The sequence below is a fragment of the Hippocampus bargibanti genome, linkage group LG19 (assembly GCF_051943395.1).
Source record: "Hippocampus bargibanti isolate YZ-2025 linkage group LG19, ASM5194339v1, whole genome shotgun sequence".
NCBI lineage: Eukaryota > Metazoa > Chordata > Actinopteri > Syngnathiformes > Syngnathidae > Hippocampus > Hippocampus bargibanti.
In genome coordinates this window covers 10,339,815-10,832,799 of record NC_142752.1, presented here as the reverse complement: position 1 = coordinate 10,832,799, position 492,985 = coordinate 10,339,815, and the positions used below count along the sequence as shown (strand labels likewise).

The window sequence follows — 492,985 nt, the reverse complement described above, 5'->3', positions numbered from 1 at the left end:
GCCTCACTCTCTCTCTGTCTGTAACCCCATCTCCCACTGCTGCGTTCTTGACCAATCACGTGGCTTTAACCGAAGACTGGGGGTGGGGAATAGAAGACAAAAACAGTGGCCACCATTTTGTTGTTAGGAGAACGGGCTCGTTCGCGAACGACACATCACTCATTGTGGCAGCTCCGTGTGTATCCCGAAAAATAGTTTGTATGCCAAGGTAAAATTCATAAATGTAACATTCATGAACCGAAAAGTTCGTAAGACAAGAGGTTCGTAAACCGAGGTTTCACTGTAATAACATCATAATGTGATAACATTTGTCCACTGTAACTGTCTACACTGATCTCCAGTGACCTGCTCAAATGGCTCCAAAACAGTACATGCATCCTGCAGTACCTCCCCAGCGCCTCTGCTAAGTTCTCAGAAATGTGTCATTCATTGAACTCAAAACAATCCAGCAGACAGGTCCCCACTTTGAAATGTTCAATAAAGTGGCATGTAACTGACATGTAGGATGTCATGGTTCGGGATGTCCAGCAGTCAGTTGGACTGCAGCACGTTCTTTGCCATATATGATTCTGGTATGATTCTTTGAGAAAGTGTTTTCAGAATCAGAATCTGAAAGCTTTTCCTGCTTGGAATTGCATACATTGGGTTGAGAGCATGAGTATATTTTCTGAACCCTTTGTCATCCACAATTGAAAATGTCTGAAAATCACTTGCAATCATTTTACCCAGTTCCTAATCAAATGTGTTCTGTTTAGCTGGGTTACTAGCTTTTTGCATAAAGTGTCTCAAGGACCTCTGGGTTGTACATCTTGGAAGTTGTGATATTGCAGCAGCAACAGATGCAGGCATACACACTAGAAACTTCATTAATAGCTGGTTCCCTTGCTTGTCTTCTCTCTTCAAATTGTACAGGTGGGTGGACTGTTATTATGTGCCGGTGCAGGTTATTTGTGGAGCCTGATGGATGGGATATTTTAACCTTGCAGTCTACACTCTGTCTTTGAACTATAAATAAAGTTGAAACCAGTCCAAATTTCACTGTTTTCCATCCATTTTCTCATCTTTTCACTTTTGTTTTTTTCTTTTTAGTGCTTTAGACCCTCTGGCGTCTCCCTTTCCTGTTTCATGTGCTAATCACAGTATGCTTCTGTTTCTCTAACACCTCCCACTTCTCCTCACTCCTGTGTGTGTCTGTAATTCTCCCCTCCCTCCTCTACCACGGATCTTGACCAATCACGTGCGGCTTTCACCGAAGACTGGAGGCTGGGAATAAAGGAAAAAAGAAGTCGGCTCCCATTTCCGGCTCTCTTCGTTCGCTTCAAAAATCCGGCTCTGTAAACCAGCTCGTTCACGAAAGACACATCACTAGTTCGGACACTCCTGATTGAGAATGCCCGAACAAACTGCCATTTGTGTTTTTAAAACAGGAAATTCACGCATGCACGGGGAATAGTGAAACGTGTTTGTTGAAAACTGTAATACACATACATTTTTCATGAAATGAATAACTATATATGAACGTGATGCAATTAACATGCCAGCCTAAAATTGGCATACTATTATGACGTCTGCGAATTGACGATAAAAATACGTTAGTTGCAAGTACCGTTTGAATAATATATGGTATGTTGTTTATTTCGGTTAAAAATGATTAATTGCCAAATATTATGGCGTGAATTGTTTGGATGCAGACATCTCGTACCTTGTACTGACATTCGACTGCGCATGCATGAAAATGTTAGCGATCTTAACAGTAAACGCAAAAGCGATGCCAAAAATGTACTCACAATTTGTGTTGAAACAGCAGGAGAATGACGTTTAACACGAATGGGCCCATCGTTTATTTCATAATGATTGGAAACGCCTCAAAAGCTTGCGTATTTGTCGAAAAACTTGGGTGCGAGGAAGCAGCCGAGTGGAAGCAATTTTCAGTGACCTAATCAGACGCAGGGCGGAAGTAAAATTTAACATTCAACCGGTGCGGGAAGCGCCAACGCATTGAATAATTCTAAAGTGGAGCTTGGCTCATCCATCAAATCGGAGTGTTTTTGTTGACGTTTCACATCACGCGAGCGCGTCGGCGCGTAATTGTCGCTGCCCGTTGCTGACATTTGCGGAGGTGCGCGCTGTCTCGATCAGGGGAAAGTGTAGAAGAACGCATTGTCACGCCAACCCTTTTATAATGGCTTCTCTCTGTGTGCCTTAAAAGCCGCTTGACATTTCCCATCAGGATCCCGGCAACTCTGCGTACGTGTTTGGAAAGTTCTCAAATGTTATCGATGAAAAGGTTTCTTCAGCCGTCATCTGTACTTCTTATCCAAGAAACTTCGTCAGCAAACTAAAGTCTTACTGGTAGTTTAGCCCATATATATATATATATATATATATATATATATATATATATATATATATATATATATATATATATATATATATATATATATATATATATCTTGTCATCTTGGTTGCAACAGATCCCGGGAACAACATCGGATATCTCGGTCCAGAAAAGCGCAGTGCTGGGAACAGCACGGATACTGCGCAGAACCCTCAAGCTTCCTGGCCTCTGATAGAGGACCCGAGCTGAAATGGGGACAGACACCACCCATGGTGGGTGAGACGAGGATTTTTTTTTTTTTTTTATATATATATATATATATACATACAGTAAAGTCTCGTTATATCGATATTGGATATATCGATAGTCCCGGTTATATCGATACTATTTCTATGCAAGCACGGAGGAAAATTACATGCAAACAGGGTCGGATATATCGATAGTCCCGGTTATATCGATATTTTTTCGGACTCCCTTGAATATCGATATAACGAGACTTTACTGTATATATATATATATATATATATATATATATATATATATATATATATATATATATATATATATATATCCCTACTGTCCAGACATGGCGGTGCCGGACTCTGCTATGATAGGTCCCTGCTCTCAGGTTGGGGGGAGCAGAGGACTACTCCCTGCAGCTGCCCCACTGATAGTTCCTGTCGTTCTGACTAACGACTGGCCTGATTGCCCCACTTCGACCGGCATCACCTCATCAGTATTACTAATCCTATGTTGCCTAAGCAGCTACTGTATGAACGATCCAAATTGAACCTCACCCCACCAAACCGGTTTAATGAAGGATTTTGCTGTTTTATGAAAATAGCTTCTTTTACTCGCCTTTCAAACCATCTATTTTCTTTCGCTAAGATTTTAACCTCATTGTCGTCAAACGAGTGGTTGCTAGCTTTTAGGTGCATATGTACTGCCGATTGAGGCCCACTAGTATTATCCCTGCGATGTTGATAGTCTTTTTTTGATAATTTGTTTAGTCTCCCCAATGTACTGCTCTTTACAATGTTCATTCTTACAATGTATTGAATAAACTACATTGCTTTGTTTTTCATTTGGCAGCCTATCTTTTGGATGCACTAATTTTTGCCTTAAAGTGTATCGGTTTGAAATAAGTAGGAATTTTGTGTTGCCAAAGGACTCTTTGTAGTTTTTCAGTAACTCTTGCAATGTAAGGTACTGCTACTCCTCTCCTTTTTGTATCTTCACAATTTTTGGTTTTATTCCCTATTCTTTGTTTTCTGACATTTGTTAAATGACCACTGAGGGTACTAACAGTTTGTGAGTGCTCTCCTGATATGTTTTGACTTAAACTGTGGACCACTCCTGTACGACTGAGAGCTTACACAGACGTTCTCAAATATTACTTTGGGCTTTTACACACCATTCTGTCGGAAAAAGACGGTCCAAGTGCTGTACAAAGAAAATGAAGCTGCACATTTTTACGAAGCAAGCCTTTGAAAATTCTATTGGGAACCCATCATGAGTCAGACAGCTCCTCTGTCCACTGAGTCGTTTTGCTGCCCTCAAAATACACCATTATATTTTTGGACGAAAATAAACACATTCGGACTTTTCTTGCATTGTGTTGTGCACACAAAAAAGAGTTATAAAGAGAATGACACATTTTAAAATAACCTATACCTTTTGGAGTGCTAACTGAATTCGTATGTGAAATGGCATCTATGTTGCTACAGTGATAGCTGAGTTTACGAACTTAATTGGTTCCCAGAAGGTGTGTGTAAGGTGATAAGTTCATCTGCCAAACATTTATTTCCCATAAGAAACTATTAAAAATTAGAATAATCTGTTTCCAGGTCCCCATAAAACATAATTTTCTACTAAATAAGCATTAAAACTACACAAAGTATACATTTTAATGTATAATAAATGTGTTATTGCATTGTAATTAAAGAAATAAATAAAATACAGTATAATAAAGTCGTTTTATTCACCTTTGTGATGGTCGATGTAGTTGCCTCTTCATGATATCCCAGTGAAGTTGCTGTGCTTTCTCTGTGATAATATCCTCAAACAATGTCCCCTGCTAGATGCTTTTCGTTAATCTAAATCAACAGAAGTTTGTCAATCTCTTCTTTTGCCTGAGACCATTGATTAGACAACACAGAAACACCCTTTGGCGCTGTTCGACCATGCGGTTCGGTGTTCTTCCGCTGAAAACTAGCCAACGTTATATTCTCGCGAACTTAATGTTCGTAAGGCAAAAAGTTCGGAAGATAAAGCGTTTATAAGCTGAGCTATCACTATTTATACCCACATGAAAATATAATAATACCCCCAGGCTCCTATTAATTTTCTATATGCAAACGAAATAAGAGCGCTGCACTGATGAGCGGAGAGGAGCTGACACGTCTCAATAACATCTGTTGATGACAGAATAAGCATGAAAGAAAGCGGTTGAAATGCACTTTATTTATAAATAATAATAATAATAATAATAATAATAATAATAATAATAATAATACATTTTATTTCAAGTGCCTTTCAAAGCTCTCAAGGACACTTTACAGTCACATACTAGCATAGATATAATAATAAATAAAATACAATTATAAATATAATACAATAAATAAAATAAAATAATAAATAGGAACAAGAGCTAGAGCTACACAGAAAATGCAATTTTAAATAGGTGGGTTTTGAGTAGTGGGTATTTCTACATTCCACACAAGGCAACTAAATATGCTTCACCCTGACACAACACCTACAAATATTTACAAACACAACAGTTAGCGATATCAGAAAATGGTTTTGAGGACCTTAATAAAAGGTTAAAAAAGTTTTTTAACCTGGACATCGACATTCGGGGCTGATTTCACTTCTGTTGGCAGCTTATTTCATTTGCGTGCAACATCACAGCAGTTTCACTGTATTCGCTTTGAACTTTGGCATCCACCAATTGACCCAAGTCTGCAGATGTCAGAGCCTCACGGGGTTGGTATTGCATCAGCATTTTATTGAATATGGTCAGGCACCAATGCCCCTCACTGATTTATGACCCATATTGAAGAATGTTAAAATCTATTCTACAGCTATTTGTGAGCCAATGGAAACTATTTTAGACTGGAGAAAAAAAATACAAGTTCAAGTCAACTCCATCGTTAAATGTGCGCTTTGTGCAACGTACAGCACAGATGAAATTTCTTTCCCCCCAAACCACAGAGAGGAGCTGCTGTTGGTGCCCACGCCGCCGTCAACAGAAAAAAAAATAACATAAAATGACAAAATAATATAACACAAAATGACTCTCTGATATCTTATTTGTGGTATTGCCATTATTTTGCGTATGCACAATTAATGAATATGTGTATTAGCTACCTGTTTTGTGGCAAGTTAGCATGCTATGCTAACTCAAGCGAGTGTATTTTGTCCGTCAACATTTATGTGACCCAGTTGATGTGATTAATTTAGCTGATCAATATTACTCATAAAATAATTTCTAATCTAATGATGTAACAAAAAATAATATACAGTAAAGTCTCGTTATATCGATATCGGATATATCGATAGTCCCGGTTATATCGATACTATTTCTATGCACGCGCGGAGAAAATTACATGCAAACAGGGTCGGATATATCGATAGTCCCGGTTATATCGATATTTTTTCGGACTCCCTTGAATATCGATATAACGAGACTTTACTGTAACACAAAAATCAGTCTCTGACCTCTTAGTTGTGGTCTTGCCACCATTTTGTGCGTGTACAATTAAACCTCTGAAGATGGAGGATACTGATTCGCTCTAGTGACCCTTGAAGGGGAAAACCGAAGACAATTAATGAATGTGTTGTATACTATAAACGAGACTTTTGATGGATATCTGTGAGAAATGACTTTCTTCTTGCCACTTTTCCATAAAGGCCAGATTTGTGCAGTGTACGACTGATTGTTGTCCTATGGACAGACTCTCCCACCTCAGCTGTCGATCTCTGCAGTTCATCCAGAGTGATCATGGGCCTCTTGGCTGCATCTGTGATCAGTTTCCTCCTTGTTTGAGAAGAAAGTTTGGAGGGACGGCCGGGTCTTGGTAGATTTGGTGTGGTTTGATGCTCCTTTCATTTCAATATGATGGATTGCGCAGTGCTCCTTGAGATGTTTAAAGGACAACCGACGTCATTTTTTCGTTTTTTTAACTGACATCAGAAAAACGTTTTATAGCATCTAAAATATCCAAAACACGCAGTATGATATTTTTAGTCAAATGCAAAACACCAATAAAAATGAGTTAAAGTGTCCAAAATCTGCAAAAAAATTGAGCTGCGAATTGGGCATTTTCAGAAAGTCCCGCCCCCAGTTCGTGACGTCACGCCAAGACGTCTTGCATTGCTTGTGAATCAAAACAATGGCTTCAGATTCAGAGAATATGCTTTCTTGTTACACATCATGTTATGAATATGATTCAAATAGTTCTGAAGAGGAAAGCATGCATGTTTGCAATTGATTAAAGAATTATATGTGCCATTTTGAGGCAACATTGGGGGGAAATCTCTCACCCAAAAAAAGAGGCACAAAATGGCGACCTCCAGTGGCCACCTCCGCTTCCACAGGCTGATAAATTCCTTATATGGAGCTTGGATGCCCTTTTCTGGCGGCTTTTGGGTGCAACACGGTTCTCAGTCCAAACATGTACAGCAAAATACATTGACGTGATGGAAGGACTGCTACAATGTGTCTTTTTTCGGTCAGGGGGTGGTCCTTTCGTGACGTCACGTACGGACTCGTCACCAACTCAAAAACAAGACTTCCTGAATATTCAGAGCGAGTCTTAAAACGTAAAATATAGCTATATGCGGTGGAATCTTATTAAAATACGCCCAGTAGAAGTCATTTGAAGCCATTTTACAAATTATGGACACAACTTGTCCGGAGACGTCGGTTGTCCTTTAAGGATGTGCATATGAAATCGTTCTATCAGCTCCACAATCGTTCTATCAGCTCCACAACAGTATCTCGGATCTGCCTGGTGTGTTCCTTGGGTTTCATGAAGCTCTCTGCACTTCAAACAGAACCCTGAGACTATCACAGAGCAGGTGCATTTAAACGGAGACTTGGTTACACACAGGTGGATTCTATTTATCATCATCATCATCATCATCAATCAGTCAGCTAGGACGACATTGGATCATTCGGAGATCCTCACTGAACTTCTGGGGTGCGTTTGCTGCACTGAAAGTAAAGGGCCCGAATAATATTGCACGCCCCACTTTTCAGTTTATTTGTTTACATTACAAAGTTTACATTATCCAATAAATGTTGTTCCACTTCACGATTGTGTCCCACTTGTTGATTCTTGACAAAAAAAATAAATTTCATATATTCATGTTTGAAGCCTGAAATGTGGCGAAAGGTTGCAAGATTCAACGGGGCCGAATACTTTCGCAAGACACTGTATGTGACCCGGTTGATGTGATTAATGCAGCTGATCAATATAACTCAGAAAATCATTTGTAATCTAATGATGTAACACAAAATAATATAACACAAAATAAGTCTTTGATCTCTTAGTTGTGGGCTTGCCACCATTTTGCGTGTGTACAATGAATGAATTTGTGTATTAGATACCTGTTTTGTGCCAAGTTAGCATGCTATGCTAGCTCAGCGAGTGTATTTTGAACGTCAACATTTATGTGACTCGGTTAATGTGATTAATGCAGCTGAACAATATTACTCATGAAATCATTTCTAATCTAATGATGTAACAAAAAATAATAGAACACAAAATGTCTCAGACCTCCGAGTTGGGGTCCTGCCACCATTTTGTGTGTGTACAATGAATGAATCTGTGTATTAGCTACCTGTTTTGTGAAAAGTTAGCATGCTATGCAAGCTCAGCGAGTGTATTTTGTCCATCAACATTTATTTGACCCAGTTAATGTAATTAATACAGCTGATCAATATTACTAATAAAACCATTTGTAATCAAATGATATAACACAAAGCAATTCAATACAAAATCCGTTTCTGATTTCCGAGTTGTGGTCTTGCCACCATACGTATGTACAATTAAGGAATTTGTGTATTAGCTACCTGTTTTGTGAAAAGTTAGCATGCTACACTAGCTCAGCGAGTGTGGTTCGTGTGACTTTGTTAATGTGATTAAAGCAGCTGATCAATATAACTCATAAAATAATTAGTAATCTAATGACGTTGGTTTCAAAACAAACAAAGTTACATTTAATTTAAGACAACAGATGACATTTACAAAGGAAACTGGGCCACAACTGTTGTCAGAGTGTCCCAATCCATTTATTCAGATGAAGACAAGCTAGAGTGGATAGAAAAGAAGCAAGGAGAAGGTCACAACGCACTCATTGTTGACTCAATGGATCAGATTTTTTTTGGCATGCGTACACACGTACAATCCCCACCGCACCCCCCACCGCCACGAAGGCCTTTTAGCCGGCCATAGCGCCGGTGCAGGCCATCGATCGGCTGCTTAATACAGCAGACACACATTTAAACATTGATTTGTGGCTTCTGTGACTTTTGGCCAGTGAGGATGATTAACCGAGGTCTCGTGGCAGCACCCTCAAGGTTTTTTTTTGTTTTGATATATATGTGTGTGTGTGTGTGTGTGTGTGTGTGTGTGTGTGTGTGTGTGTGTGTGTGTGTGTGTGTGTGTGTGTGTGTGTGTGTGTGTGTAGTGTTTGATATTTAATGGAATGTACACAGTGTAACTGAGGTAAAATATTTCAAACTGAAAAAAAAAACAGCTTGAAAGTAATCAAGTGAATCAACATATTGCCGCTGACTTCGGGTCGGTTATATAAAGAGGACGATGGTGTGTTTGACTTTGCTCACCCTTCTTCACAAAACAGCAACACATCACTTTTCTTGGTCGCAATATATAATGTTGCGTAGTGGCGAAGGGCTAGTAATAGATACAGGAGGTATTCCCCAGGCTCTCTACTAGAACCACATGTTTTTTTTTACAGTTGACTTCACAATAATATATTGACAATGGCTGTGACAGTATACATCTGGAGGTGTTCCACAAGGTCCGCTGTTCAGTTTACACATTCTTTTAGTACACTCATGTATAGTAAAATCTGGTTTAATAATAATAATAAATAATAATAATAATAATAATAATAATAATAATAATAATAATAATAATAATAATAATTTCATTTACAAGCGCCTTTCAAAACTCTCATGGTCACTTTAGTCACAGGATCAGTTTTTTTTTCTGTGGGTGAGCAGCGGCAGCCACATGCGGCAGTGTTCACTCAACCGGGAATACTCATTCATTTGCAGACAATGTGCAAAAATGTGTCCACTCCAGTGCCAAGGTTTTTGTCATTTTCACTCAAATTGCAGGACCCACAGAATATTGAGTTTTAGATGAGCTTTTGTCTCACTCAGGATGGAGACATTTACATTTCACAGCAGCAAAAACAAAATACAGGAGCTGCTGTAAAAGCGCCATCTTGAAATCAAAAAAAAAAAAAAAAAAAAAAACAAAAATGTGACACATCACAAAGAACACACATTTAATCTTAAGTACTTTCTGCACACTCTTTGTTGATGAAGCAGTTCTAGTTGAAAGAGGAAACGATCAAAGCCTTCTTTTCACCAGTAGATCAGAGATGTCATGGTAGAATGTGCATATCTGCTACAAGCTAAGTTTTTAGGACTACATAAATATTCAATTCAGCGTAAGAAACCTTACAATCCCTTATTTCATCACAAAAAAGTTAATTCCTAAATTATATGGGTCTGGAGTTATCTGACCTTGAAATGGGGGCAGCTGTACAAAATACAATACATACATATTGATGTATATAGTGCTTTAACAACAGCTGAAGCTGGAAATAATAATAATATCATAATTATAATACATTTCATTTGAAAGCACCTTTCAAAACTCTCAAGGTCACTTCACAGTCACAGGATCAGTTTTCCCTGTGGGTGAGCAGCGGCAGCCACATGCGACAGAATTCACTCAACCCGTAATAACTAAAATAGCTAGCTAGCCAATAGATAACCAACAGCCATCCATCTAGCCAGCTAATATATAGAGCTAAGAGCTAGCTAGCTAGTTAGCTCACAGATAGCAAATATATAGCCAGCTAAGATAGCCAGATAGATAGAGATAAATAATAGTTAGCTAGCTAGCTAGTTAGATAGCTAATAGATAGCAAATTGATAGCTAGCTAGGTAGCCAGCTAGATCGCCAGTTCGGTGGCCAGCCAGATAAAGCGCTAACATGGACAAAAGGTAAATTCTGCTCCCTCGTGGAAGGGAAAAACATTGCCCCCCGCAAGAAAAAACAAAACCCAAACAAATTCGGGAACGGTGTTCCACATCACACTTTTCAATTCCCGAATAAATCCGGGAATGGTAGTGAATGAGTCAATAAGGCATTCTTTCTCTTTAAGATAGAAATTTTACCCAATTGCAGGTCTGGAATGTATGAAAAACAAAGCCTATAACACGCCGGCTACGTCCCAGCCTTCGTTAGTATGTGTCACCTCACTGTCGCAACTGACAGTTTTCCAGTTTAAAAACCGCCCTCTGTGGAGTTACCTATTATTGTGTTGTCAGTGTCGACGATCCACCGGAGGAGGCAAAGGGTGTGGACATGGGCTGACACTTTGTCAGGTCAGAGACGATAAAATGACCGTTTAGCAGCCGCTCGCACACGTATTGCTCGCCTCGGCTTTAATTATCCCGTTTTCTTTTAGAGCCAGAAAGGTGGAATTCTCGAGACGAACAAGGCTTCCTGCCGAGCCTGAACCCATCATTTGACGAGTCATCCGAATAAGACAATAAACGCCTCCTGACAAAAGGCTGTAATCATCTCAATTGTTTTCTGTCTTTTTCTTGCTCTTTCTCTCCCTTTCTCTGTCTCGCACACACGCACTTAAAGAGTTAATTGCTGATCTCACTTGAACCCTGTTGCTAAGCAAACCAAGCAGCACCCACCAAAGCCTGCAAGGGGGAAGTCTTTACTGTTACGCATAAAAATGCACAATCTTTAAAATAACCACAAAACAATACAAACTCAGTCATATATTCTTTATCCTCTGCAAAAATAATGCAATTATCACATTTCATTGAGTCACTTAACTCATTCATTGCCAGACGATGTGTAAAAATTGCATCCACTCCTGTGCCAGGGTTTTAGTCATTTTCACTGGAATTCCAGGACCCACGGAATATTGAGTTTTCGGACTACATAAACATTCAATGCAGCGTAAGAAACGTTAGACTTTCTTCTTTCATCAGAAAAAAAGTTAATTTCTAAATTATATGGGTCTGGAGTTATATGAGCTTGAAATGAGGGCAGCCTTACAAAATACAATGCAATACATACATATTTGTTTATATTGCGTTTTAACAACAGCTGAAGCTGGGACAAAGCTGCTGTGGAAAAGAAAAAAATAAAATGCCAGAGGCCATGACCAGCTCTTTATTGGCACCCAAGCATGAAAAAACAAAACCTGAACACATTCGAGAATGCCGCTCTTCGTCATATTTTCAACTCCCAAATAAATTCGTGAATGGCAGTGAATGAGCCAATTGCAGGATTCTTCACAATATATTGAGTGAACGCGAGCGCGTGTGGCTGCCAAGGCTCACCCTCAGAAAGAAATATCCTGTGATTGTAAAGTGTCCTTGAGAATTTTGAAAGGCGCTTATAAATGCACTGCCCCCTGTTGGGCATGGTGCACATACCAGGAGAACATGATGCCAAGGGCATGAAATCATGGCCTCAATTGTTTACGTCATTTTTAATGAACTTTTTAGTGTTATAATTCTTTACAGTGAAATGTTTTTTTCATTTAAAAACACTTGACCCTTTTAATTTCAAGTGGGGTAAGATGATTTGAGATACAAGTATGCAAAACAAATTTAAGTCATATCCCAAGTCATCACTGTTTACAAAATCAACTTCTTTTCCTTTCGGCTTTTCCCTTCAAGGGGTCGCCACAGCAAATCAGTGTCCTCCATCTTTAGAAGTTTGATCCGCATGATTGTTTTGGCCAAGCTTTTACGTCGGATGCCCTTCCTGACACAACCCTCTGTATTTCTCCGGGCTTGGGACCGGCACAAGAAGACTTATGTCCCTTTGTGGCTACAGAACAACCAACTCGCTCAGTTAAAAGGCTCCCAAACATACGGACTCGTCACCAACTCAAAAACAAGACCTCCGGAAGTCTCAGTGCGAGTCTCAAAACGCAAAACACATATATATATATGCGGTGGAATCCCTGCAAAACACGGCCAGCAGAAGTCACCCGAAGACATTCCACAAATTATGGACACAACTTGTCCGGAGACGTCAGCCGTCCTTCAAAGGTCTGTGTTCACCTACCTGTGATTAAGTACTTGTTTTTTTTCTCCTCCGATTGTCAGTTTTTGTACTCTATCTAAAACACTAACAAGCTGGTGTCAAAGCCTTGTCAATATGAACTATGTTGAAGTAAGAGGAGGATCTTCAATGATGGGCTAAACCCTCGCCTCCATCCTGTGTAATCTACAGGCAATTGGAAACATCACAGGCCCTTTTTTGTCTCCTCCCATATACTTTCTGTCTCAATTCCTCCAGTAGCCCATTTGAGTAGCAGTTTTTTTATTAACACTGTTTTGTATTGCTTCTTTTAGCAATGAATGGTTATATTTTGGGGTGGCAGGTGTGGTACCACGTCTGCCCAAACCGAGGCAGAGGCTGCTACAACACACGACTCAAGCAGGATGGAGGCTGCACCATTTGGTACAATGAGAAAGAGGTGACTGGTGCCTTCGTAAATCAACCAAGGTTGAAAATGTTGGGACTGAGCAGGTACTACTAGCATGCCAGTATGACATATATGTCCAATTTGAAAGGCCATTCCGGTCTCAAATTGGCCCCTTGGCGCATATTTGTGGGAGCTTGGGGATTTATCGGCATAGTGGTTACCACGGCAACCTACCATTCTTTTCTTGAGGTGCCTGCCTACCTACCAAGTAAGGGTTACTAAACGTGAGAAAAGTAGTAGCCAAGACGGACGAAACGTTGTTTGCAATGCACGGGACACTTTTCTACACATCTGACCAATACGTCACTCGGCATTTCATATTAGTATTTGAGGAACAATATTCGATACATATATTTGCTTTTATGTTACCGATCAGCTCTTAGGTACCAAAAAATGGAACCAAATGTTCTGACATAAAATGGTTTAACATCCAGCAGTAAATTCGACAATAAAGATACTCGAACAAATGGATACATGAAAGTGCTACAATCGTTTCTTTTAAGCAAAGTCTGAATACAAATACAGTGATACCTTGGTTTACGAACTTAATTGGTTCCCAGACAGAGTGTGTAAGGCGAAAAGTGTTTATCCCAAAAATTAATTTCCCATAGAAAACCATTGAAATGAGAATAATCCATTCCCAGGTCCCCATAAAACAATGTTCTATTAATTTTCTACGCCTTAAAACTACACAAAATATACCTTATTTTATGTATAATAAATGTGCTATGGTATTATAATTAAATGAATAAAGTCATTTTATTTACCTTTGTGATGGTCGTTGATGGCTTAATGGAATGGAGTGGCCGGTTTCCTCAGCATGAAACACTTGATGAGGAACGTAGCCTTCTTCTTTCAGCATCTTGAGGAATGATCCCTTGTAGATGCTTTCTCTGAGCTAATTTTATCTAGTTCCTCATCAAATGTGTTCTGTTTAGCTGGGTTGATAGCTTTTTGCATCAAGTGTACAGATGGCTTGTGCGGGTTGTTTGTGGATCCTGACTGATGGGATATTTTAACCTTGAAGTCTACACTGCATTTGAACTATCAAAGTTGAAACGCTCACTGTCGTCTGCCTGTCTTTTTAATTTTTAAACCACCTCCCCTCACTGCTGCGTCCTTGACCAATCACGTGGCTTTAACCGAAGACTGGGACGGGGAATAGACGACAAAACAGTCGGCCGCCATTTTAGTGTGCGAAGAACGGGCTAGTTCGTGAACGACACATCACTGATTGAGGCAGCTCTGTGTGTATCCTGAAAAACGTTTGGATGCCAAGGTAAAATTTTCATAAATTTAACGTTCGTAAACTGAAAAGTTCGTAAGCCAAGGGGTTTGTAAAACAGAGGTATCACTGTATTTGTTTTCAAATCTTGAAATGGCCTCATGTCACCATACCAATATTGATGTCACAGTGGTGAGGTCCTGAATACAGACTTTAGCTCAGTTCTTCCTTGGATGTTCTCTGCAGTTTTGTTAGGTTCAGTTCATCGGTTGTTAGGTTAAGTTCTAAATTGTCCAAATGTGTGAATGTGATTGTTTGTTTGTCTGTAGCACGGGTGAAGCTATCAAATCGGCTGAGATAGGGTACAGCCTTACCTGCTACCCTAATGAGGACAAGCGATTACAGAGTGAGAGTGAATGGATGGAATGCCAAATTGGATGCGATCGATTGGACTGACTTTGGCATCCATCAGGTTTTCAGTGATTGATCATGTAGAGCAGTATTGGACGCCAGCTTCCAAACGGCTTCACTCTGAGCTGTCAAGTGCACAATCAGACAATAGGTGTCTCGTGATCCCCTTTCGTTTGGCCTTCGCTGCTTGCCGAGCTAATTAAGCGGTTCAGACAGTAAATGTGATCAAGAACAACAAAGCGAAATTTACAATGTCTTCAAATGTCTTTTGAAGTGTCAAATGACAGCAACGAACCAAGCTGGGGGATTTCTGTGACAACAGCGGACGGGCGACGAGGAGACATCAAACACTGCAAGCAGCGCCGTCATTATTTTTCACACCGGCCACGCAAGACGCTCAATGCGTCGGCTTTGGCAAATCTGTGCGATTTGTGCGCTGGTCACGCCTCCTCTCCAAACTCCAGTCATGTCTCCCCCCCTTGAAACACAACGGGATAAGTGGAATAAGCGGAATTAATTTCAGAGTCGTGTAGTCATCAAAGATAAGCTTTGGCTCCCATGTTGCCTGTTGTCGGCTGTTTGCAGTACTGCGACTCCTTGGCGCCCTTGATGGCGAGTGGAAGAAACCATTGAGAGGAAACGACCCAGCAGACAAAAAAACTTTACTGTCAGGCTGACATGTTGGCATTCCTACCAACCAACCAGGAGTCATCCATCCATTCATAAACCAACAATCAAGATTGATAGATCAATGAACTTAAACCAATGAAATATTGAGTCAAAAAGTAGGTCAAGCCACTCAATCCACGAATCAGATTTGTTTGATCAACATGTTGACAAACCAGTCAGACAGCCAAACAATCAATGATCCAACCAGCCAACACACCCAGAGAAACACATCAATCAACCAATCAAGATTGACAAATAAAGCCATTAATAAATCAGTCAACTGGTCAACCACCAAAACTGATCGGTCAAACAAGCACCAGGTCCAGTTTCTCTGATTAAGAAATTTAAAATCGCTAAGTAATCATGATTTTAACCAGACAAACCATCCATCCAACTATTTTTCAGACCGTTTAATTCTTGTTAGGGTCATGGGGGTGCTGGAGCCTATGCCAGCCATCTTCGGGCACACCCTGATTTGGTTGCCAGCCAATCGCAGGGCACACAGAGACAAACAACCAGTCGCTGTAACACTCACACCTAGCGACAATTTAGAGTGTTCAATCAGCCCGCCATGCATGTTTTTGGAATATGGAAGGAAACCGGAAGACCCGGAGAAAACCCACAATGGCCCAATGGGTCTTGACCTCACGACCTATGCACAGTGAAGTCTGCATGCAAAACCACTTGACTGACTACTGGGCCGACTAGACAAACCAGCCACCAAGCAAACCAACCATCCACTACCAATCGGCATGTCCGACCAATTTCCGACTAATTTATCAGTCAGACAAGCATCCCAACGGGAACTGACCAGTCACCTCCCTTACCAACCAATCAAGGTCGGTCCATCAGTTCCTTAAAGGACAACCGACCCCACCGGACAAATTGTGTCCAAAATTTGTAAAATCATTTCAGATGAATTCTATTGAGCGTATTTAACAAAGATTCCACCGCATATAGCTATTTTTTACGATTTAAGACTCGCGCTGAATATTCAGGAAGTCTTGTTTTCGAGTTGGTGACGATTCCTGACGTGACGTCACGTCAGGAATGCCCCTGACCGGGAAACAACACGCGCAATGCATTTCGGGTACTTTGTTTGGTCTGAAAACTTCGTGTTGATCCGTGTTGATGGCGAAATTAGAAGGAAAAACACATAACGCGATGGTGAATCGTGTGTCGCACCAACACTACCAATTGCGGTAACAGCATAAAAGTGGATACAAATTCTCAGCAGACAAATCAGCCCATTTCCAACGGAGCTTGTGCGCCATCTTGTGCATTTTCTGGGGGCTACATTCCACTCCAGATGGCTCAAATTGATACGGAAGGACTTCTTTAATCGGTTGCAAACATTTATGCTCTCCTCTTCAGAACTATTTGAATCAGGATGAGTAACAAGAAAGCATCATCTCCGAATTTGAACTCTCTGCAGCCATTGTTTTGTATTCTGGAGCAAGGCAGTGTGTGACCAATAGTGACATCACGAACAAGGGGGCGGGACTTTCTGAATCTGCCCAGTTCCGAACTCGTTTTGTGGCAGTTTTCGGACACTTGAAGTCGTTTTTATTGGTGTTTTGCATTTGACTAAAAATAACAGCCTGCGTGTTTTGGGTATTCTAGATGCTATAAAACGCTTTTCTGATGTCAGTTAGGAAAAAAATGGTGTCGGTTGTCCTTTAAGGCAATGAACAACATGGCAATCAAATCCTTCTGTCCAATTCAACAATCAACCAATCAATCAATCAATTTGGTCTTGATCAACTTTCACTCATAACTGCTGCTTGTGCGCTTCGAAAGTGCCAGTCCCCCCCCCCCCCCCCTTTGAAGCATCCCGACGTCAAAGAGCAAACGCATCTCACAATCGTGTTATGTTTGATCACCATGGCAACCAAGCTTTTTACATGATGACGGCCACTTGGAAGACAAGTGCAGCCCCCCCATATGCACCGCTAGCTCCCGAGCAGACTACAAAACCATCAACGACAAGCAGCAAAGCCCCCCTTCCCTCTATTAAAGAAGAATCGACGAGAGTGCGCTGAGTACATCGGCGTAATTAGTCACCAGAGTGCCGCATTAATCTGCTTGATCTAATTAGCTAGCAAACATAATCAGCACCTTGTTACCACAGCCGCGTTGGTCCAAGTGTCACCCCCGCACTCAGAGTGGGCCGTTTGTGTTTTTATTGAAGGCTAACAGGCTTTGATTGGTTTGGAGAGTCGCCCAGGAACCGCCATGAGGCTTCCACCAATCGGGTGCTGCGACTGACAACCTGCATTCAGCGTTTGAAACGCCCAACGCTCCATCATTGATCTACGCTGATCGCCTTTTTACAAACGACATACGTTTCCTGGCTGGTCCACTGATTATGACATCAAACTTAACTCATTCACTGCCAGACGTGCAAAAATGTGTCCACTCTAGTGGCCAGGGTTTTTGTCACTGTCACTTAAATTCCAGGACCCACTGAATATTGAGATTTAGCACTACATAAACATTCAATGTAGCACAAAAAAAAAACAGACTATCTTCTTTCATCAGAAAGAATTAATTCTATGGGATAATTATATGGGACTGGAGTTATCTGAGCTTGAAATGGTGGCGGCTGTCCAATATACAATACATACATATTGATTTATATGGCGCTTTAACAACAGCTGAACCTGGAAAAAAAGGAAATGCTGCCCTCTTGTGAAAAAGAAAAACCATTGCCAGAGGCCATGGCTAGCGCTTTATCGCACACAACCATTAAAAAACTAAACTCGAACAAATTTGGGAATGGCGCTCTACGTCTATTTTTAATTCCCGAATAAACTCGTGAAGGGCAGTGAATGAGGTAAATATGCGCACATGGGTGTCTTGGTTACCATGGCATCGATCTCAGGTCATGTTGCTGACCACCAGGTGACAAGTGTGGTGTGTTTAACTGTTTTTGGCCTTGAGGAAAAATTTGAGATTGAAAACCACTACATAGCATTCCTAAAGCTTAAAATTAATGCAATGCAAAACACCATCGAAGGGTTAAAAAAATAGCTTAGCGTATGTGATAGTGTCTTGTTATGATATACAAATATTCAAACGTAACACGTGCAGAAAATATAACAATGCTCACGCGAATAGATTCTTTATCCTCTGCGAAAAAGAACTACTTGAACTGCAGTTGATTGGGTCACTTCCAATAACAATAATAACAATAACAATAATAATAATAATAATAATAATGAGGATGATAATGATGATGATAATATTAATAATAAAAATAATAATAATACATTTCATTAATAAGCGCTTTTCAAAACTCTCAAGGACACTAGTTCTTCTTTGTTTGCGTCGGTGTGACGCGCTAACAGAAACTTTAAATTATCTTCGATTATTCAAAGATGATATGGCGTTCTGGCGGAAAATATACGAGGAATTCTTTTTTCATCGTTAGAGTGGAACGGATTAATGGCAGCTTCATTCATTTCAATGGGAAAACATGATTTATGTGTTTTGAGTTCAAACATGGTTGAGGAACAAATTAAACTTGTATCTCAACACACTGCTTTTCTGGAGTCTGGACGTGACCGGTCCACTGGAACCACCAGCAATCACCATAGCAACAACTGAGCACACACGTTTGTCACGCTGTTGTTTGAAGGTTACATCCACGTTCGGCTGAAGCTTTGACTACTGAGCGCTTTTCACAGCCCAACGCACACTTGTCAACATATAGCACGCACGCACGCATATGCACGCCTTTCCTAATTAGCTTTAAAGCCCTGACATCTGCTTCCAACACTTCTCAGCATGCCGCTGCCGATAGTGTTAGTTAAGATTCCAAGCCGCTGCCCTCGGCGGATCCCGTCTTTCCAACGCACACGTATGCACATGCCTTCATTTGTGTTATCGGAAGGCCATCGTGAAAGAGGTTACCCTGGCCAACCGTTTGGAGTATATAGTCAATTAAAAAAATAAATACTAGCATAAGGTCATGATGTGCATCGACTAGTAAGTCTTCAAGACAAGTCAGCATGCTACTAAAACGACTGGGGTGATGAATGGATGACATTTTTGGATGCAATAAGTTACTAGCCAGGCAGAGCCGTGCGTTATTTGACATTTGTAAGCTACTGTGAGAGATGTTCGGTCGGACACTGTGAACAAAGGCTTGAATACAGGAGGATTGTCTTACTGCCGGCAGGGGACACAGCCATTCATGACCGACGCCCAATTTCTGCAGCCCTCTGCCAAGCTATTTATTGAGAGTATATGCAAATTTAAAGGACAACCGACATCATTATCTTTGTTTCCTAACTGACATCAGAAAAACGTTTTATAGCATCTAAAATACCCAAAACACGCCGGCTGATATTTTTCGTCAAATGTAAAACATCAATAAAAATGACTTAAAGTGTCCAAAAACGACTTCAAAATGAAACCAGAAGTGGCCAGTTTCAGAAGGTCCCGCCCCCTTGTTCAAGACATCTTTCCTTGCTCGAGAATCAAAACAATGAAAGATGCTTTCTTGTTACTCATCCAGTTATGAATATTATTCAAAAAGTTCTGAAGAGGAAAGCATAAATGTTTGCAATCGACTAAAGGAGTCCTCCCATATCAATTCGAGCCGTCAATGGCATCTGGACTGAAATGTAGTGTCCCAGAAAATGCAAAAGATGGCACCCAAGCTCTGTTGGAAATGCACACAACGATTCACCATTGCGTTATTTATGTGTTTTCCTTCTAATTTCGCCATCAACACGGATCAACACGAAGTTTTCAGACCAAACAAAGTACCGCAAAATGCATTGCGTGTCGCTTTCTCGGTCACGTAAAATATAGCTATATGCCGTGTAATCTTTGTAAAATACGCTCAGTAGAAGTCATTTGAAGTGATTTTTACAAATTATGGACACAACTTGTCCGGAGACGTCGGTAGTCCTTTAAGTGACACTTTACTAAAACAAAGTTTTAATAATTAGTAATAACCAGTAAACTATAAAATAACAGAATGTAGACATTTTAATCGGTTGTCCTTCCATGAACTGATAGATTTGTAACCTGGCTAATGACCTCTTCCTGTGAAAGAGTTGACTAAGTCGTAAATTAGTCCAAGGCCAGATCTCCTACGTGAAGATGACAGTTTAACAGGCTTTGTCTATTCACCTCAGACTGAACCCAGATTTTCTGTGCTTCCTTTGTGGGCCTTCTAAGATATGAAACTTTTAAATATGATAACTTCTTTTCCGCTACTCAGTCATGTGTCATATCGGGCTGATAATGAACTCTGATTTTTGGATGCTACCGCTATTAGCCACCAATGCTAAAGGCAAAACAAAAAACAAACATGACAGTCAATCCTCCTTGGCAGTCGATGGCGCACCCCTCCACCTTTGGGGATTCAGCACGAATAATAATAATAATAATAATAATAATAATAATAATAATAATAATAATACAATCTCCTCAATCATCAGCGATTGGTCTTACTTGTGAAGGTACGCAAAATCTCTTTTATTTTTGTGTTGTTGGAAAAAGTGTTAAAAGTTCTTACTGATGGTCGACACCCTTGTGTTATGCTCGTGAGAGACCCCCACTGCTCTCTCGTCTCCCCAACCACGTTTGTCTTGTTTCTGCATCACCATAGCAACTGATTGCCCCATTCACTCCCAATGGAACACCAACACTTGTTGCATCCGTGGCCGTTCAACTCTCAATTTGTCTGTTATTGATCTGTGTTGTGAACAAAGCACATGGGTTAAGGAAGCGTTTGGACAATGGATGGGGTTGCGGAGGAGGGATACACACAAACTAAAGAAATAGGATCACGGCTTGAGATGGATTTGAGACTCTGGGTGTATCATTTTAGGGGCTCAGAAACTAAACTGAGTCAAAAAAAAAAATAACTCATTCACCGCCAGACGTGGAAAAATGTGTCCACTCCTGCCAGGGTTTTTGTCATTCTCACTCAAATTCCAGGACCCACAGGATATTGAGTTTTGGGATTTACATAAACATTCAATGCAGTGTAAGAAACCTTAGTCTTTTCTTTCATCAGAAAAAGGGTTAATTCCTAAATGGTATGGGTCTGAAGTTATATGAGATTAAAATGAGGGCGGCTGTCTAAAATACAATGCAATACATACATATTGGTTTATATAGCGCTTTAACAAATTCCGGGACCCACAGAATATTTAGTTTTGGGACTACATAAACATTCAAAACGGTGTTACAAACCTTAGACGATCTTATTTCATCAGAAAGAGTTCATTCCTAAAGTATATGAATCTCTGGGGTTATATGAACTTGAAATGAGGGCGGTTGTCCAAAATACAATGCAATACATACATATTGATTTACTGTATGTAGCACTTTCACAACAGCTGAAGCTGGAACAAAGCACTAACATGGAAAAAAAGGAATTGTTGCCACCTTGAGGAAGGGAAAAACATTGCCAGAGGCCATGGCTAACGCTTTATTGGCACCCAAACAAGAAAAAAACAAAACTTGAACAAATTGAGGAATGGCGATCCATGTTATATTTTCAATTCCCGAATAAATTTGTGAATGGCAGTGAATGATTTAAAAACAAAGTGATTCGATCTATCTATCTATCTATCTATCTATCTATCTATCTATCTATCTATCTATCTATCTATCTATCTATCTATCTATCTATCTATCTATCTATCTATCTATCTATCTATCTATCTATCTATCTATCTATCTATCTATCTATCTATCTATCTACCTACGTTTATTTGTTTATCTACCTTTATTACTTTGTCGTACAGATAGCTACCAGCAAGATTATAGTTAGCTGACGAAGCCTCTTGGATGAGAAGCGAAACGTTCGACACCTTCAAAGAAGTCCAGATGACGGCTGAAGAAACATCAATTTCAATGATGATAAATATGTGGCATTGAGAATTTATTTTCAAATCAAGAAAACGACCCAAAGGGACAGGCATAAATGAACATACATTTTGTGCTCACGAGCTCACATGATTTTTTCTTTATCATGCATCATCTACAAAATGGGCCTTTTTTGCTGCATGAATGAGCTGCATCATGAACACGGAAGGTGAACATGGAATAATATTGACACCAATTAAAAGAAGTGCTCTGAAAGGCGAATGTGAACGTATTTAAGAGGGTAGTAAGTGGTTGGGTGGGGGGGGGGAGGAAAAACAAGCCTGCATATCATTTGGGATTTTTATATTCCGGAGCCATTTACAATCAAGGACAAGCTTGGATTTTGATTTTATTTTTTACTACTGTGAAGAAAGTCGAAATCAAGCCAAGAGCCAAGTCTTTTAAGAGTGCAGCGTGAAGGAAGTCAAATGCTTCCTTTTTTAATTCATTTTTTTGCACCCTCGTGACAAAACAAAAAAAATAAAGTTGACTCATCGGCAACCCTTAATGTTTTATCATCACGACCGTGGAATAGAGCAAAATTATATCAACATGAGCAATTTAACAAGTCTGAATTCAGCTTTTAAAAACAGAATTGTACATAACTATATGTAAAAAAAATACTTTTTGGGAGGAAGGGAAGTCAGTCTACTCATTTTTATAATAATCACATGCATATATTCTTTAACTTCAGCAAACATTCTCAAACATTCTTTTTGAGTAACGGCATTTGTGAAAGACTTCCCCATTTGTTTTGCGTGACTGTATTGCATACATTCTTTATCTTCAGCAAAAAAACGAAAGCATTTTTTGTTTTTGAGTAACAGAATTTGTGAAAGACTTGCCCATTGTTTTTTGCATATACAGGTAACATCCGACTTACGACCGAGTTCCGTTCCGACCAAACGGTCGTAAGTCGAAATGGTCGTAAGTCGAAATCCATTCAAAATGTTGAATCGAGACTCTGAGGCTGACTCGCAAACCCCCTGTCGTGCCATCACACGGTCGATTGCTGTGCGAGAGTGAGATGCTGGCTGGCCAAAATTGTCGTACACGTTGCCAGCCTGCTAGCCCATTGCGTTACCAGGCGTATAATTAAAACTTTTAAAATAGGGTTTGGATCTTGTGGTCGTGAGTACAGGTGGTCATAAGTCGAGCCGGTCGTAAGTCGGATGTTACCTGTATTCTTTATCTTCAGCAAAAAAACGCAAACATTATTGTTTTTGAGTAACAGAATTTGTGAAAGATTTCCCCATTTTTTTTTGCATGACTGTATGATAATGTCTTCTGTTGGAACAAAAAGTAGGTCATCATCAAAGAATGTGAAAGAATATTTTTGTTTTCTGCATAGTATTTATTTTGCTAACAGTATTTTGTAGCATCATTCAGGTACCCCATCAAACAAACAGACATTTATTTCATATTGTGAGATATTTTTACATGATTTAAACCCAGATTTTAACTCTCGCATGGCTTCTCCCCCCCACCCCCAATGGTCTTAAATGCTGCCAAGAAGAGGCAGCTAATAGGATGATTTGCTTTTGTTTCTGTTAGCGCAAATACGACACAGCTTGAAGCTAAAATTCTGTTTGTGAATTAATGTGACATTGTTACAATAGTGATGAGTGTGTTTAACCAACGGCACACAAACTGTTAATTCATGATTGCATTTTTTTTAATGGTTGCTAACTTAAGGCATTTTTCCCCATTAATATTTTGTAGCTTCAATGTGCCTAAAAATGTTTATGGTAGTGTAACGTCCTACCTCACAGCCACTTCTTGAGGACGGCGAGGGCCGAGTTGAAGGTGATGTGCGCCGGATGCGCACCACGGTGGGCCAGCAGCAGGGAACCAGCCTCGGCACCACGGCCCGCGGTCAGAAGCTGGCTAGCGGCTACATCCGCGTCCCGTCGGCGCATTAGCATGTGCGCATGGAGCAACGGATAAGCGGCCGATGACGAACAGTCCGCCAAAAGCCCACTGTCCAGTAGAAGAGAGAGCAGTTCGGCATCGCAAACTGTCGCTGCCGCCTCCTGGGGAAAGGAGAAAACATATTAAGTTCGCAAGTAGAATATAAAAACATTGTACACTGTAAGTCTTAAACGACAACCAACGTCTCCGGACAAGTTTTGTCCAGAATTTGGAAAATGGCTTCAAATGACTTCTACTGAGCGATTTTTATTTTCTATTTTACAAAGTTTCCACCGCACATAGCTATATTTTACGTTTTAAGACTCGCGCTGAATATTCAGGAAGTCTTGTTTTTGAGTTGGTGACGAGTCCGTACGTGACGTCACTAAAGGACCGCCCCTGACCGTAAAAAAGACGCATTCTAGCGGTCCTTCCATCACGTCAATGTATTTTGCTGTACTTGTACAGCAAAATACACTACAATGTGTTTTGTTTGGTCTGGGGACCTCGTGTTGCACCCAAAAGCTGCCAGAAGGCCAGAAGAGGGCGTCCAAGCGCCATATAAGGAATTTATCAGCCTGTGGAAACGGAGGTGGCCATAGGAGGTCGCCATTTTTGTGCCTCTTTTTTTGGTGAGAGATTTCCCCCCATTAGCTATCTATTAGCTCGCTAGCTAGCTTTCTATTTTTTTGAGGTTACTCCCAGGTTGAGTGAACGCTGGCGGGTGTGACTGCCGCTGCCCACCCACAGAAAAACGTATCCTGTCACTCTAAAGTAACCTTGAGAGTTTTTAAAGGCGCTTATAAATGATATGTATTATTATTATTATTATTATTATTATTATTATTATTATTATTATTATTATTATTATTATTTTTATATGTTGACATTTATATACCACTCCTGATTGGATTGAATTAGCCTTTATTAGTCTTCTGTGGAGAAATGTACATTTCACAGCAGCAAAGTGATGAAAATAAGAGGAAAGAAAAAGAAGAAGTAGAAAAGGAAAATACAGGACCTGCTGTATTTTGGCACCATCTTGAAGTCAAAACAACAACAAACAAACCTCAATAAAAAAATAATGTGACAACACAAAAGACACAGTCATTGAATCTTAACTTTATGCACCCTCTTCGTTGTATAAAGCAGTTCTCGATGAAAGAGAAGTGAATCAAAGCATCAGTTTCACCAGTGGATCAGGGACGTCACCACGGCATCTACAAGCTAAATATTGAAAGCAAACACAAAGCTGTAGCATCCATTGACGAAAAGAGATTGTCTCACATCTCCTGTCCCATGTACAGTAAATCCGCTTCAATTCCTAGCTGCAACAGTACCACATCCGCATCGGCGCATTTGCGCTGCTTTCTTGTTATTGCGAGCTCCTCAAATCATGCATCCATCCAGCCTGATTGAGGTGACGAGCAAAGATTCACCGCCAAAACTTGCACATCTGCTAAAATGAGATGTAATATTGCCATCGAGAGGAATTTGTGAGTTATGAAAGTTGTTTACAAACTTGAATTTCACATTCGGACAAGAGGACACCGTTAGTCCACTTCTAGGCATTGAAAAGCTTGTATAACTCCAGACCCGTATAACTTGGGAATTAACTTTTTTTCTGATACAAGAAGAGAGTCTTAAGGTTTCTTACACTGCATTGAATGTTTATGTAGTCCTAAAACTCAATATTCTGTGAGTCTTGGAATTCAAGTGAAAAATGACAAAAACCCTGGCACTGGGTGGACACATTTTTGCACGTCTGGCAGTGAATGAGTTAAACATCAGCGTGTTTGCTTTCAACATTTAGCTTGTAGTAGATGAGCACATTCCACCATGATGTCCCTGATCCACTGCTGAAAAGGACACTTTGATCTTCTCCTCTTTCATCTAGAACTGCTTCATGTCACCAAGAGGGAACAGCAAGTGCTGAAGAATGAATGACTCTCTGTGTCTTTGTGTTGTCATATTATGTATTTAGTTTTTTTGTTATTTTGAATTCAAGATGACACCGCGAGAGTGGCTGCCTTTCCAGCAGCTCCTGTATTTTCTTTTTCTACTTCTTTCTTTCCTTTCCTCCTACTTTCATCACTTTGCTGCTGTGAAATGTAAATTTCTCCACTGCGAGATGAATAAAGGTCAAAGTCAAGTCAAAGTCAGCTTTCTTGTCAAATATGCTAATATGCATGACATACAGCACAGATGAAATGACTGTCCTCTCGGACCCACCATGCAAGGCACTTATAATGACTTTAACAAACATAATAAACACGAAAATGCCAATTTGTCGGGAGAGAGAGGTACATCGAATCCAATCCAAAAACATTCGCCAAATATGTGTGGCAGCAAATCGTTGGATTATCACATCAGAAATATATTTGTCAGCAATTATATATATATATATTTTTAAAGTTTTGTTTATTTCAATGATTGTTATTGTATCTGTGCTCAGGCTTGTCCATTGTCCCTTCACCTGTACTGATGTAAATAAAACAAGTGAGCCATGTTGATGTTAGAGTTCGAATTCCAGTGTAGTCCGCGTGTTGCCCCTAGCTAGGTTTGACAAGAAAAGATGCTTTGGGAAATGGCTTGTGCAGCGACGAGTAGCAAACACACAAACACGTGTCCTCGCAGGCACAAACAATCGCCCTGTCATGTTTTCATCGCATCTTCTGCTGAACTACGTCACTTCAGACTTGAGCTTCCGGCAATGCTGCCTCTCACCTGTTGGTTGCGAGTGTTACTCGCTAAGTGTACACTGACGTCCCTGATGGGGTATTTCTGGAATTGAGCCTGCTCAATTATGCATGTGGAGCCCATGTCTGCCAGTGCAACCCCAACTACTTGCTAGCACTCGCACAAGTCATTTTTGTACCTCTTCAGGAACAACTCGGCCTTAAAAAAACACACATAATGGATGTGCAGAAATGGTGGCTAAAGGGAGTGGGGGCTTCCTTTACTCAACTGCAGATTTCTTTGTAAATAATGTTACTGATAGATCAAGTTCATGGCGACTGAAGGAGGAGTTAAAAAAAATATAAAAAGGGCTGTTCCTCATTCGTCATTGGCAAGAATCCGCGAGGCAGTGACTTTGCTGTTTGTCCAGGATAACGGCTGGCTGCTACTTGGCTAACCATTAGCGAGATAGACTACGTGTTCAGGGCGGCTGTGCAGCCTCTTCTCCAAAGCAGGGATGTGTTTCAAAATTCCCTGCCATTGGTTAATACTGATGGTGTTCCACAAGGCTCAATACTTAGCCCGTATTCGTATCCATGACAGTCAATGCTTGCATTTTAGTTGACGAAATTATACATGCACCGCGTTCATTGAGTTAAACAATCAAGAAAGTTATTTTTGCTGCCTTTGTGATGACACAATTTGTTATACCGTGATACTTCAGCTTACGAACGCTTTAGTTTCCGAACTTTTCACCTTACGAACACTAAATTCACGAGAATATAGTCATGGCTGGCGGACTAGTTTTCGGCGGATGAACCAAACCATACAGTGGCCACAGTGGCGAGTTTTCGGCAGAGGAACACCAAACCACACGGTCGAACAGCGCCACAGTGGCTGGCGGACTAGTTTTCTTTAAGTGCAGACGTGGTTTGCTATCGACTGGAGTACTTTTGCTATTTTTGGACCGAAAAAGACCCCACCACAGGCTAGTAAGACACAAAAGAAATAAAGATCGAGCAGAAGAAGGAGGTCATCGAAAAACACGAACAAGGTGTACATTTGTGTGACCCAGCGTCCCAGTACCAGTATGCTAAGTTGACCATTGCTACGTGTGGCTTAGGGTGTTTCTGTGTTGTCTGAGCAACGTTCTCAGGTAATAGAAGGGGTTGAAAAACTTCTGTTGATTTGGATTAACGAAAAGCAGCAAGCAGGGGACAGTGAGTGAGGGTATTATCGCCGAGAAAGCACGGCAACTTCACTCGGCTATCATCAAGAGGCAACTACATCAACGACCATCACAAAGGTAAGTAAAACGACTTTATTATAAAGTACAGTTTATTTCTTTAATTACAATTCAATAGCACGTTTATTATATATAAAATAAGGTATATTTTGTCAAGGCTTATTTAGTAGAAAATTATGTTTTATGGTGACCTGGGAACGGATTATTCTCATTTTTAATGATTTCTTATGAGAGATAAATGTTTGGCAGACAAACTTCGCCTTACACACACTTTCTGGGAAAGTTAAGTTGAGGTATCACTCTATGATGGACTTTTCTCATGAATTTCAAATCAATTCAAGATAATTTAATGGTGCAACTGGTCGCTACGGCATTTTCGGGTCAACAAGCAGGTGCTTGAGCAGCAGGCTGCTACTCCGTCACTCAGTTTCACACATTCGCACACGCAGAGGCACACACACCTCCCAGGCTATTACAGTTTGACGTGTGTTCGTGAGATAGAAGAGATGGAAGATTTGAAGCCTGCAGACAGTGGGATTGACAGGCCAAGTGGAAGTAGATGTGACGCAGCAGTGTGGAAATGGAGACTGAGGGTTGCGGGGGGTGCTATCAGAAACAAGCCCGACATTTCTGCTGTCCTTTGTACAACATGACGGCCTGTCACTTTTTTTTAATAATTCCAAGGTGGAGTGATAGGAAGCAGTGTTCAGCGGGGACTCTGGAACATTGCACGGCATGTGACGGGCGACGCCATCTGCGTTGTGGTTAGCTGCGCGAAAGCCTTTGAAATCAGGCAACAAGTCAACAAGGAGGCGGTCCGACTTGTGCAGCCATTGGCTAGAAAGCAAACAAAAACTTTTGGGACGCGTGTGAGGTGGAAAAACATCACCAATCCATTTCCAGTGGTGATTTATGGAGTGGTTGAGTAGAATGTGAAATTTAAAAACATTAAGGAGCATCCATATTAGCATATTTGACAATAAAGCTGACTTTTACATAACTTTGACTTTGAGTATAGAGCACATGCGAACAATAGGCCAGCCATGCAGTAAATGCGCAGCCCAAGTTGGAGGCACAAGTCATTACGACATTCATGAGCATCTACATTTAGCTTTTCGTAGATGTGCACATTCCACCATGACGTCCCTGATCCACTGGTGAAATGGACACTTTGATCCTCTCCTCTTTCATCTAGAACTGCTTTATGGAACAAAGAGGGCACAGAAGGTGCTCAAGAACGAGTGACTCTGTGTGTCTTTGCGTTGTCATATTATTTGTGATTATTATTTTTTGTTCTTTTGACTTTAAAAATGGTGCTGTGAGAGTGGCTGCATTTCCAGCAGCTCCTGTATTTTGTTTTTTTCAACTTCTTCCTTTCCTTTCCTTTTCATAACTTTGCTACTGTGAAATGTAAACTAATAAAGGTAAATCCAATCCAAATGAATGAATGAATAGTTTCAATGCAGTGATCAACAATTATAATCATATTCACCACACAACCAGGATTTTTGAGTACTGGACTATTTTCAGTGGCTCACTAGATTTGCAGGAATACAGTGTAATGATATGAGCAAATCGTATTTGCATGTTCTACTAGTGATGCCTGGCTTTAGATCAAAGGAGCATGCGCGCTGCTGCGAGTCAGTCTGATGAGAGCCTACGAGAGCGACACATGTCAAGTGCCTTCTCCCTCCAACCAACACAGCTGTCCTAATAAAGAACCTCAACTCTATCCAGAAGTTGTATCATTTACCGAACCCGCTTACACAAAGTAACACATGGTGTCAGAATTGGTCTGGAAGACAAGAGGACGATAAAAGGACTTGGAACGAAAGATTCCACGGAGGAAAGACATTGAGCACAACCCACGGCAGAAAACGGCAGAAATGGAAGCTTTACGTCCACCCACAGCTCTGCAGCTAACAGGTAACGTGGCTGAAAATTGGAAGAGATTTAAGCAACGTTTTGAACTGTATTTGTCTGCAATTGGAGCTGATGAAAGCCATTCAAAGATGAAAGCATCCATGTTTTTGCACGTTGTGGGAGAGGAAGCTCTAGAGGTCTACAATAACTTCACATTTGATGCTGAGGATGACAAGATGAAGCTGTCAAAAATAATGGAAAAGTTTGAAGCTTACTGCATTCCGAAACGCAATGTGACGTTTGAAAGGCACAGATTCTTCACATGTGTACAGACAGTTGGAGAAACTATTGACCAATATGCAAATGAGCTGAGAAACAGATCAAAGACATGTGAGTTCGGTGGATTAACAGAATCACTGATCAAAGACAGAATAGTGTGTGGCATTACAGATAATAAACTGAGAGAAAGGCTACTCAGAGAATCAGATCTGGACCTGGAAAAAGCCTTAGCACTGTGTAGAGCCGCTGAGGCTGTTAAATCACAGGCTAAAGAGTTGCTAAATGATTCTAGCTGCAACGTGGATGCAGTGGAAAGAAATGCACACAGATTCAACAAAAACAAGACTGCTGAGATCAAAGCAAGAGTGAGACAACCCAACAAAAATAGGATACTCAAACAAAAATCTTGTACTCGTTGTGGTACGCAACATCCCCCAAAGCAATGTCCAGCATATGGGAAAATATGTAAAAACTGCGACAAAGCAAATCACTATGCTCGTTGCTGCAGGAACCAAGACATGAAAGGCAAGGTAGATGCAGTAGATGATCATTATGAAGTGGAGGAACTTTATGTGAATGCTGTAAAAGATGAAAGAGAAGAAAGAGATTGGATCACTACACTGAAAGTGAACAACATTCATCTAAAATTCAAATTGGATACTGGAGCCAATGTGAATGTCATTTCAGAGACTGATTTCATGAAGATCAGGCCGAGACCAAAAATACATAAAGCAAATATGAAAGTAACAGCTTATGCGGGTTCAGTCATACCAATGAAAGGAAAATGCATTGTGAATGTGACACATAAAGGCCAATTACATAAGCTATCTTTCATCATAGTTCCAAGGGATGTGCAGGGTCTACTAGGATTGTCGGCATGTGAGAGACTACACCTAGTGAAGAGAGTTTTTGTTGTGGATAGACAAAAAGAGACAGCATATGATCAACTGATGGAGCAGTACAAAGACTTGTTTCAAGGGTTAGGCTGCCTACCAGGAGAACACACAATCAGAGTGGACAAAAGTGTGCCACCAGTCATACATCCATGCAGGAAAGTCCCGTTTGCTCTTCAAAAGCAACTAAAATCAGAATTGGACAACATGGAGAACAAACATGTAATAAAGAAAATTGATGAGCCGACTGACTGGGTCAGTTCCCTTGTTGTCGTGGACAAAAAGAATGGAAAACTCAGAATATGCCTGGATCCCAGAGATCTAAACAGAGCCATCAAGAGAGAACACTTCAAGCTACCTACTCGTGAAGAGATTATGGCACAGTTTTCAAAGGCAAGGTATTTCAGCAAGCTAGATGCTTCTTCAGGATTTTGGCAAATGAAGCTGGATGAGCCAAGTTCCAAACTATGTACTTTCAACACTCCGTTTGGAAGATACAGATTCCTAAGACTACCTTTTGGAATTGCTTCAGCTCCTGAAGTTTATCACAAAACAATCAACATGATATATGAGCACTTGGAAGGAGTTGATACCTCGATGGATGACATCATCATTTGGGGTGCCACCAGAGTTCAACATGACGAGAGACTGAAAGCTGTGCTAGAAGCAACAAGAAAAGCAAACCTGAAGCTGAATAAAGAGAAATGTCAGCTAGGTACAACAGAATTGACATTTCTGGGAGATATCCTAAGCAGTGAAGGTATCAGACCAGACCCACGAAAAGTGTCTGCTATAGAAAACATGCCAAGGCCGCAATGCAAAAAAGATGTGCAACGGTTTAATGGGATGATCACTTTCATGGGAAAATTTATACCCAACCTGTCAGAAAAGATGGCCCCACTGAGACAACTAACTGAGAAGAAGATAGAATGGCAATGGAATCATGAGCATGAGAAGGCATGGAATGAACTGAGGAAGCTGCTCACAGAGGAACCAGTACTGAAATTCTATGATCCAGAAAAACCAATCAAAATATCATCGGATGCATCACAGAGTGGGCTTGGTGCAGTACTTCTACAAAAACATGAAGGCTGGCAACCCGTAGCATATGCATCGCGTTCGATGACGGATCCGGAAACACGTTATGCACAAATTGAAAAAGAACTGCTCAGCATTACGTATGCCTGTGAGAGATTTCATCAATTTGTGTCAGGACAAGAAATCAGCGTGGAGACTGATCACAAGCCCTTAATAGCATTGTTTCAAAAGCCACTAAATGACTGTCCACTCCGTATACAGCGAATGATGATCAGGCTACAACGTTACTCACTGAAGGTCGCATACACCCCTGGAAAACTGATGTATACAGCTGACACTCTATCCAGAGCTGTTGACCCGAAGGAGCACTCGAAGGCTAAACTGGATGAAGAAGTCGAGGCTTACGTACACATGATCACCAGTGCATTGCCAGTTGCAGATGCAAAGATGGAGATTATACGGATGGAAACAAACAAGGATGAGACACTGAAACAATTGAAACAAATCATCAAAAATGGATGGCCCGAAGTGAAACAAAATTGTTTACCAGACGCAGCAGAATATTGGAACTACAGGATGGAGTTATCTGTAGTGGATGACATCATATACAAAGGCAGTAAGATTGTCATTCCAAAGACTTTGAGAAGTGAAATGCTCAAAAAGATCCATGAAGGACATCTTGGAATTGAAAAGTGCAAGAAAAGAGCACGACAACTGATGTTCTGGCCTAGAATGAATCAAGACATCACAGATCAAGTGTCGAGATGTACAATTTGTCTCAAATATCAAGCAAATCAACCGGCAGAGCCACTACACCCACACCAAGCACCAGAAAGACCATACCAGAAGGTGGGTGCTGACCTGTTTTCGTGTCAAGGTAAAGATTATCTTTTGGTCACAGACTACTACTCCCTGTATCCAGAAGTTTGCAGACTGCAAGCTACAACAGCAGAAGCAGTGATAACATGCATAAAGGCCATATTTGCTAGAAACGGGATTGCAAACCAAGTGTTTTCTGATAACGGTCCACAATTCGCCAATGAGAAGTTCAGAAAATTTGCAAAGGAGTGGGACTTTAAACACATAACCTCAAGTCCACATTTTCCACAATCCAATGGCTTGGTGGAAAGTTCTGTCAAGACTGTGAAAAGACTGATGTACAAGGCAACAGACAGTGGAACGGATTTCTACCAGAGCTTGCTGGTGTATCGCACAACGCCGCTCGAGTGTGGTATGTCCCCGGCCCAGCTACTCATGGGACGCGTGCTGAGATCCAACTTACCCATCCCGGAAAACTTGCTGAAGACAAAGGAAGGGGAGAAAGTGAGGAAGATCAAAGAACAACAGAAACAAAAACAAAAGTTCTACCATGACAGAGGAACACGGAACCTACCTGAACTACACACCGGTGACCAAGTACGGTACAAAGACAAAACAGACACATGGTCACAGAAAGGAACTGTTCTGCGTCAGGTCCAACCAAGGTCATACAACATTCAGACAGAGGAAGGTGCTGTTTTAAGAAGAAACCGCCGAGATCTTCTCAAAGAACCAACCATAGCAAGTCAACGAACAGAGACTGTAACAGAGACTGTTGTAACACCTCTAAATCCAGGACATGCTATCCGTAAATCCTCAAGGAAAGTGAAACCACCTGAGAGACTGATTGAAACCATTTAACATGTTTTTCTAAGTGATCATGGTGGAAAAAAAAAATGATGTGAATGTTTCATTTATAGTTGCAAAATTTAGAAATACGTTATTCAAGTTTAAGGTTGCTAATTACTGACATAATTAAATTCATTACATTTGTTAAAAGTAAAGAATTCCATTAAGAAAGGGAGATGTAATGATATGAGCAAATCGTATTTGCATGTTCTACTAGTGATGCCTGGCTTTAGATCAAAGGAGCATGCGCGCTGCTGCGAGTCAGTCTGATGAGAGCCTACGAGAGCGACACATGTCAAGTGCCTTCTCCCTCCAACCAACACAGCTGTCCTAATAAAGAACCTCAACTCTATCCAGAAGTTGTATCATTTACCGAACCCGCTTACACAAAGTAACACATACAGTACGTGTTTTTTCACAGCAAACAGGAAATCCAATATTATGGTCATGTCCGTCCGTCTACATGTGTTGCTACACATGTTGACCGTGCATACTATAGAAGTTATCTCTTAGCCCAGGAGTGTCAAAGTCATTTTTTGCCATGACCCACATTGTAGTTACAGTTTCCTCTCAGGGGCCGTTATGAATTTGGGCAAACCATTAAAACGTCTAATCCCTTCCACTTTTACATTTAGACCGCACAACAAATTAATGAATAACTAGTTTTCAAATCAGAAGTAAAGAATGATAACTGTTATTGTGGTTTGCATGCGAAAATGTGAAATTTGGGTTAGGAGTTTAGCAAGTATCATGGTGCTTGACATGCTTTGGCGGGCCCAATAAAATGATGTGGCGGGCCGGATTTGGCCCTCGGGGCCTTGACTTTGACACCTGTGTCTTAGCCTGTCAATGGTGTTTCCATTTTGTGCAAGTGGTTTTTTTTTACAGCATGCTGTATGTTATCAAGTGAATTGTCTTGACTGCAAACATTGAACATGCTTTGAGCCTTGGCTATGTCTGTCGCTTCTTTCATCTCATCTCATCAGGTGAGCTCACAGTTAGCATGCAGTGTGAGTAAATGAGTAAACATGCATTAAACGTCCGCCACAAGATGTCAACAACATCCACACCCACCCTCCTCTCTCGTTATGTCATCCTGGCTGTGTTCATACATGCGGACACGAAAGCTCAGGTTGCGTTTGCCGCCTGGTTGTTCAGTGACGCCCGCATTTGCTGGTCAATATTTCACACGCTTGTTTGCCGTTCCACTGCCTCTTGTTTCCTGCCTGTATCCATCTTGTCGTGGCGGAATACTTTGATTGGAAATATTGCCACAACAACAGTGGCTGATCCATAATGCATGTGGCCAGCATGAGGCTAACGCACGGCATTTTCACATCCTGCTGGTCAATAAAGTAATAGTAGGAGCTCCTTCATCTCCTGTTTTGTTCTTTACTTCCTCAGCCAGCCACAGTGTCTCGGCAACGGAATTCATTGAATCAGCACGTCAATAGATTTTTCACACAATGGCGTCTTAATCACACGCTAATCTGTAAGAATTCAACTTGGTCTAAGTGCGATCTCACGGGGTGTCGCGTTTGCAAAGAAACTAAAACAAATGCTTATTGGGGCGAAAGGAGGCAGACGGTGGCCGTGGCGCTCGGCGGCGAGATAACGGCTGTCAGTCACGGCGAGCGGTGTTGTCAAACAAATTTGTTTATGCTGCAGTGGGAGAGAATTAAACCTCGAGGTTGTTTATGCAAATATGAAAAGGCAGGTCAATTAAGAGTGACATTTAGCAAAGTCTCGGCTAATTCACTTTGCTCGTTATAGCGGAAGGAAGAAAACAAAAACCCATTAAGGTGACGCCTAATTGAAAAAGTTGAGGGTGCCGGCGGTGATGAAAAGAGGGGGAACGTTGGTTGTATGACGAGCAGAGTGTACAATTGTTCAAATAGGAACAAGGCATACAACAGCAATTAACCAATACAGTGATACCTCAGCTTACGAACAATTTACTTTACGAACTTTTCACCTTACAAACATTAAATTCACAAGAATATAGTCTTGGCTGACAAACTAGTTTTCAGCGGATGAACACCAAACCACACAGTCGAACAGCGCCACTGTGGCTGGCGGACTAGTTTACCACACCCCCTTTGAGTGCAGACGTGGTTTGCTATCGAGTGGAGTCCTTTTGCCTTTATGGGACTGAAAAAGACCCCACAACAGGCTAGTGTTCAGCCGAAGAGGACACAAAAAAATTACGGTCGAGCAGAAGAAGGAGATCATCGAGAAACACAAACGTTTGTGTGACTTAGTGTCCCACTAACAGCTGGAGTGCAAACAGATAGAAGGAGGTTAGACTCGGCTTGGGAGTGGGAGTAAACAGCTTAGGAATGAAGTATCTGGGAACTGTTGCTGCCCATGAAACATTGGTCATCAGCAACAGCTTTGACTTCTTTGTTTGTGGGAAACCAGACATGAAGATGTTTGATTATCTGGATCAAGTCTCAGACCCATGGGCAGGACAGGACATGAATTGTATTTTTTTTTCATCAGTTGTTTGGAGAAATGTCTGTAGGAACGCATTTTAGCATGAAACCAATCCATGTTGGGGACTGCAATAAAATTTGGGATGGATGATGATAGAGAATAGGCAGAATACGTAGAAGTTACCATTGTTCTAAAAGTTTCATTTGCTATTTGCTTGGTTGGCCAACAGGTGCGACCACAAGGCCAAGTACAAAATGGAGTACAGAGAATCTGGGCTCACTTTGATATGAACAGAACCAGCCTGTTAAGCTGTCATCTTCTTCTTCTTTGGGCATTTACCTTCAGGGGTCGACACAGCGAATCAGTGTCCTCCATCTAACCTGGTTTTGTGCATCCTCTTCACCAGCTACCTTCATGTCCTCTTTGACAACATCCATAAACCTCCTCTTTGGTCTACCTCTCGGTCTCCTGCCTGGCAGTTCAAGGTTCAGCAGTCTTCTCCCGATATAGTCACTCTCTCTCCTCTGGAGATGTCAAACCCATCTCAGTCTGGCCTCTCTGACTTTCTCTCCAAAGCCTCTAATATGAGTTGTGCCTCTGATATATTCATTCCTGATACTATCCTGGTCACTCCCAAAGAAAACCTCAAAATCTTCATCTCTGCTACCTCCAGCTCTGCTTCCTGTCTTTTCTTCAGTGGCACTGTCTCCAGTCCAAACATCATGGCTGGTCTCACCACCGTTTTTATACACCTTTCCCTTCATCCTAGCTGAAACCCTTCTATCACACATCACACCTGACATTTTTCTCCAGCGGTTCTCCAGCGGTTCTCCAGCGGTTCTTCTTCACCTCTTTTCCACACTCTACATTGCTCTGGACAGTTGACCCCAAGTACTTAAAATCCTCCACCTTCTTTATCTCTTGTCCCTGTAGCATCACTCTTGCACTTGGATCCTTCTCATTCACACACATACATTCCGTCTTGCTGTGACTGATCTTCATTCCTATGCTTTCCAGGGTATATCTCCACATCTCTAGGTTCTCCACCACCTGTTCCCCGTTCTCGCTAAAGATCACAATGTCATCTGCAAACATCATGGTGCAAGGAGATTCTTGTCTAACATCGTCCATAGCAAATAAGAAGGGGCTCAGAGCTGACCCCTGGTGGAGTCCCACCTCCACCTTGAATTCCTCCGTCACACCGACAGCACACCTCACAGCTGTCTTACAGTCATGATACATGTCTTGCACCGCTCTGACATACTTTTCTGTCACTCCAGACTTCCTCATGCAATACCACAGCTCTTCTCTGGGCACCCTGTCATACGCTTTCTCCAGATCTACAAACACAGTGCAATTCCTTCTGACCTTCTCTGTACTTCTCTATCAGCATTCTCAAAGCAAACACTGCATCTGTCGTACTCTTTTTTTTGGCATGTAGCCACACTGCTGCTCACAAATGTTCACTTCTGGTCTTAGTCTAGCTTCAACTACTCTTTCTCATTGTTTCATAGCCTGTTAAACTGTCATCCTCAGGTAAGAAATCTAGCCTTGGGCGGAAGGGAGTATTTGTGGATACCTTGCACAGGGCGGAAGGGATTACTTGGTACGCTCCTGTACGAGAGGAGCTCCTTAGCCAGGTTACAAATCTATCAGTTCAGGGAAAGGCCACCCATTAAACTGTTTACATTCTGTTGGTTTACGGATGTTGGTGCTTGTACCAGGGGACGACTTGGAGGGGTGTCCATGGGGTGTCCAGGGAGAGCGTTTTACTAATGTATCACTTGAATTTGCATGTACACTCAATAAAAGCTGAGCAGAGCCTACAGAGGGCGGGCGTCGTTTGAAGAAGCGCACACAAAATGGATTTATGAGAACTACGCCGCTTGCCGGTAGTAAAAGATAATCTTTCTGTGTTTGAGCATTTGTTCACAGTGTCCGAGCGAACATCTCTGACATCGTACCAACTTGGAGTCAACTTCTACCATTGTGAAAAATGTTGTCTCGTACAACCTCTAGCATGTACGATGCCGTAGACATGAATTCCGAGCCAGCCATCTCGGTGCACCACATGCTGCTTCATTTACTCAAAATAAAAATGCAAACATTATGTGTTATCTGATCATATGCCGCAGCCTGTTAAGGAAATGGAAAGCTTTCATGTGAAAAATGGTTTCCCTCTCCCTCGCCTTCATTCACGACTGCTCGCACATGCACGCGCGCGTCAGAGATGCACTGAACCAGGAGCGCAGTTCGGTTTCATTAAAGTCAAAGGAGGTCTCCGTACCTTGTCATGATGAGCTCCCTGCACAAAAGGAGGGTCTGAGTGGGCCCGCTAGGTGACAACTACTTATCAGATTAGGAAACAGCCGAGTGGCCCGTAGAGACTCCACTGATTAGCTGCTTATCTAACACACTAAACGAGTGCAGTGAGTGTCAAGTGCATGAATGACGCGCAGAGTAGACGAGGACATTCCTCCTCTGTGTCTTCTGGTCTGTCGTGTATGTGAGGTAAGGTAATTCGGAAAAGTGGATGAGTGTAAAATTTTATCCTGTGTTTTAAACTCTTTTAAAGTTTCTTTGAGAACGATGAAAATCGTTTTTAAATTAAAGGTATAATTATTATTAGTCCACTGATGAAAATGAAACCTCAAATACCTTTTTATTGGTTGGAACTTTTGCTCCGTGGTTGTGAACATACTCCTAAAATTGTGTCCACGCATTGAATAGACTCCTTTCTTCAAATACAGCAATTAAAATAAATACCAATAATAAGATAAAGTGATATACTCCTAAATTGGACCACCCTGAAACTGTTGTTTTGTTGTTGTTTGAAATTTTCGTGTGTGATGTTTACGGGACATCGCCTGGATAGATTATTGTATACACATTAATTCGTCCACTTAAAGAAAATAACAATAAACACCTTCCTGAAATAATCTTTGTGTTGGTTGTCGCATTCAGGGAAATTTTTCTTTTTTAAATACAGTAAAGTCTCGTTATATCGAACTTCAGTTTGCTGACAAAGTTTCTTGGATAAGAAGCGAAACGTCCGACACCTTCAAAAAAGTACAGATGACGGCTGAAGAAACCTTTTCATCGATGTTGGGTACATGAAACTCAGAGCTGCGACTAGCAACCCATATTGTATATTTATCGTTCATATCTTGACATTTCTTTCGTAATAAGAGGCAATATTTTCCTGTTGAAGTGTTTCGTAAAAATGTACGAAAAAAAAATTTGTAAGTAGAGATACCTCTGTACTCCCAAAAATAGGACCCACCCTTTGAATAGTCCCATAATTTGTCCAGTTCAAAAAATAAATGACCTCTCGAAAACATTTAATTTAGTTGCAGTCTAGTTTGTTTACTATTATAATTTATAGAACAAAATTGCAAAAAAAAAAATTATGTCCGTGCCTTCTCTAATTCGTTCACTTTAAACAGCGTTCTAACGACACAAGCGTGTCATACAATAAACTTTGGATGTGATCCAAACAGCGGCGTCAACTCATGTGTGCTTTGCGTGTGACTTACTGCGGTCATGCCATTGACTTGATCCAGAGTTAGCTGAAGCAGCTCGGCGTCGCCGCTTTCAGCCATCAGCTTGAGCGCGGGCTGCTGGAAGTTGGTCAGCAGCATTTTGGCCACACTTCGGATACACTGTAGGTCACAAAGATGGAGAGTAAATGGAGGCTTTGAAATGGAGCAAAGTCAATAACCCAATAGGTTATAGTTGAGTAAAACCTATTAAAGCCAAGGTACAGAACATAACTCACACCCGGGTATTGTGTCACCAAACAAAATGAATAAAGATAAAAATACCATAGTTCCAATTCCATCGTAATAAAGAACAGGTGCCTCATGGTCAACTAACCTTTTGTACTTTCATAACCTACATATTCACCTGAACTAGCTAGCAATTACCTACATACTAGCTTTTGTAGTTAAGATGCTAGCCAACTGTCTGTGGAGCTTTGTATGTAGCTCATTGACGAGCATGCTCCCGACCATCTAATTAGCTAGTTAAACACTACAAAACACTTATCTCACTTGCTAATTACCAACCTTCCTATCTAATAAGCTAAGCTACCTACCAACCAATTAGCTAGCTCCCAAGCTAGCTACATATTCACCTGAACTAGCTACCAATTATCTATATATTGGCTTCTATCTTGACTACTTTTGTAGTTAACATGCTAGCCAACTGGCTGTGGGGCTTTATATGTAGCACATTGACTAGCAGGCTACCTACCATCTAATTAGCTAGTTAAACACTTCCAAAACTACTTACGTCAAACACTTAACCCACTGTCTAATTACTTACCTGGCGATTTAATAGGCTAAACTACCTACCAACCAATTAGCTAGCTACGAAGCTAGCTACATATTCAGCTGCCATAGCTAGCAATTATCTATATATTGGCTTCTATCGTGACTACTTTTGTAGTTAACATGCTCGCCAACTGGCTGTGGAGCTTAATGTGTAGCTCATTGACTAGCAGGCTACCGACCATCTAATTAGCGAGTTAAATACTTCCAAAATTACTTACGTGAAACACTTAACCCACGGGTTAATTACCTATCTGCCGAGCTAATAAGCTATGCTACCTACCAAACTATTGGCAAACTATCAGAGTCAAAATTGTACCATCCATGTTCATCAAGCATTGCCAACATTTAGTAACACACTGCAGTGATTATAATGTCTTTTATTCAAATATTTGAATGTTTTTGTCCTGTGATTAGAGACATACAGACAATGAATTATATTGTGTCAAGAAAATATTGCGATGTGATTGTAGTAGTAGAATTGGGAGGTAGATTAAGTTGGGCAAATACCTACTTGCGTATGAAATGAATGAGCTAATTACCTTCCCACTTGACCCATCTGCCTCTCTAATAAGTTAGCAAGCTACCTACCCACCCCACTTTCCATCTAGCTAATAATATATGCAAGTACCTATAGCAATTCTCCCAAAAAAAAAGGCACAGATTTAATTATTTTCCCTCATTAAAATAATGTCGGGTGGCACGGTGGGCGACTAACATCTTTGTTTGTTGAGTTTGCATGGTGTTCCTGTGCCCGTGTAGGTTTTCTACGGGCACTCTGGTTTCCTCCCAGGTTACCAAAATATGCATGCCAGGCAAATGAAACACTCTTAATGTCCCCAGGTGTGATCTGAGCATAGTTGTATATCTGTGTGCCTTGTGATTGGATGGCAAGGTCAAGGTATAGACTCCAGTACGCCCGCCAGCCTCGTGAGGATAAAATGATTAGAAAATGGGTGGATGGGGGTTATGGTGAAATAATGTAATAACAGCTGTGGGTCATACAGAAATGCGGCAAATGCAAGGAAAACTGAACGGAAAAGACTGTGAAATCAAAATGCTTTGTGAATAGCCACTGAGGTACGTACCTAATGGCTTTAGGAAGGTCTCTGGTGCACGTAGGCAACATAGTATGCCGCCACCACAAGTAATATATGGCTATTACAATGCAATCTGACTCCTCTGCTCTGCTGGTTTCATTCTGCCGCATTCAAATTAAAGCGGAACCCAATAAAACGACTCTCCCCCACCATTCACACCCACCCACATTTCCAACACTAATACCAGACAGCCGCTCAGCAGACGGTCCCTTTTTCGAGCTGAATAACATTAGCGCTAAACTAATATCACGGTAAGCTGGCGATAGATGTACAGAGCGGCATTCAGCTCAGAGAAGCATGACTATCATTATCGGGGCATCGCATATAGCGATAGGTCAGCTCGCTACTCCAGAAGGCCATGAAAGAAGAGGCATGAAGAACAAAGAAGAGGTATGAAGACCATGCTAATTGAAAGCCCCAGGTTACACACATGGCCAAATAACCAGTCGTGCATCATAGTGGTTCATCGCTCAGTGATTTTTAAAATTTCCTATCCAACAATGCATGATGTTATGTCATCGCTAATCATCGCTTTTTGACTTGAGAGGCCCAAAGAATATCTTGCAGTGTCAACGGGATTCACAAGATTGACTAAATATGACATGAACATTTTGTGCGTATTTTTTGACACTGAAATACAGTTTTTTATTGTATTTTTGTTTTTGTTTGGGGGGGCGTATTAAACTCATTCGCGTTTTGCTTTTTCTCGCGGGGGTGCCGATAAAGCGCTGATGAGCCTTTGCCTTTTGTCCATGTTAGCGCTTTGTTACAGCTTCAACTATTGTTCAAGCACTATATGTTCAGAAAGGTGTTTGGAAATTAAGTGTATTATTATTATTATTATTATGAGAATGTACTTCCTGAGGCTGCTAAAGAAGCATGGCCTGCCACAGGAGGTGCTGCAACATTTCTACACGGCTGTCATCGAATCCATCCTGTGTTCTTCCATCACCGTTTGGTTCGGGGCCGCCACAAAAATGGACAAAATCCGACTTCAACGGACAGTTAGGACGGCGGAAAAAATCATTGGCACCGCCCTACCCACTCTCGAGGACTTGCACACTGCAAGAATCCGAACAAGGGCGCGGAAAATCCTACTGGATCCTCCGCACCCTGCCCACCACCTTTTCCAGCTACTCCCCTCAGGCAGGCGCTACCGATCCATGCGCACCAAATCCAGCAGACATTTAAACAGCTTCTTCCCCCAAGCCATTAACTCTTTGAACTCTTCAACAGTAGCCAAAATGGAACTGTATAGTGCCACTTAGCAGTTTTTTTTTGACGACGATACTAGTGCAGCGTGTTCTACCGGAAACAAATTCCTTGTGTGTCCTACATACTTGGCAATAACGATGATTCTGATTCTTATTATTATTATTATTATTATATAAATCAGTATGTATGTATTGTTTAGTATTTTGTACAGTTGCCCCCCTTTCAAGCTCAGATAACTACCCATACCCAATTAACTTAGGAATTTACTCTTTTTTTCTGATGAAAGACTAGAGTTTAAGGTTTCTAACGCTCTATTGAAAGTTTATATAGTCCTAAAACTCTATGTTCTGTGGCTACTGCAATTTGAGCGAAGATGAAAAAAGCTCTGGCACTGGAGTGGACACATTTTTGCACGTCTGGCAGTGAATGAGCTAATAAATTAAGCAAAAAAACTAAATATCAGGAGCTGCAGCAGTAGAAAAATCAATGTACATAAATGGTTATGATATGAATTCTGCCGAGTGACAAATGGCAAATCAAAACAACTCATATTTCATGTTATTTCACCTCTGCCGGTAGCTTATGCTTGGTGTTGTACAGGGCTCGGATCATGGTCAACACCTGCCGACCCAGGTCCACTTCGGGCCCCTGGCAGCGGGTCAGCATGGCTGAAGTCAGCAAAACCCAAGGGTTGCACTCGGACGTGGCCCTGGGGACAGAAAGTGAAGGCAAGCGTCACCATCTGCTGTCCGAGAACAGCATTTGATTAATCGTTACAAATACACAAAATAATGAGGTATAATCACATGCTTTGGGGTTAGCGTGGATTAGTTGGCAGAAGATGGTTTTACAAAGTGGATTAAGTGAGGCAGGCCTCCATCTTGTTGGCTAGCAATTGTTACTGTTAGCTATCGCTTGCGATTGACTAAATGTCAGGTACCGAACAACCCCAAAACAATTAAACAGATAATGATTGTCATCGTAGTTTTCATACCTTTTTCATACAGAAACTAATTAACTTCTCTGACTCATTCACTGCAGGACGTGCAAAAATGTGTCCACTGCATTGCCAGGGTTTTTGTCATTGTCACTTGAATTCCAGGACCTACAGAATTTTACAAAAGTTTTAGGACTACGCAAACATTCAATACATCCTTAGAAACTTTAGACTCTCTTCTTTCAGCAGAAAAAAAAGAGTTAATTCCTCAATTATATGGGTATGGAGTTATATGAGCTTGAAATGAGGGTGGCTGTCTAAAATACAATGCAATACATACATATTGGTTTATACAGTGCTTGAACAACAGCTGAAGCTGGAACGAAGCGCAAACATGGACAAACGGGGAATGCTGCCCCCTAGTGGAAGGGAAAAAACATAACCAGAGGTCTGACCAACATTTTATCGGCACCCAAGCATGAAAAAACAAAACCCGAACAAATTTGGGAATGGCGCTCCATGCCATATGTTCAATTCCCGAATACATTTGGGAATGGCAGTGAATGAGTTAAATGTTGACCTCATGTCTGACCACTAGGGTTTGACTTTTTCCAGTGGACGTGCCTCCATTTGAAATCATAATGTCTTTCTGTGCAAGTATATCAACAGTTTCCAAAAACAGCAGTTGAGACCCTTCAACTCCAATGCTAGCTGTTGTTAAAGCACTATATAAACCAATATGTATGTATTGCACTATATTTTAGACAGCCACCCTCATTTCAAGAACATATAACTCCAGACCCATATAATTTAGGAATTAACTTTTTTTTCTGATGAAAGAAGAGATTCTAAAGTTTCTAACACTGCATTGAATGTTTATGTAGTCCTAAAACCCAATCAAATCATCTGTATTCGTAGAGCACTCTTAACCATCAATATGGGGCATGAGCAATATTTATTATGCTCCCTATATTTGAAAACAGATATTCCGTCCCTTCCTCTGTTAAAAGGTTTCATTTATTTCTTTATTTTTTGGTACGGATGACGACACAACAAAAAGGCGTTAAAGAGCGACAAAGCCTTTCTTCCGATTCACAGAAGCTGCTTTTAGATCCAGCATTATCATGAGCACAACAGGGAGCCGACAGCTGGCTAATGGAAACGTTAGCATTACAGCACACACCGTACAGTAATGCTGGTCGGTGGAAGAAGAAAATCACGCCTTGCTTCATTATATGCGTATGAGACCGGTGAAAATGCTTCCACTAATCAACACGGCCGAGGTCACATGGATGATTAGCATGGCTCACGCCTGATTTCAACCGTCTCCACAGGCAAATGATGTTGGCGGTGTTGATAAATCCTTGGTGATGTTGTAAATTCAAAGCTTGTGTCACATTACGGTGACAAAGTGAGTCCTAATTAAACAGGAGGAATTATTATTAGTATTAGAATACAGGTAACATCTGACTTACGCCCGGCGTGACTTACAACCCTTTTTCTTTTTTTAACTCTATGCCTGGCACCGCAACGCGATAGCAGCAGGCAACGCGTACTACAATTTTGGCCAGCCAGTATCTCACACTCACACAGCAATCTACTGCGTGCACACTCAGTACAGTGGTTATACAGTACAGATACTGTCTCGGAAACATCTCCTGTAGTACTGTACACTGCTTTTTTTTCTTCGGTGTCCGCCTGAATCCGAGCGTGTGTGTCAGGCGACCTCTTCTGGTGATTTTTAAACAGCGCACATGCGTGGGAAGCCATGCATATTTGGGTCAGCAGAATGAGTCTGCGCCGACAGTAAACGGTAAGTAGAAAATTCATAAATAAACTGTACAGTAAACAGTATGGTATACATTACAGGTACAGGTAAACAGTAATAAAAATTGATATTATGAAATGATAAAAATATAACTAAGTTATAAAATGTATAAATGAACTGTAAACAGTTTGTCGATGAAAAGGTTTCTTCAGCCGTCATCTGTACTTTTTTGAAGGTGTCAGACGTTTCGCTTCTTATCCAAGAAACTACGTCAGCAAACTAAAGTCTACAGTTTGGTATACAATAGTATTCAAAAGAAAACAGCTTGACATCGTACACTATCCTGTCGTATAAACCTCGCGTCGGCCATTTTGAATGGATTTCGACTTACGACCGTTTGACTTGCGACCGTTTTGTCGGAACGTAACCCAGTCGTAAGTCGGATGTTACCTGTAATTGTTTTATTGCTGTTTGTTTGTAAGCAAGGTTGATCCAAAAACTCGACACCAGAAGAGCACCCGTCATAAATTAGATCACTCTGATGTCCTGAGCACTCTGCAGCCAAGCTACATTTCGAGACGGCGAGTATTTGGGTCACACCTCAACGCTAGTTGACAAACATCCAAACAAAAATCTAAACAGTTTTTTTTTATTGTGTGTGTGTGCTGCCATCCCGCCGTAGGGATAAACCCCCACGGACGAGTCATCAGCAGAGTTGAAGAGGGACGTCATTACGGATCCATCGCTGATGCAACCAAACACTGCTGAGACAGGCCAGCTGCTGCATGGAGACATCCACAGATAAATTTCGCACCAGCTGGGGTATATAAATTCCACTTTGCCCCTCAGCCATAGAAAATAACTGCAAAAGTGGGCAAACTTTTGGAAGTTTGGGCGATACATTTGCGTTTTAAAATGAAAAAAAAAATAGATTATAAAAACACAACAGACAAAATAAACAAACACACACACACACACACAGATAAATAGATAAATAAATAAATAAATATAAACAAATATATCAACAAACAAACAAATCAACAAAAAGCACATCAACAAACAAACAAATCCCCAAACAAACACATAAACAAACACATAAACAAATCAATCAATCAATCAATCGGGCACGGACGCACACGCACGCGCACACACACACACACACACACACACACACACACACAGATACACAGATAAATAAATAAATATAACAAACACATATATCAACAAACAAATCAATCAACAAACAAATCAACACAAAATAAATTAACAAACAAACAAATCACCAAACAAACACATAAACAAATCAATCAATCAAACGGGCACGGACGCATGCGCGCGCGCGCACACACACACACACGCACACACGCACGCACGCACGCACGCACGCACGCACGCACACACACACAGAGATAAATAAATAAATATAACAAACACATACATCAACAAACAAATCAACAAACAAACAAATCAACAAAAAATAAATCACCAAACAAACACATAAACAAACACATAAACAACTCAATCAATCAATCGGGCACGCACGCACACACGCACGCAAGCACGCGCACGCACGCACTCACGCACGCACGCAGACACACGCACACACACGCATGCACACGCACACACACACAAAAAATAAATAAATAAAACAAATATATCAACAAACAAACAAATCAACAAACACATAAACAAACACATAAACAAATCAATCAATCAATCAATCAATACACCAATATATCAATACATCAATCAATCAATCAATCAATCAATACACCAACAAATAAATAAATAAGTAAATAAATAAATAAATAAATAAATAAATAAATAAATGGCTTTTGACTGTGTAAGCTCTCAGTCATACAGGAGTACTGGTTGTGCGGGTCTGGCTTGCAGCACAACTTTAGTTCGATGACGAAGCTTTTCGGATGAGGAGCGAAACTTTCGACATCTTCAAAGAAGTACAGATGACGACTAAAGAAATCTTTTTAGCGATTATTTACGCTTTGAGTAAATCAATTCTCTGCTGCGGATGTTTCAATTTGTTTACAGTCTATTTGTCAAGTGTAGTTTTTAGACATCATATTTCACCCCCCAAAATATACAACTAATGCGAAATGAGTCCAACAACTACTCTGTGAATTTTAGTCAGCTAGTATTCTGGATTAAAGAACACAACTGGCTGCCTAGCCTTGGACTACACCCAGCTGCAGCAAGCAAGAAGTTATGAGCTACACTCACATATCTGGCATGAAAGGCGGCCAAGCTTGCAGGAGCAAGATGAGTGTTTGGAAGTCCTCCCACTGATGCGCCGCCTCCAAAAGCTGCAGGAAGAGGCTGTAGCGCTTCTCTTCATTCTCCACGTCTTCTATCTGCACCTGGCGGAGCGGCAGGGAGGAGATCAGGTCACGTGAACCGCTTCGAAAGAAGATGTGTCGACACCACAGATGTGGACCTCCACCGAGGCACAACAAATGAGATTGTAATCATGAATTGTGTTGTTAAAAAGGAATTTGCGGGAAAGTGACATGTCTGGAGTCAAAATGTGACCAGAAATGCAACAGGCAAAAGTGTTCTTTTCATAGCAGCGTTCCAGGCACTGCCAGCGGGCTTTCTGCATTTTGAATGATCTTTCAAAATTCCTTGGCTCTTGTCTTGGATAACAATGTGGCATAGAGTGAGGCCAAGTAGTACTGGGAAATGCACAATTTTCTTTTTGTCTCAAGAAAACCACAAACAAGGCAAGCTTGAATTGCAGAGATGCAGCATTAATTGGCGGAAAACGCAAAACGATGACAACTGTGTTTATTTCCCCAAATTTATAGACCTTACAATAATTTGGTCAGTAGATATGGTTGAAGGTACTGTTTGGAGATTGAGTTTGTAGAACTGCTGGTCCTTGTAAAAACAACTCAGTCATTTGGGAGTACTCACTTTGTTGTGCTAATTAAAATTGTTGCCCTAACAGTTATATATTTACCTTATATTTTAAGGTTGTAAGAAAAGGGTGTCAGTCATTTTTGTCGCGGGCTCTCAGTGGGCTGTTATGACTCCAAGCAAATAAATTTAAAAAGTCAATAATAACACTTATTATTTCAATTATTGTTTACATTTTTGTAATGAACATAAACTGATTTGGCAGGCCAGATCTGGTCCCCAGGTCTTGAGTTTGACACCTGTATTGTGTATAATAAGTAAAATTACTATTTCACAACCAACAAATACACATTGTGTGTTTTTTTTACTGAGATGTAGGCAATTGGGTGGGTCTGTCAATGGAGGTTAATACAAAACAATGGAATAGAATACATTACAAGACAATACATATTGATTTATATCGCGCTTTAACAACAGTTGAAGCTGTAACAAAGCGCTTAACATGGACAACTATCATATACATGATAAAAAGCACTTAAGTTAAAATGTTAGTGGTCTATGGAGGTTAAGCAGCTTGAGTCAGTAGCAAGCTAGCTAGTTAGCTAACTCCTCATATTGTTAGTGGTCAACTTAGGTTAAGCAGTTTTGAGTCGGCAGCAAGCTAGGTAGTTAGCTAAATTCTAATATTAGCAGTTGATTGAGGTTAAGGAGGTTGAGGAGGTCGCAAGCTAACTAGTTAGCTAGCTAAGTTCTAATGTTATAATAATAATAATACATTTCATTTCTAAGCGCCTTTCAAAACTCTCAAGGTCACTTTACAGTCACAGGATCCGTTTTTCTGTGGGTGAGCAGCAGCAGCCACACGCACCAGCGTTCACTCAACCCGGAAGTAACTCAAATAGATAGAAAGCTAGTTAGCTAGCTAATAGGCAGCTAATAGATAGATAGCTTGTCAGCTAGATAGCAAATTGATAGCAAATATCTAGCTAGCTAGCTATATAGCTGGAGAACTAGATAAAAAAAATCTAGAACATTTCTCCTTCAGTATAGTATTTTACAAAACTTTATTGAGCTATTTGAGGTAATCAATGATGTATTGATGAGATTTGAGATAAACCTTTTTTTGTCTCACGTTGGAGAAATTGCCAATTTTATCAGAAAGTATATTTGACATGGCTATTTCAAACAATGAATGGCATATTAATATTTTATGTTAGTTGTACTTTATTTGTTGCAGACATTGAAGACTTTCAATTATAAGCAAGCGGTGAGACAGGTGGTGCAGTTGTCATTTCAGTTGCCACTTATTGTCAGTGGGTAGAGGAAAATGGACATTATCGTCCATTCATCAAGGAGTTTATTAGCAAAAAGCGCTCGCCTTTCTTTAAGTGTACCATCGTTTATCTTTACTTAACGCTGAAGGGGGGGGGGAAGTGGCGCGCTTCATTCATTGCTAATGGTGTTCCTCCGGACCACACGCTGCTCTAATGGATAATTAACGCCTCCTCAGTCTGTCCTCACTCTTTAATACCACTCAGTTAGTGTCACACCGCTTTGTCTCCTTTTGGGGAAAAAGTAAAAAGGGAAAATGGATGCCACATGACTAGCGGCGTGTGTCATTTATCCGCTGAATCTAAATGAAGACGCACATTTGTAGGAGGCTGTTTTTTTATGGGTTTGTTTGTTTTATTTTTAATGTTTTTGCATTGTATGGAGGCAAGTTGGAATTTAGATGAAAGGAGAGAAATAATGCCGACGAGTATTGCAGGAAGCTGCTTTCTTACTCCATTTGCCCATCTGTCATTTTGCATTTTCCTCACGTTAAAATGCCCAACTGATAGAGAATAAGAAATGATCATATTTAAAAGTTTCATGCTGTTATATGCTTAGTCAACATGTGTGACTCGAATATACAATTGAAGCACAGACAACCTGGGGTCAATCTGAGGTCAACAGACACAGCTTGTTAAACTGTCATCTTCATCTAGGAGATCTGGCCTTGGACAGAATTTAAGACTTGGGAAACTCCTTATCACAGGAGTGATTTAGGACTTGAAACTCCTTCACATTAAGAGCTCATTAGCCAGGTTACAAATTTACCAGTTCATGGAAAAGACTGTTTTATTGCTTACAGCTGTTCATGCTTAGAACTCAAGAGGTGTGATATTCTAATCAAGAAAACTGTTTTACTAATGTATCACTTTAATTTGCATATACTCTCAATAAATAGCATGGCAGAGGGCTGCAGAATTCAGGCGTCTGTCATGAATGGCTACGTCTCCTGCCGGCAGTAAAGACAATCTTTCTGGGTTCGCGTCTTTGTCCACAGTGTCCGATCGAACATCTCTGACACCAACTATTGTCAAACAATCTGTTTTGGTTGAGCATTTTGTATTGAGCTGTTTTGCATTGATCTCTTTTTTAATATGGCAATAATTATATTATTATCATGTCTGGACATATAAATTATACTATGCCGCGTCATGAAAATTTATGTACAGTATACTATTTGTTGTTGTTTTTCTAATGATTCATTCAAGTATAATATTAGTTTATGAGAGAACAAAATATGAGCTTGCAATGAGGCATAACACTGCCCTTTTTGTAATATTGCATTCTTCTTGTAAAAAAATTGACATAATAAAGACCTTATTGTCAGATCAGACATTGCAACCTTAACCTCATCATGACTTTACTCTGATGATTACTATGTTCTCAGAATATAGTGGTAGGGTTAGAGCTTGGTCCCTTAACCCCTTAACCCCATAACTGCAGAAATCTGTAAATAATTGATGCTTCCCTATCAGAAAAAATACACACATAAATAATACAGGGTTTGGGGGGAAAAAAGTACAATAAAAAAAAACCAAAAGGAAGAAAGTAGTAAGCAAACAATTTGGTAATTTCTTTTATAAAAAATACAAACATCACCAAAGAAGGAGGTAAAAAGTATTTTGTGTGTCATAATAAACAAATAAATGAATAAATAAATAAATAAATAAATAAATACTTGCACTATGTACAGTTTTTTTATGAAACGGTTTTGCACATTTACATTTGCACATTATACAGCTGACATTTTTATTTTGTTATGCTTAGAATATCTTGTTTTCTATCCTTTCAGCCCCCCCCCCCCCCCATCCACTTACAAATTGCTGCCGTGGACTGCAAATTTCCCCATTGTGGGACGAATAAAGGTTTTCTGATTCTGATAAATAAATAAATAAATAAATAAATAAATAAATAAATAAATAGGACAGTTGACCGCAATGGGTCTCCCAAAAAATGTGCAACCGGGTGTATTTGCAAATGCAGACAGAAAAATGTGCAGGGGTTAGTTTATTACTCTCTCTTGAGACTACAAACATAACGTTAAGAATAAAACTAAATGATTCAATTTATTGAAACATAAAAACAAATCTCTCGTCATTTTTTTCTCTCCCCGAACGTATTCTTCAAATTAGCACGACTTTAGCACGCGCACAGTGTATGCTTCCGCAAGTAGAAGCTCCTCGTCTAGTTGCAATGCCATATAGTAGCTCTGCTTTTGGTTGTCACGGTAACAAAAGCCAGACTTATCATTGGATCTGTTGTAAAAGGAAGCAGAATTATTCCGGTGTCATTTGACGCATTCTAACAAAAGTCAGCCAAGGAAAAGATTCTTAAAACAGCAAGAAACTATTTTCAATGGTGCCAAAAAATGCACACTACGTCTTCTTTAAATGCCTACTAATGGTCTTAAAGTGCTGAGGAGAGAAAACTAGGAAAAGATTCAGTGTCTTGCTCCCCTATTTTATTATTTTTCTTCTTAGTCCGAGCACTAATTTGGTGCGTACCCCGAGGATTTGCAGCATTGTACAATGTTAAACGAGCAAAGTGGGATAAAGTGTGCATGCTAATGAGGCGGCTAGCACAATTAAAAGACGGGAGCTTTATTGTTTGAGGTGGAGTCGGGACAAATAAAGAAAATGCTTGAAGAATTAATGATGGCTATCTACGCCACAATTTACATAAGTCACTGCTTAATTACACGAGGAGAGACAAATGAGGTCATTGTGTGTCATTACTTGAAATAATTCTCCATCATTACCTCAACGTTAATCAAGTGAAAGTCGTGAACGTTGAAACATTTCCATGTTATGAAAAGTCTGATGATTACCTTTTGCGAAATGTGTGTTGGATTGGATTGGATATGCCGTTATTAGTCTCACAGTGGAGAAATTTACATTTCACAGCAGCAGTGTTTGTTTCACTAATTACAATGATGGCCATACTTGGTCTCTAGAGGACATCGCCTGGTTACTTTTGTCCTAAGTTTGCAATTTCAGAAATAAACATCATATTACATTACATTTTTTCTCATATTTACACCTTTTTTCTTTTAACTCATTCGCCGCCATTCCCGAATGTACTCTGGAATTGAAACGTGTGACGTGGAGTGCCATTCCCGAATGTGTTCGGGTTTTGGTTTTTCTTGCGAGTGGTGCAGATAAAGCGCAGGTCAGACCTCTGGCAATGTTTTTCCTTTCCACGAGGGGGCGGAATTTGCCTTTTGTCCATGTTAGCGCTTTGCTTCAGCTTCAGCCGTTGTTAAAGCGCTATATTAATCAATATGTATGTATTCTATTTTATTTTGTACATCCGCCCCCATTTCAAGCTCAGATAATAATAATAATAATAATAATAATACATTTTAAGCGCCTTTCAAAGCTCTCAAGGACACTTTACAGTCACAGACAAGCATAGGTACTATCATAAAATACAATCACAAATAGAATGCAATAAATAAAATACAAGTATAAATAGACAGAAGAGACACACAGAAAACTCCAGACCTATATAATTTAGGAATTAACTCTTTTTTATGAAAATAGAGAGTACCGTATTTTCACGACTATAAGGCGCATATAAACGTCTCAGATTTTTATCAAAATGTGTGGTGCGCCCTGTAGTGCGGACGTGTTAGAGACCACCATGAGGAGGACGTGTAGAGAAAACGAGGGGGGTGTGCGGGCGTGGTTTGTGTATAAACGAACAGGTATGTGCTTTATGTACATTGCTGTTTTAACAACCTTGAAAATGGCAAAGAGACATGGTTATGAAGCTCAGTTCATTTAAACTGAAGGCTATCAACTACGCCGAGGAACAGGGGAATGGAGCCGCCGTGACATAATACGCGGACATAAGGCAAGGTGGCCGAAGGTTTCTTATGGTGCATTGAATTTATGTAGTCCTAAAACTCAATATTCTGTGGGTCCTGCAATTTGAGTGAAAATGACAAAAACCCTGGCACTGGAGAGGACTCATATTTCAACATCGTCTGAGTTAAAATCTTATTTAGTGAAGATGAGGTAGACTGAAGCACAGATGACAATGAATGTCTGAAGATTATGATAATTTATGTCTGATGATGAAAGAGGAACAGAGCCAAGATGTACAGATTTAAACATTCACGTTTATATTCAATGGAAATGAGGAAAATCCATGATTGATACACCAGTTTCACACTCCATGGAGAAATATTGTTCATAACCTGACTAATGCGAATGATTGGAGAAAAAAAAGTCTTCAAAAATGCCGGACGAAGTCTGATAGAACGTTTATATACACATCCGTAAACATCCTATGTTATTTAATTTCTAGTTTAGTCTATATATGGATGTATGTAGTTTATTAGATAACTTTGCTTATCTGTAAGGTGTATCGTAACATCTTTATTTCCAGTCTGATATCCTGTTATACCCTCCTCGTCGCTGATAGGCCCGGTCGATACGATGTCATCACTGCTGGATGATAAAACCAGGTGAAAGGGGCGGCTCTCTCTCTGGCCCTCCTCAACTGACCTCACAATGTCCCTGCTGTCTACAAGATTAAAATAATTTCTTTTGTTCAACACCTTGGTTCCTGCTGAATTTACTACAACACCGCGAAGAGCCATGAACCAGAGGGAACGATTATTTTTAAACCCAACAAAGTCCCATGCCACACGCTTAAGTCAAACTTAAAAATAAATATAAAGCATGCATGCTGTTTTTTCTCTGCGTGATGTGCACATTTTGGCTAATAATGAGAGCCTCTAAAGTGATTGCTTTAGAGAAAAAATGCATTTTTGCAGCATAGGCCTTGCTAACGAGCTATCTGCATAGCCCAAATATGGTGGCTAACTGCTGATGTAATGCAATCAAGTTCTGAATTAGTTACTCCGTCTTCTCAACTGAGACCCAAATACAAGGTGACACAAAAAGTTGCCTACCCATGAAAATTTCAATTGTGGCTTTGATCAAATTTGGAGTTAATTTATGGCTTTCCCAAGATGTGTTCGAAATGTCCACCATTTCATTGCAAGCAAACCTGTACTCGTCTGACAAAATTGTCAATCACTTTTAGACACTCCTCTTTTGGGAGGGTGACCCAAAAAGATGCGTACTACTGAGTCCCTCACTCCAGCAATTTTTGTCCCCCGAAAGAGGAGTGTGTAAAACTAATTGACAACTTTGTCAGGCGAGTACAGGTTTGCTTGCAACGAAATGGTGGACATTTGGAACACATCTTGGGAAAGCCATAAATTGACCAAAGATGAACAGAAATAGCTGAAACTCTGGCGAATGGTCTTCAATAAACGGAATAATGTGTGGTTGTAATTTGAAATAAATAGCTTTTTAATAAAAGCTAGAATTGAAATTTTCATGGGTAGGCATATTTTTGGCTCACCATGTACTTGACTGTTGCTCTCCATGTTCAATAATGTGTAATGTATTTACAGTATAAATAAAGAGTCTTCGATTTGAGTTTTCGGGGTCGTTTAGGTGATTCCAACATTGTGTGGATACACCACAGTCTCGCTTGAAAATTAAGCTAAGGCCATCTACCTTTTTTATTTGTCCTTGACCCGCGAGACAGAGAAGGCCCCATTTGGGCTTGTCGGTGTGTGTCGGCCAGAGAGCGGCGGCGATGGCTTGGGCTTTTCTGCCAGCTCATCAATATTCATTCACCCACCGTGGCTAATGTCCCGAGCGGCGGGCGGGAATGAAGTTGCAGAGGTCGCACACTTTGCACGAGAGAAAAGAGAACGGGCGGGAGAGAGAGGAAGAGCAAAGACGGTAAGAGAGTAAATGACACACAAATAAGGGAAAGGGACAAAAAAGCCTCGGTGCCAGAGGGATGTTGCGTTGTAGCGGTTTATCGCTGCGTCAAAGAGTGTAGCAGGACACGCGTACAAATTCACATTGTGCGCATGCAAACTATCCTCTTTGCTGTTTTCTACTTTGTACATGAGCAGCACCTTTATTAGCCTTGCAGTGGAGACCTTTAAAAGTATCCTATGGTGGAAAAAAATACAATGTAGGAAGTATACAAAAAGGCATCGAAACGTACGACAAATGCATTTCAAGCACGTCGTAATGGGAAAATGTGTGAAAGGCTGTCGAAAGCGATAGTGTAGTTTGAGCCATGATGGATGCCATATAAAGAAAAAAAGAGGACTCGTGATGCCTGTTTTGTTGCACATCCAGAAATAGATTAGTTTACCTTTACTACCATATTTTCCGCACCTAAAAGCCTTCATTTTCTTCAAAAGATGACATAGTGCCTAAAATCCAGTGCGCCTTACATGTAAAGTAATATTGAACCACAACAGGTCATGCAACTACAGTGATACCTTGTCTCACAAACTTAAAGGACAACCAATGTCTCCGGACAAATTGTATCCATAATTTGTAAAATGGCTTTAAATGACTTATACTGAGCGTATTTTACAAAGATTCCACCGCATATAGCTATATTTTACGGTTTAAGACTCGCACTGGATATTCCGAAAGTCTTGTTTTTGAGTTGGTGACGAGTCCGTACGTTACGTCACTGAAGGAACGCCCCTGACCGAAAAGAGGACATATTGTAGCAGTCCTTCCATCACGTCAATGCATTTGGCTGTACTTGAATGGTCTGAAAACTTCGTGTAGCACCAAAAAAGAGGCAGAAGAGGGCGACAAAGCTCCATGTAAGGAATTAATCAGCCTGTGGAAACGGGCTGATTAATTCCTTACACGGTCGCCATTTTCTGCCTCTTTTTTGGTGATACATTTCCCCCCCCATTGCCTCAAAATGGCAGAGAATAAATTCTTTAATCGATTGCAAACATGTATGCTTTCCTCTTCAGAACTATTTGAATCATATTCATAATTGGACGAGTAACAAGAAAGCATATTCTCCGAATCTGAAGCAAGACGTCTTGGCGTGACGTCACGAACGGGGCGGGACCTTCTGAAACTGGCCACTTCCGGGTTCATTTATTTTTGCAGATTTTGGACACTTTAAGTTATTTTTATTGGTGTTTTGCATTTGACTAAAAATATCATACTGCGTGTTTTGGGTATTTTAGATGCTATAAAACGTTTTTCTGATGTCAGTTAAGAAACAAAAAAGTGACGTCGGTTGTCCTTTAATTGGTTCCCAGACAGAGTGTGTCAGGCGAAAAGTGTGTATACCAAAAAATAATTTCCCATAGGAAACCATTAAAATGAGAATAATCTGTTCCCAGATCCCCATAAAACCTAATTTTCTAACCCTTAAAACTGCACAAAATATAACTTATTATATGTATAATAAATGTGCTATGGTATTATAATTTAAGAAATAAATTGTACTGTATAATAGTCGTTTTATTTACCTTTGTGATGGTCGTTGATGGCTTGATTAAATGGAGTGGCCGGTTTGCTCAGCATTAAACACTTGATGAGGAACGTAACCTTCTTTCAGCATCTTGAGGCATGATCCCTTGTAGGTGCTTTCTCTACTCTCTTTTTATCTAGTTCCTCATCAATTGTGTTCTGTTTAGCTGGGTTGATAGCTTTTTGCATCAAGTGTACAGATGACTTGTGCGGGTTGTTTGTGGAGCCTGATTGATGGGATATTTTAACCTTGAAGTCTACACTCTGCCTTTGAACTATCGCAGTTGAAACTCTCACTGTCGTCGGCCTGTCTCTTTAATGTTAAAACCACCTCCCCTCACTGCTGCGTTCTTGACCAATCACATGGCTTTAACCGAAGACTGGGGGCGTGGAATAGAGGACAAAAAAAGTTGGCAGCCATTTTCTTTTTGGAGAACGGCTTCACTGTCTCTATCTGTAAACCCCACCCCCCTTCACTGCTGCGTTCTTGACCAATCACATGGCTTTAACCGAAAACTGGGGGCAGGGAATAGAGGACCAAAACAAGCCGGCTGCCATTTTGTTGTTAGAACGGGTTTGTTCACGAACGACACAACACTCATTGAGACAGCTCCGTGTGGATCCCGAAAAAAGTTCGTACGCCAAGGCAAATTTTTCATAAATTTAACGTTTGTAAACCGAAAAGTTCGTAAGCCAAGAGGTTCGTAAACCGAGATATCACTGTATATGGATAAAAGTTTTAAAATACGTACACCATTCACTGAAGGTGCCTTATAATCTGATGCGCCTTCTAGTGCAGAAAATATGGTAAGTCATTTTGCCTCCACAATCCCTTTCTCAGTCTTGTTTTATAGTATCTGTCTTATAATTTGAGGTGGCGCAAAAACAAAATATATTAGCATAAAAGTAAGTCTTCTGACTGACACGCTTGTTTCTTATCCCAACAAACGCAGTCTTCTCCACTTTTAGATCAGGAAGTGGTGTTTTGGTCAAAATTAATGGTAAATGCTAGAAATCGAATTTATCTTTCTCGTAAAAGACGCATGTTGATTGTTATTTTTGGTTGGTTGAGTGTTTATATTGTCACAGCGCTGCAAGTCGTCCAGGCGAAGCTGAGGGACACTTGAAATGGGTGTCCGGGGGGAGGGGGGGGGGGTTACAGTGCGGACCTCAAGGTGGAAACCATATGAAAAGAAGAAAACAGATTGAAACGACATACCTCCCCGGTCCCTGACGCACACACCTGCTTGACATGAAAGCTCAGCCCCAAAATATCAATATTAAACACACGCACACGGTATATTTTAAAATGAAGCCCATTCGGAGCCAGACTGCGCTTGTCCTTCATCATGCATACGGCCTTCCCGGTGGGGTTGGGGGAGGAGGTTGCGCCATGAATATTCCATCAGTGAGGAAAAAAAGGTCAAAGAGAAAAGGAACGCTTCGAGCGGGCGACACGTAAACACGTTGCAATTACTTCTAAGCGGAGAGGAGCACAACATTGGCAAAAATGCGGTGAAAATCTGTGTGACAAAGGTCGCCCGGCAACGACTTGCCACAGAAATTTCATTTGTGATTCAAAAGGAGCGAGCATTAGGCCAAACTCATCAAGTGTTCCATGTCCAACTTATGGCACATTGTTCTTCCAACTTGAATGATTACAAATCCCCCCCTGGCTTTTTGTCTTTTTCGCCTTATTTCTACTGCTCAGTTTGCTTTCGTTTTATTGCGCTGCTCCCATTTATTTTATTTTTTTACTTTGCAGAGTGAATCATTCACAGTGGCAAGAGGCCGTCTCTCGAGGCTATAAGCTCGAAAACTACCTTAAAGTGTTGACCGCAAAAGATCTACTGAGGATCGCAGACAAGGTCTGCTAAAAATAAGGAAAAAGACAGTTTAGGGACGACCTATCACAACATCAATCCGTGACGCTCCCTTACTAGCATCCCAGTGATCATGTATCCAGGCAGCTACTTCATTGTTAAAGGACAACCGACACCATTTTTTTGTTTCCGAACTGACATCAGAAAACTGTTTTATAGCATCTAAAATACCCAAAACATGCAGGCTGATATTTTTAGTCAAATGCAACACACCAATAAAAACGACTAAAAGTGTCCTAAAACTGCTTCAAAATGACAGCGGAAATGGCGAGTTTCAAAAGGTGACACTCCGGACGCAAAACAATGGGTTCAGAGAGTTCAGATTCGGAGAAGATGCTTTCTTGTTAATAATAAGAATAATACATTTCATTTATGTTACTCATCCAGTTATGAATATGATTCAAATAGTTTTGAAGAGGAAAGCATAAATGTTTGCAATAGATGAAAGAAGTCCTTCCGTATCAATTCGAGCCGTCTGGACTGCAATGTAGCTCCCATAAAATGCACAAGATGGCGCACAAGCTCCGTTGGGAATGGGCTGATTTGTCTGCTGAGAATTTGTGTCCACTTTTATGGTGTTATCGCAATTGGTAGTGTTGGCGCGACACACAACGATTCACCATTGCATTATGTAAGTTTCGCCCTTAACACGGATAAACACTGTTTTCAGACCAAACAAAGTACCCACAATGCATCGTGTCGCTTTCTCAGTCAGCGGCGTTCCTGACGTGACTCACGTCAGGCATCGTCATCAACACGAAAACAAGACTTCCTGAATATTCAGCGCGACTCTTAAAGGACAACCGACATCTCCGGACAAGTTGTGTAAAATTTGTAAAATGGCTTCAAATCACTTCTACTGAGCGTATTTTACAAAGATTCCACCGCATATAGCTATATTTTACGTTTTAAGACTCGCGCTGAATATTCAGGAAGTCTTGTTTTTGAGTTGTAACAAGTCCGTACGTGACGTCACGAAAGGAACGCCCCTGACGGAAAAAAATGACACATTGTAGTAGTCCCTCCATCACATCAATGCATTTTGCTGTACTTGTTTGGTCTGGGGACCTCGTGTTGCACCCAAAAGCCGCCAGAAGAGGGCGTCCAAGCTCCATATAAGGAATTAATCAGCCTGTGGAAACGGGCTGATTAATTCCATACACGGAGCTTTGTCGCCATTTTCTGCATCTTTTTTGGTGATACATTTCCCCCCCATTGCCTCAAAATGGCACAGAATAAATTCTTTAATCGATTGCAAACATGTATGCTTTTCTCTTCAGAACTATTTAAATCATATTCATAACTGGATGAGTAACAAGAAAGCATATTCTCTGAATCTGAAGCCATTGTTTTGATTCTCCAGCAATGCAAGACGTCTTGGTGTGACACCACGAAGAAGGGGGCGGGACCTTCTGAAACTGGCCACTTCCGGGTTCATTTTTTTTGCAGATTTTGGACACTTTAAGTCATTTTTATTGGTGTTTTGCATTTGACTAAACATATCATACTGCGTGTTTTGGGTATTTTACATGCTATAAAACATTTTTCTGATGTCAGTTAAGAAACAAAAAAGTGATGTCGGTTGTCCTTTAAAACGTAAAATATGCGGTGTAATCTTGTGTGCTCAGTAGAAGTCATTTGAAGTGATTTTACAAATTATGGACACAACTTGTCCTGAGGTGTCAGTTGTCCTTTAAACATAAGCAACGAAAATAGATGAATGAGAATAGCAAATGGAAATGAAATTCTCCTTGGCGGAAATAATTCTACAATCCTTCCTTTCATGTCATTTCTTTTTTTTTTGGTCTGCTAAATGTCACAAACAAATAAAGTAAATCATTGCCCTTGGCGTGCAAAAGGCCACATGTGACGCACAATATAGATTAACGCGCGTGCACGTTATGCACCCGGAGAAAAGACGCGCTCCCGTCTTGACAGGGGTGACATTTTAACTGTCGCTGGTTTTGACTAATCACTGTAGATGAAGTCACAAAATCTATGCGGGGCTTCACCTTGCCGCGAGTTAAATGCTAAGTGTTGGCCTCTCTGTCTGCGTCTTGTTTTCCCGAGGAGGCATCAAAATGTGGCACCTTCTTTTCAAACTGTTTTTGTGTAATCGTTCAAATTAATTGCAGTTTGCTAACTAACATGTTTTTTCCAAATAAGCATTTTTCACACTGACAAATCTACTGCTTGTACTCTGTACTGCTTGGTTAACGAGCAGTTTTCAAAATAAAACAACTCACTACTGGCTAGTTAACGACAGTATTATTATTATTATGATTATGATGATGATTGTTGTTATTATTATTATTATTATACAAAGCGACTATTATTATTATTATTATTATTATTATTATTCAGAATCAGAAAACCTTTATTCGTCCCACAATGGGGAAATTTGCAGGCAAAAGCAGCAATTTGAAAGGGCGTGGGGTGGGGCTGAAAGGATAGAAACAAGATATTCTAAGCATAAAAGCTATTAGAGATAAGAAGAAGATATTCTAAGCACAAAATAAAAATGTCAACTGTATACTGTGCAAATGTAAATGTGCAAAACCGTTTCATAAAAAAGTGTACATAGTGCAAGTATCAAGAAAGGCATATTGATATATTGCATCAACCCACATTTACAAGTGGCAATTTTTTTGTTTGATTATTATTATTATTCAATGAAAAGGTTTCTTCAGCCATCATCTGTACTTTTTTCGGACGTTTCACTTCTCATCCAAGATGCTTCTTCAGCGAACTAAAGTCTTACTGGTAGTTTAGGCCCTAAATATATATCCCTACTGTCCAGACATGGCGGTGCCGGACTCTGCGATGATAGGTTCCTGCTCTCAGGTTGGGGGGAGCAGAGGACGACTCCCTGCGGCTCCACTGATTGTTCCTATTGTCCTGACTAATGACTGGCTTGATTGCCCCACATGTTGCGGTATCACCTCATCAGCATTACTAATCCTATGTTGCCTAAGCAGGCTATTGTACGAACGATCCAAATTGAACCTCACACCACCATATCAGTTTAGTGAAGGATTTAGCTGTTTTATGAAAATCGCTTCTTTTACTCCCCTTTCAAACCATCTATGTTATTTTGCTAAGATTTTAACCTAATTGTCGTGAAATGAGTGGTTGCTAGCTTTTCGGTGCATATGTACTGCCAAAAATTCTGAAGATACAAAAAGGAAAGCCATAGCAGGACCTTACATAGCAGGAGTTTCTGAAAAACTCCAAAGAGTCCTTTGGTAACACAACATTCCTACTTATTTCAAACCGATAAACACGTTAAGGCAAAAATTAGTGCATCCAAAAGATAGGCTGCCAAATGAAAAACAAAGTAATGTAGTTTAATCAATACATTGTAAGAATGAAAATTGTAAAGAGCAGTACATTGGGGAGACTCAACAAATTCTCAAAAAAAGACTTTATCAACATCGCATGGATAATACTAGTGGGCCTCAATCGGCAGTATATATGCACCTAAAAGCTAGCAACCACTCATTTGACGACAATGAGGTTAAAATCTTAGCGAAAGAACATAGATTTTATTCAGGTTTTGGTTTTTCTTATCGGGGTGCCGATAAAGTGCTGGTCAGACACCTGACAATGTTTTTTTCCTTCCATGAGGGGAGAGTGTTCCCCTTTTTTCCACAGTAGTGCTTTGTCCCAGCTTCAGCTGTTGCTAAAGCGCAATATAAACCAATATGTATGTATTGCAATGTATTTTGGACAGTCACCCTCATTTCAAGCTCATATAACTCCAGACCCATATAATTTCTTAACTTTTTTTCCTGATGATAGGAGAGAGTCTAAGATTTCATACGCTAAATTGAATGTTTATGTACTTCTAAAAGTCAATTTTGTGTGGGTCTTGGAATTTGAGTGACAATGACAAAAACCATGGCACTGGAGCGTGCCTGGCAGTGAATGAGTTAGTTTGCCATGTTTCACATTGATGAAAAGGTTTCTTCATCCGTCATCTGTACTTCTTTGAAGGTGTCGGACGTTTCACTTCTTATCCAAGATGCTTCTTCAGCGAACTAACGTCTTACTGGTAGTATAGGCCCTATATATATATATATATATATAATATATATATATATATATATATATATTGATATAACGAGACTTTACTGTATATATATATATATATATATATATATATATATATATATATATATATATATATATATATATATATATATATACACAGTAAAGTCTCGTTATATCAATATCGGTTATATCGATAGTACTGCTTATTACGACACTATTTCTATGAACGGCAGGAGAAAATTTACATGCCGCAGGATCGGATATATCGATAGTCCGGTTATATCGATATTTTTTCCGACTCCCGAGAATATCGATATAACGAGACTTTACTGTAGATAGGTTTATAAATGTAGGTTATATATATGTTTCACATCCATTGACAAATGGATGTAATGGGTGGTTAACTAACAAAGCAGTTTTAAAACTAAACTACTGACTAACTAACTAACTAGCGAGCAAACTACTTCACTAGACATGAGGCTCGCATGGTTATACTAAGCAGCTAGTGATGCCTCCCTGATCCCAATAACAAAAAGCTAGCCAGCTAACCAAATCCCAAATTGACAGTTGACTCTGATAGTACAATAATTTGTTTGATAACTGAACAAGTAATGTTATTAACTGATAATCAGTTAGTATATAGGATATCCTATCCTATATACGATTTAAGGCATTTTGATTCTGACATCAAGCTAACACGTTCAGTAGCTAATCGTCAACCGACTAGCAAGCTAATGAATCAACAAACATACTGACAAATTTGACAAATTTTGCTTATTATTGCAAACCCAACTAATGACTTCTTTATTTTTTTAGTAATTACTTGGCCAGTGGAATTTAAGCAATTTAATCACTTTAACCATTTGCTGAGAAACCATCATGACGACACTTAAGTTATTTTTTGGGTGGAGAGGTATTTTGAACATCTCTGAAGGACAATTTTGGATGACCATCTGCTTCTAAACTCGGGAGCAGAAGTGATGCAAGGGGGGGGGGGGACACCCAAAGTGTAGAAATGTTATACATTAAAACTTTCAAATATGTCGACAAAAAGACTGCATGCACATTGAAAGACTTTTAAAAAGAAGCGAAGGCAGAGTGTAAGAAGTCAGTCCTTTAACAAAAAAAAAGATTAAACCCTGATCCCTTTGGTTGTTTACTTCCATGATAGTACACGTGTGCGCGTGCATGTGTGTGTGCTGCCATAGCGCCTGCCCCCCCCCCCCCCCAACACACCTGTCAACTGCTGCCAAGGGTACATGTACTGTATACCCAAATCCATCAGACCCTTAAAGGACAACCGACATCACTTTTTTGTTTCCTAACTGACACCAGAAAAACGTTTTATAGCATCTAAAACACCCAAAACACGCAGTACGATATTTTTAGTCAAATGCAAAAGACTAATAAAAATGACTGAAAGTGTCAAAAATCTGCAAAAAAATGAACCCGGAAGTGGGCAGTTTCAGAAGGTCCCGCCCCCTTGTTCGTGGTGTCACCTCAAGACGTCTTGCCTTGCTGGAGAATCAAAACAATGGCGTCAGATTCGGGGAATATGCTTTCTTGTTACTCATCCAGTTATGAATATGATTCAAATAGTTCTGAAGAGGAAAGCATACATGTTTTCAATTGATTAAAAAAATTATTCCGTGCCATTTTGAAGCAATAGGGGGGGGGGGGAGATGTTGCACCAAAAAGAGGCAGAAAATGGCGACCGTGTAAGGAATTAATCGGCCCGTTTCCACAGGCTGATTAATTCCTGACACGGAGCTTTGTCGCCCTCTTTTGCCTCTTTTTGGTGCAACACGAAATTTTCAGACCAAACAAGTACAGCCAAATGCATTGACGTGATGGAAGGACTGCCACATTATGGACAAAACTTGTCCGGAGACGTCGGTTGTCCTTTAAGGTTTATATGAGTATGTTTAAAGCTTGTATAAGTAACCTGTTTTGGTTTGTAAGGAAAAATAAACATTAAAAAATATATGAGCTATAAAGATATATCCATGTGCAACTGCCAAGAATACTACATATATTCCAAAAAAAATGTTCGTGTTTACCTTTGTTCGTAACTCGAATGTTCATAAGTATAGGAGAGTCTGTAAAACAATGATCTTGAGTGTGTGTCATGATCTTACCTCGGTGTGTTTGAGAACAGCCTGCGTCCTGTAGAGCAGCAGGAGACGCACATCAGCATCGCACATGCTGAAGTTACTCTCAAGGATTTGCAGCACAGCGATGCGAGGACGCACCGGGAGCGACGGGTCGCCGCAGAACGGTCGCAGCCAGGCCAGCAGGTCATCAGAGCTCACCATGCTCTCACTGAAAGAGTGAGATTGCGTGCTTGTCAAGTCTCATGAGAGACAGCCTTCCACACAGCCTTTCTCGACAAAAATAGACCTCACCTAGCAAACCAGACACTCCACAACTGAATGTAATGTGTCCTTGCTAATTTGGGAGAAAAAGATTACTTTTTGCCTAGTCTCACTGTTATATTTATTATCAACTATAGCAAGCAGTTGAAGCTACTCGCAAGTTTGTCTTCCAACCAGTTTGCATTCTGAATAAAAATGGTACCTACCTAATTTGCTAGCTAACCAACTAATCACATAGCTAACTCATTAGCTGGTTGACAAACTAGCTCGCTAGTTAACAATATCAAGCAAGAACTGCTATCTTATGCTAACAAATGAATAAACTAATTAAATAATAAACTAGTTTTCTATCAAGCATCTAGCAAACACCTATTTTCTATGAAAGCTGATATTTATTTGCTTACCAAAATGCTATATTGAACTGACTGACTAAATATTTAGTTACTGATCAACTAGCAATCTTAAAGGACAACCGACGCCTCCGGACAAGTTGTGTCCATAATTTGTAAAATTACTTCAAATGACTTCTACTGAGTATTTTACAAAGGTTCCACGGCATATAGCTATATTTTACGTTTTAAGACTCGCACTGAATATTCAAGAAGTCTTGTTTTCGAGTTGAGGACGATGCCTGACGTGACGTCACGTCTGGAATGCCCCTGACGGACAAAGCGACACATGCATTTTGGGTACTTTGTTTAGTCTGAAAACTTGATGGCAAAATTAGAAGGAAAACACACAAATAACGCGATGGTGAATCGTTGTGTGTTGCACCAAGACTACTATTTGATACAAGTTGACACTAATTCCCAGCAGACAAATCAGCCCATTTCCATCGGAGCATGGGCGCCATCTTGTGCATTTTCTGAGAGCTACATTGGAGTACAGATGGCTTGAATTGATGCGGAAGGATTTCTTTAATCGATTGCAAACATGTATGCTTTCCTCTTCAGAACTATTTGAATCATATTCATAACTGGATGAGTAACAAGAAAGCATCTTCTCCGAGTCTGAAGCCATTGTTTTGATTCTCGAACAAGGGGGCGGGACCTTCTGAAACAGAAAACTTTCTGAGGTCATTTTGAAGTAGTTTTGGGACACCAAGTCATTTTTATTGATGTTTTGGATTTGACTAAAAATATCAGCCTGTGTGTTTTGGGTATTGTAGATGCTATAAAACGTTTTTCTGATGTCAGTTAGAAAACAAAAAAAAAATTGTGTCGGTTGTCCTTTAAGATTCAAAAAATGAATTACAAAGTGACATTACTGTGAACTCAATTTTTGCTTTTTTTACATATTTAACCAACCAACCACTTTCCAACTAATTTAAATTAAAAAAAAAAAAAAAGAGTAAACTCATTCACTGCCATAAGATGTGCAAAAATGTGTCCACTCCAATGCCAGGGTTTTTGTCCTTTTCACTCAAATTGCAGAACCCACAGAATATTGAGTTTTAGGACTACATCAACATTCAATGCAGCGTAAGAAACCTGAGACTCTCTTCTTTCATTAGAAAAAAAAAGTTAATTTCTAAATTATATGGGTCTGGAGTTATCTGAGCTTGAAATATGGGCGGCTGTACAAAATACAATACATATGTAAATGCTGTTGATACATTTGTCTATAACTGCTATCCCATAGTTGACTAGCAAATGGCTGTGCTTTATTTTTCTTGACATTACGTTTGGGTTGTTGTCACTTTCGGTACAGGTTTTACTTTCTGCGCTTCGTTATTTAAGTTTCATTTTTACTGAGAAGACGGCAAGAATGGACATGCTTTATCGCTGTACTGTTTAGCAAGGAAAAGATAAAAAGGACAAAGATCAAAACTTCCATTTCGGACGGAAAGCGGGCAAAGTGGTTTGTACGATTTTATTGCATACGCTTTATTTCATTGATGTAAAGTCCAAATGTTTATGTGTAAAAAAACAGCTATATTTTTATACTTGTTTGTAGTTCCACGGTGGTGTCGGTGGTGTGAAATCACATTAAAGAATTAACCATCAGTACAAAGAACCCGGAGTCCTCTGTTTCGAATGGAAGCACAACATACATGTATTGATTTATATAGCGCTTCACCAACAGCTAAAGCTGTAACAAAACGCTAACATGGACAAAAAGCAAATGTGGCCCTGTCGTAGAAGGGAAAAACATTGCCCAATTCGGAAATGGCGCTTTACGTCATGCTTTTTGTCAGAATGACTAATTTGCTAGCTTATTAACTACCTAGCTAGCCCTAACCTACTAACCTAAACGAATACCAACCAACATATTTTCAGGAAGAATCTTTTCAACAGTGACAATTGAAGCATAATAATAAACAGCGTTAACATATCTGACAGTGCTATATTGATTAGTTGGAAAGTGTCAATCAAAAGATGTTTCCCCTGAGTGTGTGTACAACGTACCCCTCTTGGACACTGCTGTGCACAGCCATCGCAATGGCCTTGAGCACGTCGAGTGCTGCTGTGTGATTTGTCAGGACGTCGGAGTGGCCGCTGAAAACAAACACACATATACCATGAACCAAAAAAGAGTGTAAAATTATGGGAAGTGTTTTATATAAGAGTACATTAAGATAAGAGGATGTTGTCAGTAAAGCAAACTCAGTAAAGGAAATCAAAGTCTTTTCTTTCAGTTGCCCAATTGAAATGAAACCGTGTGCAAGGAAATCCGTGTCTTAAAAAAAAATTAACATTTTGGCATTTAGAGCTTCTCACTCCGACAATGAGGACATTATTATTGGATGGAATTTTGAAACATTTTGTTCTTTTGACTTCAAGATGGCGCCGTGAGAGTGGCTGCCTTTCCAGCAGCTCCTGTATTTAGTTTTTCGACTTCTTTCTTTCATTTTCTCTTTATTTCATAACTTTGATGCTGTGAAATGTAAATTTCTACACTGCAAGAAGAATAAATAATATTTTTTTTCCCAAGATGGCGGCGTGTGAACATGCAGCGGCTACCCTCTCTCTCCCGGCAAATTGGAATTTTCGTGTTTATTATGTTTGTTAAAGTGCCTTGCGCGCACTTGCGCGCTGGGTCCGAGAGGACAGTAATTTCGAATGTGCTGTACGTCATGCATTAGCATACATTAGCACGCATTAGCATGCATTAGCATGACGTACAGCACAGCTGAAATTACTGTCCTCTGTGCTGTACATCATGCTTTAGCATTAGCATATTTAGCATTACCATATTTGACAATAAAGCTGACTTTGACTTTAATAAAGGTACATCCAATCCAATTGGTTAGCTATTAGCTAGTTGCTAATTTCTTCATGTGTGTATGAATACGTTTGTCTGTTACTGATAGATTTGGGTTTTCGCGAACTGAACGGAATCGTGATAACTTTACTGCATTTTGTCAAAGAACGTGTTTTTGAAGAGAGCTGGTTGACGAGTCAACTAAAAAAACATGACTGATAATCGCTGCACCTTGATATTGTCACAAAAAAAAAAAGACCCAAACAAAATCACAGTGTACCTGAGCACAGCGACCACTCTCGTCACGGCATCCTGCAGCACACTTTTGACCGAAAGGTCTTGTTGTCCCAAGGCAACGTGCAGGAGCTGGCGAATACTCTGGGGAGGCTGACCATCGGTTGCCATGGTGACTGCCAGTTCGTGGACCTTGGACCTTTCGGAGCGGGACAGATCGTAAAGTCGGCTGTAACCCCGTAGCTGTTCCTGGGATGGACCAAAAAGCAAACCAAATGGAAAGGGGTGTAACAGTGTTGCTAGTGCACCAAATGGACCTTGACATAGTTTAAGATAAAAGCAAGGAGTTAGAATACAATATGGTCTATTGGAACAAGACTTTCCCACAATGCACTTGACTCCACTGAACTGGAAGAAGGCCATCAAGGAGCCATTGCAATAAAAGCCCTACAGGCGATAAACAACCATTTGTGGTAGTTAAAACCTCGGAGTGGAACGGCGGCCTGTCACAGCGGCGATATTCATCGCGTTGTTTTGTATTGTTTGGACGGATTGCTGTGAAGTGAAAAGAAGTGTTTTGGCCCCAAGCTAAAATGGCCAGGAGTTTTGAAGTTGAACTCGGTACGTGTCGCTCGCTTCTTATCGTAAGTCACTCGGAAAGTCTTTCGGGAAAGGGTCCAATTGGGCCCAGATGGCTGATGTGAAGCTGATGACTTTATTATTGTCAGCCGGCTGAGAAGCCTGCACGCTCCCTGACAGCCTTTACGACGTGGGTCAGACGAGGTGAAAAACATAAAAGCAGAAACAAGAAAATCGGGATCAGTAACAAAAAGGACAATTTGATTGCTCAGCCATTTGATTGAAGTGAGGATATAATGGCTTCAAAGCAGCCTTACATTGGGTATGCGTGCGGGTATGTGGGTGTCATATCATATTTTGCATTGTGAATGAACCGCATGCGTAAAATAGCGATTCAAAATAAACAAACAAAAGTGAAAATCGGGGTTTAAATGTGATTAACACACAGAGCGGGGGAGTCAGAAATGACCGTCTTTTACCCATATCTCATCGTTGCGTAGCAACACTGCCAAATCATAACCTCCCTTCTTGAGTGCGTCCATACGCGAGCATGCGCACGCAGTAACAGGAAGGTGACAGCAGGAGAAGTTATTTAATGAGAAAGAGTGTGACAAGACACACTCCGCTCCAGCATGGAAGGATTGAAAAATCCACGACGGGAAGAGGAATAAAAAAAAAAAAAAAGACGTATGCCGCTAAGAACGTCACAGAGGCAAGAGATTTGGATGTTGACAGCAGCATTGTTTTTCTTTTTAATATTAGAATTACTTTAGGATTATTATTTTTATTATTCCCTGATTTTTGTTCTATTATTTATTATTATTTTATTTCATGTTACCTTAATTATCCATCTTTTTTTATTTTTGTTTTGTAATTTTTAGCATTTTTGTATTCATATTTTAATTTATTTGAAAAGTAGTTTTTCCAATGCCATATAATCACAACAATATTTCAATAATATAAAAATATATACAGACCAAAACATCTTAAAATAGTAAAGTTTCCATATTTCCATTTTTTGATTGATTGAATGTTTCATTTACATACAGGCATATAGCATATTCTAAATATTCCCCAAAAGAACTGCAGTGATGCCTTGACATGCCTATTGAAATGAATGCAAATGTCATTAATCCATTCCAGGCTCTCATAATACCCCTCAAAGGTTTTACAATGACTAAAATAGCATTTTATAATGTTATATTTGATAAAAAAAACATTGCAATAAATAGATAAAAACATTTAAACTATCTCAAGGCACCACTGCACAATGTAATGAAGGCTACATTTATTTTTCATTTTCTTTTCACCTAAATAAATGAAACATTCAATCAATCAATCAATCAATCAATCAATCAATCAATCAATAAATGGAAATATGGAAACTTTACTATTTTAAGATGTTTTGGTCAATAGTAAGTTGCAATTAAATGTATATATTTTTATATTATTGAAATATTGTTGTGATTATATGGCATTGGAAAAACTACTTTTCAAATAAATTAAAATATGAATACAAAAATGCTAAAAATTGCAAAACAAAAATAAAAAAAGATGGATCATTAAGGTAACGTGAAATAAAATAATAATAAATAAATAATTAATAGATAGAACAAAAATCAGGGAATAATAAAAATAATAATCCTAAAGTAATTCTAACATTAAAAATAAAAACAAATGAAATAACACTGAATTAAAAATACATGTTAAAAAATTAGAATAAAAATTGTTAAATAAACACGATATAAAATCAAGGAATGAAAAAAGAATAATGGCAGACTAATTATAACATTAAAAAGAAAAACAAAAGAAACAACTCAGAATTAAAAATGTTTTAAAAAATTACAATGAAAAACAAACAAAAAAAACACTAAATCCTACTGGACCCTTCCTTCCTTTAATAACTTTGCTGCTGTGAAATGTAAACTTCTCCACTGTGAGACTATTAAAGGCAAATCCAATCCAATCCAATCCAATCCTGCCCACCACCTTTTCCAGCTACTCCCCTCAGGCAGGCGCACCAAATCCAGCAGACATCCAACAGAACTGTATAGTGTCTCCATTTTTCATGATACTAGTGCAGTGTGTTATATCGGAGACACATTCCTTGTGTGTTCTACATACTTGGCAATAAAGATGATTCTGATTGTGGAAGTGCACTTGTAAAAAATACATATACTAATAATAAAATAAATACACTTAAATGTACAAAATACTTTGTATAAATATAATTTTTGTCATATCATTTTTACGAAGTGCAATGTTGATGAAGTATATATCGTAATAATAATAATAATAATAATAATAATAATAATAATACATTTCATTTATAAGCACCTTTCAAAACTCTCAAGGTCACTTTACAGTCACAGGATAAGGCGTTCACTCAACCCGGAAGTAACTCAAATAGATAGAAAGCTAGCTAATACATAGGTAATAGCTAGCCAGCTAGATAGCGAGGCAGATAAATAGCCGATAGCTAGCTAGATAGCTAATATATAGCCAGCGAGATAGCCAACTAATAGGTAGCAAATGGCTAGCTAGCTAGGTAGCTAGCGAGATAGCCATATAGCGAGCTAGCTAGACAGCTCGATAGCCAGATAAATCAAAATAAGTGAAGAGAGTAAAAAAGAAATAACAATAAAGTCATTGGCGTGCTATAAAAGCTTATATGTTAGGCATCAAAATAAAAGTATTGCCATTCTTGATGCTTTCATTATTTAGAAAGTGGTTTGAATTTCAGTCAGGCATTAAAACAATAACATCCAAATCGGCCGAGCTCTTATTTTGAAATCCGGACTTGTCCTCTTAATTACTCTGACAGAATTACATTTTTTTTAAACGTGACTATCTTCATTTCCTTTCAGCTTAAACGTGACTATCAAATACAGTGAGACCTCAACTTACAAACACCTTAACTTACAAACTTTTGGTCTTACAAACGTCAAATTTATGAAAATTAAACCTTATAATAAGCACTATTTTCATAATACACACCCACCACGGCTGGCGGAGTGATCTTTGGTGGAAGCACACAACCGAACAGCACCAGAGGTTAAGTTACCAAACAGTCATATGGAAGGTGACTCTACTTCCATAAGCCATCAACGACCATCAAAAAGGTAAATAAAACTTTATTTTACAGCACAGTTTATTTCTTTAATTACAGTCCTCATGTAATGTGCCTCTCTTTCCAAACAGCAATTCCCTTTGACCTTCGACCTCCAACGCCATTCCATCAAGCCATCAATGACCATCACAAATGTAAATAAAGTGACTTTATGATACAATGCAGTGTATTTCTTTCATTACAATACAATAGCACATTTATTATACAAAGAATAAGGTATGTTGTGTGTAGTTTTAAGGCTTATTTAGTAGAAACGTATATTTTATGGAAACGCGGGAACGGATTATTCCCATTTTAATGGTTTCCTATGGGAATTTCTTTTTTGAGATACACACTTTTCGCCTTACACACTCTGTCTGGGAACCAATTAAGTTCGTAAGTTGAGGTCTCACTGTATACTAAATGTGGCTTTTTTTTAGCATTTTAAGTAAATATGATACGAATTGCGGCATGCGGGATGATGGAGCAGGCTTCCCTTTTGCGCCACCTCTTTACTGCTCCAGTTTGCTTTCGATAAAATCCTGCATTTTGTTGATGACCAAGTGAACGTGATGCGGCAGACAACCTCCTCCTACCTGAGGGCTATCTCGCAGCGACGTGATGAAATCATGACTCAGCGTCTCCAAGTGAGCCTGGGACTGGTGCAGGTGAGCCAGAGCGTCATCTAACGTCATGGCGCTCTCTTCCGCGCCTTCCGCCTCGCCGGTCGTCTCACCGTTGGCTTTCGTTCGCACTCCTCGCTTTTTACTCTTTTCGGCCAGAAGCCGCAGTGTGTTGGTGGCTCGCCGTAACACCTCAGAACGCGCCTGGATGCTGAGCTGGAAATAAAAAGGATGGAATGATATCAATGAATGAGATCATGGTCTTTGGATAGTCCCTGGCGTAGCTGCTTTAGAGCGTCTCGTTAGGCACGATGGAAAAAGGCGAGAGTGAAGCTTGAGTTTAACACGTCGTTACCGGTGGGGAGAAGAAAAATGCTTGAGGAATGGAGTAACTTGATTGCCAGTTGAGTCTCAGCACATTGAGTGCACACGACTACAGGACCTGACAATGGCTAGGCTGCCTTGGATTCCATCCTTTTTTTTAATCATTTAAATTCTGTAGAGTTGCATCTGTGTTGTCAAATTATGTCAAATTAACAAGATGTTTTACATACAGACATTTAAAGGACAACCGACATCTCAGGACAAGTTGTGTCGATAATTTGTAAAATGGCTTCAAAGGACTTCTACTGAGCGTATTTTAATAAGATTCCACCGCATATAGCTATATTTTACGTTTTAAGACTCGCTATGAATATCGAGGAAGTCTTGTTTTTGAGTTGGTGACGAGTCCGTACGTGACGTCACGAAAGGACCGCCCCCTGACTGAAAAAAAGACACATTGTAGCAGTCCTTCCATGACAACAATGTATTTTGCTGTATATGTTTGGTGTGAGAACCGTGTTGGACCCAAAAGCTGCCAGAAGAGGGCATCCAAGCTCCATATAAGGAATTTATCAGCCTGTGGAAGCGGAGATTGCCGCCATTTTGTGCCTCTTTTTTTTGGGTGAGAGATTTTCCCCCAATGTTGCCTCAAAATGGCACATATAATTCTTTAATCAATTGTAAACATGTATGCTTTCCTCTTCAGAAGTATTTGAATCATATTCATAACTGGATGTGTAACAAGAAAGCATATTCTCCGAATCTGAAGCCATTGTTTTGAGTCACAAGCAATGCAAGATGTCTTGGCGTGACGTCACGAACTGGGGGCGGGACTTTCTGAAAATGCCCAATTCGCAGCTCAATTTATTGCAGATTTTTGACCCTTTAAGTCATTTTTATTGGTGTTTTGCATTTGACTAAAAATATCATACTGCGTGTTTTGGGTATTTTAGATGCTATAAAACGTTTTTCTGATGTCAGTTAAAAAACAAAAAAAGTGGCGTCGGTTGTCCTTTAAGGCACAAAGAGCTAGAAACCAACAAGTGAGCAAGAATAACCCCAGCAAGCTTTGGTGGTGAGCAGGCGCGAGCGTGCGTGGATGCATGCGCGCATAGATGATAGCTACCAGCAGGGTGTGATTGATTGGATCCAGTATGAGCAAGTTAACAATTCAATGAAAAGAGGAGGCCTTTGGCTGCTGGGAGACTTCATTCTATTGCAAGGAAACACACACACACACACACATACAAACGCAGTGTGATGGTGTGAATGAATTGCACCTTCTTTTTTTCCAGCCAAAATGACCTTGCAATGAAGGTGGAATTTCATGGCTTTTATCACGCAGATGGAATGGCAACACATTAAAAAAAAACAAGAGCTTCAAGAGATAAATGAATCATAACCTTTTTGGGCGAGTGTGGACTGAGGGCCAATGGCTTTGCAGTTATCCAATATTGTAATATTGTCTAAACAGCATTGCAACGTGGCAGATGCTCTTTCTATAAACAGGTAATATCCGAGTTACGACCGGGTTCCGTTCCAACAAAACAGTCGTAAGTCAAACGGCCGTACATCGAAAAGCATTAAATATGGCTGACGGGAGGATCACATCATAACAAATGACGACACTAAGGCTTATTTAGTTGAAAAGTATATTTTATGGAAACCCGGGAACGGATTATTCCCATTTTAATGGTTTTTTTTTTTTGAGATACACACTTTTCACCTTACACACTCTATCTGGGAACCAATTAAGTTCCTAAGTTGAGGCGTCTGTGTAAGCTCTCAGTCGTACAGGAGTGGTCCATCGATGAGAAGGTTTCTTCAGCCGTCATCTGTACAAAAGTGAAGGTTTCGGACGTTTCGCCTCCTATCCAAGAGGCTTCGTCAGCGAACTAAAGTCTGACTGGTCGTATCGGCCCCATTTATATATCCCTAATGTCCAGACCTGGTGGCGCCGGACACAGCTATGATAGGTCCCTACTCTCAGGTTGGGGGGGGGGGCGTGGGACCCCCCCCCTGTGGCCCCACTGATTGTTCCTACATTCCTGACTAACGATTGGCCTATTACACCCACTCCCCCCGGTATCACCTCATCAGCATAACGACCCTCATCAGCATTGCGAAAGTTGCCTAACCTGTTTTGCCTGAGCAGGCTATTGTATGAACGATCCAAATTGAACCTCACACCACCAGACCGGTTTAATGAAGGATTTTGTTGTTTTATAAGAATCGCCTCTTTCACCCCCCTTTCAAACCATCTATGTTCTTTCGCTAAGATTTTAACCTCATTGTCGTCAAATGAGTGGTTGCTAGCTTTTAGGTGCAAATGTACTGCCGATTGAGGCCCACTAGTATTATCCCTGCGATGTTGATAAAGTCTTTTTTTGAGAATTTGTTGAGTCTCCCCAATGTACTGCTCTTTACAATTTTCATTCTTACAATGTATGGAATACACTACATTACTTTGTTTTTCATTTGGTAGCCTATCTTTTGGATGCACTAATTTTTGCCTTAACGTGTTTATCGGTTTGAAATAAGTAGGAATGTTATGTTGCCAAAGGACTCTTTGTAATTTTTCAGAAACTCCTGCAATGTACGGTACTGCTACTCCTCTCCTTTTAGAATCTTGAGAATTATTGGTTTCGTTAGCTATTCTTTCTTTCTGACATTTGTTGAATGACCACTGAGGGTACCCACAGTTAGTGAGTGCTCTCCTGATATGTTTTGCCTCATTTTCTCTACCTTCAGTGCTAGTTGGTATTAGTTTAGCCCTATGCTGGAGGGTTCTGATAACTCCTAGTTTATGTTGTAAAGGGTGGTTAGAGTCAAAAAGTAAGTATTGGTCAGTGTGCGTAGCCTTCCTAAAGACTTCTGTTTTTAGCGCTCTGTCCTCTTTTATAATTACTTTACAATCCAAGAAGGCTAGTTGGTTCTCTTGAATGTCCTCACGAGTAAATTTAATGTTGAAGTCTACAGAGTTGAGATGATCTGTGAAGGATTGAATTTCTTGTTTCTTAATTATGACAAAAGTATCGTCCACATATCTAAACCAGTGTCTAGGTTTTGTCCCTGGGAAGGATGTGAGGGCCTGTTTCTCCATCTCTTCCATGTAAAGATTAGCCACTATGGGTGAAACTGGTGAGCCCATAGCACAACCATGGATTTGTTTATAAAATTTTTCCCGAAATTGAAAATACGTAGTATTAAGGCAGATTTCTAATAATTGGCAGATGTGATCCGGTTTCAGTTTGGTTCTTTCATGCAGAGAAACATCCGCCAGCAGCCTCGTCCTCACCACTGAGACTGCTGCTGGGGTTGGGACAGATGTGAAGAGAGAAGTCACATCGTATGATGCCAAAGTTTCCTCAGGTTCCAATATGCGGTCTTTGATCCTCTCTACAAACCCTGTGGTGTTCTCTACGTGGTATTCTGTGTTACCAACCAACGGAGCTAAAATAGTTTTTAAATATTTGGCTACATTGTATGTAGAGGAGTCAATGCTACAAACAATGGGTCGGAGGGGGAACCCTTCTTTATGTATTTTTGGCAGGCCATAGATACATGGCGTGGCCTCTCCCGGGTATAATCTAAAATACATCTGTTTATCTATGTCATGAGCCAGTTGACAGCGGGGCGGGGCCTCCGTTCCCGCCGCTCGCCAGCTGCTGTCAATTCCCTCCTCATTAGCTGTGGACATTTAAACCCGACGCTGGCATCCACCCAGCGTCGGAAGATACTTCGCCTTACGCCAAGCTAGTACGTGGACTTTGTTACCAGTACGTTATTTGCTTCGCCCGAGGAATTATTTTAGCCACGAACGCGTTTGTTGTTTGCACCGCGTCGTAGGTTGTTTTGCACCCTCGTGTGCCATTTTATTTTCTTGGTTAGTGTGGTTGGGTGGATTGCCGCCACTCACCCACTAACATTGTCAATTGTCATTTTGAGTTTGTTTCACGAGTTGTTACCGGGTCCGCGTATTTTCGGACCCGCGCTTTATGTTAATAAATCCTTTGCCGGTACCCACGCCTCTGTCCTGCTCTACGATCCACCGCCTATACCACACGTTCCTGCTCGCCAGCTGCCACTGTCGCCGCCGGAACGTGACAGAATCTTCCGACCAACATGGATCCTGCGGACAGTAACCGAATCTTCTCCGTCCTCGCTCAGCAGGCGGAGCAGCTCGGCCAAGTGGTGCCCGCCATCGCGGAGATCCGCCGCGACATCACCCGGTTAGCCCAACGGGTAGATAGACTTGAGGCCAGCGGCGCCTTCGTCGCGGGGGCCGTCCCTCCCCAGACTTTGAGCCGCGAACCCAACATCCCACATCCCACCCGTTACGGAGGGGAGCCCGGGCGCTGCGCGCAATTCCTGCTGCAGTGCTCCATAGTTTTCGACCAGCAACCCTCCGTATACACCACGGACGCGGCCAAAGTGGCTTACGTCACCAGCCTGCTTGCCGGACCCGCAGCCGCTTGGGCGTTGGCCGTCTGGGAATCTCGGCCGGAGCTCCGAGCCTCCTTCCCGGACTTCGTCGCCGAGTTACGGCAGGTTTTCCATCTCCCGGTGAGTGGGCAGGCAGCGGAGTCCCAGCTGTGGACCTGCCAGCAGGGTAGCCGATCGGCGGCGGAGTATTCCGTCGCCTTCCGCGTCCTGGCTGCCGCCAGCGGGTACGACGACCGTGCGCTGCGAGGGATGTTTCGGCGCGGGCTCAGCGCGGCGTTGAAAGACGAGCTGGCTACCCGCGACGAGTGCTCCAGCCTTCGCGAGCTGATCTCCCTCACGCTGCAGCTGGACAACCGGATGCGAGACAGGGCCCGGGAGCGGGCTGCCCAGGCAAAACTCGAGCCGCCAGCAGGGACCCGAGGGGGTGGCCGGACCTTTCCGCGTGGGGGGCACGCGGCCGTGGAGCCGATGGAGATGGGGGTCGAGAGGGCCGTTGAGCGGGCGCCGGAGCGACGCAACACCGGCCCGGCATGCCAGCTCTGCGGCAAGTTGGGTCATCTAGCCCCGGACTGTCCCAGTTGGGGGCTTCCCGGAAAGACCCCCAGTGACTGCAAGTTACCCCGTCCACACAAGCAACGGGTTCCCTTAAGGTCCGCGGGGGGGTTCACGTCGCGGAGACTGGAGCTGGATGCCGTTATACACGGTCCCACCAGGACAATGTCCGTTCGGGCCTTAGTGGACTCGGGGGCCGACGGCTGTTTTATAGACCCGCGCGTCGTGTCGGCGTTGGGGTGTCGGGTTGTTCAGCTGGGGGCGAGTCGGAGCATACTCGATCTCGACGGTCGGTTACTCGCCGAGGTTACGCAAGAAACCGTGCCGCTTCGACTCGTACTCTCGGGCAATCACGTGGAAAACCGGCGGTTTTTTGTGATGCGTTCACGCTCGGTTCCCATCGTGCTCGGGTTACCTTGGCTGGGGACCCACAATCCGGCCATTTCGTGGGACGGACCTACCATTCAGGGGTGGAGCCCCCTCTGCTACGCTCACTGCCTCCGGTCGGCCGCGGGTGGGCCGGCACCATCTCACAGCTACCCTAGGGAGGAGATTAGCCTAGAGGGGGTGCCGCCCTGTTACCACGACTTACGACAGGCGTTCAGCAAGGACCGCGCCCTGTCGTTACCACCGCACCGTCCCTATGATTGCGCCATTGACATTCAGCCCAACGCTCCGTTTCCCAGTTCTCGTCTGTACAACGTTTCCCAACCCGAACAACAGGCTCTCCGGGACTACATTGACTCTTCGCTCGCGGCCGGGCTCATTCGGCCATCACGGTCACCTCTGGGAGCGGGGTTCTTTTTTATCACTAAAAAGGATAAATCGTTGCGTCCGTGCGTGGACTATCGGGGACTCAACGAAATAACTATAAAGAACAAATACCCGCTCCCACTGATTGACTCCGCCTTCGCGTCCCTCCAGGCCGCGACCATCTTCACTAGACTGGACCTCCGGAGCGCTTATCATCTTGTTCGGGTCAAAGAGGGGGATGAATGGAAGACCGCATTTAAGACACCTCTGGGACACTTCGAGTACTTGGTGATGCCGTTTGGTCTCACCAATGCACCCGCTGTGTTCCAGAACCTCATTAATGATGTCTTGAGGGATTTTCTGAATATTTTCTGTTTTGTGTATTTGGACGACATTTTAATTTTTTCAGAGTCCCTTGAGGCACATCGCCAGCACGTCCGGCTAGTTCTGCAGCGGCTGCTGCAGAATCGACTATACGTCAAGGCCGAGAAATGTGAATTCCACACCTCCTCCTTATCCTTCCTGGGCTTCATCGTGGAGCGGGGGCAGATCCGGGCTGACCCAGCCAAGACCGAAGCGGTAGTAGAATGGCCCACACCTACCTCTCGCAAGCAGTTACAACGCTTCCTGGGGTTCGCCAACTTCTACCGCCGCTTCATCCGGGACTACAGCCGGAAAGCCCTCCCTCTCACCCAACTCACCTCCACTAAGACCCCGTTCAGGTGGACGAGAGAAGCGGACGCCGCGTTCCGGCTGCTGAGAGAGGCTTTCTCTCACCCCCCAGTTCTCCGCCATCCAGACCCCAACGGCGCGTTCATTGTGGAGGTAGACGCCTCGGACTCAGGTGTTGGGGCAGTACTCTCCCAACGCTCCTCAGTCGACCAGCAGCTCCACCCCTGCGCCTTCTTCTCCCGCCGCCTCAGCTCCGCCGAAGCCAACTACGACGTGGGCAACAGGGAGCTGCTCGCCGTCGTATTGGCTCTTCAGGAGTGGAGGCACTGGCTCGAAGGGGCGAAGGAGCCGTTCACCGTGCTTACGGACCATAAGAACTTGGCGGTCATCCGGGCCGCCAAGAGGCTGAACGCACGCCAGGCACGGTGGGCGCTGTTCTTAACACGCTTCTCCTTCACCCTAACCTACTGTCCAGGAACAAAGAACACCAAGCCCGACGCCCTCTCGCGGATCCACGAGCCAGCAGACAAGGAAGACCTTGCGGAACCCATCCTGCCCGGCCGCCAGATCATGGGGGCGCTCCAGTGGGAGGTCGAACGGAGGGTCATGGAATCATTAAAAGGTACCCCGACTCCCGAGAAGTGTCCCACAGGCAGACTGTTCGTTCCCCAGTCGCTGCGCTCGGAGGTGCTCCAGTGGGGGCACGCATCCAAGGTGGCGTGTCACCCAGGGGTGAGCCGCACCGAGCACCTCGTCTCCCAGCGATTCTGGTGGCCGCGGCTCCGCGACGACGTGGCGGACTTTGTTAAGGCCTGCCCGGAGTGCGCCTGTGGCAAGGTCTCCCATCAGCCTCCGGCAGGACTGCTCCGCCCCCTACCTGTCCCCCCGCGCCCTTGGTCCCACATATCAGTGGATTTCATCACCGGCCTCCCCCCATCCCGTGGTAAGACGGTCATTCTCACGATAGTGGACCGGTTTTCTAAGTCGGCACACTTCGTGCCGTTGACCAAGTTGCCGTCCGCCATTGAGACGGCGACACTATTGGTCAAACACGTCGTCCGTCTCCACGGGATCCCCACTGACATCGTGTCGGACCGAGGGCCCCAGTTCGTATCCCGGGTCTGGAGGCGTTTCTGCAGGTCCATGGGGGCGTCGGCCAGCCTGTCCTCCGGTTACCATCCACAGTCCAACGGCCAGACCGAGCGGAAGAACCAGGACCTGGAGGCGGCCCTGCGCTGCGTATGCCTTCATCGTCCCTCGGCCTGGTCCATCCATCTCCCGTGGGTGGAATATGCCCACAACACCCTGGTCTCCTCAGCCACAGGTCGGTCACCGTTTATGTCGGCTTATGGCTACCAGCCGCCGCTCTTTCCCACACAGGAAGGGGAGGTGGAGGTCCCGTCGATACAACACCATCTTCGGCGGGCCCATCGGGTATGGAGGGAGACCAGGGCAGCCCTATCACGCACGGCAGTCCGGAACCAGAGGGTCGCGGATCGCCGTCGCCGTTCCGCGCCAGCCTACCAGGTGGGCCAGAAGGTCTGGTTGTCCACAAGGGACCTACGGCTGGCCGGGACAACCCCCAAATTGGGTCCGCGTTTCGCGGGCCCCTTCACTGTGGAGGCCATCATTAACCCGGTCGCGGTCCGACTTCGGCTGCCCGCCTCCATGAAGATCCACCCGGTTTTCCATGTATCTCTCATCAAACCGGTGGAGTCCAGCCCCTTGGCCCCCCCTCTTGCCCAACCCCCCCCCCCGCGGATGGTGGACGGAGGACCGGCATACGCAGTGCGGGAGATCCTGGATTCACGCCGCAGGGGAAAGGGCATCCAGTACCTGGTCGACTGGGAGGGGTACGGACCGGAGGACCGCCAATGGGTTCCGCGAACCTGGATTCTGGACCCGTCGCTCCTGAGGGACTTCCACGAGGCTCACCCGTCGAAACCAGGTGGGCCGCCAGGAGGCGTCCGTTGAGGGGGGGGTACTGTCATGAGCCAGTTGACAGCGGGGCGGGGCCTCCGTTCCCGCCGCTCGCCAGCTGCTGTCAATTCCCTCCTCATTAGCTGTGGACATTTAAACCCGACGCTGGCATCCACCCAGCGTCGGAAGATACTTCGCCTTACGCCAAGCTAGTACGTGGACTTTGTTACCAGTACGTTATTTGCTTCGCCCGAGGAATTATTTTAGCCACGAACGCGTTTGTTGTTTGCACCGCGTCGTAGGTTGTTTTGCACCCTCGTGTGCCATTTTATTTTCTTGGTTAGTGTGGTTGGGTGGATTGCCGCCACTCACCCACTAACATTGTCAATTGTCATTTTGAGTTTGTTTCACGAGTTGTTACCGGGTCCGCGTATTTTCGGACCCGCGCTTTATGTTAATAAATCCTTTGCCGGTACCCACGCCTCTGTCCTGCTCTACGATCCACCGCCTATACCACACGTTCCTGCTCGCCAGCTGCCACTGTCGCCGCCGGAACGTGACAATCTATATGTTTTCCTTTCTCTAGCTTTTGGAGACAGTCAATCATTTCTTTCTTGTATCTATTGGAAGGGTCCCTTTTTAGTTGCTCATACGTGTTAGAATCACTGATTAACCTATTTATTTTGTCTTCATAATCCAATGTGTTGAGCAGCACTGTGCATCTGCCCTTGTCTGCTGGCAAAATAGTAATATTTTTGTCTTTTTGTAGAGTAGTTAACGCCTTTCTCTCTTCTAATGTTATGTTGGACGGAGGAAGTTTGGCACTACTGAGAAGAGCTGATATTTTAATGCGTAGATCATCTGCCTCTGCATACGAAAGTTTGTTATTTTTAATAGCCGATTCAGTAGCTGTGATATAATCTATTGTAGGTATAGTTTTAGGAGTCACTGAGAAATTTAAACCTTTGGTAAGTACCGCCTTTTCTGTCTCTGAGAGATCTCTGTCTGACAAATTTTTGATCCAATTCTCCCTTGCAAACTGTTCATACCTAATTTTCCGCGTGTTTACCAGTAGCTGAGATTGTTTCAGTAAAAGTAATTTTTGAAATTTACCCTTTTGTCTCTCTTTGGTTTTGCTGTGGTGCCTCATATAACCGGATTTAGTAAATTCACACACTTCCTGATAGATTTTGTGGGTAAGATTAGTTTGTAATCGCTGATAATAAGTTTCTATTTCTGACTGTTTGTTTTTTATCTCTATGTTAAGTCTCCTAATTCGCAAATTTAGAATTTTCCTAGTATAATTTTGTTGCATTTTATCGGCTAAGTATCCGGGTTCCAGGGGTGCTTGCTTCAAGCATTTAGGAATTAACCGGCTCTGTCTACATCTAAGATTGAATCTGAGGTGGTTCTTTAAATCAGCTAATTTAAAGGTGGCCTTTTCTAAGTTACGTACCAGCAGAAGGATGCATTTTGTTGATGACCAAGTGAACGTGATGCGGCAGACATCAAAAAAAGACTTTATCAACATCGCAGGGATAATACTAGTGGGCCTCAATCGGCAGTACATTTGCACCTAAAAGCTAGCAACCACTCATTTGACGACAATGAGGTTAAAATCTTAGCGAAAGAACATAGATGGTTTGAAAGGGGGGTGAAAGAGGCGATTCTTATAAAACAACAAAATCCTTCATTAAACCGGTCTGGTGGTGTGAGGTTCAATTTGGATCGTTCATACAATAGCCTGCTCAGGCAAAACAGGTTAGGCAACTTTCGCAATGCTGATGAGGGTCGTTATGCTGATGAGGTGATACCGGGGGGAGTGGGTGTAATAGGCCAATCGTTAGTCAGGAATGTAGGAACAATCAGTGGGGCCACAGGGGGGGGGTCCCACGCCCCCCCCCCAACCTGAGAGTAGGGACCTATCATAGCTGTGTCCGGCGCCACCAGGTCTGGACATTAGGGATATATAAATGGGGCCGATACGACCAGTCAGACTTTAGTTCGCTGACGAAGCCTCTTGGATAGGAGGCGAAACGTCCGAAACCTTCACTTTTGTACAGATGACGGCTGAAGAAACCTTCCTAAGTTGAGGTCTCACTGTATTTAAATTTGGTTTTCTCAAATTGCAGTTTGTAGTTTTTCTATTGCAGCAATTTGGTTTGGATACACAAGTTTTAGTAGTCTGATACATAGCGGGGGAGTCATTTTTTCAAAGCTTGTTGTGTCCAGTCGCTTTGGGCCGGACGGCTCAGTACGCAGCGGGCCTAAAAGTGTCGAGTGGATGAGTAAGCGATGTAAACGGTAACTACAAGCTGAAGGTGAAACATTAAAAAAAAGCTCTCCCTCTGTGATGAATCATTTGAAAAGGCCAAGAGAAAGTGAGCTTTTCTCACCACTTTCTGACAAAAACATTACACCAAGTACATAAGGTCCAGTGAGCGGTCAGTCGTGCCCTCGCCCCGTGGCCTTGTGGGTAATGGAGACATCCATCATATGTGGGGAGTACGTGTCATTGGTGGGGAGGGCAAAAGGGAGTCAGTGAGAGGAGTCAAGGCTTCCCCCCCATTGGAGTTGATGAGAAAGGTATGACAGCAGGTTTCAGGGAGATAAAGTGCTTGTTAAAGTGCGCACGGGGAGCGCAGTGGAGCCTGCTGGGCGCTACGCTTTAATTGGTGCTGAAAGGGGGGAGAGGCAGAAATTAGATCACTCGCGGGAGGGATGGAGTGGGCGGGGGGAGGGGTGGGGGCGGTAAAAAAAGTAGATTAGAAAAAAATGGTGGAGTAGAGAGGAAAAACAAAAGGCTGATTTAATTGCATTACTCGAGCGCAATAGAGAAATAATGAAAATGACATACAGTAAAGTCTCATTATATCGATATTCAAGGGAGTCCAAAAAAATATCGATATAACAGGGACTATCGATATATCCGACCCTGTTTGCATGTAATTTTCTCCGTGCGTGCATAGAAATAGTATCGATATAACCGGGACTATCGATATATCCGATATCGATATAACGAGACTTTACTGTATTTGAATTTAATTACATGTGAGATGGCCTCAGTGGAGAAGGTGATGTCATCCAGGAAGTGGACGGCGTGGACCGGAAGCAACCTATCCAGGTACTTGGCGCAGGTGTCATAGGCGTGCAGGTAGTCCTTCTCATTGAGAGGCGGACTCTTGAGCAACTGGGCGTCGCCCTTCCAGAACAAATTACGTAGCCAGGTGGCGTGGATCGCACTGGGGGACAACGTCGTAGCCTGGCCAAGGCCGCCGGGCCTTGGCAGCAGATGGGCCAGTTTAGAGATGGACAACACGTTCTGACTAGTCAGGACTGGTTCGAGAGCGGCCAGCGGGTCCCGGGATTCATCCGTCAGCTGGCGGTAGTTTAAGCCTGCCACCAAATGAAAGAAAAATTATTTTGCCGTGTTTATGTTATTGGTTTCCACATTTGAAAGGGAAAAAAAGTTGTACAGATGCTCCTCAACTTCGGTCATAAGGTGAATTTGTTCGTAAGTTGCTTCAGTGTTATATTTTGTTTGGGATACAGTGATACCTTGGTTTACAAACCCCTCGGCTTACGAACTTTTCGGTTTACGAACTTTTCGGTTTACAAATTCTACATTTCTGAAAATTTTACCTTGGCATACGAACTATTTTTCGGGATACACACGGAGAGCCACAATGAGTGATGTATAGTTCACGAACGGGCCCGTTCTCCTAACAATAAAATGGCAGCCAACTTGTTTTTATCCTCTATTCCCCGCCACCAGGTTAAACATTAAGAGACAGGCAGACGACAGAGAGAGAGTGAGAAAGTGGATAGAAAACAGTGAAATTTGGACAGGTTTCAACTTTGATAGTTCAAAGGCAGTGTAGACTGCAAGGTTAAAATTCCCATCAATCAGGCTCCACAAATAACCTGCACAAGCCATCTGTACACTTGATGCAAAAAATTATCAACCCAGCTAAAAAGAACACAATTGATGAGCAACTAGGTAATATTATCGCAGAGGAAGCACGGCAACCAAGGGATCATTCCTCAAGATGGTGAAAGAAGAAGGCTACGGCCCTCATCAAGTGTTTAATGCTGATGAAACCGGCCACTCCATTCCATCAAGACATCAACGACCACCACAAAGGTAAATAAAACGACTTTATTATACTGTACAGTTTATTTCTTTAATTATATTACCATAGCACATTTATGATACATAAAATAAGGTATATTTTGTGTAGTTTTAAGGCTTAGAACATTAGAAAGTAGAAAATTGTTTTATGGGGACCTGAGAACGGATTATTCTCATTTCAATGGTTTCCTATAGGAAATTAATTTTCGGGATACACACTTTTCACCTTACACACTCTGTCTGGGAACCAATTAAGTTCGTAAGCCAAGATATCACTGTGTATGTTTAAGTCAAACACTGAACAGGGGTAGTATAAAACACAGACGCTCTTACTCGTAAGATAAATTCACACCCACAGTAGTATGACGACATATATCCCTTGGGTCTTCAGTAAGCTATTATTGAAGCTGTTGACACGCAATTACTGAATTAAGTGCTAGCAGCCATTAGTTTTTGTTATGCATCGCGTCCTCCTGGAGCGTCAACTCTACCCATAAAAATGTTCGGATGTACCGTTTCGTAGGTTGAATGTTTGTAAATTGGGGAGCGTCTGGTCAAAATGCATGTGGGGACTCCTGAATATTACCATAAATAAGGTAAATAAACTGTCTTTCACATAAGTATTTCAGAGCCTTTAAAAACTGTTTTCCAAAATCTTGTTTTTGCACTGTTCGCTCTTTTAGTAATTTTAGTAGGTTATTTTTATATTTTTAAATATATTTGTACCAGTTCTTAAATGTTATACACTTTACGATGATTGCTTGCAATGTCACATGTACGATGTATTTTTTTAAGCTTTTTTTCACTTGCAGCCTTGGGCAATGCTTCCCGGGGTTATTTTATTTTATTTATTTTAGCTGTGCCGATGACCATTTTGTGTTTGGGAGTCTTTTACTGAGCAAGTTGCTTGTTCTGTAGCCACAAAGGGACATAAGTCTTCTTGTGCCGGTCCCAAGCCCGGATAAATACAGAGGGTTGTGTCAGGAAGGGCATCCGGCGTAAAAGCTTGGCCAAAACAAACATGCAGATCAAACCGCTAAAGACGGAGGACACTGATTTGCTGTGGCGACCCCTTCAAGGGAAAAGCCGAAAGGAAAAGAAGAAGAAGAATCAGAATCAGAATCAGAATCAGAATCATCTTTATTGCCAAGTATGTAGAATACACAAGGAATTTGTTTCCGGTAGAACACGCTGCACTAGTATCGTCGTCAAAAAAAACTGCTAAGTGGCAGTATACAGTTCCATTTTGGCTACTGTTGAAGAAGAGGGGTACTTAAACTACAGTAATAGAATATTTATATTTTCCAGCTTAAGTATACCAACACAAAATATGCACACGACTGCTGTTGTTGCTTTACGTCATGCGTGTTGTAAAGCAGACAGACAAACGCATTAGTACAGCAGCCTGTCTGAGCTTGAAATATTCATGTTTGGCAGATGTGCAAATGCACACACGCGCGCACGCACACATCAAACTGTGACACACACACACACACACACACACACACACACACACACACACACACACACACACACACACACACACACACACACACACACACACACACACACACACACACGCGCGCGCGCACACAGACACACATACACACATACACGCACGCGCACAATTCCAGACAGAAGCAGACAGACACTTGAGCTGCAAAGAACAGAGGAGACTGCTCTCATACAAATGTTCACTCCCCCACACACTCATACATTCAAACAGCCGTCTGTATCATGATGTGAGCAAAATTGCTGAGACAAATGGGCTACAACGTAAATCTTTTGTTTCATTCCGGCAGGATATATTTTACATTCACATATATTTACATGTATCTGCCCGTCCGTGGGGTGTCGTCTGCTCACGATTAAAACACATTAGATTGGCCGCGAATGAATTTTTAATGATGCTCGCAGGTGGGGATGTTTGATGGTTGTGGGTGACAAATTCTGCATAGTAACAAGCGGCCAATCGTGTGGGACATTACCAGAAAAAGAATTTTGTTCAGTTTCTTGACAATAACATTTTTTGGGGGCGTTGAGCAATGTATAAGATGAATTAAAACACTGCAATTAGAATGTTAATAGGAAAAAACATGTAATGAAAAAAAAACGTGTGGCAATTGGAAAAAAAAGATTGATAATGCACCCACCCATGATCCATACTGCTTATGCTCATGAGGGTCGTGTTAAAATTTTCAACAAAAATGCAAAAGTGGAAACAAATGAGCAGTTAATGTGTAAACAAACAATAATTTAATTTTCTAGGTATTTTTTTTAGAATATGAGAACTGTAAAGCACCTGTGTCAAAGTCAAGGCCAAAAAATCCTAGCCAAAATTTCATGTTTTTGGATTTAAACCACAACAAAAAAATATCCTGTGACTGTAAAGTGCCCTTGAAAGTTTTGAAAGGTGCTTATAAATGAAATGTATTATTATTATTATTATTATTATTATTATTATTATTATTATTATTATTGAATTCAGATTTGAAAACTAGTTATTAATTAATTTGTTGTGCGCTCTATATGTAATATGTGGAGGGGATTAAACATTCTAATGGCTTCCCCAAATTCATAACGGCCCTTGAGAGGAAACCATAACTACAATGTGGACCCAGGCAAAATATGACTTTGACACCCCTGCTGTAAAGTGTCCTTGAGAGTTTTAAGAGGCGCTTAAAAATCAAATGTGTTATTATTATTAAAGCATCCAAACAAACATATTTAAAACAAACAAAAATAAACAAACGCACAAGAGCCTCATGGAATGTAAAAGACAAAACAAGACCAGCTCCTCCGTGACACAATTATGAGGCAAAAAAAATCGTTTTCTTGCCTCATAACCTAGCAATGGCGTGTATGTGAGCTCGGCAGCATGTGTGGAAAGCTGCAGCGTCATGACACATCAGACGGCGCAAGTGAGGCGTGAAAACCCCGTTGACCTTTCCGCAAAGTCCTCAGAGACCGGTCGCCGCATTGCCAATTGGAAACTATGCGCAGTCAAGCGGTAACAAAGTGAAACCTGCTCACAAACCACCTTGGAGAGGATACTGACCAGTGGTGAGTGGTCAAGGCAAGTGAAGCACCATTGAGCACCAGCATTGACCTACATAGCCAACATAAATTTGAATCCATCCTGTGTTCTTCCATCACCGTTTGGTTCGGAGCCGCCACAAAAATGGACAAAATCCGACTTCAACGGACAGTTAGGACGGCGGAAAAAAAATCATTGGCACCGCCCTACCCACTCTCGAGGACTTGCACACTGCAAGAATCCAAACTAGGGCTCGGATAATCCTTCTGGACCCTCCGCACCCTGCCCACCACCTTTTCCAGCTACTCCCCTCAGGCAGGCGCTCCCGATCCATGCGCACCAAATCCAGCAGACATTTAAACAGCTTCTTCCCCCAAGCAATTAACTCTTTGAACTCTTTTACCTCTTTCAACAGTAGCCCAAATGGAACTGTATGGTGCCACTTAGCAACTTTTTGATGATGATACTAGTGCAGCGTGTTCTACCGGAAACAAATTCCTTGTGTGTTCTTCATACTTGGCAATAAAGATGATTCTGATTCTGAATATTTGTTCCATTAAATTATATTCATCCAATGTCAAGGGTCTTTTCTAGTAATTTCTCATTCGTTCTATTTGGCATTCGACTAAGCATGATTCCGACTTGATCTTGGTGTCACTTGAAGGAATATTTCTGAGTATAATTTGTTTAGTTAAGCCTCTGCCATGGTATTTTGTCATGAAAATAATGCGTCTTAAATAATGTCATGATTTGCATCTTCAACAATGTATGATGTGCGTCTTCAATAATGTCATGATGTGTGTCTTGTCGCCATATTTACTCTAGCCTGTTTAACCTTCTGATACGCAGAGTGAACCAAGTTCACTCTTGGAGCAATCTGTTAACCTTGATACACTGCTTACTGGCGACTTGGTGGAGAGACTCAAAAAAGCAAAGAATGCCGCCTCTGTGTCGCGCCATAGTGTAGATCGCGCCCTTCTGATGAAATAAATATGTTATGTGTCCATGGTGTGGACACACTCATGATCAAACAGCCATTGTCTGTAAATCACGTGCAAATAAACCCTTTGAAGGTACTGTTCATCAACTCCAGCCTTTATTTAGATGACCAAAATCCTTATTATCTGATACTAACGAACACGCGGAGGAAAGAAGGCCACTCTCCTCCAACAAATGGTGACCCTGACGTGATATCGGACTGAGGTTTTTGACAACGGACAGAACATCGGGCGCCCAACAGATTTGACAAGGTAAGAGGACAATTATCCTCCAAATTGATCTTCTGTCTGTTGGCTAAAATCAAGGTAAGATTTACATCTTGAATTGATATTCTAAAAAGATAAATTGTGGCTGGATGAACAGTGGAATGCTCAATTGTGAAAGGTTGTTTTGTTCTGTCAAGGAATAATAGAAAATATAATTCCTAACAAAGAGTAACAAGGATACGGTGTTTTTACAAAAAGAGTCAAACACCTTTGGAGAAAAGACTCGAGTATGCTGCTCTACGATCGGGGCCAGGTACTTTTGGGATAAGGATCGAGTGCTTTTGCTAAATTTGGTGCATTCTACTAACTTTGTGACTGTTTTATTTCTTGTATATTATACCTGTCCATGTTAAGAGCTTTGAAGCAGCTTCAGCGGTTGCTAAAGCACTATATAAATCAATATGTATTGTATTGTATTGTATGGTATGGTATTGTATTGTATTGTATTGTATTGTATTTAGTGGTGTTTCTCTCGGCTGCACTATTTTTGTACATGTGTGATGCAGTGTCTGAAACTCATGACAAAAAGTTAGCGACACCCGGGCAGACAACTCTGAAAAGTTGCCTGCCCCATTTTTCACAACTTGAAACACAATAAGACGACTAATTGCAAAAAAAAAAAAAAAAAAACGTTGCGAAGTACAAAGGATTTTTTAAATTAAGGAAGTGCCTACCAAAAATGCGCCCTTTCTTAATTTATGGTAAACATCCCTTGCTGAAGATTTTGCTCCAGTTGTCGTTTGACATCATGGTGCACACTGCAATGTTTGCGTTGCGTTGTTTGCTCAAAGCGATGTGGCCTCCTCTTTCTAAGCGGCTTCAAAACTCTCAAGTACACTTTTCAGTCATAGTATAGTCCGAAGCTCGAAATACGAATTTGCATACTCGGCACGGCAGCCAATGCAATGCAAATTGCCAAACGAACGTTTGGCAATTGCATATTCGGCACGGCAGCCAATCAGAAGCCTGTTTCGTGCTACGGACTATACCGTAACTAAAAAGTGTACTTGAGAGTTTTGAAAGGCGCTTAGAAAGAGGAGTCCACGTGGCTTGTAGCAGTTTGCCTGTAGCTTTTGCTTTATTGAATAAAACAAACCGTTAATTTGAAAATAATCTTTTTTTTTTTTCTTGAAGAAGTTGTCGGCCACCCGGGCCGAGACGTTTTGAAAGTTGTACGCCCGACGTAAAACTTGTACGCTGGGCAGACGTTATTTCAAACACTGGTGTGATAACTTCTCATAATTGAATTGACAACTCACCGCTGGCCACAGCACGGAGCTTCTTGAGTAACTTAATGTGGCTGTCAGGCGTGATGGGGACGCCGGCCATGTGCGGCTGACAACCGGCGGCGTCCAGCAATGTGTAGTAGTATAGCAGCCGGCTCAGGTCGCTGCCCTCCACGCTGGGCAGCACGTACTTGCTCATGTGGCCGTAAAAGGTTTGTGGGTCGCTCTTCAGCGTGGTCATCAGGCCCAGGGACTCGCTGCGGGATTCGATGTCATTGGTGGACAAACTGTGAACAAATATGAGACAACATATGTTGAATAACTTCATACATCAGCCTAAGTAATCATTTCATATTTTTGATATGGAAAAGAAATGAACTTTCTTTGCTTTTTCCAAGAATGGCTTCTTGTGATGTTTTTGTAGTTCCACCTGTGAAAGTCATGCCTATCAAATTTCCGACTGCAAAATAAAACTAACATTTGGGGGCGGAATTTTCTCTTTGAATGTCCCCTGAAAAGCACTATTGTCTATTTCAAAACAAAAGGGTAGACTAAGTGACAGCCTCGAGAGATTTTTTTTGTAAAACCAGGGACGCATCTGGGAAATTAAAAGAGGGGGTCCAGTTGGCCCTCTTGTCTCTGAAAAGGGGGCCAAATTCAAAAATCAATGGGCCCTGATTTAACTATATTAACTAGACAAAACTGACTGAAATAAAACAAAATACATGAATTGGAGCATATTTCTAAATTGCAAATGAAAAACCACTATTTGACAAAAATATATTTTTATAATACAGTAAAGTCTCGTTCGATGAGAAGGTTTCTTCAGCCGTCATCTGTACAAAAGTGAAGGTTTCGGACGTTTCGCCTCCTATCCAAGAGGCTTCGTCAGCGAACTAAAGTCTGACTGGTCGTATCGGCCCCATTTATATATCCCTAATGTCCAGACATGGTGGCGCCGGACACAGCTATGATAGGTCCCTACTCTCAGGTTGGGAGGGGCGGGGGACCCCTCCCTGTGGCCCCACTGATTGTTCCTACATTCCTGACTAACGATTGGCCAGTCTACACTCTGCCTTTGAACTATCAAAGTTGAAACTCTCTCACTGTCGTCTGCCTGTCTCTTTAATGTTTAAACCTCCCCTCACTGCTGCGTTCTAGACCAATCACGTGGCTTTAACCGAAAACTGGGGGCAGGGAATAGAGGACAAAAAAAGTCGGCAGCCATTTTCTTTTTGGAGAACAGCTTCACTCTCTATCTGTAAACCCCACCTCCCCTCACTGCTGCGTTCTTCACCAATCACGTGGCTTTAACCAAAGACTGGGGGCGGGGAATAGAGGACCAAAACAAGCCAGCTGCCATTTTGTTGTTAGAAGAACGGGCTTGTTCACGAACGACACCTCACTCATTGAGGCAGCTCCGTGTGTATAACAAAAAAGTTCGTATGCCAAGGTAAAATTTTCATACATTTAACATTCGTAAATCAAAACGTTTGTAAACCGAGGTATCGCTGTAAAGCAAAAGTCTCTTCTGCAATGCACCAGTGGCCTCCACCTGCTCCATTTACAATATTAACAGCAGTCACGCATGCATTCAATCAATAACACGCCCAAAGACACAAATACACAAATGACTACACGCATAATTGTCTAAAACCAAACACGTCCTACGATTGGTTGTAATCTATCATGAAACAGAATGCTATTAAGCATTTTCTTATAACCTGACATGACAGGGCAAGTATTTGTCACCGAAGTACATGCACGTAATCTAACACATACACGCAAGCACACAGCATCTGAAACACAAAAGGCTGTAAGTACAAATACATTAAATGCACAAAAGCATACATTGACTTGTCTTTATTTAAGAAATGATGTCATTCGAAATGAATGAGTCCCAGTGTGTGCATATACGCTCACCCCATGACACTATAAACTGAGCATAAGTAGCCCCACCAAGGCAATTCAATGCATTTCCCTAATGGCAATTAGCGGTGTTATGCAAGATTAAAAAAAAAACCTGCACATTGAGCTCACGATGTAATTTCACCTTGTCGGTGTACGTTGGAACTGAATTTGGTGCGTATCCCAATGAATATTACTCTAGCTGGGCAAATGTGCCATTCATCTTATAGAAATATGTCCAATGTACCTAATTAGGTGGCTACCATGGGTGCACGTGTGTGTAAGAGGGTGACACGGAAGTAGATTTTCAGTGGCATCACATCCCCCGAAAAAAAATATAAATCCCTGACCTCGAACATTGAAATAAAATTACATAAAAACATGTCCCATCAAGTCCCAGTGAAAACTCTTCTTCCACCTTAGTCACATTCAGAATGATTCCCAGACTTTGTGTGTCTTTTTTTGTTGTGTCACATTATTTGTTATTTTGTTTTTTTGTTGTTGTTTTGACTTCAAGATGGCGCCGTGAGAGTGCAGAAAGCAGGTCCTGTATTTTGTTGTTCCTTTCCTCTTACTTTCATTACTTTGCTGCTGTAAAATATACATTTCTCCATTGCGAGACAAATAAAGGCTAATCTAATCCAATTTTGAAGGTCAGCAATGTAAAACAAAATAGTTTGTCACCCTCCCCTTGAAGGACAACCGACGCCTCCGGACAAGTTGTGTCCATAATTTGTAAAATCACTTCAAAATGACTTCTACTGAGCGTTTTTCACAAACATTCCACGGCATATAGCTATATTTTACGTTTTAAGACTCGTGCTGAATATTCAGGAAGTCTTGTTTTCGAGTTGATGACGATGCCTGACATTTGATACTAGTTGACACAAATTCCCAGCAGACAAATCAGCCCATTTCCAACGGAGCTTGTGTGCCATCTTGTGCATTTTCTGGGCACTACATTGGAGTTCTTTAATTGATTGCAAACAGTGATACTTTCCTCTTCAGAACGATTCGAATCATATTCATAACTGTATGAGTAACAAGAAAGCAGCTTCTCCGAATCTGAAGCCATTGTTCTGATTCTCGAGCAAGGCAAGACGCCCTGGTGTGATGTCACGAACAAGGGGGCGGGACCTTCTGAAACTGGAACTTTCTGAGGTCATTTTGATGTAGTTTTGGGAAACTTTAAGTCATTTTATTGGTTATTGGTTTATTGCATTTGACTAAAAATATCAGCCGGCATGTTTTGGGTATTTCAGATGATATAAAACGTTTTTCTGTGGTCAATTAGGAAACAAAATAATGGTGTCGGTTCTCCTTTCAGGTTGTTTTGTTTTCCGACAATTGAATATTCCTGTCCCAATCCCTTAATTAAAGGACAACCGACGTCTCTGGACAAGTTGTGTCCATAAATTGTAAAATGGCTTCAAATGACATCTACTGAGCGTATTTTAAAAAGATTCCACCGCATATAGCTATATTTTACGTTTTAAGACTCGCGCTGAATATTCAGGAATATCGAGGAAGTCTTGTTTTTGAGTTGGTGACGAGTCCGTACGTGAAAGGAACCCCCCTGACTGAAAAAAAGACACACTGTAGCAGTCCTTCCATCACGTCAATGTATTTTGCTGTATTGTTTGGTCTGCAAACCTTGTGTTGCACCCAAAAGCCGCCAGAAGAGGGTGCCCAAGCTCCATATAAGGAATTTATCAGCCTGTGGAAACGGAGGTGGCCACAGGAGATCGCCATTTTGTGCCTCTTTTCTGTTGATCGTTTCTCCCCAATGTTGCCTCAAAACGGCACGGAATAAATTCTTTAATCGATTGCAAACATGTATGCTTTCCTCTTCAGAACTATTTGAATCATATTCATAACTGGAGGTGTAACAAGAAAGCGTATTCTCCGAATCTGAAGCCATTGTTTTGATTCTCAAGCAATGCGAGACGTCTTGGCGAGACGTCACAAACTGGGGGCGGGACTTTCTGAAAATGCCCAATTGGCAGCTCAATTTTTTGCAGATTTTGGACACTTTAAGTCATTTTTATTGGTGTTTTGCATTTGAATAAAAATATCATACTGCGTGTTTTGGGTATTTTATAAAACGTTTTTCTGATGTCAGTTAAGAAACAAAAAAGTGACGTCGGTTGTCCTTTAAAGCTAAAGTTGATTCCCATCCCGCGGGATTCTCCGCCAAAAAGTCCCCCTCAAAAGTGTGTACAGTCCATTGCAGGCAAGTTGGGTAAAATTGTCTGAATGAGATGAAATTGAGCAATTTGCACAACATGAAAACAAAAATGCACTGCATCACTATTTGTGAGAAAGGTTGTGTGTGTCTGTGCCTACCCGCTGTCTGTAAAAAGGAACTCCAGATGAGTCATGTGGACCTCCCACAGAGGAACACGGTAGCGCTTAGCCAGTGACAATGAGATGCCATACACTGCATCGTCCAGGGTCCTAAAAACACACAAATACAGAGGAGGGGAAAATAATGACCAATCATTAGTGCAACACAAACAAACACAAGTAAATATTGACATATTATGAGGACTTTTGATAGCCAAAGTTTCCAAAGGAAGAATGGGATATAAAACTGCTCCAATTTGTGGGTATCTTGCCATGCAATTTGGCAAGATTGCCATTGCCTTGAATTGTAAATAAATGCTTCCTTGGAGCGTGAGATAGGCCTTGAAACTGTTTTCACAAAATTGGGTAAAAATTAAGATTACTCATTATTTTTCTTTTGTAATTTTTTTTCTCGATAAAATGTATCAAACTCATTCACTGCCAGACGATGTGCAAAAATGTGTCCATTCCAGTGCCAGGGTTTTTGTCACTTTCTCTCAAATTGCAGGAACCAGAGAATATTGCGGTTTACATAAACATTTAATGTAGCGTAAGAAACCTTAGACTCTCTTCTTATATAAGAAAAAGAGTTAATTCCTAAGTTATATGACCCTAGAGTTATCTGAGATTGAAATGGGGGTGGCTATACAAAATACAATGCATACATATTCATTTATTTAGCGCTTCAACAACAGCAGAAGCTGTAACAAAGCGGTAACCTGAACAAAAGGCAAATGCTGCCCCCTCGTGGAAGTGAAACATTGCCAGAGGTCTGACTAGCGCTTTGTCGCCACCCTCTTCGCAATAAAAACTAAAACCCGAACAAATTCGGAAATGGCGCTCAACGTCACACTTTTCAATTCCCAAATAAATTTGGGAATGGCAGCGAATGAGTTAATACTAGTTAATAACAGATCAACCAGATTTACATTATTCCACAAGGGAAATACTGCTTTGGATTTCATTCTTTTAGGATTGGGTCATACTTTCTAAAATGAAAAAAAATACATATTTTTGCGACAGACTCACTCAGCCAGGCCGAGGATTGTCTCCTTCTTGTAATTAGGGTCGGAGCTGAAGCGCTGCACATCAACACCACGGCCCAGGCCCTGCAGCACCTGCGCCTGCGTGTAGTCGCTCAGCCGCTCATTGTACACGTGAAGCTGCACGATCCATTTCTGCAGATCTTCGGGCCAGCCCGAGTATGCCGACACGTGCTGTGTGACCAGTCGGATAAGCTCCTTCGGGTCAGCCTGCTGACAAGAGGAAGATGAGGACATGGTGGGACATTTTATTCTCAAGAAAATCTTCAGGCGTGAATCATGATAGGAAAAAAATGACAAAAGTGACTTTTGTGTGCAAGGTACTGCTGCAGGATGGGGGTTTGAAGTCAAATTAGCAATATTGCAAGGAAATTTAATACTGTACCAAATAGGTTAGCCTGGTAATTTTGACAATCACATTGAGTGGACCTAATATTGAGTCCTGAGGAACACCACAATATATTTTTTTTCTGTAATGATGGTCAAATTTGTAGGCTGAGTAGAAAACCTTGTTTCTGCAGTCACGACAAATCATTGTGAGTTCGAAAGCACCACTGACCAACCCAAACGCAGTACAGCACATATATATAGATAGAATACATGAGAAATATGATATGAAAATATGTCTGTGTAAGCTCTCAGTCGTACAGGAGTGGTTCATCGATGAAAAAGTTTCTTCAGCCGTCATCTGTACAAATTTGAAGGTGTCGGACGTTTCGCTCCTCATCCGAAAACTTTCGTCAGAGAATCAAAGTTGTTCTGGTAACTGTCCCTATACACATCCCTAATGGACAGAGCCAGACCTCTGCTCTGATAGGTCGCTGCTCTAAGGTTGGGGGTAGCAGTGGACTACTCCCTGAAACTAATCTGATTACTTTTGTTGTTCTGTCTAATTATGTTTGATGACTGGCTCTGATTGCCCCATTTGCCCTGCTATCAACTCATCAGCATGACTAAGCCTACGTGGTAACGATCTAAGAAGTCTGTTGTAAGCACGATTCAAATTAAACCTCAAACCATCATGGCGATTTAGTGAAGGATTTTGCTGTTTTACAAAAATTGCTTATTTTACTCCCTGTTCAAACCATCTATTTTCTTTAGCTAAGATGTTAACTTCACTGTCGTCAAAATTATATGAAAATGCTCTAACTTACCCCAGAACACTTGCTAAATCAATTCTCGATAAGTGACAACATTGCTTGATATACAAATACAGGAAGTATTTGAAACTAGGTTAGTCCTGGTTATTGCGCTTCCATGGGAATGTATTTCTGTTGTAAAGTAAAGATACTTTTTTCTTTATTTGTATTTTTTTAAACAAAGCACCTTAATGTTTTTTTTTTTCTTTTTTTGGTGGCCACGCAGCATAAAAGAATTACTCTGTCATGCTGTCATTTAAACACAAAAGAAAATTAGGTGCATAGTGGCAGTGGGGAATGTGTGCGTCACCGATTTGTGGACCAAGTGCCCCTTTGGCTTATTGTTACGGTGCAGACATTGCCTCCGACAAGTTGCCCGCTTTTCCGCTGCCTTTCACTGAAAAACTAATGAGGCTATTTTCCTTCTTCTTCTGCCTCCAAAAATGGCCTTCGGGAAAGCCGGGACAGCGACCCAATGAATGCATGTAAGCCTTGCTTCTTTAATTTCACTGCCAGGAACACAAAGTATGGCAGCTGAAGGCAATTCAATCGGGGTGTCTTGCTCTACTGCGCCTTTGGAAAAATACGGCCCATATGTAGCGAGCTGCCTTAAACGGGGCTGTGTGTGATTCAGGCCCGCGGCGGGAAATTGGACTGCTGAAACATCATGTCAGCTCCTCAGTTCTAATTCACACTAGTCAATGTTAAAATGGAAGTTCATGGGGCGGTTGGATGAGATGGGGCAATGCTTCATGGTATTTCTAAAAGATAATTATATCATGAGCGGTTTCTGTGTGCGTGTGTGTGTGCGTGTGTGTGTGTGTGTGTGTGTGTGTGTGTGTGTGTGTGTGTGTGTGTGTGTGTGTGTGTGTGTGTGTGTGTGTGTGTGTGTGTGTGTCGTGACGTTAAAGGACAACCGACACCATTTTTTTGTTTCCTAACTGACATCAGAAAAACGTTTCATAGCATCTAAAATACCCAAAACACACAGGCGGATATTTTTAGTCAAATGCAAAACACCAATAAAAATTATTTAAAGTGTCCCAAAATTGCCACAAAATGAGCTTGAAACTGGGCAGATTCAGAAAGACCCGCCCCCTTGTCCGTGATGTCACTATTGGTCACACACTGCCTTGCTCCAGAATCTAAACAATGGCTTCAGAGAGTTCAGATTTGGAAAAGATGCTTTCTTGTTACTCATCCAGTTATGAATATGATTGAAATACAGTAAAGTCTCGTTATATCGATATTCTCGGGAGTTAGAAAAAATGTCGATATAACCGTACTGTCGATATATCCGCCAAAAGAGGGCAACCATGCGCCATATAAGAAAGGAGCTGGCCATATGAGCTCGCCATTTTGTGCCTCTTTTTTTTTGGGGGGGGGGGGGGGGTGAGAGATGTTCCCCCAATGTTGCCTCGAAATGGCACATATAATTATTTAATCGATTGCAAACATGTATGCTTTCCTCTATTTTCCGGAGCAATTACACATCAATAAATCTGCATCAGCAATTAGAACGTGTCACTATACGTGATACTGCAAACACTTAAAAATAAAAGGAAATTTAAAATCATTTGTCCACAAAGTTTTATTAAGTCCACCAAGAATATGCAATCTTTAACAAGATTTTACGCTAAATTACAAAATGTCAATTTAATATAAGAAAAACAACAAGACGTTCACAAAACGAACTCATCTCATCTCATCTCATTTTCCGTACCGCTTATTCCTCATTAGGGTCGCGGGGGTTGCTGGAGCCTATCTCAGCTGTCTTTGGGCACGAGGCGGGGGACACCCTGAATTGGTTGCCAGCCAATCGCAGGGCACACACAAAGACATACAACAGTCACTCTCACACTCACACCTATGGACAATTTGGAGTGGTCAATCTGCCTGCCATGCATGTTTTTGGAGTGTGGGAGGAAACCGGAGGACCCGGAGAAAACCCACGCGGGTCCGGGGATAACATGCAAACTCCACACAGGGAGGCCGGACCGGGACGCGAACCGGCGACCTCTGCACTGTGAAGCCGGTGTGCTAACCACTGGACTACCGGGCCGCCCTACAAAACGAACTATTTGTTGAAAATGAAAGTAAACAAATCTTTTTCATTTGTTCTTGAGAATGGGCCTACCTATGTGCGACAGCGAGTTGTCCTCTCCTTCAGCCATTGTGGGTTAAAAAAGCGAGTAGATATACTTGTTTTTTCTGTTAAAGTTTCCGGGTCTGATCTGTTGTAGCGTGGTTGATCTGCATTGCATAGCACTGCCTCCGCTGAGGGCTGAGGTAAAGTGAGTATACAATCACAAGACGCGTATATGTCATGTTCAACGCGAGGCCCTCTAGCTGGCCTTACTGTGCCAACTCGTGATCTTATTGGCTATCGCAATTATATATCAACTACATGTGCCCGTTCATGTACAGCGCACAGACGCCCTCACTGTTGATTCTGAAGGTGTCGGTCAGATTTCATACAGCCTGGTGACACAAGCTAGCTGAATTCTGATTGGATTAAAAACTCTGACCTAAAACTACAACACTGAAAGGAGCATAACCAAATGGATATAATATAACATCAAGAAAACAGTATGTAGAATAATTATATATATTTAGAAAAAAGACTTTTTTAATAAAATTGACTTTTATTATAATTATGATAATGATGTCCGATTATGGTAGGCCAGCAGAGAAGGCCTTGCTGGCTCTGACGGCCCACCACTGATATATATATATAGGGCCTGTACTACCAGTAAGACTTGAGTTCGCTGAAGAAGCATCTTGGATAAGAAGCGAAACGTTCGACACCTTCAAAGAAGTACAGATGACGGCTGAAGAAACCTTTTCATCGATGGACCACTCCTGTACGACTGACAGCTTACACAGACGTCTCTATCCATATACAATTCCGGACATGATGCCCGGTACGTGGCAGTCTTTGGCTGTTCCGACGAACCCAACAGCTGCTCTCCCATTAAAGCAAATAGCGAGACGCCTGCCGAACACAAACACCCCACTGCCGGCTTGTAATCCGACAAACGATATCCTCGGGCATCCATCGAATTTAAATCCAGTGGCAAGCACATGCGCCTCTTTTGTAAAGAGAAAGACGGCACGGTTCTACTCCTTGGGGAACAAGTGAGCAAGTAATGACTTTAATGAGTCATAGTTATGTCATAGATAGCAGTTAGTACACTCATTAGCGTTAATAGGGTAAACAGTAGCTAAGCATAAATAGGGAGCAAGCAACAACATTGAGAATCCCTTCACCCTGACCCCCAAACCAAAGGAGCCCATTTAAAAAATACTGGAACTGCCGAGTGATCAAATGAAGGCGACAGATTGAAATTGCACAACGGCCGACTAGAAATCCCTGCACAGGGTCACTGAGGACCGTTTGGCCGGTCCTCACAAATTTTTCATTCCAAGGGTTTCTAGAGGGTCTATATATGCACCTGGTAAAAGTTTCAGAGAGGTCCTCACAAATTCACCCCAAATTATTTTTTGGGTATTTTCATTTCACTTGGACACACACTTTTTACTCACTGGGTGTGTTAATGTGTGTGTGTGTGTGTGTGCGTGGTTAATGAGTTCATACCACAAAAAGTAAAACAATATTTTAACCACATTCACCACAGGGGTTTGAATGTACCCCTTCAGAAACCTCACTCCTGCTGTTATTTCAGTTTCAAGGCCACTTTTTATTTCTTTGTTTTTAAAGAAGTTGAAGTGGGAAATGGGGTGACATCTAGTGTTCAAATGGAACACTAGTTCTTCTCTAAACTTATCAGCAACGGCGGTCCTAACTCCTTATTTGGAGTTATTCAGACCTCACAAACCCATTGAAACAGGAATGTATGTGTGTGCGCGTGTGTGCGCGTGTGTGTGTGTGTGTGTGTGTGTGTGTGTGTGTGTGTGTGTGTGTGTGCGCGTGGGTGTCATAAATACACTTTTTTTTCATGTTCACATGGAAATTGGGTTCCTACGGGTCAAATCTTTTGCACACCTTGTCCCCACCATGTCGCAAAAACGTGTAGATGTGTGTGTGTGTGTGTGTGTGTGCATGTGAAAAAACAACAAATCGGACATTCATCCTCATCCTTTCGACGTTTGGTTAGATTTATATTTACATGTAACACTGCTAAATGAATAGAGGGAAGTGAGGCGAACATAAACAACCTCAAGGGTTCAAGTCAGCTGACGCAGGTGATTTATTTACGTGTCGCCATTCCCACAGACACATTCCATTAGTCCTCCTGATCAATAGTCAACAGGGAGAAAGATAAAATGCCCTAGAGCAGAAAGTTCTCTTTTCGCGACTCAATTGATCGGGTCAGGTTAGGCGTTGCTAAAAGCCACGGTCACGTTATGCCACAGCTGATGGAATCGTCTCATCAGCCGCTCTTGTGTGTGTGTGCATGACGATCAAATGGCGAGTGCTAGACAATTCACCGACTCAATCTACTAAGAATCAACACGAGTGAGAAGTTCGTCCTTGACAAAGCTAATTAGGCTTACTTGTTCAGTAAAATTCATTTGATGCATGACTACCTGATATTTTATTTATATTTATAATAATACATTTCATTTATCTAAATGTTTTATACAGTGAGACCTCAACTTACAAACACCTCAACTTACAAACTTTTTGTCTTACAAACGTCAAATTTATGAAAATTAAACATTATAATAAGCACTATTTTCATAATACACACCCACCACGGCTGGCGGAGTGATCTTCGGCGGAAGCACACAACCGAACAGCACCAGAGGTTAAGTTACCAACAGTCCTTATGGAAGGTGACTCTCCTTCTATAAGCCATCAACGACCATCAAAAAGGTAAATAAAACTTTATTTTACAGCACAGTTTATTTCATTAATTACAGTCATCATGTAATGCGCCTCTCTTTCCAAACAGCAATTCCCTTTGCCCTTCGACCTCCAACGCCATTCCATCAAGCCATAAATGACCATCACAAATGTAAATAACGTGACTTTATGATACAATGCCGTGTATTTCTTTCATTACAATACAATAGCACATTTATTATACATAGAATAAGGTATGTTGTGTGTAGTTTTAAGGCTTATTTAGTTGAAAAGTATATTTTATGGAAACCCGGGAACGGATTATTCCCATTTTAATGGTTTCCTATGGGAATTTTTTTTTTAGATACACACTTTTCACCTTAGACACTCTGTCTGGAAACCAATTAAGTTCGTAAGTTGAGGTCTCACTGTATATGTTTTACATTTAATAGTGTATTATTTCAACTGCGTCACACAGAACGATTTTGAATTTTTCAGTTGTCTTAAAGGTGGCGCCGAAATTTTTTAATATTAATACATTTCATTTATAAGCGCCTTTTCAAAACTCTCAAGGGCACTTTACAGTCACATGATATTTTGTTCTGCGGGTAAGCAGCGGCGGCCACAAGCACCAGCGTTCACTCAACCTGGAAAATGTATGTTATTTCTGACAACTTGTTTAAAGCACTAATTTACTGTTTTTCCCTTCTAAATATCTTTCCATATTTTCTTGTTTCAAGATATTTTCAGGAACATTAAGTGCTAATTTTCAGCATATTATTGTCATTTTGAGCATATCTAAAAACAATTAGTCTTTTCAAGATAAATTTGCTTTTTGTACCTCTATTCTTACTCGTCTTAAAGGACAACCAACGCCTCCGGGTAAGTTGTATCCATAATTTGTAAAATCGCTTTAAATGACTTCTACTAAGATTCCACCGCATGTAGCTATATATTACGTTTTAAGACTCGCGCTGAATATTCCGGAAGTTTTGTTTTTGAGTTGGTGACGAGTCCTCATTTTTATTGGTGTTTTGTATTTGACTAAAATATACTGCGTGTTTTGGGTATTGTAGATGTCGGTTGTCCTTTAAGACCTGTATAGGTTTTCGGAAGCGAGATAAATTTACTTGTTTTAAGAAATCTTGTCATGCCAATTTTACTTGTTCTGCTGGCAGATTATTTTACTTATTTTAAGCAATTTTAATCCTATTTTAGTAATTTTTTTTCTTTTTTTTGAGGAGTGACTTTTTGCAGTGTAAACATCCAACCTCTAATGCACAGGTGTCAAAGTCAAGGCCAGCGGGCCAAATCCGGCCCGCCACATCATTTTTTTCGGCCCGCGAAAGCAAATCAAACTTGTTAAATTCCATGATGATTGCTAAAATTTGAGCCAAAATTTCTTATTTTTGGATGTCAACCACAATAAAAGTCATTATTCTTGACTTCAGATTTGAAAACAAGTTATTCATTAATTTGCTATGTGCTCTATATGTAATATTAGAAGGGATTTAAACATTCTAATGGGTTCCCCAAATTCATAACGGCCCTCGAGAGGAAACCATAACTACAATGTGGCCCTCGGTAAAAAAATGACTTTGACACCCCTGCTCTAATATGTCTGTATATATATATATATATATATATATATATATATATATATATATATATATATATATATATATATATATATATATATATATATATATATATATATATCACATAATATAAAAAACATTGCCAATATTAGTCATCATAATAAAACAAAAATACGGATAGTTAAATTAACCCAGGGTTACTCAAATTCCTGCATGATTATTATGATCATTTTATTTTAATTTCATTCAAATGTACTTTCATTTTTCGCTAATTTGGATGATTAAAATGGCCTGATTGTGTGGCGGCAGTCTTGCGGGAGAAAAACAATCTACATTGAGAAGTGCTCCAAATATTTTGTCCATCTCTTACATCAACTCATAAAATCACCTCAGCTCAATTATTTCTGCACTCTCACTAGCCCCGCCCCCCTCCTTTCATTCCCTCATTCTCTCTCTTTCCGCCTCAGGTTCATGTCTAGTGTTGTGTAAAAACATGCTGTTGATTTTTAAAGGCTGAAAAACAAAAAACAAAAAAAAAAAACCCTCGAAATCAAACACCTTGAGTCGGCCCCCTTTGAGAATTCCGCCACTATTTGCAACTAAATGACTTCTGCGCCTCGAGTGTTGGGGGTTTTGATTGGGGCAGGCTATGAAATTATGCGATAAGAGACAAAACAATTCAACGAGAGAGGTAGCGTACACTTGACACAGATTGGGATACACACACAAACAAAATTCAGGAAGAGAAAAATGGATCTCATATATGCTATGGAGCTACCGAGGTAAATAGCTACAAAGGTTCCCACTAAAGGAGAAAGGCCAGAGCCATTTTTTTCTTTCCTTCCTTTGTTATTTCCTTCACTCGAAAAAATATTGGGTGACATCATCAACAAGTTACTAGACCTGGTAGAGCGTGTGCTTCTTGTCCTTGAAGCAAGGCTGCAGGCGGCTGTAGATGTGTAGCGAATAATAGTAAGCGGCCAGCTGGAGGGACAAGGCCGAGTGGCACTGTTGCTCAAAACATAAGTTGGCATCCAGGACCTGCGCAGAAAACAGCAGATGACAATGTTAGACATTTTAAAGATGTTTTCATAGGATTAAAGGACAACCGGCACCCTTGCGCAAGTTGTGTCCATAATTTGTAAAATCACTTCAAATTGACTACTGAGCATATTTTACAAATATTCCACGGCATATAGCTATATTTTACGTTTTAAGACTTCTTACATCACACATACAAAAAAATTGTGTTGGTTGGCCTTTAAAGGACAACCGACATGACTTTTTTTTTGTTTCCTAACTGACATCAGAAAAACGTTTTATAGCATCTAAAATACCCAAAACAGGCAGTATGATATTTTTAGTCAAATGCAAAACACCAATAAAAATGACTTAAAGTGTCCCAAAACTATTTCCAAATGACCCCGGAAATTGCGAGTTTCAGAAGGCCCCGCCCCTTTCTTCGTGGTGTCACGCCAAGACGTCTTGCCTTGCTCGAGAATAAAAACAATACCTTCAGATTCGGAGAATATGCTTTCTTGTTACTCATCCAGTTATGAATATGATTCAAATAGTTCTGAAGGGGTAAGCATACATGTTTGCAATCGAATAAAGAATTTAGTCCGTGTCATTTTGAGGTATCTGGGTGGGGGGGGGGGTGTAGCATCCAAAAGAGGCAGAAGATGGCAACAAAGCTCCGTGGAAACGGGCTGATTATTTCCTTGTCAGCGAATATCAAATAGATGCTCGGTGCAATACACAACGATTCACCATTGCGTTATTTATGTTATGTTTCCCTTCTAATTTCACCATCAACACAAGTTTTCAGACCAAACAAGGTACCGCAAAATGCAATGACGTGATTAAAGGACTGCTACAATGTGTCGCTTTCTCGGTCAGGGGCGTTCCTTCAGTGACGTGACGTGAGGATTCGTCACCAACTCAAAAACAAGACTTATATTCAGCGCGAGTCTTAAAACGTAAAATATAGCTATATGCGGTGAGGGAATCTTTGTTAAATACGCTCAGTAGAAGTCATTTGAAGCCATTTTACAAATTATGGACACAACTTGTCCAGGGTGTCGGTTGTCCTTTAAGTAGCTGTTGTTTTGACTTTCCTTTGAAGAAGGCGCCAAGTGAAAAGCTTGGAGTTTTAACGGGCTGTCTTTAATTGTTTCTTGTGAGAGAAATGAGCAACTCGATGCACGCTTACTTTGTTGCTTTTGGGAGATTTGTGAAAGCCAGACGTTTGTTTTGTGTTTGTTTCCTTGTTGTTAAATTGTCTCCCAAACGTTGACAGGAAAAGAATGAAAATATAAGCTAAGGATTACTTGAAAATGTGTGTTTTAGTAAATTGAGATGTGTAAAAACACTGAAAAAAAAAAACAAATATAGTCTCGCCAGATTGCAGATTGTCAACTAGTGGGGATGGATTTGGATGATAGCCGCCTCAAAAGGATTTTTTAGCGTCGGAAAGCCTATCGCAGATCTTGTTTTTGCTGTGGTTTGAGGTGTCACAAGGCAAAATATATCAAATATAATACAGTAAAGTCTCGTTATATCGATACTATTTCTATGCACGCACGGAGAAAATTACATGCAAACAGGGTCGGATATATCGATAGTCCCGGTTATATCGATATTTTTTCGGACTTCCTTGAATATCGATATAACGAGACTTTACTGTATGTCATGTTCCGCTGAGCATTCACAAACACACACACACACACACACACGCACACACACACGCACACACACACACACACACACACACGCACACGCACACACGCACACACACACACACACACAAAATGTTTTCCCTGCTTTTTAATCATAAATGGGCGCTTTTTTGTGTGTAAAAGCAACCCATGTTTTACTGCTGATTTAGCAATCATGAATGGAAAAGACTCAAAATTCCTTTTCTTGATTTTCATGTCTTCTCTTTCTTTTTACGCATTGTTGTCAGGCAGCGACAAACTGTGGCTCTGGAAAGGTCTATCAAAATGCTGGAAATTGGGTAAATCCATCCATTTTTTGAGCCGATTTTTTAGATTAGATTAGATTATATTGAGGTTTTGTTTGTCTGACAAAAGAGCAATTACAAAAAAAAATACAGGAGCTGTTGTAAAGGCAGCCATTCTCGCAGTGCCACCTTGAAGTCAAATTTAAAAAAACAAATATTGTGGCACAACACAAAAAACACAAGACAGAGGTGACATGGGTCACAAGGGGTATCCCAGCTGTCTTCGTGCAGTGGGTGGGGGACACCCTGAACCGGTTACCAGCCAATCGGAGGGCAAGTGAAGACAAAAAAAAACATCCACGCTCACACTGTACACCTCAGGGACAATTTATAGTGTTCAATCAGCCTCCCATGCATTTTTTTGAATGTAGGAGGAAATTGGACTACCCGGAGAAAACCCAAAGGGAGAGAACATGGAAACTCCGCACAGGAAGGCCAGAGCTGGAATCAAACTCGGTACCTTTGCACTATGGCATTGAGATGCTAACCGCTTGCCACTGGGCCGCTGACGAATAAGTCTGTTTTGAAATTTTTTGGATGTCAACGAGATTAACTCATTCATTGCCATTCCCAAATTTATTCGGGAATTGAAAAGTGTGACATGGAGCGCCATTTCCGGATTTGTTTGGGTTTGTTTTTTTTTGCAGGGGTGCCGATAACGCGCTGGTCAGACCTCTGGCAATGTTTTTCCCCTCCATGAGAGGGCAGCATTTGCCTTGAGTCCATGTTAGATATACAGTGAGACCTCAATTTACGAACTTAATTGGTTCCCAGACAGAGTGTGTAAGGCGAAAAGTGTGTATCTCAAAAAAATAATTCCCATAGGAAACCATTAAAATGGGAATAATCCGTTCCCGGGTTTCCATAAAATATACTTTTCAACTAAATAAGCCTTAAAACTACACACAACATACCTTATTCTATGTATAATAAATGTGCTATTGTATTGTAATGAAAGAAATACACTGCATTGTATCATAAAGTCACTTGGCGTTGGAGGTCGAAGGTCAAAGGGAATTGTTGTTTGGAAAGAGAGACGCATTACATGACGACTGTAATTAAAGAAATAAACTGTGCTGTAAAATAAAGTTTTATTTACCTTTTTGATGGTCGTTGATGGCTTATGGAAGGCGAGTCACCTTCCATAAGGACTGTTGGTAACTTAACCTCTGGTGCTGTTCGGTCGTGTGCTTCCGCCGAAGATCACTCCGCCAGCCGTGGTGTGTGTGTATTATGAAAATAGTGCTTATTATAAGGTTTAATTTTCATGAATTTGACGTTTGTAAGACAAAAAGTTTGTAAGTTGAGGTCTCACTGTATATCAATGTGTAAGTATTATATTGTATTGTATTTGTACAGCTGCCCTCATTTGAAGTTCAGATAACTCCCGACCCATATAATTTAGGAATTAACTATTTTTTTCTGTTGAAAGAAAATAGTAAGATTTATTATGCTGCATTGAATGTTGTCATAGTCCTAAAACTCAATATTCTGTGGGAAGATGACAAAAATGACAAAACCCCTGGCACTGGAGTGGACACATTTTTGCACATCATCTGGCATGAAGTAAAATGAATGAGAAAACATGGATTTCACCTGAAAGTTTCATACAGTTGGGTTTAATCTGTAAGGACAACCGACACCTCCCGACAAGTTCTTCTTTTCCTTTCGGCTTTTCCCTTCAAGGGGTCGCCACAGCAAATCAGTGTCCTCCATCTTTAGAGGTTTGATCCGCATGTTTGCGTCCATAATTTGTAAAATCACATCAAATGACCTCGACTGAGCGCTTTTTAGAAAAGATTCCACCGCATATAGCTATATTTTACTTTTTAAAAGTCACGCTGAATATTCATGAAGTCTTATTTTCGAGTTGATGTCGATGCCGGAAGTGACATGACATTCGGTATGCCCCTGACAGAGAAAGCGACACACAATGCATTTTGGGTACTTGTTTTTATCTGAAAACACCGTGTTGATTGTGAAATTAGAAGGAAAACTACATAAATAACGTGATGGTGAATCGTTGTGTGGCAGCCAATTGCGGTAACACGCATAAAGAAGGTACAAGTTTACACAAATTCCCAGCGGACAAAGCAGCCATTTCCAACAGACCAGAGCAGTCGAGCACCAGCGGAGGCGAACGAGAAAGCTAAGCAGAGCTAGCGATTTGACACTTGGATAGCAGAAGTTTGATGCATATTTACTCATTTAGTCACACTGCATACTAACTGTGAGCTCACCTGGTGAAAGAGAGCAATCGCCATATTAGTGGAGCAAACCGATGGGACAAACATCCACTTTCCACCATGTCATTTGTTACTCTGTAGCGCTGTCGAGTTCTCTCTCATCTCACCATCTCTGCTGTTCGTGTGCGGCTCAGAGTGTTCCGCTGTCTGTAATCCTTCTCCTTTTGTGTGTGTGCGTAAAACCCACCCATCTGTCTTCTACCACTGATTTTAACCAATCACGCGCGGCTTTACGGTTCTTATAAACCGCTCCGTATACTGGATGAAACGCCGCTTGTGCCTTTTCTGGGGTGCTACACCAGAGTCCAGATCTCCAACGGTTTCATCGCTTGCAGACGGATCAAATTGATACGGAAGGACGTCTTTAATCGATTGCAAACATGTATGCTTTCCTCTTCAGAACTATTTGAATCATATTCATAACTGGATGAGTAACAAGAAATTACCTTCACAGAATCTGAACTCTCTGAAGCCATTGTTTTGATTCTGGAGCAAGGCAGTTTGTGGGTGGGCCAATCCTAACGTGACGTCACGAACAAGAGGGCGGGACTTTCTGAATCTCCCCAGTTCCGAGCTCATTTGTTGCAGTTTTGGGAAACTTGAAGTCATTTTTATTGGTGTTTTGCATTTGACTAAAAATATCAGTCTGCGTGTTTTGGGTATTTTATATGCTATTAAACGTTTTTCTGATGTCAGTTAGGAAACAAAAAAATGGTGTCGGTTGTCCTTTAAGTGATAAAAAAAAACGGTCCATCATGCTATCATGATGCTATCAAGAGCGTCATGACAAGCAGAATCTAACAGATAAACAATGCAAGGGAATTTCTCACAGCAGTGCTCTTTTTCTGCGACCACCAGGGAGTTAAAAAAAACAATTCAGGTTTCATCAATACGGACAGAAGCTGTCAGAAATTGCATCCGGCGCTTCCACTGGAATTGAGCTGTCGGTGCCGTACTTGGCGACGACGTACCTGGGGCAGCGCCAGCAAGTAGGACAGCGCCAGCGTGGTGTCCCTGGGAAAAGCGTCATTGGCCAGCTGCAGCAAGACTGCAAATAAGAGAGTTGGATTAATAATCAACCAGTCTTTTCCTGTGTTGTCTGAATACAAATGACTGAGTGAATTAGGGAAACAAGTCGAGCAACGTCATTAAAAAAAATTCCCCCTTGACTTTCTGTCTATCTTTTTCTGGCTTTTGTATGCTTCTGGCATGGAATTGAACTGACTCAAAGATTAAAAAGGACACGACCACTCCTAATAAGAGCACTCCACTTAACTTTCATCTAAAGTGCACTTTTAAAGTTTGGCCCGAATGCCAAATTAGCCTATGCCCATCGATGGAAAGCGAATGATTAAAACATTGTGAGTACACCGCGTGGGTTTTTTGTGGCGTGTTGCAGAAGAGTCACATTTGTGTGTGATATATCAACTCACTATGTTAATGTGCATTGAGATCAATATTCAAGCAAAATAGCAGCAATTACATTGAGTTAACACATTTGCTGCCATTCACGAATTTATTCGGGAATTGAAAATATGACGTCGAGAGCCATTCCTGAATTTTTTCGGGTTTTGTTTTTTCATGCTTGGGTGCCGATAATGCGCTGGCCATGGCCTCTAGCAATGGCTTCTGGCAATGTTTTTTTTTTTCTTTTCGACAAGGGGGCAGAATTTCCCTTATTTCCATGTTAGCACTTTGTTCCAGCTTCATAATAATCTTAATAATAATAATAATAATAATCCACTTCATTTCTAAGCACATTTCCAAACTCTCAAGGTCACTTTACAGTCACAGGATACATTTTTTTTGTGGGTGAGCAGCAGCAGCCACACGCGCCAGCGTTCACTCAACCCGGAAATAACTCAAATAGATAGAAAGCTAGCTAGCTTGCCAATAGATAGCTAATAGGTAGCCAGCTAGATAGCTTGATAGTTCATCGATAGCTAGCTAGATAGCCTGCCAGCCAGCTAGCAAATATATAGCAAATAGCTAGCTAGCTAGCTAGATAAATAAATCAAGAAATAGACTAAATGCAATTTTTTCCCCTTTAGTCATTCATTTAACAACATCAATTTTAAATGGCAGACGATAGCATCATTGGTAACGAGATTTTAGTGTTTTCAGCTGTTGTTCTAGCACCATATAAACCAATATGTATGCATTGAATTATAGTTTGGACAGCCGCCTTCAATTCAAGCTCAAATAACTCCAGCCTCATATAATTTAGGAATGAACTCTTTCTTTCTGATGAAAGCAGAGAGTCTAAGGTTTTCTATGGTGAATTGAATGTTGATGTAGTCCTAAAACCCAATATTCTGTGGGTCCTGGAATTCAAGTGAAAATGACAAAAACCCTAGCACTGGAGTGAACACATTTTTGAACGTCTGGCAGTGAATGAGTTAAATGATAATCCAGATGTTTTTTTGGGTGGGCAGATAATGGAAATACAATGTTCGCATTGTGTGCTATAATGAATGAATGAATGCATAAGGAAGCAATTCCATGTTGGAATGACGCAATGAGGAAAAAAAAAAGAGCGTGAGAAGGTGTCCTTAAAGCAATTTCATCACCGTGTGGAATTAGTTTGAAAAACCTTTGTGCATTGCATTGGGGGCTTGGGGGTAATCATTTGCGGCATATGCAAAATGATTGGGCCACTCTGGATGAGTTTTAGAATGTGTATAACGTTTGGATGTATAATTGCAATGTCGATAGTTGTGTGGGCGGCAAGTGAAATTAATCTTTCGGGAGGTGACAAAATAAAATAAAGTGACGAGGGAATAAGATGTGGAAAACTATCTGTTTTAATTAGAAAGAGAGGTTGAATTCCCTGTTCAAGGTGGAGGAGGTAGATGTAGGACTTTTGACAGAATTGTTATTTGCTTATTTTCAATGCTGTTGTTTCATATTCATGTAAAAAACAGGAGATCTGTGGGATAAAAATGGACATACAGTGATACCTCGGCTTATGAACGCTTTATTTTACGAACTTTTCGCCTTACGACCATTAAATTCGCGAGACTAGAATCTTGGCATACGAACTAGTTTTCGGGAACACAAGGAGCGCCACAATGGCTGGCGCACTAGTTTTCGGCGGAGGAACACCAAACCACACAGTCGAACAGCGCCACTTTGGCTGGCGGACTAGTTTTCTACACCCACTTTCTCTCAGTGCACTCGTGGTTTGTTATCGAGTGGATATTTTTGCTTTTTAGGGACCGAAAAAGACGACACCACAGGCTAGTAAGACACAAAAGAAAATTACGATCGAACAGAAGAAGGAGATCATCGAAAAACACGAACGTGTGTGACCTAGCGTCCCAGTACCAGTATGCTAAGACCATTCTTCTTTATACATTTAAAGTTATCCATGACCTTGATCGCGCCATACCTATCCGACCTTCTTCAAATTTCTATTCCCTCTCGTTGCCTCAGATCCTCTTCCTTCCATTATAGTACCTATGCTTGTCTGTAACTGTAAAGTGTCCTTGAGAGCTTTGAAAGACGCTTAAAATGTAATGTATTATTATTATTATTGATACGTGTGGCTAAGCGTGTTTTTCTGTGTTGTCTAAGCAACAGGCTATAGAAGAGGTTGAAAAACTTCAGTTGATTTGGATGAACGAAAAGCAGCTCGCAGGGGACAGCGTGAGTGAAGGATTTATCGCCGAGAAAACACGGCAACTTCACTCGGAGATCATCAAGAGGCAACTACATCAACGACCATCACAAAGGTAAATAAAATGACTTTATTATTTAGTAGTTTCTTTCTTTAGTTACAATACAATAGCACATTTATCATACATAAAATGAGGTATATTTTGTGTCGTAGTAAAGGACAACCGACATCATATTTTTGTTTCCGACTGACATCAGAAAAACGTTTAATAGCATCTAAAATACCCAAAACACGCAGTATGATATTTGTAGTCAAATGCAAAACACCAATAAAAATGACTTAAAGTGTCTAAAAATTACTTCAATTTCAAACCGGAAGCGGCCAGTTTCAGAAGGTCCCGCTCCCTTGTTCGTGGTGTCACGCTAAGACGTCTTGCCTTGCTCGAGAATCAAAACAATGGCTTCAGATTTGGAGAATATGCTTTCTTGTTACTCATCCACTTATGAATATGATTCAAATAGTGAAGAGGGAAGCATAAATGTTTGCAATCGATTAAAGAAGTCCTTCCGTGTCATTTTGAGGTATCTGGAGGGGGGAAATATAGCACCCAAAAGAGGCAGAAGATGGCGACAAAGCTCCGTGGAAACAGGCTGATTATTTCCTTAGATTTTTTTTGTCAGCGAATATCAAATAGATGCTCGGTGCAACACACAATGATTCACCATTGCGTTATTTATGTGTTTTCCTTCTAATTTCGCCATCAACACGAAGTTTTCAGACCAAACAAAGTACCGCAAAGTGCATCTGACGTGATGAAAGGACTGCTACAATGTGTCCTCGGTCAGGGGCGTTCCTTCCGTGACGTGAGGACTCGTCACCAACTCAAAAACAAGACTTCCGGAATATTCAGTGTGAGTCTTAAAACGTGAAATATAGCTATCTGTGGTGGAGGAATCTTTGTTAAATACGCTCAGTAGAAGTAATTTGAAACCATTTTACAAATTATGGACACAACTTGTCCGGAGACGTCGGTTGTCCTTTAAGGCTTAGTAGAAAATAATGTTTTATGGGGAGATGGAAAGGGATTATCCTCATTTTTAATGGTTTCTTATGGGAAATAAATGTTTGGCAGACAACTTTTCGCCTTGCACATTTTCTGGGAACCAATTAAGTTCGTAAGCTGTACAAGGTTTCAGCCTCAAGAGCAGCAATATGGGTCAAAATCAGGACACAAATGGAACAGAAGCCAGAAGAGAGTAAAATGGGAAGACAGGGAGGGGTGGAACAAGGGCAGCACAGAGGTTAGCATCAACCCAACGGGCGGAGCGACACTTTTGACACTTGTGACAAAAGACTTTATTATTCCTTCCTCCTCGTCATCGGCTTCGGTGCGCCGAGCCCGCGGCTTCCAATGAGCTACACCTCCCAATGAGCTGATTACACGCCTCTCTCAAGCGAGCGATACCATCGGGACAGGAATTACCGGAGGGATAAACACACACCCATGCAATAGATAACGCTCACTTGAAAGCCTAGGCTATTTTAGCTCAAGAAAAAAAAATGAACACAGGCGACTGTGGTCAAAAGTCATCGAGGTACGCGTACACTTGAAGCTACATCAAGCAAATTGGTGAGCGAATCACCGGGACACTGAATAGAGAGAGGTTAACTTAACTCATTCGCTGCCATTTCTGAATTTATTCAGGAATTCAACATATGACATGTAGCGCCATTCACAAATTTGTTCGGGTTTTGGTTTTTCTTGCAGGGGGTGCCGATAAAGCGCTGGTTAATGTTTTCTACTTCCTTGAAGGGGCAGCATTTGCATTTCGTATAATCACACTAGCAACTCATATTACTCCATACCCATACGACTTGTTCTAGTTCCTTGTCACGGAAATCAACTCATTCACTGCCAGTCGCTAATTTCCTCTGGAATTGAAAATATGACGTAGAGCGCCATTCCTCAATTTATTCTGTTTTTTTTTTTATGTTTGGTTGCCGATAAAGCGTTGGCCATGGCCTCTGGCAATGTTACTTCTTTTTTTACAAGGGGGCAGCAATTCCTTTTTTTTCATATTAGTGCTTTGTTCCAGCTACAGCTGTTGTTAAAACGCTATATAAACCAATATGTATGTATTGCCTTGTATTTTGGACAGCCACCCCCATTTCATGCTTAGATAACTCCAGACCCTTATAACTTAGCAATTAACTATTTTTTTCTGATGAAAGAAGAGAGTGTTAGGTTTCTTCTTCCTTCTGCACTGAAGTATTTGGATTTGGATTTTCCATTTCCATTTGCCATTCCTGAATTTATTAAGGAGCAATTCCCAAATGTGTTCAGATTTTGGTTTTTCTTGCGGGGGTGGGAGGATTGCTAATAAAGCGCTGATCAGACGTCTGGCACAAGTGGGCAGCATATGCCTTTTGTACAGCCACCCCCATTTCACGCTCAGATAACTAAAGACCAATATGACTTAGGCATTAACTCTTTTTTTCTGATGAAAGATGAGAGTCATTGAATCTTTATGTAGTCCTAAAACTCAATATTCTGTGGGTCGTGGAATTTCAGTGAAAATGAAAAAAACCCTGGCATTTAAGTGGGCACCTTTTTGTACATCTGGCAATGAATGAATTAATTTCATACATACAGGAGAAAAACATGCAATCATGTTTTCAACAAGGAAAGTCAGTGTGTTTGGGAGCAGGCGGGGGGGGGGGGGGGGGGCACAGAGGCATGCTAGACAGCGACATATTTTTTTCGAACTTGATCAATTTGACAAGTTAGGAAGCGTCAAGAGTAATATTTGAATAACCGATCCAAACATTGCCATTCAAGTGTCAAATTGAAATGAGCAATAGACGTTTTGATTGAAGGACAAGCCTTGCTACATTGGAGGGGAAAAAAATGAACCGGTGATATGCAACATTGGGAAATGTAAATGTTAAGACAACACCGTGGCTGCACAATCAGATCGCACACAGGCGTACGGATTTTTTTTCACTCGTTCAACAAGGTCATGGCCAAATTGTACACATGGTGAGCGAACGGCTGATGTATTAGTATTTTATCAGTGAAGGCGGCTGTAAAAAAAAAAGCCTCGTCAACACAGTGTGTGTATATATGTGTTCACGTGTGGGGGGGGGGGTTGCTCTCCAAATATAACATCATTAATTGCCTCCATCTTATCAGAGCCTGTTGGAGAATATGTATGAGTGTGTTTCTTTTCTTAAAGGCCAATACTTTGACCGTGTGTTTTGGGTGAAAGCCATTCGTGCGGCCAACCGGGATCACTTAACTACAGTGATACCTCAGGTTACGGACGCTTTTGCTTACGAACTTTTCACCTTACGAACATTAAATTCACGAGAATATAATCTTGGCATACAAACTACTTTTCGAGAAACACACGCAGCGCCACGTTGGCTGGCGGACTCGTTTTCGGCAGAAGAACACCAAACCACATGGTTGAACAGCGCCACCGTGACTGGCGGACTAGTTTTTCACACCCACTTTCTTTCCGTACACTCAGTGCAGAAGTGGTTTGTTATCGAGTACTTTTGCTTTTTTGGGATTTTACCACAGCCTAGTGTTAAGCCGAAGAGGACACGCAAGAAAATTACGGTCGAGCAGGAGGAGATCTTCGCAAAACAGGAACGAGGTGTGCGTTTGTGTGATTTAGCGTCCCTGTACCAGTATGCTAAATCGACCATTGCTATGTGTGGCTAAGAGTGTTTCTGTGTCTCGGGCAATAGATGAGGTTAAAAAACTTCTGTTGATTTGGATTAACGAAAAGCAGCTAGCAGGGGACGGTGTGTGAGGGTATTATAAAAAGCACGGCGACTTCACTCGGATATCATCAACAGGCAACTACATCAACAACGATCACACAGGTAAATAAAATGACTTTATTATATAGTAGTTTTTTAATTACAATACAATAGCACATTTATTATACATAAAATAAGGTATATTCTATGTAGTTTTAAGGCTTATTTAGTAGAAAATTATATTTTATGGGGACCTGGAAACGGATTATTCTCATTTGTAATGGTTTCTTATGGGAAGTAAATGTTTGGCAGACGAACTTTTCGCCTTACACGCACTTTCTGGGAACCAATTAAGTTCTTAAGCTGAGGTATCATTGTACTTTGATGCCATGTCACCCTTCCACCGTGAATTCGAGCAGATAGTTGATGGAAACATCGATTTATGTATTGTTTTGGGATGTTGTGGGAATTTGTTAATATTAACCTTCTGTCGCAGGAAACAAAGTCGTCCCTTCTGTTTTGGCCTCGGCCAGTTTGCCGGTCCTCAGCAACACCTCAGCAAAGTTCTCTTGGGGTACGTCTTTGTAGGACAAATACATGTCTAGGCTCTAGGAAAAACGGCCAAGATGAAAGACTGGTCAACAATAGCAAAAAGGTTCAGTAAAAAAATATTCAGACAGTTTGTGCAAAATCATTGGGATAAATCTCAAATGCATTCCAAAAAAAATGTTTTAAAATAGAAGCCAATTTTGAAAATGAAGTCAACATCATTGAGCTGCTGCTCAAGTGTCACTATTGATCCACAAGTACGCACTGAAAACATGGACGTTTCGCTGGATATCAAGGGCATGGATTAAATACTAAAAAAAAACGGCTTCCCGCAGATGATGATTTAAGTGACATGAGTGGAGATTTTCTGGCTTTGTCGCTTTCACCTCAAGTCAACTATTAAGGTTTTCTGTTTCCTGGTTGAAAAATAAAAATAGGAAAAAAAGGCTTTTTCCCAGTATCAAGTGTAATTGGATTGGATTGGATTGGATATGCCTTTATTAGTCTCACAGTGGAGAAATTTACATTTCACAGCAGCAAAGTGATGAAAGGAATGAAAGTAGAAAAACAAAATACATGAGCTGCTGGAAAGGCAGCCACTCTCGCGGCGCCGTCTTGAAGTCAAAATAACAAAAAAAAACTAAATAACAAATAATATGACAGCATAGAGACAATATGACAAAACAAAGACACTAATTCCACTATTTAAAATGATTCTGCTTCTGTAACTTCTACTGTGCGCTATACGTGCGGCGCCTTTGCTTTTTTATTTGTTTTTTTCCACATGTCAAGTCATTTTGGCTAATACGCCATTGCGCCTCTTCCTCCTCTAACGCCGACAACTCCCAAATTGCTTTTGGCATTAAAATGACTTAGCGAAATCAATATTAATTTATTCCCTGCCTCATTTTTTTTCTTTATTTTATTTTATTTTTCACTGTTTGAAGTCATCTGGAGGAAGAAGGAAAATCTAATTAAACGCCTCAAGTCAAGAACCCACTCAGGCATATTTGCTGTAATTTAAGAATGTTGCTCTAGGCGAGGAGGGGTAATAATAAGCGCAACCAGAATGCAAAAAAAAGAACAAAGACTTGGTCGTAGACAACCGCAATGTATGTCAGCAGGCCTTATATAATTGTTTCCGATTGTTTGTTTATGTATGGTGGTTGTTTAACACATACACACAAAATAAATAAATAAATACAATTGAACATAGCCTCTTATCAAATATGTTCATCCTCGACCATTTTTTTGTTTACTTATTTTTGTTTGTATGAAATACAACTAAATGTTTACAAGGGTAGTCAAATTGATTTTTTCAGTTGAAATTAAAATGTGAATGTCTTCATTCTTGAATTGAGAGAATCAAGCGCTTACATTAGTTTTAGAGTTAATGCTAAGGGTAGTTAACTTTAGGTAATTGGTGTTTAATCACATTTCTACCTTATGATTATTTATTTAGATTTTTTTTTACATATGTAGAGCCTGAATCTGAGTGTCCAAAATGGAATCAAAACATGAATGTCTTTATTTCGGGTATTTACAGCAAATATTGAACTAAAAACGCCTTCCAGCGTAATCTTATCAGTCAACTACCTTCAAACTGTGACAAAGTGACTGTAAAGTGACCTTGAGAGTTTTGAAAGGCGCCTACAAATGAAATGTATTATTATTAAAGTTGTACTTTTTTGTTTTTTTTTTAACTCTTCAATATTCAACTCTTGCTTACATTAAAGTTCAAAATCCTATTCAGTAGGCCTGGAAGTAAACCCGAGGCACACCTGCACAAGATGTGCTATCTAGCTATCAATCTATTTGCTATCAACTTGCTATCTATTAGCTAGCTACCTAGCTGTCGATCTATTTGCTATCCAATTGCTATCTAGATAGCTATCTATTTTCTATCCATTTGCAAACTATTAGCTACCTAGCTGGCTATCTATTTGCTATTGTTAGGTTGTAAATAAATGTACTTATTTCCTTCACTATCCATTTGCTATCTATTAGCTATCTGGCTAGCTAGCTATGTAGCTGGCTATCTATTAGCTATATGGCTATCTAGATAGTTAGCTAACTGTCTAGCTGGCTATCTATTAGCTATCTTACTTTATGTCACTTCCGGGTTGAGTGAACGCAGGCGCTTGTGGCTGCCGCTGCTCACCCGCAGAAAAAATATCCTGCGACCGTAAAGTGTGCTTGGGAGTTTTGAAAGGCGCTTATAAATGAAATGTATTATTATTATTGTAAATACTGCAAATGGGCTAAATTAAAAGACTAAAGCTAATGTTGGATAGCAAGTGACAACCAGCCTTTGAAATGATGATTTATGTAAAAAAAATCAAACGAAACTGACACAAAAAGGGACTGTCTCAGGTTGGTGACTTTTCCACAAAGCGTTCCATTGAAATTACAAACGAGACGCGGGTCGCACCAAGTGCTTCCACTCACCGGGTCGACATAGGGAAGGTCAATGAGCTCTTGATAGAAAGAGGAACATCCTTGACGTTCCAGTTTGGAATTTCCACTCGAGCGTTCCTCGCTGGCCTCATCTTGACACTGAAAAAAACAAAATTGAAAAATCAACTTTATTCAACGCTATTACGTATTTCAGGAGCAGAGATGCAAGTCAAGAAATATTTAAGAGTGACAGAACGTGTCCAGATGTACCGTAATCGTCATCAGTGATTATATTTGATGGATTCGTGAATATTGTCACTGTCAAGAAGAAACCTAGTCTGTCCGAATAAGGTGTAATTTAATTGCTTTTCACAAATCGATACCATAAAGGTTGTTGTTATTTTTGGACATTATTAAGCATTATAAAGCTGCTAGACAATGTGCAAAAATGTGTCCACTCCAGTGCCAGGGTTTTTCTCATTTTCACTGAAATTGCAGGACCCACAGAATATTGAGTTTTAGAACTAAATAAACATTCAGTTCAGCGTAAGAAACCTGAGACTCTCTTCTTTTATCAGAAAAAAAAATGTTAATTTCTAAGTTATGTAGGTCTGGAGTTATCTGAGCTTGAAAGGAGGGCGGCTGTACAAAATACAATACAATAAAAACCATACACTTTGATTTATATTGCGCTTTAACAACAGCCGAAGCTGTAAAAAAAGTTTTCAGAATACATAAACCAGTGTCTGAAACTCATGGCAAAAAGTTAGTGGACACCCGAGCAGACAACACTGAAAAGTTGCTTGCCCGACCAAAAAGTTGCCTGCCCCATTTTTCACAACTTGAAACACAATAAGACGACTAATCGCAAAAAAAAAAAAACATGGTTGACTGAAAAGTGTACTTGAAAGTTTTGATAGCTGCTAAGAAAGAGGAGGCCACGTGGCTTGTAGCGGTTTGCTTGTAGCTTTTGCTTTATTGAATAAAACAAACATTTGATTTGAAGAAAATCTTTTTTTTTCCTTGAAGGAGTTGTCGGCCACCTGGGCCGAGACGTTTTGAATGTTGTATGCCCGGCGTAAAAGTTGCACACCCCAGGCCTCCGGGCAGGCGTTATTTCAAACACTGACATAAACATTCAATGAAGCGTATGAAACCTTAGACTCTTTTCCTTCAAAAAAATGAGTCAATTCCTAAGTTATATGGGTCTGGAGTCATCTGAGCTTGAAATGGGGGTGACTGTACAAAAGGCAAATACTTCAGTGTAGAACGAATTGGCAAATGGTGAGGATAGTTTTTGCTGTTTTGAATGTTGCTGTGCCGATTACCATTTTGTGTTTGGGAGCCTTTTAATGAGCGAGCTGCTTGTTCTGTAGCCACAAAGGGCCATATGTCTTCTTGTGCCGGTCCCAAGCCCAGATAAATACAGAGGGTTATGTCAGGAAGGGCATCCGACGTAAAAACTTGGCCAAAACAAACATGCGGATCAAACATCGAAAGATGGAGGACACTGATTTGCTGTGGCGACCCTTTGAAGGGAAAAGCCGAAAGGAAAAGAAGAAGATGAAAGTCAAATTATTTTTTACCTATTACCTAGCACAGCTACTGAAAGGTTTTATGTCTAGTCGAGGGGTTTGCTTGAGCACGTACTTCCATGAGAACAACGTGTGACAATGTTGAGTCCTGCCTTATTGGTTGACGGCATGAAAAAATAAATAACAATACATTTAACAGCACATACATGCAGCGGGCGTAGATAGTTGAGCGACTGCTTCCACCAGCGGTGATCGCTTACTGCGTTCAGCACGGCCTTGGTGGTCAGACTTGTCGTGGCCAGCACCTCCATGGTCTTGGCTGTCGTCCTGTGGAGCAGCTCCCCAGCCGTCACCGCATGGGGACCCGCCGCCTGAAAGCAGACAAATATAGAGATGGGTTGGACAGATAGAAACATAGCGAGGTGGGTAGGTGGTCACCTAGGTAGAGAGAGGCAGAGAGAGGCAGAGAGAGGCAGAGAGAGAGAGAGAGAGAGAGAGAGAGAGAGAGAGAGAGAGAGAGAGAGAGAGAGAGAGAGAGAGAGAGAGAGAGAGAGAGAGAGAGAGAGAGAGAGAGAGAGAGAGAGAGAGAGACAGAGACAGACAGAGAGAGAGAGACAGAGACAAAGAGATAAATACATTGCTGTCAGAATCAGAATCATCTTTATTGGCCAAGTCTGGAGAACCTACAAGGAATTTGTCTCCGGTAGGAAACGCCGCACTACTATCATCATAAAAAAGACATGACAAATAAATATGGAGGACACTGATGAAGGCTAATCTCATCTAATCTAATTTTATCTAATCTAACCAAATTCCTTAATGTAAGTGGTCCCTCTCAGGAAAAACTGTGAGACAATGTGCAAAGTATCAAGCAGACAGTGGTTCAAGCGAGTACAGAGATGAAGCTACAATGATTATCATAGGATGCTGTTCCACAGAGTTGTGCAAAAATTGCAAAGAAGCACTATACAGTTGTATTTTTCGTTCAGCAAAAAGGTCGGTGCTGTTGGACAGTCTATGGCTGGATGGGTGGGTGCATGGCTTGAGGAATCCGCGCTGAGAAGAAAGGAGCGTCGATGCATATGTGGAACTGTCGCGGCTTGGAATTGAGGCGGATTTACGTGGGACAGTCTCGTTTCGTCAATAGATGCTACAGATTCGTGTTTGCTTTCAACATTTAGCTTGTAGTAGACGTTCAAATTCCACCATGACGTCCCTGATCCATTGGTGAAAAGGACACTTTCATCATCTTTCATATAGAACTGCCTCATGCAACAAGGCTAGTACAGACAGTGATTAAGAATGAATGACTCTCTGTCTTTGAGTTGCTATATTATTTGTTATTTAGTTTATTTTTTGTTATTTTGACTTCAAGATGGTGCGGCAAGAGTGGCTTTCCAGCAGCTCATGTATTTTGTTTTTCTACTTCTTTCAGTCCTTTCATAACTTTTCTGCTGTGGAATGTAAATTTCTCCACTGCGGGACGAATAAAGGTAAATCCAATCCAATCCAATACGTGGGTTACTGTTTAGGGAGTTAATGGCGACGGGGGAAGAAAATGTCTGCTGGATTTGGTGCACATGGATCGGTATGCCTGCCAGAGGGAGTAGCTGGAAAAGGTGGTGGGCAGGGTGCAGAGGGTCCAGTAAGCTCATCCATCCATCCATCCATCCATCCATCCATCCATCCATCCATCCATTCATCCCACTCAAGCGAGATTGCAGTTGTCGACTATAAAAATCCAAGGCAGTAAATGTGGATATAGTGCGTGGTATACCCACACCAGGAAGGATTTTAAAAGTCATATAGTGGGGGGGGGGGGGGAGTGGCCTGGCCGCTGAATCTCTCATCAATACTTAAGACACTCACTCACTCACTCAAGATGTTTGTTTTGAAGATAAACACACTAGGAGGCCTCTGGAGATGCCTGGAAGGCGCAAGCGTCTCGAAAGGTGAGGAGCAGGGGACAACAAAATGACAGCAGATCGCTTCAAATGAGCAGCCACCCATCCTAAAAAGGCGACGACATGATAGGTCATTCGACATTCTATGCCAACTCAAGTTATCATAATGTTGGCCCAGTTGACAGCCCGGGAAAGAGGGAAAGAAACAAAACAATAAATTCTCTAAAAGAACCGCAGAACCATAACACTGGATTTACACCTCAGTAAAGATTCAGGAAGACCACAGGAATTCACACAAAGTAAGATGTTCAGAGCGGAAGACCATCCAAGCTAATTGATCAGATATTGGGGGGCAAATGTATAAACTAAATCGATACAAACAAACACACCTTGGACGAGTTACTCTCCTCGGCTTCTCTTGCACACTCTGCAATCTCAGGCTCCATTTGGTAGTTGACTGCCTGGTACAACACCTGCAGCACACACAGAACAGCCAAAAATGGAGGATATCCTTTTTGTTTTATACTGAGAAGGCTAGTGTTTGAGCCTATTTTCAGTTTTTCACGTTTGTTCTGGCACTTTAACAGCTTGTTAATTAATGATAAATAAACAAAGAAACGATCAAGCAAATAAATAAATAAACACAGTGATAGCTCCGCTGACCAACATTACAGCTCACAAACTTTTCGCCTCAAGACCATTAAATTCGTGAGCATATAGTCTCTGCTGACGAAACCAAACCACACGGTCGAACAGCGCCACGGTGGCTGGCGGACTAGTTTTCAGCGGATGAAACCAAACCACGGCATACCAGTTCGTCACCCCCTTTCTTTGAGTGCGGACGTGGTTTGTGTTTGATCGACATTTTGGACCATATCGAGTGTACTTTTGCTATTATGGTACTGAAAAAGACCCCACCATAAGCTAGTGTTAAGCCTAAGAAGAGGAAAATTACGATCGAGCAGAAGAAGATCATTGAAAAACACGAACGAGATGTGCGTTTGTGTGACTTAGCGTCCCAGTACCAGTAGGCTAAGTCTACTATTGCTACCTCACAACTCAGAAAGCAACAGGTGTCAATTAATAGGCTTTTAGTCAGCAAAAAAAAGTCTCCTAAGAAGCAAAGAAGAGAAGACACACCGGAGGTGACTCTCCTTCCAAACAGTAACTCCCTCCCTCCTCCTCCCACTCCATTCCATCAAGCCATTAACTTCCATCACATAGGTAAATAAAAGACTTTATTATATAGTACAGTTTATTTCTTTAATTACAATACAATAGCACATTTATTATACATAAAATACGGTATATTTTGTGTAAGGCTTATTTAGTAGAAAATTATGTTTTATGGGGACATGGGAACTGATTCTTCTCATTTTAATGGTTTCTTATGGAAAATAAGCCAGGCAAGGAAAAAATGAATATGAGCATGGGTTTTAAACAAAACAAAAAAAATAATAATTGTAAATATCTTTAAATGAGTCCACTGTAACAAGATCGGATTGTTATTGGATTTTGGACCAGCTTCTTCGAAGTTACAGGCGATTGTGCCCCGTTGGTAATAGGTTTAAACATAGCCAAATGAGGGCTTTAATCTCAGTTTTAACGGGAGAAAATGTTTTGGGCCAACCAACATATGAAAATTTCATGACACCTGAAAAACTGTTACAGTGTTCTGAACACTTAGCTTACCACAAATTGTTGTGGGTTCTACCTGAGTCTGCAGATCGCTGGAGGCGGCCAGGAGCATGTGGATGTTGTCTGGCGGACAGTGTGTGAGCGCAAAGGCCAGCAGCTGCTGTCTGGCAACCAGGTCGGTGAAGCCTTCGCACTGACCCAGCAGACTGCAAACATCCCAAGCCGGGCCGTAACCTGAAACATATGTCTAACTTTCTTTAACTGTCTGCTTGATCCCTCGATTTGTGATTTTCTTTGAAGCAATTTTACTCAGTACATTTTTTTCTTCCCCCAAGCGAGACCAGAGAAAACATAATCACATTAAATCCTTGCGGGCTAATTGTGTAAAACACACAGAGAACAACTACACGCGTCAACATGTTGTGTTCTAGTAATCGCGCTTTTGAGCACCGCACACACAAAAGCAGTCGACCTTGAATCGGACCGTCTGGGTGCGAGCAGGGTAATTGTTTAAAATTCATGTCAAAGGAAAGGTCAAAATCAGACTCAATCCATCATTAAGTTTCTAAAGACGATATACAGCAGCTTGTCACATGTGAAAAGCTCATCATCGATTTGGGATTTTAACAAACTTCATTTCGTTTTCTGTCTTCTTGCATGTGCTGGAAAAATGTATAACCAAGCAACCAATGAAAAGACGTATTGATAAAGTGGTACATGAAAGCATTAACTGCTAAAAGACATCCGCGCAACATAACACAAGTATAAAAAGATCAGACCGCTCATCTTGAACTGTCTATTTTTTCACAACAACTTCAAATTTCAAGCTTCAAGGTTCTTTTCAGTTGAGGTTTATCTTACAGTCATTCAAAATCTTCAACTGACCGCTATTCAAATATAAAAGAAGCATCAATGCAAAAGTCCAAAAAAAAAGTCGTTTGAAGGTTCCTTGGGCATTAACAGCATCAAATCACTAACAGGATCAACAAAGTACTAAAGGTAATTGACGCCTCTGCAAAGTTCGGAAATTGTTTATTTGCGAGTTGCTGTTCCCATATCAACAAATCTTAATTCATTCACTGCCAGACGATGTGGAAAAATGTGTCCATTCCAGTGCCAGGGTTATTGTCATTTTCACTCAAATTGCAGGACCTACAGAATATTGAGTTTTAGGACTATATGAACATTCAATGCAGCATAAGAAAGCCTGGACTCTCTTCTTTCATAAGACAAAAAGAGTTAACTCCCAAGTTATATCGGTCTGGAGTTATCTGAGCTTGAAATGGGGGCGGCTGTACAAAATACAAACCAATACATACATATTGGTTTATATAGTGCTTTAACACTGAAGCTTAAACAAAGTGCTTTTACACTATCTTCTTTCATCAGAAAAAAATGAGTTAATTCCTAAGTTATATAGGTCTGAGTTATCTGAGCTTGAAGAACAGCCGTCCGTACAAAAGGCAAATACTACCCCATTGTGGGAGGGAAAACATTGCCAGAGGTCTGACCAGCACTTTATTTGCACCCAAGCATGTCTTCGCTCTCTCCCGGCAAATTGGCGTTTTCGTGTTTATGTTTGTTAAAGTCATTATAAGTGCCTTGGACGAAGGGTCAGAGAGGACAGTAATTTCATCTGTGCTGTATGTCATGGATATTAGCATATTTGACAATAAAGCTAACTTTGACTTTTTTGACTTTGAAACAAGAAAAACCAAAACCCGAACAAATTCGGGAATGGCGCTCCACGTCATGCTTTCCAAAACCCGAATACATTCGTGAATGGCAGTGAATGAGTTAACATTATGCGCAGTGCTAATTTAGTTAGCACTGCGTGAACAACATACCTTCAACCATGAGACCCTGACAGTGGATATAAGAAGCCTTGAAGTCCAGACACTGGAGGGCTTGTTCAGCGAGCAGGGTCAACACTTGGCCTTTGCGGGTGGCCTCGTCATCCCCTTGACATGCACACACACAGGTAAATGCGGCTCGTAAAAAATTATTTTGCTTCATGTCGATGAACACGGCAAACTCATAATCCTGCTCATCACGTCTAACATCTGTCTCAATAAATCTCATTCCTCTTGTGGAAGGTCGGAGCGACAAGTTCGCATATTAATTGCTGTCCGCCCCAATAAATGAGGTTACTGCAGTGGCTCTTCATCTCTGCCGGGCACAAATTAAATATGGAGAAAGAGAGCATCAAGGAGGGCTGCCGCACTACACAATGTCGGTGACATTGCTTTTGGTCTTGACCACTATTTGTTCTATCAATGAATAAACATGGAAAAAAGACAAAATTAAAATAAAATGATTAAAGGACAACCAACACCACTTTTTTGTTTCCGAACTGACATCAGAAAAACGGTTTAGAGCATCTAAAATACCCAAAACACGCAGGCTGATATTTTGAGTCAAATGCAAAACACCAATAATAAATGACTAAAAGTGTCAAAAAACTACATCAAATTGAACCCGGAAGTGGCCAGTTTCAGAAGGTCCCGCCCCCTTGTTCGTGAATTCACGCCAAGACGTCTTGCCTTGCTCGAGAATCAAAACAATGGCTTCAGATTCGGATAAGATGCTTTCTTGTTACTCATCCAGTTATGAGTATGATTCAAATAGTTCTGAAGAGGAAAGCATAAATGTTTGCAATCGATTAAAGAAGTCCTTCAGGATCAATTCGAGCCATCAGGACTCCAATGTAGCGTCCCAGAAAATGCAGAAGATGCCGCCCAAGCTCCGTTGGAAATGGGCTGATTTGTCTGCTAGGAATTTGTGTCAGCGAATATCAAATACAGTAAAGTTTCGTTATATCGATATCAGTTATATCGATAGTACTGCTTATTACGATACTATTTCTATGAACACAAGGAGAAAATTTACATGCCGCAGGATCGGATATATCGGTAGTCCGGTTATATAGATATTTTTTCCGACTCCCGAGAATATCGCTATAAAGAGACTTTACGGTAGATGTCTTGGTGCAACACACAACGATTCACCATCGCGTTATTTAGGTGTTTTCCTTCTAATTTCGCCATCAACACGAAGTTTTCAGACCAAACAAAGTACCGCAAAATGCATTGTGTCTCCTTTCTCGGTCAGGGGCGTTCCTTCCGTGACGTGACGTCAGGAATCATTACCAACTCAAAAACAAGACTTCCTGAATATTCAGCGCAAGTCTTAAAACGTAAAATATAGCTATATGCCGTGGAATCTTTGTAAAATACGCTCAGTAGAAGTCATTTGAAGCGATTTTACAAATTATGGACACAAGCTGTCCGGAGGAGTTGGTTGTCCTTTAAGAAAGGATAGTAAGTTGTGTTTTTGTATACGGTGCTTAGTACAATATGGCTGAAATAATTCAACCAGCATTACCATTAGTGCAGTAGTGTGAGTCAAACAATAGCTATGTCTTTGTTACAATGTCACTTTTTTTATCTTGAACTGATTCACTGCCATTCCCAAATGTATTTGGGAATTGAAAAGAATGATGTGGAGCGCCATTCGCGAATTTGCTTCGGGTTTTGGTTTTTCTTGCAGGGGTGTGGATCAAGCTTCGGTCAGACTTTTTCCCGACCACAAGGGGGCAGCGCTTGCCTTTGGTACCCCACCCGCAATTCAGATAACTCTAGAACCAAATAAGATCGACATAAACTTTGTTTTTTTGAGAGAGTCTAATATTTCTTATGCTGCATTGAAGGTTAATGTAGTCCTAAAAGTCAATCTTTTGTGGGTCCTGCAATTTGAGTTAAAATGGCAAAAACCCTGGCACTGGAGTGGACACATATTTGCACATCATCTGGCAATGAATGAGTTAACTCGCTTTCCAACTGGAAAGAAAACTAATGTTGACAACTTCACATTTACGTAACATATTGACACTGCTAATTATTGACTTTAATGCTAGTGAATTTGTACATTTGTCATGTAAACTACTATACACAATGTAAAAATCAGTGGATTTGGCATAGATCCTAGTGGAACATCACCAGTAGCTATGCATGGGGTTCTACTCTTTATGATGGATGTTGATTTTCTTATGATGGACTTTGGTTTTCTACTGTAGTGACAGGACCATGACGTCAGGACATGTAGTCCAAAATGATGTAGGATAATGTGAGATGATTTTTTTTTTAGGGCGACGGCATTTCAAATATTGGATTGGATTCACCTGCATTAGTCTCGCAGTGGAGAAATTTACATTTCACAGCAGGCAAGTGATGAAAGTAAGAGGAAAGGAAAGGAAGAAGTAGAAAAACAAAATCTTCAGCTGCTGTAAACGCAGCCACTCTTGCTGCGCCATCTTGAAGTCAAAACAACAAAAAATCGAAATAACAAATAACTTTACACAACACAAAAGACACAGTGATCCAATCTTAATCACTTTCTGCAAAAAAAAACAATTCTAGATGAAATACATTTCATTTATGAGCGCATTTCAAAACTCTCAAGGTCACTTTACAGTCACAGGATTTTTTTTTCTGTGGGTGAGAGTGGCAGCCACACGCGCCAGCGTTCACTCAACCTGGAATAACTCAAATAGATAGAAAGCTAGCTCATAGCTAGCTAGCTAGCTAATATGTTTCCTGACTCAAATAGCTAGCTAGATAATAGATAGCTCATAAACAACTAGCCAAAATCTAGAATATTTACTATTTTGACAATTTTTGACTTGTTGTTTTTATTGCAAACTGTAATTTTCATTAATAAACCGTAACAGGGAATGGGATAATGAAAACCGTCAACGAGTTCAGGCCTGATCCACCAAACTGGCTTACGGTTGACTGCGTAAAGTATGTGAGGATCAAAGCGGCCTTTTCACCAGTGGATCAGAGACATCATGGCGGAATGTGCACTTCTGCTACAAGCTAAATGTTGAAAGCAAATACGAAGCTGTAGCATCCATTGACAAAAATGAACTGTCTCGCATCTCCTGTCCCACGTAAATCTGCTTCAATACCAATCCGGGACAGTTCCACATACGTATCGGCACTCTGCCCATCATGGAAACATCACTACAAAGAATCCACGCATGTCAGCGCAATGTCATTCAGGGCCAACTTCGGGGAAAAACTAAATAAATAAAGCATCAGCTCAACGCCTATTCAAAATCCTGAATGCGAGACAAATCCCTTTTTACCCCTTCTCATAATTCCTGTGGTGGCCATGCCGATAAGGAATCTCCATAAAAAAAAAAAAATTCCAGCTGTGTATCCTTCAAAAGCAGCCCACGTCACTTTTTATTTGAAAATGTGTTTATTCCACCTCTCATCTATCGCTCTGTGTGGTGAGAGGGCACCCGATGATGGGATCCAAAGAGAACAAAATGCCCCAATGCTGGTTGTCAGAATATCAGGGTGTTTTTTTTTTTTTTTTATTTTTTTTTTTTTGGGGGGGGGGGGGGGGGGCGTGAGGGGATAAATATAATTATTTTGTCTCCACTAAATCAAGCCTTGAGCTGTCAATCAACAGCAAGCCACAAAACAGACACTGAAAATAAAAATAGTGTCACTGTGGTGTCACTGATAATAATAATAATAATAATAATAATAATAATAATAATAATAATAATAATAATACATTAAATCTATCAGCGCCTTTCAAAACTCTCAAGGTCACTTTACAGTCACAGGATCAGTATTTCTGTGGGTGAGCAACCACACGCGCCAGCGTTCACTCAACCGGGAATAAGTCAAATAGATCAAGATAGCTAACTAATAGATAACTAATAGCTAGCTTGCTAGCTAGGTAGCCAGCAACGGTGAACCCGTTCAACTAGGAATAACTCAAATAGATCAAGTTATATAGTTAGCTAACTGATGACTAATAGCAGTTAGACAGCTAATAGATAGCAAATAGCTAGCTAGCTAGGTAGCCAGCAACGGTGACGCCGTTCAACTGGGAATAACTCAAGTAGATCAAGTTAGCTAGCTATCTAATAGATGACTAATAGATAGCTAGCTAGTTAGCTAGATAGCAACTAGATAGCCAGCTAGATAGCAAGCTAGGTAGCCAGCAACGGTGACCCCGTTTAACCGGGAATAACGCAAATAGCTCAAGTCAGCTAGATAGCTCATAGATGACTAATAGATAGCTAGCAAATTAGCTATATAGCAACTAGATAGCCAGCTAGATAGCAAGCTAGGTAGCCAGCAACAGTGACCCTGTTCAACCGGAATAACTCAAATAGATCAAGTCAGCTAGCTAGCTAATAGATGACTAATAGCTAGCTAGCTAGCTAGTTAGACAGCTAATAGATAGCTATCTAGGTAGCCAGCACCGGTGACCCCGTTCAAACAGGAATAACTCAAATAGATCAAGTTAGATAGCTAGCTAATAGATGACTAATAAATAGCTAGCTAGTTAGCTATACAGCTAATAGATAGCAACTAGATAGCCACGTAGGCAGCCAGCAACAGTGACCCGTTCAAACGGGAATAACTCAAATAGTTATTTAGTCAAGTTAGCCAGATAGCTCATAGATGACTAATGATTAGTCAAGTATGACTCTGAACAACCAATGAGAGGCCTGAAATTTGCTTCTGTCATCAAGCGCCAGCCACTGGGTGTTGTGAGGGCAAATTTGAAACCTGACGGTTCTAACAAAACAGCTGCATTGCTGAGTGAAGGTATGCACGAATGATCCTGCGCAAAAACAAAAAAACTGGACACTTGTAGTGTAAATATGGGTTGAGGCAATACATCTGCATATATCAATATGCCTTTCTTGATACTTGCACTATGTACAGTTTTTTTTATGAAACGGTTTTGCACATTTACAGTATAAAGTTGAAATTTTATTTTACTATTCTTAGAATACAGTGAGACATTGGCTTATGAACTTAATTGGTTCCCAGACAGAGTGTGTAAGGCGAAGTGTGTATCCCAAAAATTACTTTTCCACAGGAAACCATTAAAATTAGAATAATCCGTACCCAGGTCCCCATCACATCTACTTTGTAATTTTCTAAGCCTTAAAACTACACAAAATATACCTTATTTTATGTATAATAAATGTGCTATGGTATTATAATTAAAGAAAAAAACTGTACTATATAATAAAGTCATTTTATTTACCTTTGTGATGGTCGTTGATTGCTTGATGGAATGGATAGCTTTTTTGCATAAAGTGTTTCACGGAGCTCTGGGTTGTACATCTTGGAAGTTGTGATATTGCAACAACAACAGATGCAAGCAGACACACTAGAAACATCATTAATAGCTGGTTCTCTTGCTTGTCTTTTCATTTCAAATTGAACTGATGGCTAGTGCGGGTTATTTGTGGAGCGTGATTGATGGGAATTTTAACCTTGCAGTCTACACCCTGCCTTTGAACTTTCAAAGTTGAAACCAGTCCAAATGTCACTGTTTTCTATTCATTTTGTCTCTCTCTCTCTCTCTCTCTCTCTCTCTCTCTCTCTCTCTCTCTCTCTCTCTCTCTCTCTCTCTCTCTCTCTCTCTCTCTCTCTCTCTCTCTCTCTCTCTCTCTCTCTCTCTCTCTCTCTCTCTCTCTCTCTCTCTCTCGTCTGCCTGTCTCTTTCATGTTTAAACCACCGCCCCTCACTGCTGCGTTCTTGACCAATCACGTGGCTTGAACCGAAAACTGGGGGTGGGGAAAACAAGCCGGTGCCATTTTCTTGAAGGAGAACGGGCTCGTTTGCGAACGACACATCACTCATTGTGGCAGCTCCGTGTGTATCCAGAAAAATAGTTTGTTTCGTACGCCAAGGTAAAATTTTCATGAATTTAAGGTTCGTAAACCAAAAAGTTCGTAAGCCAAGGGGTTCGTAAACCGAGGTATCACTGTATCTTGTTTTAATATTCCCCCCCCCGTCCCTCCTCCACCCCATCCCCTTTCAAATTGCTACTGTGGACTGCAAATTTCCCCATTGTGGGACAAATAAAGATTTTCTGATTCTGATTCTGATGTCAAGTGTCGGCGAAGTCAAGTACGAAGAGGCGGGACGGCGGGTCGACGGAGTGTGAAGCCAAACTACCTGCCACTCGCAGAAGAGACGCCACACTGAGTAGAGTGGTGGACTGCTTGTAGGCGGTGGCGCAGTGGGTGACGCACTCGTTTACCAGAGACAGACGGTCGGAGCGCAGACGCACTACACGGCGGGACACAAAGGCAAAACCTCAGACAAAAAGAGCCATACTCATTTCAAAAACACAACCGCGTGGAAGATTTCCAAAGTCCAATCGGCGCTAACAAAAATCATGACCGCTGAAAATGGACAATAGAGAAAGATGTTCCTTTTTTTTATTAATATTTTCAAAAATAACCAACGTCACTTTTTTGTTTTTTAACTGACACCAGAAAAACGTTTTATAGCGTCTAAAATACCTAAAACACACAGTATAGTTTTAGTCAAATGCAAAACACCAATAACAATGACATAAAGTGTCCAAAATCTGCAAAAAAATTGAGCTGCGAATTGGGCATTTTCAGAAAGTCCCGCCCCAGTTCGTGACGTCACGCCAAGCCGTCTTGCATTGCTTGTGAATCAAATCAATAGCTTCAGATTCGGAGAATATGCTTTCTTGTTACACATCCAGTTATGAATATGATTCAAATAGTTCTGAAGAGGAAAGCATACATGTTTGCAATCGATGAAAGATTTTTTTCCACGAGTGTCAACATTTACCTTTTGTCCACGTATTAGCGCTTTGTTACAGCTTCAGCTGTTGTTAAAGCGCTATATAAATCAATATGTATGTATTGTATTTTGTACAGCTGTCCCCATTTCAAACTCAGATAACTCCAGACCCATGTAACTTAGGAATTAACTTTTTTTCTGAAGAGAGTCTAAGGTTTCTTACGCTGAATTGAATGTTGATGTCATCCGAAAACAATATTCTGTGGGTCCTGAAATTTTAGTAAAAATGACAAAAACCCTGGCACTCGGGTGGACACATTTTTATCTGGCACTGAATGAGGTAACTGTTTATTTAACTTCACCATTGCGATAAGGAACACTATGAATTGAAAGGTTATGTAGGTTCAACTTAAATAGTTTTAACACAGTTTTTCTTCAACATTTATAACTTAGAGGCAAGGAAGAACTTTTTTTGAAGCAGTTCTTCCACTAGGAAGTCGCCGGCAGCAACTGTAGAATCTTTTTGGGCCCAGCACAAAAATGAATTGTGTAATTGTGTGCAATGTGGCACATATCACCTGAAGCAGAAAGCGCTCATTTATTATCAAATCCTTCCATTTGGTACCCCCCGTGTGCTGAAGATGAGGACAAAATAAAATAAAAATGTGTGTTCCTCTTTTTCAACGAAGGACAGGCGGCACAACAGTACGGCCCTGAGTGATGGAAAAGTCACACAATAACCTGACACTAAAAAATCTTTTCTTTGGCTTTTCTTTCTCGCCGTTTGTTGCCTTTGTCCCGCTATTTGGCAATGTAGCTTGACTTGAGTAGCAATAAAAAAATAGGGTTGCTGACAAGGGGACATAATTGAGGGGTGGCAACAAAGGGTGGAGGAAACAAAAGGGTTGTGAGGTGAGTGACGGGGACAGGTGTGTAATAATACAAATATTCCCAATCTGCGGCAGTTTTCCTTTTAAAAATATTTTCATTGTCCCTTGGCTGAGTGAAGCCGCTTTCAAATCCCCCCTCAAAGCTGCTGGCTTTTACCTTGTAGCGGCAGGATGTTGACACCAAAGTCATCCAGCATGCTGAGGGCGTCGATGAGGTCGATCTCCTCTTGAACGACCGGCGGGCAGTCGCTGATCAGCTGCAGACAAGCCCTTAAGGACACAACACGGCCAGATTTAAAACAATAACCCAGAGTGGGATATGATCCACAACCGAAAATCCGTGAAAAGCCATCAACGGGCTGGCTCACAGAAGTTTGACATCAATGTGAGGGTAATTCTAAGGCATCTCCTACTCAACCCACATGGATCAGCAACTTATACAAACATGCATTAACTCATTCACTGCCAGACGTGCAAAAATGTGTCCACTCCAGTGCCAGGGTTTTTGTCATTGTCACTTGAATTCCAGGACCCACATAAAATTGAGTTTTAGGACGGCATAAACATTCAATGCAGCGTAAGAAACCTTCGACTCTCTTCTTTTATCAGAAAGAAAGAGTTAATTCCTAAATTATGTGGGTCAGGCGTAATATGAGGTGGAAGTGGGGACGGCTGTACAAAAGGCAAATGCTCCCGCCACGTGGAAGGGAAAAAATATTGCCAGAGGTCTGACCAGCGTTTTATCGGCACCCATCGAAAGAAAAAAACAAAAAAGAGTTAATTCCTAAATTATACTGGTCTGGAGTTATATGAGCTTAAAATGAGGGCAGCTGTCCAAAATACAATGCCATACATACATATTGAATTATATAGCACTTTAACAACAGCTGAATCTGGAACAAGGAATCAGGAATTGCTGGCCCCATATGGAAAAGAAGAAACATTGCCAGAGGTCACGGCCAGCGCTTTATCGGCACCGAAGCATGAAAAAAAACAAAACCCGAACAAATTCGGGAATGGGAATCTACGTCATATTTTCAATTCCCAAGTAAATTCGTGAATGGCAGTGAATGAGTACATTTCGGTGACAAGGAACTATGACAAAGTGTGGTGAGTAGCTTCATTTAAAACAGAGGTTGTGTTTTGCCACCATTTTACAGCATCCAAGTGCAATTTTCGAGCGTTCCGGTGAGCGAGGCAGATTATCACGATTGTCGGCATAACTGGTGAAAATGAAAAGCGGGTGAGGCAGGGGAGGGGAACTGTATGCTTATTGGGGTTGCAGCGTCAATAACAAAAGGCGGCGATTACACCGAGTGCGTTTTGTAGCGGGGCCAAATGAGCCGCTTCATTATGGCCAAATCAAACATTATTCAGATGAATGTGATGTGCCTCCGAGATTCGCACGCTTTTTCCGGAATAAACAACATTCCCACTTCACTCCACTTAGTACACAAATTAGGCGCTCTTGTTGCCGGGCTGTTCCATCACGTAATTATGCCGACGGTGAGAAGAGAGAGAAGAGGAGGAGGGGTCGTGAGTGTGAAAACAAATGATTGAAAAAAAAGATTTGAAAATTGGGCTTTTGACCATTTTGGCCTGTGCAATCAATGATACTTTATTTGTGCAAAAGCATTTTAGTACAGTGATGCCTCATTTTACGAACGCTTTATCTAACGACCTTTTCGCCTTACGAACGTTAAATTCGCGAGAAAGGAATTTTGGCATACGAACAATTTTTTTCGGGAAACACACAGAGCGCCACAATGAGTGATGTGTCGTTCGCAAACGAGCCGGTTCTCCTAACAAGAAGCTGAAAATGGCAGCCAGATTTTTTTCCCTCTATTCCCCGACCCCAGTCTTCGGTTAAGGCCGCACGTGATTGGTCAAGATCCGTGGGAGAGGAGGAGAGGAGGAGAGGACACATGAAACAGAAACGCACACACACGAAAAGGGAGACAATAGAGCTTAAAATAAAAAAAACAAAAGTGAAAAAAACAAACAAAAGTGAAATGGTGAGAAAATGGATAGAAAACAGTGAAATTTGGATTTGTTTCAACTTTATTGATAGCTCAAAGGCAGAGTATAGACTGCAAGGTTAAAATATCCCATCAATCAGGCTCCACAAATAACCCGCACAAGCCATCTGTACAATTTGAAGAGAACATACAAGCAAGGGAACCAGCTATTAATGAAGTTTCTAGTGTGTCTGCCTGCATCTGTTGCAATATCACAACTTCTAAGATGTACAACCCAGAGCTCCTTGAGATACTTTGTGCAAAAAGCCATCCATTCCATCAAGCCATCAACGACCATCACAAAGGTAAATAAAAGAACTTTATTATACAGTACAGTTTATTTATTTAATTACAATACCATAGCACATTTATAATACATACAATATTGTGTGGAGTTTTAAGGCTTATTTTGTTGAAAATTATGCTTTATGGGGACCTGGGAACGGATTGTTCTCATTGTAATGGTTTCGTATGGGAAAGTAATGTTTGGAATACACACTTTTCGCCTTAATTGGTTCTGGGAATCAATTAAGTTCGTAAGCCAAGGTACCACTGTATTTGCGTCAGATAATTAATGTCGACTCAGAAAATTTGGGAAATATTTTGGAAAGAAATAAAAAAACAAATCAAAACCTTTTGAGGTTTTTCTTTTAGAAAAATGGCCGATTATTGCCCAATATGAGGAAGCGGTGGACTTGTGCGCAGACCTCTCACCTGGCTAATCCCATGCAGGGATCGGTGAGCGTGGTGGAGGAGTTGAAGTACTCCCTGGCGGCGGCAAGCACCAACTCCACGCTGTTGTCGTACGCCACCTTGACCACGGATCCTTTCCCGCGCGACGACACACCAACGGGATCTTCCTGGCGGATCTGGGAACAGCCAATGGATGATGAGACGCGCTTCACCAAAACAGACTACACTGGGAAGCGCCAACGTACCTTGGAACAGTGCATCAGCTGCCCCGCCAGACGTACGTTCTCCAGCCGGCTGGAGCACAGCAGGGATTCCACGAAGATCTGCAGTCAAAGTTGGAATTACATTTTAGAAAGAGCTTTCTTTGTTCTTTGGCTTTTAACGCAGCGTGAGATCGAACTCATCCTTTTAGTCTTATTTGTTTGTACCCTTTTAATTTGTTCCCATTTTGTTGTTTGCAAAGGATGTTAATTAAGTTGTCTTTATTTGTTGAATGCTCAATTTGCATTTAACTGCAACACTTAGCTTGGGTTGGGATTGCTGCTAAAGTGCTTCATAAAAAAAAGAAAAAGTTAAGCTGAAAAAAACAAATAAGGAATAATAAAATGTTAAAGTCAAATGGAAAGTAAATATGAAATTTGGATAAACATTTAGAATTGTCCATGAAAAATAAGAGAAGAAAAAAGGCAAAGAAAGAAGTCCATCATATCTCGTCGTACGGAACGGACACGATTATTTTTCAGCATTTTTGGCCACAACATTCATCAAGGAGGAGACTGTGCTGAGTGGTTGTACGTTTTCGGCAGCACGAATATGCCAGCACTGTTTTTGATTTACGAAGGATTGCCATTTGATTGTCATTGCTGCACAAATTTGGGGTGATTGTGTTTTTTTGCACATGTAACCGGCGCAAAAAAATCCGTAGGTGGAACAGTCGCGGCGTGGAATTGAAGCGGATTTACGTGGGAAAGGAGATGTGAGACAGTCTCTTTTCGTCAATGCATCCTACAGCTTCGTGTTTGCTTTCAACATTTAGCTTGTAGTAAACGTTCACATTCCACCATGACGAAGTGGTGAAAAGGAGGTTTTCATCCTCTCCTCTTTCATCGAGAAGTGCTTCATACAACAAAGAGGGTGCAGAAAGTGCTTAAGATTGAATGACTGTCTGTGTCTTTTGTGTTGTGTCATGTTTTTTGTTTAGTTTTTTTGTTGTTTTGATTTCAAGATGGCGCCGCGAGAGTAGTTGCTTTTACAGCAGGACCTGTATTTTGTTTTTCTACTTCTTCCTTTCCTTTCCTCCAACTTTCATCACTTTGCTGCTGTGAAATGTAAATTTCTCCACTGCGAGATCAATAAAGGCCAATCCAATCCAACATTTACACATTACAAACATCAATAAAATGATGTGAGCATAAAAACAAACCGACTAAACATTTTGTTTTTCAAATCTATGCTTTTCTGTGACTGTAAAGTGTCCTTGAGAGCTTTGAAAGGCGATAGAAATAAAATGCATTATTATTATTAAAGTTATTTTTATTATTATTATTATAAGTTAAAAACATACAGTAAAGTCTCGTTATATCGATATCGGATATATCGATAGTCCCGGTTATATCGATACTATTTCTATGCACGCACGGAGAAAATTACATGCAAACAGGGTCGGATATATCGATAGTCCCGGTTATATCGATTTTTTTTTCGGACTCCCTTGAATATCGATATAACGAGACTTTACTGTATTTTCCTTTCGGCTTTTCCCACAGCAAATCAGTGGCCTCCTTCTTTAGAGGATTGATCCGCATGTTTGTTTTGGCCAAGCTTTTACTTCGGATGCCCTTCCTGACACAACCCTCTGTATTTATCCGGGCTTGGGACCGGCACAAGAAGACATATGTCCCTTTGTGGCTACAGAAAAAGCAACTCGCTCAGGAAAAGGCTGCCAAATGACAAAATGGTAATCGGCACAGCAACATTCAAAAAAGCAAAAACTATAGTCACCATTTGATGACAATGCTCTGATCTTACCGTGCAACATACCATATAAAAATTTTATATACAGTAAAGTCTCGTTATATCGATATCGGTTATATCGATAGTACTGCTTATTACGATACTATTTCTATGAAAGCAAGGAGAAAATTTACATGCCGCAGGATCGGCTATATCGATAGTCCGGTTATATCGATATTTTTTCCGACTCCCGAGAATATCGATATAACGACTTTACTGTAGTAGAAACACATTTTCAAATAAATACGACGTTAAAAAAATCTGATGTTCCAAAATCTGCCTTCTCTGCGAGTTAAAAGGCAAAGCGGGATGACAAAAAAATGATTTGAATGAATAATACCGCAAAAAAACAAACCCAACGATCATAAAAAAAATTGGATCTTATTTCCATTGCACCTGGTGGCATGTGTGCGCTTTCAGACACGTGTAGACATTCTGACGCATGTCCAGCAGATCCTGCAGCAAACCCCTCCACAGCGACTCGCCCACTGCAGGCTTTCTGCACACAAAACATGAGCTCCAAACTAATTACCTCCAACGGGACCTTAATCCATATAATCAGTCCCGAGATCCAAAAGCACGTAGCACAAGAACAGTACAAAAAAAATTGGAGCGTTGTTATTTTGTGGCATCTCATATGGTAGCGGATAACCACGGAAGCAGCCGGAGAGTGTTGCATGGCGGTGTCGTACTTGCGTCCGGTGTGTCGGCACAGCTTGACCATGAGCTGGTAGGCTTCCTCTGGGGTATTCTGACTGTTTCTGATATACGAAACAGGCTTCTGCAGACCGTGTTTTTCCAGAACCTCGGCCACACTGCCAACACAAGCATGGAGTGGAAAGTCACACGTTTGCGCTTCAGGTAAAACAAGTCGACAGGTTGACTGGTGAAATCCAGGCAGCTCATTATCCTGACACCAGCAAATCCAGACTGAAAAATTCGGCGTGAGGCGAAAAGGTTTTGCTGTGCATTTATTAGCGGCTAAAAACAGCTTTCTTTTGTAGGATGGAGACTGGAAACTTACAATCCCAGTCAGCAGTTTTTTTTGGTCTTCGCGTGTGAATAGACAGTACACATGGACAGAAACGTCTATGCAATGTAGGATTTTCTTGGCATAAACCCTGGAAAAGGGTCAAGAAGACCCTTAAAATGGCTTCTTTCAAACAATAGGCAATAGGTGTTTTCAGCTGCAAGTTCTAGAGAATTTTTATTGTGGATGTTCCCTAAATTCTCTCAGAATGACTCTTGGCAAAGGCCAAAATGATTACTATAAACCAAAATGGCAACTTGTCTTTTTGGAGATGGCTGCTTCAGATTTTTTTGTGGCGGGAGTGCAAAATGTCTTTGAGGGGGTGCCGGGTTTTCAAAAGCAGCCACATTTAAGAGGTAAATGTGTTGAAACTGGCTAAAAAAAGCGAGGTTAATTTAGCAATACATGCTCACCCACAGAAAAATTTATCCTGTGACTGTAAAATGGCTGGCTATCTAGCTAGCTAGCCATCTAATTACCTCGCTATCTAATCGCTATCTAATAGCAATCAGATAGCGATCAGATAGCTATCAGATATCAGCCAGCTATCTGATAGCTAACAGATAGCTATCTAATATCCAATAGCTAAACGTTAGCTATCCAATAGCTAAACGTTAGCTATCTCGCTAGCTAGCCATCAAATTAGCTAGCTATCTAATCACTATCTAATAGCTATCAGATAGCTATATACTATGCTTGGAATATCTTGTGTTTTTATCCTTTCATCCCCCCACCCCACCCCATCCACTTTCAAATTGTTGCTGTGGACTGAAAATTTCCCCATTGTGGGACGATTAAAGGTTTTCTGATTCTGATGTCCCTGATCCACTGGTGGAAAGGATGCTTTGATCCTCCCCTCGTTCATCTGGAACTGCTTCATGCAACAAAGAGGGTAAAGAAAGTGCATAAGATTGGGGACTGTCTTTTTGTGTTGTCACATGATTTGTTATTTTGGTTTTTGTTGTTGTTTTGACTTCAAGATGGCGCCGCGAGAGTGGCTGCCTTGACAGCATCTTCTGTATTTTGTTTTTCTACTTCTTCCTTCCCTCTTCCTTTCATAACTTTGCTGCTGTGAAATGTAAATTTCACCACTGGGAGACTAATTAAGGCCAATCCAATACAATCCAAATATTTTGTTATCAGCTCATTTTTTTTTCTAAATCAATGCAGCCTTTCCGATTTGACATAACGCGAGTATTGGCTAATTTACATAGGAGCCGTTCTCCGCCACTTTTGAAAGGAAACGGCAGCATTGAACCGTGAAGCCGACTTGCTCCTCCTTTCCTCATCTGCATTCCCTTCAGTCTGCCACCCTTTGCCCTCCCCACAAGTCCTCCTCCTCATCCCTCTCCATCATGGCTGCATGTTGAGGGATTCACCCTGAGGGGAATCGAGGAGGAGCAGATGAAGAAGAAGAGCAGCGTGACATGTTGGTGATTTTAAACCGCCGCTGCGAAAAAACGCCCCGGGCTGTTTAAACGCCACGGGACCGTTGCTGCTGCTTTGAAATATTTGTGCACGTGTGTCTGTGTGCGCGCGTGATGACTGCGGTTGCTGTTCTCCATCAGAGGGCCATTATGAGGAGGAGAAGAGGGGAGGTGACAGTCACTCTAAAGCAAATAGCTCAATTGCGGCATGATTGCCATTTGTTTTACTTGTGTGGAAAAAAAAGAGAACCTCGCTTTTCCTGATCTTATCTTAAACGCATGAAATCCAAAAGAATATTTACCTTTGAAAATGATGTAAATTCCAATTACAGTGTAGAGAGAATAACCCTAATCGTACATAAATTTAACTGACGAATGACAAAAATGACAAATTTAACCACCATCAATTATCAACTCAAGGCGCAAACGACCCTTCCCGGTCTACTTGATGACATGAGGATTTTTTGGTGCAACTTCCTGTCAAAAATGAAGATTCAAAACAGAAGAACTTTAAAGGACAACCAATGCCTCCGAACAAGTTGTGTCCATAATTTGTAAAATAATAATAATAATACTTCTACTGAGCGAATTTTACAAAGATCCCACCACATGTAGCTATATTTTACGTTTTAAGACTTGCGCCGAATATTCAGGAAGTCTTGTTTTTGAGTTGGTGACGAGACCTACCGTGACATCACGGTAGGTATCGTCACTGACCGAGAAAGCGACACACAATGCATTTTGGGTACTTTGTTTGGTCTGAAAACTTCGTGTTGATCCATGTCGATGGCGAAATTAGAAGGAAAAAATATAAATAACGCAATGGTGAATCGTTGTGTGTTGCACCAAGACTACTATTTGATACTAGTTCACACAAATACCCAGCAGACAAATCAGCCCATGTCCAACGGAGCTTGGGCGCCATCTTGTGCATTTTCTGGGACGCTACATTGCAGTCCAGATGCCTCAAAATGACACGGAAGGACTTCTTTAATCGATTGCAAACATGTATGCTTTCCTCTTCAGAACTATTTGAATCATATTCATAACTGCATGAGTAACAAGAAAGCATCTTCTCCGAATCTGAAGCCATTGTTTTGATTCTAGAGCAAGGCAAGACGTTTTGGCGTAACGTCATGAACAAGCGGGCGGGACCTTGAGAAACTGAAACTTTCTGAGGTCATTTTGAAGTAGTTTTTGGAGTTTAGTTTTAGTAGTAGTTAGTTTAGTAGTTTAGTTTTAGTAGTAGTTTTTGGTCATTTTTATTGGTGTTTTTCATTTGACTAAAAATATCAGCCTGCGTGTTTTGCGTATTTTAGATGCTATAAAACGTTTTTCTGATGTCAGTTCGGAAACAAAAAAAATGGTGTTGGTTGACATATTAAACATTGAAACACTTTTCTGTTGGTCATATGTTGGATTGTTTAGCAATCAAACTATTTTGTGCTGTTTTATTGCATGCAACTGCTCAAGAAGCCACCAAGTGTTCAAAGGTTAAAAGGTTTATTTAATTTCATTTTGTATTTTTTTTTAATCACGATATGTTTCACAGATGATTCCTTAGTGTGACTGCTTTTTAATTGTCCATCAAAACTGTTAAAGCAAAACACATCTTGCCATCCGATGAACTTGACTTCAGAAAAGCTTTGTACTAGTTGCATTTTTTTTTCTTCAGAAAATAAGTGGATGGACAAAAAAACTAACTAAATTTAGATAGTGGGACAAAAGGTTGCACTGTAACGGATAAGAAATGAGGTTGGCGTTACCTGAGGTGCTTCTCCAGTTTGTCCACACGATCGTGCAGAGATGGTGTGATGTCAGTCTCTGGCCTAGAGAAGTAGAAAGACTGAATTATTTTACAAGGATACTTGGAAATGAATTTTTGGGTGTTCAAAATTAGGCCTGGGGACAATTTTTATCCCACTTCATGAAGGTTATTTTGAACAAATTAAATTCCTTATATGGAGCTTGGACTCCCTCTTCTGGCGGCTTTTGGGTGCAACACGATTCTCAGACCAAACATGTACAGCAAAACACATTGACGTGATGGAAGGACGCTACAATGCGTCTTTTTACAGTCAGGGGGCGGTCCTTTCATGATGTCACGTACGGACTCGTCACCAACTCAAAAACAAGACTTCCTGAATATTCAGAGCGAGTCTTAAAACGTAAAATATAGCTATATGCGGCGGAATCTTATTAAAATACGCTCAGTAGAAGTCATTTGAAGGCATTTTACAAATTATGGACACAACTTGTCCGGAGACGTCAGTTGTCCTTTAACCACAGCTGAAGCTGGAATAAAGCGCTAACATGGAAAAGAGCGAAATGTTGCTCCCTTGTGGAAAAGAAAAAACATTGCCAGTAGCCATGGCCAGCGCTTTATCTCTACCCATGCATGAAAAAAAAAAAAAAACAGAACAAATTCGGGAATGGCGCCCTTTGTCATATTTTCAATTTCCGAATGAATTTGTGAATGGCAGTGAATGAGTTAAATTTGTCACTGTTTATTTTTTGGTTTGGTGGAGGAAATGGGAAAACATATAGTTTTTTATTACAAAAATGTTTGAAATGTGCATGAATTAAATTGAATGCTTTTAATGTCTTTCATTTTTCTGCAATTCTGAAAATAATCAACCATTTCTTGTTTTTAACCAATCTGTGCCACAATAAAATTGCTGACTTGATTTTGTAGTACAGTGATACCTTGGCTTACAAACTTAATTGGTTCCCAGACAGAGTGTATAAGGCGAAAAGTGTGTATCCCAAAAATTAATTTCCCATAGGAAACCATTAAAATGAGAATAATCAGTTCCCAGGTGCCCATAAAACATAATTTTCTACTTTCTAAGCCTTAAAACTAGACAAAATATACCTTATTTTACGTATAATAAATGTGCTATGGTATTATAATTAAAGAAATAAACTGTACTGTATAATTTGTGATGGTCGTTGATGGCTTGATGGAATGGAGTGGCCGGTCTCATCAGCATTAAACACTTGATGAGGAGCGTAACCTTCTTCTTTCACCATCTTGAGGAATGATCCATTGTAGGTGCTTTCTCTGTGATAAGTTTACCTTGTTCCTCATCAATTGTGTTCTGTTTAGCTGGGTGGATAGCTCTTTGCATCAGGTGTACAGATGGATTGTGCGGGTTATTTGTGGAGCCTGATTGATGGGATATTTTAACCTTGTAGTCTACACTCTGCCTTTGTTGAACGAGTCCAAATTTCTTTGTTTTCTATCCATTTGCTCATTCTCTGTCTGTCGTTTAACGGCCTCACTCTCTCTGTCTGTAACCCCTACCCCCTCACTGCTGCGTTGTTGACAAATCATATGGCTTTAACCGAAGACTGGGGCCGGGGAATAGAGCACAAAAACAGTCGGCTGCCATTTTGTTGTGAGGAGAATGGGCTCATTCGCGAACGACACATCACTCATTGTGGCGCTCCGTGTGTACCCCGAAAAATAGTTTGTATGCCAAGGTAAAATTTTCATAAATTTAACGTTCGTAAACCGAAAAGTTCATAAGCCAAGGGGTTCGTAAACTGAGATATCACTGCACAATGAAATTAGATCATTTCGATTTAGCAGTAAATGTTATTAATTTTGTTGTTTTTCAAAAGCAAGTTTCTTGCCTGCCTCATAAGCATGCTGCCCTGATTTTTCGGTATTTTTGTCCAGGCTGAGCAGAAAAGATTCAGCCTTTTATTCAAAAAGGTAGAAATGTCTTTCAAATGAATATCATGGCATGTTTTGGGGCCGATATGAGGTCAACCTAAAAATAAGAGACCCCAGATGCATCGCAGGAAATGGCGCTGTAATAGTCAATATATTGGGAAGAATACATTTGAGTTGCTCTCATCAGCAGCAGAAAACGTTTTAGCACTTGTGTAGACAAGTAACATTAGAAATGGCAAACAAGGATCAAGGTTCACAAAGGGGGCATGATGCAATTTCATTAAAAAGCCCTGTCATGTATTGGGCTCATGGTTTTAAGATTTTTATTTATTTATTTGGGAGGGGATGCTGGTTGTTTCTTTTTAAATGCCTGCAGTCTTTCAAGTGAAAAAGCGAACAGAACAGAGTAGAGCTGGAGTCTTTGGAGTCTCAATGGGAGATAAGGCGGCCCAGGTTTTGTTTTTGGCCTTACCCGAAACCCCTCTGGGGAAGACACTCTAGGATGTCATAGCACAGGCTGAGCTGGTCGTCTCTCTCGCTGCAGTAAATGCACTCCAGCGCCACCGCCATAAGCTGGTCCGGGTCCCCGATCACTTTCTGCGTAGACTGGATGAAAGACAGGAAACAATTTAAATGGTGAAAGTAACGACAACCGATTTCATTTTAAAATAATTAAAAATTAACCAAGGACCCTTTTTGACGCTGCGTTTAATTCATTTTTCCACAAATTGACAAAGTAATATACAGTGATACCTTGGCTTACGAACTTAATTAGTTCCCAGGGAAGTGTGTGTAAGGCGAAAGGTGTGTATTCCAAACCTTAATTTCACATAGGAAACCATTGGAATGAGAATTATCTGTTCCCAGGTCCCCATAAAATTGTCTCCTAAATAAGCCTTAAAACTACACAAAATATACCCTGTTTTATGTATAATAAATGTGCTATGGTATTGTAATTAAAGAAATAAACTGTAGTGTATAATCAAGTTGTTTTATTTACCTTTGTGATGGTCGTTGATGACTTGATGGAATGGATAGCTTTTTGCATAAAGTTTCTCAAGGAGCTCCGGGTTGTACATCTTAGAAGTTGTGATATTGCAACAGCACCAGATGCAGGCAGACCTTTAACCTTGCAGTCTACACTCTGCCTTTGAACTATCAATAAAGTTGAAACAAGTCCAAATGTTACTGTTTTCTATCCATTTTCTCACCATTTCACTTTTGGCTTTTTTTTTGTTTTTTCACTTTTGTTTTTTTGTTTCAAGCTCTGTTGTCTCCCTTTCGTGCGTGTGTTTCTGTTTCTGTAACCCCTCCACCTGCTCACTGCTGCGTGTGTCCTGATGCGTGTGTCCCCTCCCTCCTCTACCGTGGATCTTGACCAACCACGTGCGGCTTTAACCGAAGACTGGGGGTGTGGAATAGAGGGAAAAAAAGCCGTCTGCCATTTCCAGCTTCGTTCACTTCAGAGATCCAGCTCCAAGAACCGGCTCGTTCGCGAATGACACGTCACTCATTGTGGCGCGCCGTGTGTTTCCCAAAAAATAGTTTGTATGCCAAGATTATATTCTCTTGAATGTAACGTTCGTAAGGCGAAAAGTTCGTTAGCTAAAGCGTTCGTAAGCCGAGGTATCACTGCAATTGTTTTTTTTTTAAATAAAAGCTCAGATTTGGTGAATGTTGGTCATGAAAAGCAGCATAAAATAACCATGTTTCAAGATATTTTGCCAAATAAGAAGGCTCAAATATTTCGAGAAACTAGGAAATGATATCTATGGAAAAAAAATAAATAAATAATGGCACTCACGTCAGGTTTGGAGTGCTGGAAGATGATGAGCGGGAAGGCCAAGTCGTTGCAGGCCAGTCCCACCAGAAAGTCCCGTAGCAGGCTTTGGGCAGCGCCCTCCTTTTGTCGCTCGCAGCGGTGTAGAAAGGGCACCATCCATTGGAAAGCGTCTTTCATGTAACGTTCCTTGCAAGACTGCTGGCAAAAAGACATCGATTAGCTTGTCAAAAAAGAAAAAAGTTCAATTTAACTCACTCGTTGCCATTCCCAAATTTATTTGGGAATTGAAAAGTGTGACATGGCGCGCCATTCGCAAATTCGTTCAGGTTTTGTTTTTTCTTGCGGGGAGGTGTTGATACAGCGCTGGTCAGACCTCTGGCCCCACAAGGGGGCAGAATTTGTCCATGTTAGTGCTTTGTTACAGCTTCAGATGTTGTTGAAGCGCTATATAAATCAATATGTATGTATTGTATTTTGTACAGCTGTCCCCATTTCAAGCTCAGATAACTCCAGACCCATATAACTTGGGAATTAACACTTTTTTTCTGATGCCAGAAGAGAGACTAAGGTTTCTTACGCTGCATTGAATGGTTATGTAGTCCTAAAATTCAATATTCTGTGGGTCCTGCAATTTGAGTGAAAATGACAAAAACCCTGGCACTGGAGTGGACCCCTTTTTGCACATCGTCTGGCAGCGAATGAGGTAAATGGCTCGCAAGCATGGTGATCTGGTTAGCACTTCCGCCTCAAAGTGCTGAGGTTCAAGGTTCGATTTCGGCGCTGGCCTTCCTGTGTGGGGTTTGCATGTTCTCCCAATGTCTGGATAAGTTTTCTTTGAGTACCTCCCACATTTCCAAAATATGCATGGTAGGTGAATGGAACACTCTAAATCACAGGTGTCAAAGTCAAGGCCCGCGGGCCAAATCCGGCCCGCCACATCATTTTTTTTCGGCCCGCGAAAGCAAATCAAACTTGTTAAATTCCATGATGATTGCTAAAATCTGAGCCAAAATTTCATATTTTTGGATGTCAACCACAATAAAAGTCATTATTCTTGACTTTAGATTTGAAAATGAGTTATTCATTAATTTGCTGTGTGCTCTATATGTAATATTTGAAGGGATTTAAACATTCTAATGGGTTTCCCAAATTCATAAAGGCCCTCCAGAGGAAACCATAACTACAATGTGGCCCGCGGCAAAAAATTACTTTGACACCCCTGCTCTAAATGGTCCCAAGGATTGATTGTGAGACCTTGAAAGAAGCAGTTTTTTTGGTTCAGAATTAGAAGGTAGGATATCTCAAATACAGTGATACCGCGGTTTACAAACCCCTTGGCTTATGAACTTTTCGGTTTACGAACGTTACATTTATGAAAATTTTACCTTAGCATATGAACTTTACCAAACTTTTTTCGTAACGGAGCTGCCTCAATGAGTGATGTGTGGTTCGCGAATAAGCCCATTCTTCTAACAACAAAATGGCAGCCGACTGTTTTTGTCCTCTATTCCCCGCTCCTAGTTTTCGGTTAAAGCCACGTGATTTGTCACGAACGCAGCAGGGAGGTGCGGTTTAAACATTAAAGAGACAGGCAGACGACAGTGAGAGATTTTCAACTTTGATAGTTCAAAGCCAGAGTGTAGACTGCAAGGTTAAAATATTCCATCAATCAGGCTCCACAAACAACCCGCACAAGCCATCTGTACACTTGATGCAAAAAGCTATCAACCCAGCTAAACAGAACACAATTGATGAGGAACTCGATACAATTATCACAGAGAAAGCACCTACGAGGGATCATTTCTCAAGATGATGAAAGAAGAAGGTTACGTTCCTCATCAAGTGTTTAATGCTGAGGAAACCGGCCACTCCATTCCATCAAGACATCAACGACCATCACAAAGGTAAATACAAATACTTTATTATATAGTAGTTTATTTCTTTAATTCTAATACCATAGCACATATATTATACATAAAATAAGGTATATTGTGTGTAGTTTTAAGGCTTAGAAAATTAGAACGTAGAAAATTATGTTTTATGGGCACCTGGGAACAGATTATTCTCATTTTAATGGTTTCCTATGGGAAATTAATTTTTGGGATACACACTTTTCGCCTTACACACTCTGTCTGGGAACCAATTACGTTTGTAAGCCAAGGTATCACTGTACAGTAATTGACTCGGCTGATCTGTGATAAACAAAGACATAAGAAGCATGCAAAGGAGGTTGTTTAGTTGAAGAACATAGGAGAGCGAATTAGCGGGTCTCAGCCGGGCAATCAAACGGTTGTTGTCGTGGCAGTAAACGACATTTGCTGGCTGTCTGGCGGCCCGCTTGGCTAATCTTACTGGCAGGCCCAAGTAACAGGCGGCACATTAGCGGCCATTCGCCTCATATAACGCACTCCAAGGACACTGTGGTCGCTACACTAGCTGCAATCGCCACTGTCAGCTTTTATTAGTGTGCTCCAAGTGAGAAAGGAAAACAAACACCGCGGAACAAACGGCACTAAATATCCGAACTTATAATGACTAGCAGGAAAAAAAAACGTTTAGGAAAGCTGCTGCCTTCAAATTAAATTCACAAATATGTCAGTAAAAAATATACATTTTAAAAAGTGAAAATTGCATTACCAGTAATAACTGAAATATGTTGTCACGTTTACCGAATTATACAAATTATTGTTTTTTTTAAACAATAAAGCAAATCTTTCATATCATTTGCCACGATAGAATAATGTTTGGACAAACTAAATCAAACTAGTTAAACATTTTAAGAAATTAAAATGATAAAAAATGTGACACTCACAATTTTTTACCATTATTTGAATTATATCGTGAACACAATGCCTTTTTTATTTTGCCACAAATGATGACAAATTACCCCATTTAAAAATAAAATTAATCTATTTATTTTAATTGCTCATTTAATATTATCCCCCAAATTTATATAAACTTCTTTTCCTTTTGGCTTTTCCCTTCAAGGGGTCGCCGCAGCAAATCAGTGTCCTCCGTCTTTAGACACTTTCACAAAATAAAATAAATATATTTCTTTTAATTTCTCATTTTAGATTATCCACCAAATTTATAGAAACACTTTTACAAAATAAAATAAATATTTATTTTAATTGCTCATTTTAGAATATCCACCAAATGAAAAATAAACACTTTTACAAAATAAAATACATCTATTTCTTTTAATTGCTCATTTTAGATTGGATTGGATGTACCTTTATTCATCTCGCAGTGGAGAAATTTAAATTTCACAGCAGCAAAGTTATGAAAGGAAGAGGAAAGGAAAGAAAGAAGTAGAAAAACAAAATACAGGAGCTGCTGGAAAGGCAGCCACTCTCGCAGCGCCATCCCCCATATTTATATAAACACTTTTTCTCTACACAACAATAGCCGATTGGATGCATACTGTCACAAAATAAGTTTTTCAAATAACTGTCTTACATTTTTCATGAGCAGGCGAAGCTTGTCGATGTCGGCGAGCTGCTGCAGGTCTCGAAGGGTTAGGTTGATTTCGCCCAGCGTTTCATAGACAAGCGTCTCTAGGGTCACGAGGTCGCTACAAAGCAGGTCCAATCCGGGCACGGCTCGCTCTGTCCCCAGACGCACTAACGACAGAGCACAGTCCACCTGATATGCAAAAAAATTTAAACGTAAATATTTTTCAGTATTGTTAGTGTATAAATTCTTGTCTAGAGTTTTTGTTTTGTGTTACATTTGCTTTTTTATTCTTAATAAAAATTAATCTGTCCATTTTCACTTTTACAAAAATACATTTGAAAATGAATACCAAACACAAAGAAAGGTTTAGAATACATGCAATGGGTGATTTGATCAGAAAATTGTACTTAATTTTATTTAGCTTTAGACAAGGTCTGCACTCAAATGGTCCTGACTTCCTTTTGCTGTCAAGCGCATGAGCACATGGGTGGGAAAAAAATGGATGAGGCTTAGGTGTCAAGGGACTGAGGTAAAATCCCTGGTGTCTCCCGGAATAAAGTGATGCGTCTACTAAGAAAGGCAGATGAGATCTAATTAAAAAGAAATGAGGGAGAGAAGAAGCAGAGAGCTGCTGCTGTGATTCCTGGAGATTAACAAAGACGGCGTCTTAGGCAGACGTGCGCGTGCGAGAAGTGGCATCATTATGAGAGAATGATGAAAGGTGTGATTTTGCTAAAGTTGTCTCGAAAAATGAGCAATGAACGTTTAATTCCTCAAAAACGACAGCAGCGCGCTTGTGAGTGCTGTCAACAAGACAGGAAAATCTGCTGTAACAAGATGGATCAACAAGTGACTGGGAAGGAGGTAAAAAGTGTAGAGTTGGGGTCTTATGTGGGCCTTCAAATTTCTATTCCCTCTTGTTCCCTCAGATCCTCTTCCTCCCTCCACCTCTGTGTGCCACCTCTGCCCGTCTCATCACGATGGGGGACAGCGCTTTCAGCTGCTGTGCCCCCAAACTCCGTAAATCACCTCCTCCCAACATTCGTAACATTGATTCTCTTCCCACCTTCAAATCCCATCTCAAAAACCACATAAAGTAAAGTATTGTTATATCGATATTCTCGGGAGTCGGAAAAAATATCGATATAACCGGACTATCGATATATCCGATCCTGCGGCATGTAAATTTTCTCCATGCGTTCATAGAAATAGTATCGTAATAAGCAGTACTATCGATATAACCGATATTGACTGTATTTACTTTACTGTATTTAAAATTGCATTTTCTGTGTAGCTGTATCGCTTGTTTGTATTTTTAATTGTATTTTATTTATTGTACTCTATTTATAATTGTATTCTATTTATTATTGCATCGATGCTTGTCTGTGACTGTAAAGTCTCATTGAGAGCTTTGAAAGGCGCTTGAAATAAAATGTATTATTATTATTATTATTATTATTATTATTATTATTATTATTATTATGTGACAACATCAGAAGCTCATGGAAGTCAGGTCACTCGTATCTCAAGGCAGCAAAAGGTGGATGGGAGTTGGGTGTACCTGTCGGGAGCACGATTCTATATCCCGCGCTCGGCTGCAGTACCAGTCAGCCAAGAGCCGCACAGAAGGCGTCTGCGAGCGGAAGCGCAGCAGATCCGGAGTGTCTTCATATAGGAAGGCGTCATCATCAAATGGGTTCTCTTCCAACACGGCCCTGACCGAGGTTATACGGATATATGCTTAATTAGAATAGAGTCACTGTGAAATAAAAAGCATGTTGCGACAAATTGTGCAGGGACATTTGGAGCCTGCAGCTAAAAGTACCATATTTTCCGGTGTATAAGGCACACCCGTGTATAAGGCGCACCCCCAATGAATGAAAAACATTTTCCAAATACAGTAAAGTCTCGTTATATCGATATTCAAGAGAGTCCGAAAAATATCGATATAACCGGGACTATCGATATATCCGACCCTGTTTGCATGTAATTTTCTCCGTGCGTGCATAGAAATAGTATCGATATAACCGGGACTATCGATATATCCGATATCGATATAACGAGACTTTACTGTATAATATGTACATTTATAAAAGTCTTGCAAATACAAGGCGCACCACATTACAAGGCGCTACAGTAGAGCCTGTGGTTAAATTTTATATAGCACAAAATGGACCGTGCACTACTTCTACAGGTGAAAATGGAGGAGTTGCAACACCTGTTGTGACTCAATATTATTAAATATATAAGACGCGCCTGTGTATAAGGGTGTTGAAGAAAATCAAGGCTTTTAGGTGCAACTTATACACTGAAAAATACGATTTTTTTGTACATTTTGGTTTGCATTATATCTAAAATCGAAAGAACTTTTCTTTATGAAAATAAAACTGGGTGTACTGGTTTGGGAGAAGTCAATGACTGTAAAGTGTCCTTGAGAGTTTTGAACGGCACTTATAAATGAAATGTATTATAATAATTATAATAATAATAATAATAATAATAATTATTATTATTATTATTAATGGTTTCTACTATCTTTGTGATTGCTTTACTTCCTGCTGTCCATGTTAAGTGCTTTGTTACAGCTTCAGTTGTTGTTAAATCAATATAAAAATCAATATGTAATGTGGTAATGTTGTTTTGCATTACAAAATAAAATTAAAAAACTGAACAGAAGGAAAACAGAAAACAGAAAAACAGAAGGAAAGAAATGTGATTTGTATTTTTAAACTAAAATCTCGAATATGTGGAGAGACAAAACATTTTAGTTTTTATTCACATTATATGCACAAAAACAAATATCACGACAGATTATTGACCCACCAACACCCATTGACCGAAGGTTTTAAGATCATTTTTAAAATCTTATATTCATTGTTTTATGTATTTATGAAGTATAATAATAATAATAATAATAATAATAATAATAATAATAATAATAATAATAATAATAATAATACATTTCATGTCTGAGCACCAAAACTCTCAAGGACACTTTACAGTCACAGGATACGTTTTTCTGCGGGTGAGCAGCGGCAGCCAGATGCGCCAGCGTTCACTCCCGGAAGTAACACACGCACATGTGATAATCATCGGCCTGAGTTGGAATCGTTGGATTCTGGGAGGAAGCTTCTATTAAAAAAATACTGCTATTTTATTGTTTTTTTTTTGTTTTTGTTTTGGAGGATATTGGAACAGATTAAAGGCCTTTCCACGAGGGATCACTGTTTATCCAAAGCAGAAATAACTTGTGTTTATGAGAATAAAACTATGTTTTTGGAGAAAATAGTCAATACATAAATAATAAAATAAATAAAAATAAAATAAAATGAATACAATCATGAAAAAAAGAAGAAAATGATGTGATTTTTATTTTTAAACAAAAATCTCTAATATGTGGGGTTACAAAACAATTTTTTGGTGTATTATTCACATTATATGTGGAAAAACAAATATCACTGCAGATTATTGAGCCTGCAATAGTCATTGAGCGAAACTCTTAGTTCATTTTTTGATCTTATATCCTATACGTTTTATATATTTATGAAGTACGGTGAGACCTCAATTTACGAACTTAATTAGTTCCCAGACAGTGTGTGTAAGGCGAAAACTGTGTATCTCCCCAAAAAAAATTCTCATAGGAAACCGTTAAAATTGGAATAATCCGTTCCCGGGTTTCCATAAAATATACTTTTCAACTAAATAAGCCTTAAAACTACACACAACATACCTTATTCTATGTATAATAAATGTGCTGTTGTATTGTAATGAAAGAAATACACTGCATTCTATCATAAAGTCACTTTATTTACATTTGTGATGGTCATTTATGGCTAGATGGAATGGCGTTGGAGGTTGAAGGTCAAAGGGAATTGCTGTTTGGAAAGAGAGGCTCATTACATGAGGACTGTAATAAAAGACATAAACTGTGCTGTAAAATGAAGTTTTATTTACCTTTTTGATTGTCATTGATGGCTTATGGAAGGAGAGTCACCGTCCATAAGGACTGTTGGGAAGTTAACCTCTGGTGCTGTTCGGTCGTGTGTATGATGAAAATAGTGCTTATTATAAGGTTTAATTTTCATAAATTTGACGATTGTAAGATGAAATGTTTGTAAGATAAGGTGTTTGTAAGTTGAGGTATCACTGTACTAATAATAATAATGCATTTCATTTATAAGCGCCTTTCAAAACTCTCAAGGACACTTTACAGTCAGAGGATATTTTTTCAGCAGGAAGTATCATATTCTTTTTTTTCAAACTAACTAATTTGGTTTTGGAGCATGCTGGAATAGATTAAAGGCCTTTCCTTTCATTTACTGTGGGCAAAGATGATTTGAGAAAACCATGCTTTAAGTCCAACAGCAGTGTTATTTATTAGTAGTTTCAATGTAGCAAGTTCGGTTGACTGCAAGTTGGTTATGCCTCCCTTTCACATTTAGAGGACACGGCTGATTACTTTTCGCCACCTGGACCCACACTAACGGAAGATGGGACGGCATTTTTACAAGAGGAGCATTGTGGGATCTTACCTGCACCGGTCCGCCTCGCACCAGTCAGTCTGTCGGTGCCGTTGCTCGTCCCAGGCCGTCATTGCCTGCTCGCCTCGCTCATCCACACTTCCCAGGAAAATACAAGAGCAAACATCCTTTATTTTTATTGCGCTTTCACAACAGCTGCAGCTGTAACAAAGTGCTTTGCAAAACTATTAACATAAAATAAAATAAAATAAAAAAAGGATGGGCAAGAAAACGATTAATTTTTTCGGTATTTTCCATACTTGGCAATGGTTTTAATGTTTCAAATTTGTCAGGAAACATTTTTCTGTGTGTTTTGTTGCAAGACATTTAATTTCCCCTTAAACGGGATTCTCAATATAATACGACCAAGACAAACCCTTGAAAAGCCTTTCCGTGCAGTGATTAACGCTGCAAGAATCCCAAAGAAGCCCAAAACAATCATCCAAGCGATTCATATTAAAAACGGAACGTTTATCTTTCGACAAGTTCATTCATTAACACGTGGAATTTGAAAAAAAAAAAAAAAGACAAAGAGCCTTGGGAGGTTTGTCTTTCAAAAGGAAAAATCTCATTTGAAAGAAAGATGGGAGAGTAAATATTAGATGTGGAGACTGAATAATTCCAACTTTGAGTGTGTCAAAAGGAGGGAAAGAAAAGAGTGCAAACAGACAAATTCAAAAGCCACGTAGTGAATCTTTGGAACTTCCCTTTCTTTTTCTGCTACTGTAACCTGATCAATAATAACGACAGGGCTGCTTGCCGCCGCTTCTTCATCTCCTCCCCTTCCCGTACGCTTATTCGCACTCGTGCTGCAGTGCGGTCGGCGCTCTTAAAGTGGTGGATGACGGCGAAGCGACCTGTGGTGAGCCCGCCTGGGCGTGATGGATGCTCACTGCAGAGCTGCAAATGGCCCACCTCCATACAAAATGTCACACATGCACTCGTAAATAGGGAAGATGACGCTCATGTGTGCGCGTGTGTTTCGTGTTTTTTTTTTTTTTAAGCCAAAATGGCAGCTATCCTCCACTACGTGCCATCACGGTCAAGTGGCATTTGAATCATTTTCATGTCCAAAAGCAAATCGGAATTGAACGCTGGACAACTTCAGTGCTGTGTTGAGTAGGGCACAGTTTCAGTGTTCTCAAGTCTCGTAAAGTGCATTTATCTTCTTCTTTATCTTTTTTGTGGTACCAGATACTCACTAGACCTCAGGCAGCAAGGTGGTGTATTCATGCGGAGAAGTGGTCTCCGGGAAGTTGGAAAGGATGGCGAGTCGATGCTCGAGGAGCTCTTCCCCGTGATAGGTGAAGAGGATGTCCAATGCCTGCACATTACTCTCCTGTGGTGCAAAACAATTTTTGTGACAGGGTGTGGCTCTTGAGCATAAAAGGAGAGTTATTGTGGTTGGTATTCTTTTTACCCTGGCGTAGTTCCGTGCTGATAAAACAATATTCTGACTACGGAATTTCTTGAAGAACTCTGCATCATATTTCTGCTCGGCAGCGTGGGGACCTCCAAGTATCTCCTGTATTGAGTACAATAAGATGACAATACTGACCTCATTCACTGCTATTCCAGAATTTAATCGGAAATTGAAAAGTGTGACGTGGAGCGCCATTCCTGAATTTCTTTAGATTTTGGTTTTTCTTGTGGATGGTGCCAATAAAGTGCTGGTCATACCTCTGGCAATGTTTTTTTAGTTCCACTGGGGGCATCATTTGCCTTTTGACCATGTTAGCACTTTGTTACAGCTTCAGCGGTTGTTTCAGCGCTATAAAAAGCAATCTGTATTGTATTGTGATTTTGTACAGCCGCCCCCATTTCAAGCACAGATAACTCCAGACCCATATAACTTGAGAATTAACTTTTCTTTTCTGATGAAAAAATGGTCTAAGGTTTCTAACGCTGTATTGAATGTTTATGTAGTCCTAAAACGCAACATTCTGTGGGTCCTGCAATTTGTGTGAAAATGACAAAGACCCTGGCACTGGAGTGGACACATTTGTGCACATCGTCTGGCAGTGAATGAGTTAAATGGCACAAAACATATGCAAACAAAAAAATAACTAGTAACAATAAAAAAATAATACATATTGGCTGGCTATCTAGCTGGCTGGCTATCTAGCTAAGTATCTGTTGGCTAACGATTGGCTAGCTAGCTAGCTTTCTATCTATTTGAGTTACTTCCAGGTTGAGTGAACGCTGCCGCATGTGGCTGCCGCTGCTCACCCACAGAAAAAAATTATCGTGTGACTGTAAAGTGACCTTGGGAGTTTTGAAAGGCGCTTAAAAATGAAATGTATTATTATTATTACTGTATATTAATAAATATATATTAAATACATATACAATAAATAATAAAAGAATAACAATAAATAAATAAATACATAAATAAATAAATAAATAAATAAAAACATGTCAGGTATGATAGTTCTTGCACGGGTTTAGGCACCTTACACTTTAGCAGGTGTTACAATCTTTGTTTTTTTTTAATTTCTTCGTTTTTTTCCCCAAAAAGTTGTCAGCCACCCGGGCAGAGACGTTTTGTAAGTTGTACGCCCAACGGAAAAGTTGCACGTCCCGGGCGTCCGGGCAGACGTTATTTCAGACACTGCTGATAGGCTGATGTGTATTTTTTTCCAAAACAACTCAGCTTTATTTGTATAGTGTCAATTCATGACAATGTCGCATTACCTTGTTATGCGATCAACCAATAAATAGTACCTTGGAGATCGCCTGGTCGATTGCAAATATTGAGCAATCCTGGTATAAACAGACTGCGTCACCATTGCAGAGAAACCATTTTATGGGGGGGGGGGGGGGGGGGGGGGCAAACCAAGTGCTGATTACTAAAGAATGGAAAAGGCTAGAAATGATTTTTGTTTGAGTGAAATAAGAGATATAGACTTGTGGTGTTCATATTTTTATAGAATTACAGACCAACTAAAACATGTCTTTCAACAAAGCTCCACTTTGAAAACAGCTGCCAGTCTGCTTTGACAAAGGTGTTTTTATAATGCAGTCCATTTGACCAGGAACATATTATTGATATTCCAATTATTTCAAAATTGTGTGCGTATCTGGCAAGCCGCCTTCGAATAGGCCGTGCTCAGACGACGGGCGTGCATACTTGGGATGATAAAACCTTAGTAATATCGTATTCATAGACGGCCGGGGAGAACGGATGCGAAGGCGCAGCTGTGGTTACCATGACAATGTCCGTCTGGCTGGGCTCTATCTACGCGGGCTAAAATCTCATCTTTTTCCTGCTGGCTGCTTGAGAAAAAGTGTGCTGCGTCGCACCGCGTGGCAATTTATGGAGCATGGAAAAAGGTGGCGCCGTTCACATTACTCAGCCTGAATCTCAACTCGCCCGCTTGATATACTTTTGGTGGCCTTCACCGGTGCAATAAAATCACATTTCTTGGCGGGAAACCATCCATTCTTGTGTCAGATTGTTCAAATGCATCTCACGCAATGTATGGCCTACAACCTTTCCAAAGTGGGGGAAATGAGATTAGCGCGTTTCCAAGAGAATATCAATGGAGGGTAGATAAGAAAAGCCTCTTTTTTTGCTTTGGGGGGACTTAATGTGCAGTTAAGAAGCCATGGATTTCGTGAGAGCTCCCAGTGAGGAAAAGACAGAACACAACAGAAAATACCGTGGCGCACAGAGATACGACTGACTGACGTTTTTGGTACACAAAGTCGTCCAACTATTAAAAATATATATATTTTACTTGCAATCCGGGCAAATTTAACAATTACACATTGTGTGTGCACAGCTTTTGTTTGCTAGCTTAAACGACAACCAACACCACTTTTTTTGTTTCCTAACTGACATCAGAAAAACGTTTTATAGCATCTAAAATACCCAAAACACGCAAGCTGATATTTTTAGTCAAATGCAAAACATCAATAAAAATGACTTAAAGTGTCCCGAAACTACTTGCATCACGTCAATGTATTTTGCTGTACATGTTTGTTCTGAGAACCGTGTTGCACCCAAAAGCCGCCAGAAGAGGGAGTCCAAGCTCCATATAAGGAATTCATCAGCCTGAGGTGGCCACTGGAGGTCGCCATTTTGTGCCTCTTTTCTGATGATCCATTGTTGCCCCAATGTTGCCTCAAAATGGCACGGACTAAATTATTTAATCGATTGCAAACGTATGCTTTTCTCTTCAGAACTATTTAAATCATATTCATAATTGAATGTCTAACAAGAAAGCATATTCTCCGAATCTGAAGCCATTGTTTTGATTCTCCAGCAATGCAAGACATCTTGGCGTGACGTCACGGACTGGGGGCGGGACTTTCTGAAAATGCCCAATTCGCAGCTCAATTTTTTGTAGATTTTTATTGGTGTTTTGCATTTGAATAAAAATATCATACTGCGTGTTTTGGGTATTTTAGATGCTATAAAACATTTTTCTGATGTCAGTTAGGAAACAAAAAAGTGACGTCGGTTGTCCTTTAAGTGCCAGGGTTTTTTTTAAAAATCATTTTCACTCAAATTGCAGGACCCACAAAATATTGAGTTTTAGGACTACATTCAATAGACTCTTGTTTCATCAGAAAAGTAGAGTTAATTTCTAAATTATATGGGTCTGGAGTTATGAGCTTGAAATGGGGGGGGCTGTATAAAAGGCAAATGCTGCCCCCTCGCGGGACGGAAAAACATTGCCAGGGGTCTGACCAGCGCTTTACCGGCACCCCCTCGCAAGAAAAACCAAAACCCATACAAATTCGGAAATGGCGCTCTACGTCATGCTTTTCAATTCCCGAATAAATTCTTAAATGGCAATGAATGAGTTAATGAAAGCTTCATAAATGTTTTGACTGGCTTTGGATAGACCTGAAATAACGTAACTCCATCAGCATTACGTGAACAACAATGATGGCGATAAATCTGGCCGCGCGTGGATCAGATCCATTCTATGTTACCTCGTATGTTGCCAGCCTGTCCAAGTACGACAGCAGTTTTAGTCGGCTCCGACACAACTCCTTCTGCTCCAGCGTCAGTCTGGAACAGAAAAATTGGATTCAGTTTCATTTTTACAGTTGTACATAGTAGTAACTGTTAGCATAAAAATGAGATGGTGAGAAATCAGATCAGGGAAAGCCTACTAGAACATCTAAATTTAATATGTGGTGAATGAGTGGCATTTAGAATAGTTGTCGGTGTGTGCTAGTTTGAATGTTGGTCAGTTCATTCTGAACACAGCCACATACCCAGTTGGAAAATGAAGATGAAGATGGTCATTTTACATCACACAGAGAAAAGGTTACAAAGCCACTTAATACCCTGTTTCATCCTTTCAAGTTATTTTAATGCTCAGAAAATGGATGCCAATACAGATTTTCGCTTTCACTTGCAGGCAAGAAAACCACTATTGACTGCTTTCTCAAGGAAAAAAATAAACCACTTAAGATGAATTCAAATGTCATAGAAGATTGTCCAAAATATCACCGAGCGCCAAGTAGGCATTATTTCCGCGTAATCACAGCAAATCGACTGACCAGAACAACCAGAACGTTTTTTTTTTTTTTTTTTTGGGAGATGCATTGGAAGGTGGTGGTCAGCCAAGTGACTGATTGTACTGTACGCACGGGCAAAATCCATTTTCTACGTAATTGAATCTCGGCCGTAAATAAAGTGGACAGCCGCAAATAACAAGGCGCCGTAGTTTATTAGATGCATGCTATTTCTAATCAGGAAGGGAATGAAAGGCAGTAAAGTAGAGCAATGCGCGTGGTTAGGTAAGAGATTTTAATTGCACAAGTCTTGGAAAATTGAATCATTGTCCAGACATACAGAAATAAAAGTACACTCAGAGATCCTCCACCCCACACAGCCCAAACCAGAGAATGGGCGAAAACGAGAAATCAGGTGCAGTATTCAAGTCAAGGCTGCATCCTCTTTGGTCAAGTGTACACATCATATTTTTTTTCAAAATACGGTAATCGCTCCTTGTTTGCCATTAATGGGGCCCAGGACCACCCACCATAAATGAAAATCCACGAAGTAGAGTTATACAGTGATACCTTGGCTTACAAACTTAATTGGTTCTCAGACAGAGTGTGTAAGGATAAAAGTGTGTATCCCAAAATTAATTTCCCATAGAAAACCATTAAAATTAGAATAATCCGTTCCCAGGTCCCCATAAAAAATAAATTTCTACTTTCTAATTGTATAATAAATGTGTTATGGTATTATAATTAAACAAACAAACTGTACAATAAAGTCATTTTATTTACCTTTGTGATGGTTGTTGATGGCTTGATGGAAGGATGGACAAAAACAATCGGCTGCCATTTTGTCGTTAGGAGCACGGCCTCATTCGCGAACGACACATCAGTCATTTCTGGCAGCTCCGTGTGTATTCCGAAAAATAGTTCGTATGCCAAGGTTAAATTTTCATACATTTAATGTTCCTAAACCGAAAAGTTCGTAAGCCGAGGGTTCGTAAACCGAGGTATCACTGTATATTAATAAACCACGTGATAAGACAGAGGGGTGTGCTGGGCGGGGCTGAGAAGATGCACAGCCAATCCCCATGGCTGTAAATTATGGGATATTGTGCTGTCATTGGGTGACGTCAGCGCTGGGAACCAATCAGGCTACAGCCATGTACAAAACCGCTGAGTCATTCCCCATTTTTTTTATTCTGAATGATTTTTTTCAATGCAGCGTGAGAAACCTCAGACTCTCTCTTTCATCAGAAAAAAAAGAGTTAATCCCTAAATTATATGGGTCTGGAGTTATAAGCGCTTGAAATGAGGGCGGCTGTAAAAATACAATGCGATACATACACATTGGTTTATATAGTGCCTTAACAACAGCTGGAGCTGGAATAAAGCGTGTGGCTGCCGCTGTTCACCCGCAGAAAAAAAATATCCTGTGACTGTAAAGTGACCTTGAGAGTTTTGAAATGCGCTTATAAATGAAATGTATTATTATTATTATTATTATTATTATTATTATTTAGCTAGCAAGCTATTGGCTGTGTATTAGCTAGCTGGCTAGCTTTCTATCTATTTGAGTTACTTCCGTGTTGAGTGAACGCTGGCACGTGTTGCTGCCACTGCTCACCCACAGAAAAACTGATCCAGTGACTGTAAAGTGGCCTTGAGGGTTTTGAAAGGCGCTTAGAAATGAAATGTATGATGATGATTATCTAGTCACCTAGCTAGATAGCTCGGAATTAGTAAATAAGGTTTTAAGTTCAGTAAATGTCATCTCTAGATAGCTATTTATCTATTAGCTAGCTATTAGCTAGCTAGCTTTCTATCGATTTGAGTTACTTCCGGGTTGAGTGAACGCTAGCGCGTGTGGCTCACCCGCTGGCGCGTGTTGCTCACCCACAGAAAAACGTATCCTGCGACTGTAAAGTGATCTTGAGAGTTTTGAAAGGCGCTTATAAATGAAATGTGTTATTATGATTATCATAAAGCGCTAACGTGGAAAAATGGAAAATGCTGCCCCCTTGTGCAAAGGAAAAAAATTGCCAGAGGCGACAGCCAGCGATTCGGCTCCTAAACAAGAAAAGCCAAAACCCGAATAAATTCGGGAATGGCGCTCTGTCATATTTTCAATTCCCGAATACATTTGTGAATGGCAGTGAATGCGTTAATAATAATTTCATTTCATACATTACTTTCACATAACTGACAATTAGTTTGTAATTTATTGAAGTAATCCAAAACTATCATAGCTACAGTTGTGTGCAACAACCAGCGGGAGAGAAAAACAACAGTGATTGAGTGTAGCGTGACGACATGGGATACCATTGCAGTCTTAATCCCTCATTGCAAGTCGCACAAGCATTTCTTATCGGTTTCTTAGACACACACTAGTGGAGATTAACACCGGCTCATCGTGCTCTAAACCGCATCAAAGCGCACTGGCTTAACACTCGTACTGGAGCTAATTACAATGTTGCTCTTTGGAGCCCAGAAGTGGTAAGAGGTGTATTTTAACAGCATCATACTGCAACTTTATGACACTGCCTTCGAACCGGTGCGCGTAAACAAAAACAAGACTGATGAGGTGGCGACAAAAATATTAAAACAATATTTTTCGTTGAAAAATGTTTGCACCAGTTTGCAGCGCCTGAAATACAAGGAGTCAAATAAATATATATATAAAAATAAATAAAACCAGTCCCGGGGTTTATAGTTATTTATTTACTTACTTTTGGGTATGAGTGAATTTTTTTCTGAAAGTTTCACAAACTTCCACAGCAAGTAAAACGGCAACAACAGTAGGAGCAAAAAGTGTGGCTATCGGGTCATTCATTTTGCTCTGAGGGCTGCAAAAGCAACAGTAACTCTTGGCAGGCGAGATTTTATTTCTTAATATCAAAATGCAGCAGTACCTCATCCGCTGTTTAAAGGCATAAAACTATTATTTCTTTATTGCAGATTTCCACCGACTGCGGCTAGGTGTGCAAAGCATCACCCCGCAGTAAACACGGGCTCGCCGTAATATTTTCAAAGCACATCGAGGAGTAGCCTGAGGGACAGGGGAAGCACTCGGACAAGACAACAGTTAAATATAGTCTTTATCTACGCACGCACAGTGGCAGGCAGAGCAGATGTGATCGATACCAAGCCGTTTCTGTAACGGCGGCATAGTTAAAAAGAAATTACGAGAATTATTATCCATCTCTGGCCTCTGCCGGAGGCCTCAAGGCAACATTGATCCATCCATTACCATCCCAACACACTGACACACACATACACACCCGACGTGCAGAAGAATTTATAAAGAAGGCAATTCGTTGAAGCCTGAAGTGATTTCTTTCAATCCAATCATATTTTGTTTTCAGGGACCAAATTTAAGGAATAAAATGTGCCCACCTTATGCTGGCACTCACTTCGGTGACAGTGAAGCGCCAAATGAGCGGCAGTGACAATGGAGACCTTCCAGCTGCGGAAAAGGCTACATCTGCACATAAATGTATTTTTAATGAGCGCCATTTATTTGCACAAATGCGTGTTTTCACCCCGCATTTACCTTTTGGACGTTTTAATTGTGTTTAATGTGCGTAGGAAGGGCTTGATGGTGTGCAAGTGGATCAGCACGTTTGAGAGGTGATTAGTGGCCACTGAAGGCTTTTTCATTAGTCTTTCCTCAGGCGCTTAACAACAAAGGCATAAATTACAGCAAGATGATTAGCCGCTAATTTTGGCTCGCGCCGCCGCCAAATTCTCTCATCCACGGTAATGTCCCCGCGCGATGTCATGATTGTTCAAGATGGCGTCTCACTTTCCTGTTACCTCCCACGCATTGCAACTAACTCCACGTTCGAAGGGAAAGAAGGGAAAAGCCAAAGACAATAAGACAAAAGTTGATACACTTTTTCTTTTTCAAGATACCAGCGGTGCTTAGCTGCTTTTCGTAAACAACAATTTGATTAGTGCATTTAAAAGAAACACACACACACATGCGCGCGCACGCACACGCACACACACACACACACACACACACACACACACACACACACACACACACACACACACACACACACACACACACACACACACACACACACACACACAAACACACAAAAGCTGCCTTAAGAATGTATGCAGCCAGTTTAATGCTCGCACAATGCAAAACTCCGCGAATAACAAAGATGTGAATATAAAGGGTGGAGCAACACACATAGACAGAAAAAGATATAATGAAAGAAGATAGTCTAAGGTTTCTTACGCTGAATTTAATGTTTATGTAGTCCTACAACTCAATATTTGGTGGCTCATACAACTTGAATGACAATGACAAACACCCTGGCACTGGAGTGGACACATGTTTGCACATGTCTGGCAGTGAATGAGTTAATAGATATCACAATATGTTATGTCTGAAAACCTTCACGCATGAAAGTGAGTAGATTTAAGATCCTGGGAACCGTTTTCGGAAATATGGCAAGTTTCCCAATCTCTCTAGCTGTCAGCATTTCAGCATGCCGCCCGCTCACTAACCTGCCGAAGTCGACCTTGTCTAGCAGCTCTCGCTTCCTCCTGCTCTCTTTCTCCGTCTGCATCTCCGCCTCCTCCCCTTCTGACAGGTCCTCATAAGGAAGGTCGTCCAGGTCCACATCGCCCGGCATGATGAACCTGACAGCCGACAGCGCCGGTGAGTTTCACCACCACCGGACCTTTATTGAATTTAAAAGAAAACGAGTCACGCACCTGCCCCCGTCCTCTCTGTTGCCGATGGCGATGAGCGCCTCCAGATCGGTGCCCTTCAGCCCGTACTGCAGCAGCTCCTTGGCCGCGTCCACGTTCTCCGGGACGCGCTCCACGCACTCGTGCAGGACCCAGGAGCGCTTGCGAATTTACTCTGGGGACAACAGGTGTTAACACATGATGTGTAAAATGGCAAAAAGGGGCTTTTCTTGTGTCATACGTACAAGATAATCTTGTATGGAGGCGATGCTGACTGTGCTCTTCCTCCATTGTCTTTGGTAGACTAGATCTGAGTCCAGATTATAAGCATGGGCGAGAGATAAGGCCTCGCCATATTCTTCATTGTCAATCTGTTGGAAAAGATAACATGACATATCATAAGACTTTTTAAAGCACAGTATTAAGTGGGTCGGTGTTTTTGCCCATGCTGTATCATTTCTTAAATGTATTTATTATTTATTTATTATGCATGACTTAAATTATGGTTGTTTGCAGGATACAATGGTGCCCGAAATAGCAGTGAGATGATGGGTGGGAATGACGCAATTTCAAAGAATTAAGAACAATTCAACCATTTTGTCATACTGCATCAACTGAATACGGAACTGGTTGACATCATCTCCGCCTATTAAAGGCATTTGCATGTAAACAAACACAAGATGGAGGACACTGATTCGCTGTGGCGACACCTGAAGGGAAAAGCGCGTGTAAACGAACACGATGACACACAATATTATAAGAATAAGAATCAGAATTAGAATCATCTTTATTGCCAAGTATGTAGAACACACAAGGAAAACCCTAATTTGTCTCACTATGGATAAATTCCCATTTACAGCAGCAAAGTTATGAAAAGAAGAACATGTATTTATAATAATAATAATAATAATAATAATAATAATAATAATAATTGTTATTATTATTATTATTATTATACATTTTATTTCAAGCGCTTTTCAAAGCTCTCAAGGACACTTTACAGTCACAGACAAGCATAGATACAATAATAAATACAATACAATGATGAATAAAATACAATACAATTATAAATAGAAACAAGAGATAGAGCTACACAGAAAATGCAATTTTAAATAGGTGGGTTTTGAGATGGGATTTCAAAGAAGGGAAGAGAATCGATGTTATGAATGTTGGGAGGAAGTGAGTTCCAGAGTTTGGTGGCAGAGCAGCTGAAAGCTCTGTCCCCCGGAGGTGAGAAGATTGGATTGGATTTGCCTTTATTAGTCTCGCCGTGGAGAAATTTACATTTCACAGCAGCAAAGTTATGAAAGAAATGAAAGTAGAAAAGCAAAATACAGGAGCTGCTGGAAAGGCAGCCACTCTCGCGGCGCCGTCTTGAAGTCAAAAGAACAAAAATAACTAAATAACAAATAACATGACAACACAAAGACACAGAGAGACATTCATTCTTAAGCACTTTCTGTACCCTCTTTGTTACATACAGCAGTTCTCGATGAAAGAGGAGAGGATCAAAGCGCCTCTTCACCAGTGGATCAGGGACATCATGGTGGAATGTGCACGTCGACTACAAGCTAAATGTTGAAAGCAAACACGCAGTTGTAGCATCCATTGACAAAAAGAGATTGTCTCACATCTCCTGTCCCACATAAATCAGCTAGAGAGGAGGAAGAGCATCTGACCGAACGAGAGGGAATAGAAATTTGAAGAAGGTCAGATAAGTATGGGGGGCAAGGTTATGGATAGCTTTAAATGTATAAAGAAGAATTTATTTAGGAGCTGCTGTGATGGCAGCCACTCTCACAACACCATCTTGAAGTCCGAATAGCATAAAAAACAAAAGAATACAATACTACACATAAGACACAGACAGCCATTCAATTTTAACCACTTTTCCGCACACTGTTGTCTGAAGTGGTCATAGATGAAAGTGGAGAGGTTCATAATCTCCTTTCAACAGTGGATCACGGGACATCATACTAAAAATGTACAGAGTGTCCTTAGCCTGTAACAGATTTCGTGTCCTACACCATAGACGTAGCTCAAACTTGTGAGGTGGAGCAGAGCTATCCAATTCAGTTTTTAAGGACAACCGACGTCTCCGGACAAGTTGTGTCCATAATTTGTAAAATGGTTTCAAATGACTTCTACTAGCCGTATTTTACAAAGATTCCACCGCATATAGCTATATCTTACGTTTTAAGACTTGTGCTGAATATTCAGGAAGTCTTGTTTTTGAGTTGGTGACGAATCCGTACGTGACGTCACTGAATGAACGCCCCTGACCGAAAAAAAGGACACATTGTAGCAGTCCTTCCATCATGTCAATGCTTGTTTGGTCTGAAAACCTCGTGTTACACCAGAAAGAGCCAGAAGAGGGGTTCAAAGCTCCATGTAAGGAATTTATCAGCCTGTGGAAACGGGCTGATTAATTCCTCACAGGAGTCGGTGGCCATTTTCCCAATTTTTGGGTGAGACATTTCCCCACAATGTTGCCTCAAAATGGCCCGGAATAAATTCTTTCATCGATTGCAAATGTGTGCTTTCCTCTTCAGAACTATTTGAATCATATTCATAACTGGATGTGGTACAAGAAAGCATATTATCCGAATCTGAAGCCATTGTTTTGATTCTGCAGCAATGCAAGACGTCTTGGCGTGACGTCACAAACTAGGGGCGGGACTTTCTGAAAATGCCCAATTCGCAGCTCAATTTTTTGCAGATTTTGGACACATTAAGTCATTTTTATTGGTGTTTTGCATTTGAATAAAAATATCATACTGCGTGTTTTGGGTATTTTAGATGCTATAAAACGTTTTTCTGATGTCAGTTAGGAAACAAAAAAGTGACGTCAGTTGTCCTTTAAGTACTCGATTTGGATGTATGAAAAAATTTAAATACAATACAGTGATACTTCCGCTGACGAACGCATCAGCTTATGAACTTTTCGCCTCACGAACATTAAATTTGCGAGAATATAGTCTCGGCTGACGAACTATTTTTGGCGGGCGAACACCAAACCATGCGGTCGAACAGCACTACGGTGGCTGGCGGACTAGTTTTCGCCACCCCCTTTCTTTGAGTGCGGACGTGGTTTGTTATCGAGTGTACCTTTGCTATTATGGGACTGAAATAGACCCCACCCCCCACAGCCTAGTGTTAGGCTGAAGAAGACATTAAAGAAAATTCCCATTGACCAGATGAAGATCATTGAAAAACACGAATGAGGTGTGCGTTTGTGTGAATTAGCGTCCGAGTACCAGTACGCTAAGTCGACCATTGCTACCTTCCTTAAGAACAAGGAAGCTATTAAGGGTGCATGTGTGGCTAAGGGTGTTTCTGTGTTGTCTAAGCAACTGTCGCAGATAATAGAAGAGGTTGAAAAACTTCTGTTGATTTGGATTAACGAAAACTAACTCGCAGGGGACAGTGTGAGGGAGGGTAACTCCCTCCCTGCTTCCCTCTCCATTCCATCAAGCCATCAACTACCACCACAAAGTAGTAGTAGTAGTTTTAAGGCTTATTTAGTAGAAAATTATGTTTTATGGGGACCTGGGAACGGATTATTCTCATTTTAATGGTTTCTTATGGGAAATAAATGTTCGGAAGACTAACTTTTCACCTCACACACACACTATTGCATTGTATTTGTGATTATATTTTATTTATTATAGTACCTATGCTTTACAGTCTGTGTCTGTGACTGTGAAGTGACTGAGAGCTTTGAAAGGCGCTTAAAATGTAAAGTATTATTCTTTTTCTTAATGCCACTAGTTCTGTGTTGTAATGACACAAGATATTTGATTTGACAATTATGCACAAGTTAACTGTACCGTATTGACAACAAAAGACCTAATATACCCGAAATTAGAGGATACTTGGAAATTTTATGACGCATACTTAGGAAATACATCTAAATGTAGATGGGGAATACATATTCCATAGTTTAGGTGGGGGGGTGAGGGGAGATAGTGTCTCGTACACAAGCAGTAGAGTTCTTCCTAATATATTGTTTCTTTAATTGTGCTGGTGAGCATAATGTCTACCTTGAGCCCACTCTTGATGCTGAACAGAAGTTGTACTGAATATGTCAGGACATAGTAGGTGGTGCTTTAATTGCCTTCCTAATGTGTGTGTGTTGTCAGGTATAAAACTGAAATGATGAGCATCAGCCTTTAAGTGACGGTTTAAATAGCCGATCTTTACTGGCAAAACAGACGCTTTTGTGTCAAATATATGCCTTAAAAATGATTTGATTCGACAATAGCGAGCCCACGCGCATTGCCTGCACGCGCAGACACACACACACGCACACACACACGCACCGAAACGGTGTATCCATCTCCGCCTGTGTGTGGGAGTATAAAGCAGCACATTAGCCAGACTGCACATCCTTGAGGGCAGTGAGAAGCCTGCACCGTTAAAACTGTCGTAGGAGGACATCAAAAAACGTTTCTCTCCCTTCCACTCGCACGCAGTCTCAGCGGATTGGCCTAATGAAAATGTTTTCAGCCTTGCCAGCGAGCAAAAGAGAGGGAGACAGAGGGAGAGCAAGCGCGGGACTTAACGAGAGAAAGATAGAGAGACACAGAGAGAGAGAGAGAGAGAGAGAGAGAGAGAGAGAGAGAGAGAGAGAGAGAGAGAGAGAGAGAGAGAGAGAGAAGAGAGAGAGAGAGAGAGAGAGAGAGAGAGAGAGAGAGGGAGAGAGAGAGGCAGAGAGACAGAGAGAAATAGAGGGAAAGACAGATGGAGAAAGAGAGGGAGGAAGAGAAAGAGAAATAGAGAAAGAAAGCGAGAAAGACAGGGAGAAATAAAGAGAAATAGAGGAAGAGAGAGCGAGAGAGAATGAGAGACAGAGAGAAAGAGAGAACAAAACAGAGCGAGAATGTGAGAGATAGAGGAAGTGAGAGATGGAGAAAGAGAGTGAGAGAGACGGAGAGAAACAGAGAGAGGGAGGAAGAGTGAAAGACAGAGCGAGAATGTGAGAGATAGAGGAAGTGAGAGATGGAGAAAGAGAGTGAGAGAGACGGAGAGAAACAGAGAGAGGGAGGAAGAGCGAAAGACAGAGAGAGAAAGAAAGAGAGAGAGCAAAAGAAAGACAGAGAGAAATAGATGAGAGAAAGAGAGAAAGAGATAGAGCAAGAGAAAGACAGAGAAACTGACAAAGAGAGAGAGAAAGAGAGAGAGAGAGAGAGAACAAGAGAAAGACGAAGAAAGGAATAGAGGATGAGAGAGAGAGAGAGAGAGAGAGAGAGAGAGAGAGAGAGAGAGAGAGAGAGAGAGAGAGAGAGAGAGACAGACAGAGAGAGAGAACTACAGGAAGAGCAAGAGAGAGAGAATGAGAGAGACAGAGAGGAAGAGAAACCAAGAGAAAGAAAGAGAAAGAGAGAGCAAGAGATAGACAAAGAAATAGAGGGGGAAAGACACAGAGAGAAAGAGAGAGCAAGAGATAGACAAAGAAATAGAGCGAGAGAGAGGGATGGGTGAGGGGAGTGAGGATCTGGGACCGGTCTGGACAACGAGTGTTCCAAAGCGATAGTAATAATGATGTATTCCTTTTAACTCTGGGTTGTTGGAATTTGATGGGCAAGGCTAATGTCCACCAATGAGGATGACAGTGATGAAGAAGGCGATGGATGCAGCCTCATAAAAATGAGTGATGAGCCGGCCGCGATCAAAAATGGAGGGCTTTTGTGAAAGTGCAGATTAGTGCCTTTGCTGCAATTTGTCGCAAGCGGCAGCTGATAGCCACCTATAGCTTTTGTGAGACAGGCGAGAGAGCGCGCATCCGCGAGACGGTATCAGCGACAACAAAGACGACACTTGTTTTGTCAGTTCGCTCAGCTGGAATTTTTACGGAGAAGCTAAAATGGATTCGGCTTTGTTGTGGTCATTGTAGTCTCGCATGAATTGTGTCGCAATCTTGAAAGAAAATAAAGAAAACTGATTTCAAAATCAATTACTGACATTTTTTATGTTTTGGTGAGATAAGACCCGGGAAAATTTTAAGCGATACATGTTTTTCATTGTACAGTAACAACATGCTACAGTGATAGCTTGGCTTACGAACTTAATTGGTTCCCAGACAGAGTGTGTAAGGCGAAAAGTGTGTATCCCAATAATTAATTTCCCATAGGAAAGCATTAAAATGAGAATAATCCGTTTCAGGTCCCCATAATTTTCTACTTTCTAATTTTCTAAGCCCTAAAACTACACAAAATATACCTTATTTTATGTATAATGAATGTGCTATAGTATTATAATTAAATAAACTGTATTTTATGATAAAGTCATTTTATTTACCTTTGTGATGGTCGTTGATGGCTTGATGGAATGGAGTGGCCAGTTTCATCAGCATTACAACACTTGATGAGGAACGTAGCCTTCTTCTTTTACCATCTTGAGGAATGATCTTTTGTAGGTGCTTTCTCTGTAATAATTGTATCTAGTTCCTAATGAATTGTGTTCAGTTTAGCTGGGATGACAGCTTTTTGCATCAAATGGGTTGTTTGTCGAGCCTGATTGATGGGATATTTTAACATTGCAGTCCACACTTTGCCTTTGAACTATCAAAGTTGAAAATCTCTCACTGTTGTCTGCCTGTCTCTTTAATGTTTAACCCTCCCCCTACTGCTGCGTTCTCGACCAATCACGTGGCTTTAACTGAAGACTGGGGCGGGGAATAGAGGACACAAAAAGTTGGCAGCCATTTTCTTTTTGGAGAACTGCTTCACTCTCTCCCTATCTGTAAACCCCACCACCGTCACTGCTGTGTTCCTGACCAACCACGTGGCTTTAACCGAAGACTGGGGGCAGGGAATAGAGGACAAAAACAGTTGGCCGCCATTTTGTTGTTAGAAGAACGAGCTCATTTGCGAACGACACATCACTCAGGCAGCTCCGTGTACGAAAAAAGTTCGTATGCCAAGATAAAATTGTCATAAATTTAACGTTCATAAACCGAAAAGTTCGTAAGACAAGGGGTTCGTAAACCGAGGAATCACTGCGCTAGTCAGACCTCTGGCAATGTGTTTTCCCTTCCACGAGGGGGCAGCATTTGCCTTTTGTACAGCCGCCCTCATTTCAAGCTCAGATGACTCCAGACCCAGGTGATTTAGGAATGAACTCTTTTTTTCTGATGAAAGAAGAGAGACTAATGTTTCTTACTCTGAATTTAATGTTGATCAATGTAGTCCTAAAACTCAATATTCTGTGTGTCCTGGAATTCGAGTGACAATGACAAAAACCCTGGCACTGGATTGGACACATTTTTGCACATTGTCTGGCAGTAAATGAGTTAAGCATTCTCACTGGACCTCATTTATTCGGGAATTGAAAAGTGTGATGTAGAGCGCTGCTCCCGAATTTGTTCGGGTTCTGGGTTTTCCTTGCCGAGGGTGCCGATAAACCGCTGGTCAGACCTCTGGCTATGTTTTTCCCTTTCACGAGGGGGCAGTATTTGCATTTTGCACAGATGCCCTCACATGCACCTCATATTACTCCAGACCCATGTGACTTAGGAATTAACTTTTTTTCTGATGAAAGAAAATAGTTAATTTTTTTGTATGCTGCATGAATGTTTCTCTAGCCCTCAAACGCAATATTCTGTGTGTCTTGGAATTTGAGTGAAAATGACAAAAACCCTGCCACTGGAGTAGACATATTTTTGCACATTGGCAGTGAATGAGTTAAACATAAAGTATATTGTGTATATGTGTTGAATTTACAGGATGGCTGCAGGTCAAGGCACACAGTCTGGAATTTACGATATCTGGCATAATTTGAGCCAGGAAAAACCTTGAAGTATTTTGTAAATTTTTTTGAAAACATTTTTATCAACCTCATCATACATACCTTTCTCTGGTAAAGCTCCTCTGGCGTAGTGGATCTGAGACTAACCAGCCGGTAGTTCTTAACAATGGTGCGGGGGCGCTTGCGAGGCGGCGCGAAACGTTCCATCTCCGTCACGTAGTAGAGGCCCTGTTTGATGTAGCCAAAGTAGCGAGCCTTGGCAGAGGACTCATCGTCTGAATCGGACTCCCCGCCATCGTCGCCTTCCTCGTCGTCACCGCCCACGTTGCTCTCAAGACGGGCACGCTTCTGGGCGAGCTTAACTTCGCACTGGTGACAACAAAACAGAACACAAATATGCCACTGTAACCCAGTGATAGGACGTAACCAAGTAGAAATACGTACTTGTTACTGTATTTAATCAAGATGCGCCATGTTTTTGTTGTTTAAACAAATTAAAAGTGGGGAGTCTAATTTGGACTGGAGGGGTTGCCAATAGTTCCACCTCATTAAAATGGGCATTGTATAAAAATAATAATTCACTTTTACTTTCATACTTTCATACAGACAACCGACGTCTCCGAACAAGTTGTGTCCATAATTTGTAAAATGGCTTCAAATGACTTCTACTGAGTGTATTTTACAAAGATTCCATCGCATATAGCTATATTTTACGTTTTAAGACTCGCGCTGAACATTCAGGAAGTCTTGTTTTTGAGTTGGTGACGAGTCCTCACGTTACGTCATGAAAGGACCCCCCCTGACCGACAAAAAGACACATTGTAGCAGTCCATCACGTCAATTTATTTTGCTGTACTGTTTATCTGACAACCTTGATGTTACATCCAAAAGCCGCCAGCAGAGGGACTCCAAGCTCCATGAAAGGAATCTATCAGCCTGTGGAAACGGGCTGATTCATTCCTCACGGGAGCTGGTCGCCATTTTTGGGTGTGACATTCCCCCCTGCCCGTTTGCCTCAAAATGACACGGAATAAATTCTTTAATCGATTGCAAACATGTATGCTTTCCTCTTCAGAACTATTGCCAGTCCAGAACAAGACGTCTTGGCGTGACGTCACGAACTGGGGGCGGGACTTTCTGAAAATGCCCAATTCGCAGCTCAATTTTTTGCAGATTTTGGACACTATAAGTCATTTTTATTGGTGTTTTGCATTTGAATAAAAATATCATACTGCGTGTTTTGGGTATTTTAGATGCTATAAAACGTTTTTCTGATGTCAGCTAAAAAACAAAAAAGTGACGTCGGTTGTCCTTTAGGTAGATTTCAGTTTTTGCAGTTTGGTTTTTAGTTAAGACCAGAAATTGAGTTCCAGTCAATGTTCCCTCTTATTTTTCATGTGTCTGAATAGACACACAAGCTCCCTGAGCACACTGAGGACCACTGAGGACACCTGTCACTCATTGAGTTACATTGCAAAATGTGCCCTGCATAGATGTTCTTGTGCGCTGAGTATGTGTAAGCAGTGCGCGATTGCGCACGCGCGCAGCTTAAAGGGAACATTATTAGTTCCAGTAAGTACTTTTTTTCTTTGTTTGTTTTTATTCCAAATGACTCTACCATAAGTACAGAGTATATACATCAGTACTTTTGGCAGCATTGAAGATAAGCAATATGGTGTATTTTCATACGAGAATGAGAAAACTGTGCATGCTGTGCTTGTACTGGGACGAAATATTGCCTTTATACCAATGTAATCTTGCTCCTTCAGACTGTATTTGCATGCACGAGCACTATATCAACAGCCCCCCCCCCACACACACACACACACACAGGCTACCACCTTCCTCTCAAGTTGCCGGGTTAAGAAATCTCGGTATACGGTATATCTGAAAAGGTGATATGTAACACGCAGGGAAAAAAGTGGAATACCACCAGAAGGCGTTATGATAACAGGGTCCTTCTAGAATTCCAAAATATAAAACATAAATAAAATAACAAATACAAAAATAAAAAGGAGAAGAATAAGCAGTGAGGTACAGTGTATTCATCATCACACATGATTTCCACACTGCCTCTTTGGCCACAGTCTTGAGGGTTGTGTCTTTCAATATCCCAGTAACGGTCAATTTTCCAAGATGCTATTATTCCTTAAAATGACATGACATTATTCTGATATTCACAAAACATATACAGTGATACCTCCGCATATGAACTTTTCGCCTCACGAACATTAAATTCGCGAGCATATAGTCTCGGCTGACGAACTCGTTTTCGACGAACGAACCAAACCACACAGTCGAACAGCGCCACGGTGGCTGGCGGACTAGTTTTCGGCATCCCCTTTCCATGAGTGCAGACATGGTTTGTTATTGAGCGAAGTACTTTTGCTATTATGGAACGGAAAAAGACCCCACCACAGGCTAGTGTTAAGCCGAAGAAGACACAAAAGAAAATTACAGTCGAGCAGAAGAAAGAGATCATCGAAAAACATGAGGTGTGTGTTTGTGTGACTTAGCGTCCCAGTCCAGTACACCAAGGGTGTTTCTGTGTTGTCTAAGCAACGGTATCAGGCAATAGAAGAGGTTGAAAAACTTATGTTGATTTGGATCAATGCAAAGCAGCAAGCAGGGGACAGTGTGTCGACAACTTCACTCTGATATCACCAAGACGCAACTACATCAACGAACATCACGAAGGTAAATAAAACAACTTTATTATAAAGTACAGTTTATTTCTTTAATTACAATACAACAGCACATTTATTATACATAAAATAATGTATATTTTGTGCAGTTTTAAGGCTTATTTTGTATCAAATTATGTGATATGGGGAACTGGGACAGATTATTCTCATTTTAATGGTTTCTTATGGGAAATAAATGTTCGGCAGACGAACTTTTCGCCTTACACACACTTTCTGGGAACCAATTAACTCCGTGAGCAGAGGTATCACTGTATTTAAAACAGGTTGTCAGTGTTGTAGAGTTGTGATGCTGGTGCTGTAAGTCTTACGACGACAGCGAAGCAAAATGACGACGTACCTCCAGGCTCAAGAATCCGCCGTGGCGTGCGGCCGTGACTCTGGGTGAAGGCTCGAACCACTCGCAGGACTTGCCCAAAAGGTTGCGGAGGTTCCTGATGGACGACACGGTTACAGCGCCGGAGCAACGGGCCAGGATCAGGACGCTGTCGCTCCACCAGTTCACATCCATCAGCGGATGGTACTGCTCCTTGTCTGAACAAACACCACAAAGTCTTTATAACGGACTAATATTACAACCCAAGTATACTTTTTTTTCATCATTTGTGATGAATAATATTATCTTAACATAGCTGCATACTGGAATAAGCTTAACTGAGCAATGATCCACTTTCGAGTTACTTATCAAACTATTTTTACATGTAAATTGGGGTCCTCCGGCATAAAATGGCTGCCATTCCAAAAAGTAAAAGGCATATTTGTTTGATAGAAGCCTCCAGAATGAAATCTGTAAGGCAAAACATCAATCATATGGTTTAATTTTAAAGCCATTGTGGTCATGGAAAAGGGCAACATTTCTTGACTGCCATTTCATAGTCCAATTTTCCTTGTGATTAAAGGACAACAGACGTCTCCGAACAAGTTGTGTCCATAATTTGTAAAATAGCTTCAAATGACTACTACTGAGCGTATTTTACAAAGATTCCACCGCATACAGCTATATTTTACGTTTTAAGACTCGCGCTGAATATTCCCGAAGTCTTGTTTTCGAGTTGATGACGAGTCCATACGTGAAGTCACTGAAGGAACACCCCTGACCGAAAAAAGGACACATTGTAGCAGTCCTTCCATCACGTCAACGCATTTTGCTGTGCTTGTTTGTTCTGAAAACGTCATGTTGCACCAAAAAGAGCCAGAAGAGGGCGTCCAAGCTCCATGTAAGAAATTTATCAGCCTGTGGAAACGGGCTGATTAATTCCTCACAGGAGCTCTGTGGCCATTTTCTGCCTCTTTTTGGGTGAGACATTTCCCCCAATGTTGCCTCAAAATGGCACGGAATAAATTCTTTAATCGATTGCGAACATGTATGCTTTCCTCTTCAGAACTATTTGAATCATATTCATTACTGGATGTGTAACAAGAAAGCATATTCTCCGGATCTGAAGTTATTGTTTTGATTCACCAGCAATACAAGACGTATTGGCGTGAAATGCCCAATTCGCAGCTCATTTTTTTGCAGATTTTGGACACTTTAAGTCATTTTTATTGGTGTTTTGCATTTGAATAAAAATATCGTACTGCGTGTTTTGGGTATTTCAGATGCTATAAAACGTTTTTCTGATGTCAGTTAAGAAACAAAAGAGTGACGTCGGTTGTCCTTTAAGGCTTAATTGCATATTTTATTGTTCAACTAACAATCTGGAGGAAAAGCTGGCAAAGATTTGTTGAGCATTTTATTTGTGACTAATGATCAGCTTTCTACTTTTTATCTTGAAGCGTGTTCTACCTTTTTGTATTATTGCCATCGTAAAGTTCTTTCACATTGGTTGACTTTGGGAAAACATACACTTGATTCTTTATTAGCGACACTTGCACAATCCAGTGAGATCAAACAGGAGGTGGTCGTGCAGTTTAATTACCCCCAAAATTGCATCGAGTCATTATGTTAAGGGAGGGTGTTGAAGTGACTTTTATTTTATTGTTGTTGTTGTAGTTGTTCCACTGGAACGTACGGCCGTCCTGTTCTGATGTGGGTCAAACTGACAATGTTTTTAAACAAACCGGGTGCGAAAGGTGTTCAGAGTTTATTTTAAAAAAATAACCTGCTGTTTTATCTACTTTAGTGTTTAAAGCTCTAAGAATAGGATGCTCTTAATTATGTTTGAAAGTAAGATAGACACACAACGATTCACCATTGTGTTATGTATGTGTTTTCCTTCTAATTTCGCCATCAACACGGATCAACATGAAGTTTTCAAACCAAACAAAGTACCGAAAATGCATTGTGTGACGCTTTCTTCGTCAGGGGTGTAACAGACGTGACGTCATGTCAGGCATCGTCATCAACTCGAAAACTAGACTTCGTGAATATTCAGCGCAAGTCTTAAAACGTAAAACATAGCTATATGCGGTGGAAACGCTCAGGAGAAGTCCTTTGAAGTGAAGTTTACAAATTATGGACACAACTTGTCCGGAGGCGTCGGTTGTCCTTTAAAGGACAACCGACATCACTTTTTTTGTTTCCAAACTGACATCAAAAAAACGTTTTATAGCATCTAAAATACCCAAAACACGCAGTATGATATTTTTAGTCAAATGCATAACACCAATAAAAATGACTTAAAGTGTCCAAAATCTGCAAAAAAAATGAACCCGGAAGTGGCCAGTTTCAGAAGGTCCCGCCCCCTTCTTCGTGGCGTCACCCCAAGATGTCTTGCCTTGCTGGAGAATCAAAACAATGGCTTCAGATTCGGAGAACATGCTTTCTTGGTACTCATCCAGTTATGAATATGTTCTGAAGAGGAAAGCATATGTGTTTGCAATCGCTTAAAGAATTTATTCCCTGCCTTTTTGAAGCAACATTGGGGGGAAATGTATCACCAAAAAAGAGGCAGAAAATGGCGACCAAGCTCCGTGTGAGGAATTAATCAGCTCGTTTCCACAGGCTGATACATTCCTTACATGGAGCTTTGTCGCCTTCTTCTGGCTGTTTTTGGTGCAACACGACGTTTTCAGACCAAACAAGTACCGCAAAATGCATTGAGGTGATGCAAGGTATGTCCTTTCTCACTCAAGGGCTTTCCTTCAGTGACGTAGGCTCGTCACCAACTCAAAAACAAGACTTCCGGAATATTCAGCGCGAGTCTTAAAACGTAAAATATAGCTATATGCGGTGGAACCTTTGTGATACTGAGATGTCATGTGCAGTGTAAGATGCATTTACATATTCACACGTTCATAATGTTTTTTTTTTGTTTTGTTCATTTGTTTAATTTTTTTGGGTGAAGCGATATGTCACAGCCTTCAATAGGAATGGCCCCGAACTGTCAAAGGACAATATGAAATAAAGACGAGCGGTCTAAATAAGTGTATGATTCAGTTGATAAAACAGGTCAAAGATCATTAAATCATATTCGGCATGCCATGCTGTGTCAGCGTTTAAAAAAATGCTGCGTTGTCCAATGGGCCAAGTTACCTTTAATTTTCTTTCTCCTCTCCAGTGATGTCTTCCACTCCGGATTGATCTCCTCAAATCCAGGCTGCCGGCAAGGGAGGGAAGAGAAAAACGATAAAGATTAATCTCTTCACCCTCTTGACACAGAGGTAGAAAAACACAAATTTGCAAAAACAGATCTCTTCTTCCAGACACTAAACACAAGTGGCATGAACACCAGCTCACTCTGTGCAAAAGTTTGTGAATCAAACCTGACACCTTACAAGCCTTAAAATGAAAACACCTCGAAGACCTGATGTGTTTGAAAAAAAAAAACATGTAAAGATATTCTTAGAATGAAAAACATATCCATCCATTTTGTGATGCGCTTTATCCTTGCGAGGTTTGCGGGCGAACTGGAGCCTAACACTGCTGTTTTTAGGCAGTATCACTGCCTAAAATCGCTGCCACGCCGATGGCTCAGGGTGGCAAATGTGCAGTTGGCCAGTGCAATAAGAGAGTGGCACAGGGATGCATCTGGGAAATTAAAAAAGGGGGCCAGTTGGCCCTCTTGTGTCTGAAAAAGGGGCCAAATTCTAAAATGGATGGGGCCCCAATTTATCTACATTGCCGCAGTATACAAAACTGTTTGAAATAAACCAAACTACATTCATTGGAGCATGATATTTCAAAATTGCAAATGAAAAACCATTATTTCAGTAAAATCTATTTTTCTAATACAGTAAAGTCTCGTTATATCGATATCGGTTATATCGATATTACTGCTTATTACGATACTATTTCTAGGATCAGATATATCGATAGTCCGGTTATATCGATATTTTTTCCAACTCCCGAGAATATCGATATAACGACACTTTACTGTATATCAACTATTTTAATTAAAGTCAAAGATTTAATTCATACATAAAATAAACATTTTCAATTTTCTTTAGTTACTAAACAATCCTGTGCTATTTTGATATCCTACGTTATTACAGAAAAGACAAAGAGAACAGACTTAGCACAATATTTCTTGCTCGTGTCTACTTAAACAAATTTCTTTGCTTTGAAGATTTCCAATGTGCAACTCAAAAATCATTCTGATGCGCCACTAAATTTGAATCATTAACGGCAGTTTGGAGCAACGAATTGTCACTATCTTCCGCAGACTTATTCGATTGTTTCTTAAAAATGAGAATGTGTTGACTGCCTGTTTTAGAGTTTTACTCCTGTTATCACGCTCCATTTTGCAACCATCCGCCATGTTCAATCGATGTAAATACTGTAATGCACCATGGGTAAATGAATATTCGACTACTCTTTCGTCAGTTTTCTGGCCGATGACAGAAAAGCCCGATATCCTTGGCCAAGACTTTGAAACGCACCGAAACAAATGCAAGGTGATTATGGCTCAATGCTGGTAAGGCAAGACAGCAGATGATGAAAGTTAAAACATCTTCTGAAGGAAATCGAACAGTTTTCAATTGCTGCTACACTAAATTTGTTTTCTAAGATATTTTAACAGAAATATGTTATACGTGGCGCAGCTCATGTAGCAATATGCGCTAATCATAATAGACTTGGTGCTGGCGTAGTGGAGTTACAAAGTTGCACCAGTGGCTGTCAAATTGCATAAATGGCACGTGTGTGGCCCAGATGCATCATTAAGTCATGTGACACCCTGTCTGAAGCACAAAACTTATTTTATTGCCAAGGCAAGTTTTTGGGCAGACGACAAACTTTGAAATGTCAGTGTAATTTTGGCACAGTCAAATGAAGAAGCCCTTGGAATTATGTCAAGTTGATTGGTGGATATTAAGTGAATCCTCCTGAGAATAAATAATCCAGTTTTAGTATTCCATGCGAAATTTAAGATATTTTTGTACCAGACTTCCTATTGAAAAAAAAAATGGATTTGTCAAAAAAAAAAAGCCTTTTGTCTGATAAAAATAAATAAATCCAGAAGCTATTACCCATTTAAAATTGCTGGGGCATTTTACTCACATTAAGACTGACATTTTGAGAATGTCATTTTTCTTAGAAATTTCTCATGTTGCTACTTGGAATTGCCCGTAGATGTGAACGCAACTGAGCAGCGGCAGTCAGACGCGCCAGCGTTCACTCAACCCAGAAGTAACTCAAATAGATAGAAAGCTGGCTAGCTAATAGATACCCAATAGATAGCCAGTTAGACAGCCAGCCAGCTATATAGTTAGCTAGCCAGGCAGATAGCTAATAGATAGCAAATAGATAGCAAATAGATAGCCAGCTAGGTAGCGAGACAGTCAGTTAATCATGTCTCGATTTACTACTTTACATGTCTCATAAATTTACTTTGTGTACTCTAGGTGCTCTGTGATTGGTTGGCAACCAGTCCAAATCCAGCTGTGATGGTTTCCAGCTCAACATAAGCCTCATGAATGCTTTGAAAACATAAGCTACCTGTTGGTCCTGCTCCCACACCGCTCTCTGCTTAAGCGAGGGAACATCCCAGAGGGACAGACGACCCGAGAAATGAATGACAGCCAGCAGCGTCCCGTCGGGGCTCAGACTCATACGGAACACGCCGTCCTGGAACGCACACACACTGGTCTCAGGATAAAGAGCTCAGAAAGGTCCCCGAGCAAAAAGTGAGAAATTAATTTCGCTACCTTTTCATCCCCTTCTCTGCTGAACAGCCTCAAATTGGGTATACGCAAGTAACCTCGCTTATGGCTCTGAGAAAAGAAAACACATAAGCACGTGACACATTCACACTTTGCCTGGTCAACACAAATATTTTTTATTAGCGACTACTGAAGTAGTGTTTCCAGGTATCATAGCCTTGAGTTTTTTTCCATTGTGTTGTGTAGCGTAGGGCTGCACAATCTATTAAAAAATAATGGATCGTGATAATGGCACATACATATTGCAAAGACGTGCGATATATTCATATGGAAATGTAAGTTTTTAATCTTTTAAACAGATCCAACCTTAAACTTAAAGGACAACCGACGTCACTTTTTTTTCTTAACTGACATCAGAAAAACGTTTTATAGCATCTAAAATACCCAAAACACACAGTATGATACTTTTATTTGAATGCAAAACACCAATAAAATTTGACTTAAAGTGTCCAAAGCCTGCAAAAAAATTGAGCTGTGAATTGGGCATTTTCAGAAAGTCCCGCCCCCAGTTTGTGACATCACGCCAAGACGTCTTGCATTGCTTGAGAATCAAAACAATGGCTTCAGATTCAGAGAATATGCTTTCTTGTTACACATCAAGTTATGAATATGATTCAAATAGTTCTGAAGAGGAAAGCATACATGTTTGCAATCGATTAAAGAATTTATTCCATGCCATTTTGAGGCAACATTGGGGAGAAACGATCACCAGAAAAGAGGCACAAAATGGCGACGTCCTGTGGCCACCTCCGTTTCCACATGCTGATAAATTCCTTATATGGAGCTTGGACACCCTCTTCTGGCGGCTTTTGGGTGCAACATAAGTTTTTCAGACCAAACAATACAGCAAAATACATTGACGTGATTGACTACAATGTGTCTTTTTTTTTCGGTCAGGGGGCGTTCCTTTTGTGACGTCACGTACGGACTCGTCACCAACTCAAAAACAAGACTTCCGGAATATTCAGCGCGAGTAAACGTAAAATATAGCTATATGCGGTGGAATCTTTTTAAAATACGCTCAGTAGAAGTCCTTTAAAGGACAACCGACGTCTCCGGACAAGTTGTGTCCATAATTTGTAAAATGGCTTCAAATGACTTCTACTCAGCGTATTTTACAAAGATACCGCCGCATATAGCTATATTTTACGTTTTAAGACTCACGCTAAATATTCAGGAAGGCTTGTTTTCGAGTTGATGACGATGCCTGACGTGACGTCACGTCTGGAACGCCCCTGACTGAGAAAGTGACACACAATGCATTTTGGGTACTTTGTTTGGTCTGAAAACTTTGTGTTGATCCGTGTTGATGGCGAAATTAGAAGGAAAACACATAACGCAATGGTGAATCATTGTGTGTTGCACCAAGATTACTATTTGATACTCGCTGACACAAATTCCCAGCAGACAAATCAGCCCATTTCCAATGGAGCTCGGGCACCATCTTGTGCATTTTCTGGGACACTACATTTTCAGTCCAGATGCCATTGAATTGATATGGGAGGACTCCTTTAATTGATTGCAAACATTTATGCTTTCCTCTTCAGAACTACAGTAAAGTCTCGTTATATCGATATCGGATATATCGATAGTCCCGGTTATATCGATACTATTTCTATGCACGCACGGAGAAAATTACATGCAAACGGGGTCGGATATATCGATAGTCCCGGTTATATCGATATTTTTTCGGACTCCCTTGAATATCGATATAACGAGACTTTAGTGTATTTCAATCATCTTCATAACTGGATGAGTAACAAGAAAGCATCTTGTCCGAATCTGAACTCCGTGAGTTCATTGTTTTGTTTCTTGAGCAAGGCAAGACGACCTGGCGTGACTTCACGAACTGGGGGCGGGACTTTCTGAAAGTCCCCAGTTTCAAGCTGATTTGTGGCAGTTTTTGGACACTTTAAGTCATTTTTATTGGTGTTTTGCATTTGATTAAAAATATCAGCCTGCGTGTTTTGGGTATTTTAGATGCTATAAAACGTTTTTGTGATGTCAGTTAGGAAACAAAAAAATGGTGTCGGTTGTCCTTTAAATGTGCACCGTCATCCCATGGGAGAACAGCATCTCGGGAAATAATTAACACTGCAAGACTAAATAAGAGTATGTTGAGTCTGCTTAACTGCATTAAAAAAATCATATTTCATTTCATAATACTACATCCATCATTTTTTTATGTCCAGGTCATGCTCTCCTCACCGTGTTGACATCGTCCTCGAAGTTGGTGACCTGCTTGTAATGAGGCGAGCCGGACAGCGCCCTCCACGCCGTCAGGCCGCAAGAGGCGGCCATGGACGAGCCATCGTACCCTGAATCACAGCCAGCCACCAGCAGTAGCCTGTTAGCATACAAAAAAAATGAAAGGACAGTGTAACGTGAGGTCTTTGTGCACAGTCGCGTTTGGTTCTATTCATCCATCCATGCATTATTTTATGAACTGCTTTATCCTCACAATGGTCGCAGGGTGTGGTGAAGCCTATCCCAGCTCCCTTTGGGCAGCAGACAGAGGACACGCTGCACTAGTTGTCAGCCAATCACAAGGCACATCCAGAAACAAACAATCCCGAGTCACAGTCGCACTCCGGAACAATTTAGAGCAGGGGTGTCCAAAGTCGGTCCTCGAGGGCCGCTGTATTGCCTGTTTTCCAGCTCTCCCAGGAGCAACACACCTGATTCAAATGATCAGCTCATCAGCCAGCTCTGAAGCAGCATCAAAATGGTCCTGATGATTTGAATCAGGTGCGTTGCTCCTGGGAGAGCTGGAAAACAGGCAGGACGGCGGCCCTCGAGGACCGACTTTGGACACCCCTGATTTAGAGAGTTCCATGACACTCACGGCAATGTTTTTTTTAATGTGGGAGGAAACAACCAGTGTACCGGAAGAAAACCCACATAGGCACGGGGAGAACATGCCAACTCCATACAGGAAAGCCGCAGCTGGAATCAAACCTCTTTGCACTGTGAGGTTGACGTTCGAACCACTTGACCGTCCAATTTATACCTCCTTTATTTTACAACATTTGTGAAATAAAACATGGTAACATTAACCTAGGAGATCAGATCTGCTAACCACTTGTGCACCGTGCTGCCTTAGTAGGTTAGTTTAACCCTCATATTATGTTAAGGGGTCATTTTTACCCATTTTTATTTTTGTGTTGACTCATGTACTGGATATGCTTTCCTTTTCTTTTCTTCAAAACAGTTCTAAAATATCTCAATGGGATAAAAAATGTTGTCTCTCTTTTCAAGTACATCTCAGAAACATTTGTTGCTCATGTCACCTATTACTTAACTGTTCTGTGTGGATTTTTACATACGGGTAAAAATGGCCCACAACATAATGAACATGATTTTTTTCGTAAACATAATATGAGGGTTAAGAGTCCAAGTTGATCATATGTAGAAAGGTGTGAGATGAGTTGGAACAGTCCTACTAAGCTCAACACTGCACCCTGGTGCGCACAAGATCAACAGCGGGCAGCGCTTCTAACACAAATGGATGTTCCAACCACCATGCTGCACAGAAGCCAGACAACCTCAAGTGGCCCACCATCTACGTGTGTATTAAATGCACGTCTAGATTCCGAGGCGGACTTCAAACAATGTCCGCGCATCGGAAATTGATTCCAGTAGTCCAGCCATGATGGACATACTTAGGCAATATCTGTGTTAAGTAAACAACGTTTCAGGGGCTTAATTTGAAGTAGCCTCTAAATTGTCCAAAATGAGCCTAAAATGGCTGTTTCGACTCAAAAAGGGTTTTTCTGGTCTCATGGTAGTGAATGCTTCTTCCCTATTGTAGGTCCGGAACTCCTGCCCTCGCTACGAACGCAGGTTCACTGTATATTATCTGTCCTCTTTTCGTCTCGCTCTTATCTATATGCAACTGCTTGCTTGCGCTAACCCACTTTTCACACCGCAGATCATTAAAGTTTCATCCGGTCTGTCGGCTGGCAAACACTTGACAGTAGCTGTCAGGAGCCATTAAGCCGCCGATGCAAGATTCACCAGCCAAAGTCAATCTGTTTGCCGTCTGCGGCATGGTGGCGGTGGGGGCAGGCTATGTTTTGGGTCACGCATTACAGGCCAGACATGATGAGATGGCAGATCGGGATGAGGTTTTCTCAGACTGACTGCCTGCTGGTGCTTTAAATGGGGACACGGCGTTGTCCCATGAAAAGCTATCATGAAATATTTACAAAAATGAGAGGGGTGCACTTATTTTGGGGCAAAAGTGCATTTAATAAACTGTAAGGAGGAATAACGTGATGGAGTCTTTGGCTTACCGGTGGCCGGGATGGTAGATAGCTGAGGTGATGCCATGTGAGTAGTAGGTGGAGAAACTGAAGGAGTGGTTCTTTTGGAAATTCTGATTGGTGCCCACACTGTAAAAATATACATAAATAAAAAGCCACACACATTGATTCATTTAAAGCTAAGTGAGATAACGTCAACACATAATCTGTGTGAAGAGGCGGACATAAAAAGCGAAGGACAAAGTAGAGCCTGAGGACAATACGACTTCTTGTGAATATCGATGTTCAATTCAAATGGTCTCAGCAGTCGCACAAGGAGGATAGCAAATATAATAGGTACATAAATAAGAAGCAATCATTACAAATAAGCCAACGCGCACATTCCTGCCACGACTGAATTCTCAATTTACGCACACATGAGCGCGCACACGCCAACGCGCAGTGAAAGCCCCCAATAATTGAAACATTTTCCTGCCATTCAGCATGGCGGAAATGGCCGTGCAAAGCCACCCTGACTTGCATGCAACATCTCCACTAATGCTTGATCAAAACGAGGCTGAATTCAAAAAGGGAAGGCTTTCACATTTGCTCTTCGGAAAAGCACGCACTAAAAGATTAGCTTCAATCCCGAGCTGAATGCATGCCCCGTTAAAACGATGGCAGACGATGAAATGCACATTCAGGTGTACACGTCATGTTCACGTCGGCCGTCTTGACAGCACATTTGAGCACATGCGTGTGGCCATTTCTCTCGATAATGTGACATGAGTGATGGAATTGTGTCACTTAAAGCATGGGTTCCAAACCCCGGGCCGCGGACCGGTACCGGTCCGTGGGTCATTTGGTACCGGGCCGCTCAGAAAGAATAAATAATTTACATAATTTCCGTTTTATTTATTATGTGAGTCTGAATTATGTTTTATTTTGAAAAATTAAAAGTCACAGCTTGCGGTGCATTTCCGTGACGAGGAATGGGTCGCAAAGCTCGCCTACTTGTGCGACATATCCAACCTGCTCAATGAACTTAATCTGTCACTTCAGGGGAAAATGACAACTGTCTTCAAGTTGGCTGATAAAGTAGCTGCATTTAAAGCCAAACTGGATTTGTGGGGACGGCGCGTGAATAGTAGTGTATTTGACATGTTTCAAACATTGGTGGTGTTTTTGGAAAAGACTGAGCCGAGCCTTCATTGACGAACTGCCAAGGAATGGATCCGCAACCCATTTGTCAACAAACCAGGTGAATCCAGCATGCCTGTGCAAGAGGGAGAACAACTGCTGGAGTTAGCAAATGATGGTGGACTTCAAAGCATGATTGAGACAACAACTCTGCCGGTGTTTTGGATTAAAGTGATGGCAGGATACCCCGAGATCGCCACAACAGCACTGAAAATCCTGTTGCAGTTTCCGACATCTTATTTGTGTGAAGCGAGGTTTTCAGCAGTGACAGCAACCAAAACAAAACTACGGAGTAGACTCGGAGTAGACTGGACATAAGCAAGACACTTTGTCATCGTCTCCCATTATTCCTAGATGGGACCGTCTCGTTGCAAAGAAACAAGTTCAGGGGTCCCACTGATTCAGTTGTAGTGAGTTGTATTTTTCATGCGCTTTGTACTTGTTTTTGTGGTATATCTTATTTTGAAGGCCCGTTTAAACATTACCATGGTGACCATCGAGCGTTAAGCGGCAGAGACAATGTTACACATGTTGTTGTTGGTTCGATGTTACCAGAACACTGCTAATAAAGTTGTATAAATACACAATGGATTCACGTTTATTATTATATTTAAAAGAAAAAAAACAGTTTCCATGCCTGTCGTATCATTTTATTTTGTTGTAGTCATCCGCCGGTCCGTGAAAATATTGTCTGACATTAAACCGGTCCGCGGCGCAAAAAGGTTGGGGACCCCTGGCTTAAATGACAACCGACACCATTTTTTTGTTTGATAAGTGACATTAGAAAAGTATAGCATCTAAAATATCCAAAACACACATGCTGAAATTTTTAGTCAAATGCAAAACACCAATAAAAGTTACTTAAAGTGTCCCTAAACTGCCACAAATGAGCTCGAAACTGGGGCGAATCAGAAAGTCTTGCCCCTTGTACATGACGTCACATCAAGATACTCCTTCAAAAACTGCCTTGCTCCCGAATCAAAACAATAAATGTTTGCAATCAATTAAAGAAGTCCTTCCGTATCAATTCGAGCTGTCTGCAAGCGATGAAAACACAAGATGGCGCACAAGCTGCGTTTCGTCCAGTATATAGTCGCTTATGAGAGCCGTAAAGCCGCCCGTGATTGGTTAAAATCCGTTGTAGAAGACAGAGGGGGGGGTTTTACGCACACTCACAAAGGAGACAGCCACACCAACATCAGATGTTGAGACGAGAGAGAAAGCTCCGACAGCACTCTAGAGTAAAAAAATGACACGATGGAAAGTGGATGTTTGTCCGATCGGTGTGCTCCACTAATATGGTGATTGCTCTCTTTCACCAGGTGAGCTCACAGTTAGCATGCGATGTGATTTAATGAGTAAACATGCATCAAACTTCCGCTATCGAAGCACAGAATCGCTAACTCTGGTTAGCTTCCTCCTGGTGCTCGACTGCTCTGCTCCATTGGAAATGAGCTGATTTGTCCACTGGGAATTTGTGTAAACTTACACCTGTATGCGTGTTACCGCAATTGGCTGTGACACACAACGATTCACCATCGCGTTATTTATGTAGTTTCCTTCTAATTTTGTGATCAACACCGTGTTTTCAGACAAAAAAGTACCCAAAATGCATTGTGCGTCGCTTTCTCTGTCAGGGGCGTTCCGAATGTGTCTTATAATGTAAAATATAGCTGTATGCGATGGGATCTTTGTAAAATGCGCTTAGTAGAAGTCATTTGAAGTGATTTTACAAATTATGGACGCAACTTGTACGGAGTTGTCGGTTGTCCTTTAAGTGCGCTTAAGGGGAAATCAAACCAACAATATTGTGATGTCATTTTCAGTAGACAGCAAATGGTAAAAATGGCCACCTCGTGAGATGACTAAAAACAGGTATATTTTGCGGCATTATTCATAATCTACAAATGTAATATTCATCAGAATGTGGTGTTTTCTTTTTGTGGGAATCTGCCAAGACAGCATTGTCTCTTTTGGGTCACATGATGACGGTGACATTTTTCAAGGTCATCAAACAAACAGTTGAATGGGTCGTGCTTTCAGTACATTCTACAAACATAGGAAAATTTTATTTTTTGGTTCATTATAGTTTCCTTTCATTTCTATATTTTAATGAGAATGGCCAAACTTAGGACAATCTTATTCTAGATGTTTTTGGCAGGTTTCCCAGTACTCTTTGTCTCCATTGTGGCACGGCTCTCTATTGAGGAAAACCAGCTGAAATGTCAGTGACAACACTAAAAGTCTGTTGGTGGGTGCTTTTTTGACAGATGTCTAAAGAGGATGTCAAGGAGGTGCGCTGTCAGCTGAAGGCAAGCGAGCCAACAACAAACACGATACGAAGCCTTTGAGGAAGGTAACAATTCTCTGCTTTCAACTAGCATGTGGAAGAGGGAAAAAAAGAAATCACAGGAATAGGCGTATAGGAATGTACCACCCTGTGAATCCGACTCCTTTGAGATTCTGACTTTTTCCCCAATTGAGGTGTTTGAAAAAAAAATGATGGCCCACTGACAGCATAAAACCTTGCCCTTCTCTCTACGAGGTGAGAAAATAGGTTTCTCTATAGTGTGGATTTTCACCTATCACTCAAAAGTGCACACTCACCTGACCAAGTAGCTCTTGAGCGCACCCCCGTACGTGATAACCAGCAGCTCGGCTGACCACTGAGCGCCGCCCGTGTACTCCAGGAAGATGAGGCCCGCTACGGCACTGCTGAAATCCCCGGGGAAACTCAGCTCCTGGGGTAAGGTGGAAACATGAGAGGATGACTGTCAACGGGATTATTCAGCCGATAAGATGCGACCAATGAAAAAATGGGTTTTGATTGACATTGTTCTGTGCGTGAAAGCAGCCACAAAATATGAAGATCGCAAAGGAGTGTGATTCTTTGCTTGTGAGAGGGTGGATGGGAAGCCGAAATGAAGGAAAAAAAGGATGAGAATGCTAATATGGTGCACTAAAGCATGGAGTGGAAATGAATGGACTGGTGGTACAAGTCATCCAACGATGGGGGAGGAGAGGGGGCGGATGAAGGATAAGAAGGACGGAGGGGAGGATCAAGAGAGGCTTGAAGGAGTACCAAGTGAAGTGTGTGACACATTAAAAATGGAGGGCTGTGAAATGGGACTGAAGAATAGACGATTTGAACAAAAAGGAAGCGTGCAAGTTAGATGAGAAGACGATGGGCGAAGACGTCATGTCACGCGATTAAGACTTTTTGTCACTGTAAGAAAACCCACCACCTTCTGCCTGATCCATTTAGAATCAGTTTTATGATACCTGCAACAAGAGTTTCTAGAGGGCAATTTCCCGCCATCATGGCAGAAAAATTATAAAAGATGAGGTAATATGACAGAGAATAAGAAGTTATCATATTTAAAAGTTTCATGCTGTTATATGCTTAGTCAGCATGTGTGACTCGAATACACAATTGAAGCACAGACAACCTGAGGTCAATCAGCTCAACAGACACAGTAAGTTAAACTGTCATCTTGATCTAGGAGATCTGGCCTCGGACAGAATTTAGGACTTGGGAAACTCCTTATCACAGGAGTAATTCAGGACTTCTTCTTTTCCTTTCGGCTTTTCCCTTCAAGGGGTCACCACAGCAAATCAGTATCCTCCATCTTTAGAGATTTGATCCACATGTTTGTTTTGGCCAAGCTTTTACGTCTGATGACCTTCCTGACACAACCCTCTGTATTTATCCGGGCTTGGGACGGCACAAGAAGACTTATGTCCCTTTGTGGCTACAGAACAAGGAACTCGCTCAGTGAAAAGGCTCCCAAACACAAAATGGTCATCGGCACAGCAACATTCAATTGAGGACTTCAAACTCCTTCACAGGAAGAGCTCATTAGCCAGGTTACAAATATATCAGTTCCTGGAAAACACAATGTTTTATTGCTTACAGTTGTTCGTGCTAAGAACTCAAGAGGTGTGGTATTCTAATCAAGAAAACTATTTTACTAATGTATCACTTTAACATATACTCTCAATAAGTAGCTTGGCACAGGGCTGCATACTTCAGACGTCTGTCATGAATGGCTGCGTCTGCTGCCGGCAGTAAAAGACAATCTTTCTGGGATCGAGTCTTCGTCCACAGTCTGTCAGATCGAACATCTCTGACGTAATATGTGAATACATGTCAAAATGGAAAAAAATGGGGGGATCATGGTTTGGCCATCATCATCCCTTGACCTCCAACCTATCGAGAACCAAAGGAGCAGGTACACTGCCGAATAGGTTGATGTGGAAAGGGGCCCAAGTTGTCGGTGAAATTCAGGTTTGTAAAGCACTGTAATGACTAACACTTGTCAGTAGATGGAGATGTTGCATCACTTTTCATTTGATTTGACCCTTGACTTTTCACAAAAGCTTTTTGTTTTCCATGTTTTGGTCAGAAACTGATTCATGCGATTACCGGCTGGATGACAAACAGCTCGCTGCCCACAAGGTCGAAGAGGCGCACCGTGCCCGTGCTGTCGGCGAAGGCCAGCAGGGCACAGTCGTGGCTCCAGGCCACCCGCCGCCATTGGGGGTTGGGGTCCTTTGGCACTGCAGAAGAAAGGGTGGTCATATTTTACGGTAGGATGACAACTGCGCAGTCATTCGCAAGGTATATGAGCAAAAGCGTGTTATCATGTTTTCACAATGGCTTAAACAAGCGTGGTTATACAATGTCGTTTTTCATCATAACTATAACTAAAATGTGCACTTTCATTCGCATATTTTCACTGAGACACGTTTTTTTCCAATATTGTGAGTTTTGTCGGATGAGCAACTGAGAAAATGCCGCATGTAGGCCCCGTTGGGCAATGCGGTCAACAAATAACAGATGACAGAGGACGGCACTTTGAAAACAGGAGTCGTAGGAGACGAATGGACACTGTAGCTGACAAACAATTTATCTTGACACCTGCCGGGGGTGTGGGTGAGTCTCGATCTCTCAAATTACTCCAGAGGACACTGCAAAGGTGGCAATGGCATGCCTGCAAGACTGAGGCGGAGCTTTCTGAATGCATAATTTGCAAAGGCTCATGGGACATTTTATAATAATAATAATAATAATAATAATAATAATAATAATAATAATAATATATTTTATTTATAAGCGCCTTTGAAAACTCTCAAGGTCACTTTACTGTCACAGGATCGGGTTTTTCTGCGGGTGAGCAGCGCCAGCCACATGCGCCAGCGTTCACTCAACCCAGAAGTAATTCAAATACATAGAAAGCTAGCAAGCTAGCTAGCTAACAGGTAATAATAATAATACATTTCATTTATAAGCGCCTTTCAAAACTCTCAAGGACACTTTACAGTCACAGAATATTTTTTCTGTGGGTGAGCAGCGGCAGCCACACGCGCCAGCGTTCACTCAATCTGGAAGTAACATAAAGTAAGATAGCTAATAGATAGCCAGCATGACAGTTAGCAAATGAGCTAGATAGCCATATAGCTAAGAGATCGCCAGCTACATAGCTAGCTAGTCAGATAGCTAATAGATAGCAAATGGATAGTGAAGGAAATAAGTACATTTATTTACAACCTAACAATAGCAAATAGATAGCCAGCTCGGTAGCTAGCTAATAGATAGCAAATGGATAGCATATAGATAGATAGCTAGTTAGCTAGCTAGATAGCAACCAAATAGCAAATGGATAGCAAATAGATAGCCGGCTAGATAGTAGCTAGATAGCACATCTTTTGCATGTATCCCTCAAGTTTACTTCCGGGCCTACTGAACAGAATTCTGAACTTTAATAAAACCAAGAGTTGAACATTGGACAGTTAAAACAATTTTGTCGCAGTTAGAAGGTAGTTGACTGATAAGATTACGCTGGAAGGAGTTTTTAGTTCAATGCTGCCCCCTCTTGACATTTTAGAGGTACACTTGGAAATCATTTGAACAGGGAAAAATGTCATTTTATGGCAAAATAATGTGATATAATGGAAAGACGATTTCTGCATTGTCAGTAACTTATTGCAGATCCTCGTGGTGTGTGCGAATTGACTACCAGGTGGCAGTACAATAAAGTTATCCACAAAAATCATGTCAGTCATAATAAAAAATAATAAAATAATGATTATCTTGAAGGGATCAATTTTTAGTGTATTCATGGACAGTATTTTAGTTATTTGATTGTTCAGGGGTACCTAATGTTGGCACCAATGTCCCCTCTTGTAGCTCCATTTTCAATCTTTTCTTCCTATTCCCCCCCTCATCTCGGTACCCCCACCGAACGCTATTATGTATTGTATGCGCTATCCGCTACTGAGACGGGCTCCATTTCCACACAAATGGCTTTTTTAGCCCCAAAACGCGTGGGTGGAAGTTGGGAAGGAAATCATCCCGCAAAGCCGCCAAGCGCGCCTTCCATGTAAAGAAGCTTCATTTATCACAGCTCAACAGCCATGAATTATGTAAGCGAGCAGGCGAGACGATGGCGGGGATGGGGAGGGGGAGTGACGGACTTTAGGTAAGGCGGGAGCGCGCGTGGACAATAATGCCAATGGCAATGCACTGACGAGAGGCAAATGCAAAAAAAAAAAATACTCCCCACAAAAACAAAACGCAACAAACACAATCAAAATGAGACAAGAAGAGCCGTATTCAAGAAAATGTTTTGACTTGCTTGTTTACACGGAGTTACATCTCTGGAGTGCTTCTGAACATTGGATTGGATTTGCCTTTATTAGTCTCACAGTGGAGAAATTTACATTTCACAGTAGCAAATTGTTAAGAATATGATGTAATACCGCGGATGGGTAAAATAATAGCCACCACAAAGAGTTTCTCCATCAATGGCTGGTCAGCTGGGCTGAGTGAACTGCACATTGAGTGGACAAGCACAAAGCGCTTCAGAGTGGCTTCATGTTTGACTATTTTGAAACTTTTTTTCTGAAGCACTGTTTTTCTCTGTCATGTATGAACCAATACAGTAAAGTCTCGTTATATCGATATCGGATATATCGATAGTCCCGGTTATATCGATACTATTTCTATGCACGCATGGAGAAAATTACATGCAAACAGGGTCGGATATATCGATAGTCCCTGTTATATCGATATTTTTTCGGACTCCCTTGAATATCGATATACCGAGACTTTACTGTATGTGTATATTGAAAAAAACAACAAATCTGGACTCTTGTACTGTAAAAATGTGTTGATGCAATACAGCTACATATATCAATATACCTTTCTTTGATACTTGCACTATTTACAGATTTTTATGAAACATTTTTGCACATTTACAGTATACATCTGAGTCTTATGACATTTTACTATGCTTAGAATATCGTTTTTTTATCCTTTCACACACACTCCCACACCCCCACCCCTCTCAAATTGCTGCAAATTTCCCCATTGTGGGACGATTACAGGTTTTCTGATTCTTCCAATGTTACACTTCTGTATACAAATACAGAAGGGTAACTCAAATGTGGCCAGATTTGTCAACAAAACTCTTTTCTGTGGTGAGTGTTAAATAAAGAGGATGTTCATTTTATTTTGACAGAGACTTTGGCCAGTCAAAATAATAGGCAAAAAGCAAAACATTTTGTTAACGTATTCACTGCCAGATGTGCAAAAATGTGTCCACTCCACTGCCTGGGTTTTTGTTATTGTCACTTGAATTCAAGGATCCACAGGATATTGAGTTTTAGGACTCCATAAACATTTAATACAGCAATAGAAACCTTAGACTCTCTCATCTGAAAACGAGTTCATTCCTAAATTATATTGATCTGCAGTTATATGATCTTAAAATTAGGGCAGTTTAAAATACAATGCAATAAATACTGGTTCATATAGCGCTTTAACTGCAGCTGAAGCTGGAACAAAGTGCTAACATGGAAAATGGGGGAGTGCTGCCCCGTTGTGGAAAAAAAAAACATTGCCAGAGGCCATGTCCAGCGCTTTATTGGCACCCAAGCATGAAAAACACAAAACTCAAACAAATTCGCACTGTACGTCATATTTTCCCGAATAAATTACTGAATGACAGTGAATGAGTGAATAAGGATTAAATTAGTTTTACCTTGGCACTTCCCAATAACTGAGCCAAAGTCATCTCTCACAGATCTGAAAAGAAAAGAAGCAAGGGTGAAGAAACACAAACACACACAGAATAACGTGTGTTTTTTAACACATTTAGTATACGCTGGATGCAAAAAAAAAAGGCTGATTCGCTGCAGCGGCTCCAAGCTGAAGCTTTACAATTAAGGCTGCAGTTTTAACAACAGCTTTTTATTAATTACAGCTCAGACGTTCAGCCACAGGGTTCACTTTTGCAGCACAACTCAACTTTATTCATAGAGCACTTTAAAGGAACTACCGACATCACTTTTTTGTTTCCTTACTGACATCAGAAAAACGTTTTATAGCATCTAAAATACCCAAAAACAAGCAGTATGATATTTTTATTCAAATGGGAAAACACCAATAAAAATGCTAATCTGCAAAAAAATGAGCTGCGTATTGGGCATTTTCAGAAAGTCCCGCCCCCAGTTCGTGATGTCACGCCAAGACGTCTTGCATTGCTGGAGAATCAAAACAATGGCTTCAGATTCGGAGGATATGCTTTCTTGTTACAAATCCAGTTATGAATATGGTTCAAATAGTTCTGAAGAGGAAAGCATACATGTTTGCAATCGATTAAAGAAGTACTTCCGTGTCATTTTGAGGCATCTGGACTGTAATGTAGCGTCCCAGAAAAGAGGCAGAAAATGGCGACCAAGCTCTGTGTGAGGAATTAATCAGCCCGTTTCCACAGGCTGATAAATTCCTTATATGGAGCTTGGTCGCCCTCTTCGGGCTCTTTTTGGTGCAACCTGACGTTTTCAGACCAAAAAAGCACAGCAAAATGCATTGACGTGATGGAAGGACTGCTACAATGTGTCCTTTTTTCGGTCAGGGGCGTTCCTTCAGTGACATCACGTATGGCCTCGTCACCAACTCAAAAACAAGACTTCCGGAATATTCAGCGCGACTCTTAAAACGTAAAATATAGCTGTATGCGGTGGAATCTTTGTAAAATACGCCTAGTAGAAGTCATTTGAAGCCATTTTACAAATTATGGACACAACTTGTCTGGAGACGTCGGTTGTCCTTTAAAACAACCATTGTTGAATACAAAGTGCTGTACAATGAAAAAACACTCATAGTGCAATAAAAACAAATTAATGCCTGTATATTTGAACACTTCAAATGTTTTAACCATGAATGAATCACTCAATAAACCAATAAGTCTCATAAAACTTTGTTGCTTATTCAGACAACTGGGGTGTGCACAAGTACATTGACCGAATAGTTATAATGCCAACGATTTTCATCTCAAGATGGACTCCGTCTTGTATACAAAGACGGCGGTTTGGGAGAGGGACCAGAAATTACCTGATCTCCACACATTGGTCCTGAACCACCGCAAGGAGCTTGCCGTTACTGCAGAGTCAAGAAAAAAAATATTAGGGGGATGAAATAACAATATAATGCAGGGGTGTTTCTTGTATGAAACACTCAAACTGATTTCAAGGGTATAGAATGTAATCGGCCGCGTCGAGTGCCTCAAACTAATGGATAATAATAACAATAAACAATCAAAAACCACAAATTGTGAGGTTACTAGATTATCATGAGATTCCATATGTGCATGTACCTGGACAGCACCAGCTGCCAGCCAATCTGTTTGTTCACTAGTCGCAGGAGGCCGAGGGGCAACGACGAGCTTGAGGGACTGAAAGTGGCAGCATCCAAAACATCACAACATTGAAAAGCAATCACATTCCTTCATGAGACAGACAGCACTTGCAGAATGGAAACCTCTAAAATTTCTTTATAGTTCAGAATCAGAAGGCCTTTAACAGTCCCACAATGGGGAAATTTGAAATCACAGAGAAAAAAATGACAACAAAGAGGATGAGGGGTGGGCTTAAATCGCCTTGTTTTGTTTTTGATGTGACCTAAGCACTGATTTGATTAAAATTGTGGCATTTTTTTAATATCCATTGCAAAATATTTTAAACCCTACCTGTACCACAAATAGTGCATGATGATGCGAAATGGCCCTAGAAAAGGAAAGCATCGCTTAGTGCACATACACCTTTTACCACGTTAAGGCAAAACACAAAGCAAAGAAAAAAAAAGCAAATACATTCTAAATTTATGTCACTTTCAATCAAACGTGAAGGACAATGTGCCTTACCTGTCACTGCTTTTGCTACCAGGGAGGTATTATGTTCCTTGTTGCCTCGTAACTGCAAAAATAAGATAATTATTCTCACAAGTGTGTTTAATGACCGTTAAGTGGTTAAAAAAGAAAATAAGTCATTTGATAGACATGGAGTTGAAGTATGTTTACGCGACGTGGCCCCACATTGTCTTCCAGACCACGTCACGATTTGGCGTCGCAGCTCCTTTCTATGAGTAACGGCGGCAAAAAAAATGCGATATTTAATGTTGGAAAAGGTAGCCGACTAACCTGAGTGTCAGTCTCGGGAGGCCATTCGGTAAGAACAAGTAAATCGTATAAAATATTCTCATCTTCGCCTTCGAAGACGCTTTCATCTGCCATGTTGGCTGACTGCAAAGCACAGCTGTCATAGCCTACTACGGCATCTCCAGAGGGACAATAAATATAAACGGTATCATTTCGTTTATTACGTCAAAATATTATTAAACAAAAAATGGTTCGAGGGGAGAAAATTACAGCGCTTGAGTTTGTTTCTAAATTTAAACTTCATATAAGTTCATTCCCTTGTGAATCAATTTCATTTCTCATCTCCAGTCATTTTCCTACGGGTTTTCGCAAGTGTTCCGTCATCATTCTTTTAAAGATATATGGAGCACTTTTGACAACAATAATTAATTTTGCATCATCGATGACTGCTTATCTCTCTTAGTTTTATGAAAACATTCAATCAAAAAATCCCTGTCGTTCGATTTTGGCTTATATTCCTTTTTTATATAATTGAGTTGTATTGATTAGATCAAATACTATCATGACAGATTTGATTTAAGATTTTTTTATCCTATTTAATCTTAATGACGCAAAAAAAAATTATGAAAAATATGTGGACTTCATGGAACCAAATGACAGCGCTGTTTCCTATCGAGCTGCAAAAGAAAAAAAAGTGCATGCGTGTTGACTCGTGGACACTTGACATCCGGCAGATTTTCGAAGCAATAATGGCTGCCTTTTCTGGTGAGTTTTAACTTCAAACATGACCACGCATTAAACGCAACGTGTTATATTGGCATGCTTTTCATTGTGAATTAACGTTGTATTGTTTAGAAATGGGCGTTATGCCCGAAATTGCGCAGGCTGTGGAGGAAATGGACTGGCTGTAAGTCATTCTTTTGACAACCTTTGCACATTCATTACTGCGTATGTCAAGTGAAATCATAAATCTAATTTTGTTGCCATGATTTCATGTCAGGCTTCCTACTGACATCCAAGCCGAGTCCATTCCATTGATTCTCGGCGGAGGAGATGTACTCATGGTGAGCGCTGTCAACATTTAGCAGTGATGGGCTGTGTAGTCTGGAAATCGCATTTGTACTATGCAAATTCTTGGGAATGGCATGTATCTATTTGTAAATATTCTTGTAACATACACAATGCTCACCAATCGTGGTGATTGTCTAATGTATTCATGTTTGCAGACAGTAAAACAAAATTGTAGAACACGTTTCAGATTACTTTGATTATGACCATTGCAATGCATTGAGTCTGAAATCTGTTTTGATATAAAAATCTAACAAACGTGGTTATTTGCAACAAAGATAGAATTTCAATGTATCTTTTTTCCCCTCCCTGACTTGAAGGCAGCAGAAACTGGTAGCGGTAAAACCGGAGTGAGTATGGACCTTCACATTTAATTTGTCAAAGGTTCTACTCGCTTAACTGTATGATATGTGATTGGCAGGCCTTCAGCATTCCCGTCATTCAGATTGTGCATGAAACGCTGACCGACCAGCAGCAGGGCAAAAAAGGCAGGGCCAACATCAAAACGGGTGGAGCTGGTGAGCATTTTTATAACTTAAGTCACATTATTAGTCATTATTAATTATTATTATTAGCTGACTTTGATTATTAAGAAAAAGTTCACGAGGACGCGTTGTGGAAAATTGACTCTAATGACTGAAAGTTCAAATCTTGGGATAAGTGTGAAATGAATACAAGTGATTGGAATTGTGTGTTTGGTTGTCAGTCTTTAACAATTGGCAGATGAACCCATACGACCGGAGCACTGCATTCGGTAAGAAGAGCATTAAATAATAATAATAAATAAATAAATAAAATATGTAGACGTTCAATATTACGCTTCATTTTGAAATTCGCCTCACCTTAGCGATCGGGCCGGACGGACTGTGCTGCCAAAGCCGAGAGTTTAAGGAATGGCACGGCTGCCGTTCCACCAAGGGCGTTACCAAAGGTAAGCCAGAGCCATGCAACTGCTGGAAGTTGAACACAATCCAGCCTGGGGACGCTTTACAACAGGGGTGTCAAAGTCATTTTTTGCCGAGGGCCACATTGTAGTTATGGTTTCCTCTCGAGGGCCGTTATGAATTTGGGGAACCCATTAGAATGTTTAAATCCCTTCAAATATTACATATAGAGCACACAGCAAATTAATGAATAACTCGTTTTCAAATCTGAAGTCAAGAATAATGACTTTTATTGTGGTTGACATCCAAAAATATGACATTTTGGCTCAGATTTTAGCTATCATCATGGAATTTAACAAGTTTGATTTGCTTTCGCGGGCCGAAAAAAATGATGTGGCGGGCCGGATTTGGCCCGCGGCCCTTGACTTTGACACCTGTGCTTTACAAATAAGGGTGAATGGAGAATGCGTTGAAACGTGTGCTGTGTTGCAAGCAGGGAAGTATTACTATGAGGTATCATGCCACGACCAAGGGCTGTGTCGCATCGGTTGGTCCACCAGTCAGGCAGCTCTTGATTTAGGTAAACATCTTCTTTTTTTAACACAACAAATTTAAAATTACAATTAGCATTCATTTTGCTTGACTACTTTTTTCCCTCCATCTATAGGAACTGACAAGTACGGGTTTGGTTTTGGCGGAACCGGGAAGAAATCAAACAATAAGCAATTTGACAGCTACGGCGAGGTCAAACACACAATTTACATTCAGTGGGTTAGTGTTGTGGTTATTAAATTTTATTTTATTTATTTATTTTTGATTCTTTGCAGGAGTTTACCATGCATGACACAATTGGATGCTTCCTTGACATGGACAATGGGCATATTTCCTTCTCCAAAAATGGTATTATTATTATTATTATTATTATTATTATTGTTATTATTATTGTTTACTGTCTCATCACAATAAGATTTAGTATATTACTTCGTTGTGGAACCTATTAATATTGCTTTGCTTGCACTGCATTGTGAGAGTTGTCTTTCATATTCCCCGCTACAATAACTGCAGATTTCAGCTACATTGTACAGTATGTAAATCATTTTACACACTTTAATTAAGTGATTTTTGGAGGTATGAGAATTTCCTCAAGTGCCTGCAATATTTTTTTCTTTTAATCATGAAAAATAAAACGTATTCACCAATGTAAAAAAAAAAATGTTAAAGGACTCAACCAGTTTGATGATATGTGTTTGTTTCCAAATCAACCAGGTAATGATCTGGGCCTGGCTTTCGAGATCCCTCCAAATCTCAGGAATCAACCCTTCTTTGCATCCTGTGTACTCAAGGTATTGATTAACACATTTAATATTGATCATGGGCAAAAACAGGGTTAACTAACAACTTTTGAATTGCTATTTTTGTTGTGTGCCAGAATGCAGAGCTAAAATTCAACTTTGGCGGGGAGGACTTCAAACATACGCCTAAAAGTGGCTTTGTCGCCTTGGATCAAGCACCAGATGCCCACACGGTCAAGTCTTTGCAAACAGGTTAGTATTTTTCCAAAATAAAAAGACTTTCTGCTGTACTGAGAATGATTGTCAGTGTGAATTTGTTTTGTTTTTGGCAGGGAGTGCCAAAGTAAGTCAGGCGAAAGGGTCCAGCAACTCCCCCAAGGCGCTGATCATCGAGCCATCCAAGGAACTTGCGGAGCAGACCCTCAACAACGTAACGCAGTTCAAGAAATACGTGGTCAATCCCAAACTCAGGTGCCAAACATTTTTCTCTTTTCTACCTCACTGATTTTCCTTGAAGCGCAATGGAAACAGCTCACCAGTAGATGCCACCATCGCTCTGATACAAATTTGACTATGTTGGATAGGGAGCTACTGGTGATCGGCGGGGTAGCTGCCAAGGAGCAAATGTCCGCTCTGGAGCAAGGCGTACGTAACCATCACTGACCTAAATTGAGTTGCATGGACTTCCTATTCTTGTTTTTTTGCATTGGTTTCCCCTTCCCTTTTTAGGTGGACATTGTGGTGGGGACCCCTGGTAGATTGGATGACCTCATATCCACTGGAAAGCTCAGCCTCTCCCAAGTCCGCTTTCTGGTCCTTGACGAATGTGTACGGATGATCCAGAATCCCTTTTAGACTATTTTTGGTTTGTCGTTGGTCACAATGATGCACCATTCTTTTTCTTGTCATCTCCAGGATGGCCTCTTGACAGCGGGCTACACAGACTTCATCAACAGAATCCATAATCAGATTCCTCAAGTGACATCTGATGGCAAACGACTACAGGTACTCGGAGGGGGGTCTGAAAAAAACAGGTCTGGACCAGGTATTACACAATTTGATTGGCTCGGTGCAGGTGATCGTGTGCTCAGCCACGCTCCACTCGTTCGATGTGAAGAAGCTGTCAGAACGCATCATGCACTTCCCCACCTGGGTGGACCTAAAGGGGGAGGACTCGGTACCCGAGACTGTGCACCACGTAGTCGTGCCGGTAAACCCCAAAGCTGATCGCCTTTGGGAGCGTCTGGGCAAGAACCACATCCGGGTCAGTTGTGGGTATTTACAGACAGCTGTTATTGTTTGTTTTTTTACCCCACTTCTAAATGGTTGTGTCTTCATTTGCATTTTCTGTTGCACGGTAGCTCATTTAAGCATCAAAGTGTGTAACATAATCTTTTTTGTGTGTGTGTAAGACTGATGAGGTCCATGCCAAAGATAACACCAGACCAGGAGGCAACTCAGCCGGTGAGTTTGTTAACATTTCTACATAGAATATCATAATTTCCGGACTAAAGAGCGCACCTGATTATAAGCCTCACCCAGTAAATACATTTTTGAAGGACAACTGACGTCTCCGGACAAGTTGTATCCATAATTTGTAAAATCACTTCAAATCACTTCTACTGAGCGTATTTTACAAAGATTCCACCGCATATAGCTATATTTTACATTTTAAAACTCGCGCTGAATATTCAGGAAGTCTTGTTTATGAGTTGGTGACGATACCTAGCGTGACGTCATGGTAGGTAGTGTCACTGACCGAGAAAGCGAAACACAATGCATTTTGGGTACTTTGTTTGGTCTGAAAACTTTGTGTTGATCCGTGTTGATGGCGAAATTAGAAGGAAAACACAAAAATAACGCGATGGTGAATCGTTGTGTGTTGCACCAAGACTACTATTTGATACTAGTTGACACAAATTCCCACCCGAAAAATCAGCCCATTTCCAACGGAGCTTGGGCGCCATCTTGTGCATTTTCGGGGACGCTACGTTGGAGTCCAGATGGCTCAACATGACACTGAAGGACTTCTTTAATCGATTGCAAACATTTATTATTTCCTCTTCAGAACTATTTGAATCATATTCATAACTGGATGAGTAACAAGAAAGCATCTTCTCAGAATCTGAAGCCATTGTTTTGATTCTCGAGCAAGGCAAGACGTCTTGGCATGATGTCACGAACAAGGGGGCGGGACTTTTTGAAATTGAAACTTTCTGAGGTCATTTTGAAGTAGTTTTGGGTCACTTTAAGTCATTTTTATTGGTGTTTTTCATCTGACTAAAAATATCAGCCTGCGTGTTTTGGGTATTTTAGATGCTATAAAACGTTTTTCTGGTGTCAGTTAGGAAACAAAATGTCCTTGAAGGACAACCGACATCAATGGCGGCCATTTGAAAACAATGCATACATTGTCTGCATCGTTTCATAACCCACAGGGTTGAAAGGTTATGACAAAAGTCACGTCTTACACTGTAGTCCGGAAATTACGGGAATACATGTTCTACAAGTGTCACTGTAGCATTTTGTGTCTGCCAGAAATGTGGTCAGAGGCCATTAAAGTGCTGAAAGGCGAGTACACAGTGAGGGCTATCAAAGAGCACAAAATGGACCAGGCCATCATCTTCTGCCGCACCAAGATAGACTGTGACAACATGGAGGAATATTTTATCCAGCAGGGAGGAGGTAAGACATTACAATTGGAGAGCTTTTTTTTCTCTTAAAGGACAACCGACGTCTCCGGTGTTCAAGTGACTTCTACTGAGCTTATTTTACTTAGATTCCACCGCAGATAGCTATATTTTACGTTTTAAGACTCGCGCTGAATATTCAGGAAGTGTTGTTTTTGAGTTGGTGACGAGTCCGTACGTGACGTCACTAAAGGAACGCCCTCTGACCAAAAAAAAAAAAGATACATTGTAGCAGTCCTTCCATCACGTCAATGTATTTTGCTGTATTGTTTGGTCTGAAAACCTTGTGTTGCACCCAAAAGCCGCCAGAAGAGGGTGTCCAAGGAATTTATCAGCCTGTGGAAACGGAGGTGGCCACAGGAGGTTGCCATTTTGTGCCTCATTTCTGGTGATCGTTTCTCCCCAATGTTGACTCAAAATGGCATGGAATAAATTCTTTAATGGATTGCAAACATGTATGCTTTCCTCTTCAGAACTATTTGAATCATATTCATAACTGGATGTGTAACAAGAAAGCATATTCTCCAAATCTGAAGCCATTGTTTTGATTCTCCAGCAATGCAAGACATCTTGGCGTGACGTCACGAACTGGGGGCAGGACTTTCTGAAAATGCCCAATTCGCAGCTCAATTTTTCTGCAGATTTTGGACACTTGAAGTCATTTTTATTGGTGTTTTGCATTTGACTAAAAATATCATACTGCGTGTTTTGGGTATTTTAGATGCTATAAAACGTTTTTCTGATGTCTGTTAAGAAACAAAAAAAGTGACGTTGGTTGTCCTTTGAATCGCCACTTTCCATCAGGTCCAGACAGTAAAAACCACCAGTTTTCCTGTGTGTGTCTTCATGGCGATCGCAAGCCCCACGAGAGGAAGAGCAACTTGGACCGCTTCAAGGTCAAGGAAGAACTTGAAATATGAACACCTAAAGGTTATTACTGTTGTCCAAGATTTCAAGTCATCTTGTGTTCTTAGAGAAAAGAAGTGAGGCTTTTGATCTGCACCGATGTCGCCGCCAGAGGGATTGACATCCGGGGCGTTCCATATGGTACTGCCGATTCAGACCCCAGCCCGTTCAGCCAACAATTTGTGCTCAAATATGAAGAATGAGATACTTGTCTTTCTCCAAGTTCTGATGTCCACCAAAGTACTGATATATACCATTTGGTTGGCATCTGAAACTGTATTCCATTTTTGCAGTGATTAACGTCACCCTGCCAGATGAGAAGCAGAACTACGTTCACCGTATCGGCCGAGTTGGTCGAGCAGAGAAGTGAGGAGTTTAACGGGTACATTTGTAAATTACTGAATGGATCTTCAAAGTTGTATTTCTTTTTTAAACATACAGAATGGGGTTGGCCATCTCATTGGTTGCCATGGAGAAAGAAAAGGTAAAGCATTCTCAAGTTTTTTTTTTCTTTTACACTTTTAAACCAATATTTTATTTCAGGCTCTCTTCAGCAGTATAGCATGTGTACAATAATATTTCGATTGAGTTCTTTTTTATTTTACTTTTTTTCTTTTTAGTTTTGTGAAATTGTCTTGACTTCTACAGCAGCCTGTTTGACAGAATTGAGCAAGGTTGTAAGCTAGTGCGAAAGGCATACATATTTGAATCAGGTGCTATCTATCTATTAGTTATCTATTAGCTAGCTAGCTAACTTTCTATCTATTTAAGTTATTCCGGCTTGAGTGAACGCTGGCATATGTGGCTGCCGCTGCTCACCCACAGAAACTCTGATCCAGTGACTGTAAAGTGACCTTGAGAGTTTTGAAAGACACTGAGAAATGAAATGTATTACAGTATTATTATTTTTAGTTCAAATTGTTCCTGACTTAAAGGACAACCGACGTCACTTTTTTGTTTCCTAACTGACATCAGGAAAACGTTTTATAGCATATAAAATACCTAAAACACGCAGTATAATATTTTTCGTCAAATGCAAAACACAAATAAAAATGACTTAAAGTGTCTAAAAAGTACTTCAATTTGAAACCGGAAGTGGCCAGTTTCAGAAGGTCCCGCCCCCATGTTCGTGGTGTCACGACAAGACGTCTTGTCTTGCTCTAGAATCAAAACAATGGCTTCAGATTCAGAGAATATGCTTTCTTGTTACTCATCTAGTTTTGAATATGATTCAAATAGTTCTGAAGAAGAAAGCATGCATGTTTGCAATCGATTAAAGAATTTATTCTGTGTCATTTTGAGGCATCGGGTGGGAAATGTCGCACCCAAAAAAGGCAGAACATGGCGACAAAGCCGTGTAAGCAATTAATCAGCCCGTTTCCAAAGGCTGATTAATTCATTACATGGAGCTTTGTCGCCCTCTTCTGCCTCTTTTTGGTCCTACACGACATTTTCAGACCAAAGTACAGCAAAATGCATTGACGTGATGGAAGGACTGCCACAATGTGTTCTTTTTTCGGTCAGGGACGTTCCTTCAGTGACGTAACGTACGGACTCGTTACCAACTCAAAAACAAGACTTCCGGAATATTCAGCGCGAGTCTTAAAACGTAAAATACATCGATATGTGGTGGAATATTTGTAAAATACACTCAGTAGAAGTCATTTGAAGACATTTTACAAATTATGGACACAACTTGTCCGGAGACGTCGGTTGTCCTTTAAAGGTCTGTGTTCACCTACCTGTGATTAAGTACTTGTTTTTTTTCTCCTCCGATTGTCAGTTTTTGTACTCTATCTAATATGAATGTCCATATGTCAATATGAACTATGTTGAAGTAAGAGGAGGATCTTCAATGATGGGCTAAACCCTCGCCTCCATCCTGTGTAATCTACAGGCAATTGGAAACATCACAGGCCCTTTTTTGTCTCCTCCCATATACTTTCTGTCTCAATTCCTCCAGTAGCCCATTTGAGTAGCAGTTTTTTTTTATCAGCACTGTTTTGTATTGCTTCTTTTAGCAATGAATTGTTATATTTTGGGGTGGCAGGTGTGGTACCACGTCTGCCCAAACCGAGGCAGAGGCTGCTACAACACACGACTCAAGCAGGATGGAGGCTGCACCATTTGGTACAATGAAAAAGAGGTGACTGGTGCCTTCGTATTCAGAATTCTTTTGCTTTTTGTAATTGTTCTGCTGCTTTGACAATCCTAATTGTCTGGTTTCTCACCTCTTGGTTTCTCACAGCTCCTGTCAGAAATTGAGGAGCACCTCAAGTGCACCATCACCCAGTGTGAGCCCGACATCAAGGTACCCTTGGACGACTTTGACGGGAAGGTCACTTATGGTCAACGCAGGACACTGGGAGGTATGAGTTTCCCAGTTCAGTTTCCAAACGGTGACCATCAGAATAGAATTTTGCATTAAATTTAGTGTTGTTTCTGATGTTCACCCCCTGCTGTACCTGTGCCGCTTTGTGCTTCTAGGTGGTAACTACAAGGGTCATGTGGACGTGCTGGCCCCGACGGTGCAAGAGCTGGCCAACCTGGAAAGAGAGGCGCAGACATCGTTTCTCCACCTTGGATACTTGCCCAACCAGCTCTTCAAAGCTTTCTGAACACAGCTCGGCTGAAGCTACAGAATGCATGCTCACCACCAATCTATGTGCAGGCCTGATTTGTGTAGTTATCAAAAACAACACCAACATTGAAGAAACATTTTGTTTTGCAGATACAATTTGGCTGCATATGTTCAAATTGCTTGCAGACTTATTTTGATGCCTGTGTTTTCTTTTCCGAAATAAACTGTGGTGAGCACTAAGTCAAGAGTCATTACTTGTACTGTAGATTTAAAACAATCATATGCTCTATTAGTTAGTTATTTTTGTTTAACTGTTAGGCAAAGAGACTCACTTGTCGAAACTAGATTTAAGAGTATATCCAATCGTAGTTCCAATAATGTTTGAGAGAAAGAGAATTATGTGGTATTGGAGCCTTTGTGTGCGATTGATACATTACTCAACAACTGGTTGAATTGTTTTTATACATGTACACATTCCATATGGTAACTTTTGCAAATAGTCACTATTATTCTTTATACATTTAAAGCTAGCCATAACCTTGCCCCCCCATACCTATCTGACATTCAATTTTCTATTTTGAGGTGCTTAAAAATGAAATGTATTATTCCCTCTCGTTCCCTCAGATCATCTTCCTCCCTCCACCTCTGTGTGCCCCCCACCCGTCTCAGCACGATGGGGGACAGGGCTTTCAGTTGCTCTGCCCCAAACTCTGGAACTCACTTCCAACATTTGTAACATCGATTCTCCCATCTCAAAACCCACCTATTTAGAATCACATTTTCTGTGTAGCTCTTTCTATTGTTTCTATTTATAACTATTTTATTTATTGTATTCTATTTGTGATTGTAATTTATTTATTATAGTACCTATGCTTGTCTGTGACTAAAGTGTCCTTGAGAGCTTTGAAAGGCGCTTAAAATGAAATGTATTATTATCATTATGTTGCATGGTGAGATAATATCTGACATGCATTTCACTTTTTTCTGCTCTTTGGTTAATCACACACACAAAAATACACACAAAATACGTAACCACAAACTTACATGCATCACTCGTTATAATTTCACCCGGTTGTAAAGCGACTGCTACTGTATCGTGACGCAGGATGATTTACGTTGAAAATATAAGGGGGAAGTTAAGCGCGAAACGACTTCCTGTTTGAATGCCGGGCTCCGCCCCCTTCCAGTCGTACGTCGGCCCCGCCTTCGACACTTCCTCGCCTTGCTCTTTCCTCCGCCGCTATCCGAATTGCCTTCCTGTGGATGTCTTGACTACCGGCCGCTGTTCCTCCGCAACAGGTAAATTACCCGTTAGCATTCGTTCGTTATGCAACAAAAATGATACTGCATTTATTGCTCAGTTGAAATATTACTATGCGCAAAAGACAGTTCAGCGTGTTCAACGTACGGATAGTCACCCACTTGAGCTGTCATTATTTTATGCATCTGAAGCCTGATACTTTTCATTTTCCTTTTTTTAACAAATACTGCCTTTGTTTGTTGGAGACAAACAGCAGCCAGGCTTCGAGCTCATTCTAAGTAAGTCGGTAAATATTGGTGGGCCTCTCGTTCCATCTGCTTGTGCTAGAAATGCCACAAAATTAGGTACACTTGATCATGACATTCTGCACACCCCTCTCCCCCAAAAATTATTTCACCGAAGAAAAAAAATCTTCATTATTATGGGTGTAGATGAAACTGGTTTTGCATTACTGTAAGTTAAATTGTTAATTCCACCAGTTAGTGGTTTATTTGACTGCTTCATAATTTTCAGGTTCTTGGTTCGATTCTGGGCGCCTTCTGGGTGAATTTATTGAAATGTCATATCACACAGAGAATGGGACTATCAATCTAATGGCGTTTTAAATATCAAATGGCAAAACAGTGTCAGGCTACTGTCAATTTGTTTCGAAGGGATTTGGTGTTTGAAAAAAAAACTAAAGAGGGGAACTAATCCATAAAAACATGAGTACATGTGGGAAAGGGGAAAAATGATGTAGAAGGCTGCACCTGGCCTCTGGGCCATGTGTTTGACACCTCTGCTCAAAATGAGTGATTTGGCACTGTGGCCTGAGAGCAGCTCATCAAGGGCGCCACAGAAAATGATGCAATTTCAATAAAATATATGTAGTATTTGCCAAGGTGTCTTTGTTTGTCTATCTATCCCAGTGACATTCAGTGGCCGGTCAAACAATGAAATGCTTCTCCTTTGGATGGCAGGATTCAAATTACTCAATCACAATTTGGCTTGCGTATCCACCTGCTGCTATTTGTAGAGCAGAATAAGTTGTGTGTCCTATGAATGTATCAGATTTTTTTAGCTAACATTCGAAAGTAGACTGAGACCAAATCATCATATCAGTATTTTTTTTTTTTTTTTTCGGATAGCATGCCGTGTGATTTTTCAAACGCAAAACGAGTCCCTTGCCTCAGTGAATGTGCTCCAGATCAGGAGTGTGAAATCATTTTGGCCAGAAGACCACATTCTAGTTCTGGTTTCTTCTCTAGAGCCGTTTCGGCTCTTAGATGGCTTTGTCACTTGAGAGTCAACAGCGGATTGCTCTATTTTTATTTTTTGGAAGGCAAATCTAGTGTCGTATTGGCATTAATGACTGCTGTTGTGAAGTGTGATATAAAGCAGTATAAGCCATTCGGATGAGTTACTGTACATGTGTGTTGTTCATTGATGACCCAAAAGTAGCTTTAAATGACGTCACTTTTTTGTTTTTTAACTGACATCAGAAAAACGTTTTATAGCATCTAAAATACCCAAAACACGCAGTATGATATTTTTAGTCAAATGCAAAACACCAATAAAAATGACTTAAAGTGTCCAAAATCTGCAAAAAAATGGAGCTGATAAATTTGTTATATGGCGCTTGGACGCCCTCTCCTGGCCTTCTGGCGGCTTTTGGGTGCAACACGAGGTCCCCAGACCAAACAAGAAAAGCAAAGTACATTGACGTGATGGAAGGACCGCTACAATGCGTCTTTTTTTACAGTCAGGGGCGGTCCTTTAGTGACGTCACGTACGGACTCGTCACCAACTCAAAAACAAGACTTCCTGAATATACAGCACGAGTCTTAAAACATAAAATATAGCTATCTGCGGTGGAATCTTAGTAAAATACGCTCAGTAGAAGTCATTTGAAGCCATTTTACAAATTATGGACACAACTTGTCCAGAGACGTCAGTTGTCCTTTAACTTTAATTTAGGCTGTGCCAGCACAACAGGGAGAAAGTTAAGAACACTGTGAATACAAACACACGTGCACACTGGCGTCTTTCTTCCTAGTGGCTTGGCTAAGCTTCCTGTGCTCGAACAGGATGGTCCTTCTGTGCAAAGTGTGCACACACACAGGCAGAGTGTGATACACACAGAGTGATACATTGATAGGTACATCCAAGCGCAGGTGCCAATCAACATGCAGGGTGAGTTTGAGCGTTGTGGAAGTGAGCAAGTGCGCCTTTACACGACTCACCCAATCAAAGCGAAAATTTGAATTTAAATATTTCCTGTATAGTTTGTTCGGGTTGTTTTGAAACCATAAGGGCCGAGGAAGAAAAAGAAGGAAGAAGGAGGCGAAGAGGTTGCTCTTATGGAGTTGACATCACTGACGAACAACACCTTGGGGCACTCAAGTTCTTGTCAACCAGGGTGGATCCCATTGCGTTGTTTGCACACGAAAAACTTGTAAGTGCTGCACAGTTGCTAGACTACTGTATTTTCCACACTATCAGGTACTTTGCTGTATAAGGCGAACCTTCGACCTATGGCATATTTTATAACTGTTTTCATATATTGGGCGCACCACATTATAGGGTGCGTAGCTACAATATTGGCTTTGTTGTCATTATGTGACCACTAAACAACACTAAAGAATACAATACAATACAGCTTTATTTATATACAGACACACCCCAACTTATGAACGAGATATGTTCCGAACGGTTGTTCGTAAGGTGAATTAGTTCGTAAATTGCTTCAGTGCTATATTTTGTATGGAATGTATGTTGAAGGCTTATATAAGTATGTTTTACGTTTATACAAGTATGTTTAAAGGACAACCGACGTCTCCGGACAAGTAGTGTCCATAATTTGTAAAATCGCTTCAAATGACTTCTACTTAGCGTATTTTACAAAGATTCTACCGCATATAGCTATATTTTACGTTTTAAGACTCGCGCTGAATATTCCAGAAGTCTTGTTTTTGAGTTGGTGACGAGTCCTCACCCTACGTCACTGAAGGAACGCCCCTGTGCTGTCAGGGCGGGCAGGACGGGGTGGGAGGGGCTGTCCATCATAGCTTTTAGTTTAGCTAGCGTCCTTCTGTTGCCCACCTCCTCCAGAGAGTCCAGTGAGCAGCCCAGGACAGAACTGGCACTCTTGACAAACGAATTTAGGCATATTATTAGCAATATGAGTGTTACTGTCTGCATGAAAAGAAAAAACATCTCTTCTGTTGATCCAAAGCTAAGCCGCAAGGCCGAGGTGGATGTGGACACTCGGCATACAACTCATAAACGTCACAGAGGGAATCAAGACAGACAGCTCAAACCGCCACCTGCCCTCGGACACGAGACAAAGATGTACGCTGCCTCCAATCATAACCTCATTTTTCCTTCATGTTTTTTTTATTTATTTATACATCCTTCTGCTTGCTCTGTCCTCAACCACGTGAAACACACTTTTTGCATGCACACACTTGGTCTACTCACCCAATCATGTTGCCTGCTCTCGCTCTCTGCAGATGTCTGCAAGCTAGCCAGTCATGCAGAGGGCACCTCCACCTACAGCCATGGACGGTAAGAAAACACTTACTTGGTGACCGACCAATTGTCGTTCAGCACAAAAGTGTTCCCGCGATCCGTTTTAAACAAACAGGCTTAACCAATGGTAACAAACAATTTTCACTCAGAATTGTCGAACAAATCCAGACTTAGTTGATATCATCATGCAGCATGATATCACAGAGTGAAGGAACAGCTGGTTGAGAGTTGGAGATTTGTTCTGAAACGATTTTTGCAGCATTTGCAATTAACTCATTCACTGCCAGATGTGCAAAAATGTGTCCACTCCAGTGCCAGGATTTTTGTCATTGTCACTTGAATTCCAGGACCCACAGAATTTTAGAGTTTTAGGGCTACACAAACATTCAATGCAGCAGAAGAAACCTTAGACGCTCTTCTTTAATTAGAAAATAAAGTGTAAATTCCTAAATTATATGGGTCTAGAGTTATATGAGCTTGAAATGTGGGCAGCTGTACAAAATACAATACAATACGATACACTATATAGTGCTTTAGAAACCTTAGACTTTCTTCTTTCATCAGAACGAAATAGTTAATTCCTAAATTATATGGGTCTGGATTTATATAAGCATAAAATGGGAGCAGCTGTACCAAATACAATACAATATATAGCGCTTTAGAACAGCTGAAGCTGGAACAAAATGCTAACATGAAAAAATGGGAAATGCTGCCCATTGTGGAAAGGAAAAACATTGCCAGAGGCCATGGCCAGCGCTTTATCGGCACCCAAGCTTGGAAAAAAAAACTAATTCGGGAATGGAGCTCTACATCACAATTTCAATTCCTGAGTAAATTCATGAATGGCAGTGAATGAGTTAATAAGGAGCACCACTCAACATATTTTTACTTTTTTTTAAATCAGTGATGCAAAGAAACATTTCCTATTTTGTTATTATTATTTTTGCTTATTCCAAATCTGTTCTTGTATTGATTAGGTTTTCCGAATTCTAATAATAATCTAATGCTGCTCTGATATCAAACCATGAGAAAAACAGGTTTGCATCCTGCATGGCAATCTACAAGCAGGCAATAATAATTTGTGTGTCGCTGGGTGTGCCGGTGAGTATGTAAATACTCAAGGTAACCACGTGGCTCCCCGACCCCGCTTGAGGCTGATCACTGGAGGTTTGACTCAACACGTCACCAAGACAACAAAGGGAAGTGTGTAAATGAATTCCCGCATAGGCACCTTTGCTGGGTTCTATTCTTACGATATCAGCAGGCGCTCAAACCCATGTGGTTTGAGCGCTTGTTTTTTTCCGCCGTTGAAACACCGCAGCACAGTGCAGCTCGCGGCCGCGTTATCAGACAACAGCAAGGACAGAGTTGATACGATGATTATCTTTGATTGACATCTAAGTACTGCGGACTAGGCCGTTGGTCAAGGTCCGGCCACCGCGAGGCAATAGTGCGGGTGCCACTCTTCTGGTTGAGAGAGCTGGTGTGTTTGTCCAATTCAGTGGAAGATGAAAAATGGTATCAAAGTTGTTGCATACACGCCATAGAACTGGTTTTTGGGAATTCAAGAAACTTGACGCAAAAATCATTTTATCCAAAATCCAAAGCAATCTTTTCTGTTGTTTAGAAATGAAGTAACATTGGATGTTTAAATGACAACCGACGCCTCCGGACAAGTTGTTACCATAATTTGTAAAATCACTTCAAATGACTTCTAATGAGCGTATTTTAAAAAGATTCCACTGCATATAGCTATATTTTACCTTTTAAGACTTGCACTGAACATTCAGGAAGTCTTGTTTTTGAGTTGGTGATGAGTCCTCACCCTACGTCACTGAAGGAACGCCCCTGAGCGAGAAAGGACATACCTTGCATCACCTCAATGCATTTTGCGGTACTTAGTTTGGTCTGAAAACTTCGTGTTGATCCATGTTGATGGATGATGAGTTTGACACCCTTGTTATAGAGATTAAATTATGTGCGGCCGAATTAAAATAAATAGAAATGACTAATGAAGTGGATAAATCACATCTCAGGTTCACTATATTAAGAAATATCCTTACATTTAATAGGTAAACTACTGAAGTATTGAGTTATCAATTCAAAATTTGTCTGCCTATTTAGGCTGCAAATGCAAATGAAATTCATTTTCCCGAACATTTGCCCTTTTTGTTTGAGACCAAGTGAAACATTTAGCTCTCTTGACTTCTGGCGATTACAGATTTCCAACTCCTGGTTTGCTTCTACAGACACGCCTTTTTTTAAAACAGAACCTCAAAAGTGGACTCGTGACTGAGCGTCACTTATCTTTTCCTCCAGCTTCCCAGTGGGCATCCGTTAGCCTGTGAACGCTGTCGAGTCCGTTAAGGAGCTTTGCCGCCTGCCATTTGTAGTCCCTGCAGGCCTGTGTCAAATCCGACACGCCGAGTGCAGTAGTCCCAACCACCGGCGCCAGATTAATTACCTCAGCTTTTGCTGACAATGCCAGAAAGTGGGTCAGACTGTGGGAAGAAATGTACCTGTGCAGGTGTTGCCTATGCTCATGTGGGGCTGAGTGAGCAGCCTAAATGAGGAAAGCATTTGAATGGGGTCAAACGCACCTTTCTTCATAACGGCAATCCTGCTGGATGGCGTTGGTTCTGGTCCACTGCATTCTGAACACATTCCTGATGCAGTTTCATCCGGAGGCAAGATCCGGTGGACTTTGATGTGTGCATGCCAAGACGGGATGTTTGGGTTATGTTGCGGGAAATTCCATCTTTGGCGGGCTGGCATTTCCTGAAATCAGTGAAACACATGAGTCAAAATGCTAAATGGCATTATCGTTATCATTCCCAAGGTGTTGCAGTGCAATAAATTCAGATCACTCCAACTGAGTAATTGACACACTGGTTTAATCATTTTCTTATGCCATAATGTAAACTGCAATGGTCTTCTTCTTTTCCTTTCGACTTTTCCCTTCAAGGGGTCGCCACAGCAAATCAGTGTCCTCCATCTTTAGAGGTTTGATCCGCGTGATTTTTTTGGCCAAGCTTTTACGTCGGCACAACCCTCTGTATTTATCCGAGCTTGGGACCGGCACGAGAAGACTTATGTCCCTTTGTGGCTACAGAACAACCAACTCGCTCAGTTAAAAGGCTCCCAAAAACAAAATGGTCATCGGCACAGCAACATTCAAAAAAGCAAAAACTATACTACTTTCACTTATTAGTTGAATTATTTCGGTCACCGAGAGTGTAATTGATTCTACTTGTACAGTGATACCTCGGCTTACGAATGATTTAGCTAACAAACTTTTTGCCTTACAAACATTAAATTCACGAGAATATAATCTTGGCATACAAACTAGTTTTCGGGAAACACACGGAGCACCACAATGGCTGGCAAACTAGCTTTCAGCGGAAGAACACCAAACCAAACGGCCGAACAGCGCCACCGTGGCTGCCGGACTACTTTCCCACAGACCCTTTCTTTGAGTGCATACGTGGCATTCGTGGTTTGCTATCAAGTACTTTTGCTTTTTGGGGACTGAACCATAGGCTGGTATTCAGCCGAAGATGACACAAAACAAAATTACGGTTGAGCAGAAGACGGAGATCATTGAGAAACACGAACGAGGTGTGCGTTTGTGTGACTTAGAGTCCCAGTACTAGTATGCTAAGTTGACCATTGCTACGTGTGGCTAAGGGTGTTTCTATGTTGTCAAAGCAACGGTCTCAGGCAATGCAATACAATACGCTAGCACGGGACAGTGTGTGAGGGTATTATCGCCGAGAAAGCACCCGCAACTTCACTCGGACATCATCAAGAGGCAACCACTTTAACGACCATCACAAAGGCAAATAAAACGACTTTATCATACAGTACAGTTTATTTCTTTAATTACAATACAATAGCACATTTATTATACATAAATAAGGTATATTTTGTGTAGTTTTAAGGCTCATTTATTTATTTATTAGAAAATTATGTTTTATGGTGACCTGGAAACAGATTATTCTCATTTTTAATGGTTTCCTATGGGAAATTAATGTTTGGAAGACACACTTTTTGCCTTACACACTTTCTGGGAACCAATTAAGTTAGTAAACTGAGGTATCACTGTATATCATAATGCCTTTTCTGTTGAAATCAAACTAAATACAAACGGTCCGTTCCAAAATAACAAAAAAATATGGAGACAAATCAATAGTAGCATCTATGAAAATAGGAAATTGACCATATTTGGAAATACAAGTTTTCCACCTGACAGGGGCTGATATATGACTAAAATTCTTCTGTAATTGATGACAAATAATTTAGCATTCTTCTAACAGTTAATCATATTTCAACCAATATATATTAAATATGCAGTTAAGTTATAGTGGGAACATTATTAAAATATCCCAGCAGGGTGAACTGTTTTTATGGGATGATTACAATGTGTATAATTGGAATATGAAAGAAGCAAGATATTCGCATTATGTGAATGATGCATGAGTTTGCGGATGTCCAAGAAAATGATTGATGAATCCATTGTGACAACTCCATTCATCAACTGCAACTATAAAGTCGCGACTCTCAATTTTAACGGATTGGCCACTTTGGAATCGTGTTGTGATTGGTTCACTTCCCCTTGTGACAAATTGATTAATATCGCCATCTTTTCCACTTGTACGGCTTGGCTGCATCTTCAACAGTCACCCTTGAAAACTGCCTTGCGGTGTGCAGGAGGAGTGAAAGTAACTGACTGTGGATTTTTATGCATTAGAAATCCTTGCCGATAAGTTCACCAGTGGCGGATTTCGTTTCATTTGGGAGGCAGAAATTTGTTCCCCAAACTTTGGAAGTGTTGTGCGTACCCTCGTAGCCAGTGCCCAAGATGATAATGAAAATAGTGCATTTTATATGAAGACATAAAAAATGAAAACTGTCTATTTAATGTACACGTGACATGTGGTCTGCAGGTGGGTCAATGTGGTCCATCTCGCCAGAGGAGCGGAGGAAGCACGACAAGCAGTTCAATACCTTGGCCCCCGTCCTCGGCTACGTCTCAGGTAGTACAAACGTATCTTGAGAAATCCTCTCGGCTGCTGGTCTCAGAATGTTCTGTGAGTTTTGTTTTTCTGTCTCTAGGTGAACAAGCCCGAGGATTCTTCCTGCAGTCAGGCCTGCCGCCTTCCGTCCTGGCCGAGATCTGGTGAGTTGCGGCCTCTCGGCTTCCTTGTTGATTACAATTGGAAATGCTTTGGCCGCACAATGGCTGGCATTTTTTTGGCTGCGTTTTTATTCGGTTACTTCTTTGCCTCAACTTCCTGTACTGCTCTTACTTCCTGACCCACCTAACAACCATGTGTGTTAGTTACACAGGGAATTGGGATCACTTAACAGCTTGCCCAGAGATTATGGACAAATAAAGCATGTCATGCACATCTTGAAGACGATTTTATTTGTTGTGGCACTTGTGAATTGTAACTTCTCCTTCAGGAACCTCGCCGACATGGACGGTGACGGCAAGATGGACAGACAGGAGTTCTCCATCGCCATGAAGCTCATTAAGCTAAAGCTGCAAGGCCGGAGTTTACCCGCTGCATTGCCGATGGGCTTGAAGCAGCTTCCTGTTGCTCATGCCCTTCCCCCTACGTCGGCACGTTTCGGTACAAAACAAAACGTTTAAAAAAAAAAAAAAACAAGGGGTGTGACTTGTGTTTCGATGAAATGGAACATTGGTGACACATTTCTGGAATTTTTGCAGTAAATTTGCACAGAAATTTAAAATGGAGGATGTTCAATGTTTTACAAACTTTGATGTGCTTTATGGAAATTTATGAGAATGACTTGGAATTTAGGGACAATAATTGAGGATTGAAGCTAATATAATGAAAACTACTGTATTTTCCAGTGTATAAAGCGCACTCAAAAGCCTTCATTTTCTTCAAAAGATGACACTACGCCTTATATGGAGGTGCGCCTTATATGTGAAGTCATATTGAGCCACAAAAGGTCTCGCAACTACTGTCAGCAGCCACTGCCTCCATTTTCCCTTGTATAAGTAGTGCGTAACCCCAGCCTTTACGTAGCGCCTTATACTGTGGTGTGCCTTATATTTAGAAAACGTTTATATATTTATATATTATACGTATTTAGAACTGCAGATGCAACTTATAGTCTGGTGCGCCTTGAAAATAAACCATTTATTGGGGGTGCGCCTTATACTCCGGTGTGCTTTATACTCTGCTGCACCTTATACACCGGAAAATATGGTATGTAGTGCAGACATACCAAGGGAATACAGGTACTGTTGTTTGTTTACTTCCTCCTCGCTCACCGGGCTTGGCCTTAACATTGGAAGCCCCATATTGATTCACAAATACTACAGAGTAGAACACAAGAATGGCAATTCCAAGTGGACAAAAGTGATATCTGCACTCTACATGCACATTTTGTATTGGCATTATACTTGAAGTAAATACAGTATATGGTTGCTAATTTGCTGCTTTTCGTGCATAAATAATAAACATGGGACTGCTATATTTCTTAAATTCCCATGGGAACCCAAGTCACACCCTTTTTGGACTTCTGTGAATGTGCCCCATTTTTCAGTCCCAACTGACCCTGCATCCTAACCCAATTTCCACATCCCATTTGCAGGGATGGGTTCTTTGCCGAACCTCTCGGTTGGCATGCCGCCGTCCATGTCCATTCTAACCCCCATTCCCGTTAACACCTCCATGCGACCAGTGCCGCCCATGATGACGCTACCTCTGACTGCCCCAATGGGAAATGCTGGCTTCCCCCAATGCCAACTACACTTCCTCACCCCCAGGCCTTTCATGGCTGCAGGTCGGTTGTGCACGGGAAGCCATTCAACTTGGTTGACTTAAGAGCAGCTTACTTTCACAGTACATTTGCACCAAGTGACGGTTTAATCTTCAATGAACATCTTTTTGGGTATGTGGAAGGCAGCTGGAGCTTGCCCGGAGAAAACTCACACAAGCATTTATCTTATTTTCGTCCATCTCTCACCCCTCTCATCTGTCCTTTTGGCTTGACTCGGATGCCTTGTGTACGATTCCAGGCTGCGACACGAGTGTTCTGTTGAGTGCAAAAAGCACTGCCACTATAATGGCGCTCAGCCAGATAAGATTAGTAGGCGTTCAAGGTTTACAGGTTGCTTACAGGAAGAAAATACAGGTGTGTTGTCAAACTCCCCATCTCGAAATCAGACCTAGTACAGTCATACCTTGGTGTACGAACCCCTTGGCTTACGAACGTTAAATTTATAAACATTTTACCTTGGCATACGAACGTTACCTTGGCTTACGAACTTTTTTCATACACGGAGCTGCCTCGATGAGTGATGTGTCGTTCGCGAACGAGCCCGTTCTTCTAACACCAAAATGGCAGCCGACTGTTTTTGTCCTCTATTCCACACCCCCAGTCTTCGGTTAAAGCCACGTGATTGGTTAAGAACTCAGCAGTGGGGGGATGGTTTAAACATTAAAGAGACAGGCAGATGACAGTGAGAGTTTCAAGTTTGATAGTTCAAAGGCAGAGTGTAGACTGTAAGGTTAAAATATCCTTTCAATCAGGCTCCACAAACAACCCACGTAAGCCATCTGTACACTTGATGCAAAAAGCTATCAACCCAGCTAAACAGAACACAATTGATGAGGAACTAGATAAAATTATCACAGAGGTAGCACCTACAAGTGATCAGTCCTCAAGATGGTGAAAGAAGGTTACATTCCTCATCAAGTGTTTAATGCGGATCAAACCGGCCACTGCATCCCATCAAGCCATCAACGACCATTACGAAGGTAAATAAAATGACTCTATTATACAGTACAGTTTATTTCTTTAATTATAATACCATAGCACATTTATTATGCATAAAATAGGGCAGAGTTTAAGGCTTAGAAAATTAGAAAGTAGGAAATTATGTTTTATGGGGACCTGGAAAGGGATTATTCTCATTTTAATGGTTTCCTATTGGAAATTAATTTTTGGGATACACAGTGTTCGCCTTACACACTATGTCTGGGAACCACTTAAGTTCGTGAGCCAAGGTATCACTGTGTGTGGGGAAAAAAATTGAAATTGCACTGAGAAAAATGCCCAGCAGTAAAAGTGCGATTTGTTTTTCACCCACAGTGTGAGCTAAGTGTCAGGATGTTGAATGGGGATGTGATATTTCAGTGTGATTTAACTATACTTAAAGGACAACCGATGTCTCCGGACAAGTTGTGTCCATAATTTGTAAAATGGCTTCAAATGACTTCTACTGGGCGTATTTTAATAAGATTCCATCGCATATAGCTATATTTTACGTTTTAAGACTCGCTCTGAATATTCAGGAAGTCTTTTGTTTTTGAGTTGGTGACGAGTCCGTACGTGACGTCACGAAAGGACGAAGGAAAAAAGACACATTGTAGCAGTCCTTCAATCACGTCAATGTATTTTGCTGTACATGTTTGGTCTGAGAACCGTGTTGCACCCAAAAGCCGCCAGAAGAGGGCATCCAAGCTCCATATAAGGAATTTATCACCTCTTTTGTGCCATTTTGTGTCTCTTTTTTTTTTGACTGAGAGATTTTCCCCAATGTTGCCTCAAAATGGCACATATCATTCTTTAATCGATTGCAGACATGTATGCTTTCCTCTTCAGAACTATTTGAATCATATTCATAACTGGCGGTGTAACAAGAAAGCATATTCTCCGAATCTGAAGCCATTGTTTTAATTCTCAAGCAATGCAAGACATCTTGGCGTGACATCACAAACTGGGGGCGGGACTTTCTGAAAATGCCCAATTCGCAGCTCAATTTTTTGCAGATTTTGGACACTTTAAGTCATTTTTCTTGGTGTTTTGCATTTGAATAAAAATATCATACTGCGTGTTTTTGGTATTTTAGATGCTATAAAACGTTTTTCTGATGTCAGTTAAAAAACAAAAAAGTGATGTCGGTTGCCCTTTAAATTGAGGGATTTTCTGAAATGCTTTTTTTGGTGCTGGAAGGGTGGGGTCATATTTTTGGGAGATGTTGAAGGGTGTTGTGTTGCCTCATAATTTGTGAAAAGATGGATACTAAGCATTGTATATTCATATTTACAACATTTTACTGAGAGAAAAAGATATATCTGGATTTATGGAATATTTAGACTTTTTACGTAATAATTTCAATGAAATTCATCGAATATCTTGACAAAAAAAGCAATGGTTGAAAAAAGTTTACATAATGAATTAATACACATTCTGAAAGGTGACTAATTTAGGTGTTGACTTTGCTAGTTTGTTGGGATTTAGAAGATGTGGTAATTTAATCAGAAATGTGTACCAGTTTCATTTCCGTGTTGTTTTCATGCAGGACTCCCGCTCTCCGGTTTCTCCTCTCCGCTGACGTTCTCCCCGCCTGGCAGCTGCGGCGTGTCTCAAGCCAACTCTCTTGTGGACCTTGGATCCAGCAGGTGATCCAGCAAACAAATCCACCATTAGCGTCTTACTATACAAAACATAGAGGAAAAAAAGAGTTGTTTGTTGACAATTGATTGAACACCATAATAGCTGGGCAGGGCAGGAAGTACTTTTTCCTCAAATCTGATGAGACGGCAGCAAGTTCAGAGTGGCAAACGGAGCAGAGCGGGAATTTGTCCAGTTTCTTTTCATACAACATATTCACAAAAATTCCCATGTGGAGCACATTTAACATTCCAGACTGATATTGTTTACACTGAAGGAGAATCATTAGAAGGTAGTCTTGCCTTTTCTTGTGTGTGTGGCTTTAAAAAAATATCCTAGTGATACATAATATGGTGTCAACTAGGATGTCAGCACTAAGCTTTTTATGACAATAGTATCTTATATCCTCGATCCTCCTTGGTAGCTTTGTTAGCATGCACGTTTCTTTAGGGAACAGGTTGGGTCTTGTATCTGATTTCAGAGTTTTGTATGGCGTACTCACCTCATGCGATGTTCAAGAATGTCAGGAATGTCTGAACAACTCAATTCATTCGCCTTTGTATCAGTCCTGTTTCGAAATACATGTCGTTTGAATAATAACATGGGTTTTGCCTGGGTGTTTTTTTTTCACAATTTGAAAGAATTCCCCGTTTGAACATGTACAGAGTACGTAGGCATATGTCAATCACATCAGTATACAGGAGGGCCACGCAGTGCTGAAAAAAATCTCCATTCATACTCAATCTGTGCATATACTGATGAAGAGCAAGGTTTATCTGGTTTATCCCAGGAATGATCTGTGATCATTCCTGGGGTCATCCATATGTGCAACAATTCAGAACTAATGGACTTCAAAGCTTCTACCTCACAGTACTGATGAGCAAAGGCCAGTAGATGACAATCATTTTGGATTTCAGGTCAGCAAAGAATACATGCTAAAGATTAAAAGGAGACTGAGCTTTTCCCATTGTTTATGAAGTGGAGACAATATGTAGATACTTAGTCCTCCCTCCCTCTTTTATTTCTGTGTTTTTGAGTTCCAGCTCTTCGTCCACCACTTCGTTGGCTAGCAACTCCCCCAAGACAATGGCAGGCTCGAGCGACTGGGCCGTGCCTCAAGCGTCGAGACTCAAGTATCGACAGCAGTTCAACACGCTGGACAAGCTCATGAGCGGCTACTTATCAGGTATGGCTAAACCAACAAAATGGATGTCTGACCGCTCAAGCAGGCAGTTAGAAAAAAAGACAAAAAAAAAAGGTTGAGGTAGTTTTGTTGTTTTTTTTTTCCAGGAGCCCAAGTGAGAAACGCACTGATTGCATCCAACCTTACACAAACTCAACTGGCTACAATCTGGTGAGTTAATCATTTATTCGAATATTTTGAAATGACTTTGTCCTGCTGTATATTTTTTGTATGTGATTTTGCTTTCATTTTTTTCAGGGAAGGTTTTTTTGCAAAAATGACATGAACACACATTCTAACTTGTCTTTTCAGGAACCTAGCAGATGTGGACAAGGATGGCCAACTGAGGGCCGACGAGTTTATCTTGGCGATGCATCTGGTAGACATGGCCAAGACGGGCCGCCCACTACCGCTTACATTGCCCCAAGACCTCATACCGCCCACTCTAAGGTAACACGCCACCAGAAAAAGTGCTACAATCACTACAATCATCCAGGAGCGGCAACTGTTATATTTTCATGAATTCTAATTCTGAATTCTTCACTCTGACGTGGCACATACTTTCAAATGGCAAAATGAAAATCATTCTCAGGTGGCTCAACTAATAAACAAAGCATTCCAAAATAATAGTAATCATAATGTTGATAATAATAATAATAATAATAATAATAATAATAATAATAATAATAATAATAATAATAATAAAATACATTATAATTTATAAGCGCCTTTCAAAACTCTCAAAGTCACTTTACAGTCACAGGATGTTTTTTTTTTTTTGTGGGTGAGCAGCGGAAGCCACACGCGCCAGCATTCAGTCAACCCAGAAGTAACTCAAATAGATAGAATGCTAGCTAGCCAATAGATAGCTAATACATAGCTAGCTAGATAGCAAATAGATGTCATGAGTTCAACTGCTTTGGAGGGAGACCTAACACAATCCGTAATTTACTTTACGGATTTTACATTGTGGGGGATTTTACATCTACTGAGCATACTCGTTTGAATATTTCTTTTTTTAATTCATGAGATATCAATTAGTAAATGTGTACCGGGTAGTTCTTTTGATAACTGATGCAGTTTTATTTTTATATAATAATAAATAATAATACATTTAATTTATAAGCACCTTTCAAAACTCTGAAGGACACTTTACAGTCACAGGATATTTTGTTGATCTATTTTCCTGCTATCTAACTGAGTTGTGTATGATGGAAAAACCTTGGGATGGTGTCTCTGCAAGGGATTCAGCAAGTGATTCAGGTCCCCCAGCAGCTCCTGTATTTTGTTTTTCTACTTCTTTCTTTCCTTTCCTTTTCCTTTCATAACTTTGCTGCTGTGAAATGTAAATTTCTCCACTGCGAGACGAATAAAGGTACATCCAATCCAATCCAAACTTGAGGCAATGATGAAACAGAGAATATAAAATCCAAAACTTCAGCTCAGCAGGATTCACCCGCATTTTGCCATCCGGGAAGTACACAAGCGCTTTTCATGTACTCACAATTTGAATCCATCTATTGCAGAGGAAGCCTCAAATGCGGTGAGCTCGTCAACGGCACTGGACCTTACAATAGCCCCTCTTTAATCGACTCACTGGAGATAGAACCTATCCTAAAGGACAAGAGCAGTGGTATGTTATTCATATACTGTCACATAAGCGGTTCACATCCTGACTAGTCCCGCACAACCTTTAGTTTCTTTCGAGGACAAGCTGAAGGAGAATTTTGCAAGGGGCAGCGCCGAGCTGGAAAAGCGAAGGCAGGCCCTGGACGAGCAGCAAAGGAAGGAGCGAGAGCGCAGGGTCCGTGAGGAGAGGGAGGACAGGGAGCGGCGCGAGAAGGAAGCCCGTGAAACCGAACAGCGACGCCGGCTGGAGGAGGAGCGGCGCCTAGAGAGGCAGCGCCAAGTGGAGCGGCAGCGCGAGGAAGAGAGGCTGAGGGAGATGGAGAAAAGGGAGGTGAGGGTCAGACCGACACAATTTAGCACACTTTGCAGCATATAACTGTAAAATAAATCCACGAGCACCAAACTTGTTGCAGTAGTGGCAAAGCTTTTTCTATCAGGGCACAAATGTATCGTATTTTCCCGTGTCTAAGGTGCACCCAAAAGCTTTAATTTTCTTTCAAAGATGACCTTGTGCCTTATACGCAGGTGCACCTTATACTGTATGTATAGTAATATTAAGCCACAACAGGTCTCGCAACTCCTGTCTGCAGCCACCGACTCCATTTCCCACCGTAGAAGTCTGTTTAACCTCAGCCTGCGCTGAAGCGCCTAATAATGTGGTGTGCCTGATATTTGGAAAACTTATCTATTTATATGTGTATATTTGGAAGTCTTTTTTCATGTATTAAAGTGTGCCTAATAGTCCAGTGCGCCTTATACAGCATATGGAAAATTTTTGAAAATACACCATTCATTGGGGCTGCGCTTGATAGTCCGGATCAGGCGTAACTTTATATACCGGAAAATACAGTATTTATTTAAAAAATAAATACAAATCAAATTGTGTAATTGCAAACTCAAATTAATATGACTAATAATAATGAATAATAATGTTTTTTGCCACATGCAATACTTTTTTCTTTTCAACTCCACCCCCACCCACCAACCAAATTTCCCCATTGTGGACTATTAAAGGCTTTTGGTTCTGATAAATAGTAACCTTGACTTTAAAATTTTAATTGCACAGTTGTATGGCGTACATGTATTGAATTAAGTTAAATTTAGCATGTTTTCTATCCTTTCACCCCCACCCCTACCCCATCCCTTTTCAATTGCTGCTGTGGACTGCAAATTTCCCCATTGTGGTACGAATAAAGGTATTCTGATTCTGATTAAAAACGGTCTGACCTTGTTGTTTTGGTGGCCGCAGGCAGCCAAGCAGGAGCTGGAGCGCCAGCGTCAGGAGCAGTGGGAGCGTAGCCGCAAGGAGGAGCTGAGCAGGATACGTGAAGGGGAGCATCAGGAACTCTCTCAGCTCCGAGCCAAGAAGAAGAGTTTGGAATTGGAGCTGAAGGCGGTGGTGAGGCGATTCTCCGTCTGCCACCAACCGCGAGCGAGACAGCTAATATGTTGGCTTCATGCCGCGCAGGGAAACAAGCACAAGCAGATCTCAGACCGCCTCCGCGATGCCCAAAGCATGAGACGCATCCGCAAGGCCGAAATAGAGCTCATCAACCAGAAGCAAGACGCACGCAGTGTGGAAATTAATGCCCTGCAGCTTCAGTTTGAGGTCCAAAGAAACATTGTGACACTCGTACTAATAATATGGTGTTGAAAAATCATCAAAAGCATTTATTGTATGGCATCATTTTTTAATTGTAACTATGGTCCAAATTATTATTTCAATTGAAAACAGTACAGTATTTAACTCATTCACTGCCATTCATCAATTTATTCGGGAATTGAGAATATGACGTCGAACGTCATTCCCAAATTTGTTTGGGGTTTTTTTTTTTTTTTTTTTTTCTTGTTTGGGTGACGATAAAGCGCTGGCCATGGCCACTGGGAATGTTTTTTATCCCTTCCGAAACGGGGCAGCATTTCCCTGTTTTCCATGTTACCGCTTTGTTCTCGCTTAAGATCTTGTTAAAGCGCTATACAGATATAAAGAAATATAATAATAATAATAAAGCAATATGTATGTATGTATTGCATTGAATTTTGGACAGCCACCCTCATTTCAAGCTCATATAACTCCAGACCCATATCATTTAGGAATTAACTCTTTTTCTGATGAAAGAGATTCTAATGTTTGTTGCAGTGCATTGAATGTTTCTGTCATCCTAAAACGCAACATTCTGTGGGTCCTGGAATTCCAGTGACAATGACAAAAACCCTGACACTGGAGTAGACACATTTTTACACGTCTGGCAGTGAATGGGTTAATGTGCAAGTACATTTCATAAAGTATGTAGATAACCTCGACTCACTTTTTGCGTGTGCTTGTTCTAGGATTGGCAGGTGAAGTTCTCCTTGCTGGTTCCTGAACAACAGAAGCTGACTGAGAAGTTGCGTCACATGAACCTCAACAAAATCTTGCGTATGTCCACCTCCAAACCTTGTGTATCACATGTGGATATACGGATGAAGGAAGTCAATTGTTGGACTGGGGTGGGGGATCTTGCAGCGGTGACATTGGCCTCACTGGCCGCCAACGTGAGCAACAAAGGCGTCAACTGTCGCAAGCTGAAGGACCAACTGGACGCCCTGCAGAAGGAAACCGCAGAGAAGCTCGCACAGATGGAACAGCACAACAATGAACTCAAGGTCAGTGCTAGACATATTTGTCAAGTAGAAGGACGCTGATATTACAAGCTGCACCCCTGACTTTGGATGGTGTTGGAATAGATATGAATATCATTTATGATCAAAGGTGACACATTTGCCTTATTAGTTGCTGAAGTCAATATAGACAGATAATATTAGCTTCGTTTCATTCTTTTGAAGAGGCATGGAATGACATGTACATGACATAACAATTAAATTGAGGATAATTTTTGCAAATTGTGCTGAATAAGCAACATTGAAAAATCAAAACATGTGGACGAGAAGTCTCACTTTACTTACTTATTTTACTGAATTTGCTAAGTAAAAATACATCTTGTTACGTTACACACATAAAACTTCTGCCATATTTTCCGTTGTATAAGGCGCACCCAAAAGCCTTCATTTTGTTAAAAAGATGACCCTGCGCGAGTAATATTGAGCCACAACAGGTCTCGCAACTACTGTCAGCAGCCACCGACTCCATTACCCCCCGTAGAAGTGCTGCATAACTCCAGCCTCTACTATAGTGCCTCATAATGCAGTGTGCTTGATATTTGGAAAACGTTTATATATTTAGAGTTAATATTCGGAAAACCTTTTTTATTCTTTGAAGCCTTATAGTCCGGTGCACCTTATACACTGCAAAATATGGACACCTCTTTAAAAAAGTAACCATGAAATATATATTTTCTGTTGTGTGTGATTTCTTGCACTGCTCTGCTTGGAAATGCATTTTAACTCCTTTCTCTCCCTTTTCCTTCTTAACCCTGCTTCCCGGATGGCTTCATTTTTCACTCTTCTTGTTTTTGAACTCACATTATTCCCAACCTGTCCTACAACCCCCTTTTGCATGTGCTCAGTTTGAGGACATGGATGACTGTCTCTTACGTGCACTTCTGTCTCTGCTGGCCTGTCTCAGCCAACTCTTCCTTCTCTTCAAGGTTCTCATTTTGTTTGCGTTTGAGATGTGTTTTTTTTTCTTTTGCTCCATCCTTCATGATATTGTGGATGGTAAGTATCAGTATATAAAGTAAAATCGGCAGCGTGACTGATGCCCATCCACGCTGCTTCACCAAGACATTATGTATTATTATTATTATTATTATTATTATTATTATTGTTATTATTATTGCTATTATTATTATTATTATTGCTATTATTATTATTACTATTATCTATTATTATTATTACTATTACTATTATTATTGTTACTAGTGTTATGATTATTATGACTATTATTATTACTATTACTACTATTCCTATTACTATTACTATTACTACTATTATGATTATGATTATTATTGATTGATTATGATGCTGATATTATTATTAGTAGTAGTAGTTGTAATAGTAGTAGTAGTAGTAGTAGTAGTAGTAGTAGTAGTAGTATAAGATTGTATCTGATCATATAAAGAGAGCAGCCAAGTCTGATGACAGCTAATGCAATGTTCGCCCCCTGCCAGGAGCTGAGGGAGAATCAGGCCAAGCAGCAGTCCGCCCTGGACGACTTGCAGCGTGTCAAGGAGGAAAAACTGCGGCAGTTGAAAAGACGTAAAGAGGAGGAAGAGGAGCGGAAAAGGAGGAACGAGGAAGAGGAAAGACAGAGGAGGGAAGAGGAGCAGAGGGAGAGACGGCGGAAAGAGGAAGAGGAGCGGGAAAGAAGGCGGAAAGAAAGAGGAAGAGGAGTGGGAAAGAAGGCGGAAAGAGGAAGAGGAGCGGGAAAGAAGGCGGAAAGAGGAAGAGGAGCGGGAAAGATGGCGAAAAGAGGAAGAGGAACGGGAGAAACGGCGAAAAGAGGAAGAAGAGCGGGAGAGGCGACGGAAAGAGGAGGAGGAGCAGGAGCGATGGCGGAAAGAGGAAGAGGAAGCCAGGTAGAGGATTTTGGAAGTCAGCTACCACACACATACAAATTGAAAATCGCCTCTCATGCATGTATTAGATCTGCAGGGTGGAATCAATAACACCTGCTTATGTTTATTCATACTTAGTTTACAGATTCTATTTATTTTTGATAGAAGTGATTACTCATTTTACCGAGATAAACGTTAACCTACCACCTATTTCGATTAATGATAGCACTTTTTAAACGCGTGTGAGTGTTTAGGTAGGAGCTGCTGCCGTCGAGGGTTTGTAAGTGTGGTATTTTACAGATTTTGGCCACGGGAATACAAACAACTAAGATTTAAAGGACAACCGACGCCTCCGGACAAGTTGTGTCCATAATTTGTAAAATTGCTTCAAATGACTTCTACTGAGCGCATTTTACAAAGATTCCACCGCATATTTTACGTTTTAAGACTCGCGCTGAATATTATTAATTATAAAGTCTTGTTTTTGAGTTGGTGACGAGTCCTCACGTCACGGAAGGAACGCCCCTGACCGAGAATGCGACATACAATGCATTTTGGGTACCTTATTTGGTCTGAAAACTTCATGTTGATGGCGAAATTAGAAGGAAAACACATAAATAACGCGATGGTGAATCGTTGTGTGCTGCACCAAGACTTCGACAGTATATTTGATATTCGCTGACAAAACTTCCCAGGAGACAATTTCCACGGAGCTTTGTCGCCATCTTCTGCCTTTTTTGGGGTACTGTGAGTACTACAGAGTTTGTCACTACATTTCTCTCCAGATGCATCAAAATGACCGGCATAAATTCTTTAATCGATTGCAAACATGTATGCTTTCCTCTTGAGAACTATTTGAAACACATTCATAAATGGTTTAGTAACTAGAAAGCATCTTTTCCGAATCTAAAGCCATTGTTTTGATTCTCTTATGCGTGCTTATGTGGTCGAGCACAAAGGTTGGCTCCCTTGAAAAATAAGATCTTTGGTCCAAAAAGGGTGGACACCCTTGATTTTAGCCAACGCAGCTTGCAGTATAAAGTGATTTGTGGTCTTCTAGTTGTTTCCCTCTGTTGTTCATTGCTTTGTTTATGGTCCTTTGCATAGGTTGTAACTGAGAAAATAAATTCCCTGTGTTCCATATCTGGCCAATAAATAAGATTTAGATTTTTTTTTTTTTTTACACAGGTGGGCAAAGCTGGAGCAGGAGAGGATGGCGAGGGAGGAGGCGCGTCAGTGGCAGGAACAGGAGCGAAAAAAGAGGGAGGAGGAGAAAAGGAAGAAAGCACAAGAGGAGGCGCAGGCGTCCTCCAGTGTGATGCTTTACAAAGCGCTGTACTCCTTCGTAGCACGCAACAAGGACGAGCTGAGCATCGACGCAGACTGCCTCATTGAGGTTAGTTTATTTGCTCTCGCTTCGCAGACGAATTGTGCTGAAACGAGTGCCTGCAGGTGGACGAGCAAACGGTGGGCGAGCCGGGTTGGTTGTGTGGGAGTTACCGTGGAAACAAGGGCTGGTTCCCTCACAGTTACGCTGAGAAATGCACCAAGACCGGCCCGTCGTCGCTCGGACCGACTTCCTGTTTGCAGCTGCTTCCTGTCTCTGGGTAATCACAGTTGGACAAGACCAAAAAGCTTAAAGGACAAACGACGTCTCTGCACAAGTTGTGTCCATAATTTGTAAAATGGCTTCAAATGACTTCTACTGAGCGTATTTTAATAAGATTCCACCGCATATAACTATATTTTACGTTTTAAGACTCGCGCTGAATATTCAGGAAGTCTTGTTTTTGAGTTGGTGACGAGTCCGTACGTGACGTCATGAAAGGACCGCCCCCTGACCGTAAAAAAAGACGCATTGTAGCGTCCTTCCATCACATCAATGTATTTTGCTGTATGTTTGGTATGAGAACCGTGTTGCACCCAAAAGCCGCCAGAAGAGGAAGCTTCATATAAGGAAGTTGTCAGCCTGTGGAAGCGGAGGTGGCCACTGGAGGTCGCCATTTTGTGCCTCTTTACTGATGATCCATTGTTGCCCCAATGTTGCCTCAAAATGGCATGGAATAAATTCTTTAATCGATTGCAAACATGTATGCTTTCCTCTTCAGAACTATTTGAATCATATTCATAACTGGATGTGTAACAAGAAAGCATATTCTCCGAATCTGAAGCCATTGTTTGGATTCTCCAGCAATGCAAGACGTCTTGGCGTGATGTCATGAACTGGGGGCGGGACTTTCTGAAAATGCCCAATTCGCAGCTCAATTTTTTGCAGATTTTGGACACTAAGTCATTTTTATTGGTGTTTTGCATTTGACTAAAAATATCATACTGCGTGTTTTGGGTATTTTAGATGCTGTCAAACGTTTTTCTGATGTCATTTAAAAAACAAAAAAGTGACGTCGGTTGTCCTTTAAGCCACATCACCAAACATAAAATGTGTCAGCGACAGTAATTTTCAAATGTTTTCTCATCTTTATATTTTAGAATCGCAGATAGCGAACTAACAGGTGACAATGGCTCTCTTCCCCGCCAATCAGAAGTATCACAGGTAAATTGTTCAACTTTTATTTGGTTTGGGCCATTGCTATAAACTTTTGAGGAATTGTTAAAAAAGCCCTGAAAATATTTACATATTGTGTGTGTATACTTGTTGCATTCAAACAGTGCATTGAGTACAATTGGTTATATTTCTTATCATTTTTAGAATCATTTTTATTGGTCAAGTATGTAGAACACTCGTTTCATTTTTAACTCATTCGCTACAAGACGTGCAAAACTGTGTCTACTCCAGTGCCAAGGTTTTTGTCATTGTCACTTGAATTCCAGGACCCACAGAATATTGAGTTTTAGGACTACATAAACATTCAATGCAGCGTTAAAAACCTTAGACTCTTTTCTTTCATCAGAAAAAAAGGTTAATTTCTTAATTATATGGGTCTGGAGTTATATAAACTTAAAATGAGGGCAGCTGTGCAAAATACAATGCAATACACGCATATTGATTTATATAGCGCTTTAACAACAGCTGAAGCTGGAACAAAGCGCTAACACGGAAAAAAGGGAAATGCTGCCTCCTCGTGGAAAAGAAAATACATTGCCAGAGGCCATGGCAAGCGCTTTATTGGCACCCAATCATGAAAAAACAAAACCCAGACAAATTTGGCAATGGCGCTCGACGTCATATTTTAAATTCCCAAATAAATTCTTGAATGGCAGTGAGTTAATTATGGTTCATTTTTAATTCCGGTATTTGAAGTAAATGGGTGTCAAGAAATTAAAGGGATGAATGGGAAGAATACTAAAGTCCTTCAACCACTCAGTGTCAAACTCCTGTCCTGACTCAGGTCATGTCCCGCCGGTCGCCCACCGCCAGCACCTCTACCTCCTTCCAAATAAACACCAACCTCTCATCAAGCGAGGGTGAAATGAACGCAGAGTATGGAGACACACACACACCAGTTTCTTGATCACAACCAACAGTGGAGTTAATGATATGTCACTCTTGTTTAAGCACGGACCCACAAGATGGAAGCGACAGTGTTCAGCTTGAAGGTAAGCCAAACCCTCAGATCCTTTCCGCACCGTCTGACTTAACGCCTCCTTGCATTGTTGCCCAAAACAAAGAATATGTGGCGCTGTACACGTATGAGAGCCCTGAAGCGGGTGACCTCACCTTTGAGGAAGGCGACGTGGTGGTGGTGACAGAGCGGGAAGGGGAGTGGTGGCGAGGGTGCATCGGCGATCAATTCGGCATTTTCCCGTCCAACTACGTGAGGCCTGTGGAGCCAGAGGTAACTTCAGTTCATGTGGAAGTGTGTATTGCAATAGAGATGTTATTATGATGTTTTGTCACTTCATTTCTTTTAGGTGTCAAGACCAGGAGGGCTAACAAAGAAACCTGGTGAGAATACAAATCTCTAAATACTTACAGATGATGATCACAGATCTGAATTCTATCGTGCTCTTGTGATTGGTCAGCAGAGATCGCCCAGGCTGTCGCTTCCTCTGCTGCTGTTGCCCCGACGATACATCAGCTGCAGCTATCTCCTGGACAACTTATTGTGGTCCTGGCCAAGAATTCTACTGGCTGGTGGCTGGGAGAACTGCAGGTTAGAGTGAACGCAACCAAGAATTTGATTTACTATGTCGGCAATTATAATTTGATAAATGTAACATTTCCTTAAAAAACTCGCCTCCGCTGTATTAGAAACCGGGGCCCAATTAACTCATTGACTGCCAGAAATGTGCAAAATTGTGTCTACTCCAGTGCCAGGGTTTTTGTCATTTTCACTCAAATTCCAAGAGCCACAGAATATTGAATATTGAGTTTTAGGACTACAAAAATATTCAATACAGCGTAAGAAACCTTCTTTCATCAGAAAAAAGAGTTAGTTCCTAAATTATATAGGTTTGGAGTTATTTGAGCTTGAAATGGGGGCGCTCTACAAAAAGCAAATGCTGCCACCTTGTCGTGTAGGGGAAAAATCCAAAACCCTAACACATTCGGGAATGGCGCTCCACATCATATTTTCAATTCGCGAATACATTTGGGAATGGCAGTGATTGAGTTAATGGTGCCCACTTTATAAGTACAATATACATTTTTATAAACACTTACAGACTTTTATAAATAACTAATGCTAATTTTTGGGCAAGAAAAAAACTTACGTAAATAATTTAACAAATAAATTGCTTCTTTTTATCACCATTCATCACTTGCAGATGAATGATATATTAATTAATTAATTTCTCTATTTGTTTGTTTTTTATTTACTTATTTTTGCCAATGCAAGTACAGTAAATTATATTTGCATTATTTCTTTGCGCAGGCTCGTGGCAAGAAACGACAGAAAGGCTGGATTCACTCCTCCCACGTCAGGCTGCTTGGACCTTCTAACAGCAAATCATCCCCGTCACCTCTGCCAGGTAACAATCCATTTCTTAATCATCCTTTTGTCACTGTAGTAGAAGATCTAAACTAAAGCGAGCTTTCGCGCAAGTGAGCACATGGCCACTGAAAAAGGCTTTCCATGTGTCTGCAGTCTGCCAAGTCATCGCCATGTACGACTACACGGCGGCCAATCCTGACGATCTGAGTTTCTCTAAAGGCCAGCTCATCAACGTCTTAGATAAAACCAACCCGGATTGGTGGAAAGGGGAGGCCGACGGTGTTACGGGTCTGCTGCCCACCAATTATGTCAAGATGACCACAGAGTCCGATCCCAGTCAGCAATGTGAGTACACCAAAGATCCCTTTCAAAATATCGGCAATTGCCCTGAAAGTCATCACGACAGATAACACCGTGCTGGTAGAAATATTGTGTTAACATATCTGATCATCCAAATTATGAATAAGGAATTCATTTTAAACTACATCGCTGTCCCATCTTGTTCAATAAAACCAAAATGAAATTGATATTCATTCTTGTAATCAACTAACATGTTTGAGCCTATTATCTTGGTGTGTGAATGACTGCACTAATCTGTAGCTTTCCTCCTCATCTGACCCCAAAATACCCAAATGGCCAACATGTCATTGGTTTCATTGCGACTAGCTTTTGTTGAGGCTTTTTTACGAGCCAAGATGGAGGAAAAAAAATCTGATTTACACAATTCTTAACTCATTCACTGCCAGATGATGTAAAAAAAAATGTGTCCACTCCAGTGCCAGGCATTTTGTCATTTTAACTCAAGTTGCAGGACCCACAGAGTATTGAGTTTAAGGACTACACAAACATTCAATTCAGTCTAAGAAACTTTACTCTTTCATCAGAAAGTAAAAGTTAATTCCTAAATTATATGGGTCTTGAGTTATCTGAGCTTGAAATGGGGGTGGCTGTACAAAATACAATACAATACAATACAATACAATACATACATACATATTGATTTATATAGTGCTTTAACAACAGCTGAAGCTGTAAAAAGCACTAACATGGACAAACTGCAAATGATGCCCCCTTGTGGAAGGGGAAAACATTGCCAGAGGTATGACCAGCGCTTTATCGGCGAGAAAAAAACAAAACCTGAAGAAATTCGGGAATGGCGCTCCACCTAATGCTTTTCAATTCCAAAATAAATTCAGGAATGGCAGTGAATGAGTGGAAAGGACCACCCAATTATTAACCTTTTGGGAAAGCATAAGCTCACAGGATGGCTATTTTACTGTGTGTCTATTTTGTAGTTACGGCATACCTCCAATATATACATACAAGGAAATATATAGCTCTACTTTTCTGCTGTTTTCTCATATTTAATTCAATCTGAACATTTTTGTTTGTCAAATGGAATCGAAGCATTTACTAGAAGGTTCGTTTATTTAACATCTGCGCCTCGTGGTCATGTTAACAAGCTCGAACGTGTGTTTAATTAACATCGGTGAACAAATGTGCAGCGCTCCACCCGAGATAATTAGCAGCCATGTAACACTGACATCGACATGATTAATCTAGGCCCACGTGCATGCCAGAGCGCCACATTAATATTCCAACTATATTAATGTCTTTGCTCTCTGTCTCATCTCATTCACCTTCCCCGCCTCCTGCGCCATCTCTCCTTTTTTTCCCCTCTATAGGACAATGTGGGCTTTCCTCTTCTTTCACCTTTTCCTCTTCCTTCTCCTCTTCTTCCTCACCGTACCCAAACCCGGAATCTCAGCCACCTGCAGAAACAGAACCAGCATCTCCTTTTTTAAAGAGGATTTTAGTCTCCTTTACATGCCGCACATTTTCTTTAACTAACGTTTACACTGAGACCCTGTTAAAAATGTTGTATTTCTTAGTTTTTATATGGAACCCAACTCAAGGTGGGCTTGTGACATGGCACACTGGAATCAGATTCCATTTTAACTAAAGTAGATGCAGCACAAAACAAAAAAATATATACCCTACCCCCTTGTCAAATAAATACCTCCCTCTTTCCTCTCTGTTATGGCTGTGATTGTGAAAGGGGAAATGCGATACCAACATTGGGGACTAAAAACAAAAATGCTTATTGGCCAAAATATGGAAAATTAGGACATCAATATACCCCACAGGAAACGAAATATGATTCAAGGCAAAGTAGCAGGACACCGCTAAACTAAAATGAGGATCATTTAAGGATGAAAGCAAATAAGCACTGCAAATTAAGCCATATTGTCTCACATAATGGCGGACATGGAAAGCAACAGTTGCATGGTTCTTTGTTAATTTCAAAATAATTGACACATTCTTAAAGCATTGCATGATCTGGAATCTTTGCATTGTAAAAACTTCATAATCCGTGTGTGACACATTGATTGATTGTACAAGCAGGCATCACTCCAGCCGTTATAGTTCTGAGGCTACCTCCATCGGCATAAATTTGTCATTTTTTTTTCATTCTGTATCCATGTCGCATTCTCCAAAAAAATGATTTTTTTTTTCTCAATGATGCAAAACATTACAGTATTTGGTTTTGCTCTTTAACTCATTCATGTCATTTTCACTCAAATTGCAGGACCCACAGAATATTGAGTTTTAGGACTACATAAACAGTCAATGAAGCGTAAGAAACCTTAGACTCTCTTCTTTCATCAGAAAAAAACTTAATTCCTAAATTAAATACATCTGGAGTTATATGACCTTGAAATGAGGGTGGCTGTACAAAATACAATGCAATATATACTGCTTTAAAAACCTTAGACTTTCATCTTTCATCAGAACAAAAGTTAATTCCGAAATTATATGGGTCTGGAGTTATATGACCATAAAATAGGGACAGCTGGTTTATATTGCGCTTTAACAAGAGCTGAAGCTGCAACAAAGCGCTAACATGGAAAAAAAAGGGAAATGCTGCCCCTTGTGGAAGAGATAAACATTGCCAAAAGGTCTGGCTAGCGCTTTATTGGCACCCAAGCAATAAAAAAACAATGCCGAGCAAATTCGGGACTGGCGCTCTACATCATATTTTCAATTCCCAAATAAATTTGTTAATGGCAGTGAATGAGTTAAAAAAATAGAAATTCCACTGTAATGTGAAATAAGACCACAGTATTGGAAACACCGCAGTATACTGTTGCATGACTACCTCCTTGTCAATCAAAAGTGAGAATGATTGTTTTCCTCAAGGCTCCTTCTTGAGCATGAGCACCTAATGTGGTTTTGATTTTCGAGGTCACGCCCACAAGTAAGTAGAATAACGTCAATTCTATTTAACCTAACAGCCGGACTAAAGTGGACCAACATAACAAATAAATGGTTTTTAATTTTACACATAGTTGTGACATTACCAGCAGAACCGGCTTGTCTTCCACTGTGCTCTTTCCTCCATTCCGTTCTATGCAATCATGAAAGGTGCTCACTTTCACATGCCTGCCACTCTATGTGCCTCACTCATGTAAATGACATGATTCACAAAGCTGATAATAAAGGATGGTTTGAATACGGGTAGTGTTATCATGTCCGTATGTGTGTGTGCGCGTGTGATTGCTCAAAGGGTGCGCAAACCTGATGACCCTGGACACAATGAGCCCCCAGGAAAGGAAGAGGCAAGGTTACATCCACGAGCTCATCCACACTGAGGAGACGTATGTGGATGACCTAGAGCTGGTGCTGGAGGTCTGCACGCATACACAAACACGCTAATTAGTATGCATGACATCATGCTGCAAAACAAATCCAATTTACTCCTAAAACATTTTTGAAATAATGTGTTTGCAAAAGCTAAACATTTTGTTTTAACCATAGTTGAAATGTTTTAACTATTTTCAATTGAACTAAATAATTTTTAAAATTGATGTCTAATTTTTAAAACAGAAAAAAATAAGAATATTTAATTATTTTTTGATGGGCCTCCAAATGGAAAACTTTTAATTTTATATAAATACTACACGTACTTTCTCAAGATTGTTAGAAATTATTGTATACAATTAAACCTATAAAAATGTTGACAGAAAAATTAATTCACGTTTTCAAATTTAATTTAAATATTAAACTGCTTTTAACTCATTCACTGCCAGATGATGTGCAAAAATGGGTCCACTCCATTGCCAGGGTTTTTGTCATTTTCACTCTAATAATAATAATAATAATGATAATAATAATAATAATAATAAATGTTATTTCTAAGTGCCTTTCTAAACTCTCAAGGACACTTTACATTCACTGGATTTTTGTTTTCTTGTGTGGGTGAGCAGCGGCAGCCATTCACCATTTACCTGGAAGTAACGCAGCAGCAAAGTTATGAAAGTAAGAGGAAAGAAAGACGTAGAAAAACAAAATACAGGAGCTGCTGGAAAGGCAGCCACTCTCGCGGCGCCATCTTGAGCAGGACCCACAGAATACTGTATTGAGTTTTATGACTACATAAACATTCAATGCAGCATAAGTAAACTTAGACTCTCTTCATTCATCAGAAATTCCAAAATTATATGGGTCTGGAGTTATCTGTGCTTGAAATGAGGGCGGCTGTACAAAATACAATACGTACAAATTGATTAATATCGTGCTTTTACAACAGCTGTAGCTGTAACAAAGCACTAACATGGACAAAAGGCAAATGCTTTTGGAAAATGGAAAAACATTGCCCGAGGTCTGACCAGCACTTTATCTGCACCCCTCGTAAGAAAAATTCGGGAATGGCAGCAAATGAGTTAAGAATGTTATGAATTAGATTTGTTTTGGTTTTTATTCCAATGTGACAATAAATTTGTATTTGTCAGGTGTTCTACAAGCCAATGTCAGAATCGGGTCGACTAACAGAAGAAGAAATGGGCATCATCTTTGTCAACTGGAGAGAGCTCATCATGTGCAACACAAAACTGCTCAAGTGCGTACGTCAATGCCTGAGATGTCTTCTATATATCTTCCTAGTCGCTTCAATGTGTTCCGTGGTTTCAGGGCGCTGCGTGTGCGCAAGAAGATGGGCGGTGACAACATGCCAGTGCAGCTGATCGGTGAGCTCCTGGCATCGGAGCTGACGCACATGCAGCCTTACGTCCGCTTCTGCTCATGCCAGCTCAACGCCGCCGCCCTGTTGCAGAGCAAAACGCACAACCTGCCTGAATTCAAGAACTTTCTCAAAGTACTCTACTACACACATATAATGTTTGACAAACAACGCTGCAGTATCACTTGGTAGCAATTTGTTTTTTGTCATTTGTTTTTGCTCATGAATTGAAGAAAAAAAGGTGAACTATTAGCATATAGATGCTCACAAGTAAAACTATTTTTCAAGAAAAGCGTTACATTTTATCAAAAGCCGCTTCATAATCCGATGCGCCTTATATGTAGGTCAATATTTAGATTTCTTGGACAGGGTATTTTAATTGTTCTGTTAAGCAATTTGTTACACCTGTTTCGCTTGTGAAAGCGCGACATGTAAATGAAGTTGTATTGTATTGTATTCCCTTGAGCATGTCTCCTTCTTGTGAATGCTTAAGCTAACCTTGCCCTCTATTAGAGATTTTATTCTATGCGATTTATAATATTGTGCACATGATACAGTCACTCCCCTACGGATGAACATTCCAGTTACGAACAACGGTATATACGAACATTTTTGTACTAACATATTCTCTCCAGTTGGACAAGTACATTTTATTTTTTTTTATTGTTTATTTTTCAGTACAAACAAATACAGGTTACTTATACAAGCCTAAAACATACTTATATAAACCAAATACATACTCATATAAGACTTAAACATATATTCCATACAAAATATAGCACTGAAACAACTTACGAATGAATTCACCTGTTTGTAAATTGGGGAGCGTCTGTATATGAAAAGTTTTAAAAGGGCCGTCTTCTACTTTCAAGCGGCTTATAGTGCGGAAAATACAGTGTCCTGCAAACTGGAAAAATAGAACCCTTTGCTTTTTTTGGGATGGAGATGTAAGATCATCTCTTAGCATTCACACGAAACATCTCTCTCCTCCCCCTGGTGCAGAAGATCGCCACGAACTACCGCTGTAAAGGAATGCCTCTATCCAGCTTCCTCCTCAAACCAATGCAGAGAATCACACGCTACCCTCTACTCATCAAGAACGTAAATTTAAGATTCACATTTCAGCCCTTTGTCCTATTGCTCTACTTGAAAGTATCGTATGTCGTCACTTTTAGATCCTTGAGCATACGCCCGACCACCATGCGGATCAATCGCCCCTGAGGGAGGCTTTGGAGCGAGCCGAGGAGCTGTGCTCTCAAGTCAACGAGGGTGTCAGGGAGAAGGAGAACTCGGATCGCCTCGAGTGGATCCAGAGCCACGTGCTGTGTGATGGCGCCATAGAAGTGAGAGGATTCACATTATTTCTGTCTGCGATTCTTTTTGAAAACCTTGAGATGTCATCTTTAACTAACGGTTTTTGTCAGTGACTTGAATTCCTGGACCCACAGAATATTGAGTTTTAGGACTGCATAAACATTCAATGCAGCGTTAGAAACCATAGACTCTCTTCTTTCAGCAGAAAAAAAGTTAATTCCTGAATTATATGGGTCTGGAGTTATATGAGCTTGAAATGAAGGCGGCTGTCCAAAATACAATGCAATAGATACATATTGGTTTACTGGAGTTCATGGTCGTAAGTACAGGTGGTCGTAAGTCGAGCCAGTCGTAAGTCGGATGTTACCTGTAGTGGAATGGTTCTCATTAAATCATGTGTATGCTCGCTTTCTAGCTGGCTATCTAGCTGGCTACCTCAATAGCTGTCTATTTGCTATCTATTTTCTGTCTATTAGCTATCTATCTAGCTAGCTGGCTATCTGGCTGTCTATCTATTAGCTAGCTAGCTATCTATTAGCTGTCTACCAAGCTAGCTATCTATTAGCTGTCTACCAAGCTAGCTATCTGGCTGGATATCTATTAGCTAGCTGGCTAGCTTTCTATCTATTTGAGTTATTCCAGCTGGCGCGTGTGGCTACCGCTGCTCACCCGCAGAAAAAAACTGATCCTGTGACTGTAAAGTGACCTTGAGAGTTTTGAAAGGCCCGTAGAAATCAAATGTATTATTATTTAACAGCGGAAGCTGGAACAAAGAGCTAAAATGGAAAAACGGGAAATGCTGCCCCTTCCCTTGTGGAAGGGAAAAAACATGGCCAGTTGCCATGGCCAGCGCTTTATCGGCACCCAAGCATGAAAAAACAAAACCTGAACAAATTCGGGAATAGCGATCTATGTCATATTTTCAATTCCTGAATAAATTCGTGAATGGCAGTGTATGAGTTAAAATGTGAATGTACCCTAATTAATTAATAGCATCTCTTGGGATGGTCAACAGTTCTGTCTGATGTCATTGGCAGCACTTGGTTTTTAACTCGCTCACCAATTGCCTGGGACCACGCAAGCTTCTCCACAGTGGCCGTCTGCATAAGACCAAGAGCAGCCGGGAATTGTGGGCCTTCCTCTTCAATGACTTCCTGCTCCTGACCCAGGGTGCCAAATCCTTGTCCTCCTCTGGGCCCGACAAGCTTTTTAGCCCCAAGAGCAGCATCCAACTCAAGATGTACAAGACTGTAAGTAAGCAAAGTCTAGTCTGCGTGATGGCATTTGCGTCACTTGTTTTGTCTTTATATTGTCAACAGCCGCTGTTCCTCAATGAGGTTTTGGTCAAAATGCCGCCGGACCCGTCAAGCGATGAGCCGCTATTCCTCGTCTCGCACATCGATCGTGTCTACTCGCTCAAGACTGATACTTTGAATGAAAGGTGAGCAACCACACGCTCGAAACATGAAAACAAAAGGTGCATGTTTGAGAGTTATTGATGCCAGAGTTAAGTATGGTGACAAAGGCTCTGCACGCTTTGCTAGTTCTAACAAGTCGTAAGTATAAAATAATGATGAAATAATGATATTAATAATAATAATAAGAAGAAGAACAGGAATACATTTTATTTATAAGCGCCTTTTAAACTCTCAAGGTCACTTTACAGTCACAGGATAAAGTTTTTCTGTGGGTGAGCAGCGGCAGCCACATGCGGCAGCCACATGCGCCAGCGTTCACTCAACCCGAAGTAACTGAAATAGATAGAAAGCTAGCTAGCTAGCTAATGGATAGCTAATAAGTAATAGATAGCCAGATAGCCAGCTAGACAGCTTACAGCCAGCTAATAGCTAGCCAGCTAGCTAATGGGTAGCTAATAAATAGCTAACAGATAGCCAGATAGCCAACAGCTAGCTAGCTAACAGCAAGAATAAATCGTGTTGCCTGTGGACTTTTTTTTATTTTACAATTTTGAAAATGTCTTGGTAAACGTACGACGAAGATTTGCTGAGGGAAATTAGCATTTCCTGTTTGGAGATCAAAAGGAGGATTAGCCTTCATTAGAAAAAATTACATTTCAAGGTAGCAAAGTGATGAAAGGAAGGGGAAAGGAAAGACAAAAGTAGAAAAACAAAATACAGGAGCTACTGGAAAGGCAGCCACTAGTAGTACTGGAAATCAGAATATGCCGAGGTGTCGTATGGGTCTGTATCGGCATCTCACGTGTTGTTTTGCTAGGGCGGCATGGGTGCAGAAAATCAAAGTGGCGTCTGAGCTTTTCATTGAGACAGAGAAGAAAAAACGAGAGAAGGCATATCAAGGTCGGTGCTCACATTTTTTTTACTTACTTGCCTTCATTTTGTTATTTTTATTTTGTGCCTCTTGACGCCCTTTCATATATTCATTTTGTCGCTTTGTGACTCTGGACTTTGTAGCTCGTTCTCTGAAAGCAAGCGGCATCGGAAGGCTACTAGTGACCATCTCTGAAGCCCAAGAGCTCAAAGCTTGCAAGCCTAATGGTAACAAAAAGTCATTAAAGTGAGTTGATGTTGTCACTCACATCTAATCACTCGCTCCCCTGAAGGCAAGAGCAACCCTTACTGTGAGCTGACCATGGGGGCCCAATGCTACACATCACGCTCCGTAAGCAACACACTGAACCCTAAGTGGAACTTCAACTGCCAGTTCTTCATCAAAGACCTCTACCAGGATGTCCTCTGCATTACTATTTTTGAGAAGGACCAGTTTTCACCAGATGGTCAGTGGACACCAGAATTTAGTCTTTGTGTACAGTTTTATTGGATTTCATATTTTCCTTGTCACCAGTGGTTGTTTACTTAAATGTGTGCACTCCAGTGCCAGGGTTTTTGTCATTATCACTCGAGTTCCAGGACCCACAGAAGATTGACTTTTAGGACTACATAAACATTCAATGCAGCATTACAAACCTCAGACTATCTTCTTTCTTTCATCAGAAAAAAAGATAATTCCTAAATTATATGGGTCTGGAGTTATCTGAGCGAGAAATGGGGGCAGCTGTCCAAACTACAATAGAATACATACCTATTGATTTATATACCATGACATCCTTGATCCACCACTAAAAAGGATGCTTTGATCCTCTCCTCTTTCATCTAGAACTGCTTCATGTCACAAAGAGGGTACAGCAAGTGCTGAAGAATGAATGACTGTGTTGTTGTGTTGTCATATTATTTGTTATTTAGTTGTTTTTTTTTTTTCACTTCAGGATGGCGCGGCGACAGTCATTGCCTTTCCAGCAGCTCTTGTATTTTGTTTTTCTACTTCTTTCTTTCCTTTCCTCTTCCTTTCATAACTTTGCCGCTGTGTTACTTCAGGGTAGAGTAAACGCTGGCGCAAATGGCTGCCGCTGCTCACCCGCACAAAAACGTTATTGTCCCATGACTGTAAAGTGTCCTTGAGAGTTTTGAAAGGCGCTTAGAAATTAAATGTAAACATGCGGATCAAACCTCTAAAGATGGAGGACACTGATATGCTGTGGCGACCCCTTGTAGGGAAAAGCCGAAAGGAAAAAATTATTATTATTATTAATATCATTATTATTATTATCTCATCTCATTTTCCGTACCGCTTATTCCTAATTAGGGTCGCAGGGGTTGCTGGAGCCTATCTCAGCTGTCTTTATTATTATTATTATTATTATTATTATTATTATTATTATTATTATTATTATTATTATTATTATTATTATTATTATACCTTGTGGACACTTTATTAGGGATACCATACACTCAGTACATTGTAACCACCACAAAAAAATGGCAACTGACTATGTCGGGCACTGATGCTTGATTTTAGAGTTATTCAGACCACAGTAATTTTAGTACAAACTGCAATTAACGCTTAGCCCCCTCTGCTGGACAAGTCGTAATAATACCACAGTGTAACCTTTTGGACATTCCATCTTTTCACTAGACTTCCTGGGACGTACTGAAGTTCCGGTGGCGACCATTAAGAAAGAAATGGAAAGTAAAGGTGCCGCTGGTCGTCGCCTGCTGCTCCACGAAGTCCCCACCGGAGAAGTCTGGGTGAAGTTGGATCTGCAGCTTTATGAGCCGACACCCAAATGACTAATAATATTTCAAAGTCACTTTGTCATATAATATAATACATCACAAGCCATTGATTCACATGTGCCTTCACATATGAGTGACCTTGCCATGATCATATAAATTAGCTTCTGTCATCCAAAACTGATTATCCTCACAATGTTCGATTAAAACCTGACAGATAAAACCTTGTCAATGTCCAACGGTAATAATTGATGTGCCTGTTGAAGGAATGCTTTTATTGGTACAGAAAAAGTCAACATGTTAAATGAATAAATTGGACATGCTGTACAATTGTGCGCATTGTACATAAAGTATCAACAGTCCTTTTTTTTTGGGGGGGGGCTTCGTTATCGCCGCCTGTGTGTGTATGTGTGTGTGTAACAGTAGTAGTGGCAGTGTTTGTGGCAATAAAATAGACTTCATTAATATGAAATTAAGAAAGCGCTACTCATCTGGAAAACCAGCAGCTGCTGTGATGGCACGTCCCATCCAGAGTGAAGGACTCGCGTATATGGAACGGTATGACCAAGCTGTGCAACACATTACATAAAGTTATTCACAAGATGTTCATCTAATTATATTTTTTAAAGATTTTAGAATGTTTCTGTCTTGTACTACATCGTGATGGGGTTTTCCCCAGAGAAGCCATGAAGATGGAAATTTATATTGATGTATGTATCATTTTGTATGCAGGTCAGCAACCTCTCTTAAAGGGCAACCAACTTCACTTTTTTGTTTTTTAACTGACATCAGAAAAACGTTTTATAGCATCTAAAATCAAATGCAAAACACCAATAAAAATGACTTAATGTGTCCAAAATCTGCAAAAAATTGAGCTGCGAATTGGGCATTTTCAGAAAGGCCCGCCCCCAGTTCGTGACGTCACGCCAAGACGTCTTGCATTGCTGGAGAATAAAAACAATGGCTTCAGATTCGGATAATATGCTTTCTTGTTACACATCCAGTTATGAATATGATTCAGATAGTTCTGAAGAGGAAAGCATAAATGTTTGCAATCGATTAAAGAATTTATTCCCCGTCATTTTGAGGCAAACGGGCGGGGGGAATGTCTCACCCAAAAAGAGGCAAGAAAATGGCCACAGAGCTGTGAGGAATGAATCAGCCCGTATCCACAGGCTGATACATTCCTTCCATGGAGCTTGACTCCCTCTGCTGGTGGCTTTTGGATGTAACACAAGGTTTTCAAAAAAACAGTACAGCAAAATATATTGACGTGATGGAAAGACGCTACAATGCGTCTTTTTTACGGTCAGGAGGTGGTCCTTTTCTGACGACACGTGAGGACTCGTCACCAACTCAAAAACAAGACTTCCTGAATGTTCAGAGCGAGTCTTAAAATGTTACATGTGACAACCGACGTCTCCGGACAAGTAGTGTCCATAATTTGTAAAATGGCTTCAAATGACTTCTACTGGGCGTATTTTCAGAAGATTCCACCGCATATAGCTATATTCTACATTTAAGACTCGCTCTGAACATTCAGGAAGTCTTGTTTTCGAGTTGATGACGATCCCCTACGTGACGTCACATTTGGAACGCCCCGGACCGAGAAAGCGACACACAATGCATTTTGCGGTCCTTTGTTTGGTCTGAAAACATCATGTTGATGGCAAAATTAGAAGGAAAACTACATTAGAAGGAAAACTACATAAATAACGCAATGGTGAATCATTGTGTGTTGCAGCCAATTGCGGTCACACACATGAAGAATGTGTACGTTTCCGCAAATTCCCAGCAGACAAATCAGCCCATTTCCAACAGAGCTTGTGCACCCATCTTGTGCATTTTATGGGTGCGACATTGGAGTCCAGACGGCTCGAATTGATACGGAAGGACTTCTTTAATCGATTGCAAACATTGCAAACATGCTTTCCTCTTCAGAACTATTTGAATCATATTCATAAATATGAAATAATAAATTTCTCCACTGCGAGACTAATAAAGGCAAATCCAATCCAATCCAATCCAATAACTGGATGAGTAACAATAAAGCATCTTCTCCGAATCTGAACTCTCTGAAGCCATTGTTTTGATTCTGGAGCAAGGCAGTGTGTGACCAATAGTGACAGTGGGCGGGACTTTCTGAATCTGCTCAGTTTTCGAGCTCATTATGTGGCAGTTTTGGGACACTAAGTCATTTTTATTGGTGTTTTGCGTTTGACTAAAAATATCAGCCTGCGTCTTTTGGCTATTTTAGATGCTATAAAACATTTTTCTGATGAAAAATGGTGTCGGTTGTCCTTGAAGACTGAAAGCTACATCTTGAGTCCTGATTAATTCAAAGAGCTACCAGTTTGATACATACTTATAAAAGAGATATGAGATATGCTCAAATGACTCATTAACTCATTCACTGCCAGACAATGTGCAAAAACGTATCCACTCCAGTGCCAAGGTTTTTCTCATTTTCACTCAAATGGCAGGACCCACAGAATATTGAGTTTTAGGACTACATAAACATTCAATAGATCATTAGGAAAAAACGTTAATTCCGAAATTATATGGGGCTGGAGTTATCTGAGCTTGAAATGGGGGCTGTCCAAAATATAATAGAATACATAGATTCCTAAATAATAAATAACAATAACAATTCCGCCTTCGTCCAACGACGAAGGCGGAAGTAGTCGCCGAAACATGTCAGGTATTTGAACACCGACAATACACTGTCTGTAAGTAAGGAATCTGCTTAACATTAGTTATCAAGTAGACAGGATGAATTTAGTACAAGAATACATAGATATTGATTTATATCGGGTTGTGTCAGGAAGGGCATCCGACGTAAAAGCTTGGCCAAAACAAACATGCAGATCAAACCTCTAAAGATGGAGGACACTGATTTGCTGTGGCGACCCCTTGAAGGGAAAATCCGAAAGGAATAGAAGATTGATTTATATAGCGCTTTAACCACACCTGAAGCTGTAACAAAGCGCTGACATGGACAAAAGGCAAATGCGGCCCCCTCGTGGAAGGGAAAAAACATTGCCGGAGGTCTGACTAGCGCTTTATCGGCACCCCACAAAAAAGATAAAACCTGAACAAATTCGGGAATGGCGCACCACGTCACACTTTTCAATTCCCAAATAAATTCGGGAATGGCAGCAAATGAGTTAATGATGTTTTCTTTTATGAATAATATTTTTCTTTGTGAAGAGTAAGACACCGATCGTGTGTATTAGTTGTACCTCGATCTTGTGTCGTCCATGTGGCTGTTGTCGACTGACCGCGCAACAAATAAGTCCATCGCAGGCATCGCAAAGTCACCATCCTTGTCTTGGCTTGGACTGATCCTCTTGGACTGACATCCTAAATGGACATTCATATAAAATATTATCAACTGGGTATGTCTATCAGCCATGTGACGTGTGATGGCTGAGTGTCAAGCTAGCTACCTGCTACACAGCGAGTCTTTCTCATCTTGAATTTCGTGTAGAATAATTCCTTCTCTTTCAGCTCGGCGATCCTCAGCTGTGTGGAAATATGGTCAGCAAGGTGGATATTTTAAACAAGGGAAGGAAACCTCCGCCAGGCTTCATCGCTTGGGTAAACGTCAATAAATCAAAGAGCTTCATGGAATATACTGTAGATATGTATTCATTTTCCAGACCACTTTATCCTCACTAGGGCCACAGGGGGTGCTGGAGCCTATCCCAGCTGGCTTTGGGCAGTCGGCGAGGGATACCCTGAACTGGTTGCCAGCCAATCACAAGGCATACAAAGATGAACAACCATCAACGCTCACACATAGAGATAATTTAGAGTGTTCAATCAGTCTGCCATGCATATTTTTGGAATATGGAAAGAAGACGGTGTACCCGGATAAAACCCACGCAGGCTTAGGGAGAACATGCAAACACCATAGTTTATATTATGCAATATTGGGAATCAACAACAGCTGAACATTCACATTTTAAAATACATGCCCAAAATTGTGCATTGCATCATTTTTTTGACGGTAAGCATCTCCGTCAGAATACATTTTTGGGGGAAAAAATCCACATTGATCCATCAAACACAAACAAAAGCATGTGACAAAATAAATGCAAAACTCACCTCACACACATGTGGTTTTTTGCCATGGTGGAGATAGGGATTGTATGCGTCCAGGTCACACGTATCCAGAAACACATAGCCCTGAAAGCAACAAGAAAAGTGAGCCAGAATGCTGATTTCAGAATTGTGTCAGCTAAACATCAACAGACCTTTGCGTTTACGTGATTGAGAAATTGTTGGTACATGTTCTGTTGCATCTTGATCTCAGCTGGGTTGCAGACGGCCATGTGGTGATCCAGCTTCTTTTGGACCGTCCCCCAGAAGTCCTCATGTAACCACTTGCGCATCACCTCCTTCCTAATCATCTTGTCTTCATCTTGCCTCATCAGGAATGTCTCCAAGTCCTCCACAATGACAAGAATTTAGATATGTCTTACATGCTAGGTCCTCAGTACCTTGACTTATGAGTTCCATTCATGGCAATACCAAGTTTGTGTCTCAGTTTACTTGGGTGTCAAATCAATTTTAGACATTGAGACTAACTTAATTGCCAATAATCGGTTCCAGCCCCATGCATCCATTCATTTTTTTGCATCCGCTTATCCTCACAAGTGTGGCGAGCCGAGATCGGAGAGTTATACCTGAACTGGTTTCCACTCCCTACCCATTTTTGTTTAAAAAAAAAAAGGAAAATAGCACAGAATATAAAAATTTTGTACAATTAAACTGTTATCATGTACTAACTATTATTATTCAATCGGAACATAATTAAAGACAATCTTAAGCCTGCCTATTCTCATTCTCTTCATGAATTCACATATGTACGTGTACAGTATTTGCTTTTTTTAAAAAAAACAATACTACTTTAATGGCTTAAAAACTCAATTAAGTATTTTGTTTTGGTGTTTTCTGTTTAAATGTCCAGGTGACATTTAAACAGCTTCTTCCCCTAAGCCATTAACTCTTGAAACAGTAACCCAAATAGAACTGTATAGTGCCTCAATTTTTCTTATGATACTAGTGCAGCGTGTTCTACCAGAGACAAATTCCTTGTGTGTTCTACATACTTGGCAATAAAGATGATTCTGATTCTAAAACTTAGATGGCATCAGGTATACTGCTATCTTCAGATACGACGAACCTACTTTTAATTTGTTTAATAATAATAATAATAATAATAATAAATATAATCATATATTATATATATAATTATAATTATAAGTATAATTATAAATATAATTGTCATTATCATTATAATTATAATAATTATTGTAATAATATAATAATTAAAAACAATTATAAATAGAAACAAGACAAAATATATTTTTTTCGAGAGGGCACCATTGGTTCAACCAATCTGTTGCAGAAGGCACAGGGGGCACATAAGGTTAGCAACACAAATGCAAGAGCAGTTGTGATCTTACTTTCAGTTGACATAATCACGTGATTATTGCCCAAAACAGAATACTACTGTCTATAGACAAGTAGGTGCACAATGTATTCTTTAAAAAAAAAATGTCTTTAGTTCCATTTGAAATCTTACATCATCTATATCCAATAAGGGTTGAGTCAATTTTTTTGCCTCTTGAGTTTCAGCTTTCATTTTTACCTGAAAGAGAAACGTAAGGTTCAAGCATCTTATCTCAGGCTTAAGCATCTTATCTCAGGTTGACTAGTGCACTACCTGAAGTAGCCTGGTAGGGGTGTAGGAGAGGGTGCCTCGTCGCATTCTGTATCCTTGCGCCACATCTGTGGCATCATCCCGTTTATTCTGTTTAATGCACGACTTCATCTTTGTCACTGGCGCACTAAGCCTCAACTCAAGCCGCGGGCATGTGGAATCCGGAACCTAAGTGCAACGTGAACATATTTACAATATTCAGTTCCTCAATCAAACCACTGGGCATAGGAGAAAAACAACAAGAAAACATATCGGGGAAGGTGGGGGTGCTTGAGAAGGGATCATATGATGAAGATAGCTGAGTGGACTACACTGAATACACAATGTGGTGCAAAAAGTGTAGTGTTAACTAGGTTCAAGTTGCGACCCTAAATAAAATATTCAAAAAACAGAATTTGGATGATAATCATGCTAAAGCAACCATCAATCTGTTAGACGTGACCTACCTCGCTTGCCAGAAGTCTGATATTGAATGGTATGTGGTAGGTGAGGACACCATCATTACTCTTCTTTGGCCTCATCTCTGAAGAAATAAAACAGAGTGAATGAAAAGTAGTTTATCACTAAAACACGTTTATTGTGAAAATATATCCAGATTGAAGTGTTTTTGGGGGTAGTGTTTCAAATTAGGGTGGAATAATTTCAAGAGGGGTTAGTGTTTGCCGTTTCAAATATTTTTTTGTAAGTTTTAGTCTCTTGAGAACGTGTTGATGTTTCAAATGATTTTCTAGTAAAATGAGTTCAAGTCAATGGCTCAGTTTGTGTAATGTGAGCTCATTCATAACTGCATTCCATACAGAACAGTTTACACTATACCTGCCGTTCCCTCTTGTTCTTTAAAAATATTTTACAATATCTATACGGTACCTAATTTTTGGTCACATCGTATACTAAAATAAAATGTATTATATTTTCATGAGTAGAAGCAAAGTGTAATTTTGGCAATTAGCTAACAATGATAGCTCCAAAAATCGTTGTTGCTTCAAATGTCTCCATTATTTCACTATAACTTCATAGTGGTCGTACAGTGTGGATAAAAATACCTTACTGTATTAAATGTTATAAAAATTGTTATATTGGTTCGGATGATTACCCGTAAAAAAATTTTAAAAAAATCGTCAGTTGTTACTAGCTATTTCTAGCTTGCTAAACCCGCCGTGACGACATAGCTACAGACAGTTCGTAAACCGCATCTCCCATGATGCATTGCGAAAGAGTGTTTCACCTCTCACAAAACTTCGAGGCGTTAACAGGTCCAAAACTACAGTTCAATTAAAAAAAACAACAGTTGAGACTTTTCCCTGTCGACCTTTCCCTGCCGAAATACTTTTTCTTTCGGTCAGTTGTTTCTTCTGACGTCCTTCTTTGCGCATGGAGGCGTTTTGAGTGATGAGCACGCAGCTCGTAGAGCAACTTCCTGACGTCACACCTTTGCGACGGTGGCCGCTCAAATCTTTGAATCAAACTCAAAGCTCAAAACTACTTGCTCCGGTTCCATTTAGGGGTCACTCTAAAAACTGACCATTTTGCCAACATATTTGAAAAAAATGCCTTTTTTTGTAATGGTCCTAATGTTTTCAATAAAAAAATAATTCCGTTATGCACATATGATTTGATTCGTCCATCAAGTTTAGTTTTTTTAAAATATTTTATTTGTCTTATATCCTGTGATTTGACAGCAGCTGATACACATGCGAGTACCCGCTTATGGTCAATATTCTCAGCTGTAACCATGAAATAAGTATAATTGATGCACGATGTAATATACTTTTAATGTGTGGATGCCGCTGCTCACCCACAGAAAAACTTATCCTGTGACTGTAAAGTGACCTTGAGAGTTTTGAAAGGCCCTTGTAAATGAGATTTATTATTATTATTATTATTATTATTATTATATGTGCACAAAACACATTTGTGACTGCAATGGGTAGTAATGCATTGCATATAAATTTACTTGAGTATTTTTTCGTTAATAAAGTGGACTTGTCAGTATAACTTTATTGCAACATACTTTACTGTTAATTGATACATCTTTCTCAGAAAAAAATGACATTTAAATTTTATAGAATGAGCTACATGAACATTGCTACTTGGTTTATCCTGACACTAAACATGGTTGACAGTGTTTGGTGTTCTTTAAAACTGCAAACTCCGTTTAGTTCAGCTTCTCGACATCCAGTTATCTACTTTTATAATGAACGATAGATGCATAAAGGATGGAGAAAAAAACCTCAATTGCGGAGAATTTGTACTTAAGTTAAATTTAACAAATATTTGAAAAACGTGTTAAGATTGTAGACTAGGAACATAAAATTGTCACGTCAATCAGGCATCAATGTCTTACAATTTGCGAATAAGTACGGTGACGCGTCGTTATGACATCACTGACAGCCACCTCGTTCCTCCTCAAGTTTAAAAGCTGAAAAGAAAGATGAAACAAAGTGAACTCGTGTGACCACAAGACGCATTGGATTGAGCGAAAGGCTTGACAAACTCGTATTCTTGCACCTCGCGCATCCTGTAGGTGTCTCCGTCCATCCAAATCGTCCACACGCTGCACACGCCCCACCATCAGCCGCGATCAGCCATCCAATCATGTGAGGCAATCAAAGGCGTCAGGACCACATCTTATCATCACAAGTCAATGCTATTTTGCGTTTGAGTTACTTATTTTTGGTTGTTTTTTTTTACGACCGGGGAAGAAAAGAGGGTCACATGGATTGGTTCACGTCTTCAGCAGCGTGTATAGTCCTTCTGTGGATTTTCTGCTTTATAGACGGTAGGACATTTATTTTTGAATCTATTTGATCTGATTTATCCCTGTCTGACAAGTTGTGAAGAGGACAGAAGTAGCTTGAGTGTGCAAAAATAAATACATAAGAAAATAGATAAATAAATACATTCATAATAATATGACCATCTCCCACTAAGATTAATAAAGACACATTGGGTTAATATTCATTTTTGTTAACTTTATCTATTATTGTTTGCAATGTGCATTACTACATACGAAATTAAATGTTGCTCTTGTGAATTCATAATGTGCATACATACATTATTCAATCATAAATGAAGCAAGCCATATATTTTTAGTAACTTGGTATTCAAAATAATACAATTTAAATATAGTACTCAGGATTTTTCTCTTCGGGTGCTAATGGAGGCTGGGCTGTGAGGGTGTGATTGGTACAAGACTGAGAAAAAATATGCAAAAGGCAAAACTGGGGCTATCTATTACTCAATTAAAATTGCACACACTCTGAAATAAGTATAGCAGTAAAACGTGAACACACAAAATAACTTCCTTCTAATTAATTCCTTTAGTGTTTGTACTGAGATGTAACAAGTGAATGGCATGTGTTTCCTATCCTATGCCATCAAAAATGTTGTTAGATTTGTTAACGTGAACAAAAAATAACTAATAATAAAAAAATGGCTAATGATACCACCACAAAAAAAAATATGCCTAGCCTGGATCAGCTTTTTCGAGATTAGATGGACATTTGTGCAACATGGAGCTCACACCATTAACAAATTCTTCTGGCTCCCTGCTTCACATGCTGTCTAATAAATGTTCACAATATTCAACCAAAATTTCATGTCCGATTTGCCATAGCCTCTATCTCCATTTTTTTTAATCAAGTCATCTGCCTGGGTTGGAAAACTAATCTTCTGATATTGACAATAAAGTACAAAATACTGATTTTTTTTTTAATCACAAGACAAGTCAAGTTGCAGAAAGTAAAAAATGCTTCCCAGTACTTGTCGGAATCTTAATTGTCAATTTAGAATGTCTAAATTCCACAGCCTTATTTTTCAAGACAATGTGAGACCCCAAATTGTTGATTGTATTTCTGCTTTTGAGTTGTTTGTACTCAAACGATGTGCTTTGCGTGCTCAGGTGACTTCTCATGAGACTTTAATGCTCTGTGACATTAGTCACCGCATCAGATTAGACTCCAATCTGACCCTGCCACTTCCTAATCTCTCATTTGTCGGCCAGGCAACGCCGTGTTGGAGCTGCGTCTGCTCTTCCACGCCCTCACCAAGGCAGCGTGCCACCTGTACCTGGCCCTTTTGCCCCTGCGCCGCGCCACCACCCACTTCAGCGACTGCGCCCGCCACCTCCTGGCTGGCACTCAGCACCAGGCCCCAACCCCACACGGCGTGCCGCTGATGGGCCGCACTTGCACACTGCACCTCCTGGAGGGCGCGTGCGTGCTGTGCGAGACAATGCCCAACCTGATGGCGGCGGCGTTGAGCGTGGGCGCAGCGTTATGCCACGGGCTGCAGGGCGGCGCCTACGTGCTGGCGGCCACGTTGCGCGCCATTCAACTCAACCTCTTCTCGCAGATGAACGGCGAGCGCGAGCGCTGGGACAAGGAGCGCCACCGTGCCAAGGAAAGTGAGAAAAGGCTCAACTCCAAAGTGCTAGAGTACATCTCCGTCTTTTGCCAGGACCCCGTCAGCGCCCTGCGGATCAAGGTGGACGTGCCGCCCGTGTACAGATAATCCTTAGCACGGACGTAGTGCCTGCTTGCCCGACACTCAATTAGATACACCTGCTGGGGGAGAAAAGCACCACCTTAGTGAAAATAATCACACCCTATTACCCAACTGTACACCCCTAAGAAAATTACGTAAACCATTCCAGAAAAAGCCCTGCTGCGAATAATTAATGGCCCATGAAAAGGTTTATAATTGCCAATAGATGCCACAAGAGGGCAGCAAATCACAACTTTAGTCAAAATGAAAATACCAACTAATTGCTACTTAGTTCCTTAGCACCAACATTTTCTTGTTGGATAGTCCACTCTTGTGGTTGAGAAAGAGCCCTGCTGCGAATAATCAATGCCCCATGAAAAGGTTTATAATTGCCAATAGATGCCACAAGATGGCAGCAAATCACAACTACAGTCAAAATGAAAATACCAACTAACTGCTACTTAGTTCCTTAGCACCAACATTTTCTTGTTGGGTAGTCCACTCTTTTGTGGTTGCTTCAAAGCCCCTTTGTCAAAATGGGCAAATGGGACTGTGACACTGTGCTCATGGAGTGCCTCGTTGTCACATTTTGGAATAACTCCTGTGAGATATTGTATATCCCAACTACCAGATGCTTTTCGTGGATATACTGTATTTTCCGGTGTATAAGGAGGAGTATAAGTTGCACCCCCAATGAGTGGTGTATTTTCAATCATTTTCCATATATAAGGCGCACCAGACTGTAAAGTGCGCTTTCAATAAATGAAAAGGGGTTTCCAACTATAATACATAAATATATGAGTCTTCCAAATATAAGGCACACCACATAAGGCGCTACAGTAGAGACTGGGGTTACGCATTACTTCTACAGGGGGGAATGGCTGGTGACAGTAGTTCCGAAACCTGTTGTGGCTCAATATTACTTCACATATAAGGTACGCCAGCGTATAAGGCGCAGGGTCATACTTTGAATAAAATCAAGGCTTTGGGGTGTTCCTTATACACCAGAAAATACAGTATTTACATATTGACGTTGAGAAACTGGAGTTCACTATACATCTTAGGCGATGTTGAATTTTGCTCACTTTTATTGCTATTAATTACTCAAATAAGGTGGCAGAAGTACTAAATGTTGGTTGTAGTATTTGGTAAAGCTAAATAATCTCAATATTTTAGTCCCGCAAGTGTATCTAAAATAGTGTCGGGTGGCTCAGTCAACTGGCACTCAACGAGGCCTTTTAACTGCACTGTGGGCCGGTTGATCGGCAGTGATGAACTGTGAACTTTGCCCTGTGGTTTCTCGCTCAAGTAAAAGAAGAAAAATGGTTTGTCCATGGTGCATTTTGTTATGACTGTTTTACATTTATTGATATGTAAAGAAGTTTCCAAAAATAAAAGTCGCAAAACACAACAGGGTTGTTTTTTTATATTTGACCTATTAGGCCTATTTATATGCATTTATATGCCTATTTATAGGCCTATTTATACGCATGCCGTAAAAATGTATTCATTCATGAAATAATTAATTGATACATAGAATAAAAATATCTTCATTCTTTGGATATCGCAACTTCATTCTGGTGACATTTCTTTCCAGCAGCTCCTGTATTTAGTTTTTCTACTTCTTTCAGTCCTTTCCTCTTCCTTTCCTAACTTTGCTCCTGTGAAATGTAAATTTCTCCACTGCGAGACGAATAAAGGTATCTCCAATCCAATTCAATTTCAAATTATTTGCCATTTTACAAAATTACATTTTTTTCTTTATCAGCCTAACACATGAAACGCTGTATCCAAAAGACATACAGTAAAGTCTCGTTATATCGATATTCAAGGGAGTCCGAAAAAATATCGATATAACCGGGACTATCGATATATCCGACCCTGTTTGCATGTAATTTTCTCTGTGCGTGCATAGAAATAGTATCGATATAACCGGGACTATCGATATATCCGATATCAATATAACGAGACTTTACTGTAATTTAAAAAACATACTGTAACTGGTTTGAATTCAATCACGAATACCGGTGTCTTGAAAACTCTTCTTAAAGACACTGAGAAGAAAGTGGCACATGAAGAACAAAAAAGGAGAAAAAGCTAGTGTTGAAATGGAGCTGAGAGTGCAAATGTGCCCTGGGTGCCGAGGCTGGACACGTTCCAGTGGGAGACTAACATCTTACGTCAGGTCAGGTTCAGTCTGGAGCTTCTCGGTGATGGATTTGCCCAGCTTGGGACAAGAAAAACACTTGAGTGTGATTACTAGCCAAGCACCAATCAACACAACTAGAGTAAACCAACCTGACGATTCTTAAAATAGCTAACGTCATTTTCACTAGATCTTTCCATTTTCATTGCTCAGACCAGAACCTTTTTTGCTCCCTGCTCAACGACACATACCATCATACCACACTGTATCCGTTCCCAAAGTCTGCACTGCTTTTGGTCGAGCTTCTGCCCCAAATACCTTGGCTTACGAACTTAATTGGTTCCCAGACAGAGTGTGTAAGGTGAAAAGTGTGTGTCCCAAATATTAATTTCCCATTGGAAACCATTAAAATGACAATAATTCGTTCCCAGGACCACATAAAACATAATTCTCTACTTGCTAATTTTACAAGCCTGAAAACTACACAAAATATACCTTATTTCATACAGTATATCATAAATATGCTATGGTATTATAATTAAAGAAATAAACTGTATTGTATACTAAAGTCGTGTTATTTACCTTTATGATGGTCGTTGATGGCGTGATGGAATGGTGTGGCTAGTTTCCTCAGCATTAAACACTTGATGAGGAACGTAGCCTTCTTCTTTAACCATCTTGAGGAATGATCCCTTGTAGATGCTTTTCTGTGATAATTGTATCTAGTTCCTCATTAATTGTGTTCTGTTTAGCTGGGTTGATAGCTTTTTGCATCAAGTGTAGCAATTTTCTCACTCTCTGTCGTCTGCCTGTCTCTGAAATATTTAAACCACCCCCACTCACTGCTGCGTTCCTGACCAATCACGTGGCTTTAACCAAAAACTGGGGGCGGGGAATAAAGGACAAAAACAGTCAGCTGCCATTTTCTTGTTAGAAGTACGGGCTCGTTCGCGAACGACACATCACTCATTGAGGCAGCTCCGTGTACGAAAAAAGTTCGTGTTTTTTTTGCCCTGATGTGGTTTTTTTTTCCCCGATGTGTTTTTTTTTTGCCCCTGTAATGGGCAGCATTTTCACATCCCCGCTTTGTTCAGCGGAAAGGTCTGTGCTGTTGAACAGTCTGCCACGAGGAGCCCGCGATGGGAAGAAAGGAGCGTCAGCGCGGAGCGCCGATGCATATGTGGAATTGTCGCAGCTTGGAATTGAAGCGGATTTTGTGGGAGATGTGAGACAACCTCTTTTCATCAATGGATGCTACAGCTTCGTGTTTACTTTGAAAACTTTGCTTGTAGCAGATGTGCACCATGACATCTCTGATCCACTGGTGAAAAGGAGGCCTTCATCCTCTCCTCTTTCATCTAGAAGTGCTTCATGTAATAACGTGTTTGTCTTATACTCAAACATCATAGAGTACATGGGGAAAGCTGTTAAGATTGCACAACTGTCCATGTTTTTGTGTTCCTGTTGTGTTTATTATTTTGCTTTGTGTTGACTATTATGTGCTTTGGGTTGACTACTATGTGCTTTGTTACAGCTGCAGCTGTTACGAAAGCACCCCGCGTCATGGCACCCACTGTGCGGCTGCCTCTCCAGCAGCTCCTAAACCTTTTTAAATTCCTTTCCGTTCTACTATTTTGTTTCTTTTATTTCTATTATGCATAGAATACTTCACCCATCACCACTTTCAATTTTGCTGCTGTAGATTAAAGGCTTTCTGATTCTGAACATTACCTTTGTATTCACTCCATAAAACAGAGTGGGACAAATTTTGAACTGCGATATTAACCAAGGTTGAGGATTATTGTTTCAGCATTCTTACAGAGTGTGCCTTCTATTCGTCTCACGGTGTCTTTATCCACCCTGTACGCCTTCTCGGATCTGTGACAAACGAGACAAAACAGCAGTCTGTAGACAAAATGAGCTTAGAAGCCAAACAGGTTTTCCCCCTCCTCGGTTAATCTCATTACTCACACCCTCAACTTTGTCAGAGCCGCCAGCCTCCTCAAGGCCGCTAAAACGTTCTTCTGGACGTCGGACGACAGGTGTGGAGATGGCCTTCCAATGGAGAACCAAGATAATGTTGATAACGACGGATGAAAGCGATTGCGCTTCTTACCTGAGAGGATGAGTTTGGTTGCCAGACTCCTCACAGCGGGTAGGAAGTCTTGCTCCGTGATGACGTCAGCGTCGTGATCAATGAGGAACCTCAACATGACCTAGACGACAAACGAATTTGGTAATTAAAAATATGACGTAGAGCGCCATTCCCGGATTTGTTGGAGTTTTGTTTTTTCATGCATGGGTGCCAATAAAGCGCTGGCCATGGCCTCTGGCAATGTTTTTCTTTTCCACAAGGCGACAGCGTTTCCCTTTTTCCCATATTAGCACTTTCTTCCAGCTTCAGTTGTTAAATTGCGATATAAACCAATATGGATGTACAGTATTGCATTGTATTTGGGACAGTCACCTTCATTTCAAGCTCATATAACTCCAGACTCATATAATTTAGGAATTAACTCTTTTTTTCTGATGAAAGAAGAGAGTCTAACACTGTTTTAAATGTTTATGTACAGTAGTCCTAAAACTCAATATACTGTGGGTCCAGAAATTCAAGTGACAATGACAAAAACCCTGGCACTGGAGTGGACTCATGTTTGCACATGCCTGGCACTGAATGAGTTAATGTTACCATGGTTACCCACTCCACATTTACGTTAAATGCACGCTCACCTGTCCGGCCGCTCCGAGAAAGACTTAAGGCCGTAGCCAGCAAGGCCGGCCGGACAAAAAGATGAATTGACTGATTGCGGTAGGACGCCATCATCAACATGGACGCCGCCATCTTGGCCACACTGTCCTCTTTGCTGATTGGCTGCTGGCTCGCCACCTCTACGACCAGGAAGACACGTTGTGCCTCGAGGCGAACCGAGGGGTAATGGAGAGCCACGGCTGATGTGTGATATATAGCAACAAATAATCCAGAGGTGCCAAAAGTAAAATATGACATTTCTATTCTTGTATTCCACACCCAAAAAAAAAAAACAGAAAATAGATTTGCAGTTGACAACAAATCTATTTTCTAATTTTCAAAGCCTCAAAACTACACAAAAATATATCTTATTTTATGTCTTATTTTATGTATAATAAATGTGCTATAGTATTATGATTAAATAAATAAACTGTACGGTACAATAAAGTCATTTTATTTACCTTTGTGATGGTCATTAATGGCTTGATGGAATGGAGTGGCTGGTTTCATCAGCATTAAACACTTGATGAGGAACGTAACCTTTCACCATCTTGAGGAATGCTCCCTTGTAGGTGCTTTCTCTGTGATAATTGTATCTAGTTCTTCATCAATGGTAATTTGTTTAGCTGGGTTGATAGCTTTTTGCATCAAGTGTACAGATGACTTGTGCGGATTATTTGTGGAGCCTGATTGATGGGATATTTTAACCTTCCAGTCTACACTCTGCTTTTGAACTATCAAAGTTGAAATGGGTCCAAATTTCACTGTTTTCTATTTCTATCAATTTTCTCACTATTTCACTTTTGTTTGTTTTCTGTCATCTCCCTTTCGTGTGTGTTTTTCACACTCTCACTCTGTCTGCCTGTCTCTTCAATGTTTAACCCCCCCGTGATTGGTTCTTGACCAATCACGTGGCTTTAACCGAAGACGCCATTTTGTTTTTTGGAGAACGGCCTCACTCTCTCTCTGTCTGTAACCCCATCCCTCACTGCTGTGTTCTTGACCAATCACGTGGCTTTGACCGAAGACTGGGGCGGGGAATAGAGGACAAAAACGGTGGCCACCATTTTCTTGTTCGGAGAACGGGCTCGTTCACGAACGACACATCACTCATTGTGGCAACTCCATGTGCATCCCGAAAAATAGTTCGTATGACAAGGTAAAATTTTCATAAATGTAACGTTCATAAACCGAAAAGTTCAAGGGGTTCAAAGGCCAAGGGGTTCGTAAACCGAGCTTTCACTGTACACCTCAGTCTTCTGACATGTTTTTTCATTTTGACATGTTTTTTCTTTTCATCCTCCCCACCCACTTTTCAAATTGCTGCTGTGGACTGCAAATGTCACCATCATGGGACGATTAAAAGCTTTCTGATTCTGATTTTGATTCTGATTCAATTTAGTATACTAAAAGGTCAACCAAAAATGAATATCCAAGTACAGATTCATGTATTTATAAGCCGCAAGGTACTTAGTTACTTCCCACTGAACTGATGGGAGATGACATGAGATGCTTGAGAAGGTCCCTCTTGGGATCAGTGCGGTAATCCCAGGCAACATCCCCGTAAATGAGTGTGAATGGTTGTGCCAACTCACATTCACCTAATCTGTCTGATCTCGCTGAAAGCTGCAAAGTGTGTTCGACTCAACCATGCTTTTTTAAAACATGGACATTGCCCAGCATAGGGTGCTACTGGTTAGCACGTCTGCCTCACAGTTTTATGGTTAACTCTTTGAATCCAACCTGTGTGTGTGTGTGTGTGTGTGTGTGTTTCTATGAATAGTTTGAACAATAAATTTACAATCTGTCATTTGGACTCACCAGGCCAGTTGAGCCGTGCCCCAAAGTTCAATGCCAACCTCTTCAACCAGAGCGTCCTCTTGACGAGGCATGACCAGGGAAGGCCCGTTTGCATCAGGACCGAGAGCGGGCACTGCAGCAGAAGGCAAGCCAAGGGACACTTTAAGTCATTTTTATTGGTGTTTTGCATTTGACTAAAAATAACAGCCTGCATGTTTTGGATATTTTAGATGCTATAAAACGTGTTTCTGATGTCAGTTAGGAAACAAAATGGTGTAGGTTGTCCTTTAAGACTGAAAGATACATCTTGAGTCCTGATTAATTCAAAGAGCTACCAGTTTGATACATACAGTAAAGTCTCGTTATATCGATATTCAAGGGAGTCCGAAAAAATATCGATATAACCGGGACTATCGATATATCCGACCCTGTTTGCATGTAATTTTCCCCGTGCGTGCATAGAAATAGTATCGATATAACCGGGACTATCGATATATCCGATATCGATATAACGAGACTTTACTGTACTTATAAAAGAAGAGATATGCTCAAATGACTCATCAACTCATGCACTGCCAGACAATGTGCAAAAACTTATCCACTCCAGTGCCAGGGTTTTTCTTATTTTCACTCAAATGGCAGGACCCACAGAATATTGAGTTTTAGGACTACATAAACATTCAATAGATCATTAGGAAAAAACGTTAATTCCGAAATTATATGAGTCTGGAGTTATCTGAGCTTCAAATGGGGACGGCTGTACAAAATACAATACAATACAATACAATACAATACATAGGTATTGATTCATATCAGACTTTAACAACAGCTGAAGCTGTAACAAAGCGCTAACATGGACAAAAGTCAAATGCTGCCCACTCGTGGAAGGCAAAAACATTGCTAGAGGTCTGACTTTCTCGGCAACCCCCACAAGAAAAACCAAAACCCGAACAAACTCGGGAATGGCACTCCACGTCATGCTTTTCAATTCCCGAATACATTTGGGAATGGCAGTCAATGAGTTTAAAAAAGTTGTTGACCACTGTTATTGCATAAAGCAAAAAAAAGACCATGCAGTGGCTTATTATTTGGAAAAACTTGGAAAATTAGGTCTATCGTAAGACAAGTACAGTAAAGTCTCGTTATATCGATATTCAAGGGAGTCCGAAAAAATATCGATATAACCGGGACTATCGATATATCAGACCCTGTTTGCATGTAATTTTCTCCGTGCGTGCATAGAAATAGTATCGATATTACCGGGACTATCGATATATCCGATATCGATATAACGAGACTTTACTGTAGTTACTTACCCAGTCCTGAAGCAATGACAGGTAGCGGGATGTCGTAGGTAAACATAATGTAGGAGATGACTAAAAAGTCGGTGTAACTCCTGTGGTTGGGCAGCAGGATAACAGGTGCATCCAATACCATCTCCTGAAGCTACAAATTGCTAAATGTTTCAAAGAAAGTGTGTCATGAAAATGAATTTGTAAATTCTCGTTAAATATGGCGACCGTGTGGAGCACATCCATGTTGACGTAGATGTGGGAGTAGATACGCTTGAGGACTTTGCTGAGCATGAAGCCCATCAAACGCACAAATCCAAGCTGCAGCTTTTGGGACATCTCCTCCAAAATGGCAGCCGCCTGTGCTCTCACTACTTCATGTGTGGAGCCCGTCCGTCTCTGTGGCAATCTAAGGAACATGTCGGATTGGAAATTGCTTTCTTTCATTAACAAAACCGTAACAGTAAGAGGTTAGAACATTTCTGTGTTGATTTGGGGTGCATGCTCACCTCAACGATTACACTTCGTACATTGCGGGAGGCCAGCACGGCTGCGTTGAGTCAATCAGTGGTGTTTTGTTATGTGGTCTGAAAGTCCTCAGGGCATGGCTTATGTCACTGCTGTGCCTCCTTGCCTCCAATATGTCCACCATCTCCTCTTCATCATCATTATTATCCTCCTGGAGTCCTAGTGGCACATACTTCCAATCCTGACAACCACCACATCACAGTTACTTTTGATTTCTTGCATATGCATTTGCTTGGGACCATAAAGTATGGACAAAGAGTGAAGTCTTAGAATGCTGAAATAAATTGGATTGGATGTGCCTTTATTTGTCTCGCAGTGGAGAAATTTACATTTCACAGGAGTAAAGTTATGAAAGGGAGAGGAAAGGAAATTCTAAAAATTACAAGCAGGTACATCTGACACGTTGACATGGTATCCCAATATACGTATATTCTAGATTACTGGACATACAAAGTACTCATTTCTTTGGAGTTTATTGTGTGATTGTATATAGTGCAGGTGCTTAAGTCCCTTTGCAGTTTCCGACGTTAGGACGGAACAAACATACCAAGTGCAATTAAAGGTGCTATCAGAACTAATTCTGTTTGAGTAAGCAACTGTAGCAACTGAAAACTTGCCGTCCTTACCGTGTTTTTCATCTTATGGTGGACGTCCAGTGACACTCTCCGAACCTAACCCAGTCCTAAATATTCACTTTTACTTGTTATGGCCTTAAACCCGTTTGAAAATACACGCCAACACTCGATGTGGGCAAAGGTAAAACTAATACAGTGACACATGCCGGCAGAAACTTCCGCGTTATGCTGTCACTTTCGGTTTTAGTTCCTCTTAAAACACACAAGCTCAACAATATCGAAATCTTCGGATGTTTTAATTGACTCATTAATGAATTATTATGATTGGTATATTTAAATATTGTTTGTATGTATGTATCTATATACAATGATGCCCAAAATATTTTCCCATGAACCCACGCGTAACTCGAAACGCATATGGTCCCAAACATTGGAAATAAATCTAAATGTTTCATTGAAAAATACCACATCAAAATATTACTCATAAAATTATGTGGAATAGTGACACGGTTAAATAAAGCAAACCGTTATTCTCAGTTGGCTCACAACGTGGTGTTCCCTCTGCTGTACACGGCGTAGCCACTTGGAGGCAGTATCGATATTATATGGTAGAACAATTCTATAACATACTGTACTGTACATGTGCACTGAGGCAAAAGTGACGTCACAAGTTATCTCAAGTAATAAATAACAATAAAAGTTAATAGAATAAAAACCTGTGAACGTTGTTATATTATTTTTATTTGTTGTTTCTGTTCAATTTTCTTCAATAATCTGAAAAAATGACACGAAAGCCTGTATATGGAACTTCCAATTGTCTGTTAGCTTTATTTTAAGAAATACACTCCATACATTCCTGCTCCAAGTAACCAACGTCATTTATTTGACTTTGTTTAACTTTTGAACAATGAGTGTAGGGCAATTTGACAAATTTCAAGCTCTTTCATAGAAAGAAAAAAATATGTTGCCGCATATTAAAATAACTGTATGTATATACATATGTGCGATTATAGGTCATACGATAATCTGATGAACAGTTGTTTTTTCACTGAGCATACGTGAAGTCCATCATAAGAAATACTGTCAAATTCCCTTTGTAAATTCTTGCAACATGACATTTGATAGCAATTGTAGGCAAATTAATGTTCACGGCATTTAAAGCACAGGTGAAGAATAGATGCATTAAAATGAAATTAACAAATACATTTGATACCAAAGAAATGACACAGATGTTCTTGTTTTTAAGAACTTCAGTTTTTCCCAACGTGTGACTAAAACCAAGCTATTGGGCTTCCTGACATTAATCAGCCCCCATAAATAAAGGTATTATAAAACAGTTACAGAAAATTGAGGAGTGTGCACCCTATTGTGATGAACACGAGTTGTGTTTCTGGACTGCCTGCCCAGCCATCAAGTGTGAAATGATCTCAACTTTTCTTGGGAATTTCTCCCACTTGTGACATTACAAATGGCAAATTTACATATCCTGTGTCTATCTTTGGTTTTACTGCCAATTTTAGACAGCGGAGTGCCCGGCGAACACCTACGCTGGCATGGAGAGAACAGACAAACTCCTCACATGAAGGCCGAAGCCAGAATGGAACTTGCTAACATCTGCACTGTGAGGCAGATATGCTAACCACCTGCTTTTTTTTTATACATATTTTTTGTTTTTTTACACGTTATGTTTTGTTAATACTAACAACACTTTTGGCACACTAGTATGCAATTTACATGTTACAAGGAAACCACTGTGCTGCGCAAAAAAACATTGCTGGGGCCAAATTGTCGTCATGCCTCACACACCAGCAAACTCCTGTACCTGGCTACTCGCCTCAACATGTGCAGCACTAGTCTTACCACATGTAGTTGTGCAGAACGGCGAGGCAGGAGTTAAAAATAATGTAATTAGTAAGACATGTTCAATGGATCTTTGTCTGTGCAGTATATGCCCTGTGATTGACTGGTAACCAGGGTCTAGCACAGTGGTCCCCAACCTTTTTTGCGCCACGGACCGGTTTAATGTCGGACAATATTTTCACGGACCGGCGGATAAATACAACAAAATAAAATGATACGACAGGCATTTCTTTCTTTTAAATATAATAATAAATGTGAATCCATTGTGTATTTTTAGTCATAGACTGATCTAATCTGGTAATTTTTCATTTTTCAAAATAAAACATAGTTCGGACTCAGATAATAAATAAAACGGAAATTATGTAAATTTTTATTCTTTCTGCGCGGCCCGGTAGCAAATGACCCACGGACCGGTACCGGTCCGCGGCCCGGGGGTTGGGGACTTCTGGTCGAGCATACTTTCTCTGCCTAAATTAGCTAGAATAGACTCCAGCTTTTTGACAAATCCTCATAGTAGGCACTAACGAAAAGGGGTGGACTGTTCTATAATGTACAAAAAACTATTAATATACAGTAAAGTCTCGTTATATCGATATTGGTTATATCGATAGTACCGCTTATTACGATACTATTTTCATTTCCCTTGCACATTTCTAGTCTTTTTATGTATAATTAGTACCGTTTAGTACGATACCCGGTTATTACGATAATCCGGTTATTACGGTGCTCCTTTTCATCCCCCGCCGGCCATTTTTGTTGTTTATATCGATATATCAGTCGCGCCATTGGTCAACTTGGTCACGTGTCTTGTTACGTGAGCCGCCATCGGTCGCGCCATTGGTCGACTTGGTCACATGAGCCGCCATCGGTCGCGCTATTGGTCGACTTGGCCGTGTGACTTTGTCACGTGACACGCCATCGGTCGCGCCATTGGTCAACTTGGTCACATGTCTTGGTTACGTGTCACGCCATCAGTCGCGCCATTGGTCGACTTGGTCAGGTGACTTGGTTACGTGCCCAGCACCCATGTAGCAGAGCCATTTTCATTTTCAGACGCTAGCTCGTGTGTGTAGCAGACGAGATTGAAGTGTTTGTGTTAAAAGGTAAAAATGGGAAGCAGAAGAAGATTGATGACTTTTTTAAATTGTATACATAATACAGTAAGATGTAAGCGTTGCAGTTTCCCTGTTGTGTTATGTACATGCCCACTGTACTGTATATGAATGCAATCGTTTTTTGCAACAATGTTTCTTGTTTTGTCTGCTGAAGCGCGATGATTTTGAAAATTATTAACATTCCATAATGTGTATTAAAGGACAGCCGATGTCACTTTTTATTCAAATGCAAATAAAAATGACTTCACGCCAAGACGTCTTGCATTGCTTGTGAATCCAAACAATGGCTTCAGATTCGGATAATATGCTTTCTTGTTACACATCCAGTTATGAATATGTTTCAAATACACTGTAGTTCTGAAGATTAAAGCATACATGTTTACAATCATTAAAGAATTATATGTGCCATTTTGAGGCAACATTGGGGGAACATCTCTCACCCCAAAAAAAGGGAGCTAATGGCCAGCTCCGTTTCTTATATGGCGCTTGGCTGCCCTCTTTTGGCGGCTTTTGTGTAATGCAGTTCGGCGCAGGATCGGATATATCGATAGTCCCGGTTATATCGATATTTTTTCGGACTCCCTTGGATATCGATATAACGAGACTTTACTGGCTGTCCATATGAGTAAGAAAATAAAGGTATTATATTTGGCACTAAGTTTAGCTTCTCTACTAAAAATAAAGGCTCACTTCAAATCAATAAGCTGCCTTGAATAAATTATTCAATCACAAATTGCATTTCAATGCATTTGGCTTGCTAACAAAAGGTGGCCTGGTCCAAGAATATACCATTTGGTGCATTCTGTGTCACAGTCAGTTAGTTGCTTAGGATGGGAGTGCAGGGTGGTGTGGGTCCCTGCCGGTCCACCAGGGGAATCTGCTCCCTCCAGTAGGTGAAGTTGATGTAAGTGTCAGAACAGGGGGGGTCCGAGGATAAGGCTCGCATCTTAAAGGGGAAAACGTGGTCCACCACCTCCCCGAGGCGAACATACCTGCAAGGTGGAAAATAAAATACTTATTGGAAACATATTATTAGGATTTATTTGCCTCATGGAAAGCTGACTCACGATGAGATGTTGGTCTTGGCATGCTCCTGGACCAGCTCCCCTTTGGGGTTCACTGTGAAAATCCTATTCAGTGGCACCCCGACTTCTTTGTAGGAAAAGACATCCTGTCATCCAAATGGAGACCAAAGGTTCATAAGACGGAATCCATTTTAAGGCATATGTGTATTGTTCAGAGTTTAGAGGTGAGATTTTGCTGATTGTATTCATTTTGGTAGGTCTGATAGAGAATAAACACAAGTTATCATATTTAAAAGTGTCATGCTGTTGTATGCTTAGTTGGCCGAACACAAGGCCTATCTGTGGTGAACAGACACAGCCTGCCATCCTCGGGTAAAAAATCTAACATTGGGTGGAATTTAGGACTTGGTAAACACCTTCACAGGAAGAGCTCATTAGCCACGTTACAAATCTATCAGTTCATGGAAAGGCCACACATTTAAACTTCTATGTTATGTTGGTTTATGGATGTTGGTGCTTGTACCAAAGGACGACTTTGAGGGGTGTCCATGGAACATCCAGGGGTGTGGTATTCAAATCAAGAAGGCTGTGTTTTACTAAAGTATCACTTAAATGTGCATATACTCTCAATAAATAGCTTGGCAGAGGGCTGCAGAGGTTGGGTGTCAGTCAAAGAAGCGCACGCAAAGTGGCTTCATGAAAACTACGTCCCCTGCCGGCAGTAAAAGGCAATCTTGTGTATTTGAGCTTTTGTTCAGTGTCCAAGCAAACATCTCTGCCAAGGTCCAGAGCTTGAATAACCTCCTATTGCTTTTAAGATACAAACATGAAGAACTCTGCTTTAAAAGTGAGTGATATGGACACCTCACGGAGTGACTCCATCTTATCTACGATATTTCCATAAAAATTTAGTCAAAACTGAATGAGCGCTCCAGTGTATTTATTTACCGTGGGCCTGTTGCCAAAGGCTGCATAGAAAGGTTGTGTATTGGGGTAGAAGAGGTTCTTGATATCACTCAGACATTCCACCTTGAACTTCTCTGGCTTTTTCTCGATCACTTCCCTGTCAACGTACATGTGGAAAGCTGTTTGAGTATTTATTTGTGCGAAGAGAGTGCAGTTTTGCAATACTAGTAACACTGACATGTCCTACGAGTGAATACATGCATGTCGGACCTGTGCAGAGCGGAAAAGAGGCTGCTGGGGCTGAGCAGGACGGGCCCCATAGGGAGCATGGTGCCCCTCTCGTTGACCCAGTGCAGGTATCCCCTTGTCATGTCCGCCATGCCGATAGCTCGGGCTGAACAGTACAAGAGTTTGTAGCCATTCCTGATTTGGAACCAGACAAGAGAGAAGGTTAGAATGGCATTTTTTTAGCGAAATGTCAGAGCATAAATGTCAGAATGCTTACTGGCTGACTTTATGGTAGAGCTGTGCAATTCCCTGATGAGTCCAGTCTTTTCCCAAGGTGGGCAGGATGTGACCTAACGTGTCCGACCTGCAATTAACATGGATTTACCTTCAAAAACCTTCCTCAGGACGCACGCAGACATACATAAACACACACACCTTGTGATGGTTCCATCAATATCAGAAATAATGATCTTGTCGTCCCAGTTCCAGAGGTAGATGGTTCCTTGGCAGCGACATGTTCCCTGGTACTGAGTGGTTACACTGAACACCACGTCATTGGCGCCGTCCAGCAGCTGCAACGACACCTGCATTGGCAGGACACACAATAATAATAATAATAATAATAATAATAATAATAATAATAATAACAAATGTCATTTTTAAGCACATTTCAAAACTCTCAGGGACACTTCACAGTCACAGGATATTTTTTCTGCGGGTGAGCAGTGGCAGCCACACACACCATTATTCACTCAACCCGGAAGTAAGCAAAGTTAAAATAATAATAATAATAATAAATATGTGACGTTGATGGACAAAATCAAATTTAACACATTTCTATCTTGTATTTTGTAAAAATAAGAAGTTACTCAGCAGTTACTCAAGTAGTGTTCTTTCACTGGATATTTCCGTACTTTTTCTCAAGTAATTATTTGGGAGAAGGACTACCGTATTTTTTGGATTATACATCGCTCCGGATTATAGGTCGCACCAGCCAAAAAATGCATAATTAAGAAGAAAAAAACATATAGGTCGCATTGGAGGATAAGTCGCATTTTTGGGGAAAATTTATTTGTGATAGAGATTTGTGATAGAGAGGCGTTTGCGTTGCATGAAGCGGTAACACCAAGAAGGTCCTCCTGCAAAGCCGTTTATATTCATCTCCTTGGCAACGACCTGGGCGTGGAGACCTCTCCCAGGAGCACGTTGTTCAAGCACCAATGCGTGAACTCGTTCCTCCAACTGCGGCCACCTAGCTTTTCGCCCGCGATTAGTTTTTTTTTTGTTTTCTTCATTTCAGTAAGCGTAACCGCTGCTTTTCGCCAGTCCCTTACAAGTTTTTCGCTCACTCCAAACATTCTTTCTGCTGCTCGATTGCCGTTTTCGGCTGCATATTTCACTATCTGCAGCTGGTAAACTGCAGAATATGACTTTCTTTTCGGTGCCATTTTTATTCAGCCCTTCTCAGTTGTGTTTATAAATAACAGGTGTTACAGAAAAATCTGACCCTCCAGAAACCGCGACCGCAGGGACGACAGATTCTGACGGGTCACAGATTTCCCTGTAACACCTGTTATAGAAATGTGTAGGCTACTGTCTCTGCGCTCACAGATTTTGACGGCTCACAGATGTTTCAACACTACAATATCAGCACAGGCCGAGAGCGCGCTCTTGCGGTTTAATGTGAAAATAACATGTGAAATGGTATACAGTAATAAAAAAAGCATATATAAGTCGCTCCGATTTATAAATCGCACCCCCGACCAAACTATGAAAAAAACTGTGATTTATTGGATTGTATTGTATTGGATTGGATTGGATTTGCCTTGTCTCACAGTGGAGAAATTTACATTTCACAGCAGCAAAGTGATGAAAGGAATGAAAGTAGAAAAACAAATACATGAGCTGCTGGAAAGGCAGCCACTCTCGGGGCGCCGTCTTGAAGTCAAAAGAACAAAAAAAACTAAATAACAAATAATATGACAGCATAGAGACAATATGACAAAACAAAGACACGGAGAGACATTCATTCTTCAGGACTTGCTGTACAAAAAGAAAAGAGGAGAGGATCAAAGCGTCTTTCCACCAGTGGATCAAGGACATCATGGTTTATAATCCGAAAAATACGGTACTTACACTTGAATATTATTCTAAAGTACTTGAGTACAATTTATGGCTACTCTACCGATCTCTGTCACCAAAATGGCCTCATTCCTCATCTGCGACCTTGCCACCTCTCAAAATGGCCACCGGAACTCTTCCCTTTAACCTCCGTGTGCGTGCGTACAAACGTGGATTTTTAAAGGACACAACTAAGGTTTGCAGTTATCCAACATTTTACGATATGAACTAGCCCCAACTATAGTGAAAACACGAACATGTGCTTCCAGGAACAACTTCAAATTAAAAGCAGATAATCTACAACATTGAGAAAGGGAAAAAAAGACTGTTTGATTTTTTTTTAAGTGTCCGAAAGATGGATGCTAATCTTTTGAGGAACACGGCATGGTTTTATGAGTAAACACCTCACCAGCTGCTCCGAGGTAAGTCTGAGCGTCTTCTTGTACGACACGCCTCCCATGACCATTCCGGCCTCTGATTGAATGCTTGCCGAGATCTTTTTGGCCACCTTGTGATCTTCGTCGCTGGACGATGACTCTTCTTTTTGCCGGTTAGATAAAGGCCCAATTTCGGCAGAGCCGCAGGCCCCGTGTTCCGACATGGAATCCTAGAAAAAAGGGAGATACAGTGAACCCTCATTTATCGGGGGAAATACGTTCCAAAACTAGCCCGCGATAGGTGAAATCCGCAAAGTACTAGTCAGCTTTTTTTTTTTTTTTACAATGCAAAACTGTACATACAGCAGAATGAAACAAAAAATTAAACCTCTTTTTTAACAGTTTAAAGAACGGTGTTGTAAAACAATATGCTGCTGCTGCGCCTATTCGTCCTGACTCCGCTGCTCTGTAGTGTCTTTTTCTACTGAAGGAATCTTTCTTCGAGAGAATAACATTGTTATTGGTAATTGGATTGGATTGGATATGCCTTTATTAGTCTCACAGTGGAGAAATTTACATTTCACAGCAGCAAAGTGATGAAAGGAATGAAAGTAGAAAAACGAAATACATGAGCTGCTGGAAAGGCAGCCACTCTCGCGGCGCCGTCTTGAAGTCAAAAGAACAAAAAAAAACTAAATAACAAATAATATGAGAGCATAGAGACAATATGACAAAACAAAGACACAGAGAGACATTCATTCTTCAGGACTTGCTGTTTGTTGTTGGAACTCTCTTTTTTTTTGGCTTTCTTTTCTTTGAGAATAGAGAACAGCTCAAAGCCAGTGTGTTTGATTTTATTCTGCTTTGTTTGCAGTGTTGTTTCCTTTACTTTGTTTGTTTGCACATTTGCATGCCATTAAAAAAAAAAAAGGTTTTTCCCCTGAAAAAAAAAAATTAGTGATGCACTGAAGCCGCGATGAGTGAAGTAACGAGGGATCACTGTACTCGGATGTTTATGTGACCAAATGCTACAAGATATGATCATCTGAAGAAAAATTACCACTGCTCCTGAGAGTAGTTCTGCAAATCTTTAATTAATGTGGATGCACAAATGTTTTTATTCTTTATTGTGTTGATTTAATAGGTTTTTTTTTGCAAGTTGGTCTTCATTAAGAAAGGTCGGACTAGCAAAAATAGCAAATAATATTGCCACTGTATATGAATATACCTAGCTCTCTATATATGTAAGAGAGAGAAAGAGAGACAGACAGACAAAAAAGAGAGACAGAAAGACAGAGAGAGAGAGACACATAAACAGAGTGAGAGAGAGAGAGAGAGAGAGAGAGAGAGAGAGAGAGAGAGAGAGAGAGAGAGAGAGAGAGAGAGACAGACAGACAGACAGACAGACAGACAGACAGACAGACAGACAGACAGACAGACAGACATAGAAAACAACTGTACAGAGTGCTACCTTCCAGAAAAAAGGACATTGTAATTTTTGGGATGGATTAACTGCATTTCAATTCATTTCAATGGGGAAAGATGATTTGATATACAAATGTTTTGCATTACTAGACTGAAACAAATTAAACTGTATTACTGTACTACTATTTGAACATACCGATTTGCTGTTCCGGCCTCTCCACGAGAACCACCACCTCCCTCCTTTCTTGGGCATCTTCTCCTTCATGATGCCTTCCACTGCAGCCTGGAGTGGATCGCAAGAAACCCAAAACAATGGGGTAAAAATAAAAAAGAACATATTAGACAACAGAAAACGACCAAAAAAAATCATAATAGTGGTAACAAATGATGATGCTGAAAATTGTCACGGTTTGCAAGGTGGTGATGGCGGTTGTGGGTCCCAAAAAAGCAGGCAGGAGGGAGCAGCAGGTTGTGTTTGACAAATTGTATTAAAATAAAGTCAGCAGGAACAAAATCTAAAACATCAAAATTATCTGAACAGAAAAATTCAAAGTATCAAAGAAAACTAAGAGTAAAAGTCTGCCAAGATGAAACAAACATGACAGGGTGCAGCAAACACATACACACTACAATGACCCGACACGAACGGTCGTGCCGGGAGCCCTTTTAACTGCCACTGATTGTAACGACCTGTGCAGGTGTAGGCGGGGCTAACAGCGCCACCCGTTGGTCGCCAACCAGATTGTGACAAAAATGAAGTTATAAAGGTGTAGCCCAGCAGATTAGCAACACGGCACGGACGAAATTGGAAGGCGGAGTAAATAATAGACAGGCATGCGTACTAATGGATGAATGTGGTTGTAAATGAATAGGGAGGAGCGACAGAAGGAGGAATTGACGTAAGGTAACCTTCAACGTGGACATTATGTGACAATAACGTACGAGCAAGAAGCTAATTGAACGCATGCGAACGGATGCCAGTGTGTCATTTGTGGCCTGTGTGTCTGTGAGACATGTCTTACCTTTGGCAGCGGCTTGTGAAAGGCCTGCATAGACAGCATGATGGGAGCCGCCGTGCTCCAGTTATAGTATCTGAGCAAGCAAAGCGCAGGTATATTTCTATCACTTCAGAAAAGTAAAAAAAACTTAGCCTAGCTTTTACAGTTGAAGACTCTCCCTGGCCACAATATTTGGTACACCTGCAGAGCTGATTGACATTTGACACAAACGTGGTTTTCTAAAGTGATGACCCTACACTTGGGGTCATGTGTCGACAAAGTGCCAGTCAATACCCGTTCTTGATAGCCAGAATTACAACAAGGAATGAATGACTCTCTGTGTCTTTCTGTTGTCATATTATTTGTTATTTAGTTTGTTTTTTGACTTCAAGATGGCCCTGCGAGAGTATTTTGTTTTTCTACTTCTTTCTTTTCTTTCCTCTTCCTGTCATAACTTTGCTGCTGTGAAATGTAAATTTCTCCTCTGTGAGACGAATAAAGGTACGTAATTTAAAAAAGATTCTTTTCTTACAGACAGTATTGTTTAGGTGTTCAATTACCATATACTTCCGCCTTCGTCAGAATGAAGAACCGAATCTGTTTTAAATTAGATATCAAGTGGAGAAGGATGAATTTAATACAACTAGAATAACGATACAGTACATCCAATCCAACCCAATCCAATCCAAGGCTTCCCACTAGATGATTCGAGACGCAACTAGTACAACAAGGAATTTGCTCATGATAATAATAATAATAATAATATCAATACATTTCATTCATAAGCGCCTTTCAAAACTCTCAAGGTCACTTTACAGTCACAGGATAAGTTTTTCTGTGGGTGAGCAGCGGCAGCCATATGTGCCAGCGTTCTTTCAACCCAGAATAACTCAAATAGATAGAAATCTAGCTAGCTAGCTAATACATAGCTAATAGAGGGCCAATAGATAGCTAGCCAGATAGCTATCTAGATAGCCAGCCAGCTAATAGAAGCTAGCTATATAGCGATTTCATGGCTTTGCACTTTACTATCTTTCTGACTTCATAGTACTGTGTGTTCCATTCCGGATCCTAATTATGCGATATGTGTTTTGGAGATTCAAATTAGATTCCAAGGCATTCTATATGTACAAAAAAAATACATCAAGATTTTGTCCTATTTTACTGCCACTTCTCCCCTGCCCCTTTCCTCTCAAGTAACTGCTTGAAAGTTGAATCTTGAGAGGGGACAGTGATTTAATTTCTGATTGAAATGGATGGATACGTACAACAATGTGTCCACTGAGTACATATTAACTCATTCACTGTCAGACGTGCAAAAATGTGTCCATTCCAGTGCCAGTGTTTTTGTCAATGTAACTCGAATTCCAGGACCCACGGAATATTGAGTTTTAGGACTACATAAACATTCAATAAATCAGAGAAAAATTGAGTTAATTCCTAAATTATATGGGTCTGGAGTTATATGAGCTTGAAATGAGGGTGGCAGTACAAAATACAATGCAATACATATATATTGGTTTTTAAAGCGCTTTAACAGCTGAAGCTGGAACAAAGTGCTAAGGAAAAAAGGGAAATGCTGCCCCTTGTGGAAGGGATAAAACATTCCCAAAAGGTCTGGCCAGCGCTTTGTTGGCACTCAAGAAAGAAAAAACAAAACACGAACAAATTCGGAAATGGCGCTCTGGGTCATATTTTCAATTCCTGCATAAATTCGTGAATGGCCGTGAATGAGTTAAAAGCAATAAAGCAAACACAATATTTTTCCATTTTTTTCATTTTTTGCGTCTTACTTGGAGCCGATTTTCACCACCAGGTTGGGGTCGTCGATGACCAATGGGTTTTGAACGAACTGCTGGTATGAAATGATCTTGGCGTGAAACTCTTCTGTATAAACACAGAAATGGATTGTGAGCCTTTTTGTGGCGACCTAGGCCATCCTGCGTGAGTGTTCAGACCTTTGCCGATCTCCTTATTGTCGGTGAGGCCCCCGCAAAGTGAGATGGCGATGGAAGGCAAGTCGCCCAACGGGTCGCTGAAGCCGTCCACGCCACTGTCACCCCCGGAACTCAGTGATTGCGGGGAAAGGCTAGAGCTGCGGGGCCTCGGATCCGACACGCTCCGAACTGCTGCGCCGCTGTGCTGTGACAATAAATAAATAAATAAATAAAGTAACCCGCTGCAAATAGACCAAGGCTTTCATCGAACATGAGATTTGAGCCATCGTCTGGAGACGATTTATGTTTTAACATCACATTTATTAAACAATGGCTTCAGATTCAGAGAATATACTTTCTTGTTACACATCCAGTTATGAATATGATTCAAATAGTTCTGAAGAGGAAAGCATACATGTTTGCAATCGATTAAATAATTTATTCCGTGCCATTATGAGGCAACATTGAGGCAACATTGTCTCACCGAAAAAGAGGCACAAAATGGCGACCTCCTGTGGCCACCTCCGCTTCCACAGGCTGATAAATTCCTTATAGGGAGCTTGGACGCCCTCTTCTGGCAGCATTTGGGTGCAACACGAGGTCCCCAGACCAAACAAGTACAGCAAAATACATTGACGTGATGGAAGGACCGCTACAATGCGTCTTTTTTTTTTCGGTCGGGGGCGTTCCTTTCGTGACGTCACGTACGGACTCATCACCAACTCAAAAACAAGACTTCCTGAATATTCAGCACGAGTCTTAAAACGTAAAATATAGCTATATGCGGTGGAATCTTCTTAAAATACGCTCAGTAGAAGTCATTTGAAGCCATTTTATAAATTATGGACACAACTTGTCCGGAGATGTCGGTTGTCCTTTAAGATTGAATGACTGTCTGTCTTTTGTGTTGTGTCACATTACAGTATTTGTATTTTTGTTCTTTGTTGTTGTTTTGGATTGGATTGGATTTGATTTGCCTTTATTAGTCTCGCATTGGAGAAATTACATTTCACAGCAGCAAAGTTATGAAAGAAATGAAAGTAGAAAAGCAAAACACAGGAGCTTCTGGAAAGGCAGCCACTCTCGCGGCGCTGTCTTGAAGTCAAAAGAACAAAAAAAAACTAAATAACAAATAACATGACAACACAAAGACACAGAGAGACATTCATTCTTAAGCACTTTCCGTACCCTCTTTGTCACATAAAGCAGTTCCAGATGAAAAAGGAGAGGATCAAAGCGTCTCTTCACCAGTGGATCAGGGACATCATGGTGGAATGTGCACGTCGACTACAAGCTAAATGTTGAAAGCAAACACGCAGCTGTAGCATCCATTGACGAAAAGAGATTGTCTCACATCTCCTGTCCCACATAAATCAGCTTCAATTCCATCCCGCGACAGTTCCATATACGCATCGGCGCCCTGCGCTGACGCTCCTTCCTTCTTATCGCGGGCTCCTCAAGCCATTTATCCATCCAGCCGCAGACTGTCCAACAGCACCGACCTTCCACTGAACAAAGCGGGGCTGTGAAGATGCTGCCCATTACAGGCGCCAAAAACCACAATGGCCCCTTTGGTGTCCAGCGACAGTCGAATGGCTCCGACATTCCTCCCATTCAAAAACAGTACTGGCATATTATTACTGCCGAAAAGGCGCAACCGCTCAGCACAGTCTCCCCCTTCATGAATGTCGTGGCCAAAAATGCTGAAAAACAATCCGTATCCGTTCCACACGACGCACAACAACACAAAGTGACAAAAGAAAACACAAAAACATCAAAAAAAGCAAGGCTCATCAAAGCACTTGCTGACGGCTGCCGACTCGGGCGCCATCTTGGACTCCTTTTGACTTCAAGATTGCGCCGCAAGAGTGGCCGCCTTTACAAAAAAAATCTTTTTTGGCTTCTTCCTTTCCTTTCCTCTAACTTTCATCACTTTGCCGCTATGAAATGTTAATTTCTCCACTGCAACACTAATAAATGCTAATCCAATCCGATCCAAATTAAATCACATAAAAAAAACACACAACAAACAATTATGTTGGATTTTTTGGAGGTTAGAATGGATTACTAAAGAGCATAAGATTGCTCCTTAAATGACAATTTCAGTCCTGGGAAAGTCGTGCAATACCTTTTTGGGAAATACAAGGCGGCCACTTCAGGTTCCAATTCTGTGAGATCATCCAAGTAAACTCCATCAGCACCCAGATGGCAGCTTCTTTTATCTACAAAAACACACGTTTTCATTTCAGGTATTCACATTGATTTTTTTAAGGCCTGTGCGCAAATAGCTGGGACTTTGATGTGTATCCAGTATATCCAGTATATCCACCCAACTTGTGCTTTCTGAGAATGTGTCATTGAGTGAGACAGAGAAGAGAGAGAGAGAGAGAGAGAGAGAGAGAGAGAGAGAGAGAGAGAGAGAGAGAGAGAGAGAGAGAGAGAGAGAGAGAGAGAGAGAGAGAGAGAGAGAGAGAGAGAGTGAGGAATCAAACCCTGCTGCTCTGAACTTTGAGACAGACGGGCGAAGGAGTAGCCCATCAAGCCAACCGAAATAAAACTCTTACTTTGTATTACCTTTTTTCTTGGACGGGGTGTCTAGCTTTCCCAAGGGCGGACCCGTCACATCCTCCAAGTCTGACGTCACACGGGAAAGAGTACCATCCCTCAATATCACCGAATCCGTCTCCATCGCCTTGGCAACTGCCTGCTCCTGACTCTCACCAGAAGGTGGCCGTTCGGACACCTGGTGAGGAATGGCTCGGAAATGCGTGCTCTGCGATACCGGGATGGACACCGGACCAATTTGCGGTGGCTCGGTTGTTGAAAGGAAGGAGGGCTGGAGAGGAAGTTGGAAGTTACATTACATACCGAAAACATGAAACATTCACTAATGTTAATAATTCTGCTTACAGTGGCAGCCTGTGGCAATTCCCCCCACGGCCAGTGCATGACTGAATCTTGATCGTCTGCGGTGGATGGCTTCATCAAGAGCTCAGAATCACTTTTCGGAGAAGCGGGACATGAGTTTCCAGGGCTGAGAAATGACGGGTGTAAGGCGTTACAAAGAAATAACGCAGATATTTTGAAATTAGGTGTGATCAAATGACGCACCTCTGGAGGGGACTCCAGTCGCCATCGGAGCAAGTGTAAATGCTAGATTGTTTGAAACAAGTGCTGGTGGACCCGATTCCCCCTTCCCTGGATGAGGACCTGAAACAAAAAGTGCAACATGTAACAGTCAGTAAAACAACCAAAACGGGAAAAAAATATCAGTAGGTCATCTAGGTTATGATTTTGCGACCGTTCAAGGGTTTTTGTAAGTCAAAATTCTGAACAACTTTGACTGGTTATTTCCAAGGTTGGTGTGTGGGCTCTGTGCATTTTTGGGGGCGATGTATGAATATAAAATAATTATTATTTTATTGAAGGTATAATTCAACGATTCTGTTTTTAAGCCAAATTTTGTTGCGTGTTATTATTTTTTGTCAATTATTTTCTATTCAAACCAAATTAATTCTATAAATTAAAAAACACATTTGTTTTCGATTTCCTGCTATTCGGTTAATTCGTTTTGCAGGCTGGAATTCACTAAACTGCTCAGGGGGACTTTGTGCACAAGTTCATGTTGGAACGTGTAACCCTCCGACATGCATTCAAAATATGAAACATAGATGGAGCAGCATTTTAGGTTGTGCAAATAGGAAATATAGGTTGAGACCTGTAAACTTGACAACATTACTAGCTCCTAAAATTGCATTTCATTGGATCGTCCTAAAATAAAAATAAAATAACATTGAGGTCAGAAGTGTCGAGTTAAACATTCTCCAGTCTCCAGTCCAAATTCAGACCGAGCATCAATTTTGTACATATCATATTAAAATTTTGACCTAGATGATAATGATGGATGTAAATGCAAATTTGTTTCTACATGCTTGAACCTCAAAGAGGAACTCAACCCCCAAATGTTATTTTCAACATTGTTGAATGTGCCCCAGCTGGTCAAGCTAGCCTGACACAAGTTGAATTGCGGAACGGCACATTGGCCAAGAAACAACTTGGTTTGAATTTTTTATAATAATAATAATCATCATCATCATCATCAAAAAAAAAATATATATATATATATATATATATATATATATATATATATATATATATATATATATATATATATATATATACACACACACACACACACATATATATATATAGTGTGTGTGTGTGTGTGTGTGTGTGTGTGTGTGTGTGTGTGTGTGTGTGTGTGTGTGTGTGTGTGTGTGTGTGTGTGTGTGTGTGTGTGTGTGTTTATATTTTCAATGTACTTCTTGTGGAAACGGACGCCTGCTGATGTTTTCCATATGGCTTTCCTCAGAGATTTATTGCTAGTTGACTGAGTCATGTGCAGTCATAGCTACATGTGGGACATAACCCTCACTTTTACCAAGCATAAGAAGTTCAATAAATAAATAAATACAATGTATATGTCTAATAAAGAAATAAAATGTATACATCTAATAAATAGATAACTAAATAAAATAATGAATAAAATAATAAGTACCTAAATAGATGTAATACATCTAATTAATAAATAGATAACTAAATAAAAATAAAGACACATAAAATAAATAAATAAATAAATAATAATAATAATAATAATAATAATACATCTAATAAATAAATAGATAAAAACAAACCCAGTCCCCCAACGCCTTGTTTATCATCTCAGGGGACTTCAATCACATTTCCCTGAAATTCTCCCTCCCAACATTCACACAGTATGTAACTTGTGCCACCAGAGACAATAACATATTGGACCTATTTTATTCAAACGCCAAGGATGCATACAAACCCTCCCCCCTCCCCCCTCTCGGAAGAGCAGACCACAATATGGTTTATCTCCAGCCTGTGTACAAACCCCTTGTCCAGAGGCAACCAGCTGTGACCCGCACGATCAAAAGATGGTCCACAGAAGCTGAAGAAGCTCTGCGGGACTGTTTTGATTCAACCAGGTGGGAGCTCTTTACTGAGATTCATGGGGAAGACATTGACTCACTCACCAACACCATCACAGACTACATTAACTTTTGTGAACAAAACACCGTACCCACCAGGACTGTGCGGTGTTTTGCCAACAACAAACCATGGATTAATCCCGACATAAAAGTCCTCCTGAAGGAGAAGAAAAGGGCTTTTGTGTCGGGCAACAGAGAGGAACTGAAGGCCGTGCAGATCCAACTGAGGAGGAAGATCAGAGAGGGGAAGAAGGCCTACAGGATGAAAATGGAGGAGCAGCTGCAAGCCAGCAATGTCGCTGGTGTCTGGAAGGGCCTGAAAAACATCTCAGGCCACAAAAGCCCAGTGACATTGAACGAAAAAGACAAGGACTGGGCAGATGAAATCAACCGCTTTTTCAATCGGTTTGACAAGACGCCAGCCGCCCCCGGCCCACCGTCAACTTCACCTGTAGCTGCACCTGCACCAACTCTCACTGTGGCCTTACCCTCCCTGCCCCCTCTCACGACCAGCTTTCCGCAACCAACAACTGCCCTCCCAACCGTTGCCACACCCTCAGCCGCCACTCTGCCTCCTGGTTCCTGCCTGTCTGTCACAACTGCGCAGGTGAGGAACCAACTGAGGAGGATGAAGGTGAGGAAGGCAGCAGGTCCGGATGACATCAGTTCCCGACTCCTCAAGACCTGCTCCGACCAGCTGTGTGACATTGTCCAGCACTTGTTCAACCTGAGCCTGAAGCTGGGCAGAGTTCCACAGCTGTGGAAAACGTCATGCCTGGTCCCAGTGCCCAAGATTGCCAACCCCAAAGAGCTCAACAGCTACAGACCGGTGGCGCTGACGTCTCACCTGATGAAGACGCTGGAGAGACTCGTCCTCGCCCACCTGCGACCGCAGACTACCTCACAAACAGGCCACAGTACGTGAGGGTAAAGAACTGTGAGTCGGACAGGCTTCTCTGCAGCACCGGAGCGCCGCAGGGAACAGTCCTGGCTCCATTCCTCTTCACCCTCTACACCTCGGACTTCAACTACAACACCCCAACCTGCCACCTTCAGAAGTTCTCTGACGACTCAGCTATTGTCGGCCTCATTACAGAGGGAGACGATAGGGAGTACAGGGGACTGACAAAGGACTTTGTGGACTGGTGCCAGCAGAATCACCTCCAAATCAACACCGGGAAAACCAAGGAGCTGGTGGTGGACTTCTGCAGGAAACAATCGTCACCTGCACCATTGAACATCCAGGGTTCGGACATTGAGAGGGTGACCTCCTACAAGTACCTGGGTGTTACTCTCAACAATAAACTGGACTGGACAACAAACACGGATGCCCTAATCAAAAAGGGACAGAGTCGCCTCTTCCTCCTCAGGAAACTGAGGTCTTTTGGAGTTCAGGGGTCACTCCTAAAGACTTTCTATGACTCTGTGGTGGCATCAGCCATCCACTATGGCATTGTCTGCTGGTCAGGCAGCATCACCACCCGGGACAGAAAAAGACTGGAGCGCTTTGTCAAGCGGGCCAGTTCTGTCGTGGGCTGCTCGCTGGACTCTCTTGAGGAGGTGGGCAACAGACGGACGCTAGCTAAACTAAAAGCTATGACGGACAGCCCCTCCCACCCCCTCCTGCCCATCCTGACAGCTCTGGGTAGCTCCTTTAGCCAGAGACTATTACACCCGCGCTGCAAGAAGGAGAGGTACCGCCGCTCGTTCCTACCGACTGCTGTCAGGCTTCACAATTCCCAATGATCACATGTGGAAAAACAAAAAACAAAAAACAAAAAAAAAAAACTGGACACTTGTAAATATGGGTTGTTGCAATATATCTAAATGCATTTCTTGATTCTGCACTATGTACAGTCTTGTTTATAGAACGGTTTTTGCACATCTACATTTGCACAGTATACAGTTGACATTTTTATTTTGTTATGCTTAGAATATCTTGTTTTCTATCCTTTCACTCCCACCCCAACCCCATCCCTCTTCAATTGCTGCTGTGGACTGCAAATTTCCCCATTGCGGGACGAATAAAGGTATTCTGATTCTGATTCTGATTCTGATAACTAAATAAAATAATAAATAAAATGCCAAATACAGAAATACATACATAAAATTAGTGCATCTAATAAATAGATAACTAAATACAAAATACATAAATAAATAAATAACATCGTAAATAAAATCATAAATAAATTAATGAATGAATAAATAAATACAATTAATACGTCTAATAAATAGATAACTCAATAAAATAATAAATAAAATGCTAAATAAATACATACATACATAAAATTAGTACATCTAATAAATAGATAACTAAATAAAAAATAAAACATAAATAAATAAATAAATAAATAAATAAATAAATATAAAAAAGTATCAAACCCTTACTCTACGCATGGCATTCCCTCCATTGTTTACTAGGTGACTTTCACACTCTTGTAAACACTGTACGGTGGTGGATGATGTCTTGCTTTCCCCATTGAAAGGCGTCTAAATGCCATTCGTCCATTCTGGATCTGACTGATTGTGTTACGAAAAGGGTCGGAAGCATAGCTCACTTTCTTCTTTCTCACCTGTTCTCCATTTCTTCATCGGAGCTGATGTCAATAGTGAACATGTCCTCGTCCTCGGAATAGTCGCCACTCTCGTCCCTCTTCAGGCTATCTGTCCAAGCTTTCCTCCTCCTCTTTTTTCGTTTTTTCATTATTATCATCGCCGACGTGTCGGTCTCACCGCTGCTTGCCGTGGAGACCAAGGTCTGCACTGGAGGCCCCGAGGTCTTCCCTTTCAGCGAGGAGGTCATCAGAACGAGCCCATCCGACATGATAGGAGAGGTGGCCAGGTAGGAAGGAACCACTTCCTAGTGAGATGAAATCATTGCATGCAAGCAATCAGAGACAAAAGCCATAACATGAAATTGTCAATCATTTCTTGTTCATTCACAGGTATACCAGCAAACATTGAAGCCATGTGCCCAAGATAGCTTCAGGAGCTTTGCTGAAACGATGTTGGAATATCCACCACGGGCGGTAGTGATGGGGTTGAGGGTGAGACCATCTCTTGTTTGCGAACAATTGGATAAAAGATTAGACTATTCAGAAACAACTTGGAATTAGCAACATTTCTGCTCAAAAGGCAAGCTTATAAATTACTTTAGATGTTGAATTGATTCTAGATTTCCCAAAATCTAATTGAAAAACATTCATATTTTCATATTACTCTATAATGAGAACGTCATGTTACCATGCTAACATGGCTAACATTGACTTCTTATGCTAGCTTAGTACTGATAGCGCCGCTGTTTTCGAGAAGCAATAAATCACAGTCCAGTAAATTAAAAAATGGTACACGTGACATTTAATATTGAAAACACATCCCTTCTTATCCCTTGAGATGTGAATTCAGAATGAATACAACAGATTATCTTGACCATTTATGAGTCTGTTGTGAACTGCTACGTTAGCTTTCTTGCGCTGACATATGCTTGCCATTTGTCATAAAAACTTAGAACGGTGGAAATACTAATAATTCCATGACAACATCTCTTAGCATGACCCCCCCCCCCCCCCCAAAAAAAAAAAAAAATTGTAGCTTCGTGTTTTATCTACTTTTTGTATGCCTATTGGACATTGGCGTGGTTAACAGAGGTGTTCCCTGTATTCCGAATGCTTCCGAGTACAATCTGAACTATAAAAACCAGCTGAAAAAAAAGCAGTTGGCTCCGTGAAAGTAGAGCTCTTTCCAGGAGCTTTTACTGTAGCTCCATATTGTGTATCTATACCTTTTGGCACAAGACAGCAAATGAGGTCAACGATAGATGATACTATGGTGTGTGTAACAGTAGTCGCGTTTTTAGGAAAGTCAACAACATGGAGAGAGTACAAGGGGACAGTGGGGCTAATGTCCTAGTTTTCTGCTCTGCTTTTCTCAAGACGGAAACCTAATACTAGTCCGCCTGAAATAAATCACCGTCTTCCCTTGTTGATGACATTCCACCGTCTCGGTAGTTTATGGCTTATTTATGTATTTTGGCAGCACATTCAGTCAGAGTCTCAAAAAAAGTCTGCTTTCCAAGAAACTGGTAAACTGACTGTTCTTTTATGTGTTCCACGAACTTCAGTTGTGATTGGCTTACAACAGGGGTGTCAAAGTCATTTTTTGCCGCGGGCCACATTGTAGTTATGGTTTCCTCTCGAGGACCGTTATGAATTTGGGGAACCCATTAGAATGTTTAAATCCCTTCAAATATTACATATAGAGCACACAGCAAATTAATGAATAACTCGTTTTCAAATCTGAAGTCAAGAATAATGACTTTTATTGTGGATGACATCCAAAAATATGAAATTTTGGCTCAGATTTTAGCAATCATCATGGAATTTAACAAGTTTGATTTGCTTTCGCGGGCCGAAAAAAAATGATGTGGCGGGCCGGATTTGGCCCGCGGGCCTTGACTTTGACACCTGTGGCTTACAACATTCTCTGAAGACTTTACACTAGAACAAATGTAAATTTAACATGCAGTAGAAAAGAATGTTGTTCAGAACCTAGCCAAAAACAAATCCGTTACGTGCAAAAATGTTTCCACTCCAGTGCCGGGGTTTTAGTCATTGTCACTTGAATTCCAGGACCCACAGAATATTGAGTTTTAGGACTACATAAACACCCAATACAGCATTAGAAACATTCGACTCTCTTTTGTCATCAGAAAAAAAGAGTTAATTCCTAAACTATATGGGTCTGTAGTTATATGAGCTTGAAATGGGGGTGGCTGTCCAAAATACAATGCAATACATACATCTTGGTGCGCTTTAACAACCACTGAAGCTGGAACAAAGCACTAACATGAAGAAAAGGGAAATGCTACCCTCCTGTGGAAGGGAAAAAACATTGGCAGAGGTCTGAGCAGCGCTTTATTGGCACCCAAGCATGGGGAAAAAAATCTGGAATGGCATTCTACGTCATATTTTCAATTCCTGAATAAATTCTTGAATGGCAGTGAATGAGTTAAATATGCTTTAAATATTGTTTTTTTTTCTAGATTTACATAGATTATAATGGGATGTGCTGTTTCGGTTTTTGAACCAATGACTCTCTTCATTCCCATTCTCCACTGTGAGACTAATAAAGGCATATCCAATCCAATCCAATCCATTCATCAGAAAAATATATTTAATTCCTAAATTATGTGGGTCTGGGGTTATATGAGCTTGAAATAGGGGCGGCTGCCCAAAATACAATGCAATACATACATATTGGTTTATATAGTGCTTCAACAACAGCTGAAGCTGGAACAAAGCAGTAACATGCACAAAAAGCAGATGCTGCTCCCTTATGGAAAGAAAAAAACATTGCCAGAGGCCATGACCAACGCTTTATCGGCACCTGAGCATAAAATAACGAAACCCAAACAAATTCAGGAATGGCGGCCCGCGTCATATTTTTAATTTACGAATAAATTCGTGAATGGCAGTGAACGAGTTAACTTGTCAATCAAACACCTTGACACAACGCCCTGAAAAATGCTTTGCTGAACATTCTTCCTGTGTATATATACACATATCGTAAGTACATGTTTAAGCCGCCCAAACATATCCGCTGAAAGCCTCTGGCCGCAACTACGAGGCACTCTGTAAGTCTCCACGTCAGAGCGAAACCCTTGTCAACACCCCGGCTCTCACGTTGCACTTATTGTTCAGTTTGGCTTTCTCGTTCATCCACTTTTCTCTCCATGACAAACACACACTCATAGACCACATGCCAGCGGAGAATCAAAAGAGGCATTTTTAGGTAGAGGCAAAGCTCGATAGCTACCTGCCAACAAAGATAAACATATAGTGGGGGAGGAGAGACTGATGGCACACTTTCAGCGAAGTCTCCCCTTGCCCACTGGAAAAAAATGGTGGAAAACAGTTTGATGCAACATTTGTGCAATTGAGTGCAGTTGTCACACTTTGCACGTTTTCAGCAAATATCTTCAAATGTGTATAAATGTATTTGTATTGTGTCGGTGTTTAAATCCGGGGCATATAAAATATTCACAGCCTTACTGGTAGAATTAAATGTTTTCTGGGAAATGGAGGAACATGGTCCAACTCTGAAATGGAAAAGCGGAAATTCTTGGCGGCCGTCCCAAATCCGCATGCTGCCTGACCTGATTTTCCTAAACCGACTGTGTGTATAATATTTGGGATTGTGCGTGACAGTGTATGTGATGCAGGAGTGTGTGTGTGTGTTTAAAATTAGTTTGCAGAATCAGAAAGCCTTCAATAGTCCCACAATGGGGAAATTTGCAGCTTTGACCTTTGACATTTTAACCTTTTTTTTGGCTAGAATTTTAGGATTGCTTATGGGATTATTTGAGGGACGCAGAGTAGGTAAACAACATTTAGTAGGGTAGGTTGCAGTTTGGCACCCCTGCAAACTCTATCCAAATAAAGACCATATAAACCTAAGATTGACCGTGTTCAATTTAATACCATGAGCCAGTTAAATTAGTCTCATCTTACCTCGACTCCTCATCTCAAAAGTAAACAAGCAAACAAATAAATAAATAAGCACATAAATAAGCACATAAATGATTAAATGCATGTAAATGCACACACAAATAAAAATAAATAAATAAATAAATAAATAAATAAATAAATAAATAAATAAACACACAAATGGATAAAAAATAACGAAATAAATAAATATATAAGTAAATAAATAGATAAATAAACACACAAAGATCAAAATAACTGCATACATAAATACTAAATAAATACATAAATAAATGAATAAATAAATGGGGGCGGCTCAGTAGTCGACTGGAGAGGTTGTGAGTTCAAGACCCGGTCTGGCCTCCCTGTATGGAGTTTTCATTTTCTCCCCAGGCCCGTGTGGGTTTTCTCCGGGTCCTCCGGTTTCCTCCCACATTCCAAAAACATGCATGTCAGGCTTATTCTTCTTCTTTTCCTTTAGGCTTTTCCATTCAAGGGGTCGCCACAGCAAATCAGTGTCCTCCATCTTTAGAGGCTTATTGAACAATCTAAATTGTCCCCAGGTGTGAGCGCGAGAGCGAATGGTTGTTTATCTCTGCGTGCCCTGCGATTGGTTGGCAACCAATTCCGTGTGTCCCCCGCCTAGTACCCGAAGACAGCTGGGATAGGCTCCAGCACCCCCCACGACCCTAATGAGGATTAGGCGGTCTGGAAAATGGATGGATGGATAAACAAACAAATAAATAAATAAATAAATAAATAAATGCACTGTTTGTGGATTGATTGGCAGTTGAGTCAGCTTCACTCGCATTGAGGGTTACATAGTACAGTGAACAGCAGCCACTCTAATTTCCTGTACCTGGTTATTTTCCATTTCCTGGACAAAGAAGGCCTCCCCGTTGTCTCCGAGCTTCATATGTAGATCCACTGGCTCTCCATTAATCTCTATGTCCACCTGTAAAACATATATGTACACATCTGTATTTTAAAACTTCTCAGTGTGTGTCACTTTTTTATTTCTACTTTTTGCGTGCCTCTTTGTTTGCTGACCACTTTTTCTCGCGAGCGCAGGACTCCCATCTTGCCGAAGCGGACGTGGAAGGGCGAGCAGTGCAAGGAGCCATCGGGTTGCCGCACCACGATAACGTCGATGCAGCCAGACAGCGTGGCCGGGTTAAGGCCTCTGTACAATTCCTTGACCTGAACCAAGACCTGACCCGCCAACTGTCCCACGTAGTTCATGGTCTGACGGGTCTGGTGGGATCAGATTGAACACAAGTAAAAATGGAAAAGGGGTGTCTTCAAAAGTGGTCTCAAAGACTTAAAGGGATGGATTTTCTGTCACAATTTTCAATCATGCTTGTCATCATTCGGCTATAGTAGCTGTCCCTACGACTGTCACGTATTGCGAGGTGGTGATGGCGGGTGCGGATCTCCAAAAGCAGGCAGGAGGGACCAGGAGGTTGTTTGACAAACTGTATTAAAATAAAGGTCAGCAAGAACAAAATGTAAAACATCAAAATCATCTGAACGGAAAAAATACAAAGTATCAAAAGAAAACCAAGTGTAAAAGTCCGCCAAGGTTAAACAAACACATGCACAGCATGCAACAAACGTGCAGCAAACAATGAACCGACACCGGATGGTCGTGCCGTGAGTCCTTTTAAGTGTCAGTGATTAAAACGACCAACACCTGCGAGGCTGCAGGCAAGGCTGACGTCGCTACCCATTGGTCGCCAATCTGATCGGGACGACCAGCACCTGTGCAGGTGGGGGGGCCGACAGCGCCCCCCGTTGGTCGCCAACCAGATCATGACAACGACTGTTTACGGTTTCAAAAAGCAAGGCCTAGCCAGGTGAGTAACATGGGCGCCATAGAAGTGAATGTACACCAAATTCCAGTATGTCACATTGATGCGTTAGCATCTAAGATGTGCATATGTTAACTTGATGATGTTAAAAATAAAAACACACAAGCGCGACTACACGTGAGAAGATAAGAAACGCAACAGAGGAATGCTAAGATTTGAACACAGAACTGTGAGGCAGATTTGCTAATGCATATCTGATGAGGATGGCTTTCATTTTGTGGTTTGAAATCTGAGGATGGTGTTGCGCAAGAGCAGGACTCGAAGTGAAGTGACGATTAAGTCACTTCACTTGCCCTTGGCTAGCTGAGTTGACAACATTTGACTTTGATTACAACACAATGTTTAAGTGTGAACTGAATATTGTTCATGTTAAGAATGCAACTATTTTTAAAGGCTTTATTCATCTTTCGAGGTGTTCATATTTGGCATTTCAAAGTAGCCATTTCTTCCGCTCATGTTGTTATCTGAGTTCAGTCTGAAAATAATGATAAAGTCTTCAATCAAAAGAATATAAGATAGATGCATTCCTGTGTGCTTGGGAGCTGTGCAGCCTAACAAACTCCATCTTCTGCTGGTATCTCCGCTCCTTCATGGCTTATCTAGTCGTGGCTTGGGAACAAGCTGACATCTCCCGTTCAACAATATCCTTCATTGTCTCACTCAGTGAAACCTTCCAAGTCCACCTCCCGAATAAATACTGTCAAAGTCAAAGTCAGCTTTATTGTCAAATATGCTAATATGCATGACATACAGCACAGATGAAATTACTGTCCTCTCGGACCCAGCATGTGCTAATAGCTGCCAGCTGTGTAGTAATATCAGAGTAAATATAGGCTAACTTTATGAACAATTTTTCTACCTATAAAAGAAGTGAAGCCAATCACGTTCATAATACTGAAATGTTATCATCTCATGAAAACAAAACAAGCTGATGTCATTTGGGAACTTAAAACAAAAGCAAACCATTTCCTTCACCTTTATAGAATTGAGTGTGCTCAAAGATATTGTACTCATACAGTCGTTGCCCTTTCTACAAACACAAGTAAAGTGTCCTTGAGAATTTTGAAATGTGTTTATAAATTAAATATATTATTATTATTATTAGTAGTAGTAGTAGTAGTAGTAGTAGTATACAAGAAAATTCAGTGCACTAGTAGAATGGCTGTGTGTTACTAACTGGATGTTTTCCACTATTACTGCCACTTTTTATCTACTCATATGCATTAATAGGCATGAGTCATGCACAATTATTCTTTCATTCAAGTTTATTATTGGATGTCCCTGCATATCCAGCACACTCGGTCGATGTAACAGCACACACTTAGTCGTTTCTAGTAAGAATGAAAGAGTCCCACAAGTAGAAAAATAGAAAAATGTTACTACGAGTCTAAGGAATACTGTGCCTGAGTTTTACAGCTAATGTACCACTTGGACCATAGTGACGAGGAAAAATGTACTATTTGGCACCTCGCACTTTGTAAATTATGATAGTAGCGCGGAGATTAGGGGTGGGATTTGTGTAAACATCCATATATGTAATAGTTGTAAATGTACACCGACTTGATTGAAAAATGTATGTACAGTACTGTATGTACAACTGAAATTTTTTTTAGGTGGACATTGCAGTTTAAAGCAATACCATACCAGAATTATATTTTTGGAGCAAAACAAATATGATAAAAGTACAGTAAATTAACTGCAGGAAGCGTAAACGACATTAAGGTGGAAATAGAAACATAGAATATCTTACCTTTTAATTGCGTTGACAAAACGAAAAAGATTCCTAGATCACTTTCCTTCGAACACAGTTCAGGATCTATTTTAACGCTACATGCGGTTGTCATCTCACCCATATCACCGTGATGAAAGGTGAGCTATATTGATGATTATATGAAGTCGAAATGCAGCAGTGTGTCTTTCGGACAGCTGACGCATCATTTGGCAACTTGGTTGCTTGCCCGCCACCGTATTTGCGTGAACAATCCAGTCGAGGCCCCGCCCATTGACCAATCAGCGTGGACATGCTGCGTTGCTAAAGTCATCGTTGAAAGGGAAACAGCGGTGAGATATAATTTCGTCAAGTTTATTTTTCAAAGCGATAACTAGCTAGATACTAAAACAGATCAATTATAGGTAGGAATACAAATCCAAGAGAGATTTACTTGGTAAAATTATTAGCAAAATTAATAAAATGTATATTGAAAAATAAAAGACAGCCGCTTACATGACCTCAAGTGATTTAAGGTTAAATGGTTAAAAAAAAAGATTGTGATCTGCCACATACCTAATTATATGAAATTAATTAATTATTTGTACAAAGGAGACATTTGTTCGAAATGTAAAAATATACCCCGCCACCTGAGCCTCCATTGACTATGGGCGCAAACAAGCGACGTCACAGTGCCGGTCTGATGCGATGAGGTGATCCTCTTAGCCAATCACAACACAGCGAGACGCCACATTTCTTATTTGTGGTTTTCGCGTCAAATTTAGTTTCCACGCCATCCTTTCAGCCCTCTTCCTACTCCCTCACTCTCCCCAGCTCCTCCTTCTGTGAGCATAAGCATGCCATTCAAATATTTGCATTCCTTATTTTTCCATCGGCAGGAAGTAAAGAACCGCTGAGGTGTCTCTCCTGAAGTGAAAATTTCTGTTGACCTTTATTATAGCCCCTCAGTTTCTTGAAAATGGAGGCACAGTAGTACTGTACAATGCTTTTACAGTATTTCAGTGAACGAAGCATCTGTACTTTTGTCACAAGCAATAAATGTGTAAGGTTGTGTTTGTGTGAATGGAGAAGGCTCATAACATCACCTCTTCTTGCCAAATGTGCATAATTTCTTAATTGTGCATTGCATCATGACAGGTCTACATTTACGAGCTGTTAAGCATACACTGATGATATTTCCGTAGTTAAAATCACTTTTTTTGCAATCCAGGAAGAAGAATTCTGCAATGTAACGAGCAAGTAGGGCGTTTAATCATGTGGCATTGTGGGGTCATGGCTGGTAAATTTTTCCCTTTTTTTCTGTCGTCTTTTTAATAGGCACTGAGTTTTTGCAACTTGTATCAATGTCGCTACATACTGATGGTGCCCTTTGAGGACACACAAGACTGATAGCTTTTCTTAGACAAGTTTCAAGGAACAAGATGCCTTGCCAAGAATGAAAAAAAATCCACTTGATGTATGACCCACCCAGTAAAGTACAGCAGCATACAGGGTGAACAAAAACAACCCAAAGTCTTTGAATTGGCAACTTGGGTCGTACTCCTCATTTAACACCCACCTGTTGCCTGAATTGCTGATCAGTGTGAATTCTGAACCCAAAAAATGACTAGTGACCTTTCTGCTGACTCATAAACTGGCACTGCGTTTCTACAAAGCAGTATGCAAATGAGATGTCACATGTCCAAATTGGCCCTGGAGCGGCAGTTCTCGCCCTTTCGGTGACTCAACAGTATCACTGCAGTGTATAATAATCACTTTTATAACCGAGCGTGATTGGGAGGACCGTGATTGGGCCACGGTGTTGTAGCCTCAGCGTCATATGATGTGACACAAGCATTAATATTATTCAAAACACATTCACGATAATAATAATAATAATAATAATAATAATAATAATAATAATAATAATAATATATTTCATTTATAAGCACCTTTCAAAACTCTCAAGGTCACTTTTCAAAACTCTCAAGGTCACTTTACAGTCACAGTTTTTCTGTGTGTAAGCAGCGGCAGCCACACGCGCCAGTGTTCACTCAACCCGGAAGTAACTCAAATACTGTAGATAGAAAGCTAGCTAGCTAGTTAATAGACAGCTAGATAGCTACATAGCTAATAATAATAATAATAATAATAATAATAATAATAATAATAATAATAATAATAATAATAATAATAATAATAATATATTTCATTTAAAAGCGCCTTTAAAAACTCTCAAGGTCACTTTACAGTCACAGGATATGTTTTTTTGTGGGTGAGCAGCGGCAGCCACACGCGCCAGTGTCCCTCAACCCGGAAGTAACTCAGATAGAAAGCTAGCTACCTAATAGATAGCTAGCTAGGCCTTCACTCAACCCGGACGTTAGTCAGATAGAAAGCTAGCGAGCTAATAGATAGCTAAGTAACTCGGATGGAAAACCAGCTAGCTTTTAGACATTTATCTATTTTATTTGGAAACCATGTTTTTCATTTATTGAATGTGCGCCTCATATATGGAAAGAGTTTATAAACACACCCTTCACTGGGGGTGCGTCCACATTCAGGTGGGCCCCATACACCGGGGAAAAATACACAAACAACCACATCTGAGCACCTAAGAAGATTTAAATGCACTCAGGAAGTCCAGAGCCGAGAATTGGAGTCAGAATCTCAGAACAGGTCGGTCATGGTGCGAACCAATACTTTGCATTGCAAGCCCTATAACACTTTTTTGTTTGATTTCTCATTGATTTAAAAGGTTTTTTTTTCATACCAATATACAAAATATGCACGTGAGGTGTGGGCTTGCACTGTAGCATCTGTGACTTTCAAATGTCTTTGAGAAGGCAAAAGATGACAAACTACTATTTCTGTCTGTTTTGCTTAAGATTTCATGAAAAAAGTGAGATAAGAACCACATACAAATCACCTGACATACTTATTTTGTGTTGTTTCAGTTTTCTTAACTTAACTCATTCACTGCCAGATGTGCAAAAATGTGTCCACTCCAGTGCCAGGGTTTTTGTCATTGTCACTCAAATTCCATGATCTACAGAATATTGAGTTTTGGCACTACATAAACATTCAATACAGCGTAAGAAACCTTAGACTCTCTTCTTTCATCATAAAAAAATACTTAATTCCTAAATTGTATGGGTCTTGAGTTATATGAGCTTGAAATGAGGGAAGCTGTCGAAAATACAATGCAATACATACATATTAGTTTATATAGCGCTTTAATAACAGCTGAAGCTGGAACATAGTGCTAACATGGAAAAAAGGGACATTCTTCCCCCATGTGGAAAGGAAAATACATTGCCAGAGGCCAGGGCCAGCGCTTTATCGGCACCCAAACAATAAAAATCAAAACCCGGTGTTCTACGTCATATTTTAAATTCTCGAATAAATTCTTGAATGGCAGTGAATCAGTTAATTAGGAAAAGGGAGCACATGCAAATTTCACAGGAAGCCGTGATGTTACAAAATAAGTCATCCACATATCTAAATGTCCACACTTTTAACATGCTTTTATTACCCAACTCCATGTTTTGTCAGTGGGATAGTGTTCAACGACCTCTTCTAGCTGTTCACCCTCCTCAGCCGATGTCATGATTCCACCATCGTACTGTATGCTTCCACAAATGTGTTCAAGTCCCGTCCGTTGATCCTTACTCAGTGGTGGCCTCAATAAATCTGAGCGCCAAAACTGCAAGTGCATCTGACTAAATTTACCTGAGGCCCTCAAGTTAGAGAAACTTGAGACCGGCCCCTTGCTTTTAGTGAGTCAGACCCGCTGACTTCTTCGGCATTTTGGAAGAGGATACTTGCTAGAGCGGCTTCTCAGAATGTTTGATTTGGAGATGTACACAAACACAGTCTTGCAGACCTTCCTGAACTTGTATTTCCGTTCTCCCGGGGACACCTGTTGTTGTCTCAGAAGCCATGTTGGTGACCGCAATGTCATTCATTTTCCAAGAGATCAGATTACTGCTGGTTGAAGTTCAGGACTGTCTGGATGCCCACTGTGATTACTGTTACACTCTAGTCACGATTTAATCTTTAACCTTTTGGGATGTACCGTACAGTACTTGACTGGCCAGCTGGCAACTTTTTCATTCCACCGATTAACACTGACTCCAAGTGGTTTAAAGACGTCATTGCATGTGACAGTGCAAATTCCTCCAACTTTAAATTAATAATAATAATAATAATAATAATAATACATTTATAAGCGCCTTTCAAAACTCTCAAGGACACTTTACAGTCACAGCATTTTTTTTCTGCGGGTGAGCAGCGGCAGCCACACGCGCCAGCGTTCACTCAACCTGAAAGTAACATTATCCAGAATCAATGAATATGACCTATAACGTACAATTTACAGGATATTTAGAAACAGATTAGAAATAGATAATAGATAGGATTGGATTAGCCTTTATTTGTCTCGTAGTGGAGACATTTACATTTCACAGCAGCAAAGTGAGGAAAGAAAGAAGTAGCTCATTATTCCATCGTAACATTATACCCTCAAAACACAATACTGTACTGTAGATGTTAAAAGGGACTATAAATATTTAAATCCAGCTCAATACATGTTTCCTGTCATTCAAATGTTAATGCCATTCTGAACTCATTTTTCTCACTTCATTCACCATTTCCAACACAGTTTATCCAGAAGTGTCACGTTTCGGTTTGCGACCAACGGGTGTAGGGCCCCGCCTGCCAAGGTGTTGGTCGTTTTAATCAATGGCCGTTAAAAAGACTCCCGGTACGAGCATTCGGTGTCGGGTCATTGTTTGTTTCACCCTGTCATGTTTGTTTCATCTTTTCCTGTTTTACACAAGGTTTTGTTTGCTACTTTGGACCTTTCTGTTCTGATGGCTTTGCTGTTTGAGATTTTGTTACTGCTGTCTTTATTTAATAAATTTTGTCAAATACACACTGCTCCTCCCTCCTGCCTGATTTTTTTGGGGGTCCACCACCATCACCTTGTTGCAAATTGTGACAAAATGTCCCCCTTTGACTATTACAGGCTTTGTGATTCTGATATACCAAACTTTGGTCATTTTGTCTTGTACGCTGTATGTACTGATTTCTAACGATTTGAACTCAACTGTTCTTTGAATCTGTGTGCGTAATTACACAGGATGTGCGGGGAAAAAAAATCCCTTCTCCTCCCAAACCTCACACTTCATAACTGACAACTCCACATCCTCCCCATAGGCACATTTCTATTCGTACTGCCGAAAAGGCGCAACCGCTCATCAGAGTCTCCTCCTTGATTGATGTCGTGGGCAAAAATGCTGAAAACAATCCGTGTCTGTTCCACAACAACTCAAAGTGGCATTTTTTTTATTTAATAAAAACAACAAAAAACAACAACAAAAGTAGAGCTTGTGAGAGCACTTCCTGGCTGCTGCCTACTCGGGCGCCATCTTGGACTCATACAAAATATAACATCTATTTTGCAAGTCAACAACCTCCCACAATCAAACTGTTAGCATACACCAAGCAAACCTAAAGCGAGAATAATTTTAATAAGGTTTTTTTTTTTCTTATTTGGGATTGAGCGGGCAGTTTTAATTGAGTATTATAGCAATAACGCTGTCTCGCAGCACAGTAAACGGTGCCAAGAACAAACGGTGCATGCGATGGCCACGCTTGACAAACTGTTACCCTAATGCAAGTGCCAAGGTTTCTGGCTTTCATGTGCTGCCTGTAAAATAAAATATCCAAGCAGAGCCAAGACGCAGTAGTCGTGACGCTGATATGCCAGACGGAAGGAGAAAGCTTTTGTATTATGACACACTGTGTTTATTTATATTTTTCCTCTGAAAAAGTGCATGCAAAGTGACTTTAGCATATTGTGTTTGAAATTATGCTTCTCAGTTCTCTTTCAAAAATTTTTAATTTAATATTTTTTTTTTTGTGAAGAGGATGCACAAAACCGGGATAGATGGAGGACATTGATTCGCTGTGGCGACCCCTGAGGGGAAAAGCCGAAAGGAAAGAGTTCTCTTTCAAATAATACAATACCATACATCCTGACGCGTTAAGTTTCAGAAATGATAAATCGGGAGATTTTTGTAGTCGTGACTATGTGGTGCGTGTTAAAATAATGTGAGCGTTACAAAAATGTAAATTAGAAGTAAATAAAACACAAAACTGCTTTCATTGTTTATTTATACATTTAATTCATAAAAATGTATTTTTTTTTACATTTTCTTTTGTTACACCTTCCAAATGAACTGTCTGCATTGTGTCAATAGTTGCTTTATTAAGTGAGTATTGTGGTCAAAATTGGGAGTCTCCCGACCAAATTGTGTTACTTAACATGTATGCATCCTGATTTATATAATGTATAAGATTGAATAAAATCGCCAAAAAGGTATGCTTTTTGACTAGGAATTATTCTTGCAAGTCACGCCATTCAGTATTCAAAGTAACCAAACTGGAGACAATGCCGTCATCGCATACACTTTATTTACAGAGCAAAATAGCCTTAATTAGTGACATTCAGTGTATCAGCTAACTAGCTATCTAGTTAGCAGCTATATAGCTATCTAAGTGGCTGGCTATCTGGTTAGCTATCTGTTGTCTATCTATTATCTATCTGCTAGCTAGCCAGCTAGCAGATATCTACATCTATCTGTGTATTTAATAGTGGCATTCAGTGTATTAGCTGTCTAGCTATCTAGCTGGATAACTATTAGCTATAGAGCTATCTGAGTGGCTAGATATCTAGCTAGCTATCTGTTGGCTATCTATTAGCTAGCTGTCCACTAGCTGGCTAGCTAGCTTTCTATCTGTATTTAGTAATGACATTCAGTGTATTAGCGATCTAGCTATTTGGCTTGCTGGCTCTTGGCTATAGAGCTATCTAGGTGGCTGTACTATGTCGCTAGCTATCTGTTTGATATCTATTAGCTATCTGCTGGCTGGCTAGCTATCTTTCTATCTAGGTATTAACCTCTGGGATGAGTGAACGCTGCTCACCCACAGAAAAACTTATCTTGTGACTGTAAAGTGACCTTATTATTATTATTATTGTTGTTATTATTATTATTATTATTATTATTATTATTATTATTATTATTATTATTATTATTATTATTATTATTATTATTATTAATCTGAGCATCGATGTCAGCCCCGGTTTTCATAAAAACCCACAATGAGGATCAAGGTCAAGGATGAGCAAAAATGGCCAACGCAGATCCTCAGTAAATATTTTCTACACATGGTATGGTAGGGGTAAAAGGACAGCATAGTGGTTCAATTGGCCAACCCCTACAAAGACATGGGGGCAGGGTAGTGAACTCATCAGCCTCTTGAGTGCGATAATTACAGTTCCCTGCATCACTCGCCTGTATTTTTATGGATGCATTTGTTCATCTTTTGCAGCTGCAGACACGACTAATCAATGCATACTCTTGAGGGGAGGCCAGGCAGGTCGTGACCTTGTGGGACTTCCAACTGTCTCCAGAGCCCGTGGAGGCCTGAGGGAGCGATTAGCGTGGGTGTGGCTAAGAGGTTTGTTTGTGATTAGAGTGAATCATATTCACTATCCGAAGGGGCGATTTAAAGGCCCCAAAAAAGCAATTGCTTCCGACCGTGCTGGTTTTGCTGCAGCAAAAGGACCCCATTGTGTTGTGTACTTTTACAAGTCAATAGGATCATGAGTGACCTTGTTGTGCCGATGCTGCTGCGGGACTTAAATGTAGTAGATCAGTTTGCAGTGTGGGAGGTTAATATGCAGAAATGATATGAGTACAAAATGGGTCGAAGCTTGTCTTCATTGATGGAGGACAGGGTGTCAGTCACAGCTGCTCTGTCCTGGTAGCCTGCTGGGATGTAAGAAGGCTTTCATTATTTATTTATTTTCTACATTTACTGAGCTGGGTGTGCAAAGTAATCCACAATGTAAGCTTCTTATCTATAGTACAATTTTGTCAATAAGGTAAAACCTGAGCAGATTAATTGCGATAGGTTTTACCACCCAAACCGTGTTTATCATCCCCAAGCAACACAGCATCGCCTTATTTTTGCTGATCGCTCTCAAAGGTAGCCAGAGTTTATTCCACCTGACTTTAGGGAAAAAGGCAGACAATGCCTGAGTTTGGTCACCAGTTATTCATCATGCAGATTTAGAGGCAGACGCACTAATATTCACATCTGAGAATTGAACGCTTGCTGCCTTGCTGTATGTCAGGCGAACCAATCAGTGACTGATTTTGTTTTATTTTCATTCATATGTGAAACCAATACAAAACTTTTTCAAATCAAATAATATAATTTACCACATCTGTAATGGAGAAATCTTAATTGTACTGTTACATAATGGGATAGAATGCAAACAAATAATAAAATACAGATTAGAAGGACGCGTATAAACATGTGGAGGAAAAAATGCTAAACAGTCTCATTGTTGCTTTTCAATTTCTCGAATGTTTTAGGAGTCCACGTGTCTTCTATTTTGGATCTATTTTGCCTCGTGACATTAAACTAAAACAAAAAACTACATTTACCATAAAAGCTACTTGCCAAACGGGGGTGTTATGACGTTGCGGGTACGCCACACGTTAACTGGGAAATGTAGTTTATAATAAAGAAACAATTCATAAATATGGTCTTTTGACTCTATGGTTAACTGAGACCAATATGAAACATTTGAGTGCAACAATCACCGTGACTTTTATTGTAGAATTCAACAATTTAGGAAATCTGTCAGTATTATAAACAAAAAAAAAACGCAATTTCCCAGAAGCCACTTCGAGTCCGCGCATGCGTATTAGGGGACGATAGCGTGGTGTGTGGAGTACAGAGTCACGTGGAGATGGTCCACCTCGATTCTGTCCAAACAGAACGTGACTGAGTGAGTGAGTAGCTACTACTAGCAGTCTGTAGGAGCGCCGCTTGGGCTGCTAAACCTATTCATGTTGTTTTTTTAACCACGCGTCCCTTTAAACTTGACCATTTTATCGAAGAATGAGTGATAACGATGATATCGAAGTCGATAGTGACGTGAGTATGACGACTTTTCTGCACTGATTAATGCTTTTATTTCGCTTTTGTGGCGTTTTTTATCGAGCTGAAGTAGCTGCCCTGTTAGCCTTAGCTACCAAGCTGGATCGCCGTGCTTCTCTGATAAGTACATATATTTGGCATTAAAATATTTATATACTATACTGACTTTCTATGCTCAGATACATTGTAATTCCTCTGTTCTTTATTATACACATGAGCGCCGGCGAAACTGTTTCGCTTCTAAATCATTCTGGCTAAAATTTTACTTTTTGTTCTGTTTTCTTGCAGGAAGACTCGCCGAGATATCACAATGTGGTGCGTAATCCCTGGGGCCGTGTGAGGGAATAATTTGCCTATGTAGTATTATCACCATACTGCACACTATTGTATTTCCCTAAATAACGGCACATTAAATGCTTATTATTTAGGCGTTGATGGATTATGGGTGGACTTCAGAATCAAATGTGAAAGCAGTGGCTCATATTATCGACTGAGATATGACTTATATGTCGCTTTTGGGGGTAATTGTTCGTATGGGTCTACGGTATGCATTGCAGGCAGGGTATCCCCTATTTTGCGTGATCACGGTAACACGGCGGCTATATTTAGACCAAAAGCTTCAGCGAGCTGCACAGCCTCTTGTCGTCGTTTCTTTGATATTTTTTCTCCAATAAATACGCCAAGTGCAAATCCTGGTGCTTTTCCTTAGCACGATTGGGGGACTCCGCTTTTGCACATCTAGGTCAGCTCAAAGGAGGGATCTTGTTTGACGTTCTGCTGCATCCATGGCGGAGTGTGACGCTTGAATAGTTGCATGCATGTGTGTGCGTCTAAGGAGAGGAAAGCCTTCATATCGGGAAAGGCTGCAGAGGGATGTTTTTCCCGTGTAGCAACCTGTGATTACAGGCGAGCCAGTCGACAACCCACCGAAGGGCTTGCAGGCTCAAATGAATGACGTTATTGCTAACTGCACAACACAAGGGTGGGGGGTATAGGACATGAGACAAACACACACCCTCACTGCACAACACACCACTCTTGTAATGCATTAAGCTTTCTTATTTTGCTTATTTTAATACACCCAACCAAATTAATATAATTTTTTGACAAGTTTTGCCGATGCCAATAACCAAGAGATTGCAATGAGTAATTTTGGGGGATTTTTTTTACATCAATACCTTCGTCCGAATTTGGAGTAGCTCCAAATTGTACAAATTTGTGAAAAGCATCAACTCTCCAAATGCACCCATTTAGTCACTGATTTATGCATCCATTGTGTGTAACAAAGTAGTCCACACGTCTCCCCTGCGTCATTCTCAAGTTCCACCCACGCTTGTGTGGGTTTTCTCTGGTGATTCTGGCTATCATCCACATGCCGGGTTGCTGTTAATTGAAGACTCCAATCAGCAGCGTCGGTCATTTTCAGCATTGGCCACTAAGGCTGCAAAATATTTTACAAAAATATAATTGTTGCGATAATGGACAGCGAAACACCTGGTTACCAATGCCCCTCTTAACCCTGGCCATGAAATAGTCAACTAGGAAAACTGTGAACATACCATGACATCATGATATTACTTCATCCGCAATCCATCGACATTGTCCGCGCATTGACTCATTCACTGCCATTCACAAATTTATTCGGGAATTGAAAATATGGCGGAGCGGCCATTCCCAAATTTGTTCGGGGTTAGTTTTTTTCTTGTTTGGGTGCCGATAGCTAGCTTCCTTTCTATCTGAGTTACTTCCAGGTTGAATGAACCCACAGAAATCACCCACAGAAAAACTTATCACGTGACTGTGAAGTGAACTTGAGAGTTTTCAAAGGCGTTTATAAATGAAATGTATTATTATTAAAGCGCTACATAAGCCAATGTGTATGTATTGCATTGTATTTTGGGCAGCCACTCTCATTTCAATTTCATATAACTCCAGACCCATGTACTTTAAGAATTAACTCTTTTGTTCTAATGAAAGAAGAGAGGTTTCTTACGCTGCACTGAATGTTTATGTAGTCCTAAAACTCAATATTCTGTGTCTCCTGGAATGCAATGACAAAAACCCTGGCACTGATGTGGACACATTTTTGCACGTCTGGCAGTAAATGAGTTAATGTGTGATGCCATCACTCCTCCTCTCGCCCACCTGGTGGGCTTGCGTCACATGCCATAGTTGGGTAAGAATACAATGGAGGCAGTAGCTCGCCTAGTGTACGGAACAAGTGGATGAGAAGGGGGGTGCGCGCCTGTTTTTATGACAGACTGATAATGGTGGTGCTGTAATCGGACACCTGTTTGTCATGGTGACGAATGCAGCAATGCACAACACAGTAGCGGTGACTTGAATAGTTTCGCTACATGAGTGTGTTCCATAGTTTACCATCATAATTATTTGGACATTTACAGCATCCATCTTGTATTTAATTGAAGCGCTTTCATTACATGTCAACATCAGTTTATTTTCCTCATTTGTGACTGTGGTTATTTTCCATGTTTGGGATTAAAAAAACATCTGAAAGAAATACACCCAAAAGCCACGCCACTCAAAATTATGCTTGTGTCCTAAAGTGGCACTAGATAGCGGATGGGTTTATGTGCTGCCGTGCTGAAGACCGTGTGACTTTGTCGTTGCAGGCAGACAAACGGGCACACCACAATGCGCTGGAGCGCAAGCGTAGGGATCACATCAAAGACAGCTTTCACAGCCTCCGGGATTCTGTGCCTGCCTTGCAGGGTGAAAAGGTTGGTAACAGTACGGGTGCTCACCAAAACAGCGTAAGCGACATCTATTTTTTCCTTCATTATGTTTGTTTGGTGTCGTAGAAATTACGGGAGGGCGTGCGTGAGTGGAGAGAGCAGATGGTGGAAGCTACGCGTTGGACCGCGTCAGGAAGTTATTACGAGGAAATGTCGCTACTCTTTTCCTGTTTTGACATCTGCGACATGGAGAACGTTACTAGAGAACCTCTCCCTTAGAAGCTGGGTTGGGGTGGAGAGCGTGGGGCGTAGTGGGAGTTGCGTTTGCTGCGGAATATTGTGCTGGGGATCAGGTGGGGGGAAAAAACATGCGTCCTTGTCAGGATATCATTTTGAGATGAACTAAAAAAAATGTCATCTTAAAAACGAGTTATTGTTACATAACAGATCTGTTCTTGTGTGCGGAGTCAAATCACAATTTTGCAAATGTCACATGACCAAATCCAGAAAAACAGATCTTCTGTGATGGTGGTGACCCGCGCCCTAAGGCGCATTGCCACACGCAGCACGTGTTACAGACGCTTCCCAACTTACGAGCATTTGTGTTACGAAAAACGATACATACAAACATGTTTGCGGGTATGTCGAAAATGTAGGACAGAGATTTTGTATGAAGGAAATCCCTCTTCCCAGTTGACGGTCCAGTAGGACGTGATGCATAACAAAAAGTAATGGCTGCTAGCATGTCATTCGGTAATGATGTGTCAGCAGCTTCAGTTATGGCTTTCTGAAGACGTCGCAGTACAGAAAGTGTGAATTTATTTTACAACTATTACAGCGTCTGTGTTTTATACTTCCCCATTCAGTGTTTGACTTAAAGGACAACCGACACCTCCGGACAAGTTGCGTCCGTAATTTGTAAAATCACTTCAAATGACTTCTACTGAGCGCATTTTACAAAGATTCCACCACATATAGCTATATTTTACGTTTTAAGACTTGCGCTGAATATTCAGGAAGTCTTGTTTTCGAGTTGATGACGATCCCCTAAGTGACGTCACGGAGGGAACGCCCGTGACCGAGAAAGCAACACACAATGCATTTTGGGTACTTTTTTTCGTCTGGAAACACCGTGTTGATTGTGAAATTAGAAGGAAAACTACATAAATAATGCGATGGTGAATCGTTGTGTGTTGCAGCCAATTGCCGTAACACGCATAAAGAAGGTGTAAGTTTCGACAAATTCCCAGCGGACAAATCAGCCCATTTACAACGGAGGTTGTGCGCCATCTTGTGAATTTTCTGGGCGCTACATTGGATCCAGATGGCTTGAATTGATACAGAAGGACTTCATTAATCGATTGCAAACATTTATGCCTTCCTCTTCAGAACTATTTGAATGATATTCATAACTGGATGAGTAACAAGAAAGCATCTCCTCCTAATCTGAACTCTTTGAAGCCATTGTTTTGATTCTGGAGCAAGACAGTGTGTGACCAATAGTGACGTCACAAAAAAGAGGGCGGGACTTTCTGAATCTGCCCAGTTCCGAGCTCATTTTGTGGCAGTTTTGGGACACTTCAAGTCATTTTTATTGGTGTTTTGCATTTGACTAAAAATATCAGCCTGCGTGTTTTGGATATTTTAGATGCTATAAAACGTTTTTCTGATGTCACTTAAGAAACAAAAAAATGGTGTCGTTGTCCTTTAAACATACATTCCTTACAAAATATAGCACTGAAGTAACTCACGAACAAATTTGCTCTACGAACGACTGATAGGAACGTAACTTGTTCGTAAGTTGGGGAGCGTCTCCTGTGAAGCAAAATTGCAACCCACCGTGGTGAATAAAAACAGGTGGAATTTTATGCCCAAATGCAGATTCCCCCACAATTGCAAAGTTAACATCCCATTGCAAGATTTTGACTTGACTTCTTGCTTTAAACAAATCCGATCATGTATTTTTTGTGTGTTTTGTATGCTTTGAGAAATGTTTTTTTTTTTTTTCTCTGCACACACGTCACTTCTCTTTTGCATGTGTCACTAACAGCAGTCTACCAAACAGGCGTCTCGAGCTCAAATCCTAGACAAAGCCACAGAGTACATCCAGTACATGAGACGAAAAAATCACACGCACCAGCAAGACATTGACGACTTGAAGAGGCAGAACGCCTTGCTGGAGCAGCAAGGTAAATTGGCCATCGGTTCTTCGTCCTAACTCTGAGAAGTCACAGCAGTGAGGCGCTATGCCTATGCTCAGGGGCAGTGATGCAATTTGATGGTTTCCCTCCAGTAACTGTTGTTGAACCACTTTTATATTTGATTGGATTAGCCTTTATTAGTCGCGTAGTGGAGGAATTTATATTTTACAGGAGCAAAGTTATGAAAAGAAGAGGAAAGGAGAGGAAGAAGTAGAAAACAAAATACAGGAGCTGCTGTAAAGGCAGCCACTCTCGCGGCGCCATCTTGAAGTCAAAACAACAAAATAACAAATAACACAGACATTCAATTTTAAGCACTTTCTGCACCATCTTTGTTGTATGAAGCAGTTCTGGATGAAAGATGAGAGGATCAAAGTGTCCTTTTCACCCCTGGATCAGGGACGTCATGGTCCGCTTCAATTCCAAACTGCGACAGTTCCACATACCCATCGGCGCTCTGTGTTGATTTATTTTACTGGAGACGACAAAGTCCTCAACGACACATTGGATTGGATTGGATTAGTTTTAATTCATCTCGCAGTGGAGAAATTTACATGTCACAGCAGCAAAGTAATGAGAGTAAAATGAATGGAAGGAAAGAAGTAGAAAAACAATACAGGACCTGCTGTAAAAGCAGCCATCTCAAGTAAAAAATACAACAAAATAACAAATACTGTGACAACACAAAAAATACAGACAATCCAATCTCACGCACTTTCTGCACCCTCTTTGTCATATGACGCAGTTCTAGATGAAAGAGAAGAGGATCAAAGCGTCTTTTTCACTACTGGATCAGGGCCATCATAGTGAAAAGTGCACGTCTGCTACAAGCTAAATGTTGAAAGAAAACAGCGCTGTAGCATCCATTGATGAATATAGTCTCACATCTCCTGTAAATCCGCTTCAATTCCAAGCCGCGACAGTTCCGCATACGCATCGACTCTCCTTTCTTCTCATCGTGGGCTCCACAAGCCATGCATGCATCCATCCAGCAGACTGTCCAACAACACCGACCTTTCTGCTGAACAAAGCGGGGCTTTTGTGAAAATGCTGCCCTATACAGGCACAAAAAAAGCACAATCGACCCAGAACTGTCCAGCAATGACAGTCAAATGGCACCGACATTCCTCCTTATCAAAAACAGTGCTGGCATATTTGTGTTGAGGGAAAGGCGCAACTGCTCAGCAGGGTTCTCTTCCTTGATGAATGGCCAAAAAAGGCTGAAAAAAAAATCCGTCGTTATACACGACGCACAACAACACAAAGTGACAAAAGAAACCACAAGAACAACAAAAAAAGCAAGGCTGCCGACACAGGCGCCATCTTAGACTTCTTCCTCAACAAATCACCTGAATATGACAAAATGAGGACGAAAAGCATGATTTGAAAATGATGTACGTTTCCTCCATGTTATGCAGTGCGTGCTCTGGAGAAGGTAAAGGGCTCTACGCAGCTCCAGGCCAACTACTCCTCGTCTGACAGCAACCTCTACACTAACCCAAAAGGCAGCACCGTGTCAGCGTTTGACGGCGGCTCCGATTCCAGCTCCGAATCTGAACCCGAGGAGCCTCCCAACCGCAAGAAGCTGCGTGTGGAGGCCAGCTAGAAAAGCAGGTGAAAGGCCTTGAAAGTCAATGGCCTCACGGGAAAGGCGAGAGGAAGCCTTTTAAAAACGCGCTTGAGGCTTTTTGACCTTTTCCACCCGACCCCTCCCTCCTCTTCTGGGTGGGTTCACACTGGAGACTCATGACGCCCCCTCAAAACTCCTCACAGACGCCACCACAATCAAGAACAAGGGGGGGGGGGGGGTTAGCTCTTCAACGTCCCTGACCCCCAATTATTTTATTCTTGCAACAATCCACCCCCCCCCCCCCCCCCCCCCCCCCCCAAAAAAAAAAAAAGAGGCAGCTTGGCTACTTTACAACTTTTTTATGTTCTCCTCTCCTGCATTTATGTACAAGTACACACCAGCTTAAAGGACAACCAACACCATTTTTTTGTTTCCTAACTGACATCAGAAAAACGTTTTATAGCATCTAAAATACCCAAAACACGCAGGCTGATATTTTTAGTCAAATGCAAAACGCCAGTAAAAATGAGTTAAAGTGTCCCAAAACTACTTCAAAATGACCTCAAAAAGTTTTGTTTCAGAAGGTCCCGCCCCCTTGTTCGTGACGTCACGCCAGGACATCTTGCCTTGCTCTAGAATCAAAACAATGGCTTCCGATTCGGAGAAGGTGCTTTATTCTTACCCATCCAGTTATGAATATGATTCAAATAGTTCTGAAGAGAGGAAAGCATAAATGTTTGCAATCGATTAAAGAAGTCCTTTTTGTCAATTCGAGCCGTCAGGACTCCAATGTAGCGTCCCAGAAAATACACAAGATGGCGCCCAAGCTACTAGTATCAAATAGTAGTCTTGGTGCAACACACGATTCATCATCGCATCATTTATGTTTTCCTTCTAATTTCGCCATCAACACAAAGTTTTCAGACCAAACAAAGTACTCAAAATGCATTGTGTGTCGCTTTCTCGGTCAGGGGCGTTCTCAGGAACCGTCACCAACTCGAAAACAAGACTTCCTGAATATTCAGCGTGAGTCTTAAAACGTAAAATATAGCTATATGCGGTGGAATCTTTGTAAAATACGCTCAGTAGAAGTCATTTGAAGTGATTTTACAAATTATGGACATAACTTGTCCGGAGGCGTCGGTTGTCCTTTAAGCATTGCTGCAGTCCATATACAGTGGACCCCGCTATTGGTTATACATTTTATCAATAAAGGACCAAATAATTGACGCTCCTGAGGTGATCATAATTCTTATATCCATAGTCTATTTTAAATATTAGCACAATGTGTTTCAACAACAATGGCGACGCCCCCAGGGAAGCCTGCTTGACTCTGCTTTGTAGACTGCTTATGAACTAGTTTTTAAAAAAATATCTATTTTTGGCTGATAGTAACCATTGACTATCAAAATAGATGCTTCAGTCCAACAAATATATGAGATAAAAACGCATTAAGTCATGAAATAGGTGACCCCCTACCACCCTCTAAGCAATGGCAATGTACCCCACAAGATGTCTGTGTAAGCTACAGGAGTGATCCATCGATGAAAAGGTTTCTTCAGCCGTCATCTGTACTTCTTTGAAGGTGTTGGATGTTTCGCTCCTCATCCGAAAAGCTTCATCAGCCAACTAAATTAGTGCTGGTATACCAATAAATACTTAAAGTCAAAATTAGTGCATACCAAAAGATAGGCTGCCGAATGAAAAACAGTCATGTAGTTTATTTGATACATTGTGAAAATGAAGATTGTAAAGAGCAATTCATTGGGGAAACTAAACAAATGCTCAAAAAAAAAATCTAGCTAGCTATCTATTTGTTATCTATTAGCTAGACAGCTAACCTATCTATTTGAGTTATTACGGGTTGGGTGAACGCTGGCGCATGTGGCTGCTGCTGCTCACCCACAGAAAAACTTATCCTCTGACTGTAAAGTGACCTTGAGAGTTTTGAAAGGTCCTTATAAATGAAATGTATTATTATTATTATTAAGCCTATCAAAATCACAGGGGGAATACTAGTGGGCCTCAATCTGCAGTACATATACACCTAAAAGCTATCAACCACTCATTTGACGACAATGAGGTTAAAATCTTAGCTAAAGAAAATCGATGGGTTCAAAAGGGAGTAAAATAAGCTATTTTTGTGAAACAGCAAAATCCTTCATTAAATCGCCATGGTGGTTTGAGGTTTAATTTGGATTGTGCTTACAACAGACTTCTTAGCTCATTACCACATAGGTTTAGTCATGCTGATGAGGTGATACCGGGGACAATGGGGCAATCAGGGCCAGTCATGGAACATAATCTCACAGGCAAAAGTGATCAGTTCAGGGAGTAGAAGCACCGCCACCACTGTCCATTAGGGATACATATAGGGCCAGAGTTACCAGCACTAATTTTGTTCACTGACGAAGCTTTTCGGGTGAGGAGCGAAACATCCGACACCTTCAAAGAAGTACAGATGACGGTTGAAGAAACCTTTTCATCGATACCCCATAAGATATATTTGGGAATTGTGAATATGCAGAGGGTCCACTGTCTTTTTGTTCAGTTTAAACCTCAACATACGACAAAATAATTGTTTGAAGTTTATCTTTTTTTAAACTACCACCAACACATATTGTACATTTACTTTTTTCCACTTAGGAATGTGAAGACCTCCCAAGGAGAAATGTTTATTGACACCCACCTCAGGCCCCATCGGATTTCGGTTGTTTTATGTTGCAACACATTTGTTGATGAGATTTAAGGACAAAACAAACACACACAAAAAAAGATGTTCCTGTTGTTGAAATTGATGTTTTGAAATCATTTGAATATTCCTAAACTTGTGTTGTATTTTGTCCTTTAGCTTGAAGTAGTGAATGACTTTAGGTGGCTGAATACATTAGGCAGCTCGTTTGATAGACAAACACAAAAAAAAAAAGTCTAGTGATATAATTGGATGTTTTCAAATGTATGTTCCGTGTTTTTTAGTCATCTCACGGGTCACGGAAGATAGCACTTGAACCCAAATGTTTCCGAAATACATCCTGTTGTTTGCAGTCCGAGGAAGCCTCGCTTTCCCCCATTGATATGTCATGCTTTACAAAATTCCAAAATCTATGTTGCTGAAACTCCCCCACCCCCCAAGAAAATTTCAAACAAAAGGCATTTTTTTGGAGTGTCTGGGAAGAATGTGTTTGTGCGTTATTCCCATTTTCTTTCCATTCAGGAGAATATGATTAGTGTTACCGGGTCTGTGTCTGATTCCATTCCATGGAAATTACAAGTATGTTGTACATACTGCCAACAATTGTCTTGCAAGTTGAGGCCTACCTTTAATAGAAGACTATAAAATAAACTATTTTATCCTTTAATGCTCTTTGGATTATTTAGTTGTGGGGAGATCAATCTCAGTCGGCGTAATACAAAGATTTATTAACCTTGATACTGAAACATTTCATAATGGTGACAAAAATGTCAAAATCTTTTATTTTTTTACTGCTTTCAGTCTTGGCTTTTTTTCCCCCTCACCACCGAGGGACGAAACTAGGACTGGCGGTCAGCTGAGGATTTTTCCACCGGGACGGGCAGCCGGTGAAAGTACTGCAAGGCCTGAGCCACCTTCTCTGGGCAGATGTTGTAAACGGGATGAGTTGGAGCCTAGAAAGGGGAACAAAAATGCAACAGCATTGCTTTCGTAAATTGCGGGAAGGCATCAACAGGTACAGTGATACCTTGGCTTACGAACTTAATTGGTTCCCAGAAAGAGTGTGTAAGGCGAAAAGTGTGTATCCCAAAAAATATTTCCCATAGGAAACCATTAAAATGCGAATAATCCTTTCCCAGGTCCCCATAAAACAATTTTCTACTTTCTAAATTTCTAAGCCTTAAACTACACAAAATATACCTTATTTTATGTATAAGAAATGTGCTATGGTATTATAATTAAAGAAATAAACTACCGTATAGTAATGTTAAGCAGATTCCTTACTTACAGACAGTGTAAGTAAGGAATCTGCTTAACATTAGTTATCAAGTAGACAGGATGAATTTAGTACAACGATACCGTATAGTAAAGTGGTTTTATTTCCCTTTGTGATGGTCGTTGATGGCTTGATGGAATGGAGTGACCGCTTTCATCAGCATTAAGCACTTGATGAGGAACCTAACCTTCTTTCACCATCTTGAATGATCCCTTGTAGGTGCTTTCTCATTGATAATTGTATCTAGTTCCTCGTCAATTGTGTTCTGTTTAGCTGAGTTGATAGCTTTTTGAAAAGTTTGTAAGCCAAGGGGTTCGTAAACCGAGGTATCACTGTACTCTGTTGTTACACCACCACAACAAAGACATTTGCCCCAAAGTTGAATCAACACACTGGCGTGTCTCGTGGATGTTGTCAATATCGCCAGTGATGAAACAGGAAATGAAACAAAATGTCTCAACTGGTGCCATTCACCATTTTAAGTGAAACCGCATGAAATGCCAATGATCAGTTTTAAGTCGCGTACCTGCCAACTTCTTTGCCGTAATGAGTACGGTTTTCATTATCCCATTCCGGGTCACAGTTTATTAATGACAATCACGTTTTTTTAAATTTCGAACAGACAATCAGCAAAGTGGCAGCTGTTATCTTCCTTTAGATGAATTGCGCATTCCTGGAATCAAGAGTCAACAGTGAGCATCGTTTTTATCATTGTCACATAATGGCATCTGCCAGAGAAAAAGCAACAAAAAAAAGTGAAATCAAAAAGAAAACTACAGTCGTTTCATGAGGAATACTCCCAAGCATTTCCAGGAGTTAATCTTTGGTCAAGTAAAGGTGAAAATGACGTTAACTGCAGTGTGTGTCGGCAATATTGTTCTATCAGGGTCAGACGTTATTTTATACACATTGGATGAGCAAATGTGGTTTAACTCATTCACTGCCAGACTGCCAAAAATGTGTCCATTGCAGTGCCAGGGCTTTTGTTATTCTGTGTATTTTATTAGTGACCTTCAGTGTATTAGCTAACTAGCTAGCTATTAGCTATATAGCTATTTAGGTGGCTAGCTATGTAGCTAGCAATCTATTGGCTATCTCCTAGCTGGCTAGCTATCTTTCTATCTATTTATTTCCGGGGTGAGTGAAGGCTGACGCGTGTGGCTGCCGCTGCTCACCCACAGAAAAACTGATCCTGTGACTGTAAACCTTGAGACCTTGACCTTGAGAGTTTTGAAAGGCGCTTATAAATGAAATGTATTATTATTGGTATCATTATTATTATTATCATTTGCTAGCTATTTGCTATCTATTAGCTCTGGCTGGCTGGCTAGCTAACTATCTAGCTAGCTATTCACTATCTGGCTGGCTGGCTATCTAGCTTGGTATCTGTTGGCTATCGATTGGCTAGCTAGCTAGCTTTCTATCGATTTAAGTTAATTCCGGTTTAGTGAATGCTGGCGCGTGTGGCTGCCGCTGCTCACACACAGAAAAACTTATGCTGTGACTGTAAAGTGACCTTGAGAGTTTTGAAAGGTGTTTAGAAATTAAATGGCTTGTATTGGTTTCTAGCTGAAGCTGCAACAAAGCACTAACATGGAAGGAAAAAAAAAACATTGCCAGAGGTCTGACCAGCGCTTTATAGGGACCCAAGCATGGAAAAAATTTCCGGAATGGCATTCTACGTAATATTTTCAAATTCCGAATAAATTTATAAATGGCAGTGAATGAGTTAATAAGGACCAAGGTTCAGTATATACTGCATAAAATGTGGTAAAAAACATTCCTTCATTGTAAACATTATATTTGAGCTTATCAGTACTGTATCACGAGATAGCTTCATTTTGTGGATCTCAGCTGATATAAAAAACAATTTATAGTGGTCAAAGATGTGATTTGTTATGAAACATATCAATTGTGAGTCATGTATTTTAACAATCCTTGCTACCTTGTGTAAATTATTACACTGGGCTGTATGTTTGCTTTCAGAGGTGGCAGACTAGTCACGATATTTGATATGATTGACAAGTTGAAATTGGCTATTATATCTTTGACATTGATCAACATTTGGATGGTGGTTTTTAGCTTCATTTTAAGTAGCTGTAGCCCTATATCCCGGCATATTACTCGTCTTTTTTTAGTTTGAGAAGTTGGCAGGTATGCAGTCGCAATCCATTCCCCGCCCTCTCCGACCCTCCGCCGCAGCCTCACCAATCTATTCTGCTCCTTGCCAAGGACATTTTCATGATGGCTGTCCGTGTTCCCGAAATGCTGCGCGATGGAAAGACCACTCAGGCAGTAGCATGTGTGGTAAAAATCTCTGGATCTGAACGATGACAAAAAGGACAGACGGGTAAACCTTTAAAGGACAACCGACGTCTCCGGACAAGTTGTGTCCATACATTTGTAAAATGGCTTCAAATGACTTCTACTGAGCGTATTTTACAAAGATTCCACCGCATATAGCTATATTTTACGTTTTAAGACTCGTGCTGAATATTCCGGAAGTCTTGTTTTTGAGTTGGTGACGAATCCATACGTGACGTCACTGGAACGCCCCTGACCGAAAAAAAAGGACACATTGTAGCAGTCCTTCCATCACGTCAATGCTTGTTTGGTCTGAAAACCTCATGTTGCGCCAGAAGAGGGCGTCCAAGCTCCATATAAGGAATTTTTCAGCCTGTGGAAACTTTGACCTTTTCCAATACACTGTCATGTCTACAAGAGGTTGCCATTTTCTGCCTCTTTTCTGCCATTTTCTGCCTCTTTTCTGGGACGCTACATTGCGGTCCAGATGCCTCAAAATGACACGGAATAAATTCTTTAATCAATTGCAAACATGTATGTTTTCCTCTTCAGAACTATTTCAATCATATTCATAACTGGATGTGTAACAAGAAAGCATATTCTCTGAATCTGAAGCCATTGTTTTGATTCTCCAGCAATGCAAGACGTCTTGGCGTGACGTCATGAACTGGGGGCGGTACTTTCTGAAAACGCCCAATTCGCAGCTCAATTTTTTTGCAGATTTTGGACACTTTAAGTCATCTTTATTGGCGTTTTGCATATGAATAAAAATATACTGCGTGTTTTGGGTATTTTAGATGCTATAAACCGTTTTTCTGATGTCAGTTAGGAAACAAAAACGTGACGTCGGTTGTCCTTTAATTCGGGATTATCTTGTGCTGATGTGATGTGTTTGTTTATGTCATACTTACTTTCCAGGCTTATCTAGTAGCCCCCCGGTTGGGTTCTGGCAGCAGAATAGGATATACTCCTGCAAGGCTTCCTGCTCGAACATCCATCTGTGTTGACTCAGCTCCGTCTCGCCTGCGCAAAACCAGTGAGTCAAACTCGGTCCCGCATCGAGCGGATGAGCATTGATGCTCACCTTCTTTGAAGAATGCCCGATGGAGGAGTGGCAAAAGTCCAGCTTGCCAGTAGGAGTAGCAGCCGTCAACCAGTTTGTTACAGCGACCCTGGAATCCCCCTTCGAAACGCATCTGTCTGTTGACAACCCACCTCTGCAGACCATACCAACGCATGATCAAGCAAAAGTATTGTCAGGATTTTTGCTTGCGATTCTGAATTGTCATCTAGCTAACTAATGGGGAACGTTTCCCCCACATGTTTCTCACCAGTAATGCCTTGAGATCCAGCATGTGTTCTTTTCCCAGGATGACCAAAGCAGCGGTTCCACAGAAGGTATATCCGCCATGGGCCTCCAGACCGGGCACCCCGCTGAGGCCGCCCTCCCAGTTCTGACAACTGGGGGGCAAAATCATCAATGAGAGCGGGTCAGAAGGTAATACAGTGATACCTTGGCTTACAAACGTAATTGGTTCCCAGACAGAGTGTGTATCCCAAAAATTAATTTCCCATCAAAAACCATTAAAAGGAGAATAATCCGTTCCCAGGTACCCATAAAACATAATATTCTACTTTCTAATTTTCCAAGCCTCAAAACTACACAAAATATACCTTAATTAAGGATGATAAATGTGCTATGGTATTATAATTGAAGAAATAAACTGTACTATATAATGAAGTGGTTTTATTTACCTTTGTGATGGTCGTTGATGGCTTGATGGAATGGAGCGACAGGTTTCATCAGCATTAAACACTTAATGAGGAAAGTAGCCTTTCACCATCTTGAGGAATTATCCCTTGTAGGTGTTTTTTCTGCGATCATTTTACCTAGTTCCTCATCAATTGTGTTGTGTTTAGCTGGGTTGATAGCTTTTTGCATCAAGTGTACAGATGGCTTGTGGGATCTTTTAACCTTGCAGTCTACACTCTGCTTTTGAACTATCAAAGTTGAAACGAGTCCAAATTTCACAGTTTTCTATCCATTTTATCACTCTCTCACTGTCGTCTGCCTGTCTCTTTAATGTTTAAACCCCCCCCAATCCCCACACTGCTGCGTTCTAGACCAATCACGTGGCTTTAACCGAAGACTGGGGGCGGGGAATAGAGGACAAAAACAGTTGGCTGCCATTTTCTTGTTCGGAGAACGGGCCCGTTCGCCAACGACACATCACTCATTGTGGCAGCTCTGTGTGTATCCCGAAAAATAGTTTGTATGCCAAGGTAAAATGTTCATAAATTTAACGTTCGTAAACCGAAAAGTTCGTAAGCCAAGGGGTTCGTAAACCGAGGTATCACTGTACAACTAAAGACTAGACTGGGCTCCCTTACCTTAAGACCCAGTTCGTGGTGTCCTCAAAGAGTTTGGGCGTGACGATGTTGGTTAGTGATGCTACGGAGGCTGCACAGTACACGCTCCTGTTAACGCATAATCACATTGTATACAGTTAAGTAACTCATATTTGAAACATTTGTTAGCGCTGGTACAGACGCTCCCCAACTTACGAACAATATGTTTCGAACGGTCGTTCCTAAGGTGACTTTGTAAGTTGATTCAGTGCTCTATTTTGTATGTTTATGGCTTATATAAGTAGGTTTACGGTGTATATTGGTATATTTAAGGCTTGTATAAGTAACCTGTATTGGTTTGTATTGAAAAATAAACATTAAATAAAATATATGCTCTATAAAGATATGTACTAATATGTGTAATTTCTCCACTGCGAGACTAATAAAGGCAAATCCAATCCAATCCAATCCAATACACGTACAACTGGAGATAATAATAATAATAATAATAATAAATTATATTTTAAGCGCCTTTCAAAGCTCTCAAGGACACTTTACAGTCACAGACAAGCATAGGTACTATAATATATAAAATACAATTACACAATAGAATACAATAAATAAAATACACTTATAAATAGAAACGAGAGAGCTACACAGAAAATGCAATTTTAAATAGGTGGGTTTTGAGGTGGGAAGACAATCGATGTTACGAATGCAGAGCAGCTGAGAGCGCTGTCCCCCATCGTGCTGAGACGGGCAGGGGGGCACACAGAGATGGAGGGAGGAAGAGGATCTGAGGGAACGAGAGGGAATAGAAATTTGAAGAAGGTCAAATAGGTATGGGGGGGCAAGGTTATGGATAGCTTTAAATATATAAGAAGAATTTTAACGTTGATTCTATATTTGACCGGGGCCAGTGGAGCTCTTTGAGGATGCAGGTCATGTGGTGAAAGGATGAGGTTCTGGTGATGAATAACTACATATGTTACCTAAAAAATGTTCGTATGTAGGGGTAGCACCTGTAATGTTGACTTTTGACAGGCCAAACCAATGAAGTAAGAGTTTAGCCCCCTCTTGTGGCCGTGTGGTCAATTTCATTTCTTCAGAATCAGAAAGCCTTTGACCCTCATATACAGTATATTGAAAAAAAATCATGTTGATTATGTTGTGGGTCATTTTTATCGATTTTTACCCATAACATTTTTATTTTTTATTAAGAATTTACAGTGAGACCTCAACTTACAAACACCTTAACTTACAAAGTTTTCGTCTTACAAACGTCAAATTTATGAAAATTAAACCTTATAATAAGCACTGTTTTCATAATACACACCCACCACGGCTGGTGGAGTGATCTTCGGCGGAAGCACACGACCGAACGGCACCAACAGTCCTTATGGAAGGTGACTCTCCTTCCATAAGCCATCAACGCCCATCAAAAAGGTAAATAAAACTTTATTTTACAGCAGTTTATTTCTTTAATTACAGTCCTCATGCAATTCCCTTTGACCTTCGACCTCCAACGCCATTCCATCAAGCCATAAATGACCATCACAAATGTAAATAAAGTGACTTTATGATACAATGCGGTGTATTTCTTTCATTGAAATACAATAGCACATTTATTATACATAGAATAAGGTATATTGTGTGTAGTTTTAAGGCTTATTTAGTTGAAAAGTATATTTTATGGAAACCCGGGAACGGATTATTCCCATTTTAATAGTTTCCTATGGGAATTTTTTTTGTGATACACACTTTTTTGCTTACACACTCTGTCTCGGAACCAATTAAGTTCATAAGTTGAGGTCTCACTGTATTCGGGATTTGAAAAGCATGACGTAGAGCGGCATTCCTGAATGATTGTGATCCTCCCAGTTTTAAGTCTCACCTGACGTCCACTTCCCCTCCCACGTGCATCACAAAAGAGCCATCTGGCTGCTTCACTGACCATAGGAAATCTAACAACTTCTCCCTGGAAGACAGGAAAAACATCACGTCGGATGATGGTAAAATGTTTTCACGTGTTCATAAAAATCGGCTACCTATTAATGACATTGTAAGCTTCCTCCGTGCCGATGATGCAGAGGGCGTTGACGGCGGCGTAGGTGGGTGCCAAGTGAGCATGTTGCGAGGGTCCGCCGCCAAAACCCCCAGTTGGACTTTGACATCGAGCCAGGAACTGGCACACACTGTAGTGGGAAATAAGAATTGAATTTTTAACACTCCCAGAATTTCAAACTTGAGGGTCATTCTGATAATGATTGCACGTTTCTATGTTCCTGTTGTGTTTATTATTTTGCTTTGCGTTGACTATTATGCGAAGCGCTTTGTTGCAGCTGTTGTGAAAGCGCTATATAAAAAGGAAGACCAACACCGGACTGTATAGCTCACAACCAGTGAAGGGTAAATCTCCTGGACAGCTTCTCAGCTTTTTGGCCAAGAAGGATCTCATTGAAACTATTTGTGAGGCGACAAAGTTGCTCCAGCTCGTTCTCACTGTTCCAGCTACTACAGCATCAGTGGAGCGCTCATTCTCAGCACTGAAAAGACTGAAAACATCGTCGGAACAGGATTGATCAAGGATGACTTTCTTCACTGGCAGTCATCTCCATTGAGACAGAGAGACTTTTAAAACTGAAGAAAGATAAGGAAGGCTTCTACAAAGAAGTTAGCGATGCCTTTCTTCAGGAGGAGCGGCGCATTAACTTCATTTATAAGTAAAGGTAACATGATAATAACATTTTTTATCATTTTTTTTCTATGGTACAGTTTATATACAGTATATAAAGAATGCTGATATGACATTTTAAACAAAACACGTTAACTTGCCAATCAAATGGTGAATAAGCTACTCTGTGGAGTTCATATGTTTGTGTTTATAAATTTGACTGTGATGACGTCAGTGCCTCACCAGCCATGAACCTCACCGCACGTCACTGGATGTATTGTATAGTATTGTCTGTCTATATACACATTTACATTAGTGAGTTTGTGTTACTTCTGGGTTGAGTGAATGCGGGTGAGAATGGCTGCCGCTGGTCACCCGCAGAAAACAAAAATTCTTATAGGCGCTTAGAAAAAAATGTATTATTATTATTATTATTATTATTATATAATGCTATGATGTACGACAACACTGCAAATCAGCAAATCCGTTGATTACTTTAATGCAGGGGTGTCAAAGTCATTTTTTGCCGCGGGCCACATTGTAGTTATGGTTTCCTCTCGAGGGCCGTTATGAATTTGGGGAACCCATTAGAATGTTTAAATCCCTTCAAATATTACATATAGAGCACACAGCAAATTAATGAATAACTCGTTTTCAAATCTGAAGTCAAGAATAATGACTTTTATTGTGGTTGACATCCAAAAATATGAAATTTTGGCTCAGATTTTAGCAATCGTCATGGAATTTAACAAGTTTGATTTGCTTTCGCGGGCCGAAAAAAATGATGTGGCGGGCCGGATTTTGCCCGCGGGCCTTGACTTTGACACCTGTGCTTTAATGGATGGATACAATTTATTAAGCCCCAATGCAGAAAATGTCACCTTATTTATGCCCAAAATTGTAAACTTCACTTTGTTGTGAACATGTGACAGCCCGCTACCATGGCCAGAAATCACAAAACACCATAGTCGCTGCCAGCCAACTAATTTGGAAGGAAAACTGAGCTTTACCATCCTCTCTCATACAAGTCCAACCACTGTCTAAAACACTATTAGCCTGAAGCATTATTATGCCAAACCAAAAGTAAGCAGAGCTTCATTGAGATTTGGATAAACAGAGAGCCTTCTGATAATCGACACACCGTTGATTGTTGGATGAAGTTATTGAGGCGATCAGAATCAGATTCTTCTTTATTGGCCAAGTATGGAGAACACAACACAATGGGAATTTGTCTCCAGTAGAACATACTGCACGAGTATCATCATCATCATCAAAAAATTGCAGAGGAATTATACAGTTATATTTGGGTTACTGTTTATAGAGAGTTCACGACTTGGGGAAGGAAGCTGTTTAAATGTCTGCTGGATTTGGTGCGCATGGATCGGTAGCGCCTGCCTGAGAGGAGTAGATGGAAAAGGTGGTGGGCAGGGTGTGGAGGGTCCAGTAGATTTTCCGCGCCCTTGTCTCGATTCTTGCAGTGATTTTTTTTTCTGCCTTCCTAACTGTCCATTGGGGCTCTTTGACAAATCATGTCACCGGAATGTTATAAAAATTATTTATTGATGGATTAGTCATTAAGTAAAATTAGCAGTGAAAATGTCCATCGCTTACACTGTTGCAAAAAATAATAATAATAATTAGAAAGGCTACAGCAGTAATTATTAGAAGTAGGGAACAAGAGACCCCCCCCCCTCGGTGCAGTAGTGTGGCTATATTAAGGGTGCTACTGGTGGAGTGTTTGTTGACCAGTAGCATGAACATGAGAGTGCGTGCGTGACTCACTCTGAGGCAACAGCGGCAGGAACAGGCTCATCGAGTAACTCCAGACTGTGAAGAATCCAGAAGCAAAGCCAAGGTCTACTTGCATCCAGACACTACACACATATATACCAGATAAATATAAGCTATACACAAATTACTCGATAGTTGAGGAATTTCAGTAGAATGTTCCCTAAATAGTGCAAGCAGGAGCGAGTGAGTATTGCTTAGCACTGCAAGAGTTTGTCTTGTACCTCGTAAGAGTCTGACAAATGCCGCAAGCCCTTCTTGAGATACTGGTAGTGTTGTTCCCGCAACAAGGTTGGCCTGTGGAGCAAACATAAGACAATCCTTATTTGATTCGCAGCATCTGCACATTGTTAAATGAATGACAGTGTCAATCAAAACTGAGGATGATTACAAAGACAATTTGTAATCAATCCCCACTAATTAAAAGGAGTCTTGTACAGTTAATGTTACTAATTGGGCTTTAGATCTGGAAAAAAATCTCTCTGTGCATGTGTCCAATCCTCCCCTTATCGGTTGTCGTGGCAACACAGGAAGATAAGCTTCCAGTCTCCTGATTTTTTTAGCTGTGTCTCAAATGTTACCATTTAATAAAGGCATATTAGAAATTGAAAATGTCGTCTCACCTACCGGAATTACTGTGATGCAATTGAATGTTGTGTTGTTGAGTTCTTGCTAGTATTCAGAATAAGAAAGCCTTTAATAGTCCCATAATGGGGAAATTTGCAGAATTATATATGGTGACTTTTCATGACGAAATTTAAACAAGTTACGAGACAAAACGAATGCGTTTTATGTTGTTTTTTTTTAACATATGTTTACGTGAAACGGACAAATATCTCAAATTGCAATGCCTCAAGTTGACCAGTAGATGGCGACAATACCCCAAACCATGCTGAGGCTCACTTTACGAATAAGTGACACTGTTTTCATTTTCAAAAATTAGTATGACTGGAGAGTTGGTTTGGGAAAGATGTTTTTTTCGTGTTTCAAATTAAACATTTTCGAGTGGATGTGTGGTGAAACACACAAGATACGTACTGTGGTATGCTGTGGCTTTGCTTGTAAGCGTTGATGACTTCTTCAATGCTGCGTTCGACCCTTTTCTGGAGCAAGAATAAAGATAAAACTCACACTTACCACGTATTGCAATCGATCGTTAAATAACACTTAATAATTTGATTTGTTTAAATGGAGCGTATATATTCTCAGAAAATGACGATCGTCATGGGGCAGATTTAGCAAGCTCCATTATCCTGCAGGGCTAATATGAGCCACCCTTTACCTGCTCCCGTGATGTAACGGTTCCCAAACCGTCGTCTGCGAACATTTCACCGGAATGACATTCGCGAAAACACCGCAAAGGAGCCTGGACCCCTTCCATCCTTATAAACAAAAACTCAAGACTGGATCGTTACCCTTTATTTTGATTAGTTTGCCTTCACTTTCACTATTTTACCTCACTTCCGGTTGAGGATGAAGCAAACGGAAGTATTTTTTTTTTTTTTGCCTGTATGGCGTCGCCAATGTGACAAAAATACAGCATTGTTTGCTCGGATTGTATCCTAAACACGCGCTAACAAATTCATGCTTCCATTTAATTTAATTATTGCTTGTTTGTGGTGGACTCCTCCACTCATGCACGGCCCTCAGCGGATGATTTAGGTTTTAAAATTGTTATTTTTTTGTGGTTTTTAAATTGTGATGCGGCGCAGTGTCAGAGAAACAAAATAATCAAACGTGTTTTTAACTCGGTCGCTAATGCAACCAGAAAACACATGCTTGGCCTTTAGTTAATTTCTTTTTATTCAACCGAGACCTGTTCTCCATCAGCATATCCCCCAAAAATATCAAAATGCAATAACCGGAAGTAAGCTTTCTTTTTTTTAATGGTTGACAATGATTCACCGCACCCACTGGAGGCAGGAGGCTGCTTCAGCGTGCTGTTGCTGGGAGGAATCTTGAGCATCCTTGTTTTGTCTTGAAGCCCACAACAAACAACACATTTTGACGTTGCCACTTAAAGCAGACATGGCTCGCGAGTGGGGAGGAAGCCATTCGTCGTTGAGTTAGACGACTGGCATCTTTTATTCATCTCAACCTTTTCTTTGAATTCAACATCATGGCTAAGCAGTACGATGTGCTCTTCCGACTACTGCTTCTTGGAGATTCTGGGGTTGGAAAAACATGTTTACTATGCAGATTCACTGACAATGAATTTCACCCGTCTCACATCTCAACTATTGGTAAGTACTATGCACTGCATCTTCAATATGTTGCCATATATGTCTCAATCTCATGGAGAAATGTCCCAACCAGATCAAACTGGCATTTTATTATTATTATTATTATTATTATTATTATTATTATTATTATTGTTTTTTTATACATAACACAGACCTATGATTACATTGCAAATGCATGCTTTCTCCCATTATAGTGGCTGTTGTGTTCACCAATATTGAAATGCTTGACTGGTCCATGGAGGGCCACGGCCATGATTTGAACCTGCAAAATAACCACTATATTTAATACTGATTTGATAATTACTTTGCTTGGCGAGGGGGGGGGGGGGGGGGTCTACCCATTGCACAACTTTCCTTGCATCCAAAGTGATGTTTATCTTGAGAGCCAAACTTGTTGAGTCTCAATGTCAGTGCCATCTCTAGGAACCTACGGTAGAATACTACTACTACTACTACTACTACTACTACTACTACTACTACTACCACTACTATGACTACTACTACTACTACAACTTTCTACTACTACTACTCATAATAATAATAATAAACAAAATCTCACAATTCTCTTTTCTCCCCAATGCCGAAATAAACTAACTCACCAATTGTCTCCTGCAGGGATTGACTTCAAAATGAAAACACTGCTCATTGATGGGATCAAAGTGCGAATCCAGATATGGTAAGCATTCACGTGTCAATGTGATTGCATTGTGTTTCTTAGAAATGGATTGGATTGGATTAGCGTTTAAAAGTTTCGCAGTGGAAAAATTTACATTTCACAGCAGCAAAGTGATGAAAGTAAGAGGAAAGGAAAGGAAGAAGTAGAAAACCAAAAAACCAAAACACAGGAGCTGCTGTGAAGGCAGCCACTCTTGCGGCGCTATCTTGAAGTCAAAACAAAAACCAAATAACAAATAATGTGACACAACACAAAAGACACAGACAGTCATTCAATCTAAAGCACTTTCTGCACCCTCTTTGTTGTATGAAGCAGTTAGAGAGTATCCTTTTCACCAGTGGATCAGTGATGTCATGGTGAAATATTTCACGTCTGCTACAAGTTAAATGTTGAAAGCAAACACGAAGCTGTAGCATCCATTGATGAAAAGAGATTGTCTCACATCTTTTATCCCACGTAAATCCGCTTACATTCCAAGCCGCGACAGGTCCACATACGCATTGGCGCTCCTTTCTTCTCAGCGCGGGTTCCGCAAGCCATGCATCCATCCAGCCGCAGACTGGATAATGTCTGCATTTGTGTTCGCAGGGACACTGCAGGCCAGGAACGCTACCAGACCATTACAAAGCAGTACTACCGGCGAGCGCAGGTAGTAATTGCGCATTTGTCCGAAAAAAATGTCTTCAGTCTTGATAATATCCTGATTTTTATTCATAGTTGTTAAATCATTGCGTTTTTCAATGTTCTGATGGTATTCTGAAAGCGCCTGTTCCAAGGCGGTTGGTTGTTAGTCTCTCTGAATGTCGCTGAGCTTACTCGGTGCGTTGATTTTCATCCCGCTAACAAGAACTGTCACAACAGAATTGCGCCCGCAGGCTCCGTAGAACGCCCAATCAACTCGAATTGAATTTCCTATTTACTGGAAAACTGATAATGAAATTGGAAGATTATGTTCCTTTTCATGCCTCCTCCGGCCAATTGATACGCAATTTATAATGCCGCGCACTCCCTGGTGTCGGTAATTAAAATGTCTACCATCTGTCCTCAGGGAATTTTCTTGGTCTACGACATCACGAGCGAGCGTTCTTTTCAGCACATTATGAAGTGGGCAAGTGATGTGGACGAGGTGAGTGAGAGCTGGCACATTCAATTTGATGGTATCGTTTTTCCAAGAATAATATTGTACAGTGATACCTCCGTTTACGAACCCATTGGCTTACGAACTTTTCGGTTTACGAACGTTAAATTTATAAACATTTTACCTTGGCATACAAACTTTTTTCGTACACGGAGCTTCCTCAATGAGTGATGTGTTGTTCGCGAACGAGCCCGTTCTTCTAATAACAAAATGGCAGCTGACTGTTTTTGTCCTCTATTCCCTGCCCCCAGTCTTCGGTTAAAGCCACGTGATTGGTCAAGAACGCAGCAGTGAGGAGGGATGGGGTTTACAGATAGAGAGAGTGAAGCCGTTCTCCAAAAACAAAATGGCTGCCGACTTTTTTAGTCCTCTATTCCCTGCCCCCAGTCTTCGGTTAAAGCCACCTGATTAGTCAAGAACGCAGCAGTGAGGGGAGGTGGTTTAAACATTAAAGAGACAGGCAGACGACAGTGAGAGAGTTTCAACTTTGATAGTTCAAAGGCAGAGTATAGACTGCAAGGTTAAAATATCCCATCAATCAGGCTCCACAAACATCCCGCACAAGCCAGCTGTACACCTGATGCAAAAAGTGAAACAGAATACAATTGATGAGGAACTAGATAAAATTATCGCAGAGAAAGCACGTACAATGGATCATTTCTCAAGATGGTGAAAGAAGAAGGCTATGTTCCTCATTAAGTGTTTAATGCTGAGGAAACCGACCACTCCATTCCATCAAGCCATCAACGACCATCACAAAGGGAAATAAAATGACTTTATTATATAGTACTGTTTATTTCTTGAATTATAATACCGTAGCACATTTATTGTACTTAAATAAGGTATATTTTGCGTAGTTGGATTGGATTGGATTGGATAGGATTGGATATGCCTTTATTAGTCTCACAGTGGAGAAATTTACATTTCACAGCAGCAAAGTGATGAAAGGAATGAAAGTAGAAAAACAAAATACATGAGCTGCTGGAAAGGCAGCCACTCTCGCGGCGCCGAAAAGAAAATTAGAAAGTAGAAAATTATGTTTTATGGAGAGCTGGGAACTGATTATTCTCATTTTAATGGTTTCCTATGAGAAATTATTTTTTCGGATACACACTTTTCACCTTACACACTGTGTCTGGGAACCAATTAAGTTCGTAAGCCAAGGTGTGACTGTAGTTCATTTCTGGCTTGATAGTAGCAATCCGTTGCCTCTCTCTCTAAGTTGTGGTCTTCATTTGTCACCTTTACTAGTACGCGCCAGAAAAGGTACAAAAAATCCTGGTCGGGAACAAGTCGGACGAGGTGGAAAAGAGACAGGTTGCCACAGAGCAAGGTGTCAAGGTGCGTGGGTCTTGCCTTGCTGTTTGACTTGCATTCAACCTTCATATTATGTTTAAAAATAATCATGTTGATTATGTTGTGGATTATTTTTATTATCCTCACAAAACAGTCAAATAATAGGTAAGATCAGCAAAAACTGTTTCTGAGATGGACTTGAAAAGAGAGACAACATATTTTCTATAACATTCGAATATTTTAGAACTGTTTTGAAGAAAGGAAAAGGAAAGGTTATCCAGTGCTTTAGTCAACACAAAAATGAAAACGGGTCAAATTGACCCCTTAAGATAAGATGAGGGTTAAAAGAAATTCAGTACCAGTTTTTTTGTATTCAGAATTTTCTTCTGAAAGCTGAAACTCTTTGCAAGCGACGTGTGTTTCCCATCAAATATGCATCCGTTAATTGGATTGGATTGGATTAGCCTTTATTAGTCTCGCAGCAGCAAAATTATGGAAGGTAGAGGAAAGGAAGAAGTAGAAAAACAAAATACAGGAGCTGCTGGAAAGGCAGCCACTCTCGCGGCTCCATTTTGATGTCAAAAGGACAAAATAATAATAATATTACAAACTAAATACAAACAAAATAATACTAATAATAATAATTAATAATCTATCTATCTATCTATCTATCTATCTATCTATCTATCTATCTATCTATCTATCTATCTATCTATCTATCTATATTATAATAATTGTAATAATACTAATGATGATAATAATATTATTATATATTATTATATATAATATTATATGACACCACACACACACCACAACAAATACACAGTCATTCAATCTTCTTTGTTGTTTGAAGCAGTGCTTGATGAAAAGAAAAGAGGATGAAAGCCTCATTTTCACTAGTGGATCAGGGACGTCATGGTGGGATGTGCATGTATGCTACAAGCTATATGTTGAAAGCAAACACAAAGCTGTAGCATCCATTGATGAAAAGAGACTGTCTCACATCTTCTGTCCCACGTAAATCCGCTTCAATTCCAAGCTGCGACAATTCCACATCGGCGCTCTGCGGTGACGCTCCTTTCTTCTCATCGCGGGCTCATTCCCCATTACAGGCACAAAAAAGCACAATCTCCACAGAGCAGTTCAGCGATGACAGTCAAATGGCACCGACACCTCCCAAATCAAAAACAGTGCTGGCATATTCGTGCTGCGGAAAAGGCGCAACCACTCAGCACAGTATCCTCCTTAATGAATGTCGTAGCCAAAAATGCTGAAAAACAATACATATCCATTCCACATGATGCACAACAACACAAAGTGACAAAAGAAAACATAAAAACAACAAAAAAGCAAAGCTCCTGAGAAGTAGTCCAAACCTAACATTTTTTTGGTATACTGTACTTCCTCCAGCTGGCCCAAGCTTACGGAATGGATTTTTTTGAGACTAGTGCCTTCACCAACTGTAACATAACAGAGGTGAGAACGTTTCCAACCAACCAGAACTGCATCGCACTATGACAAATGGTCACCATTGATATTTGCTAGCTAGCTTTCTATCTATTTGAGTTACTTCCGGGTTGAGTGATTATTAACTAACTCTTAGCTAGCTTTCTATCTATTAGAGTTACTTCCAGGTTGAGTGATTATTAGCTAACTCTCAGCTAGCTAGCTAGCTTTCTATCTATTCATTTACTTCCGGGTTGAGTGATTATTAGCTAACTCTTAGCTAGCTAGCTGGCTTTTTATTTATTTGAGTTATTCTGGGTTGAGTCATTATTAGCTATCTCTTAGCTTGCTTTCTATCTATTTGAGTTACTTCCGGGTTGAATGACTATTAGCTAACTCTGAGCTAGCTTTCTATCTATATGAGTTACTTCCAGGTTGAGTGATTATTAGCTAACTCTCAGCTAGCGAGCTAGCTTTCTATCTATTCATTTACTTCGGGGTTGAGTGATTATTAGCTAACTCTTAGCTAGCTAGCTAGCTAGCTTTTTATTTATTTGAGTTATTCTGGGTTGAGTGAACGCTGGCACATGTGGCCGCCGCTGCTCACCCACAGAAAAACTGATCCTGTGACTGTAAAGTGACCTTGAGAGTTTTGAAAGGCACTTAAAAATGAAATTTATTATTATTATTATTATTAGTAGTAGTAGTACTAGTAGTAGTAGTAGTAGTAGTAGTAGTAGTAGTAGTAGTAGCAGTAGTAGTGGTAGTATTCGCCGTGACCCTAATGAGGAATAAGCGGTATGGAAAATGGATGGATGGATTATTATTATTTGTCATGGTCCATTTTGTGCAAGAATAACTCCCTCCTCATTTTTGCGTTCCATCAAGACTTTTACGCGGCTGTCCGAGCAAGTGCTAGCGGCTAACAAAAAGGACCTGGACCATCTCCGAATGTCTCCGAACGATGAGCTGGACCTGGCTGCTCTGGAGGAAGAGGAGGGATTGCGTGATGGCGGGTCCGCCGACCAGGGAAAAGGCTGCTGGTGTTAAAAAGACAGAACTGAAGCACGAGAGGGACGCTGCTGGGATATTATAACATGAAAAGCCAGCTGGTTGAGCATTTCGTGGACACGCAACATCAGGTGTGTGTCCTCACTCGTAAAATCAGCTCGGGTGCACAAGTTTGGATGTCGAGTCAGATTTTTGTCTTTCCACTACTAGCGCCACTTTCGGCCTAAAAGTATGCAATCGTTGCTCAAAGGACGTTTCAGTGTGTTATTTGATATCCTGCATATCAAGTACAATTCCATGTTCATGGACACTCAGTGGTTACTGGTACATCTCTGGCCTATTTCTGGGTTCGCTACATGTTGTGAGTGAGGCAAAACTTTGCACTATTTTTGCACTTTGCAATGGACTTAAAGGACAACCGACGCTTCCGGACAAGTTGTGTCCATAATTTGTAAAATCACTTCAAATGACTTCTACTCAGCGTATTTTACAAAGATTCCACCGCATATAGCTATATTTTACGTTTTAAGACTCGCGCTGAATATTCAGAAAGTCTTGTTTTCGAGTTGATTACGATGCCTGACGTGACGTCACTAAAGGAACGCCCCTGACCGAGAAAGCGACACACAATGCATTTTGGGTACTTTTTTTCGTCTGAAAACATCGTGTTGATCCGTGTTGATGGCGAAATTAAAAGGACAAAACATAAATAACGCGATGGTTAATCATTGTGTGTTGCACCAAGACTACTATTTGATACTAGTTGACACAAATTCCTAGCAGACAAATCAGCCCATTTCCAACGGAGCTTGTGTGCCATCTTGTGCATTTTCTGGGATGCTACATTTCAGTCCAGATGCCTCAAAATGACACAGAAGGACTTCTTTAATCGATTGCAAACATTTATGCTTTCCTCTTCAGAACTATTTGAATCATATTCCTAACTGGATGAGTAACAAGAAAGCATCTTCTCCGAATCTGAAGCCACTGTTTTGATTCTAGAGCAAGGCAAGACGTCCTGGCGTGACATCATAAACAAGGGGGCGGGACCTTCTGAAACTTGGCATCTCTGAGGTCATTTTGAAGTAGTTTTGGGACACTTTAAGTCATTTTTTATTGGTGTTTTGCATTTGACTAAAATATCAGCCTCCGTGTTTTGGGTATTTTAGATGCTATAAAACGTTTTTCTGATGTCAGTTAGGAAACAAAAAAATGGTGTCGGTTGTCCTTTAATCCTAGAGTTCACGTTCAAACTGTGCCTGTTTTTACAGTGGCTTGAAACAACATTAAATGTACTTTTTTGAATGAAACTCTGCCTCCTTTTAAATGAACATTTAGGCTACGTACACTACTGTATTTTGATAGTGGTTATAATATTGGAACTTTAGAGAGATCTGCAGATTTTTTTAGGTGGTACCACTGTTTTAAATCTTTAAATGACAAATATTGCACAGATTTGCCTCACGAGTAACGTGTAGTTGTGCTTCGAGGATGACAGAATTGTCCTATTGGTGAGAATGCACATGTGTGTGCACCCTTTTCGTATTCTTACCCGTGAACTTCAAATGACAGTATGTTTGTGTGTGTGTTTGGGTGATGTTGAAATGTATTTAAAAAAATCTTCCTTATTTCAACCTGCTTGACTAGTATTTGTGGAACTCGATGACAATGTCCAAGCAGAATGCAGCATTTTATTCTTGAAGAGATCTTGTCACGTTTATCAGTAAATACCCGCAGCTTGCTCGAAACTGGATTCAACAGTGTGTTTTATTATACTCAGAGCTCGTTTTTTTTGTAAATTAAAGCATCACAGTTCATCCATGAAACCTCAAACTTTTCCCTCACTCTGATGCCCAGATACATTTATTATTGACTCCCTTTGAAGCATTTAAAACGTTACTGTCCCCCAATCACACCCAGCCCAATGCCAGATGACTCCCATTATGCTACTTAAAAATATTTTGGCCTTAATTTGGTGCCCATTGACCAAAATTAAAGCGTCTTTAGTGCAACTGACAAACCTTCTAAAAGTCCCCCATTGCAGGGCTTTAAAAAAAAAGTTTTGAGACTTCATTTTGTGCCCATAAACTCTCATTTAAAGCTCTCTGTTGGTGTCTTTTACTCATTCTCATGCCCTTGGTACATCTCGCCACTGACCCCAATCTTTGGCTTTTTCTGCATACGTATCCAATTTAAGATGAGAAAATGCATGTGCATGCATATTTGAGTATTGTATTATAAAATATGCATAGTCAGCAGCCAAGGGATATAAGACAAAAATTAAGTTGCAACAGGATTATTGCACAGTAACATAAATGAATAAATAAACATCAGTCATCGCTGGACAGCTCTATGGCAGTTGTGCTTTTCTGCGCCTGTAATGGGCAGCATTTTCACTGTCGCGGTTTGGAATTGAAGCGGATTAATGTGGAGACAGGAGACAATTTCTGTTCGTCAACGGGTGCTACAGCTTCGTGTTTGCTTTCAACATTTAGCTTGTAGCAGATGTGCATATTTCACCATGACTTCCCTGATCCACTGGTGAAAATGACGCTGCATCATACAACAAAGAGGGTGCAGAAAGTGCTTAAGATGGAATGACTGTGTCTTTGTGTTGTCATATTTTGTTTTTCTTGTCCTTTTTTTGTTCTTTTTTCTTCAAGATGACACCGCCAGAGTGGCTGCCTTTCCAGCAGCAAATGAACATTCGTTACTTTTCAATTGTCAATCAAAAACAAAAAGGGAAAAAAGACACCAGTAGGAAAATCCTGAATATTAAATATTGATAATCGTCTTCTTTTCCTTTCGGCTTTTCCCTTCAAGAGGTCGCCACAGTGAATCAGTAACCTCCATCTTCAGAGGTATGATACGCATGTTTGTTTTGGCCCAATATTGATAATAAGATTTTTTTTTTTTACATAAAACCTAACTAAATAAAGTAATAAAAATACCTTTGAGTCAGTGATATACACTTCTGGGTTGAGTGAACGCTGGCGCGAATTGGCTGATGCTGCTCAGAAAAAAAATGTAGTTCTTATCTTGTGCCTGTAAAGTGTCCTTGAGAGTTTTGAACGGTGCTTATAAATACAATTTATTTTATTATTATTATTATTATTATTATTATTATTATTAGTAGTAGTAGTAGTAGTAGTAGTAGAAGTAGTAGTAGTCTTAGTATTAGTATTAGTATTAGTATTAGTATTAGTATTAGTATTAGTATTAGTATTAGTATTAGTATTAGTACAGTGAGACCTCAACTTACAAACACCTTATCTTACAAACTTTTCATCTTAAGAACGTCAAATTTATGAAAATTAAACCTTATAATAAGCACTATTTTCATAATACACACCCACCACGGCTAGCGGAGTGATCTTCGGCGGAGGCACACGACCGAACAGCGCTCCAGCCGGCGCTACTTTGCACACCCCCTCTCATTGAATGCACACGTCGATCGCCTACTTGGAGCTTTTTGCTGATAATTTTACTATGATGGGACCGAAAAAAAAAACACCACAGGCTCGTGTTCAGCCCAAGAAGACACAAAATAAAATCACAGTCGCTGAGAAGGAGATAATTGAAAATAACGAATGAGGTGTGCGTTTGTGTGATTTAGTGGCCGAGCACTGCTCCCATTCTCCGGAACAGAGAAGCCATCAAAGGTGCGGCTGTTGCAAAAGGTGTTTCCGTGCTCTCAAAGCGACGATCTCGGGCAATCGAAGAAGTTGAAAAACAAACTTTATTTTACAGCACAGTTTATTTCTTTAATTACAGTCCTCATGTAATGTGCCTCTCTTTGTGACTTTATGAGACAATGCAGTGCATTTCTTTCATTACAATACAATAGCACATTTATTATACATAGAATAAGGTATGTTGTGTGTAGTTTTTAGGCTTATTTAGTTAAAAACTATATTTTATGGAAACCCGGGAACGGATTATTCCCATTTTAATGGTTTCCTATGGGAATTTTTTTTTAGATACACACTTTTCGCCTTACACACTCTGTCTGGGAACCAATTACGTTCGTAAGTTGAGGTCTCACTGTATTAGTATTTGTATTATTATTATTATTATTATTATTATTATTATTATTATTATTATTATTATTATTGTTAGCATTATTATTAACATTAATATTATTATTTTCTTCTTCTTATGTTATTATTATTATTATTGTTCTCATTATTCTTATTGTTATTATCATTATTATTGTTCTCGTTATTATTATTATTAGTAGTAGTAGTAGTAGTAGTAATATTAATATCATTATTATTATTATTATTATTAGCATTATTATTAATTTTTTCTTCTTATATTAATATTATTATTATTATTGTTCTCGTTACTCTTATTGTTATTATCATTATCATTATTGTTCTCATTATTATTATTAGTAGTAGTAGGAGAATTATTATTATTATTATTATTAGCATTATTATTATTTTTTTCTTCATCTTATATTATTATTATTATTATTGTTGTTGTTCTCATTATTCTTATTGTTATTATCATTATCATTATTGTTCTCATTATTATTATTATTATTATTATTATTATTATTATTATTATTATTATTATTATTATTATTATGTGCCGATTACCATTTTGTGTTTGGGAGCCTTTTACTGAGCGAGTTGCTTGTTCTGTAGCCACAAAGGGACATATGTCGTCTTGTGCCGGTCCCAAGCCCGGATAAATACAGAGGGTTGTGTCAGGAAGGGCATCCGACATTAAAGCTTGGCCAAAACAAACATGCGGATCAAACCTCTAAAGATGGAGGACACTGATTTGCTGTGGCGACCCCTTGAAGGGAAAAGCCGAAAGGAAAAGATTATTATTATTATTATTATTATTAGTAGTAGTAGTAGTAGTAGTAGTAGTAGTAGTAGTAGTAGTAGTAGTAGTAGTAGTAGTAGTAGTAGTAGTATAACAATTTTGCGTGTAGTTTGCAAATGTAACCGCTAGAAGGCGTATGCACCATAATAATGTCCCGCAGCAGAAATGCTTGAACTCGTCTCTTATTTTTTCAGCGGTGAGCTGCTTTTGCATTGTTTCATTGAGGGGCGGTGTCTTTTTTCACTCTTCTATTTCTCCTTCTACTATATGAGACCATTTCATCTCATCCACTGAACTGCTGGTGTTGAACTTGTAAGAGGTTGATAAGGGACGGTGTTCTCCAAGGCGGGGAGAGAAAAAAAACTGCGAAACTTTGTTCATCGCCTCATTCGAGTTGTTCGTGTTGTCAACTCGTTAAAGCGCCCAGGGTGACATTAGCATCGGCATGAATATGCAATGTGGCACTGATATGACAGCTCGCTCTCTCGCACCAAGTCTGATTGACTCCCGACGCTCACTCACGCGCACATATTGTGAACGTGCACGCTGACACGTATCACCCACGCGTGTCCACGCAGCTAAGTACGAGTTATTCGAATGCATTGAGTGCACTCATATCCCCTTTTGATGAATTCACCCGTCAGGGAATACCCGTAATCCATTTACATTGATTTGACAGGTCTTGGATATAAGATGACAACAGGTATACGATGCTCCAAGCCGAGGATTTTAAGACTTCCAAGAGTTCAGTCCGGGTCATGGCTGCAAGCTAACTTGGCTTTCCGATGCTGATTTGATTTTTTAAAGTATTTTTGGAGTACTGATTTGGTGTGGCGACCCCGAAAGGAAAAGAAGATTTTTGTAGTACATCGTGTTTCTCCATTTTAATTTTTGCAAATAAATAGTTGTTTTCCCCTTAGCTATCATTGGTATCATCTCGGTTGTAACATCGCGGTTTCAGTGGGAAATAAAGTTCATTAAAAAAATGCTAAAAAAGTTCATCTGCTGAACATTTATTTTCCATAAGAAACCATTACAAATGAGAATAATGCTTTCCCAGATCCCCATAAAACACAAATTTCTACAAAATAAGCCTTAAAAACTACACAAAATATGCCTTATTTTATGTATGATAAATGTGATATTGTATCGTAATTAAAGAAATAAACTGTACTATATAATAAAGTCGCTTTATTTACCTTTGTGATGGTCGTTGATGTAGTTGCCTCTTGATGATATCCGAGTGAAGTTGCCGTACTTTCTCGGCGATAATACCCTCACTCACACTGTCCCCTGTAAGTGGCTTTCCATTAATCCAAATAACAAGTTTTTCAACCTCTTCTATTGCATGAGACTGTTGCTTAGACAACACAGAAACACCTTTAGCTACATGTAGCAGTGGTCGACTTAGCATACTGGTACTGGGACGCTAAGTCGCACAAACGCACACCTCATTTGTGTTTTTCGATGATCTTCTGCTCAACCGTAATTTTCTTTAATGTCTTCTTCAGCTTAACACTAGCCTGCGGTGGGGTCTTTTTCGGACCCATAATAGCAAAAGTACTCCACTCGATAACAAACCACTCAAAGAAAGAAAGGGGGTGACGTAAACTAGTCCGCCAGCCACTGTGGCGCTGTGTGGTTTGGTTAGTCTGTGGAAAACTAGTTTGTCAGCCAAGACTATATGCTCGCAAATTGAATGTTCGTAAGGCGAAACGTTCATGAGCTAAAGCGTTCGTACACTGAGGTATCACTGTATAGCTGTGTGTTATCACGTGGGTTATTACTATATAATTATATTTCGTGCATTTTCGTCTATTCGACCAAAATGTTTTTGTATGCCTCGGTCTACAACAAAACTGAGCGCACCTGAATGCACCACTCATCTCCGCTCTGCTTTCCTGTACATCACTTCCTTGTGTCACGTCTCATTGTGACTGACACGTTTGTATTGTTTAATTATTATTATTATTATGATTATTTGACTAAGAAGGAGCGGTGTTTGGCTGACATCTCTGCAAATGGTGTAAAATTGTTTAAATGTGCTTTTAAAACGTTGTTTTTTTAGATTTGGAACATAGAAAGAAAATACATTGATTATAATGGGAAGTGCTGTTTCGATATTTGAACAAATCGGTTTTCAAACGAGTTTCTTGAACGGATTCTGATCAAAATCCTAGTCCCCATTAACTGCGAAAAAGAAGGGATTACTGTATTACATCATCACTATCCACGCTCGACAACGCTCTTGATGTTTTCCTGATGCAAAAATAAAACATGATCAAACAAGCAAAAAAAGCAATCTAATTTTCATGCAGAAATGTAATTAGTGTCCACAGCCTCAATTTCCCAAGAGATGACGACAATGGCCCAGCACAAGCGAGTAATCTTCAAATATCTGACTTACAGTTTTAATTAACTGTTGGCACATCCTGCCAAGCCATCCGGATGCACTTTGCAACATCACACTTGGAGTCTGTGGGTGGAAGTCAAACCCAAACAACACCTGAATCCTTTTTTTGTCCGTCTTTCCATGTCACCTGTACTTCCGACTTGCCTTACAGCAACAACATGAAGAACGCTGCAAGGAAAAAAACCAAACCGTGCAATCTCAACTTGGAGGTGAGGGACCCAAATTGTGTGCTTCACTTTCACTTGAAATGTCAAGCTTGACGCAAGAACATCTTTCTCAAGCGCTTTGAGGACAAATATGGTCAGGGAAAACAAAATAGTAGAACCGGCATCAATGTATCGGATGTTATAGTATCTGTGTTCACTCACAGGTGTCAAAGTCAAGGCCTGGGGGCCAAATCTGGCCGACCACATCATTTTATTCGGTCCGCGAAAGCAAATCAAGCATGTCAAGTGCAATGATGCTTTCTAAAGTCCGAAACAAAATTTCAAATTGTCTTATGTAAACCAGTCATTATTGTAACAGTCATTATTTTTTACTTCAGATTTTGACCATAACCCGTTCCAGAAACGTGTGAAAAACGATTGGTTCAAAAACCGAAACAGCACATCCCATTATAATCTATGTAAAAAAATCCAAGTCTAGAAAAAATAAACAATATTTAAAGCACATTTAACTCATTCACTGCCATTCACAAATGTATTCAGGAATTGAAAATATGACGTAGAATGCCATTCCATATTTTTTTTCCCATACTTGCGCGCCTATAAAGCGCTGCTCAGACCTCTGGCAATATTCTCCCTTCCACAGGGGGGTAGCATTTCCCTTTTCTTCCATGTTAGTGCTTTGTTCCAGCTTCAGTGGTTGTTAAAGAGCTAAATAAACCAAGATGTAGTGTATGTATTGCATTGTATTTTGAACAGCCGCCCCCATTTCAAGCTCATATAACTACAGACCCATATAGTTTAGGAATTAACTTTTTTCTGATGAAAGAAGAGAATCCAAGGTTTCTTATGCTGCATTGAATGTTTATGTAGTGCTAAAACTCAATATTCTGTGGGTCTTGGAATTCGAGTGACAATGACAAAAAGCCTGGCACTGGAGTGGACAAATCTGGCAGTGAATGGGTTAAATTATTTGACGGCATTTGCACAGATCTTCGTCAGACATCTGCTTCTTAGTAAAAAAACTTTATTCAACAATACTAATGCGTCGGTCACAATAAAACGCGACACGCGGAAGTGACTTATGGGAAAGCAGAGGGGAGTTGACTGGTGCATTCAAGTCCGCTCCGTTTGGTCGATAATTTCGCTTTTTAACCGAGGCATTAAAAAAACAAAATTTTTGGTTGTATACCGAGGCATTTAAAAAAAAAAACATTTTTTTGGGGGAAACCGAATTCGTCGAGAACTGTGACGTTTGAAAACTGAGGTTTGACTGTAGTTATTCATTAATTTATTGTGCGCTCTGTATGTAATACGTGGAGAACATTAAACATTCTAATGGCTTCCCCAAATTCATAACGTCCCTTGAGAGGCAACCATAACTACAATGGACCCGTGGCAAAAAAATGTTTGACACCCCTCCTCTAAATCCTTTTTTTTTTAAATCACTTTGTGTACCCAGCTTTAGAATCGTCATCACTTTTCTTCCTCCACATTTTGTCACACGTCACTCGTGCCAGATGACACTCTCTGCCGACGGGTGTGCTTTATAAACGACAAGAGCCCAACAGAAAAAAAAATAACCCCCAATCTGCTTTAGGTGTTGAACCAGCGCATCAGCAACTTGTCTTTGAGATCAAGCTATATAATCTCGCCGCCTTCTCCTCAATCGCATTAGAGTGGCTGAGCCTGAGAGTGTTCTTTCACTTGAATGCAAAATGTACGCGGGCGAGGAGGGGGCGGACCACTACGTGACAATGACTGACTCTCCCTATGTTTGAGCTATCATTGCCGGTGCGGGCAAGGCAGGGGAGGTCAACCTGCTCAGTGCACATCATGTGACTAAGCGATCATAAAAAGAAAAAAAAACGATGATGCTTCTCGACATCTGTCGCATGCTCATGTACACCCCCCCCCCCCCTTCCCAAAATCATGTTAGAGTGTGTCCTATCCCGGCCAACCACAAGCTCAACTCCCCAACTTCCTCACCTCATGTAGAATTTGGAAATCCATAACAAAAACACCTGGGGTGTATTTTCAGGACAATACGTGCTATTTCTGGTGATAAAAAGGTTCAATGTATGGACGCTCCCCAACTTACGAACGAGATACGTTCCGAACGCTCGTTTGTAAGGAGAATTATTTCGTTAGGTGTATTGGTTCGTAAGTTGATTCAATGCTATATTTTTTATCGAATGGATGTTTAGGACTTATATAAGTATGTTTAAGGTTTATATATACCTTTTTATAGTTTATATAAATGTGTTTGGGGATTTTGTGAGTAAGCCATATTGGTCGGTCTGCCAAGTATCCCATATGGTCTAGCGCAGTGATTTTCAACCACTGTGCCGCGGTACACTCGTGTGCAGGTGTGCCGTGAGAAACTATTCAATGGCCCTTTTTCAAATGTCAAATTTTACAATCATTTATTAATCATTTTCTGCCAATATTATGTCATTGTCCTGTGTCCGTGCTGAAAAGACTGGGAGGGTAATTTAATATTCGTCCGTGTGGCAACACGTCACTGATTGCCTCTTTCGTGCGAGATGGTTCGTAGTGTGCCGCAAAGAATTCCAATGTAGAAAAGAAGTGCACTGGATCACTCCCAGGTTCGACTCCTGGTATGGGAAAACATTTTTGTAAAATTTTCCGCAGTAAGACGAATAAAGGTAAATCCAATCCAAAGTAAACGTTTAATAAATATATGCTTGATAAAGATATGCACATTGTCTCACATCTCCTGTCTCACGTAAATTAGCTATCTAGCTGGCTAGCCATCTATTAGCTATCCAGTTGCCTGGCTAGCTATCTACTGGCTATATAGCTATCTATCTGGCTAGCTATATATCTAGCTCTCTATTAGCTATCGATTAGCTAGCTAGCTATTTGAGGTATTCTGTGTTGAGTGAACTCAGGCGCATTTGGCTGCCGCTGCTCACCTCCAGAAAAAAATCCTGTGACTGTAAAGTGACCTTGAGAGTTTTGAAAGGCGCTTATAAATAAAATATATTATTATTTTGTGCAACTGGAAAGAATATGCTAGTACAAAAATGTTAAAAAATGTACCGTTGTTCGTAACTTCAATGTTCGTAAGTAGGGGAGTGTCTCTACTCACTTGTGATGGCTGCAATAGGCGGAGGAGGAGTGTTTGTGTGTGTTTGGGGAGGGCGGGGTGGTTCTATGTGCAAACTTGAACCGCTAGGTCCTTTTTTCCTCTCTGCAGGTGTGATGTCATCCTCCCGCAACGCCGCTGTGCTTTCACACCGGAGTGAGTCACGTCGCTTCAGCTCCTTGCTGCGCGCTGGAGAAATACTTTGAATTCCATATGTGCCTCAAAACCTCTTTCACGAGCGTGTCAGGGAAAAGGGAACCTCTGTACATCTCGGTAAGATTCTGACAGGCCGTTGAGCACCGCCAGAAATGCACTCCAGTCCAAGTAAGTAAAAAGAGTCTTCAAGGGATTCATAAGTAATGCATAGCCCAGGCTTATAATGGACTTGGCCCAATGGCACTCAAACTCACACGGGACTCTATCCTCAACTCGCTTCTCATGGCCAATGAAGAGATATTAAAATAAGACATTTTATTATGACTAAATGCATTCAGATTTTTTTTAATCCACTGCAACTATTCCGTTTCATGGTGGTCGACATGATGAAGCGAGTTTTTGTTTGTTCCCCAAACTGTTGTTGCCAAATGCCTTTCGGTTTGTGAGCTGAAACCAAGTGTTTTGCTCTCTATGAATATGCGACTTTTTTGTGATGAGGACTTTGTCATGCAGCTCAATCATTCTTTTTCTTCATTAACTCATTCACTGCCATGGTTTTTGTCATTGTCACCCAAATTCCAGGACCCTCAGAATATTACATTTTCCCTTTTTTTACAACTACATAAACATTCAATGCAGCGTTAGAAACCTTACATTCTCTTCTTTCATCGGAAAAAAAGAGTTAATTCCTAAATTATATGGGTCTGGAGTTATATGAGTTTGAAATGAGGGTGGCTGTTCAAATAGCACTATATATATATTATATAGCACTTTAACAACAGCTGAAGCTTGGACAAAGCACTAACACAGAAAAAAAGGAAATGCTGCCGCCTTGTGGAAGAAAAAAAAACATTGCCAGAGGCCGTTACCAGAGGCCATGGCCAGCGCTTTATCGGCACCCAAGCATGAAAAAAACCAAACCCGAACAAATTCAGGAATGCCGCTCTATGTGATATTTTCAATTCCAGAATAAATTTGAATGGCAGTGAATGAGTTAAAAAAAAAACTGCGGCTGGATGGATACATGGCTTGAGGAGCCCGTGATTAGAAAAAAGGAGCATCGATGCTTATGTGGTACTGCCGCGGCTTGGAATTGAAGCAGATTTATGTGGGACAGGAGATGTCAGACAATTTCTTTTCGTCAATGGATGCTACACCTTCGTGTTTATTTTTAACATTTAGCTTGTAGCAGACGTGCACATTTCACCATGACATCCCTCATTCACTGGTGAGAAGGATGCTTTGATCTTTTGTGTTGTGTCAAATTATTTGTTCTGTATGTATGTATGTATGTATGTATGTATGTATGTATGTATGTATGTATGTATGTATGTATGTATGTATGTATGTATTTATTTATTCTTTTGACTCTTCGATGGCCCCGTGAGAGTGGCTGTGTTTACAACAGGTCCTATATTTTGTTGTTCTACTTCTTCCTTGCCTTTCCTCTAACTTTCATTACTTTGCTGCTGTGAAGTGCAAATTTCTCCAATTTCAATGCTAATAAAGACTAATAAAATCCAATCCACTAACTTTGACTATTTTCCCCCAACGTCTGTCGACAGTGCGACAGTCCCCACGATGACAATACCACAAGATTGTAATTGCACACGCGGCTAATGAGCCACCCTTGTCTGCCCACTCCACAAAAACAAGTGCACCAAATTCCATCGCCTTTCCAGAAGGCACAAACCGTGTCTGCATTACTCTCGGGGCAAAGCGGCGAAAAGAGGCAACGCATGTGAAAACAACTCGTTGCCTTTCTTCATGTCAATCTGCATTAGTGTTGGAGTGCCGCTTGAGTGGAGCGAAGTGAAAGAGCTCTATTCTTTCCGTCCGTGCCCCCACTTCGAAGGGTAACACAGACAGGAATTTCACCGCTTTGCCTCTCCCGGGTAACTGTGGTCATGTAATCTAGAGGTGGTCGTCCCAGAGTCTGTGGCAGCTTTAATAAACATGTCTCCCGAACCAAAGAGCAACACCATTCCATTTGAAAAACCTCACGTTGAACAGCCGCAGTGTCAAAGTGAAGAGGAGATGGTTTAGGCCTTCAGTAGTGCTATGTGAGAATCAATCCAACCCTTAAAGGACAACCGACGTCTACGGACAAGTAGAATTAACATCAGTTGTGTGATTTTTGGGCCAGCATAGAAGGCCTCGCAGGCCCTGACGATCCCCCACTGTTGGAATGACACTTTTGATTTGCCTTTTTATTTTTAAAGCAGCCCGTCTGACCAGCTGCATCGTGACGATGGGCAATTTTGAGTTTTCAATAAACCTGACATCCTTTTTTTTTCGAAGATTGGAGAAATTTCGAAGTTTCGAGCTATACGGAAACAAAAACCATTTGCTATTGCAATAAGAAATGAAACCATTTGCATGCATTAGGAACTCTCCAAATAATAATAATAATAATAATAATAATAATAATAATAATAATAATAATAATAATAATAATAATAATACATTTATTTATAAGCGCCTTTCAAAACTCAAGAACGCTTTACAGTCACAGGATAAGGTTTGCGACCAAAATTCACATTTCGACCAAAAATATCGGTTTTTTATGCCTCCATTAACACCAAAAAAATCAGTTTTCGACCAAACTGAGCGCACCTGAATGCACCACTCCACTCCCCTCCACTTCCTTGTACATCATTCTGTCCAACGTATTATCCTTGTGTAGCGTTCCGATTATCAGCAGACGTGTTTGTATTGTTCAATCATGATTTTAAAAAAGTAGACATTGATTATAATGGGAAATATTTCGGTTTTCGACCAAATCGGTTTTCCAACAGGTTTGTGGAAGGAATTATGGTTGAAAACCGAGGTTTGACTGTACTTCTCATGCAGTTAGCATCATATTAGCTAGCATTTTATTTGACTTGCGCACAGCAAAACAGAAATGAAAGAAACAGACATTTTCTGACTAGTTTTCCAGCACAGTGGGATGGTTTCCCCTGTTGTGTCCTGATACATGTATTGAATTCCATTCTGATGCTAACCCATTTAGGCTATTTGAGAATAAATCTCAGAGGGGAGCTTTTTTTTTCCACCGGAGAACAATCCAAACCACCCACACAAATAAGAGGCCCCATGCCAGAAAAGAAAAGGTGGGAGCAGAGAGACCTACAGGAGGGATTGATGAGAGGTTTTAATCACGGAAATCTTTCCGTTGGCCTTATTGGATTGTTATGGAAAACCTGAAAGTGGCATTTAATTAAAAATGAGTACAGGGGTGCAAGGTTGAAATGCATACATATTTATTCGTTATTAGTAGTTAGTAAAATGTCAATTGAAAATGTCATCATTTTGATTTTAAATACATTGACCGTCGTTTCATGCATGAAGAAAAACAAAAACAAATAAAACATCAGGTGTAATATGATCTTGAGTCTCTATCAATACATTTAGAAAACAGTTCCAAACTCGGTGATAGTGTTGAAAAACTTTATTGAATGAAACTTCTCGCTTGCAGGCTCTCACTGTTTCTGGAGATTACCGGTAGGTTACCACGGCAACGAGCTGCCCCCGCACCCTCCCTGAGCAGAAATCTTGACACACGCGACGATATCGCGAGATTTACACGTGAAATGTATTTTCTCACGAGCGTCCACGTGTGGCCGGAGAAGCTGGTGACCTCATCAGTGATGAGAGGCGGAGCGAATCGCTGCAACTTTGGATGAACTTCTGATTTGAACAAACCTCCGGCGGCAGGCACAGTGTACCACCGAGGGATTCAAAATTCACATACAAGAAAGGGACTGGACGTTTTTTTTCCCTTTTTGACTAGAAATCCATCCGTGCAATACAAATTTACCCCTCACTGAACATCAGCGACCGATTGAGGAGGGTGTCCTGTCCGACCACTCACCAAATTGAAACGAGGTGCTGTGAATGAAAAGGTGAGTTCTCCTTGTCACATCTTCTAAACATGTTTAGACGTTTTGTTAACCCACTCATTGAGAAAAAAAACGATGTCCGTCGGTTACGATTTTGGTTGTTCGTTTCAATTTGTGTGCGTTTCCTCGAGACCAAACTGAGCGTAAAAAGTTTAGCTTGCAGTAAAGGACGCTACCATGTATTTGATTCTGTTGATTGATTTTAACCCGATGAATCGATGCATTGCCGCAAATATACAACCGCGTTGCATTTGAATGCAAATGACGCCAAAACTACGGTTTAGCGTTGCTCTGCAGAAACAGGAAACATTTGGAAGAGTGGCCATCAAGATAGGGCCAATTGTTCTGTCTGCAACGTAAATTGGGATGGCTCGCTGCAGCCACTCCTCTGCTTTCCTGTGTATATGTCCATTCTTTCCCTGGGGGCGATGCATCTGCCACAGGAAGATGATTTATTTACATCAGAGAGAGACTCGAGTCGTTGCATCTTGTGTTGTGTGTTCAACGTGACTCTATTCTTGGTATTGTGCGTTTGATCATTTAAGTATTCGAGTATTTGTATAAGAGCGACTGTTAGTCATAAAAGTGCTGAGTAATGCAGTGAATGTTGGTGGCTGGTCGGAAACGAAGTACTCTGATGTTTATCAAAGCCTCATCAATCAAAATGGTCAACTGTGGAAGCGATTTTAAGGGTTGAATTGTGACATAGTCCTACATGCAATTGATGGTGGTCGATACTGAAGTGGGACCACTTTTTTATTTTATTGAGTCATGCATTCGTGCACAGAAAGCTTTTAATACGTGGTTTTCACATCCCAATTGTGTCGAGACAATCCAGCGCAAGACTAGTACTGGCTTCCCGAAAACACAGTTAAAACAGCATTAGTTGACACATGCACGCTTCTAGTGCCGTTACTGATGTGCTAGATCAGGGATGGGCAAACTTTTTGACTCGCGGGCCGCATTGGGTTCTAAAATTTGACAGAGGGGCCGGGCCAGGAGCATTTGGAGGGAGTGTTTGGGCCGGAAATACTCCGAACAAGTTATGTCCATAATTTATAAAATCACTTCAAATGACTTCGACTGAGCGTATTTTACAAAGATTCCACAGCATATAGCTATAGTTTACGTTTTAAGACTTGCGCTGAATATATGAAGTCTTGTTTTCGAGTTGATGACGATCCCCATGTGACGTCACGTTTGGACCGCCCCTGACCGAGAAAGCGACATACAATGCATTTTGGGTACTTTGTTTGGTCTGAAAACTTTGTGTTAATCCGTGTTGATGGCGAAATTAGAAGGAAAACACATAAATAACGCCATGGTGAATCGTTGTGTGTTGCACCAAGACAACTATTTGATATTCGCTGACACAAATTCCCAGCTGACAAATCAGCCCATTTCCAACGGAGCTTGGGCGCAATCTTCTGCTTTTTCTGGGTGCTACATTGCTGTCATTGACGGCTCGAATTGGTATGGGAGGACTCCTAGAATGAATTGCAAACATTTATGCTTTCCTCTTCAGAAGAACAAGAACAAGAAAACATCTTCTCCGAATCTGAAGCCATTGTTTTGATTCTCGAGCAAGGCACGACGTCTTGGCGTGACGTCACGAACAGAGGGGTGGGACCTTCTGAAACTGACCATTTCCGGATTCATTTTGAAGTCATTTTTATTGGTGTTTTTCATTTAACTAAAAATATCAGCCTGCCTGATTTGGGTATTTTAGATGCTATAAAACGTTTTTCTGATGTCAGTGGGAAACAAAAACAAAAAATGGTGCCGGTTGTCCTTTAAATGTAGTATGTACAAACCTCATAGCACAGTAAAAACACTACAACCCAATTTATTAACTGTCTTTCAAATGTGAAAAATATCCCTGATCAGTTAATAAATTTGTCTCAATGAATATGCAAGATATGGCATTTACAGACTATTTCGCAGATACTTGGAGGAGGAAATGGAAATAGATTAAAATAAGATATGCACTGTGATTTATCAAGATTGCGTCTGTTTTTAAGTTTCCATCGAAGGGGCAAAGAAATCAACATTTATTGAAAAATGGAATCACATTCAAAACATATTATTACACAACGAAATATTCAAGCTAAATAATACCTACTTGTGTTAAATTCCGCCAAATCATAGATGGTTTGTCCTGACCGCGCGCTCAACAAACTCCTCACTGACGCTCTCGCCTTCACGAGCTAACAATACACGTGTACCGTCGCCGAGCACACAAACATAGACTACCTGCAGTTGAAATTTGCATACTCGGCTCGGCAGCCAATCAGAAGCCTGCTTCTTTCTTCCGGACTTTCGCAAGCGTTACAAAGTCGTGCAATTGCATGTCATTTTCCAATAGATGCACAGAACCTCAAACTAGAAGAAAGATTCAAAAGAAGCTAACAACATATGTGACGCTACAAAACGTAAATTTACATTAAACCGTGACTGTAAAGTGTACGTGAGATTTATGAAAGGGGCTTAGTGGCTCGTAGGAATCATTGCAAACGTTGCATTGTGCACCACAATGACAATCGACTACTGTAGCAAAATTTACAGCCATGCGCATTTGCCGTAAATTAAGCAACGTAGCATTTGTAGTTGGTGCATTGTTGATTTAAAAAAAAACTTTATACTTTGTGACAATGTTTCTTAATGGGATTGGTCTCATTTTGCTTCAAGTTGGGAAAAATGGGGCAGGCAACTTTTCAGTTATCTGCCCTGTTGTTCGCTAGCTTTTTGTCATGAGTTTTAGACACTGTTTGTACTATAATTTGGGCAAGTTCGGCGGGCCGGATTGAAAAGCCTAACGGGCCGTATGTGGCCCGCGGGCCGTAGTTTGCCCATGCCTGTGCTAGATGTTAACTAGTAGAAATATGATTCGTGTTTATTTATTTATGTCACAAGATGTAGTGGAAGACAATTTTGTCAACAAATGTACAAATTTCCCTTCCTCGACAACAAAGCTAGCTAGATAATGTATTCATCCACAAATGAAATTCTTTATTCCAGTTCACGAAATAAATAACATTAACGAAACACACCAGCAAGCACGTTGAATGACTAATTTTAGAAGTATAATTATTCAGATGTGGGCATTCGTCAGTAGTTCAGGCTCTGCCTGTCGGTTCGTCAGCCAAACGGCGTTGAGGACGGACTTTATTTCGTACCACGCCATACACAGGTGCAGCACACGTGTCACGCAGAAAAATAGAGAAAAAATACAAAATATAACTTTTCGACCCCACAGATCCAAATGTGATGTGTCGCGTTGTTTTTATTTTAAGCAATCACCACTCTGTGCGTTTGCTATTGTTTTTGTTGATTTTCCGCTTATCTGCTTCTAACGGCGCTTGAGAGTGACGTACAAGTGTGACGACTCTCGAGTGTGACGTTTCGACTCTAATTGGCTGTCTCTGAAAAGGGGCGGAAACCTAGGCATGCCTTGAAATACTGAACGAAACTAAAATAGCAAATATTAAAACATCTTTTCACATCTTTAACATTGGTACATATTGAGTCATTTTGTAAATACAACATTTTTTTGGACTTCTTTTGACTTCAAGATGGCACTGCGAGAATGGCTGCCTTTCCAGCAGTTCCCTGTTTTTTGTTTTTCTACTTACTTTCCTCTACCTTCCATAACTTTGCTGCTGTGAAATTTAAATTTCTCCACCGGGAGACAAATAATAATAATAATAATAATAATAATAATAATAATAATAATAATAATAATATATATATATTTTTTTATTTCCAAGTGCCTTTACAGGACAAGTTTTTCTGTGTGTGAGCAGCGGCAGCCACACGCGCCTGCATTCACTCAATCCGGACGTAACGCAAATAGATAGCAAGCTAGCTATCTGGCGAATAGATAGCAAATAGCTACCGAATAGATAGCTAATAGCAAGCGAATATATAATAATAATAATAATAATAATAATAATAATAATAATAATAATAATACATTTTATTTATAAGCGCCTTTCAAAACTCTCAAGGTCACTTTACAGTCACAGGATAAAGTTTTTCTGTATGCGAGCAGCGGCAGCCACATGCGCTAGCATTCACTCAACCCCAAAGTAATTCAAATAAATAGCTAATAGATAGCCAACATCTAGCTAGTTATATAGCTAATAGCTATCCATCTAGCTAATGGATAGCTAATAAATAGGTAATAGATAGCCATATAGCCAAGAGCTAGCACGCTAGACAGCTTACAGACAGCCACCTAGACAGCTAATAGCTAGCTAATGGATAGCGAATAGATAGCCAACAGCTAGCCAGCCAGCCAGCTAGACAGCTAATAGCAAACATTTCAGAAAGACAAAGTCAGAGTTGGGGGGATAGATAGTGAATAGATAGCTAATACCTAGCGAATAGATAGCTAATAGATAGTTAATAGCTAGCTAATAAATGGTGAATCCAATCCAAACCGGCAGAGGCCTGGAACCGACGAGGAGCGTTCAAAGCGTAATAAAGGCTAATTCAATCCAATGAATAAATAATGTAATATGTAAAAGTGCCATGTACTTGTCAAGTCCTTGATTTATGTTTACTCATCAAATAAATAAATGACTTTGACATATTGTCGCATCCACACATAGTCCACAAAATAGGTGCATATGTTGTTGATGAGTGCTACACGTCATGCTTTGTTTTGCAGCTATCTCCCCGTATTGTTTCCCGTGGTGCAATTGCTATTACTGCTGTTTGCCTGACTCCACCACCCACTTTTCCCTTCACCTGTCACACAGATACTTTCCTCATCTTCCTTCCTTCCTTCCTGTTGAGAAGACATGCCAGGAAGATGTCTTTGTCATCATTTCTGTCTTCTTGGATCGCCCTATCTCCACTAACAATTGCATTCCCTCCCTCTTCTTTATTTGTTCATTTTTTACAATGTTTCAACCCCACCATGACCGTATTTAACTGCGAGGGCCCACCTGTTTAAGGAATGTTTTGCTCACATGAGAAATACCAAAGTGAACAAATGTTATGCTGCAAATGATTGGTCAGCTTTCTGGGAAGAATGAGTCATTATTTCCTCTGATCAGGGACAGAGCAAAAAATCGCTTTTGGGACTCCCCAGTACTTTAGCTAATCATTTCTAATGACAATTCTCCAATCCTCCGTAATTGTATCACACTGATGAAATTACGCTGGATTAGTGTCTTGCGCTATAATGTAAAATTGTTGACTTCAAGTCGAGTCACATCAACATCATCTCCTAAGCCTGGACAAGTGTAACTCTGGCTATTCAACATTGATGGAAGTGTTTCTGAAATTCCCACCAACTGCTTTGCCATCTGTTCCCCAAATCCAGACAGAACCCTGAAATAGCTTTCCTGTGGTATCACAGCGTATAATGGGGATGGGGTGGAGGTGGGGGCGCACATCAAATATTCGATCTGGGCTTGCATGACAACGTCACAGACACGGTAACGGTGGAATGAAGCTTTGTCGTAGCACTTGTGCTTTCCAAACTTTCTCCAACCAAGTTTACTTTTATGACAGCGACGCTATTTCCGTAGTAAAAAGTCCTTATAAATGTGAATAGTCTGGACATCTGTTGGATGAAACATTCCCAAAATTCATTTTTATGTACAGTGATACCTCGGATTACGAACCCCTTACGAACTTTTCGGTTTACGAACGTTACATTTATGAAAATTTTACCTTGGCATATGAACTTTTTTTCGTACACGGACCTGCCTCAATGAGTGATGTGTCGTTCACGAACGAGCCCGTTCTTCTAACAACAAAATGGCAGCCGACTGGTTTTGTCCTCCTCTATTCCCCACCCCCAGTCTTTGGTTAAAGCCACGTGATTGGTCAAGAACGCAGCAGTAAGGGGGTGTGGTTTAAACATTAAAGAGACAGACAGACGACAGTGAGAGAGTTTCAACTTTGATAGTTCAAAGGCCGAGTGTAGACTGCAAGGTTAAAATATCTCACCAATCAGGCTCCACAAGCCATCTGTACACTTGATGCAAAACGCTATCAACCCAGCTAAACAGAACACAATTGATGAGGAACTAGATACAATTATCACAGAGAAACCACCTATAAGGGATCATTCCTCAAGATGGTGAAAGAAGGTTATGTTCCTCATCAAATGTTTAATGCTGATGAAACCGACCACTCCATTCCATCAAGCCATCAACGACCATCACAAAGGTAAATTAAACAACTTTATTATACAATACAGTTTATTGCTTTAATTATAATACCATATCACATTTATTATGCATAAAATAAGGTTTATTTCGTTTAGTTTTAAGCCTTAAAAATTAGCAAGTAGAGAATTATGTTTCATTAGGACCTGGGTACGGATTATTCTCATTTTAATGGTTTCCTATGGGAAATTAATTTTTGGGATCCACACTTTTCCCATTACACACTCTGTCTGGGTAACAATTAATTTCGTAAGCCAAGGTATCACTGTAATTTTACCTCACGCGGTGTTAGCGATACTTATTTGGAGACCATCACAGTTCTTCTAATTCTTCTCACTGGATTGTGCATGCCTACCTAATGAAGTGTCTGGTTGGTGTTCACCATCAACGGCATGACAAATGAAAAAAAAATAATAATAATTGAGATTTAAAATGATTCTAGTGTCTTTTTCGTGTTCCAAAGTAAGCAAGAAAAAGCATCAGGAAAAAAAGAAAATGGGGTCACAGTGCCAGTGTCTTCAACATCTGCCTCGCAGGTGGCGGAAACGGAAACCAAAACAGGAAAATGTAGCATGCCACAAAATGGAGTGCTCACTGCAACTTGATGTTCATTTTTGCTTATCTGAGTGGAATGGAGAGGCGGCGAGTAAAAAAAAAAAAGGGGGGGGGGGGGGCTCAGGTGATGGCCCTGCAAGGCTCAAGTTCTCATCTTCAATTTTTCATGGATCTCAGATTGCTGTAAAAGCCAGAAGGTGGACAAAAGGCTACGGTACGACAACGCTAATGTGTTGCAAACGCAACATAGAAGTTGACGTCCTAGTTTAAAGGACAACCGACGTCTCCGGACAAGTTGTGTCCATAATTTGTAAAATGGCTTCAAATGACTTCTACTGAACGTATTTTAATAAGATTCCACCACATATAGCTATATTTTACGTTTTAAGACTCGCACTGAATATTCCGGAAGTCTTGTTTTTGAGTTGGTGATGATTCCTCACCCTACGTCAATGAAGGAACGCCCCTGACTGCAAAAAGACACATTGTAGCAGTCCTTCCATCACGTCAATGTATTTTGCTGTACATGTTTGGTCTGAGAACCGTGTTGCACCCAAAACCCGCCAGAAGAAGGCATCCAAGCTCCATATAAGGAATATTTCAGCCTGTGGAAGCGGAGGTGGCCACTGGCCACTTTTTTTTGGGTGAGAGATTTTCCCCCAATGTTGCCTCAAAATGGCACATATAATTATTTAATCGATTGCAAACATGTATGCTTTCCTCTTCAGAACTATTTGAATCATATTCATAACTGGATGTGTAACAAGAAAGCATATTCTCCGAATCTGAAGCAATTGTTTTGATTCACTAGCAATGCAAGACGTCTTGGCGTGATGTCACGAACTGGTGGCGGGGCTTTCTGAAAATGCCCAATTCGCAGCTCAATTTTTTGCAGATTTTGGACACTTTAAGTCATTTTTATTGGTGTTTCGCATTTGACTAAAAATATTATACTGCGCGTTTTGGGTATTTTAGATGCTGTAAAACGTTTTTCTGGTGTCAGTTAAAAAACAAAAAAGTGACGTCGGTTGTCCTTTAAATCCTCACAAAACATTCTCATGACTTAAAAACCAAATCAGTGCTCTCACTGACCTTCATGCGAGCTACATCCATGTACTCCAATCTACGTGTTGTGTATTTAACCTTGATTAAACAGAGGCTATTTACTCGGCACTGATCTGGTTAATAATTAAGAAATGGAAACACCAGAAAACCCAACTAAATGAGGTCACAGCAGACTGGAAATAACACATACGCAATTGTTTCAAGCTTTTATTTTTTTTCCTCACAAAATCAGCATTTTTTTTTGCAGTAACCACCAAAATGGAGTTGAAATTGTGTGATCAGCAATTGGGGCTAATCTCCTAATTTTCAGATGGCATTTGAAAGATCCATATAGTATATTTACCGTAGTGCAACACAATTGAGAAATGCTTCAAGCAAAGAGGGCCTACTTCACTTTGCTTCCATTTGCAACATAAGGAGGACTCCGGTTATTTGTACAGATGATTAATTTTTTAAGGTTATTTCACTCGCATCGTGAATCACCAACGACACCACCGTAGAACTACAAACAAGCATGAAAATACAGTGAGACCTCAACTTACAAACTTTTCGTCTTACAAGCGTCAAATTTATGAAAATTAAACCTTATAATAAGCACTATTTTCATAATACACACCCACCACGGCTGGCGGAGTGATCTTCGGCGGAAGCACACGACCGAACAGCACCAGAGGTTACCAGTTACCAACAGTCCTTATGGAAGGTGACTCTCCTTCCATAAGCCATCAACGACCATCAAAAAGATAAATAAAATTAAATTATTTTACAGCACAGTTTATTTCTTTAATTACAGTCCTCATGTAATGCGCCTCTCTTTCCAAACAGCAATTCCCTTTGACCTTCGACCTCCAACGCCATTCCATCAAGCCATAAATGACCATCACAAATGTAAATAAAGTGACTTTATGATACAATGCAGTGTATTTCTTTCATTACAATACAATAGCACATTTATTATACATAGAATAAGGTATGTTGTGTGTAGTTTTAAGGCAAATTTAGTTGAAAAGTATATTTTATGGAAACCCGGGAACGGATTCTTCCCATTTTAATGGTTTCCTATGGGCACATTTTTTTGAGATACACACTTTTCGCCTTACACACTCTGTCTGGGAACCAATTAAGTTCGTAAGTTGAGGTCTCACTGTATAGCTATTAGTTACACATAAACGCTTAAAATGGAACTTCAATAAATCAATAAAAAGCAATACAATCGTACAAACCACTTTGCCCGCTTGCCGCTCCAAAATGGAAGGTTTGATCTTCGACTTTTTTATCTTTTCTTTGCTCAACAGTACAGCGACAAAGCATGTCCATTCTCACCGTCTTCTCTGTAAAACGAAACCACAGTTAAGAAGCGTGGAAAGTAAAACCTGGACCGGAAGTGACAACAAACCAACATAATGAATGTCAAGAAAATAAAGCACAGCCATCATAGTGTAATTATTGACAGTGCGCATTTATTGAGTCTGATTGGATTAACCTTTAATAGTCTCGCAATGGAGAAATTTGCATTTCACAACAGCAAAGTGATGAAAGTAAGTGGAAAGGAAAGGAAGAAGTAGAAGAATAAAATACAGGATCTGCTTAAAAAGGCAGCCATTCTCGCGGCACCATGTTGAAGTAAAAAAAAAGCAACAAATAGGGCCAGAGCTACCAGCAAAATTTTTGTTCGCTGACGACGCTTCTCGGATGTGGAGCGAAACGTCCAACACCTGTACTAAAGAAGTACAGATAACGGCTGAAGAAACCCTTTCATCAGCAAAAAACTCAATAACAAATTATATGACAACACAAAGACATAGTCATTCATTCTTCAGCACTTCTTGTACCCTCTTTGTGACATGAAGCAGTTCTTGATGAAAGAGGAGAGGATCAAAGCATCCTTTTCACCAGTGGATCAGGGACATCATGGTGAAATGTGCACATCTGATATAAGCCAAATGTTGAATGCAAACACGAAGCTGTAGCATCCATTGACGAAAAGAGATTGTCTCACATCTTTTGTCCTATGTCAAGCTGCTTCAATTCCAAGCCGCGACAGCCTTCTTGCTTACCTAGTTAGCAAATGCGAAACAAGCTGCAATTTCATTTTTGCGATGAACTGTTTGAAAAATATAGAAATATATTTTATTGAGCCAGTTGGCCGCCATTGAGCCAGTGACATTTTTAATGTAACGTCATTCCATCCACACGGGGAGCATCCGAAAGGGTTTGCGCTCAAATCACCCCCGCATTGAGATTCAATGAACGAATGTTGCCAGGCAACAAGTGCAGTCCTACTTTGGGCAAGTATCGCTTGGTAACTAAAACAATTTGTTTGCAAGATCTAAAATCCCGCATCACCGCAGGGGGGTGAGTGTGGCTTCAACCGTTTCAACAAATATCACGTTTCCGCAAAGACGCTATTTCCGTAAAGACGCCTATTGCGGTGTCGCGTTGGCTTCACGGCCATCCTCAAGACGGTCCAGTGTGTCCCGACTCGTACTTGGTTTCTGCTCGTATTGTAAGTTTGTTGGGTTGGCTATCATCTTGCAATGCAGCTCTGCCCGCAAATAGCCAATGGTGGGTGAGTGGGAGACAGGAGTGGAGTAGGAGGGGTGGTGTGAACAGCGCCTGCGGAGGTGGAGCCCTCTTATGTAATATTTGATGCACCCAGTTTTGCCGTCTTACGCAGAACCCGTGCATGCTAAGCAAACAAATGTCTCCACCTGCGCTTGTCAGATGAAATTTTAACGACTAGGTTAATAAATTTAATGTAAATTTCTCCACTGTGAGACTAATAAAGGCATATCCAATCCAATCCAATCCAATCCAATAAGCAGTGGCGGACAATAGCAAGATACCTGTGCATGTTTCACCGTGTTTTCTGCATTATAAGGCGCACCTAAAAGCCTTCAATTTCTTCCAAAAGCTAATCATGCGCCTTATGACTTATGAATGACTCTGTGTCTTTGTGTTGTCATATTATTTATTTATCTTTTTTTACCAAGATGGCGGCGTGTGAACACACAGCGGCTACTCTCTCTCCCTGCAAATTGCCGTTTTCGTATTTATTATGTTTGTTAGTCATTATAAGTGCTTTGCACGCTGGGTCCGAGAGGACAGTAATTTCATCTGTGCTGTATGTCATGCATATTAGCGTATTTGTCAATAAAGCTTACTTTGTTTTTGACATAATGTGGTATATCAAGGGTGTCAAACCATTTTTTTTCTTGCAGGCCACATTATAGTTATTAAACCCTGCCACATATTACCGTATTTACCGGTGTATAAGGCGTACCGGAGTATAAGACGCACCGCCAATGAATGGTGTATTCACGTATGCAAGGCAAAATAGCACTTTGTAACATTGAACTTTAAAACATTCAAAAAAGACATTGAAATAGATCACGGGTGCCAAAGTCAAGGCCCGCGGGCCAAACCTGGCCCCCTGCATCATTTTATTCGGCCCACCAAAGCAAGTCAAACGTGAAATTCCATAATTCTTGATGTAGTCCAAAGCAAAGTTTCAAATTGTCACACTTGGAAATTGAATACGACCGTATAAGGCGCACCAGAGTATCAGGCGCACCCCTAATGCATGGTGTATTTTCAAACTTTTTCAATATATACGGCGCAACGGGCTACAAGGCGCACCTTCAATGAATATAAAAAGTTTTCCAAATCTAATATATGAATATATAAAAGTTTTCCAAATGTAAGGCACACCTACATTATAAGGCGCTACAGTAGAAGATGGAGTTACGTACGACTTCTTCTACAGGAGGAAATGGTGGCTGCTGACAGTAGTTGTGAGACCTGTTGCTCAATATTACTTCACATATAAGGCGCACCTGCTTATAAGGCGCAGGGTCATCTTTTGAAGAGAATTAAGGCTTTTGGGTGCGACTTAATACACCGGAAAAGATGGGACATATAGAGCGCACAACAAAGTGATTGTATTTTATTTCTTGCATTCTATTTGTGATTGTATTTTATTTATTATAGTACCTATTATATTACCTACGGTTGTCTGTGACTGTAAAGTGTCCTTGAGAGCTTCAAAAGGCGCTTAAAGGATAACCGACACCACTTTTTTGTTTCCTAACTGACATCAGAAAAACTTTTATAGCATCTAAAATACCCAAAACACGCAGGATGATATTTTTAGTCAAATGCACAACACCAATAAAAATGTGAAACTTAAAGTGTCCAAAAACTACTTCAAATTGAAACCGTAAGTGGCCAGTTTTAGAACCTCCCGCCCCCTTATTCGTGATGTCACGCCATGACGTCTTGCCTTGCTCGAGAATCAAAACAATGGCTTCAGATCCGGAGAAGATGCTTTCTTGTTACTCATCCAGTTATGAATATGATTCAAATAGTTCTGAAGAGGAAAGCATAAATGTTTGCAATCGATTAAAGAAGTTATTCCCTGTCATTTTGAGGCATCTAGACAGAAATGTAACACCCAGAAAATGCAGAAGATGGCGCCAAAGCTCCGTTGGAAATGGGCTGATTTGTCTGCTGGGAATTTGTGTCAGCTAGTATCAAATAGTAATCTTGGTGCACCACACAACGATTCACCATCGCGTTATTTATGTGTTTTCCTTTTAATTCCGCCATCAACACGAAGTTTTCAGACCAAACAAAGTACCCAAATGCATTGTGTGTCGCTTTCTCGGTTAGGGGCGTCGTTAGGGTTAGGGTTTGGGTTAGGGTTAGGGTTAGGGTTAGGGTTAGGGTTTGGGTTAGGGTTAGGGTTAGGGTTAGGGGTTAGGGGTTAGGGTTAGGGGTTAGGCATCGTCATCAACTCGAAAACGACTTCCTGAATATTCAGCGTGTATTAAAACATAAAATATAGCTATATGTGGTGGAATCTTTGTAAAATACGCTCAGTAGAAGTCATTTGAAGCGATTTTACAAATAATGAACAAATTATGAACACAACTTGCGTCGGCTGTCCTTTAAAATGTAATGTATTATTATAATAATAATAATAAGTAATAAATAACTACTTTTCAAATTTAAAGTGAAAAATAATGACTGTTATTTGTGGTCTACATAGGACAATTTGGTTTGAATTTTAGCAAGCATTCTGGCACTTGACATGCTTGATTTGCTTTCGCAGGCCAAATAAAATGATGTGGTGGGCAAGATTTGCCCACCGGGCCTTGACTTTAACACCTGTGTTATAGATAGAAAAAGTTTTAAAATGTGTAATTCGTTGAAGGTGTACCTTATAGTCTGGAAAATACTGTAATTAGTTTTTTGGGGTATCTCAAGCCACTGCTCAGAAAAGCTTTGTAGTCAAGATTGTCTTCTGAGTGATCATTGTCATTTGAGGGCTCTGATAGACACAAGTGCAAATTGTCTCTATTCATTGGCCGCTCGCCTTGCAGAAATGTCGACGCTGTGGGACTTTTGGACTGCACGGGTTCCTTTTTAGTGTTATATGTCTCAAAATTATGACCAGAAATGTAATTTTTCACCAGTGATGCAAAATACTATAATAATTTTTTTGTTGTTTTTAATTTTCAACATAATGAAAAGCAAATAGCGTGACTACAAATCCAACATGTTAAATACAGTAAAGTCTCGTTATATCGATATATCACCATTGACAGTTCAACCGTGTCCCCCTCCCCTCAGGTCACGAGCCTGGGTGTCATCCTCGATAGCTCACTATCTTTTCAGTCCCATATAAATAACATAACTCGGTCTGCTTATTTCCACCTCCGTAATACAGTAAAGTCTCGTTATATCGATATTCAAGGGAGTCCGAAAAATATCGATATAACCGGGACTATCGATATATCCGACCCTGTTTGCATGTAATTTTCTCCGTGCGTGCATAGAAATAGTATCGATATAACCGGGACTATCGATATATCCGATATCGATATAACGAGACTTTACTGTATTAACCGTCTCCGTCCCTCGCTCACCCCTCACACCACTGCTATCCTTATCCACAGTCTCGTCACCTCCCGCATTGATTATTGCAACGCACTTCTCTTCGGTATCAACCAGAAATTTCTCCATGAACTCCAACTCGTCCAAAATTCTTCAGCCCGGATCATCACTAGAATCCCCTCCTTTCACCACATCACCCCTGTACTCCAGCAACTCCACTGGCTAGCTGTTAAACATCGTATCGAATTCAAAATACTTCTGTTTACATTCAAAGCCATCCATAACCTTGCCCCTCCCTATCTTTCTGACCTGCTTCAAATCTCTGTTCCCTCTCGGTCCCTCAGATCTTCATCCTCCCTTCACCTCTATGTGCCCTCTGCCCGTCTCACCATGATGGGATGCAGAGCTTTCAGCCGCTCTGCTCCCAAACTCTGGAATTTTCTTCCACCCAACATCCGCAATATTGACTCCCTCCCTATTTTCAAGGCTCACCTCAAAACACCACTAAAATTGCTTTCAATGTATAGTTCTATCTGCTATTTTATTATGTATCATTTTACTTATGGTTTTATTGTTATGTGCTTTGTTTTATTGTTTTTATTGTAAAGTGTCCTTGGGTGTTTTGAAAGGCGCTTGAAATAAAATGTATTATTATTATTGTTATTCTCGGGAGTTAGAAAAAATGTTGATATAACTGTACTGTCGATATATCCGTCCTGCGCCGAACTGCATTAACAAAAGCCGCCATATAGGAAACGGAGCTGGCCATGAGCTCGCCATTTTGTGCCTCTTTTTTTTGGGGGGGGTGAAAGATGTTCCCCCAATGTTGCCTCAAAATGGCACATATAATTCTTTAATCGATTGCAAACATGTATGCTTTCCTCTTCAGAACTACAGTGTATTTGAATCATATTTATAACTGTATGTGTAACAAGAAAGCATATTATCCGAATCTGAAGCCATTGTCTGGATTCACAAGCAATGCAAGACGTCTTGGCGTGAAGTCATTTTTATTGGTGTTTTGCATCTCAATAAAAAGTGACATCGGTTGTCCTTTAATACACAGTATGGAATGTACGGTAATTTTCAAAATCATCACGCTTCAGAAGACAAAACAAGAAACATTGTTGCAAAAAAACGATTGCATTAATATACAGTACAGTGGGCATGTACATAACACAACAGGGAAACTGCAACGCTTACATCTTACTGTATTATGTATGCAATTTAAAAAAGTCATCAATCTTCTTCTGCTTCCCATTTTTACGTTTTAACACAAACAATCTCGTCTGCTACACACGAGCCAGCGTCTGAAAATGGAAATGGCTCTGCGACACGGGAGCTGGCCACGTAACAAACTCACGTGACCAAGTCGACCAATGGCGTGTATCGATATAAACATAGCAAAATGGCCGGCGGGAGATGAAAAAGAGCACCGTAGTAACCAGATTATCGTAAAAACCACGAATCGTACTAAACGGAACTAATTATACATAAAAAGACTAGAAATGTGCACGGGAAATGAAAATAGTGTCGTAATAAGCAGTATTATCAATATAAACGATATCGATATAACGAGACTTTACTATAGTAGCTCGTAAAAAGTTGCTGCCGTAAAAAAAAAAAAAAAAAAACCATGCGGAGGAGTTTGGTTCGCTTTGAGACGGCGAGGTTGTAAGCACAGATTTATCACCGTCGTTATCGAGCCTTTCGCCACGCTGTTCCCGAAAGGCGTCACACATTCCTGCTCGCCTTGACTCGAGTGAGAGAACCGCGGAGACTTGCTCAGCTCTTCATAAGGCTCAAGAGATGGAGTCGCGCTCAACGGGGGGTGAGGGATGGGTGGAGGGGACTCCAACGTCGAGCTTTGAGCAACTCAGTGATTCCATTCACTTACAAACGACTGTCTGCAATCGTACGCTGAATTCATGGAAAGCATTGTTGCGGTTGATTGAAACATTCCTTTCATGAAGCGGCAGTTTCCACAGTCAAAATGTCAATCCAAAGTGAATTGTAACTTGCAAAATCGTAGTTCACCCTGACACATACACAAAAAAGCACAAAATGACACAAGCACTGCTTGCCTGTTTGGTATGTTGTTTGATTTTAACTCATTCCTTGCCATTGTGTGCCTCTTTTTCGGTGAGACAATGTTGCCTCATTTTGGCACGGAATAAATTCTGCAATCGATTGCAAACATGTATGCTTTCCTCTTCAGAACTATTTGAATTATTCATAACTGGATGTATAACAAGAAAGCATGTTCTCCGAATCTGAAGCCATTGTTTTGATTCTCTAGCAATGCAAGACGTCTTGGCGTTACGTCACGAACTGGGGGCGGGACCCTCTGAAACTGGCCACTTCCGGTTTCAAATTGAAGTACAGTAAAGTCTCGTTATATCGATATTCAAGGGAGTCCGAAAAAATATCGATATAACCGGGACTATCGATATATCCGACCCTGTTTGCATGTAATTTTCTCCGTGCGTGCATAGAAATAGTATCGATATAACCGGGACTATCGATATATCCGATATCGATACAACGAGACTTTACTGTACTTTTTAGACACTTTAAGTCATTTTTATTGGTGTTTTGCATTTCAATAAAAATATCATACTACGTGTTTTGGGTATTTTAGATGCTATAAAACGTTTTTCTGATGTCAGTTAGGAAACAAAAAAGTGACGTCGGTTGTCCTTTAAACATACTTATAGAAGCCTTAAACATATATTCCATACAAAATATAGCACTGAACTTACAAACAAATTCACCTTATGAATGCCCATTTGGAACGTATCTTGTTCGTAAGTTGGGGAGCGTCTGTACTGTAGTGACTTTTGCTGCCATTTGCAGCCTTTTTTTTCGGTTAGAAAAAAAACCGCGACGCATCAAGGACCGCAATAATCGAATCGTGAAGAAGCAAGGGATTATTGTTTTTGGTGCAAGACTGAAGCATTTTTGCTCTTTGACAGGCAATATAGAAACTACCGATTCATTCTTGCCCCATTTGCCTCCTAGCAACACATGCTCAGACCTCCGAAGGAAACGTTTCTCACTGTCTGGATGCTTTTTGCCATTCATTCTTTCTCCCTTTATGAACCTTACGCAACCTTGACAACCACCTTTCAGACTGCGGGAGCAAATCACCGCTGACATCACCCGTTAAGAGCGAATCACAAATGCGTTGTCATGTCAGGTGACCTTTTGCCACAAAAATAATCTTTGTATTTGTTCAATGCGCTTTACAATTATAATGAAATGACATCATTGCTGATGTATATGTGGCCAAAACAAGTAAAGATAATGTTTACGGAGAGGATTGACAGCTAGTGCCAAGCTAAACAATTCAATCTGCCAGGCGTTTGATGCATCGCTGTACAAAAATAGTCGGATTGTGTTGTGTTGTTTTGGAAAATAATCACTTAGTCCGCCAATCACTCCGCCGTCGTTGTTTTGATATGACCGAATGACCATCTTTAGCAATGACCATACATGATGCCAAATTTGCCATCCGCAAAATACATATGGAGACTCTAAAAGGAATTCACTCCAGCAGTGTTTTTCAGTAGTTGACAAAGGAAAGAAAAACGTTCCCCCTGCATTTTGTGTCCTGCCAAAACATCTGGACGCTATCTGTTTTATGACCTGTAACTTGAGCGTGAGCTTGATTCTCACTGCATTTTGCCCAGGCATGATTTGTATTGTCAAGATGTCTTACGGGAAGCCAAGCCTTGGAGTACAGACTTTGTAATCAGCAAAAAAAAAGGGGTAGGCGAATTCTTTTTCTGATGAATTCCCGTATTTTCCGGTGTATAAGGTGCACCCCCCAATGAATGGTATTTTCAAACGTTTTCCATATATAAGGTGCACCGGACTATAAGGCACACCTTCAATGACTGACATTTTTTTAAAAATCCATACATAAGGCGCACCACAGTATAAGGCGCTACAGTAGAGGCTGCGGTTATGTTCCGCACTCATAATAATAATAATAATAATAATAATAATAATAATAATAATAATAATAATTAATAATAATAATAATTAATAATAGCAATAGTAAGTAATGCTAATAATGGTAATAATGCTAATAGGGGTAATCGTGGTAATCGAGGTGGTAGTGGTGGTAGTGGTAGTAGTGGTAATAGTAGTAATAATAGTAGCAGTAATAATAGTAGCAGTAATAATAGTTGCAATAATAGTAATAATAATAGTAATTCATTTAATTTCTAAGCGCCTTTCAAAACTCAAGGACACGTTACAGTCACGGGTTAAAAACTTTTTTTTTGTGCGGGTGAGCAGCGGCAGCCATTAGATTATTGAAAGAAAGACTGTTTTATATATCCCAGCATGGACTACTACTACTTTTACGGTGTAAAATGGAGTCAGTGGCTGCTGACAGTACCCGTTGCAGTTCAAAAGTACACATTGTTTTCCCCCACATTTTTATCAAGCAGTATCAGCGAAAGAACACATTCAAATTAAAATCCGGCAGTTGCTCTCCAAACCTCCAAATACAGTTTGTCATATGGCAACCCTCATTAGAATCTTCTGATTTTCCTTGCTTTGAGGCCGACTCTAGCAGTTGAAAATCGAAGCTGGTGTAATCAGGGATCTTAATGAATACCTGTTGCTGCCCCCCCCTTCACTCCGTCGCCTACCCTTTCCCAGGCTTGACTGACCGTGCGTTCAACTACAGTGAGACCTCAACTTACGAACTTAATTGGTTCCCAGACAGAGTGTGTAAGGCGAAAAGTGTGTATCTCAAAAAGAAAATTCCCATAGGAAACCATTAAAATGGGAATAATCCGTTCCCGGGTTTCCATAAAATATACTTTTCAACGAAATAAGCCTTAAAACTACACACAACATATCTTATTCTATGTATAAAAAATGTGCTATTGTATTGTAATGAAAGAAATACACTGCATTGTATCATAAAGTCACTTTATTTACATTTGTGATGGTCATTTATGGCTTGATGGAATGGCGTTGGAGGTCGAAGGTCAAAGGGAATTGCTGTTTGGAAAGAGAGGCGCATTACATGTGGACTGTAATTAAAGAAATAAACTGTGCCGTAAAATAAAGTTTTATTTACCTTTTTGATGGTCGTTGATGGCTTATGGAAGGAGAGTCACCTTCCATAAGGACTGTTGATAACTTAACCTCTGGTGCTGTTCGGCCGTGTGCTTCAGTGACGTGCGGTGAGGTTCATGGCTGGTGAGGCACTGACGTCATCACAGTCAGATTTACAAACATGAACTCTACAGAGTAGCTTATTCACCATTTGATTGGCAACAGTTAACGTGTTTTGTTTAAAATGTCATGTCCTCATTCTTTAAACTGTAGCATAGAAAAAAAAATTTAAAAAATGTGATTATCGTGTTACCTTTACTTAGAAATGAAGTCCATGTGCCGCTCCTTCTGAAGAAAGGCATCAATAACTGAAAGTTATTGATGCAACAGTTTTAAAAGCCTGTCTATTTCAATTTAGATATGTAATCGTGTTTACAATGTAAAGTGACTCTACATTATATACACCAGCTAAACTGTAGAAATTTAGTTCATATACCAATAGTGTTTGAACACTTTAATAGCGATATGCAGAGGGAGAGCAATGCGGTCTCACTGCAGAACAAGCCAGCACAGTTAGCATAGTGATTGCGCAATCCATGGTGAGGCTCAGCCGGCTGTTGCCTCCCCACTAGTCTCTACTCAGTATTTGAACGGTAAATGTAAAAATTCAGCGATTTTGAAAAAACAATTCAACGGTGAAGTTAAATGGAAAAGAACTTTAAAGTAGAAATCACTAAATAAATATAACTAATGTATTTTTTTCATTTGATCTTTCCATGATGACAGGTGAGGCCGTGCCTCACCTGCCTCCCCACGTCACTGGTGTGCTTCCGCCGAAGATCACTCCGCCAGCCGTGGTGGGTTTGTATTATGAAAATAGTGCTTATTATAAGGTTTAATTTTCATAAATTTGACGTTTGTAAGACGAAAAGTTTGTAAGTTGAGGTCTCACTGTATATCAAAGTTAAATGGCAGAAGGAGATTGTTAGCCTTTGTGATGTGCTGTTACTAGCTTACTTTCACCTTGATGAGGTTGCTCGTTCATGTCCGCCAGCAAGTATCAATAGGCTAGTTCACAGGTGTCTAAGTCGGCAGCATATTACCCGACAAACTGACGGAGGGGTAATTTGGACGAAAGACCGACTGAAAAATAAATTAAAAAAGCCAACTATGTATTGCAGGGAACTTCCCAGGTGGCACAAACAAAGCTGTTTGTATTTCACTGCTTTCATTTGTTGTGCCTCACAGGAGAACGACACCATTTTTTGATTCCTAACTGACATCAGAAAAACGTTTTATAGAATCTAAAATACCCAAAACGTGCAGGCTGATATTTTTGTCTTTTTATCTGGCAAAAATAAATACACTTAACCTGTGCAGCTTGGATTTGTCCTGTCACGAACCAGGTCGTTTAGAGGCAGCGGTCCACTTGTTTTCAGCTCAGCTGTGTTCCAAATCTGAATTAGAGGGTTCCGCTTGAGCGCCTTGATTGTCCTATTAGCGAGCCATCATTAGGCCTCATGCCCGCACGTGGAGACTGCCAAGGGATAGTCACTTTTGAAGTTGGGGAGACTGTTGCAAACTACATCAGGTGCAAAAGATATGCAGCGTAACCCCTTGATATGCCTTCAAATATAAATGCGCTGTTGGGATCGAGATGGTGGACATTTTGTGAGTTCACTGAAATGGGCTCAAATTGTTGCTGTCATGAAATCCTCTTGAATTTCTACCAGTAGGTATTAGGTGAAAATAAGCTTGCCGCTGTGAATGGTAGATGGAAAAAATGCCCCAAAAAGCCTCCCCCTTGACCTTGCAGCGACGGTTTTGGTTGGACTGTTTTCTGTTGTTCGATTGTTTATTTCTTGTGTGATGTTATGCACAATGCAATGTCAGATGTGAATGTTTTGTTTGACTTTCAAGCAAAATATGTAATCAAATTCGCATATCTGAAAAGGCATTTAATTCGTTTCACTGCCAGACGTGCAACAATGTGTCCACTCCAGTGCCATGGTTTTCAAAGTCAAAGTCACAGTCAGCTTTATTGTCAAATATGCTAATATGCATGACATACAGCACAGATGAAATTACTGTCCTCTCGGACCCAGCATGCAAGGCAATGACTATAACTGATAGAGTGTTTATGCACATTAGTAAACATATTGTTATTTCATGTTTAGCTTAGTATACATTATGATTAGTGCACGTTTAATTTCAGTCTAATAGCATTATCAATCTTATTAGTTCAATAGTCGTTGCAAAGAAGCAACAGCTCCAACTACAATCTAAGACCCTCCCAACACAGAGTTGTTCGTAACCGATTGGACGGGAAGATCGACTTGTCCGCAACTGATTGGACAACAGATCGCCACTGTGTATGTTTAAAAACTTGTCAGAGCGGGAGCTCGTTCTCTTTGTTCTCCTATCTTTGTCCGTGTGCTCATGTCTTCGTCCGACAGAGACGAGAAGTGCCTTTTTCTGTCTCATTAGAATAAAGTAGTTTTTTGTTCACCATCTATCGTCGTTCCTGATATTTTTATCACTGAACTTCTGACAAAACCGAACCAGGAAAGACGAACAAGAATTTAATCCGAACAATAACAAACATAATAAACATGAAAATGCCAATTTGCCGGGAGAGGAGAGCCGCTGTGTGTTCACGCGCCGCCATCTTGGGGAAAAAAAACTACTAACATGACAAACCAAAGACCTCTTTGTAATGACATGAATCAGTTCTATATGAAAAAGGAGAGGATCAAAGCATCCATTCCAGCAGTGGATCAGGGACGTCATGGTGGAATTTGCACGTCTACTACAAGCTAAATGTTGAACGCAAACACGAAGCTGTAGCATCCGTTGACGAAAAGACATTGTGTCACATCTCCTGTCCCACATAAATCGGCTTCAATTCCAAGCCGCGACAGTCCCACATACGCATCGGCGCTCTGCGCTGACGCTCTTTTTCTTTTTATCGCGGGCTCCTCAAGCCATGCATCCATCCAACCGCAGACTGTCCAACAGCACCAACCTTTCCGCTGAACAAAGCGGGGCTGTGAAGATGCTGCCCATTACAGGCGCAAAAAAAGCACAATGGCCCCAGAGTTGTCCAGCGATGACAGTCAAATGGCACCGACATTCCTGCCATTCAAAACCAGTACTGGCATATTCATGCTGCCGAAAGGCGCAGCCGCTCAGCACAGTCTCCTCCTTGATGAATGTCGTGGCCAAAAAAGCTGAAAAACCATCCGTATCCGTTGCACATGACGCACAACAACACAAAGTGAGAAAAGAAAACACAATAACAAGACAAAAACAACAAAAAATGCAAGGCTCATGAGAGCACTTGCTGACGGCTGCCGACTCGGGCGCCGTCCTTTTTGTCACTAGAATCCCACAGAATATTGGGTTTCTACATAAACATTCAATGCAGCGTAAAAAAACCTTAGACAAAAAGTTAATTCCTAAATTATATGGATCTGGAGTTATATGAGCTTGAAATGAGGGTGGCTGTCTAAATGCAATACAATGCAATACTCAAAACCCACCTATTTAAAATTGCATTTTCTGTGTAGCTCTTTCTCTTGTTTCTATTTATAATTGTATTTTATTTATTGCATTGCATTTGTGATTATATTTTATTTATCATAGTACCTATGCTTGTCTGTGACTGTAAAGTGTCCTTGAGAGCTTAGAAAGGTGCTTAAAATGTCATGTATTATTATTATTATTATTATTTATACATACATATTGGTTTATATAGCGCTTTAACAACAGCTGAAGCTCATTATTTTGGTCTTTGAAAGTCCAGAAAACAACATTAACTCATTCACTGCCAGTTGATGTGCAAAAATGTGTCCACTCTAGTGCCAGGGTATTTGTCATTTTCACTGAAGTTGCAAGACCCACAAAATATTGAGTTTTAGGACTACATAAACATTCAATACAGCAATAGAAACCTTAGACTCTTTTATTTAATCAGAACAAAAGAGTTAATTCCTAAATTATGTGAGTATGGAGTTATCTCAGCTTGAAATGCGGGCGGCTATACAAGCAATACATATATATTGGTTTATATAGCGCTTTAACAATAGCTGAAGCTGGAACAAAGCACTAACATGGAAAAAGGGCAAATGCTGCCGCCTTGTGGAAGGGAAAAACATTTCCAGAGTTCTTGCCAGCACTTTATCGACACCCAAAAACCAAAACCTAAATTCGGAATGGCACTCTACGTTATATTTTCAATTCCCGAATAAATTTGTGAATGGCAGTGAATTATTTAATTGCTGAAAGTAGAACTAAGTCGGTCAGAGGTGGATAACCTAACCTAACCTGCTGGCCCGCGGCAAAAACATGATTTTGACACCCCAGCCTGAGAGTCTCTTCTTTCATCAGGAAAAAAAAAGATTAATTCCTAAGTTATATCAGTCTGGAGTTATCTGAGCTTGATACGGACAAGAGGCAAATGCTGCCCCGCTGAGGGAGGAAAAAAAAACATTGCCAGAGGTCTGACTAGCACTTTATCGGCACCCAGCAAGAAAAACCAAAACCCGAACAAATTCGGGAATGGCGCTCCACATCGTATTTTCAATTCCCGAATAAATTCGGGAACGGCAGTGAATGAGTTAAAAAAAAGATCCAAAGTGGTGACTAATGTGTTGCAATTTAGTTTTATCAATTAGAATTTCTTTTGTGTTTATTCATATATATTTTTTGTCACTCCTCCTTTCTCTTTGTGGGCTTTCGGATCAATTATTGTGATGGTGCTGAAAAAGTAGGCGATCCTAGTCCATGAGCTTGGAAAACAGCATGTTTTGTCCCGATAAATGCTCAAAGAACCCCCCCCCCCCCTCCTCATTCCTCTCTGGTTTCTATTCTCTTTATCTCTCACCTCCTCCTCCAGCCAGCAATGCTGCGCTACCTTCCTCCTACGCTCCCATCAACACACAGAAAACAGACATGACTGTTTTGCTACAAGTATGTTAGAGAGGTGTGGGAGACATTCGCTGGTAGATAATAAAGATCATATTATTGATTATGGGGGGAAAAAAAGGACGGTGATTCATTGGAAGTTGGGGAGCAGTGATTGTTATGCCCCCCCGAAGCCATAGGCTAGAAAAGTCACTCTCGGTGCCGACTAACATGCATTTGTGCACAATATAGTTCACAGCGTTACTCACCATTTGTCAACACGACCTTTCCCTTAATTTGACTGTTGATTTGATCCGAAATAACCTTGCACCAATGGGGGAAGTTGTCTCTGGTTCTTTGTACTGATGGTTAATTCTTTTATGTGATTTCGCACTACCTTCACCACCACCACCATAGAACTACAAACAAGTGTAAAATATAGCTATTATTTACACATAAACATTTGGACTTTACATCAATGAAATAAAATGTATGCAATAAAATCGTACAAACCACTTTGCCCGCTTTCTGTCCGAAATGGAAGTTTTTGATCTTCGTCCTTTTTATCTTTTCCTTGCTAAACAGTACAGCAATAGAGCATGTCCATTCTCGCCGTCTTCTCAGTAAAATGAAACTTAAAGGACAACCGACGTCTCCGGACAAGTTGTGTCCATAATTTGTAAAATGGCTTCAAATGACTTCTACTGAGCGTATTTTAATAAGATTCCACCGCATATAGCTATATTTTACGTTTTAAGACTCGCACTGAATATTCAGGAAGTCTTGTTCTTGAGTTGGTGACGAGTCCGTACGTGACGTCACGAAAGGAACACCCCTGACCGAAAAAAGACGCACTGTAGCAGTCCTTCCATCACGTCAATGTATTTTGCTGTACTTGTTTGGTCTGGGGACCTCGTGTTGCACCCATATGCCGCCAGAAGAGGGTGTCCAAGCTCCATATAAGGAATTTATCAGCCTGTGGAAACGGAGGTGGCCACAGGAGGTCGCCATTGTGTGCCTCTTTTTCGGTGAGACAATGTTGCCTCATTTTGGCACGGAATAAATTCTGTAATCGATTGCAAACATGTATGCTTTCCTCTTCAGAACTATTTGAATTATTCATAACTGGATATATAAGAAGAAAGCATATTCTCCGAATCTGAAGCCATTATTTTTATTCTCCAGCAATGCAAGACGTCTTGGCGTGACATCACGAACTGGGGGCGGGACTTTCTGAAAAAATCCCAATTTTTATTGGTGTTTTGCATTTGAATAAAAATATCATACTGCGTGTTTTGGGTATTTTAGATGCTATAATACGTTTTTCTGATGTCAGTTAGGAAACAAAAAAGTGACCTAGGTTGTCCTTTAAGTAACGAAGCGCGGAAAGAAAAGCCTGTACCGGAAGTGACAACAACCCAACGTAATGTCAATAAAATAAAGCACGGCCATCTGCTGGTCAACTATTGGATAGCAGTCATAAACAAATGTATCAGCTGAATTCACAAAAACGATACAACATCCAAACATGATACATGATAGCTGTGGTATTACTAGTGTTTGAAATAACATCTGCCCGGAGGCCCGGGGCGTACAACTTTTACGTCGGGCGTACAACTTTCAAAACGTCTCGGCCACGGGTGGCTGACAACTTCAAGGAAAAAAAAAAAAGATTTTTTTCAAATCAAACGTTTGTTTCATTCAATAAAGCAAAAGCTACAAGCAAACCGCGACTAGCCACGTGGACCAAGTACACTTTTCAGTCACGGTATAGTCCGAAACACGAAACAGGCTTCTGATTGGCTGCCGGTGCCCTTAATACTTCGCAACAATGTTTTTCTTTTGCGATTAGTCGTCTTATTGTGTTTCAAGTTGTGAAAAATGGGGCTTTATGGCCGGGCAGGCAACTTTTCAGAGTTGTCTGCCCGGGTGTCCGCTAACTTTTTGCCATGAGTTTCAGACACTGGTATTACTTGTATATATTTTTGCTTGTAAATTCCATTCAATCTCAGTTATCTATGTGGCTACCGAGCTATCTATTTGCTATCTATTTGCAATTTTAAGCTATCTATTAGCTGTCTGTCTGTCTGGCTGGCTATCTGCCTAGCTATCTGGCTATTTATTAGCTATCTGGCTCGCTATTTGGCTAGCTATCTAATTGCTATCTACTAGCTGTCTAGCTGACTATTAGCTATTTAGCTATCTATTAGCTATCTAATAGATATCTATTCGCTATCTATTAGTTGGCTAGCCAGCTTTCTATCTATTTGAGTTACTTCCGGGTTGAGTGAAGGCTGGCGCATGTGGCTGCCGCTGCTCACCCACAGAGAAACTTATCCTGTGACTGTAAAGTGACCTTGAGAGTTTTGAAAGGCGCTCAGAAATTAAATGTATTATTATTATCATGATTGTGTGCCGCCAGACAGCTCGCAGGGGGCTTTTACGGTTATTACTTTGCCGCATCTGTGCTTCGGTGGCCGAGTGTGAACGAGTTTGGGGAAAAAAGAGATGCTTGGTAGTTTGACTTGATGGACTGACTCCTCGCCTCTTGCATCTATGTCGCTCGTGCCCACGTGCTGTCTCACTCATCTCCTCCCACATGCTCTCGTATTGAGTGGGGAATCAATCTCGCTCTCCCCCCTTTCGTTATCTCTCTCTCTCGGGCACCTCATTGTGGCCTATTCGTTAACAATCGAATGATCTTCGCTGTAGGCGCAAATGAGCGTGTGCCTCTCCAGCCCTGCTGCAATCATAGCACGGCCTACTCTCCTTTTCAATGGCATATCTCATTTGAAGAATTCTTTTTCTTCTGGAATATGGGAGGGGTTTAGGGGCCAGTGTTCATTTCAAATCCTGTTACTTGTATTTTCAGTTCTCATATGACAACAAAGTTCAAGTCAAAGTTTAGCAAACTCATTCGCAAAGAATGATGAATTAGGGTTTTGGGCAAAAAGATGCTGATGATTGTCCTTTGCAGATGTTTTATTTTGAATCAATGCAAGGATATGTGCGGTTTCGAATTGAAGCGGATTTACGTGAATCTCAACACGGGGTGATTTGAGCGCAAACCCTTTCGGATGCCCCCCGCGTGGATGAAATGGTGTTACTTTAAACATGCCGCATTCTTTCATATATATTTCAATATATTTGTATATTCTTCAAACAGTTCATGGTAAAATGAAATTGCAGCTTGTTTTTCATTTGCTAACTAGGCACAAAAAGGATTCAGGGCGAACTTGTAAACATGAAGGCTGGGATAAGGCTGTCGCGGCTTGGAATTGAAGCGGATTTATGTGGGACAGGAGATGTGAGACAATCTCTTTTCCTCAATGGATGCTACAGCTTCGTGTTTGCTTTCATCATTTAGCTTGTAGCAGACGTGCACGTTTCACCATGACATTAGTGATCCACTGGTGAAAAGGACATACCTCTTTCATCTAGAACTGTTTCATACAACAAAGAGGGTGCAGAAAGTGTTTAAGATTGAATGACTGTGTCTTTGTGTTGTCATATTATTTTGTGATTTATTTATTTTGGTTCTTTTGACTTCAAGATTGCGCCGCAAGATTGGCTGCCTTTACAGCAGCTCCTGTATTTTGTTTTTGCTGCTGTGAAATGTTAATTTCTCCAATTTGAGACAAATAAAGCCTTATCTAATCTAAATCTAATCTAATTCTTGAATCTAATATTGAGTCCTCTTTCATGGGGGAAGGACAGAAGTGATTCCCTTGAATATCGATATAACGAGACTTTACTGTATATATATTTTATATCTATATATAAAACTGTTCCACTTGAATATTGAGCAGGACTGGCCTTGCCTCATTCGATGTGCACCCTGTCACTTCATGAAACATAAGCAGGAAGTGGCTGAGATGTGTTTCCTGTTGAAATGTGAGACAGCTCCCTTGGCTGTAGGGTTGTCAGGAAGGAACCGCCCCGGTTACATACTTGATGACATCGGTGCCTCCTCCAATAAATGTTCGCTTTCTCACCTCATACTGTGTACGTTGTGTATGTCAGTTTACTGCGAAAGGGGGGGGGGGGGACTATAATCTGTTCCTGTATCCTGATTTGGTGAAAACCGAAACATTACCTATTATAATCAATGTAATCAATGTCTGCTTTTTTTTTTTAAACGTGATTGAAAAATACAAACAAGTCTGCTCACAATGGAATGCTACACGGGGATAATGCGTCGTTCACAATGAGACGCGACACAAGGAAGTGGTATACAGACGCTCCCCAATTTACAAACGTGATATGTTGTGAACGGTCGTTCGTACGGTGAATTCGTTCATAAGTTGATTCAGTGCTATATTTTGTATGGAATGTATGTTTAAGGCTTATTTAAGTATGTTTACGGTTTATATAAGTATCTTTAAGGCTTGTATAAGTAACCTGGATTGGTTTGCACTGAAAAATAAACATTTAATAAATTATATGCTCTATAAAGATATGTACATGTTCAATGAGAGAGAATACTACATATGTTCTTAAAAATTGTTCGTATGTACCGCTGTTCGTAACTTGAATGGTCATAAGTAGGGGAGCGTCTCTATAAGGAAGCGCAGGGGAGTCCAGTGGTGCATTCAGGTGCGCTCAGTTTAGTCGAGAACCGATTTTTGGGTGAAAACCGAAGCATAAAAATTCCAGACATGTTTGGTAAAAAACCAAATTGGTCAAGAAAAGAGACGTTCGAAAAAAGAGGTTTGACTATAGACCAAAAAATGTCCGATTTTTATAGATTAAAACAAGAGACAATCTATGTATCCTGAAATGTAAATCCAACAATTCAGAATCTGGAACGGATTACAGTAAAGTCTCGTTATATCGATATTCAAGGGAGTCCGAAAAAATATCGATATAACCGGCCCTGTTTGCATGTAATTTTCTCCGTGCGTGCATAGAAATAGTATCAATATAACCGGGACTATCGATATATCCGATATCGATATAACGAGACTTTACTGTAATTGCATTGCTATTCATTTCAATGGGGAAAAGTTATTTGGTTTATAAACATTTGTTGTTACAAATGGGGGTCATGGAATCAAATACATTTGTAGGTTGAGGTGTGTGTAACCCTTTTGTTCCTTCCAGTTCATCGTATTTATTCCGCACTCAGTCATCTGCTTCGTATCATTTTGAGTCCGCACGTACAGTAAAGTCTCGTTATATCGATATCGGATATATCGATAGTCCCGGTTATATTGATACTATTTCTATGCACGCACGGAGAAAATTACATCCAAACAGGGTCGGATATATCGATAGTCCCGGTTATATCGATATTTTTTCGGACTCCCTTGAATATCGATATAACGAGACTTTACTATACTTGTACACACTCTTCTTCTTTCTCCAGCGCTGTTCCAACTCGCATTTCCTATGCAGAATATGCCAGTTTGGACATCAGCGCCTCACTTTCCATACAGTTGTCCAACTCAAAAGAAACAATTCACTTGCGTCTCATTTTACAACCAGCTCCGATGATATCTCATCTTTTTAAGGTTGTGGATATTTGCATACTTGCATATTGTTGCTGAATTAACGGTATGTTTCTCTTGATTTTATTTTAAAGGCGCACCTAATGCGGACCTTTCATAACTGCGTATACAGTACAGTGATACCTTGGTTTACGAACTTTTCGGTTTACGAATGTTAAATTAATGAAAATTTTACCTTGGCATATGAACTATTTTTCGGGATACACACAGAGCGCCACAATGAGTGATGTGTCGTTCGCGAACGAGCCCGTTCTCCTAACAAAGGAAATGGCAGCTGACTCATTTTTGTCCTCTATTCCCCGCCCCCAGTCTTCGGTTAAAGCCACGTGATTGGTCAAGAACGCAGTGGTGAGAAGAGTTTGTTTAAACATTAAAGAAACAGGCAGACGACAGAGAGAGAGTGAGAAAATGGATTTCAACTTTGATAGTTCAAAGGCAGAGCGTACACTGCAAGGTTAAAATATCCCATCAATCAGGCTCCACAAATAGCCCGCACAAGCCATCTCTACACTTGATGCAAAAAGCTATCAACCCAGCTAAACAAAACACAATTGATGAGGAATTAGGTAAAATTATCGCAGAGAAAGCACCTACAAGGGATCAAGATGGTGAAAGAAGAAGGCTACGTTCCTCATCAAATGTTTAATGCTGATGAAAACGGTCACTCCATACCATCAAGCCATCAACGACCATCACAAAGGTCAATAAAACGACTTTATTATACTGTACAGTTTATTTATTCAATTATAATACCATTTATTATACATAAAATAAGGTATATTTTGTGTGGTTTTAAGACTTGGAAAATTAGAAAGTAGAAAATTATGTTTTATGGGGACTTGGGCACTGATTTTTCTCATTTTAATGGTTTCCTATGGAAAATTATTTTTTGGGATACACACTTTTTGCCTTACACAGTGTCTGGGAACCAATTAAGTTCGTAAGCCAAGGTATCACTGTACATGCTTCATCGCCATTACCTTGATTCATCCTCTTTGCTCAATTTCTCAATTTCTTCCTTTCACCCCTCTACCCCCCCGTCATTTCATCTCCCCATCTCAATGATAATCACACCCAAGCCTCTTTTCCATATTATTCACCACCCGATACCGCTATTTCCGTCATCCTCTGCGCCATGCCTGATTTAGCTATTAACAGTAAGGGTCCGCATTGGCTGTTGAGTCGAAGGCAGGGGGATGTGGGGGGTGGGGGGTGGGGGGGTTTGCCGTACATTTGCAACAAACTGCTGCGAGGCGTCACCTGATTGGCACAGATTACAGGGCTCTTTGACGGTTTGTGCGGAGGAGGCTCTTGCAGAGAGCCGGCTTCATCGCAGCGAATGTGCGCTCTGCTTCATCTCGATCAGTTTAATGGATTTGCTTCATCTGATTGTCGTTTGATGGCCCGTTTCTTGTTGTTTTTTTTTTGGATTGTAATCTAGTTAGGAGATTAGGTTTTAGCATTTTAGGCTAATGGATGTCAAGTCAAATTATGTTTAATTTAAACCAGATTCTTTTCTTACAGACAGTGTATTGTAGGTGTTCAAATACCTGACATGTTTCGGCGTATACTTCTGCCTTCGTTTATATTGGACAAATAAATCATGGTCAATAAATTGGAGGTTAACAGATTGACATGAGGTTTATCAAAGGGCGTATCAGATGAGCCTTTTTCCATCACATTGCAAACCAAATGAAGCAACTAAGCAACCAATGGTCCATTTCTGATTGCAATTGTGATGATTGAGAAACGCCAGTAGAAGATTGTCATCACATGTGGGTGAAAATGAGGATGGCATGAGCAATGGTGTCCAAATGAGCTGCGAAAATCTGATTTATTGGCTGTCAATGAGCTTGAATGTTGTGTACCGTTTATTGACTGTTTGCAGTGGATGAATTAAAAACCCCTCTGTTGTCTATTGACCTTGAGTTTGATGATGTCATTGCCATTTGTGCCCCCCCCCCTTTTTTTTGTTTTTTAAATCAATCCAGTGGCCTTCAAACACTAAATTGCGCATCCTGTACCTTGATTCCACCTCTGCCTTTTCTCTCTTTTTCTCATTGTCGTCATTATCATCATCATGTCACTTTTCTACATGTCCGAGCTTCTTCGAACATGGCTCAGTTGTTTATTTTGTATGTGTGTGTGTGTGTTTTTTTAATGGAGCTTTAAATGGTTTAATGAGTTTGAACGGTTATAAATTGGATTGGATTGGATTCGTCTCGCAGTGGAGAAATTTACATTTCACAGCAGCAAAGTTATGAAAGGGAGAGGAAAGGAAAGAAAGAAGTAGAAAAACAAAATACAGGAGCTGCTGGAAAGGCAGCCACTCTCGCGATGCCGTCTTGAAGTCAAAAACATCTGTAAACATCTACATTCCATTGGGGAGCACAATCTTTTTTTTGGCCTCTTGCCCAAATTCGTCATTCATTCCGAATGAGTTTGCTAAACTTTTACATCAAGTTTTAAAAGATGAAGAGACAAAACGAAAAGGTTGGTCAAAAGGGGACGAAAATAGGACGATTGTGGGGGTTGGGGCGATATTATTAGATTGGATTAGATTAGCCTTTATTAGTCTCGCAAAGGAGAATTTTACGTTTCACAACAGCAAAATTATGGAAGGAAGAGGAAAGAAAAGGAAGAAGTAAAAAAACAAAATACAGGAGCTGCTCGAAAGGCAGCCACTTTCGCTGCGCCATCTGGAAGTAAAAAACAAACTAATTAACAAATAATATGACAACACAATTCATTCTTAAGCGCTTTTTCTACTCTGTTTGTTACATGAAGCAGTTCTAGATGAAAGTGGCGAGATCAAAGCGTCCTTTTCACCAGTTGATCAGGGACGTCATGGTGGCATGTGCATGTCTACTACAAGCTAAATTTTGTAATAAATAAAGCGATCTGCGGTATGTATTTGATAGGAAAATGAAATGAGACTAATGAGTAGCATAACACAAAACATACAGTCATCCCTATAAAGCAGACCCAAAGTCACAGATTCAAACTCAGCGGGGAGCAGTTGTGTGTGTGTGTGTGTGTGTGTGTGTGTGTGTGTGTGTGTGTGTGTGTGCGTGTGCGTGTGCGCGTGCGCGTGTGTGTGTGTGTGTGTGTGTGCGTGTGTGTGTGTGGGCGGGGGAAGCACATTCATCTCGCCGCACAATTACACTTTCACTTTGAAAAGCTCTGAACCGAAAATCCCCGTCACTCTGGTTGTCTGCTACATTGCAGCTTTCAAAGAGAATCATGTTTGATTTATTTTCCTCCCTTTCTTATCTTCCTCAATTTCCGACCCGGCATTCAGACAAGCGGAGATGAAACGCAGTGTGGCTTTTAAGTAGCTGCCGCTTTTATAACGCAACTTGGTGTTTCCTTTTGGCATGAGATGGTTGAAATATCATGATATATATTTTTTTACACTCCTAACATTATTTGGCATGTGGTGCACCTCTGCAAATGTTCACATTTCACATCCGCTAATCAACTCACCATGATTTGATTTCAATATAATCTCTGTTTCCAACCTTGAAAGGCGCGTTTAGCATATCAAATGATTCGACGCCGCATCTTTCACTCAGGCACCACACGTTTAGCAACACGCGGCAACAAATGGGCCACAACTTATCTTTGAGGTTGATGCTAGCGGCTTCAAACAGTTTTATGCCAAACTCAGTTAAAGTAGACTTTACCTTTGTTTGAGATTGATATTGTAACAAGTCAAAAATGGAACTGTATAGTGCCACTTAGCAGTTTTTTTGACAACGATACTAGTGCAGCGTGTTCTACCGGAAACAAATTCCTTGTGTGTCCTACATACTTGGCAATAAAGATGATTCTGATTCTGATTCTGATTCTGATGATGAACTCATTCACTGCCATTCCCGAATTTGTTCGAGATTTGGTTTTTCTTGCTCGGGGTGCCGATTAAGCGCTGAGCAGACCTCTGGCAAAGGTTCCATGATGGGGCAGCATTTCCTTTTTTTCCATGCTAGCGCTTTCTTCCAGCTTCAGCTATTGTTAAAGCACTATATAAACCAATATGTATGTACTGTATTGCATTGTATTTTGTACAGCCACCTCCATTTCAAACTCAGGTAACTCCAGACACATATAACTTAGGAATTAACTCTTTTTTTTCTGATGAAAGAAGAGAGTCTAAGGCAGGGTCATCAAAGTCATTTTTTTTGCTGAGGGCCACATTGTAGTTATGGTTTGCTCTCGAGGTCCGTTATGAATTTAGGGAAGCCATTAAAATGTTTAATGCCCTCCACATATTACATATAGAGAGCACAACAAATTAATGAATACCTTCATTATGAATAAGTTTTCAAATCTGAAATCAAGAATAATTGGATTGGATTGGATTTGCCTTTATTAGTAATGACTGATATTGTGGTTTACATCCAAAATTATGACATTTTGGTTAGGATTTTAGCAAGCATCATGGAATTTGGTTTTCATGGAAAGATTTGGTTCATCATGGAAAGTTTGATTTGCTTTTGTGGGCCAAAAAAAAAAACAATGTGGCCGGACGCATTTGGCCCTCGGGCCTTGACTTTGACAACTGTGGTCTAAGGTTTATTACGTTGCATTGAATGTTTATGTCGTCCTAAAACTCAAGATTCTGTGGGTCTTGTAAGTTCAGTGAAAATGACAAAAACCCTGGCACTGGAGTGGACACATTTTTGCACATCGTCTGGCAGTGAATGAGTTAATGTAGTTTTCTGGACCTTCAAAGACTTAATTAACGAGTACGCCGCTATTTTATGAACAGGTATTCTCCTGTTAGCTTAGCTTAGTCTTTTTTGAATGTTAACATTGCTGACAGACATTCTATTGTAGCTTTTGAGTCTATGATCTGACAAAAGAACCTAAAAGGTTTTCATTTCCTTTTCAGGACTCAATGTGTTCTCAAGGGTCATCACTTGATTCTGCGGGCGTGATGTTAAACCCGATTTAAAATTCAACAAGACCCTACCTGTACCCTCCCATCCCGAACCTCAACATCATAATGACCAGTCTCAAGCGATCCCAGACAGAGCGCTCTGTCGGAGGCTCGGTGCCAGCCACCGATGAGTTTTACACTCGCCGTTTGCGTCTGCCAAATGGAGGGGCGCCACCACCCCGCAGTGAGAGTGCGCACATTTCTTCCTCCTCCAACGCTGGCAACAACCCGGGAGTCCCGAAAATGGGAGTCCGGGCTCGAGTGGCTGACTGGCCCCCGAGAAAAGACGGGGGTGGGGGAGGCGTGTGGCATATCACAGTGGAATCAGACTCACCCAGCTCCACCACCACCAGCTCATCCGGATCCGGAAGTGGAGATCGAGAAAGACTTATGGGAAGCGGCGGCAGTGTTGGTAGTGGAGGAGGGTCTGCCTCGGCCGTCACGGCGCACAGTAATTTGTCAGCCAAGCTGGGGCATCTCATCAGCCCTCAAGACTCGTCCATGCTCCGCAATATCCAGAACACACTGAAGAACAAGATGCAGATGAAAGGAAAAGACAACCGCTTCTTGTCACCCGACGGCTATCTGGGGTCACCCCGTAAGGGGATGAGACGCATCCGTCAGCGGAGTAACAGTGACATCACAATAAGCGAACTTGACGTGGACGGTAACGAGGGGTGGTCTTTCTCTGGGTGGACTCCCATGCACCGGGAATACGGCAGCACGTCGTCCATAGATAAGCACGGCGTCTCGGGGGAGAGTTTTTTCGACATGCTCAAAGGATATCAGTCCTCCGAGGCCCCCGATCAACGAAGTCCCGCACCTGAAAGGCTAAGCGAGCTCCTTACTGTCGCCCCTGTGAAACAGACCGCCCTGGATTTGCCCGATGGCTCCTTGGGAGCCGCCAGGGGTAGTCCCGCCAGTCGTTTGAAAGAACGAGAGAAGCACTTGAAAAGGAGATCCAAGTCAGAGACCGGTGGGGAGTCAATATTCCGCAAATTGCGCAGTGTGAAGATCGAGGGCGACGCCTCAAGAACCGGCTCAGACGCCGAAGATGCAAGTAAAGGGGATGACAGTTTACCCCCTCCCAAACCGTGGATGTGCCAAAAAGGCTTTGCCCATTTCGATATCAATTCACTCCTCTTTGACCTCAATGAGGTCGTCCAAAGCCGGCAGTCGGGAGCTAAGCGCAAAAACACCACCACAGGCGCCTCCGCCGCTTCTGCTTCGGCGACGTCGTCCCTCTCTTCCAGTCAGAGCGTCGTGTACGGATCGCCATGTGGCTCACAAGAAGAACTGAGCAAAGAGGGTTTCGGAAGTCATGGGAACAACCCCGCGTTGGACCCAGGTGACGACAAGAGTAATGACCTTGTACTCAGCTGCCCGTGTTTCCGGAATGAGATCGGTGGAGAGGGTGAGAGAAATATCGCTCCCGCTAAACAGGTAAGCCAGATGGACCTGAGAGATTCAGGTCAGTCTGACCATTTGGTCCAGTGAGTTTCCTGTTTCTTTATAGCAGGGCAGCATTGGAAGTGGCGGCAGCTCAAGCAATTCGAGCAGTAGTCCAGAAGAAGGCCCGTTGGAGGCGACGCTGACCAGCCATTTCACCAACGCTGGAGTAGCCGTCCTGGAGGCCACCAAAGACGGCCCCAGTCAACACGCCGATCGCTCCAAAAGATACATCGTGGAACATGTTGACCTAGGGGCCTATTACTATCGAAAGTACTTTTTCCTACGAGGTTAGCACAATGTCCCATGAGCACTTTTTGTCTCTGTTTATTCGCATTTGTACCACATTGTCTTCTCTGTAGTCCACGTTGCTTTTGACTCTTCATTTGTTTCCAATGAATCTCATCTTACTTGATTGATGTGTCCTCCCTGACTTCTATAGAACACTGGAACTACTTAGGAGTGGATGAGAACTTAGGCCCGGTGGCAGTGAGTCTCAGAAGGGAGAAGCTGGAGGAACACAAGGAGAACGGGCAGCAGTACAACTACAGGGTCATTTTTCGAACGAGTGAGGTAAATAGAGATTTTTTTTTCAACCCAGAGAAACTTTCTCCTCACTTTAGCTTTCCCAACATAACATACCCGAAGAGCCTAGATCTTACCCGATGCTCGTTCATTTCAAAAAGCTCTTTCTGTGGCTTTAGAGCAAGAAGTAGCACTCTCCTCTATAGACGCACACTCTGTGCCAGAGAGCTTGTTGTCATTCCCTCGGGTGAACACCCACCTACCGTCTTCTCCTTCAGCCTTCATCTGCGAAGGACCGAGTTGTGCCATTTCACAGCTGAGCATGGCAAAAATAGTGCACAAGGTATTTGTGTGGAAAAGGGAAAAAAAGCCTTGCATTCATTTTCAGGCGCTCTCCGCCTAATAGCCTCATGAGTCTCCAGGGATGACGCACGATCCATGCAGGCGTGTTTTCTTCCATTTTCTTCTTGTTTTTTTCATTGCCTTTCTTTTGTCTATCTAATTGCTATTTTCAGTGCCGCGAGTCGGGTAAGTATTGACCTGCGCAAGTTGCGCCTGTGTGGGGGGGTGAGTGGGATGCATGGATGCTGAAGAGAGAGATCCCAGAGTCCATTGAGGGAAAGTATTCTGCCTCTCCCCCGTAATACTTGGGCAAGGGGTACTGAACATCGCTCTATGCCTCTAAATTAATACACTAACAGCACTGGGTAGCTCCTTCAGCCAGAGACTGTCACACCGGCCCTGCATGAAGGAGATATACCGCCACTCGTTTCTAGATAGAGAGAGAGGTAGATACAGTAAGGAGATGGAGAGAGGTATATACAGTACATAGAGAGAGGGGCAGATACAGTCCACAGAGAGCGAGGGGGTAGATACAGTACATAGAGAGAGAGAGTGAGAGAGGGAGATACAGTACATAGAGAGAGAGAGGTAGATACAGTACATAGAAAGAGACAGTGGTAGATACAGTCGATGGAGAGAGAGAGAGAGAGAGAGAGAGAGAGAGAGAGAGAGAGAGGTAGATACAGTAGCTAGAGAGAGGGGGTTATGTCCATAATTTATAAAATCACTTCAAATGACTTCGACTGAGCGTATTTTACAAAGATTCCACAGCATATAGCTGATACAGTCTGATATTCGGAGAGAGAGAGAACAAGTCAATAGAGTAGAGAGAGAGAGGTCGATACAGTAGATAGACAGAGAGAGAAGTAGATACAGTAGATAGAGAGATAGAAGCTAACAACATATGTGACGTAGATACAGTAAAGTGGCTCGTAGAGAGAGAGCAAGATACAGAGCAGATAGATTTTGCTTCAAGAGAGATCTGCCCTGTTGTTCGCTAGCTTTTTGTCAGAGGGAGAGGTAGATACAATAGAGAGAGAGACAGAGAGGTAGATACACTAGATACAGAGAAAGAGAGATAGATAGAGTAGATAGAGAAAGGGGTACACATATATGTATGTACTCTATATAGTACAAAGTTTGTCCAAAATAGTGGAACCTTTAATCGTGGTGATATTTGTCTATACTTGTTTGGTAAGGTTGTTTTTTCCCGTTTTTTTCGTGCCCAGTTAAACGCCCTGCGCGGCTCTATCATCGAAGATGCGGTCCCTTCCACATCTAAACACGGTTTGCCGAGAGGCCTCCCCCTCAAAGAAGTAATGGAGTACCTGGTGCCCGAACTGAACGTTCACTGCCTCCGCCTGGCACTCAACACGCCCAAGGTCACAGAGCAACTGATGAAACTGGACGAGCAAGGGGTAAAGAGCACATTTTCATTTTCTCCTAAACGCCACCACAATCACCAATCGGTGACCTGCATCATCATGTTCCAAACGCAGCTAAGTTTCCAGCGCAAAGTTGGAGTGATGTACTGCATGTCAGGCCAGAGCAGCGAGGAAGAAATGTACAACAATGAATCAGCCGGTCCGGCGCTGGAGGAGTTTCTTCATCTTCTCGGGGAGAGGGTTCGACTCAAAGGATTTTCAAAATACCGGGCTCAGCTGGACGCTAAAAGTATGGACCGACGCTGCCATTGGGAACGTGTCGCCGCATTCATATTGTGTTCCCAGTCAATTACGTTGTTATTACAACTCGAAATAGCTTCGAAGAAAATGCAATGTACCTTTTTTTTACGTAATAGTCCGGGCTTGCGTTCTAATTTACTCGTCATATGCCCGTTTTGCCGAGAAAGATTGGCAATTTCACGCTCATTTGTGTTTCTTTCAGCGGACTCAACTGGCACTCACTCCTTGTATACGACGTATAAGGATTATGAGCTCATGTTCCACGTATCCACCATGCTTCCTTATACTCCCAACAACAAACAGCAAGTAAGTAATGCGATGCGAATGCGAAGGGGGTTCAAATAACTGTCTAACAGTTTCAATCTGTCTGTGTAAGCTCCCAGTCGTACAAGAGTGGTCCATCGATGAAAAGGTTCCTTCAGCCGTAATCTGTACCTCTTTGAAGATGCCGGATGTTTCACTCCTCATCCGAAAAGCTTCGTCAGCTAACTAAACTTTTGCTGGTAGTTTTTGCCCCAAATATATATCCCTAATGTCCAGAGGTGGCATTGTCAGACCTCTGCTGGGCCTCGTCACTTCCTTTTACGTCACGTCCTCATGTCGTTCCAATGTTAATATTGATGTTAAAATTGGTGAAAATAAAACATTCAATAATAAAACATTACAGTTTGTTTTTATATTAATTTACAAATGACCTTATTATGTGTTTATACAGTTTATGCTGTAGAATAGTTAAAAAGTGCTTTTAAAATTTTTTTTTTTTAGACAGATAATATTTTTTACAGCGATTATAATGGAAAGTTATGTTTCGGTTTTTGAACAAATCGGTTTTCGAACAGGTTTCTGGAACAGATTAGGGTCAAAAACTGTCCTTTCATAACTTTACTGCTGTGTTACTTCCGGGTAGTGATTGCTGGCGTGAATGGCTGCCGCTACTCACCCGCACAAAAAAAATCCTGTGATTCTAAAGTGTCCTTGAGAGTTTTGAAAGGCGCTTAGAAATTAAATGTATTATTATTATTATTATTATCATCATCAATCTGCGGTACATATGCATCTAAAAGCTCGCAACCATTTATTTGACGACAGTAAGGTCAAAATCTGGGCTCAAGAAAATACATTTGAAAGAGGAGTAAAATAAGCTATTTTTATAAAACAGCAAAACCCTTCACTAAATCGCCATGCCGGTGTGAAGTTCAATTCGGATTGTGATTACAACAGACTTCTTAGATCGTTACCACATAGGATTAGTCATGCTGTTAATACCGGACTAATGGGGCAATCAGGGCCAATCAAAGAACATAATCAGTCAGGACAAAAGATGTAATCAGATTAGCTTCAGGGAATAGTCCTCTGCTCCCAACCTTAGAGCAGGGACGTATCATAGCAGAGGTCTGAGCTACCAGCAAAATTCGTGTTCGCTGACGAAGCTTTTCGGATGAGGAGCAAAAGTACAGATGACGGCTAAAAAAAACTTTTCATCAGCAGTTTCAATCGTGACTCATCTTCACGTCAATAATTCTTCTTTCCACTCTTGTCCCCGAACGTTTCCAGCTCCTTCGGAAGCGCCACATCGGGAATGACATCGTCACCATCGTATTCCAGGAACCAGGGGCGCTGCCTTTCACCCCCAAAAACATTCGCTCACACTTCCAACACGTCTTTGTGGTGGTGCGGGCGCACAACCCTTGTTCTGACAATACCGCCTACAGGTGAGAAATCCACATCCTATGTCAGGATCGTAGATGGCGGCCATTTTGTCGGGAAACGCTTACGACAAACTACCATTGTGACGTTATGGCTATGTTATGTTGCTTGGGGTACGTCATAGCGAGTTTCGATTTTGTGTGCTAGCCAAGAGGCGTTTTTCAGATGCAACCATCCGTTTCCTGTTGCGATCACGGCGAGGGGAAACATATTCCTTGATTATTCCTTTTTATCCGTTTTAATCCAACAGACCTCCCCCCCATGGACCGTCGTTTTAATTGCTGTCTGAGCACATTGTGTTAGTTCTTAATTGTACCCCATGGGGGGCCGCTTGGTTCCTTCCTAACAAGGCACGCATTCGCCATGAAACAATTTTGAAAATGGCCTCTTTGGAATCGGCGAATAGTTGAGCCTTGGCAATGGTGTCTTCTGTCTTTTACTCAGTAGGCAGTCGATTGTGGGCGCTGGAAGTGAGCAACTGCCCACACGCTACAAAACGTTTGAAACCTAAAATCACTGGAACCGCAAGAGTGCAGAGTCTTTGATCTGTTACTGGTGAGCCTACTTGCTCGGTGACCTCGTGGTCTAACCGACAGCGTGGTAATTTGCGCTGCTGAATTCTTGTCCTTCGCTCTTTTGAGTTGACACACACTTTCCCGGGTGCTCCATTCCCGTTCGCTCATCTCTCTCTCTCTCTCTCTCTCTCTCTCTCTCTCTCTCTCTCTCTCTCTCTCTCTCTCTCTCTCTCTCTCTCTCTCTCTCTCTCTCTCTCTCTCTCTCTCTCTCTCTCTCTCTCTCTCTCTTCTCTTGCTTCTTTCTCTTTCTCTTTCTCTCTTTCCCTCTCTCTCTCCCCCTCATCCTCTCGCTCTCTCAACATCTCTCTCACCCTCTCTCACGCTCCTCTCTCTCTCTCTTGCCCTTTCTCTTGCTCCTCTCCCTATCTCTTTCTCTCTCCCTCACCCTCTCTCGCTCCCCCCCTCTCTAGGTCTCTCTCCCTCTCTTTAGCTCTCTCTCGCTTGCCCTTTCTCTTGCTCCTCTCTCTCTCTCTCTCTCTCTCTCTCTCTCTCTCTCTCTCTCTCTCTCTTGTTCCCTCTTTCTCTCTCATTCTGCCTTTCTCTCTGTCGCTTGCCCTATCTCACCCTCTCTCTCTCTCTCTCTCTCTCTTTCTGTCTCTCACCCTGTCTCACTCTCATTCTCTACCTGTCTCTCTTTCACCCTCTCTCTGTCCCATTCTATTTCTCTGTATCTCTCTCTTGCCCCCCCTCTCGCTCGCCCTGTTTCCATCTGTCTCTCTCTCTCTCTCTCTGTCGCCTTCTCTCGCCCTTGCTCGCTCACTCTCTTTCTCTCCCTCTTTCTCTTTCTCTTTCTCGCTGTCTCTTTCTCTCTCTCTCTCTCTCTCTCTCTCTCTCTCTCTCTCTCTCTCTCTCTCTCTCTCTCTCTCTCTCTCTCTTTCTGTCTCTCACCCTGTCTCACTCTCATTCTCTACCTGTCTCTCTTTCACCCTCTCTCTGTCCCATTCTATTTCTCTGTATCTCTCTCTTGCCCCCCCCCTCTCGCTCGCCCTGTTTCCATCTGTCTCTCTCTCTCTCTCTGTCGCCTTCTCTCGCCCTTGCTCGCTCACTCTCTTTCTCTCCCTCTTTCTCTTTCTCTTTCTCGCTGTCTCTTTCTCTCTCTCTCTCTCTCTCTCTCTCTCTCTCTCCAGCTTTCTCTTGCTCTCTCTCTCTCTCTCTCTCTCTCTCTCTCTCTCTCTCTCTCTCTCTCTCTCTCTCTCTCTCTCTCTCTCTCTCTCTCTCTCTCTCTCTCTCTCTCTCTCTCACTCGCTTGCCGGTCTTCTCATTCTGTTTTTCCGCAGCATGCTTTCAATGGCGACTACCTTCGAAGCAGCTATTTGTATAAATGCCGCCAGTTCTCCAGTGAGTCTCTGGGTTTTATTTAGAAAGACGTGGGTGGACTTATTAGCTATAGCGGCTTATTAGACAAAGTGATTCATGATGTCAACATGTCTGCTGACAAATGTCGGCAGGGGAAACGTGTGTGGGATGAATGCTTCAGAGTTCTTTCCATGTCACCTAGCAATTATTTCATTCGCGAGTGAGTCTGGAAAAGGAGCATTTGGGATATTGAGACGAGCAAGGAATGACACCCATCCCACTACCCGCCTTTTTTTTTCATTTGAAAAGCACATTGCAGAATGATGCCAGATGTTTGCTCCAATCAGACGCGAGGTCCGCTGCATTCGGCTATCTATTTAGGAATGTGTTTTATTTATTTTGTTAGCATTTCCAGTGTTATTTCCTGATATTTTTTTCTCTTGGTATTTCTCTGACCACGAGTTGTAGATTTGGAAGCGTGGCATCTCCGTTCATTCTTTTCTCTTTCCTCTCAACGGCTGCTCAATCGAGTTCCTGACATACCAGACAGGAAAAACATCCTGAAAAGGCAATTTGAACCGCCTCTAAGTAAGCCGTGATGGAAAGCAGTTAGGATGGGCCAAAGCGCAGCTAAAATTTTGTCCAATGTTTTTTTTCCTACTCCACATTTGTTTCATACTTGCCAACTACTCCGGTTTTGCCGTAATGAGTACGGTTTTCATCATCCCATTCCGGGTTACGGTTTATTAATGAAAATTACGGTTTTCTATTAAAAACAATAAGCCAAAAATAGTCAAAATAGTAAATACAGAATGTTCATTCAAAACACGGGATCGCTATGTGTGGCACTGTACATAGTATGTACAGTGCCAGCTGTTAGCATCCTTTAGATCAGGGGTGTCAAAGTCATTTTTTGCCGCGGGCCACATTGTAGATATGGTTTCCTCTCGAGGGCCGTTCTGAATTTGGAGAACCCATTAGAATGTTTAAATCCCTTCAAATATTACATATAGAGCACACAGCAAATTAATGAATAACTCGTTTTCAAATCTGAAGTCAAGAATAATGACTTTTATTGTGGTCGACATCCAAAAATGTGAAATTTTGGCTCAGATTTTAGCAATCATCATGGAATTTAACAAGTTTGATTTGCTTTCGCGGGCCGGAAAAAATGATCTGGTGGGCCGGATTTGGCCCGCGGGCCTTGACTTTGACACTTGTGCTTTAGATGAATTGCGCATGCGCATGCTTCCTGGAATCGAGCGTCAAGAGTTAGCATCATTTTTATCACTGTCTTGTAATGGCATCTGCCGGAGAAAAAGCAACAAAGAATGTGAAATCTAAAAGAACAGTCGTTTTTGCGAGGAATACTCCCAAGCATTTCCAGGAGTAAGACTTCGGTCAAGAAAAGGTGAATGTTACGTGAGTTTGTAATTTAAGTTTGTTGTTGTAAGGATCAAGTTTTGTGTGCAGAATTTGTTATTCATAACATGAGACAAAAAATATAGATATAGATATATGTACTATAACGTCTGTGTAAGCTCTCAGCAGTCATACAGGAGTGGTCCATCGATGAAAAGGTTTCTTCATCTGTACTTCTTTGAAGGTGTCGGACGTTTCGCTTCTCATCCGAGAGGCTTCGTCAGCGAACTAATTTTTTCCTGGTAGCTCTAGCCTTATATATATATATATATATATATATATATATATATATATATATATATATATATATATATATATATATATATATATATATATATATATATATCTCCCTACTGTCCAGACCTCTGCTCTGATTGGTCCCAGCTCTCAGGTTGGGGGGAGCAGGGGACCATTTTCCAAGGGCGACACTGATTACTTCTATTGTCCTGACTGATTATGGTCTACAACTACAATTACAAACTACAATTTCCCCATTTGCTCTGGTATCACCTCATCAGCATAACTAAGCCTCTGCGGTAACAATCTCAGAAGTCTGTTGTAAGCACGATCCAAATTAAACCTCACACCACCATGGCGATTTAGTGAAGGGTTTTGCTGTTTTATGAAAATAGCTTATTTTACTCCCCTTTCAAACAGTCTTTTTTTCTTTTGCTAAGATTTTAACTTCATTGTCGTCAAATGAGTGGTTGCGAGCTTTTAGGTTATATGTCCTGTAACCTAAAAAATTGGTGAGGCTTGAAATTTGATAACGCGTGCCTCACATTGAACAGGAATAAAATGCACCGCATGATTGTTTGCCTTGTGTGTTCCCCTTCCCGACGCTACAGCGTGGCCGTCACCCGCTCAAAAGACATGCCTTCATTCGGACCCCCCATCCCAGAGGGCGTGACCTTCCCCAAGTCCTCCGTGTTCCGGGACTTCCTCCTGGCCAAGGTCATCAATGCGGAGAACGCCGCCCACAAGTCTCACAAATTCCGCGCCATGGCCACGCGCACGCGCCAGGAGTACCTACGCGACTTGGCCGAGCGGCACACCACCAGCACGCCCATCGACCCGTCCGGCAAGTTCCCCTTCATCTCGCTGGCCCACAAAAAGAAGGAGAAAAGCCGCCCATACGCCGGAGCTGAAATGCGCAGCCTCGGGGCCATTACCTGGCTGGTCCACGCAGAAGATCCCGGGACGGGAGGAGAGATCGACGCCCTTCTGGCCATCTCCAACGATTTCCTCATATTGTTGGATCACGATGCCAAAGCCGTGGTTTTCAACTGTGCCGCCAAAGATGTGATTGGCTGGACGCTGAGCAGTCCGGCATCTTTAAAAGTCTTCTACGAGCGAGGAGAAAGTGTCTCGCTGAGGAGCGTCGGCAATAACACGGAGGATTTCAAAGAGGTGCTCAAACGTCTGGAGGTGAGAGCTCATATGGGTGGTGGGTAAAATCTACATAACGGGTTGTCCTGGTCCCCATTAACAGTGAAAAACAAGGGATTACTGTATTCACGCTTGCACCAGTCAAAAAAGGCAGCAATTTTGATGTACAGAAGTTCCCCAATTTCCTCTATTGTCACAAAATTGACTAAACTATTATTATGACTATACTTATATAATCCAAGAAGAAAGTACAGTGATAACTTGGTTTACGAACCCCTTGGCTTACGAACTTTTCAGTTTATGAACATTATATTTATGAACATTTTACCTTGACTTACGAACTTTACCTTGGGATACGAACTTTTTTCGGACACAGAGCTGCTTCAATGAGTGATGTGTCTTTCGCGAACGAGCCCGTTCTTCTTACAACAAAATGGCAGCCGACTGTTTTTGTCTTTTATTCCCCGCCCCCAGTCTTTGGTTAAAGCAACGTGATTGGTCAAGAATGCAGCAGTGACGGGGGAGGGGGGGGTGGTTTAAACAATAAAGAGACAGGCAGACCACAGTGAGAGAGTTTCAACTTTGATAGTTCAAAGGCAGAGTGTAGACTGCAAAGTTAAAATATCCCATCAATCATGCTCCACTGACAACCCGCACAAGACATCTGCACAGTTGATGCAAAGAGCTATCAACCCAGCTAAACTGAACACAATTGATAAGGAACTAGATAAAATTATCACAGAGAAAGCACATACAAGGGATCATTCCTCCAGATGGTGAAAGAAGGTGGTTACGTTCCGCATCAAGTGTTTAATGTTGAGGAAACCGGCCACTGCATTCCATCAAGCCATCAACGACCATCACAAAGGTAAATAAAACGACGTTATTATACGGTACAGTTTATTTCTTTAATTATAATACCATAGCACATTTATTATTCATATAATATGGTATATCTTCTGTAGTTTTAAAGGACAACCGGTGTCACTTTTTGGTTTCTTAACTGACATCAGAAAAACGTTTTATAGCATCTAAAATACCCAAAACACGCAGTATGATATTTTTATTCAAATGCAAAACACCAATAAAAATGCCTTAAAGTGTCCAAAATCTGGAAAAAAAAAGAGCTGCGAATTGGGCATTTTCAGAAAGTCCCGCCCCCAGTTCGTGACGTCACGCCAAGACGTCTTGCATTGCTGGAGAATCAAAACAATGGCTTCAGATTCGGAGAATATGCTTTCTCGTTACACATCCAGTTATGAATAGGATTCAAATAGTTCTGAAGAGGAAAGCATACATGCTTGCAATCGATTAAAGAATTTATTCCGTGCCATTTTGAGGCAACATTGGGCGGAAATCTCTCACCCAAAGAGAGGCACAAAATGGCCACCGAGCTGTTGTGAGTTAGTGACGTCACGTACGGACTTGTTACAACTCAAAAACAAGACTTGCTGAATATTGAGCCGAGTCTTAAAACGTAAAATATAGCTATATGCGGTGGAATCTTATTAAAATACGCCCAGAGGAAGTCATTTGAAGCCATTTTACAAATTATGGACACAACTTGTCCGGAGACGTCGGTTGTCCTTTAAGGCTGACAAAATTAGAAAGTAGAAAATAGTATTTTATGGGGACCTGGGAACCGATTATTCTCATTTTAATGGTTTCCTATGGGAAATTAAATTTTGGGATACACACTTTTCACCTTACACACTCTATCTGGGAACCAATGAAGCTCGTAAGCCAAGGTATCACTGTATGAATGTTTTTCCCAGGCCTCGTTTATAACGCGCACCCAAACTTGATTTCTTTTTTAGCTAGAATATTTTGCGCGTTATACTCAAATAAATACGGTAATTACATTGATGAATTTTCACCACCGTCGATCAAGGAAGTGCTACCCATCCCGATTCGTACTTAAGCTGCCCGCATCTTTGGCCATCTTGTGTCTCGCTGGTCTTTCGGGAGATTTTTCAAAACACCTCTGGACAAATGACTCATACACCTACACATGCAGAGACTCCATTCGAAGCTGTTGCCATGGAAACTGGTTGGGGGTAGGGGGGGGATAACACACGCTGTATAAATCCCAGTCCTTTAGAACATTAATTTCCCCTATCGTCTTACTACCCACACATGTACAGAGCTGTTTGATTTAGCGAGAACAAGTGTAACGCTTTTATGTCGCATTTTCTCTATTTGCTGCTCATCTCGATTCATTTCGGCTGCCCTGAAGCGATGAGGAGGCAAAGGAAAGTGGCCTTGGGCCACCCGTTCCACTGAAGCCTTTATTCTCCTGATGCTTTTCCTTCATTGGGTTTGTCACAATTATAGCGGAAGATATTTGTTGTGAATCACTTTGGATGAAATTAATAGAAACGGTGGAAGAATTAAACGCACACGGCAAAGAGAGGCTAGCAATCAAAAAACCTGCACTGAACATGAACCTTCAACGACAGTGATACCTTGGCTTACGAACCTAATTGCTTACCAGACAAAGTGCGTAAGGCGAAAAGTGTGTATCCCAAAAATTTATTTCCCATAGGAAACCATTAAAATGAGAATAATCCGTTCCTAGGTCCCCATAAAACATAATTTTCTACTTTCTAATTTTCTAAGCCTTAAAACTACACAGAATATACCTTATTTTATGTATAATAAATGTGCTATGGTATTATAATTAAAGCAATAAACTGTACAGTATAATAAAGTCGTTTTAATTACCTTTGTGATGGTCGATCGATTGATGGAGTGGAGTGGCCAGTCCCCTCAGTATTAAACACTTGATGAGGAACGTAACCTTCTTCTTTAACCATCTTGAGGAATGATCCCTTGTACGTGCTTTCTCTGTGATAATTTTAGCTAGTTCCTCATAACTTATGGTCTGTTCTCAAAGTTGAAACTCTCTCATTGTCGTCTGCCTGTCTCTGTAATGTTTAAACCCCCCCCCCCCCCCAATGCGAACGACACATCACTCATTGAGGCAGCTCCGTGTGTATCCCGAAAAAAGTTCGTATGCCAAGGTAAAATTTTCATCAAATTAACGTTCGTAAACCGAAAAGTATGTATGTAAGCCAAGGAGTTCATAAACCGAGGTATCACTGTATCACCGACCATAATCAATAATGCATTTGGACCAAACTGGGAAATGCGTAATAAGCCGACGTGTGACTATCGACATGTAGAGCTGAATGAGCGCGAGGAATGAAATGGATACCGACGAATGGATTTTTCTGGCATTCAAAAGAAGGTGCGACCAAAAAGAAAGCGCACATGTGGGTGAGCCAGATAAAGGATGGCAGATAAAGGATGGCAACTAACACCCCGAAAGGTGTGTGATGAGATGAAGTGAAACGCTTCAAAACGTGTTAAATAAGAGTGCACGATGACAGTCATCGTGCACTCTCAGGAAGTAACGGTAAAGGAGGAAAGTTGACATTGGGAAACGTTAAAGGCCTCACTTCATACGGCCGCAGCTTGGAATTGAAGCGGATTTCCGCCGTTTTCTTTCAAAGTGAAAATCAAAGATGGATGACTATGCCGCGCCGCGAGAGTGGCTGCCTTTACTTTATTTTGTTTTTCTACTTCTTTCCTTTCCTCTTTCTTTCATAACTTTGCTGCTATGAAATGTAAACTTCTCCACGACGAGACTAATAAAGGCTAATCTAATGTAATGTATGTGGAACTGCCGCGGTTTGGAATTGAAGCGGATTTACGTGGAACAGGAGATTATCGTGGAACAGGAGATTATCACTTTTGTCAATGGATGCTACAGCTTTGTGTTTGATTTCAACATTTGGCTTCTAGCAGACGTGCACATTTCACCATGACGTCCCTGATCCACTGGTGAAAAGGACACTTTGATTTGATTGTATTGGATTGGATTTGCCTTTATTAGGCTCACAGTTCTCTTTTTTCATCTTGAACTGCTTCATACAACAAAGGGTGCAGAAATTGCTTAAAATGGAATGACTGTCTTGTGTTGTCACATTATTTGTAATTTATTAATTTTTGTTTTGATTTTCTAATAATAATAATACATTTGATTTCTAAGCGCCTTTCAAAACTCTAAAGGTCACTTTATAGTCACGGGATCAGTTTTTCTGTGGGTGAGCAGCGGCAGCCAAACGCGCCAGCGTTCACTCAACCCGAAAGTAACTCAAATAGAATAGTAAAATAAATAAATAGAAAGCTAGCTAGCAAGCCAATAGATAGCTAATAGCTAGCCAGCTAGATAGCTATTGTACGGTATTACAGAAAAGACAAAGAGAATTGACTTAGCACAATACAGTAAAGTCTCGTTATATCGATATCGGATATATCGATAGTCCCGGTTATATCGATACTATTTCTATGCACGCACGGAGAAAATTACATGCAAACGGGGTCGGATATATCGATAGTCCCGGTTATATCGATATTTTTTCGGACTCCCTTGAATATCGATATAACGAGACTTTACTGTATTTCTTACTAATGTCGACCTGAACAAAAGTCAAAAGAACAAAAAAACTAAATAACAAATAATATGACAACACAAAGACACAGAGAGTCCTTCATTCTTCAGCACTTGCTGTACCCTCTTTGTGTCATGATGAAAGAGGAGAGGATCAAAGTGTCCTTTTCAGCAGTGGATCAGGGTGGAATGTGCACGTCTACTGTAAGCGTAAAATGGCACCGCGAGAGTGCCTTTACAGCAGCTCCTGTATTTTGTTTTTCTACTTCTTCCTGTCCTATCCTTTTCCTTCCATAATTTTGCTGCTGTGAAATGTACATTTCTCCACTGCGAGATTAATAAAGGCTAATCCAATCTCATAAAATCGCCCCCACGCCCTCAGTTGTCCTATTTGTGTCCCCTTTTGACTATTTGCAACCAACCTTTTTGCTTTGTTTCTTCATCTTTTGACCTCAGTTCCTGACAAAAGCCTGCGAGACGTCTGAAATGACACTCCGTCGAAATGGTCTTGGACAGCTCGGCTTCCATGTCAACTACGAAGGCATCGTTGCGGAGGTACTGCCAATTGTCCGTCCGTTTGTCCAATCCACTTTGTGCATCACGTTCGCCAGTGATGCCATCTTGTGTCCCAGCTGACTTTGGGTGATTAATTACAATGAACTACAATTAGTTACGCTCAGATTGATCTCTTATTTATTTTGAGTCCTCAATTGAACCATCGTTCAATGATGTCAAGACTGATTTATTTATCCTGCTGTATATCTGCCAAGACTTTCGCCTCCCTATCAGAACAACCTTAGACATGCTCCTATCCTACTCATCGGACACCTCCGCCATTTTCCTTCAAAGTGAAAATCAAAGATGGAGGATCATGCCGCGAGAGTGGCTACCTTTACAGTAGCTCCTGTATTTTGTTTTTCTACTTCTTCCTTTCCTCTTACTCACATCACTTTGCTGCTGTGAAATGTACATTTCTACAATATGAGACATATAAAGGCTAATCTAATCTATGTGGAACTATCGCGGCTTGGAATTGAAGCGGATTCACGTGGGGCACAAGAGCTCTTTTCGTGAATGGATGCTACAGCTTTGTGTTTGCTTTCAATATTTAGCTTGTAGCAGACATGCACATTTCACCATGATGTCCCTGATCCACTGGTGAAAAGGACACTTTGATCCTCCCTTCCTCATGCAACAAATAGGGTGCAGAAAGTGCTTAAGAATTGAATGACTGTGTGTCTTTCGTGTTGTGTCACATTATTTTTAATGAGGTTTTTTTTGTTGTTTTGACTTTAAAATGGCACATTGAGAGTGGCTGCCTTTACAGCAATTCCTGTATTCTGTTTTTCTACTTCTTTCTTTCCTTTCCTATTACTTTGCTGCTGTGAAATGTAAATTTCTCCACTGCGAGACTAATAAAGGTTAATCCAATCCTAATATAATCTAATCTAAACGAATGACACCGTGATTCTTTGCCCCAGGTGGAGCCGTACGGCTACGCGTGGCAGGCCGGCCTGCGCCAGGGAAGTCGTCTGGTGGAAATCTGCAAAGTGGCCGTGGCGACGCTGACTCACGAGCAAATGATCGACTTGCTGCGCACCTCGGTGACTGTGCGCGTTTCCATCATCCCGCCGCACGATGATGCTACACCACGCCGGTTGGGTTATATGTTTTAATTTTAAGAAATAGTTGATGTTAGCACTGAGGGGGGGGGGCAAAATGACAATTCATACACTTATCCCCCACCAGGGGCTGCTCGGAGCTCTATCGCATGCCGATGGCCGACTACAAGAGCAGCAGCAACGACAGCGGCTCCTTTGAATACAAGTTCCCCTTCCGCAGCAACAACAACAAGTGGCAGCGGACATCCAGTAGCCCCCAGCAGTCGCTAACCGCTTCGCCGCAGCCCCACACGCCCAACAGGGCCATCAGCCTGGGGAGTTCGGTGGGCAAGACCTTGTCGGCCGAGAGGCTTGAAAGAGGTGCGGTCATCCCCCGCAGCGTCAGCAGCGATGGCCGCCCGCTGGACTCCAAGAGGTGAGGTGGAATTTTGACGTCTCAATGCGGCATTAAAGGACAACCGACACCATTTTTTTTGTTTCCTAACTGACATCAGAAAAACGTTTTATAGCATCTAAAATACCCAAAACACGCAAGCTGATATTTTTTGTGAAATGCAAAACACCAATAGAAATGACTTAAATTTGCCCAAAACTGCCACTAATGAGCTCGAAGATGGCGCACAAGCGGCGTTTCATCCAGTATATGGAGCCGCTTATAGGAGCCTTCGGTTAAAGCCGCCCGTGATTGGTTAAAATTTTTTGATTTGATTTGTGGAAACTTGCACCTTCTTTATCCGTGTCACCGCAATTGGCTGCCACACAACGATTCACCATCACGCTATTTATATAGTTTTCCTTCTAATTTCGCGATCAACACGGTATTTTCAGACAAAAAAAAGTACCCAAAATGCACTGTGTGTCACTTTCTCGGTCAGGGGCGTACCAAATGTCATGTAACTTCCGGCATCGACATCAACTCGAAAACAAGACTTCATATTCACATTCATATTCATTCATATTCAATTCATATTCATATTCAGTGACTTTTAAAACGTAAAATATAGCTATATGCAGTGAAATCTTTGTAAAATGCGCTCAGTAGAAGTCATTTGAAATGATTTTACAAATTATGGACGCAACTTGTCGGGAGGTGTCGGTTGTCCTTTAAAGCAGAAACTTCAAAAACGTTTCTATATCATAAATACAAATTTTCCAGGATATCTCCAGGTAGTGAAAGTTACAGCCTAGTTTCCTCTCTGGCTCTGGGTCGCTCTCCTCACAATCGCAGCTCTCCCAGCAACCTGTCGTGTTCCAGCGACGCGTCCGGCGGCTCGGCTCACTGGAGACAGAAGTCAATGCCTGAGCAGTAAGAACGATAGACAACGTGGCTCTCCCTATAGATGACTATTTTTTATTTATTTTTTGTCCATGCGCGTTCTTTTTAGCTCGCTTACTGGATTCATGGAAAGAAAAACATAGATGGATGACTTTAAAAAAAACATTTTTTGCGCTTATTTATCAGGTTCGCAGGGAGTCGTCACTCCCCGATGTCCAACGAGAGGCAGGTGGTCGGAGAGGGCGGGTCTAGTGGAAAGTCCACCCCCAACTGGTCCCGAATGGAGGAAGGAGCTCCTGAACGAGCGTCGACAGGTGACAGTTTAGAATTTCCCACGTGCTCTTTTGCCATTTCTCTCATGTCAATTGCATTTGTCATGGTTATATGATTGCATTTTTTTATCTTGAAGATCTCAAGCATGGAGGCATGCTGTGCCCATGTCAGTTTTGAAATTGATAGGACAATCATGACTAAATATTTATTACACATACATACATTATTTATATCAGCGAACAAACTATCTCGCTAGCTATCTATTAGATATATAGCTATCTCGATAGCCAGCCACCTATCGAGCTATCTATCTATCTAGCTATTTATCTATTAACTGGCTATTAGCTGGCTAGCTAGCTTTTCTCTCTGAGTCATTCCGGGTTGTTGGCTTTCTATTAGATATCTACTAGCTGGCTAGCTAGCTTTCTTTCTAATGACTTCCGTGTTTCCGTGCCGCTGCTCACCCGCAGAAAAACTTCATCCTGTGACTGTGAAGTGACCTTGGGAGTTTTTAAAGGTGCTTATAAATGAAATGAAATTTATTATTATTATTATTCGTGACGTCACGCCAAGACGTCTTGCATTGCTGGAGAATCAAAACAATGGCTTCAGATTCGGATAATATGCTTTCTTGTTACTCATCCAGTTATGAATATGATTCAAATAGTTCTGAAGAGGAAAGCATACATGTTTGCAATCGGTTAAAGAATTTATTCCGTGCCATTTTGAGGCAATAGGGGGGGAAATATAGCACCAAAAAGAGGCAGAAAATGGCGACAAAGCTCAGTGTAAGGAATTAATCAGGCCGTTTCCACAGGCTGATTAATTCCTTACACGGAGCTTTGTCGCCCTCCTCAGCCTCTTTTTGGTGCAACATGAAGTTTTCAGACCAAACAAGTACAGCAAAATGCATTGACATGATGGAAGGACTGCTACAATGTGTCCTTTTTTCGGTCAGGGGTGTTCCTTCAGTGACATAACGTGAGGCCTCGTCACCAACTCAAAAACAAGACTTCCGGAATATTCAGCGTGAGTCTTAAAACATAAAATATAGCTATATGTGGTGGAATCTTTGTTAAATACGCTCACTAGAAGTCATTTGAAGCCATTTTACAAATTATGGACACAACTTGTCCGGAGACGTCGGTTGTCCTTTAAAGTAGAACACAGCTTGCATTTTCCTCTTCAGCTCAGTATCCCCCCCCTTGCCTCCCTACTCACTCATCCAGTAATCTTTATTTTTGTGTATTGCCCCTGGTCCATGTTTTGGTCCATCACCTTTTGTTTGTTATTTCTTATCTGTGCGGACGTGCGTGTCCTTCAATAAACTGCCTGAACGGATCTACTGTCTCCGTCGTTTGCTTTGAGGATCCAGCTACCTTTTTTCCTTCCGACGAGATAGCTCTCACTCTGCCTCGTTCGGAACGTCACAATAATGCTCAATTTGATGGGTGCGCTTCTTATTTAGTACCACCTCGTGATTTTATCGTCACCGCTATCATGGAGTACTTTTGTCCCCCACTTATGTTCTAAGGCAAGGGTATCAAACTCATTTTTTTGCCGCTGAACATATTGTATTTACGGTTTTCTCTCGAGGGCCGTTATGAATTTTGAGAAGCCATTAGAGTGTTTAATCCCTGCCACATATTACATATAGAGCGCACGACAAATTAATGAACAACTAGTTTTCAAATTTAAAGCCAAGAATAATGACTTTTATTGTGGTTTACGTGGGACAATTTGAAATTTTGGTTCAGACTTTGTTTCGCAACTAGGCACTTGACATGCTTGATTTGCTTTGGCGGGCTGAATAAAATGATGTGGCGGGCCAGATTTGGCCCCCGGGCCGTGACTTTGACACCATGTTTGAAGAAAACGTGGAAAAAAAATCGATAATCGCTGTAATGGAGACAAAAGTGGCAGGATAAATGGTCAAATTTGCTCACCTGTATCTTTTCATACGATTTACTAGAAAATAAGGCTGGGGAAATTCCTCCGTTTATGCTCCCTGCAGTTGGCAAACCGGGTCGTCGTCTGTCGAGACTCTTTCTCATTTCGCCGTTGTCATTTCTATTTGCCTCCCATTCATCATCCCCTCCGCCTTTGTACATCTGCTTTCATTTACTTGTCAACACTTTCCCATCGCACGGATTTTGCGAACGCTTTTTATTTCTGTCCACCACGGTCAGCGGCGGCCACCAAATTGACCGTCTCGTTTGCCACCGCTTTCTGGCTGTCCGCTTGACTTTTAAATTCAGCCAATTGTTCGCCAGCCTACTTTTGTGTTCCCAACCCCGGCTGTGACCCCCGCAATCACATAGAAAAAGTCATAGTCTTTCATTTCATGGTTTGCTTTTTAAGTCCTCGTGTCTTTTTTTTGGTCGGGGTGGGACGGTTCAGACTGGAAAAGTTCACTCAAGGTCAACTAAGATTCCAGCTCCAACTCGGGTTGTGGTTTTAGCATTCTGCATTTCTTAAGTCCTTCAATCGTATTGTAATGTCTTGTCACTGAAATTGAGGGAAAACAATGTCGAAAAATCAGATCCATTGCATGGAGAACAACATATTGTACTTAAAGTCAAGGGATGGTTTCTGCATTCGCCTTTATTAATCTCGTAGTGGAGAAATGTACATTTCAAAACAGCAAAGTGATGAAAGGAAGAGGAAAGGAAAGGAAGAAGTAGAAAAATAAAATACATGAGCTGATGTTAAGGCGGCCACTCTCGCGGTGCCATCTTGAAATCAAAACAACAACAAAAAACACGAAATAATAAATAATGTGACACAACACAAAAGACAAAGGCAGTCATTCAATCTTAAGCACTTTCTGCACCCTCTTTGTTGCATCAAGCAGTTCTAGATGAAAGAGGAAAGAATTACTGTCGTTTTCACTAGTGGATCAAGAATGTCATGATGAAATGTGCACGTCTGCTACAAGCTTAATGTTGAAAGCAAATATTAAACTGTAGCATCCATTGACAAAAATAGATTGTCTCACATCTCATGCCGCACAAAAATCCGCTTCAATTCCAAGTCGCGACATCGCCACACACGCATCTGCGCTGACGCTCCTTTCTTCTCATAGTGGTGTGACAACTCGCTCTGTGTTTTCCATCGCGTTACCGTGATACCGTTCTGTCTCCTCTGGAGGTCATATTGCGTAAGATGTCGATCATTACACAACCCCCCCCTCCATCTAACGCCCCGTGTTCCACAGTAGTTTGGTTCCGGCACGCACACTCATTCACACAGCACAGCTTGCTCAGAACAGGCCCAGCAGGCGCTGTCGAGGGACACGTTTTCTTGTGATGTACGTTGCCACGGATGACAAGCCATTCGTGTTTTTGTTTTTTTTTTATTTTTTTTTCCTTGATGCAAGCAGTAGAACGGTGATGTTGTCCGTGTCATGAGCCCTGTTGTGTGTCGGGATTAAAAGTACCCATTGCCCTATCTAAATAATGAAACAGCAGGCGGGCCGTGTATGTCACTCCTAGGCCTTCACTAGTGCTACGTCTGAATCACTCCACAGCTGCGAGTGTGGTGTGATTTACTACACGTCCACTAAAGGATGGCATTAGCAAGGAAATAACATGTGACTTGAAGAAACTTAAGAAATACTGTCATTAAACTGTTCGAATTTTTACTATGAACGTGTAGATTCATAATAACCTCATAGAATTGCAATATTATTTGCGATTTTTGCTAGTTTCGGAGCTGTCCAACCTCAATGATGTCCATCTTGACAAAGTCCGTCTTGAAAATGGCTTGAGCAGTATATCTACAACCAAATCCATTTCTTCTCCTCCTTCAGCCATTGCCGATTAAATCGACACAACAATATATTTGCTTATTCAGCTCGCTACCTCTATATGATAGTTTTCCATGTTCAGCTCTTTGTTACAACAGTTTTTAAAGCGCTATATAAATCAATATGTATTGTAATTTATATTGCATGGATACAGTGTGCTAGTTCTGGCCAGTATGCTGTTATCACTCACGGCTAGTGATACTATGATTGGCTAGTGACTAGCCAATCATGTGATTAACCAATCATAGTTTTGAAGCGCCTTCCAGCAGGCCATGGCTTCCCAACTTGAACTCTGATTGGTTAAAGCAACAGTTTCATTGACATTGATTTTAATGCTTCAGGGCCCGCAGAAATGCTTGTGAAGGGGTCCAGATAGATTTTTGACCTTGCTAACGAATGATGGATGAAATGTGATTGGTTAAATGTTTGAATACGACACACACATCTGGAAACAGCACAACAGGGGAAAGCAATGAAAGGAACCTGAAAGACAATTTGGAATTATTTAATAAAAAAACCATGGACAAAATTTACATTAGTCTGTGAGTCAGATATTTTTAGGCCAGCAGAGAAGGCCTTGCAGGCCTTGACAGCCCACTGATAAAAAGTCATCTAGTTTTACCCAATATTTTTCAATGTCCTTGACATTAACCCTGACTGCCTTTATTTCTTTATTGCAGATGCTCCAGTCTCGAAATCTGCTCAAGGCTACTCCGGGGGTCCCCGCATTCAAAGACAGGAGCAGGTGATCCACCTGTCACCAAAAAAAAGCAGCCAGGTGTGTTTTTACAGGACTTAGTTCTACCGTCAGCTATGAACTCATTCACTGCAAAATTTATTCGGGAATTGAAAATATGACGTAGAGCGCCATTCCCGAATTTTGTTTTTGTTTTTTCTTGTTTGGGTGCCAATAAAGCGCTGGCAAGACCTATGGAAATGTTTTTTTCCCTTCCACAAGGTGGCAGCATTTCCCCTTTTTCCATGTTAGTGCTTTGTTCCTGCTTCAGCTGTTGTTAAAGCGCTATATTTGGATGAGATGACCAGGATGCCGTGGTTCCAATTCACTTTGCTTTTATTTGCCCAACATGAAACATAATGGGTCCTTCCTGGTTTGTTGACGTCATGTTGCTCACTTGAGCTATCTAGCTGGCTATCTGGCTGGCTACCTAGCTAGCTATCTTTTAGATGGCTGGCTAGCTCTCTAGATACCTAGCTATTAGTGATCTATTAGCTAGCTAATCTCGATATCTAGCTGGCTACCTTTCTACATATCTATTTGATATCTATTTGCAGACTATCTATCTAGCTGGCGACCTAACTAGCTATTTGCTATCTATATGCTATCTATTAGCTATATAGGTAGCTATATATTAGTTATCTATTAGCCAGCTATCTAACTTTCGATCTATTTGAGTTATTCCTGGTTGAGTGAACGCTGGCGCATGTGGCTGCCGCTGCACACCCAAAGAAAAACTGATTCCGGGACTGTAAAGTGACCTTGAGAGTTTTGAAAGGCGCTTATGGAATATGGAATAATAATATAATATAATTATATAAATCAATATGTATGTATTGCATTGTATTTTGGACAAGATCATATAACTAGATGTCCAGATCTATATAACTCAGGAATTAACTCATTTTTTTCTAATGAAATCTAAGGTTTCTTACGCTGCATTGAATGTTCATGTAGTCCTCATCTCATCTCATTTTCCGTACCGCTTATTCCTCATTAGGGTCGCGGGGGTTGCTGGAGCCTATCTCAGCTGTCTTCGGGCATGAGGCACACCCTGAATTGGTTGCCAGCCAATCGCAGGGCACACAAAGACGTACAACAGTCACTCTCACACTCACACCTAGGGACAATTTGGAGTGGTCAATCTGCCTGCCATGCATGTTTTTGGAGTGTGGGAGGAAACCGGAGGACATGCAAACTCCACACAGGGAGGCCGGACCGGCGACCTCTGCACTGTGAAGCTGTGTGCTAACCACTCGGCTACCGGGCCGCCACTCAAGTAGTCCTAAAACTCAATATTCTGTGGGTCCTGCAATTTGAAAATGACAAAAACCCTGGCACTGGAGTGGACACTTTTTTTGCACGTCTTCTGGCAGTGAATGGGTTAATAAATAACCGTTTTTCAAATTTAAAGCCGAAAATAATGACTATTTTAGTGGTTTACGTGGGACAATTTGAAATTTTGGCAGTGAATGAGATAATATCTGGGATCCTATCTTAATAGATGTTTTTGACATTTCATGTCATGTTAGCCAGTATTGTGAGTACGCAAACACTATTTAGTAGCAGGTAGATGCTACTCAAAGTTTTGCATCACTCTGGATGCCGGAGATGTGATTCGGGTCATATTTAGATCCATATTTGTCATTCAATATGCACGGCCAAGTTCTGAAGTTGCATCCTTGTGCTTTTTTCCGACAGTCGGAGGGTCCTTACTCCGGCCACTCCAGCAGTAATACGCTGTCAAGCACGGCTTCCAGTGGCGGCCACAGCGATAGCGATAAATGGTACGAAATGGGCGCCGGCGGGGGTTCCAGCGGCGACCAAGGTGAGCCGGAGCCCAACGGCCTCGGGGGAGGCGGCTACCTCCAGGGATCCTCCGCCGACAGCGGCATCGACACCAGCTCGTACGGGGCCTCGCACCACAACCACCCGCACTCTCATCACGGCAGCACCACCTCCCTGCTCGCTCCCAGCGGAGGGCGGGAGAGCAGGGATCGGTCGCCGTGGCATAGCCCCACTGAAGGCGGACGCAGAATATTGGAGAGGTCGCCCGCAGCTGCCGAATCGCCCGTTCCTCCAGTTGAGAGAAGCCTCGATGGCGCCGGTCGAACACCTCCTACTCATCTTCTTGTCCGAGACAGCAGCACCTTCAGTCTGAGCGATGGTGGATCTCACTCAAGGTCAGTTAGTGTGAGAACACAGTTTAAAGGACAACCGACGCCTGTGTCCTTAATTGTAAAATCGCAAATGACTTCTACTGAGTGTATTTTACAAAGATTCCACCGCATATAGCTATATTTTACATTTTAATACTTGCGCTGAATATTCCGGAAGTCTTGTTTTTGAGTTGGTGACGAGTCCTGACGTCACGTCACGGAAGGAACGCCCCTGACCAAGAAAGGACAAACTGTAGCAGTCCTTTCATCACGGCAACGCATTTTGCGGTACTTTGTTTGGTCTGAAAACTTCGTGTTGATCCGTGTTGATGGCGAAATTAGAAGGAAAACACAAATAACGCGATGGTGAATCGTTTTGATATTCTCAGGAGACAAATCAGCCCATTTCCACGGAGCTTTGTCGCCATCCTCTGCATTATTTGGGTGCTACGTTTCTCTCCAGATGCCTCAAAACGACACAGAATAAATTCTTTAATCGATTGCAAACATGTATGCTTTCCTCTTCAGATGTATTTGAATCATATTCATAACTGGATGAGTAACTAGAAAGCATTTTCTCAGAATCTGAAGCCATTGTTTTGATTCTGGAGCAAGGGGGCAGGACCTTCTGAAACTGGCCACTTCCGGGTTCAATTTGAAGTAGTTTTTAAACACTAAGTCATTTTTATTGTTTTTTTTTTTTTTTTTTTGCATTTGACTAAAAATATCATTCTGTGTGTTTTTAGTATTTTAGATGCTTTAAAACATTTTTCTGATGTCAGTTAGGAAACTAAACAGTGACGTCGGTTGTCCTTTAAAGGACCAATACTACTTTAAAATGACCTTGGAGATGCCGAGTTTCAGAAGGTCCCGCCTCCTTGTTCGTGACGTCACGCCAGGACGTCTTGCCTCGCTCTCGAATCAAAACAATGGCTTCAGATTTGGAGAAGATCCTTTCTTGTCACTCATCCAGTTATGAATAAGATTCAAATAGTTCTGAAGAGGAAAGCATAAATGATTGCAATCGATTAAAGAAGTCCTCCCATATCAATTTGAGCCGTCAATGACAGCAATGTAGCACCCAGAAAATGCAGAAGATGGCGCCCAAGCTCCATGTCAAAATGCATTTTGTGTCCCTTTCTGCGTCAGGGCCGGGGATCGTCATCAACTCGAAAACAAGACTTCCTGAATATTCAGCGCAAGTCTTAAAACGTAAAATATAGCTATATGCCATGGAATGTTTGTAAAACACGCCCAGTAGAAGTCATTTGAAGTGATTTTACATATTATGGACACAACTTGTCCGGAGGTGTCGGTTCGTACTTGGTCTGTTGTTTGTTTGATCGCAAATACGATCCACCTTTCAGACACGGGTCACCCCGAGAAGAGTCCTCCTCAACCACTTCGCCTTCATCCCAATCTTCGGCGTCTCCTGGGCCGAAGAGTTTTTATCCTCGCCAGGGAGCTCAGTCCAAGTACCTGATAGGTTGGAGGAAGCCCGGTTCTACCATCAACTCGGTTGATTTTGGGGACACACGCAAGTAAGAAAGAAGTTCCTTTGCAAAAACGCCCTACCCCCCGGCCCCCAAAAGTCAAGCTTATTTTTTGCCAATAAAGCGTTGGTCAGACCTCCGGCAATGTTTTTCACTTCCACAAGGGGGCAGAATTTGCCTTTTGTCCATGTTAGCGCTTTGTTACAGCTTCAGCTGTTGTGAAAGCGCTATATAAATCAATATGTATTATATTGTATTTTGTACAACCACCCCCATTTCACGCTCAGTTAAGTCCATATATAAGTTAGGAATTTACTATTTTTTTCCTGATGAAAGAAGACAGTCTAAAGTTTCTTACGCTGTATTGAATGTTTATGGAGTCCTAAAACTCAATATGCTGTGGGTTCTGTTATTTGAGTGAAAATGACAAAAACCCTGCCACTGGAGTGGAAACATTTTTGCACATCGTCTGGCAGTGAATGAGTTAATGAATAATTCATTTTAAAATTTAAAGCCAAAAATAATGACTGTTATTGTGGTTTACTTGGGACAATTTGAGATTTTTGCTCAGACTTTAGCAAACATCACGTTTGATTTGCTTTCGTGGGCCGAATAAAATGACGTGGCGGGCCGGATTTGGCCCCCGAGCCTCAACTTTGACACCTGTGTTATAAATACTTACCAGTCATGATTATTTTATCGATTTCTCTTTAAAGCGGATTCTGACAACATTGCATAAGGCCAGTGAAATGTTCAGGTGTATAGATTATTAGCAGGCTTCTGTTTTTATTTATTTATTTATTTATTTATTCATTCATTGGGCTGCTCATTTTCCATCTCCTCCACCCACTTGATCTTCCGTTTGCGCGTCTTGATTCCCCTCTTGTGGCCGCAGAGAAAATGACACGTAAAAAGAGATTTTCACCGAATAACCCAGAAGTCCCTGGTCGTTCGTTTTGGGTGATTTCAGGAAATCTCCCGGGGAGAGCGGAATGGAAGCTATTCCGACTCCTGCTGCCAGACCTTCTTTGAGGGACATGCACTCTCCTCAGCCCCATGCCAAGTCGACTATTGAAGATGATGTGAAGAGGCACCCCGCCAAGGACAGCCCGCTCCCACCACGTCGACATAAGGAAAAGGTACTCTTGTAGAAAATGTTTTTCTTGAAATTGACATAAAATATACTTTTTTTTTAAACATACTCTACTTTTCACACAGAATACATAATACAGTGATACCTTGGATTACAAATTTAATCGGTTCCCAGACAGTGTGAAGGCGAAAAGTGTGTATACCAAAAAATAATTTCCCATAGGAAACCATTAAAATGAGAATAATCTGTTCCCAGAGCCCCATAAAACCTAATTTTCTAACCCTTAAAACTGCACAAAATATAACTTATAATATGTATAATAAATGTGCTATGGTATTATAATTTAAGAAATGAATTGTACTGTATAATAGTCGTTTTATTTACCTTTGTGATGGTCGTTGATGGCTTGATGGAATGGAGTGGCCGGTTTCACCAGCATTAAACACTTGGTGAGGAACCTAACCTTCTTTCACCATCTTGAGGAATGATCCCTTGTAGGTGCTTTCTCTGTGCTAATTTTATTTAGTTACTCATCAATTGTGTTCTGTTTAGCTGGGTTGATAGCTTTTTGCATCAAGTATACAGATGGCTTTTGCGGGTTGTTTGTGGAGCCTGATTGATGGGATATTTTAAACTTGCAGTCTACACTTTGCCTTTGAACTATCAAAGTTGAAACTCTCACTGTTGTCTGCCTGTCTTTTTAATGTTTAAACCACCTCCCCTCACTCCTGCGTTCTTGACCAATCACGTGGCTTTAACCAAAGACTTGGGGCAGGGAATAGAGGACAGAAACAGTCGGCTGCCATTTTGTTGTGAGAACGAGCTCGTTCACGAACGACACATCACTCAGCTCTGTGTGTTTCTCGAAAAAAGTTAGTATGCCAAGGTAAAATTTTCAAAAATTCGTAAACCGAAAACTTCGTAAGCCAAGGGGTTCATAAACCGAGGTATCACTGTATCAGTAAAAACGGTGCCCAGACTTTTGATGACTTTGTTCCCCAGCATGCCCAGAAATCCCCCCCGAGCCAGCCCCCCAGCCGCCGTCGCTCCCTCCATCGCACTCTGTCCGACGAAAGCATCTACCGCGGCCAGCGCCTTCCCTCTCTGACGGATTCAATGACGGAAGCGGCACTCGGCGCCGACGTCCTCTTCAGTTGCTCCACTCTGCCGCGCTCACCCACCACCCGCGGCGTGCCGCTTCGACGGCCGTCCTATAAACTGGGAGTCAAGCTCCATGGTAACAGAAATTGCCGAGCTGGGAAACGTTCAGCGCAAAATTCCACCCGTCGTCATGGCAATCGATTGCGCTAATATTTCTGTCCGCAGGAGACCTCTCGGCATCCGACACGTCTTTGGTGGATTTGGTGGAGCGTCATCGTGGGCCTCTGCCTCAGGAGCTCATGCCCCTGCCGTCCTCTGAGAGGGACAGCCCGCTGGACTGGACACATCTGGTGGATGTGGCCAATACGTTTGACAGTGAAAGAAACACACATTACGGTCCGGTTCATTTTACATACACTTTTTAAGTTTATTTTTTTGTATTGTTAAAAAAAAGGGAACTTTCCAGATTTATTGTCATATAACAGGGGTGTCCAAACTTTTTGCAAAGGGGGACATATTTGGTGTTAAAAATGCTGGGTGGGGTCACCGTGGCGGACATTCTTTTCATATAACAGCAATTATTTGAAATAAATTTCAGTGGGTCATTCAGTGTTTTTTTATTCAATAAGTAAGTATTTTAGTGGAGTTGAATTTTTGCCTTCAGCTGGTGAGTAAAAAAACAGCTAAGTAGATACGCTTTCATTAAAAAACATACATAATAAACTGAGTGATAAAGAATAGACAGAATAGAAGTTATCATATTTAAAAAAAAATCATGCTTAGAAGGCCCACAATGGAAGCACAGAAAATGTGGGGTCAATCTGAGGTGAACAGACACAGCTAGCTAGCTACCTAGCTCGCTATTTATTTGCAACCCATTTGCTATCTATTTGATATTTAGCTAGCTACTTAGCTGGCTATCCAATTGCTATCTATTTGCTGTCTAGCTATCTATCTATTTGCGACCCATTTGCTATCTATTTGATATGTATTATCTAGGTACCTAGCTTGTTATCTATTTGCTATCCATTTGCTATATATTTGCTATCTATTAGCTATCTGGCTATCTAGCTATGTAGCCGGCTATTTATTAGCTATATGGCTCTCTAGCTACTTAGCTAACTGTCTATCTAGCTATATATTAACTATCTGTTAACTAGCTAGCTAGCTTTCTATTTATTTGAGTTATTTCTGGGTTGAGTGAACGCTGGCGCATGTGGCTGCCGCTGCTCACCCGCAGAAAAACTGGTCCTGTGACTGTAAATTTTCAATTCCCGAATAAATGTGTGAATGGCAGTGAATAAGTTAGCATGTGTTTGGTTCATTTGAAACAAAATTATATTGGCAATTGAATATGACTTGTAAAAACATTTTAATTACATTTTTTTGCAACAGTTGAACAGAAGTAATTGTTCTTTTGTTGATTGTTGCTATTTTAAAAAATGTAAAAAAGAAATGTAGAAAATCGCCATTTTAGAAAATTGGGGGTCTCATTCAGTCAATTACCGTATTTTCCGGTGGATAAGGCCTTCATTTTCTTCTATAAATGACCCTGCGCCTTATACGCAGGTTCGCCTTCTATGTGAAGTAATATTAAGCCACGACAGGTCTCGCAATTACTGTTAGCTACTACTGACTGCATTTCCCCCTGTAGAAGAAGTCATGGGTAACCCCAGCTTTTTTTTTTATGTTTTTGTATTATATTTGGAAAACTTTTTTTTATTCATTGACTATTTGCGATCCATTTGCTATCTATTTGATATCTATTATCTAGGTACCGAGCTGGCTATCTTGCACCTTATAGTCTGGCGCGCCTTATATATGGAAAAAGTTCACCATTCATTGGGGGTGCACCTTATACTCCGGTTCGCCTTAGACACTGGAAAATACGATACATACTCGTATACTAATTTGCTGTTTCTAATTGAGCCTAAAGATGGCAGCACTTTGCACACACACAGGTAACAGCGTTATAGCCCAATATATTAATTCTACATGCGGGTCAGATGTTATTTACTTTACAGTATGACGGGGGCTGCGGGCCGCATGAAAATTGACCATGGGTCGCTTTTGGCCCCTGAGCCGAGAATGCATTCTTTGGACATGATTGTATGAATGTATGAAATGTCAGCTGTTGTTTTTCCCTCCAAATGAAGTTAATTCATCAGATAATTTTGGGATCTTCTATTCCTATCAGTTTTAAAATGAAAACAACAATCAATTCTTCTTGTGTGTGTCCTTCCAGTCCAGAGAAGTTACGTATTTGGGGATTCCAACCACCGAAGTAGTGGCGCCTCCAGTCCTCAGCAGAGCCACATAGAGCTGCAGCCTGCTCCCATGTCCCGGCCTACATCCAGGTACAAATTGACCTTTTTAATTCCTTGATATCTCATTACAGGCAAAATTACCATCAAATATGACAAAATACAAAAAAATACCACAATAGTGGATTTTGTGAAAAGTTCAGATTTGCTTGTGGCGCCGTCCTCAAATTTGGTGATTGCGATTGTGGGGAAGCATCGATGAAAAGGACGTTTCACCCTTCATCCGAAGAGCTTCGTCAGCGAACTAAAGTTGTGCTGGTAACTTTGGCCCTATATATCCCTAATGGACAGAGGTGGCGGTGCCAGACCTTTGCTTTGATAGGTCCCTGCACTAATGTCGGGGGAGCAGTGGACTACTCCCTGAAGCCAATCTGATTACTTCATCAGACAGAACAAAAAAGTAATCAGATTACAATATCAGACATCAGACAGAACAAAAGAAGTAATCAGATTACGATATCATACATTAGACATTACAAAAGAGGTCATCAAATTAGGTTCAGGGAGTAGTCCACTGTTCATCAGACAACAAAAGAGGTAATCAGATTACCAGCACAACTTTAGTTCATTGACAAAGCTCTTCGGATGAGCAGCGAAACGTCCGACGCCGTCAAAGAAGTACAGATGACGGCTGAAGAAACCTTCTCATCGATGGACATCTCCTGTACGACTGAGAGCCTCCACAGACAATTGTGGGGGAAGGCTCATTTTGTCACCAATCCCATCAAACTGACGATATTTTATCCACACAGTGAGGGCCACATCGGACTGGAAAGGAAAGTAACCAAGTTAGAGGCCATGGTGAAGATGCTCCAAGACGATCTGAAGAAGGTGGGTGACAACACATTTGACATATTTACCCCCCTGGTCCCTTCTTTTTCATTTCTACACACATGAATATAATCCTCGCAGGAGCGTGACGAGAAGGTGAGGCTCCAGGCTCAAATCAAGAGGCTGTGGGAGGACAACCAGAGGCTTCAGGAAGAGTCACAGACCTCCGCTACAAAGCTTAAGAAGTTCACAGAGTGGGTCTTCAACACCATTGACATGAACTGACACTCCTCGAGCTGCACACGAATGGTAGTCCCAGTTTTAAATCCCACTTTGGTCACTGATTAGCTGGATAGAAATTGCTGCCGTCCCCTTTTTGTCTAAAAGCGTGTCAAGAAAGGGAATTCACGCCCCCTTCTGTAGACTGAAGGAACCATGACTGCCCCTAGTTATTATACACTTGAGCATCAGCAATTTACGGATGAAGACTTTCATCCTACTTTTTTTGGTCAGGTAGACTATATGGAAGGATTTTCCTTTTTTTTTTGGGGGGGGGGGGGGGGCAGTGAGTGCCAAATCCAACCGAACAGAGGTTAGCTGTGCTATTTAAATGCCATCAGTGGACTTTGTACAATGTATGAAGTATGAAAAAAAACAACAAAAATCTTGCAGCCTCGACCACTTGCTGTTCACTGGAATACACTCCCCGAACACATATAATGAACTGCTTTCCCCACCAAACTGCGAGGAAAGCATTTCATATCCCCTTAACGGACAGTTATTATGTTTGAGGCTGGATTTTAAACCCCCGCTCCCCTCTGCAAAGCAACAATTTTTTTGAATGCTCCCCAGTGCGTATTGTTTTTCAACCACTGATGCAGCACTGAAGGGATTTTTTTTTTTTTACTTTCTCAAAGTCAATCTTATTTCCTCTGGGAAGTTCACAACAACCAATCCGTCCTCGAACCCCCCACCCTGAACCCTCCTCATCCGACAATAGGAATATAGTTAAAAGCCATCGGCAGAGGTGCCACGCCATAACTTCAAGACTGGAGTGTGTCTTAAAAGCAATAGGGTGAAGATTGGAGAGAAATCCCTTGAAAGATTATGAAACTACTGCCACGCATGAACCTTCTATTACTTTTTCACTTTCACGCGGTGAACTCTGAAAGAATCTAGAATAGTGGTAACCTTTTTTTTTACAGGAGGTAGAAAAGGATGACTGCAAAAGGGTTTATTTATTTCATTGTATTATAATCCCAATGAATAAGTTGCTCTATTCGTTCAGTCCAACTGACATTGGTGTTTAGTTCGTCAAGAAAAAGAAAAAAAACCTCAGATATATATAATTTAATGGCTTTATTTCATAATCCTGGCTCAAGCCTGACTCTCAGCATTTGAATTCAGTGTTATCGCTGTTCTCGTGGTGCTCCAGCCTGCTGTCGTGTTGTTTTCAGAGCCCTCTAGTGATTTACCAGTGCAACTTACTCATGGTTAGTCGACGTGCTTTGCACACTTTGTACACTTTGTATTTTTCCATCTCAGAACAATCGCCAGGAGGGCCGCATAAAATAATAATAATAATGGCGCATCAGACGTCATTTGACTGACAATCAAAGGTGGCGTTCAAATGAAATGAGTTGACCTTTTCGGTGCGATTTGTCGATTGCTCATTTGCAGACTTACCCTCAGGTTTATGAACGTGAGGATGTTCAGAAAAAAATGTTCCAAGGGTATTTGACAAGAGAATTATCTACGTTTTTGGATACAGCAACAAAAAACAACTGTAGAGTGTCTGTGTGTGTGTTGTGAATGCATCATTAGCGCGAATGTACGTCGGTTTATCCAACTGTGCCTCCAGTCACTTAGGGTCATTTCAAGTCACTCCCAGGACGAACGGTGGACGATACGTGCCTTTGAAACAGCATCCGGGCAACACATGAAAGTAAAACAAACCCTCTTCATTTTAACGGTTAAACACACCAGGTGAAGCCAACACACACTTTTTAAAAAACATATATAACTTTATATTAATGTCATATTTACTGTCACAAAGATAATTTAGTCGGAACACATCCCCCCAAAAGTAGCAGTATTTTATTGTGAAAGAAATGTCGCCTTTTTTTCGTATTTCGACAATTTATGACGGAATTCTCAGTTTTTGTTTCCAACACCAACTATTCAGAATAGCAAAACAAATATTTTCCTTTTGCTTGAACACATTGATTCACATCGAAAACAAAACTAATGTTACTAAAATCCTGGTGAGATCCTCAGCCATGAAAAAGTGTGTGTGCCTTTTTAAATTGAGTTCCATGCAGCGTGTCCTTAGACTGGCCCTTGTAAACATTATTTACTTTCTTGCAATGACGAATTTTATTCCGAGAATTGTTGCCCTACAAAAAAAAAAACATTGTTGCTACTTCCTTATTAACATCCGATTTGACACGAACGCTTAGAATCTCGCCAACCGGATTAAGAATCGTTGACTTTCCACCCTTGTCTGCAGGGGCCGTGTGCGCACGAATGTAGAAACTTTACATAACATAAAGTTGCATTTAGCAAAATGGCAACGGAGCAGAAAATAGCTTAGCGGAGCAATTCAAAAAGTGAAACCCGTGTTGTAGATTTATGTTGTTAGCCGATAAAGAGAATAAAAATGTAGAACAAAAGGTGGTGATTCTAGGAAATGTTAATTTTTTTAATTGAACTACTGAAGCGTTTTTTTCTCACAATATTCCAATTTCTTGAAACGCATCCGTGGATTTAGCTCAATTCACATTTTGTCAAGATGTATCAAATTATAATTAAAAATGGTTCTGTTCTAAGAATCAAAAAGCAGATTCAATGTGTTAATTGCTTGCCACACTAACCGTATTTAAGATGGCGGCACGCTGTGAAGAATTCTTTCAATCGTCCCAAGCTGTGAAACTGAAAAGAAATGCCCAAAATTGCCACCCTGCTGACAAATTCTCATTGTCCAAATGCTAAATAGCTAATCGTCTATATTTTATTTTACATACATGCAAATTGGTCTCTCTCTGGTTTTTGTATTTTGAATAATGAAAGGCTGAGCAACTCGTTTAGCTTGCATCCATTCAATCCGGAGCATCCAGTTTGTTTATTTAATCCAAATGTCCTTTTTTTGGGTGTGTCAATGTGAATTGCTTAATACGTTCCCACTTTTGTTAAAGAACCTTTGCACATGTTTTTTTTTTGTCAAATAGATGGTGTTTACATATTTTGAACAAGAGTGCGCTAAGGAGCCATCCATTCTGTGCAGTCTTTGTTATTGAGATGTGATTTGCTGCTTTTCTAGTTTTGTTGTTATTGCAATGTCTGGCCAATAGGGAGAGGTGCTGGACTTGTCTTTCAAGAAGTAAAAAAAAAAGAGATAGAAAATAAAATGCCACTAAGTTTCTTTCCTGAAGCCATCCAAACTGATCGGATAAACAGGTTTGAAATAAATTGGATACTCGTTCCTGCTTGGTCGATGTTTGCAGTAGAAGAGTTTCGACGAGTCGATGTGTGAATGATCATGCAGGGTCGTAGAACATGACAGAATGCAAAATGCTGTTGAAATCCTGTGTCTATTGTAGATGTAAAAGTATGGAAAACAGACATTTGCAGTGATCTCTGTATTAAAAGTTTCTGAAGTTAAAAAAATGATTTATGTGGTTTTGTCGCTTTTTATTTTAGTTGTTTTTTTATATTGGAAAGAAAAACGGAAAATTGTGCAAATTCTGCATTCTGGTCTCAGGATGTACACCAGGACCTCAAACCCTATTGAACATCTGCACGTCTCACTTTCAGAAACTGTTTGATTTTCAGCACAAAACGTTTGACTTGCTTTTGTTTTCCTTACAGTCCATGTATGACATAGAAGTCCAAGATGGCGCCCGAGTAGGCAGCCGTCAGCAAGTGCTCTCATGAGCCTTGCTTTTTTTGGTTGTTTTTGTCTTGTTTTGTGTTTTCTTTTGTCACTTTGTGTTGTTGTGCGTCGTGTGGAACGGATACGGATTGTTTTTCAGCATTTTTGGCCACGACATTCATCAAGGAGGAGACTGTGCTGAGTGGTTGCGCCTTTTCGGCAGCCTGAATATGCCAGTACTGTTTTTGAATGGGAGGAATGTCGGTGCCATTCGACTGCCATCGCTGGACACCAAAGGGGCCATTGTGGTTTTTGGCGCCTGTAATGGGCAGCATCTTCACAGCCCCGCTTTGTTCAGCGGAAAGGTCGGTGCTGTTGGACAGTATGCGGCTGAATGGATGCATGGCTTGAGGAGCACACGATAAGAAGAAAGGAGCGTCAGCGCAGAGCACCGATGCGTATGTGGAACTGTCGCGGCTTGGAATTGAAGCAGATTTATGTGGGACAGGAGATGTGAGACAATCTCTTTTCGTCAATGGATGCTACAGCTGCGTGTTTGCTTTCAACATTTAGCTTGTAGTCGACGTGCACGTTCCACCATGATGTCCCTGATCCACTGGTGGAAAGACGCTTTGATACTTTCCTCTTTCATCCAGAAAAAAAAAAGCAGATTCAATGTGTTAATTGCTTGCCACACTAACCGTATTTAAGATGGCGGCACGCTGTGAAGAATTCTTTCAATCGTCCCAAGCTGTGAAACTGAAAAGAAATGCCCAAAATTGCCACCCTGCTGACAAATTCTCATTGTCCAAATGCTAAATAGCTAATCGTCTATATTTTATTTTACATACATGCAAATTGGTCTCTCTCTGGTTTTTGTATTTTGAATAATGAAAGGCTGAGCAACTCGTTTAGCTTGCATCCATTCAATCCGGAGCATCCAGTTTGTTTATTTAATCCAAATGTCCTTTTTTTGGGTGTGTCAATGTGAATTGCTTAATACGTTCCCACTTTTGTTAAAGAACCTTTGCACATGTTTTTTTTTTGTCAAATAGATGGTGTTTACATATTTTGAACAAGAGTGCGCTAAGGAGCCATCCATTCTGTGCAGTCTTTGTTATTGAGATGTGATTTGCTGCTTTTCTAGTTTTGTTGTTATTGCAATGTCTGGCCAATAGGGAGAGGTGCTGGACTTGTCTTTCAAGAAGTAAAAAAAAAAGAGATAGAAAATAAAATGCCACTAAGTTTCTTTCCTGAAGCCATCCAAACTGATCGGATAAACAGGTTTGAAATAAATTGGATACTCGTTCCTGCTTGGTCGATGTTTGCAGTAGAAGAGTTTCGACGAGTCGATGTGTGAATGATCATGCAGGGTCGTAGAACATGACAGAATGCAAAATGCTGTTGAAATCCTGTGTCTATTGTAGATGTAAAAGTATGGAAAACAGACATTTGCAGTGATCTCTGTATTAAAAGTTTCTGAAGTTAAAAAAATGATTTATGTGGTTTTGTCGCTTTTTATTTTAGTTGTTTTTTTATATTGGAAAGAAAAACGGAAAATTGTGCAAATTCTGCATTCTGGTCTCAGGATGTACACCAGGACCTCAAACCCTATTGAACATCTGCACGTCTCACTTTCAGAAACTGTTTGATTTTCAGCACAAAACGTTTGACTTGCTTTTGTTTTCCTTACAGTCCATGTATGACATAGAAGTCCAAGATGGCGCCCGAGTAGGCAGCCGTCAGCAAGTGCTCTCATGAGCCTTGCTTTTTTTGGTTGTTTTTGTCTTGTTTTGTGTTTTCTTTTGTCACTTTGTGTTGTTGTGCGTCGTGTGGAACGGATACGGATTGTTTTTCAGCATTTTTGGCCACGACATTCATCAAGGAGGAGACTGTGCTGAGTGGTTGCGCCTTTTCGGCAGCCTGAATATGCCAGTACTGTTTTTGAATGGGAGGAATGTCGGTGCCATTCGACTGCCATCGCTGGACACCAAAGGGGCCATTGTGGTTTTTGGCGCCTGTAATGGGCAGCATCTTCACAGCCCCGCTTTGTTCAGCGGAAAGGTCGGTGCTGTTGGACAGTATGCGGCTGAATGGATGCATGGCTTGAGGAGCACACGATAAGAAGAAAGGAGCGTCAGCGCAGAGCACCGATGCGTATGTGGAACTGTCGCGGCTTGGAATTGAAGCAGATTTATGTGGGACAGGAGATGTGAGACAATCTCTTTTCGTCAATGGATGCTACAGCTGCGTGTTTGCTTTCAACATTTAGCTTGTAGTCGACGTGCACGTTCCACCATGATGTCCCTGATCCACTGGTGGAAAGACGCTTTGATACTTTCCTCTTTCATCCAGAAAAAAAAAAGCAGATTCAATGTGTTAATTGCTTGCCACACTAACCGTATTTAAGATGGCGGCACGCTGTGAAGAATTCTTTCAATCGTCCCAAGCTGTGAAACTGAAAAGAAATGCCCAAAATTGCCACCCTGCTGACAAATTCTCATTGTCCAAATGCTAAATAGCTAATCGTCTATATTTTATTTTACATACATGCAAATTGGTCTCTCTCTGGTTTTTGTATTTTGAATAATGAAAGGCTGAGCAACTCGTTTAGCTTGCATCCATTCAATCCGGAGCATCCAGTTTGTTTATTTAATCCAAATGTCCTTTTTTTGGGTGTGTCAATGTGAATTGCTTAATACGTTCCCACTTTTGTTAAAGAACCTTTGCACATGTTTTTTTTTTGTCAAATAGATGGTGTTTACATATTTTGAACAAGAGTGCGCTAAGGAGCCATCCATTCTGTGCAGTCTTTGTTATTGAGATGTGATTTGCTGCTTTTCTAGTTTTGTTGTTATTGCAATGTCTGGCCAATAGGGAGAGGTGCTGGACTTGTCTTTCAAGAAGTAAAAAAAAAAGAGATAGAAAATAAAATGCCACTAAGTTTCTTTCCTGAAGCCATCCAAACTGATCGGATAAACAGGTTTGAAATAAATTGGATACTCGTTCCTGCTTGGTCGATGTTTGCAGTAGAAGAGTTTCGACGAGTCGATGTGTGAATGATCATGCAGGGTCGTAGAACATGACAGAATGCAAAATGCTGTTGAAATCCTGTGTCTATTGTAGATGTAAAAGTATGGAAAACAGACATTTGCAGTGATCTCTGTATTAAAAGTTTCTGAAGTTAAAAAAATGATTTATGTGGTTTTGTCGCTTTTTATTTTAGTTGTTTTTTTATATTGGAAAGAAAAACGGAAAATTGTGCAAATTCTGCATTCTGGTCTCAGGATGTACACCAGGACCTCAAACCCTATTGAACATCTGCACGTCTCACTTTCAGAAACTGTTTGATTTTCAGCACAAAACGTTTGACTTGCTTTTGTTTTCCTTACAGTCCATGTATGACATAGAAGTCCAAGATGGCGCCCGAGTAGGCAGCCGTCAGCAAGTGCTCTCATGAGCCTTGCTTTTTTTGGTTGTTTTTGTCTTGTTTTGTGTTTTCTTTTGTCACTTTGTGTTGTTGTGCGTCGTGTGGAACGGATACGGATTGTTTTTCAGCATTTTTGGCCACGACATTCATCAAGGAGGAGACTGTGCTGAGTGGTTGCGCCTTTTCGGCAGCCTGAATATGCCAGTACTGTTTTTGAATGGGAGGAATGTCGGTGCCATTCGACTGCCATCGCTGGACACCAAAGGGGCCATTGTGGTTTTTGGCGCCTGTAATGGGCAGCATCTTCACAGCCCCGCTTTGTTCAGCGGAAAGGTCGGTGCTGTTGGACAGTATGCGGCTGAATGGATGCATGGCTTGAGGAGCACACGATAAGAAGAAAGGAGCGTCAGCGCAGAGCACCGATGCGTATGTGGAACTGTCGCGGCTTGGAATTGAAGCAGATTTATGTGGGACAGGAGATGTGAGACAATCTCTTTTCGTCAATGGATGCTACAGCTGCGTGTTTGCTTTCAACATTTAGCTTGTAGTCGACGTGCACGTTCCACCATGATGTCCCTGATCCACTGGTGGAAAGACGCTTTGATACTTTCCTCTTTCATCCAGAACTGCTTCATGTCATCACAAAGAGGGTACAGCAAGTCCTGAAGAATGAATGTCTCTCTGTGTCTTTGTTTTGTAATATTGTCTTTGTGCTGTCATATTATTTGTTTAGTTTTTTGTTGTTCTTTTGACTTCAAGACGGCACCGCGAGAGTGGCTGCCTTTCCAGCAGCTCATGTATTTTGTTTTTCTACTTTCATTCCTTTCATCACTTTGCTGCTGTGAAATGTAAATTTCTCCACTGTGAGTCTAATAAAGGCAAAGCCAATCCAATCCAATGTTAAATTTCAAATTGAACATTTATGATAAGCAATTTTCATCCCCGAATGACAGCTAAAAATGTCAGAAGCCTACACTGGTGCCATGTTTCCCGCTTCCTAAGGCAAAAGTCCAAGATAGCGCCTGAGTAGGCACCCGTCAGCAAGTGCTCTACTTGCTTTTTTTGTTGTTTTTGTGTTGTTCTCTTGTCACTTTGTGTTGTTGTGCATCGTGTGGAATGGATACAGATTGTTATCAAGCATTTTTGGCCACAACATTCATCAAGGAGGACACTGCTGAGCGGTTGCGCCTTTTCAGCAGCATGACTATGCCAGCACCGTTTTTGATTGGGAGGAATGTCAGTGCTTTTTTTGCACCTATAATAGGCAGCATTTTCACAGCCCCGCTTTGTGCAGCAGAAAGCGCTGACGTGTATGTGGAACTGTCGCGGCTTGGAATTGAAGTGGATTTACGTGGGACAGGAGATGTGAGACAATCTGTTTTTGTCAATGGATGCTACAGCTTTGTGTTTGCTTTCAACATTTAGCTTGTAGCAAACGTGCACATTTTCACCATGACGTCCCCGATTCACTGGTAAAAAGGATGCTTGGATCCACTCCTCTTTCATCTAGAACTACTTCATACGACAAAGAGGGTGCAGAAAGTGCTAAAGATTGAATGACTGTCTTTTGTGTTGTGTCATAGTACAGTGGGGCCTCGGTTTACAAACACCCTGCCTTACGAAATGTTCGTTTTACTAACGTTAAATTTATGAAAATTAAACCTTGGATTTTTTACAGATAGTTTTGCTGTTATGGGACCGAAAGAGACCCCACCACAGGCTCGTGGTCAGCCGAAGAAGACACAAAACAAAATTACAGTCGAGGAGAAGAAGGAGATCATTGAGAAACACGAACGCGGTGTGCATTTGTCTGATTTAGCGGCTTCGCGGATATGCTAAGTCCACCATTGGTGCCATACTTCGCAACAAAGCTTTACACAAAGACTTTCTTTACTTGATGCTTTCAGCTGATAGAAAAGGCTTGGCATGATGTCACCCTTCGATCCTTGAAAGCAGCATGGAAGAATTTGTGGCCCGCATGCATCCTTGAGAGGGACTTTGAAGGATTTGATCCTCATGACTCTTGTTGTTTTGGACGACATTGTTTCCATTGTCCAGAACAAGGGACGCGAAGTGGATGCAAGCGGCATCGAGGAGCTTGTTGCTGACCATAATGAGGTCCTCAACACAGAGGATTTCAAGAGGACAAGCAGAAGCAAGCCATTCAGGAGTTGTCATCTGAGGATGAGGAGGAGGAGATGGCTGCAGCATCAAGTGAGAGCATCAAGGCAATGTTGGCTAAGTGGAATGATGTGCAGGCTTTTATTGAACAGTTGCATCCAGAAAAGACTGTGGCTATGAGAATCATCAACATGATGAATGATAATGTGATGCCTCAGTTTCGTAAGACCTTATAAGTCAGAAAGCAACAGGTGTCAATTAAGAGCCATCAACGACCATGACACATGTAAATAAAGTGACTTTATCATACAGTGCAGTGTATTTCTTTCATTACAATACAATAGCACATTTATTATACATAGAATAAGGTATATTGTGTGTAATTTTAAGGCTTATTTAGTTGAAAATTATATTTTATGGAGACCTGGGAACGGATTATTCTCATTTAAATAAATTTTGGGGATACACACTTTTCACCTTAAACACTCTGTCTGGGAACCAATTAGGTTCATAAGCCAAGGCCCTACTGTATTTGTTATTCAGCTTTTTTTTTGGTGTTTTCACTTAAAGATGGCGCTGTGAGAGTGTCTGCCTTTCCAGCAGCTCCTGTATTATGTTTTTCTACTTCTTCTTTTCCTTTCCTCTTCGTTCCATAACTTTGCTGCTGTGAAATGTAAATTTATCCAGTGCCAGACTAATAAAGGGTAATCCAATCCAAAACCGCCATATTACTCCAGGAAGGGTGAGTATTTTCATCTCCGAGGCCTAATTTTGCATAAATCACTATCTGACAGCGCGTCTGGCTGCCGCTGCTCACTCGCAGAAAAACATATCATGTGACTGTAAAGTGTCCTTGAGAGTTTTGAAAGGCGCTTAATAAATTAAATATATTAATATTATCTGTATCTCATGGCTCCAGCTCACCTCAAAGAAAAATATTGGACGCATGGCATCCGGCAGTTCCCCGCCAACTGCCTGTGAATATTTAGTGCACTCAAGAAATAGAGTGCATGCTGGGTGCTTGATGTTTATCACCTCTCCTGCATGCTGTCAGTCAAACGTGGACTTGTTTAAAAGACAACCGACGCCTTTGGACAAGTTGTGTCCATATTTTTTTAAATCACTTCAAATGACTTCTACTGAGCGTATTTTACAAAGATTCCATCTCATATAGCTATATTTTACGTTTCAAGAATCGCACCGAATATTCAGGAAGTCTTGTTTTTGAGTTGGTGACGAGTCCGTACGTGACGTCACGGTAGGTATCGTCACTGACCGAGAAAGCGACACACAATGCATTTTGCGGTTCTTTGTTTGGTCTGAAAACTTCGTGTTGATCCGTGTTGATGGCGAAATTAGAAGGAAAACACATAACGCAATGGTGAATTGTTGTGTGTTGCACCAAGACTACTATTTGATATTCGCTGACACAAATTCCCAGCAGACAAATCAGCCCATTTCCAACGGAGGTTGGGCGCCATCTTTTGCTTTTTATGGGACACTACATGCTGTCATTGACGGCTCAAATTGATATGGGAGGACTCCTTTAATCGATTGCAAACATTTATGCTTTCCACTTCAGAACTATTTGAATCATATTCATAACTGGATGAGCAACAAGAAAGCATCTTCTCCGAATCTGAACTCCGTGAGCCCATTGTTTTGTTTCTTGAGCAAGCCAAGACGACTTGGCGTGACGTCACGAAGTCGGGGCAGGACTTTCTGAAAATCACCAGTTTCGAGTTTTTCATTTGACTAAGAATATCCGCCTGCGTGTTTTGGGTATTTTAGATGCTATAAAACGTTTTTCTGATGTCAGTTAGGAAACAAAAAAATGGTGTCGGTTGTCCTTTAACTGTGTCCACCTGCGGAGATGTTTCAGGGTCGTTTGAGGCGTCTGTTGCCAAAGAGGAGAGGTGCAACGGCGGAGGAGGCGGCATTGGATTAGTCATCTTTGGTACAGGTGGAAAACGCGGGGGCTGCATCACTTGAAGGATTTTTTTTTTCTTTTTTTTTCTGACAAGTCTAAGGACGAACGGGGGAGGTGGAAGATCATCTGCATTTTAAGGTATGCCTTAAACTCGGCCCATCGTGGCGAACTTTGCCACCTTGAGCCAACCACTCCACTTTAGTTCACACGTGTCGGCGAGCTGAGTGGTCTGTGAGTGAGTTTGTGTGTCAAGATCAAAAGTAGGGGCAACGTTCACCCAACTATTTTCTAACGCGCTACCAAACCTTCCGGGACCTTGGCTTCCTGTTTACTCTTGCTCAGTAATGCGGTGTGCCCGAAGTAGAGACTCTCGTTTCCATTTGTGTGTGTGTGTGTGTGTGTAGGCCAGAGTGGTCCATTAGTATCAAAAGACAGTTAACCGCTAAGTGTGCTTATTGATTTGTCAGCTTATTTCTATCTATTTCCTTCATTTGTGCACTATGAAAATGCGAAAGAAAAACAATGTGTGATTTTTTTTATTTTTTTATTTTTTTTAGCCCCCCGATCCCTCTCATAATCTGGCACAGTGATGTGGAGAATTAGAGCAGCACGCTGCGTGGTGCCGCATATAGGAAGACATCTAAGGGGGAGTCGCCAGGGCGCGTTTTTTCCTATTTAGTTGGTGTAGTTGCATCACACGCTTTGATGTGAATCGGAGCTCAGCCAAAATATGCCAGCGGGCTTCACGTTTTGCCTGTTTGCGTTTGCTTTTCCAGCTGTTAGAACAGGGGTGTCAAAGTCATTTTTTTGCCGTGGGCCACATTGTAGTTACCGTTTTCGCTACGGGGCCTTTATGAATTTTGGAAAGCCATTAGAATGTTTCATCTCCGCCACATATTCCTTACAGAGCACACAACAAATTAATGAATAACTCGTTTTCAAATCAGAAGTCAAGAATAATGACTGTTATTGTGGTTTACATAAGACAATTTGCAATTCAGACTTTAGCAAGCATGAAATTTCGCAAGTTTGATTTACAGTCAGTTCAGAAAGTATTCAGAACGCTTCCCGCATTTTCTTATGTTACAGCCCTATTGGAAAAAGGAATACCGTATTTATTCGACTATAATGCGCAAAATTTTCTCCCTCAAAAAAGAACTCAGTTTGGTTGTGCGTTATAAACGAGGCCTGGGAAAAAAAATTCTCATATATATTTATTACTTTATCTTTTCCATTGCTATTCTCCATAGTCGAGCTGTTGTTAAGGTGACCTTCAGTTTCGATTCTCGGAAAGGCCCGCATCACGCGCATTCCTTTTTTTTATTGTTGATTACCATTCCTTTAGCTACACTTTATTTTGAGTTAAGTATTGCTGTTTTGCACAATTACCAATATTCATAGTTTCGATTCAACGTTTACATTGTCATTCAGTGTTTACATTGTCAATAAATGATTTTTATCATAATGCTTGTTCTGAACCGAGAAAAAGTTAAACAAAATTGTATCCCGATTTTTAATAGAAAATTAGGTGTGCGCGTTATACACGTCTGCGCGTTATACTCGAATAAATACCGTAAATTCAGTTGTGGAACTTGTAGTGACCTATTCAAAAAGACTTGAGGCTGTAATTGCTGCCAATGGTGCTTCTATGAAGCATTAGGATGTCATGATCTGCTTGGCGACCAACAGGTGGCGCTTTCGGCCCCGCCTGCACCTGCACAGGTGCTGGTCGTCCCGATCAGTGGCAGACTGCCACGTTCGGATTGGCCACCAACGGGTAGCGCTGTCAGCCCTGCCTGCAGCCTTGCAGGTGCTGGTCGTTCCAATCAATGGCAGTCAAAAGGACTCCCAGCATGACCATTCGGCGTCGGGTCATTGTATGCAATTGTATGCATTCTGCATTGTGTATGCATTGTATGCTGTGCATGTGTTTGTTTTATCTTGGCAGACTTTTACTCTTGGTTTTTCTTTTGATACTTTGTATTTTCTGTTCAAACGATTTTAACGTTTTAGATTTTGTTCCTTTTGACTTTATTTTAGTACAATTTGTTAAATAAAACCTGCTGCTCCCTCCTGCCTGCTTTTTGGGATCCACAACTGCCATCACCACATTGCAAACCGTGAAATAGGAAAGCGTTCTGAATACTTATGCACAGGTCTTTTTTATTTTTAATACATTTACAAACATTTTATCAAAACATATTTCATGTTGTCATTATGGGGTAATTTGTGTAGAATTCTAAGGGGAAAAATTAATATATTCTTTTTTTCAATGGGGCTGTAACATAAGAAAATGCGGGAAAAGTGAATCATTCTGAATACTTTCTGAACTGCCTGTACTTTTGCGGGCCGAATAAAAAATGTGGTGGGCCAGATTTGGCCCGTGGGCCTTGACTTTGACACCTGTGATCTATTTCGATGTCTTTTTTGAATGTTTTAAAATTCAATGTTACCAAGTGCTATTTTGCCTTGCATACATGACATAAATTAAAGTTTCAACCATGGTGGGGAACAAATTAAAACGCACCACAAATGAAAGCAGTGAAATGCAAACAGCTTTGTGTGTGCGATTCGGGAAGTTTCCTGCCACAAAATGTATTTTTGCATTTACGCTCCAAATTACACCGCTGTCAGATTGCCCGGTAATATACTGCCTCTCGTCCGTCTCGCACCTTAAACGAATAAAGTTGTCATTCGAAATACTAACATTTCCAAATATCTCTTCCAAATAACCAGGAAATACATCCGAGAATCCCCTCCACATATTACATATAGAGCACATAACAAATTGATGAATAACTACTTTTCAAATCCAAAGTCAAAAATAACGACTGTTATTGTGGTTTACATTGGACAATACCTGTGTCGTTGTGTTGTCATATTATTTGTTATTTAGTTTTTTTACTTTGTTACTTCCGGGTTGAGCGAATGCTGGCGCGTGTGGCTGCCGCTGCTCACCTTCAGGAAAAATATCCTGTGACTGTAAACTGTCCTTGAGAGTTTTGAAAGGTGCTTATGCGTGAAATGTATTATTATTATTATTATTAATGTAAAATTTTGGCTCGGACTTTAGCAAGTAATGTAATTTAACATGTTATATTTACCTTCGCGGACCATAAAATGATGTGGCGGGCCAGATTTGTCCCCAGGGGCCTTTACTTTGACACCTGTGTGTTAAACCTCATACAATACAATACAATACAATACATGTTGATTTATATAGCGCTTTAACAGCAGCTCTTGTGGTTTCCAGGCAGTCAAAGAAAGCAAAGTGGTTGGAAAAGGTGCAATGAACATGTAAAAAATATATAAATGCAAAGGAAGGACAACGCATAACCCAGTTTGTAACTATTCGCTCTTTGTCAAACTTTGAAACACGCTGCGCACGTTTTCCTCAGTTGTTTCATTTCTACTATCTCTCTCTGTCACTGTCTTTTCCTGCTGTCTCATCTCTCTCGCTGGCTGCTCTTTATCCCCGTCTCACTTTTTCTGCCCCCTCCCCTCCCATCGCTCTCTCATACATAGACACACACCACAAACTCTCTCTCTCACTGGCTCACTTTCATCATTGCACAAAATCTACTCCTGCTCTCTCATGCATACTCAAGACTGTATTTCTCTCTCTTTCGCTCTTTCTCACTTTCTCTCTCTCTCTACCCCTCCATTACTCTTCCATTCGCAGCCTCCCCTCCTCTGTCTCAGTGCACACGGGTGTTCGGAGGGACCGTGAATCCATTTGTTTTAGGTGCTTGCATGAAACAGCTCCTAATAATAGGAAGAGGAGACCGTTAAGGTAAGAAAGTGACAACTGACTGAAATGATTTCCATTCAGTATGTCTCATGGTAATCTTGTTAACTTGGAAGTGACACGTTGACTGTTTTGCATGCAGTGTCCTGGTTGGTACCAGATGTGTTGGCTCACCTGGGATTTAAGAGGAAAAGATGCTCGGTCAAATGTGTGAGTCTGTTTGTCAGAATGCTGGTTTGGTAATTAAAACTTGTATGTATAAACTTTGCCATACAAATGGGGCGGCCGAACAACATCATGAAGTGTTTTGAAGCTTTTCCACTGAGTACTCTTTTTTTGTGACTTAACAACTGTCAGTGATTCCATCACTCACATTTTTTCTCCCAACATTGCAGAAATGATAATTCAACATACATTGATACCTTGGCTTACGAAATTAATTGCTTCCCAGACAGAGTGTGTAAACCGAAAACTGTGTATCCCAAAAATTAATTTCCCATCGGAAACCATTAAAATGAGAATAATCCGTTCCCTGGTCCCATAAAACATAAAAAACATAAAACATAATTTTCTACTTTCTAATTTTCTATGCCTTAAAACTACACAAAATATAACATTTTATGTATAATAAATGTGCTATGGTATTATAATTAAAGAAATAAACTGTACTGTATAATAATGTCATTTTTTTTACCTTTGTGATGGTTGTTGATGGCTTGATGGAATGGAGTGGAAAGCAGGTATGTTCACACTTTTTGCAAAGGGGGGAAGATTCGATGTGTTAAAAATGTAGGGCAACATTGGCAGACGTTATGTACATATAACAGCATTAAACACTTGATGAGGAACGTAACCTTCTTCTTTCACCATCTTGAGGAATGATCCCTTGTAGGTGCTTTCTTTGTGATAATTTTATCTAGTTCCTCATCAATTGTGTTCTGTTTAGCTGGGTTGATAGCTTTTTGCTTCAAGTGTACAGATGGCTTGTGCGGGTTGTTTGAATGATGGGATAATTTAACCTTGCAGTCTCTGCCTTTCAACTATCAAAGTTGAAACTCTCACTGTCGTCTGCCTGTCTTTTTAATGTTTAAACCACCTCCCCTCACTGCTTGACCAATCACATGGCGTTAACCAAAGACTAGGGGCGGGGAATAGAGGTCAAAAACAGTCGGCTGCCATTTTGTTGTTAGAAGAACGGGCTCGTTCACTCATTGAGGCAGCCCCGTGTACGAAAAAAGTATCTATGCCAAGGTAAAATTATCATAAATTTAACGTTCGTAAACCGAAAAGTTCGTAAGCCAAGGAGTTCGTAAACCGAGCTATCACTGTATTAAGTTTACAAATAGAAATTGACAGTGCAGCTGGCGTCAAAAGTGAGAATACAAAGCCAAATTTGGACATCATGGGGTGTTATCAGTGTGAGACTCTATATGCTGTGTTAGTGTGTGTGTGTGTGTGTGTGTGTGTGTGTGTGTGTGTGTGTGTGTGTGTGTGTGTGTGTGTGTGTGTGTGTGTGTGTGTGTGTGTGTGTGTGTGTGTGTGTGGGAGCGAAACAAAGAAAGTCTAATTTAGTCTGCAGCTCGTGGCTCTGCGTATTTATGAAGTGGTCCTCGGAGAATGCAGAAATCACTGACTGATGCTGAGGAGAGGGAGCGAGACACAAACTGCGGGCCGTGATTGACTCAAGGTTTGCACATGGCAGGCAAGAACGGACGCAAGCAGATGAGAAAGCCGATTTGCTAAATGGACGCTGGATGGCATCTGGCAAATTGCCGATCGGTTCACTTTGCACGTTCTTGAAGGAGTGTTGGCAAGTTTTGCATTTGCCCAGTATCAAGACTATTTTGTTTTTAAAATCTATGATTGGGTTTAGGATTTGTGGCACTGATGATACCAGAAAGTTACCAGAAAGGCCTGAATAACCCAAATCCCAACACAAGACCACTAAAGCAGGTGTGTTCACACTTTTTGCAAAGGGGGGCAGATTTGGTGTGTTAAAAATGTAGGGCAACATTGGCAGACGTTATGTACATATAACAGCAATTAATTTCAATACATTTCAGTGAGCCGTTTGTTTTTATATTTTAATTTCAACTATCTTAACTCATTCACTGCCATTCACAAATTTATTCAGGAATTAAAAATATGACAGAGCGCCATTCCCAAATTATTTCAGGTTTAGTTTTTTCTTGTTTGGGTGCCGATAAAGCGCTGGCCATGGACTCTGGTAATGTTTTTTCCCTTCCACAAGGGGCAGCATTTCCCTTTTTTCCATGTTATCGCTTTGTTACAGATTCAACTGTTGTTAAATGACGTCCATGAGGTCCCTGATCCACTGCTGAAAAGGACGCTTTGATCCTCTCTTAGTTCCTCTAGAACTAATTCATGTCACAAGGAGGGTACGGAAAGTGCTGAAGAATGATGATTATTTTTTTTTTTTTACTTTATGTTACTTCCGGGTTGAGTGAACGCTGGCACGTGTGGCAGCCGCTGCTCACCCGCAGAAAAAATATCCTGTGACTGTAGTTTCCTTGAGAGTTTTGAAAGGCGCTTATAAATGAAATATATTTTATTATTATTATTATTAGTATTATTATTATTAAAGCGCTATATGAACCAATATGTTTGTATTGGGCCTGCAAGTGGCGCCCGCACAGCGAGTCGGGATGCAAAGAAGGCCCAGGTTGCGCCTTTCTTCACTGGCTGAAAAAATGTGCCAATTTGAAGCAATGAAAGAACAACGTGGCTTTGGTCCACCTCTTGTCGGAAAAATGGAAGAAGCAAGCCACCAGTCACTGTCTAAAATGTAAAGAAGTAAAAAAAATGACGCCACCCTCATCCCAGAGAGAAAAGGGACTTTTTGATAGACGCCATCGGGAAAAAGGATGTTGTTGCGGCCCTACGTGGAAATGACAAAAATATTTCCCCTCCGATTTGTTGACTTTCAAAAAAGAAAATAAGAATGCATTGATGTGCTACTGTTTTTCTACTTCTTTCTTTTCTTTCCTCTTCCTTTCATAACTTTGCTGGTGTGTTACTTACAGGTAGAGTGAACGCTGGTGCAAATGGCTGCTGCTGCTCACCGGCACAAAAAAAAAAATTCTGTGAATGTAAAGTGTCCTTGAGAGTTTTGAAAGGCGCTTAGAAATTAAATGTATTATTATCTTTATTATTGCATGGTATTTTATACATCCGCCCTCATTTCAAGCTAATATAACTCCAGAGCCATATAATTTAGCAATTAACTCTTTTTTTCTGATGAAAGAAGACAGTCTAAGGTTTGTTACGCTGCACTGAATGTTTATGAAGTCCTAAAACTCAATATCCTGTGGGTCCTGCAATTTGAGTGACAATGACAAAAACCCTGGCACAGTAGTGGGCACAATTTTTCACGTCTGGCAGTGAATGAGTTAAGCTTTGGTTCATTTGAAACTTGCATATCAAAATGTCATTGACATTGAAAATTTAATATTCACTTAACTTCACTTTTTTTGCAAAAGTTGAACAGAAGTAATTGTTCTTTTGTTGAGTGTCACCATTTTAGAAAATGAAAAAAAAATGAAAAGTGCCATTTTAGAAAATTGGAGGGGATCATTCAGTCAATGACTTGTATACAAATTTGCTGTTCCAAATCGAGCCTCTAGATGGCAGCACTTAGGACACGTAGGTAACAGCGCGAGTGCCCAATGCATGGGTGTCAAAGTCGCGGCCCAGTGGCCAAATCTGGCCCACCAAATCATTTTATTCGGCCTGCCTAAGCAAATCAACGCCATGATGCTTGCTAAAATCCGAACCAAAATGTCAAATTGTGCCATGTAAACTACAACAAAAGTCATTATTCTTGACATCAGATTTGAAAAGTCGTTATTGATCAATTTGTTGTGCTTTCTGTATGTAATATGTGGAGCAGATGAAACATTGTAATGGTTTCCCCAAATATATATACAGTAAAGTCTCGTTATATCGATATTCAAGGGAGTCCGAAAAAATATCGATATGACCGGGACTATCGATATATCCGACCCTGTTTGCATGTAATTTTCTCCGTGTGTACATAGAAATAGTATCGATATAACCGGGACTATCGATATATCCGATATCGATATAACGAGACTTTACTGTATATATATATATATATATTGTACATATCTTCACTAAAGCATTATGCCAGATGTGCAAATTCTAGGTATTGGCCATCTTAGCATAAGGCATAGCAATAAAAATAAAATAATAAGATGATGCATTTCAAAACATCGGTGCACTTTTCACTGAATCTCATTTTTGAAACGGCACAGATGTTTTCCAATCATCACCTGGTTCTCATGTGGGAACCCGGACTGGGAACGCGTACGAACATGAGGTTGAGGAAAGTGGAGCACTTTGTGTTGGCAGCCACCCACGAGTGCAACGGTCATGAATTTTTCAACTAAAGAAAAGTCAAACAACAAACAGCGCAGTGTACACTCGCTGTAATGTGAACACAGCATATGGCGGCCTCCCATCTCGGCGTAATCATTTAGTGGGCAAATTGAATATTTTGCTGACTATTTTTACCCCAGAAAAATATTGAGATATTTCAAATACATATACAGGATATGTATATATAAGACAGTATTTACTTCAGAAGTAAATACTTTGATAGAAATATTTATGGATTCTATTTGTAAAACGTCTTCTGATACATTTCTTATAAATTCAATGTATGTCAGAGATGTTTGGTCGGTCACTGTGAACAAAAGCTTGAATGCAGGAAGATTGACTTTTACTGCCAGCAGGCCACACACCCATTCATGACCGACGCCCAACTTCTGCAGCCCTGTGCCAAGCTATTTATTGAGAGTACATGCAAATTTAAAGGACAACCGACGCCATTGGACAAGTTGGGTCCATAATTTGTAAAATGGCTTCAAATGACTTCTACTGAGCGTATTTTACAAAGATTCCACCGCATATAGCTATATTTTACATTTTAAGACTCTCGCTGAATATTCAGGAAGTCTCGTTTTTGAGTTGGTGACGAGTCCGTATGTGACGTTACTAAAGGAACGCCAGTGACCGAAAAAAAGACACATTGTAGCAGTCCTTCCATCACGTCAATGTATTTTGCTGTACTTGTTTGGTCTGAAAACTTCGTGTTGATGGCGAAATTAGAAGGAAAACACATAAATAACGCGATGGTGAATCGTTGTGTATTGCACCGACCACCTATTTGATATTCGCTGACAAAAATTCCTAGGAGACAAATAAGCCCATTTCCACGGAGCTTTGTTGCCATCTTCTGCCTTTTTTGGGTGCTACATTTCCCCCCAGATGCCTCAAAATAAATTCTTTAATCGATTGCACACATGTATGCTTTCCTCTTCAGAACTATTTGAATAATATTCATAACTGGATGAGTAACAAGAAAGCGTCTTCTCCGAATCTGAAGCCATTGTTTTGATACTTGAGCAAGGCTCAACGAACAAGGGGGCGGGACCTTCTGAAACTCGCCACTTCCGGTTTCAATTTGAAGTAGTTTTTAGATACTTTAAGTCGTTTTTATTGGTGTTTTGCATTTGACTAAAAATATCATCATGCGTGTTTTAGGTATTTTAGATGCTATAAAAGTTTTTCTGATGTCAGTTAGGAAACAAAAAAGTGGTGTCGGTTGTCCTTTAAGTGATACATTAATAAAACAGTCTTCTTGATTTGAATACCACACGCCTGGAGGTCCCAAGCATCAACAATCATGAAACAACAGAACATAGAAATTTTAATAGGTTGTCTTTACATTAACTGATAGATTTGCAACATGGCTAATGAGCTCTTCCTGTGAAGAGTAATTTAGTCCAAGGCCAGATCTCCTACATCAGGGGTGTCAAAGTCATTTTTTTTTCCGCGGACCACATTGTACTTACGGTTTCCTCTCGAGGGCCGTTATGAATTTGGGGAAGCCATTAGAATGATTAATCCCCTCCACATATTACATATAGAGCGCACAACAAATTAATGAATAACTAGTTTTCAAATCTGAAGTCAAGAATAATGACTGTTATTGTGGTTTACATTCAAAAATATGGAATTGTGGTTAGGATTTTAGCAAGCTTCATGGAATTTTACAAGTTTGATTTGCTTTTGCAGGCTGAAAAAAATGATGTGGCGGGCCGTATTAGGCCCCCGGGCCTTGACTTTGACACCTGTGTCCTACATGAAGGTGACAGATTAACAGGCTGTGTCTATTCACCTCAGATTGACCCCAGGTTTTCTGTGTTTATCCATTGTGGGCCTTGTGTTCGGCGACCAACTAAGCGTGGGACTTTTAAATATGATAACAACTATTCTGTCTGTTCTCTGTAAATGTATTATTATGATTGTCAAGCTGCGCCCTCCCTTTTTTTTAGGGAAAGGGGGGGGGGTCTGTGTCACTTGCCCTGATTTACAAATTGCAATGACACAAAGTACTAATTATTTAACACTGTTGTGATAGTGAGGGCAATGGCCCCGCCTTTCCCCCCTCCCATCACCTTCCAGGTCATGATTAGTGTCACCTGTCGCAGCAATCATTTCCATTTGGGGGCTTGTGCATTTCTTCAAGTTTGATCCTTGATCCCGTTCTCTGTGTTTGCATTCAATTTGTAACCTGCCTCACAATTTTGAAATTGGCAGCACAAATCTGTGCTCTGGTACTTCCTCTGGAGAGTTTTATTTCTCTTTAATCCATTGAAAATATTTGTTGTTGTGGTTCCTTGTTTGATTCAGCTCTTTTTACTTTTACTTCAGCGACAAGTAAACCTCAATGGAGGATCATTGAAGGGCAAAGACAAGAGTGAGAGTCCAGAAAAGAAGACGGGATAACTAAACACAGGCAGGGAAATGGCAGAGGCAGCGACCCAACAACCGCAGGAACAAGCAGAAGAAGAGGAACAGGCGAGTGAGGAGCAGCTCAGCTCTTCGGAGTCTACAGAGGCCGATGAAGATGTGGAAGACCTAAAAGAAGATGTCCAGACCCCTGCAAGCAGACCCCTGTTGTCCATGAGGTCCTTGAGCATCGTGGACCCCGATGACGACTCCCCCAACATGATTGTCTACAGAAAGGTAAGAAAAATTTTTTGCTAATTTCTGTATTTATGTATTTTTAATTCATGTTTATTTATGTGTTTATATTTATGTAATCATATATATTATTTATTTAGTTTTATTTTGTATTTATTTTTTACATGTATTTATTCATATAAATGTGTTGTTATTTATTATTTATTTATTCATTGTTTATTTTTATGTATTTACTGTTTATGATTATTTATTTATTTATTTATTTATTTATTTATTTATTTATTTGGTCGGTTGGTCGGATTTATTTATTTATTTTTAATTCATGTTTATTTTTATTTATTTTAATTTACGGTTATTTATTTTTATTCATGTATTTATTTATGTAAATTTATTTTTATGTATTTGTAATTTATGTTTATGTATGTATTTCTTTCTTTCTTTTTTTAAGATTCTTAATGATTATTCAAGTGCACATTTAGAGACTTGTGCTCGTCCGACACTAGAACGGAGGACAAGACAGCAGTTGCTGGCCGATCGTAAAATTTTATATTTAACTGTCTGACTGTTATAATGATGTTTGTTTTGGGTGTCAGTCAGCGTGTGCAAATCTTCCCTCTCCCATGCAGGTTTTGTTTTATGCATTTAAACGCCTGCGTTTGTTGCAGGAGTTTGTATGCAATGATGTTGTACACTTAAAAATACGTACATAGGTAAAAATCTGCCATATATAAACTTTTGCTCGTACAATAATTAAAATGATTAAAAATACATTTATGAAAGTCTTACCTGGGCTTGTCTGCACTTGGTCACGGTCATCAAAATTGTAAACTGTCCCTTAGGCGTCAAGCAAATGAGAATTCGCGAAAATTCCCTCAATGAAAGGCAAACACGCAAATCCTCTGGTGGAAGTGAGGGTGATGAAGTTGGCGGTGGTGTTGTTCACTTCCGATGATAAATGCTAATGACAAATTATCGTGGCATGCTTCGGTTTATATCGTGTCAAAAAAATGTATCTTCGTGGGAGCACAACAAGTTGGAAGGTGCTGCTATCAGTGCACTGTTGACATACTGTTGCAATAAAGTCGGATTATAGAGTGAGCGAACATGGCTTCCTGGCTCTCTGATGGATATTGCCACTGCTCTTATCATCCTCACGAAGGAAACGTGCATGCTCCAGCAGCTTTGTGCTCCGCTAGCTTGGTCTACTTGTTTTGATCGGGCGACTTATCCTTCCTGATAACTGTCGCCCAGAATGATTGCGCTTAGACCGTGGCGGGACCAGAAACGATTGGGTAGCTTAGAGGTTCGAGGTATTATAAGACCTACTTCTTACATGAAGTCACACGTCAAATAACTGACATGTCAGGTCCGATTTTGTTGTTCCAGGTGGATGTCTTACAAGTCAAGTAGGTGCAGCAACACATGTTAACAGACAATTTTAATACTCACAGGCCCACAATAGTTTTTCTCTCTGAAAACGATTATGATGACACCAGCTTTGTGAAAGCTGCTTTTAGCAGCTTTTAGTTTATAGTTGACGTGCACATTCCACCATGACGTCCCTGATCCACTGGTGAAAAGAACGCTTCGATTCTCTCGTTTCATCTAAAACTGCTTCATGTCACAGAGGGTACAGCAAGTGCTGAAGAATCAATGACTGTCTTTATGTTGTCATATTATTTGTTATTTAGTTGTTTTTGTTCGTTTGACTTCAAGATGGCGACGCGAGAGTGGCTGCGTTTCCAACAGCTCCTATTTTGTTTTTCTTCTTTCTTTCCTTTCCTCTTCCTTTCATAACTTCACTGCTGTGAAATGTAATTTCCCCAGCGTGAGACGAATAAAGGTACGAATAAAGATACATCCAATCCAATCCAAACTTTTTTTAAATCCGTGTGAGTGTGTTATAATGCACCCCGGTGGCCGAATTGTGCATAACTAAATAGGCAAATATTTTCTAGTGTTATTTTTTCTTGCCTAAAAAAATCAAATTGTTTAATCTTTACGCTTGGATAGAGTGTATCTTTTCGAGGTATTTTTCTTTCTTTCTTGCACTCACCGCGAATATCACAGTAACCCAAAAGGCTTTCACTCCCATGGGCCTCCATTTTGCGTGTGGGCACCCTGTATGAAGTCTAGAAGCACACAAGGGAGCAACAACGTGAGATGACTCCATTGCAAAGCCAATTTAGCCACCCTCCCCCCTAAAGTAAACCTGTGTGTTTGTGTGCGGCGCGACAATGGATGCGAGGACCTAAGAGTCGGCACCCGTCGTCACGCGAGATGAACCGTGACGCACAGCATGTTTGCATGCGGCCCTCACGCCAGCCAGAAAATAACACCGCTAATGTAATGACCGCACGTCTCGCTGCTTCCCCAGCAGGTGGCAATTGGCCCGCATTTACTTATTTATAGCGCACCAGCATAAAGCATTGGCGAGGCGGTGAGTGGAGATTAGAAAGTGATGGGCGGAGGGCCAGCTATGCAATTTAAATCATATTTTCATCATTATAGCCCGTGGAAAATAAAGGGAAAATGGCTTTGAGCAAGTTTAATCTGCTGTCAACTTTTCAATCAGAGTGACTTGAGTGCAATGTTGAATAATTCACACGTTATGGGTTGCTGAGGAGACTGCAATTGAGGGAACGGCTGCGGAGGCATGTTGGCTCAAAGCTGCTGACTGGAAAATGTATTGTTTTTTAATTTTCATTTTTTCACCCACAATTGTTTTTAAATAAATATTTTTGGTGCCTCATAGTTTGTGCTGACTATGCCCAATAGACGCCAACTTATTGGTATTTTCCAAATGCTGCAGTGAATGTTTTTGGACTTTCGACTGCTAAGTAGAAGCAAGAGTTGCAACCTCATCAAAAAATATCCCGTTGCAGTTTGTGCATCGTATTGTAGATACATCCGGCATTAATCGGTGATAAGATTGGATTGGATGAGCCTTTATTTGTCTTGCAATGGAGAATTTTACATTTCACAGCAGTAAAGTGATAAAAATAATAATAGTAATAATAATAATCCATTTCATTTAAAAGCGCCTTTCAAAACTCTCAAGGTCACTTTACAGTCACAGGATCAATTTTTCTGTGGGTGAGCAGCGGCAGCCACACGTGCGAGCGTGTGGCTGCTGGCTATTAGCTAGCCAGCTGGCTAATAGCTAGCCAGATAGATATCTAATAGCTAGCCAGCTAGATAGACAGCTACCTAGCTAATAGACCGCAAATAGATAGTTAATAGGTAGCCAGCTAAGTAGCTAGCTAGATAGCTGATAAATAGATAGCTAGCTAGATAGCCAGATAGCTAATAGATAGCTAGCTAAATAGCATGCCATCCAGCTAGACAGCTAATAGATAGCTATCTCGCCAGCTGATAATTATATCAACTAATACCGTTGATGGCAGTGAATGTGTTAAACATTAGTACCTTGTGATACACTTTACGTCACAAATTGTAGAATACTCCAGTTAGATGAGCCTAAAATGCTACAAAGACCACATTGTTGTTGTTGCATAAATTGTTTAAAAAATGCAACATTGTACAACATCAAATGTCTTAAAACATTTTTTTTTTTTGAAGCGAGCCCACTTGTTCAGTCTTTCCGATGCAATCATCAACCCATCAACAAGTTTTTTTGGGGGGAGGGAGGTTGTCTCGTTAGCACACACATGCTATTCATTAGCATGCAGACACCATGATGATATGGCGGACGTTAAAAAGCAGGAAGTGTTGATATCTTGGAGGAGGGGTTAGAGGGGCTCACTTTCCAACTCTTAGAAAAAGTCTTATTTTATCAAAATATACATCGAGCGAGTCTTTTGACAAAAATAGTAATAATAATAATAATGCATTTGATTTATAAGCACCTTTCAAAACTCTCAATGTCACTTTACAGTCACAAAAGAGTCAAAGATTCTTCAGTTTGATTATTTAGTGAATTGCGTGTCTGACTTCATTCTTGCGTGATTATTCAAGACAATCTCTAGAGTATGGTATCATGCCTGCGGAATCAGCTCCGAGTTATGTGAAAGTCAGGGTGACGGGCGGTGCAACACAGACCGCCAAGCCAGTTTTTATTAATGACTTTGTACTGAATCTTGTTGAAGATGGGAAGTCGAGATTGGGTGGGAAGTGGGGGATCGGGGGGGGGGGGGGTGTCTTGGGAGTGAACCAAAGTGCCACAGAGAGGAAGCCGGGCAAGACTAGAGAATTTGGGCATGAAAGTCAAAAAAGGGGAAGCAAAGGGATTATCGACTTGAATGTGCATCTTTGAAGCGGGTGTCACTCAGTTCTGTAGGAGTCGGGGTTACTTCAGGTTGCAGTGCTAAAATGGCTAAAGGTGGTTAAAGTAAGACGAGAGCAACAAAAAAAAAATCGATTCTCCTGCAGTTCGCGACGGCCCAATTTTCTCAGCATCCCCTCAGCAGTTCTTCTCCCGAACGGATAACGGACTCTCCGATTCCTAACATTGACGATCTTGTGCGAAAGGTTGCCTAGCTATGAAAAATGCACGGCCAGCGGCGTCGTCCCATTATCTTGTCGGATGAGTCATCAATCATGCAGGAACGCCAGTTGGTGGAGAACAAGCTCATCGTGCTCCCCGTTTTAGCTTGCAAAGCATTGGGATGCAAACCAACAACACCTATGCCCAAAAACGACTGCCATTGAGAGGTCAAAAGGTTAACCTGGGGCGGATCATCGTGGAGAATAAATAGATGTTTTGTATTTTTGTGCAAGTCATTTAATTAATTCACTGCCAAATGTGCAAAAATGTGTCCACTCCAGTGCCAGGGTTTTGTCATTGTCACTCGAATCCCAAGACCAACAGAATATTGAATTTTAGGACAACTCTTCATTCAACAAAAACAAAAAGGATTATTACCTAATTTGTATGGGTCTGCAGTTATATGAGCTTGAAATGAGGACAGCTGTCCAAAATACAATGCAATACATACATATTGGTTTACGTAGCGCTTTTACAACAGCTGCAGCTGGAACAAACATGGAAACTGCTGCCCGCCTTTTGGAAAAGAAAAAGATTGCCAGAAACCACAGCGAGCGCTTTATCGGGACCCAAGCATGAAAAACTAAAACCTGAACAAATTAAGGTCCCCAACTTACGAACGAGATTCGTTCTGAACGGTCGTTCGTAAGGTGAATTCGTTCGTAAGTTGCTTCAGTGCTTTATTTTGAATGGAATGTATGTTTAAGGCTTATATAAGTAACCTGTATTGGTTTGTACTGAAAAATAAACATTTAGTAAAATCGATGAAAAGGTTTCTTCAACCATCATCTGTACTTCTTTGAAGGACGTTTCGCTTCTTATCCAAGATGCTTCGTCAGCGAACTAATGTATTGCTGGTAGTTTCGGACTTATATATATCCCTACTGTACTGACGTGGCGGTGCCGGACTCTGCTATGATTGGTCCCTGCTCTCAGGTTGGGGGGAGCAGAGGACTACTCCCTGCAGCTCCACTGATTATTTCTATTGTCCTGCCTGATTACTTCTATCGTCGTGCCGGAGTATGAGGTACACGACTGGCCTGATTGCCCCATTTGCTCTGGTATCACCTCATCAGCATAACTAAGCCTATGTTGCCTAAGCAGTCTGTTGTACGAACGATCCAAATTGAACCTCACCTCACCGTGGCGGCTTAGTGAAGGATTTTGCTGTTTTATGAAAATAGCTTCTTTTACTCGCCTTTCAAACCATCTATTTTCTTTCGCTAAGATTTTAACCTCATTGTCGTCAAATGGGTGGTTGCTAGCTTTTAGGTGTATATGTACTGCCGATTGAGGCTCACTAGTATTATCCCTGCGATGTTGATAGTCTTTTTTCGAGACTTTGTTTAGTCGCCCCAATGTATTGCCCTTTACAATTTTCATTCTTACAATGTATTGAATAAACTACATTACTTTGTTTTTCATTTGGCAGCCTATCTTTTGGATGCACTAATTTTTGCCTAAAAGTGTTTATCGGTTTGAAATAAGTAGGAATTTTGTGTTGCCAAAGGACTCTTTGCAGTTTTTCAGAAACAATTTAGTAAAATATGTTAATTTAGTAATATATATATATATATATATATATATATATATATATGTTACTATAAACACGTTTGTATGTATGTTCATAACTCGAATGTTCATAAGTAGGGGAGTGTCTGTATTTTCAATTCCTGAATAAATTCGTGACTGGCAGTGAATGAGTTGATGACCTGACTTTTCAGATCTTTTGAGTTGGAGCCATTAAACGGGAATCTTGCTTGCTCACCGGAGCCCGTAGAAGATTTATTAGCCAATTTCCTCCCTGCCCGAGTATTTATTGGTGAACAAAAACAGGACTTATCGGCTGGCTATCCTCCTTTTGAGCTTTTGGGGGGGCTTTGCTATTATTTTGGCGGTGTGATTTCGTGAAGTCACAAGCATTGAAATGTCATCGCTGGAGATCTCCAGGCAGCGGGCTTATCGAATCAAGGTGGCGGGGAAAGGTTAATTGGAGAGGTTGAAATTGCGCGTTACCAGATGAAAGAATTAGTAACCGCGTCACACGTTTTAGCTTCTGTTTAATTTGCAGACTTATTTTACCGATGTGTCGCAGCCTATTTCGAATCAGATTGTTTTATTCATATCAAGCTTCCGGTGGACAGTATCTTTTTAGGGGGAGGGAGGAGGGAGATTGACAACATAGCCAAACAATCCATAAATTACCCATATTAGTCCATAAATTACCAAGTCGGTGATATTGAAATTCAAGAATGAGATGAAAGGGGAAAAAAAGTCAGTAAATTCAGTGATACATTAGCTCACGAACGCTTTAGCTCACAAACTTTTCACCTTATGAGAATTAAATTTGCGAGAATATTATCTTGGTATACGAACTAGTTATCGGCAGACGAACCAATCCACACAGCGCCACGGTGGCTGGCGGACTAGTTTTCGCCAAAGGAACACCAAACCCCACGGTTGAACAGCACCACAGTGGCTGGCGGACTAGTTTCCTTTGAGTGCAGACGTGGTTTGCTCTCGAGTGGAGTACTTTTGCTATTTTGGGACCGAAAAAGACCCCACCACAGGCTAGTGAGACACAAAAGAAAATAGGTCAAGCAGAAGAACGAGATCATCGAAAAACACGAACAAGGTGTGCGTTTGTGTGACTTCCCAGTACCAGTATGCTAAGTCGACCATTGCTGTGGCGTCCCAGTACCAGTATGCTAAGTCGACCATTGCTACTTGTGGCGAAGGGTTTTTCTGTGTTGTCTAAGCAACGGTCTCAGGCAATAGAAGAGGTTGAAAAACCTCTGGTGATTTGGATTAACAAGCAGCTAGCAGGGGACAGTGTGTGAGGGTATTATCGCTGAGAAACCACGGCAACTTCACACTGATATCATCAAGAGGCAACTACATCGACCATCACAAAGGTAAATAAAACGACAGTTTATTTCTTTAATTCCAATACAATAGCACATTTATTATACATACAATAAAGTATATTTTGTGTAGTTTTAAGGCTTATTTAGTAGAAAATTATGTCTTCCAGGGACGTGGAAACTGATTATTGTCATTTTTAATGGTTTCCTATGGGAAATTAATGTTTGGAAGACATACTTTTCGCCTTACACACACACTTTCTGTAAACCAATTAAGTTTGTAAGCTGCGGTATCACTGTATGCGCTTTGAGCTCATGCATGTCGGTTAGTCAAACAGTCCAGAAGGGAAGCGCAACAGCAGTCACACTTGAATGAGTTTGATGTGAATCACTTTCTAGGGGGCTCCATTCCCTTGTTTGCTCATCTCTCTTTCTCTCTGATCCATTCAGTGTCTTTTTTTTTTGTTCGTCATGCTGACAGATGTCAAAAGAGGTCGCTTGCCCTTGATTCTATGTCAACGCTTTGACTGTTGGTTGCAGATGGGGCTACGGTGGAAGCGCAGGGTTCACATTCTGAATGAATAAAAATCGATTTTTATGAACTAAAGTGACGTTTATAGTGTACTTAAAGGACAACCGACGCCTCCGGACTAGTTGTGTCCATAATTTGTAAAATCACTTTACATGACTTCTACTGAGCGTATGTTATCAAGATTCCACAGCATATAGCTATATTTACGTTCGAAGGCGCTGAATATTCAGGAAGTCTTGTTTTTGAGTTGATGACGATGCCTGACATGACATCACGTCTCGAACGCCCCTAACCGAGAAAGTGACACACAATGCATTTTGGGTACTTTGTTTGGTCTGAAAACTTCGTGTTGATCCGTGTTGATGCCGAAATTTGAAGGAAAACACATAAATAGCGCGATGGTGAATCGTTGTGTGTTGCACCAAGAACTATTTGATACTAGTTGACACAAATTCCCAGGAGACAAATCAGCCCATTTCCAACGGAGCTTGGGCGCCATCTTGTGCATTTTCTGGGACGCTACGTTGGATTCCTAACGGCTCGAATTGATACGGGAGGACTTCTTTAATCGATTGCAAACATTTATGCTTTCCTCTTCAGAACTAATTGAAACATATTCATAACTGGATGAGAAACAAGGAAGCATCTTCTCCAAATCTGAAGCCATTGTTTTGATTCTAGAGCAAGGCAAGACGTCCTGGCGTGACGTCACGAACAAGGGGGCGGGACCTGCTGAAACTCGGCATCTCTGAGGTCATTTTGAAGTAGTTTTGGCACACTTTTTCATTTTTATTGGTGTTTTGCATTTGACTGAAAATATCAACCTGCGTGTTTTGGGTATTTTAGATGCTATAAAGGAGTTTTTTTGTCCTTTAAGTCTTTTTTTATTTTTTTGTATTTCCAGATCAAGGCTCTAATGTTACATGAGCACCTTTTGGTTCCTTCGTTGTGTTTGTATCCTGTGAGTGTTTGCACATCGGTGCGAGGACTGTTTTTGTGATGCAGATGGTGACTCACAGGCTTGGCCAGCAATAATAATCGCGGCCAAACAATGCGAGCAGTTTGTTGCTCATCCATGTTTTGTGGCGCTTTTATTCTTTGTTATGAACACGCAGCGGCCTTGCCCGAAGAGCAAACTGTTTAATTCCTAATTAGGATAATCAGAGTTGAGAATGGATTAGCATATTGCTTTGTGGGGAAAAACAATAGCAGACGTTTTCTGGGCTTAAATGAGATGTTGTGCATATTAGGTGTAGGGAAGGGGGGGGGGGTGTATATTTTGCAAGCCGTTTGACCTCATCTGTAAATAAATACACTCACAGCTATTATTGAGGAGGACTTCCACCTGTTTCTTTTTATTAGCAGCATCCAGTCGGCCGTGATTGGAAATTATGAGGCGCTCGTCGTGAATGAGTCCCGGTAGAAAATGGCCAATTCCAAAGACTCCCATAAAATACGTTTTTACTGGCTGCTCAGTTACAACGCTTTTATAAATTTCCAGTCGGGGAGAGCCCATCTTTTCCAAAATGGTGAAACAAGGTCAGACAACGACAACGTTCTGAATATACCAAACCCATTTGATTTGCTAATGTATGCTCACACAGATACAAAGGCTAAGATTTTAAAAACCTTCCTCGAGCCCTTTTGGAACAAAGGTCAAAATTAATGCACTACAGATGCGAAATTAGTGTTGGCGAGAATGTCACATGAGCCTCTAAGCAACTGGTGTCAAATTCGAGGCCCGGGGGCCAAATCAGGTCCACCACAACATTTTATTCGGCTCTTTCTAAAATCTGAACCAAAATTTCAGATGATCCCATGTAAACCAAAACAAGTCATTATTTTTTACTTCAAATTTTAAAACTACAGTAAAGTCTCGTTATATCGATATTCAAGGGAGTCCGAAAAAATATCGATATAACCGGGACTATCGATATATCCGATCCTGCGCCGAACTGCATTAAACAAAAGCCGCCAAAAGAGTGCCGCCAAGCGCCCTATAAGAAACGGAGCTGGCCATTAGCTCCCTTTTTTTTTGGGAGATGTTCCCCCAATGTTGCCTCAAAATGGCACATATAATTTGATTGTAAACATGTATGCTTTAATCTTCAGAACTACAGTGTATTTGAAACATATTCATAACTGGATGTGTAACAAGAAAGCATATTATCCGAATCTGAAGCCATTGTTTGGATTCACAAGCAATGCAAGACGTCTTGGCGTGAAGTCATTTTTATTTGCATTTGAATAAAAAATGACATTGGCTGTCCTTTAATACACAGTATGGAATGTTAATAATTTTCAGAATCATCGCGCTTCAGCAGACAAAACAAGAAACATTGTTGCAAAAAACCATTGCATTCATATACAGTACAGTGGGCATGTACATAACACAACAGGGAAACTGCAACGCTTACATCTTACTGTATTATGTATACAATTTAAAAAAGTCATCAATCTTCTTCTGCTTCCCATTTTTACCTTTTAACACAAACACTTCAATCTCGTCTGCTACACACAAGCTAGCGTCTGAAAATGAAAATGGCTCTGCTACACGGGTGCTGGGCACGTAACCAAGTCACATGACCAAGTCGACCAATGGCGCGACTGATGGCGTGACACGTAACCAAGACACGTGACCAAGTTGACCAATGGCGCGACCGATGGCGTGTCACGTGACAAAGTCACACGGCCAAGTCGACCAATAGCGCGACCGATGGCGGCTCATGTGACCAAGTCGACCAATAGCGCGACCGATGGCGGCTCATGTGACCAAGTCGACCAATGGCGCGACCGATATATCGATGTAAACAACAAAAATGGCCGGCGGGGGATGAAAAGGAGCACCATAATAACCGGATTATCGTAATGACCGGGTATCGTACTAAACGGTACTAATTATACATAAAAAGACTAGAAATGTGCAAGGGAAATGAAAATAGTATCGTAATAAGCGGTACTATCGATATAACCGATATCGATATAACGAGACTTTACTGTAGTTATTAATTTTTTGTGCGCTCTAAATGTATTATGGGGATGGGATTAAACATTCTAATGGCTTCCCCAAATTCATCACAGCCCCTCGATAGGAAACCGTAACTACAAATAAATGAATTTGACACCTTCTCAGCTGTGCAGTAAAATGTTACGCCGATATTGGGGGTAGATTCCTAAAAACACGCAGAGAATTTGTGTTGCATTGCGGTCATTCATGTCCTTCCACGTTACAAGCCAAACCAGACATGGAGGCGCAACGTGGCGTGAATAGCAATTGTTAAACTATTGATCGAAGCAAAGTAGGAAGGGCATAAAGAGTTTGATGGTTCTCTTAATTTGTAAGTAGGTTCGTTGTCACGTGATAGCAGAGTTCATCTCAAACCGCCGCGGGGTGCCTACCCGCATATTAGCCGCGTTCTACTGTAACCGATTCCGATCAAAGAAGCTGCGTGTGTCAGATAAAGCAAGCTATACCGGAAAGTATATCTCGCTACTTTACATCGATCTGGATAATAACATGTGAGACCTGGTTTCACATTTTATATTTATTTTTTTGTGTTTGAGATCTGCCTATGCAAAATGTCCACCCATATTCCAGCAAGCCTCTAAATTGCCAGTGTTTTTTTTCCTAATAAAGTGTTCCAGTATTTTGCCTCAGAGGACAAAGTACTCCAGCTTTTACTATTAAAAGCAGGCTTAGTGCTTCAGGGCTTAATCATGAAGAAATGCAACACTGATCAAATTTTTGGTTGCGTGCCCGCATTAGAGACACTTTAACATCTTAAGCAACTCCAGGGCTCCAATGTTTTGTGCACTTAACTCCCATTTGCGATTGCCCGCAGGGTGTTAATATTTCATAGGGACGCGCATTGTTGGACTGATAGACCGGTCTTTTTGTGGAAGGGAGTGATCGATACCTTGAAGGCACTGAAACGATGCTATGTTGATGTGACATTGGGGGTTGAGACATCACCGTCATATTTAAAGTACAGTGAGACCTCAACTTACAAACACCTTATCTTACAAACTTTTCATCTTACAAACGTCAAATTTATGAAAATTAAACCTTATAATAAGCACTATTTTCATAATACACACCCACCACGGCTCGCGGAGTGATCTTCGGCGGAAGCACACGACCGGACAGCACCAGAGGTTAAGTTACCAACAGTCCTTATGGAAGGTGACTCTCCTTCCATAAGCCATCAACGACCATCAAAAAGATAAATAAAACTTTATTTTACAGCACAGTTTATTTCTTTAATTACAGTAATCATGTAATGCGCCTCTCTTTCCAAACAGCAATTCCCTTTGACCTTCGACCTCCAACGCCATTCCACAGGCCATAAATGTAAATAAAGTGACTTTATGATACAATGCAGTGTATTTCTTTCATTACAATACCATAGCACATTTATTATACATAGAATAAGGTATGTCGTGTGTAGTTTTAAAAGGCTTATTTAGTTGAAAACTATATTTTATGGAAACCCGGGAACGGATTATTCCCATTTTAATGGTTTCCTATGGGAAATATTTTTTTGAGATACACACTTTTCGCCTTACACACTCTGTCTGGGAACCAATTAAGTTCGTAAGTTGAGGTCTCACTGTACTGTTTATGCCGCAAATGTCCAATTTTGTGCAAACAACAAACAGCACGTTAATATGCACAAGGATTATGTTCATTATGTCTTTCTGCCTATTTGTGCTTGGTGAGACTCTTTCATCACAGATTTGTTGCTTAAATTTTTAAGTGAATCAAAAAAGAAACAATCAAAATTGTTGCTTTTATTTTTTTTATTGTCCCAGAAACCTTTACGTGGCAATCTACAGCAGAATTATTCTCGATGGACTGCCATTATCATTTATTTAATAAATAGCCCGTCGAGCGGCAGCAGATGTCCACATTAAGCTTGGTGGTTTCAGGAAAAAAGAGCAAATGGAGAGCTGTTGACAGAAATGTAGCGCTTTCATCTCCTGCAGGGACCACGTAAGCTGCATGCTCACAAATGACTCTGTGTCACTTTCTGAATTAAAGTGTGAACAATTGGAGAAAAAAAGAGAAGGTTCGAATGCCAGCATGCTGGGAAGTTGACAATGTCCGGAGAAAGTGAATGAATGGATAAATGAACGGATGGATAAATACACGGATAAATAAATGGGGGGATGGATGAATAAATGGATCGATAAATGGATGGGTAAATAAATGGATTGATAAGTGGATGGATCGATGGATGGATAAAAGAATGGATAAGTGGACGGATAAATGGATGAATAAATAGACCGATAAATGGAAAGATAAATAGATGAATAAATGGATCGATGGATAAATGGATGCATAAATAGACTGATAAATGGATACATAAATGGATGGATGGATCAATGGATGGATGGATAAATGGATGGGTAAATCAATGGCTATATAAATGGATTGATAAATGGATGGATGGGTAAATGGATGGGTAAATCAATGGATAAATGCATAAATAAATGGATTGATAAATAGATAAATAGATGGATAAATGGCTAAATAAATGTATAAATAAATGGATGCATACATGAATAAACAAATAAATTGATAAGTATATAGATAATTGAAGAATGATACATACATAAATACATAAATAAATAAAATACATACACAAACAGATACATATGTAAATAAATACATAAATACAAAAACATACAGATAAATAAGTAAATAAATAGTCAGATGGATGAATAAATAAATAAATCGGCAGATGGATAAACAAATAAGCGAGAGAGAGAGGGAAAGGGAGAGAACAAGAAAGAAAGATAGAAAGCACTTAGAATTGCTTGATTGTGACCAGAGATGCTGCAACTGTGCAGGCAATCCAGGTAATTGCCAAAGACCCCCCAAGTCAGAGTACGAATATTAGTTGAGGCCTCTAAGGGGCTTAGAGGAATAACCGGAAAGCTCATTTTTGAAAATTGTTTAACCATCATCACCCCCCACCCTCTCCTTTTTTTTTTTTTTTTTTTTTTTTTGCTCTTAAGGTTGGTCGTGTGGGGTGGGAGTGTCTCCCACCACCCGGGATATGATAGTGTTTCTGTGTATCTGGAGTGTTTGGCACTGAAACCGTCAAGGTTTTCTTTTGACTCCAAAATCAGATGGGTGTTTTTGACTCTGCTCGGTTGCTTTGCCTTCGCACATCTCATCTCTCATCTCATTTTCCGTACCGCTTATTCCTCATTAGGGTCGCGGGGGTTGCTGGAGCCTATCTCAGCTGTCTATCTCAGCACGAGGCGGGGGACACCCTGAATTGGTTGCCAGCCAATCGCAGGGCACACAAAGACATACAACAGTCACTCTCACACTCACACCTAGGGACAATTTGGAGTGGTCAATCTGCCTGCCATGCATGTTTTTGGAGTGTGGGAGGAAACCGGAGTACCCGGAGAAAACCCACGCGGGTCCGGGGAGAACATGCAAACTCCACACAGGGAGGCCGAACCGGGACACGAACCGGCGACCTCTGCACTGTGAAGCCGGTGTGCTAACCACTCGACTACCGGGCCGCCCGCCTTCGCACATTGTCACTTGATATTGATCATCAGCAAGCGCTATGGAAAACGAATCGCCTGATCCTAAATGGAGGTTCATTTGCAAGACAAATACCACTCGAGGAGCCCTTGTTCTGACTCTAAACTTGTGGGTGTTCAAAACTAAGCACCCAAGGACACTTTACAATCAAATGGAACAATAAACACCAGAACAATAAACCCATGAATACAGTTATAAATATTAAAAGAGCTGATTAAACTAAACTGATTAAAATAATATATACAGGCTGGTGAAAAGATACGATTGCTTATAATAACTGTCAAAGTCGTGTGTTTCAACATTCAGTTTAATTTTGTGGCTGCTTGGATATACAGTGATACTCAGTTTACGAATCCCTGGCTTACGAACTTTTCGGTTTACGAACGTTAAATTTATGAAAAATTTACCTTGGCATACAAAATATTTTTGGGATACACTCGGAACTGCCACAATGAGTGATGTTTCATTTGCGAACGAGCCCGTTCTCCAAAAACAAAATGGCAACCGGCTTGTTTTGGTCCTCTATTCCCCGCCCCCAGTCGTCAGTTAAAGCCACGTGATTGTTCCAGAACGCAGCTGGTTTAAACATTAAAGAGACAGGCAGACGACAGAGAGAAAGTGACAAAATTGATAGAAAACAATGAAATTTGGACTCGTTTCAACTTTGATAGTTCAAAGGCAGAGTGGAGACTCCAAGATCTAAATTCCCAGCAATCTGGCTCCACAAATAACCCGTACAGTTTATTTCTTTAATTATAATACCATTGCACATTTATTACACACAAAATAGGGTATATTTTGTGTAGTTTTATGGCTTATTTAGTAGAAAATCATGTTTTATGAGGACCTGGGAACAGATTATTCTAATTCTAATGTTTTCCTATGGGAAATTAATTTTTGGGATACACAATTTTCGCCTTACACACTATGTCTGGGAACCAATTAAGTTCATAAGCCATGATATCACTGTAAATAACTTTTTGGAAACGGTTGAAGTTTCTATTGCAATATTGCTTTTGAATTATCACTACGAAAAAAAATGACTCAACTCTTTTGCAGTTGTTTCTAGACTGGCGTGTCTTCATAAGATTATTTTATATTGGAGAAGGGAAGAAAAATAAAGGCTTTCACTGCTCAATTAAACACATGTAACATTAGAAGTCATTGAGCTTTTTTTGGGGGGGGACTTGTTTTATTTTTTTTTTCACTGAGAAACAAAAAGGTGAAAACCTTTTTCTGAGCCATCACACTTAGTCGACCACACAAAGCCGTTGGGATTGGAAAATGGCTCTTAAAAGCTTCAACGTTTCACACGCAAACAGAGATGAGTCATTGTTAATAGTGTTTTTGTTCAAGTTGTAGAGAAGGTATCTCCAATCCGAACTGAAGGCTCTAAAACGGAAATGCGATCATTTCAAGGGCGCCACATAGTACACAGTCCAGTGTCGTCCAGGTAACGGCAGATATTTCCCCACCTTGAACTTACACATACTGTTTATTTGATTGGCAGTGACTTCAACCGTTTTTTTTTTTTTTTTGCCTCCGATGTGTATGCCGCGAGTCATTTCCGGGCCGGCCCATCCCCGCAAGCTCCGTTTCAATGTAGAAGCTTTTGTCTGTAGGGGTCAGAGCTATCCAACTAACCTGCACGGCCCAGCAATAACAAGGAAGGCAACATATCATTGAATGTGCTATTTGCTTACTAATTAAACCGTCTGCAAGGTTTCCACTGAGATTGAGTATTATCTTTTGTTTTGGCATTCATTACTTGTTTTATTGGCAGAGCAGCAGTGTTAGCGTGAAAGTTGGGAAAGCGAATATGGTGGATTGGATTAGCCTTTAATAGTCTCACAGTGGAGAAATTTACATTTCACAGCAGCAAAGTTATGAAAGGAAGAGGTAAAAAAAAACGAAACACAGAGCTGCTATAAAGGCAGCCAATCTCGCGGCCCCATCTGCAAGTCAAAACAACGGCAAAAAAACTCAATAATAAGTAATGTAACACAACACAAAAGACGCAGACAGTCATTCGATCTTAAATGCTTTCTGCACTCTCTTTGTTGTCTGAAGCAGTTCTAGATGAAAGAGGAGAGGATCAAAGCGTCCTTTTCACCAGTGGATCAGGTGGTACGTCATGGTGGAATGTGCACGTCTGCTATTAGCTAAATGTTGTAAGCAAACATGAGGCTGTAGCATCCATTGACGAAAAGAGATTACACATCTCCTGTCCCGCGTAAATCCGCTTCAAATCCAGGCCGCGACAGTAAATCCGCTTCAATTCCAAACCATGACAGTTCCACACACTTTAGATTAGATTAGCTTTTATTGGTCTCATAGTGGAGAAATTTACATTTCACAGCAGTCAAAATTATGAAAGGAAGAAGAAGAAGAAAAATAAAATACAGGAGCTGCTGTGAAGGCAGCCACTCTCGTGGCGTGGCATGATCATCCATCTTAGATTTTAACGTTGAAAAAGAGACTGGAGGAAGTGTCCGTTGAGTAGTATAGGAGCATGTTTAAGGTTGTTCTGTAAGGGACGCGAGAGTCTTGGCAGATATACAACAGGATAAATAAATCAGTCTTGATGTCAATGAACAATGGGTCAATTGAAGACTCCAAATAGTTCAAGGATCAATCCGAGCATAACTAATTGAAATCAAATTTGAAGCTTTGATTAAAAGAGATTGTCTCATATCTCCTGTCCCACGTAAATCCGCTTCAATTCCCAGCCGCCATAAGTCCACTCCTTTCTTCTCATTGCGGGCTCTAAAAGCCATGCATCCATCCAGCCGCAGACTGTGCAACAACACAATCGTACCAGAGCTGTCCAGCGATGACAGTCAAATGGCACCGACATTCCTCCCGATCAAAAACAGTGCTGGCATACAGTATTTGTTCTGTTGAAAAGGCACAACCGCTCAGCAGTCTCCTCCTTGATGAATGTCATGGCCCGATATGCTGAAAAACATCTGTATCCATTCCACACGAACCACAAGTCAAAGTCAAAAAGTCAAAGTCAGCTTTATTGTCAAACGTGCTAATATGCATGACATACAGCACAAATGAAATTAATGTCCTCTCGGACCCAGCGTGCAAGACATGCAAGGCACTTATAACGTGGCTAAAAGACATACAATTGACAACAGACAATACTTGTCATTTCTGTATGTAAAGTGAGGTAGTGTCGTCTGGAAAGTGAGGCAGTGACGTATGTAAAGTGAGGAAGTGACGTACATAAAGTGACGTAATGTCATAATTGCAAAAACAAACAACAAGAAAGGGTTGAAGTGAGGTCTTGCAGAAAAAAAATGAGAAAGAACAAAAAAATAGAGTTCAGGATGATCGTACAACAACTCAAAGTGACAAAAGAAAACAAACACTACACAAAAACAACAAAAAAAATGAGGGTCGTGAAAGCACTTGCTGACAGGTGCCTACTCGGGCGCCATCTTTGACTTCTTTCCTTGGACAACGACTATTGATGAAATATAACTTTTTTCTTAAACCACAATGTGACGGTGGCTGACTGTATACTTTCGAGGGTGTTCATACTCTATCGGACTGAAATCTCCTTCTATACGTGCCCCTTCCATGCGTCTTTGCACGCAAGAGTAAATAATTGATGGCGACAATGGACATGTGAAAAACTTGTTTCACCCACCCACCTTGTGTTCAATATTGCATTGCCATCTTCCCTGACGTGCTCTGAAGAAGACGTACGCTATGTATGAAAACATTACGCTGACACTTTATCTTTCTCCCTCAGCTTTGGCGCCGCAGACTGTTATTTTCACACCCCCTCGTTCTTTACCAAAGTGCGCACTTGAGCGGGTAGCTTCCTGAGGGCCATCATGAGTGGCTTAAAAAGTCCTGCTAGCTCGATTTTGGTAATCCCAAAGAATGCGCTCTCCTCTTAAGTATGACAGGAAGTGTGAGGAGCTAGGGGAGGGTGTTTTGAGATGTGGCTACGACAAATGTAGCCTGTCCTGAAGCTCCATAGTCAAAGAGTAACGCAGAACTAATGTGTGGCCTCATCATCTATCAGGCAGAAGGTCCCCGAGGGGGCGGGAGGGCCACAAGTGCAATCAATGGCGCTCGTGGATGCCAGGCAGATATAGGAGGTCTCGCTTGCCGCCTTGCCATTTGTTATACCTTGAACACTAACACGCATAATTAGATTGTTTCTCAGTTCTTTCGCTTTTGCACAGTAATAGATCGAGATGTCCGTTAGCTTTGGCCTTTGTGTCCCTTTTCCGGCAATCAAGTCGATGCTTGCGTATCAGATGCAGAATATTTCTCGACGGGACCGTTTTGTAGCATTCCGCTTTTTCCGACGTATCTGTTCAAGCTACTGTGCTGTTGCGCAAATCGGGTTTATTACTACAACGTGTGCGGTCATATTAATTTACTGAGTCAATGCATCATTTTCTAATGCGAAAGTCAACATCAATAGTGCCAAAATGGAGTCCTGCATAACAAATGTTGAGCGTTGCCTTTCAGAATCAAAATCATATTTATTGGCCAAGTATGTTGAGCATACATTTAAACAGCTTCTTCTTCAAAGCCATTAACGCTACAGTTACCCAAATATAACTGTATCGTACCTCTGCCTTTGTGTTTGCCATACTTGGCAATAAAAATGATTCTGATTCATCATAAAAAAGACATGACAAATAATTATGGAGGACACGAATAAAGGCTAATCTAATCGAATCCTTAATGTAAGTGGTACCTCTCAGGAACAACTGTGCGGAAAAAAAGTCATTGGCACCACCCTATACACTCTCGAGGACTTGCACACTGCAAGAATCGAGACAAGGCCGCGGAAAATCCTACTGGACCCTCCGCACCCGGCCAACCCCCTTTTCCAGCTACTCCCCTCAGGCAGGCGCACCAAATCTAGCAAACATTTAAACAGCTTCTTCCGGGTCCATAGGCGAAGCTACTGCTAGCTAGCTCACTGCTCATAAACTTGCACACTTGCTTTCTGCTGTCTCTCACAGAAGTATAATGATCCTAACGTTAGCATGGGACTTGTCAAAGTGCCACTGATATTCAACTGTTTCATTATTGGTATTGTTTCATTGCAAATTACAATCACGGCGGAACTTCTCCATAAAGGCGAATCCTCCATTTTTTTTACTCGTCAGGCTTATTTAAACGGGGGTGTTTACGTGTTTCGACATCAACGGCCATAGGTCAGCATCCTCCAATCAAAATTGCGCCTTCCGCCTACTGCCGCCCAAACAGGAAATGAACAGCAAAAAAGTGAGAATGTGTATATGTATTTAGTTTTATCTGCGAGCCAGATGCAATCATCAAAAGAGGCATATATGGCTCGCAAGCCATAGATTCACAACACCTGTTCTAAAGAGTAACCCAAATAGAACTGTATCGTGCCTCCATTTTTCCTGATGATGATACGAGTGCAGCGTGTTCTACCGGAGACAAATCACTTGTGTGTTCTACATACTTGGCAATAAAGATGATTCTGATTCTGTGCAAAATATCAAACAGTGGTTCAATTGAGTACATAGCTGGAGCTACAATGATTATAACGGGATGCAGTTCGACATGGTTGTGAACAATTGCAAAGAAGGACTATACGGTTGTATTTGGGTTACAGTTTAGAGAGTTAATAGCGACGGGGGAAGAAGCTATTTAAATGACTGTTGGATTTGGTTCTGGAAAAGGAGGTGGGCAGGGTGCGCAGGGTCCAATAGGATTTTCCGCGCTCTTATTTTGAATCTTGCAGTGTGCAAGTCCTCGAGAGTGGGTAGGGTGGTGCCAATGATTCACACCTGATGTCTCTGATCCTCATTAGAAAAGGCAAATGTTCGATGAACACGTTCATCATCTTTTCAGTTCGCATTGCCGCACTTGAAGCGGTTTTGGCTTGAAAGTGAGATAAAAGTTGAATTGATGATAACAGTGTCTTTGTAGTTTGTTTATTATTTTAAATGTTTATGTAACAACATAAAAGTTTAGGTTTACAGGTTGGCGAGCAGAGATTCAAACCCAAAACTCCATACTGTGAGACAAATGGAATTTCCACTGCTCACTGCGCTGTTAAAATTCAATTTCTAAATCGCCTTCACGTTTAATCCAGATGCGACGACAATTGGCCTTGAAATCGATTTTTAGCCGAGCTAATTATGATAAATGAAGACGGGAAGATTCATCTGGGGTTCGTTTCATTAAGGAAACACGTTTTCAAAATGTTATTGGATTTCACGGTAAGGACACACTTTGCCGTAAGGCAGAACGGATGGCTCGACTTTATTGAGCGAGCGAGCGAGCGAACGGGCGGGCGTGAGAGCAAATAATCACCCTCCCGTGCATGATGACGACTTCAATTCTGCCGGAGACGGATTTCTTCGAGAGGTTGGCCATTTTCCGATTGTCCCTCGCTTGCTGATAGCGATAAAAACTTGTCTCTATCGATTATTGCCGAGGGACGGTTTATCCTCAATTCATATTCCTGATCTCTTTGGCTACTCTGCAGACGCTAATCTGCAACTTTGGATAAACTTGCTCGCCATTTTTGAAAAATAAAAATTCCTACTAAATCGTTAAATAAAATGTGCATGGTCGATTAAAGTGTTGTGATTGTATGTTGTTACTACCTTCAACGTCTTTATTTTAATTTTTAACTCTGATAGCAAATGACAAGTGTTATGATGCCATCGAGTCATATGGCCGGACTTTGTGGGAGGCGAGCGTTGAGGAATTGTCACGATCTGGTTGCCGACCAATGGGTGGCGCTGTCGGCCCCGCCTGCACCTGCTAGTCGTCCTGATCAGTGGCAGACTGCACATTCTTGTTGGCAACTAACGGGTAGTGCTGTCGGGCCCGCCCTCAGTTGCTCAGGTGTTGGTCGTCTTCATCAGTGGCAGTTAAAAGGACTCCCGGCACGACCGTTCAGTGTCGGGTCACTGTATGCATTGAATGTGTTTACTTCACCCTGTCAAGTTTGTTTCATCTTGGCAGACTTTTACTCTTGGTTTTTCTTTGAGACTTTGTATTTTTCTGTTCAGATGATGTTGATGTTTTAGATTTGGTTCCTGCTGACTTTATTTTAATACAATTTCTCAAATACAACCTGATGCTCTCTCCTGCCTGCTTTATTGGGGATCCACTACCATCACCACCTTGCAAACCGTGACAGGAATATATCGTACATTTAAATACAAACGAACTGTGGAATGTTGCATCTGTGTAAGCTCTGTCATACAAGAGTGGTCCATCGATGAAAAGGTTTCTTCAGCCGTCATCTGTACTTCTTTGAAGGTGTCGGACATTTCGCTCCTCATCCAAAAAGCTGTGTTAATGAACTAAAATTTTGCTGGTAGCTCTGGCCCCATATATAAATCTCTAATGTCCAGAGGTGGCGGTGCCAGACTTCTGCTTTGATAGGTCCCTGCTCCAAGGTTGAGGGGAGCAAAGTACTAAGTATGGAGGACCCTAATGATCTCTTAATGTAAGTGGTACCCCTCGCTAACAACTATGAGACAACATGCAAAGTATCAAGCAGAAAGTGGTTCAAGTGAGTACACAGCTTGAGCTACAATGATTAGCTTCAGGGAATAGTCATCTGCTCCCTCCAACCTTAGTGCAGGAACCTATCAAAGCAGAGGTCTGGCACGGCCACCTCTTAGGGATTTATACATAGGGCCAGAGCTATCAGCAAAATTTTATTTCGCTGACGAAGCTTTTCAGATGAGATTTCCGACACCTTCAAAGAAGTACAGATGACGGCTGAAGAAACCTTTTCAACCCTGAGACATGTTGTAAATGAACAAAAACTTGTCCCATGTTTTTTTCCGTTTTTCAAGAGTCGGTCGGTAGATGTGTTTCTGTCAGCTCTCCCTGTCCCTAATTTTTTGGGGTTGGGACGCAGCAGATCCCTTAGCCTCAAGTTGCCATAGAAACGTGATAGGCTTAGGTGGGCTTTTTATTTCACTTGGAGGAGGGAGAGGGGGTGAAAATGTTCTTGTGCGTGCCAGGTGGTGTGGCGGTCATTGTTATTTGCCCCGGATGGAATTGACATTTTCATCCATCTGATTGATGGATGAAGTGTGGATGTCTGTTGGGGAAAGAAATGGCAAAGGGCGGACCTCTCTCTCAGCCTCTCAGACAATTTGTTTGAGAGACACATAAAGTTATTAGGTGATCGCAAAGTTTTGACTGGTCTCATCAATTTTCACCTCGCTTGACAGGCAGAGCCGCTTTGGCAGTCGAGTGTGCAGGAGCCATCCGTTTGTCATTACACTTCCATTAAGCATCACGTCCCTCTTGATGCAGGGCGCGCTGGCCCGAAACTAGTATGAACCCGTTGTCATCGTAACTGTCAGCTGGGCCTCGTGTTTGACCTTCACACATCAAATGTGGATTTTGCTGCAGAAAGATTATTCGCCATCTCGGCTGTGAGTCATGACACCCACTCGGAATCAATGGCAATCCAGCGTGAAGCTTCAAGAAAAATGACTTCCTCCAGTCATCTTTCTTTTTTTTTTCCTTTTGACAATTTTTCTTTTAGGATCGCGCCACACAATTACCCAACGAGAAAGCGGCTACACATTGTGCATATACAACAACGCCGCAATAGTTCGTGCGTATTCTTTGTTTGAAATATATTTTTTCAGCTTCATTGATAACCTGTCTGTAAATGGTTACACTATGTCACTGTATCAAACTGAAGGCCCGCGGCCAAATCTGGCCCGCATAATTTTATGCGGCCCGCGAAAGCAAATGAAACTTGTGAAATTCCATGATGCTTGCTAATGTCCGAACAAAAATTTCAAATTGTCATATGTAAACCATCATAACAATAATTATTTTTTTACTTCAAAATTCAAAACAATTTATTCATTAACTCATTCACTGCCAGACGATGTGCAAAAATGCAACCACTGCAATGCCAGGGTTTTCACTCAAATTCCAGGACCCTCAGAATATTGACTTTTAGGATTACATAAACTTTCAATGCAGCGTAAGAAACCTTCGAATCTCTTTCACCAGGAAAAAAAGTTAATTCCTAAGCTATATGGGTCTGGAGTTATTTGACCTTGAAATGGGGGCGACTGTCCAAAATAAAAAATAAAATTTATAAAGTGCTTTAACAACAGCTGCAGCTGGAACAAGGCACTAACACGGAGAATACGCAAATGCTGTCCTCTCGTGAGAGGGAAAACATTGCCAGAGGTCTGACCGATGCTTTATTGGCAACTCCCCCACAAGAAAAACCACAATACGAACAAATTCACTGCCATTCTTGAATAAATTCGAGAATGGCAGTGAATAAGTTAATGTGTTGTGCGTATGTGTGTATATGTGTGTATATGTAATACGTAGAGGGGATTAAAAATTCTCATTGCTTCTCCAAATTCATAATGGCTCGCGGAGAGGAAACCATAACTACAATGTGGCCTGTGGCAAAAAATGAGTTTGACACCCATGTGTTATGTCATTCTTCCGCGGAACACGCCGACCTCCGAACGACACAACAATTTGGACCAAATTGCACCAGATGTAAGGTCAAATTTTCAAAAACCTCCCTGGACACGGCCCGTACTTCCTAATCAAGGTGCGATTGCCACTTTGGAGATAGAGGCTTCTGCAATCAGCGTCTCAGCTTTTGACTGTGTAAGAGCCAAAGTAGGCGATGTAAATGAAACACGATACAGAGGCGCTCCCAATCAGTGAACATCCTCTTCAATGATTCGACCGCAGGCTTTCTGTGGCCGCTAGCTGAACTCGGCCTTATCACGACAGTAAATGTCCTCCACTCTGAAAATAATATATATATATATATATATATATATATATATACAGTGATACCTCGGTTTACGAACTCCTTGGCTTGGCTGACGAACTTTTCAGTTTACGAACGTTAAATTTATGAAAAATTTATCTTGGCATACATACTATTTTTCGGGATACACACAGAGCTGCCACAATAAGTGATGTGTCGTTCGCGAACGTGCCCGTTCCCCCAACAAGAAAAATGGCTCCCGGCTTGTTTTGGTCCTCTATTCCCTGCCCCGTCATCGATTAAAGCCACATGATTGGTCAAGAACGCAGCGGGGAGTTTACAGGCAGAGAGTGAAGCCATTCTCCAAAAAAGAAAATGGCTGGCGACATTTTTTTTGTCCTCTATTCCCCGCCCCCAGTTTTCGGTTAAAGCCACGTGATTGGTCAAGAACACAGCAGTGAGGGGAGGTGGTTTAAACATTATACAGGCAGAATACAGAGAGTGACAAAATGGACAGAAAACAGTGAAATTTGGACTCGTTTCAACTTTGATAGTTCAAAGGCAGAGTGTAGACTGCAAGGTTAAAATTCCCATCAATCAGGCTCCACAAATAACCCGCACACGTCATCTGTTCACTTGATGCAAAAAGCTATCAACCCGGCTAAACAGAACACAATTGATGAGGAACTAAATAAAATTATCGCAGAGAAAGCACCTACAAGAGATCATTCCTCAAGATGGTGAAAGAAGAAGGTTACGTTCCTCATCAAGTGTTTAATGCTGAGGAAACCGGCCATTCCATTCCATCAAGCCATCAACAACCATTCCAAAGGTAAATAAAACGACTTTATTATACAGTACAGTTTATTTCTTTAATTATACCACAATAGCACATTTATTATACATAAAATAAGGTACAGTAAAGTCTCGTTATATCGATATTCTCGGGAATCGGAAAAAATATCGATATAACCGGACTATCGATATATCCGATCCTGCGGCTTGTAAATTTTCTCCTTGCGTTCATAGAAATAGTATCGTAATAAGCAGTACTCTGGGTAGCTCCTTTAGCCAGAGACTATTACACCCGCGCTGCAAGAAGGAGAGGTACCGCCGCTCGTTCCTACCGACTGCTGTCAGGCTTCACAATTCCCAATGATCACATGTGAAAAAAAAAAAAAAAAAAAAACTGGACACTTGTAAATATGGGTTGTTGCAATATATCTAAATCCATTTCTTGATTCTGCACTATGTACAGTCTTGTTTATAGAACGGTTTTTGCACATCTACATTTGCACAGTATACAGTTGACATTTTTATTTTGTTATGCTTAGAATATCTTGTTTTCTATCCTTTCACTCCCACCCCAACCCCATCCCTCTTCAATTGCTGCTGTGGACTGCAAATTTCCCCATTGCGGGACGAATAAAGGTATTCTGAGTACTATTGATATAACCGATGTCGATATAACGAGACTTTACTGTATATTTTGTGTAGTTTTTGTCACATCTCGTTGCCATCCGGGGCGCGCCCCGCCCCTCCTGTCACCTCCTCCGCCAATCCTGGGAGACGGCCCCTCCAATCATCGTACACCTGGGTTCCCACAGCTGATTGTCATTTCACTGATGGTGCCTTCTGACTATATCTGTCTCGTGCTCACTACCGTCTCCGTCGGAGTATTTTTGGTCATTGCCATTTCCACGTCCGTGTTGCCAGGTCTGCTATCATTCAGTTATCTTCCTTCACTCATCCCTGTTTGTTATTATTTGATGCTGTTTCCAGTAAAGACTCTTTATCCATCCAAGCCTGTCACGCCGTGTATTTCGGGTCCTTCCCTAACACCAAAAGCCCGTCGCTCGAGGTCTGCCTCCTAGCACTCGAGCGATCGTCACACAATACTCCGACCACCCATGGACCCCGCCGGCGTTGACAGGTATTTTACCGCCCTCGTACAAGAGGCGGAGCGTTCGAGCCAGCTGGCCCAGGCGATTGAGGAAATGCGCCACGCCACTACCTCGCTGGCTCAACGCCTCAAGGAGATGGAAAAGTGCATCGCCACCCTCTCTGTTCCTTCCCCCCCGCCCGTGGGCAGGCGCACGCCCCCGCTACCCCAACCCTCACGCTACGCAGGCGAAACCGAGCGCTGCGCTCAATTCCTAATGCAGTGTGCGCTCGTGTTTGAACAACATCCTGACGCCTACGTTAGCGATGAGGCTAAGGTAGCCTTCATCACCAGCCTGCTCGCGGGCGAAGCCGAATCATGGGTGCTGGCGGTACGAGAGTCCCGACCGGAGCTGTGCGCCTCGTATCCGGACTTCGTAGCCGAGATTCGCCGGGTGTTTCACCATCCAGTGACGGAGGTCGAGGCGGAAGGGAGAATCCTCGACTGCGTCCAAGGGGCCCGTTCGGCCGCAGAATACTCCGTCGCTTTCCGGATCCAGGCCGCTGGCAGCGGCTACGGCGACCGAGCGTTGAGGGGGGTGTTTCGTCGCGGCTTGAATTCCGACCTAAAGGATGAGTTGGCTACCCGCGACGCCGGCACCACCTTCGACGACCTCGTCGGGATTGTCATCGGCTTGGATCAGCGTCTTCGAGAGCGGCGAAAGGAGCTGAGCGACCGACGGCCCGAGGTACCCCGAAGCCGACCTCGGTCGACCACACCCGGCAGCGACCGCGCGCAGCCCCAGGAGGGACTCTTCGAACCGATGGTGATAGGGGGGGGAGACGACCGCGCCAACCCGAGGGCTCGTCGCACCCGAGGCCCCCAGCCTAGGACCCACGGCCAATGTAAGTCCCCGCCGAAACGGAATCCGTGGGGGGCTAAATCCACTACACGAGCCACACGGTTGGAGCTGGAGAGTGAACTATTTGGCCCCTCCAGCTCCCAAAGAGTGCGGGCACTAGTGGACTCGGGGGCCGACGGGTGCATTATCGACCCCCACCTGGCCGACCTGCTGGGCTGCCGACTTTTAGATCTCCTTCCCCCTAAGGAGATCGTCGACCTGGATGGCCGATTATTAGCCCGGGTCACCCACCTCACGGCCCCACTTAAGCTCCGAGTGGCAGGCAACCATGTGGAGCACCGCCAATTTCTTGTTATGCCCTCCCGGAACGCGCCATTGGTCTTGGGTCTCCCCTGGCTCAAGGCCCATGACCCATCCATTTCTTGGGAGGGCCCCACCATTCAGGGCTGGAGCCCCTACTGCTACGCTAACTGCCTGCGGTCGGCTACGGCAGGGCGCAACCCCTCCCGCGGTGGCCCGCCCGAGGCCATCTGCCTCAAAGGCGTGCCACATTGCTACCACGACCTGCGGGAGGTGTTCAGCAAAGACAACGCCCAATCCCTGCCGCCCCACCGACCGTATGACTGTGCTATAGACTTGCAGCCAGGGGCTCCATTACCGGACTCCAGACTTTACCATATTTCACAACCGGAACGGGAAGCCCTGAGCACTTACATAGACTCCTCTCTAGCGGCAGGACTCATTCGGCCGTCGCGTTCCCCGCTGGGCGCAGGGTTTTTCTTTATCGACAAGAAGGACGGATCCCTGCGCCCATGCGTTGACTACCGGGGCCTGAACGACATCACCATCCGCAACAAATACCCTCTCCCCCTCATGGATTCGGCCTTTGCGCCCCTTCAGTCCGCCACCATTTTTTCTAAATTGGATCTTCGCAGCGCCTACCATTTGGTCCGAATCCGTGAGGGGGATGAATGGAAAACAGCCTTCAAGACGCCTTTAGGGCACTTTGAATACCTGGTGATGCCGTTCGGGCTCACGAACGCGCCGGCCGTATTCCAGAATTTAATTAATGATGTGCTCAGGGACTTCCTCAATGTTTTTGTGTTTGTTTACCTCGATGACATTCTTATTTTTTCTCGCTCTGCAGAAGAACACCGGCAACACGTCCGACGGGTCCTGGCGCGGCTCCTGCAAAACCGGCTCTATGTGAAGGCAGAGAAGTGTGACTTCCATGTCCGCTCTCTGTCGTTCCTGGGGTTTGTGGTGGAGCAGGGGCAGCTCAGGGCCGACCCGCCAAAACCAAGGCGGTGGTGGAATGGCCGATCCCAAAGACGCGCAAGCAGCTTCAGCGGTTTTTGGGGTTTGCCAACTTCTACCGCCGCTTCATTCGCGGGTATAGTCAGAAGGCACTCCCCCTCACTAACCTCACGTCCACCAAGCTCCCTTTCAGGTGGACTCCCGATGCTGAGGGGGCTTTCAACCGCCTCCGTCGTGCCTTCACCAACCCCCCCGTTCTGCGTCATCCCGACCCGGATCTCCCGTTCACGGTCGAGGTTGACGCATCCGAGTCCGGAGTAGGGGCCGTCCTTTCCCAGCGCTCTCCCACCGACCAGAAGCTGCGCCCCTGCGCCTTCTTCTCCCGCCGGCTCAGCCCCGCCGAAGCCAATTACGACGTCGGCAATCGGGAACTGCTGGCGGTCGTCCTGGCCCTGCAGGAATGGAGACACTGGCTTGAGGGAGCTAAACACCCCTTCACCGTCTACACGGATCACAAGAACCTGGCGGCCATCCGGTCGGCCAAGAGACTTAACTCACGGCAGGCCCGATGGTCACTCTTCCTCACCCGTTTTGACTTTTCTCTCACCTACTGCCCAGGGTCACAGAACACCAAGCCCGACGCCCTATCCCGTATCCATGAGCCGGCAGAAAGGGAGGAAACCACCGCCAACATCCTGCCGGCCCAGCGCATCCTGGGCGCCCTGAGGTGGGAGGTTGAGAGAAAAGTCCAACAAGTCCAGGGAACCACCACCATCCCCAGGGGCTGTCCCAAGGATCGCCTGTTCGTCCCCCCCCCCCTACGCACTGAGGTGCTCATCTGGGGGCACACATCTAAGATAGCTTGCCACCCGGGGGTCAACAGGACGATCCAACTCATCGCCCAACGGTTCTGGTGGCCGGGGTTTAGGAGGGACATCACCCTCTTCGTGAAGGCCTGCCCGACCTGCGCCCGTGGAAAGGCCTCCCACCAGCCCCCGGCCGGACTCCTCCAGCCCCTACCGGTTCCGTCCAGACCCTGGTCCCACATCTCCGTCGACTTCGTGACAGGCCTCCCCCCCTCCCGTGGCAAGACGGTCGTCCTCACCGTAGTGGACCGATTCTCCAAGTCGGCCCACTTCGTTCCGTTAACCAGGTCGGCCCACTTCGTTCCGTTAACCAGGTTGCCGTCCGCCACCGAGACGGCTCAACTCCTGGTTAACCATGTCGTCCGTCTCCACGGGATTCCGACGAACATCGTGTCGGATCGGGGACCGCAGTTCGTGTCCAAGGTATGGAAGCGTTTCTGTCGGTCCCTAGGGGCATCGGCGAGCCTGTCGTCTGGGTACCACCCCCAGACCAACGGACAGACGGAGAGGAAGAACCAGGACCTGGAGGCGGCCCTCCGGTGCGTGTGCCTCCACAACCCGGCGTCGTGGGCCCTGCACCTACCCTGGGTGGAGTACGCCCACAACTCCCTGGTCTCCGCAGCCACAGGTCGGTCCCCATTCATGTCCGCCTGTGGCTATCAGCCGCCCTTATTTCCCACACAGGAAGGCCAGGTGGAGGTCCCGTCTATCGATCATCACCTCAGACGGGCCCACAGAGTCTGGAAGGAGACCAGGGACGCCCTGTCACGCACCGCATCCCGGAACCGGCGGGTGGCAGACCGCCATCGACGGCAAGCACCCAGCTACCAGGTCGGGCAGGAGGTCTGGCTATCTACGAAGGACCTTCGGCTGGCAGGGTCCTCGGCCAAGCTGGGCCCACGCTTCACGGGTCCCTTCCCCATCGAGGCCATCCTCAGCCCGGTCTCGGTGAGGCTCCGGCTACCACCCACCATGCGGATCCACCCCGTGTTTCATGTTTCCCTCCTCAAGCCAGTGGAGACCAGCCCCTTAGCCCCCACGCCCGCCCCCCCACCTCCCCCCCGGATATTGGACGACGGACCAGTCTACACCGTGCGGGAGATACTGGACTCCAGGCGCAGGGGCAGAGGAGTGCAGTACCTGGTCGACTGGGAGGGCTATGGACCTGAGGAACGTCAATGGGTCCCACGGGCCTGGATCCTCGACCCATCCCTCACCCGGGCGTTCCATGCGGCTCACCCATCCAAGCCTGGGGGGCCGCCGAGAGGCGTCCCTTGAGGGGGGGGCACTGTCACATCTCGTTGCCATCCGGGGCGCGCCCCGCCCCTCCTGTCACCTCCTCCGCCAATCCTGGGAGACGGCCCCTCCAATCATCGTACACCTGGGTTCCCACAGCTGATTGTCATTTCACTGATGGTGCCTTCTGACTATATCTGTCTCGTGCTCACTACCGTCTCCGTCGGAGTATTTTTGGTCATTGCCATTTCCACGTCCGTGTTGCCAGGTCTGCTATCATTCAGTTATCTTCCTTCACTCATCCCTGTTTGTTATTATTTGATGCTGTTTCCAGTAAAGACTCTTTATCCATCCAAGCCTGTCACGCCGTGTATTTCGGGTCCTTCCCTAACACCAAAAGCCCGTCGCTCGAGGTCTGCCTCCTAGCACTCGAGCGATCGTCACAGTTTTAAGGCTTAGAAAATTAGAAAGTAGAAAATTATGTTTTATGGGGACCTGGGAACGGATTATTCTCATTTTAATGGTTTCCTAAGGGAAATTATTTTTTGGGATACACACTTTTTGCTTTACACACTGGCTGGGAACCAATTAAGTTCGTAAGCCAAGGTATCACTGTACATATATCTACATATATGAGTTCTGCCAACAAGATGGCCTCCAGTGTGCCTTGCGACATCAGCGTCACAATTTTTTTTTGGGGGGTGATTCCTTCCTCCCAAAAAAATGTTTTTTTGGGGGTGATTTTTTTGTGATTTTTTTTTTTTTTTTTCTGTTCAGATTTTCTGTCTGTGTACACATCAAGACACGCCCCCAGAGGGCCCACACTGACATTTTCTCTCAGCAGGGTGTCTACCTGTCTTCAATAAAACCGCAGTGGGCTTGTCAGTCATTTCCATCTCAAAACGGCGAAAAGGGTAATTGCCATCGTCTCCGGGTTGGTAGTCATTCCTGCGGCTTGGAGTGCCACTTATGTCTCCTAACTTCTAAGGCTATCCTTTGTTATCAAAGGTTATGCAAGATCGGCGGTAGCCTGTGGATGAGCATTTTATTGTTCTGCCTGTCACCTCACGTCTCGCCGGCGGTGATGGAGAAACAACGATTGAAAGAAGAATCATTTGTTATGAAGTTGTTGAAATTGGTGATGGAGGTAGAGGAATTGGTGTATTTGTCCTTCACTAGTTGAGTAAATGCGGGAACTAATGGCAGATGGCCAGGATGTTCTTGTAATATTTGACTTTATTTTCTGCCCGACAGAGTGTGAAATAATGTTTGGTGAAATCTGCGCCCACTCGCCAAGCCTGCAATCACTTTTTTATGTTTATAGGTGACAGTGATCCTTGATTTCTATTTATTTATTTATTTATTTATTTATTTATTTTATTTTATTTTCCTTGGATTAATAAGTGACCAAAATAGCCTTCACATGTGCCTCAGGAATGAGGTAAGGGGTATTTTTAAATACAAATAAAAATAACTACTCGATTGGCATTTTATTTATTTTGATAAGTAGGTCGTTTTTCCAGATAGCGGAGTCCACCTTGTCCTCATATAGAGAACGTGTATATGCTCTTAGTCATACAGGAGTGGTCCATCGATGAAAATGTTTTTTTTTTCAGCCGTCATCTGTACTTCTTTGAAGGTGTCGATGTTTCGCTCCTCACCCAAAGAGCTTCGTAAGCGAAGTTAAGTTGTGCTGGTAACACTGGCCTGAAATATATCCCTAATGGAGTGGCCTCTGCCCTGATAGGTCCCTGCTCTAAGGTTGGGGGAGCAGTAGACTTCTTCCTGACGCTAATTTAATAACTTCTTTTGTTCTGTCTGATTACCTCTAAAATCCAAATCTAATCTAATTCATATAGAAAACTACCTATTACTTTTTTCACTCAATTTCACGTGTGTTGCCCGCTAATAAAAGAAGCCGCAACAAACACAGTCATGCACTCGTTGACTTGTTTCTTCTTTCTTTGCAGATCGAAGACATCGTCACTCTCATCCAGGATGAGACGGAAGGCGTTCCCATTAGGACAGTCAAAAGCTTCATGACCAAAATTCCCAGTGTTGTTACCGGTAAGTTGCGTCATACTCCCAACCTACCATCTTTGCATCACCCGCCTATTTATTTATCTCATCTCATCTCATCTCATTTTCCGTATTCCGTATTTATTTATTTATTTATTTATTTATTTATTTGTTTATTTAATATTGTTATTATTATATTAGTAATATTATTATTATTAGTATTATTATTATTATTATTATTATACTTTCAGTTTATTATTAGTTGTATTTGTATGATTGTGATTATGATTATGCTTTTTTAGTATTATTATTATTATTATTTTGTTATACTTATTTTTTATTATTATTTCTTTATTTTTTTAGTCGAAGATGCAATTGGAGCAAAACATATGACTAAATGTTTGCAGTAGACTACGGTATCAAGGAAATGAAATAACTCATGCTGTTCCCCCACGCACCTGTCATGGAGCCCTGAAAGGACAACCGATGTCTCCGGACAAGTTGTGTCCATAATTTGTAAACTGGCTTCAAATGACTTCTACTGAGCGTATTTTACAAAGATTCCACCGCAGATAGCTATATTTTATGTTTTAAGACTCATGCTGAATATTCAGGAAGTCTTGTTTTTGAGTTGGTGACGATACCTACTGTGACGTCACGGTAGGTATCGTCACTGACCGAACAAAAGACACATTGTAGCAGTCCTTCCATCACGTCAATGTATTTTGCTGTACTTGTTTGGTCTGAAAACCTCATGTTGCACCCAAAAGCCATCAGAAGAGGGCGTCCAAGCTCCATGGAAGGAATTTATCAGCCTGTGGAAACGGGCTGATTCATTCCTCACAGGAGCTGGTCGCCATTTTTTCTGCCTCTTTTCTGGGACGCTACATTGCAGTCCAGATGCCTCAAAATGACAGAATAAATTATTTAATCGATTGCAAACATGTATGCTTTCCTCTTCAGAACTATTTGATTCATATTCATAACTGGATGTGTAACAAGAAAGCATATTCTCCGAATCTGAAGCCATTGTTTTGATGCTCCAGCAATGCAAGACGTCTTGACGTGACGTCACGAACTGGCGGCGGGACTTTCTGAAAAATGCCCAATTCGCAGCTCAATTTTTTGCCGATTTTGGACACTAAGTCATTTTTATTGGTGTTTTGCATTTGAATAAAAATATCATACTGCGTGTTTTGGGTATTTTAGATGCTATAAAACGTTTTTCTGATGTCAGTTAAGAAACAAAAAAGTGACGTCGGTTGTCCTTTAAGCAAGACATTTAACCCCTTGACTGCTTCGGTGGAGCTGCAGCTGTGGAGGCATGCATGTTTGTAGTTTTTTTCTTCAAAAAATACCCATAAACAAATACTCATTTTGGTCTGACTTCTTGCGCACATGCAAAATGCGCCTAAACCTGCCTAAGGAGATCACATCAATAAAGTAGCCTTTACTGCAGTCATGCATGGAGGTGCACAATCGTTTCTCGATGGCCGCCTGGGGCGAGGAAAGTAATAAACGATTGAAGAATATAACGCTGTCTCCTTATGGGTAGAAATGGAAATGGGTAGAAGAAGTAAAAAAATGCCTGTACAGTACATCAGTGACATATGGAGAAAAAATATCGGTCGTGTTAAGTGGCACAGCCGTTTTTCCATGCCATTAATCTTGTTATGTGTTTATCTTGACATGCTGTTGGTGGTCTTTGGAGTCAATTTTCCAGACCTTTTGTTTTGAATCGTACCCAATAAACAATAGCTGACCGACAGGGCCTGAAAGACCGTCTCTGCTGGCCTAAAATATCAATCACAGACTGATATTGTGTCCATGAATTCTTAATAAATAATTCCAAATTGTCTTTCAGCTTCCTTTCATTGCCTTTCTCCTGTTGTGCTTCTTCTAGATGTGTATTTTCGTATTCAAGGATTTAAGCAACCACATTTCAGCCATTATTTGTTATCAGGGTCAGAAAACTACTGGGAAGCCTTCACACTCAGTTCTGCAGGCCCTGTAGCAGCAGTGCCAAACTCATTTTTTGCCTCGGGCCTCATTGTAGTTAAGGTTTAGTCTCAAGGGCCGTTTTGAATTTGTGGAAATCATTAGAATCTCTCATCTCCTCTTCATATTACATACGGAGTACACAACAATGAATACCACATTTAAAGTAAAACATAGTGACTGTTGTTGGTTTACATGGGATAATTGGAAATTTTGGGTCATACTTTAGCATCATGGAACTTGACAGGCTTGATTTGCTTTCCCGGACCAAGTAAAATGATGTGGCGGGCCATATTTGGCCCCCGGACCTTGACTTTGACACCTGTGCCCTACAGCATAAAATAAAATCGATGAAACTGTTGCTTTAACCAATCAAATTTCGTGTTGGTTACACCAAGGCCTTCTCGCAGGCCTTATCTCCTGCTAACGATACCCTCTAGTGAACTTGTAGAAAATCACACCACATTTTTTTCTATGAGTTGCAGTTACATCCAGGTTGTGTCCTCATAAAATAGTTCTGAAGGGTTGGATTGGTTCAGACATAGCACTACTGAAGGCCTAGATATGAAATGCACGGCCGATAACGCAATGCATGTTGATTTTATGTCTGACACAGGTACGGATATTGTTCAGTGGATGATGAAGAACCTTGCGATTGAAGATCCAGGTATGTTTTTTTTTTTTCAAAAAGAAAGACTAGATTATTCTTTTTTTTGCTTTAAAAAATATCACGTAGACTGTTCCATTATGAAGGCCCACAGCCCTCGCACTGATTTTTCACCAATGCAAGTGAAACACCCGTTTTGATTTCACGAGCGTAGACGTAAGCACAAATATCTCCTTTGGGCTCTGTTCTGCCTCCTTTTCCTCAGCTGAGGCCATTCACATTGGCAGTCTGATTGCAGCACAGGGCTACATCTTCCCCATCTCCGATCACGTCCTTTCCCTGAGGGACGATGGCACCTTTTATCGTTTTCAGGTAAGTGCCAGAATACATTAAAAAAAAAATCTATTAAATACTTTTCAACAATGGCTTACTCTTGGTGCAAAGATCAAACAATTTTTGCCTGATCGCCTCTGACGCCCTGTCGGCCATTTTTGGCCTGCTATGTTCCACGTTAGGATCTAGTGACCTTATTAAAAATGAATGCCAATCCGATAAAATATTCATCAAACACACAACGGGGCGGCGTTTTTGGTTTGAGGTTGACTTTGACTGCGCTTGTTTGACTGCGAGGCGACAAACTAGCAGCGATATCTCGCTTGTCTTTTGCCATCTGCAAATACGTCGGCTTTATCGAAGCCGCGACTGAGTATGTTTCATCCCGAAAAGTCCTAATTAAAAACGAAACAATGGAAAAGCGTCACATCGGAAAGATGACGATGATCTCGTGAAATCATCTCGTTTGCTTTTGACTCGTTGAAAAAGGCAAGATCACCACTAGAAGCTGTTGCGGCAATTTAATTAAGGCGGACCAGCGGTAAACGTGGCGCTTCTTCTGACCTTGCCTCTTCAAAGCGAAGAGAGCAAAGGCGAGACAAAAACAAGAAAAAGACAAGGGAGAGGTGAGCTGCTTGCAAGTCTGGAACGATAATCACTGCAAAAACGACCAGTGGAGAAAATATAATTGATGAAAGAAGAGCCGGCGTGTTCGGATACGTGAAAAACAAAACAGCGGGAAGATTGTTTATTCATTGACTGCCGGCTTTCTTTTGCGTGCTTCGCTATTGTGTATCCCGCGCCTTTTGCTGCCTCTCGTTTGATTGTGCAGCTGTGATGTTCCCTCGCTTCCGCAAATCCCCGGGACGCCTCTCAGACAGCGACATTTGGAGTGAGCTATTTTGAATCGCTTTCATTGCGATGGGGAAAAATATTATGATGAAGTCAGGACTTTAAAATCACGCTTTGTGAGTAAAAAAAGTGTCAACTTTTAAAATAGGTTACAGGAATGCTAATGTTAGGTTTGTTTAACATTAGAAACATCAAGCAGGAATCAAAAGTAAGATCCAAAATAGTCTTTCATCTTTGGGACGGCACATAATGGAACTGGTCTGCACCCGGCGGTGCAGACTGGCTCTAGAGTCAAACAGGACAGACGAACAGGACAGACCGACAGAACAGGCGGAGCGGACTGGCGGACCGGACAGACGCACAGGACGGTCGGACAGGACGGTCGGACAGGACGGTCGGAGAGGACACTCGGAGAGGACACTCGAAAAGGACAGGATGGACAGAACGGACGACAATTGATGAGTTTGTTGGGTAACGGTCAGTTATTGTCCCATAGGGGACCCTGCTGAGTTTTGAACGCTTCTTTTCAAGATCACTACAAGTTGAACAATAAAGCCAACGTACGGCTTAGTTATTTAACTGGATTGTAAAAGTCTTCCTTGGTTTGCTCTTCATTCTTCCACAGGCGCCATATTTCTGGCCGTCCAATTGCTGGGAGCCTGAAAACACAGATTACGGTAAAAATACAACTCCGTGTTTCACGCGACATGCAGACAGTGTGACTATTTGGATTGCCTGCGTTCCCCCCAAAAATGGACTGAAAATAGTTGATTGCAAGCATGAGTGGAAGGATGTGCCTGTGGAGTACAAAGGAAAAGCTAATTTGTCGTAACGCTGCCTTGTGTGTGCCCCCGCAGCCATTTATCTGTGCAAGCGCACCATGCAGAATAAGACTAGGCTGGAGCTGGCGGATTACGAGGCGGTAGGTGCCAAATTTTCTCCCCTCGCTCTCCTTATGGGAGTACGAGCCCAATTTTGGGCTATCTATAACCTGTGAAAGGTTACGCACATTCAAATCTCCCAAAAATTATTTTTTTTTATGATTGTGCACTATGCACTTATTGTCATTGAGTGAATAATCTGAATTTTATTGGACAGGAGAATCTCGCTCGGCTCCAGAGAGCCTTCGCCAGGAAGTGGGAGTTCATCTACATGCAGGCTGAGGCCCAGGTCAAGTAAGTGGGATCTGTAACTACGGCAACAAGGCCAACTCGCACAAAGGCGATGACATAATTCCAGTGCAAGGTGTGATGAGAACAAGCATCATTTGCTCTGGATTGCCCTTTGGTCAAAAGTGAAATCAGTAGAGTGAGACCTCAATTTACGAACTTAATTGGTTCCCAGACCGAGTGTGTAAGGTGAAAAGTGTGTCTCTCAACAAAAAAAAATTCCCATAAGAAACCATTAAAATGGGAATAATCCGTTCCCGGGTTTCCATAAAATATACTTTTCAATTAAATAAGCCTTCAAACTACACACAACATACCTTATTCTATGTATAATAAATGTGCTATTGTATTGTAATGAAAGAAATATACTGCATTGTATCATAAAGTCACTTTATTTACATTTGTGATGGTCATTTATGGCTTGATGGAATGGCATTGGAGGTCGAAGGTCAAAGGGAATTGCTGTTTGGAAAGAGAGGCACATTACATGACGACTGTAATTAAAGAAATAAACTGTGCTGTAAAATAAAGTTTTATTGACCTTTTTGATGGTCGTTGATGGCTTATGGAAGGAGAGTCACCTTCCATAAGGACTAATGTTAAGCAGATTCCTTACTTACAGACAGTGTATTGTCGGTGTTCAAATACCTGACATGTTTCGGCGACTACTTCCGCCTTCGTCAGAGTGTCATGGATGTTGCTGTGACGCGCCATTTTCAGCTGGTGTTGCTATGAGGGCGTGACCTACCTGTCAGAACTGACAGGCAAGCCACGCCCCCCGCTGTCCGCTCGTCCCTCCAGGATGCTGCTCCAGGTAGTAGAGAGCCATAAGGACTGTTGTTAATTTAACCTCTGGTGCTGTTCGGTCGTGTGCTTCCGCCGAAGATCACTACGCCAGCCGTGGTGGGTGTGTATTATGAAAATAGTGCTTATTATAAGGTTTAATTTTCAGAAATTTGACGTTTGTAAGACAAAAAGTTTGTAAGTTGAGGTGTTTGTAAGTTGAGGTCTCACTGTATTTCGAATGTCACTAAATCACTCCCTTCATATTTGTATTTATGTATTTTTTTATGTAAACCGTATCAACGGGGAGGAACTGCTAAATTGACCAATCTATTAGATATCTGACTGATTAGCTGGCTATCAAGCTAGCTAGCTATTTACTGTCTATTAGCTATCTAACTAACTAGCTGGCTAGCTAGCTATTTGCTGCCTATTAGCTATCTGACTGATTAGCTGGCTATCTAGCTAGCTATTTGCTGTCTATTAGCTATCTGACTAACTAGCGGGCTATCGTGCTAGCTATCTGTTTGCTGTCTAATAGCTATCTAGATATCTAGCTAGCTATCTTTTTGCTCTTAGCTCTCTAACTATCTAGCTGGCTATTTAGCTAGCTATCTATTTGCTGTCTATTAACTATCTAACTAACTAGCTTGCTAGCGAGCTATCTATTTGCTGTATATTAGGTGTCTGACTGATTAGCTGGCTGTCCAGCCAGCTATCTATTTGCTGTCTGTTCGCTATGTAGCTATCTAGCTGGCTATCTATTTGCTATCTATTAGCTATCTAACTATCTAGCTGGCTATCTAGCAAGCTAGTTATTTGCTGTCTGTTAGCTAACTAACTAGCTGGCGAGCGAGCTATCTATTTGCTGTCTATTAGCTATCTGACAAATTGGCTGGTTATGTAGCTATCTATCTATTTGCTGTCTAGTAGCTATCTAACTAACTAGCTGGCTAGCTAGCTATCTAGTTGCTGTCTATTAGCTATCTAACTATCTAGCTGGCTATCTAGCTATCTATTAGCTATCTAACTAACTAGCTGGCTAGCTAGCTATCTATTTGCTGTCTATTGGCTATCTGACTGATGAGTGGTTATCTAGCTAGCTATCCACTATATGTCTAGATAGATAGATTTAGCTAGCTAGCTTTCGATTTGAGTGAACGCTGGCACGTGGCTACCGCTGCTCACCCGCAGAAAAACTGATCCTGTGACTGTAGAGTGACCTTGAGAGTTTTGAAAGGCGCTTAGAAATCTAATGTATTATTATTTTTTAAGTGAGTCTTCAAGTGGAGATTCACACTCCTCATCAAATCGATGTTAGCGGCACTGCTTCAGGATGTATTTTCTCATCTCCTCTGCAGGATTGACAGGAAAAAAGATAAAACCGAGAGGAAGATCCTCGACAGCCAGGAGAGAGCCTTTTGGGATGTTCACCGGCCCGTGGTAAGCCTCAGGGGGGGGGGTTGATGCTGCTGGTGCGCACCTTATCTCACCCTCCCAACACAACATAAGGGGGAGAGTTCTCGGGGTGACCAGTAAGATTCTGTGTTGGTCTTTTCTGTAGCCGGGCTGTGTGAACACCACCGAGATGGACATCCGGAAATGCAGACGGATGAAGAATCCTCATCGAGTTAAGAAGGTACCAAGCGGTGGCACTCAATCCAAAAATGTTTTTTTGCATTACTCAACAGCAGTGAATGACACACTTTGTAGTTGACAAAGTGTTATGTAGCTTCAAAAACATGACCAGTCACCAAAAACAAAAACAAAAAATGGCGGCTTGCATCACATTCAAACTTCTATAAGATGCACTAAGGTTTTGTTTGCTTCATTTTGCAAATTTCCCCATTGTCGGACTATTAACTCATTCACTGCCATTCACGAATTTATAGGGGAATTGAAAATATGACGTAGAGCGCCATTCCCGAGTCCATTTCTTGTTTAGGTGCCGATAAAGCGCTGGTCATGGCCTCTGGCAATGGTTTTTCCTTTCCACAAGGGGGCAGAATTCCCCATTTTTCCATGTTAGCGCTATGCTACACTAATTTATTTGGGAATTGAAAATATGACGCAGCGCGCCATTCCCGAATTTGCTCAGGTTTTGTTTTTTCTTGTTTGGGTGCCGATAAAGCGCTGGCAAGGTTTTTTTTTCAGTTCCATAATGGGACAGCATTTCCCATTTTTCCAGGTTAGCGCTTTTCTCCAGATTCAGTTTTTGTTAAAGATCTATACAAACCAATATGTACAGTATGTATTGCATTGTATTTTGGACAGCCGCCCTCATATTTAGCTAATTTAACTCCAGACCCATATAATTTAGGAATTAACGCTTTTTTTCTGATGAAAAAAGAGAGTCTAAGGTTTCTTACACTGCATTGAATGTATATGTAGTCCTAAAAACGCAATATTCTGTGGGTCCTGGAATTTGAGTGACAATGACAAAAACCCTGGCACTGGAGGGGACACATTTTTGCACATCATCTGGCAGCGAATGAGTTAACGGCTTTCTAATTCTGATTCTGATTTCCACACTTGATGAGTGAGCAAATATGTTTTTATACAAGTATCCAATGTACCGTTTTGTGGGCTTTTTTATGCCATGCGTACTTTTTATTATGGACACAGTTTGACCTTGGAACGGGTGTTTTTTATTCCTCTAAAATGTACGTTTACAGATTCTTATTTGTATTTTTCCACGTTGCCCCTGTAAGATTTGTACATTTGTTGCTCACATCACAAATGCATCATTTAGGTCTTATTATAAGTGAAATGAGCACCCTTCCCTCCCTTTTTCTGAAATTCTTTCCTTCATCCTCCAACGGAGCCAGTCCGTGTATGGTTTGGCAGAGGAGGGAACGCAGTCACGAAGTCCGATCCATACCCCCTCTCATCATTCCAGGAAAGGAACTAAAGAGGACGTGGAGAAAGAGGTACACGCATATTCTTGCAATTCATCACCCCGTAAGCTAATCAATACAAAATTACAAATACAATACAATACAAAATTGAAGACTAACTCAAGTCATTTATGAACTTTTGTTATTCCTTTTCCACTCACAGATCTTATTCCTGAATGCCCAGCTTGATCGTCACTGTATGAAAATGTCCAAAGTTGCTGAAAGGTAAAAATTAAAAAAAAAAAAACATTTTAATGTGCACGATGATGTTAACTCATTCACTGCCAGACGTGCAAAATTGTGTCCACTCCAGTGCCAGGGTTTTTGTCATTGTCTCTCGAATTCCATCACCCACAGAATATTGAGTTTTAGGACTACATAAACATTCAATACAGCGTAAGAGACCTTAGATTCTATTCTTTATTTATTTATTTTTTTTAGAAAAAAAGAGAGTTGATTCCTAAATAATATGGGTCTGGAGTTATATGAGCTTGAAATGTGGGTGGATGTCCAAAATACAATGCAATACATACATATACATACATATATTGTACATATACTGTAACGCTTTAACAACAGCTGAAGTTGGAACACAGCACTAACATGGAAAAGAAAAAAAACATTGCCAGAGGCCATGGCCAGCACTTTGTCGGCACCCAAGCATGAAAAAACAAAACCCGAACAAATTCGGGAAGGACACTCTACGTTATATTTTCAATTGCCGAATAAATTTGTGAATGGCAGTGAATGGGTTAAGCATGCGGTTTGGTTCATTTGAAACAAAATTATATTGCCATTAAAAATTGAAATTGAATAGTCACTTTTAAAACATTTTAATTGACTTTTACGCAACAGTTGAACAGAAGGTATTGTTCTTTTGTTGATTCCTAAATTATATGGGTCTGGAGTTATATGAGCTTGAAATGAGGGTGGCTGTACCAAATACAACATGATACATACAATACATAACAACCGTTGAAGCTGAAATAAAGTGCTAACATGGAAAAAAGGGAAATGCTGCCCCTCGTGGAAGGGAAACAACATTGGCAGAGGCCATGGTCAGCGCTTTATTGGCACCCAAACAAGAAAAAACAAAACCTGAACAAATGTGGGAATGGTGCTCCCCGTCATATTTTTAATTCCCGAATCAATTCGGAAATGGCAGTGAATGAGTTAAGTGCTAAATTTCCACATTCTAACATTTGATTTCTCTTCGATGCAACTTTCCTTTCACAACATCTTCCCATATAAAAAAAACATCTATAAAAATACCAGAAAGAGGCTGGCAACCAGGCCATAGTGCACACCGCATGACGTTCCTCAGCCTAGAGAATCCCTGATCGATACTAAGACCTAAATGGCAACTATGAAATGGTAGTCATGTTTCGTCTTCTGTCTCGGATGGTCTTTACGTCAGTCTGATAAGCTACACGGAGCAGTATTTGGAGTACGACCCCTTGGTGACACCGCAGGAACCGTCCAACCCATGGACCAGTGAGGACCAATCATATTGGGACCTGGAGGCCAGGTAATTGTTTTTTTTTTTGAAGTTTCAATATTTTTGGAGCAATAATACTTTACTCGACTGTAATACTGTATGTTGTGTTACTGAGTCATCCTTATTTTTGGGGGGTTTATAGTATACATTTATCATCTTCATAGGCTTTTTGTTCCAATTTATTTATAGGCAAGCTCTGCACCCAATACAAAATACTACTTTGCATTCTTGTCACCGAGCTGATTTATAGTGAATGTCTTTTTTTTTTTAATAAATAACCAAATGGCTTTTTGCCGTGATCAAGTGTCAGCAAGACACAATAAAAGGTGCTCAGCGCAGTCGATTGAACAGCTCCCTAAAGCTCCGTGCGGCATATTTACAGGTAATTTCTTTTGAGTAATGGGCTCACTTCTGGAGGTCTAAAAGGGAATTCAGAGGTCACTCTGAATAATCAATCTCAATGAAATCACAGAGCGCCGCTTATGCGTTTCACACAAGAAAGGACATTGTCAAAGTATTGATTTTTCCTGAATGGGTGGCGGGGATGATGTAAATCAAGTGAGCACGATACAAGTCAAACACGTTGCAAAAAAGCATAGGAAACGTTGACCATAAACATCTGCAAAGACCCCCCCGAAAAATATTTTTTTTTGTGTTCTAAAGCTACACGTCAATGAAAAGGTTTCTTTAACCGTCATCTGTACTTCTTTGAAGGTGTTGGGCGTTTCGCTTCTTATCCGAGAGGCTTCGTCAGCTAACTAAAATATTTTGCTGGTAGTATACAAATTAGTATACACATTCTCAAAAAAAGACTTCATCAACATCGCAGGGATAATACTATTGGGCCTCAATCTGCAGTACATATGCACCTAAAAGCTAGCAACCACTCATTTGATGACAATGAGGTGAAAATCTGAGCGAAAGAAAATAGATGGTACTAAAGGGGAGTAAAAAAAGCTATTTTCATAAAACAGCAAAAGCCTTTACTAAATCACCATGGTGGGGTGGGGTTCAATTTGAATCGTTCGTACAATAGAGTGGTTAGGCAACATAGGATTAGACATGCTGATGAGGTGATACCAGGGCCAATTGGGCAATCAGGCCAGTTGTCAGTCAGGACAATAGAAGCTATCAGTGGAGCTGCAGGGATGAGTCCTCTGCTCCCTCCAACCTGAGAGCAGGGACCTATCATAGCAGTGTCCGGTACCGCCACGTCTGGACAGTAGGGATAAATATAGGGCCAAAACTACCAGCAAAAGATTTTAGTTTGCTGACGAAGCCTCTTGGATAAGAAGCGAAACGTCCGACACCTTCAAAGAAGGACAGATGACGGCTGAAGAAACCTTCTCATCGATGGACCACTCCTGTACGACTGAGAGCTTACACAGACGTAAAGCTACATGTGTCATTCAAAGCAAGGAGCCTGGTCAGCAGAGGGTGAAGAAGTGGGGTTTCTCCCTGGAGGAGGCACTGAAGGACCCAGCGGGGCGTGATCTTTTCCTCAAGTTCCTGGAGTCCGAATTTAGCTCTGAAAACCTCCGGTGAGCACACAACGGTTTTTTTTTTTTGTTGCTAAATCAGAATAAACACTGAGCACTGTTTCACCCTTTGGATGTTGTGCAGCTTCTGGTTGGCCGTGCAGGAGCTGAAGAGAATCCCTCAGCATGAGGTCGCGCGGAGAGCTCAGGAGATCTGGGCCGAGTTCCTGGCCGAAGGGGCTCCCAGTTCCATCAATCTGGATTCGCACAGCTATGAGCGCACAAGCCACAACCTCAAAGATCCTGGACGCTACAGCTATGAGGACGCACAGGTCGGGTTATTGGGGGACCTAAGGAATAAGATGTTAATCATTTTCAAATACGCGAGTCCACACAAGGCTTTGAACACCCTGAACTAGTTGAACCGCATTCAGATTTTGCTTTTTCTGCGCCTTGTGTTCAGGATCACATCTACAAGCTGATGAAGAGTGACAGCTACACTCGCTTTCAGCGCTCTAGCATCTACCAGGACCTGCTGAATTCAAGAAAGAAGGTTAGTCTAGTGTCACAGATGTTTGTTATGACACTGTGAGTAAAGGCTCGAACACAGGAAGATTGTCTTTTACTGCCGGCAGGGGATTTAGTTCTCATGAAGTAACTTTACGTGAGCTTGTTCGACGAACGCCCAATCTCTGGAGCCCTCTGCCAAGCTATTTATTGAGAGTATGTGCAAATTTAAGTAATACACAGTCTTCTTGATTTGGACGCCACAAGCACCAACATCCATAAACCAACAGAACATATACATTTTAAGGGGTTGTCTCTCCATGAACGGATAGATTTGTAACCTGGCTAAGGAGCTCTCCCTGTGAAGGAGTTTACCAAGTTCTAAATTCTGCCAGAGACTACATTTCTTACTTGAGGATGACAGTTTAACATGCTGTGTCTGTTCACCTCAGATTGACCCCAGATTTTCTGTGCTTCTATTGTGGGCCTTGTGTTCAGCCAACGAAGCATACAACAGCATGAAACTTTTAAATATGAGAACTTTTATTTGGTCTATTCTCTATCATCTCGTCATACAAGACAAAAAGAACAAAGGGTGCCTAAAAACAAGCAAACCTAATTTTTGTGCTGGCACCTGTAGTAGTTGAGTGTGTGTGAGGCCATGTTACAGCACCCTCATTTCATGCTGAAGCAATGGTTCAACCCGTTTGTGAATTTGGTTGCCGTGTTACCAAGCATTCCTGCCTCACACCCAACATATCTGCGAATTTGGTTCTCTATTTTAGATTCTGGAAAACCACATCTAATGTAGGTAGGTGGGTAAACAAGATTGACATGTACAGGCACAGTTGGTGTGAAAAGCAGTCTTCAATTGCCAATGTCCTACTATATCATCCGCAAGTGGAGAGCTTGCAGCTTACCTGGACGCCATGAAAATAAGGCCCCATCTGTGGATTGTCTATCGTGTAACATTTTGAAGCGGTGGAGCTGTAGTTTCCCCTCTCGTAATGCTCACTTTCTTCCTGCAGCTGGAAACCGAACAGGGACGACGGACCTCACTGGAGAAGTTCACTCGCAGTGTGGTGAGTTTTAACCCATGGTGGACTGTTAGGGCCTTCAAGGCCTTCCCTGCTGGCCTAAAAATATCTGAATCACAGACTGATGTTAATTATATTTTGTCCTTGAATTCTTAGGAATTAATTCCAAATTGTCTTTCAGCTTCCTTTCATTGCTTTTCCCTTGTTGTCCTGCTTCCAGATGTGTGTTTTCATATTTAAGCATTTAACCAATCACATTTCAGTCATTATTTGTTACTAGGGTCAGAAATATACTTGGACACCTTCAAAATCAGTTCTGTGGTCCCACTAGCATAAAATAAAGTCGATAAAACTGTTGCTTTAAACAATCAGATTTCATATCGGCGGCGCCAAGACCATCTCGCATGCTAGCTAACGCTACCCTCTAGTGCAGGGGTGTCAAAGTCATTTTTTGCCGCGGGCCACATTGTAGTTATGGTTTCCTCTCGAGGGCCGTTATGAATTTGGGGAACCCATTAGAATGTTTAAATCCCTTCAAATATTACATATAGAGCACACAGCAAATTAATGAATAACTCGTTTTCAAATCTGAAGTCAATAATGACTTTTATTGTGGTTGACATCCAAAAATATGAAATTTTGGCTCCGATTTTAGCAATCATCATGGAATTTAACAAGTTTGATTTGCTTTCGCGGGCCGAAAAAAATGATGTGGCGGGCCGGATTTGGCCCGCAGGCCTTGACTTTGTCACCTGTGCTCTAGTGGACTAGTAAATCACACCACATTTTTTATATAAGTCGCAGTCGCAGCTATAGCTGCAGTAAAGGTTGTATAGTCATAAAATAGTTCTGAAGGGTTGGATTGATTCGGACATAGCACTACTGAAGGCCTTGGTGTGAAATGCATGGCTAGCCACTGGTTTTAACTCAACATTGACAAAAGTGACAACGAGGAAATAGGCGTTGTTTTAATTGGCCCTCTCAAGAGAGATGTGAGTACACGATTCGCTCGTACAGTAGCATGGATAATTTTGGATTGGTCTCATGAGCTTGCACATGGGGTGTTGTTGTCACAGTATAGTAGTTAACTACCTGTATCAATAGCTCTTTTGTTGCGCTGATCCATACACGTACAAACATTTACAGTACTTTAAACAGCTCCTGTTATTTCTCTCAGGAAAGAGCCTCCGTTTTTACCACTGTGTGATAAATAGTAAGCCATATGTAGAACAATTCAAGTTGTTGTTGTTGTATGTAAGGCATAATTAGCCCTGCAGCAGTTATCCACGGGGGGTACATGTCAACACACCGTAATCTGACAATCATTCAATTCTAAATTCCTCCCTTCTGCTTTTACACATTTTTTTTATTACCAGGGCAAGTCGTTGACTGGAAAACGCCTGACAGGCCTCATGCAGTCGTCCTGATGAGAACTGGACACTGAACTGGATGCGTAATCACCAAAGGAACCATGGCTAGTGCGTGTGGAGTAATGTGCGACTGGACCGGACCGCTTGATAACGCTCCACGATTGAGCTAAAGAAGGTCAACAGCATGCAATACATCAACCGAGCTGACTCTGGGACAGCGGAATGACAGTACAAAAGTGGCACTCATTCATGCAAACTGGCTGGGTTCGTTCTTGACTCACGTCGCTACGTTAGCAAGCTGTCGAAGCTATGTGTTTACTTCAATGTAAAAAAAAGAATTTTGAATGAAATGAATGCTGAAATCATGGATGCAAGTACAATATATCAGACAGAAGCTGTGATTGACAGGAAAGACATGACTTCTATTCTGGGTGGATCTGCTGGAAGATTGCACGAGCACTGAAAAGTTAAGGTGGGTCAAAATACACAAGTGTCATCAGTTTAAAGTAGAAAAATACAAATAAAAAATACCTAAACATTTATATTTTCCAATTCGTTCCAATCTTCCAAAAATTTCACTTCATGCAGCATCAGCTTCAAATATATCGGCCGATTCTCCAATCATAATTATGGAAAAAAATGAAATAAAAATACAAAAATAAAAGTGGAAAGCACTAAACGCTGATTTTGGTCATGCAGTCATGTGTGATTATTTCCTGAAATTAAGTGTCGATGTTGCTTCTATGTGTGTACAGTGATACCTTCGCTTACAAACTTAATTGATTCCCAGACAAAGTGTGTATCCCACAAATTAGCTTCCTATTGGAAACCATTAAAATCAGAATAATCCGTTCCCAGGTCCCCATAAAACATAATTTTCTACTTTCTAATTTTCTAAGCCTTAAAACTACACAAAATATACCTTATTTTATATATAATAAATGTGCTGTGGTATTATTGGTTTGAATTGGATTGGATTTGCCTTTATTAGTCTCGCAGTGGAGAAAAAAAACACCATGTATAGTAAGGCATTTTTGGCCGAAAAAAACGACCATGTATAGTAAGGCGTTTTTAGCAGAAAAAAAACGACCATGTATAGTAAGGCGTTTTAGCCGAAAAAAAAAGACCATGTAGAGTAAGGCGTTTTTAGCCCAAAAAAACGACCATGTATAGTAAGGCATTTTTAGCCCAAAAAAACGACCATGTATAGTAAGGTGTTTTTAGCCCAAAAAAACGATCATGTATAGTAAGGCGTTTTTAGCAGAAAAAAACAACCATGTATAGTAAGGCGTTTTTAGCAGAAAAAAACAACCATGTATAGTAAGGCGTTTTTAGCAGAAAAAAACAACCATGTATAGTAAGGCATTTTTAGCAGAAAAAAACGACCATGTATAGTAAGGCGTTTTTAGCTGTACAAAAAACTACCATGTATAGTAAGGTGTTTTTAGCCCGAAAAAAACGACCATGTATAGAAGGCATTTTTAGCCGAAAAAAACGACCATGTATAGTAAGGCATTTTTAGCCCCAAAAAACGACCTTGTATAGTAAGGCATTTATAGACAGAAAAACACGACCATGTATAGTAAGCCGTTTTTAGCCCAAAAAAAACGACCATGTATAGTAAGGCGTTTTAGCCCGAAAAAAAGGACCATGTATAGTAAGGCATTTTTTGCCAAAAAAAACGACCAATTATATATCAAGGCGTTTTTAGCCGAAAAAAAAACGACCATGTATAGTAAGGCATTTTTAGCCGGAAAAAAAAGACCATGTATAGTAAGGCGTTTTTAGCAGAAAAAAAACGACCATGTTTTGTAAGGTGTTTTAGCAGAAAAAAACGACCATGTATATTAAGGCGTTTTAGCAGAAAAAAAACGACCATGTATAGTAAGGCGTTTTTAGCCCAAAAAAAACAACCATGTATAGTAAGGCATTTTTAGCTGTACAAAAAACGACCATGTATAGTAAGGCGTTTTTAGCAGAAAAAAACCACCATGTATGGTAAGGCGTTTTTAGCAGAAAAAAACCACCATGTATAGTAAGGCGTTTTTAGCTGTACAAAAAAACTACCATGTATAGTAAGCCGTTTTTAGCAGAAAAAAACGACAATGTATAGTAAGGCGTTTTTAGCCCAAAAAATGACCATGTATAGGAAGGCGTTTTTAGCCGAAAAAACACGACCATGTATAGTAAGGCGTTTTTAGCCCAAGCAAAAGACCATGTATAGTAAGGCGTTTTTAGCCCAAAAAACGACAATGTATAGTAAGGCGTTTTTAGCCCAAAAAAATGACCATGTATAGTAAGGCGTTTTTAGCCCCCCCAAAAAAACGACCATGTATAGTAAGGCGTTTTTAGCAGAAAAAAAACGACCATGTATAGTAAGGCGTTTTTAGCCGAAAAAAAACGACCATGTATAGTAAGGCGTTTTAGCCCAAAAAAACGACCAGGTATAGTAAGGCGTTTTTAGCGCAAAAAAAACATGACCATGTATAGTTAGGCGTTTTTAGCCCAAAAAAACGACCATGTATAGTAAGGCGTTTTTAGCCGAAAAAAAACGACCATGTATAGTAAGGCGTTTTTAGCAGAAAAAAACCACCATGTATGGTAAGGCGTTTTTAGCCCAGAAAAACGACAATGTATAGTAAGGCGTTTTTAGCCCAAAAAAAAACGACCATGTATAGTAAGGCGTTTTTAGCCCAAAAAAACGACAATGTATAGTAAGGCATTTTTAGCGGTACAAAAAACGACCATGTATAGTAAGGCGTTTTTAGCAGAAAAAAACCACCATGTATGGTAAGGCGTTTTTAGCAGAAAAAAAACACCATGTATAGTAAGGCGTTTTAGCAGAAAAAAAACGACCATGTATAGTAAGGCGTTTTTAGCCCAAAAAAAACAACCATGTATAGTAAGGCATTTTTAGCTGTACAAAAAACGACCATGTATAGTAAGGCGTTTTTAGCAGAAAAAAACCACCATGTATGGTAAGGCGTTTTTAGCAGAAAAAAACCACCATGTATAGTAAGGCGTTTTTAGCTGTACAAAAAACTACCATGTATAGTAAGCCGTTTTTAGCAGAAAAAAACGACAATGTATAGTAAGGCGTTTTTAGCCCAAAAAATGACCATGTATAGGAAGGCGTTTTTAGCCGAAAAAACACGACCATGTATAGTAAGGCGTTTTTAGCCCAAGCAAAAGACCATGTATAGTAAGGCGTTTTTAGCCCAAAAAACGACAATGTATAGTAAGGCGTTTTTAGCCAAAAAAAATGACCATGTATAGTAACGCGTTTTTAGCCCCCCAAAAAAAACGACCATGTATAGTAAGGCGTTTTTAGCAGAAAAAAAACGACCATGTATAGTAAGGCGTTTTTAGCCGAAAAAAACGACCATGTATAGTAAGGCGTTTTTAGCCCAAAAAAACGACCAGGTATAGTAAGGCGTTTTTAGCGCAAAAAAAACATGACCATGTATAGTTAGGCGTTTTTAGCCCAAAAAAACGACCATGTATAGTAAGGCGTTTTTAGCCCAAAAAAACGACCATGTATAGTAAGGCGTTTTTAGCAGAAAAAAAACGACCATATATAGTAAGGCGTTTTTAGCCCCAAAAAAAGTTAATGTTTCGTAAGGCGTTTTTAGCTGAAAAAAATGGACCGTGTATAGTAAGGCGTTTTTCCCCAAAAAAAAGACCATGTATAGTAAGGCGTTTTTAGCCGAAAAAAACCACCATGTATAGTAAAGCGTTTTTAGCAGAAAAAAAATGACCATTTATAGTAAGGGGTTTTTAGCAGAAAAAAACGACCATTTATAGTAAGGGGTTTTTAGCCGAAAAAACCCGACCATGTATAGTAGGTGTTTTTAGCCGAAAAAAACGAGCATGTATAGTAAGGCGTTTTTAGCCGAAAAAAACGACCATGTATCGCAAGGCGTTTTTAGCCGAAAAAAACGACCATGTATAGTAAGGCGTTTTTAGCCCAAAAAAACGACCATGTATAGTAAGGCGTTTTTAGCCCAAAAAAACGACCATCTATAGTAAGGCGTTTTTAGCAGAAAAAAACGACCATGTATAGTAAGGCGTTTTAGCCCAAAAAAAACGACCATGTATCGCAAGGCGTTTTTAGCCCAAAAAAAAAACGACCATGTATAGTAAGGCGTTTTTAGCCCAAAAAAACGACACTGTATAGTAAGGCGTTTTTAGCCCAAAAAAATGACCATGTATAGTAAGGCGTTTTTAGCAGAAAAAAACGACCATGTATAGTAAGGTGTTTTTAGCAGAAAAAAACAACCATGTATAGTAAGGCGTTTTTAGCCCAAAAAAACGACCAGGTATAGTAAGGCGTTTTTAGCCCCAAAAAAAACCGACCATGTATAGTAAGCCGTTTTTAGCCCAAAAAAACGACAATGTATAGTAAGGCGTTTTTAGCCCAAAAAAAAACCCACCATGTATAGTAAGGCGTTTTTAGCCCAAAAAAACCACCATGTATCGGAAGGCGTTTTTAGCCCCAAAAAAACGACCATGTATAGTAAGGCGTTTTTAGCCGAAAAAAAGCGACCATGTATAGTAAGGCGTTTTTAGCCGAAAAAAACCACCATGTATCGGAAGGCGTTTTTAGCCCAAAAAAACGACCATGTATAGTAAGGCGTTTTTAGCAGAAAAAAAACGACCATGTATAGTAAGGTGTTTTTAGCAGAAAAAAACAACCATGTATAGTAAGGCGTTTTTAGCCGAAAAAAACGACCATGTATAGTAAGGCGCTTTTAGCCAAAAAAAAAACGACCTTGTATAGTAAGGCATTTATAGACAGAAAAACACGAACATGTATAGTAAGGCGTTTTTAGCCCAAAAAACGACCATGTATAGTAAGGTGTTTTAGCCCGAAAAAAAGGACCATGTATAGTAAGGTGTTTTTTGCCGAAAAAAACGACCATGTATAGTAAGGCTTTTTTAGCCGAAAAAAAAAACTACCATGTATAGTAAGGCATTTTTAGCCGGAAAAAAGACCATGTATAGTAAGGCGTTTTTATCCCAAAAAAACGACCATGTATAGTAAGGCGTTTTTAGCAGAAAAAAAACGACCATGTATAGTAAGGCGTTTTTAGCCCAAGCAAAAGACCATGTATAGGAAGGCGTTTTTAGCCCAAAAAAACGACAATGTATAATAAGGCGTTTTTACCCCAAAAAAACGACCATGTATAGTAAGGCGTTTTTAGCAGAAAAAAAACGACCATGTATAGTAAGGCGTTTTTAGCAGAAAAAAAACAACCATGTATAGTAAGGCGTTTTTAGCCCAAAAAAACGACCAGGTATAGTAAGGCGTTTTTAGCGCAAAAAAACATGACCATGTATAGTAAGGCGTTTTTAGCCCAAAAAAACGACCATGTATAGTAAGGCGTTTTTAGCCGAAAAAAAACGACCATGTATAGTAAGGCGTTTTTAGCCGAAAAAAAACGACCATGTATAGTAAGGCGTTTTTAGCCCAAAAAAACGACCATGTATAGTAAGGCGTTTTTAGCAGAAAAAAACGACCATGTATAGTAAGGTGTTTTTAGCAGAAAAAAACAACCATGTATAGTTGTCATGATCTGGTTGGCGACCAACGGGGGGGCGCTGTCGGCCCCGCCTGCACCTGCACAGGTGCTGGTCGTCCCGATCAGATTGGCGATCAGCGGGTAGCGACGTCAGCCCTGCCGGCAGCCTCGCAGGTGCTGGTCGTTATAATCAATGACACTTAAAAGGACACCTGGCACGATCATCCGGGGCCGATTCATTGTTTGTTTGCTGCTTGTTTGCAGCATGCAGCGTGTACGTGTTTGTTTAACCTTGGCGGGCTTTTACTTTTGGTCTTCTTTTGCTACTTTGTATTTTTCCATTCAGATCATTTTGATGTTTTACATTTTGTTCCTGCTGACTTTATTTTAATACAATTTGTCAAACACCCGCCTGCTCCCTCCTGCCTGCTTTTTGGGATCTGAACCCGCCATCACCACCTCGCAAACCGTTGACAATAGTAAGGCGTTTTTAGCCGAAAAAAACGACCATGTATAGTAAGGCGCTTTTAGCCAAAAAAAAACGACCTTGTATAGTAAGGCATTTATAGACAGAAAAACACGAACATGTATAGTAAGGCGTTTTTAGCCCAAAAAACGACCATGTATAGTAAGGTGTTTTAGCCCGAAAAAAAGGACCATGTATAGTAAGGTGTTTTTTGCCGAAAAAAACGACCATGTATAGTAAGGCTTTTTTAGCCGAAAAAAAAAACTACCATGTATAGTAAGGCATTTTTAGCCGGAAAAAAGACCATGTATAGTAAGGCGTTTTTATCCCAAAAAAACGACCATGTATAGTAAGGCGTTTTTAGCAGAAAAAAAACGACCTTGTATAGTGAAGCGTTTTTAGCCCAAAAAATGACCATGTATAGGAAGGCGTTTTTAGCCGAAAAAACAAGACCATGTATAGTAAGGCGTTTTAGCCGAAAAAAAAAAGACCATGTAGAGTAAGGCGTTTTTAGCCCAAAAAAACGACAATGTATAATAAGGCGTTTTTACCCCAAAAAAATGACCATGTATAGTAAGGCGTTTTTAGCAGAAAAAAAACGACAATGTATAGTAACGCGTTTTTAGCAGAAAAAAAATGACCATGTATAGTAAGGCGTTTTTAGCCCAAGCAAAAGACCATGTATAGTAAGGCGTTTTTAGCCCAAAAAAACGACAATGTATAGTAAGGCGTTTTTAGCTCAAAAAAACGACCATGTATAGTAAGGCGTTTTTAGCCAAAAAAAACGACCATGTATAGTAAGGTGTTTTTTGCCGAAAAAAACGACCATGTATAGTAAGGCGTTTTTAGCCGAAAAAAAACGACCATGTATAGTAAGGCATTTTTAGCCGGAAAAAAAAGACCATGTATAGTAAGGCGTTTTTAGCCCAAAACAACGACCATGTATAGTAAGGTGTTTTTAGCCCAAAAAAACGACCATGTATCGTAAGGCGTGTTTAGCCGGAAAAAAAAATGACCATGTATAGTAAGGCGTTTTTAGCCCAAAAAAAAGACCATGTATAGTAAGGCGTTTTTGGCTGTACAAAAAAAGACTATGTAGAGTAAGGCGTTTTTAGCCCAAAAAAACGACCATGTAGAGTAAGGCGTTTTTAGCCCAAAAAAACGACCATGTATAGTAAGGCATTTTTAGCCCAAAAAAAAGACCATGTATAGTAAGGCGTTTTTAGCTGTACAAAAAAACGACCATGTATAGTAAGGCGTTTTTAGCCCAAAAAAACGACCATGTATAGTAAGGCGTTTTTAGCAGAAAAAAAACGACCATGTATAGTAAGGTGTTTTTAGCAGAAAAAAACAACCATGTATAGTAAGGCGTTTTTAGCAGAAAGAAACGACCATGTATAGTAAGGCGTTTTTAGCTGTACAAAAAACTACCATGTATAGTAAGGCGTTTTTAGCCCGAAAAAAACGACCATGTAAAGTAAGGCGTTTTTAGCCCAAAAAAACGACCATGTATAGTAAGGCATTTTTAGCCGAAAAAAACGACCAATTATAGTAAGGGTTTTTTTAGCCCCAAAAAACGACCTTGTATAGTAAGGCATTTATAGACAGAAAAACACGACCATGTATAGTAAGGCGTTTTTAGCCCAAAAAAACGACCAATTATAGTAAGGGTTTTTTTAGCCCCAAAAAACGACCTTGTATAGTAAGGCATTTATAGACAGAAAAACACGACCATGTATAGTAAGGCGTTTTTAGCCCAAAAAAACGACCATGTATAGTAAGGTGTTTTAGCCCGAAAAAAAGGACCATGTATAGTAAGGCGTTTTTTGCCGAAAAAAACGACCATGTATAGTAAGGCATTTTTAGCCGAAAAAAAACGACCATGTATAGTAAGGCACTTTTAGCCGGAAAAAAAAGACCATGTATAGTAAGGCGTTTTTAGCCCAAAAAAACCACCATGTATAGTAAGGTGTTTTTAGCCCAAAAAAACGACCATGTATCGTAAGGCGTGTTTAGCCGGGAAAAAAAAACAACCATGTATAGTAAGGCGTTTTTAGCCCAAAAAAAGACCATGTATAGTAAGGCGTTTTTAGCTGTACAAAAAACGACCATGTATAGTAAGGCGTTTTAGCCGAAAAAAAAAGACCATGTAGAGTAAGGCGTTTTTAGCCCAAAAAAACGACCATGTATAGTAAGGTGTTTTTAGCCCAAAAAAACGACCATGTATCGTAAGGCGTGTTTAGCCGGAAAAAAAAATGACCATGTATAGTAAGGCGTTTTTAGCCCAAAAAAAAGACCATGTATAGTAAGGCGTTTTTGGCTGTACAAAAAAAGACTATGTAGAGTAAGGCGTTTTTAGCCCAAAAAAACGACCATGTAGAGTAAGGCGTTTTTAGCCCAAAAAAACGACCATGTATAGTAAGGCATTTTTAGCCCAAAAAAAAGACCATGTATAGTAAGGCGTTTTTAGCTGTACAAAAAAACGACCATGTATAGTAAGGCGTTTTTAGCCCAAAAAAACGACCATGTATAGTAAGGCGTTTTTAGCAGAAAAAAAACGACCATGTATAGTAAGGTGTTTTTAGCAGAAAAAAACAACCATGTATAGGCGTTTTTAGCAGAAAGAAATGACCATGTATAGTAAGGCGTTTTTAGCTGTACAAAAAACTACCATGTATAGTAAGGCGTTTTTAGCCGAAAAAACACGACCATGTATAGTAAGGCGTTTTTAGCCCAAAAAAACGACCATGTATAGTAAGGCGTTTTTAGCCGAAAAAAACGACCATGTATAGTAAGGCATTTTTAGCCCAAAAAAACGACCTTGTATAGTAAGGCATTTATAGACAGAAAAACACGACCATGTATAGTAAGGCGTTTTTAGCCCAAAAAAAACGACCATGTATAGTAAGGCATTTTTAGCCCAAAAAAACGACCTTGTATAGTAAGGCATTTATAGACAGAAAAACACGACCATGTATAGTAAGGCGTTTTTAGCCCAAAAAAACGACCATGTATAGTAAGGTGTTTTAGCCCGAAAAAAAGGACCATGTATAGTAAGGCGTTTTTAGCCGAAAAAAACGACCATGTATAGTAAGGCATTTTTAGCCGAAAAAAAACGACCATGTATAGTAAGGCATTTTTAGCCGGAAAAAAAAGACCATGTATAGTAAGGCGTTTTTAGCCCAAAAAAACCACCATGTATAGTAAGGTGTTTTTAGCCCAAAAAAACGACCATGTATCGTAAGGCGTGTTTAGCCGGGAAAAAAAAACAACCATGTATAGTAAGGCGTTTTTAGCCCAAAAAAAGACCATGTATAGTAAGGCGTTTTTAGCTGTACAAAAAACGACCATGTATAGTAAGGCGTTTTTAGCCGAAAAAAAAAGACCATGTATAGTAAGGCGTTTTTAGCCCAAAAAAACGACCATGTATAGTAAGGCATTTTTAGCCCAAAAAAACGACCATGTATAGTAAGGCGTTTTTAGCCCAAAAAAACGACCATGTATAGTAAGGCGTTTTTAGCAGAAAAAAAAGACCATGTATAGTAAGGCATTTTTAGCCGGAAAAAAAGACCATGTATAGTAAGGCGTTTTTAGCCCAAAAAAACGACCATGTAAAGTAAGGCGTTTTTAGCCCAAAAAAACGACCATGTATAGTAAGGCGTTTTTAGCCCAAAAAAAACGACCAAGTAAAGTAAGGCGTTTTTAGCCCAAAAAAACGACCATGTATAGTAAGGCGTTTTTAGCCCAAAAAAACGACCATGTATAGTAAGGCATTTTTAGCCGAAAAAAACGACCAATTATAGTAAGGGTTTTTTTAGCCCCAAAAAACGACCTTGTATAGTAAGGCATTTATAGACAGAAAAACACGACCATGTATAGTAAGGCGTTTTTAGCCCAAAAAAACGACCAATTATAGTAAGGGTTTTTTTAGCCCCAAAAAAACGACCTTGTATAGTAAGGCATTTATAGACAGAAAAACACGACCATGTATAGTAAGGCGTTTTTAGCCCAAAAAAACGACCATGTATAGTAAGGTGTTTTAGCCCGAAAAAAAGGACCATGTATAGTAAGGCGTTTTTTTCCGAAAAAAACGACCATGTATCGGAAGGCGTTTTTAGCCCAAAAAAAACGACCATGTATAGTAAGGCGTTTTTAGCCGAAAAAAACGACCATGTATAGTAAGGCGTTTTTAGCCCAAAAAAAGGACCAGGTATAGTAAGGCGTTTTTAGCGCAAAAAACATGACCATGTATAGTAAGGCGTTTTTAGCCCAAAAAAACGACCATGTATAGTAAGGCGTTTTTAGCCGAAAAAAAAAACGACCATGTATAGTAAGGCGTTTTTAGCAGAAAAAAACCACCATGTATGGTAAGGCGTTTTTAGCCCAAAAAAACGACAATGCATAGTAAGGCGTTTTTAGCCCAAAAAAACGACCATGTATAGTAAGGCATTTTTAGCCCAAAAAAACGACCATGTATAGTAAGGCGTTTTTAGCCCAAAAAAACGACCATGTATAGTAAGGCGTTTTTAGCAGAAAAAAACAACCATGTATAGTAAGGCGTTTTTAGCAGAAAAAAACGACCATGTATAGTAAGGCGTTTTTAGCTGTACAAAAAACTACCATGTATAGTAAGGCGTTTTTAGCCCAAAAAAACGACCATGTATAGTAAGGCATTTTTAGCCGAAAAAAAACGACCATGTATAGTAAGGCACTTTTAGCCGGAAAAAAAAGACCATGTATAGTAAGGCGTTTTAAGCCCAAAAAAACGACCATGTATAGTAAGGTGTTTTTAGCCCAAAAAAACGACCATGTATCGTAAGGCGTGTTTAGCCGGAAAAAAAAACAACCATGTATAGTAAGGCGTTTTTAGCCCAAAAAAAGACCATGTATAGTAAGGCGTTTTTAGCTGTACAAAAAACGACCATGTATAGTAAGGCGTTTTAGCCGAAAAAAAAAGACCATGTAGAGTAAGGCGTTTTTAGCCGGAAAAAAAAAGACCATGTATAGTAAGGCGTTTTTAGCCCAAAAAAACGACCATGTATAGTAAGGCGTTTTTAGCAGAAAAAAAACCACCATGTATTATAAGGCATTTTTAGCCGAAAAAACGACCATGTATAGTAAGGCATTTTTAGCTGTACAAAAAACTACCATGTATAGTAAGCCGTTTTTAGCCGAAAAAACACGACCATGTATAGTAAGGCGTTTTTAGCCCAAGCAAAAGACCATGTATAGTAAGGCGTTTTTAGCCCAAAAAAAAAGACAATGTATAGTAAGGCGTTTTTAGCCCAAAAAAATGACCATGTATAGTAAGGCGTTTTTAGCCCAAAAAAAAACGACCATGTATAGTAAGGCGTTTTTAGCAGAAAAAAAACGACCATGTATAGTAAGGCGTTTTTAGCCGAAAAAAAACCACCATGTATCGGAAGGCGTTTTTAGCCCAAAAAAAACGACCATGTATAGTAAGGCGTTTTTAGCCGAAAAAAACGACCATGTATAGTAAGGCGTTTTTAGCCCAAAAAAAGGACCAGGTATAGTAAGGCGTTTTTAGCGCAAAAAACATGACCATGTATAGTAAGGCGTTTTTAGCCCAAAAAAACGACCATGTATAGTAAGGCGTTTTTAGCCGAAAAAAAAAAACGACCATGTATAGTAAGGCGTTTTTAGCAGAAAAAAACCACCATGTATGGTAAGGCGTTTTTAGCCCAAAAAAACGACAATGCATAGTAAGGCGTTTTTAGCCAAAAAAAAAAGACCATGTATAGTAAGGCGTTTTTAGCCCAAAAAAACGACAATGCATAGTAAGGCGTTTTTAGCCCAAAAAAATGACCATGTATAGTAAGGCGTTTTTAGCCCAAAAAAAAAACGACCATGTATAGTAAGGCGTTTTTAGCAGAAAAAAAACGACCATGTATAGTAAGGCGTTTTTAGCCGAAAAAAAACCACCATGTATCGGAAGGCGTTTTTAGCCCCAAAAAAACGACCATGTATAGTAAGGCGTTTTTAGCCGAAAAAAAACGACCATGTATAGTAAGGCGTTTTTAGCCGAAAAAAACCACCATGTATCGGAAGGCGTTTTTAGCCCAAAAAAAACGACCATGTATAGTAAGGCGTTTTTAGCAGAAAAAAAACGACCATGTATAGTAAGGTGTTTTTAGCAGAAAAAAACAACCATGTATAGTAAGGCGTTTTTAGCAGAAAAAAACGACCATGTATAGTAAGGCGTTTTTAGCTGTACAAAAAACCACCATGTATGGTAAGGCGTTTTTAGCCCCAAAAAAAACGACCATGTAGAGTAAGGCATTTTTAGCCGAAAAAAACCACCATGTATAGTAAGGCGTTTTTAGCCCCAAAAAAACGACCATGTATAGTAAGGTGTTTTTAGCCCCAAAAAAACGACCATGTATAGTAAGGCGTTTTTAGCAGAAAAAACGACCATGTATAGTAAGGCGTTTTTAGCCGAAAAAAACGACCATCTATAATAAGGCGTTTTTAGCCCAAAAAACGACCATGTATAGTAAGGTGTTTTAGCCCGAAAAAAAGGACCATGTATAGTAAGGCGTTTTTTGCCGAAAAAAACGACCATGTATAGTAAGGCTTTTTTAGCCGAAAAAAAAACGACCATGTATAGTAAGGCATTTTTAGCCGGAAAAAAGACCATGTATAGTAAGGCGTTTTTATCCCAAAAAAACGACCATGTATAGTAAGGCGTTTTTAGCAGAAAAAAACGACCATGTATAGTAAGGCGTTTTTAGCCCAAAAAAACGACCATGTATAGTAAGGCGTTTTTAGCCGAAAAAAAAAACGACCATGTATAGTAAGGCGTTTTTAGCTGAAAAAAACCACCATGTATGGTAAGGCGTTTTTAGCCCAAAAAAACGACAATGTATAGTAAGGCGTTTTTAGCTCAAAAAAAACCGACCATGTATAGTAAGGCGTTTTTAGCCCAAAAAAACGACAATGTATAGTAAGGCGTTTTTAGCCCAAAAAAATGACCATGTATAGTAAGGCGTTTTTAGCCCAAAAAAAACGACCATGTATAGTAAGGCGTTTTTAGCAGAAAAAAAACGACCATGTATAGTAAGGCGTTTTTAGCCGAAAAAAACCACCATGTATCGGATGGCGTTTTTAGCCCCAAAAAAACGACCATGTATGGTAAGGCGTTTTTAGCCGAAAAAAAAACGACCATGTATAGTAAGGCGTTTTTAGCCGAAAAAAACCACCATGTATCGGAAGGCGTTTTTAGCCGAAAAAAAACGACCATGTATAGTAAGGCGTTTTTAGCAGAAAAAAAACGACCATGTATAGTAAGGTGTTTTTAGCAGAAAAAAACAACCATGTATAGTAAGGCGTTTTTAGCAGAAAAAAACGACCATGTATAGTAAGGCGTTTTTAGCTGTACAAAAAACCACCATGTATGGTAAGGCGTTTTTAGCCCAAAAAAACGACCATGTATAGTAAGGTGTTTTTAGCCCGAAAAAAAAGACCATGTAAAGTAAGGCATTTTTAGCCGAAAAAAACGACCATGTATAGTAAGGCGTTTTTAGCCCCAAAAAACGACCATGTACAGTAAGGCGTTTTTAGCCGAAAAAAACGACCATGTATAGTAAGGCGTTTTTAGCAGAAAAAACGACCATGTATAGTAAGGCGTTTTTAGCCGAAAAAAACGACCATCTATAATAAGGCGATTTTACCCCAAAAAAACCACCATGTATCGTAAGGCGTTTTTAGCCGAAAAAAACGACCATGTATATTAAGGCGCTTTTAGCCAAAAAAAAACGACCTTGTATAGTAAGGCATTTATAGACAGAAAAACACGACCATGTATAGTAAGGCGTTTTTAGCCCAAAAAACGACCATGTATAGTAAGGTGTTTTAGCCCGAAAAAAAGGACCATGTATAGTAAGGCTTTTTTAGCCGAAAAAAAAACGACCATGTATAGTAAGGCATTTTTAGCCGGAAAAAAGACCATGTATAGTAAGGCGTTTTTATCCCAAAAAAACGACCATGTATAGTAAGGCGTTTTTAGCAGAAAAAAACGACCATGTATAGTAAGGCGTTTTCAGCCCAAAAAATGACCATGTATAGGAAGGCGTTTTTAGCCGAAAAAACACGACCATGTATAGTAAGCCGTTTTTAGCCCAAGCAAAAGACCATGTATAGTAAGGCGTTTTTAGCCCAAAAAAACGACAATGTATAATAAGGCGTTTTTACCCCAAAAAAATGACCATGTATAGTAAGATGTTTTTAGCAGAAAAAAACGACCATGTATAGTAAGGCATTTTTAGCCGGAAAAAAACGACCATGTATAGTAAGGCGTTTTTAGCCCAAAAAAACCACCATGTATAGTAAGGCGTTTTTAGCCCAAAACACGACCATGTATAGTAAGGCGTTTTTAGCCCAAGCAAAAGGCCATGTATAGTAAGGCGTTTTTAGCCCAAAAAAACGACAATGTATAGTAAGGCGTTTTTAGCCCAAAAAAACGACCATGTATAGTAAGGCGTTTTTAGAAGAAAAAAAACGACCATGTATAGTAAGGCGTTTTTAGCCCGAAAAAAACGACTATGTAAAGTAAGGCGTTTTTAGCCCAAAAAAACGACCATGTATAGTAAGGCGTTTTTAGAAGAAAAAAAACGACCATGTACAGGAAGGCGTTTTTAGCCCAAAAAAACGACCATGTAAAGTAAGGCGTTTTTAGCCCAAAAAAACGACCATGTATAGTAAGGCTTTTTTAGCCCAAAAAAACGACCATGTATAGTAAGGCATTTTTAGCCGAAAAAAACGACCAATTATAGTCAGGGTTTTTTTAGCCCCAAAAAAACGACCTTGTATAGTAAGGCATTTATAGACAGAAAAACACAACCATGTATAGTAAGGCGTTTTTAGCCCAAAAAAATGACCATGTATAGTAAGGTGTTTTTTGCCGAAAAAAACGACCATGTATAGTAAGGCATTTTTAGCCGGAAAAAAAGACCATGTATAGTAAGGCATTTTTAGCCGGAAAAAAAGACCATGTATAGTAAGGCGTTTTTAGCCCAAAAAAACGACCATGTATAGTAAGGTGTTTTTAGCCCAAAAAAACGACCATGTATCGTAAGGCGTGTTTAGCCGGAAAAAAAAATGACCATGTATAGTAAGGCGTTTTTAGCCCAAAAAAAGACCATGTATAGTAAGGCGTTTTTAGCTGTACAAAAAAAGACCATGTAGAGTAAGGCGTTTTTAGCTGTACAAAAAAAGACCATGTAGAGTAAGGCGTTTTTAGCCCAAAAAAACGACCATGTATAGTAAGGCGTTTTTAGCCCAAAAAAACGACCATGTATAGTAAGGCGTTTTTAGCAGAAAAAAAACGACCATGTATAGTAAGGTGTTTTTAGCAGAAAAAAAAACAACCATGTATAGTAAGGCGTTTTTAGCCGAAAAAAAACACCATGTATCGGAAGGCGTTTTTAGCCCAAAAAAAACGACCATGTATAGTAAGGCGTTTTTAGCAGAAAAAAAACGACCATGTATAGTAAGGTGTTTTTAGCAGAAAAAAACACCCATGTATAGTAAGGCGTTTTTAGCAGAAAAAAACGACCATGTATAGTAAGGCGTTTTTAGCTGTACAAAAAACCACCATGTATGGTAAGGCGTTTTTAGCCCAAAAAAACGACCATGTATAGTAAGGTGTTTTTAGCCCGAAAAAAAAGACCATGTAAAGTAAGGCATTTTTAGCCGAAAAAAACGACCATGTATAGTAAGGCGGTTTTAGCCCCAAAAAACGACCATGTACAGTAAGGCGTTTTTAGCCGAAAAAAAACGACCATCTATAATAAGGCGATTTTAGCCCAAAAAAACCACCATGTATCGTAAGGCGTTTTTAGCCGAAAAAAACGACCATGTATAGTAAGGCGCTTTTAGCCAAAAAAAAACGACCTTGTATAGTAAGGCATTTATAGACAGAAAAACACGACCATGTATAGTAAGGCGTTTTTAGCCCAAGAAACGACCATGTATAGTAAGGTGTTTTAGCCCGAAAAAAAGGACCATGTATAGTAAGGCTTTTTTAGCCGAAAAAAAAACGACCATGTATAGTAAGGCATTTTTAGCCGGAAAAAAGACCATGTAAGGCGTTTTTATCCCAAAAAAACGACCATGTATAGTAAGGCGTTTTTAGCAGAAAAAAACGACCATGTATAGTAAGGCGTTTTCAGCCCAAAAAATGACCATGTATAGGAAGGCGTTTTTAGCCGAAAAAACACGACCATGTATAGTAAGCCGTTTTTAGCCCAAGCAAAAGACCATGTATAGTAAGGCGTTTTTAGCCCAAAAAAACGACAATGTATAATAAGGCGTTTTTACCCCAAAAAAATGACCATGTATAGTAAGGCGTTTTTAGCAGAAAAAAAACGACCATGTATAGTAAGGCATTTTTAGCCGGAAAAAAACGACCATGTATAGTAAGGCGTTTTTAGCCCAAAAAAACCACCATGTATAGTAAGGCGTTTTTAGCCCAAAACACGACCATGTATAGTAAGGCGTTTTTAGCCCAAGCAAAAGACCATGTATAGTAAGGCGTTTTTAGCCCAAAAAAACGACAATGTATAGTAAGGCGTTTTTAGCCCAAAAAAACGACCATGTATAGTAAGGCGTTTTTAGAAGAAAAAAAACGACCATGTATAGTAAGGCGTTTTAAGCCCAAAAAAACGACCATGTATAGTAAGGCGTTTTTAGCCCAAAAAAACGACCATGTATAGTAAGGCATTTTTAGCCGAAAAAAACGACCAATTATAGTCAGGGTTTTTTTAGCCCCAAAAAAACGACCTTGTATAGTAAGGCATTTATAGACAGAAAAACACAACCATGTATAGTAAGGCGTTTTTAGCCCAAAAAAAACCACCATGTATAGTAAGGCGTTTTTAGCCCAAAACA

The 492,985-nt window shown here is 41.0% G+C and overlaps 12 protein-coding genes and 1 long non-coding RNA gene across 24 annotated transcripts; 7 read left to right on the top strand and 6 right to left on the bottom strand.

Annotated features, from left to right (window-relative positions):
• Positions 1-22,324: 22,324 nt before the first annotated feature.
• Positions 22,325-198,040, bottom strand: nbas (NBAS subunit of NRZ tethering complex). Its single transcript, XM_089021896.1, is given in 53 exon segments — positions 22,325-24,367; positions 39,884-40,009; positions 43,561-43,702; positions 47,937-48,073; positions 65,313-65,496; positions 67,958-68,047; positions 69,034-69,236; positions 73,272-73,514; positions 85,015-85,361; positions 91,659-91,912; positions 95,880-95,990; positions 96,909-97,132; positions 105,373-105,510; positions 110,709-110,785; positions 117,612-117,735; positions 120,125-120,232; positions 121,815-121,979; positions 123,902-123,985; positions 125,227-125,384; positions 126,998-127,111; positions 133,157-133,270; positions 134,807-134,919; positions 137,382-137,536; positions 137,606-137,683; positions 139,770-139,872; positions 140,066-140,188; positions 143,597-143,659; positions 145,985-146,118; positions 147,317-147,493; positions 150,755-150,940; positions 152,313-152,466; positions 155,284-155,370; positions 156,474-156,610; positions 156,692-156,796; positions 160,216-160,294; positions 165,262-165,396; positions 165,472-165,622; positions 165,689-165,818; positions 173,299-173,565; positions 176,239-176,432; positions 179,374-179,437; positions 181,777-181,905; positions 181,986-182,051; positions 184,209-184,347; positions 186,296-186,394; positions 190,052-190,185; positions 191,871-192,004; positions 195,490-195,533; positions 196,845-196,892; positions 197,107-197,184; positions 197,479-197,515; positions 197,653-197,704; positions 197,929-198,040. Coding segments are annotated over 53 exon segments (7,098 nt in total). The 5' UTR covers positions 198,022-198,040; the 3' UTR covers positions 22,325-24,100.
• A 533-nt stretch (positions 198,041-198,573) lies between these two features.
• ddx1 (DEAD-box helicase 1) lies at positions 198,574-207,547 on the top strand. 2 transcript variants are annotated; one of them, XM_089022618.1, is made up of 26 exons: positions 198,574-198,651; positions 198,742-198,793; positions 198,887-198,950; positions 199,275-199,304; positions 199,376-199,472; positions 199,661-199,708; positions 199,802-199,885; positions 200,335-200,418; positions 200,506-200,582; positions 200,666-200,738; positions 201,105-201,181; positions 201,268-201,382; positions 201,463-201,601; positions 201,715-201,775; positions 201,860-201,958; positions 202,046-202,135; positions 202,206-202,394; positions 202,543-202,594; positions 203,669-203,815; positions 204,625-204,716; positions 204,795-204,867; positions 205,020-205,092; positions 205,168-205,210; positions 206,777-206,872; positions 206,975-207,095; positions 207,214-207,547. In XM_089022618.1, exons 1-26 carry the CDS (start codon positions 198,585-198,587, stop codon positions 207,342-207,344), a joined length of 2,274 nt encoding a protein of 757 aa, XP_088878744.1. In that variant the 5' UTR covers positions 198,574-198,584; the 3' UTR covers positions 207,345-207,547. The 2 variants fall into 2 exon arrangements, with proteins under 2 accessions (XP_088878744.1, XP_088878743.1); XM_089022617.1 differs by having other exon boundaries at positions 200,332-200,418.
• LOC148883997 (uncharacterized) lies at positions 207,186-226,903 on the bottom strand. Of its 3 annotated transcripts, XR_016118526.1 has the most exons (9): positions 226,766-226,903; positions 226,638-226,690; positions 225,556-225,781; positions 224,204-224,313; positions 221,395-221,559; positions 214,679-214,856; positions 213,842-214,579; positions 212,028-212,099; positions 207,186-207,272 (listed from the first exon to the last, which is right to left on the bottom strand). It is a non-coding gene; the product is annotated as an uncharacterized LOC148883997 (long non-coding RNA). The 3 variants fall into 3 exon arrangements; XR_016118527.1 differs by lacking the exon at positions 225,556-225,781; XR_016118528.1 differs by lacking the exons at positions 225,556-225,781; positions 226,638-226,690; positions 226,766-226,903 and adding an exon at positions 224,391-224,512.
• itsn2a (intersectin 2a) lies at positions 208,502-244,387 on the top strand. Of its 2 annotated transcripts, XM_089022615.1 has the most exons (40): positions 208,502-208,606; positions 211,783-211,898; positions 212,060-212,114; positions 217,025-217,114; positions 217,194-217,257; positions 217,545-217,714; positions 218,709-218,900; positions 221,425-221,524; positions 222,554-222,702; positions 222,807-222,870; positions 223,012-223,149; positions 224,226-224,332; positions 224,397-224,659; positions 225,578-225,727; positions 225,797-225,937; positions 226,660-226,747; positions 226,835-226,974; positions 227,835-227,915; positions 228,438-228,637; positions 228,672-228,845; positions 230,013-230,220; positions 230,277-230,431; positions 231,312-231,375; positions 232,172-232,263; positions 232,339-232,618; positions 232,695-232,728; positions 232,809-232,936; positions 233,657-233,753; positions 233,870-234,061; positions 237,285-237,406; positions 238,510-238,616; positions 238,688-238,871; positions 239,739-239,837; positions 239,912-240,079; positions 241,088-241,300; positions 241,370-241,491; positions 242,286-242,368; positions 242,483-242,566; positions 242,632-242,805; positions 244,002-244,387. In XM_089022615.1, the coding sequence occupies exons 3-40, from the start codon at positions 212,081-212,083 to the stop codon at positions 244,154-244,156; spliced, it is 5,106 nt and encodes a 1,701-aa protein (XP_088878741.1). In that variant the 5' UTR covers positions 208,502-208,606; positions 211,783-211,898; positions 212,060-212,080; the 3' UTR covers positions 244,157-244,387. The 2 variants fall into 2 exon arrangements, with proteins under 2 accessions (XP_088878741.1, XP_088878742.1); XM_089022616.1 differs by lacking the exon at positions 227,835-227,915 and having other exon boundaries at positions 244,002-244,386.
• A 156-nt stretch (positions 244,388-244,543) lies between these two features.
• Positions 244,544-252,315, bottom strand: fam228a (family with sequence similarity 228 member A). Of its 2 annotated transcripts, none has more exons than XM_089022620.1 (9): positions 252,175-252,315; positions 250,277-250,353; positions 249,834-249,998; positions 249,693-249,758; positions 248,359-248,553; positions 248,210-248,290; positions 247,549-247,624; positions 247,342-247,462; positions 244,544-244,668 (listed from the first exon to the last, which is right to left on the bottom strand). In XM_089022620.1, exons 2-9 carry the CDS (start codon positions 250,349-250,351, stop codon positions 244,587-244,589), a joined length of 861 nt encoding a protein of 286 aa, XP_088878746.1. In that variant the 5' UTR covers positions 250,352-250,353; positions 252,175-252,315; the 3' UTR covers positions 244,544-244,586. The 2 variants fall into 2 exon arrangements, with proteins under 2 accessions (XP_088878746.1, XP_088878745.1); XM_089022619.1 differs by lacking the exon at positions 252,175-252,315 and adding an exon at positions 251,056-251,204.
• On the bottom strand, positions 251,819-263,971 carry LOC148883993 (uncharacterized). The gene is given in 13 exon segments (XM_089022758.1): positions 251,819-252,249; positions 252,339-252,384; positions 258,281-258,339; positions 258,433-258,516; positions 258,578-258,629; positions 259,192-259,417; positions 259,913-259,931; positions 261,028-261,143; positions 261,829-261,845; positions 262,327-262,476; positions 262,479-262,738; positions 262,824-263,011; positions 263,457-263,971. Coding segments are annotated over 13 exon segments (1,236 nt in total). The 5' UTR covers positions 263,469-263,971; the 3' UTR covers positions 251,819-252,242.
• Positions 252,400-254,395, top strand: LOC148883994 (uncharacterized). The gene is made up of 2 exons (XM_089022621.1): positions 252,400-252,609; positions 253,834-254,395. The coding sequence occupies exons 1-2, from the start codon at positions 252,546-252,548 to the stop codon at positions 254,340-254,342; spliced, it is 573 nt and encodes a 190-aa protein (XP_088878747.1). The 5' UTR covers positions 252,400-252,545; the 3' UTR covers positions 254,343-254,395.
• A 234-nt stretch (positions 263,972-264,205) lies between the features above and the next one.
• lpin1b (lipin 1b) lies at positions 264,206-294,169 on the bottom strand. The gene is made up of 19 exons (XM_089021798.1): positions 294,006-294,169; positions 287,942-288,145; positions 287,751-287,846; positions 282,983-283,269; positions 278,509-278,607; positions 278,308-278,431; positions 277,972-278,233; positions 277,526-277,619; positions 275,419-275,597; positions 275,254-275,347; positions 273,485-273,554; positions 272,659-272,745; positions 271,070-271,267; positions 268,975-269,123; positions 268,817-268,903; positions 268,582-268,734; positions 268,354-268,468; positions 267,448-267,551; positions 264,206-267,372 (listed from the first exon to the last, which is right to left on the bottom strand). The coding sequence occupies exons 1-19, from the start codon at positions 294,078-294,080 to the stop codon at positions 267,198-267,200; spliced, it is 2,652 nt and encodes an 883-aa protein (XP_088877924.1). The 5' UTR covers positions 294,081-294,169; the 3' UTR covers positions 264,206-267,197.
• A 5,124-nt stretch (positions 294,170-299,293) lies between these two features.
• max (myc associated factor X) lies at positions 299,294-309,320 on the top strand. 4 transcript variants are annotated; one of them, XM_089021782.1, is made up of 6 exons: positions 299,294-299,491; positions 299,783-299,809; positions 302,128-302,268; positions 304,241-304,379; positions 305,810-306,005; positions 308,608-309,320. In XM_089021782.1, the coding sequence occupies exons 1-5, from the start codon at positions 299,456-299,458 to the stop codon at positions 305,995-305,997; spliced, it is 531 nt and encodes a 176-aa protein (XP_088877908.1). In that variant the 5' UTR covers positions 299,294-299,455; the 3' UTR covers positions 305,998-306,005; positions 308,608-309,320. The 4 variants fall into 4 exon arrangements, with proteins under 4 accessions (XP_088877908.1, XP_088877911.1, XP_088877909.1 ...); XM_089021785.1 differs by lacking the exon at positions 308,608-309,320 and having other exon boundaries at positions 302,128-302,235; positions 304,256-304,379; positions 305,810-306,255; XM_089021783.1 differs by lacking the exon at positions 308,608-309,320 and having other exon boundaries at positions 304,256-304,379; positions 305,810-306,255.
• Positions 309,321-309,349: 29 nt separating this feature from the next.
• fntb (farnesyltransferase, CAAX box, subunit beta) lies at positions 309,350-320,510 on the bottom strand. Its single transcript, XM_089021781.1, has 12 exons — positions 320,327-320,510; positions 320,083-320,147; positions 319,269-319,341; positions 319,039-319,130; positions 316,631-316,777; positions 316,477-316,560; positions 314,625-314,711; positions 313,565-313,694; positions 313,318-313,450; positions 313,145-313,256; positions 312,138-312,252; positions 309,350-309,606 (listed from the first exon to the last, which is right to left on the bottom strand). Exons 1-12 carry the CDS (start codon positions 320,423-320,425, stop codon positions 309,493-309,495), a joined length of 1,251 nt encoding a protein of 416 aa, XP_088877907.1. The 5' UTR covers positions 320,426-320,510; the 3' UTR covers positions 309,350-309,492.
• A 60-nt stretch (positions 320,511-320,570) lies between these two features.
• rab15 (RAB15, member RAS oncogene family) lies at positions 320,571-329,027 on the top strand. Its single transcript, XM_089021910.1, has 7 exons — positions 320,571-321,287; positions 321,903-321,963; positions 322,552-322,612; positions 323,012-323,089; positions 324,353-324,442; positions 325,808-325,873; positions 326,732-329,027. Exons 1-7 carry the CDS (start codon positions 321,164-321,166, stop codon positions 326,891-326,893), a joined length of 642 nt encoding a protein of 213 aa, XP_088878036.1. The 5' UTR covers positions 320,571-321,163; the 3' UTR covers positions 326,894-329,027.
• Positions 329,028-341,173: 12,146 nt separating this feature from the next.
• sipa1l1 (signal-induced proliferation-associated 1 like 1) lies at positions 341,174-410,765 on the top strand. 2 transcript variants are annotated; one of them, XM_089021800.1, is made up of 23 exons: positions 341,174-341,443; positions 375,532-377,022; positions 377,099-377,318; positions 377,471-377,601; positions 379,125-379,313; positions 379,395-379,569; positions 379,783-379,886; positions 381,135-381,292; positions 385,429-386,008; positions 390,882-390,980; positions 391,907-392,082; positions 392,175-392,462; positions 393,204-393,353; positions 393,510-393,637; positions 398,085-398,182; positions 399,842-400,323; positions 401,667-401,840; positions 402,763-402,931; positions 403,888-404,122; positions 404,212-404,382; positions 406,232-406,343; positions 407,063-407,141; positions 407,223-410,765. In XM_089021800.1, exons 2-23 carry the CDS (start codon positions 375,646-375,648, stop codon positions 407,364-407,366), a joined length of 5,439 nt encoding a protein of 1,812 aa, XP_088877926.1. In that variant the 5' UTR covers positions 341,174-341,443; positions 375,532-375,645; the 3' UTR covers positions 407,367-410,765. The 2 variants fall into 2 exon arrangements, with proteins under 2 accessions (XP_088877926.1, XP_088877925.1); XM_089021799.1 differs by having other exon boundaries at positions 341,175-341,443; positions 377,096-377,318.
• Positions 410,766-422,013: 11,248 nt separating this feature from the next.
• On the top strand, positions 422,014-476,873 carry LOC148883987 (regulator of G protein signaling 6-like). Of its 3 annotated transcripts, XM_089022802.1 has the most exons (19): positions 422,014-422,226; positions 422,324-422,391; positions 428,941-429,255; positions 461,512-461,608; positions 464,175-464,225; positions 464,431-464,537; positions 465,976-466,027; positions 466,208-466,272; positions 466,449-466,525; positions 468,664-468,745; positions 468,867-468,941; positions 470,131-470,232; positions 470,363-470,424; positions 471,617-471,727; positions 473,113-473,238; positions 473,321-473,507; positions 473,639-473,728; positions 474,711-474,764; positions 476,096-476,873. In XM_089022802.1, the coding sequence occupies exons 3-19, from the start codon at positions 429,034-429,036 to the stop codon at positions 476,144-476,146; spliced, it is 1,611 nt and encodes a 536-aa protein (XP_088878928.1). In that variant the 5' UTR covers positions 422,014-422,226; positions 422,324-422,391; positions 428,941-429,033; the 3' UTR covers positions 476,147-476,873. The 3 variants fall into 3 exon arrangements, with proteins under 3 accessions (XP_088878928.1, XP_088878927.1, XP_088878929.1); XM_089022801.1 differs by lacking the exon at positions 422,324-422,391; XM_089022803.1 differs by lacking the exons at positions 422,014-422,226; positions 422,324-422,391 and adding an exon at positions 423,939-424,134.
• Positions 476,874-492,985: the final 16,112 nt, after the last annotated feature.

Excerpts from the sequence above, each read along its gene's own strand:
- ddx1 (XM_089022617.1), top strand. The coding sequence starts at position 198,585 with ATGCGTGTTGACTCGTGGACACTTGACATCCGGCAGATTTTCGAAGCA. Across the intron at positions 201,776-201,859 it reads TGTCCGCTCTGGAGCAAGGC|GTGGACATTGTGGTGGGGAC; the intron begins GTACGTAACCAT and ends TTCCCTTTTTAG. Across the intron at positions 202,136-202,205 it reads CTGATGGCAAACGACTACAG|GTGATCGTGTGCTCAGCCAC; the intron begins GTACTCGGAGGG and ends GGCTCGGTGCAG.
- itsn2a (XM_089022615.1), top strand. The coding sequence starts at position 212,081 with ATGCAGAGGGCACCTCCACCTACAGCCATGGACG. Across the intron at positions 221,525-222,553 it reads GTGGACCTTGGATCCAGCAG|TTCCAGCTCTTCGTCCACCA; the intron begins GTGATCCAGCAA and ends TGTGTTTTTGAG. Across the intron at positions 232,264-232,338 it reads GAGGGTGAAATGAACGCAGA|CACGGACCCACAAGATGGAA; the intron begins GTATGGAGACAC and ends CTCTTGTTTAAG.
- fam228a (XM_089022620.1), bottom strand. The coding sequence starts at position 250,351 with ATGAGGCCAAAGAAGAGTAATGATGGTGTCCTCACCTACCACATACCA. Across the intron at positions 248,554-249,692 it reads CCTTATTGGATATAGATGAT|GACTTGGAGACATTCCTGAT; the intron begins GTAAGATTTCAA and ends GTCATTGTGGAG. Across the intron at positions 247,625-248,209 it reads AAAAACCACATGTGTGTGAG|CTGAGGATCGCCGAGCTGAA; the intron begins GTGAGTTTTGCA and ends ATTTCCACACAG.
- LOC148883994 (XM_089022621.1), top strand. The coding sequence starts at position 252,546 with ATGGATTGGTTCACGTCTTCAGCAGCGTGTATAGTCCTTCTGTGGATT. Across the intron at positions 252,610-253,833 it reads GATTTTCTGCTTTATAGACG|GCAACGCCGTGTTGGAGCTG; the intron begins GTAGGACATTTA and ends TTTGTCGGCCAG.
- lpin1b (XM_089021798.1), bottom strand. The coding sequence starts at position 294,080 with ATGACATCGGCTGAGGAGGGTGAACAGCTAGAAGAGGTCGTTGAACAC. Across the intron at positions 278,432-278,508 it reads GACTGGAGTCCCCTCCAGAG|CCCTGGAAACTCATGTCCCG; the intron begins GTGCGTCATTTG and ends GTCATTTCTCAG. Across the intron at positions 268,904-268,974 it reads ATTGATGGAACCATCACAAG|GTCGGACACGTTAGGTCACA; the intron begins GTGTGTGTGTTT and ends TGTTAATTGCAG.
- max (XM_089021782.1), top strand. The coding sequence starts at position 299,456 with ATGAGTGATAACGATGATATCGAAGTCGATAGTGAC. Across the intron at positions 299,810-302,127 it reads CGCCGAGATATCACAATGTG|GCAGACAAACGGGCACACCA; the intron begins GTGCGTAATCCC and ends TTGTCGTTGCAG. Across the intron at positions 302,269-304,240 it reads CGGGTGCTCACCAAAACAGC|CAGTCTACCAAACAGGCGTC; the intron begins GTAAGCGACATC and ends TGTCACTAACAG.
- fntb (XM_089021781.1), bottom strand. The coding sequence starts at position 320,425 with ATGGAAGGGGTCCAGGCTCCTTTGCGGTGTTTTCGCGAATGTCATTCC. Across the intron at positions 314,712-316,476 it reads GGAGGGGAAGTGGACGTCAG|GAGCGTGTACTGTGCAGCCT; the intron begins GTGAGACTTAAA and ends ATGCGTTAACAG. Across the intron at positions 313,257-313,317 it reads TCGGGCATTCTTCAAAGAAG|GCGAGACGGAGCTGAGTCAA; the intron begins GTGAGCATCAAT and ends GGTTTTGCGCAG.
- rab15 (XM_089021910.1), top strand. The coding sequence starts at position 321,164 with ATGGCTAAGCAGTACGATGTGCTCTTCCGACTACTGCTTCTTGGAGAT. Across the intron at positions 321,964-322,551 it reads AAAGTGCGAATCCAGATATG|GGACACTGCAGGCCAGGAAC; the intron begins GTAAGCATTCAC and ends TTGTGTTCGCAG. Across the intron at positions 323,090-324,352 it reads GGGCAAGTGATGTGGACGAG|TACGCGCCAGAAAAGGTACA; the intron begins GTGAGTGAGAGC and ends CACCTTTACTAG.
- sipa1l1 (XM_089021799.1), top strand. The coding sequence starts at position 375,646 with ATGACCAGTCTCAAGCGATCCCAGACAGAGCGCTCTGTCGGAGGCTCG. Across the intron at positions 377,602-379,124 it reads TCATTTTTCGAACGAGTGAG|TTAAACGCCCTGCGCGGCTC; the intron begins GTAAATAGAGAT and ends TTTCGTGCCCAG. Across the intron at positions 401,841-402,762 it reads GATTTTGGGGACACACGCAA|GAAATCTCCCGGGGAGAGCG; the intron begins GTAAGAAAGAAG and ends GGGTGATTTCAG.
- LOC148883987 (XM_089022801.1), top strand. The coding sequence starts at position 429,034 with ATGGCAGAGGCAGCGACCCAACAACCGCAGGAACAAGCAGAAGAAGAG. Across the intron at positions 466,028-466,207 it reads GCCTGAAAACACAGATTACG|CCATTTATCTGTGCAAGCGC; the intron begins GTAAAAATACAA and ends GTGCCCCCGCAG. Across the intron at positions 473,508-473,638 it reads ACAGCTATGAGGACGCACAG|GATCACATCTACAAGCTGAT; the intron begins GTCGGGTTATTG and ends CCTTGTGTTCAG.